The 450,168-nt window shown below is 44.6% G+C and overlaps 5 protein-coding genes and 3 long non-coding RNA genes across 29 annotated transcripts; 5 read left to right on the forward strand and 3 right to left on the reverse strand.

Annotated features, from left to right (window-relative positions):
* Positions 1-8,310: 8,310 nt before the first annotated feature.
* MAEL (maelstrom spermatogenic transposon silencer) lies at positions 8,311-29,813 on the forward strand. Of its 3 annotated transcripts, none has more exons than XM_039508522.1 (12): positions 8,311-8,449; positions 11,985-12,071; positions 15,440-15,542; positions 18,613-18,768; positions 20,549-20,590; positions 21,613-21,740; positions 22,774-22,828; positions 22,960-23,101; positions 24,633-24,695; positions 26,601-26,733; positions 27,216-27,294; positions 29,277-29,813. In XM_039508522.1, the coding sequence occupies exons 2-12, from the start codon at positions 12,021-12,023 to the stop codon at positions 29,384-29,386; spliced, it is 1,062 nt and encodes a 353-aa protein (XP_039364456.1). In that variant the 5' UTR covers positions 8,311-8,449; positions 11,985-12,020; the 3' UTR covers positions 29,387-29,813. The 3 variants fall into 3 exon arrangements, with proteins under 3 accessions (XP_039364456.1, XP_039364449.1, XP_039364442.1); XM_039508515.1 differs by lacking the exon at positions 8,311-8,449 and adding an exon at positions 8,475-8,720; XM_039508508.1 differs by lacking the exon at positions 8,311-8,449 and adding an exon at positions 10,008-10,052.
* Positions 23,721-37,308, reverse strand: LOC120387596. 2 transcript variants are annotated; one of them, XR_005590245.1, is made up of 6 exons: positions 37,175-37,308; positions 32,137-32,217; positions 30,451-30,638; positions 30,072-30,356; positions 25,353-25,604; positions 24,664-24,873 (listed from the first exon to the last, which is right to left on the reverse strand). It is a non-coding gene; the product is annotated as an uncharacterized LOC120387596 (long non-coding RNA). The 2 variants fall into 2 exon arrangements; XR_005590246.1 differs by lacking the exons at positions 24,664-24,873; positions 25,353-25,604 and adding an exon at positions 23,721-23,925.
* A 6,620-nt stretch (positions 37,309-43,928) lies between these two features.
* GPA33 (glycoprotein A33) lies at positions 43,929-146,871 on the reverse strand. Of its 7 annotated transcripts, none has more exons than XM_039521090.1 (8): positions 146,819-146,860; positions 115,331-115,409; positions 54,281-54,432; positions 53,511-53,718; positions 52,826-52,984; positions 46,601-46,714; positions 45,909-46,032; positions 43,929-45,148 (listed from the first exon to the last, which is right to left on the reverse strand). In XM_039521090.1, exons 3-8 carry the CDS (start codon positions 54,290-54,292, stop codon positions 44,989-44,991), a joined length of 777 nt encoding a protein of 258 aa, XP_039377024.1. In that variant the 5' UTR covers positions 54,293-54,432; positions 115,331-115,409; positions 146,819-146,860; the 3' UTR covers positions 43,929-44,988. The 7 variants fall into 7 exon arrangements, with proteins under 7 accessions (XP_039377024.1, XP_039377025.1, XP_039377023.1 ...); XM_039521091.1 differs by lacking the exon at positions 115,331-115,409 and adding an exon at positions 135,022-135,122 and having other exon boundaries at positions 146,819-146,843; XM_039521089.1 differs by having other exon boundaries at positions 115,331-115,406; positions 146,819-146,839.
* On the forward strand, positions 64,908-81,655 carry STYXL2 (serine/threonine/tyrosine interacting like 2). The gene is made up of 6 exons (XM_039521080.1): positions 64,908-65,067; positions 66,395-66,520; positions 73,884-73,978; positions 74,809-75,040; positions 76,892-77,109; positions 78,403-81,655. Exons 2-6 carry the CDS (start codon positions 66,411-66,413, stop codon positions 81,207-81,209), a joined length of 3,462 nt encoding a protein of 1,153 aa, XP_039377014.1. The 5' UTR covers positions 64,908-65,067; positions 66,395-66,410; the 3' UTR covers positions 81,210-81,655.
* LOC120396331 lies at positions 92,813-99,902 on the forward strand. 3 transcript variants are annotated; one of them, XR_005593060.1, is made up of 5 exons: positions 92,813-93,353; positions 93,469-93,728; positions 93,837-93,964; positions 98,733-98,930; positions 99,627-99,729. It is a non-coding gene; the product is annotated as an uncharacterized LOC120396331 (long non-coding RNA). The 3 variants fall into 3 exon arrangements; XR_005593059.1 differs by lacking the exon at positions 99,627-99,729 and adding an exon at positions 99,862-99,902 and having other exon boundaries at positions 92,813-93,728; XR_005593058.1 differs by having other exon boundaries at positions 92,813-93,728.
* LOC120396345 lies at positions 113,763-118,376 on the forward strand. The gene is made up of 3 exons (XR_005593065.1): positions 113,763-113,851; positions 115,189-115,334; positions 117,983-118,376. It is a non-coding gene; the product is annotated as an uncharacterized LOC120396345 (long non-coding RNA).
* On the forward strand, positions 126,055-357,621 carry POU2F1 (POU class 2 homeobox 1). Of its 7 annotated transcripts, none has more exons than XM_039521085.1 (17): positions 126,055-126,139; positions 128,752-128,950; positions 245,816-245,881; positions 261,253-261,353; positions 265,367-265,420; positions 267,053-267,172; positions 268,976-269,155; positions 283,627-283,753; positions 313,036-313,130; positions 315,946-316,119; positions 330,736-330,877; positions 338,398-338,543; positions 340,966-341,145; positions 342,466-342,571; positions 343,500-343,845; positions 344,678-344,766; positions 349,313-357,621. In XM_039521085.1, exons 3-17 carry the CDS (start codon positions 245,824-245,826, stop codon positions 349,621-349,623), a joined length of 2,229 nt encoding a protein of 742 aa, XP_039377019.1. In that variant the 5' UTR covers positions 126,055-126,139; positions 128,752-128,950; positions 245,816-245,823; the 3' UTR covers positions 349,624-357,621. The 7 variants fall into 7 exon arrangements, with proteins under 7 accessions (XP_039377019.1, XP_039377020.1, XP_039377015.1 ...); XM_039521084.1 differs by lacking the exons at positions 126,055-126,139; positions 128,752-128,950 and adding exons at positions 142,035-142,112; positions 221,964-222,012; XM_039521082.1 differs by lacking the exons at positions 126,055-126,139; positions 128,752-128,950 and adding exons at positions 142,095-142,112; positions 237,917-237,958.
* A 6,560-nt stretch (positions 357,622-364,181) lies between these two features.
* On the reverse strand, positions 364,182-447,149 carry CD247 (CD247 molecule). Of its 5 annotated transcripts, none has more exons than XM_039521130.1 (9): positions 446,976-447,088; positions 419,359-419,436; positions 384,444-384,550; positions 377,836-377,889; positions 374,610-374,696; positions 372,699-372,737; positions 370,765-370,821; positions 369,149-369,190; positions 364,182-365,432 (listed from the first exon to the last, which is right to left on the reverse strand). In XM_039521130.1, the coding sequence occupies exons 2-9, from the start codon at positions 419,363-419,365 to the stop codon at positions 365,367-365,369; spliced, it is 459 nt and encodes a 152-aa protein (XP_039377064.1). In that variant the 5' UTR covers positions 419,366-419,436; positions 446,976-447,088; the 3' UTR covers positions 364,182-365,366. The 5 variants fall into 5 exon arrangements, with proteins under 5 accessions (XP_039377064.1, XP_039377073.1, XP_039377059.1 ...); XM_039521139.1 differs by having other exon boundaries at positions 419,359-419,433; positions 446,976-447,038; XM_039521125.1 differs by lacking the exon at positions 419,359-419,436 and having other exon boundaries at positions 372,699-372,734; positions 446,976-447,149.
* Positions 447,150-450,168: the final 3,019 nt, after the last annotated feature.

Below are 450,168 nucleotides of genomic sequence, written 5' to 3' on the forward strand. Positions count from 1 at the left end.
CGTGTTAGTCTGTATCCACAAAAACAACGAGGAGTCCAGTGGCACCTTAAAGGCAGCGCATCATCAAAGATTTACAACCTATCCTTAAAGATGATCCCTCACTCTCACAGATCTTGGGAGACAGACCAGTCCTCGCTTATAGACAGCCTCCCAACCTGAAGCAAATACTCACCAGCAACCGCACACCATACAACATAAACACTAACCCAGGAACCTATCCTTGCAATAAAGCCCGATGCCAGCTCTGTCCACATATCCATTCAAGTGACACCATCACAGGACCTAATCACATCAGACACACCATCAGGGGCTCGTACACTTGCACATCTACCAACGTGATATATGCCATCATGTGCCAGCAATGCCCCTCTGCCATGTACATTGGCCAAACCGGACAGTCTCTACGCAAAAGAATAAATGGACACAAATCTGACATCAGGAATCATAACATTCAAAAACCAGTGGGAGAACACTTCAACCTTTCTAACCACTCAATGACAGACTTGAAGGTGGCAATTTTGCAACAAAAAAACTTCAAAAACAGACTTCAAAGAGAAACTGCTGAACTTGAATTAATATGCAAACTAGATACTATTAACTGTGGTCTAAACAAAGACTGGGAATGGTTGGGTCATTACACCAATTGAATCTATTTCCCTATGTTAAGTTCTCCTCACACCTTCTATGGGCCATCTTAATTATCACTTCAAAAAGTTTTTTTTCCTCCTGCTAACAATAGCTCATCTCAATTGATTAGACTCTGCCTCTTGGTATGCATACTTCCACCTTTTCATGTTCTCTGTATGTATAAATATCTCCTGTCTGTGTGTTCCATTCTATGCATCCGAAGAAGTGAGCTTTAGCTCACGAAAGCTCATGCTAAAATAAATTTGTTAGTCTTTAAGGTGCCACAAGTACTCCTGTTTTTTTTGCGGATACAGACTAACACGGCTGCTACTCTGAAACCTGAGATTTGAAGAAGTGTATCTGAAGAAGTGGGTTTTTTAGCCACGGAAGCTTCTGCCCAAATAAATCTGTTAGTCTTTAAGGTGATACCAAACTATAATTTCAGATGATCAGGACGTCTTCTAGCTCTCACTGCATGATATCTGGGTTGTGGGGTTCTGGGTTTTCATTACAGCATGATATAGTATAGAAAAAGACTTCTGAGTGGAATCATTACTGGTGTGGAAGCAGAAGATGACAGAAGATCATTTACTAACATTGAAGATGAAAGTGGCTCTGAAATAGAAGAGTTATAGCAAAAAAAAAAGTGCCCCATTCACACATTTAGTACCTAAGGCTCTTGAACTTTCTGTGACAGCTGAAGAGGGTGGTATAGTCAGTGGGACCATTTATATGTTTGAAGTTAAGTGTGGGCTTAAGTGCTTTGCTGGATCAGTGCTCAGCACCTTGCAGTTTACAGACTACTGTTTGCAGCCAAGTCAGCACAGTTTCAATTTGCACTTTGCTGACATTTGGAAGTTTTTCTTCATAATCATAAGGGCTAGATTTTTTTTATAAAGACTTTGAATCTGTAGACGCTGATGAACCACATCGGAGAAGGGAGTGGCCTTCAGCTTTGTCCTATTCTGGATCTTCAGATATAAAGTATACTGATTTTCCTATGCCACATCAGGTCCAAAACTTGGGACAGTACTGGACTGTACACTGTACTATAGGCAGAGTGCATTGCAATGCCAATAATTAGGATTGCATTAGCATTTCCATTCTAAAGGGCATTTTCCAATTGCCTATAAACTCCACCTATGTTTACCTTTCAGACTGAAATGTTCTACTTTTGTTCTTGGCAAGAGAGCCCTTTTTAAAAAAAATAGTTTGAACAAAAATAGTCCGGTCAGTTTTCAGTATGAAAAAAATACACATTTGCCATGATGAAAAATGTTTTGTAACATTTATTGGAACAGCTCTACTGCCTCAGTTAAGGTGGTAGGAATGTGAAATTAGGCTGGGAGATAATCTCTAGGCAGCAGGTGTGTCTTTTGATGGTCCATGAGAAATGAATTTAGAGTTAGTTGAATGATAGCGATTTTAAAAATGTACTTTGCACGTGTATGCTTGTTTTTATCCTGTGATTAATTAATTACATGGTCTTATTATTATTTAATTAATTATCATAATAGTGCCTAGAATCCCCCATTAAGGATTGTGGCCCATTGTGCTAAGCACTGTACATATACATGTAACAAAAAGTCTCTGCCCCAGAGTTTAAAATTCTATGTACTTTGAATAGAATTTCTCATTAAGTATACTATCTCTCAGAGTTCTGTTGCCTCTGTGCATGCACACAGAAGGAAATGGAGTGGAATTTTTCATTCAGGGCCAGACTCCGTCTAGTGTAAATTAGTGTAGTTGCACTTAAGTAAATGGAGCTATGTTGACTGACATCAGCTTTTTTCCAGCCACTTTCCATTCACTGTACTCCTGACAATCCTCTCAAAATCTGTGGTGAAATTCTGGCCCCATTGAATTAAATAGAAAAGCTCTCATTGACTTCATGAGACCAAGATTTCACCCCCGATCCATAGCCCCTTGGAACAAGGCTGTTGTTGATGTTCTCTCTGGTGATAAACACTGGGATCAGTACAACCTCTTATGCATCACTGGTGTTAGCCACTCCTGAATTTTTTTTCCTTCACCAGTATTTTCAAGTAAGCATTGCATAAGTCAGTTTAGATAAACTTTTGACTCTCGACTAAGGAAGGAAAGAGATTTTCAATACAAGGAAGTGTTATTGTTCTGGATGCAACATTGGATTTATAGTCACTTTGAAATGTCCACATATTTGGATGGTGCAATCCTTTTTCACTAGACAGGAAATGCTAATTCATTATGCATGACAGATGACAATACCCCTGCTTTAGCTAATGTTCCAGATTTGCTTAGACCTTTGGTCTGAATGTTTATGGTATTATCTTCCCCTTGAAACTTTTAGGCTAGCTGCCTGGCTTAATAGTTAACTTTTCAGTGATGACTTGAATTTTGTCCAGTTTTTGAAAACAGAATAGGGTTGCCAACTTTCTAATCGCACAAAATCAAACACCCTTGCATTGCCCCTTGCCTTGCCCCTTGCCTGAGGCCCTGCCCCTTCTCCAAGGCTCCGCCCCCACTTACTCCATCCCCCCTCCCTCCGTTGCTCGCTCTCCCATACCCTCACTCACTTTCACTGGGCTGAGGCAGGGGGCTGTGGTGTGGGAGGTGCAGGCCCCAGGGTGGGGCTGGAAATGAGGGGTTCAGGGTGCAGGAGGGGGCTCAGGGCTGGGGCAGGGGGTTGGGATGCAGGAGGGGGTGTGAGGTGAGGACTCCAGGAGGGAGTTAGGGTGTGGGAGGGGGTTCTGACCTGGGGCAGGAGGTTGGGATGTGGAAGAGGGTTCGGGGTGCGGACTCTGGCTGAGTGGTGCTTACTTCAGGTGTTTCTCGGAAGCTGCAAGCATGTCTGGCTCCTAGGCACAAGGGCGGCCAGGGGCCTCTGCGCACTGCCTGCACCCGCAGGCACTGTACCCCCACCCCCCCGTAACTACCCTTGGCTGTGGTTCCCGACCAGTAGCAGTTGTGGAGCTGGCGCTTGGGGTGAGGGCAGCACACAGAGCCCCTGTGGCTGCCCCTGCGCCTAGGAGCCGGACATGCCAGCTGCTTTCGGAGCTGTGTGGATCCAGGGCTGGGCCTTAGCCCCACTGACTGGACTTTTAGCAACCCAGTCAGCAGTGCTGACTGGAGCCACCAGGGTCCCTTTTCAACTGGGCGTTCTGGTCGAAAACCGGACACCTGGCAACTCTAAAACAGAAGCATGTTTCTGCCACATTGCAGTTAGGCCTGTTTCACTTTTCATCATTATATGAGTTTCTGAATAATTAGCAGGACCTTTTCAAGCCCAGCCCAGCAGATATGGTTTCTCAGTATTCATTACAAACAGTGGCAATTTAAGCCATAGAATTCTACCTTGCTTGCTTTAGTCCCCCATACTGACGACTAATTAATTCCCCTGTGCCTGTCCCCAGCACAATTCTGAGAAATTTAGGTGGAAGAATGCCACGCTATGATACACCATATCTGCTACAAAAATATACTGCAACTCTATCTGAAATGGCTATCCTTTCAGTAATGGAGTCACCCAAAGTCATGTGAACATTAATGACTATATACAAGCTCATTTATTTTTTGAGTCCCATGGTGTACTGGTGTACTAACCCTAATTAGCCATTTCCACCTCCAACCCCTACACACACACACACCTTCCTCATTTTGCAATACCAGTCTTTCTAGCAGTCATTTCTTCTGGTTACAGACACATTCTACATAGCTCTTTTTAACACATTGCTGGCATCTGACATCTTTACACCAGCACTTCACTTCTGGTAACATTCCTGAAAACTTGACATTTTGGTTGGAAATTCCATACTTTTCTTATGCCCTTTTGCACATCTGTTCAACCCTTCGGATTCTCCTTGCAGCAATTTCCATAGAAACTGATATTTCAACAGTCTTCTGGGATGTGAGGTCAGATTCCGCCAGTAGACAATGCTATATTGCTTCAGTACGTAGACTAGAGACTGGCATGTCATGAAATGTGTTATTTAATACACCATCAGAGTCACACTGTTCAGACAGCCATAAACTGTGAAATTTTCTCCCTTTTCTTGGTTTCTTCTATTAAATTGGAATCTCTCCTTGATTATTGGTAGCTTCACAGCAAAATGTTACTCAAGTACATGCACCATCTTTGTATACATTTTTGTTCCTGGGCTGTCTGGCTGTACCTGATGGCATAATAGTGTTATGTTTTTACTTCTCATCAAACTCAGGAGAGAGGGTACTGTGGATGAACCAAATTTGTTTCCCAAGTATGCCATTTGCAGTAACAAAGCATTCAATATATTCAGTGAAAAACCTCTACATTCTCAGCACAATAGACCATAGATTTTATAATAGGGTGACCAGACAGCAAATGTGAAAAATCGGGACAGGGGGTGGGGGGTAATAGGAGCCTATATAAGAAAAAGACCCAAAAACCGGGACTGTCCCTATAAAATCGGGACATCTGGTCACCCTATTTTATAATATGATTTTTTTTAATTCACTCTCTTTGGTGGGTAGTTCAAAATCACTCAGTTACCTTTCTGTATTAACTTCCCCATCCCACCCTTCCTGTAGTTCTTTCTCAGATGCCTCAGTCATAGTGATTCTTTGCTGCTGTTCAGGTGGGAATTTAAGATTATCACCTGAAATAACACACCAGCTGCAGATCAGCAATACAGCTGTGAGTTGTTTTTCTCCACAGACATACGGACATAAGATGACTGCTCCCAGTACAATATTTGTTAAAATTATTTTTCATTGTACTCAAGCCACACAGAATATCAATACAGGATATAAAAACCCTGGTATATGTGTAATTGCAACAGAGAAGCAAAAAGAGTTTTATGAAAGTGTGTGGGTATAGTAAGAACTGCAGGCAGTGCAGGTTCATATCTATGTATAGTTGAAATTAATAGGCAAAGAAGTGAATTGTTAAACGGTGTGAACTCCTGCAGTCAGCTATACAGGACAGTGGGGAAGATGTCTGATGATCAGACACCCTGACGATGATCCACTGCCTCAATTTTTCTCCAGGAACACCCTTTTCCCTGAGCTGCTTGTGAATTTTATTTCCCAGTCACACCTCCATCCTAAGGAGTGTCATTTTTGGAGCCATCTTTTTAAATTATCCACATCATATTATTTTTAATTTGTCCCTAGGAAGAAGGTTTGTTCATGAGTGGCTAGCACTCCCTGCCGTGAGATTTCTGACAGGCATCGTCCTCTTAGAAACAAGGTTGTCAAGGTAAGGTTGCACACAGGAGAACAGTATGTACGAGAGGAAGTGAAATGAACATGCAAAAATGCACTAGTTGCAACAACACTTTGTGTTGTTTAGATGTGCTTGTAATTATTAGAACTGGGAGCACTGGCTGTTGGGAGTCTGAAAGGACAGGAAACAGGAAGGAGTGGGGAGGAGTTGAGGAGGCTGAGTGAGAGTTACAGAGGGTGCAGCAGCAGCTTGGTACAGAGGATGCCACTGTAAAAATAAAGTCCTGTTGAAGTTCTTAGTACCTTGCTTGGTTGATACAACACACTTACAATAATATAGCAGAATATTGTGAAAAACATAGCCTTGTTGGATGAAAAAATGTGCTTTGTGCACAGGTCTCTTTCCTTTACTCCTTCTCTAGCTATTTAGTGTTGATGTACCAGGGACTAAACCAGAATATAGGTAGTTTTCTACAGCAGTTAAAGGGTTAAAAAAGATACAAAATTAAGCCTGTTTTGATTTAATTTACATAATGATTTTGAGGTGCTCAAGCACTGCTCATCACAAAAATACCTGGCTCCCTGATATAAAATAAAAACAAGCAATACATTAAAAAAGGCCCATGCCAACATAGAATAGCCCCTAATGCTCTAGCTGACAAGTACAGATCCAGGCCTCAAGGAGGCTCTAAATTGTGCCATCTGCAATGCCCCCCAAAAGGAAATCAGCCACATATCACTGGGCAAGGACACACTGGTCACACCCCCTATGCCAGTGGCTGCAGTAGGGCAAAGCATACTTAACTGGGACAAAGATCTGGCCCTACATGGTAGCCTCCACCTTCAGCCTCAAAATATAGTAAGCTGCAATAATTCAGTCTGAAGGTGATGAATGAATGGATCGATGTGATTAGATAGATCCTCCACTGAGATGAAGAGGCACAGCGCCCTAGTGAGCTGGAAGTGGAAGAAAGTATTTATCTTTAGAGAGACAAGGTGGGTGAAGTAATGTCTTTTATTGTTGTTACATACATGGCTAGGATTAGCAATGAGTCCGATAGGACTCTGAGATTTCATTCCATTTTGGCAAATGGAGGGCTCAAGCTTTTAACAGAGGAAGAAATTAGTAGCACAATGTGGGAGCAGCTCACTCTGCCCTCCAACGTGAGAGAAAACGATCAAAACAATATTGATTGCATTGTTTCTGTATTTTAATCAGAGTTAAAATGTGAATGGGGGAGTATAGAGACTTTCAAGGGAAGAGTATGTGTGTTGTGTTGAGGGAGAAGGAGAAAACAAAATTCTGAAAGAGCTGTCATCTTTGGGTGAGAGCCCAGAGCCTTATTATCTGAGTGCTCCCTAGAGTCAATTGGAATTCCACCTGTGTGTGTGTTTGTGGGGGAGGGGGGGGCTTGCAGGGTCATGCATCTCACTTCCAGCATGACTATTAATAGTATACACTGGGTACAGTACAATCCCTATGTTCTTGCTTGTGTGAGAGAAAGAAAGAGTGTGGGGCAGAGAGAGACAAACAGAAATTCCATATTTGGTTCTTAATGAGGTTCTTCAAATATGCCTATATAATCAATTAGTGTCCCCTTGCAGCCAACTACAGAGGCACTGGAACAATTTTTATAATGGGGGTGCTGAGAGCCATTGAACCAAACTGTAACCCCCTCCCCCACACTCTTAAGTTCCAGCACCTATGGCCAACTATAGCTAATACACAGTATTTATATGTATTTGCAGGTTGGCAACTGAGGTATTAGGCACCTTTCAGAATCCTGTCCGGAGAGGCTGTGTGACTGGCCTACGGTCTCACTGGAAGTCTGTGGCAGAGCTGTTTCCAGCCCCAGCAGCCTAGAACCTCCTGTGTACTCACTGATGTCCTGCCTCCTGTAGGTGACAGTCAAGTAAGCAGCATTCAGTTAAACTAGTAGTAAGCACAGGAGGCCTGTCAGGTTCTAATGCAGCCTGCAGTTGCCCTCATTCTCATTACTGCGCTGGGGCCTGCAGGCTGACTAGGAAAGCGCTTGTGCTGGTACTCAGCCTAATGTCCTGTTGCCCCTTACAGGAGTTAACCCCCCACTGAGCAAACAGAGCTGTTGACTCCTCTCAGAGCTACTGTCTCAGGCAGCCACTGCTGCATCAGTGACACCCCGCTCACAGCTAGCTGAGCAGTGACACAGGGCTAGAGGCACAGGCTGTTCATGGAGGGCAGCTCGGAATCTGGTACATAAGGCGCACACCTGTGTCGGTGGGGGTAGTCTGGTCCCCCTGTGCCAACCAAGCCGCTTATCCCCCCCCGCTGCATGTCCCTGCGCGCCCGCCCCACAGCGCCCCCGCTGGCACCAGCAGCCCCTGCTGGCACGTGCCCTCGCTGGGTGTGGGCGAGCCAAGCAGAACTACCGCTCCCAGCATGCCCTGGCCCCATGGTTCGGAACCGCCCAGCGAGATTACAAGTCCCAGCGTGCCCCGGGGCGAGAAGGCGAGTCCCCTGCTGGCGCCGCACTTGACACTCTCTCTCGGAAGCCCGCGGGGCGCGCACCCCTGGGTGGAGTCCTCTCTCACCGGCCAATAGGAGATTGGCGCACGTGCCGCCTCGTGGCTCCGTCGGGCCCATGCGCGCGCGGGCTGCTCGGTGATATGATTGGCTCTTTCTGCGCGGAGGGGGCGGGGCTGAGAGGGAGCGGATTCGGGGAGGTCGCTGGCGCGAAGGCGATAAAGCAGCGGCGTCCGGCCCGGGCTCGGAGGCCTAGTCGGTGCCCCTCCCCCCCGCCATGCCGAACCGCAGGGGCGCGCGCAACGCCTATTACTTCTTCGTGCGCGAGAAGCTGCCCGAGCTGCAGCGGCGCGGCCTGCCCGTGGCCCGCGTGCCCGACGCCATCCCGCTCTGCTCGCGGGACTGGGCGGTGAGCGGGGCCTGGCCCACCCCGCGGGAGGGGCGGCCGCGGCTAGACCCCCCACGTCCTCTCGTCTCGGGATGTGCAGCTCCACCCCCCCCCCCGCCAACCCCGGCCGTGCAACCCAACCCTCCTCCAACCCCGGCCGTGCAACCCCGCCCCCGCCAACCCAACCCCGGCCGTGCAACCCCTCCAACCCCGGCCGTGCAACGCCCCGCCAACCCAACCCCCTCCAACCCCGGCCGTGCAACCCCAACAACCCGGCCAACCCAACCCCCTCCAACCCTGCCAACCCAACCCCCTCCAACCCCGGCCGTGCAACCCCGTCAACCCCGGCCGTGCAACCCTCCCCGCCAACCCAACCCCCTCCAACCCCGGCCGTGCAACCCAACCCAACCCCTCCAACCCCGGCCGTGCAACCCCAACCAACCCAATCCCCACCAACCCCCGCGCAACCCAACCCACCAACCCAATCCCCTCCAACCCCAGGCGTGCAACCCCAACCCAACCCCTCCTCCAACCCCGGCCGGCGTGCAACCGCCCCACCAACCTCTCCAACCCCGGCCGTGCAACCCCGCCAACCCAACCCCTCCAACCCCGGGCGTGCAACCCCCGCCAACCCAACCCTCCTCCAACCCTGGGCGTGCAACCCCCGCCAACCCAACCCCCTCCATCCCGGGCATGCAACCCCGCCAACCCAATCCTCCATCCCGGGCGTGCAACCCTCCCCACCAACCCAACCCCTCCAACCCCAAGCGTGCAACCCCACCAACCCCAGGCTTGCAACCCCCGCCAACCCAACCCCTTCCAACCCCGGGTGTGCAACCCCGCCAACCCAACCCCTCCTCCGCCAACCCCAGGCGTGCAACCCCACCAACCCAACCCCCGCCAACCCCGGGCGAGCAACCCCTTCCTCCCCTGCCAACACACACCCCGCCAACCCTGGGCATGCAACCCCTTCCCTCCCCTGCCAACACACCCCCCGCCAACCCTGGGCATGCAACCCCTTCCCTCCCCTGCCAACACACCCCCCGCCAACCCTGGGCATGCAACCCCTTCCTCCTGCCAACACACCCCCGCCACCCTGGGCATGCAACCCCTTCCCTCCCCGCCAGCACACCTCCAACCCCAGGCGTGCAACCCTCTCCCCGCCAACACACCTCCAACCCCAGGCGTGCATCTCGCCCCCCTCCAACTCTGGGCATGTATCTCCCCACCCCCAACAAACATCCTCCAGCCCCGGGCGTGCATCTGCCCATTACCTGCCCCCAATCCTGGGTGTGCATCCCCCCAACACACCCTCCAACGGGCATGCATCTCCTCCCACTCTCCCAGCCCTGGGTATGCATCCCACTCCGATATATTCTTCAACCCCAGGCATGCATCCCCTTATTACCCCCCCCCAACTCTAGGCATGTACCCTCCCCTCCAACCCCAGCTGTGCATCACCCCCATACACACACACATACCCTCAATTCCAGGCATGCATCCCCTCTGCACACCCTCCGCCAATCTTGGGCATGCATCCCCGCCCCCCGACCCGCCCCCGCCCGGGGCGTGCAGCCCCCTCCACCCGCAGGTGTGCATCTCCCCCATACACATATATCCTCCCAACTGTGAATGTGCATCACCCCCATACACACACCCAACCTCGGGCGTGCATTCCCCCCATATACACATACCCAACCCCGGGTGTGGATCCCCAACCATGGGTGTGCATATTTCTCCCACACACATATCTTCCAACTCTGGGCATGCATCCCCCCCACCAACACACACCCTGCCCTGGATGTGTATTCCCTTATTACCTTCTCCCTACACCTACCCCTGGGCATGCACCCCATTTACAAGTCTCCCCCCCACACACACACACACGTACACACCCACCCCATCACTTTCCATGCTGCACAGAGATCCTCTCTGGGGTGAAGTGTCTTCCTCTTTAGCTAGAGAAAGGCAGTAGGAAATGCTTTTTCTCTTCTCTGTTTATGGTGTTTGCATGTTTCTTGAGTTAACTCAGTTTTAAAGGGACTCTCTTGTGGGGAGTGGGTAACTGGTTTGAACTTCCCAATTTAGATGTGACACTATTAAGATGTAAATAGACAGTTCTTTGATCTGTTAAGTAGAAACCTTTTTAACTATTAAAGGGATTTAAAAGCCAATTTTATTCACTATTTATACTGTTTGTTTTAATTTTTTCCATGTTATTGGTGAATCAGTGAGGTTTGTCTCCTAGGTTTTCAATGTTGAAGTTTCTAAATTATAAATAGTACAGGATAATGAAAGATTATTTCAGTTAGAATTTTTTAAAAAGGACACTTTAAACAAAAGTTTAAAAATGCTTATTACCAAATCTAAAATTTGGGTCAAATATGCCATTCTTTAAAGGGGAACAAATACAAGTCTGAATATAGAAATGTAATTTTGCATTTTTTAAAAATAAATCTTATTAAAAAAATTAAAATTAAATTTAAAATTTTAAAATCTTGATCCTTAATTTTAAGCATGTGCGTCAGTATTTGCTGGATTTGATCTATGGGAACAAAACATTTTGCCAATACTTAAAAAAATGTAAATGAAACTTCGACCAGTTTGGTTGCATAGTCCAAGTGGAAGAAAAGGCAAAATGTTAATAAATGGCATTAGTGTAAAAGTGAATTAGATTGCTAAAATTCTTTTATTTATTCATTCTAGGGCCGTGTATCTCAAACCTATTTGATCAGGCCCTGCTTTTTTTGTGTCTGTAGTCCTTTAGGCCCCTGCTCCTGCCACACTGGTACATATACTGCTGCCCAGCTCTGCTGCTGCTGACAATGGTGCTGCCTTCAGAGCTGCCCAACTCTGAAGGCAGAGCGGCTTCTCAGCCCCCACCCTCGAATACATTCTGTTCCTCTTGCCCCCCAATTTGAGAACCTCGTGCTAGGGTGTGGCTAGTAGCACAAGATCGGTGTGTTAAAATGTTCATTAACCTCATTTTGGCTCTTAGTCTTGCAGCTTTATTAATAGTGCATAATTTCTCCCCCAGTGCCCGCTTTAATATTTAAAAAAAAAAAATTCTTTCTACTAAGAAATTCACTTGCCAACTGGCCCTTCTAGTGTTTAATATGGTGTATCAGCCAGTACTGGCTCAATCCAGCTCCACTGCTGCTTTATCTAACCTCCTCTAAGCCGAAGACTACTTACTCTCCTAAGAGCTTGCTGGATTCTGGAGCAGGTTTGTCTTATTCGAATGAAATGGTCAGACAATAACGTATGTAACAATTTTATTCCCAGTTGCTGACTGAGGATGAAAAGGAGAAATATGCAGAGATGGCTCGTAAATGGAGAGCGGAGAACTCCACCCAGGCATCACTGAAACAGGTAAATGGGAAGGTAGAAGAAGAAACTTGGAATTTGGAGTGGGCTGAATAAAAGGAGTAACACAGTTACAGGGGTTGGTAAAAAAAAATTGTGACACACGGGGCCACCCTAAGAACTTACGAGAAGCCTACCTTCTGCCCCTTTTCCTTTGTTAGTGTAGAAATATGCATGACTAGAATATTAGTTTGTAATTGTATCTTCCTTGGTAGTCCAGAAATGTCTTGAATTTACCAACAATGTAAACCTATAGTTGAGCGGCTTTACCTTCACCCTACAACTACTCTTAAATGGAGGAGAGAGCCTGCAGTTCAGTATTCTGCCACACTGTGGACTTTTCCTCCGGAGTCTGCCTTACTCTGGATTTGGGGTTGAAGCATAACTCTAATTAGGGCTATCATGTTAACAAGAAATGTTACTCCTTTTGCTATGACAGTACTGTTAAGGTCACAGGCACTTGAGGTTGTAACTGTAAAGTATGTTGGTCTCAATACAAAATTATACCAGGTTAAAGGTGTGATTTCATAGCAGTTTAGTTAAGCCAATGCAACTCTGTGTGGACACTCATTTATGTTAGTTTTGCTTGCATTGTTAAATTTACAGTAGTACATAAACTTAAACCAACATAAGAGACAAGTTGCACCAGTTTAACTAAACTAGTTTAACTTAGGGCTTGGATACACTTGCAAGTTAGAGCACATTAAATCAGCCCAAGGCACCCTAACTCCTGAGGTGTCCACACTGGCAAGGCACGTAGGGCGCCTGGACTCTGTGGCTGGAGTGCCCCTGGTAGTCCACCTCCACAAGAAGCATATAGCTTGCTGCGCCCTGGCTGGAGCACTGGGGTGTCAGTGTGGACGATGTGTTTCATTACTGTGCTGTGATTGGCCTCCGGAAATGTCCCATAGTCCCTTGAAGTCAAGTGGTCACTCCCGTCATTGTTTTGAACTCTGCTGCAGGCATGCAGATATCCCCTTTCAAAGCTCCGTTTCTGACAGCTGGCATACTTATCTGCCCCGGGACAAAGCAAACTATTACTGTGGAATGCTGCAGAGGCAGGCGTTTGTGCGTGTGTGAGAGAGAGCGAGGCGGGGGGTGGGGACTGATGTCAGGGTTTCCCACTGCTGTTGTCTGAACTTACAAGACAGCATGCTGACACACTCTCCCCCCCCATACACACAACGCACTCCCTGTCACACTCCACCACCCCCCATTTGAAAAGCACACTGTGACCACTTGCACACTGGAAAAGCTACCACAATGCACTGCTCTCTGTGGCGTTGCAAGAGCTGCTAACGTGGCCACACCACTGTGCTTGCAGCTGACAATGAACACATAGCAGCGCTTTCCCTGCTGCTATCTCTAAGGGCTGGTTTAACTCCCGGCGCTGTACATCTGCAAGTGTAGCCACAGCCTTACACTGGTGCAACTGCTGTATCTAGACTACAGTAACTCCTCACTTAAAGTCGTCCCGGTTAACATTGTTTCGTTGTTACGTTGCTGATCAATTAAGGAACATACTCGTTTAAAGTTGTGCAATGCTCCCTTCTAACGTCGTTTGGCAGCCACCTGCTTTGTCCACTGCTTGCAGGAAGAGCAGCCCATTGCGGCTAGCTGGTCGGGGCTTGGAACCAGGGTGGACCAGCAGCCACCCTATTAGCTCCCCTAAGTTCCCTGTGTCTCCCTCTCCCTACTGCCATGTGCTGCTCCTGCCCTCTGCCTTGGAGCTGTGCCCAGAGACTCCTGCTTGCTGGGAAGTGGGGGGCTAATGTCAGGGTGTCCCCCTCCCCCCTGCTCCTGCACCCTGCTTACCCCTTCTCCATATAGAGCAGGAAGGGGACACAGAGGGAGAGAGACAGAGAGAGCTTGGGGCAGCAGCTGCTGTGTCAACTTCCTGATCCACTTAAAAAGACAATGCACTTAAGAGTGGGTCAGCTTACTTAAAGGGGCAGTGTGCATCTCTCTCACACACATCTTGTATGTGCGAGAGAATGTCTCTGCTATGCTGTCTCCCCTCCCTCATGTTCCTGCTGCTCTTGCCACACCTCCAGGTACCTCCCCCAAAGCTCCCATTGGCCATGGTTCTCTGTTCCTGGCCAATGGGAGCTATGGGGGGGCAGTGCCTGGGGCAATGCATGGAGCCCTCTGCCCCGCCCCACCCCAGGGACATGGTGCCGGCCACTTCTGAGAGCGGCGCGGGGCCTGCGGCACCACAGGGGCAGATCCTGCAGGACGGATCCAAAGCCCTGAGGGGCCGGATCCGGCCCAGGGGCATTAGGGTGTGCCTGCGCAGGCCTATGCTGGTCATGTTCATTGTCAAACTTACTATTTCAGGACATCCCTTGAACGTACCTCCTCTTCGGGGTTGGGAATTTGTATTAAATAATATCTTTTAAGGAAGGGAAAATTGCTTACCTTGTAATTCTGCTTCTCCAGCAATGTTGTCATGCTTGTACACCTCAGAGTTTGAGGGGTTCAGATGATAATGTAATTTGTCTTTTGTTCACACCGTGAGCACTCACTTCTACATTGTTGATTACATGTTCTGAGAAGGTTGACTTCCTCTGTACTGTTGTTTTTTGTTTTTTTTTTTAAGAAAAAATTATTGGTTTAAGGGAGAAGTGTGTAGGGCTCTTACATATAATTGAAGTTTAGGGAGTCCTTGCGTCTACATTTTAAAAGGAGCTAGTTTAAATGTTCTGGGGCCTCTGATGTTCCTGAAGTTAGAGCATACTCTAGGGGCCAGAGCTCTGAGGCTAGCCTGGAGGTGTATCAGAAGGTAAAAAACCCTAAGAGTAATGAGAATTTTTTCGTGATTTGTACTGGAGACGCAAGATCCAAGATTGCGAATCCTGCATGATGATACCTTCAGAGAAGCAATAAATGGACATTACTTACCCTGTAATTCTAACTTCTGAAATATTGTGTAATAATGACTAATAAAGTTGATGTGAAAGAAATTGTCTTTAGCCTGCTCTTTGTAGGCTTTTCAGTTAGGGGGGAAACTTTGTTAGTGAGAACCTAGGGGAAGGGGCAAAAGTCTGTAGGCTTGGAAGATATGTGACAAAGCTAGACATGGATGAATTGTCCTTCTGTGGATGTTCTTTTTTTAATTCAGAGGCTTGGCTATAGTTCTTTCCATGTGTTGGTAAATTGGTGTGGGCACTGCTAATATCCTTTGTGTCAGAGGAGAAAACCTACCTGCTCATAATCTGCAGGTTCTGCCTGCATACTGCAAACTGTGGTTATGTGGGTTTAGAAGGAGCAGTGCTGCCATCCATTTACAGAGGACAAAGGAGGAGCTATCTTATGGCCCTTCTCTGACTTTGGAGGAGCAGACTATAGATTTAACTCTATTTTGTCTTCTGCAGCCTCCCAGTCAGATTTCTCCGGTTCCTGCACCACTGCCCATGCAGATACAGAGATGCACTTCTCTTCCAGATGCCATCAGTCTTTCTTGGAAGAACGATCAGGGTAGAGTAAACCTAAAGAAGCTTAATCCTAAGGATCTTGTAGTGTTGGATGACTTCCATAAGGAGCAGAATTGCTACATCTGGCTTATAGGACTTAGCTGGGGAAAGTGGGAAATTCATGTTTAATTTAGATCTGAATATATTTAACATGTCAGACAAAAACTAACTTAGTTAACATTACTATTGTAAGTTGTCCTACAGTAACAAAGGATTTCATAATAGAAATGTTGTTCATAGTGTTCTGGGGGCAGTTTCTGCCCACAGATGTGTGGCTGTACCTCTTTTTAAACTTAATGGGAGTTGCATGTACATATTTGAGGACTGATTAAGGCCCTTAATGTCTGTAAATGATTGGAGATAAACTGAAATGAACTGCTGCAGGGAAGCATTTCTATTGTAACTTCCATTTTTATTAGGGATATACAAGGCCTAGTCCAATGCTTATGTCAAGTATAACGGTGGGGAGTTTTTAGATGTCCGAGTGCAAGCTCAGAACAACAGTATAGACACTGGATAACAGGACAGCCTAGCAGGGGAGAAAGCAATTGTCAGTCAGTGCTGTACTTGCACATTGGCTGGCTAGTGTCTTACTAACTAGAACTCTGAAAAGCCAATCTGTTCCCATCTGATACTTTGATCAGCATTGACTAGCTGCAAAGGAAACACTCAGAGCACTGCCACGGTGCTCTTCACCCTGCCTCTGAGAAGTGCTAGTATAATATACAGTAGCACTTACAAAATGCTGTAAACAGTCAAGCCACCAGCCAAGATACATAAAACCAGTAAAATATTATTGAAGAGAGAATGGGCTAGGCTGAGGGTGAGGGAATACCCTTTGTCTGTGTTTCAGTGACAACTATCTGTATAGTTCTCACTGACAGAAGTCAATATTTTAGTAGTTTGGACCTGTTGCTATGCTAAGTCTATGAGCATTGTTTCTTGTTTGTATCATGTGTAACCTGTCGCATGTTCTTGCACTGTTATTTTAGAGGTGAGCGCTCTCTAAGGGCTCTTTGATTCTTTTCAGCCCTCCACAGTGTAAAAGCACTATATCCTTAGTTCAGTCTGCCTCCCACTGGATTTGGTTGAAGCTTAATGTGCTGTTTAGAGTTCCTGGTATCGGTGACATTTCCCATCCCTACTTAGAGACAAAATCTTGGAGAGCTTTATTGGAGGGAGGCATGAGTGGTAGTGGTTGATGGATTCCAGGCCCCTGGCATTCTTGTTAACCTGTGCTGTGATATTTACAAACAGTACTGTTGTGGAAAAATGGACCACACCCTTGATTTTTTGGGGTCAGACGCAGCCTTGAGGCACCTTTATTAAAATACAAATATGCATATAGGGAAGGTCAGCATGGTCCCATGCAAGGGGTTAGCTGCCTTGCTCTGCTTTAATTGCAACAAGCTTTTAAAGGTAAAAACCACAACTCATAATCACACATTACAAATCTTAATTCTTAATAACCCCTTATTTGGTATAATCTTTATTATCAGCAAGCCAATCAGAGCCCCTCACCATCAAGGGGTTTTCCTGTTATTGTCCTAGATGCTCCCCAGTTACGCCATGTCCCTCTTCTTGCGTTACCTTATTGCTTACTAAGGCAATTTGCCAATACAGTTGTACAATAAGCTTTTTCCTAATTCGTGTTTGCCCACCTACGTGCGCTTATATTGTACAATACTGTTTTGCTTCATTATGTTTTTTGCCAATGAGCTGCTATCCTAAGGCCAGGTTACACAATTGCCCGTTGATTTCAGTTCCCTTTTCTTTCCTTGGCCTTTTGATTGCCACACAAGCTATTACAAATTTTCTTATACCTTAATGTCAAGCTGGCCTACAGTGGCCTGCAAACCGTGTGCTTAGCAAGCATTGTCTGGGGTAAGCGGGGCCCTGTAAAATCCCCATCAATTCCCTCCTTTTGATGCCAATTCACCGGCATCAACCTCCTCAAGGTGAATATTCATTAAGGCTAGGATCTCGGGACCCTCTTCCTGAGGTGTTTCATATCCGCTACAATAGGGTATTTCCAGAGAGTCATAGACTGGGGAGTCGGGTGGATACAAGTTCTCGTCAGGCTCCCTTAAAGGGGCAAGGGGTGTTGGGTAAGGGGGTGGAGGTGGATAGGTTAGCACCGTGGGGCGAGGGTGGCAGCGCTTACAACAGCAGTAACATGCACAGGCACTGAATAGGAGTCCGCTGCCCACCATGCCCCAAAAGAGCATTCCATGCACATGAGGAGGCCGGAAAACCTTTGTAATTATACAGAGAAGGTCCGAGCCGGTACAGAGGGTGGTAACTCTATGGGCTGTCTCAAAGGCCCGAAGTTCGGAATTATAGGTGGTTTCCAGAACGTCCACCTGGTCTTTTAATCGGGAAAGTTTGTGAATCTCTGGTAGAAGGGTCTCCAGGGAATGGAAACGATCCATTACTAGAGCGGCCCAATCGAAGGGGATAGAAAATGACAGAGAAACCTGGTATCGCCTGTCCGGCCAGTAAATGACCTGGGAACCCAAGGCAGTGGTCAAGTTAAAGACAGTGTCCAATAGGGTAGAAGAGTTGACGAGAACACAACTACTATCTGCCTCAAGGATGGTTTGGGAACTAAGGGTTGCCAACCTGCCCTTTCCTTCCCAGCAGACATGTTTGTGAAGAACGACAATTTCTCCGGGCTTGAGCTTACGAATGCACCGGAGCTGAGGGGGTTGCAAAGGCCACAGGGTCCATAAAGAGCCCTGGCCCATCCAAAGATCAGGAGTAAGCGGGGCCCCGTAAAATCCCCATCAGTACCATCTGAATTAATCTGGAGGTGAACTGTGACCACAGAATCTCCTGATTTATGCAAAAGTGTCCTTTTAACAGTTACCTTGTCCTCCCACATGCCACTCCCTATTTGTTTTATCCAGTGGTTATCCTGTGTCTTTACTCAGTTGTGTGGCCTAACATAGTGGGGCCTTGATCTTTGATTGGGGCCTATAAGTGCTGCTGCAATATAAATAATAATGTTCACTGGATGAAAAAAAACTTGCTTGCTCTCTCCTCTAGTGACCCCTGCAAATTTTTCCTTCCAGCTGTGCTTGGGAACATCTTCTACTTCCTGAACATTTACAGTCATGGAGAGCTGCCCTCTCCCTGTGAGCAGCGCTTCCTCCCTTGTGAGATTGGCTGTGTCAAATACTCATTACAGGATGGCATAACAGCAGACTTCCACCGCTTTGTAGATCCTGGTGAGCCTTAAGGGACGGACGGAGGGGAGGAAACTCATCATTTCAGTTGTGTGGAAGGATGAAGACTTTCTAACCTCACTTCTCCCAACCCAGTTCAAGTTTCTAGCATAAGACACGGTCCTGTTTCCAGAGGTTGATCATTTTAGGTAGATAGCAGCAGCATAAATGCCTGTGGTTAATGCTGTCTTCTACTAAAGGCTGCAGAAAGGTGGCCTTTGGCATCCGACTGAGTGAGAACTTGGAAGGTAAAAGAAATCTTGTGAGAAAGTAGTTGAAATAAAAGCCTTTACAAAGCTGTCTAGCCATCAGCTGGAAGAAAAACTACTACTGTGTAGGTGGGATGCTGCATGCTTGTGTGCATTGGATTTAATAGTAAAATGCATTTGCCTAGATAGCGGCCGAAACACAGAGGTATGCAACAGGTTGTAAAATATGTGTATTGTGCAGAGTTTGTGCAAATGAGTATAACTAAGAAAATAAGTGAACATCCATGGCAGTTATGCAAGGACACACGATGGTAAATAAAGCTGTTAACTAAGCTGTTATGGGATAAGAGGGAAGGTCCTCTCATGGATTGGTAACTGGTTAAAAGATAGGAAACAAAGGGTAGGAAAAAAATGGTCAGTTTTCAGAATGGAGAGAGGTATATAGTGGTGTCCCCCAGGGGTCTGTTCTGGGACCAGTCCTATTCAACATATACATAAATGATCTGGAAAAGGGGATAAACAGTGAGGTGGCAAAATCTGCAGATGATACAAAACTACTCAAGATAGTTAAGTCCCAAGCAGACTGCGAAGAGCTACAAAAGGATCTCACAAAACTGGGTGACTGGGCAACAAAATGGCAGATGAAATTCAGTGTTGATAATTGGAAAACATAATCCTAACTATACATATACAATGATGGAGTCTAAATTAGCTGTTACCACTCAAGAAAGAGATCTTGGAGTCATTGTGGATAGTTCTCTGAAAACGTCCAATCAATTTGCAGCAGCAGTCAAAAAAGTGAATAGAAAGTTGGGAATCGTTAAGAGAGGGATAGATAATAAGACAGAAAATATCATATTGCCCCTATATAAATCCATGGTACACCCACGTCTTGAATACTGTGTGCAGATGTGCTCACCCCATCTCAAAAAAGATACTGGAATTGGAAAAGTTTCAGAAAAGGACAACAAAAATGATTAAGGGTATGGAACGTCTTCCATATGAGAAGAGATTAATAAGACTGGGACTTTTCAGCTTGGAAAAGAGACGACTAAGGGGAGATAAAATCATGACTGGTGTGGAGAAAGTAAATAAGGAAGTGTTATTTACTCTTCATAATATAAAACTAGGGGTCACCAAATGAAATTAATAGGCAGCAGGTTTAAAACAAACAAAAGGAAGTATTTTTTTCACACAATGCACAGTGAACCTGTGGAACTCCTTGCCAGAGGATGTTGTGAAGGCCAAGACTATAACAGGTTTCAAAAAAGAACTAGATACATTCATGGAGGATAAGTCCATCAATGGCTATTAGCCAGGATGGGCAGGGATGGTGTCCCTAGTCTCTGCCTGAAGCTGGGAATGGATGGCAGGGGATGGATCTCTTGATGATTACCTGTTCTGTCCATTCCCTGTGGGGCATTGGCCACTGTCGGGAGACAGGGATACTGGGCTGGACCTTTATCCTGAACCAGTATGGCCATTCCTATAGCACAACGAGGTATTGTTCCTTATTTAGTGTTCAGGTATCTGTTTCTTGCTTGATAATGTGTATTCTCTCTGTCCTCTTGCAGGAGAGGTGCCACGTGGCTTTCGGTTTCATTGTCAAGCAGCAAGTGAGTATCAGAGAAGGAAAGGAGTGGGATGCAGGGTTTGGCAGTTTCACTGGCTTGTGTACACCAGTCCTTCAAACATTTTCCTTGCTTGTGAGAAGTGATGTTTCTCTAAGAACTGTGCATCTCGCATCCAAGAGAGAGATGGGCAATAGAGCAAACTTCCTGAGGGATTTCATAATGCTGTGTCTTCTGTAGACCAAGAGCTCTTCTTTCTGAATAACTAGTCATTAAAGAATCTCTGACACTTTTCAATAATGATGGTGTCTTGCCCAAACGTCCATTGTGGGTAATCATGTCCTGTTGGCTATGATCTTCCCTCCCACATGGAATTCCAGTTAGCGTCAGTATTTCTGTCCTAAACGACTGTGTAACTTCAGTGCGTGATGTTTCATAGCTGTCGTTTCCATCTCTGAGGTGGCTGCCTTTCAGTGGTGGGTAAAGCATCTCCCCCATGTGTGCGCGTAGCTTGTAAAAAATAAATAAATGGGTAAAAAAATACACTGGAATCTTGTTTTTCCCCAAACTGGAAGATGCTAATATAAAGTATCATTATTAAAGAGGAACCTCTAGAAATACAAACAAAATATGCAGCATTGACAATCAACAAGTTAAAGTATTCTTACAACCCTGTCGGTTGGCCCTCTCTGCTATTTTGACTTGCACTGCTTTGTTTTTACCTTTCCCTTGTATCGCCATTTGAGCAGTGTTTATAGATTCCAGTTAGTGGACTTCTGTCGCTACACACACTGCTAGCTGACACAGCTCCTGCTTCCCTTTATCAAAATGCTTGGGTAACTCTCTTTAAAGCAGCATAGGGCTCTCACCTCAGATCATCCCAGATCTTGGGGGAAAATAAGTAGGTGCATGTTAAAGGTGAGCTTCTGGTGGGTGCATGAATCTTGCAGATTTTACTTGTGGATGGTAGGTGGGACTGGGAGTAGAGAAAGGAGTGTGTTTCTTTTTTTTAAAAAAAATGGACTGCTCATATCCCATTTTTCTCTCTCCTCATTAACCTCCATTAGGCGATGCCACTCACAAGATCCCCATCTCTGGTTTTGAGCTCTCGAATGCTGGTCACCCTGTTGTGTTACGTGAACTTTACTCATTTGTTCGGCCAAACCGTGGCAGGTGGCCACCTGTGTACTGCAAGGTACAATCCAGCCCCCTCCAAGTTAGAGCAGCCGTTCAAAACACACAGTCCTATTGTAGCTGCCCAAAGAAGCCTTTATAGCAAAGATGGGGAACTTTTGGCCAGCTGCTTAATTTCATCCGGCCTGCGGCTAGTCTCCATGCCACTGGCAGGAAGCCCCGAGCGTCAGCGTCCTTCTGCCCTCCCCTCCACCCCCCCGTGGGGCTGGAGCCGCAAGCACCGTCTCGCCCCGCTGCGGGGGGAAGCAAGGGTTGCTAGGCCATTAAAAGTCTGGTTGGCTCCACGCAGCTCCCAGAAGTGGCTGGCATGTGCCTGCGGCCCCTAGGCGCAGGGGTGATCAGGGAAGCTCTGCATGCTGCTTCCCCCAGTGATGGTTCCACAGCTCCCCTTGACTGGGAACTGTGGCCAATGGGAGCTGCGGGGGCAAAGCCTCCTGGCCATGCCTCCACCGAGGGACTGGACATGCCAGCCACTTCCGGGAGCAGCACGAAGCCAGGTCAGGCAGGGAGCCTGCCTTAGACCCGCTGCGCCACCGACCAGGAGCCGCCTGAGGTAAGTGCTGCCTGGCCGGAGCTCACACCCTGAACCCCTTGCCCCAGATCGGAATCCCCTCCCACGCCCGAATTCCCTCCCAGAGTCCGCACCCTCTCTCACACGCCATCCACAGCCCTAAGCCCCCTCCTGCATGCAAACTCCCTCCTGGAGCCTGCACCCCGAACGTCCTCCCACACCTCAACCCCCCGTCCCAGCCCTGAGCCCCCTACTGGACTCCAAACCCCTTGGCCCCAGACCAGAGCCCCCTCCTGCACCCCAAACCTCTCATCCCTAGCCCCACCCGAGAGCCCGCACCCCGAGCCGGAGCCCTCTTTAGGATGCAGGGAGAACTTTCAGGAAGAGTGAAAATGGCTTTGTGCAAGAATTAAAGTAACTGGAGAAGATGGTTTAGGAATGGGGTGGAGGAGATAACTAAACTCTACTCCATAGCTGTAGTTGGGTTCTGGAGCATGTGACAGTGAAACTTTTTTCTCTCTAGTCTGATGACTGGTACAGAGTCAACTGGTGTCTGAAATGGATGGCTAAGGAAGCAGGTGAGAAGTTATTTTTTTAAGATTGTAAGGAGTCTTAGTATCTCAGCAGCATCTCCTCTGTCCCACTTATATTTGTCAAAGTTTCTGCCCTTCCTTCTCCTCTTCTTGACTCGGTCTTCTCTGAATAACAGGCACTGAGAACCAGCTGGAGCTTCTCAGTGTGGAAAACCTGGTGGTGGAACTGTACCAGCGGAAACTTCGAAAGGAGCCTTCCAAGACCTGGGTGCGCAACCTGCTGGATGTCTTCGTGTGGGATTACTCCAGTAACACTAGGTATGCTGGCGTTGGCTCTTCCCTATTTCCTGAACAGGAAGATGTTATAGTGGTAACTGTCTGTTAGTCAGGTGCTTTATACTGTCCCCCAGTGCCCTGCACACACACACCTTTCTTACTTCAGTGTTAGGTTAGCTGAAACTCTAGTCTCGTCATTAAGGCTGGTCCTCCTTGGATCATGGCTCAGATGTGGCTGGAGGAAATGCGATCTTGGACAGTATGTCTCTGATTTTTCAAGTGTAAGCATAGGTTTGAAGGCTGTGAAGCAGAGGCTTGTGGGTTTGACTTGAGAGTGGAAAGGGATGGGGTGAGATAATACTTCCATGTGCTTGTGTTTGGGAGGTATAATCTCAAAATATGAACATCTTTGCTGCTTTGAATTTCATAAATCCATTAAAGTTGCATTAAGAAAAGGTTTGGAAGAATGTTTGCTTCATTAATAATCCATTGGATTATAGTAGTCAGATGTTATTTGTACCACATAAATTAAAATACAGATAAATTGTCGGAATTATCCTGCTGGACTGTATATCCATTTCTGTCTGCCAAAATAGTTTTTTATTTTTTTTTAATAGAGGTGCTTAGATTAGAAATCAGAGCAAGGTTCTTTTTTCATCCATGAAAATCCATTGATTTAATTGGGCTTTCATGGATATGTCTGAGAGTGAAACACCTTATATTTGAATAAGAATTCAGTTTTAATATATTTCTTGCCTTCCATTCACTTTTTGAATGTGTATCATGGACAGTAAAGATAGACGTCTTGGTTTCACGTTCAGGTTCTCATGCACTAGCACAGTGCTGCAACATCTGGGCTGCAAATGCTGCAGGAGAAGTTTAAAGTGACACTGTGAATTTACTTCTGACATTTTACCTGCTATTGTTATAAGTAACAACTAAGACTGTAAACTTTAACTCTAAGATTATAGCAGAGAAATATCTGTCTGGTTATTGAGAGTTTTTGACAGCACTCTGTGTAGTCAGTGTCATCATTTCCTTTGTATAGTCATTTCCCCCTGTTTGTGTGGGTTATTCACACACCAACAGGGAAAAGAAACTGTCCTTTTAATAATAATAATTAAAAAAAAAAGACAACCTTGTGACTACAAAATTACAAACTCCCAGGGAGAATCTGGGGCAGGTATAGTACCAAAAACTACTTTTAAGTCTTCGAAATTAAAAAGACTTCAAGTGGATGGTTTTCCTTAAATTCACTTTTCTTTTTTTAAGAAAAAGAGAATTTCTATTAGGTTTTATAAAACTACAACCTCTTAACTAAATGTAAAATTTAAGGGGCCAAGCTATGTGACATGGTCCCTTTTTTAAATTTAAGCTATGTTGCTTTTGGGCACCAAGACTGTGCCAGGAGTTTTCTAGGTCTGGGTTTCATTACATTGAAAGTGACTAGGAGAAAGGGAGGTTAGCATCAGCCAAGGGATTTCTAATCCAACTAGATTAATTATATCCATCTCAATTAAGGGTATAGTTTTGTTTCCATTATGAACTCAGAAGAATTTCAATCTGCACTTAGGTGCAAATGGCATGAAGAGAATGACATCCTGTTCTGCGCTTTAGCATCCTGCAAGAAAACCGCGTGAGTACCATGAAGGGGATGTGTCTGATATGTTGCAGACAATTCTTAGCTTCTGGACTCTCTAGACCTGTGCTTCTGGCTTCTCTACTCCTCTGAGGAAGGTTGTTCCCAAGTCTTGTTTTTGTAATGGCTTCCTTTTCTCTGTAGGTATCTCTTCATTAGTGTCCGTTATTGTTTTCTGTAGTTTGAATATTAGCAACATTACCATAATATAATGTTATCCCATGGTATCAGTGCCTGCATAGACGTAGTTTGAGTTCTATATTTGTGGGGGCAAGGGGCTTAATACTATTAATAGGTATAGGTCTAACGTCTGGATTTATCGATTGTTAGTGGTATTTAAATTAGTGTATTTGAAATCACAGATAAAGTTTACATTCAGTATTTAATCACCCTTAATGTTTTGTTTTAACTTAATTATCTGCCACATTTACAAGCTACCCCTTTAAAAATTAACATGTGCATAAAAACAAACTCCTGACTAAACAGAAACAAGCAATTTCATGTAACTATGAATTATGTTTCCCTGGTTTTAGATGCACATAAATGTGCAATGCACACATCAGACAAATCCATTGCTAAAGCCTGTCCCCTTTGCCCATCTGCCTAAGCACATTCCACTCACATTTAACTTTCTTTGTTCACTCTGTCACTCACCTGGGCTTGACACAGTCAATGCAGTAACTGCCCAGACCCTTGGAAGCAGCTCAGATCTTGTGTTCACTTGCTACGACATTACCCGTGCTGATTAGAACGTGGCCCCGATGTCTAGATGCCTGTGTTTCTGGTTCAAGACTCTTATTTTATAGGCTAGTAAAATTGAAAAGGCCCCAAGCTGGAACTCTGCTGTGAGGCACCAGGAACTGCTCTCCTGCCTTCCCCTTACGCAGCCCAGATGGGGAAACCGACCTGGAAGCACAGAGCACCTTGCATCACCGCTCGCCATCCCAGATGTTCCTCTGCACCCGCTAGGAGGCTGGGGGTGGCGGTGGTGGCAAGTAGCAACACCAGGCGCCCTGTGAGTCCAGCTCAGTTTCCCCACCTGGGCTGTGCTAAGAGGCATCAGGAGCTGCTCTCCTGTCCTTCCCTTACACAGCTCACATGGGGAAACTGACCTGGACACACACAGGGCCTGGTGTCACCACTTGTGCCCTTCCCCGCCCAGCCTTCCCCCTCCCCGAACATTTCTCCTCAGGGAGGAAGCAGGGCCAAATAGAAGGGAGAAATGTGGGCGTGCCCCCCCATGCATTACCTCTGCAATATATCCAGTTTGGGGAGGCAGTGCTCCCCCAATCTCTGCCCATGAGTGCCTGTACTTTGGATGTTTGGTGAGACTGATTGCTCTAATGTATTAGAATTATATTGATTGTGCCATCTGCATTAGAGTTCACTGTGCTTTCTTAATAGCAGCTTAGAGTTCTTGTGTTGGGATGAAATATAGTGAAGACTTTCTATCAATTTATATCCTAGAAATTCACGTATGACCCTGTGCGCTGTGCTTTTTGGCAGTAAAAGTAGGGGTAATTTAGGCAAATATCCATTTAAATAATTGCATTATCTCCCCAACAGTTGGATATAGAAGCAGTTTTCCTGTTCAAACTGATTTAATAATGCTGTGCGCCATTAAACAATTGTCATGTTTCACCCTGGGTGATGGGGGCAAGTGATTCTCGTAGCTTCATGTATAATTTTTAAAGAAGGTTGGCCTTTTTTCTGGATGAAAAGATGTTATTAGGATGTAGTCCTCCATCTCACCTTCTCCCCCCCCCCAAAGTGTTGTTGATAGCAGCTATTCCTTCTGTATGTCTTTCACTGTAAAAGAGGGGTGAGGCTTTGCTGCCTTTGTATATAAGAAATACAGTACAGAATTCTTATCAGAACTTTTTTTTCCTTTGCTCAATGTAGTTATTGCATCAGTAACACTCTGGCAAGCGTGTATGGAGTCTCGCTCACAACAGCTCACCTACCTCTGCAAGACTATGATTCCAGCAACAATATAAATCCCAAGGTGGTGGTACTGGATGCTGGACGTTTCCAGGTCAACTTCTTTGAATTTGTGCTGAATTATTTCAGGCTGCTATGACTACTCTTTTCCTGAAGGTGGCCTGGTTTCTTTCTGGGGCAGTGGAGTTGACCTCCCAGTGTCAGATTGGCTATATTCACTTGTACAGCAGGTGACATTCTGGTTCATAATGCACCACGGTTATTGGGAAAGCCAACCAGGACAGTTCTCCACTAGCTGACTAGACATCTTTCTGAAGTTTGTTCCAACCCTTTGCTACAAAAGCTCTGATCTGACCATGAGGTCCCCCAAAATATACCAGCAAAAATGCTTCTTTTAGAATAAGAGGCAGGGAGAATTAACCTGTTTAAATCCTATGCAAATAAGCAGCCAGATATTCTGTCTTGCCTAAATCTTTACCCGGCACTCTTGGGTATTGTGAGTAGGTGTGGTGGATGCTGTGTGAAAGAGAACATTTCTCTGTTCTGAGAAGGGGGTTTGAATTTTTTCTGCTACAGAAGCTGAGGGCTCAGGATCCTGGTTGTAATCGATACTTCAGTTCTCCAGTTGAGAAACAAGGTGCTGCCTCTTCTGCTGGTGAGTTTGAGACTTTCAGATTTCGGAAAGGAAAGAATGAGAATTAAGTCTTTATCGGATGACTGTGACATTGTCCTCCTTTGCCTCCCTTGTCTCTGGATACAGTAAATGGCGAGATGATAATCACAACACCTCCCTTGGGTGGTACAGCTGCAGCTCATTCATATATACAGTTGTAGATTTGGTTGAACTCCTAATGTCTGACCTTAACCAGATGGGCCAGTGCCAGTTTTACTGGAAAGAATTCCCAGAGCCAAAAAAGACTCCTCCAATTCATTGTGTTCAGCACTCCTTGTGTGCTGTTACCTCCAGCTTCCTGCAGCCCTCCTTTCTCTCAGCATACACCAGGGTTGAGAGAGGACTTCCTGGTGGGTATTTGGGGTAGGGTTGTCTTCCCAACACGTCGTCTTGTATAAAAAGTACAGTACATACAAACTCAATGAATACTTATTGCAGTGTGGCTTCCATTATAAACTTGACTCCTTGAAAATCTGTCTTTTTGGGGCTAAAACATTCTTTAGTTGGTCAGAGCCCAAAGATGACATTTATTTTATGAAAAAATGAGAGCTGCATTTTCCCAGGTACTTCTGAGTTAAGTGAGCAAAGGAAACAGATCTTCCTAAGCCACAAAGTATGACATTTTCACAAGGGTATCTGAAATGTCAGATCATGGCTAGTCTTCAGTGAGGGCTAGTAGCTGTCGTCTTCAGTGAGGGCTAGTTGTGAGTTTGCAAGAAAAACAATTTAAATAGTCTTTGTTTTAAAATCTTTTTTTACTGCATATACAGTCTTGCTATATTTCAAGTTGCAGTATTGTGGAGTTGGAGCGAATGCTCTTTACTTAGCTCATAAAGAAAAGCAAAACAACTGAGAACTTTTCCTTTGTATAAATACTCTTGGCAGTATTAACCCACATGCACAGCATGTACTGTGCTAAATTCTGCTCTAGCTCTGTATAACCTCACTAAAGGCAGTGGTTTGCTTGGAGAAACAGACAGTGGACTGGTTTCTGCTTTTCAAGTTCAATAGCTGTGTGCAATATGGGTGGACTGACATTGCTAGGAGAGCCTAACTCTTGCCTTTTTAGACTTTTTCCTTAAATGCTCAATTTTAACATTACTCTGATGAAGATTTACATTTAATTTGTAACTTTACACATGTGCTCAGACATCTGAATGCCTAATAGAAAATGTGAAAAAGGGCAAAAAGGTTCCATCAAACTAAGTTTCCATACCAACCTAAAGAATCCTACTAGCAGCAAAATAGTTGTCAATAGCGTGTTCCAGCTTGGGTCTACACACAGGATGAAAGCTGCCGTTCATTCTTCCCTCAGATCTGGTTTGTCAGCTGTCTGCAAACTCTAGCAAACATCACTGTCTCAACACTCTGTTCACACTTTTAAGACTGGTTTCCTTTACATCCCTAAGGGCTAGAGAATTAGGTTTTGTGAACCTCATTTGCCCTGTTTCCAGCCAGTGATGTAGCTGCATTGATGCAAACCCCTAGTGTAGATAGGGTAAACTAGGATGTGCTGAGTTGCAATTTACCACTGATTGACACTAGAGTAGACCAATACCCATTAAGGGTTTGAGTAAGGGCAGCCAAAACAGCGTCTAGAATTGGTTCAATCCTTCATGTAGACCAGACTGGGGTGGGGAAGGATTTTAAATGAAAATTTAGATTCTGAAGCACAAGAGGCAAACAGGGAAAAATACCAGTTTTCTGACCTGCCTAATCCAACCCCTGCACTAAGACCACAAACTACAAGTCATGAGCCTTTGCCAGAAGGACGTCATTGATGGACTTGGTACTTTGAGGACAGCATTTCAAAGTCCAAGACTCTGCCTCTTGGTTAGGTCAGTCAAAAGGTGCAGCCCCACTAGTTTTCAGATGGAGCAAGGGGAGATAGGACAGCAGATCTCTTGAGTTATGAATGTTTTAAATGCTGATTGACTTGCAAAATTTACTGGTTAATTTTATAGGTGAACATCCCTCTGGAGTGATGTCGTCATGTAGAACAAGCACGCGAGGAAGAGGAATCACTCGCTTGCTGGAGAGTGTCTCCAGACTTTCCAAGTCCTCCAGCAACTGAAAGCCCACCTGCCCTCCTAACCTTACCAGGAGAACTGCACTTCCTGCTCTTCCTTATCCCCGTTGTAGTCCGGGACTTTACCAGATTGCAGTTGCTTTGTCTGTCCCTGTATGCAAAACCCTAAAATACATTCCCCTTCCCTTGACCCAATGTAATAGTTCCCTTAGAATGATGACAAACCTGTTGAGTGGAGGGGAATTTTCTTTCAATTAGAAGGAAATCCTGGTTTTTATCTATAGAAGTACTTATTTTGAAGGGAACTGGCAACTTCTTGCTCTCTTGACTAAATGCAGTCTTTGGGCTTTTCTTTTGTTAGCTCACAGGAGGAGAAGTGCAAGAAAGAAGCTGGTGGTCAGTAACTGCATGTTAAACATTCTTTTGGTGGTTAATATAGCATTAAACATGTTTGAATGGTTTAGTTCTTTAATTTCCCTATCACCGTGGTGTCTTCCCCACCTCCATCCCTGTTAGATGTTGGAAGACAGTTGTCTCCACATATAGCCATGTAAAATAACACGTGGCTAGGAGGCATTCTAGTGCTGAAAGACTGGGTGGTGGGAGTGTCTCAAAGGGGTACTGCCATAAATTTTTCATGAGTGGAGGGATGGATTAAATAGTTGAGTTGGGGAAGTAAATAGACTGAAGTACTTGTTGGTAGAAAATTTTCCTTTTGTCTTATACTTACTGTGAAAATATGGTAGGAGTCTTGTCCAGCTGTTCATGTTCTGTTGGGCATTGACAATATACTAGGGTGACAGGGGTCTTGGCTTTTCTTTGTAGCTGTGCTGGCGAATACTGGTGTTACAAACTATCATCAGCTCCTCAAATCTTGAGTTTCATAACAATATAGTATAACCTCTCTTTTTCAAAGGAATCCCAAAACCATTAGTCTGTTGTACATGTCTGCAGGCACAATTTCAGACACCTAGCAGGGCTGGAGTGACTGCTGACTATTAGTATTTTGGAGTACCTGTAAGAATGAAAGTAAATATGGAAACTGGGACACTTTATCACATTTTATTAGAGAATTGGATGCCAGACCTCTGGGGAAAGAGATGTCTTACCAGTTTCCTGAAAAGTTGTCTGTCTTCTGTAAATTATTTTTTTATCTTACATTTTGAGACAGTTGCCTGTAGAAATAAACAAAGGCTCTTTTTTCCCCTTTAAGTTCCTCTGAGCTGCTTCACTGAAGTTGCCGTTATATGCTAATTGCACAGCAATTGATGGTGATGTTACAAAATGGATTGTGTCCCTGGTAGGAAGCAAAATGCAGATGAGTTAGCTCATTCCATCGGGCACTTAAGAAATCTTTAATGTGCTTACCCTTATAATTATAAGGAGCTCAGATACCACGGTAATAAGTTAGGGATAAGTGCCTGGATAGGTATTGTTCCATCTGGAAATTAGCTTCAGTTGTACGGCGGCTATCAAGTGAACTGCCTTGTTACCCAGGGCCGGCTTTAAGCCGATTCCCCGGAATTGGGCCCCATGTCGAAGAGGGGCCTGTGCCTAAGGGGGCCCCACTCCGGGGGTCTTCAGCGGCAGGGGGTCCTTCGGTGCCATGGAAAACCTGAAGCAGACCCCCCGCCGCCGAAGTGCTGCCGAAGCCTCGGACCGCTACCGAGTATTCCAGTTGGGCCCCACGGGTCATAAAGCCGGCCCTGCTGATACCTCCTACCTGGCAGACCAGCCTATATGCCCGTGAAGCTTCCTTGGATGATTCCAAAGTCCCATGACTCCTTCCATAGAGGCCACCCATCCACTTGACAAGTCTCCCGGTTTCCAGTATTAGTGATGAACTTTCACCAGGCAGACCACCAGAAAGCCTTTGAAACTGAGCTTTTTGGCAGTGAAATATCTGGAAATATTTGATGTGATCATTGTGAAGAAGAAACAAGACACCAGTCATCTTTGGGTGACACTAAAGGTTTGGTCTCTCTTCAGAAAACTTGAAGTGGTAATTACATCATTGTAGTTACACCGGCCCAGATGGTTTTTTTTAATGAAGACAAACCTTTAGGCTAAGATCATATTTATGAACACCACTACTCCTCCCCTTCTCTCTCAATTCACTCAAAAATTTTGATAATCATTTGGCTATTTTGAGAATTGAAAGTTGTAATAAAAATGTGTTTTGGTTTTGATTATGTTGCTCATGCACAAGACAGTGTATTTATTTAAAAAAAATAGATTTTCTTGGTTCGTAGTGTCTGTTATAGCAAGCCCACAAATTAAAGCAATGAGTAACACTAATGTGCTTATTGGCGTGACTTCTGGATACTGTGACAGCTGAGATGTGGCTGCCCAAAAAAACAAAAATTCAGAGTTAAGATTCTCACCAGTCTGCTTCTCTGCATCTTTGTGTTACAATGGTATGCAAATTATACAATATATATTTATACACCATAGGTAGTGGACTGTAAACTCAAGACAGTGACTGTTCTATTGTGTCCAGCAAAATGAGATGCTACTGTAATACAAATATTAAAATGCATGTCTTAAAGAGTGTTTTACACTTAAGTTGGATATAGTACACTTTGCCTTACTAGTGTACATGTGTTGTGTAAAGGAGGATCCTGTTAATAGATGTCAGAGCATGTAGTGAATGGTCCCATTGCATCTGGCGCTTGAAATTTCAGCTTTTCAAATTTGACTTTTGCATTTATGTGACGGGAGAAGGTAGTTGTGTCAACTAAACCACAATCATTATGCTCTTTATTTAAAAAAACTATGCTGAAGGTCACCATTACCTATAGTCTGCTAATGCACAGATTGTTGTAAGCAGCAGCAGGTCCATGTGAACTTTCAGTCATCTTGCCGTGGAAATTATACTGGGGAAATAAAGAACAAGGCAAGGGGAGTATAACATTTGGGAAAAGTTTGAGTGATAAAACCTGACTTTAAATGTTGTTCTTCACCATGTGTAAAGTACATGCTTAATATTGTGGGGGCGTGTGGATGTTCAGCCTCTCTACAAATTAAACTGTCTTCAAGTGTCTCCCCTCCAAAAGCCACCTTTAATTAACTACTTTAGTCAGACCTGACTCATTGCCCTCCTGCTAATGTGGGTTGTCACTTGGCTCAGTCCAGTGACACTGATGGGGAAAAATCACCCTCTTTTAAGCTAAGGCTGTATCAAAGAATTCACTCTACCAGAATAAGTTGCTTAGTCAAGTATGACATTGCCCTTTGCTTGCCCATACAGCAGTATTGGCCAGAGAAACTACTACTGTCTGAGGGTTATGAAAATGGAGTGAAGACAAGCTGGTGCTTAGTTAAAGAGTATTTATAGTGGTTGATATGATGGGCACTTATATTAGCAATCAAGGCTTCTTTCAAAGGAGAAATAAAAATGGCTGCAGTTTCAAAAGAAAGCATGTTCTTGTGGAAAATGGGAGAAATTGCCCTTGTACAGGGGAAATTGTTAATGCTCTACTCTGGTAACATCTGAATGTTGCTCAGACACATTTTTAACTAGCTTACCAATGTTGTGGGAAAATTACCACGCATTGTGTTTGGATCAGAACAGCCTGAGGCTCCTTTATTACAAGCAATGCAGGGAGAGACAACCAGCCTGGCTGCTCTCCCGAATAAAGAAACACAGAAGCGTATGTAGCTTAAAACCAAAATTAGTCAAGCACACTTTTTCTGTATTGGGGGAAATTATTAATGAAGAACACCCCCTTATTAGGAATACAAAAGCACAAGCTTTTCTGTTGATTAACAGGTTGTTCCTTTGTGGCTAACGGCTTTCCTAACATTTTGCTGTTACAGCTACATTTCTCAGGACTGGCTATTACAGTTGCTTTACTTTATAATTTTCCATACTCCCCTCTTTCGCCCCTACCACATACCCAGCTCACTTGACCAAAGTTTTAGGCCTACTCAAGTTTTCCTTCACACCAGTAAGCTTTGAAAGAAAACACAGTAGAAGTTCCCCTGGGTCACTTCCTTCCTCCCCTCAACGTCAGGCCAGGAGGTCTTTGTACTATGCCATAACATGAGGGGTGTCTCACATACACTTGGTGATATAGCAGGTTTTGATTAGCTGAGTTTGTTGAAATATTTGTAACACTTTACTAAAGGATAATGGGGCACCATAGAACCACCCAGTGAAACAACTGGCAAAACTTTTCCAAAATAGATTCTACAAACTAGTTTTTCAAAATTTATGTGTAAAGATGATAGTCTCTGTACATATCCATCCACTTGTAGGCCACTGGACTTGATGTAGGATATTTTGTATTCAGTCTATAGGGTGCAGCTGTACTACTGATACAGTTCTGATCTGATATGCATAAGTGTAATATCACATTTCTGGAAAAGGTCAGGTACTAAACTTAGTTGTGGAGACCAATGTCCTAGCTACTGCAAATGAAGGAGGCAGTAGTAGTGCAAACTTTCCTTCACAGCCCTTCTAGTATACGTTGATCTATCCTAAAAGGAGCTACCTTTTAGAATTAAAGGAATGTGTCTTCATAGTCTGTCTACTCTCTGGCTTTTTTGAGGAGACTGCTAATAAGGGTGGCAGTTGTGATGTGAACACATGCTCACTAGTAACTGGACTGAGACCAACAACTTGTACATACAGTAAATGCATGAACATCCATCAACTAGTAACACGATTCTTTTTCCTGTATGTTAGTGTAGATCCCACTGTAAGTGCACATGGGCCTCATGTACGTGAGCATCAGAATCTTTTGAACAGCAGGGTCCACTGGGGCTGCCCTATGCCGCCTCATGCTCCCATGCCAGTGCATGAAGGGTGGAACAGCTGTGACCCTCCTTCAGTTCTCTCTTACCACCCATGGCAGCAAGGTAGAATGTAGCAAGTGCCCTCTACTCTCAGCCACTACTCTCCTGAAGGCTTCAAAACCTGTCTCAAAAAATTGTGAACTTTATCTTTTCCACTCCTTTAAATTGGATGTTTCTGGAAAAAAGGTAACATCTGAATGTTGCTCAGACACATTTTTAACTAGCTTACCAATGTTGTGGGAAAATTGCCTTGCCTACTATGTTTAGGCAACCCCTCCCCCCCACACACTCCTCCACACAGTGGGGTAAGGAACTTTGTGCCAGCACCAGACCTCATGGTGGACTCTAAGCTGTCAGGGTTCAAACTCTGACCATCCTGCAATGGGCTCATCTCCCCTATGAAGAGGAATAGTTGATGTCTGTTTTGCTTGGGGGAGAGAGACATCCCAGACAAGTGCTCTGGGTGCCAGACTTTGTCCTCGAGGACTTGCAGGTCTGGGGATGCTCAGATGCCATCTGCTAGAGACATGAGACTTCCCATAAATGTCCTGGACCTCAGAGACATCAGGCTAGCCCATATGGTGTTCCTAAAGTCCTCCAAAATTCCACAGTGCAGATGATGATAGCATATCCATGATGTACAACGAACAACGAATCGTCAGCTCAGCACTCCTGTCTTCGGAAGCCATCAAGCTCTGAACATGGGGCTGCCAACACAGAGTAATCCCAGTGGCTCTTCACCTCCTGGGAGTCAGCAGTGACTTGGCAGTCTTCCTGAACAATCAATGGCCAATCATGGGTGCTCCCTGCTGAGATCCGTCATAGACCCAATGCTCCTTCTATGGAGGATTGCTGTGACAGACCTGTTTGTTTAGTTTTGAACCCAAGATCATTACTAGATGCCTTCCTTCTGCCTCCTCTATGGTAGAACAGACACCTCCTCTGTGGCTTCTTGCTAACTCATCTAGGGTGATATCCAAAGTCAAATGAGACCGAGTCATCCATGATCATTGTCATAGCTTCCTCCTGGCCAAGGCAGTTTTAGACTTGTTACTGATGTCCATTCACCTATTCAGGTCCCACTCTGCTGAAACCTGATTTCAAAGCACTGTGGTCAGATACTTCATCCAAACCCACAGTCTCTACATCCGGCAGCTGGATATTGGCTAATTGAGTACCTCAGACAGGGACTGTTCTTGACATGCCCAGGAGGACCTTGCCCAGAAAGACTTACTTGACAAAATGGAAGAGATTCTTAATATTGATGACCCAACATAGCTTGGATCCTTGGCAGGCTGTGATGCTGAAGATCCTCAATTATTTGCTGCACCGTGGCTTTTCATTCAGCTCCATTAAAGTCCCCTTCACAGTGATCTCAGCTTGCTATCTGCTTGTGCTGTCGTGCTTGGTCTCTCACCCAAAAATATTGAAGTTCCTCAAGGATCTTGATATACTTATCCACCAGTCAGAGAACCTACTCTTGCCTGGGACCTCAACATTGTCCTCTTGACACTCACCCTTCCAGACTCTGTCAGAATGGTCCTTATTTTGTTTTACTCTGAAGATGGTCTTCCAAGTTACTATTGCTTCAGCTAGGACAGTGGATGATCTCCATGCATTTATGGCTGACCTCCTCTGCGCCATATGTCACAGGGACAAAGTGTTACTGAAACCTCTCCCTAAGTTCATCCCCAACGTGATCTCAGAGTTTTTTCTGAATCAGCCAATTTACCTGCTTGTTTTCTTCTCAGAACCCCACTCAACACCAGGAGAGAAGTTATACAAGCTGAATGTTTCCATAATCTTACTGTATTATGTTGACAGAACCAAAGTGTTCAGGCTATCTCCCCATTTGTTTCTCCCCCATTCCAAAGGCCAAGCCCTCTAATCACAAAGGACATTGACGTCGATAATGCCGTGTAGCTCAGAGTGTTACCACTTGGTTGGTGTACTCCTTTTACGTTAAGGCTTAAGTAACATCCTCCCCCTGCTTTAGAAACACGCAAGTTTTTGAAATCTGCCAACATAGAATAATAACCCATTGAATTTTGTCAAACATTATGCAATGGCAGGTGCCAGGTTTAGAAAAGCAGTACTACAATCAAATTATTGCTTAACGAATAAAGCTGAAACACTTTGTTCTTCCCTTCCAGAGGGGATACAGCTGCTGGTTGTATTTGATGGGATCCACACTGGCATATACTTGAAGAAAAAAGAACTGTTACTTTTCCTATAGTAACTATGAGACATCCAGGTGTTTGTAGTCAGTGTGGTTCCCACAACCTGTACTCCATCGCTGCTTTTCCTAGTCTGCTGTCATGGACTTCTGTGAGGGAACTGAGGGAGGGTTGTGGCCACTTTGCCTTTTGTGTCCTCACACAGGAGCACAAGGAAGCATGTGTGTTTGGGTAGCATGGCTGGACATGGCTATTCAAAAGGTTCCAGGCTTGTGCACATGAAAAACCTGTATCCTAAAGCAGAGGATACACACTCACAGCAACCTCTCAAAAAAAACCAAAACAGTTACTGTAGGGTGATATCTTTACTGCCCCCACTTCCAGAATCAAACCAAAAGTGAAAGGCTTCCTCTCCCATGGTGGCTAATCCCCTGCCCTATCCCAAAGTGTGACCTTTCCACAAAAATAAGGAGTTTGGAGTAGTTAGATTACAGTATGTGCATGAAATTGAGCTTTTTAAATTTTTAGTCAAGGTACATAACTGACAGGCATAGAAATGGTTTTGTCAGTAGAATAAAAGTTTTCCATCCTATATGTGCTAGCTGAAGGTGCAGTGTAGTGAGGCTGAGAAGATAAAATAGGAATGAAGATATTATCTAGACTTGGATCCCTGCATAGTATCCTCCACCACTCCCCCAAACCAGTCTGAAGTAGGGTGCTAATTTTTAATAAAGTAGCTTAATATAACTACAAAAAAAAGCAGTGAGTGCTATTATTAGTCTAACCCTGTATTATCTCTGTTCCCTCACTTTTCCTTGATTCTATCTTTGAAACTCTGGCAAGCTGCTGTAATTACCACTTTCAAATGATTCTCCAGCTCCCAACAGAATAGGTGAAAAGTTGGCTGGGAGATTACTTCCGAATTCCCTTATGTGGGGACGTGCCCATGTGGTGTTAGTCCTGATGCACCCTGAATTCGCTTTGGTGGTTTGCTCACCATACTGTGAGCTTCCTCAGATGATAGTGCAGCAATGTCTCTTTCCTAGAACAGATGTCTGAGTAAATAGAAAAGTACTGCTGTAACTATAGCAACCAGCATTGTGAAATAATAATGCTAACCCTTCTGCAGCTGGCCAGTTCTGAAGAGACCACCACCCACCCTGGAGTTGGTCATTCATGGCTCCCTCCATTCCACACACCCCTTCCAAACCAGATCTGGGGTGTTGTGCTGGATTTCAGGGAGGGTCTCCAGCAGCAGGACAGGACTTCTGCCAGGAACAAGTCCTGTTCTTACCACTGGAAAGCCCCTTTTGATTCCTGGCATGTACTCCTAATATGACTCAACTTCCTGTTGATGATCTTCAGTCTGAGTCTTGGGCCTAAGTGGGGAGGGCACATCTGGGGAGAGAAATACAGAGCTGAGTAAGGGAAAGGAGGGACGCTCTAAAGGAGAGGGCTGGACAGGAGAGAGAGGAGGGTTAATATGCCAAAGGGGAGGAGGCTACAGTAAGAGCTGCAGTAGTTGGTGGGAGACAGTGATTTTTCCAGTGGATACAGCAAAGGATGGAGAGTCAGGATTCCTGACTGGACCGTCTTGATGACTGTGCTTCTAAATTGCCTGTGATCTTTGTCAATTCACTAAACCTGTGTCTTGGCTTTGCCATCTGTAAAATGGTTACAATGCTCCCGTTATGAAGCGTTTTCCTTGGGTGAAAGGTCCTTATATGAGGGCAAAGTTATTAAGGGTATGTCTACACTGCAATGAGACACCCGCAGCTGGCCCATGCCAGCTGGCTCGCAGGACTCGGGCTGTGGGGTGGTTTCACTGCAGTGTAGACTTCTGTGCTCGGGCTGGGTGATGTGGGAGAGTCGCAGAGCTCAGGCTCCAGCCTGAGCTGAGATATTTACACTGCAATGAAACAGCCCCGCAGCCTGAGCCCTGGGAGCCTGAGTCAGCTGGCACAGGCCAGCCGCAGGTTTTTAATTGCAGTGTAGACGTACCCTAAGGGAGCTATCCAAAACTTAAACACTGTAGCAGTTAACTTTACCTGTTTACCCAGGTCTGATTGCTAATGTGTGTTTAGCAGATAGCCACGCTGCGGGGCGCAGCCCATGCTCCCTTCACAGGCTAATAAAGAAGTAAGGGTTCTGATGTATTTGCATGAAGCAACAGGGATGGGAAGGGAGAGAGAAGGTCTGTCAAGCTGCACCAGCTTGAATGAGGGACCGTTTTTCATTTTGAATGTCACAGGGAAACATGCAGTAAAATCCCTGTCTTGTCTAAGTCCTTTTAAAAACTGCTTTACTTTTAAGTCCCCATGAGAGTTTCTCTGCCAACCACATCATCGCTCCCAAACAAGTGAGACTGGTGGGCAGGACTGGGGGAGGGAGGCTCAAACTCCTCTAACATGGATATAATTTACTTGGGTGACACAAGAAATAGCCTCACAGCTGAAAGTTGGGGTACTGTTAGGAGAAGCTTGTTAACGTTACGTTATTTTTAGTGTGCTTGCCGAAGGAACGTGCACATAGTAATGAAGCATTGCTGTCTCTGTTCCACTTCTTCCCATTTGAGTAGCAGATTGTAGCAATGCTGCAGATGGGGGAACAGTTTGGCGGGGGCTTGAGTATTTGTCATCTGGCTCTTCCTATACCTTGCACAGAAAAATCGTGTATGTATCTTCCGGTGTGTGTGTGTCATGCATAGCGGAGGGTCCTGAACATGCTGTGCCATATGGGGTGAAAGGGGAGTCTAGACTCTGGCCCATTCATTCATTACCTACCTCATTGAGAGGCTAACCAAGGGAGACAATGGCTATGTCTATGCATGGAGCTAGGAGTGTGATTCCTAGCTCGTATGGACGTACTTCTGCCAACTCTCATTGAGCTAGAGTGCTAAAAAGAGTAGTGTAGCCCCAGTAGCACTGGCAGGGGCAGCAATGGCACCGGCTAGTCATGCTGGACCCTGTTAGTATGTACGTGGGGCAGCTAGCCCATGCTGCCACTCGCGGTTGTTCATGCTACTGCAGATACACTACTGCTTTTAGCACTAGCTTGATGAGAGCTAGCGAGAGTATGTCTGGGCAAACTTGGAATAACATTTCTAGCTTCAAGTGTGGGTGTAGCCAATGAGTACTAAGTAAGATAGTGAGTTTACAGATGTGGATATACCACCATTAAGAAGTGAACCGTGTCTTTTTCTCCTCCCCCTCCCAAAATACTATTACTTTTTTTAAAACAATGTGCTTATGCTGTATGTTGGGAGCATAGTGCGGTTCCCAGGGCTCTGTGTATCATAGCCAAAAAGCCCCCATGAGTATGAGTAGTTAGGAGCCTAACTTATGTCAAGAGTAGGATGGTTAGTCACAGACCAGCTGGGGAGGAAGCTACAGATTTGAATTGAAGGTATTTCTGGCTGGTTGAGCTTTGGCTTGCTTGAAACAAATCAGTTGAGAAAATAAATACCGCCTCTCTCTAAAAACAAGTATGTAATTCCAAAATCCTAGTTCTATAAATAAACTTATTGTGAGGAATAATAAACCTAGATTATCTGAACCTGCAGTGTGCTATCACTTGGTTTATTTCCTAGTGTAAAACAGAGATGATAATATCACTGAATGTAAACAGACACAGTCCTAGCTTTAGTCATGTTACAGTTGCTCACGATTCAGGCTATGATTTTGGCACCAGTATTGTATTTTTATTAAAAGTCATGGACAGGCTGTGGGCAATAACCAATAAATCATGGAAACCCAGAGTCCTGTCACCCGGGACTGCAGCCTGAAGCCCGGCTGCCCAGGGCTAGAGCTGACGTGCTGCACAGTCCCTGACCAAGATCAAGTTGCGGAGGTCTAATAAAATCATGGAATCTGTGACCTCCATGACTGACTCGTAACCTTATCCATGATTCATTTTTTGCTTAGTCATCTGGTAACTATATGGAACTTATTTTCAGCCTCTTGAACAAGTATTGCTGTTTCTGTGAAATCTTACTTAAAAATATGATCTCAGAACTGTGACCTTAGTTTCTTGTGTGTCTGGTTTCTGCTCACTTCAGGCAAAGCATTGTTAGTGCGGAGCAGAAGCTAAGAGCAAGAACATGGGAGAAGAAATACAGTAAAGTTAAACTGTTTTAAAGGCCAAAACTACATCATGTGTCCAAGCAGCCACAAATATACTGCAGGCAACTGCCTTGCTCTTCCATTGATTTCTCCAGTTCAGAACCTGCATGAGTGAGTCCACCAAAGGGCCCTCTTCAGCCCAGGGAGAGCAATGGACTTATGTGATAGGTTGGCTGGTCTTTAAAGGGAGTCAGGCTCAGCCTTGCTTGTGATAATCAGCCACCCTACCAGCTGATCCTCCTCAGCTGAGGATCAGATGAACTTTCATAATCATTGGCCCCAAATGAGAGAGCACGGGGGTTTGCACGAACAGCTGAGAGAGCGCTCAGTTGGTGAAAAGAGTTTTGGGAGGCAGGGGCGGCTCTAGCTTTTTTGCTGCCCCAAGCATGGCAGGCAGGCTGTCTTCAGCGGCTTGCCTGCGGGAGGTTCCCAGTCCCGCAGATTTGGCGGCTTGCCTGCGGCAGGTCCGCCAGTCCTGTGGCTTCGGCGTACCCGACACCAAACTGCCGCTGAATCCGCGGGACCGGCAGACCTCCCGCAGGCAAGCCACCGAAGGCTGCCTGACTGCCGCCCTCGCAGGGACTGGCAGGGCACCCCCCACGGCTTGCCGCCCCAGGCAGGTGCTTGGAGCCACCGCTGTTGGGAGGGAGTTTACACCCTGGGATGGTCCCTAATGATAGAGGGCAGCAAGGCTGAAGGAGACTCCTAAAAGTGGGACTAAGACAGGGCCAACCCCCAGGCAGATAGCTTTGGAGTTGAAGATCCAGACTAAGGGTAAGATTCCAGGGAGCCCGGGGAGGCTGTCAGGGAACAGGGGATGGGGGGGTTGGATGGGGCAGGAGTCCCGGGGAGCCGTCAGGGGTGAGAAGCAAGGGGGGTCGGATACGGGGCGAGGGCTGAGACACACCTGCCTGTTTGGGGAGGCACAGCCTCCGCTAACCGGCCCTCCATACAATTTCTGAAACCCAATGCAATCCTTGGGCCAAAAAGTTTGCCCGCCCCGGGTCTCCACAGCCAGTAGACACCTGCAGCTGGCCCGTGCCAGCTGACTAGGGTTCGTGGGGCTCAGGCTCTGGAGCTGTTTCATTGCTGTGTAGACTTCCGGGCTTGGGCTGGCACTTGCGCTCCAGGACCAGGGCTGGCTCCAGCTTTTTTGCCGCCCGAAGCAGCGAAATGGGGAGAAGAAAAAAAAAAAGCCGATCGGTGGCCCTTCGGCCGCAGCTCAATTGTGCCACTTCATTCTTCTGCAGCAATTCAGCAGCAGGTCCTTCACTCCCTCTCTTTCTCTTCAGCGGCACTTTGGCAGCATCTCAAAGAGGAGGAGAGGGACTGAGGGACCTGCCGCTGAATTGCTGCTGAAGACCTGGATGTGCCGCACCCCTTTCCATTGGCCGCCCCAAGCAGCTGCTTGGTTTGCTGGTGCCTGGAGCCAGCCCTGTCCAGGACCCTGTGGAGTGGGAGAGTCCCGGAGCCTGGGCTCCAGCCTGAGCCTGGAACTCTACACAGCAATGAAACAGCCCCACAGCCTGAGCCCAACTTGGCTGGCACAGGCCAGCTGTGGGTTTTGCTTTGCTGTGTAGACATACCCTAAGAGACTTGAGGGAGAAGCTGTAGGGCCACTGCTCTGACAGGAGAGTGGAGTGGAAGAGGATCCCTGAAGGGGCAGAAGACATCATATGGCTGTCTAGTGTCACCTGGGACACTGTCCTATTGGACATTGATACCCTGGAAGGTGGGGGAAATGTAAGTGACTTTGCTAGAGGGCCAAATTACAAGAAGAAGTGGACCACCAATAGGCATAAACGGCTGTTGGCAGGGGTCACTCAACAAGGAGAGCCCGTGATGCCATGCCCAGCCATGAAGGGGTGCACCAATGGTGAGTGCACTTTCCTACAATCTGTCTGAGGGAAAATGGAATGGTGATGTAGGTCTGTAGCAGCAATGAGATAGATGCTTTTCTTCTACAGGAGGCAATGCCAAAGTGCACAGGTAGCTTGTTATATAATTTGCAGCATTCATTCTTGTTGAAAAGGCAGTTGTTGCCCATGAACAGAAACAACATTACAATGGCAAATTCACTTAAAAGTAAACTGCAGTTTAATATAACAATTCAAACCACTACAGCCTGTCCGTCAGGCTCACAGCATTGCCTTCGACTCCTCTTTTTCTCCCCTTGTGCCTTGCTTCATCCAGACTCACTAGATCCTGTTGCTACTCCCCTGCTCCCAATATCCCTCAAATCTGGCCTTCATATTCTGCCCTCTACTGCTAAATCATTGCTAGCAGGATTGGTCATTGTTTGACTACTGTAACTATGCAAAACGCTACTACTGTAGTTTTCCTTCTTTAGTTCCTTCATTGGCTTCCTGTCTCACTGCATCAAATTCAGATACTTTCCCTTCACCTTGTAGGTTCTTTGTAACTCTGCCTCACCTACAGTTCTGCTCCTCTTTCTTCTTAAGCCCCCTCCTCTTTCTACATGCCTCTGTATCCTAAAACACCTTTGTCATCTCTTCTCAGCTTCATGCCTTTTTATGCACTTTGTGCTTGGAATGGTTTCCCAGTTCCTGTGTGCAACACCCTCTCTACAATTATCTCCTTTAAACCCCACTTTTAAATGAAGCCTTCCTATGTTATGCCCATGTCTGATGTCTCTGGCTGACATGCATCTGAACTGTACATTTCTGAGTTAGACTTTTACTTCTTCAGTGCAAGGAGATGGTTTTGAAAACAGCAGTGGTAGATACACTTATGATCTAATAATTGCAAAGAGTAAATTGTAAATTTCTACTGAGTATCAGATATAAAATAAATGCCAAAAGAAAGGTGCTATTTTGGTAGTCTGATTACATAATTTAGAACCCAGGAAATGCTATACAATATTCAAATGTTAGAAAAAATTGGGAGACTTTCAGTGTTGTTCTGATGTACCTTCTTTTATTTTTTAGATTTTTGTTGTTGTTTTAACAGTGGCTAAGTTTCCCTGCGCAGCTGTTGTGAGTTCTGTAAAGTCACTGAAGGCAGAGGAACAATATAATATTAAAGGGATAACATTGAATCAATAAAAAACATTTATTATCAGATTTTTTTAAAAACAGAATTTAACTAGCTCAATACAAAATATTGTAAAAGCCTCTTGGAAAATATGAGACTGTCCCTTCTGTCATAAGTAGGAGATAGGAGACTGGTGATGGGGAAATGAAGAGCTATCTTTTTGGTACTTGCAAATACCAGTTTGAGGGTAGTCCCTAAACTGCTGGTGGGAGAGGGAATGTGTGACAGTTTTGAATGTAGTGTGGCACATGGATACTCTATGCTGAGTGCATTGATCTGTACTTTACTTCCTTCCGGCAGCACTAGAAGAAAAATTAGGATATTTTTCTTCTGGCCTTCTCTGTGAAAAGATCCAACTGCCATGAAGAAGTGGGCTTTTTACCCACGAAAGCTTATGCCCAAATAAATCTGTTAGTCTTCAAGGTGCCACCGGACTCCTCGTTGTTTTTGTGGATACAGAGTAACACGGCTACCCCTCTGATACTAACTGCCATGTTTTCTCCCTTTTCCTGACCACTACATGTGTGAAGGGCAGATGGTCCACTGTCTGCCCCTTCTGTTTCTGGGGTGAGGGAGTAAACAGAGGATAGAGGACTCTGGGATGGGACATGAAAATGCACATTTAGAATCCCTTTGGGAGGGAACAGGTCTGTTCTGTGCAGAGGCAAATGGAGTGAGGTGGCGAAGGATTGGCTGTTAGACCTCCCAGCTGCCAATTATGGATTAGAGTCCAGCTGCTGCAGACAATGCCTATATAGTACAAAAAAGCTTTACAAGTACAAAAAGTAAGATCAAATGGTCAGTTCTGCTGTTTTTCGACATCCCATTAGTACCAATGCAATAGCTGTTCCCAGCGGAGTCTCCTGGCAATCAGCTACAATCGTCTTCTATATTTTTGTTCTATATTTTTTATTATATACAAAAGCCCCATTTAGTGAACGCTTAAGAAGAAACCTGACATTTTCTAAACTTGCTTGCTTCTCAAAATCAAATTAAAATTGAAACGATCTGATACTGCGTAATGCCACTGTGCTTGTGCCTGGTGGGCTTATACAGTGCATGCTATTGGTTGAAACCTGTGCCATTTACCAAAGTACCCAAGTTAACTAGTCTGCCGTTTCCCACTGACCCCCAATTAATGAATCTGAAATTATCCATGGATCTAATGATACAGAGTAATTTGCATTGAGGGATTTACCCCTTGCTCCCCAAATAAACCTGACACGGCCTCTTCTGCAGAAAGGTGGGTTACTGTGGGTGAAGCAGGGTTTCTAGTGCTGAAAAACAAGTTTTGGTTCCACACTGTGTCTTATTTACTTATTTATTTATAGTGGTGCCTACTGTGCTTTAGGCACCTCCCAGGAGGATTTAAAGAAATGGACCCCAGTCGCTGGAAGCTTGCAGTCTATGCCACTGCTGAGATCAGGCCAGTCGTGAGTAAACAGTATTACTTAAATCAGTCCCCTCTTCCTTGCCTTTTCTACTCTGGTGGTGACTATGCCTCAGCGTTTGAAATCTCTAGCCGTGGTTTGTTGGTGGGTGGCATCTGTGGTCTTCCTCTCGTCCGATATTCCTCCTCCTCATCCTCATCCTCTATCTCTTCTTCAGCTGGTCCCCGAATCCTGACGGACTCCTTCCCACCATCTCCTTTCTCACTAAAACATTATCCAGGGATAGAGAGAGATGTTAGCTGGTTTTAATTTACTTTCATTCTGAATATTTTTTACCACTTTCCTTTGCATATCCCACCTACTCGACAGGCCACCTGGGACTGTTCTCTGGACTTTAGTTTGAGAACCACTGGCCCACACTGCTTGTTGGGGCTGGAGTAGCTGTGAACTGCCTTCTCCCATTTCCTACAGCACTTGTGTGGAAAGGCAAAGACTGGAGTATCTGTGAGCTCTCCACAGCACTCCCTACAGGGGCAGTGACCCTTTCCTCATTTTTGGATTGAGGAGTATGAGCGGCTAGGGTGACTCAGACCCCCAAGAACAGAAATTGCAGAGGCTGGGGAGAAATGGGGTAACCGATCTGAACTTCAGATACCCATGGGAGGTTCCTGACTGGTTCCTTGGTCTTGTTAGCTCAGTTCTGCACCCTGTATGGTGCTTAAGGGACATCATGCACCAACGATCACAAAGGGGCCCATAAGAGCAGAACTAGTATGGTAAAGGAGAACTGGGAAGCAAACTGCAGTGGCAAAGATGGGACTGCACAACGCCTTCTCCTCTCTTGGTTTAAGTCATTCACTTTGCAACAGATTAAAACCTAGGCATCAACAGCTAATTTTCCACATCATTGTCCCTCTCCGCCAGCCGTCATGCATCCATGCTGCAGAGAGAAGATGGGAGCGCATTCTACCTCTCACAAAGTCCCTCACATATCCCACCCACTCTTCTGGGGAAAGGCACTCACGTCATCTCGTAGTCGTTGTCCTTGCTGCCCCGGCAGCAGCAGCAGTAGGCCAAAATCCCGATGACAATGATTGCCGCAACTACGCCACCAATGACTCCAGCATAGAGGGCAATGTTCATGGATGCTATGGAGGGAAAGACCAAACACAGTCACAGCAGGGTTGACAAAAGAAACCTGCATGCATTGAGAATGACTTCAAATCAGGTCAGATTCACACCCATCAGAGACCAAACCCCACCACCCTTCTGGGGGTGCCAGACACGTAAAGATGGATCTGGACATCCATTTAGTTATAGCAACTGTTCTTGACTCTGCACCGAACCAATGGGTAGCAGGGACAGGTCCACAGGAGTGATTGATTCAACAGAGATGGAGACAGACCCATGGGATCTGAAGACCCGCCCCCCATACTCTGATCAAGTTAAGATCTTAACTTTGTGGCTCAGGCCTCTGTCTAATTAGATACAGCCTTAGTATTATTCACTATTACAGACAGGTCTAAATGTGAGCACTTCAAGCAAGGCAAAGGAATTCGTTTTGGAGATCTGAAACAGGGCTGTTCTTGGAGGGGTGTGGGTATGCTCATCTGCACTCCAGTAGCTCTCCCATTCAGTCCCTTGCCTATATTTAGTCTGTGAACACATTTCCCCGCTCTATTGCCCCACCCACCCAAGCAGCCAGTAGCATCTTACGAGGTAGAATGGAGACTGTCATGTTGCAGAACTCCTGTCCAACGCTGTTGGTGGCAGTGCAAATGTAAAAGCCGGAGGTGTCTGCAGAGACATTCTTCAGAGTTATCTGTTGTCCTGGTGCAAAATACAAACCCAAAATATAAAAGAATTGTCGAGGATAAGGTCAAGGAAGGGACTGGGGAAAGGAGCCCTTCACATCTAAATCCATCCCAAGTTGGGAATGACCAAAAAGTGTTACAGTTTTTGGCTGGTTTTGTGACTTGTGTGAGATTAGTTTGGCCTCTATCTGGTTCTTAGTGGGAGACATAAGGAAGGCTAAATAGAAATATGCCTTTGGCTACTGGCAATATATTTAATTTTCAGCTGGTTTCAGTGCTGCCATTGTGGGTGGGGCTGTGGGTAAGTGAATGTTCAGCAAAGGTTTGTCTTGCTCTTTTATACGTGGCCGGCAGCCTCGTATGTTTTGTCACAAGAGATATCACTGTCAGGAGGAGTATGGCAGCTGAGAGCAGCTGGCTCAGAGAAATGGCCACTTGAAGAGCTAACACACTAGTCTTGTAACAGTTTTTCAACCCACCAGCTTTCAGGATGTCACAATGCCATAATTATTTGCCAGTAAAGGAAGCTAGTGGGAAGCTATGGTCTGGTAGCATAAGGCAAAGGCAGATCAGGCTGTATAAACAATCCATGGGGAGAAATCATGTATTTGGCAGGGAGTGCTATGAAGCTGCACATTCCCTACCCTGAGCTACTGGAGCTCAGTACTATAAATTAGAGCTTATCATTTCCTCTGTATAAACGTAGTTTTGTTCAGGTTGTTTCCATTTTCACCCCTAAATGGCAATTCCGTTTTTTTTCTCTGATGGCCCCTGTCAACCATCTGTTGGAAAAGGGCCAGCTCCCTGTTTTTAAAGTGGGCTTGGTAACTATATTTAAGCACATCATCTGGCACCACAGCTCTCTCACATACATGTTCTTTTCACAGAGCCATTGATTCTAGGGCCAAAAGGCACCATTTACTCTGACCTCGTACGTAACAGGCCAGAGAACTTCCCCAACATAATTCCTAGAGCAGATCTTACAGAAAAACATCCAGTTTTAATTTAAAAATGGTCAGTGATGAAGAATCCACTATGACCCTTGGTAAATTATTCCAATGGTTAATTATTCTAAGCATTAAGTTCAGACTGGAAATAAGATATATTTTTGTCTAGCTTCAACTTCCAGCCATTGGATCATGTTACACCTTTCTCTGCAAGATTGAAGAGACCATCATTAAATATTTTTCCCCATGTAGGTACTTACAGACTCTAATCAAGTCACCCCTTAACCTTCCCTTTGTTAAGCTAAATAGACTTAAACCGCTCAATCACTATAAGGAATGCTTTCTAATTCTTTAATCATTCTCGTGGTTCTTCTCTGAACCCTCTCCAACTTATCAACATCCTTCTTGAACTGTGTGCACCAGAACTGGACACAGTATTCCAGCAGCAGTTGCACCAATGGGAAATAGAGGCAAAATAACCTCTCCACTCCTACTTGAGATTTGCTGTTCATGCATTCAAGGATCGCAGTAGCCCTTTTGGCCCTAGCAGCATACTGGGAGCTCATGTTTAGCTGATTATCCACCACGAACGTTTGAGTCCCTGCTTCCCAGGATAGAGTCCCTCATCCTGAAAGTATGGCTTTCATTCTTTGTTCCTAAATGTATACTTTTACAGTTAGCCATATTAAAATTCATACTGTTTGCTTACACCCAGTTTACCGAGCGATCCAGATCACTCTGAATTAGCAGCCTGTCCTCTTCATTATTTACCTATCCTGTCCAACTTTTGTGTCATCTGCAATTTTTGTCAGTGATGACTTTGTTCTCTCCCAGACCTTTTTCTCAGTGTCCCTGTCTAGGCTGTCATTTTTTTGGCATCACAATGTTTACAGCTTTCAACACTATAGTGCAGTTCTGGGTTGTAACCCCCAAAATGAACAGAGTAGAGAATAAATGTCCTATGAGTAAGGCCCTTCATTTCGAGTTTTTATCAATTTTTTTTAACCGAAAAATTTGTGGGTTTTACAAAAGCCATTATTTGGTTTTTACCCATTTTTTTTCACCCAATTTTGGAAGTGCCAGAAATCCCTGGACTCAGCTTTCTGCTCTAAAAGGTGAGATCACGGCTTGGTTACCTGTCATTTCTCCTTCCAGAGAAGAACCATGACCCAAGCGCTGGTGTCAGAGCAGATAAAAATCTGTTTTTTTAACTTTTTAAAAAATTTCTTTTTTATTTAAATTGGATTTTGTTTTTGTTTTAAAAGTTTTTTTAAAATAAACCTGTTTAAAAAGAAATCTGAATTTAATACAAAGCATGTTAGGCCCTAAACTTATCATACTCTCTTAAAACATTTAAATAAAAAATAAATATACTGAATATATGAGCCTCTATCTAAAATTTTGAGTTAAAGGCTACTTTTCTATTTAAAGAAAGAATTGTAGGAAAACATCTTAGCTTTTGAGGTCAAGCTTTATAAATATGGCACAGTAGATCATGCACTTTATTAAGGACTTGTCTTGTTTAATAAAAATATATTTTATATGCAGTTGTGCACAGGGCCGCCCAGAGGATTCCGAGGGCCCGGGGTCTTCAGCGGCGGGGGGCCCCTTCCGTTCCGGGACCCGCCGCCGAAGTGCCCCGAAGACCGCGCGGGGCCCCGCCGAAATTACCACCGGCGGGACCCGCGCCGGCGCAGCCCAGTCTTTGGCGGTAATTCGGTGGAGGGTGCCCCGCCGCTGGTCTGGGGCACTTCGCGGCGGGTCCCGAACGGAAGGGCCTCGCCGCTGAATTACCGCCAAGACCGAGCTGAACTTCGCGGCGGGTCCCGCCTCTCGGCGGTATTGCCAGCGGGGTCCTTCCGGGGCGGAAGGACCCCCCGCCGGCGAAGACCGGGAGCGAAGAAGCTCCTGCGCCCGGCCCCGCAAGAGTTTTCCGGGCCCCCCGGAGCGAGTGAGGGAGCCCGCTCCAGGGGCCCTGAAAAACTCTTGTGGGGGCCCCTGTGGGGCTCGGGGCCTGGGGCAAATTGCCCCTCTTGCCCCCCCTCTCTGGGCGGCCCTGGTTGTGCATTTAAATAAATTCCAGTTACTATCCTAATGCAGCTTGACACAAATCATGAACAAAAAGTTAATTATCTAATAAATTACAGTAGAATATATCATTCACCATTTTCTAACATACTAAAATGTACAATTAATAAGAATCTAACATATTAAACTATATATTTGCTTAAGTAAATGTATAATAGTTATAGTGTTATACCCTCCAAAGTAGCAAAAAAAATCTACCTAATCCTGTGTAATGGCTCAACATGATTTAATGGTTAGATCAGCCAATGAGAATGCACCTTTCTTTGGACCATAACTGAAGTACAAATGGAAAAGATGAATACAATAAATTATTTAAATTGAGGCTTTCCAGGTGGTGACTTAAATCATGATTTAAATTGCTTTGATTTTAAATCAGTCCAACCTGGCTGGTCTGCATATTGTTGTCAATCCCATGCCCAGCACATACACCTCACCAACTTTACAGATAACACAAATAGTTATCAGCATTCAAAGCAAATAAGTTAGTGTGACGTTATTGATATAAATGGGGACCATATAGAACATGGGTTGCAACCAAGGTCCTGTAGTGGCACCAAATCCTAAGTAAAGGGGGTCATATAAGGTGTCTAAGACCAGGTTATGGGTTGCTGGTTATAATTATGCTGTCTGTATGTCTGTATCATTGTTAGTTGAAGTTATGAATGTTGGCTCCATGCTGTCAGTATTTCAAGTTTGTGCTGTGCTTCTGGGGGAAGCCTCCCAGAGGAGCTGGTGTTAGCTCTGCCTAGCCTATTTGATGGCCCATTAAGGACCATTAAGGACACAATGGACCCATGGAGAGAAGGCAGACACGCCTTGTGACTCAGCAAAGTATGCAGGGACTGGCTCATGTGACTCCAGGCTCCATTTTGCTGTAAAATTCCACAGTGAAGACAAAGGGATTCTTACACCTGGAAAAGTCTATATAAGCCTAATGCCTCATCTCCATCTTGTCTTCAATCCTGCTTCTGACCTCTGGAGGGACTTTGCTACAAACTGAAGCTTTACACAAGGGACTGAAGGACCCATCCCAGTGGGGGATGTTCTCCAGAGACTTAATCTAAACCTGCAGTTTACTCCAGCACTGCTGCAAGCCTGAACTAAGAACTTTGCCATTACTGTATGTAATTGATTGCATTTAACCAATTCTACCTCTCTTCTCTACCTTTTTCCCTTTGTAAATAAACCTTTAGATTTTAGATTCTAAAGGATTGGCAACAGCGTGATTTGTGGGTAAGATCTGATGTGTATATTGACCTGGGTCTGGGGCTTGGTCCTTTGGGATCGAGGGAACCTTTTTCTTTTATTGGGGTGTTGGTTTTCATACCCATTTATCCCCAGGACGAGTGCACTGGTGGTGATACTGGGAGACTGGAGTGTCTAAGGAAATTGCTTGTGTGACTTGTGGTTAGCCAGTGGGGTGAGACCAAAGTCCCTTTTGTCTGGCTGGTTTGGTTTGCCTTAGAGGTGGAAAAACCCCAGCCTAGGGCTGTAACTGCCCTGTTTAAGCAATTGGTCCTGATTTGGCACTCTCAGTTGGGTCCCGCCAGAACAGCTCCGTCACAGTTAGTGAACTACTTTACGTGCTAACATGGGTCAAAAACAAACAAAAACTATCTGGGTTTTAGAATGTAGTGGTTTCTTGAAAGTTTCAGACAAACAAACCCGAACAGAGAGTCAGGTTTACCCCAATATTTACCCAGAAAACTGAACTTAATTTTACTGCACTGATTTTACCTGTTTTCAATTTTTTATAATAAGCACTGATAAATTCCTAGGAAATTTTAAACATCTGTAAATAGATATCCTGCCCTACGAGCCAAGTTGGAAAGATGCAGGGCAGATGAGAAAAACAGGAATGGATGGATACCAAGGAAATTCCACATACCCTGCAGCATTACCCCAACACACATATTCCAGCAGCTCACGGACACGGCTACCCTGACAGTCCCACTCTTTTTATAGCCTCCTACTGTCGGCCCTAAATCCCAGAGGGAGAAATTCCATGTGCACCCTTAATGGACAGCATTTCCCTGAAAATCAGTATCAAATGCAAGGAGGCTAGAACAAACTCCTGCCCTGGGGGGAGGAGAATAATGAAGGCAGAAAAGTTCAGAGTGGTCTGTTCTTTTAGGAAAATACGTTGTAGTAGCTAAGATGAAAGCTACCATGTCTGAGGCCGGGGCACCACCCAGTGGCCAGTCAAGTGAATAAGAGATTCCATGTGGATTTTTTCCTTGGTATTAACTCAAGCAATTTTCAGAGAGTAACATGTGAGTGCCCCTCCCAGCTAGGATCATATTCAGCGCATCTGTGCACCTACACCACAGCACTGGATCTGAAACCATGACTGGCAGGTTGAAACACAGAAGCACTCTCCATTGTGGAGCTGGTCAAGAAACACACGGCAGTTTCTGGCAATAACGCCTAAGGGCCTGTTATACACTACTCTCTCTTGCTGGCTGACTGCATGTGAAAGACTGCTGCACCCCTATCTCCTTTAGAGACATCCCTCCCTGCTCCCACTTCTCAGGAGCTTAACAACTCCTTTTGTTCTGACACTATTTTAAAATAAAGTGACTATCATGCTAGTGACAGTTACTGTCCTGACAGCCTCCATCCCACCCATTCTCAGCCATGACCTGGGCGGTTATATCTCAGAGTGGAAAAGTTCAGCCTCCATGGCCAGTTTGTTCCTTGGCCTCGCTCCTGTTAGCGTCAATAAGCTGATTAGTGTTAATTGTGGCAAGGTATAGATGGGTCCACTAAGAGAAATTGCCTTGGGCGGGGGAGACTGTGTGAAATACTTTGCTGGTTACAAATGGTCATTAGGAAGTAATTACTTTGGTTGGCTCTTGGCTGGGCTTGAATCAGTGACCTAGCAGTGAAAGCATCGCTGCCCATTGCTGCTCCAGACAGCCACCCAGGTACTCACAGGTGTTTCTCACCCTAGGAGGATAACCTTTTAAAGTCCTATTTTGTTAAAGGACCTTCTCAGAAGGCCTAAATGCCCTGTTAATCCTCAATCCAAAATGTTTCAACTCCCAAACTGCAGCGAGTACCGTGGCCTGGCCTCCTCGCGTCTCACGTACCTGATGCTGACACCAGCGGTCGGGGCTGGTTCAGTACGCTGAAGCTTTGCCAGGTATACTCAGGTTTTGGAGACCCCAGTTGAGAGTTGCAGGTCAGGTTGATGGTCTGTCCGTATTCCGGTGTCCCTATGACTTTACACTCTGGCTTGGATGGAGCCACTAGAGGCAAAGAAGGGAGAATGGCCTAAGCAGATGTAGTGTGGCACAGTTATACAGAGAGGTCTGCTGAGATTTCTTTCTATGAATCCCTGCAATCCATCTTCTGCAGCTGTGTGTTTTCCTCCCAGCCAGGAACTGGTCTCTCTCATACCATTTTCTTGCAAGAATTAGAATGAATTTTGGCCTCTCCCACTGCTTTTTACCCTTTGCCCTTCCCTCCCACATCCACCCAAGTTCAGGAGTTAATCATAAGATGTTTGGACATTTATGTTACTTCCCCTCCACCATCATCAAAGGATAACCTACCCATGGGGTACAGCATATGTGCATGATGGGGATGGCTTATGCTTTCTTCTGAAATATCTGGCATTGGCTCTCTCTCTCTTATTGCTGTGAAACATTGGATCAGTGCTAACTGAGATGACAGAGTACTCCCACCAACATCGCTTCCTGCTTGTTGCGTAGTGCTGTCTGTCACTGAGCTGGGGCATTGAATCTGTACTAGCTCAGGGGGTAGAGTGCTTACCAAGGACCAAAAGATCTATCTTTGCAGAGACACTGGGGAGATCCTCACGCACTTGGACAGTGCACCTGTAAGTTCCGTTGTCTGCCATGGTCACTCCACGGATGGTGATGCTGACATCTGTGTCTGGAGTGCTAGGGAATTGCAGACGGCCTTCGTAACTCTGGCTAGAGTACACAAGGCCATCAAAATACTTTGTGACAACAAGTTCCTGTAATAGAGAAGGGGACATCAAACAGCAAGCTTATTTTCTGCTATGTGTCCTCAAGCTAACACCACAGACTGGTACATTCTAAGAGAAGCAGGAACTGGAAAAAAGCAGAGGGACTACCCTTCCCTAGTCTCCTAGAGATACCCTCATATCCTGTTCCCTAGAGGCCAAGGAGAATGCCTGGAGACTTTCATCTCCATATCCTGCAGGAGCCTCTTCACCTCCCCCTACCCCTCAACATACTGGGACAAAGAAGAGTCTCATAGTTCCCTGAAGGCCATTTAAATCCCCCCGAGGCTACAAAGATCCTTTCATGCTCCTTCCCCACAATCCTTCAGCGGTCCAGGAGAAATATGGAGACCCATTTGCTTGCCTGTGGTCACACAATGAGTGTCTGGCAGAGTCAGGATGACAACCAAGCCCTCAACCCCTGGTCTCTTGAGTCCAAAGAGAGCCCAGAAGGCCTCTTCACCCTCCACCACAGATTAAAGAGCGGCCTGAGGCCCCTTGATATCCACATCTCCGTCATCCCCAATACGCTCTCATGCATCTCATGATTTACCTCCTGAGGCATTTTGCTCCAGGTAATGAAGTCTGCGTTGCTGGTGGTAGCAGAGGTCTGGAATTCACATGGGAGGGTGGCGTTAGTCCCTTGTGCTACCTTTACTTCCTTGACGCGTGTGTTCACAATGAGGGCCTGGGCAGTCACCAGAACTACAGAGAGAGAGACAAAAAACAAACAAATGTGGTCAATCTCCCCCATCAGAGAAATGCTTCTCTTGGTACTAAGGAGGGACCTGCACTCAACCAGGGTAGATTGGGCCCTACTCCTGGGTATCATATGAGTCTTCAGTGTACCGTCTCTGTCTGCTTGAGACTGGGTGGGGAGTGTGTCTTCCTCTCTGTCTGCACAGCACTGAGCACACGGGCAACTCCCAATCAATATAATGAATCGTGCTCCAGAGGCTGGGCCTTATTTCTACACCTTCTCTTCTGAAGAGTCCTTCTGTGGACTAGGTCTTCTCCCAAGCAGCAGTCCTCAATAGCCTGACCCAAGCCTAAGTCGCCAAAGCTAGTATTACTGCAAAAACACATCCCAAACCCGCACGTGGCTGTGCCATGGGGAAACGATCAGACCAGGGGGAAGTGGCTGGCTGGTATTCTGGAGGGGCTGGTCCAGAGTTGCTGTTGTTTGGCTGCCTTACCTGTCCATTTCCAAACCTTGTCATGTTTGCATTCCTTGTAAACTGAACCTTAGCAGTGAATTCTGGGGTCTGTATGTTAGCTTTGGGGACAAAGACCATGTTCTTGTGATATTCCCCCCTCTGAAGTTACTGATAGCAACCTTAACTCCCCTTAAACCCAGCTTTGTGTCTGGGTTAATTCCCAGAGTGGGTTCCCCATCATCAGTTTATCAGACCTCAGGCTCTCATTCCCCAGTGGTTGGTTTAGATAATCCCACAGGATTTCCTTGGAAATCCTAGGGGGTAGATCCCAGGTGTACTATTTCCCCAGGGGTTAGTTAAGTTAGCTGCAGTATGGATATCCCATGGTATAAGCAACTGGATGCGCATTCCTGGGAGTTATCCAGTATAGAGAATCTGTGATTGATGGGTAGGTAAGGCGAGAGTTTGAGGCTAGAGAATATGCTCCAGGATATCAGAGCAGGAGCTTGATTTGCAATCAGAGCTGTTTCCCCATGTCCACCCTTCCCCTCAGTCCCCCACCAGATTTGATTTTCCCTGTTAGTGCAATGCTTAAACGAGCAGCAGTAATGTTCAGTTGTGCTTATTATAGGGAGGGGAGAGCAGATTTGGGTAAATGAGAACCAGTCCAAGCCCTGACATGGAAACCCCTTTTTCAGGTGCAAAAAATAATAATAATAATAATAATAAAATAAAGTCCTTATCCACATCCACCCACCACCACCTTCCCAGTCACTACAATCATGAACCTTCACGCCCTTCCTGAAGCACCAGCAGATCCTACATGGGATGTGGTGGTGGGGCTCAACATCATCTTGGCTGGGTCACACAGCTACTCCCTTTTACCCGGGGGCTGCTCTGGAGTGACTTCATGCCATGCTTACAGGGGAAGCCTCAGTGCATATCAGATCATTCCTTCCTCCTCTGCAAGAACCACAGGGAGAGATCCCATGTCCCCTGGGGTTCCCAGACTTGTAACATGCACTATGATGCCCCGCACAGGGGAAACCCTGGAATAGTAGTGGGGCTCAGGCATGAGAGGGGGAGTGCAGACCCAACAGCAGGCCAGCTGCCTGAGGAGATGGGTGGGGAAACACTGGCCGTCCTCCTGTACTGAAGTACTTGCTTCAGACTTTAAGGAGGGTGGTGAGGGGGTGGAGGAGGAGGAGGAGGGTAGCTGAAGGTTGCAGAAGGGAGGGGCCTTTCCTGTGGTTTGGTGAAGTAGCTACATTACGGATTTTTTGTAATGCTGTGTCTGCTGAGCACAAAACCATGCCACTCTGGTCAAAACTGAACTCTCTCCAGAGCACAATGCAGGGGTCTTGGATATGGAGGCCTCGTTCTGTTTTACACTCAGTTCTCCATGACCTTTGTGTCCCCAGGAAGCTGTGTTTTAAAACACCTGCTTTGTTCTGCATAGTTCTGGTTTGTTGGGTTTGTTGTTTTTTTTTTTTTTATGGCACCACTGAGTCATTAGAGGAGAGAAGGAATGAGATCGAAACCAGAATCTGACTACCTCACCTTAGCATGCGAGAGGCGCAGAGGCACTCCCAGTGTAGAGGCAGGCTCCCTTCAGGAACAGGGTGAAAAGGGACAGTGACATAGGCTAGTGAAGGGCTGTGCTGTCACAGAGCATGGGCGGGGGATAGTGAAGAGCTGTGCCTTCCCAGAGTGCCAGGACGGTCACTTGGTGGTTGAGATGCAGTGCAGGAGAGACAGCTCTGGGTTCTGTCTCAGACCATGCCTACACTATGGGCTCTGCAATGGCACAGCTGCAATGCTACAGCTGTGCCATTGTAGCACCATAGTGTAGATGCTTCCTACAGTGACAGAAGGGTTTTTGCATCAATGTAGGTAATCCACCTCGCCGAGTGGCAATAAGATAGGTCTTCCATCAGTTTAGCTGCATCCTCACTGGGGATTAGGTCAGATTAACTACAGCACTTGGGGGTGTGAATTTTTCACACCCCTCAGTGACATAGATAGGTCAATCTGAATTTTAAGTGCAGGTTAGGGCTGAGTCACATCCCTGCTACTTATGTCAGACCTTCAGATTAGTCCCACAAGTAAATTTAATGCATGGGATAGAGAGACGGCAAAGCTAATTTCTCCTTGTGATGAGCTGTATAGACTCCATCCAGGGGTTGGTGAGTTGAGGGTTAACACGTGCTCCCAAAGCTGAAGAAAGACCATACCTGCCTGCCCTAAGTGCAGGGATGTCATGAGGAAAGTGAGGCCGGGACCCGTTATGATGAGTTAGGTAAAGGCCTGCAGGATACTAGGGACATGCCGTGGATAGACAGGAATAGCTGTCTGGGAGACATTTCCTCTCTGAGAGGCAGCAGCAATGGCAAAGTCTGGGAAAGCCCTGTCAAATGGACTCCCCCTTTGACTGTACATAGCTCTCCTCTTTGGTTCAGCTCACACCCTCCTCTCTGTCACTCACTCCTGATAGACCTTCTTTAGAAGAAACCATCCCTCTAGACTCTGTCGTGGAAAAATTGACCACGCCTTTGATTTTGGGTCAGACACACTGAGGCACCTTTATTATAGTACAAGCATGCATGCAGGGAGAGGCCATGTTTCACAATTATCAGTAGGCGTTGGTTCCCCTTTCTCCTGTTGGCCTTTTGATTATGCCATACCAGCTATCCTATGTCTTAATATCAAGCTGACCTATAATGGCCTAATGTTAATTATGCTCAGCTAATTCAACTTGGGGCAAGTGGGACACAGTCTGGGGCAAGTGGGACCCCGTAAAATCCCTAACAACTCGGACCTTCCCTATGCAGGGCCGGCTCCAGACCCCAGCGCGCCAAGCGTGTGCTTGGGGCAGCATTTTGCCGGCAGGGCGGCAGGCGGCTCCGGCGGACCTTCCGCAGCCATGCCTGCGGGAGGTCCACCAGAGCCGCGGGACCAGCGGAACCTCCGCAGGCACGTCTGCAAGAGGTCCCCCGGAGCCGCGGGACCGGCGACCGCCAGAGCACGCCCCGCGGCGCGCCGCCCTGCTTGGGGCAGCGGGATTCCTAGAGCCACCCCTGTCCCTATGAAATGACCTGTGTGACTGGAGTCCCAGTGTGTCCTCTATCCCTTAGGGTCACTGCAATGGAGAGTTTGACCCTGGGTCACTCCTGCTTTGCAAGCACCTTCTCCTGCTACCTGGCAGGCACCCCCCTACCCAGCACCTTCTGAACCAGCCTGACATATATTTACAAGAAGTGTAAGAAGTTGTGAGTTACTTGGCTTTTCCCTCCTCTCTCCTGCTGCTGCTCCTGCTCTTCTCACCCCTTCCATCAGCAGAATAAATAGTGAGGAAAGGAAGGCTGGTGGCTAGAGCAGAGAACAATCAGGACTCCCGGGCTCTGTTCCCAGCTCTGTCACTGACTTCTTGTATGAATTTGGGTAAGTCACTTAGCATTTCTATGCCTGTGTCTCCATCTGTAAAATGGGAGTGATGCTCCCTTCCCATACAGTGGGATTCATTCATTCATAGCTGAGAGCCTCAGAAGGAAGGTGATCTAGTAGGGCAAAGTATTTTTATTATTACTTTATTGCAGCTGCCACCCGCATGTTAGCTGCTATGAGGCACCTCGTACAACAGCACTGTGTACATGACACCAGAGCTGGCTCTGCCCATCCTTTCAATCTTTCACTCCTTGCACATACACACACACACAAAGACATTGGCTTGCTTTGTGTGGCTAGGAAGAGTCCCTCCCTCCTCTCCAGAAGCATGAGCAGTATCTTGACTCTCCCAGGAAACACCTGCAGTGTCCCCAATGGTTTCTGGTAGAACAGGTTATTCTTACTCCACTGTCACTCCTCAGAAACTGGTTCCACCCGGCTAGGGTTCACCAACAGGTCATTCACCCAACCCCCAGAGAGAGAAAGAGAGATGGCCCAACCCCAGGCACTCACAGCTATTCCTCACCCTCCCACCAATGCCAAAGTTCTCATTTACTGCAGGTTTTTAAAAACACTTATCAGTTCAGAGTTGCAAAGGTGCCAAACCAAACCCCACACGTAGCAGAAGCAGCCAGTAATAAGACAGCTGTATGTCACTCTGAAGGATTGTTCTAATTTGCCTGGCACCCCCATGCAAAGGGCTGATCTCTCTGGTGCCCTCTCACTTATTTCCTGCATCTTTAGTCTGATTGTTTGACTGGCTCATAATCCAGTTTTTCAATGGAAAATAAAGACTGCCCACTACATATCCTCTGGTTCTCTGAATCTCTGTTTAATTACATCCGGTCCCGGTTTCCTTCCCCCTCGAGTCACCAGCACTTTTAATGGGGTAGTCCGTTCAGCAATGGGGTGCAGGGCCGGGAGATATTTTCTGTCACCAAACAGCTTAGCTAGTTAAAAACAGGTGGCATGTCCAAAATCAGGTTTTTTTGGATGGGAAACTGAACCTGTTTTAAATCCAACTAAAGGGAGAGAGGCCTTAAAATCCAATCAAACTCAGAGGGGAAATAGCCTATAATATTGATAAAGAGACATTGTCAACAGGCTTTAAACCCTAGATTTAGATTTTGTTCTGACATAGAAATGCTGTTTATCAATTTTTTAAATAAATCACTGAAAAGACCTCTCCTCCCCCCACCCCTCTTCAAGATAACTCCCCCACTCCTTGCAGTACTGGAAATGCAGCAGAGAAACCAGAAAGTCTCAGTGACTTGTTTACTTCCACTGGCAACATTGAATGAATGGTAAGTGGCATAGAAACAGAACAAAGGGTGAAAAGCTAATGAGATTGTAAAAGTTCTTTCTGTTTTAATCATCTCAGGTGTCATTAGTGATAGGGTTAAGAACATTTTTGCAAAGAAAATCTGAGTAGGAGAGTGATAATGTTCCTTTGTTTCCTTACTGAGCGCTTGTCTAACACTCCAGCCACTGTACATTTTTTTACAAACAACCCTTGGAAACATTCAGGTACATCCATCTACAAAAGAAACTACCAGCCCAGCAGAAACAAAATTCCATCCCTCCCGCAACCATCCGTGCCCTGTGTGATGATCTCTTTAAAACATCTTGCATCAAATGGAACTAACAAATAGGACAAAATGTGGAGCTACTCTAGCTGCATACATCCAACCAAAGCTTACATAATTGCAAAGAAAACACTACTCTTATCACCTTGAAATAGAATGAGCTGGCAGACTCTTCTAAGAAACGCTCCTGTACCACAGAACTCCATTCAGTGTAACTACTATTTTCATACCTGATAATTTCCTTTCCTGCCCCTCACCCTTATCTGTCTGCAGTATCCACCCACTATCTTTACTTAGATTATCTATTATCTTTATTCAGATTGTAAGCTCCGTGGGGCAGGAATTGTCTGTTATATGTTTGTAAAGTGGAGATAGATGGAGGCACAGTGGAGTCTTGGCCTCTAAGTGCTACTGCAGTACAAATAAATAATAATAAATAAAATGCTGGAGATGAGCCCATCTTGCAAAATTTGAATCTGAACTCTCCCAAAGTTTGGACCTAGCGTTTTCTTTAGAGACTGTCTATACTACTGTGTATGGGCCTGAGTCCTCTCTTGGTTATGCTGCACCATTCTTGCCTTCAACAATCTCTTCCAAAATCTCTCCCACTCCACTGTTTTAATAATGGCATTAAAAGACATGGCCTATACTCAGCCCAAATGGCCCTGTTTATTATTAGAGAGACAAGGTGGGTGAAGCAATATCTTTATTGGACCAACTAATCTTGGTGAAAGAGACAAGTTTTTGAGCTTACACAGAGCTCTTCTTTGGGTCTGACCTGAAGAAGACCTGAAGAAGAGCTCTGTGTATGTTCAAAACCCGTCTCTTTCACCAACAGAAGTCGTCCCAGTAAAAGATATTACCTCACCTACATGGTCTCTCTAATTTCCTGGGACCAACAAGTCTACAACTACACTCAGGGCCAGTGCAAGGAAGTTTTGCGCCCTAGGCGAAACTTCCACCTTGAGCCTCCCCCCAGCCCTGTGGCAGCTCCCCACCCACCCTCTCCACCCTGAGGCACCGCCCCCATGGCAGCTCCCTCCTCTGCCCTGAGGCGCCCCCGCAGCAGCTCCCCCCACACCGGGAGCCGTGCGGCACCTCCCCACCCCAGCTCATCTCTGCTCCACCTCCTCCCCGAGCACGCCGCCCCCGCTTTAATTCTCCTCCCAGGCTTGCAGCGCCAAACAGCTGATTGGTGCTGCAAGCCTGGGAGGCTGGAGAAGTGGAGCAGTGATCGTGCGCTCGGGGAGGAACGCTGTAAAAAAAATTGGGGGCACTGCTTTTTGGCGCCCCCAAATCTTGGCGTCCTAGGCAACCGCCTAGTTCGCCTTATTGGTAGCACCGGCCCTGACTACACTGCGAACAACCTGTCCATCATTCCAGCCCCTGGCAAAGGGTGCAAGGTGTGTCACTAAAAAGAGAGACAAAGTTCCTGTTCCAAACAGCGTTAGATCTTGAATCACTCATGACACAAGAGGTGAGGGTGCGAACAAATAGCAGGGGAATGGTCTGGGATGGGGTAAAACAGTAAGTAATCAATAAGTAAGTAATCAATAAGATCAGCCAGTGACTCAGTCTGTGCCCACTTCTTGAGGAACACAGTTTTTGTAATTCCATTGTACAGTATTAAATACAAATTCCCGTCTCTCAGGTTTCACGAAAGAAGTGAGATTTTTCAGAGGGGTTTGAGTGAGGCAGAGGGAGTGGCAGAGAGTGTTCTATGCCTAGGCTGGCATGGGAAAAAGGCACAGTGATATTTGTGTGAGGAAACAAAGGCAGGTCAAGGCTGGTGTCACTGGCAGAGTGGGCTGTACAGGGGGGAATGAGAGGGCAGAGGATCAGAGAAGTGGGCAGAGGCTCTTGACTATAAAAGCAAGGACAAGCAATTTGATTTATAGATTTTGGCAGGTCTGTACTTTGGGTCCGAAACGGCTACATACAGTGTAGATAGTAGAAGCTAAGGACTTTCCCCCTTTGAATTCTAGGGACAAAGGATATACAATATCTATGGAAACCATTCTAAATTGGTTTAAAAAATGTTTGCCACCATGATACAAAACTCCATTCCCTTTCTGTCCCTGAAATTGCAGAGACTTCTGGAGTTACCTGTGAGTCCCGACACTGTAGCATGGAGGCATTATCACTGTACCTACCATCTCATAAACAGGCTAAGATTTGTACTAAACAAAGGACATTGACACATAGGAATGGCTGGGATATTTGCCTGTGTAACATTCACCTCCCTCCAGTCTCCACCCATCCCCTGTAGTACCAAAACAGTACTCACCCACACTCAACATGAACAGCTGAGATCCCTTCGTAGCTCTCATGGTCTCTCCTTATCCTCCGTACAGAGTATTTCCCTGTAGGATTGCTCAGTAGCTGAATTATTGTAGTTAATGGGCTAACAGGGCAGCCTCACGGTTGTAGCTTGGATTCACTTCCCCAATCCTTTTTCACTTGCTCTTTCGATTCTGCTCATCTTCCCCACCCTTCAGCTAGATTGACAAACTAGTTCACTACTAGAGAGAGAACTCTCTTGCTGTTCTCTACCCGAGGGAAGCTGCTGTATGTTATGAACTTGCCCTACCCTCTCAGGCAAATAAACCACCTTTCCTGGTCTCTGCTGATTGATAGGTACACAAAGGAAATGACGAGTTAATCCAAAGGGCCAGGTAAAAGTGCACACAAGAGCGCACTTAGAGCGATCTGTACAGTGACAAATAACCATGGCAGATAAAAACAGATTAATTTAAAAAATTAACCCTTTTTATTGTATTACTGTTTAATTTACATTAGACATTTCTTTAAACCAAATATTTTTCATTTAAATTAAATACATTTTTATTTTAAAAAATAAATTATTTAAATTTAAAATTATGGCAGATATGTTCTGTCCTAAATTTATGATAATCTATTAATTTCAATTATGTAAAAAATAATATTCTAGTAGTACATACTTGTTGCTGAAATTTTAAAGAAAGTCAAACCATTGAACCATTGGAAATCACTGGCTGAGCACCTGGAACTAGACTTTGTTGAAGTGCTATGCCAGCTTTTGACAGCAGTATCCTCTTCTGCAGGTGCAGAGAGAACGTTTGTTTTCTTCATTTCAGTTTATTCAGCTAGTTCAGTTCAGTTATTAGTCCATTCAAAGTTAAGCTACTAGTTGGAAGTTGAACAAGCTGGGAAGTTTTTTTACTCTTCTAATTGATTCATAAAATTGAGGTATGAGAGGATGAGATCTACCACCTCCAAAATCTAGAAGGACATCATGACCAGAAACAGAAACAATCAGTTCAATTCACTAACTACAAATAATACTTCCCTTGTTTAATAAATCAGTTAGTTTTAAATGCAAAACTGGTTTTGATTAACTTACTTTTTTCTTATATATCCTAGTTTTATTTAACTGATAAAAAGTTTAAAATGCTGTTTGTGTGCATTTTTAATTGAATTCCAATTTCCAGCCAAATGCAGCTTGACACAAATCACAAGCAAAAAATTAATAATCATTCAGTAAATAAGAAACATTTCATAATTTTCTAAAAGGTAAAAATTAAGAATCTGAATAAACATAATTTGAGCTCTATAACTGCTTAAATACATGTGTATAAATAGAGTGTCATCCTGGTTAGCCAGAAAGAAGTACCAAATTTAGTGTAAAGGCTACAGTTAGTTGCAAATCAACCTACTACCTGGGGATGTAGAGGTTCCATTGGGCTGGTTTGTGTGCGTCTAGGCAGTGTTTCTCAAATGCAGCCACCGTGGCCGCATGCAGCCCCCAGGGGCTTTTCTTGCAGCCACAGCCTCCTGGGCTGTGATCGAGGGGGAATGGGGGGCAGCAAAGCAGTGGCTCCTTCCCCAGGGCTGCTTGCAGGGGTTGGTCCCTACCCCATCCAGAGCCACATACACTTTAGGAGCAGGCAACGAGTGTGAGTTCCCCACCTTCACAGGTGCAGTGGGGCTCGGGCTTCAGGCTTCTGGGGTGGTGGGTGGCAGGCTCTGGCCACATGGCAGCGGGCTGTGTCCTCCAGCTGCAGGGTTTTGGGCTCCATCCCTGGACTCACCCTCCCACCACCATCACCTCAACCCCCGCTGCCTCCTCCAGCCCCCTCTTGCCTCTGGTCCCCCTGCCTTCTTACCTACCTCCTCATCCAGGGCTTAATTTGTCTCCCAGCATGCCAGGGCTGAGTAAGTCTGCTGTGAAAAGTGATATTAACAAATATACAAATATCATTTTTCACAGGAGCAAACTTACTAACTAGCAATCTAAAAAAAAAAAATCAAAACATGCAAAGCACCTTATTTTTGTTTCTATTCTGCTTAGGTCCAGTAAAGACTAGAGACAACCATACATTATTTTTATTATTGAGTCTGTAAAAAAACGCTACATACATAAATTACAATGATCTGGACTTGTATATGTGCATATTTATTTGTTTTTCCTAATGTTAATTAAGTATTTTAGGAAAAATTCTCAGAGCAGCCACCAGCAAGAGTTGATGGCTGCACTCTGAAGCCACCAAAAAATATGTTGTGAGAACCCATGAAGGGATTGGATATGGAGGTTTTCTTGTTAAGCAAGAGGAGAGGGGAAACTGCCATTCACCCCCCATGTAAGCCCTGATGGAGAGGGAGCCATTCTGATACCACAGAGTTCCCTCTCAGCATGAAGCAGCTGATCACACGCTGCACTGCAGCAAGGCACAAGGGAGTGCACCAGCATTTCAGACTGCCCCTGGGGGGGGGGGCAGTTATCTGGGGGCTCCCTGCTGGTGGAATTTTGGCTGTCCTCTGGGCCTCGTCTGTGAGAGGAAAATCCAAGCCAGAAAATATCAGGAGATTCAGCCCCCAGCATGGGAAGAGTTAAAAATTTGACCAAGGGCTGTCTATGAGGCACTGAATTCCTTTCCCATGCGACCCAGCAGCCAGTGTGGGGCAGACCCTATATTTAGAAAGCTGCTAAAGGTTTGGTGCTGACAGTTGTCCTGCCCCTTAGAGAAGAAGTCGCAGAGAGAGAGGAAGGGCGGCTGATCTCTCGCTCTAGCTGTGTCCCCTGCCAAGTTTCCTGCCCCATCCACTGGGCTCCGTCGCTGAGCCTAAGACGGGGAGTGACCATTCTGCTGTCAGGAGAGCTCCGGACACAGACAGTAAGTGCCATTTCCTAACATCTTTGCTTCCCATCTCCCCGACTCCATGAGCGGCTGCAACGTCAGCCCTTGTTTATGGGACATGGCTGCACTGATATCTGAGACCAGCTGCCAAGGGATATCTGAGCCCTTGGGGCTGGAATGGGACAGACACTCCCTGAGTGAGAGCCAGAACTCACTTTGTGATGCTTGTGGAACTGGCTGCTGCTTCTCCAGGTTCCCAACCAAATAATGTCACCCCCACCACACACACACGCACACACACTCCACTGCACGCTGGCAGAGGCTGGCTCATGGCACAGGCCTCCTGAGGGCGAGTCCTGGGGTTTAGAGTTGGTCAGAATCAAGGGTTTGGCCTTGATCCTTTGCAGTGTTTGGTTATGAGGAGGGTAGGCCTCATATTCCCCACCCTCATTTTCTTCAGTCTCCATGTCCAGCCCCTCATACTTAGCTGGATGAGTCTCCTTCTAGTGCAGTGGCCTTCAAACTTTTTTCCTCACGCCACTCCCACCCCGGAGCCAGGGCCATGACTCTGGGGGTGGGGGTGACACAGAGAGGGATAAGGAGGCTGAAGCTGGGGCCACAGCTGGGGGTGGGAGCAGAGCCTTGGCTGGGGGCCAAAGCCAGCAGCAGGGCACTGGCCACAGGGCCACCAGCCGGGGCACCAGGCACGGAGCCCTGGGCACGGGTAGCAGCCAGGGCCAGGAGAGGAGCTGGGTGGCGTTCCCTCCCTGCCCCTCTGTGGGGGATGGACCTGGCCCCAGCCGTACCCCCACTCCGAACGTTCCTCCATGCCCCCCTAGTGGGGCACGCCCCACAGTTCAGGTACCTCTGTTCTAGTGTCTATTAGCAGGGCTGAGCTGTGTGGAAGGAGATAGAGTTTCTGCACAGCCACCCAAGGCCCGTCCTCCTTCCTGGCCCCCATGCCTGTTTGCTCCTTCTCTGCACAGTTCCCAGCCCCTGCCAGCCAGGAAGGTGTTCATGCCACTTCTGTAATAATGGTCTGCAATGCAAAATCATTGTTGTACCACCACACCGCAGGGCATGGGGAATGCCCTGCCTGCAGTCTGCCCAGCCTAGGGTTGCCACCTCTGAGGTACAAAAAAGCAGGACATCCAGGATGATCCTGAGCCCATAAAACTGCACAGATGGCAGTGGGTGCTGAGCACCCTTAGAGATTTCCTGGGACAACTACCTCACAAAAGGATTATCCTAGGAAAATTTGGACAGGTGGCAGCCAATGCCTCTCCTGAAGGGGTTTTCCTGAGTGCAGTGCTTATGTTGTATTCTTATTTCCCTCTTCCTGCCATCTCCCCTCCTGCATCAGATCCTCAGAGCTGGCCATGGCAAGCGGCAAGGACTCAGACAGCGAGCAGGTGGTACCAGATGAAGAGGATAGGCCAGACGTGAAGGCAGTGCAGGCCCGCTACCTCCGCAGCCCCTCCCCCAGCCAGTGAGTGTATTTGCCACAGGGACTGCCATGGCTTCCTGACTGCAAGTAACAAATTGCTTCCCCTTCCTCCCCTACCCCACACATACCCATCTTATTCAGATCAAGAACATAGCCTCAGGCTTCCCTCTCCTCTAAGAGGCAGGGATTTAGAATACCAGCATAGGCCGTACTGGGTGACGGGGGGAGACGCTGTGGGGATGGAGCTCATGTGTTATTTATCCCATTCATTCATCTTAGATCACACAGAGAGAGAGAGAGAGACAAAAGCATTACTGGGAGGAAGCATTATTGCTTTCCCACTCCTTATACTCTCCCTCCTCCTGTTAACTTGCAAAATTCAGATTGGCTTTCAAAATCCAGGTATGTTGGGATCCAGGCTTTTGATTCAGCCCATTATATGGATTTGCAAACCCCTTGTGTGAATTTTAACCCCCTAGAGATTGAGGCTATTTGGATTTTGGGTTTTGGTTCAGGCCTCTCTCTCTCTCTCTCTCTCTCTCTCTCTCTCTCTCTCACACACACACACACACACACACACACACACACACACACACACACACACACACACACACACACACACACACACACACACACACACACACACACACACACACAGAAGGGCTGGGAACAAGGCAGAAGGATGCCACTTACAACGGGCAGCAAAAGTTGGGCTTCTGACAGTTTTGAGGTGTCAGTCAAAATAAGTGTGAGATTTTTTTTTTTAAGTGCCTGCTTCTTAATGCAAAATTCCTGACAGGATTTCCCAGAAACTTTCAAACTGCACCTGCGGCAGGAAGTAGGGAGCAATGGAAAGATTCTGCCAAACAGGAGATATTTTGGGGCATGTGGTTGTATGCAAATAGGGAATACATGGTTTCCATTAACAGCCTTAAGCATGAGGTTTGCTACCAGCAACAGCTAGAATGTTTGCTTCGTTTTACTGTATTCACTCATGCAATTTTCTGGGCTAATGTGCAACATAATCATGTAGAAATATCGCCTAATCACCACCTCTCTCTCCTCCTCCTCCTCACCTGATCAGCCATTCAGACTGAACAGAACCACCTCCTTCACTTATTACCTTTTCTGCTGTCAGTACCAAATACCACAGTTAAAGTTGCAGAGACACTTCCATTCAAACGGCTACAAGCTGCCCTCCCAGGATCAGGGCTTGTAACCCACACGCCTCCTGGGTGTGGTGTTGTGTCCCATCTAGTGGCACCAACACCACTGAGGGGAGGAGGCTGTAGTCATATGGCTTTTGGCTCATGCACTAAGCTCCAGAGGTCCCAGGTTCAATCCCACCCACGGACGACCCAGATCTCTCAGTGTTATATGCCCTACTGGCATCCGGCCCTGCTTCCTTTCTGCTGGTCAGTGACGCTGGCCAGTCAGAGGAAGGGCAGTAGCTGGAGGAACTGGAAGAGGGCTCTCAGGAGGAGATGTCCAAGGAGCTGTTCAAGTGGCAGCAGCAGCACAGAAACTCCTGCAACCTATTGGCAGTAGCTCAGGACCATCACAACTCCCCTTTGAAGCAAGCACTAGGAGCAGTACTCACACAAGCACTTGAGGCACCAGCACACCCCTGCAAGGGACTCCAGTGCAGTCACTTTATGGTTTTGTTTTGTTGAGATGTGTGACAGGGTGGACTAGGTCCAGCGGCTCCCTGTTGGAGGCCTCAGGGCCCTGCCATCCCCCATCCCAGAGAGGAAAAGTGGCCTAGGGTTGGCTGTAGGGAAAGCAGACAATCAAAGGGGCTGCAGGAGTGGCCAATCAGGCACCAGGAGGGCTATATAAAAAGGAGCAGCAGAGATAGAGTTGGTCAGTCAGTTGCTGCCTGGAGCTGGCAGAGAGAGGACTGAGTTCATGGCTGGCTTAAAGAGCAGCAGGATCACAGACAGCTCAGTACGGGCAGGGACCAGCGGAGCTAAGAAGGAGTTCCTGGCTGGCTGCTGGGACTGGGAAAGGTCTGAGCCCAGGGAGGGCAACAAGAAGACAGTGTCTTCAGGGAGGACTCCCTGAGGGTATGTCCCCATACCAGGGCCGGGAGAAGGTAAAGTCTATATACCCCAGAAGGGGTTTGTTCTCTTCCACCTACAGATAGCGTGTGTGACTTGTCCAGAAAGCTGAGTCACTGAAGACCTGCCTAAGAAACCATTAACCAACATCAGAAAGCTTTGATGTGGTTGTCAATTCCTTCGAAAAAAGCAGTTCTTCTTTCGCAGTTCCATCATTAATGAATTGAACATAGACGAGCAACTGACAGCATTGTTCTACATCAGTGGTATCGTCGCACTGAGTTGTGAAAAAAGAAGAAGCTTTCACTGCCTCCACAACTTGAAGTTTTAGATCTTTCACCATGTCATCGATATGAAGTTTCATGGAATTGTTGGAAAGTGAAATTTTTTATATTTTTTTCTTGCTTTCGGCACCGAGCACACTATCAGCTGCTTTCAACAAGCAAGGCTTCACAAGAGTTTCTCCTATTATGTTCACTCTCTTGGCTTTAGCAATGAACAATGACAGTTTATAAGATGCTTCTATCACTTTGGCCGATGCTTGATGAAAAGCTCCAATAGTGTCCAGCTTCATGTGTTTTAAATTTTGAAGTTTAGCAGCAAAAAACTCTTTTGGTTTGTCTTTCAAAGTGCTGTGGCTCTTTGTCAAGTGTTGCTCAAGACGACTAGGTCTCAAGGCGTCATTGCTGAGAACTGTGTGGCATACTACACATTGAGGATGATCAATCCCGTTTTTTTCCATGACAGTGAAACCAAACTTAATGTAGTCTTCATCGTACTTCCTTTTCTTAATCGCGGCCATAATATACTAATTAAAAAAATCTATAAAAATAATTTTCCTGATTCGTGACTAATAATGGATGCAAGTTAATGTGAGTTATCGCGAACATTTATTTACTACTACTATTATGTATGGACTCGTGCTACCCTATATATACCCCATCACCAATCTGGCAAGTAGCCTGTCTTGCATGGTGAGTGGTGGAGGTAACCACTCTCACGGTAGAACAGTCTCTAATGCTCTCACAAGCAAGCTAGGAAGTTTTAAAAAGTTCCATCACTTTCTACATTGTTCTTCGGCCTCCCCACCAACCAAAACGGCACTCCTACATGTTGAAAGGCAAAAAGAATTAGCATTTTGTGGTATGAACTTTGAAAACATTGCAGTTATATACTTTTATTTATAGTTGTATTTTTATTATTATTGTACTTTATGTTATACCTTTATTCTTGTCTACTTATATTCATAATCAAAAATGAGAAGATTGTTAATACTTTATTGCAGTTAAATAATATAGGCCTGTAATTGGACAACTTTATGAATAGTTATTATTATGTATACAGAATATGTATAATTTATTGTCTGGTCTATTAAATAAATAAAAAAAAATACGCTGATTATTTTTTTTTTCATTATGAACATTTCACAGCCTCGCGCCCCCCTTGGAATTTCTTCATGCCCCCCCACGGGCGTGCACCCCCCAGTTTGGGAACTGATGATGTAGAGCCATCCCCTCAGCGTGGGTCTCTGGGTGCCCCTAGCAGCACAGCTCCCTTTGGAGACAATACCATTGTCTGTGGCTCCAACAGCCAAGCCCCATTCCTCCCTTTCAAACAGACTGCAGACCTGGACATTCCACCACGCACATGGATTTCCACAGCGAAAGCTGAGCTCTGCAGAGGGAAGCATGCTACATGCAGTGGCTACTACCCTGCTCTTCTCCCTCCCTACTCCCAGAATCACACTTAGATTTGTGGAGCCTTCTGCAAATCCCTCTTCAGCAGATGTTGTGGGGTTTCCCACCCACTTTTGTTCCCCACCCTGCATAGCTAACAGGAGTGGATGCCCCTCAATTCCCTGTCTGTAGTTGCTCATCAAGATTCTCTCCACAAATACTGGTTTGGGCTGAGACACCACATGCTTGGTGTGAACCTGGAGGGGAATTTGGGGACCAAGCATGTGCAAAATCTGTTCAGAAAGTCTTGACTGAGGGGAAAGGAAGGGTAATACATTTTCCCACTGTAAAAATTTGGTTCAGTTGTGGCCCCCGCCCTCTACCACTTCCCGCCTCCATCTAATTGTATCAGCCAAGGTCTGAACTCTCCAACTCTTTCTGGACCAACCCATCACACTGCACAGTCCTTCCTGCCTACCCCAGTCTCCTCAGCTGCTCCTGGGTTTGGAATGATGCTGCCCACCTACCCTCCCATGGCCAGTTATTATGGGAACCAATTTAATCCATGCCGCTGGCTGCCTGGCTGGTATGTGCAGAAGCCTGAGATGTCCAGGCCTTCTCATGGAAGAAGAGGAAACAGCCACCAATTCAAGTTAGAGAGAGAGAGAGAGAGAGAGAGTGAGTCTCCACAGTCAGCTGTCTAACCCCAATGCCATGCTGGGCCCTGAGGACCAGAGTGGGGCACAGGGGACAAGCTTCCCTGGGGTTTTATCCTTTACTTGCTCACAATGAACTCAGCATGTCTTTCTTTAATATATTCTTTGTATATAAATCTATTCCTGGTGAAAGATGTAGGATTGACAGCTCTGGAGATTGATGCTCTCTATTTATCCGTTGAACAAGTACAGCACCACCAGCAGCAGAATACGCTTCCTCTATACAAGCCCCTGTGGAAGTAACCCAGAGGGACCTCCTCCAGGGATGAGAGGGGAGCTCAGTATATATGACCTGTTCTGTCCTTGACACCTCTGTTGAGACTATCAACAAGGAGCCCAGTTAGCAGCAGTTTCAATGGAGGCTTTTTTATGTGGCTACCTGTCCCATGGGAATGGAATTGAGACCCCAAACTTATTTCACATAGTTCACAGAACCACTATGATTATATTAATGAACCTTTAATTCATTTTCCATTGACAATCAAAGAAGCACATTTTTGTTTGCAAAAATGTTCACAGGCAGAGAATGGGTCACAAATACTCATATAAATGTGTATTCAAATGATGGCAGATTTTTAAAGGTATTTAGGTACCTAGTGAGATTTCCAAAAGCAACTGGGTACCTAAAACTCATTGATTTCAATGAGTGTTAGATACCTAGATGCTTTTGAAAATCCCACTAGGCACCTAATTAGCTTTGAAAATCTGGTCCTGAATGTACAAGCAGCCATTATGAAAGCTGTTGGTGGGGTTAGTAATTGTCCAGCCAGAGAACAGAAACAATACCATGTGACTTGATTGACCAAACACACAGTGAATGTCAAATTATGATGCAATCACTGTGGTGAGTAGTTTGCAAGAGATCCATAGCCTGCCATATGATCACTTAAACCATCCATCAAATAATTTGGAAGAACAAACACATCTATAAAAGTCAAATAGTGTTTGCAGACAATTTGTTAACAGAAAAAGGGCCAAAATTGCAGCATAATTTGTTCTGAATTCTTCACCAAACTATAGTCAGAAGCCACCCTTCATATAAAAGCAGAGCAGCAGACTTGGAGTAGATGTGTCTGGAATGGCACTCAGATATTAGTGATGAGGGAGGTACAAGAACATGGGATACATTACGCCTGGGAGAATTCTGTCCAAAAAAATTAAAAATTCTGCTCACAATATTTTAAAATTCTGTAAAATTCTGCATATTTTATTTGTCAAATTAACACAATATAATCACACCAATTTTAATTATTTTGGAAATTTATTTCAAAATACCTGTCAGCAAATATGTCTAACAATACAGACAACAAAAAAGTTTCAGGAAATGTTTTTTGACAAATAGATTCCTTACTGGGCATATTAATACAGAACTCTTGAATAATAATTCATTTAAACTACAATACAGAACCATATTTCCTACACCCCTCAAAAGCCATGCAGGGAGTTACGAGTAATGGAGGAGCTAAGGGAGAGGGAAATAATTTCTGGGAAGGAGCATGGGTGTGAATTTGAAAGGTTGTTGGGTATGGATGGGAAAAGTATGGAACAGGTTTTTTTGGGAGTCAGAGAAGGATTGTTAGGGAACTTCCCCCATGCAGACCCTGACTGATCCTTAGCTTCTCCCATTCAGTCAGGCACATCTGCCCCGTCCCTATGTGTCCTTGTACCCCATCCACATTTGTCCTTCCACTGCCACTCAGACACCCATTCCCCTGTACCCCCTCAGCCAGCCCCTTCCCCCATCCCCATGTGTCCCTGAACCCCCTCCCACATCTCCATGTGTCTCTGTGTCATCACTCAGCCACCCCTGTTCCCCCATGTGGCCCTGCACTCCCTTCCCCATCCCCATGTGGCCCTGCACCTCCCTCCCTCCTGTCCCCATCTGTCTCTGTGCCCCCATTCAACCACCCTCCTTCCCCCATGTGGCCCTGCATCCTACTCCCCCCATGGTCCTGTGCTTCCACTCCCATTCAGCCCCTGCCCCTGTCTGTGACCCCCAGCAACCCTATGTGCCCCATGTTGTCTGTCTCCTGACCTGGCCCAACATGGGCTGTGAAGAAGGCTTTTTCTCTTCCCTATCCTAGCTGGGGCTGGCCGGGAGTGGCTGCTCTGTTTTAGCATCACAGTGCCCTCTGGTGGGCAAAAGGCAGAACTCCAGCAACTTTCTGGCAGAAGCTATTTGCTGCTGAAAAAAATAAAAATATGCATGGAACATGAATTATGCACATGCACAGTGGTGAAAAATCCCCCAGGAGTAATACAGCTACACAGCAAGCAGAAGCCTGCAGCAGTGAGTCTCAGAGTCCAAGTCTATAGACTCTGGCTCCTGGGGCTTGTACTACTATGCTAAAATAGCTGTGTAGACATTCAGGCTGGAGCCTGGGCTCAGAAGCCATGCTAGTGGGATGCTCTTTAATCTATAGAGCCAATCTCTAGCGCCTCCTTCTACTATAACTAATGATAAATAAGAAGTGATTTTCAAGCAAAAAAGTTAGCTGTGTGGATGTACCCTTAAATTCTCCTTCACATGAATAACCCATCTAACAATTCCATCCCACCCACCTACCTGCAGGAACTCCCTCTCCAGGTCTGTTCTTCTGCAGTCTCTTTCCACTGACCGGAGATCCTCATTGCAGGCCTCACTCTCACCCACTTGCTGCCACATAGCCCCTCATTCCTACCTCCTATACTACATATATTACATGTAATGCCAAATCCTCTCCCATAGGACCCCACCACCACCTCTTGCAGACATCCTTTGGATGATAGAGATCTCTTCCAAAGGCACTTATCACACCGTCCGGGGGGGAGTATCTTTCCCTCCATCCCTCATAAGGTCCTCTGTCTGCCCTCCCTGCTGCTTCCCTCTGAAATGGTTGAGAAGGGAAGCAATACCAGAGGTGCAGGGCAGATGAGGAAGTGTTTGTCTAATACCAATATCATTGACTGGCAGGTATTCAGTGATATCGGACACAGACACAGAAAGCATCTTCATGGAGCCTATCCACCTGTCCTCTGCAGTAGCTGCTAAACAGATAATAAATGAAGGTAAGCGAATCAAAGGGGCAGGGTAAGTAAGAAAGACTTTGGTTGCACTAGGTTAGCCTCTTTCATCTGGGGATCTTACAGTGCTAAACAAACTTTCATGAAGCCGCATAACCCCCTACCCCCACCATGAGGTAGAGAGGTTATCTCCATTTTACCTACCATTACACAGACATGTTTGGAGACTTGCCTTAAAGTCACATACATAGTGAGTCAGTGGCACAGTCATAGCATACAGTGAAGGAGTCCTGATTCAGAGCTGCCTGCTCTAACCAGGGGCACCCGAACAGGGGTGGAGGGGGCAGGGGTCCATGGCTCCCTCACTTTTAAAAGTGGGAGGACAATGCCCTCCGACTTTTTACCGGCCATAAGGACAAGCAATGGTGGAGAGGTGGCAGAGAGGAGCCAGCAAGGGGCAGGTTCTCGGGGAGAAGGGGCAGGGCAGGGGCAGGGTGTCGGGGAGAAGAGGGGGTGAGGAACTGGTTTGGGCACTGGTCCCCCCCTACACACACTGTTAGGGAACTTCCACCACTCCTGGCTCTAACCACTGGGCAAGCTCCCTTCCCCATATGCTTGGGATTAAAATGAGACTGCCCCAGACTCCTTTTCACTTGTAAACTTAGCCAACCTAGATCTACAAGGGATGAAAGGAAGGTTACTGAGCTCAGTCCCCTGTTAACTGTCTTGAGGCTACTGCCTAAGCACACACATGCACACATTTCAGACTGGCTGGGTGGACACTGTTCAACAAAGTTAAGAAGCCCCAGGATTGTTCCAGGGAGAAAGAATAGTGAATTCTTCACATGCTTTGAGTGACAGTCAGCTCATTCCAGAGCTGAAGACAAAGGAGGTCAAAGTGGATTCAGTTTGTCCGGGGATGTTGGAGTCTGCAGAGCAGCTGCTGGTGGAGGACCTGTACAATCTAGTTAAAGAAAAGATTGATGACACCAGCTTGTTCAACACACCGTGTGTGATGGACTTGCAGAGGGCACTCATGAAGGACAGGCTGGAGTCCCCCTGGGATCCTGTGGATGAAGTCTGGCCCAACGTCTTTATAGCAGAAAAGTGAGTATGAACTTTTGTCCTCGAGATTGCACAAAATTCCTAGTGAAGGGTTTGATGGCGTCACTAAAGTCACCTCAGCTTAATATATATTACATGTAATGCCTTTCATCCCCAGAGATCCAAAGACATTTTACAGTCTATGTGTACAAAGATCACACTGCACTGAAAAGCAACCACTTCTGTGAAAAACCACAGCTTTTGCACCACACACATTGACACTTCAGAACAGTTTAGGAAAAGAGGGGAAGAACACCATATCTAATTAAAAGTACCCAGGAAACTGTAAGCAAAATGAAATTACTGCAGTTGGAATTTGGCCCAGACGGGGGAAATGTCATGCAATTTATTGAAGACAAGTGGCCAGAGTCTCTGTTTTATGGCTCTTCCAAACGACAGCACCTTCAGCAGCCTAGTGCTCCCTAGCATTGTGCTGGGGCATTGGTTCAGCACTAAGAGGGAAGAGTGCTATCTAATGAATCACCAGTAATGTGTCCTGCAGCACCTTGCTTCTCTTTGAGCATCTCTCAAGTAAGTATTGAATATAACTGCTAGAAGACCACTGAGAGGGTGCTACTCTTCTGCCTAATCTTATAATAGAGGGAGGGAGGTTACTGTATCTACAGACACCTCAGTCTCTTGGGCTGGACATACTTGCATTTGGGCTTGTCTTCTGTTCACCTAAATGGGATAGAAACCCTACTCTAAGGTGCTGAGTTGGCCCTATCTCCAGCTCCCATCTCATTTTCACCATTCACAAATCTTGACAGCCTGTGTTGCTACTAACAGTTCTGAAATCTGCATTAGCCATTTGAGAAACAGAGCAGTCAGATGGTTGGGTGGAAAGGGTAAACTTGTGTGTCCGTATCAGTGTCTATAAAGCAGAGACAGCCCAACAGATAGAATATTCCTTTAAGCAGAGGTCAGGCTGGGAAGGGTTGCACCAAGTTGGTGACTGGGTACATCTGCCTGACAGCCACTGTTTTGTGCTCCAGAATCTCAGCTTTTATTTAAGAGTCTCTGGCTCTTATGATTGCAAAGGAAGCTTCAAAATGTGAACAGAGTCTAACCAATCCCCTGCTGCGTGCCTGAGTCTGAAGAGAGCCTGAAACAATAGCTCTAAGAGATTTGAACTCTTTCATGTATCTCAGTGGGGATTCAGCTCTGAAGACTACCTATGGCAACTTACATGTGAATATTGTTAATTATTATATTACTAATCAAAGCTTCCAAGAAAGGAGAGGGACTATCATATGATGAAGATGTGCATAGTCTACTGAGAGTGTAATCTCATTTTGAAGTCATGAGTGGGTGGTGGAGTCATGAGTGGGTGGAGCTTCAGTTGTGGCAGGAGCTTGGGAGAGTATCCTCCTCACACAGTGTTTTTTCCAATCTGTCCCTGAGTTTAAGGACAAAGGGAAAGTCCCCACATGGGAATCTATCTAAGCTGCTGCTAGGTCAATCTAAGGGCACCAATCATACATGTTAAAGATCTTGTCTTTCAATATCATGCACCTTTTCTTGCCCTTAGATTGTTCAGGGCTCTGGTACACACCTCTCAGCCAAAAACCTGTTCCTTTTCTAACCCCTCGGATTGCAAAGGACCTTTGTAGAGATCCTTTCACAGCATTCACTGGGCTGGCAAAGAGTGAAATCCAGTTTGGCTTGTCACTCTCCATGCCCCATTATGTTCATTCTGTTTGGTTGTTTTCCCATTTTAATCAAGCCATGGTTACCCTCTTACTGACATCTCTCCTTCTAACACCACCTCTGCTGGCCCCCTGGACAATGGACTGGCTCTCTCCAGCCTCAGAACAGGAGCCCACTTCTAATATTGCTTTCTCTTCTTTGGAGGAGTGTTGCAGTGAACAAAGGCCGTCTGAAGAGGCTTGGGATCACTCATATCCTGAATGCGGCTCATGGTACTGGCGTGTACACAGGGCCAGATTTCTACAATGGTTTGAATATCCAGTACTTGGGCATTGAGGTGGATGATTTCCCAGAGATGGACATTTCCAAACACTTTCACCAGGCTGCGGAGTTCCTTGATGAAGCACTGCTGACATACAGAGGTAAGGAGTCTGGGCTAGTTCCTGGACACTTGGAAATCCAGCGATGCGGGAGGCATCACAGAGAACATTTTGGACCAGATTTCTAGTTGCCCTTTGGCTCCATTGTATATGGCAGATGGAAGGCTCCTGGTGAATACCCCAGGCCTAGTCCTGCACTGCCCCCACATAAGGCCCAGCATATCACGTGTTACTATTGCAATAATATCCAGCTATTGTTCAAGGCTATCTGCTGCTATGTCCTGTATGCTGAGTCCTTACCTTTGCTAGATTATCTACTACAGAACAGTAGGGGTCACTGTGCTATTGAAAGACAAAACAGGTAATGCGTTTCTAGGTGGTTATAGCCAAAGTCCTGCATGCTCTGTTGGACCTAAATTCTATGCAAAACCTCTCCTGACCTGGTTATTTCTATGGAACTATAGTATAGCATTCTGGAAATTCTGTAGCAATATCAGCTAAAATTAAAAATAGAGATCTTAACTAAATTAAATATGAAAATGAATACTACAGTCAGTCTTCCTCTACCTCTACCATGGTCTTCAGTATCCCTTGTGTTATTTATTTTCTTAATAAATTCACTTAATTTTATTCTGCCCTTACATTTTGAATGTGCTGCTAATTTTTGTGTTGACAACGTAACTACATTGCAAAAGGTCTCAATAGGAAAAACTGATGAGCTAAAAGGAGGCAGCTGGGGCTTCTGGCAAGTAGGAATTTGTGAGAGGCAATTTGGGATAGTAGGGGAAGTTGAATGTTTCTGGTAAAATATCAATAGTGAAATAGCTGACACTTTAGATTTGCTTCGCTGGGTTTCAGAGTGAATAGCACATTGATATACATGGGATAAATGGGAGAAGTGTAAACATTTTACATCTGGAGAAACTGAGGCTCAGTGACTTAGACAAGGTCACATAGCAAGTCAAGAGTATTGTAAGGCTCGAGTCACTAATGTTTGTAAAGTGCTTTGAGATTTTTTTTTATTAAATGCACTACATAAGTACAAACTATTAATACAATTTCTGTAGTTAGCTTATTTTAAAATGTGCCCATCCACAGTTTGTGGCACATGTACACATGTTACTTGGTATTATTTTGATTGTCTCAAATTTTAATTAAGGTAAATCAGAAAATAAAACAGAAAAAAGTATTTAACATCGGTCTGATCTAAACCGCAGTGAAATCAAGAAATCCATTGGCATCAATGGACTTTGGATCAGGCCTATTGGGATGCATTGCAGATTAACCTTGTAGGTTGTTGAAAGCATCTGACACTTTTATATTTCATACCTGTAGGTAAAATCCTGGTAAGCAGTGAAATGGGAATCAGTCGCTCAGCTGTGCTGGTGGCTGCTTACCTGATGATCTTCCACCACATGACCATTTTAGAGGCCCTGATGACTATAAGGAAGAAGCGTGCCATTTACCCCAATGACGGCTTCCTGAAACAGCTCAGGGAGCTCAATGAGAAGCTGCTGGAGGAACGAGAGCAGGAAGACCCTGGGGATGATGATGACACAGCCAGCCAGAGTTCTGTCATCGAAGCAGGGACCCATTCCCTGCTGTCTGGAGTGGAGGTCTCTGGGAGTGTCGTGGGAGCCAAAGTGCACTCCATCACAGTAGAGGAAGAGGATACCACCAGCATTCTGGGAAGTGTTATGAGTTCTTCCTCCATGGGAAAAGCTAGCTTGGTTTCCAAACAACCCACTCTGATCAGTGAGGAGGAGGAGGAACAGCTGTATGAGGAATGGAGGCAGAAGCAAGGCCTGCCAGCAAGAGAGCCACCAAATCAGGATGTGGAAAGCACACCTACAAAATTTCCAGATCAAGGAGGAGAGGAATCTGAGGAGAATGTGGAACGGATTATTCAAGAGTGGCAGAGTCGAAATGCAAAATATGAAAAGGAAGGTTATTGGCTACCCAGGGAGGAGGATGGAGTCTCCAACATGGGAGAAAGGCCGTATCCTTCAAGTGAACTGGGTGACACGGAGAGTGTGAGCAGCCTTGACATCCAAATCCTGAAGCAACAACTGGAAGCCAGCAGCATCAACAGACTGAGGAGGGGCCGCACAGATTCTATGTCTACGGAGAGCACCTGGGATATGTGGAACAAGAGGCTGCTGGAGATTGAGAAGGAAGCTGCTCAGAGATACCGTTCCAGGAATAAAAGTGGTGTTGAAAGTCCAGAACCAGAGCCAGGAAGAAAGGGCAGAGATGTGGATGAGGAGAGTGTTATCTCAGATACCAGCTCCTTTCATAACTTCTGTAAAAAGAACAAAGACAAGCTGACCCCTCTTGAAAGGTGGAAGATCAAGAGAATCCAGTTTGGCTTTCACAAGAAGGATTTAGAATCCTCTGTGTCCCCCAAGATGGAAGATGGCAGCCAGCCAGTCGAGGAGTCAGCAGAAGAAGAGAAGGATCTATCAGATGTCAACCTGACAGCGTACCAGGCCTGGAAAATAAAACACCAGAAGAGGGTGGGCAATGAGAACAAGGATGATATTGTGGAGCTTGCCAAAGGCGAAGATTCTGCTTCAGCCAAAAGGAAGCAGAGGAGAATGGAGCTACTTGAACATTCAAAAAAGATCCTGGAAGAAAGCCAGTCCCTGTGCAGCTGGGAGACAGAGAGCGCAATGAGTGGGAGTATCCCGCTGTCATCTCTTTGGCCCTCAACACCTTCCATAAGTGGTGCTGAAGATTCAGCTTCTTCACTGAGCATGCAGAGCAACCGTTCATCTTTACCTCAGAACAGAAGCAGTGCTGGGGCTATGCAGCCCCAAATGCCAACCACACCTCTACCCAACATCCCAGTTGGCCCAGGTGATGTGATATCCATGGCCAGCATTCAGAACTGGATTGCCAGTGTGGTTAACGAAACCATTGCTCAGAAACAAAATGAGATAATGATGTTGTCCCACCCGCCCTCCACACTGGCCTCCAGCGTGAAGTCAGGTGACTTTGGCAGATGCCTCGATGACGACAAGGCCTCCCTTCTCAGTGCACAGAGTGGTTTGTCTGTAGCTAGCTCTCTGCTCCGCCAGAGGAACATGAACGGTGCTGACACCCAGTCCATTCTGTCTTCCAATGCCTCAATGAGCATGAGGGCAGGAGGGTCTAGCTCAAGCATGAGGGTGACTCAAACAAGCAAGCCACTGTACAGCCTCTTTGCAGATGACATTGACCTGAAAAAACTCAGCCGGAAGGAGAAGGAGATGCAGATGGAGATGAGAGAAAAAATGTCAGATTATCAAATCGAGAAGCTTGTCAGAGACAACAAGCGCAGCACTTTATTTAAGAAGAAGAAGGCCCAGGGAGAAGATGAAGAGAAAGTCGAAGACAACACAGAGAACACAATAGGTGGCATTCGGTACCCTTTCCAAACAGATCTTGACAGAACTGATCCAGCTTCTGCTTTCTCTGGTCAGTTTGCAAATACTGGTGCCATGAATTCAGAGGTGGAGACCAATGTTGATAAGTGGCTGAGTGGCCTGAAAGCAGAAGGAAAGACATCATATCATGACCATGCTGAAAAGGCTAGAGAGAAATACAATAGATCATCCACTCTCAGAGAGGTGGACTCTGAAGCATGCAAGTATAGCTTCTCCAGATCCCAAAGAGACGAGGTGAACAGTTCTTCTTCCTATCAGTGTAAAGGTGATTCACTGAGAACCACATCAAGATTTTCCTCTACCTCTGCAAAAGAGGACAAGGAAATGTACAAGTTCACACGAACAAAGGCCAGAGAGACAAGTTCTAGGGAAGAAAGCCCAGAGCCGTCCTATGATTCTGAATCCTCAGGACCATCAACGCAGAGTCGAGTCAGATCCCGTCACTTGGAAAAATCTGAAGAGGAGTCTAGTTCCAACATGTCAGAATTTGGAGCAAAGAGAAAGTTCATTCAGAGTTTTTCAAAGTCTGAAGATGACGGAGACAGAGAAGAGAAGGTGGAAGAAAGTGAAGAGAGGTTTGCATCAAGGCAATTCTCACAGTACAGACGAAGCACCCACAAGGAAGAAGAAATGGATGATGATGCCATTATTGCTGCCTGGAGAAGCCGGCAAGAAGAAACTAAGGCAAAGCTCCGGCGAAGAAGAGAGGAATGACTGAGGACAAGGTTGTTAAGGCACCATCAGGACTGAAGTGGGGTCCCAGCCTCAGCAGGAGTCCCAGACACAGATCTCTCACCTGAATCACTCATCATTATATTTCAGATCATCCTTCATGATTTCCAGGGCACTGCTGATGTCCTGAAGAAGCTTTCTTCACCTTAATCAACAGACTTGGAGGAAGAAGGTTAATTATTTGAAGTGTTTGTGGTTTGTCAAAAAGAAGAAGCTTGTGCTAAATGATTAGCATAGGTGTGAATAAATCTTTAGGAAACACTTGTATCCAGAGAGTATTTTAGTAACAATAGCAGGTAAAGCTATTCTGCCCTCTGGGACAGCACCCACAAGTGAAGAGTTTGGTCAGGTCTTGTTTTGATTATTTCACTTTTCTGGAGTCATTTAAGAGTCACTCTAGCATTATTTCTAGCTTTGTTTTGATTATAAATAGGGGGATGGGGAACTAACAATCTCTCTAGATGCTTGACAGTGTGGTTTCATCTCTTATCAGCATTGCCTTTTCCCATATGGAAAATATTGAGGGTTTTTTTTTAGTACAGTACTCCTTTTCTTATTAAGCAAAAGCCAATTTGGCTTTTTTATGTGTACTTCATCAGTGTCATAAATATCAACATGATTTTGAGGCATACAGTACATTTAAGGTTTGCTCCACTGAGTAGCTGCAGCAGAACAAAATATCCATTAAATGTAGCTATTGTGGGGATTTATATTTTAGGGTTTCTTAATTTATTTGCTGTCAATTGGTTGAGACTACAGGGAGGAAAGCAACTTTGAAACTCAAGGATAGTCCCATACTGTATATAGCATAAGGCCAAACTCTGAAATTACTACTTGACAGTGTCTGACCCTTTTTAAAATGATTATATTTAGGGTGGTGGATCTTGACATGTATATAGTAGAGCTAACATAACCTATATAGTAACAAGGAAAGAACTAGATAAATTCATGGAGGATAGGTCCATCAGTGGCTATTAGCCAGAATGGACAAGGGATGGTGTCCCTAGCCTCTGTTTGCCAGAAGCTAGGAATGGGCGACAGGGGATGGATCATTTGATGAGTACCTGTTCTGGTCATTCCCTCTGGGGCACCTGGTATTGGCCACTGTCGGATGACAGGATACTGGGCTAGATGGACCTTTGGTCTGACCCAGTATGGCTGTTCTTATGTTCTAAGAATGCATCCTCCTTGTTAGAAGTTTAATACACTCATGGATCTGTCTGTGTAATACCACTGCTCACAACTGGATGGAATTAGACACAGTCCAATATGATTATGTCTCCTGCTAGTTGCTTGAGGTCTACAAGAGGAAAAATACTTAATACTACTGGCTGCTTAGTAGTCTTAATAATGGATATTCTGATTTCATTCAAAAGGTAAAGCTCTATTTTGGAGGACAGGTCCTGAGTTCAATTTGGCTCATGCATGTATGCAGTTCAGCTGGTCCCTGTCTGTTATGTCTGCAGTCCGACTGTGTCTTTTATTGTTTATCAGCATTATTGCCTTAAATAAAAGGGTGGTACTCATACCAATCTCTGGTAATAAACAAATGGGTGACTAATACATGCTGAAATACAACATGCAAAGACTACAGCTCAAAGAGAAAATCTTGTTTCTGTTGAATGATAACTCTGTGGTAATTTCACATTTATTTTCAAGAGATGGCAATTTTAATCAGCCTCTGGGTTAAAGTCAGCATGCTCTATGTTCATTTACTTCAAAGACCCTGGTTCGAATCCCTGCCATGGTGTGCTGAATCCTATGACGTCCCATGTGACAAGACAACTCATCTAGACACCACTGTAGGAGTTATTTGTGTGGATTGTACATCACTGTAAGTCTCTGACACATGAAGACACTTACTATTTGGCTGAATAATATAATATATCACCAGCCAAATTTCCCATTTCTCCCTTAAATCTTATCTCAAAATACCTTTAGCCAGCTTCCATCACTGATCTCCACTCTGAAATTATCTGCTCCCTCTCATATTTAGATTATATTTTGAAACACCAGACACCTCCGCAACAGCATTCCTAAAACTAAATATAAGCAGAAACCCAGGTAGAAACCTGTCATTGGTGTACTAGTCTTCCCTCAAAAATAGTTTTCTCTTTCTGTGTCTTTTCATCTCGTCTCCCTTTCTCCATGATTTTGAGAGAGAGATGTTGTTATGATTTTATCACTTCCCAGTATGGTAACTCCCTAATATGGATTGTAAGCAACACAGGGCATGGACTTTATCTTCCTACTTGTCTGTATGGTGCCATGCACATCAGCAGTGTCATCTACATAATAATTAATGATAAAATGTGTCTGTCTTTTTTTAAATTCAGTATAAGCTTAGAACCATTTCACTCAACTATCCCTCATTGATTAGACTTCTGGATCTGTTAGAAGTAAGGATCCAAGACAAGGTTAATCACTAGAGGGTCAGTGATCTATGAGGGAAAGGGGTTCTCAAAATCAGGCGATTAAACAATAACAGAAGGAGGGAAATAAAAAAAGGAACAGATTTTACTTATTTTGTTTCTTTGCAGTAAATTCAGATTACATTTTTCATTTAAACTGAATCCCAGGGCTGCTGCAGAATTAAATTATTCAAGACAGAGGACAGTATATGATCGTATAACAAGCCTGAAACACTCCACCCTGTTAGCAAATTTTGACCCTTCTGGGAAAGGATTAAGTGGGTTTTGCTGACTCATTGAGGTAGGTGGCTTATTACTGCACTTGTATAAAAGGGGAATGGAAATGGCTGTCTGGGGAGACAATCTAGGATGTGGGCTGAGCAGTCATGAGGGAGAAACAGCTGAACTTTGTTTTCTTATTGCTGGTATCTTTATTAATAAAGCCAAACCCCCAAACAGGAAGGGGGTGATTTTGGACTCTATACATTGTGTGTACTGTGTTTGAGAGCAGGTTGGGAAAGGCTCCAGCTCACAGGTATAAATTACATGAAACAGTGACATAAAGGCCTTGCATGGTGAAAATATTAAAGCATTCAGTCATAAGGCCAATAAGCAAGAGGGAGAGAAATGAAGAGGTCTGGAGGCAGGGTAGAAAAGTCAGGTTTTAAGATGAGAATTTAAACAGAGATAAAGAGGAGAGATACACAAAGACTGTTTCGGGCAATCAGAATTGCTGAGGGAATGGCTTTTATACCAACTGCAGTGGTCTGGCGCTAGATTAGTGGAGTAGATAGGTATCCAAAATGTATCCAGACAGACTACCTTTCTGTGACCCTCTGATAATGCCTCAGCTTCCTCCTCCCCACAATCCTTCAGTGAAAGTGAGCAAGAAGCCACTTTCACAGGGATTGATGTTCTGGTACAGCTTCACATGCCTGCTGCATGCAGGAGGATTTGACTTTTGTCATTTTGGAATTGCTGGGAGGACAGGGAGGTTCACGTGGCCAATTTTACCTCAGTACTCTAGAACTGAAGGCACCCAAAGCTGCATTAGTCCCAAAGTATTTCAAAATCACAAAACTCAGGAGGCTTTTATTATTACACTGTATTTAGGGTGCTCCAAAATCTCAGTGTCTAGGGGCATCTTACTGCTGCACCATGGCTAGTAGTAGTCACCCAGGACAGAGTTGCACATGAGGCCTAGGACTTCACAATGCTGCAGCCATGCCTTGAGCAGTTTGATGTCTCATGCTTCACAATCATAATTTGGGAAGAGAAAGCTTGTGAAACTAAAGTAAAATCCAAATATCTTTTTCATTTGAGAAACACCTGCTTTGGAGATTTTTATGATCCTGTGTTCTGCATATGTAATGCCGACAGACCCTGGTCATTGGCAGGCGGGATCAGACTGGGGGATCTCCTTAGCTTAGTGCATGAGCCTCTACCACATGAGCTAAAAGCCAACTGGTTGTTAGCTAAGGCTGTAGAGCAGATTCATTTAACTCTCTCTCTAAGTGGTATTGGTGCCACTAGATGGAACAGAACACCACACCCAGAAGGTGTGTGGGTTACACATGCCCTTGGAAGGTGAAGAAACTGAGGAGTGTCTCTGGGAGACAAAGAAGTTAGTGGGAAAGTGTATAGGAGATCAAGATGTTTGATGGTGGTTTGTACAAGGTAGATAAATTGGGGAAATGTAATCAAGGAGCATCTGTGGAAGATGAAAGAATTCAAGGGAGGTCTATGGGAAGTGAACAAATTAAGGAGAGGATCTATGGTAGATGAAGAAGGTAAGAGTAGTCTGTAGGAGATGGAGTGATCAAGAGGGGTATGGAAGATGAAGAGTATACAAGCCCACACTGGACAACAAGGGGTTAAGGAGGTGCTCTGGGGTCTGCAAGCCCCGCCCTGGTCACACCTGCCGGGCATGCACTGGTTGGTGGAGGAATCAAAAGGGAAGCAGAACAGCTCACTTGTGGGCAGACATGAGAAGAAAACAGATCTTCAACCCTCAGCTCCTGAGGAAAGGGCCAACGGAAGGCCCTGACAACAACTGCCTGAAGGTTCCTCCCTGAGGGAAGGAAAAGCTTGATCCTTATATACCCTGAAAGGGAGGCATTCCCCTCCATCTCTTGTTAACACAGTTTGTTTGTGTTAATTCCCCTTGCTTTTTGTTTATGGACCAATCCAGAAGGAGAGAGACTTGGAAGTGACCTGGTTGGAGGGCCAAGTCACAGGAAGAGGCAGGCTACCGCAGACCCAGAGCAGCCAGTGGCAGCAGACCCCTGTGGAGAGAGAGCTGCCATGCTTTGCTATGAAGCAGTGCCAGCAGGGAGCTGACCCCTTCACAACTGATGGAGAATGTGGGCATCCTTCCCACCCCTGGACAGGAAGGAGAACTGACTGATCTGACCCAGACAGTCAGACATCCTCAACCTAGATATGTGGGTTGGTAGATCAGACAACATGGACCTAGAGTGTCTTCTCAAATGGATTATCAAGAACTAGAAGCAGTAACAGTAGCAACAACTCCTGCAGCAAATGGGTGTCCAGCAGCAGCAGCTGGTCTGGGACTTAGAGGCAAAATAGCAAGAACAGCCATAAAGACTGATCCAACAGAGAGTGGTCTTGATGCAGCCTCAAGGTATCCCTGGGGCTTCTCTTCCAGGAGCTGTAGGCCTGGGTCTAGTGGCCCCATTATGCCAGTGAAACTCAAAGATGGGACAACCTGGAGGCCTTCCTGATAACATTTAAGCAAGTGGTGACAGCAGCCCAATAGCCACCTGACCAGTGGGCCACCCTGTTGATACCTCTCCTGATGTGACCAATGCAGGCTGCATACTGGGGGGGGCTGGACACGGTATCTGGCCAAGACAACGCACAGGTGAAATTGGCCTTACTTGACTACTTTGACATCACAGAGGAAACCTTCCAACAGAGGTTCTGTGGTAAGAAATACCCCTGTGGATCCCGGCCTTGTGTGGTTGACCAGAAATTAAGAGGCCTATGTTGGAGGTTACTAAAGCTGGAGACTTAGACTGGAATTGAGGTGGCTGAGCTTATTGTGGTGAAGCAGTTTGTCCACATACTTCCAGCTGGTTGTAGGGCAGAGGCAGGCAAACTTTTTGGCCTGAGGGCCACATCAGGGTATGGAAATTGTATGGCAAGCCATGAATGCTCATGAAATTGGGGGTTGGGATGCAGGAGGGGGTGAGCGTGCTGGCTGGGGGAGCGGGCTCTGGGGTGAGGCCAGAAATGAGGAGTTCAGAGTGTGGGAGGGGGCTCCAGGCTGGGGCAGGGTGTCGGGGCGTGGGGGTGGGTGGGTGAGGGCTCTGTCTGGGTGTGTGGGCTCTGGGGTGAGGCTGGGGATGGGAGGTTTGGAGTGCAGGAGGGTGCTCTGTGCTGGGATGCAGGGGTTTGGAGGGTTGGAGGGGGATCAGGGCTGGGGTTGGGGCATGGGGGATGGGAGCTCAGGGGTGCTGGCTCTGGGCGGCGCTTACCTCAAGCAGCTCCCGGAAGTCGTGGCATGTCCTCCCTCTGGCTCCTATGCGGAGGCATGGTCAGGTGGCTCTGCGCGCTGCCTCATCTGCAGGTGCCATCCATGCAGCTCCCATGGACCATGGTTCCTTGGCAATGGGAGCTGTAGGGGCAGTGCTTGGGGTGGGGGCAGTGTGTGGAGCCCCCTGGCTGCCCCTACACGTAAGAGCCAGAGTGGGAGACATACCACTGCTTCCAGGAGCCACGCGGAGCCACGGAACACGTGGAGCAGGGCTAGTCCCCGACCCCTTTCCCTAGCTGGAGCGCCACAGCGGGACAAGCCCCAGACCCTGCTCCCTGGCTGGAGCTCAAGGGCCAGATCAAAACATCTGAAGTGCCAGATGCGGCTCCCGGGCTGTAGTTTAGCCACCCTTGTTGTAGGGACTGGGTGCTCAAAAACTGGCCAGAGTCCCTTGCCAACACAGACCAGCTGATGGATAATTATTTAGCAGTGGAGACGGCTCTGACTGTCTCACACGAGAACTGCCTGAGGCCAAAGGGGCCCCTCGACTGAACAGAGAGCCCACCAGGGGAGCCAGCAATCAGACAGGGTGGACTCAGAAGTACCAGCCTCTAAGGAGACCAACAAGCTGCTGAACCCTGGACTGGGCTGTTGTGGGAAATCCCAGCCTCTGAGGCCCCAGCCTGGACAAAGACCCTGGGAACCCCTGTGAAGTCCTCCACTGGGAAGCCAGTAAGGGAGAGCAGACAAGTCAGATAGGGAAGGCTCAGGGCCAGCAGCCACTCAGCTGGCAGCAGGGCCTTGTTTTTCATGTGGGCACTAGGGTGACCAGATGTCCCAGTTTTATTGGGACAATCCCGATATTTGGGGCTTTTTCCTATATAGGTGCCTATTACCGCCTTTGCTATCTGGTCACCGTAGTGGGCACCCAGATCACAGGTAATGTGAGTGCCTCTATATGGTGTGTGTGGACAGGGGTGGATGGCAGAAAGCCATGCCTGTAAGTGAACTCCAGCTAAAGCAATGGTCCCTGTGTAGATAAATGGAACTGAGGTAATGGGGCTGGGGAATTCTGGGTGTGGGAAGACCCTAGTCCAGGACAACTTCATCCCAAACCCTGAGGTCCCCTGGAGAAACTCTTCCTATGGTGTATCCATGGATACGTTAAACCCTATCCCAGTGCACATGTGCAGTTGACTGTAGGGAAAACACAAAGTCCCTGGCAGAGGGGCTGGTTTTGATACTAACCTACCGCATTATCTTGGATCAGGATTGGAAGTATTTCTCTAAGGTATTGATAGGGTTTAAACCAACCCTAGATGGATTAGCTCAGGGGATGCTGGGAGATGGGAGCCCAAAACCTGAAATGCTGGCAAGTGTAGATGTGGAGCCGAACCCTGGAAAGGGGGGACCTGGCCCAAGGGAAGCTCCTTCAGAAGGACCTTCTAACAACAAAGCAATATTGCCCCCCCCCACCGGAGAGAGGATGAAATCTTAAGCCAGACTTAATGATAAACTGTCTGTGGTTAACAGGAAAGTGATAGACCCACAGTGAGCAGAGCAGTACCCCCAGTTTGAGCTCCAGGCAGAGTGACTGTACCAGTTGGAGAAAGACCAACTGATGGAGGAAGTTCGGTTGCAGCTCGTAGTTCCATAGTGTCGTAGGCACGAAGTCACACAACTGGCTCATGCTGTCCCCTCTGTGGGCCATGTCAGTCATCGGAAGACCCTGGCCAGGATTTTGGATCATTTTTTGGGCCAATAATTCACCAGGAAGCTAGATTTTTACAGCTCCTGTCCCAAGTGATAACTCTTAGGACCTGAGGCAGGGACAAAAGTCACTCTGGTCCCACTCCCCATAGTCAATGTTCAATTTGAAAGGATCGGAATGGACCTCACTGGATCCTTGGAAAAAAGTACAGCTGGGCACAAACACACATTAGTGATAGTTGATACGTTACCCTCTATCCTGAGACAACCTTGCTGTGCAACACCAACGCAAAGACTATTGCCACAGAACTGCTAAAAGTCTTTGCCAGAGTAGCAGTATCTAAGGAGATCCTCACTGATCAAAGCACCAACTTTACATCTTGGCTACTGAAAAGGTATGCAATCTTCCAAAAATAAAGATGTTACATATATCTGTCTATCATCCACAAATGGATGGTCTGGTTGAACGGTTCAACAAGATCCTGAAAAGAATGTTTAAAAAGTTTGTTGCTGAGTACCTCTGTCATTTCAGTCAGCTGATACCTCCCCTGTAGTTTGCTATTTGAGAAGTCCCCCAATCATCTATTGGATTCTCCTTGTTTGAACTCTTATATGGAGAAAACCCCAGGGAATTCTTGATCTGGTCCAAGAGATGTGGGAAGGACAGGCTCCTAGGATGGAGAATGTTATACAATCTGTACTGAAACTCTGGGAGAGGCTTGAAACTCTAGGGGCTTTTGCCAAAGAAAACCTCCTGAGTGCTCAATGGACCCAGGAGCAAGCCTACAACAAAGGGTGCATATGCACAAATTTAAGTTGAGTGATCAGGTACTATTTCAACTCCCAAGTACAGAATCCAAGTTATTTGCTAAATGGCAAGGACCATATGAAGTAATATGCAAAGTTGGGCCAGTTAACTATGAAATCAGGCAGCCCGACAAGAGGAAACTTATCCAGGTCTACCATGTTAACCTTCTGAAGTCATGGAATGAGCAATAGAGCTTATTTATCATGCCTTATCCCCCGGAGCCAGAACTGGGGCTCCAAGTGCTCAACTCACTGGACCTTGACCTTTTGCAGATGGGGGAACACTTCCACCTGGAACAGAGGGACCCGGTGACAAGCCTTGTAAAGACCTTCTCAACAGTGTTTGTCTCCTGGCCAGAGCAGACTCATCTCATGCACCACCATATCCAAACAGAACTTGGGCAACTTGTCCAGGAGAATCCATGGCCACTCCCAAAAAAATGCAGGATGCCATGAAGCAAGAGGTCTAGGCAATGTTGGAGCTGGAGTCATTTAAGAATCCTGCAGCGAAGCCCAGGTGTATTGGTGCTAAGCTGGACAGTAGTATTCAGGTTTGCATAGACTTCAGAAAGTTTGATGCTGTTTACAAATTTGATGCTTACTCCATGCCCCAAGTAGAAGAGCTATTAGACTGGCTAAGTGAGGCCTGATATATCACCACATTAGACTTAACGAAGGCATACTGGCAGATCCCACTCACGCTGGAGTACAGGAGAAAACTGCCTTTGCCACACCATTTGGCCTCTATCAAATTAGGATTATGCCCTTTGGCCTCAATGGTGTCCCAGCAATATTACAGTGTCTCATGGATCAGGTTCTTCAACCACATGGCTCATATGCAAAAGACTATTTAGGTGATATCATCATCTACAAGGAGGAACAACAAACACAAGTCGACACTGTACCAGCTCCCTACAGGGGTCTGCGATAATGGCAAATTTATCAAAGTGCAAGTTTGGGTAAAAAGACCATCTACCTGGGAAATGCTTTTGAGAAGAGCCAAGTCCAGCCTGTAGCAGGGTGAACCTCTGCTCCTTCCCTGAAGGGGTTTAAAAGCAGCCTGGCAGGGCTTGAGAGCTGCTGCTCTAGGTTGGGCTGATTGGGGAAGTGGCTGCAGCTGGGGCCACGCCCCAAACTGAGCCAAGGGCCTTATAAGAAGGCCAGGGAAGCTAGAAGCAAAAGACAGTCTTCCTCTGCCTGAAGAGGAAGAAGGGCCTGGCTGCAGGGACTGAGACAAAGTGCCTAGGGTGAAGCAGGGCTGGGGAAAGGCTGAGGAGCTGGGGAGCTCCAGCCTAGAAAGCCCCAGGCTGTGGCCTAGCAAAGGGCCAACTGGTACTGGGGGCTGCAGAGGGCAGCCCAGGGGTAGGCCAAGGCAGCAGGTCCAAACCCTCCTTGCCTGTGATGAATAGGCTGATACTGCAGTCTGCCCCAGAGTGTGGGGCTAGACAATGACTGGCAGTAGCCAATACTGAGGCAAGGTGGGGATAGAGGGTGGGGGTTCCCTGAGGAGGGGAGACCCTAAGAGAAAGGGGTTACTGCTAGGGGGCAGCACCCCATGTAAAAGGGCACCGGGTCCAGGGAGGGATACGGGGGCCTGAAGACAGGTGGATCACCAGCCTGCAGAGGGCGCTCCGAACCCTGGACTGAGCTAATTCCCAGAAGCACCGGCAGGAGGCGCCGCAGGGGTGAGTCCAACCCGTCTACACGTGGTGGAGAATGCGGATATAGCGGTCCGCCCCTGATACAAGGGGCCAGGGCAAGGACTGTGGGACTATTGCCTGGACTTTAAAACGGTGGAGAAAAAGAAAAGATGGACTACTACTGGAGAGCCTGTGTGGCCTGGCTCGCGGAGCAGCAAGCATGGCTGCTGCGGGGGCAGGCACATGGACCTCAATGGAGGCCAGGCACCTTGGGCTGGAGGCCAGTGCTGAGGCCTAAAGACTGTTTCGCCTGCGGGCGACAGGGACACTGGAGGTGAGAGTGCCCCTACTGGGGTGGGGCAGAGAGGCCTCACCCAGACAAGACTCGAGTGCCCCCTGTGAAGTTAACAGGGGGCCTCCAAACTTGTTGGGCTTGTGGGGAGCAGGGACACCTAAAGAGGGAGTGCCCCTACAGGGCTCCCAAGGCCCGGGCCAGCCCAGAAGAAAGGGCTAGGGCCCAAACAACCAGAACTAGGGCCATGGCAGGGGGAAGGCGCCAAGGGTGCTTCCACTGCCACACCAAGGGCCACTTAAAGAGGCATTGCCTCCTGAAACAGAAAGGGGGAGTGCCCGAAACCAAGGCTCGGTCTGGGACTAGCCGCCAGGAAGGGATAGTCCAGACCGAGGCCCCTAAAGAGAAAGGGGCTGGGGCAGAGAGGCCTCACCTTAATCAGGGAACCCACACAAGGGCCAAGAGGGCCGAGGTGGGAACCCAAACTGATGAGGGAACCCACATAGGACCAGGGAAGTCTATGGTGGGGACCCAGACAATTGAAGAAGCAAGCAGGCTGCTCCGAACAATGGAGAGCCTGCGAGCAGAGAGAGATGTCCTGAGGGCCCAGTTGAGGAGAAAACTGGGCCGGTAGGACAAACACTCCCCCCCCCCCGGTGGAGGGGTTCTTGAGGTGGGGGGCGTGTAGCAGGGTGAACCTCTGCTCCTTCCCTGAAGGGGTTTAAAAGCAGCCTGGCAGGGCTTGAGAGCTGCTGCTCTAGGCTCGGCTGATTGGGGAAGTGGCTGCAGCTGGGGCCATGCCCCAAACTGAGCCAAGGGCCTTATAAGAAGGCCAGGGAAGCTAGAAGCAAAAGACAGTCTTCCTCTGCCTGAAGAGGAAGAAGGGCCTGGCTGCAGGGACTGAGACAAGGTACCTAGGGTGAAGCAGGGCTGGGGAAAGGCTGAGGAGCTGGGGAGCTCCAGCCTAGAAAGCCCCAGGCTGCGGCCTAGCGAAGGGCCAACTGGTACTGGGGGCTGCAGAGGGCAGCCCAGGGGTAGGCCAAGGCAGCAGGTCCAAATCCTCCTTGCCTGTGATGAATAGGCGGATACTGCAGTCTGCCCCAGAGTGTGGGGCTAGACAATGACTGGCAGTAGCCAATACTGAGGCAAGGTGGGGATAGAGGGCGAGGGTTCCCTGAGGAGGGGAGACCCTAAGAGAAAGGGGTTACTGCTAGGGGGCAGCACCCCATGTAAAAGGGCACTGGGTCCAGGGAGGGACACGGGGGCCTGAAGACAGGTGGATCACCAGCTTGCAGAGGGCGCTTCGAACCCTGGACTGAGCTAATTCCCAGAAGCACCAGCAGGAGGCACCGCAGGGGTGAGTCCAACCCATCTACACAGCCCCTCATAGACAAATCCAGGCCCTCAAAACATACCCACACCCAGTCATGAAGCAGTAAGTCCAAAGGCTAGTACTGCTGATTTGTGCCAAGGTTTTTGATGACAGCAGCCTCCTCTCAGGCCTCAGAAAGGACAGTAGTCCCGAGAAGGTGCACTGGTCTTAGGCCTGAAAAAAGGCCTTTAAGAAATTGAAAGAGCACTTGTGTAAAGAGCTTGTCCTTTTCAGTCCTGACTTCTCAAAAGAGTTCGTTTTACAAATTGATGCCTCAGAAGTGGGACTAGGTGCAGTACTGTCCCAGGAGACAAATGGAAAGGAACACCCTGTACTCTATTTGAGCTGCAAACTGTCCTGTTGGGAGCAGCTCTATTCCGTGATAGGAAAGAAAGGTATTACCTCCTTGGAAATCCATTCAAGCTCATCGCCAATCATGCTCCCTTAATGTAGTTAAATGCCATGAAGGACACAACCCCCCAGGTTATGTGCTGGTGAATGTCTCCCCAGGTGACAGCTTGAGAGGGTGTGCAAGTGATGGGGTTTACAAACCCCACACTGGACAACAAGGGGGTTAAGGAGTTGCTCTGGGCTCAGTCTGCCCCACCACACCACACCTTCAAGGCATGCACAGGCTGGAGAAGGAGTTAAAAGAGAAGCAGAACAACTCACTTGTGAGCAGACATAGGAAGAGAACAGACCTTCAACCCTCAGTTCCGGAAGAAAGGGCTGAAGGAAGGCAGGATCTTCCTCGATAGCAAATGCCTGAGGTAAGGGAGGGCCTGATCCTGATACACCCTGAAAGGGAGGCATTCCCCTCCCTCTCTTGCTAAGAGTTTGTTTGTGTTGATTCCCTTTGCTTTTTGTTTATGGACAAGCCTGGAAGGGGAGAGACTTGGAAGTGACCTGGCCAGAGGGCAAGTCATAAGAAGAGATAGGACACCACAGACCTGGAACAGCCAGTGGAGGGAGAGCTACCATGCTTGGCCATGAGGAGGCACCAGTGGTGAGCTGACCTCCTCACATAATAGAAAATAAAGAAATTCTCCAGTTTCTGTGGGAGATGGGGGGGTTGTGGGAAGGTTTGTAGAACATGGAAAGGTGATGGAACAGCTTCTGTGTGAGAGTAAGAGGTGGTGAGGTTAATGGAGATTAGAGTTTGCTTGGGAAATATGGGAGATTGGAGTGGGGCCTGTGGGAGAGGGTGAAGTTGATGGAGGGGACATGGAAAGGTTGTGAAGTGACATCTGTGGGAGACTAAGAGGTTAGCAGTTGTGGGGGACTGGAGTTTTTGGAATGTGTAGAAATGTTGTGAGAAATTGCTCCTCTTGTGTGTCTGCTCCACTCTGCATGGCAGTATGTCATAGTGTGTGGCCCTTGTTTAGGCTGCACTATGGGAGAAAGAGGATCCTACAATCCCTCCTTCTTGCACACTTGAAGAGATGCTCACAATCTAGCCCTAATAGAGAGAGGCTGATTTATGAGGCAGCATAATCTTTTCAATAGTTTTAGAGGTTCAGATAGTCTGCCTTATCATCCCTTTAAAGTTTTTTAGCTAGACCACATTGGATATATATTGTTAGAAAATGAGACTATAACATGTATATGTAGTCATGACCCAGGGAGAACCTTTCTGAATGTTAAGAATGTTCGGCAGAGCTTCTGGAAAACACAAGGTTAATACGTACAGGTCTTGGAAATAAACTATACATGCCCATATACCATATCAGGACCTCTCTGAAAGCTGCTGTCTTGTTATCCAGAATCTCAGTTCTCATTTAAAAGAAAAGTCTGTAGTTGCAAAGAAAACCTCACAAATGTGAACTGAGTGTAAAGAATGCAGTGGTGTCTATGTGAGTCTGCAAGATGTGGACTGTCCTGGTCATCTCAGAGAGGTGTTAACTCACATGCACAGCAATGATAATTTAAATGTCAGCATTGTTTACATTTCATTAATTGTGCAAGAAGGAAGGGGAGGGTCACAGATCTGCACAATTGTTTTATTTTGGTTCCACGAGTAGGTGGCATTTAGGCGATACCACCACTTCTTTTATAATATCTGTAGTCTACTGTGAGCAGTATCTCATTTTGGCACCTCACATGAGTGGAGCTTATTTTGTAGACAGAACTTAGAAGAGTCCCACTTTTTTTGGCTCTGTCTGATTCCAGATACTCTAGGTCTTTCTCAACCCAGGAGCAGTACTGATTCTGTCACTTCCCATTCATCCTTCTGTTACAATCACTCTGGCCTCTGTGAGCTCCTGCCTGCACCAACATCCTCCACCTCTCTCTCTCCCCCACTTCTCCTGACAGGTGTATTTCCATGACTGCCATTCCCCCATCAAGTTGTCCACAGTGGGCTCCATGATGTAAAAGAAAAACCCTTTGAACACCTAAAATTTCAGCCAACCATACTGCCTCCAAATTAGTCAAAGGCAACCAACAGGTTAAAACACATTTCAGAGTTTCTAGGCCAAGCTGCCCAGGAATGATGATCAACCGTACACTGTTAGGAAAGTATTCATGTAAAATACCAGAAAGGATATCACCTCCATTTTTGAATGCTTGTATCTTTCAATTGCCTTGTCTGGTTTATTGATTTGCCTCAGTCTTCCAGAAAAATTCTATCCTGGCATAAGATCACAACACTAATACTTAGAAAGATAAATCACACCTGTAAAATTTCAGGCAGATTGGTTTACCTTTGGTGAAGTTATGTGCTGGGAGACAAACTGGGTTTATAATGGAAAGCTAGCCTCGTCATTAACTATGGAGAGACCAATGACTCTCCATAATCAATCAGTCACTTAGACTTCTTTATAGCATCCTTCATGCCAACATGCCTGAGTGGTTTATAGTCATTAAATTAGAGAATGCACCACACAATGGACAAGGCTAGATCAATAAATCTTAAGACCTGATTCAGACTTATGCAAGGACTCTGAACAAGTAACCATGAGAGGGAAAATGATTCCATTCACAAGAGGGGACTGGAGGCATAAAACTGAACCAAGGCAAGACTAGGGTGATGCTGGCAGGAAGAGAGAAGCATTTAAAAGAACTTACCCTCTATAACATCTCCCAACTAGCCACAGCATCTGCCCTCAGATGGATGTTGGTTTGCAGCCTTGTGGTCCCTTTGGACTTCTCAGTACTATTAGATGCCCAAATAGTCAAGTAGCAAAAAATGTCCACTTCTATCTATGACTGGCCAGGAGATTAAACTTCATACTGTCAGGAACACACCTGACCACAGTGACCCACTCATTCATGACCTCTAGGCTTGATTATTGCAGTGTGTCATATCTAAGAGTGAAACCATATGTTCTAACTGGTCCAAAATGCAGTGGTCCATCTGCTTAGCATCACTGTGCTAATGTCTCCCCTGTGCTCTGCTCTCTGCATTGATTCCCCATTAAATCCAGAGTCCAATTCAAAGACTCTGTCCTGATGTTCCATTGAAGCCTTCCATTGAATTGGCCAAAGATCTCTCTCCCTTCCTGACCACAGCCTCTCACAAAAGCTGCCATGAAACTGCCAACTAATGAGGGAGGGTCATGGGTTTGGGGGACAAAACTTTCACAGGAGCTGACCTAGACTATGGAACTCATGAACAGATGATATAATGATCATAGGCCTCACTACATTCAGAAATAAGTGCAAAAGATCATTCTTCAATTTAACTTTCCCTCCATAATTACTTCATACGCTCGCTCTCTCTGACAGACACACACACACTTTATGAACTATTCAAGCTTAAGTTTAAGTACTTAGGATGAGTTCAGATTTTATGGTGATGGGGTCCAGATGGATAGAGATTGTTGTGCCAGGCATGTGCACTGTACTCTCTGAATAGGAGCCGAAAATACTGCCCAGGAGTGCAAAGAGTTAGGGGAGATTCAGGTTATGAAAAGCAGGAGGCTCCTTAGAGGGTGAAACCGCAGTGGCAGAACAGACTCCACAAGCATGATGGATAAAAGCCCACATAAGGCTTTGGTATATGAGCAAGCACAAGCTGACAGTTGCCCCTCAGGAATCCAGTGGAGGGCCTTCACTTTTGCAGGAGTCATGAGCAGTTGGACCTGAACTGTTCCATAGTGCCGCTGTGCACTATTAAACAGCTGCCATGCTGTATCCTGAAGTGGGCGTACTTGGCTGTAATAGGTGTATAAAGTTTGTAAGTCACTTTGGGATGAAAGGGGCTATATAATAACTAGGGGGCCTACTAAATTCACAGTCCATTTCGGTCAATGTAATGGTTATAGGATTTTAAAAATCATAAATTTCTTTATTTCAACTATTTAAATCTGAAATTTCACAGTGTTGTAATTGTAGGGGTCCTGACCCAAAAAGGAGTTATCAGGGGGTTGCAAGGTTATTGTAGGCAGGTTGCAGTGCTGCTACCATTACTTTTGTGCTGCTGCTGCTGCTGGCGGCACTGCCTTCAGAGCAGGGCAGCTGGAGAGTAGCAGCTGCTGGCTGGGAGCCCATCTGAAGGCAGACCCACCGCCAGCAGCAGCACAGAAGTAAGGATGGCATGGTATGGTATTGCCATCCTTACTTCTGTGCTGCCTGCAGAGCTTGACCCTCAGTCAGCAGCCACTATTCTCCAGCCACCCAGCTCTGAAGGCAGCAGTGCAGAAGTAAGGGTGGAATGGTATGGTATTGCCACACTTACTTCTGTGCTTCTGGTGGTGGGGCACCCAGCCAACAGCAGTCGCTCTCCAGCCCCGCAGCTCTGAAGGCAGTGCAGAAGGGTGGAAATACCACAACTCCCTTTAAATAACCTTGTGACCTCTTGCAACTGCCTATTGGGTCAGGACCCCCAATTTGAGAAAAGCTGGTCTCCCCCGTGAAATCTGTAGAGTATAGGGTAAAAGCACACAAAAGACCAGATTTCACGGGGGGAGACCAGATTTCACGGTCCATGACACATTTTTCCTGGCCGTGAATGTGGTAGGGCCGTAATAATAAAGGTTAGCCATTATCCTCATGACTGGCAGAAGGGGCATATTTTAAAACAAAGAAAGACTTATTTTTAAGTGGACAGAGATGCTTCAGACTCACCTGCCCTTCATATCTGCGCGCTCTCTCTCTCTCTCTCTCCCCTTCTCTCTTTTGAAGCAGGTTTAAGTCCATCTACTTTTATATTTTGAAACAAAACTCATAAAAGGACCATAAATATCATAACTTGTGAAAATGAAAGCTGTTTTTTCCCCTCCCATGAGACTCCTGCCTGAGACAGACAGAGACAGTTCATTTCTTTGAAGAATCCCTCCTCTGTTAAAGTAAAGCTGCTATCTAAGAGCAGTCTTCAGGGCTTTGTTCTTGTCATCATCTTGACCTGGGTTTGTACTTGCTCCTTTCTGTATTGCTTGTGGAAATGAAAAGGGTGTGGTATTGGAGGGGGCCGGGGAAGAGGATTTGGCTATCACTGGCAGGGCAGAAGTCCATGTTTGGAACAGGGATGTACTTTGGGATCATAAAAGGTTACCTATCCAAACCACCAGCAAAAATATTAGGGACATAGGAACTTGCCATACTGGATGAGACCCAGGGTTCATCTAATTCAGTATCCTGTGCCTGACAGTGGCCAGTACCAGATGCTTCACAGGAAGGAGTAGGAAATGCTGAAGTGTATAGTTATTCCTTTCCTGTCAAGAAGGGACTTTCTTCCTAGTCTCCCTGGGTTAGAGTTTGGTTCATGCCCTGAAGCATGTGTTTTAATATCTCTTCCAAATTTTGTTGTCCTGTCCTGTCTCGTGTAACTGTAGAGGTTCTTAGCAATATTCATGTAAATGTCCAACCCAACACTGTGATGGTATGGATAGATGTTGCCCATTGACAGTCAATGATGGATCCCAGCCCTCACTGAAGAGATTGGCAAGGATGTGAACCCATGAAGTGGAGAACAATGCTGAACTCAACAGGAAGAATTTTTCCTATGAGGAAACTGTAAGAAGAGCAAGTTGGTGAGTACTTGCTACTGTCTGGTCTGCTTGTAGCTGCTAGCCTGGGATGAGGAGGTGGCTTGCAAAAGACCCCTTTTGCCTTTCAGATATTTAAACCTTGAATGCACTAGGAAATGGACCCTTGGCTGAAAGTGGTTTTCAACAACCTTTTTCTTTGAACCATTTCAGAAAATGGTGTAAGTGCTAGTGTAGACATGATAAAAGTGTTTCCAATTTAGCTTCAGGAAGCAGTTCTGAGATTTTCTTCCATTAAGGCTCAGTCATGCTTTCTGAAATAGTACTGGAGTCACCGGGAGCTGCTGGGTGTACAACACTATTGAAAATCAGTCCATTGCCTAAATATGGACTTAGGAGCCCAACTTAGACACCCAGTTTTGAAAATCCTGCCCCCCTCCCTCCATTCTGTGATGTGAGCTCACACACACTGGCTGGTGCTGAGTTGCTCTGTCTCATTAGCTAGAAGAGGAAAAGGGGTTAATAATAATAAATCAAAGAAACAAGTAACCTTCCCTCATTCAAATCAAGATCAGAAGTAAGCAGGATCAGACTGTACTATAACAGCTGCATTTCTGAAGGTCATTTTCATCTTGCTCTTAGCCCTGATCTACACTACAAGTTTAGGTCGAATTTAGCAGGATTAGATCGATTTAACCCTGCACCCATCCACACGATGAAACTGTTATTTTTGACTTAAAGGGCTGTTAAAATCGATTTCGGAACTCCTCCCCCGACGAGGTGATTAGCGCTGAAATCAACCTTGCTGGGTCGAATTTGGGGTCGTGTGGTCGCAATTTGACGGTATTGGTCTCTGGGAGCTATCCCAGAGTGCTCAATTGTGACCGCTCTGGACAGCACTCTCAACTCCGATGCACTGGCCAGGTAGACAAGAAAAGGCCTGTGAACTTTTGAATCTCATTTTCTGTTTGGCCAGTGTGGTGATCTGCAGGTGAGTGCAGATCTCATCAGCAGAGGTGACCATGATGGAGTCCCAGAATCGCAAAAGAGCTCCAGCATGGATCGAACGGGAGGTACGGGATCTGATCGCTGTATGGGGAGATGAATCCGTGCTATCAGAACTCCATTCCAAAAGACAAAATGCCCAAACATTTGAAAAAAAATCTCAAAGGGCATGAAGGACAGAGGCTATATCAGGGACCTGCAGCAGTGCCACGTGAAACTTAAGGAGTTGAGGCAAGCCTACCAAAAAACCAGCGAGGCAAATGGCCACTCCGGGTCAGAGCCCCAGACATGCCACTTCTATGATGAGCAGCATGCCATTCTAGGTGAGGCAGCCACCACTACCCCACCTCTGTGCTTTGACTCTGTCAATGGAGTAGCACACAACAGGGATGTGGGTTCGGGAGACAAGGAAGATTATGAGGAGGAGGTGGAAGATAGCTCACATCAAGGAAGCAGAGAAACCATTTTCCCCGACAGCCAGGCACTGTTTCTCACCCTGGACCTGGAGTCAGTACCCTCCGAACCCACCCAAGGCTGCCTCCCGGACCTGCCAGGTGGAGAAGGGACCTCTGGTGAGTGTACCTTTGTAAATATTATACGTGGTTTTAAAAAAAGCGTGTTTAATGATTAATTTGCCCTGGCATTCGTGGCCAGTACAGCTACTGGAAAAGTCTGTTAACATGTCTGGGGATGGAGCAAAAATCCTCCAGGGACATCTCCATAAAGCTCTCCTGGATGTACTCCCAAAGCCTTTGCAAAAGGTTTCTGGGGAGGGCACCCTTATTCCGTCCTCCATGGTAGGACACTTTACCACGCCAGGCCAGTAGCACATAGTCTGGAATCATTGCATAACAAAGCATGGCAGCATATGTTCCCGGTGTTTGCTGGCATTCACAAAGCATCCATTCTTTATCTCTCTGTGTTATCCTCAGGAGAGTGATATCATTCCTGATCACCTGGTTGAAATAGGGTGATTTTATTAAGGGGACATTCAGAGGTGCCCATTCCTGCTGGGCTGTTTGCCTGTGGCTGAACATAAATGTTACCTGCTGTTAGCCACGTGGTGGGGGGAGGGGTGAAGTGATCATCCCAGAGAATTGGGGGAGGGTATGGGAGGGGGTGAGTTGGGTTTGTGCTGCACGTTAACCCGAAAACCGCAGCCCCTCCTCCTTTTAAATGGCCAACCCAACGGCTGCTTATCAGAAATGAAGGTGCTGCTGTTTGAAACCATTCCCACATATTATGAAGGTTAAAGAAGCCAAAAGACTGTGTCTTACCTGGCAAATTCTGTTGCCTGGCTCTGCGTGAAAGATCTCTCACACCAAACTGGCATACCCTCAATAAGAGGCAAAATGCGACCTTGTACGAAAGCACATGTGCTATGTAATGTTAACAGCAAGGTTTACTGTGAAAGAGTCTACCCATTGTTCTCTAAAATGTGTCTTTTTAACTACCACTCTCCCTTTTTTTCTCCACCAGCTGCAAATGTTTTAACACTCACACTATCTTCTCCTTCCGAGAGGCTAGCAAAGATTAGAAGGTGAAAAAAACGCACTCGCGATGAAATGTTCTCTGAGCTCATGCAGTCCTCCCACACTGAAAGAGCACAGCAGAATGTGTGGAGGCAGACAATGTCAGAGTCCAGGAAAGCACAGTATGAACGCGAGGACAGTTGGTGGGCTGAAGATAATAAGTGGTGGGCTGAAGATGATAGGTGGCATCAGCTTGGTGACAGAAGGCAAGAGGCAATGCTGAGGCTACTGGAGGAACAAACTGATATGCTCCGGCATATGGTTGAGGTTCAGGAAAGGCAGCTTGAGCACAGACCGCCACTACAGCCCCTGTGTAACCAACCACCCTCCTCCCCAAGTTCCAAAGCCTCCTCACCCAGACGCCCAAGAATGTGGTGTGGGGGCCTCCGGGCACCCAACCACTCCACCCCAGAGGACTGCCCAAGCAACAGAAAACTGGCATTCAATAAGTTTTAAAGTGCAGTGTGGCCTTGTCCTTCCATCCTCCCCCACCCCTCCTAGGCTACCTTGGCAGTTATCTCCCTATTCGTGTGATGAATTAATAAAGAATGCATGAATGTGAAGCAACAATGACTTTATTGCCTCTACAAGCAGTGATCGAAGATGGGAGGGGAGGGTGATTAGCTTACAGGGAAGTAGAGTGAACCAAGAGGGGTGGGGGGGTTCATCACGGAGAAACAAACAGAACTGTCACACCGTAGCCTGGCCAGTCATGAAACTGGTTTTCAAAGCTTCTCTGATGTGCACTGCACCATCCTGTACTCTGCTAACCACCCTGGTGTCTGGCTGCACGTAATCAGCGGCCAGGCGATTTGCCTCAACCTCCCACCCCGCCATAAATGTCTCCCCCTTACTCTCACAGATATTGTGGAGTGCTCAGCAAGCGTAATAACAATGGGAATATTGGTTTTGCTGAGGTCTATCCGAGTCAGTAAACTGTGCCAGTGTGCTTTTAAATGTCCAAATGCTTATTCTACTACCATTCTGCACTTGCTCAGCCTATAGTTGAACAACTCCTGACTACTGTCCAGGCTGCCTGTGTACGGCTTCATGAGCCATGGCATTAAGGGGAAGGATGAGTCCCCAAGGATAACTATAGGCATTTTAACATCCCCAATGGTTATTTTCTGGTCTGGGTAGAAAGTCCCTTGCTGCAGTTTTTGAAACAGACTAGAGTTCCTGAAGATGCGAGTGTCATGTACCTTTCCCGGCCATCCCATGCTGATGTTGGTGAAACATCCCTTGTGATCCACCAGTTCATGCAGCACCATTGAAAAGTACCCCTTTCAGTTTATGTACTTGCTGGCTTGGTGCTCCAGTGCCAAGATAGGGATATGGGTTCCATCTATTGCTCCACCACAGTTAGGGAATCCCATTGCAGCAAAGCCATCCACTATGACCTGCCCATTTCTCAGAGTCACTACCCTGGATATCAGCAACTCTTTGATTGTGTTGGCTACTTGGATCACAGCAGCCCCCACAGTAGATTTGCCCACTCCAGATTGATGCCTGACTGACCGGTAGCTGTCTCGCGTTGCAAGCTTCCACAGGGCTGTTGCCACTCGCTTGTGAACTGTGAGGGCTGCTCTCATCTTGGTATTCTTGCGCTTCAGGGCAGGGGAAAGCAAGTCACAAAGTTCCATGCAAGTGCCCTTACGCATGCGAAAGTTTTGCAGCCACTGGGAATCGTCCCAGACCTACAACACTATGTGGTTCCACCAGTCAGTGCTTGTTTCCCAGGCCCAGAATCAGCATTTCACAGCATGAACCTGCCCCATTAACACCATGATGTCCACATTGCCGGGGCCCCTACTTCGAGAGAAGTCTGTGTCCATACCTTCATCCCTCTTGTCACCTCCTCGCCTGGTTTTGCTTTTGCAGGTTCTGGCTCTACATATACTGCAAGATAATGCGCGTGGTGTTTACAGTGCTCGTAATTGCGATAGTGATCTGAGCAGACTCCATACTATGGTATCTGCGATGAAAAAAAAGTGTGAAACAATTGCCTGCTGTTGCGAGGAGTGGCTGACAGGATTGTCACACAGAATAGCCCCCTCAAGGATTAAACTCACAACCCTGGGTTTAGCAGACCAATGCTCAAACCACTGAGCTATCCCTCCCCCCACTATTCATGGAGGGAGTGAGGGAGGGGGGAGCAAATGAATACAAAAGAAATCAGGTCTCTATTGTTTTGATCCACTCCATCTCTCTTATACATCTTAGGCTGGCAGCAGACGGTGCAGTACGACTGTTAGCCATTGTCGTCTCCTGGCTGCTCGCCAGAAAATGGTGCAGTACGACTGCTGGCCATCGTCATCTCCCATTTATGTCCAGGAACCCCTGGCCAACCTCACTGAGGCCATCCAGGAACACACATATCTGTCCAGGCACCCCCGACTGACCTCACCGAGGTCGGCTAAAAGAGCACCCAGGAGACGACGACGATGGCTACCAGTCATAATGCACCGTCTGCTGCCAAAAGGCAATGAGCTGCTGCATGTAGCAATGCAGTACCACCTCTGGCAGCACCCAGGAGACATACGGTGATGGTGAGCTGAGTGGGCTCCATGCTTGCTGTGGTATGTCGTCTGCACGGGTAACCCAGGAAAAAAGGCGAGAAACGATTTATTGCTGTTGCTTTCATGGAGGGAGGGAGGCCTGATGACATTTACCCAGAACCACCCATTACAATGTTTTTGCCCCATCAGGCATTGGGAGCTCAACCCAGAATTCCAATGGGCGGCAGAGACTGTGGGAACTATGGGATAGCTACTCACAGTGCAATGCTCCAGAAGTCGATGCTAGCCTCGGTACTGTGGACGCACTCTGCCGAGTTAATGGTCTTAATGGTCTTAAGTGGGGACACACACAATCGACTGTATAAAATCGATTTCTAAAAAAATCGACTTCTATAAATTGGACCTAATTTCGTAGTGTAGACATACCCTTAGACAGTTCTAATTCATCTCCTTCTTTTGCTCCTATTGATCATCTTAAGAAGCTGCCTTTTTATTTTATAACAAACCTCCTTAAGACTGGAGAACTTGTATACAATCATAGAAATGTAGGGCTGGAAGGGACCTCAAGAAGTCATCAGGTCCAGTCCCCTGCGGGGAGGAGAAGTAAACCTAGACCACAACTGGCTGGTGTTTGTCCAACCTGTTCTTAAAAACCTCCAATGATGAGGATCCCACAATCTCTCTTGGAAGCCTATTCCAGAGCTTAACTACCTTTCTAGTTAGAAAGTTTCTCCTAATATCTAACCTAAATCTCCCTTGCTGCAGGTTAAGCCCATTACTTTTTGTTCTGTCTTTAGTGGACATGGAGAACTATTGATCATTATCCTTTTATAACAGCCCTTAACATATGTGAAGATGGTTATCAGGTCCCCCCTCAGTCTTCTTTTCTCAAGACTAAACATGCCCAGTTTTTTTCCTCCACTTACCTTCATAGGTCAGGTTTTCTAAACTTTTTATCATTTTTGTTGCTCTCCTTTGGACTCTCTAATTTGTCAACATCTTTCCTAAAGTGTGGTGCCCAAAATTGGACACAATACCTCAGGACAGGACAGTTACCTCCCATGTTTTACATACAAGACTCCTGTTATGCACCCCAGAATATTAGCTTTATTTGCAACTGCATCACTTTGTTGACTCATCTTCAATTTGTGATCCACTTTTTCTTTTGTATGGAAGTAGCAACATTTACAAGGTAGTAGAAAGGTCTGAAATCCATTTGAGGGCTTCAGGAGATGCAGAATGCATCTTTGCTATATCTCTTGGAAATGAAAAGATGGGTCACTTGTTCACAATGTGTTCAATGGTTTGGAAGTTTCTGTATTTGCACTGTGGCAAATCCTTGATTCACCACTGTGCATCAGGTGTGTGCATCTTCCATGTAATGTCCTAATACGGTTGATGGTCATCTACTTCCTTCAGTGGAGCAAGAAACCAGGTGGTTCAATAGTGGGATCATCTATGAGGCACTCGTTGTTTATGTCAGAGCCTGCCCATTGCATCCGCCAGGTGTCTTCTGGGTTGATGTTGGATGACAGAAGAGCTTCTCTAGCCACCTAGAATGGTTGGCAGAACTTAAGGTGAGTGAACAAGATTTTCATGGAGAGGGAGCTTTTGGTAAGCAAGAGCCTTCTTCTGCTCGCACAATGTACCCTCCTCCTAGTGGATGGTTGGAGGAAGAATGTTCGCAAGGACTGGAAGCCAAGGCAGTGACATGGACTTCAGGGTGCCAGTTATGTCTCCTAGCCACATTTGGCTGGATACTGATGTGGTCCATGTGTGAGCTTCTTTACGTACACATGCACAGTACTCAGCAGTGGAATAAACTAAAGCAAACAGTGTAGTTTATAACATTTGGGCGTCACAATCCAAGCTAGAACCTGCTAGTTTTTGGATGATATTGAAGTGACTCTTTGTTTTATGGCTTCACATGTTGCTGATTGAGGTTGCTGACTCCTAGGTAGCAGGGGTTAGGATTGTGGGTGATTACCTTATCGCAGAAGTTTACATTCATCATCCTCTGACTTGTAGCTTTAGAATTGCTGCTATGGAAAACTGATTACACCATTTTTGATGGCTTGGGTTTGAGCCGCCAATACTAAAAGTTGTTTTCCATCCTCTTCAGATCATCACAAAGGGTGTCTTCCACCTTTTTGAGTGTTGTGGCCAGTGTCGCTAGTCCCAGGTCTTCGGCATAAGTGAACTTGCAGCCTATCGTTTTGGGCACATCACTTATATATAAGTTAAAAAGGGATGGTGCTATTACTGATCCCTGTGGGAGGCCATTGTTCAGACTTTGCTTTTTGCTAACCTGACTTCTGAGATGGATATGGAATGTTTTGTCCAAAAGTATTGATCTAAAGAGAGGAAATGTCTGGTTGCATTGAAGCAGGCTGGATAGCTTCAGCAGTAGCTCCCTCCATGGTGATGGAGTCATAGGCTGATGACAAGTTGATAAAAGCTGTGGCCTTTTAAGCTTCCACTGTAAGCTGGACTCAATATGTGTAGTCAGTGCAAGCACCTGGTCACAGTAGCTTCACCTGCCATGAAACCTGCCTGTTCTAGGGTGACTCTGGTCTCGCCAGGATCACCCACTCCAGTAATTTGTGTGTTGTTCAGAGAAGAGAGAGAGAGAGAGAGAGAGAGAGAGCAGTAGCTTTGAGGTCATCGGGCAGTTTTCCAGGATTTTAAATGGTCATGACCTATGATCATTTCCAAGCTGTTGGGAGTTTGCTGCAGGTGATGACTTCTGTGTAAAGTGCTGCCATCCAGCTGCACCCTCTCGGCCTGAGATATTTAAGGAAGTCCAGAAGGATGCCATCAATGCCATCTGCTTTTCCTGTTTTTGTAGCAGAGAGGGCAGTGTTGATCTTGGCTCTTGTGAAGGATTGACAGAGACTTGATGAAGGAGCACTTCATGCACAGGGTTCCTCGAGAGCTGTTTTCACTTCTCTTTTCATTTGTCAGCATACAGTCATGTTTGAACTTCTTAGTAGGAGGCTGGCAATGCTGTTAGCAGTGACTTGAAGTGTCTGTATTTGTGATAGTGCTGCTCTGCCTAGGTGCCACAGTCAAGCCCATGCTCTACAGCTTGAGTGAGTGAAGTCTGTGGCCTCCACCCTCTCTGTCCACTGTTGTCATCTTATAGAGTCCAATGATTCCAGTAGAGCACTGACTAAGCTTGGGTCACCAGTAGCTTCATACCCCCTTAGGAGCATTTGCTTTCTGAGCTCCAGCATGATATAAAGAAGCTCCTGAAACACTGGGAGACATTCTTCTTTGTGGCTTTAATAATAAGCTCTGAGAAGCAGTTGATGTTTCCGGGCTTTAGGAGTCTGCTATTGATGGATCTCTTGACAGCAGTGGAGAAACCCAGCCAATTCGTCTGTCTCAGGTTCCAGCATGGAACTGGTACACTGGTAATGAAAGGGAGTTCAAAGTCAATGTGCACCATCACGAGCCTGTACAGACTGTGTAGCAAAGGGTCCAGGACAGTTCCAGATGCAATAAGTGGTGATCCAGTAGAGTCCTAGGACACAATAATGTGTATTCTCTCTTCCACTGTGCTGAGTGGAAGATGCCCTTTCGGTTTACATTGAACAGCAAGTATTGCTCCTGTGCCAATGCCCACTCAATGAGCTGTTTGCCTGCAGCATCATTCATTGAGTAGCCCATGCTGAACGGTGTCTGTTAAAATTGCCAAGATACCCAATGGGTGTTGTGATTTTGGTAGAACCAAAAGGGTCACTCTGCCTGTTGGGCAGCTTATACACATTATATATTGTCAGCTCACCACCTCAGATACTGATTGTGAAACTGTTGTCCGTTGTTGGCAATGCTTTGGCTATATCTTTTCATTTTAGCCTGATATAGGTGGCCATTCCATGTTCTGGATGGTTTTGGTTGGAGAGAAGGATTTATCCTGGTATCTTGAGGCACACTGAGTCTTCTTCTGAAATATGTGTTTCTTGCAGTGCCAGGATGTCAGTGTTATTGTCCATCAGCAGCCTCACAATGACATCAGCCTTCAAACAATATAGGCCCTCAACATTCAATTGGCATAGACAAATCGATGGGCCTATTAGTTGATAAGCATGGCTCTGAAAAGGGCCTTTCTTGGAAAAGTTGCTATTTTGACAGGGAGGTCAATGAATGATCTCCAGTCTCCAAAGTGGTGGCATTAGTTCGTACACTTAGATTAAAGTTACTTAACTGGGTTGTGGACATCACAAGCTGGAAGGAGCAAGCCACCAACTAACTCCAATGGCACCACATCCTCTTTCAGGCAGGGTCCCACTTTGAGGAGAAGCGCCTTGCCCTCAAAGCTGGAAAGAGAGAGAGAGAAGGAAGGAAAAAGAACAAACTTTCTCCCAGCACGCAGCTGGCCTGCCAGGAAATGTCTGTACCTACTGTGGGAGGATCTGTGGTTCTAGGATCAGACTACTGAGTCATCTCGAGACCCATATGTAAATCCGTGGTAGAGATCATCCTCAAATTGAGGGATTGCTGCTGCTGCTGACTTAACTGGGAGGGCCACGTTAAGGTTGCCACCATCACTTTCCATCCACACCTCAGATCCTTTTTCAGCAGTATGACCACCTAATCAGTTATTTTCCATTTTGTAGTAGTGAATTTGATTTTTTCCTTCTGAAGTGAAGTACTTTGCACTTGTCTTTATTGAATTTCATCTTATTGTTGACTTCAGAACAATTCAGACTGATTAACTTGTTGAATTACACTGTTTGTGCTGTAGGTTTTCTAGTTGATAGGAAACTTGGGCTTCCCCTTTGAGCAGTAGATTCTTGACAAAGCTTTACTTTTCATTTTCCACCTTCTGAGATCATTGACTGCAGTTACTTAGGCTACGTCTACACTGGTGGGGGAGTTGACTTAAGATACACAACTTCAGCTATGCGAATAGCGTAGCTGAAGTCGGCGTATCTTAGGTCGATTTACCAGGCCTTGAGGACGGCGGTGAGTCGACCGCTGCCGCTCCCCTGTACCACGGTGGAGTTCCGGAGTCGACGGCAGAGCGATCGGGGATCAATTTTATCGTGTCTACACTAGACGCGATAAATCGATCCCCAATAAATTGATCACTACCCGCCGATCTGGCGGGTAGTGCAGACATACCCTTAGTGCTGAATAACAGGTTTCCCCCCTCTGATAGGAAGGCAAACCAGAAATGCAGGTCTGTAGAGCTGGCTACCAGAATCTCTCTGGATACTTTATAGGGTTTCTGTTTGATCAGGCTGCTAATGAAACTGTAACATGAAAGAGCTGTTAGCATTTTTAACTGCCATTTACAAGTCTAAACAAGTCTAAGTTTTTTCTACCCCCACTTTCCCAAGCAGAGACTGGTGAGCAGCCATTCTCTGTACAGGCTTTTATTCATCAATACATACACCCTCAAAATTAACTTGCGCTTTTGTAGCTGCAAGGTGACATGGAGAGGCAGAAACAAAAGGCTTGTCAATACTACCAGGGGACCCGATTACAACAAGGTGTCATTCTGTAGCATGAGTGGGGCCTTAAGAGTGATCTTTCACTGGGCAGAAGCCAAGCACATGATTTTTCAGTGATATGGTTAAAATACTGTACAATATTCCCTCAGCTCTGTCGGAGAAAAACTCAGTTCTCGCTTTTTGTTTGGGTGCAGCAAAATCAAATACTTTATTATTTCTCCAGTAATTACAATGGAGGGAGAGAGTGCCATAGGACACAGGGTCATTCACAAGGCTCCTACTCTGTACACATTTAAGACCCTCTTAAAAACCTATGTCTGCCATGTTGCCTACAATGAATCCAATTGACTTGTATAGAAACTGTATATTATGTACTTATTATTTTTCCCAGTCCCTTTTCCCCTGACCTCTGTCTCCTTGTCTGTCCTTAGAGTATGAGCCCGTTGGAGAAGGGACCATCTTTTCTCCATGTTTGGAAATCCCCTCACACACCCTGGGTGCTACAGTAAATAAATATTAATGATGTTAGATTCTGTTTACACTACAAAATGGAACTGTCTTGTAATCTGATTTGGTGGTGATTATAGAGAAAATAGGCCCTAACCATCAAAGAGGAAAATAACCTGGTATTCACATCATTTGGAAGATTGTACATTGACAATACCTTTCTTTCTCTGCTGTTCAAAATATTTTCAGCCATTCAGAAAAGTGCGCTAACAGCAGAATGTAGCCCAGTTCAAGGTCTTGAATGCTGCTGCTGAGAGCAAAAAGATTTTTTCATAGAAATCTCTAGTTCAAAAGCATCCATTTTGTCTGAGCAAAATTTCATTACAGTATTAGAACATGACAGGGATTCTTAACAACATTTCTGACAAAACAGACAGATGTCCAATATTTTTAAAGCTACTGTCAGCAATTAAAAAAAATCTAACGTGGAATTTCATATATTGGAATAATAGTAGCAGCTTTATGATGCTTTCCAACATTGATTACTGAAGCTGGCAGCCCCTCTGTGTGGTAGGGAAGCACGATCCCCACTTTACAGATGGGGAAACCGAGGCACAGAGTTTTTTTTACTTTGTCTTTTGAAAGTATGTTTCCTCTTTATCAGCAGAATTGCCACATTGTACAGAGAACACACACTATTTTCATCCTTTTGAAACCACAGGTCTTGTTCACGCTAGAATTTGGATTGTGCTTGCCAGAATTATAAGTAGTGATAGCTGTTAAACATGGCTGTGTAATTAACTGTGCTTGACAACCATTTTCTAACCCAGTTGTGGTTAGCATAGCTGTAGCAGTTTTCCAGAGCAGAGAGGGCTTTTTTCCTATGAATTATTCAGTACTAACAAATTTTTCCCTGTCATGACTCCATTTCATCTCTCAGACCCACTTTGGGCTCTTATATGTATTTTATAACAAATAATAATAATAATAATAATCGTTTTTATTACATTAGCATCTAGATGCTCCAACTAAGAATCAGGATCCAATTGTGCTAGGCAGTATCAAACACATGATATAAACAATTCCACAGCCATGACAATCCACCGTGCTGTCCCAGGTCTTGGAGCCAGACCTGTGAGTTTTCCTGCAGCCATCACATCTTGGCCACCACCCACTGTCTGTTGAAACCTGGTGGACCAAGGAGACAGCGGGACTAAGGTCTCAACCAAAGCACCACCCTTGGGAACCCTGATTGAAGGCTTGCCCAGCTTCACTGACTAGTCCAATCATGCTACTGAAGCCAGAAGGAGGCACAGGAAATTGTCTTAGCAGCTAGGTGGTACCCTATTGTTGCTGCATCAGTCTCTGCTTGTGCCTGTTTCCTGCATTCTGCACCCAACCCTGTTCTTGATTCCTACTCTATTCCTGAACTGCCCTTGGCTCCTGCCTGACCCCTGCCTTCACTCTTAGTTCCCACCATGCTCTTGATCTGTGCCTGTTCCTTGCCACTCCTCTGGTTCCTACCCTTACACCATGTTTCCAACCATCAGTTACCAGTCCTGGCTCTGAGTTCTTACTCCTGCTCTTATCACTAGGCCAAACCTCCTACGTCCTGATCCCTAACACCCATTTCGGTAGGACCAGTGACAGTTTGTACAGTAGGCCTGTAGGCCAGATCATGTCATATGCAGCAGTAAGATCCAGGAATACTGTGCCTGTCTTCTGCCTGGTCTGTCTTTCTCAGTGTAAGTGATAAGTGCCAGCACTTGATTGCAGGGATTGCAGTTTAGGCTGAAACACGCTTGAGCTACACCCAGGATATCATCAATGGTAGTGGCAATTCTTTGAAGGATAAGCCTTTCAAGTAATTTGCACACCCAGTTTAGCAAAGAGATGGAGCTATAACTTGCTGCAAGTCAGTGGTCTTTCCTGGGTGAGTGCTCTAACCACCAGGGCCGGTGCTACCATTAAGGCAAACTAGGCGGTTGCCTAGGGCGTCAAGATTTGGGGGTGCCAAAAAGCGGTGCCCCCAATTTTTTTTTTACAGTGGTTCCTCCCCGAGCATGCTCCACTTCTCCTGCCTCCCAGGCTTGCAGCACCAATCAGCTGTTTGGCGCTGCAAGCCTGGGAGGAGAATTAGAGCTCAGAATGCAGAGCAGAGGTGAGCTGGGGTGGGGAGGTGCTGCACGGCTCCCTGGGCCGGGGGGAAGTGCCAGGGGGTGCCTCAGGGCAGGGGGGGAGCTGCTATGGGGGGGCACCTCAGGGTGAGCTGCTGGCGGGGGGTGTGTGCAAGGTGGAAGTTTCACCCAGGGCGCAAAACTTCCTTGCACCGGCCCTGCTAACCACCAGACTACAGAGTCATTCTCATGCTTCTCTCTCTCTGGACCAATGACTCATTATCTGTTCAAAGTGGAACAGCTTAGATGAGGGAGCCCACATCAGAATATCCCATAGTTCAGTAGTTAGGACACTCATCAGAGAGGTTGCAAATCACTGTTCAAATCCCTTCTTCTCATAAGGTTCAGGGAGACTTGAACCAGGGGTCTCTCACATCCCAGGTAAGTACCCTAACCACTGAGCTAAAAGTTATGGGGGAGTTGCTGTGACCTCCACAGTGGTGGTAGTGGTGGCAGTGTTTGAGCTCACCGGCGGAGCCCAATCAGCACCTACTGGATCCAGCCCTACAGACACGTGAGGGCAAGAAATGCTTATCTTCTCCCAATTCATGCATTGCTCTTGGGCTTAGGGGCAGATAGGCATCTGGACACCTAAGGGAAGGCAGCAGTGTGTGTATCCAGAGGAAGAAACATAAGTGCCTAGGGAACTTTTACAGTGGAAATGTAGGTGCCTAGTGAGTTTAGGCATGGGTTTTGTGTATTGCAGTGGTTCAAAAACAGGCACTTAGGCACTGACATTTGGGACTTAAGTGCCTAACTCCTTTTGTGCATTCAGCCCTTAGACTCACCAAAGCTTCAGTTCCAGTGTTAGCCACCTCATCTCCATTCTCTCAAGATTCTAAGATTCCTGGATCTCACATTCATCAGTCTTGCTTGGAGATGTTTTATTTTTGCCTCAACTGTGAACGTGGCCTCGCAGATATAGGATGGCTTTTCCAGGAGTCTGTCATGTACAGCCATGCTTTCATTTTAATTTGGACATGTTTAATGTGAATTTCATTGTGTGTAAAAGGTGCTGGACTGACAGGACAGGAAACTGAAGTGCTCTTTGAATCCTCTGAACCACAAGCTGTATAGACACTGACTGGGAAAACTTTTCCTCACCCCACCACATAATTGTGTTTCAACCCTAAGCTGAATGGACCACTTGTAGGAATGAAGGGAATAGGTCAGTCTCCATGGCATTTTCAATCCTGGCCTCTTTGCTGGAATTGTCAGCAATGAAGCTAGTTGGTGCCAATTGTAGTGAAGGTTTTGTAATATGGACATCTTCTAACTGGCAACTGGAATGAGGTCACCAATTCATTTCACATAGGCAACCAAACAGCCATTAGCTGGTAATGGTTTTCATTCCATACTGTCCTACCCAGCATTTGAACTAGTGGCTAACAAAGGATTCGTCTAGCATTACCAAGACACTGAGCTATCCAGTCATGTTAGGCAAGTTTTGTTTTGCTTTTCTATTTCTTGGAAACATTGGGATGTTCTGCTAATAACCTAGTAAAAGATACCATTGAGTAGGTTTAGTGTTTGAATTAATGTCAGTTTAAATGATGGGCATACACAACAGTTGTCAAGTTGAAGGGCAGTACTGGTGGGATATTGCAAGATGAGATCTTCCCCCCCCCGCCCCAAAATATGGTAGTGGCCTCATCTCATAAAGTTACATCATGACTTTGTGATGTAACCAGGCAGGGTAACACATTGTCATCATATCACAATGTGGTATCAAGGCATGGTATTGCAGTGGCATCACATCCCAATACCAGATCGCAATGTGGTGTCATAGTGTTGGCTGGAACAGGAGGCCCATGGCAACTGCAGGTGAGGCTGGCCAAGTGGCAGATGAGACTGCCCAGAGTGAGAGCCTTGCCAGGACTGATACAGACAGAAATGCAGACTCATCAATACCATTGTGTGGCATGTTACAAAGGGCATATGGAAAGTTTTGCTGCTCCCCTCCTCCATATCACACAGGATGATTTACATATTGATAAAAACATATTCCTTGCCAAGAGGGAGCAGATTAAGGCTCTGTTTAGCTTGATTTAGGTTAAATCCAACCTTGCTTGTGAATTTTCTTTGGGGAAAAATAAATATTAAATCTGTTCCTTTTCTTATTTCTTTGCTTTTGTTAATTTTACCTTCTGAGCAGCTGATTTTGGTGATCCCCTTGTCAGGAGGATATTCATTAATTTGGCCCTGGTGGGTGTGTATCATAAGCTCTTCTAACATTTCAGGGTCTGATATGTGTCTTCTAGTACTGTCCCATGCTGTGGAGTTGTAATATCACATGGAGAGTGACCAGAGGTATTGTACCTCTGGAGGTCCAGTGGCTGTGTGGAAGGTTCCTTATACCCTACTTGTCTTCTTTTGCACTTACATGCAGGGGCCAGCCACACATTAGCCAGAGAAATTATAGCTATGACTTCCCACTAATTAAGACTTTGAGGCAGATCATCAGCTGGTGTAAATTGGCATAGCTCCATTAATGTTGTTAGGCTATTTCAGTTTACATCAACTGGAGATCTGGCCCTTCCTTTCCAAAAAACTTGTCTACCATTTGTTGAGCTTGACTGCTTCCATTATGTGAACGTAGGCTGACTACTATCCTAATAAAATCTTCCCTGCCCCATATGTTGCCCTAGCCTCTCCTTGATTAGTGATCCCAGTGTCTTCCCTACTGCTGATGTCAAGTGCACAGCTCTGTAATTTCCTAGCAACCCTTCTCAAATACTGGCTTTTAATTAGCTTCTCTCTTTTTTTTACTAGCACTTCCTCCTGTTCCCAGAGAGCCTTTGAAGCAATTTGGCAGTTGGTACTCCTTCCCCACCATCGCTTTTTGTTGTTTCCTTGCAGAAATCTAGGATAGAATTTCTTGTTTTTTCAGAAGGTCTAATTTCTTGCTCCATAGTGATCCTAATTTCCTTCAGGATTTCTTCTTCATCTCCTGGGAAATTTGTCTCCATTTCTGGCATCTGTCCCTTGTAGTCCTCCCCTCTTTTTTTTCCCAAAGACAGGAGGAAAAGAATCCATTTAATATTTTTCTGTAGTAACGTCTATCTCATCTGTCAATAAATTACCCTTTGTCTTCTCTGGGAGACCCTCTTGTCTCCTTTCACTGACCTTATTCTGTACCTTGCCTGATTTTTTTTTTAAAGGGAGGATGTAATATCCCTGGGCTGTCATTCTGTGAAGAACAGCTGTCATTCCTCCCATTGTGTGTGTGTGTGCGTTTGAGCGGTGGAGAGAATATGGGAAAGACAGAGAACTGCCATTGAGGAAGATGATGATCCTACTTACAGATGTGAATATTTTTTCATTCATTATATTCAGCTGGCAGTTCCTTCTCTTTCTCTCATTGGTTTCAGTCTGTCATCTGCTGATTAAAGGGAATCTAAAATGAGTTGGTTAGTTAAAATAACATGGGCAGCTGAGGAATATTTATTAAATATAAATACATGTATTTCTAAAAAATTTTTTCTATATTTGTCATTCTCTCACTATCTCCGTAACTAGGAATGAGTTCTCACTGTCAGAGTCCTCATCTGATGTTACAGGGACATATCTGAATGGCAAGGAAAATAGATGACTTTCAAGGTCTTTCTATTGTAAGGCACTCAGATGCTCACTGACTGAGTTAAGGGGTGTGGCATACTTGTCTGTGCAGCAACCCAGACAGATTCATGATGCTACCTACTACAACCTTTTCCTGCCCCTCCCTGTTCTTTTGGGGGCAATATGCAGTCCCAGGGAAGTCACTAGGGAACATTCCCTGTGCTCCTCTGACTGCAGAGGCTGTAATTCTGCCTGGCCCTTATTCTGGACACTCAAACAGAGGGACAGGCTCCTTATTCCTTTCTCCCACCGCCACTGCACACTCATAAGAAAGCAAGGCAGAATCTAGCTAATATTAAAGAATAATGGTATGATACCATTTTATAAAAGAAATTCTACTTTTTGATTAAATTAACCAATATTTTAAAAATGTAATAGAAGCTCCCTAAGATAACCCCAGTATCATAGTATCTAAGCCTCTCACAATCTTTCATATATGTACCCTCGCAATGCCCAGGTGAGGTAGAGAAGTACTATTACCCTCGTTTTACAAATGGGGCGATGAGGCACAGGGAGACTAAGACTTATGCAAGGTCATACAGGAAGTCTGGGGGTGGGGAGATCAGAGAATTAAAGCCAGCTCTTCCTAATCCTAGGCTAGCGCCCTGAACACTGGCCCACTTCCTCTCAAAACACTAAAGAACTTACTTTACAACAACTGTGAAAGTTTGGTGTCTACAGTACTAATATTTTGGGCCTGATTCTTGTTTACGATGTGGGGCCTTGGTGTAAACGAGAATCAGGCCCTTTGTACCTCAATACCACCTTTCATCTGAGGATCTCAGCATGCTTTAATTAAGCCTCTCTGCATGCTTAATTAAGCAAGCCTCACATACCTCATTTTACAGAGGTAACTGAAGTACAGAAAGGTGAAGTGATTTACCCAAGATTACACAACAAGTCAGTAGCAGAGTTGAGTGACTCCCTGTCTCCTGCTCCAGCACTTTCCCTCTTATCTTACATCTGTGAAAGCATTAAGGTTCTGGAAAAAGTGTCATGCCTACAGGGTTCAGTCAGTCAAAGGCTCTGTCTACACTAGCAAAGTTTTCTAAACATTTCCTACCATTGCTAACACCTATTCTGCATAACAATGTGGCCAGCTCTAATAGAGATTGGCTGCTACCATTTTTAAGACCATGTCACATAACTCTTCAGGTCTAATCAACGTGATATTAAAAGCACTTGTGGCAGCTGGCAAAATACCTATAATAGGGTTCACAACACTGCTAACACCATTGGAGCTAAACAAGTGATAGCAATGGTGAGAAATTTTCAGAGTGTAGACAGTCTTGATGTAATTATTTGTAACTTGATACCCTAGTGCTAGTGGAGAGCTGTAGTGTGCATGAAACATCTGTAGAAAAAAACAGAACAGGGATTTTCTCTTTTCTGTTCCTGGAGTTGAATTCTTCTTTCTTAAATAAATAAAAAAATAAAATAAACTATACTCCTAAATTGTTATTACTCTTATTCTTTTTAGTCAGTTTTACCTCAGACACATACATTTGGCAATAGCTTGCATCCGAAGAAGTGGGTATTCACCCATGAAAGCTCATGCTGCAAAACGTCTGTTAGTCTATAAGGTGCCACAGGATTCTTTGCTGCTTCTACAGAACCAGACTAACACAGCTACCCCTCTGATACTTGACATTTGGCAATGAAAGTAGGGCTGAAGTGGGATCTGTGTTCCCTGGCTCTGACTCTTCATCTCAGAGTGTCGAACTGGCAGTTTTCTGATTGACAGTTAATTATTCATTCAGATTAGATCATATGTTTTTGAGTACTTTGCTCTTCTTTATGATCAGCATATTTATATTACATTGACATTTTTCTTGAAATTCTCATGATTTGGACCCCTTTCCAATGCCTGCCTGCAGAGGGAGACTCGTGGCAAAAACTGGCTCGCTTGGGCAGCTTTTCCTTCTGTATTTTTCAGAATGTTTTCCCTGATGAGGCCCCAGGATTATTGCAAACCAGTTGCAGGAAGAGCTGCTGGTCAATTAGGCGAGAAGAAACTTGAAGGAAAAAAAGAGTAAAGCCAGCAAATTGCTTGAGATAACAATCTCTCCCCACCAGTGTGTCTCTGTAACTAAGAGGATTAGCTGAACTTTATGTGTCATACCAAAACTGACAATAAGCAACAGTGACTTCCCCCCGCTGGCGCTTGTACCTTCACATGTTTCATTTTCCTGCTGGTACTACAGCCTTGCCCCTTGCCAACTGATGAACATGAATATCATGGCTCCTTTCTTTTCCTCCTTCCTTAAAGATTTATGACTAAAAAACAAACAAAGCCCAGCTGTTGCACTGACACTATGTATTTCTCCTCCTCTTCAGGAACATGCCACTTTTCGGAGAGCACAAGCTGGCAAGAAGAGGTATGGGGCTGCTGTGTTCTTTTTGGCTTCAGCTAAGCTTACTGCTTTATGCCAGAGACACAAAGACAGTGGCCCCAAATCTGTTCCTATGGAAGTCAATGGCAAAGCTTCCACTGGGACAGGATCAATCCAGAAAGAGAGAGAGAGAAAGCAGAAGCCCAGTTGACACAGGACTCAACCAAGTTAAGACCCCATTTAGACATGGTTCCATACAAAATAATTTAACCACAATTTGGCCCCATCCATCCTGAACAGCCAAATATTTTTAGCTGGAATTGTTGTTTAAACAGAATTTTAAACCAGGTGAGCAGACTCCTTGAAACCCACTGTAGAGTTTGCCAGAGAAAGATTGGTCTGAGAGAGTCATAGATACTATTCCTATGAAAACAGGTTAAAGCTAAGCTTCTTACAGGTGTAACCCTTCTGCCAGGCCGAAACAATAGCAGCAAGGGCCGGGTTCAATACATATGGGTCCCTTCCCTACAACGTAATGTAAAACCAGCTCGAGCCCCCACCCAGTGACCTGGGAAAATCTTACACACACCCCTGGGCGCCTCAAGGAGGCAATACTTCCCCTCTCGCAAGCACAGAGTCTTGGTGTAGCAGAAAAGATTTAATTACATGAGGTAAACAACAAGCATTAAATTGGGAAAATACCTCAGCTAGAGTTCATAGATCAAACCGTGAGCAAAGACCCACCCAAGGAAATTGGGCCGTGTCCTTCTCTCTGGTCTCTTGAGTCCAGCAACCCCCCAAATCACCCACAGTCCCAAAAGTCTCTGTCTCGGGTCAGGCAGCCCCAGAGTTCGAGAGTCTACCTGCAGAGGTCCCCCTCCCCAGCCTCGGTAGAAAGGGGCACCTTACGTGGTTTGGGGCCAACTGCCCTGCCTCTTCGTGGGGTTCTGCTTCCACTAGTCGTCCCCGCAACTGCTCAGCTCTGCTCGCTCCGTGGGCTGCTCCACCCGTCCCACCGCTGCTCCGCTCTACCAGCTGCTCTTGTCCACCAGCTGTCCTGTGAGCCGCTCCAGCCGTCCTCGGAAACTGCTCGCTCCACTCTGCCAGCTGCTCTGCTCCACAGTATAGCTTCAGGCTCCCCCACTGGTTAGCACAGTGCTCAGTGCTCTTAGCTCAGCGATTCCAGTGATTTCAGCTCTTAGTGAGTTCAGCTTTTAGTGATTTCAACTCACAGTAGGGGAGCCCAGTGCCAGTGCACTACTGGTCCAAAGTGAGTTCAGCTCAGTAACCTGTATCTAGATTCTTAAGGGAATCAAAATTAACTCTGACATTCCACAGTGGAGAGAGGCATAGGCAAAACTGGGGCCTCTGGCTCACACAAGGCGCCTGCACCACCAAGTACAGATACCTGTCCCCAGCCTCTCTCAATTCACTGGGTTTTGGAATCCATGTCCCTTGTCTAGCAAGTACTATTTAATGTAGGTTGAGTCATTTCTGTCAAAAAGCAGTCTCAGAGTTCCTCATTCACATAATTAAGGTAACAGCACTTTTTTTTCTTTCCTGCCCCAATAACAAAGAAATTGGGGATTCCACAGTGTGAAAATAACAATCCCATGCTGCCGTGTGTTATGCTAAGTGGAGTGGGTTTACCAATGCAAATGCACATTCCTAAAATTCCTTTGCCCACTCCTCATAATGTACCACCAGATGTCAGGGTAGATCTCATCCTGACTCTGCTTACACAGGGTCCAGAGGAAAGGTAGCAAAAATGTGAAAGAAAAACATTACCAGTATCTGTTGGGCAGCACAGAGGCACATGAAGAAAGTAATCAGCTGTACCCTCTGTAGTAGGAAGAGAGGCTGAGACATAAGCCCTTGTATCAGAGGCCTGGTATGAGGCAGGACCTGCTCACGGAATTTGGCAAGGACAGGGCTGATATCTAACCACACCCTGAGCAGATTGAGGAAGAAATAATGGATATAACATGCAAGGGGGGCTGGGAGAGGGAAGACTGAGAGCTGGGTTCAGAGATACCAGGGATCTTTTTAGATTGATGTAAAACAAATACCAACACTAAAGAGTCTATTTTTTAAATCACTGTTCTAAACAAGTTGGGATGTGGGACTCAGGTGATCATGGGCAGGGTTTGAGGTCAAATGTTTGAGGCTTGCAAAATTTGCAAGAGATATTTGTGATGTGTGATAAAATACAGGGAATTTTCCAGTTTTTGGAAGGCATTTTATTTAAACCAGTTTTTTGTGCTGGTCACACTCACATTGCTACACAACTCCTTGAATCTAAGGGTATGTCTACACTACCCGCAGGATCGGCAGGCAGCAATTGATCCAGCAGGGGTGGATTTATCGTGTCTAGTCTAGACACGATAAATTGACCCCCAACCGCTCTCCCATCATAAAAAATAATAAATAATAATAATAATAACTCGACTCCTGTACTCCAGCTCAGTGAGAGGCGCAGGCAGAGTTGATTGGGGAGTGGCAGCAGTCGACTCACCACGGTGAAGACACCATGGTAAGTCGATCTAAGTACGTCGACTTCAGCGTTATTCATGTAGCGGAAATATAGATAAGGCCTAAGGGCTTATCTATACTTGAAATGCTACAGTGGTGCAGCTGCACTGCTGCAGCTGTGCTGCTGTAGCGCTGCATTGTAGACACTGCCTCTGCTGACAGGAGGGATTCTCCCATCAGCCTAGCTAATCCACCTCCCCAAGAGGTGGTAGGTAGGTCGATGGAAGAAGTTTTCTGTGGGCCAAGTGCTGTCTACACTTGGGGGTTAGGTCGGCTTAACTATGCTGCTAGGGATATAGATTTTTCACACTCCTGAGAGACCTAGTTAAGTCAGCTTAATTTTCTAGTGTAGACCAGGCCTTAGTCAAATCATTGTGATGTTACTGACACTTTAAAATGGCACAAGCAGGTACACTCTGGCAACATAAATTCAGAATAGTAGCTAGGGGTTCCTTGCATAGCTTCACAGAGAGCAAAGTGTATGTGTTGAGTGGGAGAAATGCTTAGAACCAGACTTGGACTTTTAATCCCAAAATATGTAGAGGCAGGGACACTGTAAAAATGTCTGCTGTGCAGCCAAGGGTTAAGATGGCCTTGTTACTCCACAACAACTTCTGTCTATGATGTGTGCAGCATTAGTTTTTGTTTAAAGGGGCCCTGATCCCATCCCTTTTTCCAATACATATGAAATGGAACGTGTCTGCCTTTGAACTGCGCCCAGCAGCGCTGCAAGATTCAGTGAATGAAGGACACCGTATCCAATTGAAATTACAGAAGAATTTGAGACAGGCAGAATGTACTTACTCAATTGGAATTTAAACTGTGAAATTAAAAGGAAATATTCAAGGATGATGGGGCAGAGAGATTCCCTAATCTTTACCCGGCTCCGGCTGTGTGTCAGAAAAGTCTGAAGAGGGAATAAGCAAAGAACCTGCCCTGGAATAAAGGGTTGGGAGAGAATAAAGACAATGTTTTCAACAGCGCCCAGCTCCAGCTGCGTATTTGTTTCATAGGCTCTGCCTATGCTAAGAAAATGACTTGTGGTTGATAAAAGTTGTCAAATGTGTGTCCCTCCTGGCCTCCCAGGGTCAAAAACAATTGGGTTACTGGTGTAAACAGGGCCAAAGCATTTCCAATGCCTCTAACAGAAAGTGTGTTAGATTCTTGTGGAATGAGGGGTTCAGAACTCTTTGCAATGGGTGTGAAACACATTTTGGCCCTCTCTACAGTATCTATTTGGCCTCCATTACTGTAGTATCTGAGCACCTCACAAACATTAATCAATTAATCCTCACAACAGTGTTTTGGGTGATGGTAGCTGGAGGAGCAGAATGTTGGGAGCAGAAGGTTCTATGGCAGTTGGAAATGACAGTTGTGGATGGCAATTTGAACTGGGCAGCTGGAGAAAATTGAATAACGTATGGTGACAGCTGCAGGATCCCCCCTGACCAGACAGTCAGGAAGAAAAAGTTAACAGAACACAATGAACAGTGTGTGTGGACTCTGGTGAAAGCAATGACAGTGAGCTGAAGAAACCAATAGGAGGAGGGACAATCTTTGTGGTTAATACACAGGAAAGGGGGTCAGGCGTCCTAGTCCTGCCTGTGTAACAGACTCACAATGTGACTTTGGGCAAGTCAACTTAAATCTCTCCATGCCTCAGTTTCCCCCACTGTAACACCGTGATGATGATATTTCCCTACCCAGTGTGCATGGGGAGTTGTGAAGCATTCGGAGGCTAGGGTGGTGATGATCATGGAAATGCTTATATATCAATAGAACCAGAGAGGAAGTGAGAGCAGAGAATGAGAAGCAGATTGAAAAACTCACATGAAAAGATGAGTGCGCTCCTGGTGATTACCTCTCCCTTTTCTGAGTATGTGTGAAGGGTCTGAATTACTGCCTGAACTGCCTCATTAAATATAAAAATAAAACCTCATGTTTCTTTTCCTACATGTTCTATTCCTTATCTCCAGAATAGGAGTTAGCTGGTTATAGTGAGGGTTAAAGAGTTCTGGGGTGATCTGCTACACTGCAGTAGTTTCATCAGTCTGAGATCCAGTGTCAGTCACAACTATCAGAATAGGGTAGTTTAGGTCATCCTTCCTCAAATACAGAGACAACAAGAGAAGGATGCAGGCAGAGAGCAAAGAAAGCCATCTGGTAAAAGGGAGCTGGAGAACTTGAAGTGTATATTGAAAGCCGGAGAGGTGAGTAGGGAACTACAACGGAATACATATGAAATGCCTCTCTGCTGCTATGCACACAGCAGTCCACATGTTGGGAGTGATGTCCTTTTAACAGGAAAGGGGGAAAATGTTGGAGTCAAAAGTGTGCACGAGGGTGTCAGCCTTTTGGAACAGGGGACTCATCCTACCGCAACTATAGTAAAAGTTAAAGGCCTGGTCTACACTAGGCGTTTAAACCGGTTTTAGGAGCGTAAAACCGATTTAACGCCACACCCGTCCACACTGAGAGGCCCTTTATATCGGTATAAAGGGCTCTTTAAACCGGTTTCTGTACTCCTCCCTAACAAGAGGAGTAGCGCTAGTATCGGAATTACCATATCAGATTAGGGTTAGTGTGGCCGCAGATCGATGGTATTGGCCTCCGGCCGGTATCCCACAGTGCACTACTGACCGCTCTGGACAGCAATCTGAACTCGGATGCAGTGGCCAGGTAGACAGGAAAAGCCCCGCGAACTTTTGAATATTTCCTGTTTGCCTAGCGTGGAGCTCAGATCAGCACATGTGGCGATGCAGTTAAAAATCAAAATAAAGAAAGAGCTCCCGCATGGACCATGCGGATGTGATCGCTGTAAGGGCAGGCAAATCTGTTCTATCAGCGCTCCGTTACAGAAGACGAAATTCAAAATCATTTTTAAAAAATCTCCAGACAGACGCCATAGCAGGGGCTCAGCGCACTGCTGCGTGACAAACGTAACGGAAAGCCCAAGAATCAAATGGATGCTCATGGACTAGAGGACTCAAGCTATCCCACAGTTCCTGCAGTCTCCGAAAAGTATTTGCATTCTTGGCTGAGCTCCAAATGCTTCTAGGGTCAAACACAGTGTCCGCAGTGGGTCAGGGCATAGCTCGGCAATTTACGCACCCCCCTCCACCCCCAGAAGTGAAAGGGAAAACAATCCTCTCTTGACTCTTTAACATGTCACCCTATCTTTACTGAATGCTGCAGATAGACCCGATGCTGCAGCACTCAACACCAACATCCTTGCTCCCCCCCGCCATGGGTGGCTGATGGTGGAATACGACTGGTATCTGTCCTTGTCATCAGCCTATTGGCACATGGGGCAGTGCAAAAGGACTGGTAACCATGCAGACTAGCATCGGTGAGGTCTATCAAGGGTGCCTGGCCCTAATTTTTCCTGGTAGATGGTACAGTATGGCTGATAACCATTGTTGTCATAGCAACAGGGGGCTGAGCTCTGTCAGCCCCCACCCTTCATGTGTAAAAAAAAGATTCAATTGCCCCTGGACTAGCAGAGGGATGCTGGGCTCCTCTGCTCCACACTCCTTACTGTCTTGTCTGGACTATCATAGCAGCTGGAGGCTGCCTTCCACTCATTTCTCACTAACAAGTCAGTGTGTCTTATTCCTGCATTCTTTATTACTTCATCACACAAGTGGGGGGACAATGCTACAGTAGCCCAGGAAGGCTGGGGGAAGAACAGAATCAACAGGTGGGGTTGTTGCAGGAGCACCCCCTGTGAATAGCATACAGCTCATAATTTCTGCAGGATCTGACACAGAGCAGCTGTGCTCTCTGATACAGTGGTTCTCTAGTACACTTGCCCATATTCTAGGCAGGACTGATTCTATTTTTAGATACCAAAAAGGAGGAATTGACTCTGGGAGTCATTCCCAATCTTGGCTTTTGCGCCCCTGGCTAAGAGCAGTCAGGGGCACTTATGACAGCAGCAAATGGTGCAAAACGACTGGTAGCCATGCTCATCTTTTTACCAATTTATGGATTGGTAGATGGTGCAGTATGGCTGGTAACCATCTCTGCTGTCATGCAAAAGCAAAAGCATGCTGCTGTGTAGCGCTGTTGAATCGCCTCTGTCAGCGGCATCTAGTACACATACGGTGACAGTCACAAAACGCAAAACAGGCTCCATGATTGCCATGCTATGGCATCTGCCAGAGCAATCCAGGGAAAAAAGGCGCGAAATGCTTGTCTGCCGTTGCTTTCCCAGAGGAAGGAGTGACTGACGACATTTACCCAGAACCACCCGCGACAATGATTTTTGCCCCATCAGGCACTGGGATCTCAACCCGGAAATTCCAAGGGGCGGGGGAGGCTGTGGGAACTATGGGATAGCTACGGAATAGCTACCCACAGTGCAACGCTCCAGAAGTCGATGCTAGCCTCGGACCGTGGATGCACACCACCGATTTAATGTGTTTAGTGTGGCCGCGCGCACTCGATTTTATACAATCTGTTTTACAAAACCAGTTTATGCAAATTCGGAATAGTCCCGTAGTGTAGATGTACACAAAGAGGCATGTGGGGATTGGTGAGAGAGAGGAATGATGGTCTTGTGGTTAAATCACTGACTTTGGGATTCAGGCAATGTGGATTTAATTCCTAATTCTGCCTCTGTGACCTTGACAAATTGCTTATGGGTAGGCTTGGCAGAATTCAATTTTTATATTTTTATAATCTCAGCAGAAAATATTGATGTTTATTTTTTAAGCATTTATTTCTATTTTTATCAATTTAAATTTCCACAGTTGCAGGAAATTATGAGGCATCAAATGACAGGGAGTATTCAGACAATAATAATTTAATGACAATAAACACTGAGGTATAAAAAGTTAAAGCTTTATAACCATTAAAACACAAATTGTCAACATCACATGTCAAAATATACAAAGTAAATATCCTTAAATCAAACTTTAATAAGTTCTCAAGCAGCATTTTGATTACTTTGCCTATTTATAAATTTTGATAATTATTGATGGACATATTTTTGGTTCGTTTGTGTGTGTATGGTGAAACTGACATTTGCCAACAACAATCAGATCCTTCCTAGCCTACTTATGCGCTTTGCTTTGCTCTCTGCTCTTCACTTCCCCATCTGTAAAAGAGAGATAATAATTCCTCCTTCCTGTCATGCTTTGCCTGTCTTCTCTTTAGATTGCAGACTCTTTGGGGCAGTGACTGTCTTTTATTATGTATATATACAGCATCTTGCACAAATGGTGCCACAATCTCAGCTGGGATCTCTATAAGAAGTGTGGATACTGCCTGTGGGAACTGGAGAAAAGCCAAAGAGAGAGGTGTTCAAAATGAGCCTGAATCGTGAGAGAGTCAGAGAGGTGAATGGTCTGGATGTGAGAGGGGGATCTAAGAGGAAGGGGGCTACACAGAAGTGATATTTCTTTCCTCTGCTGCTGTGCTAATGGCAGGCAGAATGTTCAAAGGCTGATACCTCATTAAGGAGAAAGGACAGAATGTTAGGACCATACGTTTCCATGGCAGTTGGGGGGGGGGACAGTTTTAAACAGTGCATGAGAAGACCTAAGAAAGCATGGTGACAGGAGCAGCACCTCCTTGAGGAGGATAGGAACAGGCTGGGAAGAAAAATTAATTGGGAGGAAGGAAAGTATGTGAAAAGAACAGCATCAGGGACATGAGCACAAGCTGCAGAGGGAAATTTAATGGAGCAAAAGAAGAAACCAGGGAGAAAGTTAGAGCATAGAAACTGCCGGGGGGGGGGGGGGGAAGGAATCAGCTGAGGAAGCCCCTTCCAAAAATAGGTGCATTCAGCATGCTTCTTAATTTCTCCCTGAACTAGGGCTGTGTGAAGGGTTGGATTTGCTGCCAAATCTGCCTTTTGCTTATATATAATTGCCGGCATTTCTTTTGCCCCCACAATGCAGTAAATTATTGTCTATAAAACAGTAATAAGTTAGAGCTGGTTATGGGTAGAGGCAATAGTACTAGCACTGAAGATCTAGGGTCATAGACACAACTAGCAGTACAGAGGACAGTAGGGCATCTAACTTCAATGACTGGAACAACCAGAGATCTGGGGGGAATTGTGAAAAGAGGCCAGAGTAGGGATTGGGAATTAGAGATGGGTATATACTGTAAAAAAAAAACACAACAAAAAAAAACAAAAAAAAATCAACTGAATTTTAAAAAGAATTTCTATTGATTGAATGTATGCCCTTTATGTATGTGTTCATTTTAAATATTGCATTAAGTGAATTCACTGGCAGGAACATTCACCTAAATGGAGATTATTTTAGCAAATTTTGAACTTACATGTGCAAGTACTCATACCAGAAACCTGATTTGATGTGTTGCACTTATCCAGTCAGGGAACAGAGCAAACTAGGGGCTCCATCCTGTGAGGGGCTAAGCACTCTGGGCCCTGATCAGTGAAGGACTTAAGCACATGCTTACCATCAAGCATGTGAACAGTCTCATTGGCTTCAACAGGACAGCTTATGGACTTAAAATTATGCAAATACTTAACTGTCTTGAGGAATTGGAGCTTGAGAGCTCAGTACCTTGCAGAATTGAGCTATGTGTTGCCTATGTGTCAAATCATCCTGAATTTCAAATAATCACAACAAATTGCTTGTGAATAAGACACAGGCCAAGAAGTATTTGGCAAAAAATTTCAAATAAGAAATAAACTTGAGAAAATCACAATCTGTTTGAAGACAATTCACAACAGAAATAGAGGCAAGATTTGTCCAATAAATTATTCATTACCAATGATTTGCCAAGCTTTACTGGATATATAGCCCAGAGATGCGTGTTACGCCTTGGGGAAAGAGCCAGAAAGAGATGTGTCAAAGTAAACCTGAGAGGAGAATGCAGATAGAGATCCAGAGAAGCCTCTGGAGAGGGAGCCAGAGAGGTTATATGGGCAAATATGATGGAGTACAAAGGGAGTGCTGTTCTTTTGCTGTTTACAGCTAGTCAAACGGGAACCATATTTTGGATGATATTCCTGAAGATTGTGGAAGGTTGCATCTTGGAATTACAGTTGGGGATGATAACTTGAATCAGGTAGATGCAAGAGCAAGAAAGAAGATTAAATGTGATTAAATAGGTTGAGCTTGAGAAGATGAGAAAGAAGCATCATTTAGAGAGGAAGGTAATAGGAAGCTGCATACAGGTGTGATAGTGCAGGGATGAGATGAGAAGCAATGGGAGAGGAGATTAAATTTATGCAAGAGTAGAGCTGCATGGAGTCTTAAAGGTGCAGACAAAGGGCCAGTTTCTTTCATGTGGTGTGATCACTTTGACTGTACTGCTGATGTAATCTGGCCATAAAATTGGATTGGCTGGCCCATGGAGGACCAGCTGGAGGCAAAATTGAAGAGTAGCAATCCAGTATGCTTCTGTTTACATTTTCATTCTGGAGAGTCATCCATCCTTAGTTACAAATAGGTCCTCCAAATGACAAAGTATCTAATAAGCGGCATGGAATATCATCAAAATGAATGTAGACATGGAACCAACGTGATTAGAAGGCCTTTCTTTACCATTCCATAGCACAATCAATTTCCACCAATATATTCTGGGATATTAGGAGACTTTACATAGGAACAAAAATCACATACTCTGAAGAACACTCCTAGACTGTTTTCAAGAAAAAAATCTTTCTGATGCAGCCCTTATGGAGCAGCTCTGCTCTAATCTTTCCTATGCCTCTCTTTTTTGGATCCTCCAGTGTCTGCCTCTGCTGCTGCTCATAACTTTTTCCAGCAGCAGCATGCAAGATACGGTTCTTCCCAGTGTCATTGTTACCCAGAGTTTTGAATATTATCAGTGAAACTGATTGGAGTTTTTGTTGTTTTGGGGTCTGATCCAAAAAAGGCTATTGAAGTCAATGGAAAGCCTCCTACTGGGCTTCAGATCAGGCCCTTAGTGAAAAATATTGCATAGACTCTCCTCAGTTTTTTTCTTTATATGGGGTATAATATTCCTGGCTTTTGTGTGTAGATGTGTGCAACAAAATATTATAAGGAATACGATTAAAGTTATTAATCATTTTAACTTAATTCTGCTGAGTTTTTAAACTCAGCAACGTGACCAGCAATGTTTTCTCACCTCACCTGTTTAAGATTATTGTCCACCCTTCTTTGTAAGGCTATGGAAGTTTTTAACATAAAGCCAATTTTAGTTGTAGACCTCAATATACACTGTCTACTTTTGATGAGTGAGGCACAAAGTCTGACTCTCTTTTCCTTTTAGGCCAGTCAAATTTGATGCAGAGTATAGGAGAGGTTAAAGTATTTGTTTGAGAGAGATCTCCCTGGAGTTTTGTGTTGTCCAAGACTGGAGATGTGTTATGACGGGTTTCTTTAAAGAGAAAATTACTTTCCTGTAATTGTTCTTCTCTGAAGATATGAAAGACCACCACTCACACACCCTGCTCTGCACAGAATTGAAGGTTCTATTTCATTTTCTTATTATTCAATACCCTTTTATACATAGGGGATTAATTTCACTTTGAGCTTGGGGAGTACCTGTCTTGCACGTAACAGTTGTGATGGGTATTTTCACAGAACACCACTTGCAGATATTTCTTTTTTTTTAGATGCCTCGTCAGTCTAACCATTATATTTGAAGATGTTTTCATTTAGGATTAACTATTTTACTTACTGTGATTCCCTATTTATGCTACTCCCCAGTAGCTTGCTGGCAGTAAAATAGTTAATGAAAACTAAATCAAAATGTGCCACAAGCATTTCTTCTTTTAATGTGTCTGGTGTTCTTGTCATTTTTAACAGCCTTGGCCTTTATCTTGCTGCAAGCTTCACATAAGTACAAGGGGTCTCCTTTGATTGTCAGTTATATATATACACATATATATTGCAGAAGTAACAAAACATTGTGAAAAAGCCACATGCAGGTGGGCTCAGCCTTAGGTGATAGGGACCAGTATGTCCCCCCCGGCCCCGAGCTTGCCTATCTAGCCATGTACGTTGGATCATTTCCGTCCCTCAGACCAACTCCCAGCTGGAAATGTAATTGGCATAGATGGTTTTAATACCCTTGACCCCCCAACATACAGAAACGATCAATCCCATCACACAGCAATACACCGATACGCCAGCGTGTCAGTGGCACAATGCACCTCCACTGGGGCGGGGCCTGCCCTGCTGCACTGGAGCTGGAATGAGTCCCCAGAGAGCAGACAAGGAGCGACCAACAGCGCAGTCCCCAGCCAATCAGTCGCTCTGCGCAAGGGCGCACTCTCTAGTGGGGAGGTGGGCAACAAGGTGGCGCGCGTATCGAGGCCCTTTACATGTTAACGAAGGCTGGGGCAGAGGTGAATGGCAGGGAAAGTGGCGCATGCGCACAGATGCTGGCAGGGTAAACACGGGGGGGCGGGAGTAATGGGTTAGCGAGAAGGAAGGGCGGATGGCGCAAGCGCGAAGCGGTCGCCCGCGAGGGAGGGCGGGGTAGAGCACGCATGCGCAAAGGCCGTGTGCCGGAGTCCGGGCGGGGGAGAAGGGGAGGGGAGACGGCGGCTGCGCGATTGGGGCGGGCGGGGGGCAGGGAGCGAGGGAGGGTTTATCGGGCGGCCGATTTTGGTTAAAATATTCAAAATGGCGGACGGAGGAGCAGCGAGTCAAGATGAGAGTTCGGCGGCGGCGGTGGCGGCGGCAGGTAATCATTACTGCGTTTTACATATTCATATTCATACTCGCGCGCGCGGCCCCCCCGCCGCCCGCCCGCCCCGCTTAGCATAATTTATTAGTACTCCGGATTATTATAATTAACGGCACAGGGGGGAGCGGGGGCGGCGGCAGCCTCCCCGTGCGGGGAACACACACAGGGGCGCGGGGGGCACGGGGGCGCCTCCCCGCCCCCGAACCCGGCCAGAGGCCGCCGGGCCGGGCTGGCAGCGCCCGCACGCCCACAATAAAGCCGCTTTACATATTCATGGCGGAGCGGGCCCGGCTCGGGCAGGGAGCTGGGGGGCGAGCACCCCGCACCCTCCCTTCGAGTGGGGCCGAGGTCCCCTCCGCGCTGTTGCTCCAGGCTGGGGCGTGGGTTTTTGGGGTTGGCTCCTTAGGCCCCCCCCACCCTTTGGCAGCGTTATTTCCCCAGAGCCCCAGGCCTGCCTGCAGCGGGGGGGCTGGGTGCGGAGGCCCCGGGGGGGAGGGGAGCTTGGCGGGGGCCTCCCTCCGCCCCCCACAGCGAAGGTGCCTCAACCCCACTCGACTCTTCTTGGGGGGGGGGGGGGTTCCCTGGTGGCGAGCGGCTGCGGGGGGGTGTCTCTGTTACCCGGGGGGCTGGGCTGCCCTGACATCGCCCCCTTTCCCCCAGGAGTGAGGGAGGCCGAGCAGCGCAGTGCGGGGCGCCCCGGCAGAGGCCCCTGGGGGTGTCTAACAGCGATGCTGTGAGGGGTGCGTGGGGTGGCAGGCTGGTTGCCAGGGGTGCGGGGCCGGGCTCGCTCTCCCTCTCTGTGTGTCTCTCTCTCATTTGAATAATGTCTAATTCGGGGAGGTTTATATTATTGAAATGGCCGCCTGAGTTTCCCCGCCTCTCATGTTTAGTAATTCAGACCTTTAATAACAGCCACTCAGAGCCCAAAGCCGTGTTTATATTTTACATTCGCCCCATGTGCTTGTGTGGTTCAATATGATTCTTCTTTCTTGCTCTCTCGCTTTTTTTAAATTTTCTTGGCAACCCACAGGGCCGAGATCAAACCCAGGCTGTGTGGGGAGGGGAGAGGGGGGGAGGAAGAGGTAGGCCCTGGCTCTTCTGGCAGACGCCTAGGCCTCACTCTCTGCCGCTTGATTTATTTACTAATAACCGAAATGACCCCCCATCCCACACCCGCGAGCAAAAACAAAACCCTCCTGGGGCCTGAGCAGCATCAGAACTGCTCACAGCTTCTCACACACTCATGTCTTTTAAATAAAGGGCTTATTTTTAATTTATAGCAACACAAGACTGTAAAGCTGCCCCTTTCATAACTGCTTTTCAGTGAGTATTGAGCATTTTTCATCCCTTTGTCCCCGATTTACTTTTTTTTTTAAAGGAGTTGATTTTAATTTACACTTCATGGGGCTGTGAGAACACTTTCAAAATCTACAAAGCCTTCCTCCTATCCTCAGATACAAACTAGATTTAATACATAGAAGCTAATCTTGAATTTTTAATTTTGTAACACACTGGGTCATATAACATTACATAAAATAAACCTCTTTCTCATTGATGTTTAAAATGTGGATGCTATATAGAAGTCCTGTCTGTTTGAAGCTTTTGTCAGTGTCCCTGGCCCTTCTGAATTATTTTTAATTTAAATGTGACAGTACAAGAGAAAACAAAAACAAGATAAATTTTCTCTGTTTGTGTGCCATAGTTGGCTGAGTGAAAATTGAAAAATATTTCCCCTCTTAAATTGTCAGGGCTAAGTATATGTTTTAGCCAGACATCAGGCAACTTGACAACAAGCAAAATGGACTCCTTTTTCAAGGGAGGTAATGGAGTCATTTTATTTTAATGTAGCGTTAGTGTTGATAAAATTGTGTGGTTTCTCATTAGTGACCATTGTTTTCAACTGGAGGAAAAGGACCTGACCAAAGGGTATCTTACAGTAGCCATATCAGATTAGCATGTAAACATCTTTGAAGCATGGCTAAGAGTAGTTCATGAAATAGTGCGGTTTGCGTATTTTGTAGTTTGCTTTGAAGGTTAATTTGTTACAAAATGCTAGACTTCAGTTAATGAAAAGCATTTAATTTTAAAATAACCAGTCTCTCTGCTACCTATTTTCCCCCACCCTTGGTAAAGACAGGACTTGAATTCTGCAAGAAAAGATCTGTAGCCGCTATAATGAGACTGTTCAGGTGACTGACTGCTTCACAGACCAGCAGCATGAGGTTGGCTGGACAAAAAGCAGTAATATGATTTCATGCCTTAAATAGCATATGTTTTTGCACTCGCTTCGCAAGATGTGGTCAAGCTGATGATGTAACTGGCCAGAGGACAAGGTGCAGTTAATTTGATTTATTGACCTGGGGTGAGGTGTAGCAGTGAAACCTTCTCATAGAGAAACCATTTATCTGAGGACAATTTCCTTTATAGCAGCAATTTAACCACTGCTGAGACTGTAGATATTTTATCCAAGATGATAAAAATGTACATCACATCTTGCAAACAAAAATTTGATTCTAACTGACAATTTAGTAATTCTTAAAGGATGGATTGCTGGACTCTGGCCTTGTACTGTCACATACCTGACATGGGGTTAATGGACCCAGCATTCTGCCATTTACATGCTAAAAACAAATTTGTCCACCTCAATCTGATGTTGTATACTTAAGGTTATGGCTTAAAATTTTACTGATCCCTCCCACGTGATATGGTTAGAATGGAAGGTGGCTCCACCAGTGCAAATCAGCAGCAACATCTGGGCGAGAAGCCCATTTTTTCCCTGAGCTGTGATTTCTTTCAGGGTGCTTTCAATGGATCTTGAGTGAGGCTTCGTTTTCGATATCAGTCTTTGGCTAGTAGTCTTCTGCTAAACTTGAAACTTTATCCTGTTTTTTCCATTTGATGGAAGAGACAAGGAATTTTTCTCTTATCCCTCCAGAGTTTTCTGGTTTTCAGTGGCAGCAGAAAATCAGAAATTGACATGATTCTTGACAGTTTCACCTACCAAGAGGACTCTGACTTTCACCAGTAAAAGTGACCAAAAGCTTGTTAATTTTACTTCGCTGGTTAGGAGAGCTGTGAAACAGTGGCAGTAATTGCTGCTGCTACTCTCTGCAGACTCGGGAAGACAACACTGTATTAGTTCACATTTGGAAGGTTATATTTGTAATTACAAAATCTAGAAGCTTGCTAACTTTTTAAATGAAAGGAAAAAATCTTTTGGGCCCCCACCCTTTCCTCTTGCCACTAGTGACTGGATTTAAAAAAAAAACCAACCCTTTCTATGGTCCTAATTGAAGCAAATCTGAAGTCTTTAGGAAGCAAATGGTTAGATTCTGACACTTTCCTTGTTGAGTAGTGATGATGTTTAGCACTGCTTAACTTGGTGTGTATATATGGGGAAATTGATGCAATTTTCAAATCTGATCTTTAGCTATTAAGCCTGGTATAGCACCAATTATTCTGTGCTCGTTGTGTGGGAATGTACCAGAATATTACATAAACACAGTAGTATAGTTCCTGCTTGTAGTCAAGGTCCTGATGATTGATGACTACTTTGTTTAGAAAATGAGATTTTTTTGAAGCATTTTCATCACTTAAAGCACGATGGTCCAATCAGAATTGCCATTGTTGCATTTAAACAGAGTAGCCCATTCTAGTTGTAGTTCTTATCTGACACAAGTTTAAATGTGCAGAAAAGCTTGATGGAATGGGGTGTCTAAATTTTAATTTTTGATATCTATCATTGTACCTTTTTTCCTGTTTAAAGAAGTGAAATATTGTTCATCCTTTCCATAGGCCTTTCATCCTTCTTTGATTTCCCCCACCCCCTTGCCCAGTTTTGTGAAAAATTTGCGGTAATTAGTTCCCCTCATCAGTGGGTTATCCTTGACATGCATAGGCATAACAAAATTTGGCATGCCCAGTGGAGTATGGCTGAGTTGTAGAGTTTGTGGGAAGTAGTAATTTTTCACTCACTTTCACTAAGTCCTGATTCCTTTGTGAACTTCAAGGACTTTAAAAAGCATTTACACTACTTAACATGCAAGTTTAGTGTGTTTAATTTTTTGTTACATTCTACAATAGTTTATTCCACTTTCTAAAAATCACTGTGGTACAGCAGGCTGCATTTTTTTTTTTTTGCCACTTCAAACAGTCACTAATTAAGTATATTCAATTACTTGAATATAACTAAAACTGCATACTGTCTTGAGAGAAACAGTTACAGTTCTGGTCCTTGTAGATGACAAAGGCTTGTATGAGATACATATTTCTAATCAGTGTAATACAAGTAAGTGCCATTTACACGGTTAATAAAAGGAAGATTGAATCATTAAGCAAAATGAAGCTTAAACTAATTGCTCCAAACTTGATATTACTTGCTCTGTGTACTGAGCTGGTATCCTGTGAATGAGGGACTCTTATGTCATTGTATAGACTTACAGTACTGGCTGGCTGCTTGATACTGCAGAGATTCTCTTCTGCATTAACAATTTTTCCCACCATGTTCCTATTGTGATGTGTTGCAATACATTGCAGCCCAAGTGTGGGCTTGCATCGCATTGAGTACAGCAGTAGAAATGGGGAGGGAATCACATACATTTATTTTTTTCTGTAATCTTTCACTGTATGTTCCTGAATTAGTTATACTTCACTTGGAACCTGTCTAAATTCCACAGCTGCTAATTAAAGGAAGTTCTGTAAATGTGACTATTTTTCCTTTTCACAGTTGGGTGCATTAACTTTATTAAGCTTTGAGGAGAAGCGCCTCACAGATTCTGTACACTTCATCATTTCAGTTCCTAGAGAGACAATACTTAAAATTTCTGTGTTAATTCCTTTCCTTACCTTTGGCAGACGGCACAACTGACTAGCAGAACTGGAATCAGCTAATGTCCAAATTTGTCAGATTACTTTTCAGTAGGTCTTCATTAGCATACTACAGATTTCTTGTGGGAAAGAGGATGTTAATGAATTGCTAATAGCTACTTGTATTAATGAATTTGAGGCTACTAGGCAATATTGTTTAGTGATTAAGCACTAGGCTGCGATCTAGGAATTCCTGAGTTCCATTCCTGGCTCTGTCACTGAGTTGACTCGCTATGTGACCTTAGGCTACATCTGTAAAATGGGGATAATAAATACCAGTCTCTCAGAGATTTTGTGGAGTCAGAGTGGAGATAATTAGTTAATGTTTTGTACAGTGATTTGAAGATTAAAGTGCTATGTAAGTGCCAAGTTTTATTAATAGATGTTTGTAGCAGAGTTTTTGCCTTTCTGCTTGAAGGGAGACCATCAAATTAGAAATTACATTTTTGCGTGGAAGTCTTGTGGCCTTTTAACATTTCAGTCCTCCCCTAAGATATATGATCGGAGAAGTTTAAGAAAAATCTTACCGTTTTTTCCCCAGTTTGTTTACTTGTGTATCTGACTACATTTTCTGTATAATCAGCTTCACCATATCCCCATGTGTATATACTCAGTTAAACTGTATATGCACTAAACTTTTTTATTAATAAGTCTCACCATTAATACCCCCTGTGCATCTCCACCAATGGTAGCAATAATGAGAGTGCTAGTATGAATAAGGTGCTGGTGGCTCTCAGAATTTTTAACTACAGTGTAATATGTAGACCAGCTTTAAGTAGGGTTAGACAAAACAGATGTTCAAAGAAATCTTTAGTGGCTAGTGTCAGGAATCTTTATGAAAAAAGATCTGATGTAGACAAAGACCTAATTGGCTTCCTGCGTGCAAACATCTTTCACACAGCAAATTGGAGAGAGAAACCTTTTTTAATAAAAAAGAAAATGAGATTGCAAAAATCACAGATTGGCAGGGGGACTTAGGTATAGTTAGTATCTATTTATTTAAAATTGATTAGACAAAGTTGCCAACTAGCTTGCTGCATTTAACCTATTTCAGAGAGTGATTTCGTTAATCTATAAATCATGTATCACCGTTAAAGCTTTCACTCATCATGTACTTTTGTTGGAATTTGAATTTACCTAATTATACTGTATGTGAAGTAGCTTAGATTTTTTTTTAATTTTATTTTGAAATCACAAAATGTATACTGTAGGGCTTAGAACAGTGTTTTGGAGAAGAAAGATGTGTACTGATAATACCTTGAAATGGTAAACATTGTAATATATTTAGATTTTTTTTAAATAGACAAAATCCTGTTCATTGAGGTTGGAGATGTACCCTAATTTTGCTTGTCTTTCTCAGGTTGAAAGACTAGTATGAGGCACTGTCCTCTTTGCAGCAAACTGCCTCACCATTTGTTCCTCCTCTGATTGTTTTATTTCAAAATAACATGCAATTTATTAATTTGTGCCTGACAATGCTAATGCAAAGTAGCAGGTTTGTACAACTTGGATTTTGTCAAGGGGAGGAGCATGTGATAATGGTAGAAATGACTCAGTCATCTCATGAATTAGTCATTTCTGTATTATTAATCATCTCTTGAATAAAAAATGTGATTTAAGCTTATTCCAGGAATCCTACTGCAGAGGTTCCTTGCAAAGTGTATTTTAGTCACAATTCTGTTTCTTACGAGGCCGCTCTCTAGCACCAATAAGGGTATCATTATCATTTGTCTATTTCTTATGGAAGCTGAAACTATTAAAAAAAAACAAACCTTAAATTGTATTTTTTAAGGCGCCTTGGGGTATCTGCGGAGCAGCACATAGCTTAGTGGTGCCAGCAAACACCTTCACTGCAAATACTGCTTGCACTCCTCTTTTTCCCCCCCTCCCGCCTTTCTCCCTCCTACTTCTGTATTTCTTACAATTGCTCTTTTCCCGATCTGGAAAGCAGGCTACACCATTTAAAAATGTGGGACTAATCCAGGGGTCAGCAACCTTTCAGAAGTGGTGTGCCGAGTCTTCATTTATTCACTCTAATTTAAGGTTTCGCATGCCAGTAATACATTTTAACATTTTTAGAAGGTCTCTCTCTGTCTATATTATATAACTAAACTATTGTCGTATGTAAAGTAAACAAGGTTTTCAAAATGTTTAAGAAGCTTCATTTAAAATTAAATTAAAATGCTGATCTTACACCACCAGCTCACTCAGTCTGCTGCCAACCTCGGGTTCTGTTCACTTAGGCCGGCAGCAGGCTGAGTGGGACCGGTGGCTGGGACCCCAGCTGGCAAGAGGCCAGCCAGAGGCGGCTCTAGCCATTTCGCTGCCCCAAGCACGCTGTGGGGAGCACTCTGCCGGTCGCCGGTCCCGCAGCTCCGGTGGACCTCCCGCAGGCGTGCCTGCGGATCCTCCACCGAAGCCGCGGGACCAGTGGACCCTCCGCAGGGACATCTGCGGGAGGTCCACTGGAGCCACCTGCCGCGCGACCGGCAGAGCGCCCCCCGCGGCATGCCGCCCCAAGCATGCGCTTGGCGTGCTGGGGCCTGGAGCCGCCCCTGGGGCCGGCAGCCAGAACCCGGGGACAGCAGCGGGCTGAGCGAGGCCGGTGGCTGGGACCCCAGACCAGCAGTGGGCTGAGCGGCTCAGCACGCTGCCGCTCAGCCCGCTGCTGGTCTGGGGTCCCGGCCCTGCTCACAGAGAGTGGGTACCTACCTTCTCCCTGGTTCAAGCCCATTCTGTTCCTCTCCCTCTCCATTGAGCTGAGGGTGGAAGTGCACTGAGCACAGGGCTGGGAGTGAAGGAGCAGGCTGGGGATTGGGGTGCAGGGTCTGGCCAGGAGCTAGAATGAAGGAGGGGGCTCAGGGTTGGGGCAGAAGGTTTGGGTGTGGAGTGCTTACCTGGGCAGCTCCCATTTGGTGCTAGGGGTGCAGATGGGAATGTGGGGGTGTGTGTGTGTGCAGGAGCTCCCATTTGGTGCTCAGGGTGGGGGTGGGGATGTCGGGGGTGCAAGAGTCAGGGCATGGGGCGTGTGGGGCTGGGTATGTGTGGGGATGCAGGGGGGGTGTGAGGAGGGTGGTCAGGGCAGAGGGCTGGGTGTATGTGAGGGTGGTGCAGGGGTCAGGGCAGGGGCTTTGTGTGTGTGGCGGGGGTAGGGCGGGGAGTGGGTGGGAGTTGGGACTCCGGGAAGGGGCTGGTGTCTGATGCTCGGGGGAGGAGTGCTGGGAGCGAGGACTCTGGATTCCTAGGTTTCCAGCTGGGCTCTAGTTGTTTGAGGGGGTTGGGAGCACACGGCGACTAGGGCTCCGGACTCCTGGGTTCTGCCCTCAGTGCCGGAGGGGAGCGGGGTCCAGTGACCTGGGGTGGGGAAAGAGGCGCGACCCAGCTGTTCCCAGGGTCCAGCAGGCGGCGAGCTGCAGCCCCCGGGCTCGGGTTCAGGCTGTGGGACGTGGCCTGCCCCAGTACAGAGCTGAGCTCATCTTGGCACCAGGGCTCCAACCCCGGGGCAGCCTGCCTGAGTCCAGGGAGTGGGGCCAGCCGTGCTCGGGGCAGGCGGGTGCATGGTGCAGCTGGGACCAGGACCCTTCCCCACTTACAGGCCTCACGGGTGCTGCAACTCCTGTGGGGCGGGGCTGCTCAGACTCCGTGGACACCAGGTAGTGGTATGGACACGCTAACCTGGAAACACAACCTCCCGCTGGAAGTGACGGAGGTCAGGAAAGCATGTGCAGATGCCAATGGGAGGGTGGAGAAGAGCGGGCCAGGCAGGATTTTTAATGACACGCTGCTGCCTGCCGGGGTCCCGGCAGCGGGCTGAGCGGGGCCAGCGGCCGGGACCCCGGCAGGCAGCAGCGTGCCATTAAAAATTGGCTCACGTGCTGTCTTTGGCATGTGTGCCGTAGGTTGCCGACCCCTGGACTAGTCTGTGGTGCATCTTATTTCAAGACCAATGTAAAATTCACCAAGATGGAGCTGAAGTGCACAACTTAAACATTTATAACTATTTGAATAGCTCAAGGGAATATAAATGAACAAACGGAGTTTACCAGTAGGTTTCAGTCATCCTTATATTGAAGCTTGAGCCTCTACTGTCATTGACTTGTTCTCACACTTCTTCAGAGTGTTTTAGACAGCTTGTGATGAGAAATCTTGGAATTCTGAGACTTTAGGGCCATCTTTCAAGATTCTTCAGAATCTAAGCTTCTGTGTACTTAACACTGGGCTGGGAGCCAGGAGCTTCCAATTTCCATTGCCATTTCCACACACCATGTCTCTTCATGGCTTTGGGCAAGAGTTTACACAAGCCCTTCAAACAAACAAGCCTCCCACTGTTGCAGTACTCTTTGGTGCAGCTCCACCTATTTTAGAGTGGGTGTGCTACAACAAGGGTTCTCAACCTTTTTCTTCTGAGGCCTCCCTCAACATGCTATTAAAAACTCCAGGGCTCAGCATGGAGATGAGGGACACAGGCCTGGAAGTGGGGCCTTGGGCATAGGCGTAGTTTGGCTTCTATTTTGGGTGGGCAGAGGCTGGTGGGGCTTGGGTCAGCTCCACACAGCAGGGTCCAGGAAGGCAGCCCCATCTCCACCCCCTGACTCACCTCAGCAGGCCATCCATCCTGTCTGGGTTGTGTGTGTGGTTAAGCTCAAAAAGTTTGAAAATTGCTCAGGGTACAGGGAGTGGGTAGCTATGGCCTGTGTGCGGGCAGGGGGGTAGCTCAGGGTGCAGGGAGGGGGAAACTAGGGGCTGTGTGCGGGCAGGGGGGTAGCTCAGGGTGCAAGGAGGGCGTAGCTATGGCCGGTGTGCAGGCAGGGGCGTAGCTTAGGGTGCAAGGAGGGCGTAGCTAGGGGCTGTGTGCAGGCAGGGGGGTAGCTCAGGATGCAGGGAGGGGATACTAGGGGCTGTGTGCCAGGAAGGTTCCCCTGTGGTCACAGCTCCCCAAGGGCTCTCCCGGACACAGAGCAGGGTCCCCCTGCCTAGGCAACTCTTGCCGGCTGCATGAGCTGAGGAGCAGCCGCAACCCTGGGCACCAGCAGCAGATGGGGAATGCCGTGGCTGCTTGCTCCATGACACTAGCCAGAGCAGCAGCTCCCCACACTGCCTGACTCCGAGCTTTCCATCTCCGATGTGGCCAGGGGGTGGGGGGTCTTGGGGGTGGGGAGAGGAGGAAGGTGTGTGTGTGTGTGTGGAGCTGCCACCCCTTGCTCTGGCAATGCAGTGGGAGGGGGGCGCCGGGGCTCTGGCTTTCAGCCCCCCAGTGGGGGGCGCTGGAGCTTGGGCTCTGGGTTTCAGCCGTAGGGTCCCTTGGCCACCCAGGGGATCGTGGACCCCTCATTGAGAACCACTTTGTTAGAGTAAACAGGATTCCAGCAGCTGCTATATTAAATCACCACATATCAGATCCTTCGCAGAGAAGGTCTAGATGACAAGATGGTAGAAACTGTCTGTGGCCTGGCTGCAGAGGTGTTAGTGCAGAAATTCCCCTCTCCAAAACAAGTTAGAGGGGAGACAGCATAAGGAACACAGTCAACCTGAAGTGGCTGCAGTTTTCACCAAACTGACTGAGACCAGTCTTGAAAAATATGCTTCCAAGTCCCCCACCAAATTAATTTTTCTGACCATGTCTTCCTGGCTTCTAAGCCCATACAAATATGAACAACATACAGGGTTGGGAAGAGGCATTATAGGTTGTGCAAATTTCCCCCACCCTGAGACTGGATAATAGAAATTCTGTTCTGTTTAGGTTCTTATACTGCTCTTATCACTGTAATATCTCAGAATGTTCCAATAGTGCATTAAGCAGCATGGTACACATTTGTCATATGTTTGTGTTCCCCTCTCCCCAGGAATGCAGTGGAATGTCTTGTTTTGGTAGGGTTTTTAAAATATATATGGTTTGTTAGAGAAGACAAGGTCAAGGAAATGTGCTTTGCACTTAAAGCAGAAAGTGGCATTTCTCCCATTATGCCTCCACTTCCAGCCAATTTCCAGTACTCTCTAGGCCCCGTGTAAAGGTCCTGGGATGTCAGTCTTCATTGTCTATTGCCTAGTGCTCATTGGCTCTTACATTGGGGTCCAAGGACGAAGACATCCCTCCTCCATCCTGCCCATCTCCAACGCCATTGGGGAATTGCAAGGCTTCCCCTCCCCCACCAGCTGCTTTTTACCTACTTTGAAAAGGGGGTTAAAGTGGTGGAAACTTGACTCATAGACTTTAAGGTCAGAAGGGACCATTATGATCATCTAGTCTGACCTGCACAATGCAGGCCACAGAATCTCATCCATCCACTTCTATAACAAACCCCTAACCTATGTCTGAGTTATTGAAGTCCTCAAATTGTGGTTTGAAGACCTCAAGCTGTAGAGAATCCTCCAGCAAGTGATCCGTGCCCCATGTTGCAGAGGAAGGCGAAAAACCTCCAGGGCCTCTGCCAATCTGCCCTGGAGGAAAATTCCTTCCCGACCCCAAATATGGCGATCAGTTAAACCCTGAGCATGTGGGCAAGATTCACCAGCCAGCACCCAGGAAAGAATTCCCTGTAGTAACTCAGATCCCAACCCATCTAACATCCCATCACAGACCACTGGGCATACTTACCTGCTGATAATCAAAGATTAATTGCCAAAATTAGGCTATTCCATCATACCATCCCCTCCATAAACTTATCAAGCTTAGTCTTGAAGCCAGATATGTCTTTTACCCCCACTACTCCCCTGGAAGGCTGTTCCAGAACTTCACTCCTTTAATGGTTGGAAAGGTCTCCAGCCCTATGAAGAGGTAGGTAGGTGGGGGCAGGGAAGAGTTCAACCACCTTTTCTGCTTCTGTCCCTATAGAAGGGACTTGTGGTGGAGACTCCAGACCCTGCTGCATCTGGCTCCATGAAAGGTTCCTGTGGGTTTTAAGTATGTTCTGGAATTGTGATACAATATAGGATGTCAGGAGAGCTTAGCACAATTCTAGAACACAAATATTTAAAGCTGTTTCCTCTTCTAATTGTGAGGATAACCTTGATACTGTAAAATGATGCACTTTGAGTCTACAGCTAGACTAAAATGACTCTGGCACTGAGAGGTAAGAGCTTCCTCAGTTTATCTTAATGTGATGTTGAATTAAGGTATTAGTCTGCTGTGTTGTGGAACCTAATTACCACATAGTAGTGCCTGTGCAGTTGGGGCTGATCTGTGTTCTGAAATTGTACTAGTCCAGTCTCATAACTCTATTTGTGAATCTGACTAAAACATGATTTGTCCTGTCCTTGTTGGAGAACTACAGCATTGTAATGTTGTCCTTAATATGGTAGTTATAACTTCAGACTGGACCTAGCTATGGGACTTGCAACCTGATTTAATATAAATACTTTTACACTAAAGCTTATTAAGTGTAGATCTATGTAAATGGTAAGTAACTGTTTTTTTTTCTGTCTGTGAACTTAAGTTTTGAATAGTTATGGGCAGTAAACTTTGTAACAACAAAAGGAATTAGCTTATGAAGCACAGAATGACCCATCTTGTCTTACAACTTGTAGAAGGATAGTCCTTCACTAGTTAAGTTTTTGATTAGTGTTATAAACCTGATCATGAACCAATAAACCCTTTTTAACTTGGTCAAATCTAAACCAATCCAGCAAGAAAGGAATGTGGAAAAATGTGAAAAGCATCTTATTTTTGTGTAAAAATCAAAAAACTTTGATAAATATCTTTTTTTTGACTTGACTCTAACTGTTTTTTTTTTTTTTAAATATTTAGATAGGAGTGTTAGATTTTAGTTTTGTTATTTGTTTTTTAGTTTTGATTTTGGCCACAAAGGCTGTGAGGCTGTGAATTGAGATGCATGGTTTGTGTGTTTATTTGTATACTTATTACATTTTTACACTTATTCCACCTTTTCTCAACAGAGGTCAGCCTTTAAAAAATTGGTCCTGACCTAAAGAGAGTGTTTTGTTAGGAGTTGTTTTGTTTTAGGGGGTTGTGGTGGTGCCCTGGGTTGCTCTGTGAGCTGCTGCTGGCTGGAGTGGCGGAGAGGCCAGGTGCAGCGCGCAGGCAGCAGCAGACGCAGCAGCGCCGCGCCGTGCTGCGTGCTGCAATTTTACCACTGCCACCTCTCAGAGCTATTGCTGCCTTGCTGCTGGGTGGCGGACTGAGTTCTGCAGGCGGAGGCAGGCTGGCAGCAGGCAGCGGTGCGGCATACGCCGCCCTCCTTACTTCTGTGCTGCTAGCTGCCTTGCTGCTCTGCTGCTCTGCCTCCTGAACTTCACCTGCCTGCTCCCAGCCCAGCTGCCCAGCCTGCAGCACTGCTGCCAGCAGCAGCAGTGCTGGCAGCAGCAGTGCTGGTAGCACCCCATCAACCCCCCACCCCCACAACCTTTAAGGTATACCAAAATTTCAGATTGAAAAAAAGAAATTGAAAATTTTGAAATTTTTTAAATTTTATTAAAAATGAAAAACAGAAAAATATTAAAAATTGGTAGGGCCTGTAGGTATGTAGTTAGTAAGCTCTTAGTAGCTCTTTCTGTCTCTCACTGTGTGTGTGTGTGTGTGTTAGCATGATGGATTGATTAATGCCAATTATGAATAAATAATAATAATGATAAATAAAAATCAAATAATGATGAAATGCATGAAAAACACATGCACCTCCAGACTCCCATCCCATCATTTGCATTCATCATTTGCATTTTATTTAGTTAGATTAGGTTAGATTTACAGTAAGTTAGACTAAATACCAAAGTAAGAAACACAGGGAGATTCTTCCTTTCCTTGAGGAAGATTGAAATGATGAAATGTGAAAAAAAGAAAAGTAAAGCTAGAAAAGTAAAGAGTTAGTGTTGTTGGTTTGTTTTTGGTTTTTTTTTGTTGTGGTTTTTGAACTCCTGAGTTCACATCCTGAGCGATTGACATTTCAATGTTTTATTTAAATAAATATTCAAATCAAATATGCTAGTAAAGTGGTCTGTTTTACTGTGTTTATTCCTGTCCTGTTTTTTTGTTTTTTGTTGGGTGTAGGGCAAAGCAAATTTAGGCAGGTAAAGACAAGATAAAGAAAAAAAAAAATCTATCTTCTGGTTCTGGGTTTCTCTGGGCTGAGGGGTGTGTGGAAGAGTGAAAGATCTCCTGAGATCTTGACAAAAATAAATGGCAAATTTTGTAGTTCTTTCTTGACTTCTCTTGACTTCTGAGAAGCAGTAATTAAAGAAGAAGAAAGTTGAAGACTTAAAAAAAAAATTTATCTTGAAGAGATTCTGAAGAGATTCACTCTCTTTTAACTTTTTTTTTTTTGTTTTTTACAAAGGACTGTTTTAAGAACTTGATATATTTATATGAGGATATATTTTTCCCAAGCATCTTGAAAAATCTCTTGGTAGGTTTTGATGACTTACTTGCCCTCTAATCACCTCACCTCAGAGATGAACTTTCTTTCACTGTGTGATGTCTGATGATCTGAGGTTATCTGCCTAGTTCCTGGGCACAGAAATGGTGTATTGTTTTGTATACAGACACTTTAATTTCAGAGATGTAAGGTAATGCTGTTTTTTTTTTTTTTTTTTGGGGTGGGCTGCCTCTCATGATGTGTATAACATTAAACACTACATACTACATATATATACATAATTTACCTAAATCTTATGTATGTGTTCTCTGTCTCTCTGAGATTATTGAGAGACCACTTCACTTTCTTCTCTTCTGGATTATTACGGCTGCATTGTCTGCCACTTTGTCTTTCTATAAAAATATAAAAAAATTGTGATTTTCACCACTACACACACTACTTCCATTCCACTCCCAGTGTCTGTAGGAAAATACTTGAAATTTTTTTTTATTTTTTTTTCACTGGAAACAAACACATTTCAGCCATTTTCTTAGAATCTGTAGTTAAGTGGTTCTTAAGCACTTTTCATGTTGTGGACCACTTCTTAAACTAGAGATTTTTATGAGAACATCTTCCTTGCAGTGGCTGTATTGTTTGATGATATATATGAATTATGTTTTGTAGTACTACAGAGTTTGTGAATGTAAAAAAAAAAAGCAAAGCAAGCTGCAACACAGCTGCTCAGCTTTCCAATCCTCATCCACTCCCACCCCTGTTTCTGTTCTGTCCCAAAAGTATGTGTACACCAAGAGTTATAATAAACAGAATTTCCATATTCATATTCAGATCATAGTGTGTCTCAAACTTCTCAAACTTTTGTACTGGTGACCCCCAAGCCTCTAGTGTCTCCCCCCCCTATAATTATAAATATAATTTTTTTTTTTTTTTTAACACTATTATAAATGTTGGAGGCAAAGCTGGGTTTGAGGTAGAGGCTGACAGCTCGCGACCCCCCATGTAATCTTGCAACCCCCTGAGTCGTCCCGACCCCCAGTTTGAGAATTCCTGGTGTAGGCTAAGAGGTCTGGTTGCTTTAGAGTTTGATTCTGTCCTCCAGTTTTGGTGCAGTTGATCACAGTTGAAGTGGCTGAAAAAGGTATAATGCAGGGTTCAGAGAGGCGGGTGGTGGTGGTTGTTGTTGTTTTTTTAAAGTTTAATTGGTAAATAGCCTCTGGAAACGTGGATTGACCAAAGGGGAAACATTACTGCTTGCATATTTTAACTGCTTTGGTCACAAAAGCTCAATATCTATGGCCACCTAGAAATGTTCCTTGGCCCAGCAGTAATCCTTGGATCACTGCGAACCACTGCTGTAATAGTCTTGTATTCTATCAGTAGATCTCAAAGTGCTTCACAAAAGAGACAGAATAAAAATAGCCTGTTGTACAAAGTTAAACATTGTTTAAAAAATATTTCAATTCTGTGATGTTGCTATTTAAAATGCAGGTGTTACATGGGTGTAGGTAAGTGTAGGTGAAAACCACACAGAGCTTCCACTTCCTGACACTTGCTGAAAAACGTAGGATCTCATTTATTCAATTTAACTTTGATACACACCCTGAATTGAGCAAATGAACATATGAAATCCTACATTTTCATTGCATTTCCCTTCATGAGCTGGGACTAGAATCAACAGACATCTGTGATTGCAATATCAAATGTGACTTTAGTTTTGTGTATGTAAAACTAATACATATCCTCTGATCAGAAACTTAACCGTGATTAGCTCTTACTGCTAAATATCACTCAGTCTAAGCCAAAGCCCTAAGCATGATTCAGAAAGACTAATTCTCACTTTTACATGTGGGGTTTGTTAATGTGAGAAATTGCTGGTAGCAGGTATTTTACATGTGGCATAGGCGGTGGCTATACTCGGAAAACAGATTTTGGTAGTTGTGCAGATGAGAACTATGCTTGAGCAGTTCTCATAATCTTGCATATGTAATGTATTGTGCTAGCAAGTGCTTTTTGAAAACATGTCTGATATGTAAAGGCCCTGCCATGGTCCAACTAAATAAAGGACTATGGCTCTGAACCTGGAACATGTGCTATATGGGAATCATAATTTGACATTTCATCTGTTGGATGTGTTGAAATACCCAAAAACTGGAAGAGGTTTTTCTTTAAGTTCTTGTATCTAAGATTCAAGTCTTTTGAAAATGTGACTACGTTGACTTCCTTAGGAGCAAAGTGTAAGTAGAACTATTCTTTTGTACTTTAATAAAAGTTGAACAGGTGCACTCTTCAAAACACTTTTACTTCTGGAAAAACTTCAGTTTTTTATTGGACCATTTTTCATTGTCCAACAAATGTGTATATACACTTCAACAGGCCTTTTATATATGATTGAGCATTTAAAAGGAGTCTCACACTGGGCAAATAAAATAGGAGCTATACAAAAGGCAGCTTACCTTTAGTAACATCCTACGTTCCCTGTTTTGTTGAAGTTTTGTGTTTTGAATAAGAATATTTCTTCCATTGCAGCCCAGCTGTTTCTTGATTTTGCAGTAGAGACATTATATTGTGTTTGAGAGTTATTAGTTGTTATGGAGACAGTTGTGATGTCACAAATTCAGTATTATGACTTCACTTCAGGGTCAAGTATTTATTTATAGGCTTTTCTGCTGGGCTTATCAGCAGAATCAGGCATTTGTACATATTTTTGTGGTTTGTATATTTTAAAGGATTAAAACAGAAAACCTACCCTCAATCATCAGCCTCATTAAAAGGGAGTAAGATTATTAAATTAAAAAACACAGTCATCCCTTACCTTTAAACCCTCCCTGTAAGTATGAGAAAGTAGGAGTCTTGCATTGTGCCCTGAATGTTAACGAGTTGGGGCTATTTCGGATCAAAGGGACGTCCAGGTAGATTACAGATGAGGAGAGAGAATACTTGGGACTCCCTTCATAATTCAAGTAGACCAGGATTACCTGAGGTGACAGCAATCCAGGTATTGTTGAGGTTGTGAAAGAGTGCAGGGCACAGACCTGTTATCTTGCTCCTCCCAAGAGTTTCTTCAGTGTTGTCTTGACACTCCTAATTCTGCTTTTTTCCTATCCAGTTCAAGAATCCTTCTAGTGCCACCAAAAGAGTTTGTACACACAGGGATTTAGACTAGTATAATTATGCCAGTAAACTTCCTACGTAGACAAGCCTTTAGCATTCTGGTGTTTTTTCTGTCCTCATACTTCAATTTTTTCTGGATTGTACTCTTCCTTTTGTCATTTGCAGGCAGCAGAGCCAACTGTGTAAAATTTGGCCTCTTTATCTTGCCATCTCCTCTGCTGCGTGACGATTGTCACAGGAGAAGCATTTGCTGGACTTGTTCCCAATTTTTTTCTTTCAGGCTATGGTCTAAATACAGAAGTTGTGCCTTTTTAAAAAAAAAAAAAAAAAAAAAAAAAAGTTAGTTTAGCTAGTATAATCCTCTGTGCTGAATGTCTCTATCTTTTAACAGCTGGGTTATTGGTTTAACTTGGCCAGTGGAATTTCAGTGTGTAGACACAAGCTAAGGGCTTGGCTACACTTGAGAGTTGCAGCGCTGGTGGAGGCTTTCCAGCGCTGCAACTTAGTAACTGTCCACACCTGCAAGGCACATCCAGTGCTGCAACTCCCTGGCTGCAGCGCTGGCTGTACACCTGGTCTGCTTGGGGTATAACGAGTGCAGCGCTGGTGATGCAGCGCTGCTCGTCAAGTGTGGCCACACACCAGCGCTGTTATTGGCCTCCAGGGTATTAGGAGATATCCCAGAATACCTTTTCAGCCACTCTGCTCATCAGTTCGCACTCTACTGCCCTGGCCTCAGGTGACCCGCCCTTTAAATGCTCCGGGAACTTTAAAAATCCCCTTCCTGTTTGCTCAGCCAGGTGTGGAGTGCAATCAGTGAATCTTTCCAGGTGACCATGCCTCCATGCGCCAAACGAGCCCCAGCATGAAGCAATGGCGAGTTGCTGGACCTCATCAGTGTTTGTGGGGGGGAAGCTGTGCAGTCCCAGCTGCGCTCCAGCTGTAGGAATTACGATACCTTTGGCCAGGTATCAAAGGCCATGCTGGAAAGGGGCCATGACCGGGACGCGCTGCAGTGCAGGGTTAAAGTAAAGGAGCTGCGGAGTGCCTATTGTAAAGCCCGTGAGGGAAACCGCCACTCCGGCGCTGCCCCCACGACCTGCCGTTTTTACAGGGAGCTGGACGCGATACTTGGGGGTGACCCCACTGCCAATCTGACGACCACGATGGACACTTCTGAGCGGGGTGGGGGACAGGAGGAGGAGGGGGGGAGGAAACCGAGAGTGAGGGTACTGGGGTGGGGGGAGACACCCCAGAGTCCCAGGAGGCATGCAGCCAGGAGCTCTTCTCAAGCCAGGAGGAAGGTAGCCAGTCGCAGCAGCCGGTACTTGGTGAAGGACAAGCAGAGGAGCGGGTTACCGGTAAGCGGCTTTTATTTTCAGGGTGGAAATGTTTTGGGAGAGGAGGGGGGGTTAAGGCTGCATGCATGCATGCCTAGATGTGGAATAGCCCATTGATGTGGTATATCACGTCGCGGTAATCACCCTCGGTAATCTCCTCAAAAGTTTCAGCCAGAGCATGGGCAATGCGCCTGCGCAAGTTTATAGGGAGAGCCACTGTGGTCCTTGTCCCAGTCAGGCTAACGCGTCTGCGCCACTGTGCCGCGAGGGGTGGGGGGACCATTGCTGCACACAGGCAAGCTGCATAGGGGCCAGGGCGGAATCCGCATTGCTGAGGAAGACCTTCCCGCTCTTCCCTGGTGACCCGCAGCAGCGAGATCTTCCAGGATTAACTCCTGTGGAAAATGTTGGGAGACTGTTCAGCGCAGATATCCTCTGTAGCTGTTTGCTGTCCCCAATGCACAGAAACCCCTGCACAGCCCTGAAGCAATCAGTCCCCCTTACTCACCATTTCGTGGCTCCTGTTGGATTATGTGTGCTCTGTTTGGTATGGGAAAAGTATGCTAAAGTGAAGACTGTAAACTCCTTCAGTGTGTGGGAATTACTGTCTGGATGAGATTATGAACAATGCTACCCCTGTTAACTGTTGCCATTTTTTGCCTTTCCAAAAGCGACCTTGACTGCTGGACTGCCCGTCTCGTCGACTGCACAGAGACTACAAAACCTCGGGAAGAAGCCACGAAAAACCAAGAAAGACATGCTGAAAGCAGTTATGGATCACTCTGCCAGAGAGTAGAAACCTACAGGATTGGAGAGAAAGGGAAAGCAGGATCCGCCAGAGAAACGCAGCAGCCAGGAGAACATAACATAAGAACATAAGAAAGGCCGTACCGGGTCAGACCAAAGGTCCATCTAGCCCAGTATCTGTCTACCGACAGTGGCCAATGCCAGGTGCCCCTGAGGGAGTGAACCTAACAGGCAATGATCAAGTGATCTCTCTCCTGCCATCCATCTCCATCCTCTGACGAACAGAGGCTAGGGACACCATTCTTACCCATCCTAGCTAATAGCCATTTAAGGACTTAGCCACCATGAATTTATCCAGTCCCCTTTTAAACATTGTTATAGTCCTAGCCTTCACAACCTCCTCAGGCAAGGAATTCCACAAGTTGACTGTGTGCTGCGTGAAGAAGAACTTCCTCTTATTTGTTTTAAACCTGCTGCCTATTAATTTCATTTGGTGACCCCTAGTTCTTGTATTATGGGAATAAGTAAATAACTTTTCCTTATCCACTTTCTCAATATCACTCATGATTTTATATACCTCTATCATGTCCCCCCTTAGTCTCCTCTTTTCCAAACTGAAGAGTCCTAGCCTCTTTAATCTTTCCTCATATGGGACCCTCTCTAAACCCCTAATCATTTTAGTTGCTCTTTTCTGAACCTTTTCTAGTGCTAGAATATCTTTTTTGAGGTGAGGAGACCACATCTGTACACAGTATTCGAGATGTGGGCGTACCATGGATTTATATAAGGGCAATAATATATTCTCAGTCTTATTCTCTATCCCCTTTTTAATGATTCCTAACATCCTGTTTGCTTTTTTGATCGCCTCTGCACACTGCGTGGACATCTTCAGAGAACTATCCACAATGACTCCAAGATCTTTTTCCTGACTCGTTGTAGCTAAATTAGCCCCCATCATGTTGTATGTATAGTTGGGGTTATTTTTTCCAATGTGCATTACTTTACATTTATCCACATTAAATTTCATTTGCCATTTTGTTGCCCAATCACTTAGTTTTGTGAGATCTTTTTGAAGTTCTTCACAATCTGCTTGGGTCTTAACTATCTTGAGTAGTTTAGTATCATCTGCAAACTTTGCCACCTCACTGTATCCCCTTTCTCCAGATCATTTATGAATAAATTGAATAGGATTGGTCCTAGGACTGACCCTTGGGGAACACCACTAGTTACCCCTCTCCATTCTGAGAATTTACCATTAATTCCTACCCTTTGTTCCCTGTCCTTTAACCAGTTCTCAATCCATGAAAGGACCTTTCCTTTTATCCCATGACAGCTTAATTTACGTAAGAGCCTTTGGTGAGGGACCTTGTCAAAGGCTTTCTGGAAATCTAAGTACACTATGTCCACTGGATCCCCCTTGTCCACATGTTTGTTGACCCCTTCAAAGAACTCTAATAGATTAGTAAGACACGATTTCCCTTTACAGAAACCATGTTGACTATTGCTCAAGAGTTTGTTTTTCTATGTGTCTGACAATTTTATTCTTTACTATTGTTTCAACTAATTTGCCCGGTACCGACGTTAGACTTACCGGTCTGTAATTGCCAGGATCACCCCTAGAGCTCTTTTTAAATATTGGCGTTACATTAGCTAACTTCCAGTCATTGGGTACCAAAGCCGATTTAAAGGACAGGTTACAAACCTTGGTTAATAGTTCCGCAACTTCACATTTGAGTTCTTTCAGAACTCTTGGGTGAATGCCATCTGGTCCCGGTGACTTGTTAATGTTGAGTTTATCAATTAATTCCAAAACCTCCTCTAGTGACACTTCAATCTGTGACAGTTCCTCAGATTTGTCACCTACAAAAGCCAGCTCAGGTTTGGGAATCTCCCTAACATCCTCAGCCGTGAAGACTGAAGCAAAGAATCCATTTAGTTTCTCCGCAATGACTTTATCATCTTTAAGCGCTCCTTTTGTATTTTCATCGTCAAGGGGCCCCACTGGTTGTTTAGCAGGCTTCCTGCTTCTGATGTACTTAAAAAACATTTTGTTATTACCTTTGGAGTTTTTGGCTAGCCGTTCTTCAAACTCCTTTTTGGCTTTTCTTATTACACTCTTGCACTTAAGTTGGCAGTGTTTGTGCTCCTTTCTATTTGCCTCACTGGGATTTGACTTCCACTTTTTAAAGGAAGTCTTTTTATCTCTCACTGCGCCCCCCCGGCACAAAGCTTTTTCCCTTCTGCCCCAATGTCAGCTCCGAACCCCCTTCCCCAGCATCCAGGTTCTTACCTCCACCAGCTGCCTCCAACACCTGTACATTCACCAACCAGCCCTGAGAACTACGACCCTTACCCTCTGCACTCAACTGCCATCACCATGCAGTATATGCACCCTGAAGTGCAGCAGTCATTGCACAGCACTCCAGACAGGACATATTCAAACCTGTGACTGTACAGTTCACCAACACACCACCCTGCCCTTTTAGGTTCCCAAAATGTTGTGTGTCTGTCAAGGAAGTTATTTTCTTTTCAATAAAAGAATTCTTGGCTTTGAAAACAGTCTTTATTATTGCAGAAAGTGAAAGATACCGTAGCCCAGTAAAGAAACAGAATCCTACTAACATTGTAACCACTGCACTTCACTCCCGTGCAAGGCAGCAAACATTACTGTTGGCTTTCAGCCTCAAATTCCTCCCTCAAGGCATCCCTAATCCTTGTAGCCCTGTGCTGGGCCTCTCTAGTAGCCCTGCTCTATGGCTGTGCAAATTCAGCCTCCAGGACTTGAACCTCGGTGGTCCATGCCTGACTGAATGTTTCACCCTTCCCTTCACAAATATTATGGAGGGTACAGCACGCCTATGTTTATTGCATGGTTTTACTTTTGCCTGCATCTTCCTGAACAGGCCACTGTTCCGAAAGATGTGTGCATCATGCACCTTTCCAGGCCAGCCTGTGTTAATGTCAATGAAACACCCACGGTGATCCACAAGCGCCTGGAGAACCATAGAGAAATACCCCTTCAGATTAACGTACTCGGATGCTAGGTGGGGGGGTGCCAGAATAGGAATATGCGTCCCGTCTATCGCCCCTCCACGGTTAGGGAAACCCATTTGTGCAAAGCCATCCACAATGTCCTGCACGTTCCCCAGAGTCACGGTTCTTCTTAGCAGGATGCGATTAATGGCCCTGTAAACTTGCATCAAAACGATTCCAACGGTCGACTTTCCCACTCCAAACTGGTTCCCGACCGACTGGTAGCTGTCTGGAGTTGCCAGCTACCAGATTGCAATAGCCACCCGCTTTTCCACCATCAGGGCAGCTCTCAATCTCGTGTCCTTGCGCCGCAGGGTGGGGGCAAGCTCAGCACACAGTCCCATGAAAGTGGCTTTTCTCATCCGAAAGTTCTGCAGCCACTGCTCGTCATCCCAGACTTCCATGACGATGTGATTCCACCACTCAGTGCTTGTTTCCCGAGCCCAAAAGCGGCGTTCCACGGTGCTGAGCATTTCCGTGAATACCACAAGCAATTTAGTGTCACACGCGTCAGGCGACTCGTTATCATCGTCAGACTCCTCACTGTCACTTTGGAGCTGAAGGAATAGCTCAACTGCCAAACGTGTTGTGCTGGCGACACTCATCAGCACAGTCCTCAGCAGCTCGGGCTCCATTTCCCACAGAAATCGCGCTTCACAGAGAGAGAGTAAAACACAGCAAGAGACTCTCAATGGCGCCAAACGTGGCCGGAAAAACTGTGACTGCTGGGATGTGAAGCGATGCACCACGGGGCGTTGGGCAGGAAGCGGAATGACCTGCACCCTTCCGTCCCCTTCCCACGACGCCACAATGGGACGAGGTGCTCTGTGGGATAGCTGCCCACAATGCACCTCTCCCAACAGCGCTGCAAATGCTGTAAATGTGGCCACACTGCAGCGCTGTTAGCTGTCAGTGTGGCCACACACCAGCGCTGTCCCTACACAGCTGTACAAACACAGCTGTAACTCCCAGCGCTGCACATCTGCAAGTGTAGCCAAGCCCTAAGTATATTGAAAGCCAGACCAACAAGGGAGGAAATGCTTATTTCTTCTACAGCTAATCACTGCAGAGTCTGTCTGCATGTGTTGAGCAAGCATCTCCCATTTGATGGATTAGAACTAAATTACCTCATTCTACACACACTACCTGTTCTGATGAGGAAGGAGGGGAGGAGACTTCCAGAGCAACTAGTACTGAATCTGAGAAGAAGGCTATGGACAACCAGTGAATGAGATGAAATAAAATTAAAAGAAAAATTAGAACTTGGAAAGAGTAAGGAGCTGCTTCTGTTGTGACTTCATTTGTGGAAGTAGAGAAAGAAAATGAGAGCAAATCCTTGCTCATGTTTATCTCTACTTATCAGATATGATGAATATCCAGGAGCGAGTCAAATTCCGGCGTGTTGGATCTGGAGTTAGAACATTGCTGATTGACGTTGCTCATCTGTGGAATGAGGCAATATTGGCCTGCTTACAGGGCACACTTCAAAACTCATTTATTTGGAAATGCTTCCCCGCCATATCTAAGGGCAAATCTTCATTGGAATGTTTTGCTGGCATAGCTATGCCAAATAAAAAAAGCCCTTGTTGTAATTATCACCTTTAAAAGTACTTATTCCAGTATATTTTATGCTGGTTGGGGCACTAGTATATGCTATACTGAGATATCCCTCTTATTCTGGCATAACTGTGAGTCTTCACTAGAAAGTCTTTGCTGACACAGCTGTATTGGTATAGCTATAGTGGCAGAGCCTCCTAATGGAGACGTAGTTTATGCTGGCATAAGGATATCTTTTGCTGGTATAGGTAAATCCCCTCTTCAAATGACATCCTCTCTATTGGCAAAAGGACTCTTTTTGCTGGTATAGCTGCGTCTACATGGAAGTGGGTGGGAGGGGTTGCCGTCATAGTCACGTAGCTACACTGATAAAATTTTGTAGTGTAGACCTGGTCTTACTGTGTGGTAAGAGGATTTTGATGGGTTAATTATACTGGTGTAGTTAAACTGGCAAAACTTTGTAGTGTAGACTAGACCTTTGTATTAAAACAAGCAAGCAAGCATTGCTTCCTGGCAGCTAGGAAGGACGAAGAGCAGAATCCTCTAAGAAGGTCATTATAGTCTGTGTATTCAGATCTAATTTACCTGCTTAGTGTTTAGATATGGGCATTAGGAAAAAAAACAGGTGATTAAAGGTCGCTATCTGTATATGCATCTCAGCATTATCAAATTACCAAGTAAGAATTCTATTCGGTCCCATGAAGGCCAGGTCTTTCAGTCCCCAGCAGTATTTGAATCTGATGCTGCTGCAGCTCACAAGTGGCACGATGGCAGTTGGTGCAAAGACTGTTTGGGATTATGTGAGAACTGAAAGTTCTGGGCTGCGTATGATCGAGCAATAAACAGTGCAGGTTGTTCCTAAGAACTAAAAAGGAGCACGTAGAGGACATGGATAATTGGAAGTACACCTCTACCCCGATATAACGTGACCTGGTATAATACAAGTTCAGATATAACGCAGTAAAGCGGTGCTCTGGGGGGAGGCTGCGCACTCCGGTGGATCAAAGCAAGTTTGATATAACGCGGTTTCACCTATAACGTGGTAAGATTTTTTTGGCTCCCGAGGACAGCATTATATCGAGGTAGAGGTATATGGAGGTGGCACTGAAAGAAATTTGTGGGAAGATGGCCAGAGACATTGTGCAAAGTTTGTGCGTAATAACATGTTAACAACACACAGAATGAGAGGACCAAACTGGAAGAAGAGTGGAAAAAGCAGAGATTTAGATTGTGTGAACATGGGCTCCCACTCCATTAAAAATAATCCCTTTTGGGAAGATTCTGTTTTAACTGCATTGTAGTTCAGAAATAGTCATCACATTAGTCAGTGTTATGGGTGGGAAGGAAGCATGTGCAGGATCAGTACAGACATAATCCCCTTTGGCTGTTAGGGGCATTTGGAATGGAGAGTGAGGAGAGCATTGGAGGATCAGGCATTTGACTCTTCAGCAAAGATTGCTTCCTTTCTTGATCACCAGCACCAGCAGTAGGGAAACTAATTGAAATTGTCTTGGTTTCACACTGCTATTTGTGAAGCACAGTGTGAAGAAGTAAATAATACATCTGAAGCCTGTGGTCAGAAGGAGAGAGACAAACGTTTGTGCAAGGAAAAACTAGAACCTGTATTACAGTTGCCACCGGTAGTGCAAGTGCACCAGTTGATAGCAATGGCTGTAAGTGCTTGTCTGAGCAGAGCTCAGGCATTTTAACTATTTTGTCATGTGAATCTAATGGCAAATCAGATTTTCTTTACATGGTGGTTAAAAATGGCTGAGACCTATTGCCCATTAGTGCTAATATAGATGCATTGGTTCTGCCAGCTGCTGCTATGAAGATTTCCCCCTATCCCCCGGAGTAGATCCACCAAAAGAGAGTGCATGTGGAAAGAGCTGAGAGATGTGTAGGTGGAGATGTGACTGACTTGCAGTGGCATTACTTTAGAGTCCAGGATCAAGTTTGGTGGTTTTTCCCTATGCGAGCTAAAGTTGGAAACACTGCCTGTGAGTCTCTCTCAGCCCCTGGAGGAAGGATATGTCTTGGCAGTTCTTCCGCCAACTGACTGTGGCCAACTGAAGGAGCATAATCCTGAGGGAGGCAGCCCTAGCTCTCTTCAGCCACTGCAATGTATGATGTGTACCAGAGAGTGTTAAAAGGAGAAAGCACAGCTTGAAAAGTTAGTGTATCCTACTAGCTAAAGGCCATTGTAAAGAATGATGGGATGGGAGTCATCAGTAAGGTCCAGAGGCAGTGCCTGGTGAGAATCCCAGCCTCCAGCTGAGCCCTATCAGTCTTTTGTCAGTTTCACTGCTGTCTACTAGTTTGAACATCAGCAATCAAATTGACCAGAGTCTTGTTAACTCTGCTCTGCTGCTTCTTGGGAAAGCTATGAGCAGTAACAGAGGTATTGGAGCTGTCTCTATAGGCTAGGGAGGACAAATATTTTTCACTTTGTATGGTTTAAATTTATTTTATATTTGGAACATTTTCACAAGTATATGAAGGGTTAGAAACTGATATATTAACATTAAAGCTTAAATTCTGCAGAAATTGATGCCATGTCTCTTTAGTCACCAGTGAAAGCTTCCTGTTCACCAGTGGCAATAGGTAAAACTCTATTTCAATAGTTGATTAAGTTGGTAGTTGAAAAAATAAGGCACTCTATACCAAATTACCAGCAGTGGTGTGAAAATAAAGATTTATTCTTTTCTCTGGTTTGGCAGACAGAATAACTGACACTTATTTGATTCATAATGTTTTGTTGCCAGAATACATTTCTGACACTTCTTGAGCTTAGCTGTCTAATGCTAAGTCAGCGGCACTGCTATGGGTACCCACATCGCCTCACAGTATGCCAACATTTTTATGGCTGACTTAGAACAACGCTTCCTTATCTCTCGTCCCCTAACGCCCCTACCCTCCTTGCGCTACATTGATGACATCTTCATCATCTGGACCCATGGAAAAGAAGCCCTTGAGGAATTCCACCACGATTTCAATAATTTCCATCCCACCATCAACCTCAGCCTAGATCAGTCCACACAAGCGGTCCATTTCCTGGACACTACTGTGCTAATAAGCAATGGTCACATAAACACCACCCTATACCAGAAACCTACTGACCACTATACTTACCTACATGCCTCCAGCGTCCATCTAGGACACACCACACAATCCATTGTCTACAGCCAAGCTCTAAGATACAACCGCATTTGCTCCAATCCCTCAGACAGAGACAAACACCTACAAGATCTCTATCAAGCATTCTTAAAACTACAATACCCACCTGCTGAAGTGAAAAAACAGATTGACAGAGCCAGATGAGTACCCAGAAGTCACCTCCTACAAGACAGGCCCAACAAAGAAAATAACAGAACACCACTAGCTGTCACCTTCAGCCCCCAACTAAAACCTCTCCAGTGCATCATCAAAGATCTACAACCTATCCTGAAAGGTGATCCCTCACTCTCACAGATCTTGGGAGACAGACCTGTCTTCGCTTACAGAGAACCCCCCAACCTGAAGCAAATACTCACCACATCACTGAACAAAAACACTAACCCAGGAACCTATCCTTGCAACAAAGCCCGATGCCAACTCTGTCCACATATCTATTGAAGTGACATCATCATAGGATCTAATCACGTCAGCTATATCATCAGGGGCTCATTCACCTGCACATCTACCAATGTGATATAGGCCATCATGTGCCAGCAATGCCCCTCTGCCATGTAGATTGGCCAAACCGGACAGTCTCTACGCAAAAGAATTAATGGACACAAATCTGACATCAGGAATCATAACACTGAAAAACCAGTAGGAGAACACTTTAACCTGTCTGGTCATTCAATGACAGACCTACGGGTGGCAATTTTGCAACAGAAAAGCTTCAAAAACAGACTCCAATGAGAAACTGTTGAGCTGGAATTGATATGCAAACTAGATACAATCAACTTAGGCTTGAACAGGGACTGGGAATGGCTGAGCCATTACAAACATTGAATCTATCTCACACTTCTTATCAAACTGTCTGTACTGGGCTATCTTGATTATCACGTCAAAAGTTTTTTTTTTTCTCTTACTTAATTGGCCTCTCAGAGTTGGTAAGACAACTCCCACCTTTTCATGCTCTCTTATGTGTGTATATATCTCCTCAATATATGTTCCATTCTATGCATCCGAAGAAGTGAGCTGTAGCCCACGAAAGCTTATGCTCAAATAAATTTGTTAGTCTCTAAGGTGCCACAAGTACTGTTCTTAATGCAATGTCATAATTGTATTGCAGCATATTACATTTATTATCTCTAATTATCTTTCACTGACCATGCCACCTAAGGGTGTTGCATGGGTACCTTGCTTACTGTCTCTGTTTCAATTTTGGTGTTGCATGAATTAGTAGTAGGGTGACCAGATATGTTTTGGTGATAACCATGAGACTAAAATTGCTACAGTCTGCTTGAATTTGGTATAAATTGAAGTCCCTATTTTAACAGTAAAACAGTACTTTGCTGTGTTTCCAGATTTCCATGGAATGGAAAAGTTCATCATGTGAGAAAAGTTAGTGATACTTTTTCTTGAACACATTGATGTAGAGAGCTGGTCTTTTTCCTACTGGCATTAAATGGTCCTTACTAAAACAGAGCTTTATAATTGTTAACAGAAATTTAAGATGAAAAATTTTCTCTATAGCAATGCATATTATACTGCTCCAAAGCACAGCAGTAGTAGAGCAGTCTCCCCTTGATGGTGTAATCGTCAAGGAAAAGCAGCAAGCTCTATACAAGGATGCCATCTATTCAAATAGGAACGAGGGAGTTTCTGTTAAAATAAAACATGATGCACATGGAGGATGGGAAATATAACCCATGTTTGGATGAAGACTGTTTTTATGTAAGTGGGCTTTAGATAAATGGGGTTCTGTTGAGACCACAATTCCCTGAGGGTACTCTGAACAAGTTTAAAAACAAAAATAAACTTTACCTAATGATGATAGAAAATTTTTTCCACATACATACTCAGCTAGGATAATTTCTCTATTTGAAAGAAAAACCTTCCATAGTTTTCAGGAAAAAAAGGTTTCTGTGAGTTAAGTTCCACAAGGTAGGTTGTATGAAAGCGTTGTTGAGTTGTTTTGTTTGGTGGTTTGTTTTTTAAATTTATTTTGTTCATTTGAGTATCTTAGTGTCTAGTTCCTGTTTTTTCTCCACTTTCTCCTGTTTTTACTGAAACATTCTGCTTTGGAGAAGACGTGGGGAATGGAATTGTCAGGGGAGGGAAACAAGAAGAGGAAACAGGAGAGAAATGAAGTGTGTGTGGGGGGTGGGGTAAATCGTCAAGAAAAGTTAGAAAAAACTAAAACTGTAAGAGGATTAGGAAAGAGAACCAGGAAGGAGGAGAACACAACATACGTTAACTTGTAGCCTGTAAATAATGCAGTATGTGAGTGGACTTTATATGCTACTTTATTGTAGACTGCTTTGAGGAAGAGAGAGGGGAGTGAATGATTGTCTGGTCATGGTTCCTACAGATTGTTTATCTGGGGTAAATTCTTCTTGAATGAAAAAAAGTTAATAACTACAGAGAGAATATCTAAGAATGAAATGAGATATGGGAGGAGAGCCTGTATGACCCCTTTGTCATAAGCATTAATAATTGATAGTAGAACAAGTACATTAAGTGGAGTACTAGAAGGTGGCTGATTTCAAGATTTTTTTAGGGATATCTCAGACAATCTTACCCAGATCCAAGCTAAGTGGTTACTGGCTGATGTCTCTAAAAGGCAGAAAAAACAGGCAGAAAAGCATGACATCCACACTTCATCCCTTTTAACAATGACAATTTCCTTTTAATTATAGGATGGTGGTGATAGGAATATATCCAGACAAATTTAGTAGCTATACCATTCAAGGATGTTCTCTTTAAAAAGAAAATTGCCCATAGTTCCTATGTAGAGGCACACCATTCTACTGCAAACTCTGTTATATTTGTGGCCCTGTCTATAGAGATGTTACTATATCAAAATCTTAAGTGTGACTTGGGCAGAAAAGTGGCCCTCTGTCATGAGAAATTACTTTCTAGCACATGCATTTCCCCAATCTACATATGAATGGATTATTCCATGCACTCTTCACTGGTCGACAAGAAGTGAAAAATCTGTGGCGGTCTGTCAGATTGTCAGAAGTTAAGGCTGTCACTGCAGATGCAAGTCCCCTGAAGGCTTTGAGCTGTATGGCTTCCCCCCTCCCCCCCCCCCCGATAGGCACTCCAGCTTGTGAGACTTGGTTTTATGATATGGGGAATTACTAGAGTCCTCCAAACATCTTTTCAACAAGAGATCATGGCATGATTCCTTCATATTTGGATTTGGGATGAGGGAATATTTCCTAATTGGGTAAACAGTGTTCCAGTCCCAGATGTGTCTGCTCGCCCACACCTTAATGCGGTGGTGGTGATCAGTTTTGGCTGTATGTTGCTGCTTGTTGTATTATAATATAGAATGTCTTTAGAAACTACTCTTTAATTGAAGGAATTAGATCATACTCTTTCACTGTTACTCTGAGTGAGATCATTACCATCGTCATCAGATCATCCATGTCTGCGTTGCCAGCCTGGATCTTTCTTTCAATGCAATTCATCACACTTGAAGCCATGTTAACAACTTGATCCTGAAATTGCCATGTATGCTACAATAATATTCAACCTAGTCCTCAGTAAAATATTCTTGAAAATTTGTATTACTGATTCAAGGCACAGTTCTCTTGCAATATTCTGTTTTCCTTGCATTCATGAAAAAGAGAATCCATAAACTGCTTGGCCAAAGCATATACCACAGAGTTTCCAACTTTCTTCTTAGTTTAAAAAATAATCTGGGTGCTTGAATTCCGTCTTATGCTGCTGATGTGGCTGTAGATACTTTTTCTTTTCAAAGTACTTCCACTCAGTTGGATCTGTATCTTTCTTCTGCAAATGAATCATCTTCAGTAGAGTGGTTGATGATTTCTCCTCCTCAGTGTTGGCATGCAGTTCATCCAAGTGTCAGTGCTTTCCATAGTTGCATTTAATGTGTGATCAGAATTTTCTCATGATGGAAAACTTCTGAAACTGATTTGAAAACATTCAGCAAGTCAAGCAAAAAATAAATATAAATTTCAGGCTTCCTTTTCCTTTTGAACTTCCTTTGTGTTATACATTAAAAGGTGACCATCAAAGGAAAAAAGGGAGGATATGCTCTTCTTTCTTTCTTTCTTGATATATAAAGGCCTGACACTTCCTCCCCTCCCCCTCAAATTTTTTTCTTTATCACAGGAATTCCCTTTAACTTTTTTCATCACTTGAGGACTTCCCTCTGACTCACTTCATGTATTCTACCCATTTTCTTTATTATTTCTTAGATTCTTTCCCATTTAAATACAAATCCGACTTCCATTCTAGCTGTTGTTGCTTTTGTTTGACTTTTGTTTTCTTTGAAAAGAAAAATAAAGATTCATATATAATTTCTGTGAAACTTTGATGTAATTAACTGCCAAAGTAAAACCATGCAATAAACATAGGCTCTACCTTGTGCTACACGTCTTATCGCAGGCCCATACATGTTTTTTTTTCTTTTCTGCTACTAAACTAATCAAGTAATGATGTGAAATGTGCACTAGATTTTTCCTTTCTTTGCTTTGCTTCCTTTCTCTTTGTACACTTCAGCGATGTTATCTTTAATTTTAGCCTTTCACGATGTGCAAGGACTGAAACTGTTTCTACACCTGGGATGAAGAAAATAAAAATGAAAACCATAAGGCTAATTCAGGGTCGGCAACCTATGGCATGTGTGCCAAAAGTGGCACGCAAGCCGATTTTTGATGGCACGCGGGACGGGCTGAGACGCTCAGCCCGCTGCCGCTCTGGGGTTCCCGCTGCTGGCCCTTTGCCAGCCGGGGTCCCACCGCCAGTCCCGCTCAGCACCCGCTGCTGGCCTGGGGGAAGGAACCGCTGACTGGCAGCGGTCTGTGACCCCAGCTGGCGGAAGCCGGGCAGCCGAAACTCCAGCGGCTCAGCCCGCTGCCGCTCTGGGGTTTCCACCGCTGGCTCCTGACAGCTGGGGTCCCACTCAGCACCCGCTGCTGGCTTGGGTGAAGGAACCCCAGGCTGGCAGTGGGCTGAGACCCCAGCTGGCAGGAGCTGGAGGTTGAAACCCCAGAGTGGAGGCGGGCGGAGACGCTCAGCTTGCTGCTGCTCTGGGGTTCTGGCTGCTGGCCCCTTGCCAGCTGGGGTCCCCGCCGCAACCCCACTCACCTTGCTTCCAGTTGGAGTTCCAGCACAGGCCCCCTGCCAGACAGGGTCCAGGCCTTCAGCCCTACCAGCCGCCAGCTCCACTCACCTTAGTTGCCGATCTGGGATTCCAGCCGGTTAACAACTGATCACTCAGAAGCTTGTGTGCAGCTTACAGTATCCAAATACGTGCCATCAGACATTGGAAAACTCAGCAAGGAAAAGCAAGGGCAAGGATCACACTAAACTGATAAGATCTGCATTTTAATTTAATTTTAAATAAAGCTTCTGAAATATTGTGAAAACCTTGTTTACTTTACTACTAACAGTAGTTTGGTTATATATTATAGACTTATAGAGAGATCTTCTAAAAAAAACTTTAAAATGTATTATCGGCACGCAAAGCCTTAAATTAGAGTGTATACATGAAGACTCGGCACACCACTGCTGAAAGGTTGCTGACTCCTGGGCTAATTAAACCAAATCTATAATATTTACCTTGCTTGCCCAGCAGGAAAAAATACTCTCGGGATGCATGGGTGTTCAGAAAGTTCTCCAGCACTATCCAGTAGAGGTTGCACATGTGCTCTCTATGCCCTCAGGGTCTCCCTCCTGAGGGCATAAAGGGCAGAGTGACCTCCAATTGTCATTTGGTTGTTTCTGACTGTGTCTTGACATAGTGATGGAATAACATAGTGTCCTATTTTGTGTCTATTAGTTTATTAATGTAGTTATGGTAAATGTTTTGCTTTTAGTTACTGGAGATTTTAATATTTCGGTTACCCATTGGTGCAAAAGAAGGGTTATTCACCAAGGTTCAAGTCTTGTGCATTGTGTAGAACAGTAATTCTCCTAAAGCAGTGGTTCTCAACCTTTCCAGACTACTGTACCCCTTTCAAGAGTTTGATTTGTCTTGTGTACCCCGGTTCACTTCACTTAAACTACTTGCTTACAAAATCAGACATAAAAATACAAAAGTGTCACAGCACACTATTAATGAAAAATTGCTCACTTTCTCATGTTACCATATAGTTATAAAATAAATTGATTGGAATATAAATATTGTACTTACATTTCAGTGATACTTCAGCCTGTTTTTTTTCACTTGTGAGCTTTGTCTAAATCCAGAGTTCCTGCCGTCTGGCTGAAGCATGTAACTTAGCTTCATGGGGCCATGGGCAACTGTCCTGCTTGCCAGTCCTGCACTCGCAACCCCCTAAACCTGCCTTGCGACACTCCCCCCGCACCCCCCAGTCACAGTCCCCGGTTGAGAAACACTGATCTAGATGAGCTGAGTACTCCTTGTAAAACCTCTGTGTACCCTTAGGGGTATTGGTTGAGAATCACTGCCCTAAAGGATGGACATGACAAGTGCTTATATTATTTATGGGAGAGCCATGTACCTTCTAAGTGTGTAGAGCTTTCAGAAAATGGACACACAAGTTTTGAGATTCCATCAACAAAATGACTAAGCCATATTGCGTATATATATATAATACAACTAAGTTCCAAAGGATGTGGATATTTTAGCTGATTGGGCCAAGAGATGGGAAATTTAATCTAAATGTGGACAAATACGTTAATTGGGGAGCAAAGAACTAAGAAGTATGATATAAATGAGAAATTCATTAAATTGATTGGGGAAACAAATTAGTGACTTGACATTGGAAATCCGTGTAAGAAAATAGGTGTTAGAAGGACAAAATGCAAAACCAGTTAATGCTTTTATAAGATGCTTGTTGATTCCCCACTAGAGTACCATATTTACACAGCATGATCTTGTGGTTGAAATCAGGGGTTTGAGAGCACTTCTGGGTTTTCTTCTAAGTTTTACCACTGCCTCCCTTTGTCATCTTGGACAAGTCTCCTAACCTCTGAATTCTTCAGTTTATCCACTTGGGTATTTTTTAAAAAAGTAAAATTTCTTACCTCACAGGGCTATTGAGGTGTAATGTTTGTAAAGTGCCTTCAGATCATTAGGTGAAAGGTGCTATGTCAGTATGTGGTGATGGTAGGGTAACAAAGATTATTACCAATTCTTTAAGTAATCTAAATTTAAAATGCTGGATTGAATTCATCCCTGGTGCAAATCCAGTGACAGATTTTTTTTATTTTTATTTTTAAATCCACTTAATGTTTTTCCTGTCCAGGAAACCAGAAATTCAACCTCTTAGACATCACCATCTTGAGATTCTACACTTTTTTCTAAACACTTCTGTGTATAATACAGTACTTAATTTATATATTTAATTGAATACTATTCAGGCCGCAGGAACCTTTAGCAGTAGTTTACCTTTTTGGTGCATCAGCTCTTCAAACTTAATCTTTTTTTCTTCCTTTATACATTCCATAATATTGTAATATTTGGTTAGTATTGGATATTTCTTTAGTGCACATCTTGGAACCTATTTAAATGTGAAAATTATGAATATTATCAAGCACTGGTGGTAGAAATCTAAATCTGAATTATTTGTAGTGGAGTGTAAGATGTGGGCACTAGTGAAGAAATCTTAGTGAAAGGTGATTCAGTTCCTGTAGGTTTCATTTCTGGTTAAGAATAAAGCCATGCAAAAACAACATCCCGTTCTTGACCTAAAAAATAGATACTATAGAAATAAATTGACAGTGCAGATTAAGCCAATAAAGATCACCCAGTGGTGAGTAGGACTGGCTGACTGAGGAGTCACTGCCAAATATTACTGGGTCTGAGAAAGGTTTAGGGAAAGTTCATATGAGGCAGCACCTGTTACTTACTTCAGGTAGGGGATTTACAGTTACTTCTGCAATTAAGCCATAATCCTATATTTTGGCAGCACAATGCATTGCATAAAAATGAGTACCAGTATGTCAGAAATTCAATATGAGTCTCACTGAAAGATAAAATAAGGCAGGGTAAGCTAGGAAGGAGTAAATAAGCCTTTATTTAAATAAATGTTAATTAGCAAGTGGCGCAAGAAAAATCATCATAGGAGTACAAAATAAGACAGCTGTTCCCTCTAGTCCAGTAGCCTTTCTAACTCTCTATCCTCTCCTTTCCTTGTCTTGGAGAGGCAGCTTTTTTAAAAAATGAAATTGATCCACTAGAAGTTGTATAACTAGTCAAGACAATGTGTGTACTTATTTTGTGGTGTAATTGCAAATAAAATGAAAGGTAAGGAAAATGGAGCCATATTATCTGATATAAAGGATGTATGCTATCTGTGAGCATGTAATTGGTAACATTACTGTATATTTACTATTATGAGTAGTACTATTTAACTGGGCTTTGTTTTCGATTACATTAATTCCTTTAAATTGTTTATAGGAAGGCTTTGCAGAGTTGCTGGTCCATACATTGCAGAGTTGCTGTTCTGAAAAGCTTGTGTGACATGGTTTGTGACAGGGATGACCTTGTCAAAGGACATAAGAATCCAGTTTCCCCCTTTTTTTTTTGTCCTTTGGCTTATTGTCTTACTTCATATATTTAAGTATTTTTACTTACATTTATAATAACTTTAATACTAATGAAAAAATATACAGTGTAAAATATTAATCTCTCAGCTTTTCTATGGAGTCTTTGGTTACTCAAGGCTATAAATCCAAAAGGCCAGACCCTTAAGCACGTGATAGTGAAACCAGAGTGAGTAAAACAAAAACAGGTACACTTCACAGTCCTTATAAATGAGCTAATCAAGAAAGCATCTAAACTCTCTTTTGCAATATTCCAAAAAAAGGACATAGGTAGATCTTCAAAATCTTCTTTCTTCACAAGAATACACAAATTATATAAAACTGCAGCAGTAAGGGGAAACCAATTGGGGAGAAAGGACTTATAATTTGGTTCCCCACCAGAATCCCATATACAGAGGCATGAACTAAGGTGATGTCAGTGTGCTGATATTACAAAATCTAGAACACATTTCTTTAGTTTACAGATGGTCCATCCCTTATTCCGTTTTCTGTGTTAAAGCACGTCTGTGCTGCCTGGCACAGAGCTATAAAGAAATACTGTATATATTCGTTCATTAGCCCATTCGTTTATAAGTCGACCCCTCAAAATGGATAGGTAAAAATAGCAAAAACTGTATGACCCTTTCATAAGCTAGCCCTATATTTCAGGGGTTGAAAAACTTTGACTCCTGGCCGTCAGGGTAAGCCGCTGGCGGGTCGGGACGTTTTGTTTACTTGGAGCGTCTGCAGGCATGGAACCCCTCAGCTCTCTGTGGCCGCGGCACCACTTCCTGTAGCTCCATTGGCTGCGAACGGCGAACGGCGGCCACAGGGAGCTGAGGGGCTCCATGCCTGCAGACACTCCAGGTAAACGAAATGACAATGCATTAGATATTCAATTCAATGATTCCATAGTGTTTAAAATAATCAAATTTTGGTGTAGACCTGTTTATAAGCCGACCCCCGCTCTTTGATGCGTTCTTTTTTTTTTTTTTTTACCAAAAATATTCAGCTTATGAATGAGTATATATGGTAGTTGGCTGAGGTACAACCCAAATAAGACCAGAGGTGCTGTGTGCGGGCAAATAACTAAGGAACTTTCCTTGTGTGGAGGATGTTCTCCCTATTGTTGGGTTTGCCCAATTAAGTTCAGGGCTTGCAGTTTTTGAGTGAATTTTGATAGTGAGATAAACACAGAAGCTTTGTCTTTTGGGCATGATAAAAAATGGCTTTATCCATGGCATGATTGCTACCAGTACAGACTCTGGTTTTTTTGTATCCTTAGCTGTAACTGAGACAGGTGGCAACTAGATTGGCATCTTCAGAGGTGCCTAGGGGAGTTAAATTTCAGTGGGATTTGGGAGCCAGTGTCCCTTAAGCTCCTTTGAAAGTCTCTGCCCTAATCTGGATGAGGAAGTCTTGTGCCCAGTTTTCTTCCTTCTTTCCTCCTGTTCTTTCCCTCAGCTGACTCCATAGTTTTGCTCCTGCATCTCACAGACGCAGCATCAGGCATATCAGGCTCATACTCCATTTTTTTCTGGCCATTGCCTAGTTGGGAGAAAACAGTATGGAACAAAAAGATGAAAAGAAAAGGAAGCAGGAAGATGTAAGGCAAGAACATGGACGTAAGTCTTTCAGTCTTACATCTGGTACCATTTTGAGAAGAGGGAACAAATGTAATTCTCCCCTCTTCTTTTTCCTCTGAGGCCAGAATGTTTCATTCTCTCTTCAGCCCTATTCTCCTCCCTTCCATTTCTGTTTAGTGTGTGTTCCCAGAGTCTACACTAGAGGCAGCCATGGAAAAGCAATTTTTTCTCACTTGTTAGTTTTCTGTAGTATGTAAAGACTTGTACAGCCTCCTCCCAGGACTTCCTAACAGGAATGCACACTTAAGCAAAGTTAATAGTTTAATGTAGAGAGTGTAGGCTGCCACTTTTCAGAGTAGGAATTTCTCAAGTGGCAAGATGGCTGATGAGAGGAGCAGAGAAGATGACTGGGATACAGAGTTGTTAAAGAAGTTTAGATGCTCCCTGTCACAATGAAAGCAAATTCAGAGGCTGTATTAATACAATAAACAGGTAAAATTATTTTTCACCTTCAAAATGTTTTCAAGTTGTAACTATTCTTTCCTGACAAAGATCTTGCCACAGTGAATCTTTTGTGACCTGTGGGCTGCAGTAATGCAGTACACTTTATTAGGGTGGCCTTTATAAACCATTCATAGATGGCTATTAGTGCATAATGTTGTACATGACTGCACCAAGGGTCTTTGCCCTCAACAATCAGTGATGCCTGCACTCAGAATTGTTGCCTTTTGTTCAGCAGCAGTACTTCCTTGACTGTCTTACATACATCATATATACATTTGAAAGTAATTTAACACCAGTCTACCTGAAGGCTCATTTTATGACCCAATCATAGAACTCACAATCCTCATGTTTGGAACTATTTGTTCTAGTTTTATATGTTCTCTCATTGTGGTGCACCAAAGTGCATAAGAGACATTCTGCTAGGTAAAACTAAGACTCAGATTAATTTTTAGTTTGTGATGTGTAGAATGTATTTATTATTGAGATTGTTAGCATCTGAAATAGGAGGGGCAGATATTTATATCAGCTGAGTTTCTGGTCATGTTACATAACAGAAATTATCTTTTTTTTTTTAAGTTTGGGTTTTTGAGATGTTGGAGCACCATACAAATAATTTCATCAATATGCTGCTCTACCGCTCTTATTTTTACAAAATAGAATCTCTTGTGAGAATTGTCAGAAACAGCTGGGTATCATAATATTCATAAACATTTGTTCATTTACCACTCCACTAAATATTTCCCCAAGATCAAATCAGCTGTATCTATTCATAAAGGAAGAAACTGCCCGCAGCAACTAGTTTTCTTCAGCACCACGTTGAATGGGCAATTTGTATGTGGGGAAGTATCTAACCTTTTCTCTTCCAAAGATATAGTCCCTGCTTCCACATCTGACAACCTTTTGTCATACCAAACAGAGAAGGGTATTGTAGAGTGAAGGCTTTGGGGGATATGTGTAAATTAAAAATGGACCCTAGAAAAAAATCTTTTTTCCAGGGTATATCCATTTTTGAGGGAGAAGAGGGAACAGTTTCAGTAAAGATGATAGAAAATTTGCAGCTTAACTCCTGCTCTTTCCCAAAGATCCGTAGATTAAAATTCATAGTAACGTTCTTGAGTGTATCAAATTTCTGGTGCAATAGTGCATTTTACTCATAATTAGTATCCTATAAGGACTTTAAACTGTCTACTTAATAATAGCACTTATGTAGCACTTTCAATCTTCAAAGAGCTTTACAAATATTAATTAATCCTCAAGCACTCATGATGTTCAAAATACAAATAGAAAAAAAACCCTCTTTATTTTATCCTCAAACATTTCCTCAAACTACTCTCTAGTAATCTAGGCTTTTCCTTCAAATTAATATGTCTGAAAACACGTGTGCACATACTGCTCGCAAAATTGTGGCTCATAGGTTCAGTCTTCCCTTGTGCAGAATCCCACAAGAATTTTTTAAAAGTGGGGAGCCTTAGGAAAACATCGGTTTCCCATGATTATGAACCAAGTTTATGATGAAGTCAAGACATCTATTTTATCCTCAATGTTTCCAGGGCATCAGATAGACCTCTGTCTAATTCAGGGGCACTTTACTACAAGGCCACATAATATATTTTTGCTTTTTTCAGGATATGGCTCCCCAATTCAGCAAAGCACTTAAGTGGATGCTTAAACCCGTTGATTTTGGTGGGATTTAAGAGCATTGCATGTACTTTGCAGAATCAGGACAGGAGCATATTCTGGTTGACAGAAAGGGGAGAAGTCTGATTTCAAAGAGCACAGGTTCAGACAAACTATTTCATGTGTGGCCTAAGTTTTTACTCTTTGTTTAGACATGTGGTCACTTAAAATTTGATGATGGGTAAGGGATGATCTCCATTTTAGTGCTCCAGGTCTATGAAGACTTTTCTCATAAAAGTGACATTGAATGGAGGAATCTGAATAAATGCTTTCAGGTTCCAGAAGCCCTTAGCACTTTGTATACAGTCTAGGTAGATAACATGGACATCTCATTTTGGGGTTCTATAGTAGATATGGTAGCAATAGGGCAAGCAAATCTCTTTCCCAATAGAACAGGGGTATCCAAATTCTGCAACATCAAGGACTGTATTAAATCAATTTGCCTGAGTGTCTTCCCAAGTAGCACATGAATTTGCATATTGGTTTGCTTAATTTGCATAGCCTAGTTTTGCTTTGGGTTTTTTACTAAAATGAACTTATTTCATTTCAGTGGCAGGTTAATCATAATACATAATTTTTAAAAGGAGATGCACTTTTTAGTGCATATTTTAAAGAAGTATGTTCCCAAAATGCATGATGATGAACATGAAAAGTGTTACGAAGTTTGAGTGCCCAATTTTTAAAGAGGTTTTGTGGGGATGAGGAGAACACCCTTTGTCAAGTAAAGAGCAGTAGCAAAAAAAAAAAAACCCCAAACACCAACACAGCGGAATAAAAAAGTTACTTGACATCAAGTAGGAAAACTATGGTATATATTTACATTTTCCGTACTCTGCCTGTTTTTCTGTTCTGGAAATAGTGAGGTCCTGCAGTTGAACATTCATTATTCTAGTATAGATTATGTTAATTAACCAGTAGATGCGATAATTATCTCTGAGGGACAACAAAAATAACCCAAGCACCCTAAGTATTAAAAAACACAGAAATGATTCATTATAGTAATTTGTATAAAATAATCCAAGACCCATAAAATTGTATGTTTTGATACTGATAATACGGGTATTTAAAACCTCACTTTATGCATACCACATTAATTCTGACGCACAAAACATATTGATGCACAATTAGTATCAAATATATACTTAATACAGACAAAGATCTACATGTGCTATTGATGCATGACACTGAGGTGATCTGTGGAATGTGTAAAATGAATGTGAAATGTACAGGTTGAATTCTTACATGTCCATATTCTCCTTAACCAGATTAACAAACTCTATGGATTATGGAATTTCTAAGAAGAGTGAGAGGGTAAATAGAGCGAGAGAGAGTGTGTGAGAGTGAGAGAGAATGTTGAAAGTTTTGTGTTTTGTCTAGTTGTATGGAGCACACACAGGTATGATGCATTTTGTAGTCTTCACCAACTTGTGAGGACAAAAGTTGGGACCCTATTTCATATTCCCCGGAAATTATTAAAACTGTACTATTAAGTTAGCTCATTTGAACATAACTCTTAAGAGTAACGAACAAAAATGAATTACTTCAACTTGGTTAGAGGTTCCTAAAATTCAGAACTTGAATATGTTTTTCTTTTGTTAGCACTGGCAGCTTCTCTGTCACTTGTCATAGTGAAGAGTCATTGGATGTTTAATACTCAGTGGAAACAAAATTTAGCAGCTTTCATATGTCTGAAATTCACATTAAATACCAATTGACAAGTTTGACTAGGGAGTTTCAGTTTAGTGAGTTTTAGAGAAATATACAATATTCATCCCTGAGTTCCTCCTCCAGATGGCGCTGGATATTTTGATGATTTCCTGTGGCTGTTTAAACATAATTTTCTGTATGGGGAATCATTTGATTGATTGGACCGTGCATAAAATGTATGTTTTCCAGGACACTGCTGGAAACCAGATGTTTTGCTGGTAGTGTCTTAATAAATATTTTTATCCATACAAAATAAGAATAAAGATGAAAATAAATGAAAAACACCCAGAGGCGAATAATGCTCTTGCCTATTTTACTCCTTATTTGCCCTTTTTATTACTGCCTTGCAGCTTCCTTAACAGCTGGGACAATTCATATAATTTAGTCGTGGAGATGGTGTTTTCTGCCCCTTTCTGATTCTGGAGCCTTCAGCAGCAAAACTGAATTTTCAAAGGAAAACTCTTTTGAAGTCCTTTCTTTTTTTTCCTTTTCTTTTTTTCTTTGTCTGTCACCCTCTCTCTCCATCCTCCCCCCCTTCACCGTCTGTCAAGTTCAAGAGCAGCTCAGATGCCATGAATTAAGTGAAGCACAAAAGGGGAAAAGGAGACCCTTTTGAAGAACAAAGGCCTCCTATTAGGCTGCCGTGTTCTTTCTCTGACCAAAATCGCTCCCTACATGGTTTCTATTGCTGTCCACATGCCCTGCACATAAGGTAAATACAGTAGGACCCTCATTACCTCACGCTCTCTTCCTCTTCCCCCTTCAGTAAATGTCTTGTGTCTTTGATGTTCATAGTAGTTCTTAGAGATTGTTCCCACTCATAAAAACTCCAAGGGTAGCCATGGTAGTGGATAGTGTTAGATACTGTGTAAATGCCTTCAGAAAAGGAGACAGCTGTGTGAAAAACTGCAGCCAAAGAACGTACTCCAGGTGGAAGAGACTAGGAGGGCAGTGCAGTTACTTTCTTTTTTCTTATAAATTGTCTCTAAGTCCCATCTCAATTTGTATTCATCAGAGAGGAATTAATGTTTCCTTCCTGTTTATTCCAACAAAGAACCAGGCAAGTAGGAGTAAACGGGGGCTTTGAGGACACATTTTATAAGCTACCATGAGATGTTAAATCCATATAAATTGGCCCTCAACTCTGACTGATTTTTTCGCCTGAGGTTTGGATGGTTAGTTTAACGTGGTGGCATTGTTTCTTTAAAAAAAATAATAGATTGACATATGATACAATGTAAATTGTCTTTTTCAGAGTTTTTGTAAAAAATGGCTAAAATTTTCTAACATGATTGCCTAAAGTTAGGCTTCTAAATCTATAGGAGGCACTTAAGTAAAAATGGATTGATTTTTGAAAAAGTGCTGAGCATCTGCAAATCTCATTGAAGCTTACACATTTCAGATTTGAAAATGTGATCCAATGTAAAATACTATAAAGCAATCTTTAAAATGGTAGAGTTTTCAAAGCTTTAGGTTGTGAACAGTATCATTCTGGGTTTAAAATAAAATCTAGCAAAATATTTGAAATAGCTTCTTTGAAAGATTGATGATCTGACAAAAGAGTTTAGCTATATGGAAGGAATTTTTGGAAAACAAAAATAATTTACATGAAGAAATATAAAATAGTGTCCACACTTCTTACAAGGACTGCAGATTCCAGACAGCCACTGCTTTAGTTTCCCACTTCTTATGACTTTTCTTTTTTTTGCAATCCCTTCAATTCCAAGGATTTTCTTTTGATGTTTGTATACATCTTCCCCCTCCAGTGATTGTGCTGTTTTATTTAGTCAGTGTATATTTTTATTAATGTATATAATAGTCAAACACCACAAAAATAAAACCACCCATTAATCAATGTTATGATTCCTGCTTAAAGCCAGCAATTTTTCTCGTGGAGTATGTATTTCTGTGAGCTATGCATCCTGTCAGTCACAGAGAGTGAACATTGTTTTCCAAAGCCTACTTAGGACAGTAAGAATGATTTGAATCAGCCTATGATTTTGTAAGCTATAAAGTAGAAAAAATCCACTTTGAAACCTTGATACCTTGTCAGTGCTCTTTGACTCATTTTTTGCCTACTGACCGCCCAGGTCATAGCTCTTTTTTTATTGGTCATAAGTGCTCTTTATAAAAGTTCTCGTCATTTTCTTTTAATTTTATATAGCGAAATACCCATGTTATACCTCTCTCCCACTGTGAAGGGATTAATACTCCTCCCCTTGGAAACTGTCCTATTTTACCTTACTTGCACTGTATTTTTACACTGGCATTTATGTATTTGCATTATTTACCTGGCTTGGGATTGGTCACTGATTAGAGAGGTACAAGCTCAGAGTGAGGGCAAATCTTAATATTTTATGTTATAGTACCTCCAGGGCTGCCCGGGAGGGGGCAAGTGGGGCAATTTGCCCCGGGCCCCGCAGGGGCCCCCACGAGAATATAGTATTCTATAGTATTGCAACTTTTTTTTATGGAAGGGGCCACTGAAATTGCTTTGCCCCAGCCCCCCTGAATACTCTGGGCAGCCCTGAGTTCCTCAAATGTGTTTATAACACAGCCTGGTCGTCTCTCTGTAGATTGGGCCAAACTCTTTCACAGCCCTGTAAAGACTAGGGCAAAAACATGCTTATATCACTTACTGGTCCTGTCTAAAGATACAAAACCATGTTGTAATATGTTTCCCCAACACCCCTGTCATAAACAGATAGTTAAGGGTTAAAGTCTCTTTTACCTGGAAAGGGTTAACAAGCTCAGTAACCTGAGGAACACCTGACCAGAGGACCAATCAAGGGACAGGATAATTTCAAATATCTGTGGAGGGAAGGCTTTGTCTGTGTTCCTTGTTTTGCTCTGTGTGCTCTCTTTGGATCTAAGAGAGGCCAGACATGTCTCCAAGTTCTCCTGGAGTATTTCCTACTATCCAGTATAGTGAGTATTAGAAAGGCGAATTAGTCTTATAATTTGATTTCTACATTTGCAGTTGTGTGTTTGCTGAAGGAAATTCTTTATTTCTGTTGCTGTTACTGATTATTCTGAGGAGGAGGGAGGGGGAAGTCTCTCCAGTTTTTATAAGTTAGACCCTGTGTTTTTGCATCCTGGTAATACAGAGAGAGTGTACTTTTTTTTCTTTCTTTAATAAAATCTTTTCTTTTTAAAACTTGATTGATTTCTTCCCTTGTTTGGATTTTCAGGGTTGGGGGGGGGGAAAAGTAAATCCCTCTTTGTTTGATTCAAGGAGTTTGAATCAAGGTATTTTTCCCAAGGACTAGGGGAAAGGGAGGGGGGGGGATAGGGAATCCCTCTTTGTTTGATTCAAGGAGTTTGAATCAAGGTATCTCTCTCCAGGACTGGGGAAGGGGAGGGGGAGGTGAGTCCCTCTTTGTGTTGAGTCAAGGATTTGACTCGGTGTGTAATCTCTCCGGAGCAGGCTGGAGAGAGGGAGCGGGGGGGGGGGGGGGACTGGCTGTTTCTCTCTCTCTGGTGAGATTCAAGGGGTTTGAATCTGGGTTCCCCAGGGGAAGCTTGGGGGACAGGCAATGTGTTATCCACTTTAAACGTAACTGGTGGCAGCGAGAACCAGATCTAAACTAGGATTTTAGTTTAGAGGAGTCCATGCAGGTCCCCATCTTGAAACCCAACAGCTCCAAGTGGGGGAATAAACCTATGACAACCCCACAAAATTTGCTGGATAGAACATTTCTAAATAGCCTTTCCAGCACACAGAGTGAGGGACTGTTGCAGATGATGTGTGAAAGAGAATTGACATTCCACTCTTTATCCTTTCCTCTCCCCCTCACCCCCCAAAGGCATACACCATGATGCAAATGTTAAAAATTTCCATATTTTACCTCTTTTTCTAAGCCCACCGACAGTTTATAGTGTATCAAAATTGCTATTGAACTTGAAGCAAAATTTCCCCTTTCAGTAGACCGACTGTTGAAACCTGCATGTTGGTTTAAAACCTTTTGGGAAACCACAGCCATTGAAGGCCAACTGCATGATCCCTTCTAGACCTCATTCATCGGGCCCTACCAAATTCACAGTCCATTTTGGTCAATTTCACGGTCAGGATTTTTAAAATTGTAAATTTCATGATTTTAGGTATTTAAATCCGAAATTTCATGGTGTTATAACTGTAGAGATCCTGACACAAAAGGGAGTTGTGGGGTCACAAGGTTAGTGTAGGGGGGTCATGCTATTGCCACTCTGACTTCTGTGTTGCTACTAGTGGTGGAGCTGCTTTCAGAGCTGGGCGGCCAGAGAGGTAAGGATGGCATGATATGATATTGCCATCCTTCTGTGCTGCTGTCTTCAGAGCTGGGCCGTCGGCCAGCAGCTGCCACTCTTGTTTTTCATGGCCATGAATTTGGTACGGCGCTACTCATTCAGTTTCAAGGTTAAATAATGATCTAGAGCTCCAAATTAGTTTGTTTCCTATGATTTTATCTTTTTTCTTTGCTGTTGATAGGTAGTTACTTATTTTAAATGTTTGTCTGGCTCCTGTTCTGGTCATCATTTTCAGGGAACCAGTCTGGTATGGATCATAAAATTTAGTGTGGGCACTTTGTCTTCAGTTACAGATGAGCATCTTTTGTTTCTTGTGGAGGCATATGCATCACAGGCTTGCTCTATCTATTGCCTTTACCTCAAGAGTTCTTAGAGACTGTGAATACCAACATAAGGCTTCTTAGATGGAGGAAACTTTTATCATAGATCTAATATTTTATGTTCAGAAGGGACAATTATGATCACTTTCTGACCTTTTACATAACACAAGTAATAGAATTTCATCCTGTAATTACTATATCAAGCCCAATAACTTTTTACTGAACTAGAATAATTCTTTGAAAGATACCCAGTCTTGATTTACCGTCAAGTGATGGAGAATTGTTCTAGTGGTCAATTTACCTTGACTTAAAAATGTGTACCTTATTTCCAATATGAATTTGTCTAGCATCAACTTCCAGGCATTGGATCTGAAGTCTTCGCTAAATTAAAGAGCCCTCTGCTAGAAGATTCCTCAGACAGCATTTTTTAATCAGTTGGCCATAGGTTATAAATTGATGTTGTCTTCAGAACCATGTCAGGTTTCTACCTTGGCATCTGTTGCCTTTTAAGTATCTCTAAAGAGGCAGGGAATCAACAGAGAGCAGGATCCAAGTCCTGGTTCCCTATAGGGTTGTAAGGACTGAATCCCTGAGTAGGATGGATGAAGAAACACCATAGTTCTTACTGCTCCTCTGGCCTTCTCGTTGAAGCAAGGAGGTACAGTAATCATGGAACTGCTGAGGCTTCAGGGTTGAGAGAAAATTCAGGGCTGACAGATATTAGTGTAGAGGCTATCTTGTGACAAAATATCTCTGAGCCATTCTAGACTTCTCTCTCAGCACTGTCTATTCCTTTACATGGTGTCTTTTGACTCTGAGCCATAGTGGCTCCCTAGGAATAATCTTTCAGATTTGTTGGTATTTAGCATGACTTTATGCTTTCTTTGCCCCCAAATGTAAAATTTACAACCTATGTTAAAGCTTAAACTACTTATAATCTATTAATATTTAAATTAAATTATATTTAAGCAGTACATGTTTTCTGTTGAAGTTTTAAAGACAGTCGAACCACTGAACTGGTGGAACTAACTGGCTAAGCCCCTAGAACTAGAGTTTGTTGTAGGGGTAAACCAGCTTTTGCCGCCAGTAGCCTTTTGTGCAGGTGAAGAGAGAATATTTTGTTCATTTCAGTTTATTCAATTAGTTCTTCGATTGATTGTTCATGTGTATTCCACAATAGGTGTGCGTGCTTGCCATGTACACCGGTTCTGGAAGTTTTTCCCCTAGCAGTACCCGTAGGGAGGAGCGCCCCCCTCAGCCCCTGGAGTGGCGCCTGCCTGGTGTGGTATAAGGGGAGCTGCGCGCTCCCCCCATCTTCAGTTCCTTCTTGCCACCAGTGAAGGTGCGTCGGAACTACTCATCTCCAGCTTTGCTCTAGCTTGTCCACAGAACTGTTTGTTTGTTCAATGTTAGTACCATAGTTAGTTTAGTTTAGTCAGTGAGCCCGGGCCGGGGCATGCCCCGGGGTTTAAGTTATGCGGCTCTTGCAGGCATTCTATGCCAAGGAGTGACCTGCACGCAGACTGTTTGCGCTGCTTGGGAGAAACTCATATCAGTGAAAGGTGCAAGATTTGCAAGTCGGTTAAGCCTCAGACCAAAAGAGAAAGGGACATTAGTCTCCAGGCCATCCTGATGGAGTCGGCACTGACCCCGACCCCAGCATGCAGCTCCAAACCAGTACCCGACACTGTGGCGTTGGTACGTGGCAACCCTCCGGTACCATTGACCAGCCAGCACCGCTCCCCGTCTGTGGGGCATGCCAAGAGAGCCAAAAAGACTCCCTCTTAGCAGCCAGGGCCGGCTCTAACATTTTTGGCGCCCCAAGCAAAAACAAGGAGCGCTGCCCCCCCCTCCGAGCGGCGCCCCGCCCAAGGCCCTGCCCCCCGAGCGGCGCCCCGACCAAGGCCCTGTGCCCGAGCGTCACCCAAGCCCTGCCCCCCGAGCGGCGCCCCACCCAGTCCCCACCCTGAGCATTGCCCCGCCCAAGTCCCTGCCCCCCGAGCATCATGCCACCCAAGGCCCCGCCCCCTAGCATCGCCCAAGTCCCCCCCCCCGAGCGTCGCGTCATGCCGCCCAAGTCCCCGCCCCCCCCCGAGCGTCGCGTCATGCCGCCCAAGTCCCCGCCCCAGCCGAGCACCGCCCAAGTCCCTGCCCCCCCAACACGGCACCACGCCTCTTAAGCCCCGCCTCCCCCCAGCGCCGCCTGGCCAAACAAAAAAAAAAATAAAAACAAACCCCGAGTGCCGCCCCCTCCCAAGGTGCCGCCCCAAGCACGTGCTTGGCAGGCTGGTGCCTGGAGCCGGCCCTGTTTGCAGCGGCACCGAGGGAAATCTGGGACAGAGGCTAGGCCCATGTTGTGCAGTCCTCGATTCCCACCGGGCCCCAGGCCTCCGACTCAAGCTGAGTGGAGTAGCTCGGCCCCTTCGGAATAGGCCTCTCTGGATGCCTTCCATGCCTGAAACTCTCCAGGCAGCCTGGGACGTCATGTCCATGCCGGTGCCTGGAGCACTGTTGATGTCAGCCCCGCGCTCCAGAGGCAAGCCACTGCTGGGATCCCCGCAGCCGCCTCTGGCCCGGTACCAATCTCAGTCGAGGGAACGTTCCCAATGCCGATCACCACCCAGCAACTGCTCGGGGCAAAGTCCAGGTGGATCGCCTTCGACGTCGACCAGACTGTCTGGCTGGGTTACGTTTGGCTGGGACTCACGGCACCACTTGGCCTCAAGAAGCGACTATCGATGGGACTGCGGCGGGCGTTGCCGTCAGTCCTTGCCTCAGAGAGGGTACCGCAGTCAGTCACGACACGATTGTTGACGCAATTCCCACTCGGCCTCCCACTCCAAGTCTCCACCAAGACATCGCAGCCCTGGGCATTGATCGATGGCATCTCGCCGTCGCGGGTCCACCCATTGAAGCCGTTCGCGGAGTAGCTATTACCGTTGGTACCACTCCTCCACATTGAGATTGTGGTCCCGTGGCTGTCATAGATCCTGGCACCGCCGCTCCTTCTGGTCCAGGGACAGTAGCGGATGGTCTCCATCCGTAGCTGTCCCTGGATGGGCCAGGCAGGCCAACCCGGACAATCGGTCCCGCCGGTGCCACAGCAGATGCAGTGGCACAGTGTCGTGGCCGGCCGAATGGTACCAGTGGGCACCGTGGCCTCCAGCGTAGCCCCTGGTGGGGGCTCGCTCAGTGACCGGAGCTTTGGAAGCACTGTTGGCCTCCCTCTGCAGACCCCCGAGGAAGGAGTCGGTGGGATGTACGTCCTTGGCACCGTGCCTGGAGTCCGATTAGGTGGTGGATCTTCCAGTGCAGGCCTCTTTGCCCCACTCGGGGGAGGTGATTGTGGCCCCGCCCCCTATGTCCTGCAGGAGGACTCTAGGGCCCACCAAGAACTCTTAAAGAGGGTGGCAGCGAGCATACATCTCCAGGTAGAGGAGATGGAGGAGCCCTCGGATTCCCTGTTTAACATGTTGTCCCATTGGCACCAGGCAGGGTGGTCTGGCCTCTCCATGAAGGGGTGGCTAAGATTTCAAATGCTTTGTGGCAAACACCGGCCTCGTTGGCCCCATCTCTAAAAAGGTGGAATGTAAGTACTTTGTACTGACTAAAGGGCACAAATACTTGTATACCCACCCGGTGCCCAACTCCTTGGTGGTTGAGTCGGTCAACCATAGGGAACGTCAGAGTCAGCTAGTCCCGACCCAAAAGAACAAAGACTCTTGTAGACTGGACTCTTTCGGAAGGAAAATGATTCATCTTCGAGCTTCCAGTTATGAGTGGTGAACCATCAGGCTCTCCTGGGCCTGTACGAATTCAATCTGTGGGGTTCCCTGCCTAAGTTTGAGGACTCCCTCTGGGAGCGTGATAGGAAGGAGTTTAAGGCATTAGTGGAGGAAGGGACAGCAGCTGCTAGAGCATCCCTGCAGACAGCTTCGGATGCCGTCGACACGGCCGCACGATCAGTGGCCTCTGTGGTGTCCATGAGACAGGCGTCATGGCTCCTACTCTCTGGGCTGTCCAGCGAGGTGCAGTCTTCCATGCAGGATCTCCCATTTGATGGAAAAGCTCTGTTTGCGGAGGAAACAGGTACAAGGCTGCATGGCATGAAAGACTCCCGCATGACCCTCCAGACTCTGGGCCTCCATGTCCCAGCTCCGGCAAAACCTAAATTCAAGCCATGGCGGATTCCCGCTCAGGCCGCCTTCCCGAAGTACGAGGCTGCCCATAAGAAGGAGCAGGACTATAAAAGACGCCCTCAGAGGCAGTCTTGGCCTGCCCCACAGCCTGGGTCCTCCAAAGGCAAGCAGGCGGGGAAAAGGCATTTTTGACGGGATGCTCGGGGGCATCCCACCAGTCCTCATCAGGGATCCACCCCCAAGAAAGCTTCCCTTCTCCAACCAATTGTGTGCTTTCCTCCCGAAATGGTCGTGGCTAACCTCGGACCGATGGGTCCTCAATACCATTTCCTGGGGTTACACCCTCCAGTTTACTTCCTCTCTGCCCAACCACTCCCACCCCCGTTCTTCTTGGGGGACCCCTCACACGAAGCTCTGCTCGAGCAGGAGGTGGGGCGGCTCCTAGGACTAGGAACGATAGAGGCAGTGCCCAAGGAGTTCATGGGCAAGGGGTATTACTCCCGTTATTTCCTTATCCCGAAGGCCAAAGGGGGGGCTCAGGTCCATCCTGGACCTCTGAGGTCTGAACCAGTACATGGTGAAGCTCAAGTTCTGCATGGTTTCCCTTGCCTCCATCATCCCTTCCCTGGATCCCAGGGACTGGTACGCCACCCTCGATCTACAGGATGCATACTTCCATATTCACGTATTCGAGGGGCACAGATACTTCCTCCGTTTCGTGGTGGGACAGAATCATTACCAACTCATGGTTCTTCCATATGGTTTGTCCACTGCCTCCAGGGTGTTTTAAAAATGCATGTCTGTGGTAGCGGCCTGCCTCAGACGGTGTGGGGTCCAGATATTCCCCTATCTGGATGATTGGCTTGTCAAGAGCACCTTCCTGTCACGGGTGAGGGATCATGTGGCGCTCCTCCTGTCCATGTGCACCACCTTGGGCCTGTTGGTAAACAACACCAGGTCCATGTTAGTCCTGGTCCAACACGTAGAGTTTATCGGGGCACTCCTGGACGCAGAATCGACCAGGTTCTCTCTCCTACCAGACAGGTTCGAGACCCTGAAAGATCTCATAAACTCGGTGTAGCGAGGCGACGACTCACCACCGCGGTGCTTCCTGCTGGTTATCCAGGGAATTAGCTCGCCAGCCTCCGGAGCGCCCTCTGCAGGCCGGTGTCCCGCTTGCTGCTGGCCCCAGTGTCCCTCCCAGACCCCAGTGCCCCTTACCTCAGGGTTCCACCCCATGCAGTACCCCACAGTCTTGCTGGGTCTCCCCTCCCTAGGAAACCCTCTATCCCCACCTCGCCTCAGTCTTGGCTACTGCCAGTCACCATCTAGACTCCGCTCACTGGGGCGGACTGCAGTATAATTGTCATTCATCATCATCATCAAGGAGGGTTTGGACCTGTTGCCTCTACCTATCCTGGGCTGTACCTCTGCAACCCCAGTACCTTCTCGGCCTTTAACAAGGCCTGCAACCTGGGGTTTTTTGAGGCCGGAGCTTCCCAGCTCCTCTGGCCTTTCCCCAGCCCTGCTCCAGTCTAAGTACCCTGCTTAGCTCCCAGCAGCCAGGCTCATCCCTCTCAGCATCTAGAGAGAGACTCTGTGTGTTCAGCTTCTGTCCCCAGCTCTCTTATAAGGGACAGCTGGGCCCTGATTAGGCAGCCCACAGCTGTGGCTGCTTTTCTAATCAGCCTATCTCCTCCGCTGCAGCCCTCTCCAGGCTGCTTTTACCCTTCCAAGGCTGGAGCGGGGTGATCACCCCGCTACACTCAGTCACGAGATTCCCAGTGACAAAAGCCAGGGTTTGCCTGCAACTCTTGGGTTACATGTTGGCATGCACGTACGTGATCCGTCACGCCAGACTCAGGATGAAGCCCCTCCAGCTCTGGTTGGCCTTGAAGTTTTCCCAAGCCATGGACAGGATGGACAAGGTCCTCACTATGCTGGACACTGTGGTTGCCTCTCTACGGTGGTGGTCCGCCCCAAACAACATGCTCTTAAGGGGTCCTGTTCAGACCTGACCCTACATATAAATATCAAAGAGCTCAGGGTTGTGCGGTTGGCGTGTATGGCCTTCTGCTTGCACCTAGAGGGCAAGGTAGTCAGGGTCCTCATGAACAACATGGCCTCGGTGTTCTATATCAACAGGCAAAGCGGGGCTTCTCTATGTCGTTCTCCCTAATCAGCTGGGTCCTGGAGAATATGAAGTCGGACAAGGCCCGAGTCGTCCTGGTTTCCCTGTCGTGGCCCAGGCAGCATTGGTATGGGACCCTCACGGGCCTGGCGATACCTCCGTTGTGGCCGTTTTCACTCCGCGTGGACCTGCTGTCTCAGGACCAGGGCAGCTTCCTCCACCCCAACATAGCGGCTCTTCACTTCATGGTGTGGCTGCTCAGTGGTTAGGTGGGGAGGAACGGACGTGCTCATACCAGGTTCAGTGAGTCCTCCTCAAAAGTAGACGGCCCTCCACTTGCCATGCTTATTTGGCGAAGTGGTCATGATTTTCTAGGTGGGCGGTGGACCAGGGCATCTCCCCAGTGACCGCCCCGATCCAGCTTATCCTTGATTACCTCCTCTGCCTGAGGACCCAGGGCCTGGCACCTTCGTTGGTCAGGGTGCACCTGGCAGCCATATTGGCCTTCCATCCGCCGGTGCAAGGGCACACGGTATTTTCCAATGTTATGACTGGCTGATTCCTTAAGGGTTTGGACCGTCCTTTTCCGTATTGTAGACCCCCGGTCCCAGAGTGGGACCTAAACCTGGTGTTGGCTCATCTCACGGGGCCCCCATTTGAACTACTGGCCACGTGATCCTGGTCTCACCTCTCCTGGAAAGTGGCCTTCCTAGTTGCAATCACGTTGGCCAGGCGAGTCTCGGAGCTGAGGACCCTGACCTCCGAGCCGCCATACACAGTCTTTCATAAGGACAAGGTCCAGCTCCACCCACACCCCGCGTTCCTCCCGAAGGTAGTCTCTGCCTACCACATGGGTCAGGACATTTTTCTACCGGTCCTCTGCCCCAAGGCTCATGCGTCTAATGAGGAGCGCCATCTCCACATGCTCCATGTGTGGCTTTCTACCTTGACCGGACTAAGCCATTCAGAAAGTCCTAGCAACCGTTCATCACCTCGGCTGAGCGCGTGAGGGGCCAGCCGATTTCCACTCAGAGGCTGTCCAGTTGGATCACTTCGTGCATCCGTTCCTGTTATGAACTGGCGGGTGTTCCCCCGCCATCCATTGTGAGGGCACACTCGACTCGGGCGCAGGCGTCGTCGGCTGCCTTTGTGGCCCAAATTCCCATTCAGGACATTTGTAGGGTCGCCACGTGGTCTTCGGTTCACACATTCACTTCGTAGTACGCGATCGTCTCCCAGACCGGGGATGACACTGGGTTTGGCAGGGCTGTCCTCCATCCTGGGAACTTGTGAACTCCTACCCACCTCCAACAGATATAGCTTGGAATCACCTATTGTGAAATACACATGAGCAATCACTCAAAGAAGAAAAGACAGTTACCTTTTCCATAATTGGTGTTCTTCGCGATGTGTTGCTCATGTCTATTCCACATCCCACCCTCCTTCCCTTCTGTCGGAGTTGTCTGGCAGCAAGGAAATGAAGGTGGGGGGAGCGTGCAGCTCCCCTTATACCGTGCTAGGCAGGCGCCACTCCAGGGGTTGCGGAGGGCACTCCTCCCTATAGGTACTGCTAGGGGAAAAACTTCCGGCACCGGTGCACGTGGCGAGCACGCACACCTATTGTGGAATAGACATTAGCAACACATCTCGATGAACACCAGTTACGGAAAAGGTAACTGTCTTTTCAGTTCAATGATCACTTAATTCACAGTTAAACCAGTTGGGAGGTGAGAAATCAGGAAAATATCTTTTCCCTCTTTCAAACTGTGAATAAAAGCTAGGTGTGAGAGGATGTTCTAAAATATTGAACAATAACAGCACTTCTATAGCCCTTTTCATCTGAGGCTCATGCTTTACAAATACTTGAGAAGTTGCATGATCCCTGCATGAGGTAGGAAAGTATTATTATCTTCATTTAACAGCACTTTAAAGTCATGGTGATCAGAACAATCAGTTCAATTCACTACCTATAGATAATACTTTTCTTTTTAATAATTTTAAAATCCAAAACATGTTTTGACAAACTTACTCTTTTTTTCTTATGTATTCCACATATTTAAGGTAGCTTTAACTGATAAAAATAAATGAAAACACTGTTTTATGCATTTAATTGAATTCAGTGTGATGGAGTACACTCACCTCTCATGGGCGCTTGTCAGTCAGGTGCAAACCTGCACTCAGACTCTCTCTGCTCCTGACACCCCGTGTCAGCTGTTAACCTCGTCAAGTGGGTCTTCAGTGGCTCAGCCCTCTGGCTCAGTCACATGGAGTTTAATGCATGAACGAACAAACCCCTCCTGGGGTAAAAGGTCCGACAGGGCCTGTCTCTTCTGCCCTTGTTACCGTTGTTATCCCTGTCTCTGGGCTCAGTTCTCAGCTCCTTCTGGGCCATGTCTACCCTGATATAGGGCAGTACCCCAGGGCTTTCTCCCTGGACACTTTTTAAAGTCCTGCCCTTAACTTGAGCCTTCAAACAAGCCCTATCCCCTTCTAGGGGCTTAGGCCACTTCCCCAGTGGTCAGTGAGGGGACCCAGGCCTGTGCACTACTCTGTGTCCCAGCCCAGGAACCCTACAAATAGCAGCCACATGCTGCTTCCTTTAATAATTGCTACTGCCATTCCCTGGGCCACCTCCCACATAGCCATTTCCTCTTCACCCTTATCTCAGGGCTGAAGTTCTTCCTCACGGAATTCCAGTGTCACCAGAATCCATCTTCTGGTTCTCCCGTGAGTTCGAGCAAAGAGTACCTTCTTTGCTCCTCTGGTCCCCACCAGGAACAGACCTTCTCAGTCCCTGCAGCTCCTTTTTATTTGAGCCTGCTTCACTCTGATTGGCCACTTGCCTGCAGCCGTTCTAGGCAGGCCTGGAGGAACCACCTTCACTGCTCCTTTTGTGGGGCGGGTTGTTAGTAGGACTGTGAGGCCTACAAACAGGGGGGGCCTCAAATGGCCTGGTACACCCTGTCATATACAGTTTCCAAGCAAATAGAGCTTTTACTCTCATCACAAGTGTAAAAAAAAAAATGAATCCTTTAGTAAATGTGAAATGCATCATTCACTATTTTGTAATATAAAAAATGTAAAACATTAAGAAACTGAATAAAAGTTTAAGCTCCATAACTACTTAAATAAGTTTGTATAGATATTGTACATCTTCCTAGTTTGCAAAAAAGTACCAAATGTATTGTAAAGGCTAATTGCAAATGAACGTTTTAATAGTTAGCAACCAATGAGACTCAACCACTCTAAGAAAATAATTAGAAACTACAAATGCAAAACCAGATTAAAATCAATTATTTAAATTGAGGTTTCCTGCTTGCTAATTTGAATCATGATTAAAATTGGTGATTTAATCACTTTGATTTTAAATATTCCACCCAATAATTGATTTTTTCACACGACACACTGTCAACCTCTGGAACTCCTTGCCAGAGGGTGTTGTGAAGGCCAATACTATAACGGGGTTCAAAAGGGAGCTAGATAGCCATTGATGGACCTATCTTCCATGAATCTATTAGCCAGAATGGGCTGGAATGGTGTCCCTAGTCTCTGTTTGACAGAAGATGGGATTGGGTGACAGGGCATGGATAACTTGATGATAACCTGTCTGTTCATTGCCTTTGGGGCACCTGCCATTGGCCACTGTCAGAGGACAGGATACTGGGCTTGATGGATCTTTGGTCTGACCCGGTATGGCCGTTCTTATGTTCTTACACTCTTTGACCATTACTTTTCCATGCTCTCAAGTTCCTAAGACATCCTTGGTACCAGCCCAGCTGCTGTCTTTGATGGAGCTTGAGGTCTCCCCTGGGCATTATCAGCTCCAAAACCTTCCCCTCTCTACCTCCCCCTTTCTCTCCCCCATCTGAGTATTCAATGTCTAGATTTTAGAAGTACAAGATGCAATGTTCTGTGAGTGGGTCCTCCAGAACAGAGATGACCTATAACTCTTGGGGGGGGCACAATTTAAAGTTTTGGGGGAATGTGACTGCCCCCCTCCCTCGGCACCTCCCACACCTGCTCAAAGCTGGCATCCCCCCTCCTCCCACTACAGTGCTTTCCTCATTTACTTCTCATATCTCCTCCCCGCTGCGGGCACAGTGCAGGTTGGAGTGGGCTCTGGACACCTACTGCTGAGCAGGTAACAGCAGCTGTGCGTGAGGAAGGAATGGGACTCAGAGTTTCCCCATGCTCCCTCTGGTACAGCCTCGTCTCTCTTCCCTGTTCCTGGCACCTCCTAGCAGGGCTCAGTGAGAGTGCTAGGTGTTGGTACCTTTCCCAAGCACATCCCCCTCAGCCAGACTCAGCTTGACTCCCACCCTGGCAGAAATTGGGAGGGGCATGTTGACCCTACATGTCCGTCCCCCCCTCCCCCCATGTATTGCCTCTGCTGCAGAACTAGGTCTTCTGTGAAGACCTCAAAGAAACCTACTTCCGCAATCTCATTCTCCAGAGATTGTGGCAAGACCACTTGCATGTATCAGTGATCACATCTCCACCTTCAGTCCTGATGTATTCTGACTTTCCAGTGGAAGTGAGGATGACCCAGTGGAGTAGGAATGTAACCATACAAAGTCTTATTTATAGTCCCTCCTCCTATCCCAAAATGCTAAGTTGGAATCACCTTTCTTAAATGAATAATTTCAGGAGCTCCCAAGACTTGCTTAGAAGAATGATGGAAGCTCTTCATATTGAACTTCTGATCATTCAGGAAGGATGCAATTAGAGTTCTGAAACATCAAACAGGACGGCACTATGATGATCCCAATAAATGAGTTCTCTGGGAGCCAGCTCAGGGTAAATGGCTTATTACTTCACCTACTTTTTCCAAGAGGGTTGGTACCTTTTATCAGATCCCCATTACTGGCTTTGAGGCTCATAGTTACTCTGATAGGCGCTATAGAAAACTCTAAAATAGATGAATTCTACTTTGACTTGAAGTAAATATAGATTTCTTGCTTTTTATTCTCTGATATGCTGAATGCAATAAGGTAGGCCCCGTGCACTTTGTAGCAAGCGGAGGCTAAGCTGTGTGGCAAAATTCCTGCATTCTGGGGCATTGTTTTGATAGACTGGAAATTCTGCAGCTTCATTTAAATTACAGTATAAAGGTTTTTAAATGCATTAAATATGAAGGAATAATACAATACTTACCTCTATAGTTTATGCTGTTACCACAGTAAATAGCTTTTTCAAGTAGCAGCAACATGAAACTAACATGATTCTTGGATGTTTCACAGCTGCTCAGAGAATTCTAAACCATCGCTATGAAATTAGCAAAGTCTTACTAATTTTACTCTGCAGCTGTGGGCAGAGCTATGATCTGTCTCTTTGCAAACTCAGGATGGCTATGCTGCCTGTATTCATACTCACTTCACCTTTAGGAGCCTTTCTTTGCTAAAGGCAAAATGAAAAGTTAAGTTCTGTAGAAATAAATGATTTAGTGCTGTCCACCCAGCCCCATGCTAATTCAACAAAAAGAGCTTACTACTGGTAGATGGACTTTTTCAAGCCTTGTAGGTTTGACAGAGAATTGTATGTCACCTTCAGCATGACAGAGGGTCCCTACTGACCAGGCACTTGAAAATTACAGACTCTTAAACTTGCTGGACAATTGCAAGGAGGTAACTCAGTTCTTCTCTGTCTTTAGCCACGCTTATACCCAGTGTGTTGGTATGGGCTGTGTTGTTTATAATATGTAATATGACCATGGGAATCTAGAGGTCTGAAGTTAACTTAGAATCCATCTAGTTTTCAAAATTTTAAAATTGCACAGATTAAAGCAGAGTTATGGAAAGCTTAACATGCATCATCACTGTATGCTTGACTACCATGCTTGACTACCATGTCAAGAGACTTTTTGGCTCTGACAATGGGGTATTTTGAATCATATTCCTTATTAAATGGCAAAAAAAAAAAATTAGTTAACACAGAGTTATGGTTGCCTGGTGGTAGCTTGTGACCTCTCAGAGCATTGAGTTCAGCAGAACTTAAACTTCTGAAAACCAAAAAATTGAGTTATGGTAAATGCCCACACAACCTTAACTCTGCCCCTTGGAGCTGGAAGTAGCCAATGGGAATTACCTGCTTGGTCTCCCTGCATTAGCTGTTACACGTTACATGTAGCTGTACTGAATCCTGGAGACAGTAGGTGGGGGAGGTTGCTAGAATTGTGTTTGCAATCAGAGGAGATCTTGGGAGTAGTTCGAGTATCCTGGAGCTTAGGGTCTGTCTACACATAAACTGCTTCAGCTGCACTGCTGTAGTTACACTGCTATAGCACTTCAGTGAAGACACTACCTATGCCAAAGGGAGAGGTTCTTCCATCTACACAGGTATTTCACCACCCGAGAGGCAATAGCAAGGTCAGTGGGAAAAATCTCCCATCAATGTAGCGCTGTCTACACTGGAGTTAGATCTGTTTAACTGCATTGCTCAGGGGTGTGGATATTTCATAAATCTCTAGCCTGCTTCTTGCTTGCTTATATATACACACCTGCCCCTGGAAATTTCCACTGCTTGCATCCGAAGAAGTGGGTATTCACCCACGAAAGCTCATGCTGCAAAACATCTGTTAGTCTATAAGGTGCCACAGGATTCTTTGCTGCTTCTAATGTGATATATGCCATCATGTGCCAGCAATGCCCCTCTGCTATGTACATTGGCCAAACAGACAGTCCCTATATAAAAGAATAAATGGACCCAAATCAGACATCAGGAATGGTAACATACAAAAGCCAGTATGTGAACACTTCAATCTCCCTGGACATTCTATAACAGATTTAAAAGTAACTATTCTTGAACAAAAAAAACTTCAGAAACAGACTTCAAAGAGAAACAGCAGAACTAAAATTCATTTGCAAATTTAACACCATTAATTTGGGTTTGTACAGGGACTGGGAGTGGCTCGCTTATTACAAAAGCAGCTTTGCCTCTCCTGGAATTGACACCTCCTCATCTATTATTGGGAGTGGGCTACATCCACCCATACATCCACCCTGATCGAACTGGCCCTGTCAACACTGGTTCTCCACTTGTGGGGTAACTTCCTTCTCCTCTTCATTATATAATGCCTGCATCTGTAATTTTCACTCCATGCATCTGAAGAAGTTAAGTTTTTTACCCATGAAAGCTTATGCCCAATAAATCTATTAGTCCTTAAAGTGCCACTGGACTCCTTGGATGAAATTAGAGGGAGAATGGAGGGGAGGGGCTGTACATATCTGTCAGCTCAGAGAAGTGTTAAGTGGCCCATTCATCTGAATGAGATGTTCTCAGCTGAAAGAGAATACCCAATGGGGATGAATACAGTCAAAAACAGATCTGAGATGTGTGAATTTCTGCATTCATGATGTTCCTGGGTGTTCCCTCCTCCCCCACCCCAGTGCTGGAGTGTTTATGATGTGTGTCAAGCATGCTGGTTCTTGCCTCCTCACCCCACTCTTAGGCTTTGGCTACACTTGCATTTCAAAGCGCTGCCCCAGCGCTTTGAAAACTCTCCCAGCGCTGTCCGTACTCCACCTCCCTGTGTGGGGCTTTGACTACACTGGCGCTTTGTAGCGCTGCAAATTTGTAAGTGTAGCCAAGCCCTTAGGCTGTGTTTACACTGCCAGTTTCAGTGCTAAAACTTTTGTCCTTCAGGGGTGTGAACGAACACACACACACACACACACACACACACACCGAGCGACAAACGTTTTAGTGCTGAAAAGCACCAGTAGAGACAGGGCTTTAAAGCTACCACCGCTCGTTGGGGGTGTTTTTTATCATTGCTGGGACAGCTCTCCCCCGTCGATAAAGCTTGTCTATACTGCCCATGTCACAGTGCTGCCGTGGCCGTGCTGTAACATGGGTAGTGTAGACATACCCTTAGCAGTGTTCTCAGTGCATGTTCTGAGCATGCCTGCTCTTATCATGCCCACCCAGAGGGGCAGCAGAACTTTCCCAGTGCCCATAAAAGAAGCAGGGGTGGAGCTGGGCCCCCCAGATTGTGGCACACACATAGCAGGGGAAAGTGGGACTGGAGTTTGCTCCTTCCAAGTGTCCCACCTCTTTCCCCGTATTCCCACCTGCTCTTGCACCCCTAATTACCTTTTCCAGGGGGAATTTGCTGATGTAGTTTTTCTTTTTTTAAAAATAGCTTCAGTGTCTTCTGAATATTCTGCTATACTCAGATTACATTTCCCCAAAATAAAAACAAAAGCAAACAAACCTTTGACAGAGGCAGACTGGAGCAAGATTCCCCCTTTTTTATTTCAGATTTCTGCTCTGGTTTGGATTCAGACTCTCAGTGCCTGGGGTAGTGCTTAGATTTGATGAGCCTAACATATCCTCAGAGCCACATGGGTCTGTGATGTAGAGATATTTTTCCAGATGGTTAGACTCTCTCTCTGTACATGCAAAGTGTAATTCATTTGGCCCGTGAACCCTTAGACCTGCTTGGAGTGCTTCTAGCTGGATGTTTTCAAATAATATTTTAATTTGATTTTCCTCGAAGGGTTCGTGAGTGCCATGCACAGTTGAGGTGACCCTCAAGTACTAGACCATGGCAATGATGATCTAAACCTTGGTTTGGTCTCTCTCTGTGTGCAAAAAAGCATTGTCAGAATAGGTCAACTTTAAAGAAAAGCTGTGTGTGGAGTGGGGGAGGTTAGGAGGAGGGTTGTATTTCAGGAATCCCTGGGCCAAAGAGTCCCAAATTTGGATCACTGGTCTTTCCTGAACCCCATGAGACACAGAATTTGAAGGCAATCTAAGTAACCATATGATTTTTACAGCATTTAGAACAGTTAAGTTTTAAACAGAAAGCTGGTCTTAATCTTAAATATATATAGTAGAGCTACCATTGTGCTATAATAATGCTGGGCATGAACAATGTTTTAGCAGTTTACTTGAGCCAAAGATAAAGTACTCAGCACACGTGATGTCTGAAGGACTCCTTTGAAGGGGGAAGAACCCCCAAATTAGATTTGTTTTCAACAAAGAGGAATGCAGTATCTTTCCTCCCACCTGCAAGGTGGTGGAGATATTAACTCCATGAGATGCCATTCTCCTGAACCAGAACAGAGGATTTTATTATGTCTTGTCTCGTCACTTCTACCTCTGTTGCCAAGAGTCCTCAGGAAGATGAAATAAGACAAGCGCTAGACTGGGAACAAGAAGACTCCTTGGTTTCTATTTCCCTTTCTCACCTGCTGTGTGACCACAGACAAGTCACTTCATCACTGTATTCCTCTTTTCTTCTTCTACCTTGTGTTTGTTGTGTGTATTGGGATTGTATACGTTTGGGGGCAGAGACTGCTTCTTTCTGTGGTATAGTGCCTAGCACAATGGCTCCCCAATCTTAATTAGAGCCTGTAGACACTACTGTAATACAAATAAGAGCTTCAGCCTGAGGCTTGTTAGGTCTGGTTCTCAGACCTCCTATCCCTTACATAAGAACCTTCACTTGCCTTTCAGATCTCTGGGTCATCCATCTTTTTTTCATGTCTGAAGACCCTGAGGGTTTGGCTACACTTGCAGCTGTACAGCGCTCCCGCAGCAGCGCTTTGAAGTGTGAGTGTTTTTTCACACCCCTGAGCGAGAAAGTTGCAGCGCTGTAAAGCGCCAGTGTAGCCAAGGCTGAGTCTTTCAGGCTGATGGTATGGCTCTACCTCTAATTCAGATGATTTACGTGAAGTCCATTGAGTCCTGAAAAATGATACATTTTCCACTAGGGAAACTTATGTTTAAAATATCAGGGTTTGGCTACACTTGCAGGTGTGCAGCGCTGGGAGTTAAAGCTGTCTTCATACAGCTGTGTAGGGAAAGCGCTGGTGTGTGGCCACACTGACAGCTACCAGCGCTGCAGTGTGGCCACATTTGCAGCATTTGCAGCGGTGTTGGGAGTGATGCATTATGGGCAGCTATCCCACAGAGCACCTTGTCCCATTTTGGCGCCGTGGGTTGTGGGAAGGGAGCGGAGGGTGCGGGTCATTCTGCTTCCTGTCCCAACGCCCTGTGATGCATCGCTTCACATCCCAGCAATCCCTGTTTTTCCATCCACGTTTGGCGCCATCTTGACTCTCTCAACGGTTTCTGTGCAGCATGATTTCTGTGGGAAATGGAGCCCGAACTGCTGAGGAGTATGCTGACGAGTCTCGCCAGCACATCACGTTTGGCAATTGAGCTATTCCTTAAGATCCAAAGTGATGAGAAGTCCGACGATGATAGTAAGTCGCCTGACACATATGACACTAAATTGCTTCTGGCATTCACGGAAATGCTCAGCACCGTGGAACGCCGCTTTTGGGCTCGGGAAACAAGCTCTGAGTGGTGGGATCACATTGTCATCCCCACATTGTCTGGGATGACGAGCAGTGGCTGCAGAACTTTTGGATGAGAAAAGCCACTTTCATGGGACTGTGTGAGGAGCTCGCCCCCACCCTGTGGCGCAAGGACACGAGATTGAGAGCTGCCCTGCCAGTGGAGAAGCGGGTGGGTATTGCAGTCTGGAAGCTGGCAACTCCAGACAGCTACCGATCGGTCGGGATCCAGTTTGGAGTGGGAAAGTCGACCGTTGGAATCGTGTTGATGCAAGTTTGCAGGGCCATTAATTGCATCCTGCTAAGAAGAACCGTGACTCTGGGGAATGTGCAGGACATTGTGGATGGCTTTGCACAATGGGTTTCCCTAACTGTGGAGGGGCGATAGATGGGACGCATATTCCTATTCTGGCACCACCCCACCTAGCATCCGAGTACATTAATCGGAAGGGGTATTTCTCTATGGTTCTCCAGGCGCTTGTGGATCACCGTGGGCATTTCATTGACATTAACGCAGGCTGGCCTGGAAAGGTGCATGATGCACGCATCTTTCGGAACAGTGGCCTGTTTTCCCAGACCGGAAGATCACAGTAGGGGACGTCGAAATGCCCATTGTGATCCTTGGAGACCTCGCTTACCCGTTAATGTCTTGGCTCATAAAACCCTATACAGGGAAGCATGACAGGAGCAAGGACCGGTTCAACTACAGGCTGAGCCGGTGCCGAATGACTGTGGAGTGTGCTTTTGGCCATTTAAAGGGGCGCTGGCGATCTCTGCATGGGAAGCTAGACTTGGGGGAAAGCAGCATCCCCGCGGTTATATCCGCGTGCTGTACCCTCCATAATAATTGTGAAGGGAAGGGTGAAAGATTCAGTCAGGCATGGACCTCTGAGGTTCAACGCCTGGAGGCTGAATTTGCACAGCCAGAGAGCAGGGCTACTAGAGAGGCCCAGCACAGGGCTACAAGGATTAGGGATGCCTTGAGGGAGGAATTTGAGGCTGAAAACCAACAGTAATGTTTGGTGCCTTGCACGGGAGCGAAGTGCAGTGGTTACAATGTTAGTAGGAATCTGTGTTTGCTAAGGTGATTTGCAAGTGCCTGTTTCTTTCCTGGGCTAAGGTATCTTTGATTTTCTGCAATAATGAAAACTGTTTTCAAAGCCAAGAATTCATTTATTGAAAAGAAAATAACTTTGACAGACACAACATTTTGGGAACCTAAAAGGGCAGGGGGGTGGGGTGGGGAACTGTACAGTCACAGGTTTGTGTATGTCCTGTCTGGAGTGCTGTGCAATGACTGCTGCACTTCAGGATACGTATACTGCATGGTGAGGGGGGTTGAGTGCAGAGGGTAAGGGTCATAGTTCTCAGGGCTGTTTGGTGAACGTACAGGTGTTGGAGGCAGCTGGTGGTAAGAACCTGGATGCTGGGGAAGGGGGTTTTGAGCTGACATTGGGGCACAAGGGAAAGAGCTTTGGGACGAGTGGGGGGCCGGCGCGGTAGTGCTCTGCCTGCATGGCTACGAGCACCTGGATTGAGTCCGCTTGGCGCGCCAGGGTGCTTATCAGCTGCTTTGCTTTTCTTCCTGGCCGCTGCGTTTTTCTGGCGGATCCTGCTTTCCCTTTCCCTCTAGTCCTGCACTTTTTGATACTCTGTGACAGAGTGATCCATAACTGCTTGCAGCATGTCTTCTTTGCTTTTTCGTGGCTTCTTCCGGAGGTTTTGGAGTCTTTGAGCTGTTGATAACACGGGCAGCCGAGATCTCAAGGTTGCTTGTGGAAAGGCAAAAAAGGCAACACTTAACAGAGGCAGCATTGTTTATATCAGACAGTTATTCCCACACAATGAAGGAGTTTACAGTCTTCACAATAGCATAATTTTCCCATACCAAAGAGAGCGCACATAACCCACAGGAGCCCCGAAATGGTGAGTAAGGGGGACTGATTGCTTCAGGGCTGTACTGTCCTTGCGTTGAGGAAAGCAAACAGCTGCAGGGGGCACCTACACTGAACACTCTCCCAACACTTTCCACAGGAGTTGATCCTGGAAGATATATCGCTGCTGCGGGTCACCTGGGAAGAGCGGGAGGGTCTTCTACAGCAATGCGGATTCCGCCCTGGCCCCTATGCAGGTTGCCTGTGTGCAGCAATGGTCCCACCCCCACCTCTCGCAGCACAGTGGCGCGGACGCGTTAGCTTGACTGGGACAAGGACCACAGTGGCTCTCCCAATAAACTTGCGCAAGCACATTGCCCACGCTATTCCACATCTAGGCATGCATGCAGCCCTAACCCACCCTTCTCTCCCAAAAAATGTCCATCCTGAAAATAAAAGCTGCTTACCGGGAACCTGCTCCTCTGTTTGTCCTCCACCAAGTACCGGCTGCTGCGACTGGCTACCTTCCTCCTGGCTTGAGAAGAGCTCCTGGCTGCATGCCTCCAGGGACTCCAGGGTGTCTCCCCCTCACCCCAGTACCCTCTCTCGGTTTCCTCCTCCCCTCCTTCTCCTGCCTCCCCCCCCCCCCCGGCTCTGAAGTGTCCATTGTGGTCCTCGGATTGGCGGTGGGGTCATCCCCAAGTATAGCGTCCAGCTCTTTGTAAAAACGGCAGGTTGTGGGGGCAGTGCTGGAGCGGCGGTTTCCCTCGTGGGCTTTGCAGTAGGCTCTCCGCAGCTCCTTCACTTTAACCCTGCACTGCAGCGCGTCCCGGTCATGGCCCCTTCCAGCATGGCCCTTGATATCTGCCCAAAGGTATCGTAATTCCTACGGCTGGAGCGCAGCTGGGACTGCACAGCTTCCTCCCCCCAAACACTGATGAGGTCCAGCAACTCGCCATTGCTTCATGCTGGGGCTCTTTTGGCGCGTGGAGGCATGGTCACCTGGAAAGATTCACTGATTGCTCAGCCAGGTGTGGAGTGCAAACAGAAAGGGGATTTTTAAAATTCTCGGGGCATTTAAAGGGCGGGTCACCTGAGGCCAGGGCAGTAGAGTTCGAACTGATGAGCAGAGTGGCTGAACAGGCATTCTGGGATATCTCCGAATACCTCTGGAAGCCAATAACAGCGCTTTTGGCGGCCACACTGGCGGAGCAGCGCCGCATCACCAGGGCTGCAGTCGTTATTCCCCAGGCCGAGGTGGAGTACAGCCAGCGCTGTAGCCAGGGAGATACAGCGCTGTATGTGCCTTGCAAGTGTGGACGGTGAGTGAGTTGCAGCGCTGTAAAGCCACCACCAGTGCTGCAACTCTCCAGTGTAGCCAAGCCCTAAGAGGTATTCATTGAGGGTCTCTTGCAAAGGATTTAATCCTTCAGCTTCCACAGTTCCAATGTGTTAGACTTTCTTGTTACTGAAGTGGTCTGGACAGTCTATGATTATTAAGATCCATGAAGGCCTGTTACACATTTACAGCTATTTGTCCATATTAGGCCATGTCTACACTACCGCGGTAAGTTACCTACGCTACGCAATTCCAGCTACGTGAATAACGTAGCTGGAGTCGACATACATTAGGTCATCTATACCATCTCCCATCAACTTACCTTACTCTCCTCGTTGGGGGTAGAGTACAGGTATAGACTGGAGAGCGATCTGCAGTTAATTTGGCGGGTCTTTACTAGACCCGCTAAATTGACCGCCGGTGGATCGATCTCAGAGCGTCCATCTCTGCTGTAGTGTAAACCTGCCCGTAGTCATAAGGCCCCTCTCGTTACGGTATCTGAGTGCCTTACAGTTGTTATAGTTATCATCAAAACATCCCTGTGAGGTAGGGGAGCATTATAATTCTCACTTTACTGATAGGGAAATGAGGCATGGAGAGACTAAGTGACTTGCCCAGGGTCACACACAAACTTATGGTGGAGCAGGTAACTGAATCCAGGTTTTCCAAGTCCAAAGCTAGAACCTTCATTGGAATCATTGGACCATCCTTTCTCCCTTATTTGATGTGAGTTTTCAGCCTATAAGAACATTCTCCTTGTACTATATCTCTGTCAAGATTTCACTTCCAGAACTGAGAGCATCATCGCACAGGATCGTGAGATCCAGGTCCTTATTTGACACTGTCCTCTCTCTTCATCACCACACAGTATTCTGTAAGGATAAGGTGGAATGCCTCCTAACTAAGCCGGATTTTGACTTTCATTTTAACAAATCCATTAAGGTCCTGTTTCCATCTCAAACCTCACTTTTTACCAGGAAAGCTTGGTTACATAGCTTGAATGTCATGAGCTCTATAGCCAGATTTTAAAAGGGGTCAGTATTCATCTGCTCCCATTGTTCTCAATGGAAGATGTAGGGTGCTGAGCACTCTTTAAGATCTGGCCGTATGCTATTATTAAGGTTAAGATTTTTTCACGGTTATTTTTAGTAAAAGTCAGGACAGGTCATGGGCAATAAACAAAAATGCACAGAGGCTTGTGACCTGTCTGAGTTTTACTAAAAATAATGGGGCAGGGTGGAGGCTGATGGGAACAACTAAAGTCCGAGCCCTGAGGGGGGGATGAGAGCCCAAGCCCCCCACTGTGGGAGGGAGGGGAGGCCAGGACTGACACCGCAGCAGCTGGCAGCTCTGTGGCCCCACTGCAGCCCTGGTGGCTTAGAGCTCCGGGAGCCCCCCCACTGCCTGTAAGGTGGCTGACTGTGCCAGGGCCCCACCACCACCCACAGGGCAGCTGATGGCTCTAGGGGCCAGCAGCTTGGGGCTCCAGAGACCCCCCAAAGCAGCTGAAGTGGAAATGTCATGCAAGTCTCTGAAAGTAATGGAATCCATGACCTCCATAATCTTATCCTTAGCTATTATCTAGAGATGAAAAATCACTTTAATGTAAACCATCTAGGTTTTCTATAGTCTGGGAAGAGACTGTTGGGTTCAGGCAAACACTGTTTCTGCCCTGAAGTCCCTCTAACTGATCAAACTTTTATATGTAACTATATTATGAACTTGCAGGTGTGTCAATGTATGAAGACCTTAAAATGTACTCTGCCAGGTCCAAAACATTGTTTTTAGCATATATTTGAAATTCTTGCATTGTTGACATATATAGAGGTACCTAACATGAGTTAAATGCATGCGTTGATTCAGCAGTAATTTCCTGATTTGGCTTTCAGGACTACTGTCCAATCTGGGGGAACAGTTCCTTAGATGCACCTGATTTGGAGGCGATTATTATAATGCTAATAATCTCCCAAGAAAAGGGTACTGTGATGGTCAATACCTGAAGAGTGATTACTTAGTAAAACTATAGTTCTTTGAGTAATTAGATCCACATTCCTCCATCTTTGACTATTAGTACATATTCTGAATAAGCAGAAAGGAATTGGAGTTGTTTCACGTCTTTGGCTCGTTATCAAGTTGTTAGGTCTGAATGCTCAGCTCTTTGAGGAAAGATGAGCCCTAATAGCCATGGTTTCCCAGAGAATTCCAATCTGTGTGCAAGAATATATGGGCTCCCAAGATTGGGAATCTGTGTTGTCAATCTATTCAAATAATTATTTAATAGGTAAAGAATCCTCCTTTTGTCTTGTTACTGTTGGGAAGGCAGTTATATTGAATTTATGATCTTGCACAGACTCAAGAGTAGTGAGCTGTGTTGTCCAAATTTGTTTCTGCTTTCAGGAAATATGTTTGTTTTCTTAGTAGGTACAACATTTTGATGGTTATAAGATAGCAACAGAATAAGGAGCAGAGAGTTTCTTGCTTTGTATTGTGTTTTGGAAATTACCATTTCTGTTGTCTGTGCAGGTTTGTTCTAAGGATGCAGACTTGAAATTGCTGGGGAGAGAGAGAGAGAGAGACTTGCAGTTCTGATCTTTCCTTGTGTTGCCTCTGGTCAGGCACTGGATTGTTTTTCTATTTTTGTTCCTCTGGGTGGCATCTGTCTTCAGGAAAAATCTCCTTACAGCAAAGCACAGACTGCTTAACTGTGGCCGTTTCACTATTGCCGCTTCTGGCTGTTAGGCTGAATTAATTACCTGAGCAGTTGTAATATAGGTGCCTGAAAGGTTTGTGTCTTGTTGGGGAAGGAAGGAGGTGTTAAAAGAATTACTCTTTCTCTTCTTCCTCATCTCTGCTTTTTCACTGATTCCTGAATAACCTCTGTCTAATAAGATTCCATAGTTCACACGTGCAGAATAGTTTTTGTGCTACTTGGCACGTGCTTTGTTTGTACTAGCATCCTCCTCTGTGGCCTTATTAGATTCATAGATTCCAAGGCCAGAAGGGACTATTGTGGTCATCTAGTCTGACCTCCTGTATAACACAGGACACAGAACTTCCAGAAAATAATTCCTAGAGCATACCTTCAGGGGAGAAAAAAATCTTGATGTAAAAAGTGCCAGTGATGGAGAATATCCACCATGATCCCTTGGTGCATTTTTTCCATTGGTTAATTACCCTCACTGTTATGGTGTAAATTTTTATTTCCAATCTGAATTTGTCTAGCTTCAGCTTCAGGCATTAGATCACATTATACCTTTCTGTGCTAGATTGAAGAGCTCATTATTAAAAATTTGGTAGGTACTATGTATGTAGGTACTTATAGACTGTAATCAGGTCACCTCTTTACCTTCTTTTTGTTATGCTAAATAGATTGAGCTTTGTGTTTCTCACTATAAAACATGCTTTGTAATCCTTTAACTATTATCATGGCTCTTCTCTGAACACTTTACAATTTATTAACATCCTTCTTGAATTATGGACCTCAGAACTGTACACGGTATTCCAGCAGTGGTCACACCGTTATGAAATCTAGAGGTAAAATAACCTCTTTGCTCCTACTCGAGATTCCCCTGTTTGTTTCCAAGAATTGCATTAGCCCATTTTGGCCACAGCGTCGTACTGGGAGCCCATGTTCAGTTGACTGTCTACCATGACCCCCAAGTCATATTGTCCTTAGCATAAAAGTATTTCAAATTTCCGTATACACTGAAAGAAGGTTTTTCCTCAAGTCCCCAGTGGATAACTACCTAAGTATAATTTCACTTTCTTGTTCTATTTATCAAATGTACTTTCAGTTTCTTGAAGTGTATACAAAATGCATTAAATAATCATAAAATTGACCCAGTGTCACTTGGAGGACTCAACCTAAATTCCATTTTTAAAGGCCTCAATAAAATAACCATGCTAAGCCTTGTCTAGACTAGGATAAAAGGCATTTATTAAAAAACAAAAAGGGAGTGGTAGGTAGAGAACAGGTTTTAAAACCCTAATGTAGACAGAGCAAGTTGTATTTCAACAAGTGCTCAGTCAATAGAAATGAACTCTCTCTCAAGACAGTGGAGGGGGGTGATTTCCATGAGAAGTCCTTCGCTGAGAATTCACTGCCAGCCACTCCCAATATTTGGACTATAAAGGGTTTTATAAGTCAAACCCAGTACCTCAAATTGCACTTGGAAACAGATTACAACCCAATATAGACTCTAGAATACAGACATCTTGTGTGAGACAATAATATTGCTGCATTCCGTACTAGCTACATTTTCTTTTGCTCTTCAGGTATAGTTCCATTGCAATAATCCAATCTGGAAAGAGCAGTGATGGAGGAGAGGGCTTTAAATGTTCACTTGCTTTTGTTGAATGGAAAGTTTCCCTGTTACGTATAGACACCTATGACATACTGTTGTGCAGAATGTAAGCTTTCGTTTAAAAAACAAAAAAATCTATCCCAGATGGTTGCAAACATAACCTTCGAGCTATAAAATGAATGTGCACTGAAGCAGATTTGTCATGTTTTGTCTGCAGATACGCTACTCCAGTGCCTCTGCCACTGCTCACAGCTTTGTCAGATAGTGTCAGAGTAAAGTTAATAAGACTTCTTAATTTCATATTCAGAACCTTGTGGGGAGCAGAAAAACCATAAAGAATGTCAATTTCATTCTGCAGCCATTCTGGGCCTAGCACATTTTCAAATGATAACTCGTAAGTAGCACTGCTGAGAGCATAGTGAAAGGTTGACTATGCACAGCAGAACCAAATGTTATTTTTAAAACTATAGGAAATACCTTTGTTTTCCTTAAGCCATAGCCATATGTTTGTTTGTATGTATAGTTTATATACTAGGTAATGTAATCTGTTTTCAGTTACTAGCTAACATAGGACTATTTCTCAAGGTAGGGCAAAATTAATTTGACTTACAATTGCAATGGAACAATGTCAGTGGTGGAGCTTTTTTCCTCCTTCTAGAGAATAGTGTCATTTATTAGTTTATGTAATCTGTACTGAAATCCAGACTTAATGGAAATGTGTGTTCTAAAGCTTAATACACTAATGTTTGTAATGTGCTTTGAGCTCACCTGATGGAGGGTGCTTTAGAAGAGCCAACTACTATTTTTGTTTCAGATGAAAATTAAATGTCTCTATTTCAGCATGGGCCATTTAACAAGGTGCATATTGCTCCGATTAAGATAGGGACAAGTTTCCCTGCTGGTATATTTTGAGACTATTTTGCCCAATGAAGAACTTTAAAAATAAACTTCAGTTGTTTGAGGAAATTTTCCCCTATTCTCTGCAATGAAAAATATTTTCCCATGGAAGTTGGGAAAAGTCTGATTTCAAGGCCTGCCTCTCAGCTAATAAAATTACTCTGCGGGTCACCAAGGCTACAGAGTACATCATGGTGTCAAACAGACTCCGTACCATAGGGGGGTTGTTTTTTGTTTCTGCTCTATATGAAATTGATTCTTTAAAATTTGCCCTCCTAGTGCAGTGGTTTTCAAACTGCGGGTCACGACCCGGTACTGGGTCGTGGAATATAAGGCACTGGGTCACGGCTGCTCTGGTCAGCACCACCAACCGGGCTGTTAAAAGTCCCATCAGCAGTGCTACCTGGCTAAGGCAGGCTAGTCCCTACCTGTTCTGACACTGCGCTGCGCCCCGGAAGTGGCCAGCAGCAGTTATGGCTCCTAGGTGGCGGGGCCATAGGGCTCTGCGCGCTGCCCCTAGCACCAGCTCTGCACTCCCATTGACCAGTTCCCGGTCAATGGGAGCTGGGGGCTGTGTGCCTGTGGGAGAGAGCCATACGGAGCCACTTGCGCACCTCTGCCTAGGAGCCAGAAGTGCTGCTGGCTGCTTCTGGGGCGCTGTGCCACTGACTGAGAGCCACCCAAGTTAAGCCTGCGTCCCAATCTCCTCCTGCCCCAGCCCTGAGCCCCCCAAATCCAAAGCCACTTCCTGCACCCCAAATCCCTCATCCCCAGCCCCACCCAGAGCCTGCACCTCCAGCCCAGAGCCTTGACCCCCTCCTGCACCCTGAACCCCTCATTCCCGGCCCTGAGCCCAGGGCCGGCTCCAGGCACTAGCACAGCAAGCAGGTGCTTGGGGCGGCCAAGGGAAAGGGGCGGCATGTCTGGCTCTTCAGCGGCAATTCGGTGGCGGGTCCCTCAGTCCCTCTCGGAGGGAAGGACCTGCTGCCGAATTGCTGCCGAAGGTTGAAGCAGCGGCGGTAGAGCTCCTGCCGAAGTGCTGCTGATCGCAGCTTTTTTTCTTTTCTTTTCTTTTCTTTTTTTCTGCTGCTTGGGGCAGCAAAAACGCTGGAGCCAGCCCTGCCTGAGCCCCTCCCATACCCTGAACCCCTCATCCCCAGCTCTGCTGGGTCGCGGGCATCAACAATTTTCTTCAGCTGGGCTGCGGGGAAAAAAAATGTTTGAAAACCACTGCCCTAGTGCATACTGTTTTAGCCCTTGTATCAAGCATTTCTGTTCTTTGTACCTCCTCTGAGCCCTAGAACTTTTTTTTTGGCTTTGCATTGACCTTGGTTGACTTCACATTTGTGGTGCTAACAAGCTAGATTTCAGACACACTGGGCTGTTGTTCAAGTTGAAGGTGAGATGCTGTGAAATAAGTGCCCAGTGTATTATGGGATGGCAGAGGCAAGGAAAAGAGGTTTGAGAGGAGGGAAATTGCTCTGTCCATATAGCCCTAACCAGCAAAGGAAGAAAGAAAGAGAAAAAAGTATGATAAAGGCTGTATGCTTGTTTTCCTTGAATACATTTTAGTTAATATTTCTATAGCTATTTACAAACATTAATTTAGATAACTAGTTTTATTGTGGTACTATGATATACTAAACTCTTTTACATTAAATGCATAGTAGCATGTCCATATTCTTTTGTTTCTTCTGTGCAAGACAAAGTATTGGTTTCAGATTACTGCTTCTCAAAAACAGGCAAACAGCATTTAAATCACGATTCTCTGATTTTTTTTAAACCATCCTATCAAGGAAATTTAATGGATGTAGTAACCTCTATGTAAATCGACTGAGAGATTGAGAAAAACAGCCTGACATTACATGTCTTATCTGTTTTTGGCTATGAACCTTCCCCAAGTTGGTCCTGTGTCAGATCTTGATCAACTTGATAGTAGGATGAGATTGTTCTGGGAGCCTCTGAATGAGGAAGGACATCTTCTGGTATATGTGTGGGAGGAAGCTTGTACAAAAATAAAGGTTCTGTGGAGGAGGGGGATTACTGATGGAAATATCCCAGAGATAATGGAAGGTTTTGAGTATGTATGGTGCATCTCCATCTATAGTGGGGTTATTGATAGAACTCAGTTGCCTGTTCTGTGGCCATCACAGATTCATAGAACTGGAAGGACCTCGAGAGGTCATCTAGTGCAGTCCTCTGCACTCAAGACAGGACTAAGTATTATTTAGACCATCCCTGACAGGTGTTTGTCAAACCCCCCTCTTAAAAATCCCCAGTGAAGGAGATTTCACACCGTTCCTAGGCAGTTTATTCCAGTGCTTAACCACCCTGACAGTTAGGAAGTTTTTCCTAATGTCCAATCTAAACCGCTTTGTTGCAATTTAAGCCCATTGCTTCTTGTCCTATCAAAGGTTAAGAAGAACAATTTTTCTCCCTCCTCTTTGTAACAACCTTTTATGTACTTGAAAACTGCTATCATGTCCCCTCTCAGTCTTCTCTTCTCCAGACTAAACAAACCCAATTTTTTCAATTTTCCCTCATAGGTCATGTTTTCTAGACCTTTAATCATTTTTGTTGCTCTTCTCTGGACTTCCTCCAATTTGTCCACATCTTTCCTGAAATGTGGCGCCCAGAACTGGACACAATACTCCAGTGGAGTCCTAATGAGCGCAGAGTAGAGCGGAAGAATTATTTCTCATGTCTTGCTTATAATACTCCTGCTAATACATCACAGAAGGATGTTTGCTTTTTTTTTTTTTTTTTGCAACAGCGTTACACTGTTGACTCATATTTAGCTTGTAATCCACTATGACCCTGTAGCGGTGCCTTCTCCCAGCCCCTCCTCAAACACAGTCAGAGACCAACTGAAGTGCAGCACCTGTGTCCTTTTATTGTTTGTGTCCGTTCCCACCACCTATTATTTGAAGATATTTACAGAGACCAACACTCTGGGAGACTGCTAACTTCCCAGCCAGCAAGGCTCTAGAGCCCACGCTCCTCCCTTTCCTGTCTCCCCCTGCTTCCTGTCTCTTAGCCAGCTTTATAGGGCAGGCTGGCTACCCAGACCTGCACGTGGACCTACTCTGGTAATTAGGGCATGGCCCCCCAGCCAGCCCAACTACTACCCTTCTTCCCCTGGAACAGGGCTAATAGGGGCCTGGCTTGTTTCTCTTAGCCAGCACCCTGTTACAGACCCCCAGATCCCTTTCCGCAGTACTCCCTCCTAGGCAGTCATTTCCCATTTTGTATGTGTGCAGTGGATTGTTCCTTAGTAGCTAATGACTACTGATTTTTTTTTTTTGTGCTGCAATTTTCTGATGGCCAGTCGCTGCATAGATTCATAGACTCTAGGACTGGAAGGGACCTCGAGAGGTCATAGAGTCCAGTCCCCTGCCCCTGTCCCTGATAGACATTTATCTAACCTACTCTTAAATATTTCCACGGGCTAGCTGAACAGCGTTTGAAGAGCTCACTTCTATGAGAAGGAACAGTGACTGTAACTGCGTGTTCTAGCTCTGGAAAGCTTGTTAAGGGATCTCTTGGTATAGCACTACCCCATTCCAGAGTTTGCCTCTTTACAAAATACCTTTATACCTGTGGTACAGGAGATGTTCACACTAGGAGAGAAGGTCTTGGGCAGATATTGTGCGGTTTGGGGAAAAAACTAGATTGATCTCAAGCCTTAAAACCAGAGTCTCCAAAGTCCCACAAGCTGTACTGATGAGGGGTGAGGAACATGGCTGGCTCAGGTTAGTTCCCAGCAGTTATCTCTGTAATCCAGTAGAGCAGGATTGCTGGAAACTGTGGTTTCCTTACAGCCAGGTTCTAATCCTGGACTAGGGCAAGACATCTGGGGGTAAATATACTGGATTTGAATGCTCCCTTTGCTTTCAGGTGGAGAGACCTGGAAGGAGGATTGCGCAGAAACCTGAAACCTAGGGGCAAATGAATCCACTCTTTATTTTTGCTTTTGAATGGTTTTGAGGCAAGTCTGAACTACTCCGTAAAAAAAAAAAAGGACTTAATAGCTTGAGTTGCCATGTTTGGCAAACTTGAAACAAAATTTATTTTGTATTTTTTAAATTCCATCAACATGGGTTCTGTCTTTAGCACAGGGATGCTCTTCTCACAACTCACTGTGGACAGTGAGCAGATCTTGTGAGTAAGTGTAATGGAGTTGTAAAACGCTGTGAAGTGGTTCTCACATTGTATGCATGTGGTATTCTTTCTGGGGAATTGGCCAACTGTGAGAGTGTACGCCAGGATGTGGAACCTCCTGAATTGTATAGTGCCAAGCGCCAGTGTGAGTATGTGTTTATTGATGTATTGCTTGAAGAAGGTAGAGGGGCGTCATGGGCAGCTTCTCTTCCCCCCCCCCCCCTTTTAAACGATCTGTGCTTGATCCAGTGCTTTAATAACTCTATCTATGATCTGAAAGAAAATATAAAATCATTGCTGGTAAAGTTTGTAGATAACACAAAGATTGGTGCAGTCCAGACTGCCTTGTTACCTTGCCTTTAATCTAATTTGTGTTTCATTTCAGTCAAATGCAAGCTTGTATCTAGGAACAAAGAGAGTAGATCCCACTTGCAGGATGGGGGACTCTGTTCTGGAAAGTAACAACTCCAAAAGGATTCTGGAATTGTGATGTATTCAGATGGTAATTCAGTCCCTCCATTAGAGGCAATGGCTTGAGAGGGTTAGCATGATTATTGGATTATAAACAGGGAAGTATCAGTTAGTATTAGAGGGACAGTGGTGGTGGTACAATACTACCACTGGTAAAACCATTACTGGAATACTGTGTCCAGCTCTAGTATCCATACTTTAGGGAGGATGTTGACATACTGAAGGGGTTTCAGAAAAGACCACCAGAGTGATTCAAAGTTAAGAAATCCTGCCTTACCAAGAGATGAAAATTAAGAAGAGTAATCTATTTAGTTATCAAAGAACAGGTTGAGAGGTGGCTTGATCACCGTCTATAATTATCCATACAAGGAGAAGCTTTCTGATAATTAAGAGCTATTTAATGTTGAAACAAAGACATTGCAAGATCCAACAGCTGGAAATTGAATTTGTGTAAAAACTTTAAATCTGTAAATAAGATATGCTTTTTAAACAGTGAGGGTAATTAACCATTAGAATCAAGGGAAAGGGTGGATTCTCCATTCCTTGGAGTGTTTTAAATCAAGATTGGATTTCTTTCTGAATGATATGCTCTAGTTCAACCAGAGACTAAGACCTGTGTTATCAGGAGATCAGTCTAGATATGACCATAATGGTCACTTCTGGCCTTTAAAAATCTATGAAAAATCTCCCCTTAAAATGTCACCATTTGTGACCATTTGTTCCTTCATCCACTTTTTCTTTAGTTAATCTTTTATTGGACCAACTTCTGCTGGTGAAAGAGGCAAACTTTCACGCCACACAGAGCTCTTCTTCAGGTCTGGGAAAGGTACTCGTGTCAAAGCTAAATATAAGGTGGAACAGATTGTTTATCATGAATATTTAATGCATATTCTAAGGGACCATTAAAGGTGAAGCGTCCCATTGATTTCTGTGCAGTCAGAGAACAAAAAAATGGGGGTTAGTGCAGTGGTCCCCAAACTGGGGCATGCTCCCCTTGGGAGCGCGGAGGAGTGTTTGGAGGGGTGCAGAAGGTCCCAGGCCAGCCCCCATGGGGGATGAGGAGGGAGCGCTATCCAGCCCTGCTTTGCCCCCAGCTCCACTCCGGCCCTGGTCTCTGACCCCCAGCACAGCTACTGCTCCTGGCTGAGGCCCTAGCTCCCACCTCTACTCCCGGGTCGGGGGTGGGCAGGATTACATTACGGGTATGGAGAGGCATGACATAAAAAGTTTGGGGACCACTGGATTAGTGGGTTACAGATTGTTGTAATAAACCATAAATCCAGTGTCTCTATTAAGACCATGACTTTTTGTTTCAAGCAAAATTATGAATTGAAGCTCCCAGGCACATCTTTTGATGGTGTGGAGCAGATTTCCTGTGAGGATGAGGACTAAAAGGTCACTTTTGTGAAAAGTGTTCGTCCATTGGTGATATGCTGTGTGAGTTCATTTGAGAGTGTAGTGATTGTTTTGTTTCACCCACAGAGTTGTTATAAGTGCATTTAGTACACTGCAGCAGTGTTAGTGAGCTACTTCACTTTGATTGATTGGTCTGTTAGAATATGTTTACTTATGCTAAACAGTCTATTCCACCTTATATTTAGCTGTGACACTGAGTACCTTTCCCACACCTGAAGAAGAGCTCCGTGTAGCTCAAAAGTTTCTCTTTCACCAGCAGAAGTTGATCCAGTAAAAGATTGTTACCTCCCCTACCTTGTCTCTTTAATATCTTGTGACCAACATGGCTGCAACAACACTACAAACAACACTGTTAACTTTTTCATTGATATCCATGCTTCTAATACAGCTTTCATCATAGCAGAATCTGAGTAGTTTAATTTGATTAACAGAAACATCCAGATAACATGATTATCTCCTGTATTTCTCCAGGTGCCTAAAGGCCCAAATATCCCCTCTTCAGAGCCAAAATCTTCGTTTTCCATCCAACAACAACTTAAGGGTTTTCTAAATGAATAGAGGTAGATTTAGTGCTGGTGAAAGGTACCAGATTAACAGTCCTGCCAAATGAAGTCCTTTCTTCTTCTACCAAATAGACCATGCATGAGCACTTTCAGTGGAAGTTTCTTCATGTTGTCCCTCCCGGACCCATTCAGTACTTGGTTCTTTTGAGACTGTCATCAAGGGAATAATTTAGTGCTATAGTGATTGTGGTGGGTGTTTTTTTATTTTTTATCTGAACACCTGTCTACTAGGATTTGCTGAATGGAATTTCTTTTCCTAAAACTCCCCAAACTCACTTGATATAGGTTATTCAACACTTGGGTTGTAGTGACTTTTGATAAGTATTGCCCTGAACTGTATTTGAGACCGTTTCTCAGGTAAAAAAGCTCCATAGTCAGTTACCACAGGTTGACATTGTAAAAAGAAAATAGGATTTAGCTTTGGTAGGGTATCCAGAACCCTTTTTTTTTTAAAAAAAAATTCCCCGCTTATCTTTGTTCTGTTGATAAAGTAGCTCATTGTTGTAATTCTGGCTGTCTTCTGCCATTGTCTGACAGATTAATCTTGTATGAAATCAGTCTCAACCATCTACAGAATATGTCAGCACAATGCCATCTGTACACACCAAAGGTATCTTTTTGAAGACTGGTTTCAGAGTAGCAGCCGTGTTAGTCTGTATCCGCAAAAGAAACAGGAGTACTTGTGGCACCTTAAAGACTAACAAATTTATTTAAGCATGAGCTTTCGTGAGCTACAGCTCACTTCTTCGGATGCATAGAATGGAACACACAGACAGGGGATATTTATACATACAGAGAACATGAAAAGGTGGAAGTATGCATACCAACAGGCAGAGTCTAATCAATTGAGATGAGCTATCGTTAGCAGGAGGAAAAAAACTTTTTGAAGTGATAATTAAGATGGCCCATAGAAGGTGTGAGGAGAACTTAACATAGGGAAATAGATTCAATTGGTGTAATGACCCAACCATTCCCAGTCTTTGTTTAACCCACAGTTAATAGTATCTAGTTTGCATATTAATTCAAGTTCAGCAGTTTCTCTTTGGAGTCTGTTTTTGAAGTTTTTTTGTTGCAAAATTGCCACCTTCAAGTCTGTCACTGAGGTGTGTGGTATGTTTTGGGAAGTGTGTGCGTGCATCCGGAAGGAAGTGTCGCCAGCATTCCATTCTTTGGTGCATCCGCAACGTCATGCAATGTACGTTTTCGTCGCTTTTTGGTCTGCGGCCAGTGGGTTTCGAGAAATGGAGCCCTTTCTGTTTTTGTGTCTGTTGGGAAATGCTGCCGAGCTGCTGAGCACTGTGCTGAGCTCCAAAGTCTTGGCTGTTGATGATGAGCTATTCCTTCAGCTGACAACGACATCGGCAGGACCTGCCTCCGCTCTCGAAATTGACAAGTGTGCGTGGCATTGACTGTTGGGCTCAGATGCGCTTCCACGCGTGCTGAGGTGGCAGACGCGGAAAGCGCTGAGCTGGGCAGTGGTGGCAGGAGCGCAGAACTGGGCAGTGAAAGTGCTGGTGGGTGGTGAGTGCCAGAACTTTTGTCTGGGAGAAGCTGCTTTCATGGGACTGTGTGCTAGAAGACTGCTGACTGCGCGGAGCATGGGTCGTGAGCCCTGGCGTCTTGGCAGCGGGAAAAGCGGTGGGCGGTTGCAAGCTGGCTGGCGGCAAAGGACTGGGGAAAGGAGACAGAAAACCAGTTTGGAAGCCAGTTTGGGGTGGTTGGAAGAATTGTTTGCAAGCCGAAAGACAAGGGATGCGCATCCTGCTTGTGAGACTGTGACTCTGGGGTGACATGGGCAATGGAGTGGATGACTGGGGGGAAATGGTGACTGTGTAGGCTGGAGGGGGCAATAGATGGGGGCATATTTCTATTCAATATTCCAGGCTGCATCAGGTTTCTGTTAATATTAAGGGTATTTCTCCTGGGACATTTTGCGCTAATGGATCACGTTTGGGTTCATTACACATTTACTATTGGAACCCTGTGGGGTGGGCGCATCTTTTTACACGGAGTGCCTGCACAGGAAGAAGATGGCAGAGATTTTCCCAGACAGGAAGATCACAGTAGGGATGCAGGCAATGCCCATTGTGATCCTTGGAACCAACACCAAGCTTGACGGCTCTGCCCTTGGTTTAACCCCATGCACGACAGACTTGGCAGGCCAAGGACACTGTCTGGGCTGAGCCAGTGATGACTGAGTGTGTGTTGGAGGTGCAAAAGAGCTGGGCCGCGCTATGGGAGCTTGCTATATCTGGCTTAGGCTTCCCACCAGCAGCTTGTATGGGAAGGTCCGGCATGGGATAGAAGGAAATAAGGGTGAAGGAAAAGAATATGGACACTGAGGGTGCAGGCACAGAAGGAAGGGTGAATGGAGGCAGAAAGAGGCAGGGAGAGCAGGAGGAAAGAGCAGAGAGCACAGGGGAGGATGCCCAGAGAGATGAAAGCAAGAATGAGGAGCTGACTGAGGAAGCCAAGTTGCATGTGCTGTTGAGGAGGAATTTATGTTTTTTCTTTGTTATTATTGCTATCTTTCTTTTATGTGCAAGAGTCTAACTTTTCTTTCTTATTCTTTTACTCTCTGCTATAAGCTAATTGTTTTTCTGTTATAAAAATTTTTCAAAAAAAAGAAAAACAAGACACAGACAGACAATACACACAACATTAGACAACACAAGAGGGGTGCAGAACAACAAGATTTCTGTTGTGTATAAGGTATGTCTGTGCTGTTTGCATATGTCCTCTATGTCCAGTCTGGAGTGCTGTTTAACGATTTGAGCAGTGCAGGGTGCAGGGGGGGCATGGTTGTGAGGGGTGGTGAGGTGATGGGGTGGTGGTTGGAAGGTATGGTGGGGGGTGGTGGAGGCTGTGTGTGGTGGAGCTGGCTGCTGGCTGACATTTGGGGCTGGGCTGCTGGGCAGCAGGGGGGGGCTCTGGGGGGCTTGGGTGGGAAGCTTTGGGACAGGGCTGGGGAGCACGGGACTGCTCTGCAGCTGTGGCTAAGAAACAGAGCAGCTGGTTTTGTGCTTTTCTCTTCTCCACAGTTTTTCTTTTTTGTCTCAGCCTTTCTTTGTGCTTTTTCTCTCCAATCTCTCTTCATGCTTTTTTCTTCCTTCTCTGCAGCACAGTCTCTGGCAGTCTTCATCCTCTCCTCTTTTGCTCTTCAGTTCTTCTTCTCTTCCTCTTTCTCTCTCTGCCTTTGTCTTGTGGAATCCTGTCCCCTCTGTGCTGTGAACATCTGCCCAAATGAGGAACAGGGCACTGTGTTAGGATGATCCATTTAACAGGAAATATTGTACTGACTAGTTTGCACTTTAACATTCTACCATAACACGCTGAAGCCACGGTGTACGAAATGAGAGAAGTGGGGGTGAAGAAGAAAGGGAGAGTGGGGCTAGGGGGATAGAGGGATGGGGAGGGGGGGAATCTGGAGTGATAGAGGGGCTTGATTGGTGATGGGGGGATCTTCACTATCCTCCTATCTCTCTGAGTCTTCTCTCCAGTCTTCCACTTCTTTCATTTTCTCCAAGATATCTCCAATCCCTCCCTGCAAAGAGAGCTAGGGGGACACGGGGAGGTTTTAGAGCAGCAATGGATTCCGCCCTGGGTTCTCGGCTTGTTCAGTTCGTTTCCCCTCCCCGGAACAGATCCCGGGCGGCGCGTCAGCGCGCGGCGACAGCAACACAGTGGCACAGTGACAAACCTCACCTGCCTAACATATTGCCGCCGCCTGGCTGAAACTTTGCTTTGAACTTTTGCTGGCAGATTACACTGCTGAGATGAGCCACAGGAGATTACCGCGACTACATACATCTAGCAGGGCAAGCATGCTTCCTCTCCCCACCCCCTTCCACCCCCAGAATTCCAAAGAAGCTAAAAGTAACCCCCTTAACCCTTGTCCTTCTCTCCCTGGCTGCTCCTGCTGGCTACTACTCCCTGCTGTGGCTGCTCCTCCCTGGCTCCTCCTGGCTCTGGGGTGTCTTCCTGCATCCCAGTATCCTCACCCATCAGTCTTCCCCTCCCTCTCCTCCTCCTCGCCCGCCTCGCCCGCTCCCTCCCTCTCCTCCTCCCCCCCTGCTCCTCCTCTCCTCTCCTCCTGGTGGGATTGCAGGGGGCCTCCCTGGTGTCCCCCAATGTCGTCCATCTGGTGCCCATCTCCTGTGGGGGGGGGGCGGATCGGCGGCATTACATCGCGCGGCTTTGTACAGGCATCTCACTCAGGCTGACTCACCCTGCTGCCCTGCATAGGCGATCATCCATGGCCCCTATCCTATCCCCTATCATCATGCTCAAAGATATATCGATATCTTGATATCCCTGGCTTGCTGGCCGCACTGCTGATTCTGCCGCCATTCCCCAAGCACTGCAGCTCAGCTCGCCATTGCTCCTGCTCCATGCTGCGTTTGCAGCGCATGGTGACCTGGAAGATTAAAGACTCACTGCACTCACACTGCTGGCTGCAGCAGCTGCAAAGGAGATTTTAAAAATTTTTAAAGGCAAAGGGCTGGTCACCTGAGGGCAGAGAGGCAGAGAGCCTGAGATGAGAGCAGTAGAGTGCAAGGGATCTGGGATAGCTCCTTATTCCCTGGAGGGTGAGTAGGCTGGTGAGTGTCCACCACCTGGAGCAGCGCTGCGATCCACCACGCTGCCCACTATACCCTACTGCCGGGATGGGTTTTCAGCCCAGCCAGCCCAGAGTTGAGTTGAGCGCTGGTTGTGTGCAAGTGTGGTGTGGTGGTGTAATTGCAGCGCTGGAAAGCCTCCACCAGCGCTGCAACTTGTAAGTGTAGCCAAGCCCTGAGTGGTTAGAGAGGTTGAAGTGTTCTCCCACTGGTTTTTGAATATGCTACCAGCACTCCCAGCTATCTTCGAGACACCACTGACTTCCTGAGGAAACTACAATCCATCAGTGATCTTCCAGAAAACACCATTCTGGCCACTATGGATGTGGAAGCCCTCTACACTAACATTCCACACAAAGATGGACTACAAGCCATCAGGAACAGTATCCCCGATAATATCACGGCTAACCTGGTAGCTGAACTTTGTGATTTTGTCCTCACCCACAACTATTTCACATTTGGGGGCAATATATATCTTCAAGTCAGTGGCACTGCTATGGGTACCCGCATGGCCCCTCAGTATGCCAACATCTTTATGGCTGACTTAGAACAACGCTTCCTTAACTCTCGTTCCCTAACGCCCCTACTCTACTTGCGCTACATTGATGACATCTTCATCATCTGGACTCATGGAAAAGAAGCCCTCGAGGAATTCCACCGAGATTTTAACAATTTCCATCCCACCATCAACCTCAGCCTAGACCAATCCACACAAGCGGTCCATTTCCTAGACACTACTGTGCTAATAAACGATGGTCACATAAATACCACTCTATACCGGAAACCCACTGACCGCTATACTTACTTACATGCCTCCAGCTTCCATCCCGGACACACCACACGATCCATTGTCTACAGCCAAGCTCTAAGATACAACCGTATTTGCTCCAATCCCTCAGACAGAGATAAACACCTACAAGATCTCTATCAAGCATTCTTAAACCTACAATACCCACCTGCTGAAGTGAAAAAACAGATTGACAGAGCCAGAAGAGTATCCAGAAGCCACCTACTACAGGACAGGCCTAAAAAAGAAAATAACATAACACCACTAGCCATCACCTACAGCCCCCAACTAAAACCTCTCCAGCGCATCATCAAAGATTTACAACCTATCCTTAGAGATGATCCCTCACTCTCACAGATCTTGGGAGACAAGCCAGTCCTCGCTTATAGACAACCTCCCAAACCTGAAGCAAATACTCACCAGCAACCACACACCATACAACATAAACACTAACCCAGGAACCTATCCTTGCAACAAAGCCCGATGCCAGCTCTGTCCACATATCCATTCAAGTGACACCATCATAGGACCTAATCACATCAGACACGCCATCAGGGGCTCATACACCTGCACATCTACCAACGTGATATATGCCATCATGTGCCAGCAATGCCCCTCTGCCATGTACATTGGCCAAGCCGGACAGTCTCTACGAAAAAGAATAAATGGACACAAATCTGACATCAGGAATCATAACATTCAAAAACCAGTGGGAGAACACTTCAACCTCTCTAACCACTCAGTGACAGACTTGAAGGTGGCAATTTTGCAACAAAAAAACTTCAAAAACAGACTCCAAAGAGAAACTGCTGAACTTGAATTAATATGCAAACTAGATACTATTAACTGTGGGTTAAACAAAGACTGGGAATGGTTGGGTCATTACACCAATTGAATCTATTTCCCTATGTTAAGTTCTCCTCACACCTTCTATGGGCCATCTTAATTATCACTTCAAAAAGTTTTTTTCCTCTTGCTAACGATAGCTCATCTCAATTGATTAGACTCTGCCTGTTGGTATGCATACTTCCACCTTTTCATGTTCTCTGTATGTATAAATATCCCCTGTCTGTGTGTTCCATTCTATGCATCCGAAGAAGTGAGCTGTAGCTCACGAAAGCTCATGCTTAAATAAATTTGTTAGTCTTTAAGGTGCCACAAGTACTCCTGTTTCTTTTTTTGAAGACTGAAGATAGTGACACATTAGTTCTTTGAAGTCCATATCTATCCACACATCTGGAACATAGTTATGCTACCTGTTTGTTAGAAGTTTCTTTTACCTCAAAACTGTTTCTAAATTTTAAAGTGCAGGTAAGTATCACATTAAAAATTTATTAGTCTTTGAGTGCTTGCTCATGTCGATTCCATTCTAGCTGTGTGCATGCCCACATGCACAGTTGTCGGAGATTTTTGCCTTAGTGGTGTCTGTAGGGTCTGCTGTGATGCCCTCTCTGGAGTGCTACACTCATGTGTTGGTATATCAGGTGCCACCAGACCAATGCCCTCTTAGTTCCTTCTTACTGCCTCTGACAGTACGTTGGAGTGCCTAGTGGATAGCAGTTCTTGCATTCTTTGTTTCTCAGTGCCCTGTAAATAGTTCATTTACAGTGAGTTTGTTAATAAGTAGTTGTTAAGTAGTGTAGTTAGGAAGTTTAGAGTCCAAGGTGGGACATGGCCCCGGGTGGGGCATGGGTCACTAGGTTTTAAGCCCTGTTTTGCCTGCAGTAGGTCTATACCTGTGAGTGACCCCCATAGCAGCTGCCTAAAGTGCTTGGGGTAATCACACATGACGGACAAGTTTTGGATTTGTAAAAACTTTAGTCTGAGATTCCAGAAGGAGTGAGATTCATTTGAGGGCCCTCCTCATGGAGGCTGCACTCCGCCCAGCATCGGAGCCCTCCCAGCAGGACTCTACGCCCAGCATCTCAGTGCGTAGTGCACTCCTGGCACCGCTCCTCCTCGCTGGTGCCCAAGAAGTGGTTAAAAAAAAAAAGCGGGACTCCTCAGCACCGAGCAAAAAGGGTCAAGGGACATCGGGCAAAGGGACCTAGTTCGGGCCACCCGCCTACCTCAGAGCCTCGTGAGGGTGCCTCTCCGATTGGACCTACTAGTCCCCCCAGGAATCTGCTGCCGGCTCCCAGGACTGACAGGGGACCCAGACTCACTATTGGGCTGCCATCTTCCCAGGCCCTCCCAGAGACCAGGGAGCAGAGAGACCCTCCAACGCCGCTTGCACCCCGCATGGTGTTGGATCTGGCAAAGGCTCCCTATGAGGTTAAGCCAACCATGAGATCCCCCCAGAGGGCTAGCGAATGCTGTTGGTCCCCAGAACTGAGGCAGAGTTCCCCATCTCTGTGACAGAGATCTCAGTCTCCATAGTGGAGGTCTCAGGTTGACAGACCTAGATCACTGGCACCGTGTTCGCAGTCTCCGTCGATTAGACACGGGTCAACCAGATGGAGACGTCGATCATGGTATGCCTGGTGCCGGTCATCCTTCTGTCCGCCGACTCCACGATGCAGATCCCCATCTCCCAGACTCCGAGAACGATCTCCAGGGTGGTTCTGATCTGCTCACTACCAGCACCAATCCCCAGGAAAAAAGTCCTGTGCAAAGTACCGCTCACCTACAGCGACAGTTAGCTGTCAAACTCAAGCATGGATGTCCCCGCCATGGTCTCCAGAAGGAGATTATTCCGGGTTAGATCGGGAGTTCAGCCCCTCACCAAAGCAGCAGTGGCCTATGTGGACATTTGGAGACCGCATCGACCTCCGCAATGCCGACCTGGCAGCAGGGTCAGTGGCCTGTCCAGTGACCTTACTGGGATGCATGGGGCATGCTGTTTATGCCAATGCCCTTCTCGCACCACTCTTCAGTGATGCTTCAGAAAAACAATCGCCGGCACTGATGGCACCAGGATCGGTGCATGGAACAGAATTGAAACCCCTTCCCCCATGGGGGATGGTGCGCCAGGCCCTCCCTTGTCGTCCTCTTTGTCACCCGACGAGGCAATGGCTGGACCATCACATATAAGACCACCAGACGATTTCAAAGAGCATCAAGCCTTGCTCCAAAGAGTGGCCACGAACTTGAGCTTAGAGGTGGAGGAGATGATGGAGCAGTTGGACACCTTGTTTAATGTGCTCTTGGCAGCACCCCCCCTCGAGTTATGCTGCCAGTATACAAAGGTGCCCTATAAATAGCTAAAGCCACTGGCAAACTCCATCCCTCCCACCTCCAGAAGGGCTGAAAAGAAGTATTTTGTTCCGGCCAAGGGGTTCAAATACTTCTATACTCATCCGCCCCCAGGTTCACTGGTGTGTCCGTGACCAATGAGAAGGACAGGTATAGGCAGACCAGTTCTACCACTAAGAATAAAGAGGCCAAGAGGTTGGACCTTTTTGGAAGGAAGATTTATTCAACAGCCAGCCTTCAGTTCAGGGTGGCAAACCACTAGGTGCTAGTGGGAAGATATAACTTTAATCTGTGGGACTCCCTAAGAAAATTTAAGGACTTTCTGCCCCAGGACTTGTCCCAAGAGTTTATAGCCCTAGTAGAGGGTGGGCAGCCAGATGTTCCCTCCAGCCAGGATAGTTGCATTGGCCATGGTTATGAGGCGCAGTTCATGGCTTCAAACTGTAGGCCTGTAACAGGAGATGCAGTCCTCCATTCAGGACCTCCCATTTGATGGGAATGGACTCTTTGCGGAGTAGATGGATGCGAGGCTGCATGGGCTCAAAAACATGGGGGCCACTCTCCATTTGCCGGGCATGCATACACCACAGACGGTGAGGAAACAATTCAGGCTGCCTCTGCCTCCTAGGCTTAGGCCATCTCGGCAGGGCTTTGCTGGGAGAAGGGACAGACACAAATTTCAGTTGTTACCATCCCTCCACCTCCTGCTCACCAGCTTAGCCTGGCCCAGCAAAACACCTGGGGGGCCAGAAGCGCTCGTTTTGATGGTGCACTGGAGAGCACCACACCAGTCATTGTGGATCCACATTACCCCTTTCTTAACCATTTACATCTCTTCCAACTGGCCTGGTTGCAATTCACATTGGACCGCTGGGTGTTAGAAATCATATCTCTGGGCCACACCTTGCAGTTCTCAGCTATACCGCCTCCTACCCTCCTCCCGAGCTACTCCTCATTCAGGAGGTCAAAAACTTCTTGCAGGTGGGGATGGTGAAGGAAGTCCCTTGGGAAATGAGGGGGAAAGGGTTCTACTCCCGCTACTTTCTAATCCCAAAAGCAAAAGGGGGCCTAAGACCCATTCTGGACTTGCGACAACTCAACAAATATCTCAAGAAGTTGATGTTCCGCATGGTCTCCCTGGCCTCCATCATTCCCTCCCTGGATCTGGGAGACTGGTATGCCACTCTCGACCTCAAGGATGCTTATTTTCATATTTCCATCTTCCTCAGACATAGACTGTTCCTCCGTTTTTATGATGGGCCAGCGCCAATTCCAATTTATGGCACTACCCTTTAGTCTCTTGTCGGCCTCATGGGCTTACCGGAGACAGTCTGTCCTTATCTCGACAATTCGCTCATCAAGAGTAGATTGCGGGATGAAGTGCAGAGGAATGTCGATCTGTTGTGTTTCACCTGTCTTGACCTGGGTCTGTTAGTAAACTAAAAGAAATCGACCCTCATACCAGTGCAACAAATAGAATTCATAGGGGTGGACCTCGACCATAGGGGTGGTCCTGTTTTCAAGCCATGTCAAACTTGATCTTTCATATACAAGGACACCTGTTCACCACCACATGGACCTGCCTGAGGTTATTAAGCCACATGGTAGCTTGCACTTACATGGTCTGTTATGCCCGGCTCCATCTCCGGCCTCTGCAAGCACAATTTGGACCTGGTAGACAGAGTACCGGTCCACAGCCGGTCGTTACTGAAATGGTGGGTGGACCCTGGTTGGTGTTGGAGGGGGAGTTCCCTTTGTGGCCCCAGCATCATTGCTGACCCTGGATTCCGACGCTTTTTGACCTGGGCTGGGGAGCCCATCTGGGTGAGCTCAGCACACAAGGCCGCTGGTTGCAGGATGATCATTCCCTCCACATAAATGTTAGGGAGCTCAGAGCAGTTTGCTTGGCCTCCAGGCTTTCCGGTCCCACTTGGAAGGTGTTACAAGTCCTGACAGACAACTCCGCCGTGATATTTTATATCAACAAGCAAGGGGGGTCAGGTCATTGGCCCTTTTCTAGGAAGCTCTCTGGCTCTGGGACTTTTGTGTGCACCATGCCATTCATCTCGTGGCTGCGCATCTTTCGAGGACCAAGGATGTACAAACAGATCACCTCAGCAGAACCGTCTCATCTCACCACAAATGGTCATTCCATCCAAAGGTGGTGATCTTCCAAAGGTGGGGAACTCCCTGAGTGGATTTGTTCGTGACTCATTAGAACAGGAAATGCCATGTGTTCTGCTCGATTTGGGGGCTTGACAGAGGCTCCCTGTCAGATGCCGCCTTATTCCTATGGTCGGGGGATCTGATATATGGCTTCCCACCAGTGCCATTAATCCACAGGGTTATCATGAAGATCAAACAGGACAGGACAAAGACCCTGAGAGCCCCGGCTTTGCCTCGCCAACGCTGGTTTGGCGCACTGCTGAACCTTTTGGTGGCAACCCCGTTACAGCTGCCTCTCTGGCCAGTTCTTCTGTCCCAGAACCACGGCAGTCTCCTGCACCCGAACCTGGCAACATTCCACTTGACAAGTTGGCTGCTGAATTGTTGAATGCGGAGGAGCAGGAGTGCTTGGCCTGTGTCCCACAGGTTCTGTTGGGCAGCAGGAAGCCCTCCACCAGGGCGACTTACCAGGACAAATGAAAACGGTTCACATGCTGGGCCTCGGACTAGGGTATAAGGCCTGAACAGGCCTCACTGCTGTCCATCCTGGACTTCCTTCTACATCTCAAGCTCCAGGACTTGTGCCTTTCATCAATTTAGGGTCCACTTGGCCAAGACGTTGGCATTTCACCACCCATTCCAGGGCAGGTTGATCTTCAATCATGGCATGACGGTCCGATTTCTAAAAGGTCTGTAGCGACTTTACCCTCATGTCTAGGACCCTGTCCCTTCTTGGGACCTAAATTTAGTGCTAGTGTGGCTCATGGGGGGGCCCCCTTTGTGTCATTGGCTTCCTGTTCTCTGCTTCTACTCTTCTGGAAGGTGTCCTTCCTGATGGCAATATCGTCTGCCTGGAGGGTCTCTGAGATCAGGACACTTACCTTTGAGCCATCTTATACAGTGTTTTTCAAGGACAAGATCCAGCTGCAACTGCACCCAGGCTTCCTGCCAAAGGTTGTTTCACGTGAGCCAGGACATATTCTTGCCTGTATGCTTCCCAAAACCTCATCAGTCTGAGGAGGAGTGTAGATTGCACACTCTGGTTGTCAGGAGTGCACTAGCTTTTTACATTGAAATGACTAAGCTGTTCCATTGACATGACTAAGTCAACGCAGCTGTTTGTTGCAGTGGCAGACAGAATGAAAGATCATCCAGTGTTCACCCAGATGATTTAATCATGGATCACAGCCTGCATCCAGTTTTGCTATGAGCTGGCGAAAGTGCCTCCACCAGCAGTTGTAACCTCCCACTTTACTAGGGTGCAAGCCTCCTTGGCGGTCTTCCTGGCCCAGGTGCCAATTCAAAATATCTGCAGGGCCGCTACCTGGTCGTCCATTCACACGTCTCTCACTGCATTTACCTGTCAAGCCTAAGACTATGATGGCTTTGCTAGCACAGTGCTGCAAGCCACATGACTGTGAACTCCAAGCCCACCGCCCTGGATAATGCTTGTGAGTCACCCAGAATGGAATTGACATGAGCAAGCACCCAAAGAAGAAAAAACAGTTACCTACCTTTCATAACTGTTGTTCTTTGAGGAGATGTGTTGCTCATGTCCATTCCGTTACCCTCCCTCTTTACCCCTTTGTTGGAGTTGCTGACAAGAAGGATCTGAGAGGGTGTGGGGCCTGATATACCAACACATGAGCACAACACTCCAGAGGGTGCCACAACTGACCCTGCGGATACAGCTAAAGCAAAAATCTCAGAGACCTGTGCATGGAGGCACGCACATACCTAGAATGACATGGACATGAACAATACATCTTGAAGAACAACAGTTATGAAAGGTGGGTAATTGTTTTTTTTAGTGGGGAAACCAAAATCTGAGTGACATCCCAAGGAAAAGTATGACACTTCTGAGCCTGTTTATTGGTGGTTCACAGACTCCAAGTGGAATTGTTCTGTTTCTTCCAAAGTCCAAAAAGAGAAGAAAAGGGTAGTAGAACACAGAAGACAACGATATACGTGTTTTCTGCCTCAAATGCAAGCTCCACCTATTTGAATAAGGTCCGTTGTAATTCCTAGTGTATATAAACGTATGGCTGACTGTATAGGGCACTACAGCCTTCATTTTTTTAATAATTTCCTGGCTGTTGTTCAGTTTAAAATGGACCCTTAATGTTGTTGTAATATGGTTCTGAGTGTTCGAATTATACTAGCCCTGTACCAAGGGGAATTAGTAATCTACTTTATCCAATGAATTGCAGAACTCTTTCTATTCAGTGGTCTTGCAGTCGTCCGTTTTAACAGCATATGGCATGTTTCACTTACCCAGTGGTTGTGCCCCATTAAATCTCTGTGTGTTTCTGGTCACTTTGTCACCAGCTCAGCTTTGAAGTGCTGCTGATTAGCCTGAAGGGAATGAAGAGAGTGAGCATAGTAGAAAATTAAAACTAAAGCTCCTTTAGCAAATGTGCAACTTTCAAGGTAGTGATGGATTATGGGATTGTTGCCACAGGAGGGGTAACAGATAAAGCTTACCGGCTTTTAGTATTTTATTTGTACGTGTGGTGATGTACAGATAAAATTCATGGCTCATCCTAATACACATTAAGTTCCTCTCATGCAAATAATTTATTCTTTTATAAATGAATAAATGCCTGTCAGTCTTCTGCTGTGTGAGTGAGGAGTTGGTGGCAGTCTTGTTTGTACAGTAACAGGCTGAATTTTGCACTGTACATTTGCCCTACTGTTTTTGACAAGCGATCTGGCAACTGGTTAAGTCAATGATGTTCTGTGCAGTCATTTTGGAAAGGAAGCTCAAGCACCACTGACCGGTTTTAGTTTTAGCAGAGCAACTTGTTGGCTTTCAGATTTGATCCATCTTTGGGTTTGAGTCTATAAATTTTAAAGTTAGCACAGAAAGCAAATAATAGCCATAAGAGGTAGAGGGTATCTAGTGAAAGAGTCCCTAGAACTGGACAGGAAATGCTAATATTAAAATATGTGGTATACTTTGGTTCCTAACTCTCCTTAAGTCTCCTGTATAATTATGATTACATTTTACCGAACCACGAGTATCTTCTAAACACGGTAGATTCTTAAACTTCAGTATTTTTACTGCACAAGTGCAAGATGCTTCTCTAGCAGCTAGTTTTCTCCAAATAAGCATTTTGTTAGACTGAGCAGTATACTCTTAGTTTTATTTTGCTGTATTAGTCAAGGAAGGATGGATGGGTGGGTTTTTCATTAAATGTTTCTTTTACAAGATACTATAATTGGCATTTCACTCAGTGTTTAAACTTTCTAGCCAATCTGAGGCAGATGCAACCTCTTTCTTATTGACAGCTGTGCATGTTGCTATGGGAACTCAGTGGGGACTATCTGCCAATTGCTGTTCTGGGGACCACACCTGGCTTATTTGCATTCAATTTAAGTTGTGGGAAATTCAAAAGAAAAAAAATGGGGAGCACAGACTAGCCACTGGGCAGCCAGAAAAGGCTTGTCATTTTGAGACTGTCGCATTGGTCAGGAAAGTTGTTCTTCATCTAAGTTCCTGCAAACCCACACGGGTTTGAATTTGGTAGACATTTTGGGAAGGTGTATGTGGATTTTGACCATGTGTCAAGAGTGATTTTGAAATTAAATTTGCTGCAGTTTCACACATTTCTGTACCATTCTCTCTCATTTCTTAAATCCCAGCAAACTTCATTATATACTCTGCATTTTTAATAGGAGATTTCAGAATGGCATGGAAGGACTGCAAAGTGAGCGTGGATTACAGGTCTTCTTTTTTGTCTTTATGAAATTGCATTTCAGTCAATAACTCAGTGCAACATTAGAATGTTAGTGTGATATCAAGTACTGCTGGGAAATTAAGGGGGAATCTTCTTTTACGTTTCTCTTCCCTGTTTACTGCTGAAATCCCTCCTCCCTCAATGGCGACCATCATGACTTCTTACTGAGAGGGCAGTGGAACGGTTCCAAGAGGTGCCAGTACCACTGCTGCCTATTTAAATGGTCAATAGCTATGTTCAGATATTGATGTTGCCTGACTCCAGACATCATACGATTTCTGTAGATTTCTGTAGGCAGAGTGGTGGTAAGTTGGCATCTCTGATTTGCTACTTTGATTCTTTTCCGGTCTTTCACAATCCTTGCACATTTGGCCTTCCTGTTCCAATTCTGGACTACATGATTTTCCTACTGACTGGTGGAGATTGGATACAACTGAGCAGACTAACACTGTGCATTGACTTGTTCTTTGTGTTTTTCCTCTGGTGATTTTTGTCTCTAGCAGGTGAAACTGCTGTTGCAGTTGTGCTGTATGGTTGACAAGTTGGCTTAGTCCTTCACTGGAGGGTTGTCATGTTGGAGACTTTTTTTTAAATACCAGATTGACAGGGCTGTAGGGCCTGGCGAAAGGTCAGGTACCCTCTCCACCTTTGCCAAATGTAAACTCCTGCTAGGCTTTGGAGGAAATTATTAGTCTGCCTGTACATGTTCTCTACCCTGCATCCTGAACTTTTTTCTTATTGTTCTGATCAAATATGGTTCCTGATTCCTCGTAGGATTCAGACTTCAATTCTTAGTATCCCTATTGTGGAATTAAGTTGTTTTATTGGAATATAGACTTTTCAAGGTGATCCTCCTGTCTAATTTGCTGTAGTTTGGTCCATTGTGCAACTATAGAGTTTTTAGTACCTGTTTTGAAATAATTCTATGTCATTCTTTGAATTCTCTGGAATCAGTCTCCTTTCTTAAGCCACGTCTATGCTAGGAAAGGTTTGCTGATAACAGCTATACCAGCAAACTCTCCTAATGTAGACACAGCTTATACACAAAAAAGTGCCTTTGCTGATATATTGGTTTCCCAAGCAAAAAAGGAAGATGTCAGCTAAAGCACATGTATGTTGGCATAACTGTATCAACAGTAGGACTTTTGCTGGTATAGAAATGTTGTTGCAGAAACATCAAAATGCTAGCCAACCTTACCATACTTGTTCTGTAGCTCTGGCATGTAAATGGAGTGGAAACAGTCCCTGAAAAAGAGGAAAACTGGGAGCTCAATGTAAAAATGACAGAAGTAGAGAGAAGGGAAAGGGAAAGAAGGTAAAACAAGTGATACCTAGGTATCTTTTATAGAAAGTTTTCTTTCATGATGTTATAAATAAAAAGGTATGTGCATGGTGATGGGGGACGTGGTTACAACATGTTAGGTCAGAGGTGGGCAAACTATGGCCCCCGGGCCACATCCGGCCCGCGGGACCATCTTGCCCAGACCCTGAGCTCCTGTCCCGGGAAGCTCACCCCCAGCCCCTCCCCTGCTGTCCCCCTCCCTTGCAGCCTCAGCTTGCTCACTCTGCCACTGGCGCAATGCTCTGGGCGGCAGGGCTGTGAGCTCCTGGGGCAGCACAGCTGCAGAGCGGTGCTCCAGGCAGCATGGTAAGGGGTCAGGGAGCGGGGGGGCGAGGGGAGGATGGATAGAGGGCAGGGGAGTTCAGGGGGTGGGGAGGGGTGTGGATAGGGGTCAGAACAGTTGAGGGGACAAGGGGGTTGAATGGGGGCAGTGGTCCCGGGGGGCAGTCAGGAAGGACGGAGGGTTGGATGGGGTGGCAGGGGTCAGTCAGGGGCAGGGGTTCTGGGAGCAGTCAGGGGACAGGGAGAAGGGGTGGTTGGATGGGGCAGGGGTCCCGGGGAGGGCTATCAGGAATGAGAGGAGAGGTTGGATGAGGCGGCGGATGTCTGGGGCGGGGGGCAGGGAGCGGGGATGTGTGTGGATGGTGCAGGGGTCCCAGAGGGGCCGTCAGGGAATAGGGGGGGTTGGATGGGGCAGGAGTCCCAGCGGGGGAAGAGCATGACTTCCTCCCCTAACTGGCCCTCCATACAATTTATAAAACCCGATGCGGCCCTCAGGCCAAAAAATTTGCCCGCCCCCATGTTAGGTCCTCGCTGTGTTGCAAAATAAAACTGCTTTACTTCAATCCTGGGACAGCTGTGATCCCCTACATCAGTGTGTCAACCTCTGTTCTTTGGAGAGGTCTGAATTCTATTGTTAATTATGGTCCATAACTGGGGCATAAATTTAAGACTACGTTACCCTCAGGCCACAGTCAGTCGATCTGCTTATGTTAATAGATTTGCACAAAAATCAAGATGAGAATATAGTTAATGTAGTAACTAAATACTTGATTATCTTTTTGGAATCTCAATGTCTACTGTCATTAAATAATAATTATCTGATACCCCCTTTTATTTTCCCACAACTGTGAAAAATTAAATTGATAAAAATAGGGGAGGAAACTTAAAACCATAATGTCGCCCAACTGTGAAAATTTAAATCAATAAAAATATTTTAAAAATACTTAAATATTTTTTGAGTGATCATACATGTCCACTCCACTTCAGGTGTGCGTGAACCCTGTGCACTAGAGCCAGAGATGCTTTTCCCTTAGCGGTACCTGTCAGGGCGGTGCATGGCTCATGCTATTGACCGATGATATAAAGGGTAGAGCAGCCCCTGACCCCTCTCAATTCCTTACCACCCATAATTGGAGACTGAGATTGTGGACTTGTTTGTTCAATTTTTTCCCCATTTATCAGTGTTTTTTCTTTCTTTGTTTAGTGGTACTCGTTCTTATAATGAGTCTAGTTTTTCTTTCATTCTTGATTGTTTGGCATTAAGTCCCTTTTAACGGTCATGTGTTAACTCTTGGTACTGGGGCATACCTTGGTCTCCAGGCTTTAAGTCCTGTGCTGGTTGCAAGAAGTCTCGGCAGATGAGTGACCTTCACTCCAGTTTTCTGAAATGTCTAGGTGAGAGCCATGTTCGAGACAGCTGCCAGTTCTACAGAGAATTCCAGCCATGTACAAAAAAGGATAGGGAGGTGAGCAGTGGCGTAGCCAGGTGGAGGGAAGAGGGAGAGCGGGGGAAAAAAAAGGCGTCACCCGCTGCGGCGCTTTTACTGACGGGGCAGCGCTCCAGGTCTTCAGCGGCACCTCGGCGGCTGGACCTTCACTCGCTCTGCAGGTCTTCGGCGGCATTTCAGCAATGAAGCTTCAGTGCTGCAGAAGACACCCGGAGCAAATGAAGGTCATGCCACCGAAGACCTGGAGCGCTGCCCCATCAGTAAAAGCACCGCAGCGGGTGGCGCCTTTTTTTTTTCCGCTTCTGAGTGAGTAAAATTAAAAAGGCGCCATTTGTGCTCGGTGGAGGAGCGGCCACTGTCCCGCTCCCCCCCAGCTATGCTACTGGAGGTGAGACTTCCCCATGTTCTTGTGTAGGTTCCCTGTGGAGCGTTCTAGAGGTTGTGAACAGTTTTACATGTGCTTTTCACCACGTTCCTTAGTGGTGTCAGTGGTGAATGAAAGGTTATGTCAGGGTCGACCTTCTACCCCAAAGAACAAAGAAGTAAAGAAACTAGATCTTTTTGTTGTTCCACATCTAGGCTTTATTGACTAGATATGATTTATCATTTTGGAATAAAATGCTGAATGCTTGGATACGTTGCCAGAGGAGACCAGGCATGACTTTCAGGCCATGATAGAGGATTTGAACTAGGGGCTAGAACCTCCCAGCAAGCAAGCAAGCAGCCCTCCTTCGTGCTGACTCTGTGGTTAGAGTCACTGTGTCCAGAATAACTAAGCGCAGATTTACATGGCTGAAGTCTTCTGGTCTCCTGCTTAGAAGTTCAGCAGAGAATCCAGAATCTTCTCTTAGAATTCTACTGTTTTCTCTTAAAAGACTGATGAGTTGTTACATGGTCTCAGGAATTCCAGAGCTATACTGAAATCCTGGGGTATTGACATGGCTGTTCCTAAAAGGAAGCAATTCTACTCTTCAGAGGTACCCATTTTACTTACATAAGCACCCTGATCAGTTCAGAAAATGTGACAAGACACACAGGAGGAGATGACCGCCTCCTTCTAATGCAGGTTCTTTGACAGATGCTGTGGCCTCTGCACCAGCTTTCAGATTGCTTTGTCGAGGACAGCTTGCTGTACTAGAGATTCTCCCATCCCTGTTTTTTCCAACAGGTGATCTGATTTCCTGTGTGCTTGGGCCTTTGTTACCACTGATTGGTGAATTCTAAGCAGCATGGAACTGGGATACACTCTGAAGATTTTTCTTGCCTTCCTTCTCACCACCTCCTCCTGGTTCCTCTTCAGGGACTATTCTCAGAAGCCTCTTTTTCTCCAAAGAGAGATTTTTTTTTTTTAAACAAGTGGAGCCATAGAAGAGGTTCCTCCTCTCCATTGGGGAAAGGGTTTCTAATCCTGGTATCTTTTGATTTCAAAGGCAAGAGGAGGTCTTAAGCCCATTCTGGACTTTTGAGATTTAAACAAATACATAGAGAAAGCAAAATTTCTTATGGTCACCCTGGCCTCCATCATCCTCTCGCTAGGTGCCAGCAACCAGTATGTTGCCTTTGATTTGAGGTACTCATATTATCATATGGCTATCCACCAGAGTCACAGGAAGTTCCTAAGACTTCACAACACTCATCAATTTGCAGTCATGGCCTTTGGGAAGCCCTATGAGTTTTTACAAAAAGCATTGCAGTGATAGCAGCATTTTTTAAGAAAAGCGGGCGTGCAAGTGTGTTCCTGCCTGGTTTTTGGATTCTTCCAAGCACCAGTGGAAGTCAGTCTCATCAAAATCCAGTCTATTTCCCAGTATCTGGGCATGGGGATCAATGAGGACAAATCAGTTTTTTCTCAAGGGCGGAGGATAGAACTTTATCCTCAACTCTACAGTAGCCAGAGGGTTCTTGCCACAAGCCAGATTCCAGACAGTGCTATGTGTGCGAATTTCAAAGCCACCTGCTCAGAACAGTAAGAAGCTGTCTAAGACTTCTGGGACACACAGCTTTGTGCATGTACATGACTTGGCATGCCAGACATCACTTCAGAAAGTTAAAGTCAGCTTATTCTCCATTTCGTCTTCCGTTGGACATGCTTATTTGCTTACCTGCAGGAATCTTAGCCTCTCTAGACTGGTGGATGGCAGTTCCCTTCACCCCTCCTCTCTGGATTGGGAAGCTCACCTACAGAGTCTATGGACAGATCAAGATCTTGCCCTACACATAAATAATATGAGTTGTGGGCAATTCACCGGACATGTCAGGGTTCCCGCCTTTATATCAAATGGGCTTCCTTACATATCCTAATAGACAACACTGTGGTAATGTTCTGTGTGAACAGACAGTGAGGTGGCCCGATCAAATCAGCTCTGTTAAGTAGAGTAGATCTTTGGGACTTTTTGTATCTGCAGTGCAGTACATCTCATAGTCTCCCACCTTCCTGATGTTCAGAAGAGCTTGGCAGATCATCAAAGATGAATGTTCAGTAAAGACCACGAATGCTCTCAAACCAGACATTGAGATTCATCTTTCAGTCGTGGGGGGTCACAGAGAGCGATCTATTCGCCACTTGGCTGTCCAGAAAATACTAGGTTTTGTTGCATGGCGGGGGTATAGTTCGGACTCTTGCTTTTCTTTTGTGGAAGGGAAAGCTCTGCTGTATACTTATCCTCCTAGTCCTCTGATCCACGGAGTGTTGCGCAAGCTCAAACGGGACCAAGCTTGCATGATCCCCATAGCGCTACCTTGGCCTCTTCAACATTGTTTCTCCAGTGTGCTGACCCTCTGTATCAGGAGTCCAGTACCACTACTTTAGAAATTTGACATAATATCCCAGAACCCCAGTCAGATGTTGCATTTCAACCTGTGCACTCTTCATCTTATGGCGTGGATACTCAGTGGTTAATACCTCAAGAGGCTGCATTTTCTGTGGACTGCAAAACAACATTCTAAACTGCAGGAAGCGGTCCAACAAATATGCTTACCTGATTAAATAAAATCTCCAACTTGTCCTAGCGGAATGGTATTTTGCCAATCCTGGCCACTATCCATCATACCCTGGATTTGCTTCACCTGAAGCATCAAGATCTCTTTGTTCTCTGAGTTCATCTAGTGGTATCTCCTCATTCCATCTACCAACAGAGGGAAGATTGGTGTTTTCTGACCCTCAGATTCTTAAAGTGTTTGGACAGACTGTACCTCATATAGTGATTCCCATTCCTCCATGGGACTTGAATTTGGTACTGGCTAAACTGATGGGTCTGCTTTTTGAGCTAATAGCCACCGCTTCTTTGATACATTGATCTATGAAGTTAGCATTTTTGTCCATTATCTCCATGAGGAGGTTGGAGGAGTTACATTCCCTAATTGATGACCCTATATATGGTGGTGGCTATTATATATAGATAAGGAGAAAGTGTGTATATATACGTAAATCCTCATCCAAAATTTCTTGGTAAAGTTGTTTCTGGGTTCCACTGTAATACAGCCATATACTTACCATCCTTTTTCCACCTAAGACACATTCTCATAAGAATGAAGAGAGGCTTCATACTTTGAATGTTAGAAGGGAGCTGGTGTTTTACTTGGGCAGAAGTAGGTGCTTTAGAAGGTCTATCCAGCTGTGTATTTCAGTTGTGGACAGTATGAAAGGCAACACAGTTTCATAGTGAGTTTCATCCTGCGTAAGGCTATGCTATGAAAATGTGCCTCCACAGAGCAGGGTGATACCTCGCTCCACAAGAGCTCAAGCAGCTTCCACAGCTTTTCTGGTTCAGGTATCTATAAGAGACATTTGTAAGGATGCAAAATGGTCATTGATGTGTATACTTTAACACACACTATGTTATATCCTAAAGAGCCTTCCTATGTTTCTCCAACCGCCTTTCTTTTTTCCTCCCTGAATGGACTGTGATAACCTTGGGTCCTCAACACAGTGGCCCAGAGCTAAACTTTACAGTTTTTTTTCTATTCCCCCCCCCCCCCATCCCTCCCATCCCCCCGGTCCCTCTTCAGGGACCCTTCTCACTAAAGTCCCTTTGCGCAGGAGATGAAGGGCCTGCTGCAACTGGGAGCGGTGGAAGAAGTTCCTTGCAAGTACAGGAGCAACGGATTCTATTCCCAGTACTTTCAAAGGCCAAGGGCAGTCTAAGATCCATCCGTCCTGGACCTGCGAGATCTCAACAAATACCTAACACAGTTGAAGTTCCACATGATCTCCTGGGCCTCCATCATCCCCTCCGTGGATCCAGGAGAGTAGTATGTTGCCCTCGGCTTGAAGGATGCATACTTTCTTATAGCGATCTTTCAAGGGCACAGGCGCTTCCTATGCTTCACGGTGGGATTGGACCACTACCAGTTTGCGGTTCTCCCTTTTGGCCTAGCGACAGCACTGAGGGTGTTTATCAAGTGCATGTCGGTGGTAGCAGCCTACCTCAGGCTTATTCAGATCTACCTGTTTCTCAGTGAATGGCTGGTCAAAGGTCACTCCAGGTCCCAAGTCCAAAGGGAGTTGCGGTGCTACAGGTCACGTGCCAGTCCCTGGACCTGTTGGTGAATGACAAGAAGTCAACATTAGTTCTGGTGCAAAGGATAGAGTTCATTGGAGCGGTGCTCAACTCTACCTGCACCAGAGCTTTCCTGCCACACGAGAGGTTCCAGACAATGGTGGACTTCATTACGAGGGTCTCTGCGTTCCCTCTAACTAGCCCAGGTATGTCTGCGTTTGCTGCACCACATGGCAGCATTGTACGTATGTCATCCGCAGTGCAAGGCTCAGAATGCCACCCTTGCAGCAGTTGCTGGCAACAGTCTATTCCCTGGTCAGGGATCCTGATGTATGTGTTCCTGCCAATCTTGCTCTTCAGCAGAGTCCTAGATGCCTTGAGAGACACTTCCCGCCGGTCCAGGCTCCTGCCCCACAGTGGGACCTTAACTTGGTTCTTTCTTGGCTCACGGGCCTGCCCTTTGAGCTTATGGCCTCCTGCTCCCTTTACCACCTTTCATGGGAGGTCACATTCCTTGTGGCAGTAACATCGCTGAGACGAGTGTCAGAGATTAAAGCCTTGACATTGGAGCTGCCGTATACGGTGTTCTACAAGGGCAAAGTTCAACTGCAACCCCATCTGGCCTTTCTTCCAAAAATGGTATCTTCCTTCCACGTCAACCAGGACATCTTCCTCATGGTGTTTTGTCCCAAGCTGCAGCCACTACTGAGGAAAGGAGGCTACATGCCCTGGATGTCAGACCTGCCCTGGTATTTTACCTGGAGCATACCAAGGCCTTCCGCAGGTCAACCCTGTTCTTCATCACGACTGCGAACAGGATGAAGAGCCTTCCAGTATCTTCATAGAGGATTTCAAACTAGATCACCTCCTGCATCCGGACCTGTTATGAGTTAGCACAGGTCCCACCACCACCGATAGTGAGGGCTCATTCGACCAGAACTCAGGCGTCCTCAGTGGCCTTCCTGGCTCACATTCCCATCCAGGACATTTGCAGAACCGTGACATAATCTTCGGTTCACACATTCACTGCGCATTATACCATCACTCAGAAGGTCAGAGACGACACTGGGTACGGCAGAGCTGTGTTGCCATCTACACGTCCATGAACTTCTACCCGCCTCTATTGGTACTGCTTGGGAGTCACCTAATATGGAATGGACATGAGCAAGCACTTGAAGGAGAAGAAGAGACAGTTACCTGCTCCGTAAATGGTGTTCTTCAAGATGTGTTGCTCATTTCCATTCCATGACCCGCCCTCCTTCGCCACTGTCGGAGTTTCCGGCAAGAAGGAACTGAGAGTGGGGGGAGCCGACGGCACCCCTTATTTTGCAGGATGTGTGCACCACTCCAGAGGGCACCAGAGCCAGTCCTCTATGGATACCACTGAGGAAAAAACTTCCGGCACCGGTGCATGTGGTGAGCACACACGCCTAATGTGGAATGGACATGAGCAACACATCTCGAAGAACACCAGTTACAGAACAGGTAACTGTCTTCTCTTAATCTTCTTCAAATATGGAATGTGCAAGAATTTTGAAGGAGATTTAACTATATGGAAAGTTTACCTGTAACTCTTAACAGGTCAGTTTTATTTGACTTCTGCAGAAAACTGCCCTTAGGCTTCAGAGTAAACTTAGTGCTGCGTCTATACTACAGATGCTATCAGTGTAAGTAATTGATCCCCTAAGAGGCGGTAGCTAGGCTGACGGAAGAATTCCTAGTGGTGTCGACGTAGTTAGGTTGACTAAGTTTTAGGTGTAGACCAGGACTTAGCAATTTTTAGATTAAACTAGTTTTGCAAACCAAAACATGGGTTGGAGCTAAAATTAGAATATATAATGGAACCTACTTGTAATCTTAATTATTAAGAGGCTATTGCCTGTTGTTAATTACTCTGAGGCTTGAGCTACCATAAATAATGGTTTGTTTTGCTCATAAGTGTTTTCTGTTCACAATACATTGGGGTTCTGTTTGGAAAAGTAACACCGCTCTACAGCCAAAATGCTTCTGAAATAAATGTAGTCAAACTTTACTAATTCTGGGTCACTGAGAACAAAAATGATGCTTAAAATTGTTGATTGGCTCTAGTTTTCAAGGCATGCTATTGGGTCCGTATATACGACCCTTGACTTGGGAATAGCGGAGGATAAGTGAGTTATAAAGGGAAGGGATCTCAATTTAAACCAGAAATGACTAAAATACATCTTTGACTGGATCTATGAATAAATCTATGACTGGGTTTGGACAGTACTTGCTTTTTAGGCAAAACAATGAATGATGCAATCTGAAGCTGGTATTCCTAGAAGTCATGGATGATGCAATCATAACAAAGCTTACATCACTCTGCTGAACAAATTGCCCTATATCAGCTCAAGAAATCATACAGTGTCGTGCTCTCTTATTTGTCAGTGTTTGATTTTGCAAAGGGACACATTTCTGTTTAGCCAAAGTGAGCAGAGATGCCTCGTACTTGTGTGAACAGTGCAGATAACTTCTGCTATGTTTGTGGTGAAGTGACTTTTGCATCACAAAAGCGCAGTATAACCACTATGGTTAAGAAAGGCTATCACCTTTATTTTGGCTGCAAAATTGGAGATCAGGACAAGAGGTGGGCCCCACACATATGCTGCAACACTTGTGCAACAAATCTTCACCGGTGGTTGAACAGGAAAAGGAAATCTATGCCTTTTGCAGTGCCAATGATTTGGAGAGAGCCAACAGATCATACCAGCAATTGTTACTTCTGCATGGTGCCTCCAGTTGGGAAAGGTGTGTCAAAGAAGAAAAAGTGGACTGTGCATTTATCCAAACATTCCATCAGCTATACGCCCAGTACCCCACGGAGAAGGACTGCCGGTTCCTGATGCACCAGAATCATTCTCACTTGAGTCAGACGAGGAAGAGGATGAAACTTCTGGTCCTGAACCATCAATGTCACAGGACCCACATTTTCTCCCATCCTCCTCCTCTGAACCACACCGCATAACACAAGGAGAACTGAATGACCTTGTCAGGGATTTGGAACTACCCAAGAGTAAGGCAGAGCTGTTGGGCTCCAGACTACAGCAGTGGAATCTCCTGGCAGGTGATGTTAGTGTTTCCATGTTCCGTGACCGTCAAAAGGACTTGTCCCATTCTTCTTCATGGAAGGTGATCTTGTAGCCTGCAACAGCATCGATGGTGTGATGGCAGCCCTCAACATCGTTCACGATCCAGATGAGTGGAGACTGTTCATTGATTCATCGAAGACGAGTCTTAAAGCTGTTTACTGCATAATGGCAATGTTTTGCCATCAATTCCAGTTGGTCATGCAGTCCATATGAAGGAAACCTATGACAACATGAAACAACTTTTGAGGTGCATAAACTATGACCAACCCATCAGTAGCAGCTTTGTGGCGATTTGAAGGTTGTTGCTCTCTTGCTTGGTCTGCAGACTGGATGCACAAAGTACTGCTGTTTTCTCTGCGAATGGGATAGTCGTGCAAGAGATTCCCACTACATCAAGAAAGACTGGCCACTCCGACAGTCATTGGAGCCTGGGAGGAAAAGTGTTCAGCATCCACCACTTGTTGAATCAAGGAAGATTTTGTTACCATCCTTACACGTAAAGCTGGGTCTGATGAAGAACTTTGTCAAGGCCATTGACAAAACACAAGCAGCTTTCAAGTACCTCCGTGGAAAATTTCCAAGGTTAAGTGAAGCTAAGATAAAGGAAGGTGTCTTTGTTGGTCCTCAGATTCGTGAATTTCTTCGAGATGATGCATTTGACCATGCACTGCGTGGCAAGGAAAAGACGGCATGGAAAGCCTTCCAGTTAGTGGCAATAAATTTTCTCGGAAACAACAAGGCAGACAACTACAGGTTGTTGGTGGAAAACCTCTTTAAGGCATACAAAAGCCTTGGTTGCAACATGTCACTAAAGATACATTTTTTGCACACTCATCTAGATTTTTTTCCACCGAACTGCGGAGCAGTGAGCAATGAGTACGGTGAGTGATTTCACCAGGACATTGCAACAATGGAGAAACGCTATCAGGGCAAATGGAGCCCATCAATGCTTGCAGACTATTGCTGGACAGTGACGAGATGCTACATTTAATGAATACAAGAGACAAGCCAAGAAGCGCCGAGTAGACACTGAATAGGACTAAACTATGTACATAATAGTTTTTTGCCTTTTGTTTCATAATAAATTTTATTTTATTTTATTTATATAACCCTTTTGCTGATTTTTAAACTGTTACATAAACAGGACGGGTGAAATATCATGTAAAGCAACCATAAACACATGAAAAGACCTAGGTTTACAATTTATGATTAAAACTCTATCTACAGAATATACATAGACATAAAATGTAAAAACTTAAATACCTTAGAAACAGTAGCCAATCAGTTGTTTTAATTGTCATATTTGAATTCAGCACATCAAAATACATAATAGCACATTTTATCTCTGAAGCAGATGACTTCTCAAAAATTGTAGACCAGTGTAACAGGAAATCTCATCACTTAATTTGAAGAATGGAGTTTGAGGCCTCAAAATGTGTGTGTGTGGGGGGGGCGGTTGTATTCTGTTGTGTGGTTTAGAGACTAGGGCAGGCTCCAACATATTACTCTTGGCTGATATGACCGATGGAAAGCAGTCTTCTTTGGGGGATTTTCGGTGTTAGTTGACAGAGTGTATACTTACCAGGGCTATTTTCAAATCTTGTGCTATCCAGTGTTTTGCTTGATTACTGAGAGAGAAAACTGGGCTGGAGTTTGAGATACTAAGAAGGGAGGTATGTGTTATGGTTGATGCCATACTCCCTTTCACAGTAGGATTCACAGACTAATCTTTCAGTATTGGTGCAGAAAGTGTGCCTGGGAAGTTTGTAAAGGTCACGCTTGTCAAATGGAGATACCTAACAGTAGAAACTTCCTAGCTGTCATTGAGGACACTTAGTAAGTGACATTTTACTAATAGATCAAAACTTGTGTGAGTAAAAATGAAGATTCTTTTCTCTCCCTAAATGCATGTGGGATGGGAGGCCTTTGGTAATAATTTTGCCTCTTATTCTGCCAATAATGTTTTGGATTTTTTAACAATAAGAATTAAGATGCCTTTTTCTACTTTATAAGTATCTTCTTAATAAACAATATTATTTATGCAGTGCCGTTGAGGAGTGTATTGTTTTACACTCTAAATTTGGCATAACAGTTGGCAAGCCAGGGTGAGGGAAGGATTAACCAGGAAAAAGTCGTATGTGATTTGTTTTGTGCTGTGAGGTGAGATTGGAGAAGTTTACAGTTCTCAACTTGAGAGAGAACCAGTCTTTGCAGCGATGATGTATTGGAAATGATTTAAGGTATGTCTAGGCTAGGAAAAGTGGTGTACCTTTTCTCTTGATGTAGACATATCCTTAGAGGAAAGAGTGACAGGATTTTGAAAGGCTTATTTTATTTAGCTCTAAATACAAATAAAATAAAATAAAAGGCTATTCACAGCTCAGGACACCAGGACAGTTATTTAGAATGGCAATCCATGCAGGAATAACCACTCTGCAGTATGGCGCAACCCAAATACAAAATTAAATGATCTTAACTAGCCCGTAATTTGGAAGCAGTAAATTCTACAGTGCCCCACCCCAAATCTCATCGCACTTAGGCTTTCAGTCCTCCCCCAGAACCTTAGTAAACAGAAGGTTTTAGTAACATGCCGTAAAGGCAACGGATTCTGGCTATTTTGAATTAAGTTTCCATTCTTGTGTGAAAGGGAAGGTAAGAAAATTATCACTGGGAAATGGAGAGGTTTAGTGGAGTCGATTTGGAAGGAAAGGTGAATTCTGTTTTTGACATGTTTAGTTTGAGGAGGAGATAACTGAGGTCTTGTTTTCACTAGTAAGTTAACACAAGGTTACAGCTCAAGTATTGTTATCTTGACCCCTCGAACCTACACACAAACCCTTTGTGTGTGGTGGTGGTAGTAATGCAAGTTGGCTAGCACAATTGGGAATATAGGACAGACTTTGAGTGACCCTCCCTTGTCAACTGCCAACGTGCCATATCTGTAGCATGGACACAGGTTGCCTGTGACACAACAACTGTGGGGCACTAATCCTCCCACAATATGACTGGTACCCAACCCCTTGGTCTTTTCTTGTCGTCTACTTATTCCATGTTTCCTGACCCAGAGTCTTAGCATTCATTCTCTTTTTCACATGCACCTTCTAGTATCAGCACTTGAACTCATCCGTCTCTTATACGGAGCTCCATTCTTTGAGAATGGTCCCAAAGAGGGTATCTCACTGTGCTGGCAGCTGGCCAGAGGCTAGTAGACACCAGCAATGGCTTGCTTTAATGAGTTGCTGGTGTCATGCCATTTCTGCCTAGGATCCCCAGATGGATAGTTCTCCTACAATACATGGCAGAAACATTCATAGAATAGTGCTATTTACTGAAACTCTCTGAACCATGGGATTTCCCCCCAGAAGTCTTAGTGCTGTATAGGAACAAGTAGAGCACCATTGTTATAGCAACTCATCCAGCACTCAACTGTTACTTTGTAGTGTGGATGCTGTCCGTTATGATTCTAAGGTGTGGGCATACCCTGAGAGGTAGGCAGAGATGTGAGCCTGAACAGGAGAGGTCCAGAGTGAAAATAAATTTGAGTCAATAGTACAGGAACTGGAAATCTTTTTTTTTTTCTTCTTTTCTCTTTGGTGTGGAGGGGTGGGATTTGAATTTCACTTCATAAAGGAGCGAGAAGAGCAACTAGTTAAAGAAGTACCTTTCCCTCTGCAACTTCATATACATTTGTACCTGAAAGTGGCCATGACTGCATTCATCCAGTATTGGCCATAGCTTGATTTATTCCTGAATAGAAAATGGGCTGCTGAGTTTTCACATCCAGGCTATGCATTTATCGCTTGAACCATAGAGACATATCTTGTTCTTGCTGTCTTGGAAATTTAATTTTGTATATTATATGAGAGATTTTATTTAATAGAGCTGGTCTAAAGTTGTGGTTCTCTGGTGTGTTCATTCTGTGGACCACTTCGTAAGAAATATCCTTTCATGGACCACAACCACTCCCAATCTCCACTCCCTCTTTGCTTGAGTCTCAAAATGGTTAATTCCACAGATTGCTGGGCAAGAATCTGCCAATCACAGGTGGTCCAAGGACCACAACCTTGATCTCAGGTATCCCCCTCCTGGAATCTAAGCTCCAGAGTAAGCTTTATTTAGCTCTGTTTACACTTGTAGAAGGGATTAATAGTTTTTACTTGGAAATCTTTTGGAAGTGTAAAAATTATTTGCAAAGTCACATGGGATAGATTAATGAGTGTCAAATGTTACACAATACTGGACATATACACTGCTGTTAATCTAGCGTTGCAAAGCTATTAGCAGATAATGAATCACCAGGCTTTTCTGACCATTTAAAAAGAAGTGTGCTGCTTCCCTGCCCCTAATGTTGCCTTCTGTTTTTGAGTGAGACCATCTTGTGACAGTTCATGTTAACATTTGGAAAACACCAGGTTGACATCTCTATATTCAGCTCCTACCTTGCTAATTGTTTTCTTGGATTATTTGGATGATATAGAAAGCTTTTTCCAAATCCCCTTTATTACTGAAGTTATTGTTGCCAGCAGGAATAAGATTAAAGGTGCTAAAGTCTGTAGAGTTGTTTCTAATTTGTATGTGTCATTTCAGTGGCATTTTAACAGAACTCTGTCTCTCTCCCTCCCTCCCTACTCCACGAGTACTGTGCTTGAGTTAAGTCTGAGAAGCCAAGCTATTGGAAGAGATTTCATTTTGTTCCCTAATTATTATGCTGGCACTTGGGAGATAATTTTTCCCTTCATGCACTGCCAATTAATATGCAAATGAGCTGATAAATATTTATACCATGATTTAAATTATGCAGGGAACGCTTTCAGTGTACTCTGCAAATGAATTGTTCATGGACTTCAAAGTGCTGGCTGCTGTGCTAACGAGGGGAGATTTGCATAAGGCCCTAATCAGGCGCATACTGATTAAGCTTCATTATGGAAACTGCCAGCTGCAATCTTTGTTTCTGTTTTATTACAAAAAGGGGAACTTTTCACGCTTCAGTCGCCTTGACAATGTCAGACACAGCTAGTAGGAGAGACTAAAACTCCACAGAGCAACTGAAGTTTCCCTGTTCAGTTGAAGATTGCTATGGTGTAACAGAAGTTGTATTTCTCCCCCTCACCCCCACTCCCTTTCTTGTTCTGTTGAGAGCAGTAGCATAAATTTGTTAGAAATAGTCTTCCCCCTCTTTATTTCTTTCCTTGGACTATCTGAACCTGTAGAGGATTTCACAGCAATGTTGGACTGCAGTGACTACGTTCTAGGTGGGTACCAGCTCTGCTCTTTCTTATAAGCGTTTAATATGGAAATAGAGGGTGTGAGATTGACTATGCATGGTGGCTTAATCACATATGCAGGATCTGCAGAAGGCATTTTAAAGGTGAAGCTCACCAGTAAATCAACAGCAAGTGCCACCCTGCTATTCCAGTTTTTTCCTGATTCAGGAGAATTGTACCCTTTGGCATTGGAAAAAATAGATTTGCTCTTGGGTTTGGGTGATATTCAATACAGAACTTTTTGCTTTTGGGATTTTATTCTGAGAATCATTTGACTTCTGACAGACATTAAGACTTAGGACTTGAATTGCAGATCCAGATACTCTTTTTGTTTGTTTTTGTTTTTTTAATATTTTTTTAAAAACAAAAAAAAATTCCAATTTCAAACTACTTACTCATATCACCTCTTCACATAACCTATAGTTTGTTTATGTGTGTATGTGTGTTTTTCTGACATAATATCAAGGTTTCTTGTGTAATGGAAAATAAGGTGGAGGTCACAGTTGCCATTGATTCTGATGCAAGCTATGCTTAAGGTACTGGGATAATGTATTTCCATTAGCAGCCTGTCAGTCCTGTGCTCATTTCTTCCCTTTTCTATATTTTAAAAGTTATTTGTAATAATTGTTTGTTTTTTGCAATAGGTAGTGTTATTTTCAGAGCTCTGAATTCCACACATTGAACCTAAGAGTATTTTCTTTTTGGTTCTATAATAAAAGGTATAACTGGACCATCATTAGTCTGATGCTTGTTTTTAAGCAGACATTTGAACATGCATATTTCCAGATATGCGTCAGTTGCAAGTTTGAGTCCAAGATTCATATGTAAGTGACCCATTTGGTTGTTTTGCTGGCGTTGAGGAATCCCTCTGACCTATGTTTCCCAGGGAATTATTTATGCTGGTTCTGATGGAGTATTGGGGCAGTTTCCCTTGAATGGGTGTGAGGGGAAACAGTGCGTGAAATTCTATTTTAAGATAATTTTACATGTACACATTGCTTAATTTGCAATTTAGCTATCACTCCGGTCTTGTCCATCCTCTGCTTTTTAGTTTTTTCTGAATACCTTTTGAAATATCAGAGAGGCAGTGAAAGCCTGAACAGTAGTGCCTTGTGTCACACTCAAACTCTATCAGAGTAACAAGAATGAATGTAAAAGCTCCTCTGAGTTTGATTTCAGTCATGCACCTGCTGCTTTCGATCTTTCTTTCTGTGCTTGAGGTTTGTTTTTAGGTGCTATTGACAGAAATCTGCAGCCCAGCCTTTATTTAAAACGCAAGAAAAGTCTAAAGTGGGAAAAGGTGTTAACACCCTTATTTTTTTAATTGCAAAAGAAAATTCTTTTGAGTATCTACAAAACAAATCAAGTACATTATTGTAGGTCTTTGCCCTATAGATAAGTGTCTATTTTGTTCATAACAATATTGTGCTTCAGATGCATGTGATGCTATTTGCAATGGAAACACTATAGAGAGCTTGACCCTTTCTGTGTAAAATAAAGATAGAACATCACCCTCCACACACCCACAAGGTTTTGTTCAAGCTGGTGAAGTAGTAATGAAGGTTTATCCTTCCTTGGGTACAAAGCAGTTCTGGCAGGAAGTTTCTACAGCGGGTTTATCTCTTTACTTGTTATGGTGTTTGGAGGTTTGATGGAAGACAGAACATTGCAAATATATTGCTGCCAGAGGTGAATCTTAATAGTAAAATATTCTTACTGCAAGCACATTTTACTACCTGCCTAAATTCCCCATATACATTTAACACTAAACAACCACTAAAAACCTCTTTCTGAAGCCTTGATTTTTCCAGTGTAGTCTGGCAAACACTATTCTTGTTGCCCTGTGGAATGGTATTTGCAACTTCATTAAAGACACACTACTGATCATCCACTAGGTGTGGAGCAAAATATTTTCATATTGCATGAGCCTTCTGTAAAAAGAGAGGGAGAATGTCTACTATATTCCGCAGTGCACTGTACCCAATTAATTTTCTTCAGTAGCTTTAATAATAATTTATTTATAATAATTTACCTTTAGAGGGCCGCAGTCAGGATCAGGGCCCCAATGCTTTAGTCTCTGTAATGAAGTCCTATGGGAAGCACAGTGCTATTTCCTTCATGCAGAGGCTTAATCCTTTTTCATAGTGTGGACCACAGTTTAACGGAGAAATGATCTTATGCCCTGTAAACAACCAGTGGGGCCCCTTGATGATCAAAATACAAAAGGAGCGCTTAAAGACAATAAAGTCATTGCGGAGAAACTAAATGGATTCTTTACTTCAGTCTTCACAGCTGAGGATGTTAGGGAGATTCCCAAACCTAAGCTGGCTTTTGTAGGTGACAAATCTGATGAACTGTCACAGATTGAAGTGTCACTAGAGGAGGTTTTGGAATTAATTGATAAACTCAACATTAACAAGTCACCGGGACCAGATGGCATTCACCCAAGAGTTCTGAAAGAACTCAAATGTGAAGTTGCGGAACTATTAACTAAGATTTGTAACCTGTCCTTTAAATCGGCTTCGGTACCCAATGACTGGAAGTTAGCTAATGTAACGCCAATATTTAAAAAGGGCTCTAGGGGTGATCCCGGCAATTACAGACCGGTAAGTCTAATGTCGGTACCGGGCAAATTAGTTGAAACAATAGTAAAGAATAAAATTGTCAGACACACAGAAAAACATAAACTCTTGAGCAATAGTCAACATGGTTTCTGTAAAGGGAAATCGTGTCTTACTAATCTATTAGAGTTCTTTGAAGGGGTCAACAAACATGTGGACAAGGGGGATCCGGTGGACATAGTGTACTTAGATTTCCAGAAAGCCTTTGACAAGGTCCGTCACCAAAGGCTCTTACGTAAATTAAGCTGTCATGGGATAAAAGGGAAGGTCCGGTCCTTTCATGGATTGAGAACTGGTTAAAGGACAGGGAACAAAGGGTAGGAATTAATGGTAAATTCTCAGAATGGAGAGGGGTAACTAGTGGTGTTCCCCAAGGGTCAGTCCTAGGACCAATCCTATTCAATTTATTCATAAATGATCTGGAGAAAGAGGTAAACAGTGAGGTGGCAAAGTTTGCAGATGATACTAAACTACTCAAGATAGTTAAGACCAAAGCAGATTGTGAAGAACTTCAAAAAGATCTTGGGGGGAGGGATAGCTCAGTGGTTGGAGCATTGGCCTGCTAAACCCAGGGTTGTGAGTTCAATCCTTGAGGGGGAGGGGGGGGGGGATGGGGGCAAAAATTGGTCCTGCTAGTGAAGGCAGGGGGCTGGACTTGATGACCTTTCAAGGTCCCTTCCAGTTCTAGGAGATTGGTATATCTCCAATTATTACCTTTTATTACCTTTTATCTCACAAAACTAAGTGATTGGGCAACAAAATGGCAAATGAAATTTAATGTGGATAAATGTAAAGTAATGCACATTGGAAAAAATAACCCCAACTGTACATACAACATGATGGGGGCTAATTTAGCTACAACGAGTCAGGAAAAAGATCTTGGCGTCATCGTGGATAGTTCTCTTAAGAGATGTCCACACAGTGTGCAGAGGCGGTCAAAAAAGCAAACAGGATGTTAGGAATCATTAAAAAGGGGATAGAGAATAAGACTGAGAATATATTATTGCCCTTATATAAATCCATGGTACGCCCACATCTCGAATACTGTGTACAGATGTGGTTTCCTCACCTCAAAAAAGATATTCTAGCACTAGAAAAGGTTCAGAAAAGGGCAACTAAAATGATTAGGGGTTTAGAGTGGGTCCCATACGAGGAAAGATTAAAGAGGCTAGGACTCTTCAGCTTGGAAAAGAGGAGACTAAGGGGGGACATGATAGAGGTATATAAAATCATGAGTGATGTTGAGAAAGTGGATAAGGAAAAGTTATTTACTTATTCCCATAATACAAGAACTAGGGGTCACCAAATGAAATTAATAGGCAGCAGGTTTAAAACAAATAAAAGGACGTTCTTCTTCACGCAGCGCACAGTCAACTTGTGGAACTCCTTACCTGAGGAGGTTGTGAAGGCTAGGAGTATAACAATGTTTAAAAGGGGACTGGATAAATTCATGGTGGCTAAGTCCATAAATGGCTATTAGCCAGGATGGGTAAGAATGGTGTCCCTAGCCTCTGTTCGTCAGAGGATGGAGATGGATGGCAGGAGAGAGATCACTTGATCATTGCCTGTTAGGTTCACTCCCTCTGGGGCACCTGGCATTGGCCACTGTCGTTAGACAGATACTGGGCTAGATGGACCTTTGGTCTGACCCGGTACGGCCTTTCTTATGTTCTGTATTCAGGGCTTGAAAACCCTGCTAGCCCAAGGTTGCCACTACACTGAAATACACTGGTATTCCTAGTCCTCTTGCTTATTTATCTACAGGTCATTCATTCATCATTACTTGGATCAAGTCTCCAGTTTCTTGTTGACTAAAATCAGAGCCTGCAATTAATGCCAGTTGCCACTTCCAATGCTTTCCCTCAACAAATTTAGTGCTGGATAGTGCCCCATCCAAGTAAATCCATGTATGCTGGTCCTACACACAGACCCATCTGTGAGAGGTGGGCAGGGCGGGGGGCATACAAACAGCTCTTTGCTATGGTGTCAGTGGTTTCCCTCTTCCAGAAACTGACACTAGTTCTCCCTGGGGAGTTACAGCCTTGAGGAACCAGGGCCCAGCCAATTTGAAGACCAGTGGCAGTAGACCCTCTCCTGGCCACCTGGCTGAGGGCTGTTTTATTGGGATGGAGGTCTTGTTGACAGTACTTTACCAAGTTGATGGCTGTATGGATGGGAAGGGGCTTGAAGGAATCCTCCAATCACATCCCATAGACCAGTGCTGGGCAAACTTTTCAGCCTGAGGGCCACATCTGGAAATAGAAATTGTATGGGGGGCCATGAATGCTCACAAAATTGGGGTTGCGGTGTGGGAGGGGGTGAGGGCTCTGGTTGGGGGTGCGGGCTCTTGGGTGGGGCTGGAGATGAGGGGTTTGGGGTGCAAGAGCGTGCTCCGGGCTGAGATCGAGGGGTTTGGCAGGCGGGAGGGGGATCGGGGCTGGGGCAGGGAGTTGGGGTGCAGGAAGGGGTGTGGGCTCTGGATGGGGGTGCAGGCCCTGGGATGGGGCTGGGGATGAGGGGTTTGGGGTGCAAGAGCGTGCTCCGGGCTGAGATCGAGGGGTTCAGAGGGAGGGAAGGGAATCAGGGCTGGGATGTGGGGAGAGGCTCAGGCTCCGGGCGGCGTTTACCTCAAGCGGCTCCTGGAAGCAGTGGCGTGTCCCTTCTCTGTTGGAGTGCTGGAGCGGGCCGTTGGAGTGGGGCTATTGGATCGCGTAGGAACTGGAGGTGGCCATGCTGCAGCTTCAGTTGGAGCGGGACAAGTCCCTGACCCTGCTCCCCAGCGGGAGTTCGAGGGCCGACTTAAAACGGTTTGTGGGCTGAATCCAGCCCGCGGCCCGTAGTTTGCCCACCCCTGCCATAGACCCTTCTACTGGGATAGTTTACTAATACCCCTCTGCTGGAGTGTTCTCTCTCCTCATGCCCATTACAGCAAAAGTGGGACTGACATATTCCTGTTTCAGGAGATGGGGGATGTTGCAAGACACACTCACACCAGTGCTCCCTATTCCCTGACAGTGGCAGCTGGGCCTCTCCTGGACACTCTAAGAGGCAGTGCCACCTCCTACACTCTTCAATGACATTGGCTCTGGATGTGTGTCAGCTACCCCAGGCAGACATCAACGTATCCATTACAGTTGGCTCAAATTCGAAAGATTTAATCTCAGCCATACAGGCTAGAATATCCACCCCCCCCCCCAAAAAAAAACAACAAACCCCAACACAACAACAAAAACACAACAAACATTGAGATTCTGTAAAAGCTGATGCCCCTCACTTGGGAAAAGTTCCTACTTGTTATAGGTGACTGGACTTTTCAAGCCATACCTAGGTGAACTACATCAGTTATTTATATGAAAAGTTACATCAGGAAAGTTATTGATGTATTTTTAACTGAATTAATGACTTTTGACTTAAAAAAACCCAAAAAACTACTCACTCACTTTTGTTGCTCTTCACCTGACTTTCTCCTTCCTATCTCTTCTCCTCCAGCCCTGCATATGCCTCTCTGCTGCCTGGTCTGGCTGTTTTCCTTTCTTCCCACACAGCTTTTCTGTGGCTGGTTCCCTTCTTCCCCACTTGGCTGGACATGCTGTCCAGCTCTGATCATTCTTTCTCTTGTGCTTCTTGTCATGCCTTTCCTTTTGCTGGTTGTCATTTTCAGTACCAATGATAGTTGTGGTATCTGAGGGTGATTCCAGTTTCCTCTGCTATTTAGTAGCTGATGCGAGTAGACAGAGGCCGGCTTCATTTCATTGTTTCCAGCTGCTTTTTCAGTCCACTAGGCAACAGAGATCCTAGACGACTATAGAAGCAACTGGAACAAGCTAGAGCAGGTAGTGGCAGTGGCCAGCCCTCTGCAGACCATTGATCAATGGATCATAGTTTTTGAACCACTGCTTTAATGAAAACCAATTACAGGAGCAACCCTCTTAAACACCCATCAAAAGAACACCCTGAATCAAAAGTTTTATGTTGAGCTAATTGAGGATGGAAGATGTGTTTGAGGATTTGTTTGTTTTTCTCCGTCCAAATTATTCTGTTTAACCACTTGACATAGTCTGTCTTGTCTTGTGTCTATGGTAATCTGAGATGCTGCGGTTACCAGCAAGACATGAGAAGGCCTGAGTTAGAGTTGATACTGTACTGACAGCAGCTGTTAGAAACTGTATTCTCTCCCTGCCACCTGGGAAGGCTCTCTGCTGTGTTCACTATATTTAATCTTGGCAGGATCAGATTTTTATTGATAAGTATCAATAAATGTAAGTTTCACCATACACACAAACTGATGAAAAAATATTTCCATTGATAGTAATTGAAATTTACAGATAGGTAAGGTAAGAAAAAAGCTGCTTGAGAACTTATTTGAGCTTGATTTAAGGATATTTACTTTTTATGTTTTGACATGTGATGTTGACAAATTATGCTTAAATGGTCGTAAAGCTTTAACTTTTTCAATCTCAATATCTACTGTCATTAAATAATTGTCTGACCCCTTCTGAAAGCCCTCCTCCCCCATAATATCCAGAACTGTGAAAATTTAAATTAATAAAAATAAAAAAGCTTTATAATAAACCTACGTTATTTGTCAAAGTTATAAAACAAAATTAAAAATCAAATTCTGCCAAGCCTAACCATATTAAATTGACAAACTTGAAAATTAGGAGCACACACTTTGAGATTGACCCACAAGGAGACTGAAAAGAGACCTAAAAAATAATTTGTTGACATTCCTATCAAGTAAAAATGCAGGACTAGATAAATATTTCTCCTTCTAATGACTGAATTTCCTAATTTATGAAAAACAAAATGTATTTGGACATAGCATAAGCCAGCATTTTTTAATCTATAAATTGCTGCTTTTTTCACTAGACCTTTGCATCTATAATTCTTTCACAGTATTGGACACCCTTGCCCTGTTGAATCCTTTCTGTTATTCCCTCAACATTTTCTTGTTTTGTGTATATGGCTGCTGAGATTTATCCTTTAAAACAATGGCCCAGTCTATGACTGGAAGACTCGCCATTGCATCCCTTGGTGTTCTTGAAGTCCCTTCCAGCCCTACATTTCTGTGATCCCATCCTTGATCATCATCATTGTATGTGAGATATATGTCATTCAGGCTTGTAATATTTTATACTTAGCTTGTTAGAAAAGACAACATCAATATTTTCCACTTTATTACTTTTATATCTCTTTACCTCTCTTTACCTCTCTTTTAATCCAGACTCAAGAATGAACAATCCGTCAGAAACCAGTAAACCACCAATGGAGAGTGGGGATGGGAACACAGGTAAGAAATGAACATTTAGTGTTCAGATCTGACCTTCTGGGAGAATTGGATGGCTTTAAAAGGGAGAATCTCCTTTATTTGTATATGAATACTTGGGCTGTTTTGTGTACATTTCTTAGGGTTTTTTTTAGTCTTAGGGTATGCCTACACTACCCGCCGGATCGGCGGGTAGTGATCGATCTATCGGGGATCGATGTATCACGTCTCGTCTAGACGTGATACATCAATCCCTGAACGCGCTCCCCGTCGACTCTGGAACTCCACCAGGGCGAGAGGCGGAAGCGGAGTCGAAGGGGGAGCGGTGGCCATCAATGCAGCGCTGCGAGGATGCAAAGTAAGTCAGTCTAAGTCGATCTAAGATACGTTGACTTCAGCTACGCTATTCTCGTAGCTGAAGTTGTGTATCTTAGATTGATTCACCCCCCATACACATCCCCATCCCCAAGTGTAGACCAGGCCTCAGGGTATGTCTACATTGCAGTTAGACACTTGCGGCTGGCCTGTGCCAGGTGACTCAGGCTCGCAGGGCTCAGGCTAAAGGGCTGTTTAACTGTGGTGTAGATGCATGGGTTTGGGCTGCAGTCTGAGCTCTGGGACCCTGTGAGGTGGGAGGGTCCCAGAGTTCGGGTGGCAGCCCAAGCACACACATCTACACCACAGTTAAACAGCCCTTTAGCCCAAGTCAGCGGCATGGACTAGCCACGGGTCTCATTGCAGTGTAGTCATATCCTTAGGGACCGCTGTTTGCCATTTAATATATTAACTACAGTATATTTAACTGTTCTGTTATGCAGATCTATTGTTTCCTCACACAAAATAATAATTTTTTCCCATTCTTGCAAGGTCACCTCTATAGAGAGAGAGAGGGTTGCTGATGGGAGCTGATGTAGACTTTGACACCTATTAGGTTATTCTCTATTTTCCCTGATATCACAATTCTAGGACACTTTTACTTAAGAGTTCCCTAAAGAGCTGCTTGTAGGTGATGGAGAGTAAAGAGTTCATTATGTATTATTTTAAAATTAAAATTGTATTAAAAACATAATTCATGTTTTTACCTTTAGTTAGATTTTAAAAAATACTATTTTTTTTCTACTAGTTCCTTTCTAGATGCCATTTAATTTACTAATTCTTTTTGGAAACAAGGAGTAGAAATGAGAACTCCGAATGAAAAAGTAAATAGAATGAAATAACTCATAATTAGCCTCTCTCTGCAGACCAGTCCAGGTTATGAGTTAGGGGAAATTTTAATTGTAAGAAATCATTTCTCATTGCTTTTTAGAGAAGTCTGGGTTCATTGAATGGGATAAACAATCATTCTTTCACTTCATTTTCCTCAATAACAATAAGAGTATTCTTCCTTCATTTCAATTCTAGGAACAGTAATGAACCTGGCAATTTGCAGCATTTTATGCTGTTGATTCTCTCCATGTTCTTTGTGCAGGGCTTTAATAACATACACGTAAGGACAATTGAGTGTTCCCTGTACTAATCCAAGGCTGATGGATGTTTTCCTGTCAATAGGTGGAATCAGTCAAATTTTTTCAGCTCATTCGCATGTCTGTTCCCTGATACTGCCTTTTCAGTTTTTGTAACTTCCACAGTAGTGCTGATGCTACAGTGAGGGCTTGTCTACACTGAAAATTTATAGCGCTACAACTGTCTCGCTCAGGGGTGCGACAAAACACACCCTTGAGCGCAGCAAATTTCAGCGCTGTAAAGCGCTAATGTAAACACTGCACCAGTGCTCCCAGCCATGCCTCTCATGGAGGTGGGTTTTTTTAGAGCGCTGGGAGAGCTCTCAGTGCTCTGCCATGACTACACAAGCCATGTTAAAGCACTGCCATGGCAGCGCTGTAGCATTGCCAGTGTAGACTAACCCGGAGTCTTAAGAGTTTTGTTTTTCTGTACATAAAAATAATCCATTATGAATTTAAAAGACTCTCTGGTGTGGTTTAAAAGTTCTAATCCCTTTCAGATTCTCTCAAGTGGCCCTACTTTGGAACTGTGTAGGCTTTCTCAGGAGGACAGTGGTTCTAACTCTCCCTTTCTCCTCCAAAAGCACTGGAGCTGGAGGTGTGTGAAAGCCCTGAGGAAAATTTGATGTTCTATGTCAGTCACAGCAACTTCCTGCCTATAGCACAACCTCAGAGTAGGAACAGAACACAGAAGTGTGGTGGATAAGATACACTGGACGGAATGCACTGCCATTTGGCAGTGTGTGCAATGTAACTTTATGCTGTAAACAATTATCATGCCACTTTTTGACTAAAGTATGCAGCCAAAGAGAGTGCCATGGTTTGTACATGGGCTGTTCTTCCTCTCGTATATAGCTGTTGTAGCAACACCCTAGCTCAGTTGTAGAACAGGCTCTAACTCCTCCAGAGCTGATCACCTAAGGTAACCTGCTGATTTATGGAGATGTGTATGGATGTCTTTGCAACAACATAGGGCTATAGTTTCTGTGACTTCCTCATTTACGTTCCCTAATGATGGGAATCATTATGAGGTTAAACTTTTATATTTTGCAGTGGCATGTGTTTTGGACCTTTATAAGTATCATATCTAGTAAATTAAAATATTCCTGAGCTGTTCATTTTAGGCTCATAATTTATAAACTCAGTAGGCAAGATGACAGAACCCAGAATTTTGGAGGGTTCTCTGTATTTATTGTATTAGGTCTCATTGTTTTTGTGCTCACAAACCAGTGAAGCTAGCAATTAGTAACATTTATGAAACATTCCATCCAGGGTTCAAACACCTTACAGGCAGCACCAGGCAGCTGGCAGATGTTAATCTCAGATAATTTTATTTTTATCACTTTCAGGGCTAAAAGAAGTTACAAACTCTGCTGGTTTCCCAGTGGTGCTTGTAACTCATGTGAGTCTCTTGTGTATACACTGCCAGCAGATCTCTTAACCACAATGAATCATTGCTGTTTTTCTCTGTTTGAATCACTGATGGAGCTTATACATTTAATGACAGAAGTAGCTAAGGTGTATGGAATTTACATTTGGCAGAGATTGTAACTTCAGAAAAAATGCAATAATTGTTGGTAAAGTTAACATACCTTGCAAGGTCTATGAGACTAATAGCTAAGGTTCATAGAAGTTAGAGAAGTATTGTAGTTAGAAATTAGACAAATTGCCGTTTATGATACTTTAAACCTTTGGAACTTCAGTCAGGTCCCCCCTGCAGAGACTACAGTCTCAACAGAATGCATAAAGTAGATTGCTCCTTTTGGGGATCTCATGCAGGTTAGTGTCAGCAATGTGCCCGAATGAGACTGTAACTTTTAGTAGGGATCTCATACAAGTTTCTCAGGCACAAAAGGAGCTAGTTGCTGCTGAAGTTATGGAACTTGTGATAATCACTTGCCCTCAAACTGGGATTCCTCCCTACCCTAAACAAAACTCTGCAAACTTCTCAAATCCTGCTTCTTAACCCCAGTCTTAGCCAGGAAAGCTAACTGGATGTCCCCTGGAGGCACTGAAGGATAGAGAGAATAGCAAGCCTCTGGACATCTCTCCTAACCTCTGTCCAGGCACCTAATGGTAAATTGGGAGTCTTTTTGTCCTATAAAGAGAGAGAATGGCATAAAATTTACCTGAGGTCTTCAGTACAATTTACTGCTTTAACTAATGCCCTATATTTCCCAATGTCTGCTCTTTTGAAATAAAAAAATCACAGTTGATGACTTTAGTTTTGATTATCCTTCCATTTAATTTAAATTGAATCAACTTCTGATCACTCATTCCAAAGTTATTTCCTATGACCAATCCTGTGGCTTTGTTTTTTGGTTTGGTTTTTTTGCAGTGTAGACGTGCAGTCAAGCACATTAGACCTAGGGCATCCTGGATTTATGTGGCATTTTCCCCAGCCCCATGTCCACTGCCACTTTTCATACGCACCGACCAAGATAGCCTGGAGTATTGAGAGTTCAACCCCCCACACACCTTAAGACGTGTGGGTAGAGAGGTCAGATAGTAATTGCTATTGTTCAGAAGAATTGGGCCCCATGTCTGCTGTCTTTAAGCAGCACTAGTTTTCTGTGCTTAGCTCCTAAGCACAGTAGGAGTTGAGACTCTCTGGTCCCTTCATGCCCCTTCTGGTCTCTTGATCTTCAAAATCCATGCCAGCTACAGTCTCATCTCACCAGCTCTCTCAGAAATCTAAGGCAAGGCCCCACTTTCCCCCCTTCGACCCTCTACACCACCCCACCCTCTCTGTTTCTGTGGCAAATAGGAAATTCAGTAGTAGACTCAAGTAAGGTCCTAGGGTTCTTCCCAAAACCAAAACTGCGTTCTAAGTATAGGGGAAACAAGAGTCCATTCCCTAGATGTCAAGAGTGCTTCCAGTTTTTATTTTAATAGGACTAAGGCATTTAGAAAGTTAGTGGGTATTCACCCACGAAAGCTCATGCTCCAATACGTCTGTTAGTCTATAAGGTGCCACAGGACTCTTTGCTGCTCTGAAGACTTTCTGTAGCCTTTTGAGGATCGTTATCAAGGAAATGCCATTTCTTTTCTGCACCTGTCTAAATGGAATAAGCTGTGCATTGAGACATGTTATATATTAGCTAGGGAGTCAGTACCTAAGAGTCTTGGTGCTCACTCTACCAGAGCTTAAGGCAGCATTAATGGGATGCCTCCATAATGGTTTCATCTTAGAAAGCTGTAGGGTTGCTACCTGGATTCCTGTATACACATTTACACAGCAGTTCTCTCCTAACATGGAATCTTGATTTGATGCTTTCTTTGGGAGGGGACAGTTAATTAGAATGCCTCAGCCCAACTTCCTGGGAATATATTTCCAGGTAGAGCCTCACAAGAGGGAATATACAAGATGATACCTTGAAGGAAGAAAAAATGGTTTGTTATTTAATTACAATAGTGGTTTGTCAGGAGTGTTGCCTGTGTATATTCATGCTTACCTAACCACCTTCTCCTCTTCCTGGGAGCTCTACTCTAGTAGGATTGTGCAGTTTAGTGGAAAGAACTGAGGCAATTGGAGATGCCTTATATCCTTTACTGGGGGAGCCTCTATCTACCATCTGCAAAGATGGCTGCAGTCCCCTATTGTTTCCAGTGGGACTGAATAAGGTTGCCCTCAAACAAAGTGACTGCTCACTACTGTCATAAAGTAGGGAGGGTGACTATGGACTTTTTGTTGAGCATATGTAGACTGGTCTGTTCCCAAAGAAGAACAGAACTTGTATACAATTTGAATAATCTATAATTCATCTTTAACCAGTATTATACATTCTAAACAAAGATATTTTATATATACACACATTGACAAATCTATTAATCTTGCTACATTATCAAGAATGCTTAATCTTTTATGCAACAGCTCACATAAAGCATAATCAGGCAGCAAAGTGGGATAACTCTGCTGGATTTCCAAATATAAGACTGAGGTCTGGTCATTTTATAACACCCTTTTAATAAGTGATATTTATGAAGCTTTGAAACAGAGGAGTCAGCGAGTTTGGATGTTTGTTTTTTTAAAATATATGCTATAGGATTTATTTTCGGGAAGATCTGTGGCCTGTATTATAACAGGAGGTCAGACTAAATAATTACACCCTGGTCCCTTCTGGCCTGGGAATTTGTGTCCATCGTCCAGGCTGGAGGTGAAGGCACTTCACTGTAATTGCTACAAAGAAATTATTCTCAGGAAATTGTGTTGTCTGATATGCATAGAACATTGAAAAATTGTGGCGGGATCTGTGTTTTAAGAAAGTAAAGCCAAACACTCATGCCTTATGGACTTGTAAGAATTTAAAAAACAGATCTGAAATTTCAAAGGTCAGCTGAATGCAGTTTTTAGTTGGTCATATAAGGATATGGGGAATTTTCTCTATCACCTTTCCCTCCCAGAAGGGAAACTGAACAAACAGAAAGGTTAAAAGGAAAGGTAGACCCCAGCCTCATTCTAGCCTAGGCTGTTTGACAAACAGGAAAGTTCTGGTTTAGTGGTCTAGCAGAGGTCCACCAGTAGGCTTGAAGAAAAGAGGAGGTGAGCATTAAAAATAAGTTCATTTTGCTGCTGTTTTACTAGTTGTTTTGACTGCCATGCTTAATGTTAGTAACGTAAACTAAGGCTTAATCCAGAGTCCTTCAAGTCAATAGAAAGACTGTCATCAGACCCCTAGTCTTTAAACTTCATAGCTCACTGAAGTAAATTATTTCGGAGGGATTAAGATTTTAATATTTTAATTTGTCACAGAGACCTTTGAACATAACAAACTTTTATTTTTTAAATTGCTACCACTATTTGGCCAGAAATTGTTTTCTGATTCAGGCTTTCCACAGTAACTGTGCAGTGGAGAGTACTATAAAAGCTTTATTGTATTTGAATAAATGTTTTAAATTTGTAGAAAAGAGCAAAATTGCAAAATCCATAATCTTGCAACTACAATTTTCCAGTGTTCCTGGATGCTAGTCTACTGTATCTGTGTATTATAAGAGAGATGCAAGTAGAGGGGAGACAGTCTATTCAGTGTCTCTTGAGCTTGAGAAGGAGAATCAGAAGTCCTGATTCTATAAATGAAATGCTGTGTAATCTTGGGCTACTTTCTGTATCTAAGTTTTTTCTATCTGTAAAATAGTGATTGTATTTGTACACCTTTTGTAAAACTTTTCCTTCTGTTGAAAGGCACTATATATAATATAAATGGAGATATACCTATCTCATAGAACTGGAAGGGACCCTGAAAGGTCATTGAGTCCAGCCCCCTGCCTTCACTAGTAGGACCAAGTACCGATTTTGCCCCAGATCCCTAAGTGGCCCCCCTCCAAGGATTGAACTCACAACCCTGGGTTTAGCAGGCTAATGCTCAAACCACTGAGCTATCCCTCCCCCTAAACAGATGCATAGTATAATTATTATTATTCCTGGTATAAGTCTGTCCAATATGCACCAATGATCTTCCATTGCTAACTCTGGAGTATCTGAGTGACTGCCATTCATGTCCCGTATGGTGGTTTGATTAATGCAGCAATGTATGTGATGGAGGGAATAGATCAATCTGTTGTTCGGCTTTGAAGATGGTGCCAAAGTGGCTGAAGACACCAATGACCTCGGCTTTTTAAAGGTAGATTCCCTGCCGGGTGAGCCCTGGGAACAGTCCTTGGAGGACTTATGAGAGGAGTTTTGTGGCCTTCCTTTTGTGGCCCTGGAGGTTTGGGGCTCTGATATAGTGGAGGCTGGTTTGCAGTCTGATATAGTGGAGGCATGGTGAGCTCTCTCCATCATGAGAAGACTAAGTTTTATCTCCCTGTTTTTTCTGGCTCTGGACTTCAGTGCCAGACAGAAGGTACGCTTCTGGGCAACGTGCGATTTCCCCGAGGCAATGGATGTAGTGGGAGTGCCCATCACTTACCAGGATCACCTCCCTGTAGAACAGACATTTGAAGCTGGGAGAACTGGGCAAAACCTCCCAGTGAACAAGAACTACTATATAGTATGTATGAGAGAACTTTTATTTTTTATTTTTTTAAACTAGAAAGCTAAAATTACTACTGCTACTTACTGACTAATTAGAGTAATGCTAAGAGCTACTACAACTAACTACTTGAATAAGAAATGAGTACAACATTGAGGAAATCTCAACGGGTACAACTGTCAGAGTTCTGTCTCAGGCTGAGGCAGCTGAGAGAGAACTGAGGGCAGTTCGCCCATGTTCCTTGGGCTCACCAGGTAGGGAATCTACCTCTAAAAAAGCTGAGGTTGTCAGTAACTTCAGCCACTTTGGCACCTTCTGTTCTTCAGTCAAGTACCCGTGAGGCTGCTAGTTCCTCAGGTACCCAGGGTATTGCTAGACTGAGAGACTGCAAAGCCTCAGGCCCGGATAGATAATCGGTACAGTTAACAGACTGAGGCAGCAAGGAAAGCTCTTCCTCTGCTTCCTTGGTACCAAAGAAGTCGGTTTGGGCTCCGACCACACTTCCCTCAAAGTGCTGGAGACTCACGGTACCATCAGTGCCTTCATCATCACCTCGATGCAGACCACAGACTTGATACCGATAACACACTCAGTACCCCAGGATTTCTGTTTTCCCCGGGACCTGGCTGTATCTGAGGCACCTAGTTCTCCGTTGCTTGGCTCTGATGTGCTGTCAGTACTAAGAACATCAAGATCTCCTGAAGTTCACCCAGTACCAGTGGTTTCACTTCAGATCTCTCCAGGTGCCCCACCATTCCAGAGCAATTTATAAGAAGAGGATTCTAATGAAGACCTTGCCTCAGTGTCTCAAATATCAATTCAGGGTTCTCCCCTTCACTCCTATAGAGGCCCCTTTCCAGAAGTCTGAGACTATAACTACTTGTGGCACAAGATTACTATCAACATCTCATTGGTATGAGCACCCATGGGTGCCACCTCCACCTGCACCTTATACTTCTCCTTGGCTATATTGGGACCCTTGGGCTGCCTATCGCCAATAGCGCATTGAGCACCACCTGTCGCAGAGAGAGGCAACCTGCATCACCAGCTCCCTCCAGGAGACCTGACCTTCAAGATAAATCCTTTGAGGACCAGGGAGCTAGAGCCAATGAGGGGGTCTCTCCTGTGGCCAACATCTCATTTTCAACTCTGGATGAAGCTGTCGTGCCTCCGCCATCCTTGGCAGATGATTTTAAGCAGTTCCAGACCAGGTCAAGAGAATTGCTGACTCCTTACAGATCTCTCTTGAGGAGGTTAAAGAACCTCATCATAAGCTGCTTGATATCCTCCATTCACCCTCATCTACTTGTATAGCTTTGCCCATAAACAAAGCCCTTCTAGATCCAGCAAAGATCGTCTGGCCCACTCCAGCTACTATTCTGCCTACATGCAAGAGAGTGTATAAGATATATTATGTCACAACAAAGGACTCCGAATTTTTATTTTCTCGTCCCTCACCTAACTCTTTGGTACTCAATACAGTTAATGTACGTGGAAGGCAGCACAAGCGTCTGGACCTACTGGGTAGGAAATCTCATTCTTCAGCTTCCTTACAATTTAGAATCACCAATTACCACATGCTAATGACAAAAATTTAATCACGTAAGCTATACCAAACTGAACTCTTTTGTTGACCACTTACTGGCAGAACACGGAGCACAGAACATGGAGCAATTCCAGGCAATTATTACAGAGGACCAGTACTTGCCAGGACATCTCTACAAGCCTCTGTCAATGCCGCTGATACTGTCTCCCATTCAGTCACTACAGCAGTAGTTATGAGAAGGGCTTCCTAGCTCCAGCTCTCAAGATTTCCAAAAAAGATCCAGAATACAGTGGGGGAGCTTCCTTTTGGTGGGTTTGAGTTGGTTTTGGACAGCATAGATGAATCTATGGTTCATCCCTAAGAACTCTAGGGCTGCCTTGCATTTTATTGGTATCTATATAAACACACCTACAAGAGGTAGCTCAGCAAGTCCCAGATGGCTCAGAGAGCCTGTTCTGCTCAATTTCTTACCTCCCAGGAGCCATATGAACTGCATCAAAAGAGACCCAGATTCCAGAGAAGGAAACCGTCCACTTCTCAGCCTTCCACTTTCACCCTTCCACCTCCAATTTGTCAACATCCTTCCTAAAATGTGACGTCCAGAACTGGACACAATACTCCAGTTTAGGCCTAATCAGTGCAGAGTAGAGTGGAAGAATTACTTCTCATGTCTTGTTTACAACACTCCTGTTAATACATCCCAGAATTGTTTGCTTTTTTTGCAATAGCATTACACTGTTGACTCATTTAGCTTGTAGTCCACTATGACTCCCAGATCCCTTTCTGCAGTACTCCTTCCTAGGCAATCATTTCCCATTTTGTATGTGCGCAACTGATGGATTGCTCCTTCCTAAATGGAGTACTTTTCAGTTGTCCTTCTTGAATTTCATCCTATTTACTTCATACCATTTCTCCAGTTTGTCCAAATCATTTTGAATTATAATCCTATACTCCAAAGCACTTGCAATCCCTCCCAGCTTGGTATCATCTGCAAACTTTATAAGTGTACTCTGTATGCCGTTATCTAAATCATTGATGAAGATATTTAACAGAACTAGACCCAGAAATGATCCCTGTGGGACCCCACTTGTTATGCCCTTCCAGCATGACTCTGAACCACTGATAACTTGCTGCACCCAACCTGAGAGTGAGAACTCTGTTTTTCTTGGACAATTCTCTGGGAACAGTTTTCCAACCAGTTTTGCACTCCCATTATAGTAGCTCCATCTAGGTTGCATCATAACGACAGACACCTCTCTGCTAGGGTGGGTAGTGCATCTAGATGCTCATGCGACCCAGAGCAAGTGAACATCGCAATACATCAACCTCCTGGAACTCAGAACGATTGGGTAGGCCTGTCTCTAGTTTCTACCACTTATCAGGGACAAACACATAAAGGTCATAATGGACAACTTATCATGCATGTTTTACATCAATCACCAAGGAGGAGCAAGATCGCCCTCACTCTACAGCAGGGGTCCCCAACACGGTGCCCGCAGGGGCATCTTAATGCACCCGCGTCCTGGCCCCCGGGAGAGCACCCGCCGAAATGCCGCTGAATTTCAGCGGCATTTCGGCAGGGACGCCTCTCGATGACACAGCTTGCCGTCGACAAGTGATGTCACCGAGAGGCGTCGCCCCCGAATTTCAGCAGGGATACCTCTCAATGACGTCAGTTTCTGTCGACAAGTGGCGTCATCAAGAGGCATCGCCCCCAAATTTCGGCAGCAACACCTCGATGATGATGCTTGCCATCGACAAGTGATGTCATCGAGAGGCGTCGCCCCCGAATTTCGGCAGGGATACCTCTCAATGACGTCAGTTTCTGTCGACAAGTGGCGTCATCAAGAGGCATCGCCCCCAAATTTCAGCAGCGACACCTCTCGATGATGCTGCTTGCCATCGACAAGTGATGTCATCGAGAGGTGTCGCTCCCGAATTTTGGCGGCGACAGCTCAAGATGTCACTTGTCAATGGCAAGCGGCGTCATCGAGAAGCGTCGCCGCCGAAATTCGGCGGCATTTCGGCGGGTGCTCCACCGCCACAGTGGTCCTTCGTCTGGTGCCCGCCAGACGAAAAGGTTGGGGACCACTGCTCTACAGCAAGGCTGTCAAGCTTGGAAATTGGTGCATACAGAAACAGATCACCACCACAGCGGCCTACCTTCCAGGGGATCAGCATGTGACCATGGATGCACTCAGCAGGCACTTCTTCCAAGGCCACAAGTGGGAAATAGACAACAGCACATTATATCACATATTCTGTCAATGGGGCATCCCTCGGATAGACTTGCTCACCACAGAATGAAACAAGAAACATACCCAGTTTTGCTTGAGAGGCGGACTGGGTCACCAGTCCTTGGGGGGGTGGGGGTGGGGACGGGGGGAAGATGCTTTTCACCTTCATTGGTCAGCTCTCTTGTACGCATTCCCATTGACTCCTTTAATAGCCAAAGTTATGTACCAAATACAAAAAGGCAAAGCCAGAATTATCCTAGTAATTCCAATCTGGCCCTGACAAATATGGTTTCCTTACCAGATTCAGCTGGCTATTTGCTCACCAGTTACTCTCCCTGCCGCTTCTCATCTCCTGATGAAGACACGCTATGCCGATGGGAGACTGCACTCCCATCGGTGTTGTTATTCCATGTCAGCAAGAAGTGGAAGCTATGTCGGCAGAAGAGTGTCTCCCGCCAATATAGCGCCAGTGTGGACAGCACAGAACTTGCATTGGGAGGGGAAGAAGGCTTTTTGAGCAACAGAAGTTGGATCAACAGAATCCAACAGAAGTTGGAGCAACAGAAGTTGGATCAACTTAAGCGGTAGTGTAGACCTGCCCTAAGAGTGGTTCACCTGTGCAGTGCTATATAACAGTGGCATGGGGCATGAAGCTGACTAGCATGCATATGCGGGCTGAACAGACACTGCTATGAGAAATCTCTGATCAAAGGTGCAGGGGGCACTAGCACATCTTGAGTGGAGCACCCGTAGTGGGGCATACCTCAAAGAACCACAGTTACTACACAGGGTGAGTAACCATTTTTTTTTAAAGTTCACTGGATAATAGTGAGTGTTTATTTTTAAACCTTTTTTAATATTTTTATTTAATTAACTTTTAACAGTTGCAGGAAATTATGGGAGTGTTAGACAATAAATAATGACAGTGGACACTGAGATTCAAAAAGGTAAAGCTTTATAACTGTTAAAACACAAGTTGTCATCAACATGTGTCAAAATATACGAAGTAAATATCTTTAAATCAAATTCTAGTAAATTCTCAAGCAGCGTTTTTCTTACTTTACCTAACTGTAAATTTCTATTATCAGTGGAAATATTTTTTCATCAGTTTGGTGAAATTGATGTTTACAGACATTTACCGATAAAATCTAATCCTCCCAAGCCTAAGTATATGCCTCCTTGATTTTCCTGAAAATAAGCCATACTTGCTTTCATGGATTTTTAAAGTGATGCCTAAGTCCCATGATATAACAACTACATCTCTTTCATTTTAGTCAATAACCCAGATATGCTAGTCACAATTTTTAATCTGAATAGATGTGGCCCGGGGGTGTGGGGATATTCAGTGGTGGTGTAGCTGTGTCGGTCCCAGGATATTAGAGAGACATGGTGAGTGCGGTAATATCTTCTATTGGACCAACTTCTGTTGGTGAGAGAGACAAGCTTTTGAGCTACTCAGAGCTCTTCTTCAGCTAAATAAAAGGTCGAACAGATTAGCATAAGTAGTTAGCACATATTCTAAGGGACCATTCAAGGTGAAGAGGCCTGTTAATATTACTGTAGTCATAGGACAAAAGTGGGGGCTAGTGGGTATGGGATTGTTATAATAAGCCATGGGCACTCATGCACTGGTTGAGCACCTATCCATCACCGGTAGACAAAATCTGATAGCAGTACAGTGATCCTACTGAGATTTCCTCCAAATCTGAGCACTTTTTTTTCCTCATTTTAGTCACCCCATTTCTTAGAAGATTAGGGTAATTATAGGCCTGTCATTCTGACATCGATCCCAGGCAAGATAATGGAGCAGCTGATATGGGACTCGATTAATTATAATATTCTCCTTTAATTCTTTATTAATGTCAATCAACATGGATTTATGGAAAATAGATCCTTTCAGATTAACTTGATATATTTTTATGAGATAAGTTTGGTTGATAAAAGTAATAGTATTGATGTAATATACTTAGACTTCTGTAAGACATTTGACTTGGTACCGCACCACATTTTGATAGGGAAAAAAACGAAAAAGATATAAAATGAACATGGTGTATTTTAAATACATTAAAACTGGCTAACTGATAGGTCTCAAAATGTAATTGTAAATGGGGAATCACATCAAGTGGGTATGTTTCTCAGAGTCCCACAAGGATCGACTCTTGGCCTTACACTAACATTTTTACCAGTTACCTGGAAGAAAACATAAAATCATGACTGACAAAATTTTCAGATGACTCACACATTGGAGTGGTAAATAAGGAAGAGGACAGGTCACTGATACAGAGTGATCTGGATCACTCAGTAAGCTGGGCTCAAGCAAACAATATACATTTGAATAACCTAAATGTAAATGTATACATTTAGGAACAAAGAATGTAGGCCATATGTACAAGATGGGGGACTCTATCCTGGGAAGCAGGGATTCTGAGAAAGATTTGGTGGTCCTGGTGGATAATAAGGTAAACATGAGCTCCTAGTGTAATGCTGTTGCCAAAAAGGGCTAATGCATCCTTGGATGTATAAACAGGAATCTTGAGTAAGAGTAGAGAGGTTATTTTACTTCTGTATTTGGCACTGGTGCAACTACTGCTAGAATACTGTGTCTAGTTCTGGTGCCCACAGTTCAAGAAGGATACCGATAAATTGGAGAGGGTTCTGAGAAGAGCCATGAGAATGATTAAAAGATTAGAAAAATATGCTTTATGTAGTAATGGTCGCAAAGAGCTCAATCAAAGAGAAGATTAAAGTATGATTTGGTTAGTCTGTGGGTACCTACATGGGGAACAGATGTTTGATAATGGGCTCTTCAGTCTAGTATAGAAAGGTATAACATGAGCTGATGCCTGGAATTTGAAGCTAGTTAAATTCAGACTGGAAATAAGGTGTACATTTTGAACAGTGAGAGTAATTAACCATTAGAACAATGTAGCAAGGGTCCGAGTGGATTCTCCATCACTGGCAATTTTTAAATCAAGACTGGATTTTTAGAAAAAATATGCACTAGGAATTTGTGAAAAATCTATGACCTGTGTTATACAGGATGTCAGATTAGATAATCACAGTGGTTCCTTCTGGCCTTAGAATCTATGTATTGTATCATCTGCTACAGAACTTCAGTGCAATTTTATAAACTGGAAATATCCTTTTCCATAGTCACCAGTAGTCCAGGAGGATGTTGTAGTGTGGGTGGTAATAATATCAACAGTGTACCAAAACAGTTGTCTACAATACTTATTCTATTGTCTTCATGTAACATGGAGGAATGATTCCTGAAACCACCGTACAGCTGTTTTTAGCAGAAGAAAAAAACTTTGACAATATCTTGGAGAAAAGTTTCCGATACTTTTCATTTCTCTCAACCAGATGTGCCAGCATTAGCTTTTGGGCTTTCCCTTCTTCCAGGCCTGGGCGGGAAAAGAGTGCAAAGAGGCAATCAGTTCTAAATTATTTCAAAGTGGATAAAAGATAATAGAGCAAGAGCAATCTAGTGTAACAAGATCTCTGCACAAATATTCATCGGAACACTGGTATATAGTTATCAGGAGGACTATGTCCCCATGTTCTAATGCACATGTGGCACTATTATTTCCCTGTTGTCTTCTCCCCTCACCCTTCACTTTCTTGAAAAGAATCCTTTTTTTCCTTAAATACATTTACGCATGAAGCGCTTTGAGTTCTACTGGTGAAAAAGAAGTAGGGATTGTGTTATTACCACTATGATCCTTGTTTTTCGCAGAAGTCTAAACTTCAAAATTGCCATCAGCAGCAATTAGGTAGCGGGTACTTGCAAAACTGAACTATGAGTTTAACCCTTGGCACATACAGTTACAGAGCATCCTGTTGTGAAACCATTGTCAGCACTGATAGCGCAGGGTGATCAAGATGATAGGCATTAAGGGTGCTATGAAATTGCTTATGTTTGACTGGCTGGGAGTGACAGTGCTGCTGGGAGTGACAGTGCTTCTTTCATTTCTGGGGAGACTCAAACCCTTGTTGTTTTTGGAGGATGTTTCATGGAATTCAGAGTTAGAAGTCCAGAGTAGCAAGAGACTTCAGCAAGAATTAATTTAAAATTTCTTAATATAATTTCTTTTTTGAGTCCTGTTAAACAGTTTTGTAATTTCTTCTGCCTCTTCAGGCACACAGACAAATGGCCTGGACTTTCAGAAGCAGCCTGTGCCCGTTGGAGGGGCAATCTCTACAGCCCAGGCTCAGGCCTTCCTTGGACACCTTCATCAGGTAAAACCAAGACACTTTTTAAACTGGAGGTGGTTTGGGAAAGAAGTGGATGGAGAAAGATTTTTTTTTTTCCTGTACAGTTGGCAGCTGAATCCATGAGTAGTGTAGGGGAGCACTGTCATCCTGAGTAGGATGTGAGATTTTTTTTTTTTCTGCCTGCTAAATGTTAGAGACTAGTCATGAATTATTGTACTGGTCTGTAGCCCACATATCAAATACACTGAGAATTATTATTGGGAAATAGCTCTTTTGGAAACTTTTAGATAACAGATGCCACCACAGGGCCATATTACAGATGAGAGTACCTATAATTAAAACACCATATGCCTTTCATAGTTCTTTCAAAAATCTGGAGACGAGCATAGGAAATGAATACTCTGGAAAGGTACAGGCCACTAGGATTTAATGTTTACTCCTCTTTGGAAAAGTGTCCATTAGAATCACGAGTGTCCAAAGACAAGGCCAGAATTGGTCTCTTCTCTTAAGAATTATATTTGCCCAATAACTGTTCCAACATGGACCTGGAACTTGTCAATGCCTAGTTAAAGAAAGGAGAAGTGATAGTGAGGGCTACGAGTACACAGTTCAAGTCCTCCTGTTGCTTCCCATGCTCAAGGAAAGCTTAAAATGATGGAAATAGACAAGCATATGTTTCTACAAATTTGAGTCCTTTTTAGGAAGATTTATTTCATGGAGTTGTTTTCCTTAGGATATTCAGGCTTCTGTTTCCCTTAATTGCTTCTCTACAGCCCCTATTCTTACAGAGTCAAAGCTATACTTCAGAGGTAGGGTGTCAGATCACACTTAGGATCTGAGAACAAATGTCTTTCCCTTCCTTGGCACCAGGTTTAAACTTAAAATTACTGGAACTAATTGGCTGACCCCATGTGTTCAGGGTCTGGGGTTACGCAATTGTTACGGTATAAATTAAGGTACTCAGGCTTTTATGTTCACTTTCAAGAGCGCAGAGCTGCCATTTTATTGTACTGAGCATTCAGTACTTTTTTGTCACAAAATTATAATTTTCCAAAGGATAGAGATTTACCTAGGACCTTTGGAATAACAGTGTGAATGTTTGAGTACACCGAACCAATAGGCTGTTTGAGAATGCCGTTCTTGCACACTTCACTCTCAGTACCCTGAAGGTTGTATGTCAGTATGGTATGCAAATTCAGGAGCGCTGAAGGTCTTTTTTGTGTTTCCAGTACAGTTTGTTTTAATGTTCATTTGTCATATGAACTTACCTGAAATCAATAACTTTTATCAGTACAGTATTTTGTCACCTTGCCCTGAAAAGTATTTTTTTTTAATGTTGCTAAGACCCTAACTTTTATTGTGACGATGTATGCTGCATTTCTTGAATCTCTAGTTTCAAGAAATCTCCAAGTCTTCTTTTGATACATCTCGCAATGGCCAGTGTCAGGCTGGCTAGCACCTTAGATATGAACTATTAGTGTCTTCCATTATAGGAATTCTTAGTGGTGACAGCTGTGATTACTCTCAAGATGGAGTGCTTTACTGACCAATGCCAAATACAATACAAGGTGCCATTCAGAAACAGTCTTATAAAATACTCTAATAGGAAAGTGTGTGCATAGGGTTATGGAGATGGGTGGGGGGGAGAGAGAACAACACGATCTATGTTCAAGTGTGTGCTGGCTGCACTTAGGTCTCTTAAGTTTGTAAGGTCAACCTTTAGTGCTGAGAAAGGTAAAAATAATTATATCCAGGCTATTTCACTAGGACAGCAGTTTGATTAGGCTGTTTGGGCTGTATGTTGTTGAAATCTCAGAACACAACAGGCAAGGCAAATTAAACTTAACTTCTAGAGATGAGCTCTGTTTGGCAACAGAGGAAATGCGGAAAACCTTATAGAAACGTATGAAACATTACAAGAGATGGCTCTGTAAGGTCAGAGCTGCCACAGCATGGAATTTTTGTATTTGGATCTGAATTAAAGCTCTCCAACCCACACAAGCCAACAGGAAAGCAAGTATAGTTAAATATGTTATTACTCTCATGCAACACATCTCAGTATAGGGATGTCTTCCTTTTCTTAAAGGACAGCATATCACATTTGATCATTTGTTTTTCTTGTACTCATTATGTGTTTCCTGGTTCCCAGTAAAGCAGTGGATTTCAAGCATGGTCAGTGACGAAATAGTCTACAGGCTATAATCCCGCCCTTTGGAAGAATTGGCAATTACGTAACATTCTTCCTTCCTAGTAGGAGTGATGCTGATGATGGTAACATGAATAGAGTTATTGAAGCTGACTACAGTATATGAGCGTATAACTTATGTGGTAACAGGAGAGAGAATCTTTTTCCTGTTCGTAATATTTTTGTCTCTATCTTGCTTTTAAAAATCCCAAGTTCTGGAATGTTGCGTTCATTTCACTTTCCTGCTCCCCCCATTCCCCTCCCCCAAAACACTTTCCTGGGAGTATTGGCCCAGGTCATCGATCTCAAAAATTGAATTTGAGTTTGAGTACACTTCAGTCAATGCTGCCCTTGTTAAGGGTATCCTGTCCTCTGTATGTAATTTCTTTTTGCAGTGTTTAGGGACAGTGAGAGTGCCTGGGTCGTGGACTGATGGGTGAGAACAGTTTTTATGTGGTATAAGAGGTTCCTGCTTGTAAATTTCCATTGTGTGATGTAAGGAAGGTGGTGAATGCAGCATGCGTATTTGGGGTAATGTCTGTTCTGAAGTCAAGAAGTTGATTAATAGGGTTTTCATTTTAAGAACGTAGGAGATTTCTACATAAAAATTATATTTCCCAAAGAAGACTCACCCACCCAAAAATGCTCCTTTCATAGTCAGATTCACATCACCATCCAGAGGTCCTAAACCAGGGGTGGGCAAACTACGGCCCGCGGGACTGTCCTGCCCGGCCCCCGAGCTCCTGACCCAGGAGCAGGGGCGGCTCTAGGCACCAGCAAAACAAGCTGGTGCCTAGGGCGGCAAAATATAGGGGGCAGCAAAAGGCTGGGGCCCCAGCTCATCTTGCCGCTGCGAGCCGAGGAGCGGCCCGTCCCCTGCAGCCGGGGCAGGGCCGCGCTACCGGCTCCGCTTGGGGGAGAGGGATGGCCCCTTACCGGTAGCGCGGCCCCGCCTGGCTGCAGAAGACGGGCCGCTTGTTCGCGCCCGGGTCCTAAACAGCGCAGCAGCAGCTTGGCTGGGGGGGTGGGGCTGAGCTCCGCCCTGCTCAAAGCCGTCTGGTGAGGGGGCGGGGCTGCGAGCTCCGGGCCAAGCGGAGGCAGCTGAGCTCCGCCCGGAGCTCACCGCCCCGCCCCCTCACCACGCGGCTCTGAGCGGGGAAGAGCTCAGCCCCCTCCGGAGCCACGCGGCTGCCGCGCTGGGCAGGGCCGCTTCTCGAGGCGCGCAGTGAGCTGGGGGTAAGCAGCCAGGGCCGGGGGGGGGGGCACTAAGGGGCAGGGAGTCCTGGGGACACTCAGGGGGCACAGGTTCTGTGGGGGGGGCGGTCAGGGGCCAGGGAAGGGGGGTTTGGATTGGGGGGGTCTCAGGGAGGTGGTTGTCAGGCACCCCCTGACCCCCTTACCCCCCAGGCCCAGCTCTGACCCCCAGCTCCAAGCCCAGCCCCTCTGAGGTGGGCACCCCCCCAAACCCATCCTCCCCACTCAGCCCTGACTCCCAGCTCCAAGCCCAGCCCCTCGGATCTGGGCACCCCCCCCTGGATAAGGGGTGGGGGGCAGGCTGTTTGGGAGGGGGCACAATCTTCCCTACCTGGCCCTCCATACTGTTTTGCAACCCCAATGTGGCCCTTGGGCCAAAAAGTTTGCCCACCCCTGTCCTAAACTGACAGAATCTTTTCTCAGTAAGAGGTGGACAGATAACACTGTGCAAGGTCCATATGGACTTGTGTGTAATATTTCTCAGCACTGCCCCTACTTTCAGCTACTGCAGAATGTTTTACGGGGTCCTTGTTTCATCTTTCAAAGCTTTATATGACCGTTACTTCATTTCATCTCAGTTCTTTGCACTGTGTTGTAGGTCCAGCTCGCTGGAACAAGTTTACAGGCTGCTGCTCAGTCCTTAAATGTACAGGTAAGGACTGCCCCTCCTTCTCCCATTCTCCATCAAGTATCTGTTTCATTAAAGATAGTTTTCAGGCTGCAAGCTGTCCCATTCTAAATACATTTGCTTGGGTTTGTAAAATAAAAGAGAGGTTGAGTAGTAATAGTTTCACAGCTGCAGAACAGATTGGGTGATGGTCAGCAGTAGGAGCTGGTTAATTCATTGGTGCTAATAATTTTGTGTCAGAGGTTAGTGAGCTGTTGTAAATAGTTCTCATGCTTCATTACAAACTCCAATAATCTCACATGTTCCTTGATTCCAACCTTATTTTAATCATAGATTACTTTGCAAGCTGTTTTTGAAAGCTGAACATAGGGGGCCGATGTAGCATTGATTTTTAAGGTTGCTGGTGTGGATCACTTGGGTTTCCTACAGCATCAAGTAAATTATACCTAGTAATTTAAAAATAAACTGGGCTACTTGCTCCTCATTGATCTGCATGATATAGAAAAGCATTCAAACTTTGTGTGATGCAGTATGCTCCATAGCATTTCAATCAACCTACTGCTTCCTTTCAATACAATATTCAAGCAACATGCCGAAAGGGGAAAGGGATGTAGTTTTATTGAAAACTGGTTTCAATACTGCAGTATACTAAAGAAATGGGATAGTGCATTCCATGAAGCCAAATAGAACATGGACCCAGTTACATGTGATGATGCTTTAGAAAGAAGGAGAAATACAGTGATCTTCCTTTTTAAGAGAAAGGAGGCAGAAAATTGCCTTGGTTGCCATGGTAAACTTCCATCCCTGAGAGAGATGTTGGCAAACAGGCTGTATCACTAGTGCAGAATGTTTACAGTCCTATGCTGTAATTATCTCTCAGTGACTGGCAGAATTAATCAGAGGCTTTATGTTAATTAGCCTCCTCTGCAGTCCCCAAAACAGGTGGTGGAAAATATGCAAATCTATGCAGAATTTTAATGCTCTGCATAACCAGTTTTAATTACCATAAAACCCTCTCTTTCCTCTTCAGACACTCTCTTGCATTTCCTCCCTCATGGCTGCAGTATTCTCTTCTCCGTTTTTAAAAAAAACAAACTAATTTTAAGTAAAACACGCTGCACAGCTATATAAATGCTTAATTTTTTATTTTAAGACCATTTGTGTTGGGCTTCTTGCTAGATTTAGTGAAGCATATGAGGGAATTTCAAACCAGTCCCCCGTTTAGCTAGCATTCTGTTGACTTAATGTCCTTAATGCAGATGTTTGAAAAACATATACTCCCTTCACTCCATTGTTCTGGATTTTAGTCCGTGAATAATTTTAAGAGCTTTGCGGTGGGCAAATATTTTTTCTTTGTGGTAAAAAGTAGCATCAACTTCAGTGATGCTGCAGCAAACAAAGTGAAATCTGAAAATATTTCAGGTACAAAAGAACTGAGTGTTTTATTTTGTTTTAACCCTAAGCTGTGTTAGCTACACATGTTGGAGCAGTCATAGCTGAGATGGTGGGCAGAAAGAGCCATTTCTTAAACCCACACTTAAAATGAACCCAAGGGCTTTTTGTATGCAGATGAAAGATTTTGATGTACAGTGTAGAGATAGTAGTGTACACATTAACATCTGTTTTACACTATAAAGAGTTATATTTTTTTCCTAGTCTAAATCTAATGAAGAATCTGGGGACACCCAGCAGCCAAGCCAGCCTTCCCAGCAGCCTTCAGTGCAGGCGGCCATACCCCAGACCCAGCTCATGCTGGCCGGAGGACAGATCACCGGGGTAAGGTTTACCCAAGAGAATTGTAGTAAGCCTCCTGTCTGGCAGTACTGCTATCATTCGCCATCCAATTAGAATCGCCCACCAACAGATAGTAGAATGGCTGTCCAAGGTTACTGTCATTTCATTAAAGAGGAACTTTCACACAGGTGGCAAGGGGAGCGAGAACATTTGTATATAAAAAGCAGTCTGCTTGTCAGTAGTTCTTATTGCCTGGTGTTTGTTGGAGAAATGTGTATTACAATATTAGAATTTCTTGGTTCCTATTCATTCTCTCCTACTTGACCCTGCAATGAAATCAGAACTCTAGGTTTGACATTAGACTATTGAAGTCATGGATATCAGAAAGTCAACATTTTGACTTTACTGTGGGACCATATAGAAGCATGAGAGGGAAACACCATGTCAAAATGTGAGTATATGTGTAGCAAAAGTGATGGAAACTTTATATCCCAAAACTTTTTAAATATTTTGCAAAGGTCATAAAGTTTGTGTTTTCTGAGCAACTCGATCTTTAGATACCATCAACCTTTTTGCTTATGCTCACAGAATTCAGCCCCTCCATTTAACCTGTCAGTCTTGATTTTTCTAGAGTTTTTTGTTTGTTTTTAAATAGTAAAGTTTTGGGGGTGTGGAAGTTTTGTTTTTGTTTTTGTTTTTTAAGGGTAGTTGTGCTTGTGGCAACCGCCAGAAGTGTTTAAAATGAATTAGAAAAACAAACTTGAGAGGATTGGTTTGGTTGGAGAGGTTATTTCCATTTCATCAGCTCTTCAGATTGAGGTTTTTGCCCATGAATGGGGTATTAGGAGATTATTCCATCAATGCATTGGGTCTATGATTTAAATTGTTGGGTGATGTCACCTGCAAACTTGAATGGTGCCATGTCTAATTCAGTCCTGTTTGCTGCAGAATCCTCAAAGTAGAATAGATGTGTAAATGATCCAGGCCCACATTTAATGGGTTTTGTTTAATTTAGTTTGTATTTTACTATGTTAAAGTACATTTGCTTTCAACAACAACAAAAATTACGTGGTGGAAGGAAGTTATTAAAACCTATTCTAAATAAGTCATTTTTGTTTTGTCTGATGAATGTCTGTAGTACTGAGACATTCAAAACTCCAGGTTTGTGTAGATGAGGATTGTATTAAATATGGACATCAGGATTCATTTATATGTAAAGGAGAGACTAGCCACCTGTTTCATAGAGATAATGTGTTTTGGAAGATGAAGGGATGTAAACTTGCCAACTCTATTCTGGTTTGTTTGTTTGTTTTTTTTTAAAAAGGCAGATGGGAGGGGAGACTTGAAGTGAAACAAATGGAGCTCATATTCTTCACTTATATCTTAGGACATAATGGAAATGATGGAATATGGCAGGGATTCATGCTAATGTGAAGCAGCTGGGATGTTATCAGTTCATTCAGTAGCCATAGCCAGCACTCCTGCTTTTCTTTCATCTGGCTAATCACTTGCTGCTCTGTTTGGTGTACATTTCCTTTCAAATCCTGTCAGGGCTGATTCTTTCTTTTTGCCTGCTAGTTAATTACCTTTTTTGCATGAACCTTGGAGTAGAGCTGTGGAGAAGCTTGCGTGATTCCTCAGGTTCTGATTGCAGCATAACACTTAGTTTCAATGCTTCTACCAAAATTGTGCTGTAGGTTGATTGCTATGTTATGTTGAGTAGCCAGCTGCCCTTACATAAGGTGCCTGGGTTGGCCAATGTCCGTTACCTGATTAATAGCTGGTAGTTTGTAATGGGAACAATTCTTTCTGCTGTTAATGACTGTTTGTTCTATTTTTTTCTAGCTCACGTTGACGCCAGCCCAGCAGCAGTTATTATTACAACAGGCACAGGCACAGTTGCTGGCGGCTGCAGTGCAGCATTCAGCCAGTCAGCAGCACAGCGCTGCAGGCGCCACCATCTCGGCCTCCGCTGCGACGCCGATGACGCAGATTCCTCTTTCTCAGCCAATACAGATTGCACAGGTGAGCACTGGAGCTTGTGTGGGTTGAGGGAAGCAGATTTAACTTGAAAAAACACACCCACTTGTTCTTCAAGTGGCTTCTATATATTTTTACTTGTGGGATCACAGGCTTCCAGAATCTTTTGTGTTGAGCAGTGTCCCCTGGGATCGCTCATTCCTCTCTTCTTCTCACCCCTTCATGGAGGACTTCAGGGATCTAAAAAGGTTTGTCTCAACTATCCCTCAGTTCTATTTCACTGCTTATGGTGCCACAAACTTTTATCACACACCTTGTCCTCAACACTTCCCTTGTTGTTTTTCACTTTTTCTTTTTGGGGCCTATTTTTGTTTGTAGTTAGTTAGTTTTTCTTAAGAAAGAAGGGAAAGAAACGATGCTCATATGAAATGGGAATTGTAGGACGAACAAGAGCAGGAGGGTGGCCTTGTACCCCCACTGACTTGGAAGGCTCTTCATGCTAAGTCAGCTATGTGCTGGACTTAACTCACCACACCGGCTGTGTTCTTCATGCCAGTGTCTCTAAGATTCCTGGATCCATCCTGGTGCATCAGGTCCAGCATCAGAGATCCAGCACCCTTTGTCACTGGAGAACTGCTTGCCAAAATGATTCTGGTGCCTGGATCCACCCAGGTTGAAGTCCTGTACTGAGGGTCTGGCACCCTTACTTCTGAAGAACTCCTAACCAAAGTGAGTATGTGCCTGGCAGGAGTGGCAGTGAAGTCCTTGGGTCTGTCCAGGATGACATAGTCCACTGTGGAGGACTTGGCACCGTTGATTCTGTGCTTAACATGTACAGTATGGAAGTCTCTAGATCCCTCCAGACATGAGTAACCAAATGTGGATCACAAGGTTCTGTAATGAAACCTGTTGCTGGCCTCATCTTCAACATGGAGGCCCAGTCTTCTGGAAATTATAGTTCCTAGCATGCAATATTTTATCTTGATCTGAGTAACCTGGCTGCATGGTATCCTGCATCCTGTAGTCTCCGCATGCTGCACCGACTGGTAGCACCACTTACTGTGCAGCTGTTTCTGAGCCCAGGTTTAAAAATTGTTGCTGATGTTTGCTTTGAGAATCCGTAGCTCCCCCATGCTTTGGAGCCAGGGCTTGCAATTTGGAAGTGGGGTCACAGATGTGTTTTGTTTTAGGGTTTTTTTTTTTATTTTGTTTTTTCCTCTGTGAAAAAGTTATCAGTGTTTGAAAAATGGCAGTTCTCACATGCTCAGTAGACTTCTTAGATTTTAGCAGTTCAGTTCCCCAGAGATTCCATCCACACTTGACATATGCCAGCCTGGGGCAGGACAGGATTTTCTCTACAATTGCAGCTCTGGGCTGCACTAGACTATCTTGGGTCTAGTCTCAGCCACTGGAACTGAGAGTCCAGAGACTTCTCTCCTATGCTTTCAATCACTCCCTGCTGAGGATGGAGGAGGAAGGTGCCTGATTTGAATGCAGAGAAGAAAAGAGCCAGACATGGGGGAGGAGTGGAGGGAGTAATTTGGACAAAGAGCCTGATTGAGGTAGAAGGGGAAGATGGGGATTGGAGGCTGGCCAAGGGGTTCTGGGGAGAGAGACTGGGCCTGGGAGCCTCGTGTGGAGACTGGGCCTGTCTGCTGCAGGGACTGGGAGTGGCTGGGCATGGAGATTTAGACTGCGAATGAGTAGAGTGGGGGAAAGGAGATCTGCAAAGAGCTGGGGTGAATTGGAACTTAGTGGGCAAAGAGACTGAGACAAGGCATTTAGGTGGGCAGATGGACAGGACACTAGATAAGATGAGGAGTCTAGTGAGAAAATTAGTGATAGGCAATGTGGTGGAGGGCAGATTGGAGGACAGGTGGTAAAGACAAACAGATCAGGTGAGCCAGGAAGGAGGGGGTAGGAGATTGGGACTGACTAAGTAAGGAGACTGGGGAAAAAGTGCTGGGGGCTGGGTGGGAACTGGGAATGGCTGAGTGAGGAGACTGGGACTAGGAGTCCAGATAGGTCAGACTAGGATTTGATGGACAAGGAGAATGCGACTGGGATGAAAAACTTGAGTGGATATTGGGACTGGCTAGATGAGAATAGGTCTGGGATGAAGAGACTGAACAGAGACAGGTTGGAGGGGACTAGGTAGAAGAGGTCACACTTCGGGGCAATGGGCAGAAGAGTTTGTGCAAACTAGAGCATACTCCTCTCCCCACCGCAGAGTGGGACCCTGACACTCACCATTCCTCTGCTGTCAGCAAATATCTGTGAAACCCACTGACAGTGTCCCCTCCTCTTTTAGTACTGGTTCACATAGAGGATGAGAACCTACTACTGCTCTCAGTTAAACCATAATCTGAAGTGGCAAAGGTCTGTGCAATGGATCTAAATGTTGCAACCCTGCTGATGACTCATGTGAGTGTCAATATGATGCCACATGATGGAATTTGGGTTGGTTTTTTTTTCAGTGAAAATTCAGGAACTTGCATACAAACCTATGTTAAAAGAATGTTATTAAGACTGCATAAATAAACACTCAGAAATTAGGAAATGCCAGTATTAAGGTTGCCTTTGTGTGCTTATACATTATGATATAGTCTTTAATTACATGATTGCATACCGCTTATTCTTGAGGGCCCCTGTCTCATTCAATGCACAGGATAGAACTGCTCAGGTTGCGTAATAAAGGTGTTTGCTGTCTGTAGGACCCCTGATTCATTTTTTTTGCAGAAGCTGGAAGATGATAGATCAGGAGTCAGCAACCTTTCAGAAGTGGTGTGCGGTGTCTTCATTTATTCACTCTAATTTAAGGTTTCGCGTGCCGGTAATACATTTTAACGTTTTTAGAAGATCTCTTTCTCTAAGTCTATAATATATAACTAAACTATTGTTGTATGCAGAGTTAATAAGGTTTTTAAAATGTTTAAGAAGCTTCATTTAAAATTAAATTAAAATACAGAGCCCCCCGATCTGGTGGCCAGGACCCGGGCAGTGTGCGTGCCACTGAAAATCAGCTCGTGTGCTGCCTTCGGCACGCGTGCCATAGGTTGCCTACCCCTGTGATAGATAGTGAATGAGGGAGGAGATTGCAGGAAGAGAAAGGACCTTATGGTTAAGGAAGCTGAATGCTCCCCCTGCAGAACTGAATTCTAGAGTCTTTCCTTGCCCTTGCCACAGAGTTCCTATGTGATTCTGGGCAAGTCACTTAAACCAAATTTTTCGCAGGTGATCACTAACTGTATTTCTCATTTTGTGGGTGCTGAACTTGCAATCCGGGGGCTGATTTATAGAAGTGCTGAGTACTCCCATTAACATCAGGTGCAACTCTGAACTGTGCTTTCAACATGTGAAGTGCTATATAATGCTATATAATGCTAGGTACTCTGAAAAATTAAGTTCTCGGCTCTAAAATTGGGTAGCAAAAATTGATGGGTACCTTTTTACATTCATCTCTTTGTTCCTCAGTTCCCCATCTATAAATGTGGATAATACCACCACCTCATTTTACAGGGGTGCTATAAAAATCAAGTTTGTGAAGTGTTTAAATGCTATAGTGATGAGCACAATATAGTAGCCCCTGTAGACCGTAATTCTGTCTTTAGAGGAGAATTTGAATAGTGTGCAATAAATAAGACCTTTAGCCATACACTGACCAAGGCAGAAACAAAATATTGAATAGCTGCTCATCAATCAAGCACAGTCCATCTTGTGCACTGAATAAGGCTGCAGTCCTATGGAAGAAGTAGTATGTGATCATGCAAGTAAAGATTGTATCATAATGCATATACACAAGGGGACTGCATTTGGATTGCACAGGCAATCTTAATTCTGGCATTTCCTGACTGTTGACTTTACAATTAATGTTCTTTTAACATAGATTTTTGGTATGTAATTATAAATTAACTGCATTCTATCCTCTTTATAAAATGTAGGTGTGACCCTTGGCTTCCTGGTAAAATGAAAGTGCAGCCCTGTGTTGGGCATAGTTGAGAGACTCTGTGGGGAAAACTTGTATCCTCTACAGTTGCAGATGGATGAGACCAGGCTCTCCATTCCATCTTGACACTGATCTGTAAACAGCACACAGGTTTGCTTATTTGCATTGCTATTGTAAACACAGAGCTGATTACCCAAATAGCCGACTGTTTGTTTTAATTGATGATTCTTGAATAATTGATTAACTGGCAGGTTTCTGCAGCAGAGGGATTACCGTATTTATTTTAATTAACTAATTGCACAAGCATGGCTTCTTTAATGTGCTCTGCAGTCAACACAAGCCATCTACTGCGGAGATGTGGGTAAGATTGTTGGTGCTACTGCAGAAGTACCACTAACAATTATACCAAGTTTTGAGTACCTAGATACTGGGCCCTTTGTTCATCTTCTGTTGGGATCCGTGGTGAATATTTGAATGAAATAAATGTCAGAGGGAGAGAAATATTTAGGTTAGTACATTGGTTATAAGTAGGCGTAATGATATGGAGCTCAGAGAACTTTAGATAGAATAGCTTCATCCTGGAAAGATCTATGTAGTCATGGAATAGTCTCCTAAAGGAAGTGATGGACGTCGCATCAGATTTGACAAAATATCATAAATTGTATACTCTACAAACCATCGTGTTAGCTGGTTGGATAGATTAGATGACCTAAGTGTTTTTCCATCTAATTTCTTTTGTTCTCGTGCTGATGTAATACAAGCTTGCAATAGAGAAAAATGAGATCTGAATAGGAAAACATGATCAGTGGTTGTTTACTTGGTCATTAAAGTGAGAATTATAATAGTGCTATAATTACCTGAAAATAAAACATACTTGCATTAGGAATAGGCATAAATGACAGAATTTGAATGAGTCCGAGAGGCACATCTCTTCAACAAGCTCTTCCAAACAGCATTGCTAGCAACATAGCTAGGGTGAAATTCCCAGTTCAAAGAAGGCTCAGCCAATATGTTAGTTACCAAGACGAAGATTAGGAGAATGGCACTGATTATATCAAGTTTCTATCTTCTTAGCAAAGATGACTCAAAGCAAGACCATTTCTCACGTATGCTCTCCTAACCCTCTGGTGGTGTGCAAGGTTACTGCCTGTCCTGGATTTATGATAGCTGGTTCTTGATGCCATTCCCATGATGTAGAGCTGCACCATAGTGGCTCCAATGGCATATGACAAAATAAACTTGTCAAGTATTATAATAAATAAATCCTCACTACTGTGTGTGTTTGAGCAGAGAAAGAAGAATAGAACAATACTACAAATCACATACTTCAGTGCAACTTCTGACATTGCTACACTGGCCACAGACATGATTTGTTTGGTGCAGTTTCCAGATTTTGTGCTAATTCAAATGTTACTATGTAAACTGATTTCCAAACAGTTAAATCCAAAAATACTGTTTTAATGCAACTTTAAGTTTGCACAATTAGCACTCAAAAATGATGAAATGTGGAAATTACTATTGAAAGGGCAACCTTAACTCTTCCTCCTGGCAGTCTTAAATTACCTGAGTTCATACTGTAAAATAATACATACATTTTCTGTCCCATCCTTAAATTCATGTATGTCTGAGATAAATTTATAAATATTGTAAAGAGTTTAAATGCCAAGGATGGAGAGGAATTATTTAGAGTGAGACCTGGAACTAGAATGATAGATGAGACTAGACTGGGAATGAGATTTAATTGTCAAAGGGAAAATTTATGCCAAATATCTCAAACTCTCTGGCATAAAGTTTTAGGCTTTGGAAGCCCTGTTGTTTGGAATTTTTAAAGCTGTATTGGAAAAATAGAGTATATGCTGTAGGGAACAATCCTGCACTTTCAGAGAGAGAGATTGCATGACCTAACAGGTCTTATCCAAGATCATAGCTGGCCAAAAAAAAGTAGATGACTACTATAGACACTGTGGGAAGGTGCAAAGAAGAGCAGTCACCGGCTCCCAAACATCCTAATATATTTTTTCGTGAAATGAACATAGAAAATATAATTGGGTCCCATCTACATTTGCGAAGCTAAACTGTTAATCCACGTTCCCAAAGTACAATAGTCCAGTTGTAGGGTGTAGGGCAGTTTGGGAACAAGATGAGCTTGAGTCCTTTCTGATTTACACTTGTGTATGAAAAGTAACTCCACTGACATATGTAGAGTTACACTGGAGTAAAACTGGTGCGAGTTCAGAATCAGATCTGTAGTTTAAACACAGCTTACTCCGATCTTCACTGAGACTCAACAGTGTTTAAAGTTAACCATGTCAACAGGAGCATCCATATTTTAACTGAGTCTCACACTTGCTAGATTTCATAGCATAGGCAAGAAATAAATCCATATGTTTTCTTACCTCTCTGCCTCTTAGATTCAGTGTTGTCTGCCTTGTTCTCTTCCTTCCCACTCTTTCCTTAAATGTAGTGCTCTCCCCACTTCTGAGATCTCTGTTCTTGGTTCTTCCCCAACTCCCCTGAGGTGGGCTACCTGTTCTCTTTTCTGGTGTTTCCCTTCATTCCTTTGTCCATACCCTCTTCTCCAGATTCTCTCCAGCACCCCTAATTGAGGGTCCCATTTCTCTCTCAGTTCGCAGGACCTCCCATCCTTTGGTCTCTCTTGATTTCTATTTCCCCTGGAGTGTCTTTTCCCAAGAGTTTTTGGCTTCCTGCATTGCCCTGTAACTCTTCACCTCCTCCTTCCCTTGCATCTGCTCCTCACACCCAAGTGGTCTTGAGGCTCTCTCCATGGTGGTGATCTGTTCAGAAGTTGCTTATTCCTTTCTGTAACAGTAATCAATGGAATCCTGGATACTGACCCCTGTCATGTGGCAAAGGTTTAACTTTGTTATCCTGACCTATATCATGTATCTGGGGCCAAGAAATAAAGATATTTTTTACCAGCACTCCTGGATCTCATAGCATCATTAAATGAGGACAGAAATAAACTGAATCTCTGGCAAAATTGGAACAGCAAACTTGGCAGACAACTGGAGGAGGTGGTTGCAGTACTTCCAGAATTTCCTGAAAGCAAGTAGTGAAAATGGGATCACAATTTAAATACTGCAGTAAAAGTCTACAATAGTATAACAGGCATCATTCAGTCAGTGCCAACTAGTGTTTATCTACCTCATTGGTAAAGTGCATACTTGCTGACTTACCAAGAACAAGTTGGCCAAATGATGGCTAGGATGTGTTTGTAATGTAGACTAGGAACTCATTTCAGTGTGTGCACACGTATATAGCCTTATAAGTGCATAGTTGACAAAATATCTGTAAGAACTCTTGTTCCTTCGTCCCCCAAATTGTAGTTGTAATTTGGTTTGATTTTGTTTTATTTTTAGTTTAACAATTTTCAATTAATCTTATATGCTGGTGTGGGCAAAGGGACAATAAGAAGGCTGGCCAGGACGTGGGAGGTTGCAGTTCTTCTTCGAGTGCTTGCTCATATAGATTCGAATTAGGTGTGCGCGCGCCGCGTGCACGTTCGTCGGAAGATTTTTTTACCCTAGCAACACTAGGGTTGGCTGGGCGCCCCCTGGAGTGGTGCCGCTATGGCACCGGATATATACCCCTGCCGACCCATCCGCTCCTCAGTTCCTTCTTACCGCCCGTGTCGGTCGTTGGAACAGTGGAGCGTGGCTTAGCTGACCTCCACTTCCCTAGCTACTCGTAGTTCTCTCGTTAATTCTTGTGTATATAGTTCAGATTTATATAGTTGTAGTTAACTTTATTTGTTTGTAGTATAGTTAGTGTATATAGTTCAGAGGGGTTCGGGGATTATCCCCTTCCCCGCACCCGGTGCCGGGGCCTATGCCCGGTTCACCAGGTTTCAAACGGTGCTCGGCATGCCACAAGCCGATGACGACAAGAGATCCCCACGACTCCTGTCTTAAGTGCCTCGGGGAATCTCACCTAATAGATAAGTGCCGCATTTGTGAGGCCTTTAAGCCGAGGACAAAAAAGGAGCGGGACTTTCGTCTCAAGCAGCTCCTGATGGAGGCAGCTCTTACTCCTCCGCCCTCAGCACCGAGCGCTGGTCAGTCTTCAAGAAGCGCTCCCTCGGCACCGGATCACGCCGGTACCACCAAGGCCTCTCGTCACCGGCCGTTGCTGGCACCGACGTCCGCTCGGCACGGATCCCTCTCCCCGAGGGCGAAGAGGCACAAGACTCCTGCTGCGTCCGAGCCGCCCGCTCTGCAGCCCGAGCGCTATACTAAGTCGGACCGCCTGGCACTGATACCTGCCGTGGCACCGACAACATCAGCACTGTCGATTCCGGCCACAAAAGAGCCATCGAGTCCAGTGCCTGAAAGCTCCCCGGTGCGAGCCGTGGTTGAGCTCACTATTCCCTCCACGCTGGAGACATTTTCCACGTCGAGGGAGTTGATTGCAATGATGGAGCCTGCGCTGCCTCAACCCCCGGCACCGCCGGTGCGGGTTATACAGTCGATCGGCAAGCCAGTCTTGATCAGACCACCCTCCGTCGGCACCGTTCACGATCGCGGTCCCGCAGAAGTTCTCGGTCCTGTCGCCGATCCAGGTCCCGACGCCGCTCGCAGTCCCGGCACTGTTCTCCATTTCGGTACCGGTCGTACAGTCAGCGTCCCGTTCGCCGGCCCGGTACACTCGGCACCGCTCCAGCTCCCGGCACTGCTCCACGCACCATGACTCCCGTAGCCACTCCCGACGTCGAGCCTCGAGATCTCGGTCGACCTCCCGGCACCGCTCCGGTCGCAGGTCCCGTTCTCGCTCCTGGTACCGATATGCTTCCCGGTACCGATCCCCGGTGCCGTGTCGAACGACGTCAGCTAGAGAGGGAGACTCTGCCCAGGGCTTTTCAGCTCCTCCGTGGCCATCCAGACATGCATCAGTGTCGTCCCACGTGGGCCGTTCATACGCGCAGGACCGTGATTCGGATGTGCCCACCAGAGTCTTCCAGGAGCCCCAGGACCCTGGCCCCCATCAGTGGCCATTCTGGACACCTTGGGCGTACCACCAGGCCAAGGCCTACCTGTGAGCCCATCTTGCTCTGTTCCGTCAGAGCACCGAGTGCCGGAGGCGACAGTTAGCCATCCCCCTCCGACTGGTATGGAGGAAGCCCCGCTTCAGCCACCGGACTCCCAGATCCCACCGGAACAGGAGGTCGTCCAGGAGCACGCCCACACAGGACCCGCTTGTCTCCGGCCTTTCTTCTTCCTCCTCCCCAGATGAGGCGGTGGCAGGAACATCCTCCTCGGGTCCTCCTCCAATCGACTTGAGGGCCCATCAGGACCTCCTGAGACGGGTGGCACTCAATATGAACCTCCAAGTGGAGGAAGTCTCAGAGATACAGGATCCAGTCGTAGACATTCTGTCGGCTGACGCCCCCACTAGAGTGGCCCTACCGTTCATTCCGACGATCAATGCCAATGCGGATACCATCTGGCAGTCTCCAGCCACTATCCCGCCCGTGGGCAGGGGAGTCAAACGCAAGTACATGGTACCCTCCAGGGGGTACGAGTACCTATATGTACATCTTCCCCCCTGCTCCCTTGTCGTCCCGTCCGTCAATGAGAGGGAATGCCATGGCCAGCTGGCACCAGCCCCTAAATCGAAGGAGGCTAGGCGAATGGACTTACTGGGCCGTAAAGTGTACTCGGCAGGGGCCCTACAACTCCGCGTAGCAAACCAGCAAGCCCTGCTTAGCCGCTACAATTACAACACCTGGGCGGCAGTGGGCAAATTTACAGAGTTGGTTCCTTAGGACTCCCGTCAAGAGTTTGCTGCCCTCCTGGAAGAAGGGAAGAAAGTGGCGAGAACTTCCCTCCAGGCCTCATTTGATGCAGCTGACTCCGCTGCCAGGGGTCAGCTGGCCTCAGGTGTTTCCATGAGGCGTGTTTCATGGCTCCAGGTGTCGGGCCTTCCCCCGGAGCTGCAGCATACTATACAGGACTTGCCCTTCGATGGCAAAGGCCTGTTCTTCGAAAAAACTGACCCTAGGCTGCAAAACCTAAAGGACAGCAGGGTCACTATGCGCTCTCTCGGCATGCACAGGCCGGTGACTCAGCGCCGACCTTTCCGTCCCCAGCCTCACCGCCTTACCCTGTGCCTAGACAAAGACAGGACTTTGCCAGCAGGCGTGGCCGAGGCAGTCGTAGGCATCAGTCAGGACCCCAAGGGGGCCAAAATCAGGGTCCCTCTAAACCACCAATGGGGCCAAAGCCTAGCTTTTGAAGGCACGCCCGATGACGGCATACCAGTTATTACCCAGGATACATTACCTCCAGTTTATTTCGTCTCCCACCGTCCATCCTCGTCCCTCTTCAGGGACCCCTCTCACGAGCAATTCCTCTTGCAAGAGGTGCGGATGCTCCTCGCCATCGGAGCTATAGAGGAGGTACCAAAGGACGAAAGGGGCAAGGGGTTCTACTCCCGCTATTTCCTAATCCCCAAGGCGAAGGGAGGTCTCAGACCTATCCTAGACCTGCGGGAACTCAACAAGTTCATGATACACCTGAAGTTCCACAGGGTATCCCTGGGGACCATCATCCCATCCTTGGATCCTGGAGACTGGTATGCCGCCCTTGATATGAAGGACGCGTATTTTCACGTCGCCATTTATCCTCCACACAGAAGGTACCTCCGGTTCGTGGCCAACCATCAACATTTCCAGTTTACGGTCCTTCCGTTTGGCCTCTCTACAGCCCCAAGAGTATTCACAAAGTGCATGACTGTAGTCGCTGCCTCCCTCCGCCGCCGTCGGATTCACCTTTTTCCGTATCTAGACAATTGGCTAATTCGAGGGACCTCCGAGGCCAAAGTTACCCGTCATGTGGGCATCATCAAGGATCTATTCCTGCATCTAGGCCTGATGATCAATATAGAGAAATCCACTCTGATTCCCACACAGAGAACAGAATTCACTGGGGCCATCCTGGACTCCAATCTCGCCAGAGCCTGCTTACCTCAGCCTCGGCTTCAGGCGATGGTAACAATTATACAAGGTCTACGGAACTTCCCGTCAACTTCGGCTCGCACTTGCTTAGGTCTCCTGGGTCACATGGCTGCCTGCACGTTCGTAACCAAACATGCCAGGCTTCGCCTCCGTCCACTCCAATCGTGGCTCACCTTGGTGTACCACCCGAGCAGAGACAACATAGACATGATTGTCACGATCCCCCCGAGCATCCTAGGCTCCCTCGACTGGTGGTCGACGCCCTCCCTGGTGTGTGCAGGGATGCCGTTCCATACACCTCACCCCTCGGTGTCCCTCACGACGGACGCCTCATCTCTTGGCTGGGGTGCTCACCTTCGTCAGTTTTGCACTCAGGGCCTTTGGTCAGCTCAAGAGCTGGCCTTGCACATCAGTGTCCGAGAGCTCAGAGCAGTCCGTCTTGCGTGCCAGGCGTTTCAGCAGCACCTACAAGGCCATTGTGTCTCAGTGTTCACAGACAACACAATGGCCACGTATTACTTAAACAAGCAGGGAGGAGCACGGTCCTCCCCTCTTTGCAGGAAGTTATCCATCTCTGGGACTTCTGCATAGCCCAATCGATAGACCTGGTAGCGTCCTTTCTCCCAGGGGTCCGGAACACTCTGACGGATCGCCTCAGCAGATCCTTCCTGTCTCACGAGTGGTCGATTCGTCCGGACGTTATCCATTCCGTTTTCCGGAAGTGGGGCTTTCTCCGCATAGACCTCTTCGCTTCTCGTGAGAACAGGAAGTGCCAGACGTTCTGCTCATTCCAAGGCCTCTCCCAGGGCTTGATCTCGGATGCTTTTCTGATGCCGTGGATGAACCATCTGCTGTACGCTTTTCCACCGTTCCCGCTGGTTCACAGGGTCCTGCTAAAACTCCGCAGGGACAGAGCGCACCTGATCATGATCGCTCCAGCGTGGCCCAGACAGCACTGGTACACCATGTTGCTAGACCTGTCGATAGCCAACCCGATTCCCCTGCCTCTTCGCCCAGACCTCATAACGCAGGATCATGGCAGACTTCACCACCCAGACCTGCAATCCCTGCGCCTCACAGCATGGCTGCTGCGTGGCTAAACCGATCCGAGTTACGTTGCTCTGCCTCGGTACAACAGGTACTCCTGGGTAGTAGGAAACCTTCCACTCGGTTAACATATCTGGCCAAGTGGAAGCGTTTCTCCTGCTGGTCCGAAACGCACAATGTTACTCCCACCGAGGTCCCGATCCATTCCATCTTGGACTACCTCTGGTCTCTCAAACAGCAGGGCCTGGCGGTGTCATTATTGAGGGTACACTTGGCAGCCATCTCTACCTTCCACCCAGGGGAGAGTGGCTGCTCCGTATTCTTGCACCCTGTGGTTTCTAGGTTCCTCAAGGGCTTGCAGCGCTTATACCCCCAAGTTCGCCGCCCCGCCCAAATCTGGGTCCTCAACCTGGTTCTAACCAGACTTACGACTGCCCCATTCAAGCCACTGGCAACTTGCTCGCTGCTATACCTGTCCTGGAAGACAGTTTTCCTCTTAGCCATTACATCGGCCAGACGAGTCTCCGAGCTTCGGGCTCTCACGATGGATCCACCGTATACTGTGTCAAGGTGCAGTTGTGACCACATCGAGCCTTCCTCCCTAAGGTGGTGTCGGCCTTTCATATCAACCAGGATATCTTCCTTCCAGTCTTCTTTCCGAAGCCACACTCATCGCGAAGGGAGCAACAATTGCACTCCCTAAACGTCCGTAGGGCGCTCACATTTTATATCGAGCAGACAAAGCCCTTTCGTAAAACGCCCCAACTCTTCGTCGCAGTGGCAGACCGAACGAAGGGCCTACCTGTCTCCTCCCAGAGGATTTCATCTTGGGTGACGTCGTGCATCCGCACCTCCTGTGTCTTAGCCCATGTTCCATCGAGCCACCTAACTGCACATTCCACCAGGGCTCAGGCTTCTTCTGCTGCCTTCCTGGCTCACGTTCGCATCCAGGAGATATGTCGCGCAGCTTACCTGGTCCTCGGTCCACACCTTTGCCTCACATTATCCACTGGTCCAACAGTCCAGAGATGATGCAGCCTTTGGCTCACCAGTTTTGCATTCTGCAACATCTCACTCCGACCCCACCGCCTACGTAAGGCTTGGGAATCACCTAACTGGAATGCATATGAGCAAGCACTCAAAGAAGAAAAGACGGTTACTCACCTTTGTAACTGTTGTTCTTCGAGATGTGTTGCTCATATCCATTCCAAACCCGCCCTCCTTCCCCACTGTCGGAGTAGCCGGCAAGAAGGAACTGAGGAGCGGATGGGTCGGCAGGGGTATATATCTGGTGCCAAAGTGGCGCCACTCCAGGGGGCACCCAGCCAACCCACCGAGTGTTGCTAGGGTAAAAATCTTCCGACGAATATGCACGCGGCGCACGCACACCTAATTGGAATGGATATGAGCAACACATCTCGAAGAACAACAGTTACAAAGGTGAGTAACAGTCTTTTTTGGAACATGCTCACTTCCTGAGTTTTGCACACCCACACATCGCATGTGTTTTTAAAGTGCATACTTCTCAGTGTAATGATAAATTTTATTTTGCATGCTCAATACTCAATTTTCAAATGTTCTTAACTTTGTGCAATCAAAAGCAATTTGTTTTCAAACTCAGCAAAAGCACTAATCCTTAAAAGGCAGTCTAGTAATGATGAGATTAATAACAGAAATCATTTAGAAGGTCAGCCTCTTGGCCATCTGCATGCCAGGCTTCAACTTTCCAACTTCAGTTGCTTTTAGTGTATCACTGTTGAAATAAAAGAGAAAATGAGGCTATATAGTGTGTTTTCACACTCCAGCTCGAGCAGGTCAAGAGATATTCCTCAAAAATTCCCGTTCAGGTAGAGACTGAGCAGCAAAATGAATGAGTTAATGAAAACACAAGAATCATAATAGTTGACTGTGTTTTTCTTGAGCCTTAACTACAGGTATGTCTATCATACCTGCTATAGTAACCTAAGCAATTTTGTTTTAAACTACTCAAATAGATTAGTCCACTTTATGGATTAACTCTGTCCAATATTTAACGATCAAAGTGCAAACTAACAAATTCTATTTGTTTTCTTTTTGACTTCCTGTAGCTCAATAAATAGTCATTCCAGATTCCTCAAAAATTGTGTTTAAAAAACTAAACAACCCCCAGCACCCCAAAATACCCCACTAGTTCCCAGGCTAAATCCTTATTTCATCTGCCAGCGATGGCAGATTCTACAAACCTCAGAAAAGCAGAAGTTTGACCATGGAAGTGCTGACAGATCCTTAACCTTATATAAATGCTGCAAATTTTTTTACAATGTTGGACGTTGTTTACTGGGACATTTAGTAAACCGTGTTGTGTGCAGTTCCAGGTATGCCAGTGAAGCACTTGTAATGGTTACTCAGTTTTAAAAATGAAAGAATAAACTAAGTTATTCAGTAGCAAGCATTCTGGTGCTAGATCCCCTTTTATCTCCCAGTGCTAGGAGAAAAGTCCTAGATATCGCAAATGTTTTAGGAGTTGTGACTGATTTGAATGATTAATGCACACCTCTTTATTTCATTAAGGATTTGCAGCACCTGCAGCAGCTCCAACAGCAGAATCTCAACCTGCAACAGTTTGTGTTGGTGCATCCAACAACCAACTTGCAGCCAGCACAGTTTATCATCTCACAAACGCCGCAGGGGCAGCAGGGTGAGTGTGACCTTTCTGGGAGAAATTCAGAGCTGGGTTCAGTAAGAATAGTCACGGGGGTCCTTTTTGTGTCTTTCTGCCATTGTGACAGTCCTTCATGGAAATAGCAGTGTTTGGGTTTAGGGAGAGTGTCACAGTGTGAGCTGCCCCTTTTAAAGAATTTGAGGTTCAGCCTCACCTGTGCTACATGTATCCTGCCTTTCCAGGTGAAAGGAATGAGTCAAGGGGTCACACGATGGGAGTCATGTTACTAAAAGCTGGGCTTGTTGGAGAATATGAAAGCAGCCTGTGTTCAGTCAGAAAGAGTTCAAGGAGAGAGAGCCTGATGGGAAGAGGACAGGTGATGACTCCCCAGAGCTCGTAGGCAGAAAGCCTAGGAGAGAGACTGGCAAGGATTGGGGCCTGTTGAGGGATAAGCCTCAGCTGAAACACCTACAAGAAGCAGGAGCCTGCTGGGTGAGAAGCCAAGCTATAAGGGCTGCAAAGGACTACAAACTGGAGGCAGGGCTATAAGGAAGGGGAAGCTCTGCTAAAGGACTAGAAAGTCTTTTGAGCCTAGAAGGCGGGCTATGTGGATACTGAAGCCCACTGTCGATTGAAAGAACTAATTGATCCTGAGGAAGAGGGCTGGAAGTTTGAATTTTGTTTTTATGCTAATCAGAAGCAGAGGTGTTTTGTGAAAACATCAGATGTAGTTTTTGTTTGCAAGACAGAAGGTAAACTGAGATAGTGGTAGAGCCTGAAGCCAGACTAGGTAAGACCTGCTACAGGGACACAGTTCAGAGAACATAGGGCACAGAATTTGAGTTACCTTAGAACTTCCAAAATTTGGTTCAAGGGAGCCTCAGAATCCAAATAATCTTTCTTTTAAGGGGAAAATATCCACAATACCACTGCTTTTAGAGATTTTCTTTTTTTTAATCAGTCACTGTTTATATAGGCCTACAGTTTTCATGTGGCTTTTGATGCCTTCATAATAGCAATGAATAAATCTCCTTTAAATGGTTCACAAACATGGAATCTAATCAAATGTTATGTTGACTTTGAGAAATATGGGTGGAGTTTGAAATGAATTTTTTGGCACATGGAAAAGGATAAAACTGTTAGAGAAATTTTCTTTTTATGTTTCTGAGGTGGAACTTCCATCAGAAAATAATTTGGTATTGTCTTTTCAAGAAAATCAAAATAAGTTTCTTCACAAGCCACTCATCTACAGTTAATGTTCTGTTTGCTATCTGTGACCCTGTAAATAAACACACACACATTTAAGTATTAACCTGCAGCCTAGACAACAGAACTGATTCAGAAACACAGGATTTACATTTTCTCTTTAGATCTTCAGCCATTAGTGTGACATAGTTAATAGCTGAAATACTTGAACATGTCTACCACTGACTGCTCATGGAAATAAAGTAACATGCATGCCATAAATATACCCTTTATCTCATATTTTTGGGGTGGCTTTTGCAGGGTTTCAGGCAGCAGTTTGAACAAATCAAACACTTCCCCCCAATTGTAAGGGAAGGCAGACTCAGAAACTGCCTTTTGCTAAGCTGGGTTTTCTGCATTGTTCTAATCTTATTGCTCCATCAGGAAATTTCTTAACACAAAATTAATTACTTCTGAGGTCATTAACACAGAGGTGGTTCAGAGCTTTCTTTAAAGCAAGCTGAAAGCAACTTCAGTGGATAACCCTTCACCATCTGGAGTGTTACTTAGACAACATGGTGGACAGGCATCTTAGACACAATGTAGTGCAGCATGAGAGATTCTGTCTCATAAAAAGCTAGTGGAATATTTCCGCTCTGAATGCGGAGGCCTAATTACAGAACCTGTCTTTCGTTTCTTCAGAGAAACCCCTATTGCATTTTGTGTGTGTGTGTATGTATATGTATATGTATGTATATAAATATATCCACCCCTTTAGTAATTACAGAATAACTTTAGATTTATGTAAAACTTTCTGTCCATGAGAAAATCGTGCTTTACAAGCTGTGTGTGTGTGTAAATAAAATATATCATGTAGCACTATGAAGAAAAACATGGCAGCCATTCTGTGTTGTTGACACTACTTGCAATAGGTGAGAGAGTGAAAATTAACTTCTCCAAGCAAAACTTACTGGGGAATCTGTACACCAAAGGTAACACGTTTACTCTTGAAAAAAGTGCAGTAGCATCATCAATTACTCCAACTGGATTTTAAAGTCTGTCTGTTCAAACTGAACTGCATGACTCAGTTTTGGAGAAACTAGGATTTCTATTTTTTAAGTTTTTTATACAAGATCTAAAGCCCAAACATTGTCTAATTTGTTTAGGCTTTTTATTTTTCAACTTCCCCAACATGCAGCAGATGAGAAATTTTCTATATAAAATCATCACCATGTATCTAGTATAATCAACAGATCAACTTCTGTCTGATTATTGTTGTTTGAGTGTTTATATGAAACAAGTTGGTGGAGTTCCTCCTAGGAGACAGGTGAATACATCATAAATGTATCCATTCTGTGTAGATGAGCCAAAGATTGAATGGAAATGGAAATTTGGAATACTCTTATCCATGGAGGTTATTTATCCAGATCTTTATTGAAGCACACTAGTAGGGCAATGTGGTGGTATTTTGCACAGTCTTTAACATTCCCTGACTCTTCTGTTAGCTATAGAAGATTTCCATCTTTGTAATTGTAATAGGTAATAAGGTAATAATTGGAGATATACCAATCTCCTAGAACTGGAAGGGACCTTGAAAGGTCATTGAGTCCAGCCCCCTGCCTTCACTAGCAGGACCAATTTTTCCCCAGATCCCTAAGTGGCCCCCTCAAGGATTGAACTCACAACCCTGGGTTTAGCAGGCCAATGCTCAAACCACTGAGCTATCCCTCCCCGCCACGTATGCTAGCTTTCACTATCACTAACATTCTCTTTAAAAATAATAAAAATTTATATCTCCCATTGTGATGAGCTTTCATCCATTTTTATACAGAAAAAAAATTGATTGCATGAAAGAATCTCTCTAGGTTTACAGTAATAGTCTGAGCAGAAGGGGGATATTGTGCTGTCTTTCATCTAATGGAACTTAGTGTAATCCAGCAAGCAAAGGTTGACAAGGCATGGGGAAATCAACACCACATAGAAGACTAATTGCCTTTGGACAAAACTTGCATACTATTGTGATAAAGCATGGTTTTAATATCTATATAGGCAGGAAATACATTATAACCAGGCTGATCTCCAGAAACCATCATTTATTGCCAAAGATATCAATCATTATCTCTCAGCTGTTTGTCTCAATTACTTTATAAAGAGATTGTGATGGCAAGTCAACTCCAGTAACATCCTCTTTCAATATTCTAGACCCTTTCAAATTCTTTTACTGACCTAGAAGCAGTACAAAGGCTTCATTTGTAGCTCTGAAAAATTTTCTTTAGGACAATGGATAGAAGTCAAACATCCATTCATACTCATACTGGTGTATAAATCGGGGACCTTCAGTATCATCAGACATATTCTTTGCTTCAGTCTTCACGGCTGAGGATGTTCGGGAGATTCCCAAACCTGAGCTGTCCTTTGTAGGTGAGAAATCTGAGGAGTTGTCACAGATTGAAGTGTCACCAGAGGAGGTTTTGGAATTAATTGATAAACTTAACAGTAACAAGTCACCAGGACCAGATGGCATTCACCCAAGAGTTCTGAAAGAACTCAAATGTGAAATTGCGGAACTATTAACTATGGTTTGTAACCTGTCCTTTTAAATAAGCTTCTGTACCCAATGACTGGAAGATAGCTAATGTAACGCCAATATTTAAAAAGGGCTCTAGAGGTGATCCCGACAGTTACAGACCGGTAAGTCTAACGTCAGTACCGGGAAAATTAGTTGAAACAATAGTAAAGAATAAAATTGTCAGACACATAGAAGAACATAACTTGTTGGGCAAAAGTCAACATGATTTCTGTAAAGGAAAATCATGTCTTACGATCTATTAGAGTTCTTTGAAGGGGTCAGCATCGTGGATAGTTCTCTGAAGACGTCCACGCAGTGTGCAGCGGCAGTCAAAAAAAGCAAACAGGATGTTAGGAATCATTAGAAAAGGGATAGAGGAATAAGACAGAGAATATCTTACTGCCCTTATATAAATCCTTGGTATGCCCATATCTTGAACACTGCATACAGATGTGGTCTCATCTCAAAAAAGATATATTGGCATTAGAAAAAGTTCAGAAACGGGCAACTAAAATGATTAGGGGTTTGGAACGTGTCCCATATAAGGAGAGATTAAAGAGACTAGGACTTTTCAGCTTGGAAAAGAGGAGACTAAAGGTGGATATGATAGTGGTATATAAAATCATGCGTGGTGTGGAGAAAGTGAATAAGGAAAAGTTGTTTACTTTTTCCCATAATATAAGAACTAGGGGCCACCAAATGAAATTAATGGGCAGCAGATTTTAAACAAATAAAAGGAAGTTCTTCTTCACACAGCACATAGTCAACCTGTGGAACTCCTTACCTGAGGAGGTTGTGAAGGCTAGGACTATAACAGGGTTTAAAAGAGAACTAGATAATGCATGGAGGTTAAGTCCATTAATGGCTATTAGCCAGGATGGGTAAGGAATTGTGTCCCTAGCATCTGTTTGTCAGAGGGTGGCAGGAGAGAGATCACTTGATCATTACCTGTTAGGTTCACTCCCTCTGGAGCACCTGGCATTGGCCACTGTTGGTAGACAGGATACTAGGCTTGATGGATCTTTGGTCTGACCCAGTATGGCTGTTCTTATGTTCTTATAGACTCTAAAGTCAGAAGGGACCATCTTGATCAGCTAGTCTGATCTGCAATTTCAAGTCACAGAACCTCACCCACCCACTCCTTAATAGACCCCTAGTTTCTGGCTGAGTTACTGAAGTCCTCAAATCAGGGTTTAAAGACTTAAAGTTAGAGAGAATCCACCATTTACACTAGTTTAAACCTGCAAGTGACCCAAGCACCGTGCTGCAGAGGAAGGCAAAAAAGCTCCAGGGTCTCTGTCAATCTGACCTAAGGGAAAATTCCTTCCCGACCACAAGTAGACCCTTCAGTTAGAACCTGAGCATGTGGTCAAGAATTACCTACCAGACACCTGGGAATGAATTCTCTATGGTAATTCAGAGCCCTCCCCATCTAGTGTCCCATCACCAGCCATTGGAGATGTTTGCTGCTAGCTGTTGCAGATTGGCTATATGCCATTGTTACATGAAGTGCTATAGAACATGTCAGGAATGGAAAAAGGAATTTTAAGCTGTCTGTTCATTTTGCTCAGCTGTGTCAGAGTTCTGATGGGCAGCTACCCTTCTGAGAGCCTGTGCCTGCAGAGTCCCATGAGGCTCAGTCTTCTCATTTTACTATTAATATATACGTGAGCCTGCTGAAAGTGAATAAAAACTATAGAGTTCAGTGCCATCAATATGCAGATGAGGCTATCCAGATCTTTCACCTCACCAAATTCTTAATGCTTTTTTATTTGCTGACACAGCAAATTATTGGGAACCTGGATGAAAAGTAGTGGCTCAAGATCATTACAAGTAAAATGAAGGAGGAGTTAAATGGAAAGAGGAAGCACTTGGAAGAAATTGCTTAAATTGTGACCTCTCCTATTGCTGAAGACACTATCTTCAAGCAGGGTGGATTAATTTAAATTAGAGCAGTTTAAAATCATCAATTTCAGTCATGATTTAAATCAGTAAGTGAGAAATCTTAATTTAAAGCATACTTCTAATATGTTTTGTATTTGTACTTTTTAGTTATTTTCCTAGAGAGGTTGACTTCTGATTGGATCCATAACCATTAAAACATATTGGTTTTACACTAGATTTGGTGCTTCTTTTTGCTAACCAGGAGGATATGCTATAGCTATACACATTTAAGCAATTATATAGCTTAATTTTACATTTATTCAGATTTTACATTGTTTATTACATTAGAAAATGATCGTTTATTTACTAGATTATTTTTTTTACTTGTGATTTGTGTCAAGCTCTAGTTAGATGAAAATTAAAATTCAATTAAATGCACAAAACTGGCATTTTAAAATTTGACTTTTATTAGCTAAATAAAACTCCCTTAAATGTACTGGATGCATAAGAAAAAAAAGTATAAGAGTTCATCAAAACCTGATTTCATTTAAAACTAATTGGTTTGTTAAACAAAGGACTTATTTTTTTGTAGTTAAGAAGTTGAACTGATTACTTCTGGTCACCATGTTGTCAAAATTTTAGAACTAGTAGATCTCATTCTCTCACACCTAGTTTTTAATTCATACGGTTGGAAGAGGAAAACAAGCTTTTCTGCTTTTTCAACAGCCAATTTAAGTTTGTATGAATTAGTCATTGAACTGAACTAGTTGAGTAAATTGAAATAAAGAAAATTGTCTCTGTTCCTGTAGAAGAGGCTTCTGCTAGCAAAAGCTGGCTTAGTGCTTCAGCTAACTAGTTCTAGGTGCTTAGCCAGTGTCTAACATGCCAAGTCAGTGCATTCCATCTCAAAAACTGAGAGGCCAAACGTGAACTCAACATCAGAGCGCTTGATATGAAACTTACTTACTCCATAAATCCTGAATACCTTGATGTTATTCTTGACCACATACTCTTCTTTAGAGTTCACATCGAGAAAACTGAACCCAAGGTTAGCATACCAAACAACATTCTCAGCCAGGTGTTTATATAAAAGTGAGATGCAGACATGTCCAATCTGATCCAACAGAATAGCCACTTTGCTGCTTCTCTGCTGAATATGCCTTTGCAATGTTGGCAAGATCCCCTCACGCAAAGACACTAGACCCTCTACTTCACATTGTCTGCTGCTATATTACAGGATGCCTTAAGCCTACTCACATCGACAGCCTCTACATCCTCATAGGTGTTGCTCCTCCTGATATACACCAGGAAGTTACTACTAGTATGGAGATCACAAGGTACAGTATTGATAGATCCAAGACATACGGTGTATAACATAACACTGACTGAGTCAACTGAAGTCTTGGCAGAGTTTTCTTGCCACCATTAAATCCCTAATATTGTCACCCACAAAGGATCAGTTATGGCAAACGAGTAGAGAATGACTGTGTAGCTTGTGCACTCCGGCTTTTGCCTGTTGAGCACATAACACCCGATGCACATCAACCTTGGACTACATGGTGTTGCCTAAATCGACTCTGCACTGGAGTGAGTTGGTGACACAGTGAACAAATGGAGCTGCACCACTGGCCCCAATACCTGTGATTGCAGCAGAGACCTTCAAAATGTGAAGTATCTCATGCAGTGCTATGTGCTTGAGCATGAGTGCTCTTCCAGTGACATGCTGGAGTTCAACGATCGGGCAATTACATATGCACAGATGTAGCAGGAACAACAAGAAGAAGAAGAACAGAACAAGAAGAAGCCAGTGATCTTGTTAACAAAGATGCACTGCTTAATATTTTACTATAATGTATTAAATCGTTTAAATAAGTTTAGGTCTTAACATAAGTTGTCATAATTTCACATTCAATTTTAAATAGGTTTATTTAAAAAAATCTATAGTTAATTTAAACAAAAATCTGATTTAAACACACAAAAAAACCCAGATTTTTTTGGTGCTTTTTTTATCACCTTGCCTCAAGTCTTCAAAGAGGTACTCAATGTTGGAGTCCTGTTGGAATCCTCACTGCTTTTAGGCATCAACATTGTATCAGTGGATAGAAATGCTGCCTTTCATCTTAGATTGACAATGCAACTTCTCCTTTTGCATTGTATTTGGGTCTCCATCAGAAAGCAGTTTTTCATCATTGGGCTGGACTGCTGCAACATGTTCTGCCAGGATCTGATCCTAAAGGACACTTGTAAACTGGAAATGGTGCAGCATGTATTAGTTTGTCAACTCAGTGGAGCAGATTGATGGGAACACATCAGATCAGTACTCTGTTCCTCTGTCTGGCTCCCAATACAGTCCCAGATATGGTTGTTCAAGGACCTGGTCCTAATCTTGAAATACCTTAATGAAATAGGGAACCTACTTAGAGCAAAGGCCACCACTTTCTTCAATCCTCTTCCCCCTGAAACACAACTACACTCAGCAGAGATGCTTCAGATAAGTGTCTAATGTATAAAGTGTACTACAGAACCTCTTTTCCCCACCAGATATTTCCCAGTTTTGTTGTGAATCAGTCTCAGTGCTGTCTTGAAAGCTAACCTCTGGGATATGACCACTAGAAAATCTAGTGGTTTTACAGAGGAAGGGGGAGGGGATTTTTTTCCTTTTTAGATGGAAAATATCCTTCTATTATGAGATCAGTTAGATATGTGAATTATATATTACACATCTGGGCTACCTTTTAAAAAAATACTCTATGAAAATCTACACGAGAATGAGTTTAATTTTCCTGTGTTAATTTTAGACAGTAACAACTGAGTTTCAGATTGTTCCTTGGGGATTGCTGGCTGGAAGGGAGAGTTTTTGCCTTGGGCTATTAATTCTCACTGGTCATTAACTATTCCAGGAAATTTTGTGATCTGAGGTAGCTAAATTTATTTTAATTCTCTTAAAATTAAAAGTAAGGATCTCTCAAACACCCTTACCTTCCCAAGCACATTCATTCTATTAGAGCACCATATGTATTATGATTGCTACTGTAATGGCAATCCACCATCATGCTCTTCACATCTGTGGCAAAAGCTAATCAAAAACAGTTTGTGTTTCTAATCTTATGTTAGAGTTAGAGTATTCATTTTGAAGTGAAAAGCCTAATGATGTGTCTTTGAAAATCTTAATTTGCTCTTCTCTGGGAAGATTTTTTTCCTACTTTTAAACTACTTAAAGCATACAGAAGACTTTGAAATGCACAAAATCACAGCAGTTACATAAAGGATGTGTTTTGTACATACATTAGTGCCTAAAAGATTAAATAAATCATACAGTCAAATAAGCTGATGGAAAACTCATGTGGATCCAAAAGACAACACCAACAAATAAGTGTAAAATAACCTGATTCTCTGAAATTTCCATAATGTACTACTACTAGTAATATTTTGTACATAATTAAATGCCATTCATTAGAGAATCTGAATGCTTGACAAACATCTTGTTTATTTTGGTTTCAACAAATGACATAAGGCTCTAGACCCTTACAGATGGTTTAAAATGCAAACTGCAACAAAAATAGTAGCAGAGGAGCTGCCAGTCATAAAAAGCAAAACATCTACAAAACTGCTCCCAGAAAGCCTGGTGTTTCACACATCTTAAGCCCTCCCAGAATGCCGTCTCAAAGGGATGGATTTTGCATTGTGCCCTAAAGGTCAGTAAATGTATGCCATTTCACACCAAAGTGGGAAATGAATTTCAATGTTGAAAGGCCCTCCTGGAGAATGCCCTGCTAGCAGCTCACTCTTCATATCAGAAGGGCTGAGCTCTTGAATCTCTGCTGATTGCAAGTGAGGCAATATTGTGTAAAGAGAGGCCAGTCTCACAAGCAAACATGTCCTAGTCTTTTTTGTCTTTTTATAGGTCAAGACAGAACTTTAAATGCCAAAAATTAACAGGCATATAGTGCTGATCCTGCAGTGCTGGTATAGTTATTGTTCATAGCAAGATGCTCCACTTAACAAGTACAATGTCACCTTCTGCTCAGCTTCAGGTTCTGAATGGCTTATAGGTGTAGCTCTGTTCAGAATGTGTTGTAGTAATCTATTCTCAAGATAATAAGGGGCTGGATTGATCGTAGTGAGGTTGATATCCAAAAGATGAGTTAGTTTCCTTACCAGAGACTCTAACAAGACCCCCAAATTGTGAATTCATGACAACTGATTGAAAGATCCTCAGTCAAAGGGACAGGTATAATCTTTTCCCATACTCTTTGGTTGCTTCCCCCATTCTACCATTATTTCTTTAGTCTTATCCAGACAGCTTCAACCAGCTTGCTCTCTCTCATTCTCCGTCTCTACCAGAAACAAAGAAATACTTGATCACATCTTTTGGGTTGGATAAAATGAATATAGAAGGCTTAGGTGTACTCAGTATGCTCAAAACATTCAGTTCATGCCTCCTCACTAACTCATCTATCATATGCACATAAGAACAAGATGAGGGAGAGAGTGGCATTGTGTTGAACCCTGCAGTAAAATGTCCTTGAAGCAGAAGATATATTGCCCAAAACCAGCCTTGTCTACACTACAAAGATTTGTCAATGCAAGTTGTTGCCTGATTTTAGGAGGTTAATATTATTATTTGGGATGATATGGATTATAGGCTCACCAGTTAATCTGATCAGAAGATAGTATAGTTCTTGTCCCAGAATTAGGCTACACAGGGTTGGGAAGGACCCATGGGATGTATGACAAGGACATGTATGACAAATATAGACTTAAAGACTTCTATTAAGGTAAATGGAATAGTAATCAAATGGTAAAATCAAGTTACAAAGGCAATAATATTGTTGTAGAAGTACATGTGGTGATATGTACAATAAAGCTTTTGATTAATATGCTCGCACCCTTGATAACGTGGTGGGAGGTGCGGAACTTAGGTGACGCTGAAGAGCTAAAGAAGCTAACTTAGAGTTGTACTTAATTGTAAGTTTAAGTTAATTAGTTAAGAACTAACAGTCTAATAGACTAGTAAGCAAAGAACTAAGACTGAAGAAGCTTTGAAGCTCAGAAGCTTAGAAAACTGAAGCCTCCTTCAGTTGGTATAGTGGGTCTTATAGACCTTAAGCACTTGAGCCCTCTTTCTGTGTCCATACTTAGTTGCCTCACCCACAAAATGTTAGGGTACACTTACTCCGTAGGCTGGTACATTTGTATGTATTGATGACATATACATACATATTAATGACATTGGCTCATTCTCACATGTTATTTCTGTCCTAATAGGTTATTCTGGTTATTTCCTTGTGTACCTGTTAAGTTTAAAGAGGGTATGAACTTAGGAAGCCCCCTATGCTACCCTGCTTCAACGCATCCTATATCTATCTGTGTTAAATGTTAGCTATATATGGACCTTATGGTTTAGCTCATCACCACCTATTTAAGTGAAAGGTCCCAATCATATGTACACTAACTTTGCCTTAGCTTAACATATAGGATGTGGCCTGTAGGTTCCTTGCATTACAGCCAAAACATACTCTAATATAAACCTATTATAATAAAATGAATAATCAAACCCATAAAAAACCTATAAGAAAAGATATATAGGCAAGCAAGCAGGCCAGCCCTATAAGGCTACATATGCGAACAATCAAAAACCTGTATAATTACATCGCTTGTCTATTTTCACACAATGCTTTTCTGTCAGCAGAGTGCGTCCAGGGTTGGTGCTCTAGCATTGACAGAGAGAGCAGTGCACTGTGGATAGCTATCCCACTGTGCTACTTGCCACCTTCTATAGCTAAGGGTTGTGGGAAGGCAGAATAGATTGCAGTGCATCATGGGTGCTGGTTTAACATCCTATGATGCAGTTTTTTCCATCCCATCATTCCACGGGCTTCTGACTGCATTTCGGGGCATTTTTCAATGATCCCAGTTTACTGTGCGCCCACCGTCTCTGTGTGGACGGATGAATCCTGCGCCGCTGTCTATTGTTGTGGTCAGTGTTATGAACACATCATGGCTAGTTATGTAGTATATTATGAGCACCCAATCTGAACAGGAAGCAGAGGTGCCTGATCTTCTGTGTGCCATGGAAAAAAACAACACCAGATTACTTTTGGCATTCACGGAGCAGCTGAACACGGTGGAACATTGCTTTTGGGCTCACAAAACAAGCACTGAGTTGTGGGATCACATCATTATACAGGTCTGGGATGATCAATAACTGCGGAACTTTTGGATACGGAAAGCCACCTTCCTGGAACTGTGTTCGGAGCTTGCTCCAACTGCAGCACAAGGATACCAAAATGAGAGCTGCCCTCTTGGAGAAGGGCATGGCGATCGCTGCATGGAATTTGGCAATTCCATACTGCTACCAGTTGGTCATCAGCTTGAAGTCAGGAAGTCCACTGTTGGGGCTGCATTAACACAAGTGTGCAGAGCCATTAATCATATTCTGCTATGAAGAACTGTGACTCTAGCAATGTGCGTGAAATAGTGGGTGGCTTTGTGGCAATGGGATTCCCTAACTGCGACGGGGCGATAGATGGCACACATATCTCAATTTTGGCCCCGTGCCATCTTGCAATGGAGTACATCAATAGAAAGAGGTACTTCTCTATGGTATTGCACATGCATGTGGATCACTGTGGCCATTACACTGACATCAGAGCAGGATAGTCAGTGACGGTTCATGACGAATGCATCTTCAGGAATACCATACAGAAAGCTGCAAGTAGGGACTTCCTTTTGACCAGAAGATTCCAACTGGGGATGTTGAAATGTCCATCCTTGTAGACCCAGTGTACCCCTTACTCCCATGACTCATGAAGCCTTACACGGGAAACCTCGACAGGAGTGCTTCAACCATAGGCTGAGGAGGTACAGAATAATCAAAGAATGTTCCTTTGGCAGATTAAAAGCACACTGGCACTGCCTTTATCACAGATTAGACCTAAATGAGGAAAATATTACCATGGTCATAGCAGCCGGTTGCATGCTCCATAATATTTGTGAGGCTAAGTGTAAAGAGTTTCAATTGGGGTGGAGTGTGGATCATCTGGTAGCTGATTTTTAGCAGCCAGAACGAGGGCTATTAGAGGGGCACAACAGGGAGTTATTTGAATCAGGAAGGCTTTGAGACACCATTTTCACAATGAGCTCCAGTAATATGTCTCTCTGTACAGCACTCTGCCATGCTTTAATTGCTGCCTTGTATGAAAATTTTGATGATTCCTGACCATGATTTGTACTCAGCAAATAATCAAATTGCCACTGTGTATTCATTCCATTAGCATCCACTGTGTGTAGGAGACAAATAAAGGTTGGTTATCTTTCAGAGAGTATGTTTTTATTAAATACCAATTAACACACACACAAGGCTTGGTGGAAAGGGAGATAACAATGAAGGGCAGTGTCTGCTCTTATAGCTGTGTGTCAGTCCAGCTATCATTTTGGAAGCTGTCCAAAGGGGTGAAGTGAACGGGATACCAAGACTGGCCAGGAAGTTGCAAGCAATGCATAGGAGGAGTTTGGGGAGGGCATGGAAAGCAGTTCTTTTATCTGCTGCAGGGGGTACTGAGCACAGCCTGCAGCATGATTAGGGACTTCAACATTTCCATTTGCCTCTCCATCACTTTTATCATTCTCTCCTGGCCCATTAAAATTTGCTCCTGGCTTTCCTTTCTCTCCTGCCTGTCTATTTTATAATTTTCTTCTAAAATCTCTCTCTCTCTCTCTCCCCACACCCTGTGTTCTTGGTTTTCAGCCTTTGAGGATTGGAGCACCTCTCAAAACATGTCCTCCTTGGTCGCCTCCTTATCTGGCGGAGGCACTCTGCCAGTGTTTAGGGGATTCTCTTGAAAGCCACATCTGCAGAAGCACAATAAACAATAAACAGAAGCATGATTGTTAGTGTGCACACAGTATCGAATCATAGTAAAATGCACCTTTTTTAAAAATACAAGTCAGTTTCTCACTATCCCTTGGCAAGCACACAGCTCGGCGAACACCCTAAACATGGTGAGTTAGGCCTGGGGAGTGCTCAAGATGGGGCAGAAGATCTCAGATTTTTTTAAGGGGATCACTGCAGGCAACTAAGGACAATGTTGTAAATTCTGCCACCATTTTCCACTGGTGAGGGTCATGGAAGCTGATATCTCACTCCTAAGGGTAAGCAAGGATGCAAGTGTGTGTCTCCTGCATGTGTGCGGCTTCAGACCAGGTCCCTATACTGCTCACCTGTGTCCTGGTTTGATCCTTGCACAAGTGATTGCCAATTGGCACTGGAAAGTTTCCTGCTACGGGGAAAGGAACAAAGCAGCTCTGCCAAAGAACCTTCAACAGAGGATTGGCACATGCCTCCAGAAAGTTTCCTAGAGATCTTTCTGGAGGATTCTTGTGAAATCTTGGTGTGCATTAACATGCTGTTACACTGCACTGCTTAGCTACACCGGGGAATGTGAAGTACACTCAAACACAGCTAGTCTTTACATTTCTATCCCATCATCCACGTCTAGAATATACAAAGCAAAGGACAGCTCTACCTCGTTAACTGTGCAACTCAAAAAGATCACTTACCACAGCTCTCCTCTCCTGAATCTTATGCACCAGAGACGACTGCTGGGACTGACTAGACCCCTCTGGAGTGGAAAAGAGGTCCTGACTTGCCACACCACCAAATGACCCTGACGTGCTCCACATCATCCTCCAACTCGACCTCCTTGTCCACAACTTCGTCCTTGGGGTTGAGTCCGCTGTCTCCAGCCCGACCAAAGTATCCACTGGGCTCTTGGCAATGTAGGTGAAGTCGCCACTGAGGATGGTGTCCAGCTCCTTATAGAAGTGGCAGATCTTCAGTGCAGCACCAGAGTGATGGTTTGACTACCTTGCCTTCTGGTATGCCTGCCTCAGCTCCTTTATCTTCACATGGCACTGATGTGTGTCCCATTCATAGCCCTTATTCAACATGCCATGAGAAATCTGACTGTAGGTTTTGAAGATCCTATGCTTGGAGCTGAGCTGGGACTTGACTTAACAGCCTTCTCTCCCCACAGTGCTAGCAGATCCAAGAACTCAGGTGTGCTTGAAGCAGGTGAGTGTTTGCTGCATGGAACTGCCATGTTCACCTGGGAAGATGCAATGTGAGCTGTCCACACTGAGCAAACAAGAAGTAGCATTTCAAAAATTCACAGGCCTTAAAAGGGGGAGAGGTAGAAGCCTATGTACCTGGGTGCAGGGCAGCGAAGTTTGAACTGCTGATCAAAGTGGTCAGGATGGGCATTATGAGACAACTCCTGGAGGCCATTTGCAGTGACATAGCCAAGCGCAGTGTCTACACTGACACTTTGTATATACAACTTTTGCCACAAAAAGCTCTGTCTCTTGTCGAGGTTGTGTTTTGTTTAGTTTTTTTGTCAGCAAAGCAGGAGAGTTTTGCCGGTGAAAGCATTGTAGTGTGTACATCACCACAGCTTTGTCAATAAAAGCTGACTTTTGTCAACAAAACTCTGTAGTGTAGACCAGGCCTAATCCCCAAGATTTCTTTTGAGAGAAAATAACATAATCACCAAAAGACAAGTACAATCTACTTCCACAATCACCAGATGAGTAAAAGCCTCATGATTATGATGGAGTGAATAATTAATTTGTTTTATTGTTGTTTGGGGACTGAACCAAAAATCTGAGGGCATAGGGAAAAAACTACTACCTTGGTTTGTTTCTAAACCAAAACTGATTTATTTATTTTAGTAGTTCTTCGAGTGATTGCTCATATGCATTCCAGTTAGGTGTGCGCGCGCCGCGTGCACATTCGTCGGAAGATTTTTTTACCCTAGCAACACTCGGTGGGTCGGCTGGGTGCCCCCGGGAGTGGCGCCACTATAGTGCCGAATATATACCCCTGCCGACCCATCCGCTCCTCAGTTCCTTCTTACCGCCTGTGTCGGTCGTTGGAACAGTGGAGCGCGGCTTAGCTGACCTCCACTTCCCTAGCTACTCGTAGTTTCTCTCGTTAATTATTGCATATATAGTTCAGATTTATATAGTTGTAGTTAACTTTATTCATTTGTAGTATAGTTAGTGTATATAGTTCACAGGGGTTCAGGGATTATCCCCTTCCCTGCACCCGGTGCCGGGTACTATGCCCAGTTCACAGGGTTTCAAACCGTGCTCGGCTGGCCACAAGCCGATGCCAACAAGAGATCCTCTCCTAAGTGCCTTGAGGAATCTCACCTAATAGATAAGTGCCGCATTTGTAAGGCCTTTACGCCAATAACAATAGGGGAGCAAGACTTTCGTCTCAAGCAGCTCCTGAGGGAGGCAGCTTTTACTCCTCCGCTCTCGGCACCGAGCGCTGGTCAGTCTTCAAGAAGCGCTCCCTCGGCACCGGATCGCCGGTACCGCCAAGGCCTCTCGGCACCGGCCGTCGCCAGCACCAACGTCCGCTTGGCACGGATCCCTCTTCTGGAGGATGAAGAGGCACAAGACTCCTGCTGCGTCCAAGCCGCCTGCTCCACAGCCTGAGCGCTATACTAAGTCGGACCGCCCGGCACCGATACCTGCTGTGGCACCAACAATATCGGCACCATCGATTCCGGCCACGCAAGAGCCGTCGAGTCCGGTGCCGGAAAGCTCCCCGGTGCGAACTGTGGTTGAGCTCACTATTCCCTCCACACCGGAGACATTTCCACGTCGAGGGAGTTGATTGCAATGACAGCGCCTGCGCTGCCTCAATCCCCGGCACTGCTGGTGCAGGTTATATAGTCGATCGGCAAGCCTGCCTTGATCAGACCACCCTGCGTCGGCACTGCAGAGCGGAACCGTTCACGATCGCGGTCCTGCAGATGTTCTCAGTCCCGTCGCCAATCCAAGTGCCGATGCCGCTCGCAGTCCCGGCGCCGTTCTCCATTTCGGTACCGGTCGTACTCGCGGCACCGATCAGCGTCCCGTTCGCCGGCCGGGTACATTCGGCGCCGATCCAGCTCCAGGCACTGGACTCCCATTGCCACTCCCGACGTCGAGCCACGAGATCTCGGTCTACCTCCCGGCACCGCTCCGGTCGCAGGTCCCGTTCTCGCTCCCGGTACCAGTATGGCTCCCGGTACCGATCCCCGGTGCCGTATCGAGCGACATCAGCTAGAGAGGGAGACTCTGCCCAGGGCTTTTTAGCTCCTCCATGGCCATCCAGACATGCATCAGTGTCGTCCTGCGCAGGCAGTTTATACGCGCAGGACTGTGATTCGGATGTGCACACCAGAGTCTTCCAGGTGCCCCAGGCCCAGGACCCTGACCCCATCAGTGGTCACCCTGTACATCTTGGGCGTGCCATCAGGCCAAAGGCCTACCTGTGATCCCATCTCGCTCTGTTCTGTCAGAGCACCGGGTGCCAGAGGCGACAGTTAGCCGCCCCCCCTCCGACCGGTATGGAGGAAGCCCCGGTACAGCCACCAGACTCCCACATCCCACCGGATCAGGAGGTCGTCCAGGAGCGCAAGCCCACATTGGACCCGCTTGTCCCTGGCCTTTCTTCTTCCTCCTCCCCAGATGAGGCGGTGGCAGGAGCGTACTCCTCGGGCCCTCCTCTAATCGACTTGGGGGCCCATCAGGACCTCCTGAGACGGGTGGCACTCAATATAAATCTCCAAGTGGAGGAAGTCTCGGAGATACGGGATCCAGTCGTAGACATTCTGTCGGCTGACGCCCCCACTAGAGTGGCCCTACCGTTCATTCCGACTATCAATGCCAATGCGGATACCATCTGGCAGTCTCAAGCTACTATCCTGCCCGCGGGCAGGGGAGTCGAACTCATGTACATGGTATCCTCCAGGGGCTACGGGTACCTATATGTACATCTTCCCCCCTGCTCCCTTGTCGTCCAGTCTGTCAATGAGACGGAACACCATGGTCAGCTGGCACCAGCCCCTAAATCGAAGGAGGCTAGGCGAATGGACTTCCTGGGCCGTAAGATGTACTCGGCAGGGGCCCTGCAACTTCGCATAGCAAAACAGCAAGCCCTGCTTAGCCACTACTATGGGCAGCGGTGGGCAAATTTACAGAGTCGGTTCCTCAGAACTCCCGTCAAGAGTTTGCTGCCCTCCTGGAAAAAGGGAAGAAGGTGGCGAGAGCTTCCCTCCAGGCCTCGTTGGATGTAGCTGACTCCGCAGCCACGACTCTGGCCTCGGGTGTTGCCACGAGGTGCATTTCATGGCTCCAGTTATCGAGCCTTCCCTCGCATGCCGCACACTATACAGGACTTGCCCTTCAATGGCAAAGACCTGTTCTCCAAAAAAAAAAACAAAAAAAAAAACACAAACCTGACCCTAGACTGCAAAGCCTAAAGGACAGCAAGGTCACTATGCGCTCCCTCTCGGCACGCACACGCCGATGACTCAGCGCCGACCTTTCCACCCCCAGCCTCACCGCCCTTACCCTGCGCCTAGACAAAAACAGGACTTTGCCAGCAGGCGTCGCTGAGGCAGTCGTAGGCATCAGTCAGGACCCCAAAGGGGCCAGAATCAGGGTCCTTCTAACCACCAATGGGGCAAAAGCCTATCCATCCCCGTCCCTCTTAGGGACCCCTCTCACGAGCAATTCCTCTTGCAAGAGGGGCGTATGCTCTTCACCATCGGAGCTAAAGAGGCGGTACCAAAGGACGAAAGGGACAAAGGGTTCTACTCCCACTAATTCCTAATCCCCAAGGCGAAGGGAGGTCTCAGACCTATCCTAGACCTGCGGGAACTCAACAAGTTCATGATACACCTGAAGTTCCGCATGGTATCCATGGGGACCGTCATCCCATCCTTGGATCCCGGAGACTGGTATGCCGCCCTCGATATGAAGGGCGCGTATTTTCACGTCGCCATTTATCCTCCACACAGATGGCACCTCCGGTTCGTGGCCAACCGTCATCATTTCCAGTTTACGGTCCTCCCGGTTGGCCTCTATACAGCCCCAAGTGTATTCAAAGTGCATGGCTGTAGTCGCCGCCTCTCTCCACCACCGTCGGATACACGTTCTCCGTATCTAAACGATTGGTTCATTCGAGGGACCACCGGGGCACAAGTTACCAGTCATGTGGGCGTTGACAAGGACCTATTCCTGCATCTAGGCCTGATGATCCATATACAGAAATCCATTCTGATTCCCACACAGGGAATATAATTCATTGGGGCCATCCTGGACTCCAGTCTCGCCAGAGCCTGCTTACCTCAGCCTCGGTTTCACGCGATGGTAACAATTATACAAGGTCTACGGACCTTTCCGACAACTTTGGCTCGCACTTGCCTAGGTTTCCTGGGTCACATGGCTGCCTGCACGTTCGTAACCAAACATGCCAGGCTTCGCCTCCGTCCACGTCAATTATGGCTCACTTCTGTGTACCACCCGGGCAGTGACAGCATAGTCATGGTCGCCTCGATCCCCCCGAGCGTCCTAGGCTCCCCCGACTGGGGGTCGACGCCCTCCCTGGTGTGTGCAGGGATGCTGTTCCATCCACCTCACCCCTCGGTGTCCCTCATGACGGACGCCCCATCTCTCGGCTGGGGGGCTCACCTAGGTCAGTTTCGCACTCAAGGCCTTCGGTCAGCTCAAGGCTGGCCTTGCACACCAATGTCCGGGAGCTGACAGCAGTCTGCCTTGTGTACCAGGCGTTTCAGCAGCACCTGCAAGGCCGTTGTGTCTCGGTGTTCACAGACAACACAACGGCCATGTGTTACATAAACAAGCACGGAGGAGCACGGTCCTCCCCCCTTTGCAGGGAGCTATCCAACTCCAGGACTTCTGCACAGCCCAATCGATAGACCTGGTAGCATCCTTTCTCCACAGCAGATCCTTCCTGTCTCTCAAGTGGTCGATTCCTCCGGACGTTATCCATTCCATTTTCCAGAAGTGGGTCTTTACCCGCATAGACCTCTTCGCTCTCGCGAGAACAGAAAGAGAGAAGTTCTGCTCATTCCAAGGCCTCTCCCCGGGCTCGATCTTGGAGGCTTTTCTGATGCCATGGACGAGCTGTCTGCTGTATGCTTTTCCACAGTTCCCGCTGGTTCACAGGGTCCTGCTAAAACTCCGCAGGGACAGAGCGCACCTGATCATGATCGCTCCAGCGTGACCCAGGCAGCACTGGTACACCATGTTGCTAGACCTGTCGATAGCCAACCCAATTCCCCTGCCTCTTTGCCCAGACCTCATAACGCAGGATCACGGCAAACTTCACCACCCAGACCTGCAATCCCTGCACCTCACAGCATGGCTGCTGCGTGGCTAAACCGATCCGAGTTACATTGTTCTGCCTCGGTTCTACAGGATTCTCCTGGGTGGTAGGAAACCTTCCGCTCCGTTAACGTATCTGGCCAAGTGGAAGCGTTTCTCCTGCTGCTACGAAACGCACAATGTTTCTCTCACTGAGGCTCCGATCCATTCCATCTTGGACTACCTCTGGTCTCTCAAACAGCAGCGCCTGGCGCGGTCATCATTAAGGGTACACTTGGCAGCCATCTCTACCTTCCACCCAGGGGAGAGTGGCCGCACCATATTCTCTCACCCTGTGGTTTCTAGGTTCCTCAAGGGCTTGGAGCGTTTACACCCCCAAGTTCGCCGCCCTGCCAAAACCTGGGTCTTCAACCTGGTTCTAACCAGTCTTATGACTGCCCCATTCGAGCCACTGACAACATGCTCGCTGATATACCTGTCCTGAAAGACAGTTTTTCCTTGTAGCCTTTGCATCGGCCAGACGAGTCTCCGAGCTTCAGGCTCTCACGGTGGACCCACGGCATACTGTGTTTCTCAAGGGCACGGTGCAGTTGTGACCACGTCCGGCCTTCCTCCCCAAGGTGCTGTCGACCTTTCATATCAACCAGGATATCTTCCTTCCGGTCTTCTTTCCGAAGCTAAACTCATCGCGAGGGGAGCACATTTGCCCTCCCTAGACGTCCGTAGGGCGCTCGCATTCTATCTCGAGCGAACAAAGCCCTTTCGTAACACCCCAACTCGTTGTACTGGCAGACCGGACAAAGGGCCTACCTGTCTCCTTCCAGAGGATTTCATCTTGGGTGACGTCATGCATCCGCACCTCCTGTGACTTGGCCCATGTTCTATCGAGCCACCTTACTGCATATTCCACCAGGGCTCAGGCTTCTTCTGCTGCCTTCCTGGCTCACTTACCCTTCCAGGGGATATGTCGTGCAACTACCTGATCCTCGGTCCACACCTTTGCCTCATTGGTTCAACAGTCCAGAGATGATGCAGCCTTTGGCTCAGCAGTTTTGCATTCTGCAACATCTCACTCCGACCCCACCGCCTACGTAAGGCTTGGGAATCGCCTAACTGGAATGCATATGAGCAATCACTCGAAGAAGAAAAGACGGTTACTCACCGTTGTAACTGTTGTTCTTCGAGATGTGTTGCTCATATCCATTCCAGACCCGCCTTCCTTCCCCACTGTCGGAGTAGCCAGCAAGAAGGAACTGAGGAGCGGATGGGTCGGCAGGGGTATATATTCGGCGCTATAACGGCGCCACTCCAGGGGGCACCCAGCCGACCCACCGAGTGTTGCTAGGGTAAAAAAAATCTTCTGATGAACGTGCACGCGGCGCGCGCACACACCTAACTGGAATGCATATGAGCAACACATCTTGAAGAACAACAGTTACAACGGTGAGTAACAGTCTTTTTTTTCTTGCTGAAATTGAAAAAATAAAAAATGTTTTGGTTTGAACAAAACATTTAATTTAACCCAAAATTAATTTTTTTCAGTGGGTCATTTCAGGTTGGTTTTTGGTGTGTTTTTCCTTAGCTTTGTTTTTAAATTAGCTACATTTTGAAACAAAACATTAAGAATTTGTCACTGAAACTTTTGCCAAATAGAACCTGAATTTGTGATTAGTTTTGGTGCTCTGAAAAATTCATTTTTCAGCAAATTATATATTCACAAAATTTTTTTTGCCAACTCTACTCATGATCAGTGGTGTTAAAGGCAGTTGAGAGATCTGATGACATCAGCATGGACAGCTAATTTTTATCCATCATCAGTATATCAGCAGGTGGCATCACCAGACCAGTCTGAGCCTTTCATCTTTAGGTCACTAGTTGGAATTCATTGCAGGTCAGTAAAATTGAGAAGTCCATTACTGTCAGCTGGCTGAGTGATTTATTTATTGCAACTGGAGTTTCAGTCAAATTTTTAGACAGATGTCCACATCATAGAAACCACGACATAAGTAGAGCTATGGACAGTCTCAGCAAAGGAACGATGGATTAATTGTGCCCTCTTGCTCTCAGTGGTACTTGAGGGGCAGGGTTGAAGCACATTGACTAGGTGTTTGGGGAAGTTTGGATCACTGCTGCTTATGCTGAACCTCTTCTACGCATAAGCAGAGGGCTTTATTCTCCATGAATATCAACCCTCAACATTTCATCACCAGTATATATTTATTTAATTAGTTTTAAATTAACAAATTAAATGTTCTCCAATTACATTTTCATTTTTAAAAAGTTTTCTTTCCCACTTGGGGATTCCCCCCATCCCCCAAAAGGTCTGGGATTATTTCCAGGGTTCAAAAACTGTTTCCTGCCCTTGCTCCTTTATAGTGAGCGACAAACATCAGTGGTACTTCTGCTGTCTGGGTGAGGTTCATATTTCTGCGAAGTGCAGCATCCGCCGCTCTTTTCCTCCCAGAGTTCATGAGGGTCAGGAACTGAGACTCAAAACATCTCATGGAGAAGGCAATGAGGCCCCAGTGAGATCTGGGCCGGAGACTGTCCCATCACTGTCACCAGGCTGGTAGTGCACTGCTGAGCATGAGCTCAGGAACAGAGGATAAGACTGTTACACCCAAGAAGAAGCAACGGTCACGTTCACAGACATAAGGACAAGGCATCTTCGTCTAAAACTGCTCCAAAAGAGAGAGGATCGCTCCCCGACCCTATCAGAATCAGGAGAGCATATGAGCACTAAGACCTTAGTCGTGAGTAAATCCTCTCAACAGGAGCAGGAGGCACTCAGAGGTATGAATCCAGTGATTCTGATGTCAGCTCCAATGATGAAGGCTTGGGATAAACAGCTCCTGGTGTTCCCATCTATTTCTAGTGCCAATGTGATACTAGTAGCAACCCTGACCTGGAGGGAGCCAACTGCCACAGTGACCAGGGAAGCTCCAGTTCTGACCGCTCCACCAATGGACTCTTCTCATATCTCATGATGATCAGAGACCTGCATCCCCCCAGAGGACATATTGGTCTTTTCTGTCTGCATTCAACCCTCCGATTGAGACATTCCAGGACATTAATACACCAAAAGAAAGGAATTTCCCAATGAGGCAGTCATTCTCCTATCCCACCTCCCAGTCTTGAGGCGCAACCAACAGTGCCATCAGTTCTGCCAGCTATAAGGGATCAGGCTTTCTCTTTAAATGAGTCTGAGGCCCCTGCAGGAGTGTCTTCAGCATCAGACAGAGGTGGTATGAGACAGGAGCCCCAGAAGATCAGGGTTCCAACCTCCAACGAAATATACTTGGCCAAGAGAGAGGTGGTACCCTATGCCAAGAGGTCAATCTCCACTAGTTAATCCATTCTAGTGACACCTAGGATTCATGCAGGAGTTCTATTTGCCATCGCCTGGACATCCACAGCCAACCCCACTGGAATATTTGGAAGGGGAAGGTGAGTCAAGTCCAACAGTTCTGGGAGCAGTCTCATCATCTTCACTGAATGAGGTGGTTATTCAGTCTTCTCTGTCCCTTCCAGATGACTTGAAACAGTATCAAGAGCTCATGGATAGGGTGGCTGCAGAACTACAGATTCAGCTTGAGGAAGTCCAGGAGCCTCACCACAGTTTATTAGACATGCTGCAGTCTTCCAGTCCCAGTTGAGTGGCCCTCCCTATCAGTGACGCCATCATGATGTTATGCTTATACAAAGTACACGAGATCTTTTATAGGGGAGAAGGCAACACGCCACATTTATTGAGAATACAGCAGTTAGCATATGCTTTTCAGTCTCTCTGTCTCACACACACACACTCTCTCTCTCTCTCTCTCTCTCTCTCTCTCTCACCAGTCGATGTTTAAAGTTACCAGTCCAGAGTCTGGATCAATCTAGTGGCCAGCCAGATTGGGAGCCGGGCTCTGTCGGTCGCAATCCGATGCTCCTGGAGTTGTGGCAAGACGAACCCAAAGCCCCATGGCAAAACACCCTGTTCTTATAGTCCTTTTTCTCTGTTGAAGTTTGTGAATTTTGCTGTGTCAGTTTGACTGGTTACTCCTTAATTGGTGTTATCCTCTGATGTAAACATTCCAAAGCACCCCCAAGAGGGTTATCCTGTCCTGGTTTTGATTTAATCAATTGTCTTGTCTTTAGGGGTGCTAGTCTCCACCTCAGGGTCATCAATCTGCCTTCCCTCAGTCATGGATGCGCATTGATGGTTCTCTGGCGTCAATAAGTCTCGTTAAGTCTCTTCACTCCTCCTCCCTTGACCACCTGGCTCCAACAATGGCCTTCACACCTTATCTTTTCCTGATGCATACACCCTTATTCACACAAACAGTCTTTTACAGAGACCTTCAAAGGTATACAAACAGCAATGTTTTATATTGAGCAAGAAAGGCATTGTAAATTAAACTTTACTAAATTTGTGGTCAAAACAGTTCACATTGTGGCCTGGGCCTTCAGTATTCTTCCAATCTAATTAACATAGACAAAATACAAGGTCCTGTCTTTTACTTGCTAAACCTTTAAACAAAGAAATGACCAGAGGGCCTAGTTTGTTATGCATATAGGAAACAAGACGCCATCTTTTATGATACAACTTATTCTAAAACAAAGGGTGACCATAATCAGTCATAAGGACTGTTCTGGTCTGTTCCTGCCTTAATGTCAGTACAGACACTGACAGTCTGTCAGATGCGTTTCTACCAGTGCCCCAAAGAGTCATTCCTTTCTGCTATTCAAAAAGGGTGGCTGGCAGGATGAACTCAAGACATACATTAATACATTTAATACATACTGCATTATGACCTTTAATACAAATGTAAAATCCTACCCCTACAATGGACCTGGTAAAGAGGGTTTGGCGCACACCTGCTTCTTGTGCTCCCACCCCTAAGAGGGTTGAGAAGCACTACATTGTTCCATCCAAGGGGAGAGCATTTTTGTTCTCACCCATTGCCTAATTCTTTGGTGTAAGCAGCTACAGAGTGGTCCAAACAACACACCAAAAGACTGCTCCTGCTGATAGGTGAGACAAGCAGCTCAGCCTTCTAGGGAGAATGGTCTTCTCTGCCACCTCTCTTGAATTCAGATCTCAAATTATTAGGCATTCTTGGCCAAATATGATTTTACTAATTATAAGAAGGTTTTGGAATTCAAGGACAAGCTCCTTTAGGAGGATAGACCCTGCTTCCAGGCCTTAGTGGATGAGGGGAGATTGGTAGCCAAAATTTCTCTCCAAGACATGGTGGATGTGGCAGATACTATATCTAGGGGATGTCTGCAGACATGCTTATAAAGAGTGACTTGTGGTTACAATCCTCAGGTTTCCCTAGAGAGATGCAGAGTACCATCCAAGATCTGCCCTTCAATACACCAACCTAATCCATGACAAAATGAATGAGTCTATCCACTCCCTCAGAGACTTGAGGACAGCACTTCATTCATTGGGCATTTATACCCCTGCCTCTAAGAGAAAACACCATAGATTGGGGCATAGGATAAGAGCACCACCTCAGCAGTTTTACCACCAGCATCCTCAGGCCACCATGCAAGAGACAGTGCTTGTAGACCCAGGAACCCAGCCTCTGCAACATCCACCACCATATTATACGCTAAACCCTGAGCAAAGAGTTTCTTTCAATGGGACTGTTGAGACCCACATTTCTTCATGGATTCTGCTTCATTCCCCTTCTCTGATATTTGGAAGTCACTTTATCCAATTTGCCAAAAACTGGAGGGCCTTAACTAAAGACAAATGTGTATTAGATTATTCATGGCAGGTATCTGATCAAGTTTCTGGTACCTCTTACCACAAACTCCCCTCGCAGTTTCTTTTCAGGGACCACTCTCACAATGAGATTCTTCAACAGCAGGTAAATTCCCTTCTCCTAAGAGGTGCCCTAGGAAGGGTTCTACCTCAACATCAAAGAAAGGGATTCTGTTCCCATTACTTCATCCCTAATAAGAATGGGGGATGGAGGCCAGTTCTCGATATGAGACAGCTGAACAGGTTCATTCAAAAACTAAAATTTCACATGATATCCTTGGCATCAATAATTTTCTTGTTGGAGAACACACGGATCGCTGCTCTTGATATGAAAGATGCATATTTTCTCACAAACATCAAGCCAGCCCTCTGGAGGTTTCTCTTCGATCAAGAGCTTTACCAATTCAGAGTCCTCTTTATTGGTCTAGCAAGGGTCTTTACAACATTTTTTTCAGTAGTGTCAGCTTCGATGAGAAGAGAGGGATTTATAGTCTTCCTTTACCTCAACAACTGGCTTCTGATGGGCAGTTCTTACAAGACAGTCCAGTGAGCAACCAGTGTTCTGCTCAGTCTTCTGCCTTCCCGGGATATCTGTCAATCATGAAAAATCCCCATTGACCGCCATGAGGTTCATACATTTTATAGGGTGAAGTTGAATTTGACTACAGAAAAGAGCGTATCTACCACTTGAGAGGTTTCATGCCATTAGCACACTCATGAATCAGGTCACTGTCAGACCTGGGACGTCAGTCAGAACTTGCCTTTCACTCCATGGCCTCATGCACACATGACATCATTCATCACGCTTTATCTTAGCTGCCTACAAGCCTGGCTTCTCTCTGTGTACTCACCAGAGAAGTTCAAAATAAACAGCAAAGTGACAGTTCTGCCCAAAGTTTGACTCTCATCCAGAGAACAAAACTGGAGAAGATTTATCTGGAATTGATGTATCAGCCATCATGTAACCTTGTCAGCAGCATATTTATCAGAGGTGCAAAACTCCTTAGACTGCCTAAGCAGGCATTTTTCTGTAAATCAGGAATGGGCGATACATAATTTGGTTCTCGATGATGCCTTCTCCCAATAGGGCACACTAGCCTGGGACCTTTTTGCCTTGTGGGAAAACAGGTAACTTCCTTGGCATTGCTCCATAGCTTCCCTGAGCAAAGGCTCAATGGGAGATGTCCTGTTGATGTCATGGTAGGGTTGCCTGGGGTATGCCTTCCCTCCCATCCCATTGATACCACAGGTTCTATGGAAGATCAACCGGGGCAGACCTTGAGTCAGCCTGATTGCACCCAACTGGCCGAGGCAGTTTTTATTACGGATCTGTTGAAGCTCTCAGTTCATGTTGCTGGACCTTCTAACACAGCACAAGGGGAGGTTCAAGCACGTCAATCCAGGACCGCTGCAATTCAAGGCCTGATATTTGAATGGGTATCAGAAATAGAGCACTCACATTCTAAAAGGGTGCAACACATCCTTAACCAAAGCAGAAAAGTCTCTACAAGGAGCTGTTATTCAGCAAAATGGAAATGTTTTTCCACTTGGGCTCACCAATGCAGCTGTCTCCAGAATCCACCAGGATCCCTATCATCTTAGAGCAGGGGTCGGCAACCTTTCAGAAGTTATGTGCCAAGTCTTCATTTATTCACTCTAATTTAAGGTTTCGCATGCCAGTAATACATTTTAACGTTTTTAGAAGGTCTCTTTCTATAAGTCTATAATATATAACTAAACTGTTGTTGTATGTAAAGTAAATAAGGTTTTTAAAATGTTTAAGAAGTTTAATTTAAAATTAAATTAAAATGCAGAGCCCCCTGGGCTGGTGGCCAGGACCCGGGCAGTGGGAGTGCCACTGAAAATCAACTCACGTGCCGCCTTCAGCATGCGTGCCATAGATTGCATACCCCTGTCTTAGAGTATCTACTTACCCTTAAATCTTTGGGTCTCACACTCAGTTCTCTGCAAGTGTATTTAGCAGCGATCAGCACTTTCCATCCTCCTGTGGATTACGGAACAATATTCACTCACGCTGTCACATTTAGATTTCTGAAGAGAATTCTCAGATCCTTTACACTATTTGTGAAGTTCACATCTCAGTGGGACCTCAATTTTATATTATCATTGTTCGCTAAACCCCCATTTGAGCCTCCAGCCATATGGTCTATGGCCCATCTGTCCATGAAGGTGGCCTTTCTAATAGCCACAGTGTCAGCCAGAAGAATCAGTGAGCTGGGAGCGCTCATGGTGTCATATACTACATTCTATAAAGAAAAGATGTCATTACAACTCCGCCCTAGATTCATTCCTAAAGTAGTTTCCGAGTTTCATGTGAGTCAGGTAACCCACTTATAGGTATTTTTCCCATATGTCTCAGATGAAGAGAGACTGACAGATTCTAGATGTGTGAAGGGCTCGAACTTCTATCTGCAATGAACAAAAGATGTTAGAAGACATTTGTTTCCATAGCAGAGTGATCAAGGGGTATAGCTGTATTGGCACAGAGACTTTCAAAATGGATATCAGCTAGTTGTTACCAACTAGCTCATATCTCCCCCTCTCACACACACACACAAGGGACTCATTCCATTAGAGGGCAAGCTACTTAGACTGCATAGCTGAGAGACTTACCTCTCTTAGAGATGTATAGGGCAGCTACTTGGAACTCTGCATACCATCACAAGATATTACATTCTGTTCCAGTTGTCAACTGTGTATATAGCTGTGGGGACAGCAGTGCTACAGTCAGCCATCACTTCGGTGTCCTCGTACGCACCCCCTGTTGACTGTTGCTTGTTAATCTCCCACATGTGGAATACACATAGGGATCTTAACTTGAAGAAGAAATGGAGGTTACTTATCTGTAATTGTGGACATTCTTTGAAGTATGTGGTCCCTATCTGTATTCCAGTACACACCCTCCATCCCCTCTGCTGTGGATTGTTTGAACAGTGGTAAGGTTGGGAAACTGGAGAGGCATTGGCCCACGCAATCTTTTATGTCCTTGGTTCGGTGCATGAGGAGAGCTATGGTGCATGTGTGGGCCCATGGACACTATTTGCAAAATATTCTGAGCTCAGGCTCATGGCCCACACGTCTCAAAGAACCTCCAGTTACAGGTAAGTAACCTCCGTTTTTGTGCTGCAACCTAAAGAATGTTCAGTACCTTATCTAACATTTGAGATAGACTGACTCTTTAGAAAGGAGTAATTATTTCTCTGTTTTGTATTTGCAAGTGATTGGATATGTTTCTTCTGTGTGTTATACTACTTGTCTGCTAAAGCCATTTCATTCTTCATTCATTCTAAAGGGATGTTCCAAGAGCTGAAATATATTGTGCAGAGTGTAACATTTAATCACTTTCATCAGTGGCTTCAGTTTATTTTTACTTGGCTCTTCAACCCTCAGCTATCTACTAACCGTCAAGTACCAAATCAGAAAGGGAAGGCCAAGTGACACCTCCAAGGCATTAAGCTGATAGTACTGTCATTAGATGAAACACTTCCTACATATAATATAAGCGCAGCCCCAGTCAGCACTTATTGTGTCTGCATCACAGCTAAAGTAATGCTGAATTTCCCTATGCTTTAGAGGAATGCAGGGGAATTGTGGACTGAGAATTAAAGACATTGGAGATGTCAGCCTCTCATTTATCTTTAAATAAATTTTTCATTTCAGTCTGCTTCTAAAGTTTCTGAAACTGTTTGCCAAACCACCTCTTTTCAGGTCTCCTGCAAGCGCAGAATCTCTTAACGCAACTACCTCAGCAAAGCCAAGCCAACCTCCTGCAGTCTCAGCCAAGCATCACCCTCACCTCACAGGTCAGTTTTCCTCCTGCAGCTTTTCAGCAGTTCTTTGAGGGACTCAAACTAATGTGCAAGAGGGGCACATACATGTTTGTTGCAAGAATGGACGTTAAGCTACTTAGTCTTCTAACTTTTCTAGATGACTACAATCCAACAGAAGTGCCAGCTGCAGTGATAGTTATCTGCATATTAAGGCTGCATAATAGTTTCCCTTCAGATTTCCCTGTTTTCATTCACTCATAATTTACCAAAACTTTTACTCTTTGGACTGAAATTTTCCATGCTTGGCTTTTTCCTAAAGGTGGAAGTTTTTAGTAGTTTGAACAAAAATGGTTGAGTCAATTTTGAGTACAAGTAGAGTGGTGGAACAATACCCTTTTCCCATTATATTAAACATTTTTGCAACCTTGTTTTTAATAGATTTAAAACCTAAAGGGCTGTACATTGATATCTGGCATGGAAATAGCCCTCATTGAGTAAAAGTGCCTTTAATTGTTCTAGTGAAAAGTATTTTTGATTTGACTAAATTATAAGACTGAAGACTTCATGTTATATAGTTAGAATAATTTTTGTGTATACTTTACACAGCTAAAAGAGGCTATACTATTCAGGAGTGTGCAGTTAATTTAGCTGCTTACTTAGCAGATGTGTGGGGTTTAAGACAACATGTCCATAGGAACATTAGCATCAATTCCTCCACTTCTTTATAAGCTTCTCAGAGTTCCTAAAACTTACAGGAAAAGGGTTGAGGGCTTCCTTAAAGTGTGCAAGAGAGGGTTTCTCTCCTGGAAGTTTTCCAAAGATCTGGGGGCAAAGTGGTCTATTTTCTAGCCAAAGAGTTCTATATTGTTGCCAATGTTTTGCAAGTCAGCAGAAGAGTAAAGCTAATTTTTAGCTGTTTTTCCATTATTTATTTCTTTAAAATAAAATTAAATTCTTTTAAGAGACTATTAAAGTTCTATGGTTAAGCTTTCAAAACTCTGGAAAAGTAATGTTAAAGTGTCTGCAGCTTTAACTCTGCTTGCTTGTGTTGGTGCATTACAATAGTCTCTAATTATATGATCACATATTATTTCTGAAATAACAGAATAACTATCACATAATGTTTTTCTTTGAACGCAAGTAGTATTTTGTAGCACATACTATTGTGTCTGTTAACAGTCTGTGAAAGTCCCATATATGAAAAGTACATAGTACCAGTACTTGTATTGCTTACTACATTTTCTATATGCAATGAAGAATAGTGGAAATTATCTATTCTAGCTCACAGCTTGGGGAGCTTCACATGTCCCTAACAAAGATTTGCTCTAATATGTAACATAGGGGAAAAAAGAACTTCAATAAAAATTGAAGTCAGATATGTTTGTATAGTCCAATATAGCTTATGTAAGTTTAAAATACTGAAAAAAAATTAGTGTGCAACATATGTATCTACAGTTCTTGAAAAGATTGTATATTATTTGAGCAATAATACGTGATCGTGTACTTAAAGATAGTGGGCTAAATGCTGCCCCCTCTCCCCCCCCAACCACCTGCTCTGCATTGCAGAATATCACTAGCACTAACCAAAGTAAAAAGCCACTTTAGTGAGCCAGTTGGAGGTTCAGCTTTGTAGGAGATATGGCTGTAGCACTGAGGTGCTATGGAATGGTCATTTGGGGGCTATTACCAACCAGCGCAATTTAGAGCGATCTTGAAGCTTCTCTGTGTTGCATTGGGAGCATAAACAGCGTCAGAATTGGGTCGAGGGCATAAACTGGCACAAAACCATCTTTGCCCAAGCCCCTCAGCTGCACTGAACAGAATTTGGCCAAAGAAGAGGATTCAGCTCTGCATTTTAACAATGCATACACCCAAGGAGGTGGAGTAAAGCACTCAAAGCTCAGGAAATTCTAACATTCAGATTGTGTGCAAAACCTTAACTGTGCAACCCCAATGTTCTCTTAATATATTTTGATTGTGTGAAACCTAGCCTGAGTGTGGTTTCCATAGCACACAGACATATCTCAGACTCTTACTGATACCCTGTATTCCTACTTTTATATTGGGAAATTATCTTTATAGGCTAATTGGCAGGAATAGCAAACTTTTCAGTAGTTTCCTAGGAAACTATCTGGTTATACTGGGAAAATCAGAGACCTAAAAGAAATTCCTTTCTGCGAGTTGTTTTATTTATTTTTTTTGAAGAGGAATTATTGCCATATAATGTCACCATTATAAATACTCTTCTTGTGAGCAGTCTCAGCAGAGGTGCCAAGGGAACAAACTTCTCCCCTTCCCAAAGCAGTCCCTCCAGGTCAAGGTTGTGTCACATTCACAAGGGGAAATGTTAGAGATATTTGTGCTGCTGCTGCTGCCTCTGCTGAGATTGTTCTGAGGAAAAATAGAGAACTTGAGTCTGTAGAGCTGTCAACTTGATACTGCACCCACAGTAAATTGAATTTTAAAATAATTAAAGGAGATGAATGCCAAACTCTTCAAAAATATTGAAATATATTACGAGTAATGTTGAACTGTTCTTGGAGCAGGTAGAAGGCATTGGTAAACCGGTACAATGTATCTTTTGTTTTTCCTTGGCTGGTTTTGACTGAGTCCTTCTTGAAAGACTGTGTACTAATACAGTACAGTGCATTGTGACGGCCTTTATTTGAGCAGTGTCAATACATTTGAGAGCGCTTTGGGATTTATTAGAAATGGTAGATATATTCGTATCCAACCTGTCTCCTGTGGGAATCTGGACTCCCGAGTGAGATTTATTTCCACTATTTTGTGTCTAAAAAAAATCTTTTCATTTTTTTGTTTTTCTCTTCCTGTCTCCTGCCTTCAACAGCCAGCAACCCCTACACGCACAATAGCAGCAACCCCCATTCAGCCACTTCCACAGAGCCAATCAACACCAAAGCGAATTGACACTCCCAGCTTGGAGGAGCCCAGTGACCTTGAGGAGCTTGAGCAGTTTGCCAAGACTTTCAAACAAAGACGGATCAAACTTGGATTCACTCAGGTAAAATTGAGTAACCCTATACCTCCCAATATAGGGTTAAATCAGTTTTCAGATCTGGAGGGAGGGGACAATAGCACCCCCTCTTAAGCAGAGCCTTCTTAAATAGAATTAAGTTCTTGTCTTTCCCTTCTGTATGAGGGTTCTAAGAAAGAACAGAAAAGGCCATACACATCTTACTTGCTCCCTTGTTGGTTTTAAAAGGTAGCCATTTTCCCAGCAGGTGCATGCATTTACCAGCTCAGGCTGTCATTGAATGTGCACTGTTCAGCCTAGAAGATTTAAAAAGAATAGGTCAAAACACTTTAAAAGCTGCTCTCAGAAATGCAACCTCTAAAGTCATATAGCACACTGCACCGTTCTAAGTGTTTAAAGATTGTGCCAAAACTGATGAAGCTGCTTTATATGTTGAAGGGTTTTATCATTTGAACTCATTTTCCTATTAAATATTAGTGATTCTGTATTTGCGGATCCTTGCAAGCCTTAAACCTCAAATAAGAACTCAAATGGCAGAGGAGAAATCTTAAAAGATGACTCAGAAACAAGTTTTGAAAAGATAAGTTGAATAAGAAAATAATAAACTTAAAGAAAGTATATGAGGTTTGATCACCACTCTGGAATAGTGTTCACATTGAATACTCTGAAGACAAGCTTATCAATCATTTTCCTTTCACCAGGTTTATATGTAAATAATTGATGATAAGGAAGGAACTGTTTTAGGGTTAGAGCAAGGAAGTAGGTGCCCGGACTCCTGAGTTCTAAAAAACCCACCTTAAAAAACAAAACCCATTTTTGCCATTAAGTATTTAGCAGTGTTTAAGTGAGGATAGTGAAGCAAAATTAAGGGAAAGCAACATCCACCCGATAGGGCTCATCAGAGCAAAGGTTCACTTGTCTGCTTACCTAAAGCCCAATGGTGAAATCCATTTAGGTTGGTGGAGTCAGAGCACAAGAACCCATCAGGGTGAGGCTGAAGAAAATAATTTTGAATATATTGAATATCTTTGGATGAAAGGTGCTACTAGTAGTGCAAAGTATGATTATATATTCTATTTTCTTGTTGCTAAGTGACACTGTGCTTGGATTCAGGAGTTGCTTCTTGAAAATATCAAAATTAAATGTTTTTTCCTTAAAAATTAAAATCCTCTGTCCCTATCAAGAAGTCTGGTAGCATGCTGTTACACATTAGCATGTTTTGCTAGAGGAAGGAGCAAACAAAAATCAGAAGTCTGAATTCAAAGCCAGCCAATCCAATTTTTTGTGAATTCAGAATAAGTGAACCCACTTTAGCTGAAAGCATGTGTCCAAGATCAGATTTATTTTTCTGACAACATTCTAAATGCCTGAAAAATCAGGGTTCATAATACAAGTTCCTGCCAGAATCTTCATTACCGCACAAGAACAGCTTGTTCTTAATAAGATGAAGAGTGTTTTGTTGGCACACTTCAGTCTCTCCCTCATGAGGTGAAGGAGTTACCCAGATATTATTGTGATAAGCATGGTATAAGCACCTGTACTGAATAGAATAGCTTCTCTTGCTAGACCGAGGATTTCTAGTTTGTGCTCATCACAATTGTGACAATTAGCCGCCTTGCTGTGTCATTGTGAAATGATTATGCAGCAGAAACCAAGATTTTTAAGTTAAGGGTTAACTCTCCTTACTGACGCTGTCCTGAATTTGTACTGTGGAGGAAAAAGCAGACAATAACTCAAGGATTCTAGATCAGCCCTGGCTTTTGAGCTTAGTATCACAATTCCAGTATAATACAAAGGCAGCTCTTTGTATTAAATTTCCCTTTGTTTAAAAAAAACAAAAAAAAACAACCTGTTCTAAATGGCATAGTATTTACTTGATTGATCTGTTCTTATTCTTTGAGTAAATATGTACATAATGTAGTTAGTTTTAATGATAACTATTACCTAATTACATAATTGTGTAGTAATTAAGGATCTTATTACTAAGGTTTCCTATAGTCATATAATTAGATTGCATGCCAAAGGATAACAGAAAAATGCATTGCCAGTGACATAGTAGGTTATTTTCAAACTCATTGGATTTACTTTTGTTCTTTTCAAAAATAATTACAAGGATCTAGTTTGCATTGTACACTAATTGCCTATTACATTCCATTTTGGGGGTAATATAATAAACTGGTTTTGACTTGCGATAGTTCTGTATCATTTTAAAGTAAGTGCCCAAAACAGATTAATTTAGGGGTTTTATATAATTTAATTTCTTTTTAAAATAGCTGCACGTTTGATGCATTTAAATCCAAGCCAAGTATTCCATCTGAGATAGCTGCTAATCCTCGAAATACAGACATTACCTACATTCACACTGGCTAGTTTAGATGTATTCCTACTATGGAAACTTATGATTTGACGTGTTATAATATCTTGTGATGTAATACAAACAGATTGGAATATTCTCTCTTGTCACCGCTCTTCTGGCACGAATGACACTATTGTAATGAAGTGTAACTGCTCATATTGTGCTCCATATTTGTTTTCATTGGTCTGTAAGAGGATTCAGTCATTCTGTGAAGTGGATCAAACTTGTTTATTGCAAAGTATCTTTTTCCTCTACTTCAGTAGTGGGTGACTCTTTGCTAATTCCCATACAGTAATGCCTTCACCATCTTTGGGGAAAATTGTTCACAAAGAAATGAATAACTACTACTTCAAGTAGCATCACTATGGGTGCTCCCTGGGATGTGTATTTACACATGCACTTGTTACTGGAGATTGTCTGTGCCCTAGATAACCCTCTGCTCCAATATGAGGATATTTGGGGGAGCAGAGTCACCATCACTGTAGGTCCTTCTCAACTGCCTGCAGCTTGAGAGAATGTTGTAGAGTCTGTTAGCTTGCCAAGCTGCTTGCTATTTCTCTTGCTTATTTTTTTTTTACTCTGTTAGTAGTTTATTTTATTTATTTTTCTGTTATTTTGCACAGTTTGTATTTGGGGGAGTGCGCCTTCCATTCTCGTTTGTTTTTTCTTAGGCCTCAATTCGTGGTCTTGAGTAACAGGTTATGCCCATGATCCTGAGCTTCAAGCCCTGCCACACATGCCATAGGTTTTTTTCCCTGCAGAAAGAGATGCTTCTGCCTCCGCTGCCTGGGAGAGACTCTCATCCCCTCCAAATGTATCTGCTCAGGATTTAAAAGTAGACCTAAAAATTGAGGGACGACAGGCTAAAACTCTTGTTGGAATGTTGCCTGGGACCTGTAGGGTCTGAGTCAGATCAGATTGCCTTTCCTCCTGTGCGCGCTCCACACACACACACGCACGCCCGCCCCTGGAGTAAACAAACATCTTGGGGACCCCTCAGAACTGCTCAAATAATAAAAAAACAAGAGTCTGTTCCCCAAAATGGGGTCAAAGAAGGAAAAAATCACCCTGTTGATCCAGCTCTCAGGAGACCTTTCATCCAAACAAGGGTTCTTCTGAGGCCTCATCTCCTCTAGTACCAAGACCCTGGTACTGGCAAGGAAAACCACACCACGTACTGAGAAGCCATGTTGTAAACACCAGAGTTGGCACTGGACCCAGCACCTCTGAAACACAATGACTTTAAAGTTAAGCTGAAATCTTCATTGGTACTACCTTCCAGAGCCAGCAGAGAAGAGTGCACAGATAACACTTCAGTACCATTTCCAGTGCCACTCTATGTACTAACTCCTGAGGGTCCTTACTTGGAGTCTCTGGTACCGTCCAGGCTCCTTTTACACAAGGATCTTTGGATCCTAGAAGAACCTGAGTCGTCATTGCTCAGAGTTACTAAAAGAGACACTCTGCTGGTACCAACTTACCTCCTGGAATTGACCTACCCTACAGTCCTGCTATCTATAATGGTGACTTATCCTCAGTATTGACGTGGTCACTGGTTCCACACAAACCCATGGAGCATACTGAGAAGAGTTTCTGGCTGGTACAGACATATTCTCAAGTACCGTCTCACCAACCAGCCAAGATTCTACTTCTGGTACTGATGCAGTTACCAGATCCTCTCTGGTCTGCAGTGCCCACTTGATCCCTGGTACCAGCCACAGGTGCCTATACCGGGGTTGTGGGGGACTCCAGAGGGACTATCGCCCCCATACTTTTAAAAGTGGAAAGGCCATGCCTACCCATTCTTTAACATGGGCAGGCATGGAGTGGCGGTGGCAGGGGGCTGCGCTTCACAGCAGGAGAGCTGATAAGGTGATCCCCAGTCTCTTCCTGGTGGGGGGCTGAGGTGGGCTTTAGCCTCCACCACCACCATGGGCCCCCCTCTCTCTCCTCCTCCCCCTGAGGTCCCACCCCCCTGGCCAGACCATAAGCCAGAGCCATACCATGGTAAAGGCCATCCAGAGAACCCAAGCTGCTGTGGGGAGCCCTGGGCCCTCCTTGTGCCTTGGGCGGTGCACCCCAGCTCCCCGCCGAGGGAAAATGGAGGGTCCAGGGCTCCCCACAGCAGTACTGGCTCCCGGGGCAGTTCTTACCATGTCCCAGCTCTGGCTTTCGGCTTGGCTGGGGGTGGGGCCTCAAGGGGAGGAGGAGCAGCAGAGGACAGGGCTCCAGGAGAAGAGGAAGAATGGGGGCGGGGCCACTGTCCCAACAGCAGTGGGGCCCTCAACTTCTACGTAGGTTCCGGCATCCCTGGTACCAGCACCACTTGCCCTTCTGATGGACACAGGGATGACATCTCATCTGATTTTGAGGTGGCCATACAATGCTCCTCTACTTTTCTGGTCCAGCCTGTAAGAAGTGAGTAACAGCATCCCAAATACACCCAATTTAGGCTTAATTAATTTTCGTCTTTATTTATAAATTATGTAACAATAATTCTGACAGTTTCTCAACATATATTTATGCCAGACAACAAACAGATAAGACAGAACAGGTAGGGACCCAAGTTACCAGGTACTGGGAAGCTCTCCTGCACTTCATGGTCAGTCCCTGTTCTCCGGTCCAGTCCTTCAGTTTCATTCCTTGAGTTTCTGAACTGGCAATCTGGACTTGGGCCCTTATTCACTAGGCTTCTTATACTTTTTCATACTATGTATTCATCAGCCTTCCTCCAATGAACATTAAGCATTGTATCTTGCATAATCCATACAATATGCATGTGAAAGCTTTACACAACTTTTGCTGTTTACACTTTTTTCGTGTCATTATGTCCTCATATCACCTTCCTCTGGTTTGTCCCAGTAATAGGGACTTTTAGCATTGCATTTTGTGTATTTATTATACCAGTGCTTTTCAACTTTTTTTCGTTTGCGGACCCCTTAAAAAATGTCAAGTGGAGGTACAGACCCCTTTGGAAATCTTAGACATAGTCTGTGGACCCCCAGGAGTCTACGGACCACAGGTTGAAAACCACTCTATTACACTATTTAACTTCCTCCAGCACACTAACAAAACATTTTTCCAATCAGCAAGAAGTATTATCTAAACAAATCTATATACTAGAAAGAGAGGCAGCACTCATGCAGGCAAAAGCTAGGCCAAGACCTTGGCACAAATATTATCATATCCAAACAACCTATTCGAGCTATTTTTACTATTCAGCCATTCTTCATCTTAATATTTCAGTATCATAAATCAGCATATGTGTATCATGCATGCCATTCTACATTATTCATTAACCTTTATTTTTTTATTTGAATGTGTAAGTTATGAGGGAACACAATGACTTCTGTCAGCATTTCTTGTCTTCAAACATTGGTTTCTAGGGGATTTTTTTGCTCAAGAGTTCTAGCGTCATGCTTGTAAATTATTAAAAAGCCTTGCTACTAATTTTACCTATTGCATTTTTGAGGGGCACCTTTTATTTTAGGGCCTTGATAATACTTTTTCCCCAATAAGCCTCCCTCGAGATGCACCCTGAGCAAGAAACCCCCTGCAGGACATACAGCTGGCAAACCTGGCAAGGAGAACCCTGGGTATTGCCCCGTCTCTTATGACCTATCTCAGTGGTCTTATTGGAGCTCATCGGTCTCTTATGGCGACTAACTCCTACAATGTTCCATTTCACAAGAAGACGCACCAAAAACCACCACCACCATCCTTGGACCCTGCTCCACAGGAACAATTTGTAGAAGAGCTAGTGACAGCAGGGAAAGAAGAAAAACACTGTGATGGGTTCGATCAGAGAGAGACCCCCTTGGGACTGTCACCTGATGTGCTGAAATTACCTCTGAGCCCGTTTTCCTTGCTACCTTGGGACTCCAGAACCCTGTCTTGTTGAGCCAGACATGCTAGCCTGCTGCAACACACACGCAGGGTGTGGGTCACATCCCCAAGGCTGCAGGCTTTAAGTGAAAACAGCTCTTCAGGTTACCTGACTTCAGCACCCAGACACCCAGCTCCCAATGGCATCTAAACCCCAAATAAATGTTTTACTCTGTATAAAGTTTATACAGGATAAACTCGTAAATTATCCACCTTCTATAATACTGATAGAGAGAGATGCAGAGCTGTTTGCTCCCCCAAGTCCTAATCACTTACTCTGGGTTTACTAATAAACAAAAGTGATTTTATTAAGTTATAAAAAGTAGGATTTTAGTGGTTCCAGGTAATAACAGACAGAACAAAGTAAGTTACCAAGCAAAATAAAGCAAAAACATGCAAGTCTAAACCTAATACATTAAGAAAGTGATTACAAGTAATATCTCATCCTCAGAGATGTTCCAATAAGCTTCTTTCACAGACTAAACTCCTTCCTAGTCTGGGTCCAATCCTTTCCCCAGGTACTGTCCTTGTTAGTTCCAGCAGCCATCTCAGGTGGTAACTAGAGGTTTTCTCATGACTGGCCCCCTTTGTCCTGTTTCACCCCCTTTTATAGCTCTGGCATGAGGCAGGAATCTTTTGTCTCTCTGGGTCCCCACCCCTCCTTCTACATGGAAAAGTACCAGATTTAAGATGGATTCCAGTATCCTGTGATGTGGTCACATGTCCTGTGACACCCCAGACTCCATTCTTCCTGGGCTGGCCCACATGTACACAGGAAGGTTTGCAAGTAAACAGAGCCATTTACAGTTAATTGATTATGAAGCACCCTTAATGGCTTCCACTTAATATATTTTCATCAGTATTACAAGTTTATATCTTATTCTCCTAACTCCAGACATAGAAATAATACATGCAAACAAATAGGATGAATGCACGCAGTAGATTATAACCTTTGTAATGATACTTTACAAGAGACCTTTTGCATAAAGCATATTCCATTTGCATCATATTCACATTCTTAAGCATATTTTCATAAAGCATACGGAGTGCAATATCACGAACACCTTCCCACAAATCCTCCTTGCCCTATAAAGCTTTTATGCCTACCCCCGCCATCTTATACCAGTGATTTCAAGGCCTTTCAAGATCACATTAAATAAATAAGATCTTACAAATTCTGTTACAGGAGTGTAAAGGTTCGCGCCGGGGCTCGACCCTCCCTGAGGGCGGAGGGGAGCCACGCTGGCTCACTACACATCCTCTGTTCTGGTCTGGCTCCGGGGCGACCACCGCAGTACCGCACGGCACGGGCTCCCTGTTTCGGGGCTGCGCAACGGTACCACTTAGAGGGGCCCCGCCCTAGGGTCAGGCGGGCACCAAAACACAGTCACGATGCTCAGCCCCTGCACCAGAGGGCCTGAGCAAACAGTACACAGTTCAAGGAAGCTCAGGCCCTCTGGTGCAGGGGCTGAGCAGCAATAAACAGATTGGTATATAGGCCCAGGTCCTTACACCTGAGCGTTGGGTGAGGGGGGAAAACTGCCACCTGTGACTGGAGTGGCAGGGGGGACGCAGGCCCACCCACTCCACTGCATCCCAGCCCGGGGCCCTAGCAGCGGCTATCACCGCTGACGGTCAGTGGAGTCCTGACCGCAACACACTGACATAGGCTCATGCGTGTCTGCAGCCTGACCCGGGTTGGCTACCCCCGGGCCACTTCCAGCTTCCCCCTCGGGGCCTACCTCATCCGTGACACCGGTCCCAGGCCAGTCTACCAGCATAGGTTCCTCTCAACCGGGGCTTGGTGGCAGGTGGTAACTAGAGGTTTTCTCATGACTGGCCCCCTTTGTCCTGTTTCCCCCTCTTATAGCTCTGGCATGAGGCAGGAGTCTTTTGTCTCTCTGGGTCCCCACCCCTCCTTCTACATGGAAAAGTACCAGATTTAAGATGGCAGCTCCTCGGGGAAGTCCGGCCAGGCGGGCTCGGGTGGCTCCTCCGGGTAACAGCAGGGACGGGGAGGCTCCGGCGGCTCCTTCTCATAGCGGGCGCGGGGAAGCTCCGGCCAGTCAGGGCAACTGCCTCGGGTCCTGGAGGTTTCGTAGTCGTGAGCTCCCAGCGGCACGTCTTCTCCCTGCGGCAGCTGGGGCCTGACTGAGCTCTGGCGGACGGCTTTTATACTTCCTGTCCTGCCCCTTGACTTCCGGGGGGTGGGAACAGGCGGCGGTGGCTCCGCCCACTTGAGTGTCTGCAGGGGCGCTCCCTCTGCTGGGCAGGAGGGGAGCCACACCAACTCACTACAAGGAGATAACAGGAATCCTGAAATTCCTTGTTTAACATCCCCCATATGTCTCCTCACAGTAAACTCAACTTGTCCATCTGTGATGCTCTGGCCACAGCCCATGTGGTATGGCAAATTCCAGCAACCACACCAGTTACATGTAAACGGGCTGACAAAAAAATACTGTATTCCACCGAGAGACACTGTGTTTTTTTTCTCCCACCCTACGCCTAATTCCTTGCTGGTTGAGGCAGTCAACAAATGAAATAGACATCGATCCCATTTGATTCCATCTGACGAGCTAAAACAGCTAGACCATTGGGCTGCAAAAAGCTAATCCTGTGCCTTTTTGCAGGTCAGAGTAGCCAGTTATCAAGACTTTTGCAAACTATTCCAAGGTTTCTTTTTTTATTGAACACCTACCAAAGGACCAGAGGGAACAATTCCAAGCCCTCATAACAGGCCAGACAATCACCAAGGAGGATCATCCCTTCAAGGAGACCAAGTTGTTCAGTCATGCCACAAACTAGTCTCTTCATTCACTTAGAGACTCCTAGGTGACACTATGATCTCTGGGCATTTATACACCTGCAACAAAGAAAAAATGAAGTGTATCACAGATGGCTCAACTCTGTTGCCCAGTCCACTACCAGCTCAACCTGGCAAAAATAAACCTAGAGTCACTAAGAAAGAGGGCAACCTCTACAATGACTTGCCAGTGGGCAACATCCTCAAAACAACTATTTTGACCCATTGGTCTAGGGTCATGAACTGTCTCCTGCTCTGGATACTACACTGCATCTATCTCCCCTCGAACCCTGTGAGGGTCATCTCCAATTTTCTACCTTCCTGGGAGCTCATCACCTCAGATAGATGGACCTTGAAGGTGATTTCTGTACATTTTTTCATTGTTCATCTCCTTCCTACTTGCCCCACCCTTCCCCATCTTTCTTCAGGGCCCTTCTGACTAGTGTCTTTTGAAGCAGGAGATCCAGTCCCTCCTAACAATGGGGGTGATAGAATATGTTCCACTGGAATTCATCATGAAATGCTTGTATAACTGATACTTCCTGGTTCCAAATAAGAATGGGATGGAGACCAGTTCTGGACTTTGGGACTTTGAACACCTTCATCTATGCACACTTCTTCAGAATGGTAACCCTAGCAGGGACAATTCTCTCCCTGGATCTGGGAGATTGGTTTGTTCTTCAGCCTTCATGATGCTTATTTTCACATAGCCTTGGGCCCCTTGCAGAAGTTTTTCCTACATTTCATGATGGGCAAGGACCACTACTAGTATTGCGTCATGTCCTTCAGCCTCTATGATTCTCTTCACTGCCCTAAGGATCTTTAGCAAAGTCCTCTCAACAGCTGCAGCCCATCTTCTCCTGATGGGAACAATCTTTTTTCCCTACATGAACAATTGGCTCCTAAAAAGGTCATTCATCATAGAATATCAGGATTGGAAGGGACCTCAGGAGATGATCTAGTCCAACCCCCTGCTCAAAGCAGGACAAATACCCAGACTTTTTTTTTTTTTTTTTTAACCCTAGGTCCCTAAATGGCCCCCTCAAGGATTGAACTCATAACCCTGGATTTAGCAGGCCAATGCTCAAACCACTGAGCTATCCCTCCCCCACCAAAACAGGGCTCGTCCGGGATTTGAACCCAGGACCTCTTGCACCCTAAGCGAGAATCATACCCCTAGACCAACGAGCTGCTACAGAAAGCAACCAGCAAGCTCCTATTTCAGTTCACTCCCTGGGCCTCCGCCTCAACGTGGAAAAATCGTCACTCACCCACTGAATGCATTGACTTCATTGGGGCCACTCTGGATTCATCCACTGTCAGAGCATACTTGCACACAGATAGGTTTGCCCCAAAGTCCAGCCTTCAAACCACAGCAACAACTTGCCTACAGCTTCTGAGCCCTCTGGTATCTTGTACTTTGTGATAGCCTTAGCAAGATTACACTCCCGATGTCTTCACATGTGGTTGAGAACTGTCTACAATCTCCCAACAAGCATAGTCTATCCAAGCAGGTGTCCATTCCTCCAAGGGTCCTTGGTTCTCTAAACTGATGGAAGGACCCACAAAAAGTATGTGTAAGAGTTCTGTTCTTGCAGCCTCTGCCCACAGCGATCATCCCAAATGGACGCCTCTCTGATAAGTTGAGGCGGCCCGCACTTTTAGAATTTAGCAATTCAGGGCATATGGACCTCTCAGGAGCCAATCCTTCATATCAACATACTAGAGCTCAGAGCAGTTCACTATGTTGCCAGGTCTTCCTACTCCACATCAGGGGCTACACAATACAAATAATACTGAACAGAGCAGCAAGGTACTATATCAGTCAACAGGGAGAAGCAAGATCCCAGTCATTATGTGCCAAATCCCATAAGACTATGGAACTGGTGCATATCATAGTGCATGCAGATCTTAGCGGTTTATCTACCAGGACTGCAGAACATAGTGGTGGACTCTCTCCGCAGCCATTTCCACATCAACCACAAGTGGGAGCTGAATAATGAGGTATTCAAAAGGATATGTCTTACCATGGGTCATCCGGAGATAGATCTCTCCATGATATCACCCAGTGCAAAGTGCAGATGATTATCTTCCAGGGGAGGGCACAGACGCAACTCAATGAGAGATGCCCTAGTCATCCTTTTGCCTCACGTATTGCTGTACACTTATCCCCCACCATCTTTACTTCTCAAGATCCTAAACAGATTGAAACAGGAAACATTAGTAGCCATTCTTATAGCACCATTGTGATTGTGATAGATGTGGTTCTCAGAGTTGGTTTGTGTGTCTTGGCAACCACCTCTCTCCGCCTCTCTGGACAGCAAATCTCCTCATGCAGGAGTCATGCTTAATCATGCACCTCAAGACCTGGTTTCTAAATGGCTCTCTCGTATAGAACAGGACTGCTTCCCAGATGTGTACAAACAGTACTGCTTAATAGTAGAAAACCCACGACAAAGAAGACTTGTCTGCAGAAGTGGAAATACTTCCAGGCTCCTCTCCAGTCCTGCCTGACTCACATTCTTGATTACATTCCAAATTTAAAAAACACTCATTTATTGCTGAGCTTGATTAAGGTTCACCTGGCTGCCATGCAGTCTTTCACTCCCCCTTCCCTGAAAGGCTTTCAATCTTTACTCACCCAACCACTATGAGGTAAGTTTAATTAATCAGGAAATTCACCTACTGGTGTTTTATCCCAAGTCTCACTCATCAAGAGAAGAAGCAACCCTCCATACACAATGTAGGAAAGACTCTCGCCTTCTTCCGTAACCAGACTAAACTCTTTAAGCCAGGGTTTCTCAAACAGGGGTCACCGCTTGTGTAGGGAAAGCTCCTGGTGGGCCAGACCGGTGTGTTTACCTGCCCCGTCTGCAGGTCTGGTCATTCGTGGCTTCCACTGGCCACAGATCGCTGCTCCGGGCCAAAAGGAGCTGCTGGAAGCGGCAGCCAGTAAGTCCCTCGGCCCGCGCCACTTCCAGCAGCTCCCATTGGCCCAGAGCAGTGATCCGCGGCCAGTGGGAGCCGCAATCGGCCGGACTTGCAAACGGGCAGGTAAACACAGCGGCCCGGCCCGCCAGGGGCTTTCCCTACACAAGCGGCAACCCCTGTTTGAGAAAACCTGCTTTAAGCTAACCTGGATCACAGAATGAATGAAGAGGCATCCTATCTCTACGCAAAGACTGTCCAAATATGTTTTGGGATGTAACTTGACCTGTTATAATGCTTCAGGGACTTGTCGCTCTTCTAGAGTGTTTGCCTGTTTCACCAAGGCTCGGTCTACCTCTGTGGCCCTACCGAAAAGTATGCTCTGATCTCCAGTGCACGTTTTCCCAGCAGTATGCTATCGTGCCTGCTTCCAGAGCTGATGTGGCTTTCAGTGACGTCATTCTATAGTCTGTACTCAATCTACGTCATCAGCACCCTCCTCCATAACTGAGGTACTACTCAAGGAGCTCCTGAAGTGGAGTACCCATAGGGACTCTATTTGAAGAAGGAGGAGAGGTTACTTACCTTGTGCGGTAACTGGAGTTCTTCAAGATGTGTCCCCCTGTGGATTCTTCACTACCTACCCTACTTCCTGTCTGTCTCAATCTCTTCTCACTGGACTTCCTTGGTTGAGAAGGAATAGGAGTGGCAGTGGGTTCAGCCCCCCATCTATCCTTGTACCATAGCATAAGGATATCTAGGGCACAGGTGCAGACCCACAGACACTGCTGATGAAAATCACCAGTCAAGAGTGCACAGATGTGTGCACATCTGAAGTGGAACACCCATATGGACGCACATCTCAAAGAACTCCAGATACTATACACGGTGGGTAACCGTTCCTTATTTAAGTTAAACCAAAGGGCAAATATTGGTAGGAAGAGCATAAATAGCAGAGTTGGACGTTGTTCAGGGGGCTGTCACAAGCCTCCTAATAAATCTGTCCAATCTAAGCACAGATCAGAACCATCTCCAAAATGGTTGAAATAGCAAGGTTTCAGATGCATAAACCCTGCTAGAGTATCCACATTGCCTCTCTGGGAGCCAGTTAATGGGCTTAGGAATACACAGAATTATGGGACATATGAGGTAGCATCTCACAATTCATACAGGTTTCCTCTTCTGACCATGTAGCTTGGTGAACCATCAATGGGTTTAGTCTACTTTTCAAATCCACATTGGTATCTTTTTTTTTCCCTTTACATGCATTGTGCAATTTACCAGACTGCCTGTTCTTTTTCTCTGGCTTGGAAGTAGCCACTCTTCATTCCCTTAGTTTGTTGATATGAGGCTGGGTTGTGGGACTAGCTTTAGAGGAGAATACAGTAAGCACTGTTCACAGTCCAACTAAACCACTTTTAAACTACAATGTGTTCAACCCAACCAACCCCGCCAATCTCTCTTCTTTTTTTTTTTTTAAAGGATTTTTCAGCTCTGTTATAAAATGGGTTTTAAATTTTGTAGATTTAAACTATATTAACTACTCCTATACCATGCTGTTTTCTTTAAGGTGGTTTAAAGTATATACCATGGGCAGGACCTTTGCCCTTGCAAAAACTGCCAAAGGATTTTTAGTGACCACAAACAGGAAATAAATTTTCTAATGAAACTTTTTAAACTGATAGCTCCTGAAGAACAGTGCCCTTGAGCCACCTGCAAGATGGGTAACTCACTACTTACTAAAAGGATAGAGACATCTTCTTCTGAGGCATCAGGCCACACTGGGTTTTCTTTGGAGGTCTCCAGTCCAATTACTGATGGGACTCCCTACTATTTAATTGAATTTGATAAGAGCCCACTCCTGTGTGTAAAACACTTTAAGATCCTTTTATATATAAATGCTAGTGCAAGCAGAATGCTTGATACAGAGTCAAAACCCTGCATTTGGAAAAGTAACTCCAGATGTAGTGGTAAAGATGGTCTGGCTGGCTGCAAATTTCCTGACTTCTTTGGACAGACATGTGATGTTGATGGAATAGTTGACCATTATTGAGAACAGTTTAACTTTTCTTCTGCTTCTGAAACAGATCTGCTGGAGAGGCTCAGTTTGAACCTCAAAATATAAAATCCAGTAAAAGTTGAGATGAGCACCTTGGCTTATGGATAAATCTGATCCTCTCACCATCTCCAGGATCAGAGGGGTAGCCGTGTTAGTCTGGATCTGTAAAAGCAGCAAAGAGTCTTGTGGCACCTTATAGACTAACAGACGAAGTGGGTATTCACCCACGAAAGCTCATGCTCCAAAACGTCTGTTAGTCTATAAGGTGCCACAAGACTCTTTGCTGCATCTCCAGGATGTTGCACTGAATTGTTGCCCTGAAATAATTAGTATTTCCCAATTCTTTTATTTGAATTTCTCTTTTTTGGAGTTAAGTAGGTACATCTCCAATTCTGCTCCCAAGAGTTATAGTGTTTGCTGTAAATGCTTGAATTAATATTTGGTGGGATGTGGCGCTCCATGATAATGTGGAGACCAAGCCAAAGACATCTGAGATATCCTGGAAAGAGTTCAGTTTAAAGTGAGAGAGACTTGGAAAGACTGAATCTTTTTTGTCATCATCTGGATTGGCATATGTTAATGAATCCCTCTGTCTTTCTCTCTGTGCAGGGTGATGTTGGGCTCGCTATGGGCAAACTCTATGGAAATGACTTCAGCCAAACTACCATCTCTCGCTTTGAAGCCTTGAACCTCAGCTTTAAAAACATGTGCAAGTTAAAGCCACTTCTGGAAAAGTGGCTCAATGATGCAGGTGAATGAGTCTGTGAACTTCTTCACAATCCCACCACAAATCCTCCATGTTGTCTGGGGTCCTGGCAGGAAATACTTCATTAAAATAGGGTCATGCCGTCAAAAAGTTCGGGAACCCCTGCATCAGAATTTTATCCAGCTACAATTAAAGTCAGTTGAAAGACTCCTATTGACTTCAACAGTAGTTTAATTGGAACCTAAGTAGAAGTACATAGAAGGATGTAGCATCTCAGCCAGGACCCTGTGTATTCCATGATTGTGCAATATGCTACAAAATTGTACTCCAGGATTTCAGCTCATTTTTTTAAATGAAAGTTTCTGGCCCTCACAGTTACAAAGATAATCTTGGAAACATGAGCTGAATGTAATTGATGCCCATCTGAGTCTGCAAGGAATCTAGCACAGTAGTTCCGAGTGGTGTGAGCTGCCCTTTTCATCTCACTCAGAGCTTGTGGACTCCATGATTCTGCAGCTGAATTCATTATTTATTATTATTCCAGCATTTTGCTTCCTATCTGACCTGACCTGACCTGACCTGCCTTCAGCTGCCTCTTGTCCTGCACCCTTTCCAACAATGGGGAATTAACTGGATTACAGTACTTCCTTCACTGTTCTATAGAATCAGGAGGGTGGGGAGGTCAGGGAGCCAGAGCTCAAGTCCAGCTTTCAGTGAGGGAAGGAGGGAGCCAGAAGTGTGTGATAGCCATCTGGGTTATCTAGAGCAGCGGTTCTCAACTGGGGGTCCGCGGCCTCTTGGGCGTCCATGAGCCCTTTCAGGGGGGCCGTGGAGCCCCATGGCTAAAACCCGGTTCCCCCAAGCCCCACCACTTAACTCAAGCAGAGTTGGCTTGATCCCCACCAGCCCTTGCCCTTTCCCCCTCCCCCCCCCGAAGTAAAATTATGCCTATGCCCAAGGGTCCCTGGAGCCCCGTGCTCTCCCCGCTCTCCGGCCCCTGGCATTTTTATAGCATGTTGAAGGGGACCTCAGCAAGAAAAAGGTTGAGAACCCCTGATCTAGAGAATATAGCATCAGACAACACCTTGGTAGTTGAGATGAGCCACTGAAGCCAACTACTAGTTCCCTCCTTCCCAGGCACATGTGGAGCAGGGGAAAGAGATTCTGTGCTACGCTGCTCAGACAACTGCTGAAGCTCATAGAGCTGGGCTGTGGGGAATAGTGAAAAAAATCCATAATTATTAAGAATTATTGTTGAAAATAATCATTGATGAATTGTACATCAATGAATATTTTAACTGCCATAGTAACGTGTGTTTGAAGCATGAGGGATGGGGATGAAGGGTATTTCATGGAGATGCAACGAATTAACATTGCTGTGGAATTTAGGAGTTCTTCCAGTAGTGTGCCTACAGGTGCTCCACTCCAGGTGCAATAGCACTCCCCGTGGCTTCAATCAGAGATTTTTCATAGCAGTGTCTGTTCGGACCATGTGTGCAATAGTCTTGTGCCCGATCCTGTTGTTATCTAGCACTGCGCAGGCAAACCACCCTCAGTTCCTTCTCAATCACCTTGGCCTGAGACTGACCTCTAGTAGTTGTCCTTTCAGATCTCCTCAACCTTACTGTTAGTTAGTGGTTGTGTTAATATTAATGTTACTTCATTGTTTCCTTTATTCTAGCTTCTTTAAAAAAAATCTTTTTTATACTCTATTTTGATAAGTTTTAGATGGTTAGACATTTTCTGTCTGCATGGCAATGCCTGGTTGTCCAGGTTTTAAACACTATTTATCATGCCAGGAGGTGATCCTAGTTAGTGTCAGACATTCATGATGTATCCGGGGCCTTGCGAAGTCGCATGTCACTCAAAAGTATAACTTTTTGTCTGGTGTTGAAATCAAAAGCCAGGAAAAACTGAGAAATTAAGCTTCGCCTCCTTATGATGGGGAGCTCTCTACGTCCAGCCTCTGATACAAGTCAAGGGACCCCCACTGTACACCAGTCCCCAGATAAGTCAGCTGTCTTGGAACACCACACTTCTAGGATGCCCAAGAGGAAGATACAGGACTCCTCTCACAAGCTCTCGAAGGATCATGCCCCAGGTTCACCAGGTAGAGATTCTACCTCTAAAAAGCTGAGATTGTTGCTACTCTGGCACCACCGGCTTTCCAGTTAGGTACTGATGAGGTTCCTGGTCCCACTGGTACCCAGAGCATAGCTAGCCTGCATGGCAGCAGGACTTCAGCTTCAGAGACACCCTCGATACCAGCATCAGACAAAGGCAGGAAGAACAGCTCTTCCTCTGCTCCCTCAGTACCGAAGAAGCCCGCTCGGGCTCCAACTGCACCTTCCTCAGAACGCACAAAGCACTTGGCAACATCAAAGTCTACAGCACCAACAACACCCTCAGCCACAACTACTGTACTACACTTGTCAGCCTCGGTACTGATGCCCCTCGCAGTACCGCAGGCGTTCCATGGTCCTCTGGACCTGCTTGTATCAGAGACTGCTCAGCTCCGGCGTGCTCTCAATATTGAGGACATCCAGATCACCTCAGGTGTTCCTGGCACCAATTATTTCATCTCAGGTTTCTCAAGGCGCTCCATCATTCCTGAGTGAACCAGAGGAGAAGGCTTCTGTTGAGGATCTGACCTCGATCTGACAAGTGTCGGTCCAGGGCTCTCTTCCTCACTCCTTCAGAGATCCCTTTCCAGAGGCTTTGACTGAAGCTGCGACTGTTCACGGCCCATGATTACCTAGTGCCTTACTGGTATGAGCACCTTTGGGTGCCTCCACCAATGCCTTATGCTTCTCCTCCTTGGCCATATTGGGACTTCAGGCTGTTTATAGTCAACAGTTCTCCAGGACATCCAGTACTACCCACCATGGGCAAGAACAGTTGGCATCACCTGCTCCCCTCAGAAGACCTGACCCTCAGGAGGAATCTTTTGAGGAGCCAGAGCCTAGAGCTGATGAAGAGGTTTCGTGTGCAGCTAATATCTTCTCTTCATCCCCGGATGAAGCAGCTATGTCTCCTCTCTCATCCCTGGTGGATGATTTTAAATGCTTCCAGGATCTGATCAAGAGACTTGCAGATGCCTTACAGATTCCACTTGAGGAGGTTACGGAGCCTCATCATAAGCTGCTCAATATCCTCCATTCACCGTCAGTGGCCTGTCTAGCATTACCTGTTAATGAGGCTTTTACATCCAGCAATATTGTTTGGCACACACCAGTACAGTGTCCATTCCGCCTATATGTAAAAGAACAGACAAAAAGTGTTATGTCCCAGCAAAGCACTTGGAGTTTTCATTTTTCCACCCCTAACCTAACTCCCTGGTGGTAGATGTGGTGAATGAAAGGTTTAGGCAGCACCACACTAAATCAACACCTCACAATAAAGGCCACAATCATCTGGACCTATTCGGGAGAAAGTCTTACTCCTCAGCCTCACTTCAATTCAGAATTGCCAATTATCAGGCCTCGATGGCAAAATATAACCATATCAAACTCACATCCTTTGTCGACCTCCTATCTGCAAAACACAGGGAGCAGTTTCATGCGTTTATGACGGAAGGCCAGCTATTGGCCAGAACAATGTTGCAAGCCTCCCTCAATGCTGCTGACACCACCGCTTGTTTGATGGCCAAAACGTTGGTAATGAGAAGAGTCTCCTGGCTCCAGCTATCTCATTTCCCTAAGGAGGTTCAGATCACAGTCAAGGACCTTCATTTCAACGGTTCTAAATTGTTCGCAGATCGATGGATGAGTCTGTATGAACATTGAAGGATTCCAGAGCGACTTTGCATTCTCTTGACATTTATACCCCTGCATACAAGAGCAAACTCATCAAGCCCAGACAGCGCAGAGATTCCCCCCACCCCCACCCCAATTCCTCCTCCCTCAGAAGGCATATGAACCAAAGAAGGCAAAGGTTCCAGAGAAGGACACCATCCGCTTCTCAGCCTTCTGCCTTGGATCTGTCCATCTTCAAGCAGGAATTTTGACGTGTTAGTCAAGGGTCTGAATTACCATCCTCATCCTCTCCCACTTCATCTGCCCTCTCCCCCTCCCCCTTCAGTGACCGCCTTCACCACTTCATGCGGTCTTGGGAGTTGATCACTACGGACAAGTGGGTCTTGGAGATGGTCTCCACAGATTACTCAAGCCACTTCACGTCCACCAACCACCCTCATTCCTCATCCCTCTGCAGGGACCCCGTTCATGAGAGCATACTGTGCCAAGAAATAGGTGCTCTCTTATGTTGGGGAGCTATAAAACCTGTCCCCATGCAGCACAGAGGTTTTATTCAGGGTACTTCCTGGTACCAAAAAAGAGCGGAGACTCATCCTAGACCTGAGACTAATCCACACCTATGTAAAGGTGTAGACATTCAAAATGGTGATGTCCACGGTAGAGGATAATTCCCTCACTAGAAGAAGGGGATTGGTTTTCAGTCCTCGACACTCAGGATATGTATATCTACCTGCCCATCCCACAAATGATTCCTTTGTTTTATTGTTGGCCAGAATCACTTCCAATATTGAGTGTTCCTCTTAGATCTGTCATCTGCCCCGGGGTCTTTTCGAAGGTCATGTTGGTGGTAGCCGACCAACTCCACAAGAAAGATATTTTAGTATTCCCTTGCCCAGATAATTGGTTGCTAAAAGGCTGCTCCATAGAGAGGACGTCTTGGGTAACTTCCAAGGCCATAGACCTCTTCCTCCAATTGGGTCTACAACTGAATATACATAAATCCACATTGACCCCAGTACAGAGCCTAGAGTTCACAGGGGCACATCTCGATTCAGTGACAGCAAGAGCCTGCCTTCCTCAGCACAGGTTCGTGGCCCCCTCCAACATAGTGAACATGATTCAACTCAGTCCACACACCATGGTCAGGAACTGCATTCAATTACTGGGCCACATGGTCGCCATGGTCTTCATGACAGAGCGTGCCTGACTTAAAATATGCTGCCTCCATGGATGGCTCAGAACCATTTATTTGTTCACCAAACACAGTCTACATATGCTCCTTTGTGTACCTGCCTTCGTGAAACAATACCTTGATTGGTGGAAGAACCATCATAACGTGTGCACAGGAGTTCCTTTCACATATCCTGCTTCTACAGTCGTTATAATGACAGACGCCTCTCTGCTAGGCTGGGGAGTGTGTCTAGACGTTTATGTGATCCAAAGCAAGTGGATGTCGCAGGAGACGATGCCACCTATCAGTCTCCTGGAACTCAAGGCAGTCAGATATGCTTATCTCTGATTCCAACCACTAATAAAAGGAAAGCATATAAACATCATGATGGACAATATATCATGCATGTTTTACATCAGCTGCCCAGAGGATCCAGATCTCCCTCCCTTTATAATGAGGCACTCAAACTTTGGAATTGGTGCATACAAACCCAGATTACTGTCACAGCAGCGTATCTCCCAGGTATCCAGAATGTGACTGCAGATGCACTCAGCCGACAATTCTTCCAAGACCATGAATGGGGAAATAGATCCCACATATTCCACTAATGGGGCACACCCCCCCCCCCGATAGATCTTTTTGCCACAGAGGCAAACAAAAAATGTACCCACTTCTGCTCAAAGGCGGACTGGGCCACCAATCCTTAGGGGATGTTTTTCAACTTAAGTGGTTGTCAAACCTACCATGTGCATTCCTTCCAACTCCCCTAATAGCCAAGAGAGAGACAGGGCCAGAGTCATCCTAATAGCCACCCACATGGCCCAGGCAAATCTTGTTTTCTTACTTCCTACAGCTACCTTCCTTGCCCTCCGATCATTCTTCACAACACTCCCCACCTCCTCTCCCACTAGCACAGGAGGATTCTTCACTCCAGTCTCGACACTTCATCTCAAAGCGTGGTTAATTTGATGGCTCACAGGATGGAGACAGCCTGTTCAGACAATGTAAAAAGAATGCTACTACACAGCGGGAAACAACCTGCTGGCTACACGTATTGTCAGAAATGGTCTCCTTTTGCCTGTTGGTGTGGCTGTAGACAGCTTTCACCAATGGACTGCATCATTTCCAGATATACTAGACTACACCTAAGCCCTAAACATTTTCAGTTTATCAATGAGCTCAATAAGAGTCCACCTGGCAACCATCATGACCTTTCACCCTTCTATAGGGGGCTAGTCCATCTTTATCCACCTGACCATAACAAGGTTTCTCAAAGGGCCAGGAAACCTCTAGCCACCAGTTCAATGTCCATCTCCAATATGGGGCCTCAACCTGGTGCTTAAATGTCTCATAAGACCGCCCTTTGAACCTCTTGGCTTCTTGCTTTATTCCATTTGTCTATGAAGACAGCATTCCTGATAGCCATCACATCAGCACAATGGGTTGGTGAACGAGGGACCCTGACGGCATACAGCCCATTCACGGTGTTTTTTAAGGATGAAGATCATGCTTTGACCTCACTCCAAATGCTTACCTAAGATCTTGTCTGCATTTCACATCAGTCAGACCACTCACTTCCTGACTTCTACCCCATCAGTATATGAATCCCCAGGATGCAATACTACATACCCTGTATGTCAGAAGAGCTCTGACCTCCTATCTAGACAGAACAAAAGTCTTCAGAAAGACAGAGAAGATATTCGTCTTTTGCACACACATCAAAAGGCTCTGCAATCTCCAGCCTGCGTCCAAGAGGATTTCAGACTCTTATTACTGATCTCATAACATTGAGCCACTCTCACTCATACGCACCCATTTGACAAGGTCCATTGCCACTTCTACGGCCTTCCTCAAAAACGTACTGATCATTGAAATATGTAAAGCTGCCACTTGGGCTTCTGTGCATGCGTTCTCTGAACACTATGCAATCACCCACAACTCTGCCTCCGATATATTTGGCTTGACTGTACTCTCTGCTGTACTGGATTCGACTCCAAAGTCCCTTCCACCTTAGATGGTACTGTTTGGTAATCACCTATAGTGAGCACCCTTAGGGACACTACTCGAAGAAGAAGAAATGGGTTACTCACCCTGTCCAATAACTGTGGTTCTTTGAGATGTGTCCCCCTATAGGTGCTCCACCACTTGCCCTCCTTCTCATCTGCTTCAGAGCTCTCTGCTATGGGGCTTCATGATAGAGAAGGAACTGAGGGCAGTTCACCCGTGCAGTGCTATATAACAGGATGGGGGCACAAGACTGACTGTCACACAAGCATGGGACGAACAGACGCTGCTATGAGAACTCTCTAATCAAAGGTGTGGGAGTCTCTGTCACACGTAGAGTGGAGCACCGATAGGGGGACACATCTTGAAGAACCACAGTTACTGCATAAGGTGAGCAGTCATTTTTTGTTTGTCACAAAGGACACAGGGCCCTATTCATAGCTTGTAAATTTCAGATATAAATGGTAATACCAGGTTAATACCTCTGCTGTGAAGGAGCCCACCCAGGTCTGGAACGAATATGGGGTACGTTCTGCCATCTCTTACACAGGTAGAGTGTGTGGGATCCTTTAATTGGATTGCAGTGCACTGACACAAAGTCTCTTGCTGATACATGCTCTTCTGTTCTCTTTCAGAAAATCTCTCATCTGATTCAGCTCTCTCCAGCCCAAGTGCCCTGAATTCCCCGGGGCTGGGGATTGAGGGCTTGAACCGTAGGAGGAAGAAACGCACCAGCATAGAGACCAACATACGTGTGGCCTTAGAGAAGAGTTTTCTGGAGGTCAGTGAATCAGTTGCTCTACTCAGCCAATTTGTAATAAAGTAGAATAGTGGCTTTGCTCAAGAACATGTCCATTAAGGTGAAAAGAATTCTGCAGCTAGGAAACATTTTAACATATGCAATGATTGTTGTGGATACAATATAAGAAATAGTATATTTAAGATGCATATTAAACATAATAGACATTAAATATTTAAATTAGTATATCTTCAATCTGTGTCTGTCATCTAGTTGTTGGAACAGGACTGGGAGTCAGAACTCTTCAGTTCTCATCCCTCATGTTCTGTGGCAGATTTGCTGTGATACCTTAGGCAAATCATATAATCGCTCTGCCTCTGTTTCCTCAGATATAAAACAAGGTTTGTAAAATCCTCAACTGAAAAGCACAATATAAGTTTGTTGTTGTGTGCATCTGCTGATATCTTTAGCTGTGTTAGTCTGTGTGTTCAGACATTTGCAGGTCTATCAATCTGTATGTTGTGGACAGATTGTTCCTGTCAAAGGGTGGGGAAATCTGTAGTGAGTTGTGAAAGTGTATTGCAAAACAGTTACAAATCGTCACAGGGTGCACTTTCCCTATAGCGCTTCTACTGGCCAAGTGTGGTGCTGTAGTTGCTCCCTCAGTTTCCGTGAATGTCATCAACAAGTTCAGTGAAGCTTTACACAGGGAACAATACCTCTACTGAGAGGTCTGTTTATTAACCAAAGGCTCAATGAAAATACAAGCAAAACTTCGCTCCACTTCTGGGTCCACCATTCCCCTACAGCAAAGTTCTGTCGGCTGAACCCCTTTCCCTGGAGTTAGACTTCTTGACACTATCTGGGAATAATCTTTCCCCAGAGCCAGAGGTCTGTTACTATCTGTCAGCTGCACCTCTTTTCTGGGGCAACATGTAGTTGGCCTTCTTGCCTTTGTTTGGGAGTTCCCTGTCCCTCAGACCATGCCTTCCAGGCCCCTGGCTCTGTTGAGCTCTCTGAGGAAAATAGCTCTCATGAATTTTCTGTCTCTAGGAGCCAACCCTTGATCGTTCTCATTAATTAGCTGTCAACCAACCACCAAGGGATTTAATTACCAGTAACTAAATTGGCTCATTCTCCCTTACAGGAGCCTGTCATGAGTAGTCTTGTCCCTGACTTCCCTTAAAGGTCCAGCCACCGTGAGAGTATCATTTTATAAGAGGCTCAGAGAGGGCCATACTTAGGCAATCTTTCAATCCACTTAGTAAAGTGTATGTACCAAGGAAGGGGAAATAGTAAATATTGTACCAAGCAAAATGATCTGTATTCACCTAATTTTAATAAATTAAAAAATGTAAGTGCTGTCCCATTGGTTCTTGACAGTTCTGTTTCCCCTTAGTTTCTTACTCAAGGATATCAAGCAGTGGATTAAGCCATGATATTGTGCACACCAGGAAAGAGAAAAGAAAAGGAAATAAGTGTCTGTGCACTTGGGAAAGGTGGAAAGAGAACCAAACATCATTTATGTTTAGACTCTTAGTTGACTATATGTAACCCAAGTACTGTGGTGACAAGTGCAAGATAAATTAGAGTCCAAGTCTCACCTCTGCAGGTGCCTCCCGAACATAATTTTGTTGTGCTCTCAATGCAGACAGCTTGCAGATCATCTGATCATCGCTGATGCCTCTCCCTTCCCCATGAGGTGATGAAAGACTCTCCCCTTACTGCAAGGTCTCAGGCTTCATCCCTGGCTTTCTGCCTTGCCAAAATTATGGTTATTCCCTTCTCTCTGAAAGGACATGTTTAAGGCACATGTCGGATGCATAGCAGAGCTTAGGGTCCCTAGGCAAGTGATGTAGGTTAGTGCAGGCCCAAGGTATCTCGCACTAACGATGGGGCCAGCACAGACCAGCCCCCATGTCAGGGAGCAGTAAGTGGCACCCTGTCTGCTTGAACACAAAAGAGAATCTAGCTCAGGAAGTGCTAGAGGAACACCCATGTTCAGTAGCAGTCATGTTGGGAAAGTGTAGTAAGGAGGCATTTCAGGGAGAGGGCTTACCCCTGACAAAGCAGAAGAGGTTTTGGGTGCAACTTAGAGGAAGGAGCATTTGGGGAGCTGGGTGAGAACTGTAAAATGACAAACTTGGGAGTTGGCAGCTAGGAAAGAAAAACAGTCTGTTTAGTTGGGGAGGGGCTGGATGAGAAGAAGTTCTGAGTGTTGGGGATGCTGAACAGGAAGGAAGGCTCCATCTGAGGTTAGGGGATTGGGAGGATGGTCCATCAGGTCCCACTTTTGCTTAATCCTTTCCTGACAACATCTGCTTTGGTAAAACAGGAAGGCCTATTCCAGCTATATGTTGTTCCTTCCTCCAGTTCTTTAGTTTAGAATCCTGCTATGCTGGACCCATAATGCAGCACTCATCAAAGTAATTTCCATGATTTTCAAATATTTCTCATTTTTCAGAACCAAAAGCCTACCTCGGAGGAGATCACCCTGATAGCTGACCAGCTGAACATGGAGAAGGAGGTGATCCGCGTTTGGTTCTGTAACCGGCGCCAGAAGGAGAAAAGGATCAACCCACCCAGTAGTGGTGGAACCAGCAGCTCTCCCATCAAAGCAATTTTCCCTTGCCCAACCTCACTGGTAAGAATCAAGAAATGAAGATGGCTCAGCACATTGGAAAAGATCAGTCACTCCTCTCCTTCTGGCAATAATGGGAATTACACACATTTTTCACCTGCTCTGTGCAGCAGAGTTGTGTTCACAAATGTAACTGAGATACTTAATTGGCATTTTCAATATTATATTTACTGGTTCCCACTGTGTACTATAAACAAAAGGTAAATGTTACAAATCAGCCAGTGTGAATGCATTATTTAAATGCCCAACTGAACTCCTAACTTGCTCTGGCAGTAATTCACAGCTGATTGAATACAACTCACAAAGATGCAGTTTATATTACTGCTTTGGACATATGCTAAGAAATCATAATTCGTGTTTGAATTCTTTTCCATATCGGTGTACTTATCCAAACCCCTTTCTGTAAAAGGAAAAAAATGCTACCCAGTTCCACCCTTTCCATCTTGTTCCAGTCACATTAATGCATTGAATCATGCATAGATCCTATCAGTTTCTAGGCAGTAGTTGGCAGACTAAGTCACCCAAACCTGATTCTACTATTTTTGTCCCTTTTGGGCAGGGTTAATGTATATTGAGGTGAAAAAAGAGTTTAGCTAATCTTTGTAACTCATTTTCTAAACCTTATATTTGAAGTAAACACAAACTTACTGAAAACATAAGTAAACAAAGTGCATTCATCAAGGTTCCTTGAGCTCCATGCCACCATTGTTCAGGGAGGTCTGTTGTTATCTGGAGATGGTAGCTGTGCTTCTGAAAATATGAAGTCTGTGCATTTCATGTAGCCTCTAGCTAGTCTATTCTACATATGATTTTATACTGCCCTCATCACTGTAGTATCTGAGCACCATCCAGCAGTATATTAAATGTCATGACCAACATCTGTCATGTGTGGTTTGTTCTTTTTGTCATCCTCTCCTCAGGGATGAAATTATGTGTGCAGTGTAGTGTAGTTGCTTTAGAAGGTGTTTTTTTGTACATGCTGCTGTGTATTTATGCTAGAGAAGGCAAGGTAGAAGACGTGCACGTTACACTTGGAGCAGAAGGTGGTGAGGTTTGTGATGGGTTTAGTTCCCGTGGAAGTTCATTCCAGTCTCAGACAAGCCCTTGAGAAAATTCTGTTGCCTGCAACCACACGTTTTACCTTGTGGTGTAAAGTTACATTATGCCTGAGGAGTAGAAGTGTCAACCCTGTTTTTTCATCTGGGAGTTTTAGGCACATTTCCTATCCTCATCTTCAGTTGAGGATGAGGAGATAAGAACCCAAGTCAGGTACCTCTTTTCCTTCTTATGAGTTGCACAGTTATGTTCTCTTCTAACCTCTAGGTGGCAACCACGCCAAGCCTTGTGACAAGCAGTGCAGCTACTACTCTGACTGTCAACCCTGTGCTCCCTCTAACTAGTGCTGCTGTCACTAGTCTGTCAGTCACAGGTAAGATACAACCTAAGCTGCATCAGCACAGCAGGTTTTTCAGAAAACCCCTGCAGTCAGGGATAACCAATTCAGATAATAGCATGGAAGTCCAGTGGATTACTGGTGACGTCTACATATCAAACAGATAAAGATTTTAAGGTGAACAATCTTTTGAGTTTTTTGATGTTCCTGTGTTGCAGTCTAAAATCTCTGTAGAGAACTGGCTCTTGGATTTGCTGTATCCTTGTAAGACATGTTGTGTAGGAGTCTCAGATGCCATAACCTGCCTAGCTTAAGGTGAAAAATAGAATACAAAAGGAGTGCTTTGTGGGGAGCAAAGGATTCTCTGGGAACTCACAAATATAGCTAAGGTATACAGATGCAAAGAAACAATATGGATTTCCCTTCTCACTGCCCAGATACTCAGTTTGACTTCAGTCTGATTTCCTTCCTCTCATCTCACTCTCACCTTACCCTTTTAAACATTTTTAATTAAAAAGCAATTCAGTGCTGATGGAAAACTCTGGACTGACAGTCATAGAGAGTGAAGTCCTCTGTTTTGCCACTGAAATGACAGTGTGGGCAACTGCCGTGCAAGCTTCCCTTACACTGCCCTGCCAATGTGCCTCAGTCCTGTGTTGGAGTAATTCATTATTCATGGCTGTTCAGTCTGGCCTCTCTGCTGAGACCGGCACCCCATGGTGTCCTAGAAGCGAAAGGCACTCCCATTACCAACCTGAGCCACCCAGCCTCCTCCTGAAGAGACAGTTGTGATCTGAGATCCACACTCACTAGTCCCCGTCTCTTGAATTCACTGTGCCCTTCAGTCCCACAGAGACATGTCTGTCTCATTTCCTCTTTCCTATGCTGACCAGTCCAGGTGGTAGAGGTTTCTGTTCAGGCATGCCTGTGCTTTGGACTGTTCTAACTGGAATCCTCCTTCCAGGCACAACAGAAACCACCTCCAACAACACAGCAACCGTGATCTCTACAGCACCTCCAGCTTCCTCAGCAGTAACTTCACCCTCTCTGAGTCCTTCCCCTTCTGCCTCAGCCTCCACTTCCGAGGCATCCAGTGCCAGTGAGACCAGCACAACACAGACAACCTCTACTCCCTTGTCCTCCCCTCTTGGGACCAGCCAGGTGATGGTGACGGCATCAGGGTTGCAAACAGCGGCAGCAGCTGCACTACAAGGTGCTGCACAGTTGCCTGCAAATGCAAGTCTCGCTGCCATGGCTGCTGCAGCAGGACTAAACCCAGGCTTGATGGCACCCTCACAGTTTGCAGCTGGGTAAGGATTGTCTTTGCATTTTAGATGATAAATGAAGAAAATAGCAATGCTTGGAATTATTTACATGGGCTCTATCATGATTTTTTAATACTGTGTTTTGCACTTTAGCATCTTTCACCTACACCTCTCAAAGGGTTTACAAATACTAATGGATTAAGCCCTGCAACACCCCTATAGGGATGTTATCCCCATTTTGTAGATGAGGAAGCTGAAAGGTTTAGTGACTTGATCAGTCATTGGCCGAGCTGGGTGTAGAGCCAAGGAGCTCTGACTACTATTTCCTTGCTGTAACCATTAAACTACGCTACCCATGCTGCTAACTTTAAATTGAATTGGCATCTTAGAGTCCCTTCATTCCCCTGTGTTCAGTTCTGTTCCTTTGGACCCAGAGCAAGATGGAGAACATCTGAATATTTATTGGAAATCATTCTGTTAATGCTGTGTGACTAAAAAAATATTGCTGTAAATGCCTTGTAGTTCTTTCAGTTTCTCTTTATTCTCATTTCCTTCCACTAGCTCTCTAAAGAGTTGCAGTGTCCCAAGAAGTCACTTTGAGTGTAATTCACAGCAGTAATACACTACAATCTGTGCTTTTGGGGTGCCTGTTCTTCAGGTTTGTTGTTAAGCACAGTGTTGAAAGGCAGTTGTGAAGGGTTTATCCAAGACCACATTGTGGTATGAGATAAATTAAAATACTACAGGAAAGGGTTTTTTGTTTGTTTTTTTTTAAATCAGACCCTTGAATTCTACCTTCTTTCTCTGTATGATGGTCTCTGAATAGTAACACAACCTCCCTTGATCTATCTCCTTTCCTGTTTTCTTGGTATCACAGAGGTGCCTTACTCAGTCTCAATCCAGGGACGCTAGGCGGTGCTCTCAGCCCAGCTCTGATGAGCAACAGTACACTGGCAACTATTCAAGGTTAGTAAAATTCCTTTTAATATCTAACTGATTTTGTTACTTGTATGTTTTACTCACCAAAAAGAGAGAGGCAACATTCCTGAACCCCAACATTCAGTAGTCAGGGACAGAAGCTTTCCAAAGATGGCACAGAGATTTTTTTTTAGAATTGTGAATGGTAAGATACAAAGTTGGGAGGCAGGTTAGGACAGTATACAATCTCAGGGATTTGGTGGTGACGTTAAGGAAGAATGTGGTGCAGGGAGTGGCTGGGCGCTGCATTAGTTTTGCTCCTCTCCCTCAGTGGACGTGGAGGGACAATTTTAACAGGCAGTTTAGAGATCTACTTTTTACAGCTCATTTAGCAGATACTTTAGTATAGTTGCCTTGATCGAGGCCGATAGCAGAACAGTTCAGAGAACAAGAAACCTGAACACACAGATCCAAGATCAAGACTTTCAAAATGTGTATCTAAAGTCCTTAATTAGGAGCTATAAATCCATAAAATAAGGAATTAATTCCTATTCAAATGTCTAAGTGAGTGGCCTGATTTTTTTTTTGGTGTGTGGAGCATCCAGCAATTTCCATTGACTTTACTGAGAACCATTTGGATACTCATCACCTCTGAAAATCAGGCAATTTATTTATAAACTAAATTTAGCTATTCAGTTAAAAAAAAAAAAAAATCTTGTACCAAGCAGGACCGGCTCTAACATTTATGCCACCCCAAGCAAACAAAAAGAGCGCCGCCCCGCCGAACCTCTCCCCGAGCGTCGCACTGCCCAAGTCCCTGCCCCTACCCGAGCATCGCGTTGCGCCGCCCAAGTCCCCGCTCCCCGAGTGTCGTGTCGCGCCACCCAAGTCCCCCCCCCCCCCCCCCCGAGCGTCACGTCGCACCGCCCAAGTGCCCGCCCCCACCCCCCCAGTGCTGCCTGGCCAAACCAAAAAAAACAAAAATAAACCCCGAGCGCCGCCTCGTCCCAAGGTGCCGCCCCAAGCACATGCTTGGTAGGCTGGTGTCTGGAGCCGGCCCTGGTACCAAGTGCACAAAGAGCAGAGAAGAATGTTATTTTGAGGGCAGATTTCATGGCAAATTGAACTCCGGGTAGATTTGTGAGGTAGTTTGTAACTATTAAAGTGCATCAAAATTTAAAAGGCTTTTCTCAAACAAGTTAAGTAACCTTCATATTGTAAAAACAACAAGGAGTCCTTGTGGCACCTTAGAGACTAACAAATTTATTTGGGCATAAGCTTTCATGGGCTAGAACCCACTTCATCAGATGCATGGAGTGGAAAATACAGGAGCAGGTATAAATACATGAAAGGATGGGAGTTGCCTTACCAAGTGTGAGGTCAGTCTAATGAGACAATTCACTTAACAGCAGGATACCAAGGGAGGAAAAATAACTTTTGAAGTGGTAATGAGAGTGGCCCATTTCAGACAGTTGACAAGAAGGTGCGAGTAACAGTGGTGGGGCGGGAATTAGTATTAGGGAAAATAGGTTTAGGTTTTGTAATGACCCAACCACTCCCAGTCTTTATTCAGGCCTAATCTGATTGTGTCCAGTTTGCAAATTAATTCCAGTTCTGCAGTTTCATGTTGGTGGTGTTTTTGAATTTTTTTTGTTGAAGAATTGCCACTTTTAGGTCTGTTACTGAGTGACCAGAGAGACTGAAGTGTTCTCCTACTGGTTTTTGAATGTTATGATTCCTGATGTCAGATTTGTGTCCATTTATTCTTTTGTGTAGACTGTCCGGTTTGGCCAATGTACATAGCAGAGGGGCATTGCTGGCACATGATGGCATATATCACATTGATAGATGTGCAGGTGAACGAGCCCCTGATGGTGTGGCTGATGTGATTAGGTCCTATGATGGTGTCCCTTGAATAGATATGTGGACAGAGTTGGCACCAGGGTTTGTTGCAGGGTTTGGTTCCTGGGTTGGTGTTTTTGTTGTGTGGTGTGTAGTTGCTGGTAAGTATTTGCTTCAGGCTTGGGGGCTGTCTGTAAGCGAGGACTGGCCTGTCTCCCAAGGTCTGTGAGAGTGAGGGATCGTCCTTCAGGATAGGTTTTAGATCTTTGGTGTGCTGGAGAGGTTTTAGTTGGGGGCTGTAGGTGACGGCTAGTGGCGTTCTGTTACTTTCTTTGTTGGGCCTGCCTTGTAGTAGGTGACTTCTGGGTACCCTTCTTGCTCTGTCAATCTGTTTCTTCACTTCACCAGGTGAGTATTGTAATTTTAAGAATGCTTGATAGGGATCCTGTAGGTGTTTGTCTCTGTCTGAGGGATCAGAGCAAATGCAGTTGTATCTTAGAGCTTGGCTGTAGACAATGGATCGTGTGATGTCGTCTGGATGAAAGCTGGAGGCATGTAGGTAATTATAGCCATCAGTAGGTTTCCAGTATACGATGGTGTTTATCTGACCATCGCTTATTAGCCCTGTAGTGCCTAGGAAGTGGACCTCTTGTGTGGATTGTTCCAGCCTGAAGTGGATGGTGGGGTGGAAATTGTTGAAATCTTGGTGGAATTCCTCAAGGGCCGCCTTCCTTTGGGTCCAGATGATGAAGATGTCATCAGTGTAGTGCAAGTAGAGTAGGGGTGTGAGGGGACGAGAGCTGAGGAAGCATTGTTCTAAGTCAACCATAAAAATGTTGGCATATTATGGGGCCATGCGGGTACCTATAGCAGTCCCGCTGGCTTGAAGGTATAAATTGTCCCCAAATCTGAAATAGTTGTGGGTGAGGACAAAGTCACAAATTTCAGCCACTAGGTTTGCCGTGATGGTATCGAGGATGCTATTCCTGATGGCTTGTAGTCCATCTTTGTGTGGAATGTTGGTGTAGAGAGCTTCTACATCCATAGTGTCTAGGATGGTGTTTTCAGGAAGATCACCAATGGATTGTAGTTTCCTCAGGAAGTCAGTGGTGTCTCAAAGATAGCTGGGAGTGCTGGTAGCATAGGGCCTGAGGAGAGAGTCTACATAGCCAGGTAATCCTGCAGTCAGGGTGCCAATGCCTGAGATGATGGGGCGTCCAGGGTTACCAGGTTTATGGATTTTGGGTAGCAGATAGAATACCCCTGGTTGGGGCTCTAGGGGTGTGTCAGTGTAGATTTGTTCCTGTGCTGCTTTAGGGAGTTTCTTGAGCAGATGGTGTAGTTTCTTTTGGTAATCCTCAGTGGGGTCAGAGGGTAATGGCCTGTAGAATGTGGGGTCAGAGAATTGTCTAGCAGACTCTTGTTCATATTCCAACCTATTCATGATGACTGCAGCACCCCCTTTGTCAACCTTTTTTGTTATGATGTCAGAGTTGTTTCTGAGGCTGTGGATTGCGTTGTTCTGCATAGCTGAGGTTATGGGGCAAGTGATGCTGCTTTTCTTCAATTTCAGCTCATGCATGTCGGCGGAAGCACTCTATGTAGAAATACTGTAGTGGCTCCCATTCTGTGTGAATATGTGTTACGCCCCTTTTTGCTTCTAGGTTCCTTGAATAGGCCTTTCTCTTGCCAATAGGATGGAGCAGTGTGTCCCCACCAAGGTCCTGATCCAAAGCACATTGAAGTCAATGGAAAAGACCCCCTTCAGTTTCAATTGGTTTTGGATCAATCCCTTAGAGCCATTTCAATTTCTGCAAAATCTTATCCAGTGCTCTCAAGGAGGTTTCTTTCAATAAGTACTGGTCCTGTTATAGGGTGACAGAACAGTGGAGGGCAGTTTCCCTGGTGCCAGACATTTCCCTGGTGCCAGACACCCTGTGCTGATGCTTTGAGTACATTCAGATGGGAAATTCTGAGAACAATCGGATGACTCGTGCTCGGGTTTATTTTTTTAAGATTTGAAAGTATCCAGCGAGATGCCTTTAATTTTTATTCTAGATAGGAACTTTATTTTTATATTTTTACAAAAATTAGAAACAGCTTGTGCTTAGCTTCAGCTGCTCAGCCTTTGCCAGCCAAAATCCAACTGCAGCTGATCTGGGTAGTGTGAAGTGATGCTCCAAAGACATCTGGTACCACATGGTTGAATTATGCCACATGCTTGCGCAGTTACTTAGCTGCATGAGGTTGACAACAAACAGTTATTGTAGAACAGATCCTGGTTTTTCAGAAGCAGATAAAAGCAGTATTTTGCAGATAGTTTGAAAATGAGTTAGGATTATACACTATATAATGCATTAAAATATTTCATAACATCTATTCTTTTCTTTTTTGTGACATATCTTGTTAAAAACAAACTCTGGATTACTTTTATATAGAGAAATGTGTTAGGGAGATATAGGTAAAAATGAATAGCAAAAAACTTCTTTTTGACCCTTCTCTATTCTTTGGGATTGTGAGAGGATCCTCTCTCTTACGTGCTTAGTTCTGCCAGCCTCGATAATGCCAAATCCCATTTTCAACTGATTTGTGAATCTTTTTTTGTTGGGTTGAAGCAAGAGGAAGGAATCTTTAGTCATGGAAAGAAGGTTATGCTCATAGGAGGGAAAACTAAAGTCCTGTTGCACTTTGCTGCATTGCTCTGTGCTGTTAATGCTAATGTTCTCTTCCCTGCACTTTTCTCCCTTTTTAGCTCTTGCATCTGGTGGCTCTCTTCCAATAACATCACTGGATGCAACTGGGAACTTAGTGTTTGCCAATGCTGGAGGTACTCCTAACATCGTCACTGCCCCGTTGTTCCTGAACCCTCAGAACCTTTCTCTGCTCACCAGCAACCCAGTTAGCTTGGTCTCTGCAGCTGCCGCCTCCGCAGGGGCCTCTGGACCAGTCGCCAGCCTTCATGCCACCTCCACCTCAGCTGAATCCATCCAGAACTCTCTCTTCACAGTGGCCTCTGCCAGTGGGGCCACTTCCACCACCACTACTGCCTCCAAGGCACAGTGAGCCGGGCTGAGCTGTGCTACCACCAGCCTGTTTCACTCTGCAGTGGGATTGGCTGCCAGCTGGGTTTATAAACTGAAAAATGTGATCGGCTTCCTCTCGCCATGTTGCTGGGGACAAGGGAGAGAGACGGAAAATATAAAAACAAAACAGGAAGGATTTAAAGCTGGGACAGACATTTGCCTAATTTTATAATAAACACTGTCTTTTCAGGATCGCTTCATGGATCGGAGAGCTTTCTAACCAAAAATGTAAAAAAACAAAAAACAAAAAAAACAAAAAAAAAGTGAAAGGACTACTTATCATTTCCAGCAGTCACAATGACAAGTTAAGGTGGGTTATCAACTCAAACATAGGAAGGGGATTTCTTAGTTCTTTTGGTCTAAATATCTTTTTTTTTTTTTTAATTATCATTTTATAGGTCTGTTGTACAGGCCGTTATGTCATACAAGGTGTTTATAATCGTATCAATCGTGTTGGGGGTTCCTTTCTTAACTGGTACAATTTAGGCAGGCCTGTATTACTGGTGTATCTCTATTATTATTATGGTTATTATTATTATTATTATTATTTTTATATATATGGTTTGGATGCATTTGTCTTTGCTCCTGGATTGTTTTCAGTGAGCTCCCACACCATGAGGAGGGGGGAGAGAGAGAGGGGAACATAAGGAGGCTTTCTGTCCTAATCTCCTGGGAGCGTTCCTCAGTTTCCTCATCCTTGAACTTGTTTTACAGTGACTTATCCAGAGGTATCAAGAGAGAGATCATTTTCACCACTTTTGCAGGAATCTCGGTGTAGAGGCAGCAAGTTGTGTGCAAACCTCCAGGCTAGTCTGTGCTTTTGTGGTGAGGGAGGTAGAGAGAACTTCTATACTGCAGCTCTCCTTCACCCAACTACTTAGGCTAAAGAGCCAAATTTTGCTCTAAGTTGCATGTGCATTGCTCATATTGACGTCAGAGAGCAGGATTTGGCACTTAGAGCCCAGACTATTTCAGACACCTGTTTTGGTGGTTCTCCTGTATTGTTAGGATTTTGCCCCTTTAAAAAAAAAAAAATCCTAGAAATGCAAAGTTACCTGAGGACGCCAATATCACTAATATCTAAAGGCATCCACAGTCCAAGCTTCCTACCAACTAACTTGGTACAGGATTTTGAAAGGTGAAACTGGCTTCTCTAATCAAAGGAATATTCCTTTGCATGTTTTTTGTTGTGTACAGGGAGCTGCATTGGAACAGTTTTCCATTGTCAAGTGCTTCTATCTACAGGGATAGATGTCAGGTCTATTGGAACAGAAGTTGCTGCCAATTTCATGCCAACACAACCGTGGCTTCCTTGCGCCTTTGTTCTGTTTGAAATAACTTGTAGGTTTCTTCACCACCACCTTACTTGGTGCTTTGGAAATAGAAGACAGTGACCAATCAGCTGGAATTGTCCAGCCTCATGTGGGAAATAGCACCAATCTAGTCAATGCTGGGACTTTGCACACATCTTGGTGTTCTCGTGTGGTCTCTGAAGAGTGATGTTGCTACCTTGATCAAAATGGCAATAAGCATCTCGGACTAGAGACTCAGTGTTGGCTTGCTGACATAGCTGTGTTTCCAGGGTTGTTTCCAATCCACATAGCAAGGAGCATTTGAGAACAGAGAGCTTATGAGAATGGATGAGGAAGAATAGTGGGTTTCCAGAGGTTAGTGATGTATATTCTTTAATATATCAATCGAGTATTTGAACCAAAAAGATTTCTGAAGAGAAGACTGGATCGCTGCAGTGCAGTTCACTTTGAACTTTTCATTCCTGTTGGATTTAAAAGTTTCTGCCATGTGTTTAAAACACATTTACACTCAGCTAGGGAAGGTGTCACAAGTGCCCCCTCTGGGTTTGGTTTGGTTTTTTTGGAGGGGGCGGAGGGTGTCACCAGGAAGTTTCAGGATAGCAAGTTTATGCAGCAGTTCTGTTCACTTTTGCTGATTATCAGGAGGGATCTTGGAATCTCTCACCACTTGAGATCAATAAGACAGGAACTTAAACCCAACATACACTTTTGGGTCTGTGACCCAAGTGTGTGGGATTTACATTTATACTCAAATGGCAGAAACTCTTATCTCTTCTTCCCCTCATGTTTTTCTCTGTTCACGTCTAACTCTCTCTCCACCTTCCTGTTTCATAGATTATTTAAGATAATTATCCATGAGATTTCAAAACTAGTGAACTGCAAGCAGGGAAACTAACAAATGTCCGTCCACCATTTTTAATGTGTTCTTTGATTTTTTTTGTTTTGTTTTTTAAAACTAAGCTTGAACCAAAGTCAATTTCTAGCAAGCTGCTGTACTAATGGACTAGTTTGTATAAGTGCAGTTCAGACGCAGAGGCGCGATAGATGCTACTGACAATTTCTTTTTCATTTGTCTTGTTTTTTATTAATTTTATATAAAAGTTGCTGCTTGTTTTAATCTTTTTTTGGGGGGGATTGATAATTTGTATATCCTTGGGGCAGACTCTTAACTTGATTTTTTTTTAAATAGGTTTTTTTGTTTGTTTGTTTGTTTGTTTGGTGTGTAAATAGAATGGCAATGTCAGGTGATTACTAATCCAAGTGGTCCCCCACTCCTCCACCCTACCAGTTAAATAAATCTAAATATTCTGGTGTGACTGAAGTCTCTGTGACTTCAGTCTGTGGAGAAGATTTTAGGGCTATGAATAATATAGAATATAAATTGCTCATAGTGTAACAGCTTTGGAGCAGTAAAAGGTATAGATGGGTATGATTCAGGGAGGGAGAAGTGGAAGAGGAGATGCTGGTTACCCACTATGTTGGTCTAGAGGCCATAGCATTGACTATAGTTTCTACCAAAGGAAATATCAGTCCCATGGGACTTGTAGTCAGCCAAGTAAGAGGGCAGGAAATGCTGAAGCTACAATGCTTGCACTTGGGTCTGAAAATTCCCAGTCACCTTCAGACACTCGTAAAAGTAAAATTTACCAAGAGCCTTTTTGTTAAAGGGCCATTTGGATGATATCCTCTCCACTGTATCCTCTATTTTCTGATGGATCTGAGACTGTGGGGGGGTCCTGTGCATTTATCTAGGAAATACAAAGAATGTGGGCCTTAAATCAGCATCAAAACCTCTCTCCACAGTTCAAAGGGACTGTGCCATCGGTTGTCTGGATGACTTTTAACTTACCATTCTTGTTGGTTTGTGGTTGAGAGGGGGGTGTGATGCATACATATCTGGAACACTAATGCAGCTTGGATGGTTATTTATTATAAACAAATTGATTTTTCCTGATTCCTTTTTCACTGGTCACATGGCTTTGGTGTGAGCACCTTAAATTCTCCCTCCCTCATCCTCTGCTACCCAATCACCCTCTAAGGGGCCCAGACTCCAGAGAGCTTCTTAGTGGTCTTTTCTGAAAGAAACTGGAAACTTTAAGTAGCCACATGTCCAGGGAGGTTTGGCTGAAATGCTCTTCTTTTTGCCCTGGGGAACTGGCAGTAGATTATCATATCCTACCACACCCTCCACTTCCCCCCCACCCCCATTGGCTCAAGCCCAGTGTGTTTTTATTTCCTATCATAACATGTCAACATCTGATTGTAGCCCTTTTGTTCAGTTGATCTGCCTGGACCCTGCTCCTCACTGGTAGTATTGTTTCCTCTTGTGAACATTGGTCACCTCTACTATTTTAGTTAAAGGAGAGAGGAGAAGAACCCAGAGATGAGGTTGCAGCGGAATTATATTTGCCTAGTAAGACTATACATGCACACTCTTTCAGAACTTGAGATGGATGAATGATCGGGTATTGGAATGTAGTAGAAATTGCTGTTTTAAACCTTGATCATGACTGCAACAGAAACTGAAGTGTCTACAAGGAGATTCAATAGTGATTGGTGATATATGGACTTTGAGAATTAGAGACTGAAGATTTAAGGATTGGAGTGAAAAAGTATTGTCCCACAGATTCAAAAATTAGCCAACAGCGGCTGAGGGCATTATTTTGCAGTTGAGGTTACTTTTCCACCCCAAAGGACAATAGTTTACTCTTTATAATCCAAAAATACAAGTCCATATAGATGTCTTACCAAAAATGGTTTTCTTTTGCCCGCAAATGTCATAGTCCTTGTCTTAAATCCATCACTGAGTGGACAAACTGTTCCTTTGTTGTTTTATGGGATTATCTCTGAGAATTTTGAATTCAGTAGAATTTCACACACACAAATAACTAAATTGAAATAAAATCAAATCAGGCTTTGTTGGCCAGGGCCAGAAGAAATTCCTTAAAGCCCTTGTACATGGAAGGGAAAATTGCAAGTTATGTAGTGCATCTTTCTCTACCACAACTCCATAAAACTCCATATATGTAGGTGTCTGGGCTTGTTTTCTCATTTCCAAGCATATCTCATGGCAGGTAAAAGCTAGTGGGACAGACCAATTCACTTTATCATCTCCAAGGACAATTAGGATCTGTATATTAGGCCTGGGGAGGGATATATGTATGAAGATACACACGAAATAAAGACCTTCCCAAAAAAGATATGGAGAAGGGGAAACACACAAATGTTTTGTCAGGAAAAAGTCTTAAAAGGTGGTGGTCATGTGAATTTTGGTAGAGAACTCATTCAGGTTTGGTTCAGACAAATCTGACCCACCCAGTTGACCTCTGCCCCAGTAGTTAGGGGATGAAAGATTCATGTGCTGTTCACACACATGCACATACTCACCCTTAGATGGAGTCTCCTGACAAATGTGAATTTTGTGAGGAATCCTAAGCCAGTTAAAATATTAGTTTCTTTACTGACTTGTTACCTAGTGTATATGCAGGAATGCTACATATAATATGCATGTGTGTGTATGTTCATGTGTGTATGTATACACATGCCCTATACCAGTTAGTACTGAGAGATACTCCTTACATAAGAAAAATCCTGGTTTATAATAGTTTTGTATCGTACTCAGAGCCTAAGTACAATATAGTTTACATTTTAAAAATTGTTTTAATTGGGAGACTCTTGACAACACATCATTGCCCCAGACCTACTCAAACAAATCCTCTGCCTTCAATAAGTAAAGTCACACAAATTAATTAAAAGCCATATCAGACCCCAAAAACCACTTTGCCATGAAGTCCATAACACTTGCGCTCTGATGGACTATCAGTGGGAACACAATGGAAAGTAGAGGGTCCTCATATGAAAATGCTCTGCTGGTAATACTGGACATCTGTGTTCAAGTCACTAATAAAACCATCCACCAGATTTTAACAGTTGTGATAGAGCCCAGAAATGGAGACATTCTCTTCAGTAATTTGAATTGCATATTCTTGTAGGCTTCAAAAATTACAGCTTTAAATTTAATCTGGAAGTGAACTGGCTGTTATGGTCATAATGGAGAGATTTCTAAAGAAAACATTCAGGATGTATGTAATATATATGTTAACTTACTTGGAAATGCATTTCATCATTTGTTATCCCTTTTGGTTAACAAATCTTGATCTCAACAGATGTAGGAACAATATATGAACTCATGTTATAATGGCCTTCCATTTGTGTTGATTGAGCATTCCACTGCCCCTCCACCCTCATCCCTTTCTTGATCTTCTTCCCCATACAGCGTGGGAGGGAGGTTTTTTTAGTCTATAGATTAAATGAAAACAAAATGTAACTTGGATCTATGGGTGGTGTCTTTCCAATGGACTTCTTAAACATCAAAATAACTTGGGCAACTTAAAAAAAATAAAAATGGAATAAGAGACTCTCCTTGTGCTCAGGGGGCAACAGAGGAGTGTGTCTGTTACCAAAACAACTTGAGAGAATTCTCCCTGCACATCAGTAACAATGATTAGGACAGTGATAGTGATTTCCTGTTCACTGCTACTATTATGAAGAACATCACTGAAGCGTTAGATTTTTGTTGTTCCTCTGTTGGTTTAAGTAGAAGGTACCCAGCAGTCCACTGGAGCAGATTCCATTTTTCCTCCCGATTGAGGTGTTGAAAGTGCAGAAGTGCTAAGTCCTCTGTGAAGCATATTCTTGGAGTAGAGTAACTAACATTCAATAAAACAAAGACCATTTTTTTCATAAAAGAACAGAACATCTTAGCTCCATTGCAGCTGGAGCCATATAATGGAGGCACAATTAAAACTACTTCTAATTTACCTTAATTGTCAACACCTAGTATTTTACTAAATAAAATTGTTCTCTTTCCAATTTGAAACCTTACTTTACAAAATTGTCAGAAAGGAGCTCTTTTTGTAATGGAAATAGAGGCTTTGGGACAGACTAAATACTACATCAGATCCTAGCTATTGATGACATTTGGTTCAAAAAATTGCATTTCCAGTTATCTTTTGGTTATCTTTGGGCAAAATCCCAAATGTAAACTCTTAACATGTCCATTTAACTGTGTTAGAGCCAGTTAAACTGAATTCTACTGTCTTGAGGAAGAATAGGATTATCTTAAGTTTGTATGTATGTGTGTCTACACACACACACACACATATTGAAAATAAATTTAGTTCTGGCTTATATACTTTCTCTTATAGACTGGACATTATCAAAGGAGGAATCTGACTGGTTGATGAATACATCTATTATATAGTTATCGATCTGTAACCAGCCTGCTCTGGGTCTGTTAGCCAGTTGTTACAAAAATATGACCCAGAAAGTTGTTAAAACAATTTACAGTTCAGGAAGTTCAGTTGCACTGGTTCTGCTCCTTAGAGGAGTCAAAATCAACTCCCATTGATGTCAGTAGGAGTCTCCCTTGCCTCCAATGGGAGTTGGATCAGATCATAGAGTGCCTTAGGCACTTGACAATGGATCTCCTATCTTACAGAGCATTTCACATGCATATGTCCTTGGCACAACCACTCTTCTTTTTGTGTATTGTTAAGATAAAGGCATTGCATGTGGATATAGTGTCATCTGCTCCTTTTTCTAATCTAATGCAAATCTGTTGTTTGTTTGACTCATGATTTGCAAATTATGTTCAGTATCTTATGTATTGCCACCCATTCAGAATAGGATCAGATTCCATAAACCTAAAAGCAGTTTACGTCAAAGAGCATTGGAAGGAATGAAATGTGTATACACGTGCATGCACCCATATAACTATACACACGGACAGTACAATAAAAAAACATGATTGTTCTCTTCTGACTTTCATCATCAACAAGGAGGATCAATGGACTAATTACCGCTTCCTGTGTGACTCTATCCTGTCTATGATTAAGGTGGTAATAGAGTTGAGCCTTCATGTATTCAGTTTGGTATGTACACACACTCCTACTTTCATCCCTAGTCAGTACAATTCAGATGTCAATCTGATTGCATACTTGTACTAATCCAACTCTGTCCTCCTTTTTCTTTCTCTCATATGCATACTCATACCATGAATGAACAGACTACTCTTTCATTCATTCCCTTGGGACTCCATCTGGAGGGTTTTAGAGACTGCAGTGGAACTACAGATAGTTTTGTCCTTGGGGAGGAGAGAGTATGTGATTTGACAGAATAGATTGGTGTGGTCAGGTATGTCAAACACACCAGATATGGCTTTTCTGACTAAATTTCTGTTCATGGAGCATCTCCTGGGCTTTATGCCAATACTCCCTGCAAAGCATGCTTTGCTTGGGTGAATCTCCTTGGGAGACATTTCAGTTCCTGTCCCTGAGTAAGTGGAGGGTCCCCAACTGGAATAATCTGGGTCCCACTCCTGCCCTTCCCTCCCCCTCCTTCAGTAAGAGGTAGCACCACAGAGCTGTGAGAACAATGCTTGTGGGTAGCAGCTGGCTTCTGGCACCTTCATAAAATACCTCAGCATAGCTTAGCATTGTCACATAACTGGTTTTAAACTGAAAAAATCAGAAGAGAAAAACAAACTTTATAAATAGTGGAGATAATTCTAGCTGTAGAGTTTAGTTGAACTGATGTTTGTTATGATTGATAAACATGATTATGCTGTATGTATTTGAGATCCTGTTGATAGGTTACAACTTTATAGGGTTGGGTGGGGGTGGGTGGATGTTGGGTGGGGGCGGAGCGAAGGGAGTTGATTCTGTTAGAAGGAAAATGTTGCTCATGAATTTTTTTCCTTGTATCTGTCTTGCCAAAGGAAACATTTTGTTGCTCCTGGGTTTGGGATTGTTGTTTGGTTGGTTTATCTGTGGTCTAATCTGCAGCACAGCACATGATGGCATGCAGGTTACTGATTGGGTGGCTGTTCAGGGTCCTTTAGGTGCACACATGCTTTCCCCTCCCTCCCTGCCTTTTCCTTACGAATAATAAGGGCCCTTGTAGGGATCTAAAGATTAGGCAAGGTGTGTATATATTGGGAGCTTGGGGGAGAGGAGATGGATATATTCAGCCCAGGTATAAATCCATTTTAGCCAGTGGTGTTGCACCAGGGCTGAATTGGGGCCATGGCATTTAAGTTTGGGAAAGAGAGAACAGTTGTTGCATCTTAATCTAACTGAGAGAGAAAAAATGAAACAGGTTCCTTTTATCCCCCTTGTCTTGTTACTGAATGTAGGGCTTGTAGTGCTTGATAATAAGTGGAAAACTTTTTAAACACTTCCTTTTCTAATAGCAATGCTAATCCTGTCTAGACCAAAAACTACAAAAGAAAAACCAAACTGAGAAGTGAAAGCTAACCTGCTCCTAACACCTGGCTGGTGTACCTGAAAGGATCGAAATACTGTGAGTCAATCTGGGGGGAGGGGTGTTTGGGGAGGAGGGAGGTGCATTCCTCTCATGGTGTTTGTCTTGGCTTTGGGGTGGGACTACTGGGGGAAGTGGTGATGACTTGGGAGGGATTCATAGCCTCTTCCATCCTGACTTCAAGGCATCCCTTCCATTGTTCCGACTTCCCTGCGGGGGCGGGGGGGATGAGGAGGTGAGTGAGCGAGTGAGTTTTTGAGTGGTTGTGTGGATCTAAAGAGCTGAATTTCCAAGGAGCTCCGAGCTCCATTGGGATGGGAGAATTTCCAATGGCTTGGTAGAGAACCAAAGGCACTGATGAGTCGTCAGCTCTGCTGTTGTCAGAGCAGATAAGAGGAAAAGCTGGGCCTTTTTCGCGCTTTGGGTGGATGTCCCTTTCTGCAAGGATCTCGTCTCCTATGGGTGTTGCCACCTTTTTGTGCACAGGGATGTTTTGGCTCTGTGAGGACAAACTGCATTTGGGGATTGCTCAGTGCAGCAGCCTAGGTCTCAGCTACTGCTGGAAATAGGAAAAACTGTTTCTTCCCTTCAAATATGGAAGCAGTGGTACCAAGGTCAGAGTCCCTTCCAACATCTTGCATGTGTTGTCTTTCTCTTCTGAAGATGGGGGACCCAGGAAACTCCTTTCTTTACTCCCCAAAATAGCCATGTACATTGTCATGTATTGTGCTATTGGGTTGAGTTGTTTTATCAGTGAACCTTGTGAAGAAAGGGAAAGGGTGGAAAATAGATGAATTGTCCAGCTACTCTTCCTCCGGAAACCAATCGGGTTGCAGAACTTCACTGAAAGCTTTACTAATAGAATTGTTGTTCTGACATTATGTAAAAGTGGTATTAATATTGTGTGACTTTTCAAAGAGCTAGATAGATTTATAGGTAGGTAATAGGGATATTGAAGAAATGACTTCTCAATTATAAGAGCACTTGGAACAAAAGATGTGGAAAACAAGGTGTGCTTTAAGGTAAACAAATCTGAGGAAGGAAATGAAACAACCTGGGTGAGGGAAGGGAGGGTGATATCCTTTGGGATTCCTTAGTGCTACTGAGTTGTTCTGCCCCAGGACTGGAGCACCCCCTCTGCCTTATTTCATCTCTCTACCAAACAAGACATTGTCAAATAGCTCAGGCCAAAAATGTAATTTACCTTAAAATTGTTCTAGTCTGCTGGGGAATTTTTCCCTCCAGAGTTTTTATATAGACGATAAAATAATGTTGAATCCTCCACTCTGTCCCCAAGAACTAACCTCCTCCTTCTCCTCCCCCAAAATTCTCACTCTAGTATTGTTGGACCCACTAAAATTATGTATTGCCCCCTGCTGATTTTTTGTAGCAGCATCTAGCTAACAAACATTGTTCTCTGAGCTGTGCTAATGTTATGGATGGTGCTGGCACGCTAAGGTGCTATAGAAATCCTAAGTTATTAAACAAAGAGGATCCTGTTTTGGCTCCATCTAGGACACTGGAAACTATTTATGCCAAGTCATAAACCATGGAAATCACACAGCCCCCTTCAGAAATGAAAGCTCTTATAAAAATCAAACACAGCACCCTTGATAGTGTCCTTCAGAACAAGGCAGTTTAGATAAAAATCAGTCCTTCCCCATGGTCTCCCTCACTGTGTTGGTCCTGGTGCCTTCTTTGCACAAGTGAGCCGAAGGATGAAATCTCAGCAAGCTGAGACACCTATGCAGACTCATCGCCCAGCTCTGCTACCTTTTGAGAACTGGGAGCAGGAATCGGCCCCTCGTTTTGCAACAGGGAGAGGAAAGGGGCGCCACAGAACTGCCCGCCATTGGTTTGGAGTAATGTGAATAGGGCAATTCTGATGGAGGGGCAAGTGCTGATCACCTTGGAAAGCATCACGTGCCCACTGTCTATCGGAAAGATCAGTGCAGTAGCCATCCCCAGGCCTGCCAGTGCTGCTGTTGTTCCATTTCCTTCCTCTGCAGTAGTGTCTAAGGCTAGGTGTGGGGTGTTTATCCGCCACAGGTACAGGAGCTGTCGTATACCTCATTTCTAACTCGTAACTGAGTAACTTGCTTTAACTTTCTCCAAACCCTACAGAGTTGCCAAGTCTGCCCTCCCTCCCTTGATTAACGTTGAACTCTGGCATATAGCAGCCCGTGACCTGCAACCTGGGGAGTGACCCCCTAAAGCCTCTGAATGTCGCTGCTTAAAAGCTACTGCAAAATGAGGGCAAATTGCAATCTTATCCTATTTCTTTTGGTTACAAGGGGTCCTCTCGATTAGTCTGAATATCCAAAGGCACCCTCCCTCCAATCCATGCATGAAACGTCCACAACTGCCGTTCCCCGCTCTCCTGGTGTCAGGACTACACTGAAACTCCAGGGCCAGGCAGGTCCCTGAAGGTGTCTTTCAGCTGAGTGCTGTGCGCACACTACTCATCCTTTTAAAAAAAAAAAAAAAAAAAAAAGGACCAAAAAAGAAAATTCTCCAAATATTTAATTTTCTTCTTTATTATTTGACAATCTTGTATCCCCCGGGCTGTCCAGAAGCTGCATCCTTGATCCCTTCCACCTTTACTTTGAATGTAGTTCCTCCACCCCCATGGGAAAGAGAAGCTTTGACAGGTCACGATGCGCTGCTATAAGCCGGGGGGGGCGGTTTCTTTGTTTTGTTTTGTTCTCTTAAAATTTCCAGCCAAAACCAAAGATTTCCTAATGATTGTATAAACTCAAAACAAACAAACAAACCAAAGACAAAGGGGCGTCTTCAGCAATCCCATCTGGGAGGCCAGCCCTGGTAGAGGAGGAAGGGGTTCCTAGCAGACTGCTAAAGTGGAATGCCTGGCTTCCCAGGGCCTGACACTGTGTGACTCTTCCACAGCAAAGTGGACTCAATCTGAGCCAGGCAATTTCCATCCCACTCTTTGCTAATGTGTTGTGGAGGAAACTTGCTCTTTAAGCTCCCAGAAACCAGGGTGCAGCCACTGGGGGAGGTGGGTTGGGAGAGCAGATGAGTTGCTGCAGCCAATGGGACTCCACAGATTGGTTGAGAAGCTGAAGACTTTGGTGCATGATTGGCTGCTCTGATAGGTGCTTTAACCCTTTGGGGGCTGGGTGATGATGATTAATACACGCTGAGGTGCACTTCTGAGCTTTTCTCCCCCTCCCCTCCCCTCCCCCCCGCCGTGTAACTGCTTGGAAGAGGCTGTCCTGTTGTGAGAAATCTCTTGAAAGAAGAAAAAGCTTTTCATTTCTCCTCTAGTTTCTTTTTTTCTATATTTTTATTATTTTTGCAGCACCACTGTGCAACTATGCATTGTATTTCTCAACCTTTTATGCTAGGTAGATGCCTGTGACTTTTTAACTTTTGGGGGGGATTGCAAATGAAGGAACTTTATACATGGATCTTTTTAATCTCAGTTGACTGGGGGGTGTTTGGTTCTAGGGTCATACAAGCTCTATCCCAAAGCAAAATCCAAATGTTAATAATATTAGCCTGATGCAGATACCAAAGATAATTTCTTTCCTGCAGAACCTTAGACTTGTGTATTAAGTACGATTACCCAGCACTTGCATTAGTCTAACCTCAGTAATTCCAAAGCTTAGATGTATATTTTGGTATATTTCTGGGATATTAAAAGAATTGTCGTTTAAATTCTTGTTTGTTTCAGTGTAATGCTCTTAAAGTCATAGCATGGAGATAACTGAACTGTCCTATTCTTAGTAGTTTGAAATAATAGTATTTTTGTATGTTTTGGGTGTGTCTATGTATGTATTAACATAACAGTTTTCACTGCCTAGGTGTTCATAATTAAAAAGTTCTAAAGTGTACATAATATTCCATAATGAACTTCCACCAGACTGTCAATTTGGATTGCATTTTCACTGATTGCCATTCCCAGCTGGGATTCCTTATTTCTTTTTTAAGGAGACAGCATTCTTAATGTTTCTAAAGATCTGAATTTATTTTTTACATAACTGGGTCAAAGGGTGTCTTCTTTTTTTCTCCCTGGGGGGCGGGGGTGGCCCGAGATTTATTTAAGAAAAATCTTGGAAGCATGTTAGTTTGAAAACATCAGTTTCTCTTTGAGTGAAAAGTTGGAATTTGGGAAAAAAATGTTTCTGCTGAAGCTGGCCAATAGTTTTTAATGAAGCAATGAGTTGTGAATAGCCTGGGCGGGAGGGGATCCTTTTATGCATCTCTTCAGCCAAAGATAAATTTGCAGTCTGGGTGTTAACCCTTTTTCTCACCTCTCCTCCTATACTATCACTTGTACACCTGGGGTCAGCTGAACACTTGAAGTCAGGGACCTTAATGCGATACTTGTACCCAGATGAAATACATTCTCATCTGGTCTTGAGACTGAAATGTGAAAGACCCCTATGATTTTGAAACTAATTGACATCTTTTTCTTGATGAGGGGATAAAAGGGATGCTGTTTCTTTAAAGATGCCTTTTATTTTTTTCCCAGTGGCTGCCTGCAGGTGGCTGTAGGCATTGAGAGATTGTGTAGATTACAGTGAATCAGGATGAAATGGTAGATTTTGTGTAGATGCATTTGTCTGCTGTAATTTTTTATATATATTAAACTTACTGTAACTGTACAGTTCATTTCTGTTGTAAACATCATTAAACCATTTTCCAAGTGTTTTAACATGTATGTACTTGTTTGTGGTTTTTAAATACATCAATAGTTGGAGGGCAAAAATCTCCTTAGTTCTGTTCCTCAGATCGATCAAGCTGGTCCTGAGAGATGTTCCCTCTTGCTATTTGTCAGTTGTGCCAAACAGCTTGCAGGTGATCAGCTCTCATTGAGAAGCTTTTGCTCTGCCACCATTGCATTGTCCACTCTTCTTTTCTAAAAGAGAAGCAGCAGCCTGGGTTGTCTTCTTGGGACTGTGGACAAAGGTTCTTGAATGTAAAGACTGAATTTGGAAAATAGGAAAGGATGCAATTACCATGTGCGTAACACCAGAGCCAGCCCCTCCCCCAAAAGCCAGTTCGTTAGTTTTCAAACCACCTTGCATGTTCGATGCCTTGCGAGTCCTGGAAGAAATACTAGAGGGAACGTCTGAGAGCCAACATCCTCTCACAGCTAGAGACAGCATAAAGGGAAACTTTCTCGTTAACTCCCCCAGGTTAGTGGTTGTCTTATTCCCTAGCACCTATGAGATTTTTTTTAATATGAAACTCTAGGCTTTACTGCCCTATAGCTGTTTGTTCTATACAACACAAATAAGCTAGGACCTGTTTCTTTTTGGCAGCTGTAGACTCAGTGTCTTCTAATTTCAGTGACTGGCAGCTTGGTCTTGTATTATGAAAGTAGGAGTGTTTGATTTACCTTCTCTGTTTGTTATTTTAGCGGACACTCTAGCATATCCCCTTTACTCCATCTTTCCATGCCTCTAATCATTTTGTCTCACAACAAGAATAGTAAGTCCACAAATTTATATTTGAGAGAGCCCCCAATGCCATGTTAAGGGGCTTGCCTACTGCCAGTATTTGTATTGATTTTAGAAACTATATAGTTCAGGTGGTACAAAAAAATGTGGTAGAACCACCAACCCCCCACTGCAGATGCATTTATATCACTCTAAAAAGGTGCTTATATTGGTATAGCTCATTTCAGTAAGTTTACCTGTTTCTAAACCAATATCATTATTAAAGCAGTGCAAAAAAGTTACCTACATACAGACCAGGCCTGAAGATTTCAGCAATATGTGGATGGCAGCCTTCCAGCACGTACTAACCTTGTCCAGCCTGGCTTAGTTTGACGTGACAATTGTGACTGTTCAGGTGGGTGCAGGCAGCTTTTGTGGCGGGAGAGCAACAGCAGGACTAGCACACAGCTCAGTTAAACACATTTACACATCCATGGCTTTCCCATCCATTTTATTACCTCATCAAAAACCTTCTGAATTGCTGAGCCACCATCACCTTTGCATTGAATCTGTACTCCTCATCTTTAAAATTATCCTACAAGGTATTTAAAAATTCTTACATTTTTCGGCTTTTGTACACTTTCCTCAGCAAAATACTCATCACTTGCTGGCATTGTTTTATATAACAGGAACATACTTCGGTGCTGTCTTTTAAGTGGGGGAGGAATAGCCCTTAAAAATTGTGTAGATTGAGCAATAGTGAGGGAAGAGAGAGCTCAAGTTTTGGATTGTTGATTTAAAAAATTCCCTTTTTAATTAAATTCCAACTTTCCCAGTGTTCTCGAGCATAATCTATATGCTGCACCACTCCTGTTTTTACCATGGAACCTCGCTGGTAAAGGTGTCCTAGCTTTCATATATTTCCATTAGCATTTCTGGATGCTGTCCATGTGCTGCAAGAGCTGATCACACTGGGATGTTATTTTCTTGATTGCTTGTTGCAGCCTAGCACTGAATCCTCCTCACACTGTCACGGTGGAGCCTGCTTTTAGCATTTGTCTTTCACTCTAGGAACGTGTCATCATTTACAGTAAGAACAGCTCTCCACAGCTAAAACCAACTTAGAAATAAAGCTAAATTTACAGCAGAAAAATATTGGAGCTAGACTGCCCTAGTTATGCTGATGCAGATTAGCCTTCCTGTAGATAATACTGGGTGTAGCTATAGCACCTTCCTTTTGAGGACCTTAGAAGTGCTTTAGCCATAATTAAATGTCAACCACCTGTGAGGTGGGTATATGGGGCGTAGTTTTGGGTTGTTTTTTTTAAATAGCCAGAGAAACTGGCTCAGTGAGGAGGAGGAAGAGAACCCAACGTCCTAGTCTCCTGCCCGACACTTGCTGGTATGAAACAGCCACTATCATTAGGAATAGTTTTACAGATATGTACATTTAAAAGCTAAAGCTTGAGATTGTATAGTTTTGAAGGGGGGAAGGGAGGAGGGGAACTAAATCCAGACTTGTCCTACTTGGTGCAACGAACCACGCATATGTAATTTGCAGTCCTGAAAAAATGGGTGTTGACTGAATGGCCTTTTTTGGATTGAAAATTGTTTCCCTTCTCTCCTCGCCCAAAGCATCTGGACTTCTCAGTCTTGCCCATCCACTGCACGAATACCACTTAGTGAGGGGGCAATGGCTGCATCTGGAGGGCATCATATGTGTCCTTCGTTGCGGAGCTGAGTCCCTGAAAGAAGAAAGAGAGGGTAAGGTGAATGAGGTAGACCTTGGACCAGTCGCCTGAAATGGGAAGCGGGTGTTCAGCACACTAATCTGTTCTGTAGCAGTGATGAGAGGCACTTGTTCAAATCACTACTTCCCTTGAAGATGAAAGGTCAATGGTTGTCAGTTACCCTGAAGGTAAGATGCATGCTGAATAGGGGTTAATGAAAAACATTGCTATAGCAACTCCTCCTGAAAGCTCACACAGTGCTTTACAGTACTAACCTCAGCAGCAGCACTTCCACTCACATAGTGGCTGTGTCTGAACAGCGGGCAGACGTCTCAGCTAGGTAGAGCTACACACCACAATAACCTATATCCAACTGAAAGTGCATTCTGCCTGCCTAAATTTCCCTCTGCACTGACCCAAGTAAGATGTCCTTCCCAAATTCTGAGTTTAACACCACCTCCTGCCACCAGCCTGGTGCATTTGGTATGGCAGCAGCACTGCAGATGGAAGAGTACTCATCAATCCCTTTTTCCCCAGTTCAGTCCACCTCAACCCCTCTGATTTTCTATTCCACTACAATGTATGGTCTTTGGCATCTCTCAGCTTTATTTACTTTACTTGTCCCAGCATCCTTCGCACTGATTGCAACAGTATACTAAAGTGATAAACAACCAGCACACAAGATTGTGGGGTACTTGAGGCCCAAAGGCGCCATCTACAGCTAACTGAGCAACAAGCTGCTGGAGGCTCCCGCAGGCTGTGGATACTGGCTAAAAGCAAGATGCTCTGTGCCACTTTAAAAAGGTAGGTTTCCTAGCTCATTGGCTGATACTGAACATTCTTAGGTTTACTTGATCCTCCATCCAGTCCTACCTTTCTGTGAGTCTATAGTCTCACAAGGGCCTAGTTGAAACCAACCTCGAATAAAATCATTGGTTAGAGCTGACCTGCCAATGACAATTCAGGTTCATGGCAACTTTTCAGGTAGGTATGGGTCTGTGTAAGTTATGTTTACCTGGCATGTGGAAGACCCAGGTTCAAGTCTTTGTTCTGCCTGATTGAGATCAGAGGGTTTTTTCTTACCCCAGTTCATTACAAATCAGGCAGAGTAGAGACTTTAACCTGCGTGTCCCACATCCCAAGCCAGTAACCCAATGACCCAGCTGTAGCATGAGTCAGTATCCATTCCATTTAGCAAAAATGTTCTGTCCTACTACTGGGGAATCTGTAGCGATCTAGCCTATAACTAAGGCCTTTGTGGAGACAGCTTCTCGGGGAGATCCCACTCCGTCCTCAGCTACAAGTATGACCACCATGACAAAGTTGCTCACCAGCAGTTAAGTGTAGGAGAGAAGGAAAAAAAGCTCTCTCTTTCCCCCCTGTTCCCCCACCTTGACTCTCCATGAGGAACTTTCCTAGGGAATATAAGATAATCATCTGAGCTTCAGTGCCTTTAATGCATCTGCCAGGCTCCTCCAAGAGCCCAAATAAACTTCAGTACTGAAGTAGGGCATCTGGGATAGTATCCGGGGGCGGGGACAAACCTACATTTTGGTTCAGTTCAGTTCTGCTTCAAGCCACCAAAAACAAAACAAAATTTGGTTACTGTTTAGAACTGATTCACATCAAAATTTCAGTCTTGGTGAAAGTAAATTCAAAGAGTTAAAACTTAATTGAAGCTTTTTTTTTATTTTGCAACTTTAACATGAAAAAGCAACAAAGAATGGGCATACATATACAGAACAATGCAGCGTTGCATGCAGAGGCCTTTAGGTGTTCTTCAGCTTCTTCTTCTGCAAGACTGCATCTGAGAAAGTGAAATGCACTGCAATGCTGAAGAATCTGTGTCTCATAAGGTGCCACAGGAAAATTGTTTGTTTACAGATCCAGACTAACACGGCTACCCCTCTGAAACTTTAACATGAGTTTTCATAGTGTTTTCTGTTAAACTTTTTTTTATGAACACTTTGTTTTAGTTCCCTCAGATCACATCTTTGACCATTTGCTCTTTCCTATCTAGGACCTCTGCAGTGAAAGGATAAGTGAGTTTAGGACATGGGCCCGGCCTCAGGTGGAGCATCTGAAGGAATGCATTGCCCCAGAGGATGGAGAGATTACCTTTTTCCCTGGGGCTTGAAAAGTTACTAACTCCTGGGACCAGGGAGCATTCCACTTCTTCTCTCCCTGCAGGGGAACCTCAGAGGGTACGTCTACACAGCAATAAGAGACCCATGGTACAGGGTCTCAGAGCCCAGCCCAATGAGCTCACAGGGTTCAGGTGATGGGGCTAAAAGTAGCAGTGTAGATGTTTTTGTTCTGAAAACAGTCTCAAAGTCTGGGCTTCAGCCTGAGCCAGCTGACCTGGGCTCTGGGACTCACTGTCATGGGTTTGTATTGGCACATACAAATATCCAGCAACGCTTCATATATCTCTGGGGCCTCATTTGGTGTACAGGCAGCTCCCACGCTGCCCCTCTCCCTCCCCATGCTTGTGGACTTGCCTCCTCCTATTCTCCTTATACTAGGGCTTGGTCTACACTAGCAACTTAAACCAACCTAAGTGCGTCACTACAGCACAGTTATACTGACCTAACTCATGGTGCCAGGAGGGCTTCTCCCCTAGACATAGCTACTGCCTCTTGGGGAGATGGAGGACCTGTGCCAACCGGAGAAGCTCTCCTGTCAGCATAGGTAGCGTCTTCACTGAAGTGCTACAGCCTTTTTAGTATAAACAAGCCTCAAGCCAGGCCTGTTTATTGTCTCAACTAAGTTCACAATAGCTTAAAATATTGAGCTTAAAAATGCCAAACCTTTATTTTAAACCCCTCACCCAACTTTTTTCCTTTCAGTTCCGGTTCAGGTAAAAATACCAGTTTGTCCTGGTGCTGCAGTGCTCGTTTGACTCCCTGCTGCTACTCTACCCTCTCCGCTAGTGATCAATGCTCCATGTGCAAAAGAAAATCCTTTAATGAACGTGCCTGTTCAATTCTGTAAGATAACGAAAGCTGCTTGTTGACTGGAGCTGGTGGTCACCACCTGCCCTCAACCAGGAGAACTAAGCTTTTGATTTTACCTTTGAGTCGCTGCAGATGCTAGGCAGCCCTTAACCAACTGTTGGTCATAGTACATAGCAGGTAATTCAGGCTACTTCAAGAACAAGCAGCCATGTCCTTTCCATGGTACAGCTGACCTATCTGGAGCAGGGGCTATAGAGCAGACAGAGGGAGCAAATGATTCTTCTAGGAAGTCCAGCTGCCAGAGTTTTGGAACCAGTGTAGAGCAGCTCCCTCTCCTGCTAGAGAATCCAAATAGCAGGGACATTTAAGATGATCTGGGCTACTTTTAACAAAGGGTTACAGAGGGGCGCTCTTAGCTTTGAAGTAGCAGCAGCCAGGGGCGGCTCTAGCAATTGTGCCGCCCCAAGTAGGGCGGCACGCCGCGGGGGGCGCTCTCGCGGTCGCCAGTCCCGCGGCTCCGGTGGACCTCCTGCAGATGTGCCTGCGGGAGGTCCACCGGAGCCGCCTGCCACCCCCCCAGTGGCATGCCGCCCCAAGCGCACGCTTGGCGCGCTGGGGTCTAGAGCAGGCCCTGGCAGCAGCACATCACCTCTAGTCAGACGGACACTCTGAAGCCCCACAGCATCATCCATTAGCAAAGGTTAGACACACAGTTAGCAATGTTCTCATCAAATGCAGTGATTTGATTGCAGCTCCTATGTATGAACTCCCTACCTGGTAGACAGCATCATTCCCTTTGCCTCGCCGCCTCTGGTGCTTTGGGAAGTAAAAGAGAAGCCATGGATTAATAGCCACTACTGCTTTATGTAGTGGGGGTGCTGTGATTTACTGTATTTCAATATATAGTGTTCACAAAAGTGCCTCTTATTTTATAGCCTAGATACAATTAAGAAATAGCCCTCATTTATTTATCAGGTGGTGACTGCTGCATGCCATGTGGGGGCCAAGTGACTCTGCACTCTATTAAATACAGAGGACAATGCAGTAAGTTTCCTAACCTTCAGCTATTCACCCAGCGTTAATCTTGTGAACAGCTTATGATGCAAAGGAAGCACTCATGGGCCCTTTAGGAAACAACAAACAGCCAGCATTCAGTAAAATGACATGCATGTAAATAGCCGCACCCCTGTCTCTCTCGGCTTTCAGGAGAAAAACCTGCCTTATGACCTGGATGCCAATCAATGAAACATTTCCCTTGGAATGGTGTTTTGTCAGATTAACCAGCTGACCACAGTATCATGCAAGATGCAGGTTTCCAAGTGTGACATTTCAAAGAGTGGCTGCAGCAGTCCGTGGGCACTACAATGTATGTACGAAAGGGTGAATGACAAGGTGCACGCACACCCCCATCTGAGGGGGTTAGGTGGACGTTATCAGCTGTAGTGCCCACTAAAGTTAACGTTTACGCTAAATGCCCTTGTTTTTACAGCTTTCTGAAACAAAATACTCTTAGTGAGGATGAAATTCTCTGATTTGTCTTTTTCTGGGGGTGAATTTTTGTTTGGAACTTTGAGCCCAGGCGCGTACCTCTTTGAGTGACAAAAGGGAAAGGGGTATTTACATTTTTTGAAAACAAGTCTACCTACACAATTTTAGCAAGAACTACCATAAAGATGCTTAAGAGGTGAAACTCAGCAAGGGTATGATCCTTACCCAGAACCATGAGCTCCTTTATTTCGTTTGAGGGGGAGCACTTGTAAACTGTGCACCAAGCATGCACACCAGATTTTTTCCAATTAATATCAAGTGAATTTTGGAATATAACATTCAGAACTTTGGAACTACAGAACTGATTTTCTACAGAACTGATTTTCTTAATTTAAGTTTCCACTGAAACTTTAATTAAACTGGGAAGGAAGAAAATTAGTATCATGGTTTTTAAAAATCAGCACATTTACTTTTTTTCCCCTGAAGTTATTCTGCAGGCACAGAACTGAATGCCCTGCATAAGGGCAGCAGTGTAACCATTTGTTTCTAGTATCCATGGGATGCTACCTTCTGTCTAACCTCTAAGGTTGCACTCAAGTCATGAACAGAAAAGTAAAAGTGACATTAATATACCTGGTTTTTGTAGAGTGCTTTTCATCAGTAGCTCTCAAAGCATGTCCATATTTAATGTATTAGCTGTTTAGAAAGCACTAGTAGACTGCAGCTGCTACTGGAAAGAAGTCAATTCTTGCTTTAGTGGGGTGGTGGTTTTTTTAAATTGGGAATTCACCTTGTGTGTGATAGTCATGAGGATGTGTGTTGTAGTGGGAACCTCTTATATGGGGTGGAAAATCCTTAGCATCATTATACTTGCCCTTGTTGAAAAGAAAGGTACCACTCACCTCTCCCTTCTTCCCAATTTCACTGTATGCCTCGCCCATCTTGTCCTTCTGCAAAGACTGGCAACCAAATTTAGGGAACAGCGTTAGCAGTGTAAGAAGCCATGCTAGCCCCATTGATATCCTTAGCCACACTGCAGAGTTGCTCCTTTCCCTCACTTTCACTTCTAATCCCCCCCCCCCCCTCAGACAACTCCTAGCCTTAATTCCATCTAGATGAGGTTGGTTCTTTGAGACCTTCTCCATTCCAGTCTGTCTTAAAGCAGATTCTTGGCAATTTGACAGCTAATCAAATCCTTTTGTATGACATCTGGCTCTGAGTCTTCCAACCCTTCTCTTAAACTTAAAAATGGAGGGTTTAATCCGGTTTCTTATATGTTCTTCCAATCTTCTTCTTCTAACTGCAAGCATCCAGTTTAATGCATTCATTTCCACTGTATTCAAGATCTGCTTCTCTCTCTCTCTCTCTCCCTCAGTGCCCAGAATTTGGAGCCATAAAAATGTGCAGGCCTCGTTACTGTCTTGCAAGATCTTTGTTTTCAATTTGCTAGGCATTCGCCTATTGCAGAGCAGTCAGCTCACTTCTCTCCATTTAATCCATGCCTTTCCTGTTCTGCTTAAGTTCATTGCTGAGCTCACCTTTATCCTCTACTATCAAACCTAGGTCCTTGAACTCCTGTACCTGTTAGTAATAGCTGCCCTCCAGACTTAGTCTTGGCACTTTCCTGCAAGGTATCAAATCTACAGCCCCTATACTCCGTTTTATTGCAGCTGATTTTCATGCCATTTCTTTCAAGTATGCCCCTCCATCTCTCTGAAATCTTTCATTTCCTCTTTGCTCTCCCCCACAAGCACATCATCAGCTGCAAAAAGCATGTGGCAGGGTGCCACTCTCTGGCTGTTTTCTGAAAGTGCATTAAGTACCCATGTAAATAAAAAGGGACTTTTTGCCAAGCCATGGTGTACTCCAGCTCTTACTAGAAACTGTTCAGTTTCTCCATGTGGCCTTCTAACGGTGGTAACAGCCCCCTGATACAGATCCTGGATGAGCCTGGCTAGCCTTCAGCCACCTGTTTCATTCTCATACACCACCAGATGACTTTTCTTGGACTGTGGTCATGAAGCATCTCAAGAGCTATTAGTACTATGTGCAGGGTTTTCCTCTATACCTCAGACCAGTTGGTCTTTGTATAGCATAGTGCATGGGGCAAGCCACTGAGTATGCAGCATGAATGGAATCGAACGGACTATTTATTTTACCAGCACTTCATCTCCATATCACCAAGGTTCAGGGCACCCCCTTTAGAGAGAGAAACTGAACTGAGGGCCAGGCAGAGGGTGGAGGGAGAGAAAGGAACTCTGCAAGGTCAGAGAAAGAGGAGATCCTCCTGGATGTGCTATGGGAAGGGATTTGCTAACTCAGGTGGTGCTGAAAGTCTGTAAGGGGAACCGATTGACTCCCACGTGCAGCTGAAAATTCCCAGCACAGGATGAAAACCCAGGGAGAAGTTGAGCAGGACTCCAGTGCTAACTCTCCAGGTCACTACTGTTCTCTGCTACCACCTAGGGTAGGATGTTGTTCCCGTTCCCTGTGGTTGTGTTAATGAACCAGTATCCCCAGTAAGATGCTACTGGGGATGCAGTTAGTTACAAGGGAAGTTCTGCCAGTGCTGCTTCTGAGAGATCAGGCAGGGGGCCAGCTGGAAGCAAAAATATTCCATGGACTGGGGCAGTAAGTGCAGGGGTAGGCTGTATATCTCTGTGCAGTCCCCATCCTCCCGCTATGAAGCAGGTCAGTCTAGCTCATTTTGGGGAAAGGTGACAGCATGGGGAACATATCCAAAACCTGACCCACAACATCAGCACAGACATTGGAGAGGGAGAGAGTGTCTCTCAAACACTGCCTTTAGCACCCTGCAGCACCTTAATTTACTCACAGTGTAAACTGTGTCCTGAGATGACTTCTTTCTTCTCTGCTGAAAAACAAAGGGGAAGAGCTGAGTAATCAACATAGTGTCAGCATCCTTTACCTCTGTGCATATGGCTGTGTATTAACCATGCCCGTTTTCATAGCTATGGCTATGTACTGACATGTTTCTATGTATCCAGTGTACAGAGTGGATGCATATTACTGCCATCTTTTTCTGCATACTGCTCTCCAGCCTGGCACCTGGACAGATGTGAGTAGAAGAGCTACTGCTACTTTGAAGGAGTTGTTTATTTTTTATGCTTACTGAAACCTAATCCTTCCTCCCTTGATCTGCATAGCTGTCCTCAGCAGGAAAACCCTGACACACTGAGCAAGGGGAAGGCGTCCCCTCCCTCTTCCTCTCCAACAGCAGTGAGGTCTCAGCAAGTGCAGTTATTATGACTCTTACGTTACTTCACTGGCACTTGCTCAAGCGTCACACAGATCTACAGTGAGACACTCAGCCCCTGTATGCCCTGCCCCCACATCCGTTGGGTTTGAGATGGAGTGTGATTTCCTATTCTGGGCTGTTGTGAGCTCCTAAGAAAGGCGCAGAGGGGAAGATTTTACTGTCTGCACATCAAAGACTCCAGCTTTGTGCTTTGTTAGGACTCTCCTGTCTCTATCCATGGTCATCCCTTGCCTTGTGAGAGACATGAAGAGTGTTAACTACAGGCTGCAACACAAGCAGCTAGCAGGGTGTTTTGACACTCCCCTGCAAGGGGGGTGTTAGCTGTGCCGCAACAATCTTTAGCCTATGTTAGGGAGATGATTTAAAAAAAGCAGCAGTGGAGATATACTAGCAATGCCCTCCTGGAATGGGCACAGGTATGCTGCCAAAACTGCACATAGCTTCGGGCCCTTCCGCGCGGGGACCCGTTCCGACCCGCCAAAGCCCCCGTGGCCCCAAGACGCCAAGTGCCGGCGCGGCCGCCGCCCGGGCGGGGCCGGCCCGCCGGCGGTCGGGGGCGGGGGGGCGCTGGCTTTGGCCTTCAGCAGGTGGTGGTCCCCCCCCCGCGAAGGCGCCCCGCGCGACCAGACAGGCCGGGCGGCGGCGGCCTCTTACCCGGGTACCGGGGAGCTGGGCGCCAGCGCCCCCTCCCTGCCGCCCCTCCCGCCCGCTCGGGCGGGGGGGGGGGGGGGCCCCCTCCCAGCCCGCCCCCGCCCCCTCTCTGCCGGAGGGGGGGGGCGGGCGGGGGGCGGGGCGCGGCGGCGCGCGGCGGCAGGCTGAGAGGAGAGGGCGGGAGGAGGCTCTCCTCTTCTTGGGGGGCCCTGCGAGCCGGGGGCAGGCACAGTGCCCCCCTGCCCCCCTCTGGGCGGCCCTGCATAGCTTAGGTCAGTTCCCTGAACCAACCAACCAATCTAGAGTGCAGCTCTGCTGGTTTGAAAAACAAAGAATGCATGCACCCCTCAACAACATAGCTATGCCAGGGAAAGGTTTCAGGGGGTTAAGTGAAAGACGTCTAGCCTTAAGCCCACTGTGGCTAAGGGCATGCAGGACCCTCGTCTCAAGAAGTTGAGCTAGTGCAGGATTTCCACAACCAAGTCAGTTTATGTTGCCCTTTAAATAAGATACACTGCCACTAGCCAGCAGCCCTCAATTCTAGCCACACCATGGCAGCGTGCCAGCTGCCAAAGCCTGCTTAAGGTTAAACTATCACTTGACTCTCCAGTAACTGCTTTAGCATTAAGGCATCTACTCTGGTTGTGGACAAGTCGTGCGGGGCAGTGGAGATGGCACATCAGACGTGCGTGGCTAACAGGATAATGGTGCCCTGTACACACTACCCAGGACATCGTGTGAATGGGCACATGCACATCTCAGAGAGGTTGAGCACAAAAGGAAAGTTAAACAAGAGTGCAGGCGAGAGGAAGTTACCTGATTTCTCCCTCCCATTTCAAGGTCAGAGCCTCTCTTTTTAGTTCCCAGAACATCATATTCATCTCTGGTTGTACGAGACAATTTCTGCAATGAAAAAAAGGAAAAGTAGTCAGAGTGACAGAGATTGTGCTAATAAGCAACTTAGATCTTGGCTTAGTTAACACTGGAAGGAAATTCCAGTTCAACATCCAATTTACTGCACAAGTTATAACTGATAAATAAGCCAAGAAGTAGTTTTAAAGGAAAAATAATCAACACTAATGATGTAGGGCTGTATGCACCAACCACCCTGCTTGCTAGTCTACCCACTAGAATTCAGATCTTCCTGCCCCAGAACCACAGGACCCTGCCGCTAGAGCTAAAGGCAAATCACAATTACTTGAAATAGGATTATGGCTTTTATACTGCCTCCCTCTAGTAGCTGGGGATGTACACTCATACACGGAGCAGATTTGATTCTATTTAACAGAAGATACACTGATGCCATATCTACATCAGCCACGACATTACATAATTGATTTCTTTTCCCCTTTAAAAAGTCATGATTTGCATTCAGTAAATCCTGTGCCTGAGCTAACTCTTAATTGGGATGATTTACTTTACAAAGTAGACAAATATGAAATGGCCATGATAGAAGTACCCAAAATAAGGCATGATATAAAAAGAGGATAGATCAAATGCTTCTATTCTCCCTATCTCATATCACAAGAATGAGAGGACTTGAAAAGATGGCAAATTCAAAAAACATACAAAAGAAATACTTTTTCATCCATTCAACGATTAGATGATCCCGTGGCCATCTGGTTGAGGTCAAGAACTGAGCAAAATTCAAAGAGACTGTACATTTATATGGATAAGACTATCCAGAGATTAACAGTTAATGCTAAAAAGATTATTGGAAGAGATCTAACACTTCCATGCTTCAAATCTTAAACTAATCTCTAGCTATCTGGGGCTAGAGCAAACACTTCATGAGGAGCAGATTCTCACATCTGCCTACTGTGGAGTTGTTTGCATTGTCCAATTCAGCATCTGTACCGGCCACTATAAAAGACAGGTCTGAGCCAGTCTGGTACTTCCCATGTTCTAGGATACACAGCAAGTCACATGACTAGACCAATGGAGACATGGTGACTCATGAGCCACAGAAGATAAAGTGAGCCCTGTTACTTAAAGAAGAACCAGAATCCCCCCAGTGGTGCTCAGATTCTGCATGTCTGATCCCACCTCATCTACCATTCAAATCCAAAACCTGGAAATGGACAGTTGTTACTTTTGGGGTCTAGCTCTGATCTTGCCCAGATCCCCCTGCCCCATCCTCCCCCACTCACCCTTGCTGCCTTCTGGGAGGAAGAGCCACAGGCCTCCACCCTTCCTGGGTTCTTTAGAATGGAGCCACCTCAGGGACTACACAAATGTTTTTGGGTGTGCAGTTCCTGTGTGGGACACCCACAGCAGGGAGCAGACATTGATGCTGCTGCCGCCCCTGGCTGCCCTCAGTGGGGAGAAGAGGGTTAAGTCAATTCCTATCTCTTGCAAAGCGCCAAATATCTGGAAGCCAGTTATGGGAAGGGGTTTGTGGATGACGCATTTAAAAACACAGGAGCAGCGAGTGGGGGCCCTGCAGACAGACAGGATGTGGGAGAACAGAGGCCGAGGGAGGGCAAGCAAGCAAACATGTTGGAATGAGATTTCCACTATTTGGATTCTAATGCTGGATCCAAATTCAGACCCAGCCAGCTGTCTGAATTAAATATCCAACCTCCAAATGTTACCTCTGGGGGTATTTGAAGTTAGATTTGGACCCCAGTAGGTCAGTGAATCTCAGTTTACACAAATTCATCCATTTCCTGCAGCTCAAGACAGGATCAATCTCTGACCAGCAGGCTCTTCCACTTACTCTGGTCTCACCAAGCCCGAGAGGCAGGTAAAACATCACTACAAGCATGTTCCTGTTCCAGGTCTAATGCTGAATTCTGGTTAATTAAGCAAGGGTAGGGTGACCCCTCTCTCTCTCTCTCTCTCTCTTCCCCTTCCCAAGAGTTTACTATACTAGTGCCTTGTCATGGTTGAATGGAAGACAGTCATGCCACTGTGCTGTGCCATATTGTCCCTATCAGCAAAGAGAGAATCTGACACGGTGTAAGTGTGTAGAAGAAAAGCTTTATAACTAAATTGATCCCTCAGCATTAGCCAGCCTCTTTACCTGACAGCAGGTAAAAATTAGTGTAAATATGTTAGTTTATAAACCTTAAACCACCTTCCTTCCTTAAATAAAATAAAATAATAAAATTAAATAAAATTCTAGTAAACCTAAAATTAATTCCTGTCAGGAGATTAACAGCACACTGAGACGTTGTGGGGTTATTTAAAAAATACCCAGACACTTATTTGTGAAAATACATAATATTGTACACTAGCATCACATACTGTACTATCACTATTACAAGTGTAGTGCTCTGGTCCCTTACTAGAGTACGCTTTATAAGCATAGAGGTTAGACTTGGTACCTTATAGACCATCTATAATCAACTCCCTTTCCAGCGACCCACAATGCAATTCAAGCAATAGTTAATAAATAATCTGGGAAGCGTTCACCTTTGACCCTTAAAGTGTTGCGTTCCAGAGATCCATATTCTAAACCCTATCACACGGAGCAGTGAAGAGATGCAGGCGACTTAAAATGAGGCTACTCAAATAAGCACACGCTACGCAGTATGAGGTAGTACTGCAGGGTCAGGCCCTCTGTAGAGGAAAGCATATGCAGATGGGCACATGTGTGTTTCATGGACTCACAGACAGCACTCTGTGATCCACACCCCACGCATGCACTGGACAGGCTGCATCTGCCAACTGGAGCACACCAGCTCAATACTAGAATTAACTTTCTGGTGAATGGACGTGCCAAGTGCACCTCCTGCACGTTATAGAGTCAAGCCTTAAACCAGAGTCCTAGTGTTCTGTTGGTAACAGGGGAGTGAGAAGGAAGTTTCCCCCAAGGTGAGCGGTTAGGAGCCAGCCCCGGTGGGAAGTCACTTCCCCTTGTAGCTACTACACTGCCCACTTGTGATTGTTCCTCATTAGTCTGCCTCATCCAGCCCAGCCTGAGAGCCTTCTGGCCAGAAGAACGCCACCTCATTCACAGGACAGCAGGAGGAGAGGAGAGAGCATGTCTGTATGAGCGGATTAAAAACATGTTGACCTAAGAGCAGCAGTAACTTACATTATACACGTCATTCTGGCCCTGCAGAGCCGGAGGTTCAGGGGCGTTGCTGAACTGAAAGAGAGAGAAAGCAAAGTGAGCACCTCGCAACGGCAGCATAGTAGATACAGCCCCTGGGGGAGTTATTCTTACCTTAGGTGGGGAACCTACAGAGGAACAGCCTGGGGCCCTGCCAGTGCCATCAAGAGTTTGCCATCTGGGGTGCCTAAAAGGGCCAAAAAACTATACAAATTCCTGCCCTGCTCTCCGCGGGAGCTTTCCTTTGTATTTCAGTCCACTCTCAGGGATTGGTCATCCTTTCAATGGTGCTTTACAACAGCCCTTTGGAAGCTTAAACACAGACAGGATTTCCTACTGAGTGTTCCCCTCCACTATGCATGTGCACACTGGCATGTTACAGCAGGGGCAGCGTCGAGCTCCAAGCCAATGCACGCAGTCCGTTATTGGAAAGTCTCTCATGAGGACAAGGGCTGCGACCATTAATGAGGTCTTTCATTGGCCCCGCCCTGAAGGATCCAGTTCTAAAAGACTGACACCTTTTAAGGCCCCAGGATGTGCAGTGGCAAAAGGTGCTATATAGATTGGGGGAGGGGTGTTTGAAAATTTTCCTCTTAAGTCTGAATATTTTTGCTCCCATCTGCACAACTTTTGCAACCAGCCACACACACTTCTTGGCCTGCCCAGGCTTAGTTGTTTGTTGTTGGTTTTTTCAGCAGGGAGAGGGAGGAAGGGAAAGCGTATAAATTAAAAGCAGACATTTGAGTTCTGAGATTTTTCAAAAAGTGAAAAACCACCAAATTTTTACAAGTGTTTTAACCTCTCATAGCTCAAAAGGAGCTTGTCCTAAACACTTCAGATTTGCTTTATGTGCTGAAAACTAGCAGACAGACTCCAGAAACGTAAACTTAGTCTGACATTTAGTTCCCCACACACACACACACGAATGGCATAGCCTCCTTTGGATATTTGGCAGGCCGTGTAAGCTACAGAGCTTCTAAATCCCCTTCTTACCACAATGGAGTTTATAAGGTCAGTTTGCATTGCCTATTCATTCATTTTATAAAGATGCATCTCTAGGGGCCCATCCAGTGCTCTTAATCACAATATAAGCAGACAAACGTGCACCCATAAATATATCCACATCAAATGAGGCCCTCCTCAGCAGACTGACTGAGAAAAGAGAGAAGAGACAAGCTTTGCTGCATGCTTGGGAGATTAAGAAGTCTGGTCTCCAATGGATTGTGGGGTGGGGTTCAAAATAGAGGCTTCTCAGAGAGCACCCTGCTAGCAGCTCCTCCCTTTCACGGAGGGCACTCCACTTCAGCCTCTGCTGATCCTGACTAGCGTAGTACGTATTCATGGGAAGAAAGATGATCTCATGGAACCAAGTCCCAAACCTACACAGTCTACAAGGTCTGTTAGTGCAGGCTGATCCCTGGAAGCCATGACAGCTCCTTAAGGCGGGTTCTTTGCCCATGCCATTTTGAATCAGGTACAGTAGGACACTGGCTCCAAGCACATCTCTACAGAGCAGCTGTGCCTGCCATGTTGGAGCATCCCTCACCTCCACTACTTGGAAGGGACGCAGGCATCGCTGTATACCCGTTAGCGCCACACTTACAGCTAAAGCGCTTACCAAAGACCGTATCAGAGGGGTAGCCATGTTAGTCTGGATCTGCTTTACCAAAGACAGCACATTCATAACTTGCGTTTAAGAGCTCTGTGACCCCAGCATTGCATGGGTGAGGAGGGGGCTCTAGCAATCAGTATGGATCTCACCACCTCTGCAGTCTGAAGGTGCTTGCCGGCTGCTGTAGCAGGCTTAAAAGGGGGCTGGATCAATTGTAGTCACGCAGACCCTGCCAAAGCAAAGATGGCCAAAGCAGGCTGATGGCTTGTCAGGGGCCAATATCAATTCATTTAAATACAATTCCATTACTGGGCAATGAGATAGCCAGCAGTTCTGTGCAGGCCCCCTCAGCTCTGCCTATGCAACAGCCAGGAGAGATACCAGTTCTACAGCCCAATAGCTAAAGCAAAGAACTGACAAGCTTTACAGAGCCTCTAAGTGCCACAAGACAAAATCGCTTCTGTTCTAGTAATTTATGAGATCTGCTGGGGAAATAGTTACATTTTTAATCCCACTGAAGCTGCTCTGGGGCTCCTGGGGAATTCAGCAAAGCCTCTTTGTAGCCAACTTTCTACACAAGAAATCATCACACAAAAAGCTTTCTACCCCAGGCATGCTTACATCGCAAAAGATTGATGGAAGGTTTGTCTACACCGAAGGGTTTCAAGACTTGATACAGGGGTAATTGGGAGAAATGTAATGGTCTGTGATATACAGGAGATCAGACTAGAGGATCTGACAGTCTCTTCTGGCCCTAACCTATGAATTTAGGCAAGGGATTTGCACTGCATGTATGTACAGAACTTTGTACACAGACACCACTTTCTAGAGGGAAGAACACCAGGTAGACGGGATTTGCATGTATGGACTCCTCTTGCTGAGGGGAATCAGAACAGCTCCTCTTTGCTCTCCCCATCAGGACACTAGGAAGGCTGCAGCGTCCAATTTTTTAGCTCCATCTTAAATAAATGGAAGGGTACCAGGGATGGGTTGATCCTCTTGCCTCTTCCTCTGAAGCAGCAACTTATTTATTTGCTATCACTGAATTATTACTGTATACACATCTAGTTAACAGCTAGACACACTGCAGAAGGTAGGCTATTCCATCTCCTATGGGTAAAATCCACTGCCTAGCACATGCACCTGCTGCCAATATTCAAATCACCCTGCAAATCTGTCACTAAGCTTTAAGCTTAGAAGGGGAATGAATTTCTCTCACTTTGGTTTCTCACTTTAGAGGCGTTCTGGGCTGGGAACAAGCAACTGCTGGGCTAGTTCACCCCTGCTTCAGCATCTTGCTGCTCCAGGTTCACAAGCTCCTGGGCAATTTTACTGAGCCCTCCCTAATGATCACTCTTTTTCCCCCAACAGCAGGACAGGTCCATGACTCCCGCAGTCAAGTACAATGTGCGTGTGTGGGGCATCCGTCTGTCTGCCTTTTCGCTCTGGCAGGCTCACACAGACTAGCATTCCTAGAGCAGCACTTTCATCTGTTTCGTGGTGGCTACGCTGCCTTGGGACACTGTTTTTCTGTGGAACAGATGAGTGCCAGGGCAAGCTTCCCCTCTGCCAGCCCCAACTAGCACACCTCCGCCCTGCCTTGGAGGGACCCGCGAGAAGAGAGATCCAGTTCCAGGCCTATTCAATCCTTGGCTTCTCTGCGACAGGCTGACTTAGATTTCCAGAAAAACTTTGACAAGGTCCCTCACCAAAGGCTCTTACGTAAATTAAGCTGTCATGGGATAAAAGGGAAGGTCCTTTCATGGATTGAGAACTGGTTAAAGGACAGGGAACAAAGGAATTAATGGTAAATTCTCAGAATGGAGAGGGGTAACTAGTGGTGTTCCCCAAGGGTCAGTCCTCGGACCAATCCTATTCAATTTATTCATAAATGATCTGGAGAAAGGGGTAAACAGTGAGGTGGCAAAGCTTGCAGATGATACTAAACTACTCAAGATAGTTAAGACCAAAGCAGATTGTGAAGAACTTCAAAAAGATCTCACAAAACTAAGTGACTGGGCAACAAAATGGCAAATGAAATTTAATGTGGATAAATGTAAAATAATGCACATTGGAAAAAATAACTCCAACTATACATACAACATGATGGGGGCTAATTTAGCTACAACGAGTCAGGAAAAAGATCTTGGAGTCATCGTGGATAGTTCTCTGAAGATGTCCACGCAGTGTGCAGAGGCGGTCAAAAAAGCAAACAGGATGTTAGGAATCATTAAAAAGGAGATAGAAAATAAGACTGAGAATATATTATTGCCCTTATATAAATCCATGGTACGCCCACATCTCGAATACTGTGTACAGATGTGGTCTCCTCATCTCAAAAAAGATATTCTAGCACTAGAAAAGGTTCAGAAAAGGGCAACTAAAATGATTAGGGGTTTAGAGAGGGTCCCATATGAGGAAAGATTAAAGAGGCTAGGACTCTTCAGCTTGGAAAAGAGAAGACTAAGGGGGGATATGATAGAGGTATATAAAATCATGAGTGATGTTGAGAAAGTGGATAAGGAAAAGTTATTTACTTATTCCCATAATACAAGAACTAGGGGTCACCAAATGAAATTAATAGGCAGCAGGTTTAAAACAAATAAAAGGAAGTTCTTCTTCACACAGCGCACAGTTAACTTGTGGAACTCCTTACCTTAGGAGGTTGTGAAGGCTAGGACTATAACAATGTTTAAAAGGGGACTGGATAAATTCATGGTGGCTAAGTCCATAAATGGCTATTAGCTAGGATGGGTAAGAATGGTGTCCCTAGCCTCTGTTCGTCAGAGGATGCAGATGGATGGCAGGAGAGAGATCATTTGATCATTGCCTGTTAGGTTCACTCCCTCTGGGGCACCTGGCATTGGCCACTGTCAGTAGACAGATACTGGGCTAGATGGACCTTTGGTCTGACCCGGTACGGCCATTCTTATGTTCTTAAGGAAGGTGCCCATTTTGAGTGGGTTTTTGGGCTGAAGATGCTGGGGAAGAGCTGCTTGCCTAAGCCAGGGAGAGGAGAGATGCTCCCCTCTGCTTTTAGCAGAAAGGGGGGTGGGGTTGTGCTTCCCCCCAGCTCCCTTAAATTGGCCTGTGGGGGGAATTGGACTGAAGCCACCAACTCCCTTCATGGGTCACTGAACAGCCATCAGATGTCAACAACAGCCCATCACTGCCCACTTACCTCTGTCACAGCTCCCAGCCGGCACCAAGCCTCCTAAGACTCCATGTATCCATTACCAATCCCCAACTCAACATCCGGAGTAGTGGTTTTATTTTTTTTAAAACACAGTTTAGCTTGGGATTTCTCCTAAGTGCTCAGACCCTGTTCCTGAGGTATTCCTTTCTCTCCATTTATCACGGTCTCTTCATTTCAAAGAGACGTAAACCTACTTGCAGTGCTGACCCAGCATCTCCTACCTATTCTGTGCAGCTTCTGATACCATGTCCACCACTGTAGTATTAGAGCAGCGTACAGAGTTAACAAGAACCCAGAACCACCAAGGTACTTACGCTTCATTCCGTTGAAGTCAATGAAAGTTAGGAGGCTAAATACCATTACAGCTCTGGGCCAAGGAGACTGGCATCTATCATGTGAGGTTTCCTCTCCATTCCTCCCTTCAGGGAAAGGTTATATCTACTTTCACCTGAGACAGCCAACATCACTAGTCACTTTTGAAGTTTGGGAACAGTTGAACTGCATGGAGGCCTACTTCAGTTAGACTTCCCCAGCCACTGGTGTTCAAGTTTCCGTCCATCCCTCTGACACTGTCTCCTCTCTGGCAAAAATTCCCACCTTCACTGCCCACTTCTTCCACACCAAGCCTTGTGGAGAAGGAAAAACTATTCCCCACCAAAATGGGTTGACCCACTAATTTATCCTTCCTCAAAGGAGAGGCTACTGTTTGACAGTAAAATGTGGATGCTTTTGCAAAATATTTTGTCCCCCTTCCCCACTCCCATTTGTCTGTTTTATACACCCATTTTGTCTTGTCATAAGTTGAGACAGTGATCTTTCTGAGGCGGGGACTGTCTTTTCATTACCCTGACTAGGCCCCATGGCACAACAATAATAAACATGTGCTCAGAATGGCTACCAGACCTACAATTCCTTGCTCTGTTGGCAGGGTATGTTGGGGTCCCTGAGCCTTCAGGGCTGAACTATTATCACATGGCCATCATGTTGCCTAAAGGCAGGAAGAGCACTGACCATGGCTTGAATGAGGTGATATCAGGCTGGGGCTAGTTGGCATTATTCTTTATGTTGATACCTCGTCCAAAGACCAGGCCAAAGGTGGGACATGAGCAAAAAATCACCTGCAAGTTCTAAGGTGGAAAGAGAAAAAATGCTGCAGATGCTGAATCCCCACAGGATGCTGACTCTGGGGAACCTTGCCAACATCACCCACAGTGACTCAGTTGGCTACTTTCTGAAATCTCCCAGACCCCTCCTTGTACTTTCCATAGTCTGATGGTGAGTGGGTGCGACTCTTGAAGGAGCATTGCCTGTTTCTTTTTAATTAACCCACCAAGACAGATCATCTAACAAAACGTTTTGCTAAATTTTGCATTTTATGCTTGGGACTCGTGCACTTTTGGGTCCTGCTCTGGAAAAACAAAATCAGTTAAGAGTGCTCACAGCCCACTTCAGAAAAGGAAAGGCCTTACCACAAAGGAAGTTGCAATAATCCTACCATGCTTTCCCTACATCTTCAGCGCTCAAATACTGAACTGCTTTCACTCCTGCCAGATCCCAGTGCTCAGCAACAGGCTCTCAGGCATCACAACGATCAATCTGAAAACCTGGCACTTCTCATTTGCAATGAGAGCCAAAAGACCATAGGCTTATACAACATCTTTCAAACCAGGCAACTATCCAAGAAAATCTGATCTTCCCCCAACCACTTCCCAGCCCACAGACAGCCTGACAAACACCAAATGGTTCAGTGTTTTGAGGAGGCACGGTGGTGATTAGACTAACCTTAGCTTTCAAAAAGAGGGCCGTAATAATGACTGCATAGATGAAGAGGATCCCATCCAGTATGTAGCAGAGTCTCGGGTCTGTCAGTCCCGGAACCGGTGCAGCATCTGTACAGAAATACCAAGTACATTAATAAAAACAAGGTAATTTGCATTATAATATACAGGCTGGCGTGTATGTGGCAGTGCTGCCCTCTACTCAACAGAGCAACAGCCAGTTCAGTGTATGAGATTATGTACCCCATAGCGGCTGGAGGCCTGCAAAAGGATATGAAAGCCCCAAGGCAACTGGCAGTAAAGGAAGACTCTCTTTTAGCGCAAGAGGCTGAAGATGACGGTTATGAAGCAGAAAGTCCAAATTCTATTCCCTGTGGCACGTGTGTGCAGTTTAGCTGGTGACTAGGATATCTGCATATCTATGGTCAAGATCAGCTACAATGTAGTTATTTGAAGAATGCCTGACATAGACAACTATTACCCAGCAGGTCGGTCATTAGAATCCAATATTATCCCCTGCAGGGAGTCATGGCAACAAGAAGTTGCGACATAGAAATGCTGTTAAGCGTTGGTGTTTATGTCCTGGGCCCAGTCATATGACATGATTAAGGTTACCTCCCAATCCCATCTTATGGCAGGCAGCAGAACACACTGACTCCAGTGGCACCTATTATAGTCATGACTACACCTGTTCAGAGAGAACTAAAAAGAGGAGCCAGAGCTGAGAAGTTCAGCCATGGAGCCAACAGTTCAGGTCCAAAAGTTGGAGCAGTCTTAGATCGAAGGTTCTGGTCCAGAAAAATCTGTAGAGAAAAGGCTACAGTGTAATCTAAAAAGCAGAGAAAGATCACCTTTCCAGGAAAAGGAGGAAGGTAACAGGTTATTTGAATTGCAGAATTAGAGGGAATTCAGAGAAGGGTGAAAAAAAAAGTATCAAGAGCACGCAAAACTCATATGAAGAGAGATTGAAAAGTCTGGGATTGTTCACCTTAGGAAGGAGATGAATAAGGGACAAGTATATAAAATAATAAATGGTGTAGAGGAGGTAGACAGGGAGAACAGAAGTTCCCAGTCTCATAACACAATTAAATAAAAAAGGTGGCAAATTCAAAACGGATACAAGGAAATACTTTTTCACATGACATGTGATTAAACTATAGAACTTGTTGCCACAGGAAGTTGTTGAGACCAAGACTTTAGCATGATTCAAACTTGTCATTAATACAGATATCAAACATATCATGAATTATGATACTTCTGGATAAAAATTTTGGAAAGGGTATAAAACCTCATGCTCCAGAGTCTAAGCCAACCTCTAACTATTAGAGATCAGGATGAGACGCACATCTGCTACTGCGGGGTTCTTACACCTTTTTCTTTACAATCTGCTACTGGCCACTGTCATACAGGATACTGAACTAGATGGACCTTGGATCTGATCCAGCCTGGCAATTCCCATGCACCACATATGACAGATGTTAGTCGCATTGCTTAATGCATTACTGAAACATACACTAGGGCAGTATAGGAACCTTTACAGAATAGAACGTTCTATATGCTGGCTCTCTATTCCGATTTGTTCCCCCACACAGGCCACTCACTCTAAAAAGCTCTAGTTATAGAAAAAAACATTATCTGCAAAAAACTATACAACAGCCACATCAATGTGAGGAAATCTCCCTTCTGCAGGATCAAAGTGTCCAGTAAGTTAACGGTGATGGATATAAAGAGCTATATTCATAGAGAGAGTTTGTGTACACGCAAACTTTTAGTCATGTTTTGACAGTTGATAATACAATTGTAAATTCTAATGTGGGCACTATACAAGTATTTATTCCAGGACACAAATGTTTGCTGCTAGTTGTGTTTAAACTGAAGGGGTTATTACACTGAGGCAGATGAAATTGTCAATACATTAAAATTATTTTTCTAAACTAGGAATTGGCATTCAATTCAAAACATTTCACGTGCTTAGAAACCATACACTTACAGGGTATGTCTGCTCTTCGAGCTGGGGGAGTAATATCCAGTTTGAGGAAACACACCCATGCTAGCTTTGATGGAGCTAGCACACTCATATAGCTGTGGCAGTGTTTGCAGCAGGAGAGGCTAGCCACCCTTAATAATTGTGTAGCATCTAGAGAGGTATGTATTCAGGGTGGCTACTCTTCCACTACTTGCACTGCCACACCTACACTCTAGCTCTAAGTGTAGAAGTTAGGGAAAGAAAGTGATATATGATCCTAACACGTCTATAAATGCCTTTTAAAGGATACTCAACGTACTTTACAAATATCAATTAATCTTCATCACCACACTCAGCTGCTATTGGATTATACCCCACTTCCAAAAGGGTAAACAGAGGCAAGGTCACTTGCTCAAGGTCCCACAGTAAATCTATGGCAGAACGGAACCTGAGAGTCCCAACGCCCATTTTCTTGTTCTAATCATTCAGTAGGCCACACTTTGTTGTGCAGCCTTAGCTCAAGACGTACGCCTGGTGTATAGTGGCACAGGGCCCTTGACTTTGGGAGGCACCCTGTTTGCCAGCACGCCAGACCCAGGAAATCCCCGTTGACAGATACTGGCAGGCCTCAAACCTGCCACCAGTTTCAAAGATACAAGAGCCAAACCAGCCTCCTCGGTGCTTAAATCCTCTCGGCTTCTCTTTCTAGCTGATTAAACCCTTTTGATCCTTGCCAACTCAAGAATGACAAAGAACCTGATACCTTCTTGCTTCATTGTTAAAGAGTAGGGTATATAAGAATGAATAAAACAGGATTATAAATGGAGAATTAAGATCAAGTATATGCTGAATCCTTGGCCAAAGACAAGTCATTTCTTTCATTGTACGGTAGAACCTCAGAGTTATGAGCTGACCAGTCAACCACACCCCTCATTTGGAATCAGAAGTACGCAATCAGACAGCAGAGACACCCCCACCCTCAAAAGCAAATCAGTACAGTGCTGTGTTAATGTAAACTACAAAAAAAAAGGTGGGGGGAAAAGCAGCATTTCTCTCATGCACAGTGAAGTTTCAAAGCTGTATTACATCAATGTTCAACTGTAAACTTTTGAAAGAACAACCGTAACATTTGGTTCAGCGTTACGAACAACCTCCATTCCCGAAGTGTTCCTAACTCAGAGATTCTACTGCATTCCTTATATCTGTAATAAGGAAAGTTCTGCTGTGAACACCTATTAGTCCTACAAGTCACTTCAATGGGACTATTTTAGATTGAAAGCGCTTCAGGGCAGAAGCCATCTTCTGTTCTGTTCTTGTGCATAGCACAATGGAGCCCCAACCAAGTGCCTTTAAGGTGCTACCAAAATAAAAATGACAATATTTGTGAGTGAGGGTTTACAGAATTGGGCCTCAGGACTGACAAGCAGGAGATGAGCTGGGACAATGCGAATGACAGGCAAGGAGTGGGTGACCATAACCTAGCCTGAAAAGGTAATAGGAAAGCTGCTCATGGAGAGCCTGCTCCTACTCACCCCTCCTCCACAGGCCCCACCCACCCCCACAGCAGACAGCAAAACCCAAAGTAGCCAAGGGAGAAAGAGGGGGGCCAGGAAATGAACCTGCTGCAGAGCTGCTCAGAGCATCAGACAAGAGGTTTCCCCAGAATGTCACACAAGTAGACCAGAACCACATTATGGGAGAACCATCTATTGTTGTGTAAATTAACATACTTTCTACAGCATGTGTGGTATATGGTGAACACAGAAATATATATTTAGATATTTTGAAGTAAAAAAGGAATTAAACCCCACGCAGGCCTCTTAAATGGCTTCTCATTTTGTAACTTGGGCTCTGCGCTATCGTTATCTTTTGATAAATGGGCTTTTTTGGCTTTGATAATTCACACACCAGTAACTCATTTAACCACAGAAGCTGCAGGCTTACACTTACCTATATATATTTTAAATGGCTTAAAAGGATGGGGATATTTTTGCTTTAAGGCATAATCACTCATCAATGGCTCATTGTGGACAAGACGACAGTGAAAGTGTCTGTGTCCATTCACTGTCATACATTAACCATACTAAGATACAAATACAATGACATGCACTGAACAGTATCCTCTCTCTCTCTCTCTCTCACACACACACACACACACACGTTTTAAAATCTGTGAAAATTCTTTAACGGAATAAGGACTTTTAATTTAATACTCCCCCTATAGGATTCTTGCCCTAAAAATCACACAGGGCTACTTCAATATTAATGATTATCTACAGTAGTGCCCATAGGTCCTGGGTACTCAGCCGTCCAGAGCGCATTACATGTTCCCTCCGTGGCCAGTCCACAGAGGGATATGAGTCTGCTGCTGCTCCCAGCTAGATGAGTCCAACAATAGACAACTAACATTTTTAAAGCAAGAGGTTCTACTGTCAGGCACTAGGGATGGTCAAAATGGGGTGAGGTAACACAAGGCGTTTTCTGAACAGAGAACACAACACAATCCCTGCCCCAAGGAACTGTAGGAACTTTACACTTCTTAAGCACTAAGGGGGTAGGAAGACCGCCCCCCGAATTTAGAGCGGCTGAAGTGGTTCCCCCCACACACACACACACTCGGTCAGGAGACACACTGATTAAGCGCCGACCAGGTGTTTACCACTGGAACACGCAGTGCATAAAGCACCAATCAGGAGAAGGGGCGAGAAGTTGGATTGAGTTAGTACATGCGCATAATAGGATGATTTATGTAACCGATTATAATAAAAGGACGTGGAAAACCCCCGTTTAGGGCGCTCCACTGGAACAGACTGACTGACTTGGCTTCATTTATTGCAACAGGAACTTAAATTAAAGAGAGAGAAGGTACTGTTATCTTAATATTTTAAACAAGTAAGCTATTTCCAGATTACTCCTGAAACTTGTCACAGATAGATAGTCAGCAAGTTCACCTTAGGCATCACACACAATTAAGTCTCTAGGAGGAACTTAAATGCAGAGATGGTCGGGGCTTTGTGGATGAGCTCAGGACGGGCAGCTGTCCCACACCTAAGAAAGCAGCAAGGTTGGGTATTGGGAGGTTCTGAGCTCTAATTCTGCCTCTATCACTCACTCACTGCATGGCCTTGGGTGAGTAACTGCACCTTGATGTCTCAGCTGCTCTACCAGTATAACAGGTACAATATTTACCCATTTTCCTCACTGGGGCATTGCGAGGATTAGCTAGGATCTATACGGTACTTTGATCATATAGGTAAATGCTCAGTGGCAGCCTAAGGACAATGCACGAGAAGCCATCACTCAGGTGGATGAGGCTGGCACGGTAAGATAGCAGCGGGATGTGAGAAGACATGGAATGACACAGGGAGGATAAGCAGGAGGGACAGAGTCATGCAGGGCTTTGTAACACAAAAATTGAACTTTATACAGTGGAACCCACCTAGTGTTTAAGATCACTAGCCAGACTTCCTCCCAGCCTAGCCTAGACCCCTGAGAAATTTCCTCCCAGCCCCCTCCCACAGACAGACTCTCCTCCCAAGTGAAGAACCCTACCCCTCCACAGCAGGTGGTCAGCTGGAAGCAGCCACTCTTTTGCTCCATTGAAGACTTACTACCACTTCCAAAGTCCCCTCTGACTCTGGAGTCCGAATATCACTGAGGCAGCCTTAATCCCCCTCTGCATTTATACCTAGGACCCTACCAAATTCACCGCCATGAAGAACACAGCACAGGCCGTGAAATCTGGTCTTCCCCTGTACAAATCTGGTCTTTTGTGTGCTTTTACCCTATACTATACAGATTTCATGGGGGAGACCAGCGTTTCTCAAACTGGGGGTTCTGACTCAAAAAGGAGTTGCAAGGGGGCTGCAAGGTTATTTTAGGGGGGTGGCAGTATTGCCACCCGTACTTCTGTGCTGCCGTCAGAGCTGGGTGGCCGGAGAGCATTGGCTGTTGGCCAGGTGCCCAGCTCTGAAGGCAGCGCCCCGTTAGCAGTAGCACTGAAGTAAGTGTGTCAAAACCATACTATGCCACCCTTACTTCTGCACTGCTGCCTTCAGAGCTGGGCGGCCAGAGAGTGGCGGCTGCTGATCGACAGCCCAGCTCTGAAGGCAGCAGCACCAAAGTAAGATGGCAAGACCATACCATGCCATCTTTCCTATGCACTGGTTCTGGCGGAAGCTCTGCCTTCAGAGCTGGGCTCCCGGCCAGCAGCCACTGCTCTGCAGCTGCCCAGCTCTGAAGGAAGCGCCATCACCAGCAGCTGCGTAGAAGTAAAGGTAGCAGTAGCGCAACCCGCCCTACAGTAACCTTCTCTCTCTCACACACACACCCCTCTCCCTTTTGGGTCAGGACAATACAATTACAACACCATGACATTTCAGATTTGAATAGCTGAAATCATGAAATTTTTGATTTTTAAAATCCTATGACTGTGCAATTGATCAGAATGGACCGTGAACTTGGTAGGGCCCCCATTTATATCCCACAGAGCAGAAAAGTGATAGACTATTCCCAGTTCCCACAAGGGTAACCCATTGCACCTTTTTCTTAAAAAGAAAAAAAAGGAAAGAAAAAAAAAAAACCCCAACCCAAATACCACCACACTATTTAGTGAGAACTGAGTGAAATAGTAACTAAAGGAGAGGAAGCCTGTGGGCCTGAGAGAGAGAGGCCATGCTGAAGTCAAAGAAGAGCTCAGCTCTGAACGCAGCCTGCATGCTCGGTGTGGTTACAGAGAGCAGTTTCAACCCCTCTACTCAGAGCTGACAGCTGTGTCTCTTGAGCGCGAGGTTTCCTGTGCTATGTTGCAATCCCAGGGGCTTATCTCCCAGTCATCTATCTATCCGATGTACACATACACGCAGCATGCACACACCCCCGCACCTCCCCCCTACTGACGTAGAGCCAGAAACTAGCAGCCTCACAACACTTTTCACGAATGCCAGTCTCCAGCGTCTCCTAGGAACTGGTGAGCACTAACAGAATTGAGCCCAATATTCTTGTCTCAAAACACAACCTTAGAGGTGCTATTCAGACATTTCATAACCTACATACATCCATCCATCCATCCATCCATCCTCCTAAGGGCAGAAGAGAATTGGCCAGGACACCAAGGCAAACCCCTCATGCAGAAAGTGCCATGGGATCTGACGCGTTCATCCAGGATGATGGATTTTATGGGCTTCTCTCCAAGCAACTTGGTTACCTGCCGCAGAACAACAAGAAGCCGACATGATGTTGCCAGGCTTCAATCCTGTGGTTTGAGGGCTTCTAGGTGCTTCAGTCCTGAAGAGTGGGCCACCAAACCATCCCGCTCACAATCCAGCAATCAGGAGCCAACTGTTGTTCATCCTGCTCATTTGGGCCTCAACTCAGCAAAGCACATGCTTAGTATAAGCACAGTATAAGAACCTTTATACAAAAGAAATTCTGGATACGTTCTGTTGGCAGCAGGAAGCTGTAGATTCCATTTTAAAGGAGCCATCTAGACAGACAATTAGACGGAGGGATCGGGATCCTATAGCCTCTTAGCACTACCCTCTGACCCAGCCTGGGTACTGCAGCGCTATACTCTGTAACTTGGATAAAGGAGTCATTGTTTCTAGACCGCCACTGCTCCGCAGTTTCATAGCAACTTCTATCCAAGGAACTCAAGTTGCTTTACAAACATGAAGGCATTAAGGCCTGCAGCACCTTTATCCCCTAAGGCTAGTATTAGGCCAATTTTACAAATAAGGAAGTCCAAGCACAGAAATGAAGTCCAACATTTTCTAACATGGTCACTATTCCGAGTTCCCATCTTCTGACACATTGGGCCCTGCTTTGACAAACACCAATTTGAGTCAACAGGAACTGCAGCTGTTCAGCACTTCAGACGCTATAAGACTGACTCTCCAGCAGCTGAGCATCAAATATTATTTATGGTGCACTCGTGCCTCTAGGAGTCCTAATCCATTGCGCTAGGTGCTGTACAAACACAGAATAAAAAGAATCCCTGTCCCAAATCCGAGGCACCCAAAATAGTGACCAACTTTGAAATTTCAGCTGAATGTGACTTGCCAATGATCACTCAGCAAGGCACTGGAAGAGCTGGGATCAGAATCCAGATCTTTGGCCCATATACTCCACTCACTAGCCCATGCTTCCTTTCCTTTGGGAAAGGACAGGAACAACCCCAATTTCTATTTCTGACCTTAAGTGCTGAGCTGCCTTTGTGAAGAAAAAAAGTAGTTCAGGCATCAGCTACTGGCTTAGTTTATTTGCCCACTTAATATCACAGGCCACAAAAACATGGGGCTGAAGTGTACATTGTGGAGAAACCCAGGACTGAACAAACACGGGGACCAAACACCCCTCTCACCATAGGACGGGGGTGGAGGGGAATCCTCTAGGCCAGAGTTTCGGCACCTTGGTGAAGCAGCGTGAAGGAAATGAGCCAAGAAGGGAATGAACACAGGGATTGGCTACCTCACACCTCTCCAGTTAGCAAGTGCAGAATTGTTTATGGGTCTAGTAAATAATGCTAGGAGTTAGAAATGAGTAATCACAAAAGTAAACAGTTCCTGTGCAGAGCTGGAAATAAGAGTTCAGGAGGCTCCCCCAGTGTATGTTCAAGGTCTATAATGTGCAGATGTGAGCAATCACATCATTCACCACAGCTGGAGAGTTGCAGAATGTGTTTCCAGACAGAGATTTTCTAGCTCTGCCTTTTCAAGCCAGATACTTTCAAAACCAGCAAGTGAATGCATCCAAAAGCCACGGATACTGCAGCAGCAGATCTTCCCTTCCCAGGTGGTATTTCAGAGCTCAGGAGGAACTCTGTATTCGCTACTAGCTCATCACCACCCATGCACGTAACCCGCAGTGGCCAAAGTGCAGCTGGCACCCCATGGAGTTCTACAACATGGCCCGTTGTTGCTCTCATCCTTAAAATGGAGGGGCAGCCCAGACAGACAGACTGCAGGGCCCATGTTCTTTCTGAGCCAGTCAGGCTGCTTAGATAAAGATAACCCATTGCATGCTGGTCGTCTCCACATGCTACACCTCCATATGGAAGATGAAGGAAGCTACAGACAGCTCCATTTCTTGCCATTTTGTGCAACCCTCAGGCTCCTGGCAAGTCCTTGGAGTCCCAGTGTTTAGACACAATTCAGACAGACACTTATGGGAAGGTTTCACGAGGAAAGCAATAGGTTCAAGAACAGGGGAAAAGAGCACTGTCTTTCCTCCACGGGTATGGCCACAGCTTAAAAGATGTTATAAGAATCAGAGATCTGAGCCCTTTCTACCACAGCACAGAATAAAAACCACGGATAAAAAGGTCCAGTGTATGGTGACAGAAGCAAGTCAAGAGAGTTTCCTCCCAGCTGTCTGAGCTATTTCAAGGGGACATAGCACGCTCACAAGCATGAGAAATCACCTGCCTTCCCAATCTGAAGGGCTGTGGGGGAAAAGGAGGGGGGAGGAGGAAAGAGATGAACTTTCAACATACCCATAAAACACGGTAACCATCCTCATCTCTGAATGTCTCCTGATCCTCCGTCAGAAGCAGAGGGGAGGGAGAGTCTTGCTCATCTCTTGAAGGGGACTCCTAGCTTCATCAAAACAGTCAGTCATTCTCAGAAAAAGCAACTGCTTGCAAAACTGAGAAATGAAAGAACTCTGCACAGAGGGCTTTCCTGACACAGACCTGATTAAGGCTCCTAGTGACAGCAATTTGAGCAGTAATGTGGACAGAACCCTCCTATCCAATGGCTTCCGGACCCGGACATTAGCCACGTAGCCCCTTTCAGCTCTTAGAGGTGTATTAGACTAGACAGGTGTTTTTCTAGAGTGAGCACAGAACCATATTCAGAGATGGAAGAGACCTTAGAGGTCAAATCTAGTTAATGCAGGACTGTTCCCTACAGTATATTTTCTACTGCTTTGTCCAATCTATTTTAAGTGCCCCCAACTGACAGTTTCTACCACTTCCCTTGGGAAATTATTTTACAGACTAATGGAGTTTCCAGTCAGGAGCCCAAATAAAACAGATTATATAGACTGCGAAGTAGAGATTGTTTGAAGCTTTCAAGTCCCCTTGGTGAAACCAAAATCGTATTCTGTAGGAATGCCTAAAGTTCTACAGCTTACAATAGAGATACTGTAGCAATTAGGACCATCACTATTGTATTATATTTTTAAAGGTTGCTTCTAGCTTGGTTACTTCTCCATTTATTGATTGGTGGGTGGTACCTTTTTGTCCCTCCTTCCCCCCCCCCACCCAAATTTAGCTCTACCTACCAGATGTCTAATGTATCAGCCTCTCTTTTGGAGTTTACGTGTTTAAAAGCCACACCAGTACAGAGCAATACAACATATGAGAGGATGAGGTAAGGATGACAAGGACAATCAAATATATTTTTGTACACATATCCACCATTCAAGCAGACAAATGCATAAGGCTCTTAAATAAATGACCAAGCTAGATCATGGGGGTGGGGGAGTGGGGAAAGGACAATATGTAAATAGACAGCCGCTGTCTCCATCCCCTCAAAAAAAGCCTCAGCTCAGGGAAATTTTTAGTAGCTACAAATTCTTCCAGCTGCTAGTCTAGAAGGACATTTCACACACCACTAGAAAGGGAATTTCCCCTACATTTGCAATCAAGTCTTGACAATGAGATCATATGTCATATCCAAGAAAAAAAGCAATCTTATTGCAATGATATGCAGCTAAATATGGTACTATATTTGCAGAATTGTTTTTGTCATTTTTAGAAGCTAAGATTCAATTTGTAGAACTCATCTCAACAATCAGTTGGATGATTATAAAAAAAGAAGAAGATGAATCCGTATAAGGGGTAAGGGGAAAAACTTGATAAACAGCCAACAAACTTGTAAAGCGTATAAACAAAGAAGGAAGAGAAAATATTTAATGTATAACTGGGAGTAATCAGAGGACATTAAGAAAATCAGACTAAATTTTCCCCTATCTGAAATACCATCCTGGGACAGCGAGAAAGACAAAATATGAGGAGTTGGAGAAAGGATGACACAAAAGAGTGATCAAGTGTAAATATATTATTGTGCACATATCCAGCTGCATTCAAGAAGGCAAATGCATCAGGCTCTTTTGCTGTGGAATCATCACCCAAGAGAGATGGGCATCCCACTGTTAGGCCTAAATAAAAATATAGCAAACAAAACAGGTATGCCAGCCTGACTGAAGTCAGGCTAACAAAGGTTCCTGGTAATCTCAAAGTAAAAAATACTGAAAAGCAGCATTGTCTCACAAAGCCCTGAAAAAAAGAGTAAAATAAGCCAGGGATTGCATTCCTGGCATAGTACCAGCTGTGCTGTGTTAAAAATAGTGTCTAAAAAACTAATAAAAACCCTAACATCCCACAGTTCAAATTCTAACTCCCAGGTTGAGTGATAGGCTTGTTTAAAACTCCCGTGCATTCCTAACTTTTGGTGTTTTGTTAAGATATTATTAATCTAATGCTATAAACATAAAAACTAGGCATGCGTGTATATTAAAAGTGTCTAGTTTCCAGTTGTTAAACAAAGGGGGGGTGGGTTGCTCAAGTAAATAATGTATAACGTAATAAAACTGTCTATATAGGCTAACACTAAGCTGTAAAGTGGGGCTGGTTCTCTCTGAAAACAAGCTGCTCTCTATTAATGCGTGCACTTGTCAATAAAAAGCTTCTAATCAAACTTTGCTGGTGTTGCCTGTTTCTCTGTGGTCAAACAACAAACTTCGCTGTTGGGGTTAAAGTCCCTAACACCACCAACATGGAATTTTAAAGTTAGACTGAACAAAACAATATATTAGAAAGATATTAAGCACCAAGCAGCTTGGGACAGGGACTATGCCTGGTACAGCACCCAGCTTGCTGCTGGTGCTTAACACAAGTGAAGAATTGCTAATAGTATAGAGAACAGTCTTTGACTGGATAACCTAACCGGTATCGTCTCTCCACACCACCCTAGCCCCGCAAATCTCCATCTTGTAAAATTCAACTTCCTGATACTGCATATACCTATTCCTTGGATGGGGAATTCCATCAGCTGGATGATTTTGTAATAATGTTACCTGTGCTCAAATAGTCAAAACTGAGCACTGTCTTTGGACTGCTAACAAGGAGCCCATTTAAACACAATCTCAGCATAGCAGCCACAGAGCCCAGATGACTCTTTCATGCCTAGAGGTGATCTCATAATAGAAGAATTGAGGGACAATTGGCCAGGGTATCCAAGTGGGCTTTTGGGGATGGAAAGAGAGCCTTGCTCTCATGCCTGTCGTTGAACTTGGCTCAGGCAGACACTGGCTTCCAGAGCTCACTGGCTTAGTGAAAAAAGCACCACTCTTCTCCGCTGAGCTCAATGCCAACTCTGGAGAATATATTCCAATTCAGCACTCCAAAATCATGCAAACTAGGACGGAGGGACAGGAGGAGAAACTACAGCAGCAAGTGTTTTATAGATATGCTTTTGGGGCACTCCAGGCACCAGCGTGGAAGTAGCACACGAGCAAGAGCTACAACGTATGAACAACTTGTTGCGATGCAGTCAACGTGGATCAAAGCTGCCGCAGCTGCAGGTGCTGCTGCTGGTGAGCACTTGAAAGAACTGGTCGGGCTGCACACAAAACACACCCCATCCTGCTGGCATGAAGCCAGTTCCTCTTCTGAAATCAACTGCTTTCTACACCACTTGGGAGTGCCAAGTAAAGCCCATGCCAGAGAGCAAAGGCACATGCAGACCCTTCGTTTACCTCATGGTAGGGGGCAGAGCTGCTTGACAGTCAAAGCCATCCAAATTTGGATTAAAGTACAAAGGCACTTGTAAGATGTCTATCGTTCAAGGTTCTCAATAGACTTTACAAACATTAATGAAGGCTGACAACCCCTATGATATAGGGAAGTACCCTTACAACCACCTTACAGATGAGTCACTAAATGGAGGTACCAAAGAGTTAAGAGACTTGCCCAAGGTCATACAGGAAGTCAGTGACAGAGCTGGGAATAGATAGCCTTAACTCCCAGTCCCCTGCTCCAACCACTAGATGAAACTGCTATCTACTAGGGAGGGAGAAGTGATAATCAAGAGAAATGGTTGGATTCATTCAGAAATGCCCCCAATTTGAGGGTGCTACCCAGAAAGCAGGTTCTGCTCACTGCCCTTGATCTGCACACCTGCAACAGTAGCATTTACATAACTCAGACACATTCCCACCTGGTTAAAATCTAATTACCAACTATCATCATCAACCATCATCGGCAGCACTTGGAGAGAGATCCCACGGATTTCTGCTGGGGAGTTCAGTGGGTTTATTTTGCATTGTATGTCATAATGCATAGTAAAAAGCGACAGAGTCCTGTGGCACCTTACAGACTAACAGAAGTATTGGAGCATAAGCTTTTGTGGGTGAATACCCACTTCGTTTACAGATCCAGACTAACACGACTACCCCTCTGATACTTGACGTAATGCACTGTAGGCATCGACTTCAAAGAGCTGTGACTCAAGGTGATTTTATATCTGTTCAAGTATAGATATATACTTGCAAGCTGGATTCTTTGTACGTTTATAGTGAAGGGTGTAGATGCATGAGCAACTGCACAGATGAAGCATGGTGCCAGGCAGGGAGAGAATTATAAATGTCCTGATGAGGAGGCAGCAGGCAGAAAGAAGTTTACACCAGTCATAAGGTCTGCGGCTCTGTATCTCTGTCTCAGGCAGGCAGAAGGTTAAAAGCAGGCTTTCCCATTACATTCAATCCCCTGCTGCTGACCCATTTAATGAACAGCCATTTGTGTCACTTCCCCTGCCTCTGTTCCCTTCTCATGTGGCGAAAGAGAAACGTGGCCAGAATACATGCAGCTACAGTAAATGCAGAGTAAAGAGAGAGGTTGAGTTTGAACGTTGGGGTGGGGTTTTCTTATTATTATTATTGTTACCACCATCAGATATTTTCCCCTCAACATTCTCCCAGCATCTCATCCTCTTTACCTGAATGTAACTTTGAACATTTAGGCATTTCATAAGCCTTGTATAAAAGGAGCCTGTGAAATCATTAAAATTTATATATTAATTAACTAACATCAATCAACACACCGTGCTTTGGAGGTCCTAAGAGCCTTTCATCTGAGTACCTCAGACTGTCTGGCAAATACTAACTAGTTAAGCCTCACAAATGTCCTTTGAGAAGACAGTGATCACTTCACCCACCTCTGAAATTATCATTTCCGCTGGGGCTGACAGCCATCGCTACTTTGCTGTGTACAGTGCAACAGTTTGTTATATAGACTTCAATTGAAAATCAAAATGAAATATTGCTACACAAATAGAGCATTGCACCCAATTTTGGAGGACACCAACTCAGATTACAGTGTCATTTTATTTGTATCGTAATACTTTACATTTACCAAATTTTTGTGATGTACTTACTTGTACAGTATATTACCAAGGAATGCTGTATATGTGAATGTACAGACTTGGGACTTTAAATTATTGCGAGCTGGCAAATTTGCTACAAAATAATGCATTCTAGGAACATGAAAAGACCGGTGGGCAGAAACACCCACATCTCAGTTCTGCCGCTGACTTCTGTGGTGTTCACCCCTCTGTGCCTTCATTTCTTCATCCATAAAATGGGAACAATATTTAGTCACCTAACTCTCCTGGGCATTGAAGTGCTTTCAAAATACCAACTGCTAAGAATTTTTATATGCTTAGATATTTCAGTGCTGAGTAGAGCTGGTCAGAAATATTTTGACCAGACTTTTGTTGGAAAATGCTGATGTGTCAAGACCTAATATGTTTGTGGGAAGTGGGTTGGTTTCAAATTTCTCATTTAGAAAAAAGTAAAAAAAAAAGTTTTTAAATTGAATTGTCTGATTTCAAAATGACTTGTTTCAAAATTGAAGTTAATGTATAGTAAATATGTTTTTAAAAGTTGAAATTGAAATGAAATATTTCAACTGACCTAAATCCATTCTTTCCAGATTTTTTGGTTTGCAAAATTTTTTGAGTGAATTTTCATCCCAATTGTTGATGGGAAAAAATTTTAAATCTCAAAAAAGTTCTCCTGGAATGAAAAAAAATCTATTTCCTGCCCAGCTCTAATGCTCTTGCTGTAGAAAAAGTTAGAGATAGAACAATATATATCTCATGGAAAAGGCAATTCTCTTAAGATTTACCAGAAGGGTCCAGATCTGTCCTTGATGTCAGACAGTGTTGGTGATAGACTTTCAGGTAAACAAGCATATCAATATGTGTACATTAAAAATTAATATTCGTTTGCATGAATTATCAACCAAATGTTGGTATTTATTTCATGCATCAATTTTTATTACTAATAAAATTAACTTATCAACATTAATGGATAGTGATAATTGTTAGACAAAAAATTGTATTAAGTGTTTTATTTATCAGTTTTTATTCATGCATGTCACTTGTTTTGTTAGTTCATGTCTATTAACAATATGTATTAATTTATTCATCACATTTTAAAAAATGCAGTTCATACAATCAAACAATTAATGCTGACAGTGTGCATCTATCCATAAACAAAATTACCTAAAGATTAATATGTAATGAAACTTCACAGTATTTCATAATCTGCACTGAACAAAGCATAACCTCTTCTATCTTTGAAGCCAGTTATAAAAAGTTAAATTTTACCTAAAAACTGAACCAAAAAAAAAAAATCACAACGTGGCACGTTTTCTGAAAGAACATTTGCTTTTGTACTTTTAAGACTTTTGATTCTATCTGGTCCTAACAGTGAAGCAAATTGTGTAGTAATTAAGCTGCTGTTGTGGATCCACTTAAATAAAGCCTTCCCAAAAAACACTCACTTGTTCAGTTCTGGAGTCAATTGTCTGACTTTGTCACTAGTACAATACTCAAAATGGTTGCTGACAAAAACCATTTTAATTGCACACAGCAATACTCAGCGTCAAATCACCTGAAAATATTGGGCCCAATCCTGCAGCCTCTCCAGGCATGAAATTCCTATACTCTCACTGGAGTCAATTGTCACAGTTCAGGGAACTGTATCTGCATCTCTCCCTTGTGGTCCAGCCAAGAGACCCACTCTAGACTCCAGGTGCCTTGGCCGTCACTGCTCTCAGGCAGAGTCATGTGTCTCCCCCTGCTGACTGGGATTTTTCCTGTCTGCACACCGCCTTGCCTACACCAAGCTCCCAAGCAAGTCAGACTGCCATAACAGGCCTGCTTTGCTTTCTCCAAGAATCCATCTATCTATAAATAGCATAATGCCCCACGGAAGTTTCCACACAGCCCTTTCTAAGCAAGCACATTTTTTCTTAAGGTGAAAGTGTTACAGAGAAAACAAATTAAAACAATAAAGGAACCTATGCACATGCTAATAAGCTTACCAGAGATCACCCCAATTCCATGGACTCCAACAGGTGATTGGTCATTCAAACCCCACCATGGGGTTTCTCCGTGGTTACAAGTTCACAATACTGTTAGCTCACAACAAACAGACCCAAGAATCTGAAACTCACTCCTTTATACAATTTGGGCCTTTGATTTTGGGACCCTGGGAACAGATAGTCAGCCTCTCCTCAGGTTGTAGCTTCCAAGAGCTGGATTTTTGCAAAACCGGAGGGGTGGGAGGGGAGGAACATGAAACGAGGGTACTTGCATTCACCTCCCCCTAGATGTTTCCCAGGAAATCCACTTCTCATGTATCGTCCCAAAAGTTGATTCTTGTCTGCCACATTGGTCAATATAGCCCTTTGATCATGTAGGCCCACAATAATACTTAATCTTTGCATGGAAGACAATGGACTCTAAGGGTATCTAAACTCATTTCCTGCAGATATTGCAGGCAGTTGCCCTATCTGTCTCAAGAACTACGCACAAAAAACAGCTGCAGAACCAGGTCAAGTCAGGAAATGGAGGGCTGTAAAAAACCCAGACACAAAGATGGAAAAAGAAATTGGGGACATGTTTGTTTATAGATATTCTGGCCTCAGTCAGAAAAATATGTTCTGAGAACAAATATGTTACAATAAAAATATATATATATATTCCTTAAGAAAAAAATACCATAATATTCTACCGTAATGATCAAACCACTGGAGCAATAGCATTAGAAGCTGATGTCATCCCATTACTGGGAATACTGTAGGGTTTTTATCTATAGCCGTTTTATTAAGGATGAATCTTCATAGCAGGAGAATCTTCTTCACACTTTCAAACTTGTTATTTTTAATACAAAAAGTCCTAAACAAAATTAACAGACTGAATTACAAGAGTATGAAAGCACAGCACAGTAAAATATGCAAAAAGCACTGTAAACCTACAATTATCTTATTGATGGAGCTCTACATATATATGGTACTTTATAGATCACTTAGAACTATAGTATCCTTTTCCCAGAAAGTCTCTCTGACCAGGTCAGACAAACGCAGTGAGGGATGACAGTCTATGCATGGGAAGGTGATTGTTGTTCTATAGAACAACAATCTAATCTGTGGAGTATAGCATTCAAAATGTATTTGTTTTTCTTTTGGACCTTTCTGGGAAATTATATTTATCTGAAAAACACTGCAGAGAGAAATTCCAGAAGCCCAGTCTTGCTTTGCTTGCATATATGTATATGCATTTACCTCCTCCATAATTCCAGGAGAAACATCAGAGATACTCCCACCGTAGTCAGACTCTTCATATTGCAAAGCCTGCTCTATGGATCAATCCCCCATCTCGAGATACTGCTTTAAAAGTACCTCTTTCAGCTTGATCTTATATTACTAATGCTGGCAAAACTCCGTCAAACCAATGGCATTTTCGCCTGCATAATCAGTACGTGTTTATGCCCAAGATAGATTCCAGTACTATTTTGTTCAACCTTTAATTTCTTAGATGATCATTTATTGCATGTCCCTGAAGTGATCACTTAAAATAAATTATATTCATGATGTATCTTTTTTCACTTTAATTCTGTGATTTTAATCCTTGTTTGTACCACTATTAACCTGGAAAACAGATCAGTATAAGGGTTGGGGGGGGGTGGACATTTATTTTGTGGACTTTAAGACTGGGTCCAAGTTGATAAGGTACTAAGATGAGGTTTATTGTAGAATTTCTGTTGCTCCATATCTTTGTCTTTTTGGGTTATTTCTAGAGCCATATTTTACTCTAGAAATAGCTTACAGACAGCACCACATAACCAGAGTTTATACAATAGAGATGGGATACTTATGTATCCGAATAAACTTTCAAAATCCACGATACTGGGACACCTCTGGGACCATGAGCTACATAATAAGGCTGGCTGGCAGCGGACTTATTTTCTACATGCAACTAAAATTGTGTTAAAGTACAAGTGTGAATCTGATAGGTCTGAATTTGTTTCATACAGCTTTTAACTACTTTTAATTCATAAAAACTACAAGCAATAAGAGCACAATTGCAAAACTATACCAGTGGCGAGTAATTAAAATGTCTATATAACAGAAAATATTCAAGCATGTACGGGATTGTTGGTGTCAATTATACTTCTGTTGAGCCTGACGGCTGTTTATCTCACATGAAAACCCTAGTTCTGCTATTATACATTAGTGAAAAGAAGAAATGTAAAGAGTCTGCTTTATTTTGTGCTAATTAAAATACATCCCACAGAATAAGCCATTTTGAAATGAATGCTGATGATTTCTAATCCACAATTTGAAAACTATTTAAAAGTTACCTTGCTTGTACAGACCCTATGATGCTCAATTCTGATCTCATCCATGCTGGGGTAAATGAGGAGTAATGTTATTAGAATCTCATTGATGAAAGGGTGATTATATTCAGGTCCATTGGATCCAAATGAAATATAAGTGAATGCAAATAAACTGCACAATTCCATTCCCATCTAAGGCCCCATCCCTGCAAACAGTTCTGTCGGAGTGGGCCTATGCAAAGCACAATTGAGCTAAAGGGGATTTGGCAAGGGCACAGGGATCCACCTGCATGGATCTAACTGCAGGATAAAGATCTAAGTCAAAACAAATTTTGCCATCAACTTCAGAAGTAGCAGGTTTGGACTCTAAGCAAATATGCATAAGCCACACAGGGATTACAAAAATACATGCAGTAGCATTTTTTAAAAAATAAAAATAAAAAGAAAAACAACAACTTTATTTTGGAATATATGTAATGTTCTGAATATTATACTAATGCCTAAAGTTCCTGGGGCCTATCTGGGACTAAGCCAAAAAAAACAGTGGGCACTGCATGACAGGGTTCTGTTCATATTGCTCTGAAAAAATACTTCCAGTGTGAAAGTTTGATGTGAAACATGCAGCATAAAATTAGTTATGATTAGTATTACAAGAAGCTGTTTCTTACTGGAATGTCATTGTTGAGTTTTGGAAGCTGTGAAGATTAGCAGATATTCCTGTAAAATTATTTTTCTCCCCCTCTTCTATGGGTCTTTGATATTTCTACCAATACTGCCCTGTTTTCAGATTAACGCTTCAATCGGTTATAAAAAACAGGTCAGAGGCACCAGAGGCCAGCAATGAAGTTACTGCAGGACCTTAACTCTGAATTGCCTCACTTTTGTAAATTCCCAGTGTGCATGGTTCTAATAATTATCATTCAAAAGCTGGAACTGCATCAGCAGGGTTTATTCTTGGAGAGCAAAACCAGAGGAGGAAAAGACACAGACAGTTTAGCTCATTGCAAAGGATCAAATTCTGCCTTTGATTGTACGACTCTCTAAACAATTTCACTGGGAATCTTACACACACACACACTTATTTGCAGACATGTTCTGGATGTGTTAAATAATGAAACAGTTACCCTTTGGATCAATATAATCCAGGAACAACAGCTCCTATTTCAAACAAAATTATAGATTTCAGAAATCACATCAAACATCATGATTTGTGCATCCTCTCCATTGGTTTTGTGTCTAAAATGATGCAAAACTGATAAATGTCACTGTTTAACAGATTGCATATATAATTATTACACTTACCTCTGTAAAGTACTTTAAGACCCACAGAGAGGGTGACCAGATGTCCCGATATTATAAGACAAAGCTCCTATAGAACCTATTGCCTCTCCATCCCAATTTTTCACATTTGGGGTCTGGTCACCCTACCTTCAGATAAAAAGGGCTAGAAAAGCAATTTAATGTAATCCACATCAAAATGCATTTTTATTTCATATGCAAGTATTATGCAAAATAAAGAGCTCTGCAATGGAGAAATAAAAGCAGAGGTTAATTTCTCCCAATTCTCATTGGCATACATACACATGCACATACACACACAGCCAGATGTACCTCGTTCCACTGAAACAGTTCTGCAAACCTTCCAAAGCTCTCCTTCTCTGGTAGGAGCTTCAGTCTGCTCCAGTACTCAGCCATAACACTATAATCAATGTAATACTAATAAACCTAGGGGGGGAAAGTCAGCTAGTTGAAAGGTGAGAGGAAGCTTCTAGTCAGTTATTCGACTAGCATGTTTGGTGATGAGTGACCTAGGTTACACAGTTTTAGGACACGGTGATCACTGTATCAACATTCCATCCTCCTGGCCACGTCTACCACAAATAACATTTTTTGCCTGTAAAAAGATCATACACACGAAGAGTAAGATAGGTTTTTACCAAGCATTGGCTAATGAATTTTTAAAAAACAGAAAAAAATATTTTACCCAGAGCTTAATAAATCCTAGACAAAAGCTCTCTCCTACGTAATATACAGCACACTCCGTTTCTCTGGACAGCTAGATAATGTGAGGTTTATATTGAGATTTATAAACCATATATCACAGCTGAAACCATGGCACTGAATACTCTGCTACAATTGAAGTTCTCAACTGGCTGCAACTTAGAAATAAATGTCTTCTAGATTGGTTGCTCCAAGATTAGAATATGTCCAGTTTCTAAGAGGTTCCATTAAATTATCAAAACCGCCTGCAGAAAAAAGCAACAGGCTGAATGAACACAATAAGATCTAGTGCAAGATTATATTTCATATACAATGGGTTTGTAATTTGAGACCTGCGTAGCTAACAAGAAAAAAAAAAGGATGAGATCTTATTTCAAAGTTAGTGGTGCTCTTCTTCCAGTATTCAGTCTCATTAAATTATATTTCTTCGAGCCTATATTTTAGAAATGACAAATCTAAAATTTTAAAAATTATCTTAGTAAATTAATACGATTCTACTGAAAGTCACACCTTTGCCTGTGTATCAGATGAATGGAGACAATTTGTTTTTCATCAAGGTGATGTTTCACATTTGAGATTTTACTGCAAAAGTTGGGTGAATTAACTCTCTCATGACATGCTCTGTATTACAAACAGTCGAGCACTAGTAGTAGAGGAGCAGTTTAAATCTTACCGTTCATTCAATCTCCATTGCCAGGTTGTTATTAGTAGTGTTCAGAAGACCCAATGATAAACATATGGAGCCATATTCTGCTCTCATTTACACTGCTGTAAATCCAGAATAACTCCACTGACTCCAGGTTTACCTCAGTGCAACAGAGAGCAAGATTAGGTCCATGATGTCCATAATGCTCACAGCAGATGCTTGTTACAGCAGTTTTAGTTGTTGATTGTTCAATTTCAATCCAAAGTACAAAAATAAAAAATATATATAGATGTTTTTACATAATAGGGCAAAGATTATATTATGGAACATAATTCTAAAATTAGGGGCAGGTAATGCCAAATCTTCAGGAATACCTGGGGTGAGAAGAAAGGTCTTTCTTTTCATTCACCTATATCTATATTGGGGTGCCATACACCCTGAAGGCCCAATCCTGCTCTCATGAGCGTTAAGAGTTTTTCTTCTCTTATTAATTCTTATAAAAGGATGGTTGGGATTATTTGAAAACAAGAACACATAGTAATGTTTATAGATAGGAATAAAAATATATTTACACCGTTTTAACCTCAGCAATCCTCCCCAAACAACTGATACATAAGACTTTGTGAATACTTGTCATAAGTCCTTTAGAGGAGAAATAATTTTTATACAGAGAATCTGTATCTGCAGAAAACAAGTAGCCTGAATATTTAAAATTGTTTTCTGCAACTACACAGAATGTTCAAGAAGTTCTCCTAGTCTTTTGATTTTCACTCTACTGTCAAAGGGATCTAGATAAATGAAACTCAGAGTCTGAATAATTCTGCTAACGCCAGTCAGGATATTTTAGAAAAGGGACAAAAACACAGCAGGGATTTCAACATGCAGCATAGTTTCATGCTCACGGTTTCCTGCATGTGCACTGTGCGTTGAACAGTCTCATGAGCTGGTTTAGCTAATAGGTACATTACTGTGGGAAGGTATATTACTATCTTCTGCAGATGGGAACATCACATTTCTAATACTAATATGCGTTCAGATCGGTTACATTTCTCTGTCCTTATTGTTAATTTTTACTTTTACAAAATTACTTTCCATGCTAGCGAGCACTCATCTTTCTTTAGGTGTTACAAAGCTTTTGGAAACTCCTTCTCTTTACCCCCTCTGCTCTACCAAATTCTGTATATGCTGCACATTAGAACACAGGTCTGACCCTGGAGAGCTAATTCAGAGCTTTACACCATCACTCCTGAACAACCCAGATATTCCTTTCCTCCAGTAGGAGTCTGGGCCCTTAGTCACATGGCATCTTGGACATCTAAAGGGAAGGAGAAGCAGACAAGCCCAAAAGGGATTCTTGATCCTTGGAGGAACATATTTTCAGAACTGCAGAAGGAGAAAGAATCAAAGCTATGCTGGCACACAGCTAGCAACTGGAAGTGTTCATGAACACTGGCTGATATGTTGCCTCATCTGGATTATGCCCATAATTTCCCAAGGTTCACATACACGTACACCATCATAAAGAGGATCACTAACATGGCAGGCACTATTAGAAAGAGCTAGCAGTGTGCTTAATAAACCCAAGGAAGAACATGAACACACACCTCTGCTGCCTACCATGAGAAAGCTTGCTCCCAGGGATTAAAAGTTGTATGCTATGACACATGGAGTGTGTACCTGCCAGCAGCCACAGAGGCAACAATGTCAAGTGTTATCTCTAGCTATACCCTGCCCATTGTCCTTCTGTTAAATTGACCCCTGAACTCTGCTTCCATGAGTGCTGGAATTCCTGAAGGTGGCAAAATGATACCAGTTTGGCATTTCACCTCATTGGCCTGCTACTATGCACCAATCCAGCTTTGGAAAATTCTCCCTTATTTCCATCTGAGAGAAACTTTTCCTAGCATGCCCCCTTAAGGCAGTGTCAGTCTAACCCTGCTTTTTATGAATGCCTTCAGGAAATGGCTTCTCCACAAATTGCATGCTAATACTCCCCACCAGGCAGGCAGTGCAGCCAGCAAAGAACCCTAGGCTCCAGGAGCTCTGCTAGGCTCTCCGAACACATTTGCAGCTGCACTCCACTTGGTTCTTGTGCACAAACTGGATTCTTTCATAAATCCATACCTCCTGACCTCTGAATGAGGTTGGAAGGAAGAAAGGGGACCAAAGACAGGAATATTTTAAATGCCAGTAAGGTCAAGAACTTTCCTGATCCATTTTTTCAGCCTCTCTTCTTTCTTTCTTGCTCAAGGCCAGCTGATTCATGACACTTCTGCAACCCAGTTGCGAAGATCCCGTTGGGGAAACCAACAGCTCTGACCTCTGAGATTTGTTCCCATTTTCTGGCATACAGAGAACTGTGAGCTTCTGTAGCAACCAACCACAAAAATCACAATGTCCGTAACCGCCAGGTCCTTTTAATTGAGTTCCCTGCAGCAGTATAGAAGATGTGAGACATGCTCATTGTCCCCTCACTAGCACCCCCCCAGCCACTCTGAAACCTCAAAGTGAGTCACTACGCTTTCCTTAAAGACAGATGTTAATCTACCCCCCAAACCTACCCGCCCTAGCAAACACACATCTGAGAAGTTTGTTAGCAAAGACAGGCAACACCAAGCTTATCTGAGGAAGGACACAAAGTAGCTGAGAGCTGCAATACCTGAGCTAGAAATTGTTACCTCAGAAAAAACTAAATATAGAATGGGTCTTTATTTAGGCCCAAATGTTATTTGGGTGGTTTTTAGTTCTTCGGTCCTTTTTTAAAATAGGAGATAATATAACCAAGAGTTCCACTAACGCATAGCCAAGTTCACATGGTTTTTCTTGCAGCTCAGTCATTGACATCCTCCTGTGCAGTTGGGGCTTTGTGGATTTCAAAGTGAGTTGTCTGGGTGCAGCATATGTCCCCAGGAAAGCCATGTAATATCTGACAGATTCCCCCCATGGAAGTTAATGCTGCAAGAAGCAGCAGTAACTTCTGATCTATGGCTTCTCACTCTCTGGGGGAGAGGAGAAAGAGCACAGTCTCCTGACTAAAATAAATATGGTCAGAGCCACTATTCTTAATCCTGCCTCAGCATGGAATGGGCTAGATGACCTGGAGGTTCCTTCTACCCCTATATTTCTATGAGTCTGTACTGCCAAAGGGGATCACGGAGCACGGTACGTTTCACAGAGGGGCTGGCAGCTGGACCTGGAATTCTGGTGGCGCATCTGGCTCCTTTGCAACTCCAGAAGCAGCATCTGCTGCCCCTTCCACACCAGCCTGAGCTAAAACTCTCAAACCTCAGTGTGGTCCAGCTATTAGCAAGAAACAGAAAACCACACTTATACAGTGAGTTACACAGCCATTTCTGGAGTAGAATACGACAGCTGCCTAACTACACAAAGCAAGACTGGCCAGCACTGGGTGCCTGTTCAGTTTGGCACAGGAAGTGAAGAATTTTGTATCATGTGAAGATGCTGGGTTCACTTAGGGAGGCAGAATATAGTTAGTTACTTTTGTGAGAATTTGGCCAGGATACCAGAGCTGAGGAGAAATGAAGCAGCCAGAAGGGAATTGAAACTATACAACTTCACATCAGTTCAGTCGGATTACTGGTACAGAGACTATATTTCTCCTTACATACACACAGTAGTGATAAGGGACCTTCCGAACGTTTATGCGATATTTTTTCCATATCTAAAGAGCAATCACGTGTTTTCAGTCAGAATGACTTCTATTGTAGATTTAGGGAAAACAACAAGTAAAGTTTCCACGACAGAGAGCAGGAGAGAGCACTGTTTGTGTGCTTTGTAACATGCTGCATCAGCTCTGCCTGACACAACAGCCACTGCCTCTGCAAAGCCGCAGACTCTTGGAAATTTAAAGATGCAGGACAGAAAAACATCGTTTTCCAGTTACATAGCTATATGCACCACAGTTCAGACATTGTTTGAATAAGCATCCGAAAGTTCAGATTCATATCCTGATAGCTTAGTCAGGAGAGATCATACTTTATTGAAAGAATTCTGGTATTTCCCAATTTTAGTCAACTGGGAAATACAAGACATATTTTATTCTCATAATATTTTAGGGCTTCTAGAGTTAGTTTGCAAGTAAAAATGCATTACAACAAAAGTTCTGTGAACTTTTTCAAACTTCAGAAAGAGTTCACTTTGGACAAAAGTTCAATGGGTTCTTATTTAATCTAAACCACGTCATCCTCACTGGGGGGGAGGGATAGCTCAGTGATTTGAGTATTGGCCTACTAAACCCAGGATTGTGAATTCAATCTTTGAGGGGGCTATTTAGGGAACTGGTGTAACAAAAGACAGTCTGGGGATTGGTCCTGCTTTGAGCAGGTGGTTGGACTAGATGATCTCCTGAGGTCCTTCCAACCCTGATATTCTATGATCCTATCCTGAGAGATGGGAGAACCAGTTAGAATGAAGTAAGGCTATATCAAGCCTTCACTGAACATCTGTAGTTCAAAAATATTCAGTTCATTTTCTCCCTTCCCCATTACTTCCCATTTTTAATGTTGCTTCTGTGTGTCCTGCTTCTGGGACCAGCAGAGACAGGCAGAAATGCCATTGTCATCATGGTGCCCATAGGAAGTCTGGAGAGATTTTTCAGAACCATAGAATTCAGAAAGATTGATAGGTGATTCTCAGAATCTAACCAACCCCCCAACCCTTTATGGTTCAGCCATTACTACTTTCTCCTTGAAGGCCACAGAGCTGGAGTGCTCGCTTTCCCCCGCCCCTTCTTCCCCCATCCCAACCTGCACAAATTCTCCTTCCCAGTTTCACTGTGTTCAGCAGCACAGAATGCAACTCTCTGGGGCAAACAAATCATTAGTGCAGGAGTCAGCAACCTTTCAGAAGCGGTGTGCCGAGTCTTCATTTATTCACTCTGATTTAAGGTTTTGCGTGCCAGTAATACATTTTAATGTTTTTAGAAGGTCTCTTTCTATAAGTCTATAATATATAACTAAACTGTTGTTGTATGTAACGTAAATAAGGTTTTTAAAATGTCTAAGAAGCTTCATTTAAAATTAAATGGCCAGGACCCGGGCAGTGTGAGTGCCACTGAAAAATCAGCTTGCATGCCGCCTTTGGCACGCGTGCCATAGGTTGCCTACCCCTGCATTAGAGTAACAACACTGACTTCAACAGGCATGAATCTGGCCCACTGTCTGTCTGTCTCTCACACACACACACACCCCAGTGTGACAACAAGACCATTTCAGTAACAAGCCTGGCTTTCCTTTTGTGATAGAGAGAACCCCCTGCCTTACCCCAGCAGGAAGGAACACTGAAGCCACAGCACAGAGAAAGTCACATCACCTTTGTAATTGTTCTTGCTGTTAGTGCAGTGCTCAGACCTCCTACGTGATTTCCTCTGCAGGGTCCCTTACCAGGTTCTCCCTTCTACGCTGGGTTGGAAAAAGAGTGCCTGTTGCCAGCATGAAAGCACCTAATCATCAACACAGCCCAGCTTTACTGCCACGTCATTCTCAGTTAGACTGGTCTCACTGCTTAGAAGAAGAGGGTCAGAGGGAGTTATAGGGAGGGTGATAAAGAACAGGATAACAGCAGGGGGAAAGAGGGCAGGTGGGCTTATGAAAAGGAGGATAAGGGATACAGAAGTCTCTATTAAAAATTGGACATTTACCATCACCTCTTTTCCATCTGAGGCACAGCAATTACTGCAGAGCAGCAAATTCATTTTTTATTCAGCCTAAAGTATTTAAGGATGAGAGGAGGGAAATAGAGAAGCACGGAAAGAGAATGGAAGAAAGTTAAACCATTAAGTTCACATGCCATTTGCTGCTCTGCTTTGGCCAGAGCTCATTCAGTGACCAAGTTCTGCCTCCTATTCAGGAAGCATCCCTAGGGCACACGCGAGCCGCCAAGACGTACTGCTTATCACAGCACTGCACCAGCTGCCAATGGATCACTAACCACAAGCCTTAGGAGTACTGGTGGGGTTGGGTGAGCTAGGCTTTTTGACCCAGATCCAGTTGGCAGAGTTTAACCAACCTGCACTTTGTTGCAGACAGAGATATATACAGGATAGAAACAGCCTTTATTATGCTCCTCACAGTCACCAGCTGGTGGTAACCCAGCCATATGTCACTAACCCCACAGCTTGCTGCAGGACCCCATGGTGGAATGTGCAACACCCATGGAAAGGTTAATTTGGAGGAGGAGATGTTACAAATAATGGCATCCAGTATTGTCAGCTCCAGGTATTCAAACACACTGGACCCAGGCCACCTAAAATCATGTTGGTTTAAAAAAAAATGGGGTTCTTTTCATTTGCTTCCTGGCGTCTTCTTGAGTCTTTAGGGTTTATGTTTTCAAGCTTTTTGTCCCATAGGCATGAGGGCTAGAAACTTACTTTTTTGAAAACGATACTCCAGATTCTCAGGTAGTCTCCAGGAACTCAGGTAATGATTCCAGGAGCCAGGGCTTTAAAAATGAAAAACCCCAATACTGAGAGACTTGTGACAAAATCATGAGAGTGGAGTTGAGACAGCAAGTTGTTCTTGCACTGCAAACCTTCTAACCTGGCATTTCTTTTGGCAGTATGTTATCACTCAGTAGCCTACAGATGAGTTTGGGGTGGGATTTTGCAAAAGCCCAGGTTTATGGTCCTTTTCTCCAATATATTCAGTTCAATTATGATCTTATTAAACTCAGCCGTTATTCCCCCATCCCCAACTAGCTTCCAAACTGTTTATTTCTGTTGCTCTTAGCTTCTGTGCACTTGTTAAGACAGATCACTGCAGTCACAGAAGCCCTATACTTTTGTCACACACAGCCCTGGTAGTGTTCCCCCTCTGGCTGGAGGCTCCCCAAGTTGCTGGCCTACCTCATTGGGTCCTGCTCTTAAAACCTCTAATCCGAACAAAATTCAGGCACCACCCCTCGCTGTGGTCTCTAAGCATGCTCTGGATGTGCAGACCCTCTCTAGCACCCTCTTCCAAGAGCTGAGACCCTGCACTCGAACGGCTTAGCTCCTGGGACTGGTTTTGACCCCTCAGTGTCCTTTAATTTAAGCACACCTTCTCCCAGACCTCCAGCTAGAGGGGCGCCCTGGACTTACAGTTTAACTCTTCAGGGGCACATGATAGTTGAAATCAAATAGAGCCAGACAAACAGACTCAGCATGGGATTTCAGACACCACTGCTCTTTACTGAATAGCATAAGCAACACACAGATCTATACAAAACACACCTATACACACTACCACATCTCAAGTTCCTTACCACTGGTGAGACCTTTGGGCTGGGACCAAGTCCTCTGAGGTGCCCAGGATCCTTCCCCTACAGCCCATGGCTTGTCTTCAGAATCAATGAGCTTCTTTAGATTGGTTAGCCTTCTCTGACCCTGATTAGTCCCACAGTTAAAGCCAGATCCCCCTCACTATCCATGCCCCCCCCCCCGTCTTGCCCAAGGCTTCCTGTGTCTCCTGTTCTGTGAGTCCCTCAAGTTTGTCTCCCTACCAACACCTGGGGTCTTTGTGATGTTGCTGGCCATTTTCCACTCTTACTTCACCAGTCCCCCGCAGAGAAACTTAAACTGGTTTCCCCCCCACTCAGGTACCCTCCTCAGCACACCCATTGTTCAGTCCGAGTACGTCATTAAAGGTAACACCTCTTCATTGTCCGTGGCCTGGCGGCAATGTGCTACAACATCCCCTGCCTTCCCCATCCATCAGCAAATGGTGGATTCCACATCAAGGAATTCCATGACATTGTAGTTTCATAATAGCAGCTTCATAATATCAACCAGAATTCATGATTTGTACATTGACAGATTCCTCAAGTTGTCAGAACTGTCAATCAAGGTGACTATAAGAGAATAAACAAACTAAAAAGTCTCTCTGGGAGAGTGCAATGTATCGCTCTTCTAATTTAATGCATTAACTGCATCACAAAATAGCCGCTACTCTGCAGACACTATACCCTTAGACATTTAAAAGTTGCATCACACAGAAAACAAAAACAACTAAATTTACCATATCAGGCATAGTTAGTTAATGTTTGATCTCCAGCTAGAGGCCTTCCATATGCGGTCTCTGTGCACCATTATGGGGATCCACTGGCAGGACAAAATTACCAACCTGAAGGTTCTTCAAAAGTCAAATGCCATAAGTATCGAGGCCATGCTGATAAAAGCCCAACGATGCTGGGTTGGACACATCATTAGGATGCCTGAGTATCGACTCCCCAGAAAAATTTTCTATGGAGAATTGGCACAAGGACATCGGAATCAAGGCCGCCCCAGAAAGTGCTACAAGGACAGCATCAAGAACAGCGTACGCTTTGGTGCAATAAAACCGGATGATCTTGAGAAGGCTGCATTAAATAGATCAGCATGGAAGTCCACAACACTCAGAGCTTTCCAGGCCTTTGAAGAGGACAGAAATAATTGATTGTTAGCTGCAAGGGAAAAGCATCATACTACTGCTATAGATACCAAGATGCTCACCAATGACTGTCTGCCCGATCTACTCATGAGCATGTGCGTCACGCTTTGGACGTCAGAGTCACTCCAGAATCCACAAAAAGATGCATGAAAATGTCATTGCCAAACCGACGGACTACACACACAGTTAATGTTTGTAAAGCATTTTGAAAATAAGGACTGTGGGCTAGTCTAGACTAGATGCGCTACAGCATCTGGTGAAGATGGTCTATGCTGACAGGAGAGAGCTCTCCCATTGGCATAATAAAACCCCCTCCACAAGAGGCAGTAGCTATGTCGGCCGGGAGAGCTTCTCTGGCTAACAGCACTGTCCACCAGCGCTTAGGTCGGTGTAACTTATGTCACTCAGGGAGCTGGCTCATTCACAACCCCGAGCAACATAAGTTATACTGACGTAACTGGTAGTGTACACAAGCCCGGAGTGTTGTTAACAGCAGGATCGATAGAAATCACTTAATTTTATTTAAAGCATGAATTTTTTTAATTGATTTGTATTTACATGTTGCTAGTTCTTCACTTTCTTTTCATTTTATAGTTTTAAATCACTAATAGGATTTGTTTTGTATTTGTGTCTGTAATTAGTTTTTTAACTGTTAGAATTTCAGATGCTATAGCTATTTTCTGTAAGAAGTTTCACACTTGAAATGCTCATCTGTGCTGAAAGAGAACTTCCTTGTTGCAATAACACAACAAACTCAAAAACTGATAACCAAATATTTGCCATCACCACCTTCCAATAAATTCAAATTTCCAGAAGTCACAAAAGCTGAAGTGATTTGACCAGGCTATAATCTTCCATAGGCATTTGCAGTTTGAAGTCCCTTGGATTTGTGCTCCTAAATCACTTTTGGTGCTTTTGAAAAAAAACACATCCCTAGGTGCCTAATATGGGTTTTATTGCATAACTTTAAGCACGTGTGAACAGACAGACTTATTGTGAACTTTAATTTATTGAACATCTAAATTACATTTTTTAAACAGTGAAGTTTTATTTTGAAAGGATTTTAGAACACTAGAATTGAATAAGAATACAATTTTAGCTTCTGATGCTGCAAATTCTTATGCACACGTTTGGCTTTAAGCACATGAATAACTGAAATCAATGAGACTATGTGAGAATAAATTTACATATCTGTGCAAGTGTTTGAAGAATCAGTCTTAAATTGTCAATATTTTGGTGGGCTAGGGAGAGAGTGTTGCCTATAGCAGTTTTGTAAGATTCAAAAAGATTACCTAACTGTAATTCCATTTAAAACAAAAAACATTTATAAATCAGCAAAGAGTCCTGTGGCACCTTATAGACTAACAGACGTTTTGGAGCATGAGCTTTCATGGGTGAATACCCACTTCGTCGGATCCAGACTAACACGGCTACCCCTCTGATATTTATAAATCAGTTCATTATAAATTTTAATCTAGAGTTGCAATAGCACAATTTTCAGATTAGTTTTACAAAGTCTAAATTGAAGTAAATTCAGTTATTTAAAAATCACTGATTTAAAAAAAAAATCGCTCCACCTTAGTTAGCAGGTTACTTTCTTTGGGGCAGGGACTGCCTTCACCTTTGCATCTTGTACAGTCTTGAGTACACTGTCAGTATTTAACAAATGATATATCAAGGCATCCTGTCAGAGTTCAGGCTTGGCACATTGCTGAGCTCTGACCTTTACGGGCAGCAGTCTGTGGCTTACACTGCTTGGCAAGGGCCGACTCAGCGGCACGCTGCTACAATTTACAATAAAAAGGCAGTAACAGACCCCCGGGAGCCAGCATCACATGCACGCACAATGGTTCACAGAAGTCATTGTGTTTCTGGCCATACGTGGGTTTTTTTTCCTGTTTGTTTTTAATCTCAGTGATGTAGCTACATATGTTCCATTGCGGAGGTCTGTGCAGAACTTGCTGATGCTATGAAAACTCAAGTCGTTGACTGATCATCTGCAGTCACCAAGGCTTTCCTTCATTTCAGTCTGACCTGTTAGCCAGTATACCCTGTCCCACCGCAAACACCAGGCTTTCCTATTAGTCAGCACAGCTGCCCAGACACAAGAATGATCTTTTGAAGTTTTAGAGCAGCGTGTATTAAGGTGAGAGCAGAGAATACATGAAGGAATAATCATTAATAAACATCCAATACATGCCAAAGGAACTCACAGCCATTTACACAAACTGGAATCACCTCACACACACACACACCATAAAAGTGCAGTGAGTGTTTGGAGGGGTAAGCTGGAATATGATTGCTGCTTAGCAGAGCACATTAATAGTGCCCAGCAGTTCGGGATATGAGCCAAAGCAGATCATCATAGCCAAAGTATTACTAACTCTGAAGTTCCAAAGTCATGAGATCTTGGAGAGACAAGCTGGGTGAGGTAATATCTTTTATTGGACCAATTTCTGTTGGCAAAAGACACAAGCTTTACAAAGAGCTCTTCTTCAGCTCTGGGAAACATACGACTTCAGGAAGAGCTCTGTGTGGCTCAAAAGCTTGTCTCTCTCACCAACAGAAGATGGACCAATAAAAGATATTACCTCATCTACCTTCTCTCTCTAATATCCTGTGAATAACACAACACTGCAAACAATGAGAGATCACGATTTAAAACAATAAAAAAAAAAATAGGGTTCTAGTCCTAGGTCATGTTTTCAGTCTTTCCTGTGCAATGATGAAAGCTTTAATAGCTGAAATTTTCCTGTAGATCAACAGTCTCCAGGAGCTGGGGCTATAAGTAAAATGTGAAATGCCACAAATACCATGATAAAAATCATGTGAGCTGGCAAGACTGATGCAGAGAATGTTTTAGGGAGATTCTAGTCTGTATAGCTATATGTAATTTGCTATTCATATCCCTAGGATCCTTTGGCCCTGCAAGCGAGCAGGGAAACTGCATCAGCAGCTTTCTGTCGAGAGCAATGTCTCAGTACAGTTCTCTAGAAAGCTACCAATACACCTTCTGAACTCACAGTACACAGCACTATAACACCATAGCTGTCATCAGTCTTCATGAATTCTCTGAGGGCCTAGTCTTGCTCCCAATGAAGCCAAAGGCAAGCTCCAGGAGCAGGCTCAGACCCTATATGTACCCATGATATTTCTGAATGTTTCCAGTAGCTGTGTTACAGACGATGCTGAGAAAGGTGTTTCATTCTTAATTAATATCATATAAAATGCATCTTAGGTTAATTAAAATACATTAGAAGTAAATTAATGTGCAATATGTTTGATTATAGTTGCTCTCAGGGAAAGCATAACTTTGAGTTGGCGCTCCAGCCAAAATGTTGCATTAAGATTAAGCACTTTTGCCATTCATTCCCTCGGTGTAAAAAAGGACAAAACAAAAGTACAATACATCCTACAACTAGGGAACACATTCAAGACATTTGAAGGAGGGTTCTGACATGTCAGATGACATGCATTGATTTGAATGCCTCATCACTGAATTAAATGCAGCCAGAGACATGAGACACTATAATAGTATGGACAAATGAACTGGTTCAATTAAAATAAATAAAAAGCAAGCCCCACAACAGTGATTCTTCAGCTACTCCTAGAACTGGGCCAAAACTTTTTTGAAGTTCAGAGAAATTTGACTGAAAGCCCTCTTCTTAATCTCCCTCCATGATGTTAGCAGTTCCTGTGGGGAGGGGGAAGGTGATTTCATAAGCTAACTGATTTACAACTGCACAATACAGTCTGGGGCATAAGTTGCAGGGAAGCCCCAAAGAGCTGCTATTTTTTTTTTTATTTTTTTTAGGGAAAAAAGAAGGATTGATTGGCCTGTGGGCAAGTTCCTGAGCCTGGCTTCCCCAGGAAAGGTGAGAAGGGGGGTGGTAGGAGAAGCCTTCCCAGACCCCCTTTTGAAGGCTTTAAAAAACAAGTAGGTGAGGAAGAACTGCCATCCAAGGGACTGCCTGAAAAGGCAGCTTCCCACAAGGAGACAGTCCAGCTCAATTTGGGTGTGGGCCACCAAGCCACCCCCACTCAGAGATCCAGTCATGGTCAAATAAGTGAAAACTATTGAAGATTAATCTAGGGATGGCTGGGGCGTTTGAGGATGGGATGTGTTAGAGAAGAGAACGCGCAGGCCTGGTGCACGTCCACCATAAACCTGATTAGGGTTGGATAAGCATAGTTGAAAAGAACCCCCAAGCCTTGAGAAATTCAGCCAGTACTAACAATATTTGCTAAATACTAGAGGATTTCAAAGCTTTCGTTGGGATTTTGTGCCAACCCTAATTGCTGGCAGCAAAGATTTGGGAAGAGCAATTCTACCATTGCCTCAGAGGTCATGATTAAAGTGATATTTGATTTGCATTTTTTCCCTGAATCACAGCTTGGTTTCCACAGATCATTTCTAACATGAAGGGGACGACATAAAGGTAAGTTACCAGAGCATCATGTCTTCAATTCTCCCCCTTAATCTAATACTTTGCTTTTTATCCTCTGATCCACTCACAGATGCTTTCCCTTTTGTTCTCATCTTGGCTGCCTCCGCAAGTAGTTTAACCTTTTACAGCATAATTTCTCCTTCCAACTTTATTCATGATCTTTCCTCTTTTCTCCCCCTCTCACTCTTTTCATCTCTCTCCCTCCCCACCCCCCACCCCCACAGAAAAGCTCTTCAGTTTCCCTTTGTCAGATAAGAACAAATTACATCAAGCTGAAAATGGAACATGAATGACCAAAGCACGGTCTCTGATCTTGGAGAGCCTGCTTTTGAGAGCTGCTACGCTTCTACTCTTCTTATGGATCTCGGTGGGAGCTGCAGGTGCTCAGCACCTCAAAGGATCAGGCCAAGAGTTTCAAATGCTAGTACCTTACAAACTGCCTAGTATTTGTCTGGCAGCACCCACTGTGTAACTTAGGAACTTCCCCGTTTCCCTGTAAATACCATGTAATCTTTGCTATTTTCCAGTCACAGCTGCTCCCCCTTTTCTTTGCAGGAAGGAGAGAGGAAGACACTCCAAGCTCACCCATTTGTTTTCCTCCTCACCCTCTTTTTTTATTTTTTCAGTGGGAAAAATCAGTGCTGGTGAAGGGGCCTGCACTGACAGCCCTGAAGACTGACTCCCCTACTGAGGCATGGAACAGAGTCAGAATCTTTTTCACACAGTCTCATTGATAGGGCTCAAACCTGCCATGGTGGACCCACATCTAGGGATGAAAGCACAAATCAGTCTCCATGGTCCATTCAGTCATTGGCCTTGTGCTGCTGAGACAACCAAGAAGGGGGTCAAATTAGTGCCCATGGGATGGAAGAGGGCTATTGTAACCAAGCATTGCATATTTCAAGTCATTCAGTTGTCCCCACTCCCGCAGTAGCCCCCACAACCCCTTCTATGGCTAAGGGGAGTAGAACTGCAGCCTTCTCCAAGCCACAACCTCTTACTTGGCTCCCCTTTCACTCTCCCTGCTACTCTGGAGCCCTCTTTGTTGCTAGGCCCCTGGATAGAGCCAAGACTCTCTTCATAGTCCAGCTTTGTCCCTCTCCTCCACAATTTGCAGGCCCTACATGCACACCTACTCACAGTAGCACCTGCGCATAATGGATACAGAGAGAGTACATGCGATGTGGTGTAAAGATTTGGGGTGGGTGAAGCCAAAAGTGAGCTGGGCAGCTACTCTCAAGTGATTGTCACAAAACTTTTGTATCCCCCACACAGCAACATGTCTTCTGTACACAGCACGTATGTTACAGAGAAACTATTTTACAAAGCTTTTAAAAATGTGACTGTTTCCCACATCCCTGTCTATAAAGAGAGGCATCTTTGATATAATACAGCTGCTGAAGTCTCAAAAAGTTACCCTAAAATAGCTTTTCTATATAGAATGAAGCCATGGTTTTGAGAACCAGTATCACAAGGACCTACACCAGCAGAAGAGCAAGTGCTGTATATTCCAATGGGCAGCTTTTACAATGGTCTGTATCAGTGGTTCCCAAACTTGTTCTGCCGCTTGTGCGGGCAAAGCCCCTGGTGGGCCGGGCTAGTTTGTTTACCTTCCGCGTCCGCAGGTTCGGCCGATCACCCGCACTGCTTCCAGCAGCTCCCAATGGCCTGGAGCAGTGAACCGTGGCCACTGGGAGCCGCGATCGGCCGAACCTGCAGACACCGCAGGTACACAAACCGGCCCGGCCCACCAGGGGCTTTCCCTGCACAAGCCGCAGAACAAGTTTGGGAACCACTAGTCTATATATAGCTTGAACTCCCATTGCTAGTGTCAAAGAAAATTGATACCCCCCACCCTTCCCCAGGGGTTTGGGCCTGTAGCAAAGGCCTGTAACAAAGCTATGAAACTTAAGAGCTTCAGCTAGGCTTGTTCTTCTGTACAAAGGGCATGCGGGGGCAGAATGTGTCGAGCGCGTTACGTGCTTGCGGTTTTAGCCTTTATAAGCTTGGTAAAATTTGTGGAGAGCAGAGCAGTTTGCCTCTTGTGTGGGGCCATGCTGACTCTCCCTGCATATATGTTTGTATGAAATAAAGGAGCCTCAGGCTGTCTGATCCAAAATCATCCATGTGGTCAATTTTCCACAACACTAGCATGCAGGGTCCTGAGGTATTAAACCTCAAACCTGTTCTCTTACAGATCACAGCCCTTTGGCCAGTGTATTTGAGAATGGAAATAAGGAAACTTTTTATAGCAGGTTTGTTTGTTGTTGTTTTTTTAAATGCTGGGTCCCTGGAAAGTTAGAAGTCCAATGGAAACAAGTTAGTGGGCAGTATTTCTCCCACAAAAGTGATTTTCTGTATAAATACAATTATAAGTCTAAATCTTCACCTGGAGTACACTTTATCCAATCAAAGAGCCTGCTGTGAAGGTATTTATTCTGAGTAACTGAATTGCAGCAATTTGTTTTGGAAAAACAGATCTATTTAAATAGTTCCTTTCTCCCTCTGGTACTCTGCAGCTATGCCATGTGCAGCTGTACTATGTAATTCTGTATGTCTATTATTAATTCCGTTATTTCATTCTGTAACGTTGTTATTGAATCTGTACTGCGTTTTGTGATACTCTTGCATGAAAAATACTATGCAAAAAAAGTTTATATATTTTTAAAAATAAGCATCTAAACAATTTATTTTCTTCCATCACTCCTTCTCTGAAGCAATAACCCTGAATTGACATGGCCGCTCCTCTTTTCATAAAGTATACGGTACCATCCACATGCCTGACTTTTCTCACTTAGCTCTTTTCAGCCACAGTTGTCCAAGTACTTCACAAAACGAAGTTGTGACACTGTATTAAAGAAAAGTGACAATGTTTACACTAATGTGTCATCACTGATGTAGCACCCCTGTTGCACAATTGTGATAAATCTTGTACAAAATAGATTATGTAAGGTATCAATGGAAAAGTTATAGTCTGCTAAGTAGGACTATCCTGGTTATATGCATGAATTATCAATGTATATGAAGTTATGAAACTTTGCTATGTTTTAGTAACAGAAACCTGTTGCCTTTCTGGGTAACACCCCAAGACAGATTTACATCAAGGCTAGCCTGCCTGTTTGGTGGCCCATTAAGGACAATCAGCTCTTCCAGGGACCCCTCCCGAGGTCTCTTCTGGCAGCACATAGCCAATGAATACCTCATGACTCAGCAAGGCACGTGACCAATGACTCCATGTTTGTGCCAGTAACTTTACAATTTATACCTCTTATTCCAGGTGCATGGAGACATCAGTCATGGTCTTCATTCCTGCTCCTCATCTCTGGACTTTGATTTCTAACAAAGGGAAGCTTTGAGCAAAGGACTGATGATCCCCAATCTTCACCCAATTCTTGGATGATCCAGAGAGACTTATTGAAAGCTAGCAGAATTACCATCACTGCTGTATCCTGACCTACAGACTCTGAAATCAATTGTAATGTATAAGAGTCCTTGAATCAATTAATAACTCTTTAGTTTAGTTTATTAAAGGAATTAGCCATCAACATGATTTTTGGGTAAGATCTGAATTGTATATTGACCTGGGATGTTTGGCTGGTTCTCTGGAACTGGAAAACCTTATAAGTGGTGCTTTTGGTTTTAATAACCTTACATCACAAAAGTCCAGTTGTGTGGGTGGTGATTGCCTATAGGTGGCTATCCAGCCTCTATTTTAGCTCCTTGTTAACTAGTATAGTGATACAGGAGCTCACTTTTGTTTTGGGGTGTGTCTGCCCTGTTTCCTACCGTCTGCCCTGAATTTGGCACTCTCAACTGTGATCCAAACCAGGCACAGCGACAGAAGTATCTTTTTACAGGTGGGGAAACCAAAATAGTGAGGGGCGAAGTGATTTGCCCAAGGTCACACAGCAGGTGGGGGCAGAGTGAAGAATAGAATTGAACTGAGGTTTCCCAAGTCCCAGTTGTCAGAGCACTAGAAGCAAAGAGGAAAGCAGAGAGAGAGAGTTAAAATGCTGAGAAATGACAAAGCAGAAGAGATGACAAGACAAAGGAAAGATAAATGCATTTGGGTGATCATTGTAACAATGGCTGACAGATTACACCATTTGGTTCTGCTTTGTCTTTTCCTTTTGCATTTATGTTAAGAAGTTAGTGCCAGAGCGAAAAATCAGTGACTGGAAAGTGGTGAATTTTGAAGAGGGATTTGAAGCATAAAGTCTCTTAGTGCACCTACACAGAAAAGGCACACAAAAGGCGACCCGGAGTTTCAGGTGGGAGATGAAGATGAGGAGCGCATTAAGGTGGAGGAGACAAAAACTGTGGTAGAATTTCTTTTAAATAACCTTAATTCTGTAGAAGGCACCACCCTGCGGAGTTGCATGCACTGCATTTTTATCCCCATTTGTTTTTGCTTTTAACAGAATCCCTGGTTGTCAGAATGAAGCTGTCACTTCAACCAGCAGATGTTTTCACTCCGACCGCCACCCAACAACACTTATGACACAAGATTAAGAAAAACAGCTACCCTGAGCAGCCTGAGCTGGCGCATAATAAACGGTTTAACCCTGGATAAATCAGATGACAAGTGCGGGTGGCTTTGATTGAAATGACAAGGCAGTTTGTCACCAGTGTTCTGTCACAGAGATTGGTGGCACTAATGTTTTCCGCTGAGTTGCGGGGAAAGCAACCTGACACTTGCATATTTCAGAAGCTGTGCATAACAAGAGACTGAAAACAAAGGGGTCAGCCTCCTCATTGGTGAAACCCCCTTCTCTGTACCAAAGGAGAGTCACCAGAGGAAGAGGCAGATAGCATGAGTTATTTTAGCAAGAAAACGAAAATAACACCCTCGGAAAAGAAAGGACACCTTCCAGATGTATTGAGTATAGTTTGCCGTAGGCTGGCTCCTGGCTTTTGTCAGTGTATTTGGCCATTTATCTTCCCTTCACCTTGTACTCCAGGCTTCAACCTCCTTCCTTACCTTAGGGACAAGTTTTGACCTTTGTTAGGTGTGTGTTGCTCCCATGGAATGACAATTTTATGTTGTGGTTATTGGTAGTGTTATTAAATAGCACCCAGAGGCCCCATCAGAGATCAGGGTGCATTGTTCTAGAACTCGTGTACATGCATAATAAGACAGCCCCCATCCCTAAAAATTTATAGTGCTGCACCTGCAAAGACTTATGCATCTGCTGAGCTGACCTGGTGTATGGCCCTGGCCAAGCCATTTCATTTCTCTGTGCCCGTTTCCCCAGCCGCCCTTTGTCACTTGCTTATTTAGGCTCTGAACCTGCAAAGTCTTAATACATCCATTTAACTTTAGGCACTGTGTAAAATCAACGGGGCTACTTACCATGTGACAAAGATGGCGGGGGGAACAGACACAAAGAAATGAAGTTACTTGCCCAGATCAGTGGCGCAGTTGGGAATAGAGACCAGTTCTCCTAATTCAGTTCTCCAGCTGCTAGACCAAGAGAATTAATGTGGCAACCCTAAACCTCATGTATAAATTCACGGTTTCCACTATATGATTTTAAAGGTTGCGGCCTCACCATGCTTTCATTTGCAACACCGACCAGCACACACTTGGAAACCTCCCCAGTTCCTACCATTAATTTAGCCAAACAATTCTTAAGTAACACATTTAAGATATTTGATTTCAGCCTCTCCCAATGTGGAAGAAATTCAGATTATGATAATGTGATGCCTCCTATCCCTCTACAGTCCTTTTCAACACCTTGAAAAAAATCCTACTACTCACTTAAATTTCATGACATACTGTGAAAGAATACACCCCTGTATGCACACCCTATAGTAATAATCTTTGTACAAAGTATGCCTTGTAAGGTATCATTTGAAAACGCAATTTGCTGGTGAGTATTGTCCTGACAAAAATGTGTCAACATTGTATGTCAATTTATAAGATTCCCCCGTATGGTGTTAACACATGTTCCAAACCCCACAGCCCTGCCCAAGCAGAAGCTGGCAAACAGGTCTGTCCTAAACAAAGGACTATGTGCTTGCCTTAATTTTCATTTAAGCAGTATACAGAATCATCAAGCAGGAAGGGAAAACAAAGGAAGGGCAAATAGGTGGGGGGGGGAAAGCCCATCAGGGAATATCCTTCCACATAGACTGTCTCCTGGGTCTCAGCTGGAAATATTTTTTCAAGAGAGGGACTGAAGCTATAAAAAGGAGGCACAGGCACCCCTCTCTCTCTCTCTCTCTCTTCCTGGCCACCTCATTCTCTGCACCTGAGAGGACAAAAGGAAACAGACATTGAACTCTGCGGGGGGAGGGAGGTTCCTGACCTGAAAGTTTGGTCAGTAGTCTGCTGGAGCATGTGGTGAGAAGTTTGCTTTGCAACTAAAATAGATACTAGTAAGTGTTTTATATTTATTTCTGACTTATGCCTCATTACATGTGCTCACTTAAAATCTCTTTGTACTTAGTAAACATGTTTGACTGTTTTATCTTATCCAGTGTGTTTAAGTTGAAGTGTCTGGATAACTCCATTTAAGATAATACACCGGCATATTATACCCTTAAAGGAATAACAGACTTAATATATTTGTACTGTCTAGCAGAGGACTGGGCAATGCAAAACACACATTTCTGTGGGAAGTTGCAGAACTGGGCCTGTGTTGGGGTCACCCTGTGGTATAACCCAGGCTGGCAAGAGCCAGGGTGTAGTTGGCAGGTTGCAGTTACACACATTCAGGGCGTGGCTTGCATGCAGTTTGTCTGTTTGTGAGTGACCCATGTGGGAGCTACCACAGCAAGGCACCCAAGGTTTCAGGGCAGGGGTGACAGCCTCCCACTAGTCTGGATTGTGCCCTGGTATGTCACACACATTCCAACTCTTTGACTAACTCAGACACCCACCACCTTCCTGCTCCTTGTTGGAGATTGGCAACAGGCCTGGTCGGCATTTGTTACCCTAGCATTAATACTGATATGGTCTCTAATTTGATACAGATGTGATACCCAGACCTGTAGCAGCTCCTTTAGTATTCAGGGCCAGCCTATCCCTGCCACTTTTTGCCCAAAGGTTATATTTATGCTATTAGTGTCTCTGTACATCAACTGTGACTGCATACGGTCAGCCTCCGATGGAGGGCGAGGGAGTTGAGGGTGACCAGCAGGGCCTCAGCAGCACATTTGGTGAAGGAGCAGTTCTGCCAGGGGAATGGTTGGGCTTCTGCCAACTCTCTATGAACCCCCCACATTCCATGGTATTTCCCCAATAATGCTAATCCCCAGGGGTGGTATTACATGGCCAGAACTCCGAAACAGAGGCCAGCTCCCAACTGCCCTTGACCGGATGGTTTGACAGAGACCTTGAGGCTTCAGGGTCTCAGTTTCCCACCCAACTTTGGCCTTCCCATGACAAAGCAGCATTTAGTCCCTGGTTATTAGTGTTCATTAGAGCCTTGTATCTGACATCAGATAGGACTTTCCCCTCCCAGAATCCCTCTTCCTGCTTTACCATGGTATCTGACTGACGCGTCTCATTTACTTCCTACCTCCAAACCCCTCCAGGTGTCATTTGGACTCATTCCCCTCCCAGCTATTTATCTGTCTTACTACTGTGCTCCCTCTCAATCTCGATAGATGCTCATTCTATTGCCCACCCTTCCCATCAACCCAACTTGTAGATTTAACTAGCATCTCATCTCCCTTCACCTCCAAGCACTGTAAATAGATCACTTACAACCCTGCCCCAACTTTCTCTCCTTTAACACTGCCTTGGATCCCGTATCTCCAAAGGTTTCCAAAGGCCTCTTTCCTTGCCAAGGTGTCGTGATGGTTCTCCTTGATCTTTCTGCAGCTTTCAATACAGTTGATCACTCTCCTCTTCAAACACCTAAGGTCCTCCCTTAGTTCTGCTCCCTTAATGACTACTTTTTTTTTTTTTTAAAGTGGTGGTTCCTCCTTCTCCCCTTAAATTTAGACACTTATTAATTTTTCCTAATACCACAATTGCATTGCATATTTTTGTCAGTTTGCCTGCATCAGTGGCTTCAGGTGAACACATCTTCAACGTGTTGAAGCAGGTAAAGAACTATCACCGTTCAACTATGGGACAAGAGCGTTTGAATGGGCTTGCCATGCTTAACATCAGCTGTGACATTGCACAAAATCTAGATTTTTCCCTCAATAATTAGTGCATTTGCACAGAAAAAGGCTAGAAAAGCATTTGTTAAATTAAAAAAAAATGTTCAAGTTAGGCCTCACTTTTTTTGGTTCCTTATTTTGTTTTCATGTGTCGTCATTTTTTATTTTTATTATGGCTAGGGGCCTCAAAAGCTGGAAGTGGCCCAGAACTCTCTGGATCTCTGAGAGGGTCTGGTGCTTGCAAAGCACTGAGTTCTTGAGAAGCCAGACAATCACTCGATAAATGCAAAGTAACATAAGTGTCAAGCACGGAATCACAGAAACACAAGACCACACTGTGAGGGGGAGAAGAAAATCCGATTATAAGATGGCCGTTTCTAAATCCTGCACTAGAACACAGTTCATTCTTGCAGTGTAGATGGTGCCAAGCCAAGTTCCCAAATCATGTGACAGCCCAGCTGAAGTGAAAGGCTATAGCATGGTTCAGGGGTATGGTTAAGACACAGTTCAGTCCTGTCTATGCTGCAAGACCAAATTGTGCTTTAACCACATTGTAACTGGGTGTCTCTACATGGTTGATTTTGCAATGTAGATGTGGCCTCTCTCTCAGTCTATCTTCACAGTAGGGCCTAGTCAACACTGAGGTTTTCTCTGAAGAACTCCCACATACTGTTGCAAGAATGGTGCAGCTCTCCACAGGTTCTAGCAATGGTAGAACAGTGTCATAGTCCAGCCACCAGCACTTTAACCCCCATTGTCTAGACCTGTTCAGATGAGGACTAGCTGAAGTTAGTTAAAGCAGCACCAGTGGAAGATTTTTCCAAGAAGAAGTGTACATCGTTGCAGGATTTACTGGCTACAGTATTTGTAGCTATAAAGGTTTTATGGTGGTTTCTTCGCCCAGCATGAGCAGGAGTTCATCCTCTCCAGAGAGCTAACCCTTATTAACACCTTTACACAGTCAACGGCATGGTTACAGCCAGCGTTCCCATGTATGTACAACTGTGTGGTCACAGAATTCTCCAGCTGTAAGAACCACTCCCCCCAGTTATGTTTCTTGCCCTTTAGTTTAAGAAAAATCTTCTTACCTGAACAGAGTGTAAATTGATACAGCATTCCGTCTTCCTGAACAAGCAGCCAGCCTGAAACTATAGCCTTGAGGCATGAACTACTCCCATTCATCCCAATGGAGATATTAACATTGAAACCTAATAGCAATTTTGATGTTAACATTGTTAACTCTTTCACTGCTAATCATTTTGTTAGTCATTCAGCTAACATACTTATCCATCATGGTTACATTCGGGAGCAGATATTGCAGGGGAGGGTATTGGGGAAGATACGTTAGGGCTACTTGCTTCTGTCAGTATGTGGAGTGGGTAACTAGGAGTTTGAGTCCCTTTCTCCCACTCCTCTGCCTAAACTTTGAAGTCGCCTTCATGTCTGCCTGCAAAGGGGACAGGGAAAAAGCACTGCAGAGATGATGCATCTAAAAATCTTCAAATGCCTCATCTGTTTCTCTCCCTTGCCTGGATGCTCCCTATCCTGTTGTTAAAACCTCCCATCTTCCACTCCCACTCCACATCATTTTCTACAGTGCAGTTCTTCATAGATTGTCAGTACAAGATTCTGCAGCATGCTAAAAATGGAAAATTTTGGGTAGGGACATTCCAAAATGGAGATTTTTTATTGACATAATAACAAATACAGAGCAGTGCACTTATATCATTCCTTTCTATTTTAATAAAACAAACCCTGCTTTGAATTTAATTGTAGCTGCCACAGACAATATCACTCTACTGCAGACTTCAGCTTTACTGTGCTGCAGAATATAGGGCCAGTGCATCACAGAGCACATAGTTATAACATTGAGAGCCCATTTAGACCAGACAAAAAATCCCTACCTCCACCATTTGGGGAAAACATGTGAGAGGGCTGCTAGCAAGACTTGTGTTTGAATTTGGTTGTAGCTAACACAGCTCTGCTCTCCATGTTAATAGGCATGTGTGTGCATATGTGTGTCTCTCTCAGGTTCTTCTGTCTCTCTGCCTCATATTTCCAGCTACAAAGCTTTGTGCTCTCAGGACGTAGCAGAGGTTCTGACTAATTGGCTATTTTTCCCTTTTTTTTTAAAAAAATAAATATTTCAGCAAGCTCTTTCGCCATAAAAACAAAATTGCTGCCAAGTATAGTGCCAGGTTTTAGGCACTGGGATGCACAAAGCCAATTAAAAGACAATAAAAGCACCTATTGAGGGAACAAGAGGACAGAACAGAAAGCAAGCATCACAAGAAAAACCAGGAGCGTCTTCCTTTCACTAAAGCTATCACCTACATATTCTCACTTTCATGTATTTCCCCAACAAAATGCTCTGTATAATCTAATGAAATACATTCTAGCAACAAATATATTAAGTCTCATGACACCCTGTGGGGTAGGCAAATACCATATTATATTCCTTTTACTGTCACGCAGACAGTTTTATTTGCAGCTCTGCCACTGCAAGATGTGAAGCAAGTTGTTTGAACTCTTTGTGTGTCCATTTACCTACATGCAGAACAGGGACAATAATGCTAACGTCGACTGTACAGAGAGGCTGTAATTCCAGAATAAACCTTCATCACAAGTCAAGGCTAAAATACACATCCCTTAAATAAGAAGTAGACTTTCAACATTGCTTAGACTTCTGAAGTTTGACAAACTTGTGTTTGTGAATGTCAAGAAATTTGGAGTTAAGGTTCCACAGACAAACATAATTCTGTCCCATGCCTATAACATTGTGACCTGGTCTACATTACAAAATTGAACTGCATCTGAACATGTTTTTTCAATCAATCACGTTAGCTGTCTAGGTGAACGCAGTTTAGTAGCCTGTTTGTCCTGGTTTCCAGGGCTCTGGAACTGTGCTCCGTGCTCCGCTCCAGCTCCAGGCAAAAACCTGCAGCTTCACTGCTCCAGAGCTACTCCGTGCTCCAGCTCCAGGCTCCGCTCCAAAGCCCTGCTGGTTTCCACTGACCGGGAAACAGTGAACCCTCATTCAGCTAACGTGATGGTTACCAAGAGGATTTGGATACAGTACAATATTGTAGCATAGACCAGACCAGCAAATCATTTGTATAATGTAAATACACATCTAAGTATTTCAACAAATTTCCAAATCTTTAAAATTCTTTACAATAAAGATGTATGCACAAGTCAACTCTGTTCCATATGTGGACCAGATAAAGTAAAATGCTAGTTAGCCTAACATTTGGGGGTCTGTGGCTACTACTTGTAAAGTTGACAAGGTTAAAGTAAACATATTTATGTGGGTAGCTGGGTCTTTGAAAAGATGGATAAGCATAGGGACGTTTCTATACATGGGTGGGTGGATAGAAGAGATGTTAGCAGACTGTCGGAGAGGGTAAGTGTTGTTGGTTTCTTTATTATAGTGAGAAGGTGGGTTGGGAATGGACAGGTCTTTGATGTGTGTACGGAGAATAAGAGGTGAGAAGCTGTAGCTGGTTAAAGTGGAGCGAGAATTGGAGGCGGCATGTGTACTGGGTGGATGGTGGCCACATCAATCTGTAAAGGGTGGGGTGGAACAATAGGGAGCAGGTGACGTTGAAAATACAGAAAAGGTAGACTGCGTGGGTTTCAGGACAATTCAGGGATGTAAGTGTAGGGTGGTCAGGGAAAGATTTAGGTTGTTTGCTGATTCGCACCCCTGGATTTCCTGACTTCCAAATAGTCTCCTTTTGATTAATACAAAAATCATTATATCATTTCTTAGGCTTGCAGAAGATGGGCAGAGGATTCTGCTGCTACATGCCTCTTCCATGCAGAGGATTGGTGGTGATGTTTATATCACCTCACACCCCCATTAGTGGGAGGGCTAATATAGAGCAGCAGTGTCTGAGGGGACACAACTGAGACAAGACGTGCAAGGGAAGGGAGGCAGAGGAGGACAGGGGCGGCTCTAGCCATTTCTCCGCCCCAAGCACTGCCGGTCGCCAGTCCTGCAGCTCCAGTGGATCTCCCACAGGTGTGCCTGCGGATGCTCCACCGGAGCCGCGGGACCAGCAGACCCTCCGCAGGGACACCTGCGGGAGGTCCACTGGAGCCGCCTGCCGCCCTCCTGGCGACCGGCAGAGTGCCCCCCGCAGCCTGCCGCCCCAAGCACGCGCTTGGCGTGCGGGGGCCTGGAGGAGGAATAGAGAAAGAAGCAGCAGTAGCAATAGCCTCTGAGCAAGGTGAACAGAGCTAACAGTGAACTGTTGCTCCGCTCCTCTGGGCACCAGCTGGGAGGCAATTGCTCTCCCCCTGCCAATGTTTTCTCACATTAGGGCAGACGTGAGAGATGTGATGGCAAGGTGCTAGCAGATATTACATGTACATACTTAGTGAAGTAGTGTATGGTACTATACAACACCTGCTAAAAAGCACTTATGTTCCTAGGGGGGAAAAAATATGAAAAATTGACCGTGGGGAACAGAGGAGGATTTGCTTCTAAGTTTCTGTCTACACAGCAGCCGGGGGGTGATTCCCAACATTCATGGACAGACATGCTAGCTCTGCTCAAGCTAGCCTGCTAAAATAGCAGCATAGCCATGGTGGTAAGGGTGTCGGCTCAGGTTAACTGCCCAAGTACATACGCAGGAAGTTGGGCAGGTTTGTGCTAGGCCAGCTAGCCCAAGCCGCCACCCCTGCTGCAGCAGCCACACTGTTATTTTTACCATGCTCCTTGCTGCTGCATAGACGTACTCAATATACTTATGTGTTCACCTGTGTATTTGCAGGCATGAGTTTAATAAAGCATTTACATAGATCTACATCAGTACATGTGCTTACACACACATGCAGTAGCTATCGGTGCATGTTTGCATATATGCCCCTAGATGTGCATGTGTTTACACGTGTGCAAGTACATGTACGTATGTACTGTTTTATATCACACGTGTACCTTTGCATGTGCATGCTTGAATGTTCGATACCTCCCAGATATACATGTTTCTTTACATATATGCAAACTGAGTAGGTATCTCAAAATATACAGCTGTTGGAAAGCTAGCATTTTGATTAGTTGTATGCAAATTCCATCCAAATTATTACTTGCCTGTGGGATTCTCCTCCAGAATATTTCAGTTTTCTCCTCCTTCTCAGATCTAGCCCTCAAGGCCAGCAGGCAGAAAAATATCCTTGGAAGAAAATCCCAAGTAGCTTTCGGTCAACACCAGACACCTCTTTGAGCACTTTCCATTATCCCCTCAGTGTGAGAGACCCAGTGTATGGAACCTGGCTAAATTACAATACAGATATTACCCTGTATAAGTCATAAACATTCTGAACAAAAGCTTGGCAGCTGTGTAGCTCCCCTAAGGATGCCTTGTTTCTGAGAAGCCAAGGACACCAGAGTTCAAGTCTGAGCTGCTCTGTGCCTGAGGCAGCAGAGGTTACACATGTAGCAAATGAGCTGCAGTCAATTCCCAGCTGAAGTTGGCGTCTTCATGCCTAGTAAATAGTTAATGCATGGGGCAGGCCCCCAGCAGTCAGAAGCTATTTTTCTGGGTGAAAGGGAACATGCTACCATGAGGGAGGAGGGGGGGAGAAAGAGAGAACTGGGTGATAAAGGAGAGATATGAATTTCTGCATCTACTGACATAGCAACATCTATAAAAAGGTTCAACAATTCAAATAATCCATATGCTCTAACTAGCCCAAATAAGAAATACAGCCATTATAATCATCACACCACCGTGTGGGTGATTTTGCAGGAGCAGAGGGCAGCAAGACTAGCTGCACAAGACCATTAATATTATCACCATTTCTATCGCCCTAGCACTTAGAGGCCAACCAGGTTGGGCCCCAGTGGGCTAGGTCCGGTACAAACATTTAGACAGTGGCAGTCCAGGCTTGCTGCATTCCATGAGGTAAAGTGTTCCCTGGGTAAACAGAGAGTTCCGCATAAATAATGCATATTTTGTACTTCTATAGCACCGTGCTTTGATGGGCTCAAAGTGCTCTACAAATATTAATTAATCCTCATAGCCTCACTGCACAGTAGGTAAATTATGTCCATCTTATAGAGATTAAGGCTGTTTCTATACCAATTATTTATTTTTACACATATCCCAACAGTTCAGTTCAACCTGGTGTGGTGGATTTTTTTTTGGGGAGCGGGGTGGGGTGGGGGGGGAAATGTGTCCATTTCCCCAGTGCAGAGAAGGTTACTTTATAAGCAGTAAGACTATGGCAGCAAATTGCACACTTGTGCTGTTTCTACTGTCCCACTTACATAGCATATTTCATCAGTGGTCTCAACAATACTTTACAGAATTAATCAATCAATCCTCTAGATACCCTTGTGAAGCAAATATTTATACCTACTTACAGGTGAATAAATTACTAATACAGTGTAAATTCTTCGGGCAAATACTGTGTCTTCCTTTATTTTTGTAGAGCACCTTGATCCTAAAGGGAGCCTAGCCTGGACACTATCCTAGCAGAAACACCCAAACACATTCCCATGATTTACTCAAGATCACAACAAGTCAATGACAGAACGAGGAACAAAACCCAGGTGTGCCAATTCCCAGTCCCCTGCTTTAGCCATTGAGCCACACTGCTTGCAATAAAGCCAGAGTTACTTTGTGCAGCCATGGAGACAATAAGAATCTTAAAGATTTTCTGCTCTCGGCTGAGAGAGATACCAGATTTATGAGACAACAGTAGACCCCAATATTTAATCTTGAGAAGCGTTCACAAAGAGGAATATTCAAAATTGAAATCTCTCCATTCATATGCAATAATTTCCAGTATTTCAAGATTAATTTTCTAGCTAGACAGAATTGAAAGCATCACAAGGCCCTTTAAAGAATAGTCAGCATTTCAGTGGAGGCAGAATAATTAAGAATGTGGCAGCATATTAGAAAACACACAACTGAGTTTCCTTAGGAAAAGGACATTAAATAATTTGAACGTAGGTGAAACTGCAGGAGCAGGCTGAAAGGGAGAATTCTAGATCCATGGGAACTTCACCCATCCAAGATCTCCAGAAGGAAATTAAGTTAAAAGCATTACAACTGCACAACAAACTCCCATTGACTGATCACACCCTGTTGTGAGAGAATACTGTTTCTATCCACTTAGAAGCATTTTCAAATAAACCCTTTCACCAGTGTCACATTCATCACTCAATGGTAAGCATCTCCAACATTTGAACTATATTTAGAGCTATTTAGGTTATAAACTCATAAAAGCAGAGACCCAGTCTTCATATCTAGCTATAAATTGCCGTATATAAATTGCTATAAATCAAGTTGTTAGTGGTATGCAAATTATAATGAGGAATGGCATAGCAAATAGTTTCTTACTTTTAGATAATGCCTTTAATCCCAAAGGAGTTTACAAGTAATCTATATGGGGGAGGAGGAATCACTTCTTCCACCACTAGGGTCAGACTAGAAGATACAGGCAGTCCATCCCAGCCATTGTTACAAGCAGCTCAGGGAATATCTTTAGAGCAGCACTATTTTATTTTTTGGGAGGGTAAGTGGAGAAAAGATTTGGGCTTTCCCGAGAAAACAGTTCATTGGAGCCCCTATACACTTTTAATTCTCTGTCTAAGAGGAGTGTACAAATTAGTATTATTTACTTACATTTCATTGTAATATTAGAGTACCTAGTTCACTATATATTTAAAAAAAAAAACCACTTTAACTTACTAGGTTTCCTTTCTTGGATTTGTTCTTCTTTCTTCCTCTGCCCCCGAGTTCTTTTCCTTTCCTTTTATGATAGATGCTGGAATTATTTCCCCCTCAGACTAGCTTTTCAGCTACAGTAAAATTATTGTTTTCTTCCTACAAGTTCTATTTGCTCCATCTTTCCCCTATGTTTTTTCATCTTTTCTCTTCCTTCTACTTTTCCATATCATTGTGATCATTCCTTCTTTCTACAATACTCTAAACCAACTTTTCTTTCTCCCCCCCTTGCATTGTGCCCCCTTAACCTCTTAATTCCTGTTTACTGACATGCCACACAGCTGCCCATGCTTATCCAATGACACACCTGCACCTCATATCCACTCACACTCACTAAAACTGCTTGCCTTATCCACCACACACAGAAGGGGTGGGGGGAGAAGACAGACAGTTTAATAGGACTCTGCTTTTATAGCCCCCATGGAAGCAGAATCTCTGCTATTCACAGAGGATGTTGCCTAGCCTGCATCATCAACACAAGTAGTAGCACAAGTATTAGAATTTGGAACTATCTATATATAGGAGGTAATGTAGTTTGATCACTAGGCATAGGCCTGGGAATTAGAAGACATAGGTTTTATTCCTAGTTCTTCTAGTGACTTTGGGTAAGTCTTTACCTCAATTTGCCTTCCCCACCCTTCCAATATGGGAAGATGAAATGATATTTCCTTTCCTTTGTATGGCTGGAAAGCCCTAAATAAGGGTTAAGCACTTTACATATGGGCATGGTAGCTTGGAGGAAACTCCCTTTCTGGGGACCTGATCTGTGGCTTTTCCCCTAATCCTGCCTGCTGATGAGCCTGGAGGAATTCCTTGTGTTGCATTTAAAATGGGAAAAGGCAGCAGGCCCCATTGCTACTTGTATTACACTACTGCCTTGAAACCGCAACTGAGATTAGGGCCCCCTTATGCTGGGCACTGTACAAAGTGTGAGAGACAGCTGCAAAAAGCTTACAGTCTAAATAGGCAGACAAGTATGAGAGAAAGGAGGCATTATCCCCATTTTACACAGGGGGAACTGAGGCACAGATAGATTACGTGACTTGGTTGCACAGAGTCTATGGCAGAGCCAGGAACTGTATCCCAAGCTTTTGACTCCCAGGCCATTTTCTCCAAAAAAGCCCATTACTCTTATCAGGAGACTTGCAGCTGCCCAAAACTGCCAGATTAGAGAGGTGGGCACCCAGCTCTGTTGCTCCTGCAACAGCACTCCTCAGGCAGTGTTCTAATTTCAGAGTGTGTGCAACCTCCCTCTGCCATCTGTATCCCTTGGGGACTAGAGCTGGCCTGAACTCTAGCACTTTCCCCCAATCCCTCTCCATCATTTTCCCCACCCATCTCACAGTAATTTGGAGAACTGGGCCTAGGTGATCAAGGGATGAGCAAGTATGGCTTCAGGAGTGGCAAGATTAGGGGTCAGTAACAGCTAACCACATGGTAGCAATATTCATATTTCTGTTGTCCTGCAGGTGGGAGAGAGCAGCAGCTATCCTATAGCCCATTCCAGACCCTCCCACATGCAAGGGCTTGGCTGGGCAATCCAGACTTGATGAAATGCAGTCAGTTCTGAAGTGCAGGGCAGCTATCAGTGGAAAGAGAAATTCTGGGGCAAAGGCACTAAGGGGGGCAAAAAGCTATCTTTACCCAAAGGACATACAGAACTGGCAAGACTGTGGTGTCGTACCTCTTGTCTGAAAGAACAGCAAAATGCCTGGTTTAACCCACACACCTTCTGGGTGTGGTGTTCTGTCCCATCTTGTGGCACTTAAAGAGAGAGAAAATAAGTCTGCTCTACGGCCTTAGCTAACAGCCAATTGGCTTTTAGCTCATGCAGTAGAGGCTTATGCACTGAGGTTCCAGGTTCAATCCTGCTTGCCAAGAACTGGGGTCTGTTGGCATTACAAGTGGGGGCTTGTCCGGGATTTCACCTGGAAGACTCCAAAGCTCGGGACACGCTTCCTCAGCTAGCGGAAGTATGTAACCCACATGCATTCTGGGTGTGGTGTTCTGGCCCATCTAGCGGCAGCAAGACCACATAGAGAAAGATAAAATGAGTCTGCTCTACAGCATTCACTAACAGCCAGCTGACTTTTAGCACATGTGGTAGAGGCTCATGCACTAATTTCTAGAAGTCCAGGGTTCGATCCCACCCCCCAACATCTGGGGTCTGTTGGCATTACAATGGTACTCAATTAATCTACTTTGGAAGAACTAAACTAATCCTGCTGGGGTTTGAACCTGTAGTTCCTGATCTAACAAATATAGGTATTTTAAACCTAATATGTAGACTACTAAGTGATCACTTTGAGCAAACAGGCCTGTGGCTTCAATACCTAAAAAGAACAACAAGAGAGAAAGGGGGCAAACCTGCCAGCTACTTCTTCGCAGCTGAGAGAGATAAAATCAGATAAAAACGTCTTGGAAAAGATGTTACAGCAAGATAGGTTTACATCTGACACTTGTTTTAAGAGAGTTTATAAAAGTAGAATCATGTGAAGCCTGAAAATCTGTTACTGTTCTTCAGCCAATGCAGACATACCGAACCACAGCAACAACAAATACATTTTAGCAATGTGGGGTCTGAATGCAGGTTAGTAAAATAACAGCTGAGGTTATTCAAACTAAGAGATTAATTTAGCTGTATGAACAGGTTGGCAACAGAGAATTCCAGTTCTGTCCACTTCACATAAGCTCCGGCCACCTCAAATGCTAAAGCAGGTGATCAAAGCAATGTAGCCAACTCTCTTGATTTTATTGTGAGTCCCGTGATATTTGATGGGTTATTAAAGCCACAACTCCTGGAGACAAGTGGTTATGTGAGAATCTCAGCTTTCATTAAAAAGTTAAGTAAGTTTCTAGCTCTCATGATTACAGGAAAAAAAGCTTGAAGATGTGACCTAAATGAACCCTACTGGCTCAAAACCAGAGGGCAAATAAAGAACCCCATATTTATTTATTTCTAAAACTTCATAACTTTAAAGCCAATTTCATGAATTTCTGGGGCCTGACTCATGATTTTGGAATGGTTGGAGTTGGCAATACTTTCAAAGTTATAAGCATTCATCATCAGAACTTCCGGTCATACCCTGTGACACTGCTACTAATTGCTTGAGGAAGCAGTTGTCTTAAACAAATTAATTGTTCCAAGCCCTCTCACAATCCCTCAAACAGACGGGCTAAATTGGGTAGCAGTGTTTCCAGGAAACTGTACATGACTTACAAGGGGAGAAATGGGAGAATTTACATTCTGGAGCAGCAAATCCTTATCTGGCTAAAGTACACACTGCCTAAAATTGGTGCTGGGTTATAATTATACTAGAATGGTAACTGCCCAAGCTATGTGGCTGTCCATGACAGTCTACTATCACTTACCCACTCTAAGTCAAGCTACACTGGATTATGGGTGGTTTCCCCCCGCCCACTATGTTTGATGCAATCCGGCTGTGCTCACATACAGGCAAAACTCTCAGTGATTTCCCACTAACTTTTAAAGACCCGATGGGATCAGGCCCTACTCGAAGAAGCCTTTGAATGTTATCTGTTCTTGCCGGGTCTTATATTAGCTGTGGAGGGTTTTTGGTTTTTTTTTTAGTTCAGACCTGTTTTTCTGTCCCTCTGAGAAGCACAAGAACAGACATTTATTTGAAGCAGGGTTAGTGATACTCATAGGTCTGTGTTTATTTTTAAAAGTGGTTACAGTCAAATTGGCTTGTGAAAACTGACTTTTCTTTTCAGGTATATCCAATAAAAAATTTTGCTTTTAAGAAACCAACTTCAAAAGTGACCTTGAGTGCAATGTTCAACTTTCAGTGAAAGATCAAACTTTACCAGACTATCAGTTTTCACTGGACTTTGAGGGGTCACTTTCACAATAACACCTATCTGCTGAGCTCTGTATGTTTGTTTAAAAATCAAATTTAAAAATTCCATACTTAAAAAATTAAGAGAAAAATGAGCCAAATCATGACTGATATGGGCGTTGTGCACTCCCTCCTGCACAGGGAAAGGAAATCAGAGTAGAGGTGATGAAAATGCTTAATCTACCTTTCATTGCCCAGCTCCTGCAAGGATTTATGCGCCTGCTTAACTTTATTCATGTGAGTAGCCCCAGTAAAATGTGCACAAATCTCAGGACCCAGGCTTAAAAAAATTTCAGAAGGACATCCAGAGTTCAGGAATCATAATGATCAGAAAAGGTCCATTACTAGTGGTGAGAGAATGTGACCTGGAACCTGGGGAGAGTATACGGACAAATTTATCCCTGAGGCGCACCTCACGAAGTCAATGGACGTACAGCACAGATGATTTTGGTCCATATCAGGGGACAAACACTTACAGATTTGAATAGTTAGATACAAATTAAATCAAATGCAGAAGAAAGGTGGATTGAAAGACTAGCAGCCATTTATACACCTCCTGGGAACTATTTAAATAAGAAATGATGCCACCAAAAAAAGATCAAAGACAAAAAAATTATTCATACACACACTTTACACTTGTATAGCACCTTTCATCTGAAGCTCTTAAATAAATGTTTTATATATATGTGTACACACACACACACACACACACACACACACTTTTTTAATTAATCAAGCCTTACAATTCCCTTATAAAGTCAGCAGTATTATCTACATCTTACACATGGGCAAACTGAGGCTCACAAAGAGAGTATAAGGCCCAATCCTGCAATGGGATGTGCAAGGGCAAATCCTTGTATTTGCACAGAGCTCCTTTGGGATTCCACATGGATGCAAGGGTCTGTCCACATGGATCTAGTTGCAGGATCAGGGCCGTTAGTGATTTGTTTCAGGCCACATATTTCATATTTACAAAAAAATAGCCTGAGTTATTTAGTATGGAAATATGATTTGTATTTAATTACTGTACAATGCATGGAAAAGATCAGTGATAAAAATGAATGCAAAATGGGTGATTTTGAAAGATCAATATAAAACAAAAATTCCATTTTTATGCTGTGCAGTATTATCACTGTTTAAGCATTTTCAGTGAAATGTGTGTTAGTGAAAGATACCAGCCTGATAACATTGGTGACTAAAGCCCTCTAGTCATAGAACCTAATTTTGTTTTGACCATTATACTCAAAAATAGCTGGATGGTTTGTATGACATCTTTTAAAGGACTAAATACATTGGATTGCTGGGTTGAAATCATATACTGCAGGTTGCCGCTCACAACAATTATTTACAGCTAAATTTTAAAACCCTGAAAAGAGGTGGACTTAGATATGATGGCATACATTTATTGACGCACAAAAGCTACATTTTTAGATTGATGGTTGGTAATACTAATCAAAACAAAAATAAAATCCAAAATGGAAATCTTTGCTATGACAGTAATTTCTCTCTCTCCAACTCTACCTATTTTATAGTTTTGAGTTGCTGCCTATCACCATATTATCTGAGCACCTTCCACGTAAAATCAATAGCAAAGTCCTCTGAGGATTATCTGCAAAAATGCCTCTCTCCAAGATGTGTGTATGCACAGTACAAATACCATGACTTTAAGCTCCCAACCTACTGTCCAATCCACATAGGCCAATTTCAACAGGTCTCCACACAGGCATAGGGATCCACCCACGTGAATCAGAATGCAGATCAGAAATGTTATCCATCTCATTAAGAAATTTGTCCCAAAAGATGGGAGAAGGGGAAAAGAAATATTATATGACTGAAGTTTTAAAAATAAGGTCCAATCTATGCTGAAAAAAATGTGCATCTAATTTAGTGAACCATATACTTCATTAATGTAGCTTTCTGCTGTGGAATGTTTGTAGCAGACGAGAGTTTCCCCAAATCTTTTTTAAAGAACATTATTTTAACTGTATGGATTGATTGATCGCAAATATCTTACTGCCAGTCTTCAGTACACAATAGCCGAGCTGTGTCATTTAATTGGGATTTATCATCTAAGCTAAATACATTTGTTTCTGGTCCATCACTGGATTGGTGGGCAAGCATTGGTGGGATTGTGACATGAATGTTTGTCCAAGTGGATTTAAAGTTTGGTTGCTGCATTTATACAAAAAACTCTATCACTCTAATGTTGATCAGAAGTGAATACAAAAGGGGCACGTTTATGGCTAGAGCAAATTCATTACAAAATCTGAATGACTATCCATTTTTAAAAGTGTGCAGTATTCACTCAGTTTTGTTGTATAATCACTTTAAAAAAAATCAATATTCTACCCTGACGTTACCAAAACGCTACAGCTTAAAATACCATTAGTGTAGTGTCTGGGACCAGTCCTTGTAGACCAGCGTAGCATCAGGTTTTGGTTTTTTTAAAATAAATTTGGTTTTGTCTGCTTGTTTTCACTATTCACAGTTTCGGGGGCAAACACAGAATGAAGACACTGGCAACAGATTTTGCCGTGGCAATGTTGGCATAAGACATTGTCCTGGTACTAAATCCTTTGTCAATCTCTCATCAGAGTAGGCTTTCTAAAACTCAGAGCAGGTTACTGAGAGTAGCCATTTTCCAGCTCTCATTTAAGAACTGTGTGTCTTAATGTACAGGCTCCAGAGATTTATTTGTACTGGAAGAAGCTATCGGCATCCCCTCTCCCTCTAAACTATCTGTTCCCTGGCTCTAAAAGTTCAATAGCTTTCCAGTCAAAGAATGAATTTTCAATATTGCCAACCCGTAGTGTTCAAAAATCATGGTCAGGTCCCCAAAACATCATGAGAGTTTAAAAAAATAATAAACTCAGGGAGGAAATTTGCTTTCTGTTTTTTGAGCCTTTCTGGTTCACATTGTCTAGCTTTGAATTGCAATCATGAGGGCTGAAAACTTTTATTTTTAATGGAAGCTGAGATTTGCACCTAATCCCATGATTCCAGGAGTTGGGGCTTTAAGAAAACCACCAAATATTGCAAGACTTGAGAAGAAAATATGAGAGTTGGCAACACTGCTACCCCCTATGCACTCCCATTCTGTTCTACTGTGCCTTGTATTATATCACTTGCTTGGTAATATTACAGTTCCTTCCTCCACCACTTCTATTCAATTCTAAGTTCTTATACTGTAATATTTGTGCATCCAAAGAGCATATCGTTATTTGGGTGGCTTCGCCTTCACTTAGAAATTTCACAAATCAGTCAGTACTATTTTCTTCAGAAAGTATCAGGAGACAGGTGGAGATGTGCAATTATTATTTCACTGTAATTATGTCAAAATAATACATAGGCTGTATGTTGTACACAATAATATCTGAACTGGCTCAGGAACCTGCTTTCGGCCATGTTGCAGCATAATAACAATAGTGCAGAAAGTGGCCGTGTCCCATCTTTTTAATTTTGTCTTTCTTCCTTTGGTTTAGGATTCTTTTTCTCTCCAAGTTGACTGTGGTCATTTCCAATTCAGTAGACTAACCCAATCTTATAAAGAATGACCATAAACAAAAAGCAGAGAGGGCATTCAAATTGCAATGGTTTGTTTCTAGCAATTTTGTTTTTTTAAATATTTGAAGCATATATTATTTAAAATTAAAATTCAGCTTCCATGTCCTTGAACAGACTTGTACACGCACTGACAGGTGTGTGTGTGTTTAAGGGTTGGGGAAAGAGCGTGGCTAGGTATGGTCTTTCTTCTCTGTTTTTAATGGCTAAATTGTCAAAGGAGGGAGCAAAAGATGCATCCACAAACACTTCCATATACCCCTTGTACACACGCAAGTGCTAACACACCAGTTGCACACAGCTAAACACTCACGCACCCATTTTCTTCCCAGTTTTTGGCAAGCAAGTATTTGCATGTGCAAATTGAGGAACTGCAAACTCAACTACTCATATGCATGCACAGTTATCTGGTTTGTATATGTGAATACTAGTCACCTGTGCATGGCAATGTGGGATTTCACATAGCATAGCTTTCACCCCTTCTTTGAAAAATTTGATTCTAAACCTCATTCCTAAAGGATACAGATTGCACATACTTTTTTAAAGGAAGAGAAATTAATTTAGTTACCAACAGATCTACAGTCAGAGCTAATCTCCAAATATCAGGTAGCACATTATTACACATCAAAGAAAGGCTGTAAAACCCAACTTCTCCAAGATTCAGTAAGTATAGACATTTTCTTAGCAATAAAATAAAAGGAGTAACAACACTTTAATGTAAGTTTTGATCCAAGTTATATACATATGACACTGAAATCTTTTCAACATACACAAACACAGACAGAGCAGATGCTTTTAGCAGGCCTGATATTTTCTCAGTTTTTTTTTAAATTCTGTGTCTCCTGCCCATGCCATCCTAAATGAGCAAATGTACCATATATATTATTTAATAGGTCCCCATCTGTTTCTTCACGGACACATTTTAAAGTTCTAGATGGTGGCGGGGGGTGTTGTCTTTTTATAATACTTGGCTATAGTTATATAGTGGTAAAGATTTTAAAATTCTTACCGGTGTAAACATGGAGTTAATTAGAATTTAAATGGAGGTTTTTTGGGGGGGGGAGGTGTTATTTTTTGAGATTTAAAACTTTTTGTTGTTTGATATTTTGTATTTCAAAATCATAATTTAACAATGTGCATTGATTCCACAAAGAACGGGTATTTAAATTACATGTTGTATGAATTTGTATCCATTATTAGCAAGCTACCCAATTTCTTCAATTTATCCACATAGTACAATGGTATAACAAGGATAGACTTGTACTGGAAATGTATAAATATATTTTCAAATGGCTCCTTCCATTTTAAATACACTCCCTCTTGCATACAGGAATCAGATGGAGTGAATCATTAACCTGTTACCTCACTCATTAAGAATTTAACATGGTATTGTTTTAATAGAGAATGCTTACTATATAACATATAACGATCACTAAAGAAACTGAATTTAGCACTGTAGGAGCATAATAAACAGCCCGTCAGAAAGAGAGGCTATATTTGCCTACATTTTGTCTGATGCGCAAATGTCCCATTTCTGAGTATTTATTAATGAATCATTGTGAGTAGAAAGAAGCACGATTATTAAATTAAGTCCCTGGTAGATTTTTGCGTTAGTGCCAAGAATACAGCAAGGACGGTGTAGACAGTATGGAGAGTGGCACCTAAAAATGTTCTGTCTTTATATTTGGTTGAAGTATCCAGGATGTATTTGTAAACAAGATTTTTTTTTTCTGTTTTTTAAAGTGTAATCTTCTAAACAACTTATTTTAAGGAAGGAACGAATTAACCAAGAAATGAACCCTTAAAACACAACGCTGCCCATTTTTTCCTGTTACCCATATGGTGATTAGTAAATCGCTCCTGAGTTGCACGCTACCCTGTGGGTAAGAAGAAGCAGTTGCATAGGGCAGCTAAATACTGATTGACTGAACTGTGTGAGTGATGTCTCTCCAGGGTGGACATGTTCTAGCTTCACTACAGCCAAATAATCCAGTGCTGGGTTCACTTCAACAGGAGATTTTGAGGAGAATTTGAGAGAAACCTTCTTTTAGGATCCTGTTGCACGTCTTTATATGGCTCTCATATTAAGCTGATCACCCTCACGGGGAAAAAAAGGTAGTATTGCCCCAAACACTGCCATATTACTATTGGAAACTGCAGTGGTTAACACAAACCACTGCAGCATATTGCAGGGCAGGAGCGGCTCCAGGCCCCAGCACGCCAAGCGCATGCTTGGGGCAGCATGCCGCGGGGGGCGCTCTGCCAGTCGCCGGGAGGGCGGCAGGCAGCTCCGGTGGACCTCCCGCAGACGTGCCTGCGGAGGGTCCGCTGGTCCCGCGGCTCCGGTGGAGCATCCGCAGGCACGCCTGCAGGAGGTCCAGCGGAGCCGCGGGACCGGCGACCAGCAGAGCGCCCCCCGCAGCGTGCCGCCCTGCTTGGGGCGGCGAAATGGCTAGAGCCGCCCCTGTTGCGGGGCTTTTGGTTTTTCCTGTTTTTTTGGTTTGTTTGTTTTTGTTTTGGGGGGGTTCTTGCAGTACAGACAGAAGAAATGTCTTTTAACAGAATTTCCCAAAGCAGCAGAGAACAGCGTGATAAACAAAATCACTCTGTTCAGAGACTCAGAACATATTTATTTTCTTTTATAAACTCCTTCTTGTGAAATATTTATAGGAGGGCCTGAACCAGACCTCCAGATCCAATCCTGCTGAACTTTGAAAAGGGGAAGCATTCCAAAATCCAAACATGGATCTGAATTTCTCCAGCAGCTCCTCTTGCTTTATTGGTCAAACCTAAAATCAGAACATCCTCAATTTTATGGGCTGGGGTTGATGGCTACATCAGAATTTTGCGGCTTTGGTCCATAGCTAGAATTACTCTAAAAAAATGTTTCTGGTGCTTGATATATTTGGCTCAACACTGTTGAAAGCAAAAGGAAAATGCATGGTTGCTCTTCAGCTACCATTCCTGGGGGCAGCACCTTTTGCTGGACTAACTACAAAACAAGCAGACTCCTATTGCGAAGTAGACTGAAAACCTGAGCGCCATAGTATGACTGCATTGTAAAGTGCCATCTGCAATTCCATTTAGTGATGGTTTGCTTAGAGCAAACATGTTCTGTGAAAAATAAAAATATACTTTGTTTTAAGAGGGCTCCTATTTATTCCAAATAATGGAAGGTGCCGGATTCAGGGTTCTTAGTCGTAACCCCAAAAAGTCATCTGCCTGGCAATATGTTTAGACTAAATTAATAGTGAAGAGCTCACATCTTTGTTAGTGCGCCTATCTACTATTTGAATAATTCCATGGACTCTCACTATCATCCTCTTACTCTACATTCATTCCAAAATGTAAAAAGGTCTTCATAATATTGCAAATACCCAGCCAAAAATTCTGCCCTCAGATACATACACAACCATCTCCATTTAAATTAACGGGAATTGTACGTAGGGCAAAATTTGGTCCAGGGTGTGTCGTAGCTAAATAGTCTCTTCCTGTGAGCGTGGTTATCCCCCAAGGTGTGTGAACAGAGAGACCATAATAAAGTTGATACTTTAGTAATTAGCAGATTTGATTGGATTGCTGTATTTTTTTTCAGTACGGCCTTTCTGCTGAAAAAGAACAAATAAGAGCAAGAGCCTGTAGCATGCTAGATACTGATGTTTTATAAAAGAAGGAAAGAAGAAGGATCAGAGAAACAAATGCTGACCTTAAGTAGTTTCTAAATCTTTACGTGCCTATAAGTATAATCACCTTTTCTTCAGACATCCTAGGCCTTTATGCATTTTGAAAATATTCTAAGAGGACAGAAAGAAATGCTTTTCCTACTTTTGGTACACATCTTATACTTGTGCATGTGCACACACAGCTCAATGTATGTAGAAACTCATTAATATCCCAAAGGACATGTACTCGTTATATATTAACATAAATGTAGCTGTGAGTACTTACTGTGGATAATGCAAATCTAGTTTAAAATCCTGTTGAAATGTATGGTACACAGGTTAACTGGAACATGATTATGTCGCACAGCATCAGTGAATGCTTTGGGTCATTTTCCTAATCATCAAAAACTTTGTTTATCTGAAAGTTTATTGAGGTCCCCAAAACACTTGATATAAAAGTGCTGTTTATGGTGCATTGGTTGTGTACATTAACTAGAGAAAACATGGATGAAACTCTTCATATGGATTTTCTGCATACACTCGAAGGTGGCCTCGCTGTCTTTCATGTTTGCTGACTTACACAAATTCAGGCCTTTTCCTGCCCTTTCTCTAGATGCAAATTAAATTGATCTAGTTTTCCTTGATTTTATAGATTATTAAAATGTATGCCCATCTTCCCCCAAATTAACTTAAATCATGGATGTTTGCATGTTAAACCCACTCCATTGTCTGCTTGAGTGGGGTCGGTTTATAAACACCAACCAAATAAACACATAAGATACGGAAACTTTATTCATTTTAATTACCTGAAAGCAAGTGTGCAGGTATAGAAAAAGATGGGGGGAATCATAGCCTTTTTACCCTTCCTCTAATCCCTCAACAGCAGCTTCTGAGCTGCTAGGGTGTGACATTTATTGGAAACCAAGCACTGAACGTGCCACTCAAGGATCAGTGCAGCCCAAACTCTATCCAGCTAAATTAAAGATATCTCTTGGGCAGCATATTGAAGGTGGTCGCACTCAGCATATCGACTTTTCATTTTTTAAATCCCAAACAGAGAACTGTTGCGGGGAGGGTTAGAAACCCCATTTAATTACAAGATGTTATTCCACTGTCATATCTTTTACTCTGACACAACAAAGGCAGGCCTCATCAATGGTAGGTAGCTGCTGCCTCGTTCGCCCCTCCCCACCTTCCAAAGGATTTCTTTATAGCAAAGACTTCATTTTCAGCAAGTTCTGCAGCTGCCGGTTCTGAACTAGTGCATAACTAGTCATAATTAGGAGGACAGACATGCTAGAGGTTCACACGCAGATGCCCTCCTGCTACCAGAAGGGCGGGGAGCTGGCAGAAACGTTGTGTTCCGTCCCCACCTCAAAAGGGTTTTAAAATAGTTCCTTGTCATATGAAAAGCCTGCCTTACCTGTAATTGGGAGCTGTGCCTGCAGGACAGCAGAGATAACAATCCCCTTCCACTTCATCTTGCTCCCCCCGGATTGCACTGGGGGGCTGGAGGCCGCGAGTTAACAGATAGTGGGATGGTGAGGAGAAAAGGCACCTCCACTGGCTTTGTTCTTCTGGCTGCCTCCACAGGAAGTGCGAGGTCTATAAGATCTTTCAGAGTCCACCTGCCGGCAGTGTGGCTGAAACACACGCTCCTTCTTTTGCTTCACAACCAGGAAGCTTTAGAGGTTTGGTTTCATATTCTTGGTATTGATGTTTGGGGTTTTCTTTTTTCCTCTTTTTTTAGTTTTTCTGATGGAGCCTCAGAAATTCTAAATCAGCAGCAGCTGAACTTCTATAAGAAGCCTATGAAGTACGCATGGTACGATATTCATTCACAGTTCAAAAGAGATGGAATATAACTGTATGTCCAATGTATAGTAAATCAGAAACCGAGGTGAAAATACAACTCGGGGCATAACACAGTCATCCTCGGACAACTACATGGCTCCGGTGATTGGTGGAGCTCTTCAGCTTGGGTCACTGATTTAAATCCAGAACCGGCCACTAGGGACCACAAGTTTTTATCCTCTTTCGGCTACTCGGTGGCCTGTGTGAAAGGAGCTGGTCTCAATTTTGTTTTTTATAGACAAGTGTCCACATGACAGGAAAGCACCATCAAATTTGGAACTAATAGGCCCCTGTTGGGTGTAGGTAGCTGGGAAACTGCAATGCCTTTTGTTTTAAAGGTGCCACCCCTTCCTTTACATAGCTAAGAACTGCCTCTCTCAGAGTTCAGCTGCCATTTTGTTCTCAGAGTTGCTGCAGCCTGTAGGCGAGACTCTGTCTGTGCCCCCTGGACAGGCTGCCACAACTCAGAATAAAATGGCTGTTGACCTCTGCACAGAGGGAGAGTTCTTAGAAAATTTAAAGGTGTAGTACCTTTTAAAACAAATGGCATTGTAGTGTCCGAGCTACATACTCCACATCTCCTCTCACTAAAGGCCTGAGTGGGCCAGGAGACTGAACAACCCTCTCATCCCTAGAAGTGGTCCCTCCATGACGATATTGAGACACACTAGCAGGGTGCAGCAGGGGGATGTTTGCCCTGCTTCTACCTGAACTGTTATGCTCTGGGAATTAATAGGACTCCTTGGGGCTTTCAATCTAACACCTTCAACCAGCACTTAATATACAATTCAAAATAAAAGACTCAAATAGGAGACTACTAAGGCGCCTTTTAGTAGCCCAGTTCCAATTTAACAAACGATATAGGCAGTAACAGAAGAGTTATTTCAAGTGAACAGTAACTTGGCAGATTTCATTCTCCAGGGCTCTTTTCTTAGTCAGTTGGCTAGCTGTTGTCAGCTCACAGTGTTAATAATACTGAGCCATTCCACGGTGTTTTTCCTTGAGGAGCTCAAAGAATTCAATTAGCCTCACAAGCATGCCTGATGCAGCAGCTAAGCATTATTATGCCCAGTATGTAGATGGAGAAATTAGCTTGCCAGAATTTTTAAAGGGACAGAAGAAACAGCATTAAGGGGGTGGTCAGAGCACATATCTCCCTGAATATTACCCAATGAAATTGAGTTTTACCATTGACTTGAGCAGCAACGGGCCTATAAAAGGAGCAGAATTATTTAGGCTGGTACAAAGGAGGTAACTAAGAATTATGAGATGAAATTAAGAAAGGGGAAATTTAGTCTGAATACCAAAAAAACCCTTTGTAACGGAGATCTGTTAACTTATGGCACAGTCTCCACCGGGAAGTGGTGCGGAACTCCATTGCTTGGAATATTTATAACAAAACTGGACAAAACGCTCATCAATGCAATGTTGTCAAATCTTGCAACTTTATAGCGAGTCAAGTTCACAGTGGAGACAGCAGACCTTCTCTGAAGGGTTAAGAGAAGCTTTTAGCTATCTTGAGTATATGTCTAGCACCATGTCTATTGGGGAAATTACCCATTACTGGCAGAGGGAGATGGGTTTAACCATGGTTTCTGGAAATGTACTGAACAGTTTGGTATACTGCACACTTCCATTTCAACTGTGCTCAGCATTGTTAAGCTGCACCTGTTTCTGACACCTGTTGCCTATGATTGGTAAATTTCCTAGAGTACACAAAGCATACATTCACCAGATGCTGTGTCAATGTGCCAATCTCTCTCTCTGGCCATAGGCAGGCCTAGCACAAGCTTCTCTGATACAGGGGGCTAATCCATCCCCAAAGGCAGCCTGTTTTCATTCTTGCTGGGTGTGCTTGCTTGAGGTATAAAGAACCAGCAGGGTTTGGAGTTTAAACAGGAAATAAATGAAAACTAAAAATGAACCTGCACCACAGTCAAGCTGAGGATAAAAATAATGACACACTGCCCTCTGGCTCATGCACTGCTACCACAGAGACCCTACCTGTAATCATCAATACAGACTGCTGGGATTAAGGGCAGATCTGTTATCAGCAGATCTGATTCTCCTGATCCTACCTGCTACAGTTAGTACTTTCAGACAAACGTAATACCTCTGTCACCTGTTGGAGGATCTGGAAGACGTTGGAGAAAGACAATGTCTGTAGAGCCTGGCCTATTTTCAGCAATAAATGGTAGTATTGTAGTCCCCAGAAACTAATTCAACACCAAGCTCTTACAATCATTTTTGGAGATGCTCACACAAAGATAATGGATACCAAATAGACAGTAGTAGTTCTGTATGGTGAGCAGGATGTAGCCCACAGCTGGACCTGCCATTCATGCACAAGACACTGCAAAGAAAAGAGAAGTCTGCATATCACTGTTTATGGTATGCAAGCTACTGACTTACATTGACAAAATGTAGTCTAGAGCAGCGTTTCTCAAATGCGGCCACCAGGGACTTTTCTTGTGGCAACAGCCTCCTGGGCTGGGGAAGAGGGGGGGCAAAGTAACAGCCCCTCCCTGTCCCTGTTACTCCTGGATGCCCTGCCTTGGTGTTGGTTGCTGGGGCTGCCAGCAGGGGTTGGGCCCTGCCCTCCTTTGGAGACACCTGGGGCACAATGCTGGAAGAGCAGGCACCAGTGAGTTCCCCACCTTCCCGGGGCGGTGGGGCTCAGGCTTTGGGGTTCAGCCTTGGGGTAGCAGGGGGGCAGGCTCTGACCGCGGGGCTTTGGATTCCAGTCCCAGTCTTTGGCTGCA

The sequence above is a fragment of the Mauremys reevesii genome, linkage group 1 (genome assembly GCF_016161935.1).
Source record: "Mauremys reevesii isolate NIE-2019 linkage group 1, ASM1616193v1, whole genome shotgun sequence".
Lineage (NCBI taxonomy): Eukaryota > Metazoa > Chordata > Testudines > Geoemydidae > Mauremys > Mauremys reevesii.

What these genes read in the sequence shown, in the direction of transcription:
- MAEL (XM_039508515.1), top strand. Translation starts at nt 8,589, where the DNA reads ATGCCGAACCGCAGGGGCGCGCGCAACGCCTATTACTTCTTCGTGCGC. An exon ending in GATTACTCCAGTAACACTAG is followed by an intron (nt 23,102 to 24,632) that starts GTATGCTGGCGT and finishes ATCTGCACTTAG; the next exon opens with GTGCAAATGGCATGAAGAGA. An exon ending in GCATCCTGCAAGAAAACCGC is followed by an intron (nt 24,696 to 26,600) that starts GTGAGTACCATG and finishes TGCTCAATGTAG; the next exon opens with TTATTGCATCAGTAACACTC.
- GPA33 (XM_039521088.1), bottom strand. Translation starts at nt 62,244, where the DNA reads ATGAGAGCTACGAAGGGATCTCAGCTGTTCATGTTGAGTGTGG. An exon ending in GCTGTTCATGTTGAGTGTGG is followed by an intron (nt 54,433 to 62,201) that starts GTGAGTACTGTT and finishes CTCTCTCTGTAG; the next exon opens with TTCTGGTGACTGCCCAGGCC. An exon ending in GACAGTCTCCATTCTACCTC is followed by an intron (nt 46,033 to 46,600) that starts GTAAGATGCTAC and finishes TTCCCTCCATAG; the next exon opens with CATCCATGAACATTGCCCTC.
- STYXL2 (XM_039521080.1), top strand. Translation starts at nt 66,411, where the DNA reads ATGGCAAGCGGCAAGGACTCAGACAGCGAGCAGGTGGTACCAGATGAA. An exon ending in CGCAGCCCCTCCCCCAGCCA is followed by an intron (nt 66,521 to 73,883) that starts GTGAGTGTATTT and finishes ATTGACTGGCAG; the next exon opens with GTATTCAGTGATATCGGACA. An exon ending in AGCACTGCTGACATACAGAG is followed by an intron (nt 77,110 to 78,402) that starts GTAAGGAGTCTG and finishes TCATACCTGTAG; the next exon opens with GTAAAATCCTGGTAAGCAGT.
- POU2F1 (XM_039521081.1), top strand. Translation starts at nt 130,113, where the DNA reads ATGGCGGACGGAGGAGCAGCGAGTCAAGATGAGAGTTCGGCGGCGGCG. An exon ending in TCCTTGGACACCTTCATCAG is followed by an intron (nt 261,354 to 265,366) that starts GTAAAACCAAGA and finishes ACTGTGTTGTAG; the next exon opens with GTCCAGCTCGCTGGAACAAG. An exon ending in CCCTCACAGTTTGCAGCTGG is followed by an intron (nt 343,846 to 344,677) that starts GTAAGGATTGTC and finishes TTGGTATCACAG; the next exon opens with AGGTGCCTTACTCAGTCTCA.
- CD247 (XM_039521116.1), bottom strand. Translation starts at nt 447,033, where the DNA reads ATGAAGTGGAAGGGGATTGTTATCTCTGCTGTCCTGCAGGCACAGCTC. An exon ending in CCCTCTTTTTGAAAGCTAAG is followed by an intron (nt 377,890 to 384,443) that starts GTTAGTCTAATC and finishes TCTCTCTTTCAG; the next exon opens with TTCAGCAACGCCCCTGAACC. An exon ending in GGAATGATGCTGTCTACCAG is followed by an intron (nt 365,433 to 369,148) that starts GTAGGGAGTTCA and finishes TTCTTCTTTCAG; the next exon opens with GGACTCAGCTCCGCAACGAA.